The sequence below is a fragment of the Ambystoma mexicanum genome, chromosome 11, assembly GCF_040938575.1.
Source record: "Ambystoma mexicanum isolate Mex_15411 chromosome 11, UKY_AmexF1_1, whole genome shotgun sequence".
Lineage (NCBI taxonomy): Eukaryota > Metazoa > Chordata > Amphibia > Caudata > Ambystomatidae > Ambystoma > Ambystoma mexicanum.
This window is the reverse complement of record NC_090934.1, coordinates 125047091-125623806: the sequence shown is the minus strand read 5'-3', so window position 1 is coordinate 125623806 and position 576716 is coordinate 125047091. Positions and strand designations below refer to the sequence as shown.

At 48.0% G+C, this 576716-nt stretch overlaps 1 protein-coding gene across 1 annotated transcript; it reads right to left on the bottom strand.

The window, feature by feature from the left end:
• Positions 1-217206: 217206 nt before the first annotated feature.
• CDCA8 (cell division cycle associated 8) lies at positions 217207-507102 on the bottom strand. Its single transcript, XM_069622652.1, has 11 exons — positions 506836-507102; positions 480616-480723; positions 479093-479221; positions 471230-471270; positions 422318-422390; positions 396852-396934; positions 396173-396255; positions 340082-340174; positions 323327-323453; positions 256327-256413; positions 217207-217557 (listed from the first exon to the last, which is right to left on the bottom strand). The coding sequence occupies exons 2-11, from the start codon at positions 480710-480712 to the stop codon at positions 217513-217515; spliced, it is 858 nt and encodes a 285-aa protein (XP_069478753.1). The 5' UTR covers positions 480713-480723; positions 506836-507102; the 3' UTR covers positions 217207-217512.
• Positions 507103-576716: the final 69614 nt, after the last annotated feature.

Genomic DNA, 576716 nt, shown 5'->3' with positions numbered 1-576716 from the left:
CCCAAAAAAACGTGACAGAACAATAGAATAGTCAAGAGAAAAGTAACGAAGAAATAAGAAGTTTCGCAGCGTGAAAAGTGAGAAAAGGGCAGACTCTGAGAGTATTGTAGAGATGAATTCGACAGGCGAGATGCAAGGGAGATATGATGGGTAAAGGAAAGATTAGAATAGAAGTAAAGACCAAGATTACGGGCAGTGGGAGAGATAGATAGACTGGAGGGAGGAAAAGAAATGGAAGTGGGAGGAGACTGTGACAAGAGAGTGTTAGCGGGAAAGAATAGGACTTCATTCTTTCCGGCCTTTAAAGTAAGGCAATGGGAGGTCATCCAGGATTTAATGGATGAACTACTCCACCATTCAGAAGGGGATGGGGGCATGTGCATGGCAGTAAACAATTTCAAGCCATGTTTGGGGCAGGTGTTCCGAATTAGCCATATACCCCTGAGTATGTTGACCACAAGACATTGGTGAACATATTGAATACAGGGGGAACCAAATCGTCCACTCCTTGTTAAGTGAGTCTAGCATCCAAATTTCAAGAACTTGCATTTGACATTGAACATGTCCCCGCATGGAACAACAGACAAGCCGACTGCCACTCTAGAACACCAGCAAAACCTATGAAGGATGAAGGGCTCCCAATAAACGCATAGTTGCCACCATAGGAAACATGGCTGAAAACAAAAAATGGACATTAGACGACGCCACATGGATGTTGCATCAAGAGAAAGACCGCAAACAATAAACAGGTATATAACAAGGATGGCCTATGGAGAAATCACTTCAACCATGCCTCCAGCCCCACTGTAAACTCTCAGATCAAAAAACAGACCACAATATTGGCATACACAACAAGGTCACAATACCATCAATCACTGTAAGAAATACTTAGTGGGAAAAGATCACAACCGATACCTAGATTCAATGCTCACAAAGAAAGGATTGAGAGCATGTGATGGGCCATGATGTAGATCACAAAGTACAATATTGCACAACTGGTATGAACTGGGAAGCCTCACTACAAGGACAATAATACCCAGACCGCATTTAGCATAAGCTAAGAATGACTTTCGTTGGTACTCTTGATAACACAGAAGAAGATTATTGCATGGGTAGTATAGCTCAGTGGCAAGATGACGCAGAGCAACACAGGTTTGAATCCTGGTTCCGGTATTAAGTGTGTTATAAATAACCAATGTCCAAATACAGTACCTATCTCCAAGTAGGTAGTACTACACTTTGGGCCTGATTCACAGAGCATTTTCCTATGGGATTGTGTCATTATGAAACGCTTCTTGAATCAGACCCTTAGTCGCTAACATGAACACCTCCACAACAATCAAAAATCATTGTTCCCCTGATCCAGAGCAAGAGGCACCAGTCAGAATGTATAACAGACAATGGCGTCCAACTGACATCCAATGAATTGTCTTTGTGCCTAAGAAGGGAAATCGATAAACCACAAGAGAGCATTATATTACCCGAGGCCAATGGCCAGGTTGAAAGAGACAACAGATTCATAAAAGAGCTTGCAACTAGACTCAGCGGAAAACAAACTGCCCGTAATGCGTTACCAGCTCACAGGATGACACCGAACACATCCACGGGAGTACACATCCACTGGAGCGAGAAAACCAAGATCGGAGCTATGTCCAGCATTGATATCGGACCTACAAGAAAATGCTTCACCTGACGTAGATGATACAAGGCAGTAAATTAAACACAAGGCGGCAATCAGACACAGATTCGATCGTAGACATACAAAATAGATCCTGGAAATCAAGGAGGAGCTAAAAACCTGAATGCCTAATCAAACAAAGATTAATTATCTGAATTCTGCCCTCCATTTCAAGTCTCCTGAACGGGGCAAAACGATGGACTGCTACAAGATGGATGGAAAGAGTTGCCTGTATAAAAAGGTCATCATTTCGGATGAAATCAGGAGCAAATAAGACCCAGTAGAAAGCACGTAACATTTAGGGCCTGATGCACAGAACATTTTCCTATGGGATTGCACCATTATAAACACTTCCGTGAATCAGGCCCAGAGTTCAGGCGACTAGATGACTCCATTCCCGATAACTATGGAGCAGCCACATCACAAGAAGCCCCAACTCAACCTGGAGGCCCCACAAAGAACATCACAGAGACAAGCCATCACCACGAAAAATGAGAGGCCAGAAGAAATAAGAGACTTTCAAGTAAGCCAACAGGGTATGAACCTTCTTAATATGTATTTTTCCAAGACAATTGATGATTCTGTTATCCTCAGTCAAGCTTCTGCCCCAGGCCAGCCCATCAACACCCTCCAGGAGATGGGTGCCTTGCATGTAGCTCAAAAAGGCTGGTCTAAGGGAAAGAAGAAGTGAGTACCCTTGACAGACATGTTCAACAATAAATGTACAATGAACACAATATCGAGCACTGGGCTTCGCTGATGTAACAAGGATACCACAAGCATGAACAGCGACTAGGGTTTCCGCTATAGTAGTACATCAACCCCAGCCCAGTTTTTCGAATGAAGTGGAGAAGGAAGCTTCTGTCACTTCCCACCGCTCTTTCCATTGGAGCTTGCATTAACCAACAGAACTACAGCACCTAGCTCTCATTTCGCACTTCAAAATTGGAGATTTCGCCTTCATATGCGCGCTTTACAACACTGCAACATGCTGCGCTGCCATTTAAAAGCAATGTTAATAAAACAACGCTACAATTAGCGAGCATTAACCAACGCTGTCACCGTAAACAAGAAACGTGATTACCCTTCAGTGACAGTTTCCACCGTTGTGCCTCACAATCAACAATTGACAGACATCAAGTTATGTGGCGTTGGTTAAACAACGCCCTGGTTCACTTGTCTGAGGTCTCAACTCACTCCACCATTACGCCTCATCTTTAGCAGTACACAAGGACCCTCCTGCAAGATACTGGCAGCACCCAGGTGTGTTTCACAGCCATCTTGAAGAAGAGCGCATGGACGAGCCGGTCACGCACCGAGATCGGTGGGTTGTGGTTCAGGCCAGGCGGCTGAGCCCGGGGCAGCGGGAGGTTGATATTGATGTTTCCAGCCCCCCCAACACCCACACTGGCTGCAGGCTCTGTCATCCTGCTGGGAGGATCAATGCAGCCCCGAAAGGCAGTCTCACCCCAGTACCTGTGCTTAAAGGACTTAACCAGGGACTGGACTATTTCGGCCTCTCTCTGGCCAGACCCTTGAATACGTCAGGCCTTCAGCCCAGCCTCATAGGCTCCGTAAGGAGCCTCGGTAGGACTCGGCTCATGATCATTGCTGCCCCATGCCACAGCTCCGTGGTCGACCAGCCTTGACCTCTCACAGCCCATCCAACCCCTTCCTTGCTTCCAATCTCCGCTTCACTCCCTCTACTGCTTCGCCATTTTCCTAGACATACAGAGGAAACAAAATGACCAAAGAAGTCACGCATGTGCCGCTGTGAATACTGAGATGGGTAATCAGCGGGCCAGCCTCCCTGGAGGACTTGACTTGAGACTCAGAATCATCAGAGCACTGAACTGTGAATGCTGTGATAGTGGATGTGAACCCACGCTACCTGGAAACTCACTGTGAGCCACACGGGTCTCATCTGCACGCACACCTACTCATGAGGCTGCCTGCCGCTGCCTTTGTGACAGCCGGAGGTCTACCAAAGGCTCTTTTTATTGAAAAAAGTAAATGAAAGAGAAGAAAACATTACCAAAACGAGAGAGAGTGCACGCACCATATAACGACAAAAATGAACATCCTTACCTATTATGCTGAAAAAAGGGCCTCCCTGGCTAACCACAAACAGACTGGGGAGCCACCCACATCATACTGACATCACTTACTGCACCACCAATCGGGTGCTCCTTACATCAAAAACACTGACCAAGCTCCCAGAAATCACTAGATGAGACATTTTAAACCAAAATGTAACTATTACAGTACCTTGTTTATTTTAAATACAAAATACAGTAAAATGTGTAACATAACTTGAAAGCTGCAGAAAATATATGTTTAAGCATCAATCAAGTCAAATGACTTTTTAATAACATTAAAACATGGCAGCCGCCATTTTGGAGGGTAAAATGGCAGACAATTCACCTCACAGTACAAATTCAGCCAAAGAGTTGAAAAAGGGGTGTGATTGGAGGGAAACCGGGTGGAAATGGGAGGAAAATCCTATAGATTTCACTTAGCAATGGGCATCAAATGGATAAAACACATAGCCAAAATACATAAATCCATCTTCATATGTCTTGTGCATATTGAAAAGCACAAGACAAAACCCCTATTTCAAGCTCTTATGTTAAAGCTCTTATTTTAATGACAATAGTTTCGGCTTTATAGGTAGCGCTTTCAGCACCACCTAATATCCATAACTAAAAGAGCGCAGAAGGAGGAAATAAAAACGAGCTAGAAATTGATCTATGTGATTTGGCCGTGGCAGAATTGTTCGCAGCGGAATTGACTGTAGCCAATTTCGCGACTAATTAAATTTTACTGTGGCCAAACCCCACAAATCCAGGTCCCCTCACCCCCCAATAAATCCCCCCATGCCACCCATTTTACCTTCTGCACAGCCGCTGCCTCTCCTGACTCTGCGGTGTCAGTTTCGTCACTATAACACGGGTCGGATTCAATGCCACAGTGACCCCTTTTCACCTTCTTTGTCTCCCACCTTCAATCTTCAGAAAGCAGCAGACACCCCTGCAACCGCCCAAGGCCCATAAAACCAAACATGGGGAGCATTGGACACCCCCGCAGCCCCCGCTCCCCATGTTCGGTGTATTACCCAATTAGATCAAACTAAATCAATTGAATTGTACTGGCTGAACTCGGTCAGATGTACCATTCGATCAATAACATTTTATCAAATTGGGTAATAAATGTACCTTGGGATCCCATGCTGTGGACATCCTAGAGCATGAGTGAAGCAGGTTCAAGTCAACACTGATCAGCAGCAAAAGGCAAATAGGTTTTAGCGCACACGCGACCAATGGCGAAGGCATGTCTGCGTATGCACTGTGCATGCACAGTGACAGGATATGCATGGCAATGTGTTGATAGCTTGGAAAATCAGTTCCCATTGCATCAGCCAGGTAGCAGTATACCTATTAATCATGAGTGGGACAGAGCCTTTTCAAGTGGGCTCCTGACATTTGGGAATGCAAACTCTAATAGAGGCTGAAGCGTATGGACCTGAACCAGTGCTTTGCTCTGAGGAAAGCCACTGTCCTGTTTGCAATATCTGCTCATAAGAAGATCATTCACTGCCTGGTTTTTGGATGATCCAGCAAATGGATCTCACAACCATTCACTAAGCCACTAACCAGTCAATACACTGACTAGCTCTCCACAGCCCACTGCTCCAGATCACATCACCCTGATAATTCCACACTTGCTCCCAAAGTCTTCCCCATTGTAGCTCCAGTCTCCAAACCTAACAATTTTGACATGTGTAAGTGGAGATCCTTGAAATTTAGCCATCCTCATCATATTGATTTTATTGCGGAATCCAGCCCAAAAAGAGTTCATAACAAGAAAATACACAACATTGCCTCACAATATATCTTACAACATTTAAAAATATAGGTAAGAAGATGTTAAAAACAGTATAAAATACTAAACTAAAACGGTTTAAATACTTATTTGTCTTGATCTCACCCGCCAAGCTTTTGCTAAGAAAAGGACATCATCATGGATAGAGCGTTTGCATATAAAAAAAAGCCTTGTTGAGTGAAATTGCCTGATATTTCTGAATAATAGGAAAGAACCACCTATGCCTCAAGGCAGGGTATTTGGGGCATTCCAGTAGAAAGTGTACAGTTGTATCATCAGTAGTAAAAAGGAGCAATATCTGTCGGCCGCTGGTTGCCACTTATAGTTGGAGTCAGCTGTCGGGAACACATACAATCTGAGTTTGAGATAAAGTACTTGGTTATATATTGGGTATATTTAATTAAGATATTGTATTGTATTTTGTAATTTATATAGCGCTCTTTCTCCATTTATATGCCCTCAATGCGCTTTGTGGTTTGAACGCCCTCGGTGACCGCAGTCCGTGTGTAAGAGTATAATTAAAGAGATGCTTTTGTGCATTTTCACCGGACTAGGACTTAGATGGCTGGCTAGGCTCTACTAAGCCTCCCAAGTCAGGGACGTGGTTGGGTGCTGATGGTAGATTGGGATAGAGAGCTATTTATGAAGAAGAGTCGATGTTCCAAGTTCCTCCAAGTCCAGCTAGACCAAATTTTATTTCGTAGGTTGTCACTGCATGCTAGTGGCAGAGATGTTAAAGTGCGTCAGGTATTTCAGTGCAGACCACTATGTGTGAAGCTAGGTAGAAATGGCCTAGCCATAGTTGTATTCTATGGTGTATGGATGGGTGGCCGTGCCTGTGGCCTCTGTCCACTGAAGTGGTGTGAGGTATACGTACCGTATGCTTGGATGGAATTATTTTTCTTTGTCTGAAGTGGATGGCTGGTCTCGCTATTTTCAATTCCACTTGCTATGATAGTATGAACCGCGATGCTGGCGAGGGTGCTAGAGTTGACGAGGACCCTACAGGAAGAGGGGAGCAACTGGAGGGCGAAAGATTGTTATGGGATGCCTCAATGAAAGCTGCCAGCATCCCTGGGTATTGGTAGGAGCGTTGCTGTCCATGGGCAGGGGGATATTTGTCATGGTTGACCGCTGCAAACGCTGCCGGCATCCATGCAGTGATTGGCAGGTAGGAGTATTGTTGTGTTCAGCGATATATTTTGGAGGTAGGAAGGGTTTTAGGGGGGTGCAGGGAAGAGCCAGGTTTTTATTGCCTTTCTGAATTTCAGGTGGTTTTCAATATTGCGAATGCGTAGGGGTAGGGCGTTCCAGATGAGCGGCATGTGGACAGAGAACGAGGATCCGCCCAGTCTGTAGGATTTGTAGGGTGGGACCAATAGGCAATATGCTGTATGAGATATGAGACTTCTTGAGGGGTGGTAGCGCTGGAATTTCTCTTGGAGGAATTCCGGGCCTGTGTTGTGGATGGCCCGGTGGGTGATGCACATGGCTTTGAAGGCAACGCGTCGGCCAATCAGGAGCCAGTGGAGTATGCTTAGTGTAGGGCTGATGTGTTCTCTTTGGGGCAAACTGATGAGCAGGCATGCTGCAGCATTTTGGATTCTTTGAAGTTTCCTTAGTTGGAACGCCAGAGCGCCTAGGTAGAGGCAGTTTGCGTAGACTAAGCGTGAGAGGATGATGCAGTTGATGGCCAAGAAACGGTGGGGATAGGTGAGGTAAGGGAAGATACGCCTGAGAATCCATGGATGGAAGAAACAGGTTTTAGATACAGAGGTTGTGTGTGTGTGTAGAGGGATAAGCCTGTGTCCATTGTGCATCCCAGGTTTTTCACTGAGTTGCCAGTTACTGCGTGGGTCCTAGGGATTGGGGCCAAGGAATTGGTTGGGGACAGAGCGATAGTTTCCCTCAGACTAGGATTTCAGTTTTCCCTGGGTTCAGGATGAGGTGTTTGGTAGTCATCCAGTGGCCAATATCTGAGAGACACGATGGCAGGTCTGGACTCTTGGGTCCTGGTGATTTAGGGATTTTAAGGATTATCTGGGTATCGTCTGCTTAGTTGTAGCAAGTGAGGTTGTGGGAGTGAATGATTGAGGGCAGACATTTAAAGTAGAACTTGAAGATTAGGGGGAAACGGATGCACCTTGTGGCACACCCATTGTTACTGTTCAAGAGGAGGAACTGAACGGTTGGAGGAGTGTGATTTGGGTGAGATTGGAGACAAAGGAGGAGATCCATGCGAGGGCTGTGTTTTTGATTCCTAGTGTTTGTAGCCTGCTCAGGAGGATAGGGTGATCAATGGTGTTGAATGCTGCTGAAAGGTCAAGGAGGATTAGTGGAGCGCATCTTCCTGCATCCGCTGTTCTTTTTAGGTCTTCCCAGGTTGACACTAGGGTGGATTCTGTTCCTCTGAGCTGCCTGAAGCCTGATTGTGCAGGGTCTAGGAGGTTGTTGGTTTCAGCGAATAAGCTAAGCTGCTTATATGCAGTGCAGTCCATGAGTTTGGCCATGAAGCGTGTGTTAGAGATTGGCCAGTAGTTCTGGGAGAGGAGTAGGTCGAGTGTAGGTTTGATGTATGAGGTTTTTAGGGTTTCCGGGAAATATCCTGACGAGAGTGCGTGGTTGATGATTGAGCGAGTGATGCTGGGTGTGCAGGTTGAGACTAGGATGTTTTTGAGGATGTAGGGTGGGCAGGGATTCTCAGGGGACCCTGATGGGCGGCTTTGTGCTAGGAGTAAGTGGAACTCCTGGTGTGAGATTGGAGAGAAACAGAGGGCCTCATTACGACTGAGGCGGAACGGGTTAACGGGCTCCGAGAAAGGAGGCGGACCCGTTAAACCCGTTCCACCTCATTACAAGCTCCCCTCGTGGGACCAGGTAAGTAACACCTGGTCAAACCAGGCGTCCTCACCGGGTCCCGCAAGGGGAAGAGGGAGCAAATAACGGGCCGCTCGTAATCGGGTCATTGTTTCCACCCTCTCCCATTCCCATTGAGCCCTATGGGGGCTCAAATGGGAATGGGAAAGGTCCGGGCTCGGGTTCCTAGAGGGAGGAATTACCGGGCCCTCCGAACTTGGAATGGCCCGGTAATTCCCCATTCTGGGAACCCGGACCCGATTTCAGCAGCAGCCATGCCGCCAATAGCAGCATGGCTACCGCCGAAGTCGTAATGAGGCCCTGAGGCTAGGAGCCTCATTACGATGGCATGGCTGCCTCAAAACTCGTTCCGACTCCGCCCTGGTGAATGGAGCAATTACCCGTCCGTTCCAAGGTTGGCGGGACCGGTAATTCCCCATTAACCAGGGCCATTCCCCATTCCCATTTGAGCCCCCATAGGGCTCAATGGGAATGGGGAAGGCGCTAATAACGGTACCGCAAAATGCGGTACCGTTATTAGCACTAGAGTCCCTTCGCGGGTCCCGTCCTTAACGCCTGAAAAAAACAGGCGTTAAGGAATGACCCGCAAAGGGAACTCGTAGTAGGGTGGTAAGGGATTACTGGCACCAGTGCCCTTACCGGTGCCGGTAATCCCTTACCGCCCACCTCATAATGATGCCCTAGATAAGTGGGTCATCAGTGTGTGGTGGCATGTGTTTTAATTTAGAGATGATGTCTGAATGTCTGTTAATAGCAACATTGTGGGAGTGTAGTGATAAGGTGTCACATAGTGCTTGGGTGAGCGGTGGGGTGGGGGTGGGGCTGTTGCAGACCGGGGAGTTGAATTCGGAGATGATTCTATGTATTTCCTTACTTGGGTTTCGAGCGTTCAGGATTCTTTTCCCATAGAATTTGTTCTTGCTTTTCCTGATCTCTTATATGTACACTCCGGTTATTCTTGCTAAGGTGGTTTAGTTCTGGGCCGAACTGGAGGTTCTCCTGGTCCGTTCCAGGTGGTGCTTGAGGGTTTCTAGTGCTTTGAGGTTGGGGGTGAACCACCTGTGAGTGGGTCCTTATATCTGAGAGAAAACCGTTTTGTTGGGGTCAGGGGTGTGAGGTAATTTGAAAGCCAGAGGTCAAAGATTTTGATTGGAGGAGGGATTTACATGGAGGGCGAGTGTTGGGAGAGAGTTAGGAGGGAGTTTGCTAGATCTGGGATGATAACGACTTTATTCCATAATGGGATCGGGGGAGTAGGGGTTAGTGGTTTATGTGTGCTGCAATGGCCACTGTTTGCAGTGGTCACTGGTATCGAGGAGAAAATTGCTGAATGATCAGACCATGATAGCGGGCGGGGAGGCAGGGTAGATAGGTTGGTGGTGCTGAAGGTCACATTGATGGTGTGGCCTTCTGTGTGGGTGGGTGCAGAGGTGTAGTGTGTCCGGTTGAGTGTTTCTAGATTGTCTGTGAATGATTGGGTCATGGAGTTTGAGGGTGAGTCAAACCAGATGTTGAAATCTCCTAAAATGGTAAGTGGTGGATGGAGGATGAGGTTGGTGGCCAGTGCTTCGCCTAGTGTGTCTGCAAAGTTTTTGTTGTAGCCTGGGGTCTGTAAATGAGTAGGAAAATGTGCGAGGTGGATGGTGACAGTTGCAGTTTCACCATGAGGGACTCGTAGTCTGAAGTGTTGGATGAGATGTCCCTAGTTATCAGTGGGTATTGGTGTTTTTTCAGTATCACTAGTCTTCCACTTCTTTGCTCTCTGTTTGGAACAGTAACGTTGTAATTAGGGGGAAGGCCTCATGCGCGATGGGTTTATAGTCGTCTACAAACTAGGTCTCAGTGATGAAAAGAATGTTTGGTTTTCCTTCTGTAATGAGGTCAAAGATATGGAATTTATTTTTGGGGCTGGCCTGGCGTTGATGAGTATGCATGTTAGTTGGTGGAGTGCCCTTGTATGTCCTGGGTCAGTGGTTGGAGGTGCTGTGGTGAGTTTAGTGAGGGCGGGCGAAGTGATCGGAAGTTGCGGAAGGCTGCACCTAAGCGGGTAAGGTGGGCAAGAGGAGGTAACTGTGGTGGGTAGGGCCAAAGAGGCTGGTTGTGCAGGGAGGGGGTGGAGGTGCGGTCTGTAGGACCTGGGACATCGGCTATGGGAGATTAATGGAATAGGGATAGGACTGGGTTCAGTGTTGGAGGGGAGGTTTGGGTCTTTTATTGTGGTGGCAGGGTTTGTGAAATGAGCTGGATGGTGGGTGTGGCGGCCAGCGTGGTGTAGTATGTGGGAGTAGGTAGTTGTGGTGGGTGTGGGCAAAAAGGCTGAATGTGCAGGCGGGAATGTGCGGTCTGTGGGACGTGAGACATTGGATGTGGAAGATGGAGGGAATAGGGATAGAACTGGGTTTGGTGTTGATGGGGAGGCTTGGGTCCTATAGTGTGGTGGCAGGGTTTGCGGAATGGGATGGAGGACGGGTGAGTCTGGGAAGTGCTTGTGGTGGCCTTGGTCTGTGCCTTTCTTAGGCTTTTTGGCAGCCCGTGGGTGTGGGTGCTAGTATGAGGGGCTGTGGAGCGTGGCTTATGGCCAAGGCTGCTATTGCTGCTCTGAGTCTGGGGAAATGTGAGTTGCTGGTGCTGAGTTGTTGGGGAGTGGTGCATGCTGTTGGGGAGGTTGAGTGGTTAGTGGCTGGTGTGGGGTGGGAAGGTGAGAATGGCCGCACCTGAATGAGCAGAGCAGGATCTACGAATGGGGCATAGTAGGTCAGGGCAGGGGGGGTTAGGCTTTGTGGAGGGTGGGACGGTGAGAAGTGTAGGATGCTGGGTTGGGACGGAAGGTTGTGTTTTGGTGCTAGACGAGTTTGGGCGTGGGGGTTCTCACCAGACCTAGTGCTGTACAAGCGTGATGCACTGATTTGTCCAGAGTGTGGCATTCTGTCTAATTTGTGTAAAGGGAGTAACCGATTGTGTGTCTGTGGAACAGTGTACCTCCACTTGGATACAACCCTTGATTTGTGCACTTACCTGGCCTAGGGTATCTGGTCAGGGCAAACGTGCTTCGGGATACTTGGATAGAGCAGGATGTGGCGCAGCTAGTTGGGGTACTTAAGGAGAAAGTAGACTTGAGCGCAGTGCTAGAGAGGAAGTAAGGTGTAGTCACCTGGATTTGGATGGTGGGGTTATCTGTGTATCTTTTGATATAATAACCTTGAATTTCGGTCAGCTGTGGGCGGTGTGGGATACAGCCGTGGGGACTATGGAGACTAAGTAGGCAGTTAAGAAATGGCGGAGGGGCACAATTTACCTCAACACAGTCTATCCAAATGCAAGAATTAGCAAACTTCACACAGTCTAGCAAGATGCAAGATATGGTGAAGGGGTACAATTTACCTTAATGCAGTCTATCTAGATGCAAGATGTGGCGAAGGGGTACAGTTTACCGTAACAACATAGATGCATGGATTAACCAACTTCACACAGTCTATCTAGGTGAAAGGAGTGGCAAAGGGTTACAATTTACCTTAACGCAGTCTATCTAGATGCAAGGTGTGGCAGAGGGGTACAGTTTACCATAACACAATCTGTATAGATGCAGGAATTAACCAACTTCACAGTCTATCTAGATGAAAGCAGTGGCAAAGGGTTATAATTTACCTTAACATAGTCTATCTAGATGCAAGATATAGCGAGGGACACACTTTTGCTTAAGTAATGCCGAAGGTGCAGTCTCTAGATGCACAGAGCTACGACAATTTTTGAAGAGTGTAATTTAGATGGTTGGACAGTTCATAGGGGAGCACTAATGGCTGTTCTCCCCTGTCCAGACCGCACCAACCTTGTCAGTCGCTGCTGGTTGACGGCTGCAGGCACCACAGGCTAACACAGGCCAGCACGGTCTGGAGTGGCTTCATCAGGAGCTGCTGTGATTTGCCTGGGGGTCCTTCGCTGCAGGGGCTGCATGGGTAAGGGGCTGCCCTGGATGGTTGTCTTAAATGGATTTTCGTCCACCAATCATGGAGGCAGGGCTCAGAATGCCCTCAGTAGCAGCTAATCACGGGTGGTGAAAGGGGTGGCAGGCGGATAGGGAATTGGGAGAGAATGGAAGCCGGGGACAAGGAGCACAGTAGGCACTGGGTGGGGGATAGAGTTCTTTTTCTTTTCTTTTCTTTTTAAATTAAGCTACAACGGAGTCGGGGGGGCTCACATGGAAGGCAAACAAGCATCTAAGTTAACATTAAAAGTGAGATATCCTGGGAACTGTGATGAATCTGGTTAGTTTGCCCCTTCTGCTCAGAAGGGAGCCAGCCCTGTTGAGGCTAGGGAGGTGAGCCTACTACGCAAGATCTGCACTAGGGACTGGGTAGGCGGGACCTCACTGGGATTGACTCTCCTCTTGGGGTCAAGGACTCTCATTCCAGCATGGAACTCCCTGTCCAAAGCACCCTATCTGTGTATAGGTGTGTCAGCAAAAACAGTTGCATTTCCTGTTACAACTATGAATCACAAATATCCTTCTGTGACCCTATTGGCTTCCTGAAAGAAAGACACAATTGCATTCATTCTAATGACGTGTATAAGACACAAACTTTTTGTGAATGGAGCGGTAACTCCCATGGTGGGATGAGAGCAAGTACTAAACAGAGCCCCTACGTCCTTGAGGGGCGGAGCTACGATGAGCCATGGAGCGAGAAGTGATGAGCAGAACGAGAAACCCGTCAGCTGGAGATTGGACATCGGGTGCCTTAACCAAGCAAGAGGCTCCGTTCAAGGTGAGACAGAGAACGGAAAGACAACCGTCTTTCTGGGTGGCGTGACCACTGAAGAGCAGTGGTGGGCCTGGCATCCAGCAACCAACACCAAGATAGCCGGAAATCTCGAGCTCCCGCTAACGAGCATCTTTCCCTCCTGAAGAGCCACAGAAAGGAAAAGGGATGCTATGTATCTGTGGAGGTGAGAAAGATACATGGATGTGGAAAAGACAAAGCAAATGTAATGGGCACATGGCCCCATTGAGCCAGAGAGCAAACTATATGAAACATTCTACTCAAAGGCTGAGATAGCCGCCAATACTACGAACAATCAAGAGAACATAACTGGCACCCGCCCCTTGTAATCTATAAGGAAAAGGGATACAAACAATATAATACAAGGCCAGAATAGCTGACAAAGTATGCAAAGTGCAGAGAGTGAAATGGGCACAAGGCCCTCACTAAGTAAGCGTGGGAAAAGATACAGAAACCGTACATCAGAGTTGAAGTAACCGTCAAGAGTGTCAAGAAAAAACAGACAGACGTCCCATGTTAAAGGGAGGCAAAAAAACTCCACAACACGTACAGCATAGTGCACGGGGGGCATTGTTATGCTACTGTGCAAGATCCATAAGCTTAAGTGTATACTGAGAAATAAGATTATTTACCATAGAGCAAACAGACGTTTGAGAAGTTCCAATGCTACGAAGGTGGGAAAGAAAGAAGTTTTTTTTCAAATCATCCTGGAGTGATTGAAATATTTTTAAAAAGGAAACAGATTCATTAGTATAGGGTGAGGGAACCCCTGACAGAAGATAGTTGTTCATTTTCAAAAAGGATTTGGTACCAAAATTGTGAAGACAATTTACGACCCTGGCGCTCATGGTTTAACGGCGCCGTAAAGAGCGTTGGCGCCGTTAAACCATTAGCGTCTGATTACAAGGTCCCTTAGCGGGTTGGAGGCTTTAACGCCTGCTTTTTGCAGGTGTTAAAATCCAACCCGCTAAGGGACCTTGGAGCTAATTACGGCAACCGTAATTTACGGTGCCGTAATTAGCGCCTTCCCCATCCCCATTATGCCCTATGGGGCAAAATGGGAATGGGGAAGGGCAAATGGTGAATGGGGAATTACCACCCCCGCCAACCTTGTGATGGGGGCGGTAATTCCGCCATCCACCATGCCGGAGACCGGCATGGACCATGGTGCTAATAGCACCATGGTCCAGCGCCTGGGTCGTAATGAGGCCCAATCTACAAGAACTTTAAAGAACTAGTCAACTCAATTGGGCCATAGAGAGGCCAGCGAACTAAACAAGCCTCTCTTTTCTTTTGAGTTAGGTATTTTTCCAAAGTGGTGGAGCTAGTCGGCCCCTTAGGATTCAGACAGAAGGCTTTTTTATTTGGACTTGACATGCACGCTTTATTTTACTTGTTAGGTAGGGAAATTCTCTCATAGAAATAGGGCAAGTTAGGAGTTTTCTTTCAATTTAAATAAAACTCTTTTTGAACATGTCACAGAGTTGTCTGACTCTTTCTTCTGGTTCACCACAGAACATAGATTGGTGTGTAGCTCCAAACATCTGAGTTTTTAAGTACATGACAGTTAGTTTCGTTTTTATTCAAGGACAATTCTGATGTAATTTTAGCATCACCACATGATAAGCGTGTGAGACCTAAATTGCCCTACAGAGTTTTTATGTGTCTGTTCCACTGGCATGTTTTGGCCCCCCTGGGGAGTCGATAACATTCCAAACCTTGTCATTGTTCTACGACAAGTGGTTGGATTCGTGCAAATGGAGCCAGTACAGGAGGCGTTTGCAGTGGGCTACGAAAGTGATCAACTTTACTCCTGCTTCCATAAATAATGAGACTGTGGGAGTGCTGATCGGTAACCCCAAGCTTTGCTTTAACAAATTTGTTTTCAATTACACTTAAGTTCTTTACAGTTTCCCTGGCCCGGGAGTCTCGGGAGGATATCTCAGGGGCAAAGTGTTTGCCTTGTAAGCAAGACGACGCAGAACACCACAGGTTCGATCCCCGGGTCCGTGCTTAAAACCTCTGGGTATTAGGCGCATTATAAATAACAGATCATATCATAACCCACTTCCATACAAGGCTGCTGACAATGCTTGGGCATTTTAGAACTCTAAAACCACAAGGGGTAGGTGACAACCCTGCTGGTGGTTTAGGGGGACTAGTAGTCATGTGCGTCTTTTTTAAATCATTTCACTTTTTTCGCGCAGAGAATCTCATTTAGCATCCTTATGGAATCTGATTCCAAGGTAATTTAAAGAGTCTACCTCACTAAGCATTTAATTTGATGTTAGCTTTGATCTTGTGAGAATTATGTCATTAGCGATCGATGGTCAACTTTCTATCTCTGCAGAATTGGAGGACTGTCTCTAATTGCTTTGTGCTCCCATTCTGGTCGTTGAGGTCAGCACAGAATCGTTGGCGTATAATAGTATTAGGATTTGTGATCCTGGAAACGTCAGCTTCTGTGGGAGGAATTTGTGTGACGAGTTCATTGATGCATAATAAAAAGAGCAAAGGGGCGAGAACGCATCCCTGGTAAAGGCCACAAGAAACAGGGAATCCTTTGGTTCTAGCACCGTCTTGCCCAAATCTAATGAACTCTGTGTTGCTCTCGTACTTTGTCAATATTGGGTGGAAAATATCAGTGGGAATTGTAAGCGTGTAGAAGGAGGAGACTGACAAGCAGGTGGCATAGTGGTTGCTATAGACTTTTATTCACCAAGCAAAGGGAAAACCTAACTTTCCCTACTTCTATGAGGAATTTCCCTGCCTCATATAAAATGCGAATGAGTCGAAGCGAATGTCCTTGTAAATCAATAGTCCACTGTCCTGTGTCAAAACTCGAAAGTTGCGTCAATGTTCTTTGTCCAGGAGAATGACTCCCTTCTCCTGGACTGGATAGCACAGTTCTAGTTTCAAGTTCTTAACCAGGGGGAATGACTCCCTTCCCCTGGTCCCAATACTACCCAGGCAAAGGATTGTCCATCTTGTAACCCTCTGTGTAGGAAAAGGTTCTCTGTTTCCTCATCCCAGGGCGAATGACTCTCTTCCCCTGATCACAATATTCTGTGGTTTGATCCTTTTTGCAAGTTCAATTACCAGGAGAATGGCTTCCTTCTCCTGGTCTCTGGCTTCACTGGGCCTCATTACGACCCTGGCGGTAAGGGGTTAACGCCAGCGTTAGCTGCGCCAACCCCTTACCGCCAATTACGAGTTCCGTTACCGCCATGGCCGATTTCCGCCTGCTTTTCGCAGGCGGAGGAAACCATGGCGGTAAGGGACCCAACCATGGCGGTAAGGGACCCTCGCGTTAATTACGCCACCGTAATTTACGGTGGCGTAATTAACGCCTTCCCCACTCCCATTATGTCCTATGGGATAGAATGGGAATGGGGAAGGGCAGAATGGGGATTGGCGGATTTACCGCTCCACTCCACTCGGAATGGGGCGGTAAATCCGCCATCCGCCATGGCGTAAAGGGACTTTGCGCCATGGCGGTAAAGTCCGCCACCGGCGGAAAAATTCCGCCAGGGTCGTAATGAGGCCCACTGTCTCTTCAAGGGGAATGACTCCCTTTGCCTGGCCTCTTGGCTAGATTGTCCTTTTTCCTATAGACGTAGCACTACCAGGAGAAGATTCCCTTCACCTTATATCTTGATTTCACAGTCCCTTTTCTATCAGCGATACACAGGGGGAATGACACCCTTCCCCTGATGATTCTTGTTTCACTGTTTTCCTTCTTCCTCACTAGTTCATGTGCATGTACATTTCTTGACCCATATTTCCCCATTATAGCCCACTTGGTCTTCTGGCTTGCCAAGTACAGCCACAAGGGAGAGCCTCCAGCCCAGGGACCATATCTCTCCAGTCCTGAAATCTCTCCACTGGCTGCCGGTGGTTGTGAGGATCAAGTTCAAGACCGTTTGCATTGTCCACAAGGCTTTCTGCGGACGGGGCCTGCACCAAAAATCCAATGGTCTCTTCAAAAATACCTTCCTTCTCAAGCCCTTCGCTCAGTTACCTCTGACTCTCTAAAGGTTAGGCGCTTCTCCAGGCAGAGAGATGGGGGTAGATCTCTCTCCTCTGCAGGGGCCTACCTCTGGAATGGCCTCCCCGACCCTCTCAAACTTGAGCTGGACCCCCTGAAGCTCCATTAGCAGCTCAAAACATTCCTCTTCTCCTCTGCTTCCTCTCTCTCCCTCCCCTGCTGGCCTTCCTGTCTGCTGTAGCGACTGGTTGCTTGGCTACCCTCAGAGTCTCGCTGGGCACCAGGCTCTTTCTTGATCAGTCACCATTGCGCTGCCTCCGGGCCTACCATGCATGTAGGGGCTGTAATTGTAACCCTACAGTCTATTGCTCTGCTTGCACTACCCAGAGCTGCACTGCCATGGCTGCACAGAGCATTACTGCCCTATTTTCCCCTCCCTGCTACCTTGCACTTCTTGTTCTCACATCTGCACAATCTGAATGACACAAGGCCTAGTAAGATTGTTTGTCTAGTCCTCCCTCTGTCTTCCCTCTGTTATCTTGTCGTGCCTAGAAACACTTGTGTACAGGCATGTTATAAATGTCTTATATCATATCACATCAGAGGGTCGCTCTCTCTTGCCTTTTCAGATAGTGGGTCCCAGCGCCAGGTTTCCTTGTTCCTAGACTTGGGCAGACTTGGTTCACTCTCCTGCGAACTACTGGCCCGAGGAAGATGTCTTATGTTTCTCTTCTCTTTTGGGTGTGGGTCCCAGACCAGTATCTCTCTAGTGCTTGGCTGTGGCAAACCTGGTTTACTCTCCTGCCAGGTACTGCAATGAACAAAATGACATAGACTCCATCTCTCTCATGGTTGTGGGTCCCAGACCTGTGTTTCTATTCTGCCTTGGTTTGGCAGACCTGGTTTGCTCTCCTGCCAGAAACTGACACGAAGAAGATGATTTGTACTTCTTCTCTCTCATGGGTGCAGTGCCCAGACATGTCTTTTTCTCTCTTTGGGTTCAACTCTCTCAGTGTTCACTTCTCCTCCAGGGGTGCCCTTGCCCCTGCTCTGTGGGTTCTGCTCTGCTATCTTCTCCTGAGTTTCCCTCGACTCTATTCGGTCCTCAGCAACCATCCCAGCAGCTCAGAAACCGCTTGGGTTCTCACCGGCCGCCTCCTGTCGGACTTAAGCATTATTTTCTTCTGCTTTGCTTTTTCCAGGGCTTCCCTTGCCTTCTGATGAACTGCGGCAGCTCTGCAGTCTCTGATCTCTCACAGACTGCGCATCTGGCTTCAATGGCGCAATACAGCTTCTTCTCTGCTGTGGACCTCTGCTTTGTCAGCTTCCAATTCAGCCCTTCCACTTTGAACCAATTAGCAACAACTCCATGCCATCATCCCAGTCAGCAGCTTCTTCTTTCTTCCATACCGAACCACTTAATCGCTCGCGGCTCCTCAAGGGATAGGTTGACAAACTCCCTAATCCATCTTCTGTTTTTAAGTTGGTGTTGGTAGCAGCCCTTAGTGGAGAACTGGAATGCTCACACCTACATTTGGCATTGATCTTAATATTTCCGCACCTCCTCCTCATCCCAGCCTTTGTGATGTAAGTCATGCTTCGGTAGTCTCTTGGGTAGTCTGGGCTCATGTTCGGCTCAGTGGAATTTATGTCACTGGCCCTACACAGGTACATGGGGTGGTTGGGTATATTACTGGGGTGTACCATAAGCATAGGCTTAGGAGGGTTAATTGGGCGGGGTTTATACCGTGTTTTCCGTAGATGTTCGTCCCTGTCCCCAGAGGAAGAGTCTCTCCCCATGATATCCCCCCCACTGTGTACCACCCCCAGGGAGACTATTGGGGTTTTGGCCTCACCTCACTGGCTTCATGGGAAGGGGCTCCCCGAATTGGGAATAGTCACAACATCTAGGGATTCGTCACAGAATATTGAGGTTAATTAAAAAGTCCTATATATTCTTTCGATCAAATTCAGATTGCAAATCTACAAACACAAGGTATAGTGGCCCTTTCCGTAAAGTCACAAACTTGGTCAGGATGAAGAAGAGGCAGAAGGCCTGATCTACAGTACTTTTCCCTGGCCGGAATCCAGCTTGAAATTCAGAAATGAAGTTAAAACCTGTTACCCATTTTTCAAAGTGGCTAAGAAATATTTTGCGATAGACCTTCGAAAGGCTATCTAAAAAACATGTTGGTCTGAACTTATTGGGTAGTTGCGATCGGCTTTTTTTTTTTTTAAATGGCTGGGTTTTCTCGTTGATTGTCAACTGAAGAGAACGGAATTAGTTAAATACAGGTTGTTAAAAACCAACACGATAGTGCACTCTGAATCTGCAAATCGGTCATGAAAAGGACTATGGCAATGCGGTCAGGGCAAGGAGCCGTTCCTGCTTTCTGGGAAGTTAGTGAATTTTCCACCTCTAGTTCTCTATTCATGCTAGTGCAGGTATTAACTTGGTGTGTTTAGCCGCTGTGAGCGAGTAAACGTTACGAAAGCGTTCAAGCCACGCCTCCTCAGTAATTGCCATTTTACCTTCATGGTTCATAATAGAGTTATCAGAAAACATATCTAGATGACTTGTCAAAACTTGGTTGACCTTTATCCAGTGCGGCTTCCTTTAATATCTCCCATTTTCTGGCTCAGCCTCTTTCTTTTTGGAAACTATTCGCTTTTCGTAAGTCGCCCGAGCCATAGGTATATGGTTTTTGTCATGGAGTGTTTTAATCTCTGACAAAAGAGTAATTTTTGCAGCCCTACATCGGCCATCGAACCAGGAATTTCGAGAAATGTCCTTTCCCTTACTTTGATTGTCACTGGGGGGGAAATTTCATTGGCAAGAGTTTGATACATACTGTCCAAGGTTGCTCGTCAGTATAAAATGTCTAAAAAACTGGGACAATCACAGAAGAAATTAGCAGGGCAGAATTGTAATAATCAAATTCGACCCACCTACTCTGCCTTCTGTCGTTGAGGATACTGACTTCAGAGGCATCAGTGTATTTCTGAGAGATGCATTTATAAATGATTGAGCCGTCAACTCAAGGCGGAGTGGGTCCTCTAGAAAAATGTAGTCAATGCTGCTTGAAAATGAGCAGGACGATCCCCTCACAATTTGCCATTACATCCCTGCAAATCCAGAAAAAAGGCAAATGAGGGCAGGTGGTGGGCAGTCTAGCTTGCGGATTCCCCCAATGATCGTCTTCAGCCGTCATCAAATTATTGACATTTTCAGAGGTTTCAATTTGGGTGTTGAAATCATCTACCCATATCCTAAAAATGCTCACTGAGTCTCGGGTAGGGAAAACAAAATGTTGTGTTAATTCATCCAGTTTACGGAGTGAGTGGGTGTTGGAACCGTGTTTATTAGGTCTAACATAGATATTAGATAACAACAACATCTTGCCGGTGGACAATTCTAGCCTAAGTCACATGAGGTCATTTGATTTTGTGTCAATCATTTTCACATTAATGTTCAACTTTGTATCAATCCATGCGGACAGCCTTCCACTTGGGCGACCTTTTGGGCCCTGCACAGCAGCGATCGTAAAGATAGTATGGCCGGCTTTATGAGGGTTATCGGTCCACCAACTGTCCTGTATACAAATTATGTGGTGCTGTTCCAGGAAAAGATGCCATTCTGTGTCTGCCATCTTATTTGATAGACCGCTATATTCTATGATAACAAGGTCATTTCAAAATGACTTGCTGTGTTGTACAGGGGTTGTGTCTGGAGCAGGGTGTAGTCAGCATGGACTGGGAGATTTAATTCAAGCATGGATTGTGGGTCTGCTAGCTTCACTTTGGATGTGCCCTTCTATGTATCTGGTGTTTTGAGGTGTGATACAGATTTTTTGACTCGGGAATTGTTTGGTTGCTGTGGAGTTGTTGGAGTAGCAAGAGTGCAAAATCTAAGGAAGACCTGGAGGTCTTTTGGTGAAAACATCTTAAGTCAATCACCAATAAAACATCTAGTAATTCTGTGATTTTTAGCAATAGTATCAATTGATGGATTCAGTGGGTCGTGAGAACTGTGAACATCCAATATCTTCTCGAATAATTAACAGACGGCCCCTCTCGTGGCGTAACCAATGAATGACTTTGTTTATTAGTGGTTATTTGCTTTCAAATGCCCCGCTTCCAAGACTAAGGATGTCCATCATAATGAAAATATTAATAGAAACTTAGTTTGACATTGCAGTATGTTCTAGGATTGAATTCATGCTTGCATTACAGCTTCCTTGGGGCAGAAGTCGATCAGGAAAACGCCTAGAACGCATGCCTATATTATGGATCAACATGTGTTCCTATCCGCTGTCTGTTTGCCGTAGCGTGTCTGAAATGTGTTGCCGGTTGTATCATACCTACTGATTACATTAAGCAATGGTGTAAGAGATGATTTGAGGAACCTGCGAGGGCCGGGAATCTTCACACTGACGTTAGGTCCATTCATAGTTATTGGCCCGCGGTCTGTCTGTGGATCTCTACTTACTACCTGGGCCTCTATAAGTGCTCGATTACAGTAGGTATCCTCATGTGAAATTCTCTGAGGAGGAGAGCTGTGCCAATAAGAAACCTTGGGTGCAATTTCATCGACTACCGATCTTAAACTGTCAAATTAGTTACATATATCTGATATGTCAGAGTTTCATTGCATCATTCATCTGGGGTCTATCCCAAACCACATCTGGTGGATGTAATTGGGGTTGCGTGGTCTGCTGCTCGATTTTTTTGGTGTCTAAGACCAGTATAGGTCCGGTTAGAAAGGGTGCGACCTCTGGAGTAGTGCTTTGTGTGATTGATGTTAGAAGTTTAGGGTCTGGTTTAAGATCTGGAACTGGAGGGTGTTCCATTGTGGAATGTGGTGCTGAAGAGTACTCTAATATTGCAAAGCGGTTGGAGGTTGGAATGCCATAGATCACTTTAGTCACAGCTATTTCTTGGGCATATTGGGCTTGAATAATTAGATAAAGTAGGTACATTGGTTTGTATCTATCGAATGATCTGTAGATGCGTGGATTAATGTAGGCACCACAAAACTACAGCCTCCTTCTTGTTCTGCTTTACACATAACCTCATATTGGGTTACATTTTCAGCTTCATCAATTATTGATGATGGTCTGTCACTGTAAGAATCTTTCTATTGCTTATGAAGTTGCTTGGGGGGTAAATTAAAACAGAGCTTTTGCTGTATTAACTTGGCAATATCTTTTCCCTGTCTTGTTTTGGACCCTCACCCAAAACATCACGGCCTGCATCAGAGTCTGTGTTGTGGGGGCTGAAGTCACTCAGCTGAGCCTCAGTGTCAATCAGCAGTTTGTTTGCCTCTTCTATCGATAGTAAGTCTAGGTTTTTTCTCTTTTTCTGTGTCAGTGAGAGAGTCCCTGGGCACGTCTGCCATTTTATCGCCATTTCTATAGGTTATATTAAGCAATAAGAACAAATACGATGACAAGCGGGATGAACAGTTCTGTGGGTAAATAGAGTGAGGAACCCCCCCCCCCCAACAGTTTAGGGGGCTGCCAAAGTCTGTCTCCCCTACTCTTAGCTCTGGTTCCCAATGTTAAAATCCGCGGTTTTACGTAAACTCGCCTTTAAGGTATAGAAAACCAACCCAGGCCCTAGGTAAGTCAGAGGGCCTCATTACGAGGTAGGAGGTAGCCATGGTGCTACTAGCACCATGGCTACCCCCTTACCGCATTCCAGGTCCGGGTTCCCGAAATAGGGACTTATCGGGTCATTCCAACCTTGGAGGACCCGGTAAGTCCCCATTCCGAGAACCATTCCCCATTCCCATTCGAGCCCCCATGGGAATGGGGATGGAGCTAATAACGATACCGCAATTTGCGGTACCGTTATTAGCTCTAAAGTCCCTTAACGGGTCCCTTCCATAACGCCTGGTAAAACCAGGCGTTAAGGAAGGGACCCGCTAAGGGACCTCGGAATAGGGTGGTAAGGGATTACCGGCACCGGTGTCCTTACTGGTGCCGGTAATCCCTTACCACCTACCTCGTAATGAGGCCCAGAGAAAAAGTACCTCATAGTCGTTTCTGGGCATTTCCAGCAGAAAAGATTTAATCAAGCCGGGTCTAGTCTTGCAGCAGTATAAAAAAAAATGTAATTGTTTAAAATTGTAGGCTTGCAAACAATATCTCTAAGAGAAATATTAATTGGGTCAACGCTTCATTACGAGGTTGGAGGCAGCCATGGCGCTATTAGCACCATGTCTGCCTCCAAACTCGTTCCGACTCCGCCCTGGTGAATGGAGCAATTACCGGTCCATTCCAAGGTTGGCAGGACCGGTAATTCCCCAAATTGCAAATTGCGGTACCGTTATTAGCTCTAGAGTCCCTTTGCGGGTCCCGTCCTTAACGCCTGAAAAAAACAGGCGTTAAGGAAGGACCTGCAAAGGGAACTCGTAGTAGGGCGGTAAGGGATTACTGGCACCGGTGCCCTTACCGGTGCCGGTAATCCCTTACCGCCCACCTCATAATTAGGCCTCAACCGCAATTTAGTCACTCTGAAATACTTCATTTGGGCTGTTTTGCCATAAAAGTACAAGAGCAAACCAAAGATCAAATGAATAAATACAACATTATGATATGAAAAAAACAAGCAAAACACAGGAATAAAAGGATACAAATTGCAATAGTATGAGAAAAAATAAAGTAAGGATAAAAATCTCAATTTCGAGTTAATGGGAGAGGATCAAATCTTAAAATGAGACACTTCCGGCATTTTGTTCTCTTAACAAGCGCAGTCCTAGGAAAGTGCATAAGTGAACATTAAAGGGGGCGATTCAAGGAATTTTGCGAAGAAATCGCACAAGGGCAGCGTGCCAAGAAGGACACTGCGGAGGCCTGAGTGCAGAAGAAAAAATTTGAAGAAAAAATACACAACCTGCGTATTCATGGAATTGTTTGCGAATAGTAACCGTATTCGCAAGTCGCAACTGGAAAACCCCTGACACGCCCCTATGCAAAGCACAATACTGCCAGACCAGCTACATTGAGCCCTATGGGGGCTCGAATGGGAATGGGGAATGGTATTTGGCATGGGGACTTACAGGGTCAGCATAGGTTGGAATGTCCCGGTAAGTCCCCATTCCGCCTACCCGGACCTGGACTCGAGTTTGGAGGCTAATAGCACCATGGCTGCCTCCAAACTCGGAATGACCCCCAATCTCTCCCGGTGGTACCTCTTCAATGCCATACTCACTCTTATCCAACATCTTAATATTAGTTCGAGTTGCAGTCTGTGGCAGTCACTCCAAACCTTTGCTCCAGAGACAGGAGTCTCTCTACCGTGTCTACTTGCATTTGTGGGAGGACCCATAAAATCACCATTCAGCCGCGGAGCGGCCGCGGAGTTGGCTGCAGAGTTGCAGTCTGTGGCAGTCACTCCAAACCTTTGCTCCAGAGACAGGAGTCTCTCTACCGTGTCTACTTGCATTTGTGGGAGGACCCATAAAATCACCATTCAGCCGCGGAGCGGCCGCGGAGTTGGCTGCAGAGTTGCAGTCTGTGGCAGTCTGTGCACGGCTGAAACAATGAAAACAGCGGCATCCCCAGTGAACTCTACCTCCATAGTCACAACTACGGACCGAGACCCCAAGGACACACAGGAGGGTCGCCAGCTGCGAAGTGCACACTCCCGCCCCGTTGCAGAAAAAAATCCACAACAACACAGTGTACAATCTTATCCCATGCCGGGACCACCTTACAAACACTCAAAAACTTTAACAGGCGCAACTGTAAATGCCCGTGGGAAACAGGATTCCCTAGAAAAATCCGGGCCCGACACTTCAAAATTAGCATCAACTTACCAAAAGACAGGTCTAGGGGAGACGGAGGACCTGCATCGACGGACCCTGGAGGATGTGCTTCCGGCATCAGTCCCGCTGAGCCTGGACCTCGAGGGCGACTCGTGGGTGCATCGGAGCCCGCGCCGGCGAGCTCCTGCACTGGCCACGGCGGAAAATGGCGGCTGCCAACCGCGGCCTCGCACGCGACTCCCACCCCCACTGCCCCGGGACCCGATGGCCTCCGGAGGGAGGATCGAGGACCGAGAGCGGGGGGAGGGACCCGCATTGGCGGGGAGTGCAGATCGCGTGCCGCGAGGTGTCCGGGAGGACGAGCAAGGCCTGGCTCACTCGACAACGGCCTCCCCGGAAATGGCCCCAAGCGAGGCTGAGCACCCGCGGGTCATTCTGGGGGAGGGGCCGACTTCCAGAGCCAACCCCACGGCAGGATGCGACACACAGTGGGGTGGGCTAGCCGGCCAAGGGGCCACACCCACTGCCGAAGAAGACGTTTATTCATCGGAGCCAACACGAAATGGCAAAACAGACCCCTCAGTAGTGCCCAGAAGCACTGAATATCATGGAAAAACTAAGGAAAATCGAGCCAGCAAGGCACCAACACAACTAAAACCCCAAGTGCCTCCAAGCAAGTCACCGAACACCTTTTCTTGCGACTCAGCAGATGAGCTTAGAGCCCCAGGGATTATAGGAAATGAAGCGCAGGCCCCAGCTCTGGAAGAGCTTTTGCCACCACTGCCCGCGCCCTCGGAGGACGCGAAAAACAACAAAAAACGCACTAGAAAAGAGACGGAGTCCTCTGACACAGGAAACGCAAGATCCAGCAGGAAGAAAGTCCCTTCAAATACTACAAAAAAACCTCAAAAAAATATAACTAAACCATACATGTCAAAAAATCAAAAAAACGACCAAACAATAAAAAACCACCGGGGCCCGAAATCAACAATACCATCGGTTGCCACCCTTGTAACAGATTTCTTCCATGCTTTTGCACCAGAGACGCACTCGAGGAAAGCGGACCTCACTGATGAGGAAATACTGGAGGCAATAAAAACGTGCCAACCACCAGAAAAAGCGAGAAAAATATTCGTTCCGACAAATACCTGTGTCCAACACCAAAACCTCGTAAATGACATCCAACCCGCTTCTCCCTTAAAACAGGTCTCACAGGCGAAATCAGCAAACCAAACAGACCCGACCTCACATCAAACATCGGGTACCCAGGACACACCAAAGAGGAAAGCCACGCCGAAACAACCCATAGATGTTGTTCAAGCTATCGTTCACTCAGAAAAGCTCGTTGACACGACGCAATCAGCCCTACTCAAGGAAAACCTGGCTCCAGCTACTTGCAAAACCCCACAGCCAGCCAGTGAAGAACTCTTACAGTCAAACCAATCAAATTGAACCAGCTCACTCGAAACTCTAGAACAGACAGGGTCCCAGCTTTCGCAAGACCCATCTTCTGAATCACGAAAGAAAATCTTCCCTCAATCTGACTACGAGTCTGAAATGCTCCCAAAGAAAGCTGTAGTGATCAGCCAAACTAAGGAACGGCTGACTCGCACCAGGCAAGACGGATCACTTTCCGTCTTCCCCTCAAAATCACATCTATCGGGGCGACTCAGTGGCGGCCTTCCAGATCTGACCTCTTCGCCCACAGTAAGACGGATCCTAAACGAGTCCAGTACACTTTCGCCTGCTCCAAAACAAGGTCCCTCTCCGCTGGGTCCGCCAACGGAGCCGGCATCGCAGCAAAAGAGAGATCTCCTCCCAATAATGTCAGCTATCACCATTGCAATGAATCCGTTTACCAAATTATACGAGGGCATCAATGAAAATCTGAAAGACAACTGAGCTATCCAAGCCACAATGCTCTCGAAATTAACTTTTCTGGAAGGTTACATCACCGCTTTAGATGATAAATTCAAAACCCTAAAGCAAGCCATAGAAACCGACCATAAAGGTATGGAAAATTTTCCCACTCCATCCGACATGGGGAAAAAATTGGGAGCTCAAAACTCCCCAGCTGGACACTTATTTCCACCCCCCAACACTCTCCCTAATAATCAACAGGCCGCCGGTCTACTAATCCCTGAACAAGAAGAGGTGATTGACATTACAGAAGAAACGGCAAACGTTTTTCGCCCTCCGAACAACCCAGCGAGCGAGTCAGATCAGTCATACCCTCTGTTTACTGGCATGAGACGGGAAATAAAAAAAACCAACCCTCGTGGAGGGAAACCCGAAACTCAGAATCAAACCTCAGCACTGCGATCAAACTCTGGGTCAGCAAAACAGAATGAAAAAACAAGAACCTCGGCCCGGAGTCCGACCACACCTCAACTAATACAAAAAGCTTCTTCTAGATTACAAGAAAACTTCCTAGAAGACGAGGTTCTGATGAATATCTCCCAACATCTTGAAGACATGGAAAATCTATCACCCGAAAAACATGAGAAATCACCCACCTCATCACAACAGCAATCTACTTCATTTAAAGTAGACCAAGTCGCAAAAAAAGAAAATTCTAAAGAATTGTTAGAAGAGGACTCTCCATTTCATTTTTTCACCTTGGAAGAGCGCAGAAAACTACTCCATCGTCGAAAACCTGCCACCTCTTGTAGCCCAACGAGCTCAAGAGTGGTGTCATTTATGGATCCCCCAGTTCGCGAGGGGCAAACTCGTAAAAAGCTAGCCTCTAGCTACCGACTTAGCACACAGGAAGCACGTCAACCTCGGGACCCCCAACAAAAGCTCAAAGAAAATACACACCCAGAACCAAGAAAACCCGACAAGAGGGAGCAATATTCGCGGTCCCACTTTATTTCAAGGACCGAACAACATCGGAAAAGACTTGATTCTACAGGGGTGTCCCCGATCAAGCTTGAACAACATGTCGAAAATGATGACGACATTATACTGAATAGACGAGGGATCCTCACGCTATTTAGCCTGATACCGACCCTCCGGAAGATCAAGTCCTCCGATCTAAAAATTGTTGATCCATACCATTCGAAACGAAAGAGCAAAAGCTTATATTCATCCAATCTCGAAGCATATAAGGTCGAAAATTAAGGATGCAACAAGCGACCTGGCTATGCTAGGCTACACAGTGCCAAGTGAGCCTCAAAAGGGGCCCAACAGGGAAAAAGTGAACCTAGAAAAAAAATCGACCCGAAAGTCTAAAACCTCGGGGCAAGACCAAAAAGTGGAGTCACAAAGTCTCTCAGGGCTAACTCGAACAGTGGCAAATCCACCCTCAAAGCTACCTGAAAGCCATCGAGAACCTAAATCCGTCACCCCTAGACGCGCCGAGATGAACGAGCCTACAGAAGAGACTTCTTTGAAGCGAGATCAACCAAATCGCCTTAACTTGACTAAGACTGTGTCTACGGCGGAAAACAACAAATCAATCTACAGAGCCCAAACAGAAAGCGCCTCTACAGTTCAAAAATCAACCGCAAAACTACAGGAGCTGTGGGCCTGGCTCCCTAAGGCCCTATCACAAGGATCCAAATCCAAATAGCAACTCGCCGGTCACCCAGCAGAGCCCAAGGGAAAACGGAATGTCAACCGGCTCACACCATCACTAAACTTCTGCTCATGGAATACGAGAGGCCACTTACATCTCACCACAACGGGCGATGCAAACTTAGCCTCATTTGACATTATTTGTCTTCAAGAGACCTGGCTTAGACACAACCCAGCCATGGATGGGTATGACATAATTCTGGCCCCAGCCAATAAAGGAGCCTTAGGTCGGCCGACTTCAGGTCTCCTTTTGGCCTGCCGACAGGGAATCGGGTTGACCCTCAAGTCAACCCTTCAAGCAAATCTGTCAATCCTAGCAGTTTTATGTGAATGGTCTGAAAAACCCCTCTCTCTTCCGCAGCAAATAGTGGTGATAAACACTTACTGGAACCCGGCGGCAATAAACCATCAGTCCTACCTCCAAATGATGGAAAACCTGATTGATGAAATCCAAGCAACACGTCAGGTCTCTTCAATCATCATCTGTGGGGATCTGAATGCCAAATGCCCCAGAGAACCACGAACACTAGATGCATCCTCGCAAACTACAACAGCATTGAAAAGAGGCCTCTTGTGGTCTTCCTTGATGTCCTCTAGAAAATTCGAAAATCTGAATTTCGCCTTCCCAAACAATAACCGCCTGCCAACCTGGGAACAAGGTCCATTAAAAGCGACCATAGATTATATCTATGTATCCAGACCTCTTCTGAACAAAGTTCAATCCTTTGAAGTCCGACAGACCACAGCCAGCGACCACAACCAGCTGACAATGTCATTGGCAAATCACCACAGGGTGCTTGAGCCTTATACTATGGAAATAGAATCAAACGCCCGTGGAAACCGGTTAAACTTGACAACCCGAGTGGTAAAAACGCTGCTGGCAAATTACACCGGGGAAGAAAAATCCAAGGTCGCAAAGAATCTTGATTATGTACCTCTGCTGTTAAAACATCGAACGAACGCAAAACAGATAACCCCAGCTCATGCACCTCCAAAGCACGCCTATGATGCCACCTTGGTGGCCAAAAGAAGGGAGCTGCGAAAACTTAAAAGACAACTAGGAAACGACTTGTCAAATAAAGAAAAACTAAAAGCGGCAACCACAACTTACAAATCATGGGTGAAAGAACATCGCTACCGTCTATACCAACAAGACGCCGAAAAAATGCTAAAAGCCATCAATGGCAACAAAGCAAAAGAATTCTGGTCCTTGTTGAAATCCACAGCGCCTTCATTGCACAACTCCACAATCAATGCCATGCCAGAGCACAAATGGATCACGCACTTCTCCTCGGTCTTCCAAGCCACCGCCCAAATCACCTGTCAGGACAGCACAATCCAGAAGTCAGCTTGGATTCAACTGAATGACCGAGAAGAAATTAGCAACCATATAAAAAAACTAAAGATTTCCAGAGCTGCGGGCCCAGACGGGATTTCAAACATCGATCTGAAAAACAACTGCCAGGAATGGGCTACTCTTTTAGCCTCCATCTTTCAGAAATGTTCCGAGCAGCAATCTTTGCCGCCGTCCTGGACAAAAGCTATTATCGTCCCCATCTACAAAAAGGGGGACATCATCGATCCTCGAAACTACCGCCCTATTGCCCTGTTGGATTGCATTGGGAAAGTCTTTGGAAGTTTACTCTTGGACCGCTTTCAATCCTGGGCCGAAAAAGCCCCATGCAACGACAACTACCAATCGGGCTTCAAGAAAAATACGGGAACGATGGCGAACATCTTAGCGATTAGCACCCTAAAAAGTAAAGCCTGGGAAAAAAAATCACGGATTTTCATTGCCTTTATAGATCTAACGCAGGCTTTCGACCTCGTCGACAGACATCGCCTATGGGCCAAACTGGAGAGATGGAATTGTCCTCAAGAAATATTCCAACCAATTAAAGCTCTCCACACGGACACTTCCCTCAGGGTTCGACTCTCCCAAAGAGGCGACCTGTCAGAAGAAATTCAGACCGGGCGAGGGGTAAAACAGGGATGCCCGCTAGCACCTGCCTTGTTCCTTGCATATCTTGGAGATTACGGCGATTCTGTAGACCTGGAGCACACGTTTCCGCCGTCCCTCGCAGCCTCAAAAATAAGCTACCTTTTGTATGCTGACGATCTAATCCTCCTGGATCAAACTCAGATCGGCCTCCAGAGACAATTAACAAACCTCCTGAGATATACAGCCGAAAACAACCTAAAAATAAATCAAGAAAAAACAAAAATAATGACTCTGGAAGGAGGAGGGAAGAAAAACAAATCCTCTGGAAAATTCAAATGGTATTTAGAGGGTAAAGAGATCGAGCTGGTACCCGACTACAAATACCTAGGTGTCCAGATCGACTCTTCAAAAAACGAAATATCTATGCAGATCGCGTTGGAAATAAAGTTGGGGAAACTAGCCTCACAAGCAAAAGCAATCGACACAACATTTGGCAAATTTTCGTGCATTCCGGTAATAGACTTTTATAAGAAAAAAGTCGTTCCGTCAATTACCTATGGAACAGAGGCTATGCCAACAATCCCAGAAAGAACTTGGCAAAAACTGGAGAGCAAGTTCTGGAAATCAGTCCTGAACCTTCCAAAATCTACATCCATTGTTGCAATTCGCCAGGAACTTAGCCTATTGTCACTAACAGCAACAGTAAACCTAAACTCACTTAGGTTATTCAGAAAATGCATCATGGCCGACACTGACCAAATATTTGGTCTATTGAACAAAGAACTACAAAATGGCAAAGTCAAAATGCTACAAACCTGGAAAAACAAAATCACGTCCAGTTTAGAATCAGTGACGTGCACGGAAGCTGACCTCATTACAAACCCGCTGAGAGTTTATAAGAAATTGAAAGAACTAGATTGGATACAGACCCAAGACCTGGCTAACAAAAATAAACTCCTTCTCCACCTTCCCACCATGCTCACCAAATTAAACGAGCCGATGAAATATCTCCGGAAATTTCCTAACAGGAGAGCAAGAAACTACATGTTAAGAATCCGGCTAAACCTACTGGAAACAAATGAGATCCTGAAGATTCGAGGCCTCTCTGACTCCAACACATGCCGTTTGTGCAATGACGAAACCGAATCCATCAGGCACCTATTGATCTCATGCCCAGCAACTTTAGACTTAAGATCAGCCTACATAAAGCACTTTAGCCCAGAGGAACACGGATGGGATGAAGCTACGTGCTGGAACAGACTGATAGGGGGGGACCGAAACTGCTGGTTACTAGCTTCAACCAAAATTCTGCAACTCACCATGCAGAGGATACAGTCCAAACGGCCCCACCCCTCGTGAAACTATCAGACTCTTTCTGGGTTATTTTAGTGAAAGTCATTCTCTCGCCTTTTCTTGATTTTCTTTTGTAAAGTTCTAAACGAACACATACAAATAAAACAAAAAAAACAAAAATTTGTTCTAAAAGCACAGCTATTTAATGAGTCCGGCTCAAGAGGCGTACACTTGCCTTCCAACACTATCAATTCTTTATCCTACATCACTTCCCCTAACCTTCTCTTTGACAAATAAGGTTTTTACAGTGCCAACATGAATACCACCATCTTAAATGTTTCTATTCTTTTGTCTTTCATTCAAGTTACTTAATGTTACAGTATGATTAAATGTCAACCTTAGTGATGCCTACATTTCTGTCAAGTCTGTCTAATTTTTGTATGGTGACTTCTTGGTGGTGGTCAAAAACATGCCAACTCTGCTCAATCCTCTTAGCTTCTAATCCGTAAAACAAAGGGGATCTTGCAGTGGTTGCACTGTGATATTTTTGAACAAATGCAGTATGCAGTCGAGTCACTTTGATTGAGTCGACCAAATATTTATATATTTAGATTTTTAGATTTTATACAATATATGTTTATGCAGGAGTTGGGTTAAGGAGAGTGGGAGCCATGGGGTCGGGCAGGGGGCATGGGGGCTGGCATAACCAAAAAGAAAAGCCCAAAATGTTATGGTTTAACCACGTAGAACCGGTAAAGGACCCTGCCCTCATTAACTCTCCAACCATGGAGGTAAGATCGGTTTCCCACAACATCATTGCAGTGCCATTTGGACATATGTTAGGCATTGTAAAGCCGACAGCAATCAGTGTGGGCACAGGGCCTTGTGTTCAACATAATTAAAAGATGCTTGATGTCATGGGTGCTTGTTTTTGGCTTGGCAATACAATAATGCTAGTAATTTGCATTACTGGCGGCATCCCGGCAATGCTGCTATTGTCTGGAAGAACAGCTGTAATTATTTCTTTAACTACAGTCCCCTGTCGTGTAATGCGTGGGGCAGCCTGTCTTTCTCTGCTGGTGATTTAAACGAATTATAGAATATTGCACAAAGGAACTGCTTAGCCCTGTTCCTGATTTTCCGTAAACGGAGGGAGATGCTGGCGGGAAATGCACCCATCGCATGTACCTGTTTTTCTGTGATAGATGCCAGTTGCTAGCGATTCATTCTTTGTATTTTTTTAATATGTAACTACAGCAGAAAGACAGCCAGATAGCTCACAGGGTTAAGCGCTCACTGCTGTGAACAGTTTAAACCTCTGGGTTGACACCGCTCAACGTTAAAATCCAGGGATGGTCAATTCAGTTGTTTACTCTTCAAGGATCCATAAACTGCGCACCTTTAAATTGGGTAATTATCAAAATACTTACACCATTGATGCGTGTTCGTCCAACCGACTCCTCATTAATGAGATGGATATCCTGTCACAACTGCTCTTCGGAAACCTTTCTGACACCGGGGGTGCAGTGTGCCTCTGCATTGTCTCCGCTCGATGTGTCTACGCACCCACGGCTGACATGATGTCGGGGCCGGTATATATTGAGCAGCTGTGCCCCATGACCTTAGTTCTACCCTTATTCCATAGCACTCTGAGGCTGAGGGACCGCAGAACCTAAAACTGTCCTTTCTATCTGCCCAGTGGGTCAGGATGGGAGGGCGTTATTGAGCATCCATCATAAAGAACATTACCAAGAGGTAAGCAATTTGTTCTTCTAATGGATTCCGTCCTCCCATGGATCCCTCCTCTATGTTGCACTCCCTAAGCAGTATGTATACCTCGAGAAGGGAGGAAAGCAAGGACACCATCTATACCAGAAAGCTCTGGAGAACCGCTCTACAAAAACGAGCATCGTGTCCTGACTGGAGATCCAAGCAGTAATGTTTTGCAAATGTAGCTGCCTGGCAAATGTGCAGAACAGGAAGGTGGCAGTCATTCCCAGAGGCGTCGCTAGGGGGGGGCTAAGGGGGCTAAAGCCCCTGGCCTTTTGGTTATAGCCCCGGATATAATCTCAGGAGCTACAGCCAAAAGGCTAGCTAGCCCCCAGTCCCAACAGTTCCGACATCAGCATAGCCCCGGGTCTTTTCCAGACCTAGCAACACCCCTGGTCATTTCTCTGGCCGAATGAGCTGTGAGACCTTCAGGCACATCCTTTCAAGCCCGATCATAGCATTCCGAGATGCACAGGATAATCCACCTTGACAGGGTCGGCATGGTCACACATCAGGGCCACCAGCATAACCCACAAAAAGCTGGTCATCTTTCCTGACGTCCATTGTCCGAGAGACCTAGTAGATAAGAGCCTCACTGGGTCCAGCTAATAAAATCCCTCCTATGGCTTGGAAGGATGAGGCTTTTTGATGTTCCTGTTTCTTCTAACTTGTTCTATTTTGTTTCTTACTTATTTTGTGTTGCATGGCCTTTTACCTCTTATTATTTGTTTATTGTGTATAAGGTATTGCCTCTATCCTTGCTTGTCATTCTAATATTCTCTAAAATCACCCTATGGGAAGCAGCAATTGGTACCCCATGTGTGGCATGTTTTCCCAATCTACACGTTGTACTCGGGTCAGTAATGGTACAATCTAGGGTGGAGAGCGAGGCTAAGGACAGAGGTGAGAGGTTTGTGAGATGTGGGTTGGTCAGCAAAGAGAGGACATTAAATGGTTGGGATGTCTTTGGGATATCTAAGCCTGAATTTAGACCCTCTGAAGGACAGGAAAAGTGAGGTGTACGATGCCGGCAGGGGGTTCTGGCAATGGTTTGGCATTTCCATTGGCTATAGATGCTTAGTTGGACTTAGCTTGAATATCATATAATATGATAAGTCATTTATAACGCGCCTGTACCCAAGTGGTTACAGCAGGTTTAATTGTGAACTGAATTGGGGTCTTTACGAGTATGGCGGTAGCCATGGAGCAATTAGCTCCCATACCGTGACCGTGTCCGGTGTTGTGCAATGGGGACTTACCGGTCTAGTCCGACCCTGGCGGGACCGGTAAGTCCCCATTGCACAAACCATTCCCCATTCCAATTTGAGCCCCCATAGGGCTCAATGGTAATGGGGAGCGTGCAAATAACGGGTACGCGAATGGCAAACCCATTATTTGCGCCCTGGTCCCTTAGCGGGACCCGAAAGGGACGTGTGGTCCGACCACACGTCCCTTGCGGTTCCTGTTAGGGGACCTCGGAATCGGGCAGTAGGGGATTACTGGAACCAGTCTCCTTACCGGTGCCCGGTATCCCCTACCACCGACTCGTAATGACCCCCAATATATCATTATTATACATCAGATAAACCACGGTAATGGCCAACTTCAAAAAAGGTTGATGTCATCTGAGATCTCAAGGGCAGGATTCTCCTGAAGGTGGTCAGGGCCCTGCAGGAGTGTCCTTCACCACAGTGCCCTTACGGTTAATAAAAAGTACACATTTACTTTCCCCGAATGTTCCTCTGATACTCTCTGGTAAATTAAAACATGTCTTATGGTCTGTGATGAAGAGAATTTTCTCTTCTCGGAAAGAGATTACTTAAGATAACCATTTACTCGTGCACATAATCAAGAGAAGTAATGCCAAGCTTTAAAGAGTTTATCTAGTATAGATGACAGTCATTTGTGAGTCTGCAAGTCTTCAACTAAGGTGCACAAAGTACCTGAGGCAGGAGCCACGCAAATGGCCACTTTGTGGGCCTGGCATGACTTGAGGAATGCTATAGACATGACTTTCCATTACAGATGGAATATGTAGGTGGTATTGCACTGCACCACAATGGCATTGGTAGGCATAAATATGTACATGTATGCACACATACCTCCCCGAACAGCAAGGGGCATTATGGGGTGGATCCTTTGGCCACCTTCTCTAGACCCACATGCCAAGGCATGGGAAAGTCACAGTGTGAAAACAAAATCAAAATATCGAGGCTGAGTACCCCAAAAGGAAATACAACGAACACTGGTTACAAAGGAACATACAAAGTACTTTATACTGAATTCAGTTACAAAGAACAGAACAAAATCAGATAGCTATCGGTCCTCAGTTCAACACAGCGAACTCCAGCGTGGTTCAGTGTGTTCAGTGAGAGACGCTGTACATTAAAATTCATTGCTCTTTTATACTATTTGCGAACACAATGTCCAACCCGACTTCGGGTTAATATTCCTCTAATACATTACTGATCTAGGGTTCATGCCGAGTTCGCATATCCACATGTAACTGGTTTGCTTTTAATACATATATCAACAAGCCTACACGGCAACTGTGTATTCTGGGATTACCCATGCAGGTCTTCTCAAACATTAATACAATGTAGTTAAACAAGTGTTCTACGTTCAGTATTTGAATACATTGTTCTCAACATATGCTCGCGGATTAGTTTCATTGCACGAGTAATCCTTTATACACAGGTCAACGAAGGACAAGGTCTCAGTTCACGACCTCAACAAGTGGCCTGCAGGCAAGTTACATATTAGCTACATGCAAGGTCAAGACGGCCATGTTATATTTCGGAATGACATCGTCCACCATTTAAACTCACAGGGTGGGCCTCATTACGACCCAGGCGGTAAGTTACCGCCTGGGCCGTGACTTTACCGCCCCATTCCGACCTTGGCGGGGCGGTAAATCCCCATGTCCCATTTACCCTTCCCCATTCCCATTTTTGCCGCATAGGGCATAATGGGAGTGGGGAAGGCGTTAATTACGCCACCGTAAATTACGGTGGCGTAATTAACTCCATGGTCCCTTAGCGCCATGGATTTTAACACCTGCTAAAAGCAGGTGTTAAATCCGCCATGGCGCTAAGGGACCTCCTAATCAGGCGGTAAGGGTCGGCGCTGTTTACGGCGCCGTAAACCCCTTACCGCCTGGGTCGTAATGAGGCCCGCTAAAAGCAGGTGTTAAATCCGCCATGGCGCTAAGGGACCTCGTAATTGGCGGAAAGGGGTCGGCGCAGCTAACGCTACCGCAAACCCCTTTCCGCCAGGGTCGTAATGAGGCCCGGTGACTTTACAAAGCAAACCTAAAATGACGGATTGACCTAAAATAGCGGCTTACATTGATTTTAAGGTCAGGACCTTGCAACACAGATTTCTTCGCAAGTGACTTACAAGCACCTTGGTGTAGGCCAATATACATATATTCACTGCAATAGGAGGCACGATATACTTTCTCATTTGACAACAGGAATCCCAATAGATCATATTCACTTTTGGAGGGGCTGCTGCCATATAGGGGTTCTTCTTGGAACATAGGATCATGGAAGTTAGGAGTCCCCTATCTCTACAGGGTACCTGCAACACTTGGTCAGGGGACTTCAAAAGACAGCAGAGACATACACCTGGGAAGCATACGGCATATAGTAGATGATAATCTAGGCTCTCCACAAAGCACAGTATTGTCAATTCTACTGAAAGAGGGGACTCTGTAGCTACTGATGAGACATACGCCAGGGAAGCATACGGCATATAGTAGATGAGAAGCTAGGCTCTCCACAAAGCACAGTATTGTCAATTCTACTGAAAGTGGGGACTCTGTAGCTACTGATGAGACATACGCCAGGGAAGCATACGGCATATAGTAGATGAGAAGCTAGGCTCTCCACAAAGCACAGTATTGTCAATTCTACTGAAAGTGGGGACTCTGTAGCTACTGATGAGATATACACCTGGGAAGCATACGGCATATAGTAGATGATAATCTAGGCTCTCCACAAAGCACAGTATTGTCAATTCTACTGAAAGAGGGGACTCTGTAGCTACTGATGAGACATACACCTGGAAAGCATACGGCATATAGTAGATGAGAAGCTAGGCTCTCCACAAAGCACAGTATTGTCAATTCTACTGAAAGTGGGGACTCTGTAGCTACTGATGAGACATACACCTGGGAAACATACGGCATATAGTAGATGAGAAGCTAGGCTCTCCACAAAGCACGGTATTGTCAATTCTACTGAAAGTAGGGACTCTGTAGCTACTGATCAGACATACACCTGGGAAGCATATGGCATGTAGTAGATGAGAAGCTAAGCTCTCCACAAAGCACAGCATTGTCAATTCTACTGAAAGTGGGGACTCTGAGACATACACCTGGGAAGCATACGGCATGTAGTAGATGAGAAGCTAAGCTCTCCACAAAGCACAGTATTGTCAATTCTACTGAAAGTGGGGACTCTGTAGCTACTGATGAGACATACACCTCAGAAGCATACAGCATGTAGTAGATGAGAATCTTGGCTCTCCACAAAGCACAGTATTGTCAATTCTACTGAAAGTGGGGACTCTATAGCTACTGATGAGACATACACCTGGGAGGCATATACGGCATATAGTAGATGAGAAGCTAGGCTCTCCACAAAGCACAGTATTGTCAATTCTACTGAAAGTGGGGACTCTGTAGCTACTGATGAGACATACACCTGGGAAACATACGGCATATAGTAGATGAGAAGCTAGGCTCTCCACAAAGCACGGTATTGTCAATTCTACTGAAAGTAGGGACTCTGTAGCTACTGATCAGACATACACCTGGGAAGCATATGGCATGTAGTAGATGAGAAGCTAAGCTCTCCACAAAGCACAGCATTGTCAATTCTACTGAAAGTGGGGACTCTGAGACATACACCTGGGAAGCATACGGCATGTAGTAGATGAGAAGCTAAGCTCTCCACAAAGCACAGTATTGTCAATTCTACTGAAAGTGGGGACTCTGTAGCTACTGATGAGACATACACCTCAGAAGCATACAGCATGTAGTAGATGAGAATCTTGGCTCTCCACAAAGCACAGAATTGTCAATTCTACTGAAAGTGGGGACTCTATAGCTACTGATGAGACATACACCTGGGAGGCATATACGGCATATAGTAGATGAGAATCTAGGCTCTCCACAAAGCACAGTATTGTCAATTCTACTGAAAGTGGGGACTCTGTAGCTACTGCTGCTTGTGAGGAACAGCAGTCCCACAGAACCTGCAGCGAATATATGTTGGCTCACCTTGTTCAGGTGTAAGAATCAGTACTAAATCTATACAGGGAAAGAATGGGACCCGAAGAAGGGAGCAAGACTCAACTATCAGCAAGCCATTCAATGCAAAAGACACCCACACTTGCACTGGTAAGACCAGATAGACCAACTGAGTTGAACCTGGTGTCAGGGTTAGGGCATGCAAATGTCTTGGAGCCTCGAATCTCGAACTGACGCAATTAAGTTCCTTCAGCTAAATAGTGGCTTCACATTTCCTAAAGGAAGTTTGATGCTCTAAAAATTGACTTCCCCTTTCCTAGTTTTTGTGGGTTTGTTAGGCTGTGCGAGAGGTGGGACACAGGGCAGTGAGGGTGTTCTGAGCATTTTGACAATGTTTGAGAACTTTGGTGTTTGTTTCACCTCCCTTGTACACAGATCTGTCCCAGTGTGGCTCCAAAGCCCATCCTACTGGTGTCTCCGGTCATCATGATAGGAAGAGTTGGTTTGATTTCCAAGCCAATGTAGATGTTTGCATCCTTCTACACCACTGAAGGTATAGATCTATCTTCTGAACCCTGCGGACTGCAGTCTCTTGGGCCTTGTCATCATGATGGGAAGAGTTGATTGGATTTCAAAGCTCTTGTAGATGTTTGCATCCTTCCACCATCATTGAAGGGGTAGATGTATCTTCTGAACCCTGCAGACCAGAGTCCTTGGGTCTTGTCATTATGCTGGGAAGAGCTGTTTGGACTTCTTTTCTCTTGTTGATGTTTGATCATTCTACCACTATTGAAGGTATGGATCTATCTCATGAGTCCTGCAGACTGTAGTCGTTTAGGTCTTGTAAACATGATGGGAACCATTGGTTGGGTATCCAAGCTCTTATAGATGTTTGCATCCTTCTACCACCAATGACGGGATAGATCTATTTCATGAACCCTTTGTCATATGGTTTCCAGTGATGAAGAAGAAGTCTCACTTAGTCTTTTATTTTTAAACTTTCATTCGCTGCTTGCCAGCATAGATCTGTCTAGGGAGTATACCTCACTTTGGTCCTGCCTTGGCATAGGATTAGACGATGAGGTAGGGCTGACAGATGGCCGGCTTCTAAGCACTTACTACGACTACCGTAGTAGGCCTGATGACATTTCTGGTAGATCCGGAGAAAAACAAAAGGTGAGGGAGAGGGGTGCAGAAAGGGAGGGGTGGAACAAAACAAGCGACTATCATACTAGGCTTGACGACATTTCAGATAGTGCTGGAGGGAGGGGACGACTAAGGGGAGCGGGAGGGACAGACGAGGTTGCCATCATACTAGGTCCAGGGACAATTCTGATAGAGTAAGTGCATAGAAGAAATTGGACGATGGGCACGTGGAAGATGTGTGATGTTTGCACTTTTCTTTTAATGTTACCCATGAAACACTCAACCATGCCATTTCCTCGTGCCCAGAGTTATGATGAAAACCCACTCAGGTTGCAAACTTCTGAAAGTCATGACTCACAAAAGGGGCGCCCGTTGTCTGATTTCACTACCATAGATGTGAAAATCGGACAAGAGCAGGGGTGATGTGAGGCAGCTGTTGATGAGACCCCAGGTCTGGGTATCTTAATACTAACATCTACGAGTCAGATTGAAATGGCCCATAAAATCAACTGCAATCCCCTCCCATAACTAAAACAACTAAAGACATGGTTGTTTGATTTACGGACAGCTTACCCTTTCAAATTTAAATCTACCATAGAACACCAGACTCACGCTGCTTTATGTTCTATGTGCCTGCTCTTGTCCATTGTGAGCGCCTCGAGGCCTATGGGCGTATGGCGCTATACAAAAGAAATATAGATAGAGAGATAGAGAGAGAGAGAGAGGGAGAGAGATAGATAAACGCTGGAGAGATAGATGGATAGATAGATAGATAGATAGATAGATAGATAGATAGATAGATAGATAGATAGATAGATAGATAGATAGATAGATAGATAGATAGATAGATAGATAGACGCTGGTGAGATGGATGGATGGATAGAGAGAGAGAGAGAGAGAGATAGATAGATAGATAGATAGATAGATAGATAGATAGATAGATAGATAGATAGATAGATAGATAGATAGATAGATAGATAGATAGATAGATAGATATCATCTGCTAGAGTGGACATTGGAAATGGTTCTGCATTGATGTGAAGGCTTATAGCGTGACATGCGTGACCATTTTTTAGAATGTTCTCTACCAAATTTTCCATCTGTGGAAACCATATTTTCTGACGTAGTAGTCGCTTGGTAGAAACAATAACTCTCTGACCTTCACGTGCCACCTCCACACTATCCGGTCCTACAGTTTTTGAAGTATATTTGAGTCATGTAGCAATAGTTAGTCTTTCATTCGTGGGACGATTTACAGTTCCCTCACATCTTGTATATTTTCCTCTTTAGCCTTGGACATTGCATGTTTCCCCTTGCCCAAGAGTAGACATTCTCTGATGATTGACATAGTGTCATCTTGCTCAGATTTGACTTTGATCTTAAGTGATATGCACAACGGCTTTGCATGGTGTGTCACTTAATTAATGTAACAATCTGCAATGGACTTGCTAGGATTGCATGTCGACAATGGATGTCTTGATAAGAAGTCTGCTGGAGTATTTTCCTTGGCAGGTTTTTGTATTATTTGGAATTTGTAATCTTGTAACCATAAACCCCACTGGGCAATTCCTAGAGGTAGCCATGCTTTGGGGTTTTCACAAACGGCAAGGAGTACTTGATGGTCCATTATTATTGTGAACTGTCCCAAATAGAAAAAGATGAAAATGTTTGCATGCCATACGACCACCAGACTTTCCTTCTCAGCCTTGCAGCAGGCGAGTTCCATCTCAGTCAAGCTTCCAAGTATATGAGATTATACATTTTGGGTTGTCCGGCTTTGTTGTCTGAATAGGCTAGAACAGACATTAATCCTATGAAGCTGGCACCTACCCTTAGTTCTGTTTCTAAATTTCATTCAAAGTATGATATACGAATTGCCATTGCAAATCTGTGACGGATTGTGCATCTTGACATTGAGACCATGGGAACACATGATCTTGTTTTGTGAGCTGTCGCATTGGGGCCCTGATTGGCGCAAAACCCTGTATGCTGTAACTTGACAGGCCTAAGAATAAACAAAGGGTTGATAGGTTGTGAGGTATGGAGGTTGAAATGAGTGCAGAGTTTTTTTTTCCGGGGGCCAGCTTCGATGCCTTTCTTAGAGAATATATGTCCAAAGAATTTGAGTGTCCTTTTGCTAAATTCGCACATGTCTTTGTTAAGCATTGGATGAGTGCCTTCTAGAACCATGCACACACTTTGTAACACATCATCATGTTGTTCTTGATTGACTCCAAAGTTGAGGATGTTATTGCTGTAGTTTAAGCATTGTGGTACATGCTGTATCACTTTACGTATCTCCCCGAAGAATATTTCTTCCTTGACTGAAAGTCATCAGCTTGTAGCGTTATAGGCCCAAATGTGTTGCAAAAGGCGTGATGTATCTACTGACAGGCGCTAATTCAACTTGGTGGTAACGTTTGTTGAGGTCGCATTTTAAGAGAACAGTTGGCCATTTAAGAGGTCAATCATATCAGAAATGTGTGGAGCCTGATGCATCTCATATCAATGCATATTCGTATTTGTTGGTCCCATCCTTTCTTCGGTACTGGGACTATTGGGAAGACCCAAGGAGTAGGAGTTGAAACTGGTCAATAATGTCCTGGTCAGTTAGGTGCTGCAATTGTTTCTCGACTTGATGTTTTAAATTGAATAGTATGCCTCTAAAATGCTTGAGTGGCTGGTTGTACAGAATTGTCTATGTACAAGTTTTACTTGTCTGTGCTTCAATTTTCCTAAACCTTGAAATGGACTGAGGAATATTTTGCCAATTGTCTCTGGAGTATTTATGATATGATATTTTATTTGTATCGCGCTTATACACAAGTGTTCCTCCCTGCCTGTCCTGAAAGTTAGAGGGTGTTGGCCTGCGTGTTCTGTGCTAATAAAACACCTTTTGTAGGATGGGGCAGTTTTCCTTCCCCTCCCTGTCCTTGTCACACCCTGGGGCTCCTCCGCCCCACCCATTTCATGTCACCTAGAGTCACCCTGTCTGGGTAGTGTTCCCCCATCTGTTACTACCAAAGGAGGAAGCGGGGGCCTCCCGTGACCTGATGAGCGATGCGGCTGCGGCAGCGTCCACCCAGGTGTCCCTTTGCTCGGCGCGTCCTCTGGTTTAGCTGCAACAGCCCACACTAGGCCCCTGTGCCCCATTTTTGCATGCTTGCTTTCAACTCACTCTCGCTTCCTCCCCCGCATTAGTCATGAGCACCATGTCCCCCATGCCAACCCCTTGAAATAACAAGCAGATTCTCGTTGTGGGTGGGTAGGCCGCAGTTGCTTTATTAGGCAGGAGGTAGCTTAAAGGTGTCCGCGTTTGGCATTGCAGCATCAGGGTTCTACTCTGAGCTGAAAGCCCTCACACATTCTAACTTGGGTAGTGGTAACCCATTCTACGGTATCGAAGGTGAACTAGGCCCATGTAAAGCGCTGATTTGAAGATTAGTATACATCCATTTTGGTTCATCGCTTCATTTTTACCTTGTCTCGTGGTGTGAAAAAAATGTCTTTCATAATCCACATTTCTGTGGGGTGCAGAGAATCCATTTTATTTGCATCTGAGGTCTGAACATGTGGAAACTCCTGCCTTAGGTAATTGGTACATTATCGTACTTGTGGGCCGGAAGTGAGTGTCAAAAGACTTCACTGCATTTATCATCATGAGTGTCTATGGCATCTGTATGCACTGTGGAATCCTTCATTCATCACCATCTAGCGCCCAGAGTGCTTAAATCTGATATCAAAAGGAGGAGGGGCTTGAAGCCTCAGGAGCCAATTGGTACGATGATGTCGCTGGAGTGTGCGAATTACCTCTACTTTCCTCGAATACCATTTCACCATACAGACTCTTCTACATTCAACTGCAAATATGTAGATAGGCTGTGGGTGTACGTATTTAGAACGGTGTGGGGTGAAAGGAGGGGGTATGCCCACATTTATTTGCTGTAAAAAAAGAGGATTTGGTGAAATGGAATTTAATGAAGTCCCTGAGAGGAAATGACATAGCTGCGGTCCATCTTTGTCTTGTGGGTGGCGTTCTACGGCTTTGGAGATCAGGCCAGGGAAAAGAGGAGTTTGCGGGGTTAAAGAAAACATGGTCCGCTCCCTACGCTGCAGAAGTATCGAGTCCTGCGCTTCGCGAGACTCGTTCATAGTCGGTGTGTGTGACGCTCATACCTGCTTAAACTCCGGCTTTAGCCCGGAGACTCCGGGTTTTAAGTTTAAGGCGCTTCTCCTGGAAGAGTTTGGCTCTCCGAGTTTCAATTCTTTATCCAGGTCTGTGATAGTACGACCGTCAAGCGGGCTTTCTGAAGTAAAGAAAAGTAAGATGATATCGCCACCTAGTGGCTTTAATAGTAAATCAAATATACAGAAATTTCCAAGAAATAACCTTTCTTCTAACATAGAAGAAACACAAACATTGTATATTTTGGTGTTTTGTATAGTGCACAGGGGCCATTGGTATGACTTAGGCGCATATATAGGATTTTCTTTCCGGTTATGAAGCTCTCTCGCACAATTACTCAAAGCAATGTTTAAGGGTATAAGTCCCTGAAATCAAGTTAAAGAGGCGCGAAGGCCGTCTCCGGATGGAATGTTGTGTGGCACTGTAAAAATGGTTAATGCGTTTTTGAGAGCACAAACAGAGTTTCATTTTGTACAGCTTTGTGCACGTTGTCAATCACACAATCAATATCATTTCGGGAACTGAAGGAATTGATTTACTGCATAAGCAAATAACTTTTTTGGGGAGGCAGCTGTGTGGTGCAAAGATTATAATAGAAATAGTTTTTCAAATAAAAACAACATTTATTGCATTCCACTATTTAGTACAAACTGCAAACGTGTTTCTATTGGTAGCTACAACAGCTGAGATTAGCTATTTGATATGTGTGCGGACCATGTGGGTGGAGCCTTGTGCAATTGGGAGGTGTCTTGTTGACTATGGGTGGGGCCATATATTTTAGAGGTTTTTATTTGCAAATGTAGGCGGTATGGTGCTTCTCCTTGGGGGTGGATGGTGCTACACAATAGTTGCCAACAACATGACCCATTCCAATCTGTAGGTGCTTATCTAGTCCTGTTTTTTTCTTTACATTCTGGGACCTAAAGTCTGAGTTTTATAATGGCAACCGCAGAACTACAAATCCCAGAATGCAAAGAGAAAAACAGGGCTGGATATGCAGCTAGAGATTGGAATGGGTCATGTTGGAAACTATGATGCAGGTAGGATTGTGCACAGGCGCGTGCACACCATATCTTCAGCATGGTTAAAGCTTCAGAGCAGAATGTAACGCCATCAGACAAGGATTGAGAAAGAACTGCCCCACACCATTAGTTAGGTGTATAGCCTTCTACATTGTACAGTGCACTCTTCCCTTTCTATTTATAATTATACTTGGTTATTTATATCGAGCTTAACACCCAGAGGTTTCTAAGCCAGAGCCGGGGATCGAACCTGGATTGCTCTATGTCATTTTGCTTCCAAGAGGAGCACGTTCCCCCTGAGCTATCCTCCTCGAGACTTCCTTGCTCCTCCCTACTCTCCCAACATCCGTCCTTAGTCCTCACTTTGGTCCCACCTCACCTTACCATGAGATTGGGCTGAGTTAGGAAATTGCAGGGGGGTGAGCATTTGCACCCTCACTCATCTGCCAGCGCGGCCTTACCCTCACAGGGAAACTAACAGCAGAGTTTGCCAGAGTCAGGGAGCCCGCGCAGAGGAGGCGAAGCTGGGCCTACTGCGCTGGGGCCGGTGGCACCCAGTTCCCCTCTCTGTGCAGTAATACAGAAATTTTAATTAATCAAAAAATAAGCAGTGATAGTTGTTTCCCTTGCTCTAAGCTTTAAACTACCGTCTACGTCGCCTTTCTTAGTTCTAAATTTACCCCTTTTAAAGCCCACATGAAAGTATAGTTTTCAATGTATCATTTTTGGCCAGTGATGATTAACAATAACACTTTTATTTTCCATTTCCACCACTGAATAAAAGGATAAGCTATTAAGCCCCCACCCCTTGACCTGCTGTTTTTTTTGTTTTTGTTATTTATTTCTTACCATGACCAGGGTACCACTAGATATATATTGAAACTTTGACCACTTGTGGTAGGTTCTGGACATTCGACGCGTCGCAATTTTAACAAAGAGAAGGCGAGCGAATAAGCAGGCCACGCTTTTTCTTCTCTGGTAGACTTAGTGACGCAGTTGAAATATATTTCACTCATTGACAAGTTCACACGGTCGCCTTTGTACAGAAAATAGAAAAAAGTATTTGTGATTTAACAACAAGCGAACAGCGCCACCTACAGGGAGGCCGAGTCATAGGGAAAAACAACAATGGCTGGTTGCTGTATCAGTTATACTCCAGAGAGCATAATTTGTACTCATACGAGTGCGCCGAAATTTCATCCATTTTACTGCCAGACTGATCTGGTACAGCCACTAGGACTGGTGGATTTACCGCCGGATTAGGAGTGGTGGTACGGCAGTGTTAATCCTCACTGTTGGAGTCCGTTGCCAATTTGCAGAATTACCGCAAACGGTAATTCCACTTTAGTAAATCAGCCAATCTTTGGAGGCAAAGGGGAGGATGTACCTTCCACAATGTACAGGGGTACATCGTCCACTTCACCCGCAAAGACAGAAATCAGCAGTGCAGTAAAAAGGGGTAATTCCATTACCACAAAAAAAGGTGACGGCAAGAGAATTGCCCCCAAACGTTCAGCACACTTCTGAACTCGTAATGAGAAGGTATTCGGGCAGTGCATTGCACGGCTTTTTTTATGTACCATTTGCATCTGAATGCATTAACATTTGACGCATAATAGAAACCAGATCAAATATGACACCTACTACGAAAAACAATGGTGTGAAGATATTTAGAAATAACGTGCCAGGCATAGCTTTGCATCACCTGAGTCTAGTGACTGATGCTCCAGGCAGACCACACAGAGAAGACGAATACTGCTGTTGGGTGGAGTCCAACTAAACGGGGATTGGGGGCATTACGCATGCCAAGGATAAAATTTGAAGCGCCCTTGGGCTAGTGGAGGGTGCCACTCTTCTCCTTCTTGGCAGTGGGCCCTGGGAAGCACTGGCTGGCCGTCATAATCCGGTTAGGTGGGAATAGCAGCTACACAATGGCAATAGCCTGGCTACTGAGGTTAGACAATCTAGTCCGAGCCGGTTCGCCTGGCACACACGTGCAGGCAGCCTGCATACGATGAATCTATGGGCTTCCAGCTCATGTGGCTTTTGGATGGTGTAGTGTTTTATTATTTGGACTGGTATGTGCTTGTCAAAGTGTGATACATTTTAATGTTGTATCACGTGGTTTCTTTTATTCCCCGAATTGTTACGCTTTTGTGTTATGGAAGTTTTATTCTGCACCAAATCACCCCCGTAGCGGCCTCGGAGCCCTAGGCTTGTCCGAGTGTTGGGGTGTTATATCCGCTCCAGGGTTTCCAGATTTGAGCTGTGAAAGTAAAAGAGGCCCTCTAGAACGAGAGATGGAAGAATCCAAAATGAACTTGATACTGACCCAGTTATTCAAGTCGCCAGTGTATATAACCCCAAAAATAAATGTTGAACTGAAAAAGGACCCCAAATGTACAACTAGTCTGCATAAGTGCATTAGCCTGGACATTCTATCAGAAAAAGCTGCTGGGGCCATCTCTTCCCATCCGGTCCTGTCAGCTCTACCCTTCCATGGATGTTGGTCTGCTTCACCAGGCGTTCGGGAGCTTCCCTGTAGCAAGCTCCGCCCCTTTGGAATGTCTTTTATAAGGTATTATGTAGATCTGAATTACTCACAACCAATCTGCGCTTTCTTCTTTTGCAATGCCGTCGCAAAACTGCTCCTCCAGCCTAAAGTGTAGAATGGGCATTACCTGCACTTTAAGTGGGCTGGGGCTAGCCGAGGCACAGTCCTGCCAGTCTCCAAAAAGGACTCTCGTGCCAGGGCCCTGCCAGAGCTTCCTCTCCCCACCCCAAATAGCCCCAGCCACACTATCTCCCTCAGGCAACAAGTTTAACCGAGCAGCGCTGTGCACAGTTAAAGGGATGCCTGCAGGTGTCAGCACTTCAGATTAGAAATAAGAAAAGGCATTGCCTCTTCTTGTTTTCTAATCCGAAGTGGTGACACCTGCAGGCAGCCCTTTCACTGTGCAGCGCTTGCTCAGTTAAAGGACTTTCTGTTGCATGTTGGGCCTTTACTCAGAAACAAAAAGAGGGGCAGAGCAGCCAAACCAGCCCCCCCCCCACCTCCTGTTTCAGATTTAACATCCAACAAGCAGAGCCCTCCCTTTCACTCAAGGAGCCGAGTGGTTAGTGTTCCTTGCGTGGCATCAGCGACCCCTGCAGGCATCCCTTTAACCACACAACTCCTTGTATGAAAGGGCTGTCTGCTGGATGGTGTAGGCACAGGAGGAGAGCTGGGGTGCATTGTGTCACACCGTTGTTGCACCCAGCCTCTCATTTTGGTTTTTCATCACAAGCTCTGAGTACGTGATTTGGAAAAAAACAGGAGGAGTCTTGGTGCACTAAAGGTAATACTGCAAGTGTGTCCAGCTCTCCTGCTCTTAACAGCTCCCCTTCCCTGTTAGGGAGAATTCAAATCTCTGTGCTAATGCCCTTCAACCTTAGAGACCCCCAGACATTTTGCTGAACTTTACACATTTTTGATTTTAACCCTGGAGTGAGAGAGACCTTTTTCTCACTCTCTCATGTGTTTTGACCTGATTTGGATTAAGGGTTTCCACTGTTTGTGGAGTCTGACAAACTCCAGAAGCATCTACTTTTTGTAGGGTGACACACAGCACCTTCAGTACAGTGTCACAGAAACATCCTTTTAGAAATCTCATAAGGTTTAAATTCCTTTTCTTGGGTGAGCTACCATTCCCAAGAACAGTAAAATGAAATGTACACTACTTACCTTTTCTCTTGGTAGCTCCAGCACACGCCATCTTGTGTGGAGCGCTGGGGGGTTACCTAGTAGCCCCTTATCCTACATTCTCAGGTAACATTTGTATGTTACCCTCAGTATGTTAAATGGCTGGTGGCAGTGGTTTAATTGTTCCTACCATTGTGCTTTTCTACCGCAGGCTGAACCCTCAGCTGCAGTACAGCACCCATGGGTGACCATGTTGTAAAAATGGCCTCTGACTTATTTTTTCACCATTTCACCATTGGGTTGTGAGGTCTTTCTTGGGTTTTACTCTGAGCGTTGAGCCAGGTTTGAGCCTTTTGTTTGTCTTGCCTTTGGCGGCCTTCAGCCCTGAAGCCCGCCTCTGGCTCCAGTGTGTCTGGAAGGGCAGGATGTGAGGGAGGGTCCTAAAACTCCCCTGTCTTGTGTCTCTAGGAATGCCGGAATGCAACCAGTCCTGATTGTGTGATTGACAGCCTAGACTGTGCATGAATGGGAGAAACCTGCTTAAAAGGCGAGGGTTTGGGGACTAGAGGCAGAGTCAACCACTGGGAGAAACACCCAATCAAGAAACCGTGAATGGAGCTTGCTTCATCCTCCTGGACCTTTGAATTGGTTGGTGAAGCCCTGCTGCTGTGCTGAAACTCCTTATCAATTCGACAGAGAAGTTCGGCAAGGGATGACTTCTCCCCTTGGGTTAGTGGGACCAACTAACCCAAGACGAACTCCACTAGACCATCTTCCCCGCCTGGCTATACTTCTACATTGCAGCAAGAACCGAGTGCCAGGGGTCGAGGAATCCATAGTGGAGTGCATTATCTGAAATCTGGCTAGAAGCTCCAGGAGTCTCCTAAGCACCCCCCAGAAGCAGGACGACTGGAGCTCGAGTCCCCTCACCAGAGTGCAGTACCCAAGGAGTGAAGGAAGCCCAACCGGTATCCGAGATCCGCAACGGTGCTGTTTACTAAGCGACGAATGTGCCGCTGAACCAAAAAGAGCCCGTAGCTGCCGACGACCTCCCTAGTACCTCTGCAGGAGCCCTCCCGCCGTCCTCCCTCTTGTCCCCACAACTGAAGCTCTGGAACACAGGGTCTGCACCACTGTAGCAAGACAGAATCCAGCTGCGTCCTCCCTCTTGTCCCCACAACTGAAGCTCATGAACAAGGGTCTGCGCCGCTGTAGCAAGACAGAATCCAGCTGGGCCACTCTTCTTCAAACTAAAGGTATTGTTTAGACTTGGGGAACCTACCCCATTGTCTTTGGGCTGTGCTTTTCTCGGTTGGGAATAGCAGTGGCTTGCTTTTAGGGTTGATTGAACTCTGTTTCTCACAGGTTTAACAGCTTGTGACCTTACTATTGATTTTCTAACAAACTCTCTGACTGTGCGCAAGACTTTCATTCTAAGAAGTGTCCCAGCTTCATAGACTGTGTTGCAATTGACTTTGGCTGCCCTGGCTCCCTGAACACTCTTCTAGCCCATTGACTTTGATATTGTTTGAACCTCATAGGTGGTAACTCGGTGTAGACTGTTACTGCTGGGAAAGGCCTGTCTAGATTTCATTGACCTCACATTTACTAAGAACCTGTTTAACCTTTTCCTTCCTTAAACCTTTCCTTTCTGCAAGCTCAGAAGCTATAAAGTATAACTAGTGTGATATATAAATGCCATTACTGTGCTTGTGAATGGAGTCACCACAGGGTGTAGGAATTGTGTAAGAAGCATATCCAAAGATTATCCACTAACTTGTTCTGATTCTGAAAAGCAATTTTAAAGTGTATTTACATTGTTACATGAATTGCCTTTTTAAAGGAACGCTTACTTAAAAATTAATGTTAATTAAATAAATAACTATTTATAACGGAACCTTGAGTGTAAGTGTTACTTGGCTAGTTGTATTTATGGATTTCATTTGTACACCTCTACAGCTCACATTTACACATCTTGAGATAGGCCTGGCTGCTCAGTCACACTACCAACTTGTGTAGTACTGACCTATACCAAAAGGTGGGTTCCCTAATACCAAGCAGATAAGTGGTGTGTAGTCTCACACAGTGTGACTGCATCAATTCCTACCTAACACTCCCCTTTAGGCAGGGGGAGGGGCGCTCTCATTAGGAGGCATGGCCTAAGCACAACAATGCTTAGGCCACGCTCCCTAAAAAGACCCCCTCCCTCGATTTAGCATCTCACTTAAGCGCTCGGCCTGGCTTTTGGTTTTGAATATACATTGCCAGAAAATAAATATGAAAAAAAATATATATTTCCTGAAAACTTGAAAACTTGATGTTTTAGAACACAATGCTGTATTAGCACAAACATGTGCAAATCATACCCAATTTGACTAATGTGAAATAACCAAAAGCAGGTCTGAATATCACTTTATAAATACAGCAATGTATGGCAGAGTGCCCCATGTGTGTACGTGCGTGTGTGCTTGTGACAGTGTGCGCATTGTCAATAACATAGCTTTAGCCATTCAAACACAATGCTATAGAATTTCTAAACTACTCCTCCCCTCCCTTTGCTCACCATCTCCACCACCTCAGCCTATATCACCATTATCTTACTATTGACCACCATCTCAGTCTCCACCACCCCAACAATTTTTCGCCCCTGCTGCCACCAAATACCGATTTCCTCCACCAAAACCCTGCTGCTGTGTTGTGTGACCCTCCCAAGGGTGTTGCCCCTTTAAGGGTTTCTGTCCCTCCCATGTGTATTGCCCTTTTAAAGTGGGCCATGACTATGTCATGGCTCAAGCTAATAAAAGGAGCCCCTGCAGACACGTGCATTAGAATGGCTGCAGACTCACAAAGAGGAACGACTGGTCCGTCTCTCATTTAGGGCTGCAGGCCCACACCGTGTGACAATGGCCCCAGCAGGCCAGGCTGCTGTAGGACCCTTGTGCCAGCAAGGTGGCCGAGGTCCTCATGGTCGTGGGTATGGCTTGCCCTACCCCCACTTAAGACCGGGTGTCCCCCGGTCACCCTCTACGGTGCTGATGACCCATAGCACCCTGGAGCCTGCTGGATGCCCATAGCACCCTGAGGCCTGCTGGATGCCCATAGCCGGCCCCCCTATGCATCACCTGCCACTTATTGCAGTACCGGCTAACCACAGGAGACCGCCTAGGCCTAACTCTACCCAGGTGTTCTGTTCGACATTACTTGCAACAGAGTTGGACAAATCTTAACCTACGTCTCTTCTGTGCCGCTCCTAAAGTCCTACCACCTTTCGCTCTCTCTCAGAAATGCAGCTCAAAGCTTTATATAGGGCACTGCCCATGTTGGCAGGCTTTCCTGTGAATGCCAGAACAGACTTGCTCTAACAGAGCTCCACATCTCTCAGCTCCCACCAGAATCACTCAACCGCACATGCATTGCAAAGACTGCAGGATCCTCAGGGTCTGGTGTCTCGCTTAGGTAAGTAGTGGTACTTACCTACTTACTTAGGTAAGCAGTGGTAAACCTTTACATTGCACCAGTCCCCACCATAGTGGTTTTACAGTGCCAGTACCCTCTCTGAGAAAATCACAATGTGCAACTGGACAGTAACCAGACTGAAATCTATGGGAAGTGTCATGATTTCTTGGGCGGTCACTCTCAACTCAGGGAGTCCCCCCCTCCCGCACCCTGTCCCACGCCAGGTGGCGCACAACAAAGAACTTTGCAGATTCAACTTTAGTGAGGCCTCCAACTTATAGAGTCCCATTCAGCAAATACTCGCTTCACCACCAATAAGCTAGGAACCAGATCGGTTATAGTACGACTATATATTTATTTAGGTTTTGAAAAATAATAGAAGAGTCACCAAAACATCAGCCACCAACCCTGTGGCACTCCGCAACATCACAGTTTCAAATTACTTGCACCAATTGACTGACATATTTCTAACAGACTTTCAGATAGTACAACACACAGGTAACGTTTAGAGAGGGGCAGTCATCCCTGTACATCAGATGTCCTGTAATTAAACCCATAGAAACATGTAAGACACACAGTTATTGCTCAGTTGTTACCATGCTCTTTTCTCCCAGCAACCCCCACCTTCCAGGCATCCAGCAGAGATGACCACTTTGGTGTGAAGGCAAGGTACGGGGAGTGAGAGTGCGATAGAAAAATCGTTTTGGCTTTTTATTTGAAAGGAATGGTTTGGGAATGAACTCTCTGGGAAAAATCGTTTTTCACACACAATAAGGTGAAATGCAAGGCTTTGGGGATTCTGGTTCGAGAATAAATGGGAATAAATGGGACATTTCGTTTTGCACCACTCATACAAGGGAAATGGAATGCTTTTGGATTTTTGTTTGAATTAATGGGAAAATTAGTTTTACACACTCTACATTCACTTGACAGGCAGAGTTTTAGGGTTACTTCTTTTGTGGGATTAAGGACACCCCCTTCTGTACAGAAGTCAAGGGTTTCCAAAAAATAGTCACTCAAGGATTGTCTATACCGGCTCTAACACACTGGGCATGAACTTTGTTAGTTTCAAACTCGAACAACACTCATCCTGTGATTTTTCTATATGGGAATTAATCATGTCCTCTCTCTCCTCAGCACCCACTCATTCACCATCCTCTCTTGGGCCCTCCTTGGCTGCCCCAAGCATGCCCCTCTTCTCTCCTCTGTCACACCTGACAAGGTTTCTAGACAAATCCGGTCTATAAAAGCCGCCTACAAACAAATGGGCCCTTGCCACTCGAAAACCATCAAGGACAACATTGGCTCTCTATAGCTCCAGCCTTGGCAGATCTCTGCAAACTCTCCTTCGCCACTGGAGTTTTGCCCACTTCTCTCAAGCACTCCCTTGTGCACCCTCTGCTCAAAAAACCCACTGCCAACACTTTTATCCCGGCAAACTATCGCCTGATCGCCATCACTCCTTTCTTGGGAAAACTCCTTGAGAAGCCGGCTATCTCTCAGCTCACCCTCCACACTGAATCTGTGGGTTGTCTCCATAACCATCAGTCTGGTTTCAGAGCATCCAGAGGCACGGAAACCGCTCTTCTGAACACCCATGAAGACCTGCTCTCAAACCTTGACACTAACTTCCCTCTGTCCTCATTCTCCTTGACCTCTCTTCTGCTTTTGATACAGTAAACCACGACATCCTGATCTCCTGTCTCTGTGATACCCTGGGCATTAGAGATCAGGCACTAGTATGGCTAGCGTCCTTTCTCTCTGACCGTCCTTCCCAGGTGGAACTTGGATCCTTTCTCTCCACTATCACTATCTCTTCTTGTGGTGTCCCCCAAGAATCTAATCTAGCCCCCTGGTTCTTCAATGTCTACATGGTCCCTTTGGCCCACAAGATCTCTGCCTTCACATCCAATTTCGAGTGTTATGCGGAAGACACACAGCTCTCTTTCAGGCTACCCTCGGCCTCTTCCTCCTCTTTGCTCATTCCTGACTGTCTGTCCGCAACTCAGTCCTGGTGTACTGCTAATGATCTCTGCCTTAATGCCAGTAAGACAGAGATCATCCTCAATGGTACTCCTTCTCCCGCTTTCCCACTCTCACTCTGGCCGGCCACCCTTGGCCCTGCGTCTTCTCACCCACCAGTGAGGCAAACAATCTGGAGGTCATCTTCGACTCTACTCTCTCCTCTTCTCACATCTCGGACATGTCCAAAAAGTCGCAATCCCAGCTGCACCTCCTCAGAGGTATTCTACCTTTTTCTCACCTTCCCCCAGAGGCTCTCCCCCGCCAGCGCCCTGGTTCTCTCTAGACTGGACCACTGTAACTGTCTGTTTCTCAATCTACCTACTTCTACTCTCTGACCTCTTCAGCGTATCCTGAACAGAACCGCAAGACTTATCCTTGGCCTCAAGCGGCACTGAAATCACTCCACTGGCCCCCAGTGGCTGCAAGGATCAAGTTCAAGTCCCTCTGCATAGTCCACAAGGCATTCTGGAGTGCGGGCCCTTACTATCTACAATGCTCTCTTCCCAAATACTCTCCTTCCAAAGCCCTCCACTAGGCCTCCTCCAACTCTCTGCGGGTGAGCTGTTTCTCCAAACAGAGATCTGGTGGTATATCCTTATCCTCTGCAGGTGCCTCCCTCTGGAACAGCCTCCCTGCTGCCTCTGTCCATCTCGATACGGACTTCCTTAAGTTCCAGAAACTCCTCAAGACTTTCCTCTTCTCTTCTTCTTTCTCTCTTCCTCTTCCCTGAAAACATCCTTTCTCTTCTCTCCTGCTTTCCCCCTTTCTTTCTCTTCCCCCAACCTGCTCAGTTTGCTGACTGGTCAACTGGTGCACCTCCAGAGCCTCACAGGCCCCCGGCTCCCCCGTCAGTCCTGCACTTGCCTGCGGACCCCTGCGCCCTGCTTGGTACTACTGCATCATGCTCCATGAGAGGGGCAACTACTCTGCACATAACCTAGGCCACTGCTGGAGTGGGCACACTTGACCCCCTCCCCCTCCCTTGCACTTCCTGTTTCTGCGCACTTGCACAACCTTGAATGAACTAGGCCTAGCGAGTTAGTCTGCCCTGTCCTCCCTCTCTCTCCTTCCCTAGCTTTGTTGTTGCCTGAAATACCCAAGTACAGGCGCATTTGATAACCAACTACCAATCAATCTGAAATGTTGCCAGGCCTAGTACTGTAATGTAATGTTCTGTATGTCCTTTTCCCTCTCCCTCCCTTCTGTCTCACTCTTTGTCACGTACCTACACTAATAGTCGTCACCTAACGTTGTTTTCCCTTCAACGTGCATCATGTGGCATATTATCCACTGTATACCAATTGCTTTGTGTCCTGTCACACTGTGTGATCCTTGCTGCATAATTCTGTACATAATGTATGTAATTCTGTATGTTCCTGCTGCATAATTGTGTACATAATGCATGTAATGTAATTTCTGCCGTGTGCAACTGAAAACTTAACTCACTTGTAATGCGCCCAGATACCCCCGGGTTCGGTGCGCTATATAAATCAATAAAAGAAACAAACAACTGACCCGGCTTCCCAGAGGTGGAGGGGAGTACCACCCAAGGCCGGCATAGCCCAGAGAAGTACGGGCCATTCCAAAAGGAGCCAGGCCAGGAGGCGGGAGCCAGTTGGAGAAGACGGCAGCTCTGAAGAGCAAAACCGTTAAGACTCCACGGCCCACCCCCGGTCCAAGTGCCCCCGTCAAAGGCCCCGGGCTACCGACCCCTTCAGGGGCAACAAACCTCTAGGCCCACAAGGAAGGAGAAAAGCAACAATGGAGTGGAGACCCCTACTGAAATTGGGTAGAAAGCTAACCAGGAGGAGTACTAGTAAACCTCCAGCCCGGGGCACAGGAGCTAGCTGAAGTGGAGCAGAGATAAGAAGCCCTCTCTGATGAAAAGAAGAGAATAGACAGAGAAGCTACAACAAAGCTTCAATAGAGGCTGAGGCCAAGCCAATAAAAGTGAGTCCGCGGTTGCAAGGGTGGTATGGGGGCTGGTGAGGGGACCATGATAATTCTCGGCAGGAGCCCTTTGACTCAGGTCTCCAACCACTCCAATGAACCAGGAGAATCAAAACACAAACAATCTTGGCAAGGGACCACTCACCCACCCCTACCCACAACGACAGACCAAGACAAGATGTGAAAAGACAGAGGGAGAGACTGCCAGAACCCACGGGAAGGAATAAAAAGACTCACCAAGGTGCGTTTCAGAAAATGTGGAGGAAGGAGGGGGGGCACAGCCTGATGCTGAACAAGAGACAGACAGGGATGAAGATGAGGCCCCTCAATTGGAGATGCCATTTTAGCGAATGGTCACACAGAAGTTCCACAAACAATGCTTCCAGAACTTTGGAGATAAGATGGCGAACACTAGTCAATCCCAACTGGATAAAATGAGAGAAGACCTGGCGTGGGCACTAAAGGAAGTGAAGGGAGATCTACACATGCTTGAAGCGAGAGGGGACATAAATGAGAAAAGCACTGCAAGAGATGGCCGATGACTCTCACAAAATGGAGTACCTGATGGAACACTTAGCTAGGGCTACCCACAACCTGGAGATCCCAACCGAGGGCCTCGAAACCAGATAGAGGAGGGTGAATATAAGAATTAAAACAATCCCTGAAGTGGTGGGAGACGCGGATCTACCCCAGACAATAAGACAAACCTTTGCAGATCTGGTGGACGCTGCGGACCCGGCTGAAATCATGGTGGACCGGATCCATAGAGTGGGTCCAAAAAGAAATGAACCTTGTGCAAGACCAATAGACGCCCTGGTAGCCATGCATGAATACGCCCAAAAAGAAAAGGTCCTTGCCACCGCTAGACAAACAAATGATCTCAATTTCAACGGCTCCACTACCCAAGACCTCTCCCAGGTCACGCTCACTGAGAGAAGGCTGATGCGACCAATAGTGCAGGAATGAATAAAAGGAGGAATCAAATATAGATGGGCCTTCCCCTTCGGCCTCTTGTTCGAGCTTGAAGGCAGGCCAAGGAGAATCACGTAGACAGAGGAAGGAGCAAACATCCTGGGAATAGAGGTTGACTCAACCAGCAGCAATACCCAGGGCCTAACGATAGACCATCCAAAAAGAAAGGCGTGGGAATGGACCACCCAAGAGTCAAAGAAGAAAGCAAGTAAAAAAAGGAGACTGAGGGGCCCAGGAACTATGCAGAAGGCCCCACAGGAAAACAACTCCACAAACAGGGACTCCTCCACTTAAACGCAAGCCTGTGCGAAAATATATGGAGCAAAATGCACCCGGGTAGGGGGAACACAAAGTAACTGCGGTTGGGGTGGGAAGGGGGAGGAGGGTGACTCTTGGATTCGAGATATGAGTTGGGCGCGACCTGCAGGGGGGAATGCTGAGGGAGGATGGGACCTCAACCCCTGAAGAGGAGAGTCAGGAGAGGCTAGAGGCTGGTTGAGTTACCACAGTGGTGGGGGGCACAGAAGGGATTGAGGGGGGTGGAGGGGTCCAGGCAGGAACAAGAAATCAGCATACAAGTAGAGCCATACTGGGAGAAGGACAGGGAATAGGAGGGGAACCAGGTCCATACCAAATCAAATACACTCACAAGTTAAGCCCCGCAATTAGAAAATCCTTAAACAATGGCTAGGGAGAAAACACTCAGTCATATCACTAAACATTAAAGGCCTAAACTCATCAATAAAAAGGAAAACACTAGAACACTTCCTGTAAAGAGAAAACCCAGACCCGATCACCCTGCAAGAAACCCATGTTCAAGGGAAAGATAAACACAAGATAAGATTGCAAGGCTACAACCAGATCCAACAATCAAATGATTCATTGAAAAAGAGGGGGATCTTAGTAGCAGTGAGACACTACCCAATCCTTAGGACGATAGACGTAAACAGAGACACTAAAGGAGGTATGTCGCCAACTCCTCCAGGGGATGGGGGAGATTATCATGCGGGCGACCATTTACACGCCCAACACAAGACAAGACCTATTTATTCAAACGACACTACAAAAACTGGAGGGATCTACGAAAGAGAAAATAATACTCACAGGCGACTTCAATCTAGCATGGTACCCAGAAAGGGACAGAAGCGCTAGAATCTCTTACTCCCATAGCAAACCCTTGAAGGAATTGTGGGGGAAAATTAACAACCTGTTAGGTAAGAATTGGTGCAGTCACACTGGTTGTGACTACACAAGACTGTTCTGCTTGGCATTAGGTAACCCACTATTCTGGTATAGGTCTGTACTACACAAGTTGGTAGTGTGACTGAGCAGCCAGGCCCATCTCAAGAGGGGTACATGTGAGCTGTAGAGCTGTACAAATCAAATCCGTCAATAAAAGTAACCAAGTAACACTTACACTCAAGGTTTCAGTTATTATTTATTTAATATCAGTTTTAAATAAGCATTCTTTAAAAGGGCAATTCTTTGTAACAGTTCAAGTAAACTTTGGAAATACTTTACAGAATCAATAAAGCTGGTGAATATTCTTTGGATATGCTCAATACACTTCTCCTACACCCTGAAGTGACCGCAGTTACAAGGATAGTATTTGCAGTTATATATCACACCAATATACTTTGTAGACTCTGTCTTGCAGAAAGGAAGGGTTAAGGAAAATAAAAAGGTTAGAACAGTTTCTTAAAAAGGTGAGGACATCTGAATCCTCCCATGAACTCTAGGTAAGCCTTTCCCAGCAATGACAGTGTTCAACAGGCTACAGCCTATGGAGGGACAAGCAATGCCAAAGTCAATGGATTCAGAAGAGTGCCTTTAGGGAGCCAAGGCAGCCAAAGTCAGTTGGACAAAGTCTATAGTTCTGATGCACTTCATGGATAAAAGACTTTCACAAAGTCGGATTGGTCAAAGGGAAATCACTGAGGATACACAAGCAGTTAGGCTTGTGCAAAGGGGAGTTGAAATCAACTCAGAAAGTTAAGCAAGTGCAAGTGAGACAGCACAACTTGTACCCCGAACCCCCAAACAGTAACTCTGGTTAGAAGAAAAGTTGTCCAGCTGGATGCCGTCTTGCTATAGCTATGCAGACCCTGCTTCCTGACCCTCAGTCGTGGGGACAAGAGGGAGGACGTTTGGAGAGCCGTTGAAGCAGTACTTGGGAAGGTCATCGGCAGCTGCCGGCTCTCTATTCGCTTCAGCAGCCCTTTGCGGTTTCAGTGCTTCGCAAACAGCACTGATTTAGAACAAATCTCTGGTTGGGCTTTCCTTGCTCCCTCGGTCCTGGACTCTGGTGAGGGGACTCTGGATCAGGATTTTCTGCTTCTGGAGTGTCTTTAGGAGGCACCTGGACCCTTTGGCTGGATTCGTTCTGCGGTAGACATTGCACTCAGTTATGGACACTCGACCCCTGGCATTGGGCTTCTGCAGCAACGGAGAGGCACAGCAAGTCAGGGAGTGTGTCAAAGTGGAGTTGGTCTCGAGGTTAGTTAGTCCCACTAACACAAGTGAAGAATTCATCCCTTCAGAGCTTCTCTGTCGATTCGAAAAAGGAGGTCAGCACAGCAGCAGGACTTCACCGGTACTTCGAGGTCCAGGAGGTTGCAGCGGGCTTCTCTTCACAGTTTCTTCATTGGATGTTTCTTCCAGTGGTCCACTCTGAATCTAGCCCTAAAACCCTCGCCTTTTAAGCAAGTTTTCCCATTCATGCACAGCCTAGGCTGTCAATCACAAAGCAGGGTGGCTGTTCAGGACAGCCAACCAGCGAATCAGGACTGGTTTCCTTCAGGCACTCCTAGACACAGAGGACAGGGACGTTTTGGGAAACTCCCTCACTTCCTGCCCTTCCAGACACACTGGAGCCAGGGGAAGGCTTCAGGGCTGAAGCCCACGAAAGGCAAAACACACAAAGGGCTCAAATCTGGACCAGCGCACAGAGTAAAAGCCAAGAAAGACCTCACAAACTGAAAATGGTGAAAAAAGAAGACAGGGGCCATTTTGACAAAATCGACACCCATGGTTGCTGTACTGCAGCTGAGGGTTCTGCCTGCGGTAGAAAAGCACAATGGTACCATGGGGCAAAATTGACTTCCTAATCAAATTCCTAGTTAAACCATGTTGTACCCCCAGGGAATGTCTGAAGTTGCTGAGCAAAAGTCTTACCAAGGTTTACGAAGATTTCAGAAATGTGGTTTTGTTATGAAGTGTGCGGCCAGCGAATGACCAGTATGGATCGCTAGGTTTATTTTAGCGTTTGGCATGGGGCGCCCCAGATGGATTGCGCCCATTGTTATTGAAAGTTTATGGTTACTGAACTTACCGATGAGGCTAATGGTAGCCTCGAGAGTTTTGCGCGTTACTAGCTTACAAGCTTTTGCACTCCTTTTTCTGGAAATGTTTATTTGTGTTTCCCTAATGTGGATTGCTTTTCTTATTTTGTCTTGTCTTTTAAACTTGGGTCTGCCTGAACAGAACAAAATAGAGGTTGTCAAAAAGTCTATGCCTGTAACGTCCCTACTGACTTAGAAAGCACTGCGTGTTATGATATATGCGGGGTCTTCCGAAGTGGGTTCTATGCTTTGCTTGAGGCCGGGTACTGTTCTTTATGGCTTGGGCTGTGAGGATGGGGATCCTGGGGGGGAGTAGTGGACCCTATGGGGGCGCCCAATTGGGTGATGATGGTAAGAAAATGGAGCGAATACTGGAATGACTGCCCCGAATGTGATCTGTCTAAGCCTTAATGTCCAGGGTCTCAACTCCCCATTTAAGCGGAAGGCCTTATTCCAGCGTTTAGCGACATATAACCCCACTATTCTATTCTTGCAGGAAACTCATTTAATGGCATCAGATGAATTCCGATTGAACGATAAGCATTACCCAACCAAATTCTGCGCCTCTTTGGGTGTGAAACGTTGTGGGGTGGCCATTCTAATTCAGAGGGGGACACCACTAAAAGTCCATAGGACGTTCCGGGACAGGGAGGGGAGGTATGTTCTGGTAGTGGCTACACTATACGGGAAGAAGGTGTCCCTCTTATCGTTGTATGCACCCAATGTCGGTCAAGACTCATTCTTTGCCTCTGTCTCTAAAATCTTGGGTGAACAGTCTGAGGGAGATCTTATAATTGGGGGAGATTTTAATGCTGTGATTAATCCATTGGAGGATAAATCCCTCCCTCCGACCCCGTCTGATAAAAAACACTTCATGGCACTTACTACTCTCCTCCGAGAGAATTCCTTGATAGAGGCCTGGCAATTTTTCCACCAGGGGGAACAGGAATACACCTTTTATTCCGCTGTGCATAGGGGGTTTTCTAGGCTGGACATGTTCCTCCTCTCAGACACTCTAATCTCCCAGACCATAGAAATTGAGATCCTCCCGAAAGCCTTGTCCGATCACGCCCCGGGGTTGACAGTTGTGTCCCCATTCACTGAATCCCCAGTCTCTCCCCGGCCATGGCGCTTAAATGACTTTATTCTGATGGATCCACAAGCCCGCTCCAGTATCTCAAACTGTATAAATCAATACTTCCTGCTTAATGATACTGGGGACGTGGATTTTGGTGTGGTGTGGGATGCAGCGAAGGCTGTTATTAGGGGTCAAGTCATTGCACAGGCTACGGAACGCAGGAAGGCTCAGAGTCAGGTTCAGGCCCACTTGGAAGCGCAGCTTCGGACTGCGGAAGAGGCGCATAGAAGAAAGGCTTCTAGGAGAGCCCTTAGAGATGTGTGCATTGCGCAAAAAGCACTTGAAGCCCACCACATGGGTCGGGCGGCTTACGGCATTATGCGCGCCAAACAGCATTATTATTCTAAAGGGAATAAAGCAAACCGGCTTCTAGCAGCTAAACTCCAAAAACAGGCTAAACGTAACCATATAGCCTCTTTGCGGGGGGAAGATGGGAGACAGGTTTTTGCTGAATCCGGGCAACTTCAGATCATAGAACGGTTCTTTAAAATCCATGCGGCCTCGCATATGACAGATCCACTGTTGGCGGGAGAGTTTCTTAGAGAGGCGGATCTACCACAGATATCGGTGGGACTCCGTGAGAGTTTAGAGGACCCAATAACTCTGGAGGAAACAGAAGCGGTAGTTCGTTCTCTCCCAGTGGGTAAGTCCCCGGGGCCTGATGGTTTCACTAACAAATTTGATAAAACTTTCAAGGCAGAGCTCTCCCCTCATTTAACAAAGCTTTTCAATACCATGTGGAGAAACGGGGTGGTGACTGGGCCGATGGCAGAGTTGGCAACGACATTGGTCTTGAAGCCTCGGAAAGATCCTAGAGATAGTGCCTCTTATAGGCCGATTGCGCTATTGAATACGGATGCTAAACTACTTGGGAAAATAATTGCAGGTCGCTTGAAGGCAATTCTCCCATCCCTGATAGCCAATGACCAAACAAGGTTTATACATAACTGGTCTACCTATGATAATGTGCGTCGTGCCGTCAACTTGATCGCTCTCGCCCCGAATATCCCAGGGAGACTCTCACTACTGTCCTTGGATGCCCATAGGGCATTTGACAGCATGTCGTGGGGATATTTAGAGTTTGTTCTGAAGGGGTTTGGCTTTGGCTTGGATTTTATCAAATGAATACTCTCTAATTACCAGATACCTTCCACCAAGGTGAAAATGAATAAGGATTGGACCCCATTAATTCAACTAGCCAAGGGCACCAGGCAAGGCTGTCCCCTGTCACCCCTATTTTTTGCCCTTGCAATAGAGCCCTTGACGCAACATGTTAGATTGCACCCTAATATTTTAGGTTTTGACTGGCAGGGTCAGTGCCATAAAATTGCATTGTATGCCGATTACTTGCTTTGCTTTTTGAACGATGCCCAGCATTCGCTCCCTCCCCTTCTAGAGCTCTTGGATAGGTTTGGGTCGATTTCAGGTTTTAAGGTTAATCCGGCCAAATCAAAGGGAATGATACTAACTGAAAGTCCCAAGACACTGGTAGTATTACGGGGGTTGTCACAGATACCCTTGTCGACAACGGGGATTCCTTATTTGGGTATTAAGCTGACTTCTACGTTTGCGGGTCTTTATGGAGCGAACATTCCCCCCTTGTTTAGGGAGGCTGGGGAGTGGTTGCAGCGTTGGGACCCCCAGGAGATCTCCTGGTTGGGCCGTGATACGGCGGTCAAGATGTCGCTGCTCCTGAAACTGCTATATGTATTCCATTCCTTGCCGGTCCTTATTCCAGAGTTTGAACTTCTGAATATTCAAAAAGAGATATACAGATTTATCTGGCAGGGGAAAAGACCCCGGGTTGCTGGGAGGATTTTGACAAGGAGTAGAATGATGGGGGGCCTGGGTCTTCCTTCAATCCCACGTTATTATCGGGCAGCTCAAGTAGCCGTAATGCTCTCCTGGCGGAATTCCCCGGACCCTCCTAGGTGGTTGGGGATTGAACAAGCTGTAGCCCCAGTCCCTCTAGCTCATTATCCATTCTTGGCTAGGGAGGCTCGAAATCATGGAGCGGGACTGTTGTCATCTACTATATGTACCCTTAAATGTTGGGATAAAGCGCGCTCACAGAGAGGGATCCCTTTGGGCCTGGGCCTGCTGTCTCCCGTTACCCTTAACCCAGCCTTCACACGGGGTCTTGCAGCCGCAGCTTATCGTATTTGGTGCCAGGAAGCCCCGTTACGACTGAGAGACCTATATGTTAATCAGGAGCCTCTGACCTTTCAAGAATGTAAGGAGAGGTTTGGTCTCCCGGAGTCTGAACGCTTCCGCTATATACAATTGCGGCATTGGCTCACTAACAAGGGGACCCGACAGGCGAATGGGAGGGCTCCACTGGGCATCGAACTTAGAATACTCGAAGGCCAACAGTCACACAGAATATCCACGTGATATCAGTTACTGGAGAGAGCCTCAACAGATGAGAAACTCCCGTACATGAAGGCTTGGGAGGGGTAGCTGGGGTTTGACATCACAGATGACTCCTGGCAGCGGATTTGGTGCAGAGCCCACGCTAATTCCCGCTGTACGCTTGTAAAAGAAGGCGCTATCAAAATTTGCTTTAGGTGGTACTTGCCTCCAAGTAGACACCACTCAATTAATTTGGAATACCCTGATTCGTGTTGGCATGGTTGTGGGGAGCAGAGTGACTTAGCTCACATGTGGTGGCATTGCCCGGTCATACAAACATTTTGGTTGGAGATTAGATCAAAAATCAAAGACATCACAGGTTCTCTACTTCCTGTGGCCCCAAGAGTGATCTTGTTGGGGGATGTATCAGACGATGGGACCTTTCCTATGTCGGGGCAGAGGGCAACTTTGATCACGCATCTGCTCAATGCGGCCCGCATTACGAGAGCCCGATTCTGGAAATCGATTGAGGGCCCACAGCCTGCCTATTGGTGGATTAAAGTATGGGAACTATTCGGACTTGAAAAACTTACAGCCATCTTGGAGGGTAAGCTCCCGAGATTCCGGAGAACCTGGGACCCTTTCCTAGAATATGTTTATGATAGAGAGCAGATGTTTTTTCAACCGCAGTTACTAAAGCACTTCATGAACCCATAGTATGGCTGCAGATGTTATGTTTACGAACTCTTAGGGTGCAAGGATGACCCAATGAAATTATCATTATGAACTATTGACAGGTGATGTTACTTTAAGGACTTTAGATTTATGCATTTAATATAAATGATGAACCCAATGAATTCAATTTATTTTTCCTTCTCATTCCTTCTTTCTTCTTGTCTTCCTCTTTCCATTAATCTTTCCCCTTACCTCCTTTCATACCATCTTCTTACCTGCTTTACCGCAGCTTTCCCCTACAACCCTCAGATAATTAAGTGAATTGTTTAATGAATTTAGCATGGTTGAGGGTTTGATTTAGTTGCTATCATTGTAAACCAATGAGTCGACATTATTAATGAATTGTTGTGGGAATGTAGGGGGATTTGTATTTTAGAAAGTTCTACTGTTTATGCTCCTGTTAATTTTGTATTCGTCAGTTGAAATCAAATAAAAATATTATTTAAAAAAAGCACAATGGTAGTAAACATTAAACCACTACCACCAATCATTTAAAGTAGTGAGGGTAACAAGAAATGTTACAAGGGAAAGTAGGATAAGGGGCTACTAAGTAACCCCCGGCACTCCACAGAAGATGGTATGTGCTGGACCTACAAAGAGAAAAGGTAAATAAGATTAATTTCATCTTACTATTCTTGGGAACTGTAGTTCACCTAAGAAAAGGTATTTAAACCTCAGTGACACTACACTGAAGGTGCTGTATGTCACCATACAAAAATCAGATGCCTATGGAGTTTGTCAGACTCCAAAAACAGTGAAAACATAAAATGTAAATCAGGGAAAACCAAATGAGAGTGAGAAAAAGGTCCCAGTCACTCAGGAGGTAAAATTAAAAGGTCCTAAGTCCAGCAAAAGAGCTGGGGGTCTCAGGTTGAAGGGAATTAGCACAGAAATAAAAATTCTCCCTAACACTTGCCCCCCCTGACTAAGGAACAGGAGGATTTAATCCACTCCTGGATGAATCTCTTATTCCAGTTGATCATACTTTCTGGAGAGACCATCAGCATTTTTGTGATTACACCCTTACCTATGTTCTATAGTGAAATTAAACCCTTCAAGGCTGATTGACCATCTAACAATTTAGGATTTTCCCCCTTCATCTGCATTAACCATCTCAAGGGTTGGTGGTCAGTCTGAATAATGAAATTAGAACCATACAATTATGGCTTAAACTTCGTCAGAGACCACACAATGGCCCACCTTCTCTCTGGGTCCTTCAGCTTTCTGCTGATGAAGCAGATGGGGTGCTCCCTGTTTTTCACATCCAGTTGGTTGAAAACTGCACCTATCCCTATATTAGAAGCATCTGTCTGTATAATGAAGGATTGGTTATAATTAGGAGCTCTCGAGATTGGTGCTTGCAAAGGGCTTTTTTCAGTCCTTCAAAGGCCTTATTGCACTCCTCATTCGACCTGACCTTCGTGGGGAATTTGGGTGAGGAGATTACATTTAAGGGAGAAGCTATGGCCCCATAGTCTCTATGAAATTCCTGTAGTAGTACCCAGTGAGACCTAGGAAGGCTCTCACGTGTGGTTGAGTAGTAGGGGTGGCCCAGTCTTGTACAGCTTGTACTTTGCTAGGCAATGGCCTTATTTCACCTCAGCCTACCTCATGGCCAAGGGAGACCACTTTACTCTGACCAATTTGATATTTACTAGCCTTTATGGTCAGATGAGCCTGTTCCAGAGCCTGCAAAAGATATCCTAGGTGGTGAAGATGTTCTTCCCAGGTGGGGCTGAACACTACAATGTCATCTAAGTATGCCATGCAGAAGTCATCTAACCCATTCAGAACTTGATTCAACATCCTTTGAAATGTAGCAGGGGTATTCATGGGTCCAAAAGGCATAACCTTAAACTGGTATAAGCCTCCTGGGGTGGCAAATGCAGTTTCCTCCTTGGCATGGTCTGTCAGTGCTATTTGCCAATAGCCTGAGGTCAGGTCAAATGTGCTGAGGAACTTGGCTGAACCAAGTTTGTCCACCAGCTCATCTGTCCTTGGTAAAGGGTGGGCATCAGTCATGATGACTGCATTAGGGCCCTATAGTCCACGCAGATTCTCAACTCTTTGGTTCCTGCCTTTGGCATTAGTACAACTGAACTAGCCCATGGACTGGTAGATGGATCAATAACCCCAAGGTCAAGCATCTTCTTGACCTCCTTTATATGAGATCTGCCATGATCTGACATCCTGTAGCCCCTGCTTTTGACAGGGAGACTGTCACCAGTGAGAATATCATGTTGTCCCCAAGGGGTCAAGCCTGGCATCAGAGAGAAAAAACAGGCAGGCAAACTGATTTAACAGAGCCTTGCACTCCTCCTGTTGCTGCAGAGTCAAATCTAAAGAGAGTTTTACTCCTTCAATTGTCTCATCTGAAGGTTGTCCCCAGAGGAGATCAAGGAGAGGCTTGCTCTCCTCCTCCTCTTGATCAGAGGCTAAGAGCAAAGCTGCTAATTCTGGTCTGGAAACATACGCCTTCAGATGGTTAGTGTGATAGGCCCAGGAGGCCTTCTTGGGGTTGCCCAAGTCCACTAAATAATTGACCTCTCCAAGATGGCCTACAACCTTGAAGAGTCCAATCCACTTGTACTGTAAGGCCATCTGCCTTATAGGAACCATAACCAATACTAACTGGTCTGGAGTAAACTCCACCAGGTTGGCCATTCGGTCGTGCCAATGCTTGACCAGAGCCTGATCAGCTTTCAGGTTTTCGGAAGCACCTCAAGATCTTCCTCTTTGCTTCTGCCTTCTCGCTTCCTCTCCCCTGCTTATTTCCTGTCTGATACTGCACTGGTCAACTGGCTACCCTATGATTCCGGGGCCGGGTCCCTGCCTGCCCAGTGGCGCACCCACACTGCCTACCGGCAACCCTTGCACTTGGGTCTGTATCTGTAACCCTACAGTCCCCGCTACCTGCACTTTTTTGGACACCTGCTTTCTGCACTTAACCTTGCACCTGCCACCTGCTGGCTGCACTTCTTCTTATTGCTTTGATCACATGTACAGCACTGCCCCCCTCCCTTTTTCCCAGGAACTTTTCCCCTCCCACTCCCCTGCACTTGCCCGATCTCAATGTCACTTGGCCTAGTAAGATTGTTGTCTCTGGCCGCCCTCTATTCCCCCTTCCTTGCCTCGTTGCGCATTGAAAAACATGTGTATAGGCGCGTTACAAATGCCATATCATATCATGTCATATCTGAAGCTTCTGTCATCATCAGTGCCATCTTCCTCCTGAGGCCTAGCACATAGTCACTGACTCTCACTGGCTGTAGGGAAGGAGCACTCTCCAACCCTTCCTTAATCAGGGCCAAAGGGCCCCTGACAGGATGACCATAAAGAAGTTCAAAGGGGCTAAAACCCACCCCTGCTTGAGGGACTTCTCTATAAGCAAAGAGAAGGCATGGCAGTAGACGGCCCCACTTTCTTCAAAGGGGTTCCTCTAAAGCACCTATCATGCTCTTCATTGTATGGTTAAACCTCTCCACCAACCCATTGGTTTTGTGATGGTAGGCTGCTGAGAACTTGGAAGCCACTCCACAGTTCTTCCCCACGGTCTGCATGTAGTGGGACATACGGTTTGATCCCCTGTCAGAGATGACTTTTTCTTAGGAAACCCCACCCTGGTAAAAATAGCAAGGAGGGCCTTAGCTACTGCCTGAGCAGTAACAGTTCACATTGGTATTGCCTCAGGGTACCTGGTAACATGGTCTACCACAACCAATATACATCGGTTGCCTGACGAGGTAGGAGGGTATAGGGGACCAACAATGTCAATCCCCACCATCTAAAAAGGCACTCCCACCACAGGGAGGGGCACTACAGGTGCCATATTCTTGGACCCAGTTTTACCAGAAGTATGGCAGCTCATACATAACTTATCTACATCTGCCCCCATCTTGGGGCAGTAGAAGTACAGAGAAAGCCTCTCTTTGGTCCTCTTGAAACTCAAGTGACCAGCCAGAAGGATCTCATATGCCAACTGTAGAAACTTTTGTCTTACCTCCTGGGGCACCATCAGTCTCCTGTAGTCCCCTGCAGTAGACTCAGTAGGTTCACTGTAGAGGAGGCCATCCTTCTAGTAAAGCCTATGCTTGCCTGGCTATTGCTTGCCCTTCCAGCTGGAAAGCTGTCTGCTGATGCAGACCTTCTAGAGAGGGACACTCTCTTTGTCCTATGCTGAAGTCTGTCCTAGACGGTCCACCTTCTGCAAGTAAAGTCTGAAGCTCAGGATGGTCTCTAGGATCCAGATCATCAATGCAGGGAAGGTTTCCTTCTAGCTCTATGTCACCAGTACCTGCTTCCTCTGAAGTCGGTTGGTCCTACTCTAAGAGCCTTCAAGTCATTCCCCAATAGGACTCTCCCTGGCACTTAATTCTGTACACTAACAGGGATCTGTCATGGTCATGAAGTCAGGGGCACAGGCATGCAGGGGTCACATGCACAGGAGACCTGGTTGGACACTGTCCTGGCGCCTTTGGCACCAGGCTCATGAACAAAAGTAAACAAGAACATCCATTTAACACCAAAAAGCTTTTATTATAGGCATAGCACTTCAGATGCATTAACCTTCCATCCAGTAAGCAGCCCCAAGTGTATTCTTGGGTGTGGCGGCTAATGGATTGCCTTTGCACATGCTCACTCTCTAGGAGTGGCAGGGTGTGGCTGGTAAGCCGGCACTAATGGGCGTGCCCACGATCTCAGCTATATAAGACAGACGCTTCACGTTATTCTGCACTTGCAAGCAGCGTAACGCTCACCGTCGCCTGAAGTCAGACTTACCTTTGAAGGTCCTGCTTCCTGGACATCCTGCTTCCTGCCAGCATACTTACCAACTGAGGGAAGCTGTTCTTACCTGTACATCTCTTCGGCGAACCAAGTATTCATCTTTACACTTTCCGGAACGCCTTGTCTTCATATTTGCACCGGAGCATGTCACACTCCATCATCGACAGCATTGCCTGCAAGGAAAAACAGAAGACAAGGTTAGACATCGAAAAAACTGTCCGTTTAAGGTTGCGTGTTTCACCATACTTCACGCTTTCCTTAAACCATCACTTACCTGCTGTCGAACATCGCGGTAGCATCCATCTTCCATCCGGCCGAGTCTCGCGTCTGAGAGCTGCATTGAGGCCACATTTCCATCTAAGGGAAGAAAACAGAAGAGAGACATTATTGCGGGCATAAATAGGAGCAACATATAATATAAAGACATTAAACAGAACGAACAGCATCACAAGAGCTCAAGAAAGACTTACCAATCATAAGGAGAAGCATAGTTGCATCTGGAATGGACTAAGCCTTATCAGGGGTCAGTGAAGGAACTAGATCCCATTTGACATGCCCCTGCCAGAAGTAGCAGGACGGAGAGCTTATCTTCCATAATTCACAGGTGAGCTTTATGGGCTGGCGTATGCTCAAAGAAACTGTACTTTGGGGTGAAGGGTTCGAGAGGTACAACAATCATAGATTGGCACACTCACACACTCTTATCTCCACGCAGGAGCAGTATCACCACGTACCACCGCTCACAGCTTTTCTACTGAGGGAGAGGCCTGAAGGGGGTGATTGAAGTTCAGGGAGGGCTGCAACCGTGCCCCAACCCCTCCGCAGAGACCAGGTGAGCGTAACAGAACGCAAAGCATCTAATACTCTCTGCCTGGGCATTATGGAAACTTCAGAAACAGATCAGTTAACCCTCTTACTAGAGGAATTACAGGCTGAAGTGCATGCTTGAAGATGGGGAACCAATGCATTACGAAGGGATCTTATTGTAACTCGAGAAAGAACTGACGAATTGGCAAGACAAATGCTACAAGCACAAGCAGGACATGTTCCACTGCCTGGAGTGACCCATTCTTCTCATTCTTCCACACCACAACATTCAACACTTGTTCTGGTGGTTCTTCCAGGAGCAGTTCCTCTAGCCCCTCCCGAGCACTTCATCGGTGACCCAAACAAGTTTGCTGTATGTATGAACCAATGTCGCCTTCATTTCTTGTGCAGACTAGGAGCCTTTCCTAATGACCAAGCCAAAGTGGCATTTGTACTCTCGTATTTAGGAGGTAGTGCGGCGGACTGGTCTATACCTTTGGTAAATCAAGATCACCCTTTAGTCCGGAACTTTGGGAATTTCCAACATGAGATGGAGAAATTGTTTGCCCGTCATACTCAAGGACAAGCTCTAGACAAGGGAGTCAAGATCTATTAACCTATATTGCAACCTTCAATCATCTCATAGCCCAGACCAACTGGCCAGAAGAGAAGTGGACTACACTCTTTTACCGAGGGTTAAATGGAGAACTTAAGGGTGTGTTGGCGCAAGTGGTGAATCCCCCTGAGAGGTGTACGGACTACATAGACCTGACGGTGCAACTCGATCATAGGTTGCAGAATCGGAAAATGGATCGAGCTAGATCAGAGGGGCGGTCAGTTTACATACGACCTCGTGAGAATCAGACTAAACCACATGAACAGTCTGAGCCAATGCAAATTGGTGGATTACGAAGTCCCCTTACCAAAGCAGAAAGGGAAAAAAGAAGACAACAACAGCTTTTCTTATATTGTGGACAAGTAGATCACTTCCTCCGTGACTGCCCGTTAAAACCACCCAAGAAAACAGTTGGGCCAACAGAAAAAACTGATGAAGAAGAACAGAACTCGGGAAACGCCAATGCTCGGCAAATGTAGGGGTCCGGTTGTCGAGCATGAAAAAGGAATCCATACAGACCTCACATCCAGTCCTTCCAGTGCTTTTGGTGAATCACAAGCAACCATCAAAAATACATGCCTTGGAGGCATATATTGATTGTGGAGCTGTGGGTAACTACATTGACCAAGATTTGGCTCTCCGCATAGGCCTTCTTCTCCGACAGAAGCAGAAATCGGAAAATGTCACTGCTGTGGATGGTTCTCAGCTATCATCCGGCCCGGTGACACAATACACCGAGAAAGTCAAGCTTCTGTGTCAGGACAGGCATCAAGAGGACATTACTTTCGATCTCATTGGTGCTCCTCAGTTCCAGATGATATTGGGAATGCCCTGACTGGAGACCCACAATCCTAGGACCGACTGGCGGAAACAAGTTCTGACATTTCCTCATGATTATGCCGACACATGTTACAAAAAAGATGACACCAATCTGAAACTGAAGAAAGGAATCGTGTTGGGCCTCATCAGCTTTTTACCGCTTGAAAACCAAGATTACCAGGATGTCTTCAAAAAAGCGCAAGCCAACGTTCTGCCCCCGCACAGACCCTATGATTGTCAAATAGATCTTGTACCCGAACCCATATCCCTTGCAGCCGAATTTACGCTCTGACAGAACAGGAAAATCAGCATCTTACAACTTACCTGGATCAGTACCTGGCGAACGGTTTCATTCGCCCGTCCAAGTCACCTTCCACCTCACCCTTATTCTTCGTGCCTAAAAAGGAGGGGGCCTTAAGAACTTGCATCGACTATAGAGCCATCAATCCGATCACAGTAAAAAATTGATATCCTTCACCACTTATACCAGCGTTCCTGGACGAAGTGAAACATGCTCAAATATACACAAAACTGGATTTAAGAGGAGCATACTATCTTGTAAGAGTAAAAGAGGGAAACCAGTGGAAAACGGCCTTCTGCACGAAGTACGGCCTCTTTGAATACCAGGTCATGCCCTTCGGGCTATGCAATGCCCCCGTGGCGGTCCAATTCTTTATGAATGATGTACTCCGTGAACTACTGGATGTTTGCGCTCTTGCTTACATTGACAACATTCTTATCTTCTCAATGGAAGAACATGTAGGCCATGTCCGGGCAGTCTTAGAGAAGCTTTGACAACACCAATTGTATGCCAAGTTGGACATTTCTTTTTTCCATGTAACCGAGGTCGAGTTTCTCGGTTTCATGCCCACACCACAAGGCGTACATATGGATACACGAAAGGTGGATACAATCGTCCAGTGGCCCTCAATAACATCAACGAAAGGAGTGCAAAGCGTGCTCGGATTCACCAACCTTTACCATCGGTTAAGGGAAGAAAACAGAAGAGAGACATTATTGTGGGCATAAATAGGAGCACCATATAAAGACATTAAACAGAACGAACATTATCACAAGAGCTCAAGAAAGACTTACCAATCATAAGGAGAAGCATAGTCGCAGTTGGACTGGACTAATCCTTATCAGAGATAAGTGAAGGAACTAGATCCCATTCAATGCGCCCCTGCCAGAAGTAGCAGGACGGAGAGCTTATCTTCCATAATTCACAGGTGAGCTTTATGGGCCAGCGTATGCTCACAGAAACCTTACTTTGGAGTGAAGGGTTCGAGAGGTACAACAATCATAGATAGGTGCACTCACACACTCTTATCTCCACGCAGGAGCAGTATCACCACGTACCACTGTTAACAGCTGTTCTACTGAGGGAGAGGCCTGAAGGGGGTGATTCAAGTTCAGGGAGGGCTGCAACCATGCCCCAATGCCTCTGCAGAGACCAGGTGAGCGTAACAGGATCCTAACAGTCATGTTATTGCACTGGATGAGAGCTGGCCGAATAGGAACCATTTGGATAGGGCCTCCAGCAAGTTTGACATTGTGGGACGTTTGACAAGTGGGACATTTGGGTGTGTTAGCTACATCCTCAGGCTTTAAAAAACAACATTTAGCAACCACTGTAATGCTTGCCCCAGTATCTCTTATGGCAGGAGTCTTCCGACCATCTACAGGAACACTGTCCTTATAATACTCTTTGGTGGTATCTGGAATGGTATTCTAAAAATCCACATTCTGTTGTTCCCACAGACCCTGGGACACTAAATAAACACTGGCTTGAACTCCAATCGGGTCTTCAGCCAGTAGGTGAAACTAGCCATTTGTGCTTCTCCCGTAGGGATAACGGCTAAGGAGGCAGTCTGGATCCCTGAAGGTTTACCCTTACATCTGGGATCCCCTTTCACATGGTCTACAGACCCACATACAAAACATTTACTAAATGTTCTTGAGAATGGGTGTTTTCACTGACCTCCCTCTGGTTTGGCACAAGAGGGTTCACTAGACCTACAAGGATTCCCATGGGATTTACCCTTATTTTGTTTGTGGCCCTCTTTTGGGTGGTTGGAATTGTATTTACCCTCTTTCTTGTGCTCCTTCCCCCCTCTTCCTTCTTGTGAGTAGCCCCAGAATGGCCAGAAAGCCCTGTTGGCTGCCCATAAGTCAGCAGCCTGTGCTAGTTTCTTAGGATACATTTCCTTAGAGTCAGCCAAGTGCTGTGTCAGCTCAGGAGAGCAGGCATCAAAAATAATTTCAAGTAAAAAAAGGTTTCTCATTCCTACAAAGGAGTTCACTCTGTAACCCTTAACCCAACCATTTAAGTTCTTCAAACATTCACACACCCAGGTAACCTAAAGGGTGCCACCAGTCTTTTTGAGCGTCCTAAACCTCTTAAGGCACTGGGAAAGAGTCTTCCCAAATCTGACTATTAATGCCAGCTTAACTAACTCAAAGGCATTTGATGTGTAACCACAGCCTTATAGCAACTGATGGCGAGTCCCTAATTTCCTTGAGTTAATTGTAAATGAAAAATGTATTTTTATATGGTTTGATCGGCTGCAAAATAGGGTCCAATTAATATTGAGGCTGTCCAATATACTTGATGCTGACTATGAACAAGAGGAAAGGATCCGATTTGTTGCACCAAGAACAATTGTTTTTAATAATAAAGTTCAAGTAGAAAATTAAATACATCTTGTTAACTGTTGTTGAAATACGTTGTAGTCCCTCAACACATGTTTCTCCACCTTTTTGGGGTGGTTCATTGGAGTGTTCAACAATGAAAATCGATTAGGTAACCTAAAACAAAACAAGACTTCATATCAGTCTTGGCAATACTTTGTATAACATTTTTTGAGACTTAGTCAGTTTCTACTTATGATTGCAGACAAAACAACCTTTAATTGCAAAATAATTATATGCTCACTAATGTATGTGTGTTGTGGCTCAATATTCACTCCATAATGGCCAATTTTTTCAATGGAACACTTCTTAGTTTTACCCGTGTGTTTATCTAATTACATTCCTACACAATATAAAAATGCGTGTTCCATTAAACTTGCTGAACTACTTGCTGCATAGCAGAGTTCAAGTATTCAGAGAGTAAGTATAAATGTTTTAATAGTTTAAATTGGCGTCCCTACCGCTTACCTTTATTATCGGATTGCGTGCCGGTTTTCCATTTAAGAGGTTTTCCTTGCGGCATGATAACCACGGGAAACATGGCCGTTTATTTATAGTAGCATGACGCAGTCATGCTATTGTGGGTGACCACGTAATCATGCATACTTCCTCTTGCTTTGGGCTCATTTTGATTGCTTAACATGATAATGCGCGTTCTTGTTATTGTTATGTGATCACTACTTTTACCCTTCATTTTGAAATAGTTTTATTACAATACCATTTTTATTTTTGACTCAATCTTTACGTTGGATCTGAAATCAAAAGTGTAAGTGGAAAACTTTAAAGAAAATTATATTTTTATGTCCCCCTCTCTCCTGCTGAGCATATAACCCAAAAAATGTACATTTTTCAAAAATACATTTATAAATTAGGACATTGACATGCATTATGAAAAATAAACCCTGCGGCTGAACTTGCTATTAACCATTTAGTAACGTTGCTCGGTGTCACAAGACTGGTTAATGAATAATGAGAGTTTTTAAAATAAATTATTAATCTCTGTATCTGCATTTAAACCTGTAAGGCAAGTGTCCATTAAGCATATCCAAGATGCCTCTTTACATTTACTCCCTGTTTCCTCCTCTGGGAGGCATGCGCACACTCTCAAGTCTAAAATATTTAATATTATCCACAGAGTCTTCATTGTGTTCCTGTTGAAAATGGTAGGCCAAGGGAAATCTTAGGTCCATGTTTTTGATGGATCTCAAATGTTTTGCTATTCTTATCTTGAGAGGCCGAATAGTGCTTCCTATGTACATTTCGTAACAGGTGCATTGGATGCCATACATGACATATTTCGTGTTGCAGTTTATGAACTGAGACATTTTCCGGATTGTTCCTTTTGGCATTTGGATATCTTTCTTGCTATTGGCTGAATAAGGGCATAATTTGCTTTTACCTCACTTGTAATTTTCATGTAGTGCCTTCTGGTTCCACATTTGTGGGAGGCCAATATCTTGATTTTGGGCCAGAAAGTGCAACGGACTTAAGATATTCTTTAGGTTCTTTGCTTCTCGAAATGTTAGTCTCGGTATACTGTCCAGATACGGTGGATAAGTCTTCATCAAGTTGTAAAATTGGCCAATGTTTGAGTAATATTTTTCTAATTTCTTGCATGTCAGAGCTATAGGTAGTTATAAACCGCACCTTATTGGTCTTAACTGAAGGACTTGATTTTGGTTTGATAAGCAAATCTGCTCTTGTGCGTAATTTTGTTTTGTGGTACATTTTCTGGAGATGCTGACGATCAAAGCCCCTCTCTTTACATTTTTTAATTGAATCTCTTGCATGTTTTTCAAATTCTTGATTATCAGTACAATTTCTCTTTATTCTCAACAGTTCTCCATATGGAATCTTTAGGATGACATGATTAGGGTGGTCGCTTTTCACGTGAAGAATGCTATTTCCTGCAGTTGGTTTCACAAAAAGAGTTGTGTGAATAATGTAATTCTCAATGTACAGTTCCAAATCCAGACAAATAACCAAGGTTGTGCTATCTTGTAAAGTAAATTGAAGATTGTAGTCATTGGCATTCAAATAGTGTTGGGTGTCTTGACCCACGTTCAAGTTATTATGCTGCAACATTAGGTGCAGTGGGCTTAGAAAATCCAAGATGGCCGAAAAAGCCCACATTTGCGCCAGAATCCAGGAAAACCGCGCAGTTTTGCGCACACCAAAATGGTCGCCTGACCTGCCACCCACCAGTGCGAGCGTGATGGGCCAGAAGCGCCATGAGTGAAACGTGGTGCCAAAGGAAAAACAGCAGTGCCTGTTAGCTCAAAAAAAAAGCGCTTTGAAATCACCTTTGTTTCTCTGAAATGCAAGCTAAAAATGCCTATTTTAAACATTGCAAGATATTCCAAAATCTCACTGAACACCAGCAGACATTTGGCAGAATGTAGTCTTGTGTGCATACAAAATCTGGAAAGATGAAGAGCCCAAAACAATGTTTATAACAAAACTGGCTGAGCTGTGGATGTCAGCAGCTGCAGTGAAATTGGACTTAAAGCCACTAAATTCGAATGTTTAAAATAAATGAGTGACCTACTTTGAGTGTCACATAGGTTGCAACTGTTTAAATGCCATAGCTTTGAACTTAGAATTAGCGTTCTAGCTGCATGTGTAGAAATTGTAAGTTTGATTTGAATGAAGAAAAACTGGGAACAAAAGTGACATTTGGCTGAAGCCTGGCTTGAAGAGATTGAATTCTGCCCGGCAACTACCCCCGACAGGAGTTGAAACTTGCTCAGCCACTGCATTCGCAGGCCTGGCTGCCTTCTGCTGTACCCACCAAAAGGAGATTACATAAAAATATATAAATAAGGGCTTCCCTTGGGCATCCCAGACGAGGCACTGACTTAGTGGGATTGCTGAATTGAAGTCACTTAACAGATTGGGGGCTCGAGCCGGGGATTCTGGATTAGATCTATCACTTGTGCAGATTAATACAGTGTGCTAACTGACAGGATACAAATCCTGTTGGATCACCACACCGTGTTACACTGTAAAAACACCCCTCAAAGGAACGCTCTAAGGAAACGGTCTGTTTTGCAAAATAAAATACAAACTTCTGTAAGTCAGGAAGGAAATCAAGTTCCAGAATGACGACCTTGGTAGATATCAAAATAGCCAGAGAACACCTCTAACATAAGCTATTTGTGAGAGGTGAGTGGGCTCATCAGGACCAGGCGGTCTGGTTGCAGGCAATCGCACCCCGGATCACTGAAACAGGGTCAGATATATGGAGAGATCAGGGTCCCTTACATGTGGCCCTGATTGAACTATATATGGCCCCTAAGGCCAAGGATGAGCACAACAAGATTGCCAGGGTAGCGGCATATTTATATTTACATATGGGAGCCATACAGGACAAATGTGCTGAAGGCCAAGATCTGGCAAATAGGCAACTGAGGGCATTAGAGAAGGCCCAATCTGACCTGGCTTCTTCTGAGCAGAGGCTGCAGAGGAGCCAGGAGTCAGAAAATGAGCGTAGACAGTACATCATTAAAATAAAGGAGGATATGGATATCCTGCAACAGGAAAAGGCTGACCAGGATACCAGAATTCTGGCCTTGCAGAAGGAGTACCAAGAAGGTTTGGACTCCCTACTGCAAAGCCAGAAAAATCTGGAACAACAACTGGACTTCAACAGAGCATGCACAGAGCAGGTAGCCACCCTGCAAATCTGACTAGACAGAGAGAAAGAGGAAAGCAATACATTGATTTTGAAAGACCTGGATACCCAGGCAGAGTTTGATCAAGAACGCCAGAAAGCTGGGGCCCTTAAAACGCAGAGGGACAACCTGGCGGCACAAATGCAGGCTCTTAGTCAGGAAAGGGACACCTTAGGCCAGGAAGTCTGCCAATTAAAAGAAAAAAATGAAGAAAATCACTTGGCCCTCCAGGGACTGCGTGACCTCCAAAAAGAGCATCAGAACTTGTTAAAGCACACCAGGAGGGTGGAAGATGCTCTGGCAAGAAAGGAACAGGCCAGTAGGGATGGGACTCAGGAGGTAACCCTCCTGCAGCAAAGACTGGCCCAGTACTCCAGGACCAACCAGGAGGCACAGAGAGAAAATGAGGCTCTCTGTCAGCACAATGATAGGCTCCAGAAACAGGTAGCCATGCAGGAGAGACTGATAGAGTCTAGTAAGGCCTTAACTGAGGAACTGAAAGCGCAGGGTCTTGCATTGCAACAGGGAGCAGGGGCTGACAGAGATGAAGTTCGCTGGGAAAGGGAAACACCTGAGCATAACCTCAGGAGCCCTAGACCAGAGGCCTTCATCTCTCCCAGTCCCTGGACTCTGCCACCCCCATGTCCCCTGGCGCACATGAGCACAGGGCCACAGGGATGGCAGATTACTATCCAGCCAAAGGTATGGGGCTCATAGGCCAGTACCACCCAGGAATGGATGGGCAGGCATACGGGTATGGGCACCTAAGTACAGTGCAATTTAGTGGGGAACCCCAGGAGAGTAGGCCCACTAAGGGCATCCTGAAAACCTCTGCCCAGTTAGGTCAGTGGGGGGGGGTACCCATCAAATCTTGGCAGCAAGGAGGAATCTGAAGACTCCTCTGAACATCACAGGACAAAGGAGACCAGGTCCCCACATTCTGCCAGCCATTCCCAGGCTCGCAGAATCCGGGAAAACCTGGAAGATCAGACAGGCACCTCTGGGAGCAGTGCTTCTGAGTCTGAGGATGAATGGACCAGGGTTACCCGAACCAAAAAGGCCAATAAGGCAAAACGGGCCTTGCTTAAGGACCCCTTAAAACAGATTAAGGCAATAAGGAGTGTCATCACCCCTTATCACAAGAACGCCAAGTATTCTGTTTGGGAACACTTGGAGCTTTATGAGCAAATGATGGAGACTTTCCATTTGTAAGACAGCAGTAGCTGCATTCAGTATGTAAAATGGACATTCTCCCCAGAATACTCCAGTTTCTTTGCGGGGCTGGAGGACCTAAATCATTCAAGATGGTCCACCTACAGGGCAGCCATCTTGAAACATTTTTCTGTTCACAGAAATCCCCAAGAGGCTTGCAAGGCAGCCTACAATTTGCAATGTGGGGAGGATCAGGCCCCACAAGAATTTGTGCAGGAGTTAAAGCATGCTTTTGCGCAGACTACAAAAAGGGTACACACGGACAGTAAAGAATTTGCTAATACGTTTTTCGATGCCTTACCCAAATACATAATGACCCAGCTCGTGAGAGACTTTCACGAGAAAAGATCTTTAGACTGGGTCATTGAGCAAGCCACCCGCATCTATGAGGTGCAGAAACCGGTGGAAAATAAGAATCAGCCCAAAAACCCCAAAACCAACAGCACCCCTGCTGCTGCCAAGGTGGCAGAGGTAAAGGTTGCCCCCGTTTTAGATTTGGAGATGGGGGGGCCTAAAAACCTGCCTGCACCGAATAATTCACAGCCCAGAAGGCCCTCGGGCCAGTCACAGACAGGGAGTCAAGGAGGTAGTCCCACAAATGGGGTCCCTCACTCCCCTGATGATGTAAGCCCCGCTACAAGGGAAACCGACCCATTCTGGGTTATGTGTGGACTCACAGGAGGGCAGAAATTCCCCAAATCCTGGGCAGAACTTGTTCCCCAGGTATCCACCCAACTTCCAGCCCCAAAGTCATCCATCCTTCTTTCCCCAATTCCCTGAGCCCAGACAACCTAATCTGGGAGAGGGGAGGCCAAGGGTGGAGGGGTACCCAAATCTTCCCAACGCGGGGTACTACCAGAGAAGGGATAGCTACCCTTCCCGGGATCAGCCCACTGGAGAAAATAGAACCCCGTATCAGCCTGAGCGGGTTTCACAGTTAGAGCGCCAGGTCCAAAATATGGCACGGGGTTTGGGTCACATACTGAGGGCTCAACAGAACCCTCAGATGAGCATGCCACCGCAGAATGCCCCAAACTCTGGGCCTGGTGCTCCAGAACAATGACAGGGGCAGCACCCCGATAACCCACCGGTTCCCAGGGAAGAGACACAAGGGGAGGGGGGTGTAAAGCCTTGGAGGAAGCTTCCTTCCCCACTTGTAAACAGCCCCTGGAAACCCAGGAACCGGAAACAAAATCTCTTACCCCTGAAAGTCTGCCACCCAAGGAGCAGAGAGGAGGTAGGAGAAACAAAGGACCCAAACAGACCCATTTTGTGGAGGAGATGCAGGTCTTCCAATTTGAGGGAGAGGGATCCTCAGAGGATCCTGGGAAAAGGATCTTCTCCTTCAGAAATGTGGGAACTCCTCCCAAGGAAAAATGGGTCCCAAGGGATTCCAACCCAGACCGGGTAGATGTGGGGATTGAGCTGTCTCCGCCCATCATTCTATCCCAGAACCAACAAGACCGAAAACCCCTGGTTCAAACCCATCCTGGTGATTGCCTCCAAAAGGGGGGGGGGCAGCCCAGAATCGGAACCGGGGGAACCCAAAACCTCATCCATAGACTGGGTAGATGTGGGAATTGAGCTGTCGCCGCCCATCATTCTATCCCAGAACCAACAATACCGAAAACCCCTGTGTGATGCTGAAAATGCATCGGAGGGACAGGGCCTCCGTATCCTTGTCCTTTACTGTTTTATATTGTGTGTTCTGTCGTATTTTCCACACAGGAGTTCCTGTGGGACTCCTGGCGGTGCAGCTCTCTCTCTTTTGGTTTGGTGTTCGGACCCGTGGGATACCCTTATGGCACCCATGGGTGGGGGTACAACCCTGTGCCCCTAGTGTATGTTTTTGGGCACCTGTGGGTGGCCCGCAGAGCAGGGTATGGGCTGGTAGCACCTCCATGCTGAAATTTACAGGTGCACGGAGTATCCTCCATTTTGGGATACCCCGACCCTGCCATTGGGATCCGTTGATTCCTGATGGAAAACAAGATGGCCCCTGTGGCCCCTTGCTTTCTATTCCCCATTACCTTGTTTTCCCAAAGTCCTGGGAAGCCCTGACTCTGTCCCTTCCCCCTGAGTGACTGTTGGGTGGAAATGCCATATATGGTGTTGTTGTGAAGGCCCGGCCAGACTAGCTGGAGCCTTCCCGGTGATGTATGTTGTGGGTACCTCCTGTGGGTGGGACCTGGGTGAATAGAGTGTGTGACGAACATGCATTCTGTGTTGTGGGTGTCTAGTATCTGGTGGTTGACACAATGACTGAGACAACCCTGCCCGAAACCGGTATGAATGCAGCTTGGAGTGTTTAATGGCTCGCTACTTGTCCCAATACACATAACTTGTTGTGAGTGTCTAAAGAGAAGGGAATGGCCTGAATACCTCTTGTGCCTGATTGGCTGCCTGCCTGCATGAATGCCCGTAGTTGTGATTGGATGCTTGAGTGCGACCCAGCGGAATGAATGTGAGATCAACAGTATATCTGGGGACCTCTCACTGCTAGGAATCGTGTTCAGAAGCTGAAGTCCACTACGACGAGTAACTGGAATAACCGACGCTTGACCTTGAAACCCTGCTGGACGAGAAGAAGTGCCGTGTCTCTCCTTCACAATCTGAAAGCTGCTGTGTTTTCAAGGACTGACCCAGAGAGGACCTGGTAAGGCACCCTCTTCCCGAGCTACGAGGGACCATCGTGCACAGCTGACCTTTGCCAACGCTCCCTGGTAGACAGACCTTCGACAGGCTGCCGACCCGATATGGGGACTGCTGCGGAACTCCAAGGAGAAGCACTCGGACTGTTGTCCGCCGCTGTCGACGACCGCCGTCGCCGACCGGAGCCACCGTGCTCCCGTTTGCCTAAGAAATTTCATTGATCATCGGACGCTCTCGTCTGCATCGTCACCCGCTTGTCTCCCGCTGGAGAAGGCCCGACCGTCAACACGCCGAGGAGCATCCACCGGTGGGTATCCCGCCACCTAAAGACCACAGAGACGCCGACGACTCAACGCCCTTGCTGGGCCACAGTTCTTCATCATCTCTTTACGGTCCAGAACTATCGTCATCGAGGTGCCCCGCACGCCTCCTCCTTGCAGGACGCCAACGCTCTGTCGTCGACGAGCACCGCTAGGAACGAAGCTGCCACTTCCCTGCCGTAGTTCACCATCGGACGTTCGACGACACGTGACTCCTGCCTTAAAGGGAGGGCACTCAAGAAGGGCCGTCGATTCCCCGACGCTGAACGCCAAGTTCCCCGACACCTTTCGACGATCTGTGGCTCCCGCCTGAAAGGGAGGCACTCAAGAAGGATCGGTCGACGCATCGTCGAAGAACTCTACTCCACCAGGTACATTGGGGGGGGAAAAACCTTAATAGGAAGAAGTGAGACTATTGAACATATGGACTGGGCTTGTGCGATATATCTTATTTTACAGGTTGCCCAGGTGGGGGGATCTCCACACAGAACTGTGCCTAGTGGTATGGGTCAGCATTCTGCCTATTGTTTCAACCATCTTGCGTTCCTTCCTATCTCTATTGCTGGTTTCCTCGTTATTAATCTGTGTGACAGTTTAAGCGTACAGTTGTTGCACTTTAAGGAGATTGGATAACACTAGTGGTACCACTTTAGAATTGTAGATATTTATCATTATTGACCTCCGAGTACAAAGTGCGTTATTGTGATCATGTACATACCTTTGAATATTAATTATATAAAGACTGTGTTTTCAGTAATACAGTGTGTGGACATTGCTTTGTGGGGGTTCGGGGACTACACTGTACTTAAGAACCAGCCTGCATCACCTCCTGAGAAGCTAGGCCTTGATTGCTTGTCCATTGCTACCTTATAGAGAATCTTGGCTGGGGTCCGCCGTGCCTCTCTTCTACCATCTAGAGAGCGGAAGTACAGACCCCCCCTAACAATCTTTACACCCTGGTTCAAACCCATCCTGGTGACTGCCTCCAAAAAGGGGGGGGGGGGGTGGCCCAGAACCGGAACCCGGGGAACCTAAATCCGAATCAATAGACTGGTTAGATGTGGGGATCGAGCTGTCGCCGCCCATGCAGGAAGGGGGGAGAATTACCGTATTCCTCTCACTTCTCTTCCTGGACAACTTCAGAACTTTGACGGGAAGGAAATTCCCATCGAGGGGACAGCAGATTTGGACATCAAAATTGGGCGACACAAGGTGAAACACCCGGTCAGAGTAATGACTCCAGAGGGCACCCCTTGAGAAGGTTGTCACCCCTAATAGATTGCGTAAACAAGATCCTCTGGACCCAGACTAGCCGACCAATAAAATTAAAACAGAGCGTCAACCATGTTAGTTTAAACGGCACCTGCCACATGGTTGAACAAAAATCTGACCAAGTAGAATTTCACTTCCAGAACAACAAAATTCCAGATGTGACAGTAATAGCAGTAGGACAACAGACTGGTGATGGGGGGTCCTCTCTATTTCTGAAAATCAACCTTCCCTCCCGTTAAAGGTGGTATTCCACACTGGAAGGAAATACTCTGAAATTCTTTACTAATCCACAATCAGAAACTCCCACTCCTATAGTCAAGAAAGATGTGAAATCAGCTCAGAGCCTGGCTGATGTTCAGCAAATTGGAGAGCAGTTGTTCATCCCTGTTCAGTTAAATGATGGGAAGGACTCTGTTCTCGCCCGAGTGTGTGTGAACAACGGTAAGGCTTCATCAGCAAAGCCATGTTCCGCCAACTCCCAAAAGATCCAGCCATTCCCACATTCAAACTGATAGACAAATGGGAAATGGATCCGGAAACATCCAATTTGAAACATCTCCTGCCAAGGTGTATGCTCAAAATCTCCACTGGCAACAAGAGCATAGTCCATAATTGTCGGGTCGTGCGAGATATCACTGCCGCCTTTTACTTAGGCAGTGACATTCTCAATCGCTCAATCGCTTTGCCATTAGTTTGGACCTAATAAACTTCAAAGCTTGGTCCTGATTAGCGGATAATCCCATGGGCTTTGATGATCCAGAAAAAGCATTTAGGTCAGCTCAATTGCTACCTTATGCAGTTGAAATCCAAGTTAAAGTGGAAGTCACTATCCCAGAAAGGACCCGACAATTCTCCCTGGAAGTGAAAGTTAAAAGAGGACAAAAATTGAAAAACCCTGATGCTTATATTCTTCTAAATGCTTTTCTCCAACAGCAAGGGTTAGGGGTAAACCTAACACCATTAGTCAACATAGAACATGACACCATTCTAATAGAGGTGGATAACAGCGACTTAAAGAGTATTACTCTAGCCGCAGGCACCATCATTGGAATGGCGGTTGATGACTGACATTTCTCCATTGATTTAGGAAATGAACTGTTAGGACCAATCCCCAAGGACTGTTTTGACAGTGACAGTGATGACAACACAACGCCAGACAGGATCTTTACCCGGCATGGGGGGAACCTCCTGGTGTAAACTTCCGGCCCTTATGGTAAGGAAGATGTGACTTGTGACTTCAGGAGGGATGAGGTGATTTTCCAGGTCCATGAGGGCTGCCTTTCCCACCTGAAGCCTCCAGTCCAAATCAGCACTCTGACCAGGGACTTCTCCACCCAGCTGGTGGAGGCCGCTGAGATAGCAAAACCACCAGAAGTCTTTCCAGGCTTCAGGCAGATGGTGGAAGAGAGAGTCAACCAAGCTGATGCCTGTGTGACTCTGGAACAGAAGCAAAAGTTGAAACAAGTTTTCTTGGATTTCCAAGATCTCTTTGCGGTAGACTCATATGACTGTGGTCGCACCGACATCCACACAACAACAATTCCCATGGACCCTGGCATGACGCCAGTGTTTGTGAAGCAATATCACTTGCCTCTCGCATCCATGGAGTCCCTTAATGAAATAATTAAGAACCTTGAGTCCCGGGGAATAATCCGTCCAGTCCACAGCACCTTCAATAATCCGGTGCTGGGGATATTGAAGCCAATCGGCCAGTGGAGACTCTGCGCCGACCTTAGGGAGCTCAACAAACGGGTCCATACTTCCCGATGGCCTCTGACCTACATTGACCAAGGGCTGGCCCAGATTCAGGGGTCACAGGTATTCACTGCAATAGACCTGACCAATGGATACTGGACTGTACCTGTCAGTAGGGAGGACCAATACAAACTGGCTTTTACCTTTGGGGGCCAGCAGTACACATGGACCCAAACTCCCTTCGGATACCTCAACTTCGGCAATGAGTTCAACATTATCCTACACAAGGCCATGCCCGACCTGGGTGCGAGGGGTAAACTGGCTTATGTAGATGATGTCCTCATCAAAAGTTCATCTGTGGAAACCACATAGTGGAGATCCGTTATGTTCTGACACAGTTGAGGGCCGCCGGAGCAAAACTTTCCTTCCAAAAAGCACAGTGGTGTAGAACCCATGTTAATTTCTTGGGGCATGAGATTACTCCTCAGGGTCTCTGTCCCCAGAAAAACAAAGTGGAAGCCCTCCAAAAATTGAAAGATCCCACAACTCTGCGGGAACTAAGGAGCCTCCTTTGACTGACTAATTACAGCAGAAAGTTCATTGAGAGCTACGCAGAGATCACCAGACCACTGATTCATATCCTGAAGGGGGGGGGGGCGGGTCAAGTGGGAATGGGGTCCAGAACAATCCGAGGCAGTAAGACAGCTCAAAAGAAGCCTCTCACAAGCGCCCTGCCTAGCTTACCCTGTCAGAAACAAGGAGTTTTTCTTGGAGACAGGGTTCTCTAATACATGCTTGACTGCAGTATTATGTCAAAAGCATGACAAGGTCAATAAAGTAATCTCCCATGCGAGCAAAACTTGATCCTCTGTGGAGGAAAAATTCAACGATTGTGAGAAGGCACTCTTGGCAACGGTGTGGGCATTGAAGAATTACCGCCCATTCATCCAGAGGGAACACATCCTAGTGGAGACTCCACACCAGCCTCTGCAATATCTCCAAAGTGACCGAATCCAGGCCGGAAATGTGGGTAATTCCCGAATCACTTCCTGGATCCTGTCAATGCAAGGCTTTCCTGTGGAGGTCAGATATGGCCAAAACAAGAAGAGTCCACTCGCGCAAGGTCTGACTGACTTGCATAATTGTGCCAGAGAAAACTGTCTCGAGGACGAAAGTCTAAAAATCAAGGACAACCTGAAGGCATACCTTAATTCCCCACACAAAGTCTTTGAAGACGACAAGTATGAGGGAATGCCCACTGTCTATGTGGATGGATGCTCTTACCATGTTGACAACAACGGGGAAAAATAACTTGTGGCCGGCGTAGGGAATGCATGGGTGAATGAGTCCCCAGAACCCTCCGCTGGATACAAAATTGGTCCCCGAAGTAGTCAGGTGGCAGAATTGATGGCTGTGTATCAAGCCATCCTCACTGCTGTCCAACATCAACTCCACGAACTGGTCATAATAACAGATTCAGATTATGTACGGAACGGGTTCGTGGAGCACCTGGTTAATTGGAAAAACCAGAGGCCTGTTATGTGCTAATAACAAACCCTTGAAACATGGGAAGTTAATTCAAAATATTGATGATCTGGTTACATCGAATGGGATGACCATCTACTGGAAAAAGATCAAGGGTCATTCCAAAGTAGAGGGACCAGACAAGACTGGAAATGACTTAGCTGATCAGCTGGCCAAAACCGGGGCCATCCAAGGGGATCCAATAGAGATTGAGTCTCTGTTGGGGGAAATCCAGGTCACTGCTATCACTAGGTCCCAGACAAATACTCACAATGATCTTTCAACTGCACAATAGAGTAAGGACACCCCAGATGCTGATTTGATTACGGCCAGAAGGGGGATCCAATAATTGGTAAGTTTACCAACACATTGAGGACCATGAGAACTTTCCCCTGACGGACACCGATTACATTGGGAAAGAGGACCTTAGAGTGTTGATGAAATGTCCAAAAATGTTCCGAATCCAAGACGGTTTGTTGGTATCAAGATCCCAAGCTGGCCATGATCAGTGGGTGGTCCCTACCTCATTCCAAAGCCTGATGTTAAGTCACGCCCATGATGCGGCCACCGCCGGTCATATGGGGTTTCACACAACACTTGAGATCTTAAGAGTGGTTGCATACTGGCCACACATGGGGCAGGCCCTCGACCAATACTTGAAAGGGTGTCTTGTGTGTGCACAATTTCAGCCAACATCCCTCACACACCGTGCGCCTCTCCAAAAGAGGGGGATGACACCGCCATGGTCAGATTTGCAAATCGACTTCATAGGCCCCGTGATTCGCTCCTCTAGGGGAAATAAGTACATGTTGACGGTCACATGCTTATTTACTAAATGGGTCAAATGTCTCCCGGCCCCAAACTGCAAGGCAGAAACAGCAGCTGCCTTGATGATCAACCACATCTTTTCGCGCTTTGGTCTACACCAAAGGATTGAGTCGGACAGAGGTAGCCATTTTACAAGCGAAGCTATGACTAAGATGTGGGAGATACTGGGGGTTAAAAGGAAGCTACATATTGCTTACCGGCCAGCCTCTTCTGGTGCAGTGGAGAGATACAACAGAACCATTGTGAGCATATTAAAAAAATGTGTGGCAGATTCTGGGCCAAGTTGGGATATCTGATTACCTCTGGTCCTAATGGCCATCAGATCTACCCCTTCATCTGCAAATAAAATGTCACCGTTTGAATTGATGACTGGACGCAAGATGGTGCTTCGCCAGCATTTGCTCTACAAGACCCAAGAGTAGACATTAATAAATGCCTCCACAACTCACGAATATGTTGAGAATTTAAGGAAACACCTCCAACATGCTTTTGCCTATGCTCAGCGGAATCTAGAAAGATCAGCTGATAGCATGAAGACCCATTACGATTTGAAAACTACCATGAAAGAATACAATGTGGGAGACCGGGTCTATCTATACAATTTCCTAAGGAACCAGGCCAAACAGCGAAAATTTCTGCCTACATGGAAGGGACCTTTTGAAATCGTAGACAAGATCTCCCCAGTCGCTTACAAGATCCGCATCCCCAAAGGTAGTTTGACAGAAGGGTAAGACAAGTGGGTCCATATAAATCAGTTAAAGTGTTGCCATCCCAGGCACACTCTGCAGCAACTGAAGGAGTCCTCTGCAATACCAGAGGGGGCCGCTCCAGAGTAATTCAGTTCCAACCCTAAAATATCCCACATATAGTCTCTAAAATATGATTCTTGAATGCAAAATGTCTCCTGATTATATCTTGTTTTTTTAAAAATAAGAATGTAAATGTCTATTGATTTATAAAATGTATATGCCGCCCCACTACATCAATAGTGGGGGAGAAATGTCTACGAATAGGTATTGCCGCTTTGCTTTGTCATCCTAGGAGAAAGAAAACATGGAGACTGACCACAGAAGACGACCTGGGGACCGGATGCAAAGATCCGAGGGGCCCGGAGTACCGCCCAATACTCCCATCAGGACCGGCGAGGAGAACCGATCGATCCACCCTGATGGAGGAAAAGAGGCTGAACTTTGTCATCTGCGGAATCGGAAGAAGATGATGCGTACATCCCAGCGCGTGGATCAAAACATCCTTTGCACCCGACTCCCCCCTCGACTCGAAATCAAAGCGCAGTCGGGCGGGGGGGGCTTGTTGGGTGTCTTGACCCACGTTCAAGTTATTATGCTGCAACATTTGGTGCAGTGGGCTTAGAAAATCCAAGATGGCCGAAAAGCCCACATTTGTGCCAGAATCCAGGAAAACCGAGCAGTTTTGTGCACACCAAAATGGTCGCCTGACCTGCCACCCACCAGTGCGAGCGTGATGGGCCAGAAGTGCCATGAGTGAAACGTGGTGCCAAAGGAAAAACAGCAGTGCCTGTTAGCTCAAAAAAAGCGCTTTGAAATCACCTTTGTTTCTCTGAAATGCAAGATAAAAATGCCTATTTTAAACATTTCAAGATATTCAAAAATCTCACTGAACACCAGCAGACATTTGGCAGAATGTAGTCCTGTGTGCATACAAAATCTGGAAAGATGAAGAGCCCAAAACAATGTTTATAACAAAACTGGCTGAGCTGTGGATGTCAGCAGCTGAAGTGAAATTGGACTTAAAGCCACTAAAATCGAAATGTTTAAAATAAATGAGTGACCTACTTTGAGTGTCACATAGGTTGCAACTGTTTAAATGCCATAGTTTTGAATTTAGAATCAGCGTTCTAGCTGCATGTGTAGAATTTGTAAATTTGATTTGACTGAAGAAAAACTGGGAACAAAAGTGACATTTGGCTGAAGCCTGGCTTGAAGAGATTGAATCCTGCCCAGCAACTACCCCCGACAGGAGTTGAAACTTGCTCAGCCACTGCATTCGCAGGCCTGGCAGCCTTCTGCTGTTCCCACCAAAAGGAGATTACACCTCTCTGATTGAATCAGGGGAGGAGTACCTGGGAGCAGGGAAACAGAACAATGAGCCTTCCTTGGCTCAGGCAAATGTTAAATTAGGGGGGGGGGTCGTAAATGGCTTCCTCTTGGGAGAAACTGGGAGGAGCAGTGCCTCTGTGAGCAACTTGAGTTGGAGGAAGTGGACAAACCAGAAATTCCACCATGTGCTTTGGGAAACGACACCCCTCTGGGCCAGAGCATAATTTTAAAAAGATGGATAATTCATAGTACGGACTTGTCAAAATTATATAATTAATATCATTATTCTTGTGATTTTTCTGTGCACATTTTAAGAGGTGTTAGGACTCTGTGGTATGTTCTGGGGGTAGCAGCGGAAAATAAGGTATTACTCCGAATGTCTGTATGTTAAAAATCTGACACTTTATCATCTGATGCCCATATTCCTTGTGCATGTTTGTGTAAATTCTGGAAAAGTTTAGAGGTTGTGTTCTCGATGAAAAGGGCAGGATTCTGTCATAGGTGGACACGACATCTTACAAAGACAGGGATCGGATGGTTTGGTGCTACAGAACATATGTTAACTGGACATATAATATTAGAAAAATGGTACATAGATAAATATGTATTTGGATCAAAAATAGATTTGGGTGCAAATTGACAAGGGGAGTGTTCTTTCTGTATGCCATAAAATTAATGCCTGATGACACTCCATTCCTTCCCCCAATCAAGGGAGAGAGGAGAGCTTGGCCAATGATAAGATGTGAGGGGCAGGCTTAGTTATGCCCACGCACACACCCATTTTCAAAACACATAAAAAGAGACTGCTTTGGACAGGCAAGGCATTCACTTTCCACTTTCTTGCGAAGCATTTTGCCGGACCAGACAATAACCAGAAGGACCATCTCCAGAACTTAGAATCCAGACTTCAGAACTTTTTCAGCAGTGCCAAGAACTTTTGCCAGAACAAGAGACCAGACCGCTGTGAAGTGCAGAGCAGAGCTGACCCAGAGAGCTGTGACTCCAGAACCACCCGTCAGGAGTCCAGTCCAAACCTGATCAGACCTTGACGGCCTATTTTAAATTTATAGTGTGAGTACTCAGCCAGAACTGTGCAAACTAATCTCTTAGTTTAAAATAATCTAATTCAAACCATTTCCACCTATCTAGAACTGCATCATAGAATTGTGTGTCCATCCTGTTGATCCAAAACCTTCCACAGCACATCTGTCATTCTGAAACTTTAATTTCATTTCAGAAAATCTATCTCCACAAAATCGTCCGTATCTTTGGAACCGTGGGCTAGGGACGAGATTTAACTTTCATTTTCATTTGAAAGCTAAGATTCTAAGCTTTCCAACAAGCCTAAAGCCGACTTTCTATTCCTTATAGTTATTTCGTCTCCTGTCAAAATAGCCGCTTTTGCTTGAACTGCTAAAATTCGTTTTCAACCTGCTAATCCCTCATTGAGTATTGCCAGTGTGACTTGAACTAATCTTAAATAGCTATCACCTACCCTGAATCTCCTATCGGGAATTAAAATCATTTTTGCATATTTTTCCATTCTTTGCAAATCACATTTAAAGTATTTTGCCTGTGTTTTAAAATCATCCCTGTGATCTAAGCTCGCTGGGGGGAACTGGAACTTTGTATTGCATTTTGTTTGTATTCCTGAAAATTGTGGCTCTCCTTCCATCTCCTTATATTGCATAGGGGGGAGTGAATTGCCACAAGGGAAAAAGTGACCACAAAAGTGATGGGTGGAAGGTTTTGAATTAATCTAAACCACTGGCAATTGCTCTGGGCAACCTTCCACACCACCGTTTTTTAGCCCGTCTGCGCCATTGCAAAAGGGGACCAGCCATGTGCAAATCAGTCAGCAGCTGCTGCCACATCAGGTAGCAGCCCAGCCCGAACTGCTAGGCCAGGTCCCCTCTGCACAGAAAACCAAGCAACCCCAGACATGTTTCGGCCTTGTTGGACCTCCTCAGTGAGGTGCAGCCTGGTTCCCTGTGGCACAGCAAGCAAGGGACCCACGTCTGGGCATACCCTCTCTCACAAGGAGAAACAAACTGACCACAAAAGTGATGGGTGGAAGGTTTTGAATTAATCTAAACCACTGGCAATTGCTCTGGGCAACCTTCCACACCATATTGTGAAACCCTATCAGTTATTTCTGTACTGCATTCTTTCCATCATTTTTCCTTGAAACCATCAAAGCATTCTCAGTTACCTTTTCCTTCCTATACTAACTCTTAAGTAATTAAATCAGTGTGCTAGTGTAACATCATCCATTGTTGATCACTGTCATATGCCTAAGTGTGCTATCAAATATTAATTTATTCATCAAAGTGTGATATATATATGTATTGTTTAATTTTTCCAATAAATCTTTTAAATTGCAAAACAAACCTACTTCTTGGCTTAGTGAGGTCAGGGGGATTCAAAGAGAGGGGCGTTATATAAGGGTTTATCATCCAGAGTATAACTTGTCATAAAAATATATAAATAAGGGCTTCCCTTGGGCGTCCCAGACGAGGCACTGACTTAGTGGGATTGCTGAATTGAAGTCACTTAACAATAGTTATGAAATTCTTTGAGCTCTTGTTGGCTTACATTCCAGAAGAGAGCCTTTAGGGAGCCAGGACAGCCAAAGTCATGTGGACAAAGTCTATAGTTCTGATGCACTTCTTGGATAAAAATCTTTCAAAAAGTCAGATTGTTCAAAAGGAAATCACTGAGGATACACAAGCTGTTAGGCCTGAGCAAAGGAGAGATGAAATCAACTAAGAAAATGAAGCAAGTGCAAATCTCAAAAAAGCAAGTGCAAATCTCAAGTGAGAAAGCACGACTTGTACCCCCAAGCCCAAACAATACCTCTGGTTAGAAGAAAAGTGGTCCAGCTGGATTCCATATTGCTATAGATTTGCAGAGTCTGGTTCTTGGGCCTCAGCTGTGGGGACAAGGGGGAGGACGTCTGGAGGGCTCCTGTGGCAGTCCTCAGGAAGGTCGTCGGCAGCTGCGGGCTCTCTTCGATTTATCAGCACTTTGCGGTTTCAGCGCTTCACAAAAAGCACTGATGCAAAATAAATCCCTGGTTGGACTTTCCTTTCTCCGTCGGTCCTGGACTCTGGTGAGGGATTTCCTGCTTCTGGAGTGTCCTTAGGAGGCTCCTGGAGCTTTTGGCTGGATTCGTTCCACGGCAGATGTTGCAGTCTGTGCATTGGGCTTCTGCAGCAATCGAGAGGCACAGCAAGTCGGGGATTGCGCCAAAGTGGAGTTCGTCTCGGGTTAGTTAGTCACCACAACAGCAGGGCTTCACCGGTACTTCGAGGTTCAGGAGGTTGCAGCTGGCTTCTCTTCACTGTTTCTTCATCTGATGTTTCTTCCAGTGATGAACTCTGAATATAGTCCCAAAACCTGCTCCTATTACCAAGTTTTCCCATTGATGCACAGCCTAGGTGGTCAATCACACAGCAGTGTGGCTGTCCTTTTAGGACAGCCAGCCAGACAGCCAATCAGAACTGGTTTTGTTCAGGCACTCCTAGAGACAAAGGACAAGGTAGTTTCAGGAACCTCCCTCACTTCCTGCCCTTTCAGATAAACTGGAGCCAGGGGCGGGCTTCAGGGCTGAAGCCCAACAAAGGCAAAACATACAAAGGGCTCAAATCTATCTTAACGCACAGAGTAAAAGCCAGGAAAGACCTCACAAACAGAAAATGGTGAAAAAAGAAGACGGGCCATTTTGACAAAACGGACACCCATAGGTGATGTACTGCAGCTGAGGGCTCAGCCTGCGGTAGAAAAGCACAATTGTAGTACACATTAAACCACTTCCACCAGCCATTTAAAGTAGTGAGGGTAACAAAAAATGTTACATGAAAAAGTAGGATAAGGGGCTACTAAGTAACCCCCCCAGCATTCCACATAAGATGGTGTGTGCTGGACCTACAAAGCGAAAAGGTAAGTACGATTAATTTCATCTTACTATTCTTGGGAGCTGTAGTTCAACCAAGAGAAGGTATTTAAACCTTACAGTGACACTGCACTGAAGGTGCTCTGTGTCACCATACAGAAATCAGATGCCTATGGAGTTTGTCAGACTTCAAAAACAGTAAAAAACTAAAATCCACATCAGGGAAAAACACGAGAGAGTGAGAAAAGGGTCCCACTCACTCAGGAGTTAACATTAAAAAGTCCTAAATCCAGCAAAATAGATGGGGTCTACAAGGTTGAAGGGATTAGCACAGTAATCAAAATTCTCCCTAAAACAACCTATTACTGGTAGACGCCTGGAGGGAACTGAGGGGGGATACTAGGGGCTATAATTTTTATTCTTGTGTACATAGGTCAGCAGCGAGAACAGACTACATTTGGGTCCCAAGATCCCTGCTAGGGTGAGTGGCCATATAGAAGCGGGAGCAATAACTCTATCTGACCATGCCCCTATCACACTGAAAATTAATAGGACACTAAACTCCCCGGGGCCATGGAGATGGAAATATCAAGCACACGTCTTCAAAGATGTGAACCCGAAAGGGGAATTACGGGAGGGGATGGAGAACTTCTTCCAAACCAACGACACAGTCAGGAAGTAAGCCCACTCATGATCTGGGACACATTCAAGGACACCATACGGGGAAAAATAATAATGATAAAGGCCTGAAGGGACAAGGAGCGTAGACTCCTAGAGGAGGACCTAGAAGCCAAACTGAGGGTACTTATGCTCAAGATGACACTGGGGATGACGGGAAATTAGAAGGGAGTATAGGGCAATTAGGGGCCAACTTGAAATCATGCAAACCAGTAGAGGTGAGCGCTCCATAATGCATCTTAGACAGAGATACTACATGAAAGTGAACAAAGCAGACAAGCTCCTAGCAAGGATGCTGAGTAAAGAGGAAAAAGATAGGACCATCCTAAAGATCAGGACACTAAAGGGGGAGTAAGCTCTGAACAAGTGCCCATCAGGAAGGAATTCACGAAATACTTCTCAAACCTATACAAATCAGATGACCCAAAGAGTCAGAACCAGAAAACCTGAAAAACTGTAGCTTACCAAAAATATCAAACCACAAGAGGGCAGACCCATAGAAAGATATCAACATAGAGGAGGTTTGCAGAGCAATCTCGTCACTCCCATCCGATAAAGCGCTGGGCCCAGACGGTTTTATGACTGAACTTTATATACTATTCAGGGAAGTTCTGGCCCCTCGCAAAGCCTCCCTTTTCAACAAGTTTGGGGTACGGGGAGGGATTTCACCCTCAATGGAGGAGGCAAAAGTCGTACTGTTGCCCAAACCAGGAAAGGATCCGACATTATGCGGTTCACACAGGCCGCTCATCAACATGGATGCCAAGGTCTTCACAAAGATCCTAGCAAATCGCCTGGAGAAACTCCTTCCCAAGGTGATAGACTCCGATCAGACAGGCTTCATACGAGGCAGACAGACATACGTTAACACCCGAAGAATCATCCACATCGTCGAAATAAATCAACAAAACACACACAAGACACACACACCGGCCCTAATGGTCGCATTGGATACAGAAAAAGCCTTTGACAGGGTAGAGTGGCAATTCTTATTCCACAGCATGAACAGAATGATATTTGGGGAATCCTTTATGGCCAAAATGGCCACCAACTACTGCAAACCCTCCTTATGCCTGTTAATTAACAGAGACCTGTCAGATCCAGTGGCAGTAACGAGAGGAACAAAACAGGGCTGCCCCCTGTCCCCGCTCTTATGCCCCATTCACCTAGAGCCACTACTGAGCAAGATAAGAGACACAAATTAAATAGAGGGGGTTCCTTTCGAAGGTAGGGAACACAATGTGGTAGCTTTCGCCGACAGCATGTTATTAACGATAACTAACCCGGGGAAATATCCTCCATGCAATAGATAAAGTGCTAGCCCAATTCAGAGAGGTCACAGGCCTAAATATAAACAGAAATAAATCTGCAATACTAAACATGTCTACACTGCCGGAAAGGGAGAGGGAGCTGAAATACAGCTTCCCATACTCATAATATAAAATGATTGTGAATCCAAATCACTAAAACTATAGGCCAGCTATTCATGGCTAACTACTCCCCCTTACTGGCGTCCATCAGGAATTGCATAGCTGGGGCCCTTTAACCATCTCCTGGATGAACAGAATCAATGTTCTGAAAATGGTCCTCTTACCAAAACTGCTATATGTATTTATGGCCCTTCCCATAAGAATCCCCATGTCATACTTCAGGCTATTTGGAAACTCACAAGGGCCTTCATCTTGGACACCAAGAAACCAAGAAACTCAAACAAAATGATGTTGTTACCTAGGAACAAGTGGGGTATGGGGAGGCCATACTTTAAAGCCTACTATTACGCAGCACAGATCAAAGTCATCAAGGACTAGTAAAGGGTCGACCACGAGAAAAAGTGGAGAGAAATGGACAGGGCAGTGGTGGGTGCACACTTCGGTGAGGTCCTATAGCTGCCCAAGGACGACAGACCCCATAACTTGTATTGCAGTGAAATCAAAACCCTGGTGGGAACTCATAGGTCGTGTGGTGGCAAAGCGGTTCAAGTTCACCACATTCCCGTCAACCCTCAGTCCGATATACAGGAACGCACAATTCACGCTAGGTTTGTTCGGAAACGGATTCACAAACAACAGTCTTAACCATTAGACAAATTTCAATAATTATTACAATAGCGCTCACATATTTGGTATCTCAAAAAACTAAAGAAACAACAAAACCGCCGGTAGTCGCCTTAATGGCTACTAGAATTGCAATCCTAAAGAAACAAAAGAAAAATGAAATCTTGCAATTAAATGGAATGAGTCTATCTAACAGTGAATATTATAAACAGAAATGAAAGGTACTTAATAAATATGGCAATCACATAAAAAATTATAGAATCTACCTTCATAACTCAACGAACCAAACAATGATAGCCGCATTGTGCAAAAATGACAGGCGCTCGATCTGGTCACTCCTAAGGGGTAATGACTTCCAACAAACGGTGAATCAAAGCTCCAGTATAAGTGCCGAATTATGGATACAATATTACAAAAAAAAATGTGCTTTACCGGAAAGATTTAAAGCACTTGCTGACAACTTTACCAACAAACCGTTGAAAGAATTTGAGGGTTGGTCACTTGAGGATATCACATGGGCACTTGGAAAGTTGAATAAATCAAGAGCGCCTGGTCCAGATTGTATTCCACCATGTGTTTTGAAAGAAAATGTCCAATTATGGGCTCCGATACTAAAAACTCAATTTGACGAGATTATTCGCTCTTCTACTATTCCTCCATCCTGGCTCCAATCGGTTATAGTTCCAATTCATAAGAAAGGTGACAAAACAAATCCAAGCAATTTTCGCCCGATTGCCTTGATGGATGCAAGTGCCAAGACCTTGGCTATCTTGTTGTTACAACAGCTGAAGGCGATTATTAAACAACGGGACATACTTTCGATATTTCAGATTGGCTTTCGCGCCGGAATGGGAACTGCTTTAATGCGACTGTTTTGGCGCATTTAATTGCACAAACGAATATTCCGAACACAGGTCCATTGTATATGGCATCCGTGGATTTAACAGCAGCTTTCGACTGTGTAATCAGGACTCTTCTCTGGGAAAAGATGGATGAAATGGGGTTTCCGCCTCATTTAATTGCTATGTTGGCCAAATTGCATTATAACACTTCATACTTGGTCCGCATCAACAGTTCTGGTTCAACAACAGTCCCGATTACAACCGAGGTGGGGGTTAAGCAGGGGTGCAATTTGGCAGCTACCCTGTTTAACCTATACATCTCTGACATTGAGACAATATGGAACGCGGAATTATGCTTTCCAGCAAGACTGGCACATTTGCGTATCCAATGGATTGCATTTGCAGACGATGTCCTAATTTTTGATCGAACCCCTTATGGCCTACAAAGAAAATTGGAAATATTTGCGGCGTATCTTTTTAAAAACAACCTAACATGTAACGTCGAGAAGTCAAGTATCTTTATACTAAAAAACATGAAAAAGAAACTTCCCAAAATGCAATGGTCGATAAATACTATCCATATGCCCATTGCATTAAATATGAGATATCTGGGGTATGATGTCATTGACTCACCCTCAAGAAAAACGTGGTTTGCAAACTTAAATGTAAAAAAAAAATGTTTTAACGGCACAAATGCGGATGGTATTTGCGAAGCATTGTAAATTTTCAATGGAACCACTTTTGCAGTTCTATATGCTGAAAGTGGAAGCAATTCTACTTTATGGACTTGATTTATGTCTATGTAACATAGACTCAATATTAGACCAAATTCAAGGGCAATTGTGGAAAGCGACTTTGAGATTACCAAAATCACTCCCAAATTGTATTTTACGACAGGAGTTAGGAATCTCTGCTCTATCAACCAGGTTCCATTGGCGACAGTTAACAAATTATGGAAAGATGATGTTTCCACAGCAACAGTCATTGTATGTGGAATTTCTAATCATGATTGGGAAACGAGTACCTATATCGTTGTTGAAGTTTTCAGAATGTATGATAAAAAAACTGGCCGAATGTGGTTTGAAACCAATAGATCTAGAATTTCGCATGGGACATGTAAAGAAACGCTTATACGAGCAGGATTGGTTAGTAACAATAGAAGATATGCAAGCAAAAAAATTATACTCTGAAGCGGCAAAATTTGCAACAGCGAGACTGCCTCGCAAATCTTATTTGATTAAATTCCCGGCGAACAGAGACACTCCTACCTGAGATTTAAACTTAATCTGTTCCACACTTTTGAGAAAACCATCAAATGGGAAAAAAAACACTAATGGCGGACACAAACCATGGTGTAGATTTTGTGAGGGCAAAATCTGGATAGAAAATCTAAAACACCTTACTGTTTATTGTGAACATTTCGAACCCTTGCGATATACGTTAATCGGTTCACAGGTGCTAGGTATGACACAGGAAGCAAGGGAATGGTGTTGGAAAAAATTCATGTGGGGATATTCAACGAAAGTAATTGTTTTATTATGTGCATTTCTTGAAAAATTGGAATTTGAACTAGATGAGAAAGAAAATATGAAATAACTCTCAAGGTCAAGCTTGTTAGTAATTCAAACGTATGAGAAAAGTATGAATTTGGCCTATTTTTTCGGATATATACCAGAACATGTAATACGATGCGTAATGATGAATTCAAATTAATTTACTATGAATTCAATTTAATTTTCTATGAACTGATTTTAATAATTGAATTTGATGATGTTGTAAATGTTTGTTAATCAAACTTTAAAAACAACTTTTAATTTAAAAAAAAAAAAATGGCAGGATGGGGGGTGCCATAATATACGGGACATGTTCAAGGGAGGCAAGATAAAGCCTTCTCTTCGTGCAAACTGGAGTTTGGAGTGGGAGAAGGGGAAAGATTCCACTATGCCCAATTGAGACACTGGCTTCAGGACCTCAAAGTAGAAGAGGCGTCAACAAGAGACCTGACCACATTCGAAAAAATGTGTCACCACCAACGCAGGAGACAAAGACCTAGTGGGGGCAATATATGGCCTAATTAAAGAAGGGAAAGAAGCAGGGGAAATATGTTTCATGGCCAACTGGTAAAGGGAAGCGGAACAATCAATAGACAACAACCAATGGACAGGATTATGGTCAAACATCCCCAAAGGGGGGCGTGGCTTGATGGCTACATGAGAGGACATTCCTTGGAGGAGCTCCCGATGATCCGATCTTGATCCTGGGAAGAAGCGATGGTTATTGGCGTGCCCACGGTGCATCCAAGGGCGCATGAAAGTGGGGGGCACATGGTGAGTGCCCTCCCCTCTAGCGAGACTGCATATCCACGGAACTAGACTTTGAGGAAGGTGGTGGTCGTGCAATGGAAGGGCAGCACCCAAGATGTCCGCCTGCGGACAAAGGGCCATAAATGGTCTGTGGAGCTGAGGAAGACAAAGTTGGTCGGAACGTGGGCGAGCCCAACCAGATAGACGTGTCGCATGCGCCTCTGGCTGAAGGCAAGAACATAAGGGCGAGCCCCCACTGAGGAGGCCCTGGATCATGGCGGGCTAGCAAAGTGAACCCGGGTTCAGCAGAACCTCGCTGTGAAGGGGCCGGCGAGTGAACCCCGTGAGGTACTCTGCAGCGCCGAAGATACAGCTGGGCGCGCGGGCCCAACCGACGCAGCAGGATGTCCTCCAAGGTGGTGCGACCCCGGATCAAACAGCCCACGATGGAGGCCTATGCTAGGTCACCCTCGGGCGCGGAACGGGGCAAGAGCAAAGACACCCCCGCGGCGGCGATGGACCCACCGGGTACTATCCAGGAGGTGCTGGCAGCAATTGCCGACTTGAAGGTGGCCTGGGAGACGAAGCTGGGCCTGGCCATGAAAGAGCTGCAAGAGGGCCTAAACCTTAAGATCGGAGCGGTCCGAGAAGAGGTGAGCCTGTTGTGCCAGGACATGCGAACGATCGCGGAGCGCACTGGGGAACTAGAGAAGGAGTTGGCCCCGACCACGGAGGCGTGCAATACTCACGCCAAGGAGCTTCATGCCCTCGTGCAACGAGTGGGCAATTTGGAGGACAGAGCAGGCAGAGGGGCGCGCCAGGCGCAACAACATTCGCATAGTGGGGGTTCTGGAGGGAATGGAAGGATCGAACCCCACGGATTTCGTTGAAACTATGCTCTTGCAGGAGATTACAGGCGTGGAGCTGACCCAGGGATTTGCGGTCGAAAGGGCGCATAGGGCCCTGACCAGGAGACCGGCCCCAGGAGCCCCCCCCCCGTGGCCGTTGATCGCGAAGATCCTGAACTATCGTGACCGCGAGAAGATTCTCGAATTTTTCCGGAAAGGAGGCACGATAGAAAGGGGGTCAGCGAATATAACGGCGTATCCAGATTATACGCTGCTCGTACAACGGAGTCGAATGAACTTCGGAACGGTGAAGAGGAGGCTTAGAGAAGCAGGCCACCGCTACATGTTACTCTACCCCGCCAGGTTAAAGGTGTTTCATAAGAACAGATCCCTCTTCTTTGAGACGCCGACTGAAGCGATGGAATGGTTGGATATGCAAGGTCGACCTCAGGAATCGGATGCCCAGACAGAAGCGGCTGGAGATAAGTAGCACGTTGCAGAGGCGCCCGTGAGGCCATAGTTATGACATTGGGACTGGAATATAGTATGATATTGTGCTTGTGGGGGGGAAGTCACGGTATCTGCCGGCGGGTCCCGTTGAATTCACTTCTAAACAGACGACTGGGAGCTCCTGGGGAGCAACCTCTGCACCCAATAGTAGTATATTTAGTTGGTCACTGTTAGAGTGGTGACACCCCGCAGGGTCCTCGTTCTCAGACACGAGACGGGTCCAGACGTGGGTAGGCCTGAGATCCAGGGATGGAGCTGGGCTATTGTTGGGGGTTGGCAGGGAGGGGGGAGAGTTGTGTGCAGTGGTGTGAAGTTGGGGAAGGGGGAGGCGGGCACTGTTCATGAATAGAAGGGAAAGAGCCAGGGAACGACCCTATGTAGTGAAAATTATGGGAAGGGAAGGGATGGGATGGAGATAGACCGACCGGATGGCATCGGGTAATCTCCGAATTGTGACCTGGAATGTACGGGGCCTCAACAGCTACCTTAAACGTAACAAAGTGATGTTGTATTTAAAGAGGATGCGCGTAGACATAGCCCTGCTGCAAGAGACCCACCTCACTAGGGAAAGGCTGGAGGTGGTCAGGAGGAAATGGAAGGGCACTGTTGTGGGGGCGGCGTACTCGGCGTATGCTAGAGGGGTTATTACTTGGGTGGCGCCCCATGTGCCGTTTCAGGTGCTTGATTCTACGGTGGACCCGGAGGGTAGAATGGTGGTGGTAACGGGTCTCTTGGAAAACAGAGAAGTACACATCATAAATGTGTACGCCCCCAATAATGATACAGCGGCTTACTTTAGGACCCTCTACGGTAAACTTGGCTCCCTGGCAGGGAGTATGGTAGTGTGGGGGGGGGACTTTAACTGTACCGTAGATCCCAGAATGGAAAGGTCCAAGGACAGGGCAGGAAAAACGGCACCGGCAGCTAAAGCGCTGAGTACCTTACTGAAAGACCTTGGCCTAGAGGATGCGTGGCGAAGGCTGCATCCCACGGATAGACAGTACTCACACTACACAGCGCCACATGATTTGCACACAAGGTTAGATTACATGTTTGTAACAGCCGAGATGGTGAGAGACATAGAAGGGGTGGAATACAAGGCCCGAGTACTATCTGCAAGCGATATTCAATCAACACTACAGCCAAGTCAATGCCTAGTCTGGGATGCTGAGGAAAACCCTTATTGATGTATTTTTATGTCCAGTTCAGTACTCTGGATGACAACCCTTGTATAACACCCCCCTCTTAGAATCCCCCTGAGCCAAGAAGTAGGTTTGTTTTGCAAATTAAAAGGTTTATTTGAAAATTTAAACAATATATATATATATCACACTTCTATACATACATTGATAATGGATATTACACTTGTGAATATGAGCAGTAATCAGCAAGAGGTAACTTATGAATAGGAACAGAAGAATAAGGTGGGAAAGAATGCTTTATATGGTTCAAGGAAACGCAATGATGAATGAAATGCAGTACAGAAAATAACTTGATATGGCTTCAACAAAAGACAATGTAATCACTTTTCCTTGACAATTCACTCCCCCCCCTATGCAATGTAAGAAATGGAAGGAGAGCACACAGTCTTCAAGAATCCCAACAAAATGCAATACGAAATGCAGTTCCCCCCCAGCAAGCTTAGAGGAAAATAGGTATGAGTTTTAAACACAGGCAAATTACTTTGAAATGTGGTGGCAATGAAGTGAAATTGCTAAAATTGATTTTAATTCCCTGCAGGAGGTTCAGGGTGAGGGAGAGATACTTTTTGGTATTAGTTCAGGCTCACTTTAGCAATGCTCTATGAGTTATTACCAGGTTGCAAACGGATTTTAACGTAGGAAAGAATGGAGCTGCTATTTTGACAAGTGGAGAAATTGAGCCAAATCGCAAATCGCGGTAAATTTCGCGAGTACGTAAATCGCGATTGCGGAAAAAGTATAGGGAGTAGGAAGTCGGTTCTAGGTGTGTTGGAAAGCCTAGATTCTAAGCTCGTTAATTCTCGGTTCCAGAGATACGGACGATTTAATAAAGGTAGATTTTCGGATTTAAAGTAAAACTCAAAATGACAGGTGACAGCTTGCAGCTGCAGAATTGACAGGTGACAGTTGTGCAGCTTTACATATGACAGATGACACGATTTCTAGGAGGCTGTTCTAATTAGGTTAAAATAGTTTGGATTAGATTATTTTAACTAAGAGATTGGGTTCTGCACAGTTCTGGCGGTACTCACAATATATTTTGGGCAGGAATGGGCCTCGCCACGGATCTGGTCAGGTTTTGGACTGGACTCCGTTTCTGGTCTCAGCACTTCACAGGGATCTGGGTCAGCTCTCTGGATACAGCGGCCTGTGGTTCTCTGGATCTCTGGTCTGCTTCAGGTCCGGATCAAGTGGATTCTGGATGTAACACTGCTTTCTGGGTACTGGCAAAAGTTCTTGGCACAGAATTCAGACAGCTCGCCCGGCTGTGGAATAGTTTGCAGATGATTTTAAGGATGCTGAGGCCTGCTGAGAAGAGTTCTCAGTTTGTGGGTTTAGGCCCTTGCTTTAAGTTCTGAAGTAAAGTTCTGGTCTTTAGAGATTGATGGATGTGAAGTCTGGAGTCTCCCGGCAGAGCCTCCCGCAGAAAATGGAATTGAATCCCTCTACCTGTCCCAGCAGTCTCTTTTTATGTGTTTTGAAGTGGGTGTGTGTGTGGCATAACTGAGCCTGCACCTCTCTACTTGTCATTGGCCCAATTCTCCCCTCTCCCATGATTGGGGGAATTGGGTTGTGAGTCAGAGTGATGAGGTCTGTTTATGGGTCAGAGGATCCTCCCCTGGTCAATTTGCCCACAAATCTATATTTGATTCAAATACATATTTCCCAGGTACACAAGTGGTTGACATTACATGTACATATGGCACCTTGCTTAAGGTAGTCTCTGTTCCGCCTCTGGCGTTTCTAGGAGCTTGCATTCAAAAATGGCAACTTATTTTCGATTTTAGTGGGTTTTGCAATATGGGACTTTCATCAAATATTATACAAAGGTACATTTCCCTTCCACATATATCCCAGTAACTTTCCATGTCTCTAGCTTAAACACATTGTCTACAATATTCATAATTAGCGGGGTTTTGCCCCAGAACATGGTACAAATTGGAGTTTGGACTCAAATCGTGAGGGCATTTTTCAAACTAAGACTCCCAAAGTTGTACATTCCTGTCATTTGGTTACAATAAGTTATCACAATTTCTATAAAATATATATTTGTTGCAATTCAACTCCCCAAGTGTTTGGGTCCGCCTCCAGAAGTCTGGGTGGGTCAGTGATCACATGTCTCTCCTTGCTGGCAGAGTGCTGTTGACAGGAAACACTCAAAATTAACATACCCCATTCAACAGAAAGAGCCTTTTGTGTGGGCTCGAGCAAGCTGCCTGGAAGTCTCTCCTCAATCAATCAACAGGGTAATGTGATATCCTGCCTCCTGGTGTGGGAATCTCTGAGGTGTTAAGAGTTCTCAGCCTCTTGGCCTCTGGGAACAGCAAGTGGCTAAGATTTTCAATTAACCAACAAGCTTTGAAGTCCCTGCCCTCTTGCAACTCCTAAATACAGTTTCCCTGTCAGAGTTTAGACCGCTAGCGCCACCTTGGGGAATTTGTCGGTACTGCATCCATTTTTGAGTTGTCTTGAATTACTGCTTTTCAATAGAGTGGTCTTTTGCTTGATAGTATAGGGCCCTTGCTTAACATTGTTTTGATGGCATCCTTACAGTAGAGTGGTGATGTTGAACCCCCAACAAGAATGTTGTATCTTTGGAGTGGTCTCGTGCCAACTGCGCAGTTCTCCTATTCTGGCGTGAATGTGGGCAGTGATAGCTCATCCCCACATCCACCCAGTCTATTGATTTAGTTTGTTCTGGGATAGAATAATGGGCGCCGACAGCTCATCCCCACATCTACCCAGTCTATTGATTCAACATGGGTCAAAACCCTTGACAAAACCCCCCCACCCGACTACGCTTTGATTCAAGTCGAGGGGAAGTCGGGTGCAAAGGAGGTTTTGAGCCCTTGCACTGGTATGTCCCCATTATCTTCTTCCAATTCAGTAGATGGCACAGTTCAGCATCTTTTCCTCCACCCAGTTGGATCGATCGGTTCTCCTCGCCGGTCCTGATGGGAATATTGAGCGGTACCCCAGGCCCCTTGGGTCTCTGCTCCCGGTCTCGAGATCGTCCTCCTTGGCCAGTCTCCAGGTTTTCTTTCTCCTAGGACGACAAAGGAAAGCGGCAATACCTATCCGTAGACATTTCTTCCCCACCATTGATATAGTGGGGTGGCATATACATTTTATAGTCAAAACATTTGCGTTCTTATTTTAACAAAAAACAAGATACAATCATAAGACATTTTTTTTTCCCAAATCATAATATTTTAGAGACTATATGTGGGATATTTTAGGGTTGGAATTGAATTACTCTGGAGCGGTCCCCTCTGGTATTGCAGAGGACTCCTCCAGTTATTGCAGAGTGTGCCTGGGATGGCAACACTTTAGCTGATTTATATGGACCCACTTATCTTCCCCCTCTGCCAAACTGCCTTTGGGGATGCAGATCCTATAGGCAACAGGGGAGATCTTGTCTATAATTTCAAACGGTCCCTTCCATGTAGGCAAGAATTTTCGCTGTTTGGCCTGGTTCCTTTGGAAATTGTATAGATAGACCCGGTCCCCCGCAGTATATTCCTTCCTGGTGGTCTTCAGGTCGTAGTGGGTTTTCATGCTATCAGCTGATCTTTCTAGATTCCGCTGAGCATAGGCAAAAGCATGCTGAAGGTGTTTCCTTACATTCTCCACATACTCATGAGTTGTGGAGGCATTTATCAGTGTCTGCTCTTGGGTCCTGTAGAGCAGATGCTGGGGAAGCACCACCTTGCGTCCGGTCACCAACTCAAATGGTGACATTTTGGTTACAGATGAAGGGGTATATCTGATGGCCATTAGGACCAGAGGTAATCGGATATCCCAACTTGGCCCAGAATCTGCCACAAATGTATTTAATATGCTCACAATGGTTCGGTTGTATCTCTCTACTGCTCCAGAAGAAGCTGGCCTGTAAGCAATATGTATCTTCCCTTTGACCCCCAGTATCTCCCACATCTTCGTCATTACTTCACTGGTGAAGTGGCTACCCCTGTCTGACTCAATCCTTTGAGGTAGACCAAAACGGGAAAAGATGTGGTTAATTATCAGGGCAGCTGCTGTTTCTGCCTTGCAATTTGGGGCTGGGAGACATTCCACCCACTTGGTAAACAAGCATGTAACGGTCAACATGTACTTGTTTCCTCTAGATGAGCGGATTACAGGGCCTACAAAGTCGATTTGCAAATCTGACCATGGCAGTGTCATCCCCCTCTTTTGGAGAGGCGCACGGTGTGTGAGGGATGATGGCTGAAATTGTGCACACACAAGACACCCCTTCAAGTATTGGTCGAGGTCCTGCCCCATGTGTGGCCAGTATGCAACCTCTCTTAAGATTTCCAGTGTTGTGTGAAACCCCCTATGACCGGCGGTGGCCGCATCATGGGCGTGACTTAACATCAGGCTTCAGAATGAGGTAGGGACCACCCACTGATCATGGCCAGCTTGGGATTTCCTTACCAACAAACTGTCTTGGATTCAAAAACTTTTTGGACATTTCATCAACACTCTTAGGTCCTCTTTCCCCAATATAATCGGTATCCGTCAGGGGAAAGTTCTCAGGGTCCTCAATGTGTTGGTAAAACTTACCAGTTATTGGATCCCCCTTCTGAGCTGTAATCAAATCAGCATCAGGGGTCTCCTTACTCCATTGTGCAGTTGAAAGATCATTGTAAGCATTTGTCTGGGACCTAGTGATAGCAGTGACCTGGATTTCCCCCAACAGGGACTCTATTTCTATTAGATCCCCTTGGATGGCCCCGGTTTTGGCCAGCTGATCAGCTAAATCATTTCCAGTTTTGTCTGGTCCCTCTACTTTTGGAATGACCTTTGATCTTTTTCCAGTAGATGGTCATCCCATTCGATGTGACCAGATCATCAATATTTTGGATTAACTTCCCATGTTTCAGGGGTTTGTTATTAGCACATAACATGCCTCTGGATTTCCAGTTAACCAGGTACTCCACGAACCCATTCCGTAAATAATCCGAATCTGTGATTATGACCAGTTCGTGGAGTTGATGTTGGACAGCAGTGAGGATGGCCTGATGCACAGCCATCAATTCTGCCACCTGACTACTTCGGGGACCAATTTTGTACCCAGCGGAGGGTTCAGGAAACTCCTTCACCCATGCATTCCCTACGCCGGCCACCAGTTCTTTCTCCCCGTTGTTGTCAACATGGTAAGAGCATCCATCCACATAGACAGTGGGCATTCCCTCACACTTGTCTTCTTCAAAGACTTTGTGGGGGGAATTAAGGTATGCCTCCATGTTGTCCTTGGTTTTTAGACTTTCGTCCTTGAGACAGTTTTCTCTGGCACAATCATGCAAGTCAGCCAGACCTTGCGCGAGGGGACTCTTCTTGTTTTGGCCATATCTGACCTCCATAGGAAAGCCTTGCATTGACAGAATCCAGGAAGTAATTCGGGATTACTCACATTTCCGTCACTTTGGAGGTATTGCAGAGGCTGGTGTGGAGTCTCCACTATGATGTGTTCCCCCTGGATGAACGGGCGGTAATTCTTCAATACGCACACCGTTGCCAGGAGTGCCTTTTCACAATCGTTGAATTTTTCCTCCACAGAGGATAAAGTTTTGCTCGCATAGGAGATTACTTTATTGACCTTGTCATGCTTTTGGTATAATACTGCCGTCAAGCACGTATTAGAGAACCCTGTCTCCAGGAAGAACTCCTTGTTTCTGACAGGGTAAGCTAGGCAAGGCGCTTGTGAGAGGCTTCTCTTGAGTTGTCTTACTGCCTCGGATTGTTCTGGACCCCATTCCCACTTGACCACCCCCTTCAAGAGATGAATCAGGGGTCTGGTGATCTCTGCGTAGCCCTCAATGAACTTTCTGCTGTAATTAGTCAGTCCAAGGAGGCTCCTTAGTTCCCGCAGAGTTGTGGGATCCTTCAGTTTCTGGAGTGCTTCCACTTTCTTTTCCTGGGGACAGAGACCCTGAGGAGTAATCTCATGCCCCAAGAAATTAACACGGGTTCTACACCACTGTGCTTTCTGAAAGGAAAGTTTTGCTCCGGCGGCCCTCAACTGCATCAGAACATAATGGATCTCCGCTATGTGTTCTTCCACAGATGAACGTTTGATGAGGACATCATCTACATAAGCCAGGTTACCCCTCGCACCCAGGTCGGGCATGGCCTTATGTAGGAAAATGTTGAATTCACTGCCGGAGTTGAGGTATCCGAAGGGAGTCCGGGTCCATGTGTACTGCTGGCCCCCAAAGGTAAAAGCTAGTTTGTATTGGTCCTCCCTACTGACAGGCACGGTCCAGTATCCATTGGTCAGGTCTATTGCAGTGAATACTTGTGACCCCTGAATCTGGGTCAGCCCTTGGTCAATGTAGGGCAGAGGCCATCGGGAAGTATGGACCCATTTGTTGAGCTCCCTAAGGTCGGCGCAGAGTCTCCACTGGCCGTTTGGCTTCAATATTCCCAGCACCGGATTATTGAAAGTGCTGTGGACTGGACGGATTATTCCCCGGGACTCAAGGTTCTTAATTATTTCAGTAAGGGACTCCATGGATGCGAGAGGCAAGCGATATTGCTTCACAAACACTGGAGTCATTCCAGGGTCCGTGGGAATTGTTGTGGTGTGGATGTCGGTGCGACCACAGTCATATGAGTCTACCGCAAATAGATCTTGGAAATCCAAGAAAACTTGTTTCAACTTTTGCTTCTGTTCCAGAGTCACACAGGCATCAGCTAGGTTGACTCTCTCTTCCACCATCTGCCTGAAGCCTGGAAAGACTTCTGGTTTGGCTATCTCAGCGGCCTCCTCCAGCTGGGTGGAGAAGTCCCTGGTCAGAGTGCTGATTTGGACTGGAGGCTTCAGGTGGGAAAGGCAGCCCTCATGGACCTGGAAAATCACCTTATCCCTCCTGAAGTCACAAGTCACATCTTCCTTACCATAAGGGCAAGAAGTGTACACCAGGAAGTTCCCCCCCTGCCGGGTGAAGATCCTGTCTGGTGTTGTATTGTCCTCACTGTCACTGTCAAAACAGACCTTAGGGATCGGTCCTATCAGTTCATTCCCTAGATCAATGGAAAAATGTCGGTCATCAACCGCCATTCCAATAATGGTGCCTGCGACTAGAGTAATACTCTTTAAGTTGCTGTTATCCACATCTATTGGAATGGTGTCATGTTCTATGTTGACTAATGGTGTTGGGTTTACCCCCAACCCTTGCTGTTGGAGAGAAGCATTTAGATGCATATAAGCATCAGGGTTTTTCAATTTATGTCCTCTTTTAACTTTCACTTCCAGGGAGAATTGTCGGGTCCTTTCTGGGATGGTGACTTCCTCTTTAATCTGAATTTCAACTGCATAAGGTAGCGATTGAGCTGACCTAAATGCTTTTTCTGAATCATCAAAGCCCATGGGATTATCCACTAATCGGGACCAAGCTTTGAAGTTTATTAGGTCCAAACTAATGGCGAAGCGATTGAGAATGTCACTGCCTGTTCTTTGTTTACCAAACCAATAAAAAAAAGATTTATTTAAAAAAAAAAGAGAATGTCACTGCCTAAGTAAAAGGCGGCAGTGACATCTTGCACGACCCAACAATTATGGACTATGCTCTTGTTGCCAATGGAGATTTTGAGCATACACCTGCTTGGCAGGAGATGTTTGGAATTAGGTGCTTCCAGGTCCATTTCCCATTTGTCTGTCAGTTTGAATGTGGGAATGGCTGGATCTTTTTGGAGTTGGCGGAACATGGCTTTGCTGATGAAGCTCTTACCGTTGTTCACACACACTCGAGCGAGAACAGAGTCCTTCCCATCATTTAACTGAACAGGGATGAACAACTGCTCTCCAATTTGCTGAATATCAGCCAGGCTCTGAGCTGATTTCACATCTTTCTTGACTATAGGAGTGGGAGTTTCTGATTGTGGATTAGTAAAGAATTTCAGGGTGTTTCCTTCCAGTGTGGAATACCACCTTAAACTGGAAGGAAGGTTGATTCTCGGAAATAGAGAGGACCCCCCATCACCAGTCTGTTGTCCTACTGCTATTACTGTCACGTCTGGAATTTGGTTGTTCTGGAAGTGAAATTCTACTTGGTCAGATTATTGTTCAATCATGTGGCAGGTGCCATTTAAACTAACATGGTTGACACTCTGTTTTAATTTTATTGGTCGGCTAGTCTGGGTCCAGAGGACCTTGTTTACACAATCTATTAGGGGTGACAACCTTCTCAGGAGGTCGTTCCCTAGTAAACAAGGGGTGCCCTCTGGAGTCACTACTATGACCGGGTGTTTCACCTTGTGTCGCCCAATTTTAATGTCCAAGTCTGCAGTCCCTTCGACGGGAATTTCCTTCCCGTCAAAGTTCTGCAGTTGTCCAGGAAGAGAGGAGAGAGGAATACGGTAATTCTCCCCCTTCCTGCATTTAGTTCATCAAACGCCCTTTTGGACAGAAGGGTAGCTTGGGATCCAGTGTCCACCAGTGCCAAAATTGTACCCTGCCCCTGCACTTGTACCGGGGCATAATATCTTCCCTCCTTCTCCTCAAGGGGGCACAGATAATGCACATTCTTGGACAACTGGTGGGCTAACTTTCTGGTTTTGGACATTGCTAGCGAAGAGATTTGGGCAGAATTCTGTGAAGAGCCTGGGGAATCTGAAAGAAAAAGTTGGCAACTGGAGATCAGAGCCATTGTGGGTTCCCCTGGTTCCAGTTCTGGGCCACCCTCCCCCCTTTATGGAGGCAGTCACCAGGATGGGTTTGAACCAGGGGATTTTCTTGCTGTTGGTTCTGGGATGAGATGGTGGCCGGCGGTAGCTCAGTCTCCACATCTCCCCAGTCTGAATTGGCATCACTTGGGACCCATTTTTCCTTGGGAGGAGTTCCCCATCTCTGAAGGAGAAGATCCTTTCCCCAGGATCCTCTTGGGATCCCTCTCCCTCAAATTGGAAGATCTGTACCTCCTCCACAAACTGGGCCTGTTTGGGTCCTTTGTTTCTCCTACCCCCCTCTGCTCCTTGGGAGGCAGGCTTTCAGGGGCAGGAGATTTTGTTTCCGGTTCCTGGTTTTCCAGGGGCTGTTTACAAGTTGGGAAGGAAGCTTCCTCCAAGGCTTTACACCCCCCTTCCCCTTGTGCCTCCTCCCTTGAAACCGGTGGGTTATCGGGGTGCTGCCCCCGTCATTGTTCTGGAGCACCAGGTCCAGAGTTTGGGGCATTCTGCGGTGGCATGCTCATCTGAGGGTTCTGTTGAGCCCTCAGTATGTGACCCAGATCCCGTGCATATTTTGGACTTGGCGCTCAAGTTGTGAAACCCGCTCAGGCTGATACGGGGCTCTATTTTCTCCCCTGGGCTGATCCCGGAAAGGGTAGCTATCCCTTCTCTGGTAATACCCCGGATTGGGAAGATTTGGGTACCCCTCCACCCTTGGCCTCCCCTCTCCCGGATTAGGTTGTCTGGGCTCAGAGAATTGGGGAAAGAAGGATGGATGATTTTGGGGCTGGAAATTGGGCGGATACCTGGGGAAAAAGTTCTGCCCAGGATTTGGAGAATTTCTGCCCTCCTGGGGGAAGTTAGGAGGGAAGTTCCCGGGGTCAGGTGCTTGGCTGGATCCCCCCCCTTGGGCTGGAGGAGTCCACACAACCCAGGATGGGTCGGTTTCCCTTGTAGCGGGGACTTACATAGTCAGGGGAGCAGGGGACCCCATTTGTGGGACTACCTCCTCGACTCCCTGTCTGTGACTGGCCCGAGGGCCTTCTGGGCTGTGAATTATTTGGTGCAGGTAGGTTTTTAGGTCCCCCCATCTCCAAATCCAAAACGAGGGTGACCTTTACCCTCTGCCACCTTGGCAGCAGCAGGGGTGCTGTTGGTTTTGGGGTTTTTCTGCACGTTCTTTTTTATTTTCGATGGGCTTCTGCACCTCATAGATCCGGGTAGCCTGTTCAATGACCCAGTCTAAAGATCTTTTCTCATGAAAATCTCTCACGAGCTGGGTCATTATGTATTTGGGTAAGGCATGGAAAAACGTATTGATAAATTCTCTGCTATCCGTGCGCACCCTTCTGGTGGTCTGCGCAAAAGCACGCTTTAATTCTTGCACAAACTCTTGTGGGGCCTGATCCTCCCCACATTGCAAATTGTAGGCTGCCTTGCGAGCCTCCTGAGGATTTCTTTGCACAGAAAAATGTTTCAAGATGGCCGCCCTGTATGTGGACCACCTTGAATGGTTTTGATCCTCCAGCCCTGCAAAGAAACTGGAGTATTCTGGTGAGAAGGTCCATTTGACGTACTGGATGCAGATACTGCTGTCCTTCAAATGGAAAGTCTCCATCATTTGCTCATAGAGCTCCAAGCGTTCCCAAACAGAATACTTGGCTTGATGACACTCCTTATTGCCTTTATTTGTTTCAATGGGTCCTTAAGCAAGGCCCTTTTTGCCTTATTGGCCTTTTTGGTTCGGGTAACCCTGGTCCATTCATCCTCTGACTCAGAAGCACTGCTCCCAGAGGTGCCCGACTGATCTTCCAGGTTTTCCCGGATTCTGCGAGCCTGGGAAAGGCTGGCAGAATGTGGGGACCTGGTCTCAGAGGAGTCTTCAGATCCCTCCTTGCTGCCAGGATTTGATGGGTACCCCCCCCACTGACCTAACTGGGCAGAGGTTTTCAGGATGCCCTTAATGGGCCTACTCTCCTGGGGTTCCCCACTAAATTGCACTGTGCTTGGGTGCCCATACCCGGATACCCGCTCATCCATTCCTGGGAGGTACTGGCCTATGAGCCCCATACTTCTAGCTGGATAGTAATCTGCCATCCCCGTGGCCCTGGGCTCATGTGCGCGAGGGGACATGGGGGTGGCAGAGTCCAGGGACTGGGAGAGATGAAGGCCTCTGGTACTAGGGTTCCTGAGGTTATGCTCAGGAGTTTCTCTTTCCCAGCGAACCTCATCTCTATCCGCCCCTGCTTCCTGTTGCAAAGCAAGAGCCTGTGCTTTCAGTTCCTCAGTTAAGGCCTTACTAGACTATCAGTCTCTCCTAAATCGCTACCTGTTGCTGGAGCCTATCATTGTGCTGGCAGAGAGCGTCATTCTCTCTCTGTGCCTCCTGATTGGTCCTGGAGTACTGGGCCCGTCTCTGCTGCAGGAGGGTTACCTTTTCAGTCCCATCCCTACTGGCCTGCTCCTTTCTTGCCAGAGCCTCCTCCACCCTCCTGGTGTTATCTAGCAAGCCCTGATGTTCTTTTTTGAGGTCATCCAGCCCCTGGAGGGCCAAGTGATTTTCTTCAATTTTTCTTTTTAAATGGCAGACTTCCTGGCCTAAGGTATCTCTTTCCTGACCAAGAGCCTGCATTTGTGACGCCAGGTCGTCCCTCTGCCTTTGAAAGGCACCAGCTTTCTGGCGTTCTTCATCAAACTCTGCCTGGGTATCCAGGTCTTTCAAAATCAATGTATTGCTTTCCTCTTTCTCTCTGTCTAGTTGGATTTGCATTGTGGCTACCTGCTCTGTGCATGCCCTGTTGAAATTGATCTGTTGCTCCAGCTTTTTCTGGCTCTGCAGTAAGGAGTCCAAACTGTCTTGGTGCTCCTTCTGCAAAGCCAGAATTCTGGTATCCTGGTCTGTCTTTTCCTGTTGCAGTATATCCATGTCCTCTTTTATTTTAATGATATACTGCCTACTATCATTTTCTGACTCAAGGCTCCTCTGCAGCCTCTGCTCAGAAGAGACCAGGTCAGATTGGGCCTTTTCTAACGCCATCTGTTGCCTATTCGCCAGATCTTGGCCTTCAGCAAATTTGTCCTGCATGGCTCCCATATATAGATACAAATATGCCGCTATCCTGGAAATCTTATTGTGTTCATCTTTGGCCTTAGAAGCCATATATAATTCACTCAGGGCCACATGTAATGGACCCTGATCTCTCCATGTATCTGACCCTGTTTCAGTGACCTGTTGCGCGATTGCCTGCAACCAGACCGTTTGGTCCTGATGAGTCCACTCACCTCTCACAAATAGCTTATGTAAGAAGGGCTCTCTGGCTATTTTCATATCTACCAAGGTCGTCATTCTGGAATTTGAGTTCCTTCCTGACTTACAGAAGTTTGTATTTTATTTTGCAAAACAGACCGTTTCCTTAGAGCGTTCCTTTGAGGGATGCTTTCACAGTGTAAAACAGCGTGGTGATCTAACCGGATATGTGTATCGGGTCAGTCGGCACACTGTATTAATCTGCACAAGTGGTAAATCTAACCCAGAATATCCCGGACGAGCCCCCACTAAAGGAAGCGATGTTCAATCAACACTACAGCCAAGTCAATGCCTAGTCTGGGATGCTGAGGAAAACCCTTATTGATGTATTTTTATGTCCAGTTCAGTACTCTGGATGACAACCCTTGTATAACACCCCCCTCTTAGATTCCCCCTGACCCCACTGAGCCAAGAAGTAGGTTTGTTTTGCAAATTAAAAGGTTTATTTGAAAATGTAAACAATATATATATCACACTTATATAAATAAATTGATAATGGATATTACACTTGTGAATATGAGCAGTAATCAGCAAGAGGTAACTTATGAATAGGAACAGAAGAATAAGGTGGGAAATAATGCTTTATATGGTTCAAGGAAACGCAATGATGAATGAAATGCAGTACAGAAAACAACTTGATATGGCTTCAACAAAAGACAATGTAATCACTTTTCCTTGACAATTCACTCCCCCCCCCCCCCTATGCAATGTAAGAAATGGAAGGAGAGCACACATTCTTCAAGAATTCCAACAAAATGCAATATGAAATGCAGTTCCCCCCCCAGCAAGCTTAGAGGAAAATAGGTATGAGTTTTAAACACAGGCGAATTACTTTGAAATGTGGTGGCAATGAAGTGAAATTGCTAAAATTGATTTTAATTCCCTGCAGGAGGTTCAGGGTGAGGGAGAGATACTTCTTGGTATTAGTTCAGGCTCACTTTAGCAATGCTCTATGAGTTATTACCAGGTTGCAAACGGATTTTAACAAAGGAAAGAATGGAACTGCTATTTTGACAAGTGGAGAAATTGAGCCAAATCACAAATCGCGGTAAATTTCGTGAGTGCGTAAATCGCGATTGCGGAAAAAGTATAGGGAGTAGGAAGTCGGTTCTAGGTTCGTTGGAAAGCCTAGATTCTAAATCTCGTTCCTAGCACAAACGATTCCAGAGATACAGACGATTTAATAAAGGTAGATTTTCGGATTTAAAGTAAAATTCAAAATGACAGGTGACAGCTTGCAGCTGCAGAATTGACAGGTGACAGTTGTGCAGCTTTACATATGACAGATGACACGATTTCTAGGAGGCTGTTCTAATTAGGTTAAAATAGTTTGGATTAGATTATTTAAACTAAGAGATTGGGTTCTGCAGTTCTGGCGGTACTCACAATATATTTTGGGCAGGAATGGGCCTCGCCACGGATCTGGTCAGGTTTTGGACTGGACTCCGGTTCTGGTCTCGGCACTTCACAGCGATCTGGGTCAGCTCTCTGGATACAGCGGCCTGTGGTTCTCTGGATCTCTGGTCTGCTTCCGGTCCAGATCAAGTGGATTCTGGATGTAACACTGCTTTCTGGGTACTGGCAAAAGTTCTTGGCACAGAATTCAGACAGCTCGCCCGGCTGTGGGATAGTTTGCAGATGATTTTAAGGATGCTGAGGCCTGCTGAGAAGAGTTCTCATTTTGTGGGTTTAGGCCCTTGCTTTAAGTTCTGAAGTAAAGTTCTGGTCTTTGGAGATTGATGGATGTGAAGTCTGGAGTCTCCTGGCAGAGCGTCCCGCAGAAAATGGAATTGAATCCCTCTACCTGTCCCAGCAGTCTCTTTTTATGTGTTTTGGAAGTGGGTGTGTGCGTGGCATAACTGAGCCTGCACCTCTCTACTTGTCATTGGCCCAATTCTCCCCTCTCCCATGATTGGGGGAATTGGGTTGTGAGTCAGAGTGATGAGGTCTGTTTATGGGTCAGAGGATCGTCCCCTGGTCAATTTGCCCACAAATCTATATTTGATTCAAATACATATTTCCCAGGTACACAAGTGGTTGACATTACATGTACATATGGCACCTTGCTTAAGGTAGTCTCTGTTCCGCGTCTGGCGTTTCTAGGAGCTTGCATTCAAAAATGGCAACTTATTTTCGATTTTAGTGGGTTTTGCAATATGGGACTTTCATCAAATATTATACAAAGGTACATTTCCCTTCCACATATATTCCATGTCTCTAGCTTAAACACATTGTCTACAATATTCATAATTAGCGGGGTTTTGCCCCAGAACATGGTACAAATTGGAGTTTGGACTCAAATCGTGAGGGCATTTTTCAAACTAAGACTCCCAAAGTTGTACATTCCTGTCATTTGGTTACAATAAGTTATCACAATTTCTATAAAATATATATTTGTTGCTTAACATTGTTTTGATGGCATCCTTACAGTAGAGTGGTGATGTGGAACCCCCCACAAGAATGTTGTATCTTTGGAGTGGTCTCGTGCCAACTGCGCAGTTCTCCTATTCTGGCGTGAATGTGGGCGGCGATAGCTTATCCCCACATCCACCCAGTCTATTGATTTAGTTTGTTCTGGGATAGAATAATGGGCGGCAACAGCTCATCCCCACATCTACCCAGTCTATTGATTCAACATGGGTCAAAACCCTTGACATATTGGACCACTCGCCCTTGGTGGTAGACTGGCGACACCAGCCCCCACGACCGCAGATCCCTACATGGAGACTTAGGACCGAAGCTCTGCAGGACGAGGGGTTTCGGGAGGGCCTGAGGGATGCCATCGAAGAGTACTTTGATATAAATACGGGAAGCGTAAGCTCTGTGGGCACACTGTGGGAAGCGTTTAAGGTGGTGGTGCGTGGGGTAGCTATTTCCCAAGCTAAGGGGCTACAGGGGGGGGTCGAAAGGGAACTCCAGGAGGTGGAAAGGGAGCTAGAAGATCTCACGCGTTGCGAGAGCACCGCTCATGGTAATAGAACCAAAGTAGAGGAGCTAAAGTTGTCCTGCAGCGCTCTCTGGGATAGACTGTGCAGGCTCAACTACAGGAAATATACGGAGAGGATACACGCAGGGGGCGACAAGCCAGGCAGACTGCTGGCCTGGCTGTATAAGAGTGAGACCCCCCCCCCCGCTCAGTGATTAGTTAGATTCAGGACGAGAGAGGTAGCATATGCAACACCCAGAAAGAGGTAAATGAGGAATTCCTTAAGTTGTACAGACACTTGTATGAGGACACGGGGAGGATATGTGTCAAGACATACTGGACACATTGGGGGACATTGAGCTGCCCACCTTGGATGATCTAGAACGCACTGAGTTAGACGCACCCATCACCTCGGATGAGCTGGAGGTGGTGATTCGGAACTTGCCCACTTGCAAGGCGCCGGGTTCGGATGGGCTTGCCAGCGAGTTCTACAAAACATACCAGCAAGAGTTGCTTCAGCCACTGCTTGCCACTTTCAACGAGGCCTATGAGCAGGGAGAACTCCCATTGTCCCTCCGTGAGGCTGTAATCATCCCACTCCTGAAACCAGGCAAGCCGGCCGTGGAGTGCGGGTCTTACAGACCGTTGTCCATGCTTAACCAGGACAGCAAAATACTCAGGGCGGTGCTGGCTAATAGACTGAAGAGGGTGATTAAGAAACTGATACACCCAGATCAGACGGGATATGTTCCAGGTAGGAACATCACCGATAACCACAGGAGGCTACACCATGTCATAGACCAAACTGAGGAAGACACGGGCGAGCTGGCTATAGTGTCCTTAGACGCGGTCAAGGCCTTCGACTCGGTACGATGGCCCTGGCTGAAAGTGGTCCTGAAGGGGTACGGAATGGGACTTGGATACCTCAGATGGGTCCAGTTGTTTTATAGCACCCGTAAAGGCGAGGGTCAAGACAGGGTCCACAGTCTCAGATTCTTGGCAACTTTGCAGGGGTACCAGACAAGGATGCCCCTGGTCACCCATGCTATATATACTGGCATTAGAGCCGCTGGCAATATGCCTGCAACAACAATATGGGGAGGTGGGTATAAGCACTGCCAGTGGAGAGCATCTGATATCATTATATGCGGATGATATGCTCCTTTATTTGCGTTACCCAGAGGAAAACCTACAGTACGTGCTAGAGGTAATAGAACGGTACGCTATCCTCTCGGGCATATCGGTGAACCCTGGAAAGTCCAGTCTGTTCCCTTTGGGCAGATATAGGAATGTCCCGGTGCAGAGGCTGCCTGTCCTGCCAATACCATGGCAGCCCGTGACATTTAGGTATTTGGGAATAAACATTTACCACAAGGTCGAGGCAGAACACAAGCACAACACGGAAAAGGCGATAGAGGGGATCAAGAACAGCATGGTATTTTGGTCCAGATTGCCCCTGACCATGATAGGGAGGGCGGCCTTGCTCAAGATGGTGGTCCTGCCTAGACTTTTGCAATTCTTCGTAAACGTCCCGTTTCTGATACCTAGGAGCCTATTCGTGAAACTTCATAGCGTGTGCAGGGGTTTCGTGTGGGGCAGCTCTAGGAATAGGGTTGCACTGTGGAAGCTCCAGAACCCATGTGACAGGGGGGGAATAGGCCTGCCCAATTTTGAACTCTATTACCTGGCGGGGCAGCTGCAGTACGTGGTCAGGTGGCTCTCGGCTGAAGACTCGGCGGAAGCCAGGCTCCTGCGTGGAGATACAGCCCCATACTTTCTGATGGAAGTGGTGTGGTTGTGCAGAGACAAACTGGTGGGCAAGGGGCGGCTACTGAGGCTGGGCTGGGAGAACTGGCACAGGACATGGAAGATTGGGGGGACTCGGAGCTGTACTCCCAGCAGGCCCGTTTGGCGGCGCTGTGCGGGAGTGACTCAACTACTTGAATCGGTCCGCAGATACTGGGAACAGGTAGGCTTAGCCACCCTCGGGGACATATGGCAGGAAGGGGAGGCAGTGGACTTTCAGAGGTTGGAGGAAGAGACGGGAGTACATGGTGGCCAATATATAACCTACACTAGGCTTGTGAAAAAGACTAGAGAAAGATGTCCTGAGACAGTGCTAGCGGAAGACCCAGACGCCTCCCTGGAAACCATGTATGATGTATCAGAGGGCGGGCACAAAATATCGAGGATATATGAGCTCCTCCGAGTAAGGGCAGGGAAGGAGTTGCTCCAATTGAGACAAGATTGGGAGGAGGAGGTGGGAGGACCCATGACCAATGGGCAGTGGGAACGGGCCCAGAGGTACCACAAAAAGGTGTCCCGAAACGCGAGATTCCAACAGCTTCAATTGTACGTTACCCACAGGGCTTATTTAACCCCCTGGAAGATTGCAAAGTTTGGGGGACCAACTACGCAGCAATGCCCCAGGTGTGGGGAGGTGAATGCGGGACTGCTACACATGTTTTGGGCTTGCCCGGAGGTGCATAGATTTTGGGACGAGGTCAAGACAAAACTGGCAGGTGGGGGGGTGTTGCTGGATGTGGAATCGGCCTGGTCATGCATGCTTGGGCTTTTTCCTAGACCCCGGCATTTGAAACACATAAGCAAGATGAAGGACCTGGCTTATGTTTTGGCCAAACGTAGGATTGCCATGGGCTGGAAGGCGGCCCACAGACCTAGGGTGGAGTTATGGTGGACGGACCTCTTGAGGTGGGCGGAAGCTGAATCTGTAGTCTGGTTTGAAGCGGTCACCAGGGGGGGCGAGGAGGAAATAGGGCCCTTGCTGGCCTGGCGGCAACTGGTGGCCTCGTTGGCAAACCCTCACCAGGGTGACAACGAAACAGAGGACCCGGATGATGACTGCCTAAGTATTGTGCTACCCAATGAGGCTCCCGTAAACGACATGTGAGAATCGGCTCTAGTTTAAGAGGGTAGGGGGGAGTTGGGGAGTTTTGAGGAAAATGTGCTGGAATATGATGCTTTCTATATTTTGAAACAGTTGTAGTGTGTTTATTTGATTTTAAAATAAAATAAAAATATTTTTTAAAAAAAACATCCCCAAACTCCCACAGCCATTACAGATGCAGGAAATCTGGATAAAGATGATGTACCAGTGGCACCATGTGATGATCACTATGACAACCATTAGTTTATAATAGCAGAGATGACCTTGCTTCTACTTCAGCATTCATTTCGAGAAGAGCGGCAGCGCTAATACTAGAATACATAGATTTGCTACAACTGACAGCGGTAAGTGAGGCACAGAATATCCCAAATAAAGATGGCATTCTTTTAAGATACAATCACTAATGTGAAACCTCTCTACAGAACTCCGGCAGAACGCCACTTTGCTGGTTCAGAACGAGACAGTTTTGAACATTTTGTATGAATTCCCTTTATGATCAGCATTCAGCATGCATCCCACAATAACGATAGCTGTGGATGAGAATGATGATAACTCCCACGTTCATCTTCTTGGCTAACCACAGATGCTAATTCACACCTAGTTACTTGTATTAGCAAGAAGCACAATGCCGAACAGGAATGATTATCTTCTCTTGGTTACAGTGTTACATGTACACCGATGGGTGTTGTTAATATGGGTAAAGTCAACATATCAACAGGTTGATGCTGTCACAGAATAAGACATGTATGATTAACTGTTACAGAATAGATACTTGTATGACTAAAGGCATAAAGGCATATAATGCTGACATTCTTCTCTATGTGTTCTCTATATGTTCTCTATTTTTTGTTGTACTGTTTATGTTGGTACGTCTTGTGGCCTAATGCATTCAATGAATAATGTTGGACGCAATCATAATGACATGAAACGTACATAATTATTGGATTGTGTGAAACATTGGCATGTGCTTGTGTACTACAAAACATTGTACATTTGATCTTATTATGAAATATAATCATGATGTTATGATAACTGATCAAAATTCCATGTTACGAACATGGAACAAAATGGGGGTCTCCAATGGCCTTAACAATATTTCACCTGGGTGAATGCCCATATGAACATGAGAAATTATGTATTATACTGGGTGTCATATTACTTAATGCTGATGGTAAACTATTACTGACTGTATATAGATCAGATGAGAATTACAGGCCCAGATGAAGGACTATTATTAGTCCAAAATGCATTGGCAGAATCTCCATCTGCACTTAAATTTAACCAATTAAAACCTTATTTAAAAAACAAAAGAAATCAAGAACTATTCTTCATATAAGGAATTACACAGAGAAAGCAAAAGTTAAAGGAATGGTGCGGTCAGAAATATTATTGTCCCTATGGTTCGGCCATGTGTTTTTAACCATGTGTTGATCGATCGTACAAACATTTCCTATGCACCTTACCGTAGTTTTCTTTTGTACACAATCGAAATCAGGCAGCAGGGCGTGGCAATCTTGTGATAATCTTATCAGTTGGCGCATCGGCCAGGATGGACTGCCTTTGCGGCACTAAATCATATACCCCGCCCCTGAGCCTGACATCACCAAACATTGATATTCTCCGCCTTTCTCCCTGGCGTTACTGGGAAGCGTAGCCAAACACACCCAGTCGTCACCTACACGACTTGACGCAGAACCCGGAACACAACCCACATTGTCTCACAACACAGCGTGTCACAATTCGGAATATGAAACTGTACTTTAAAAGGAAACAGCAAGACTGTACAATTGGTAAAGTACAATTTATTTCACATTAAATGCTTCGAGAACATTCGGCGATTGACATATTCAATCAAAATGGAACTTTTTTTTGCTTTTGCTCTCGATCCGCAAATGTTTATCGTGAGTCATGCGTAGTTCCTTTTGGGTACACAGGGTGCTCATTTTGGGTAAAAGAAGCACTTTGGTCAGACGGTGAATTGCAAGGCTTGTGCATCAACTTGGCATTAGACCACCATAAAGGTTGTTATGTTGCTCCTAATTGCTGGTACAGCATAAGGGCATATCGGCCCTTGGCAATCGTCCCAAAATAAGAGTCAAATAAATCCAGTGATTGACATGTAGCTGCAGCTGGTGGTTGAAGAAACCATTGGTTGCGGTCTGGAATAGATGACAATCGCAGAACGGCAGGATGTACCTGTTTGCAAAACATAAAAATAGAAACGGGTCTTAGTAGCCGATCTTTATTACAATTAATCATTTTACTTATTAGCACAGACGTGACACAATGTGAACAGAGAGAACACAACGTGGAAAGTCCTCCACTATTTGCTTCTGAGGATAGTGCAATGGAGTATGTTCAGCTCTAAACGTAATGCGGAAGCTGAGGCAACAATTCGAGGTGGACAATGTAATGATTTATTATCGTTGAACCAGGGTGAAACGAGTGGTATTTGACATGCGTGTTGATGCTGGACTGCCCATGTGCCCGGTAGAAAGACCAGCACACAAAGGTTGTACTTGCGTTTCATTTCAATATGTCACACAGAACGAACGAGTTCAATGTAACCCAGCAATAACGGTCAGCTATTGATGTTTGGACTAGTTCTGGTATAAATCGTCTAAAGTGAAACTTACATTATATTCGGCATTTCCATTCTCTTGGTGTAATGCAGATCGTAACGCAGACTCCGTTCGTGTCAACGATTTTTCATAAACTGAACTTACATGTAACTAAGTCCATTTTTGGAATGGACAACCTTATCATATCTTACGTTATTACACCCCTCCTTCAATTCAATCCCTTTCGAAATGGTCCCTGTCTCTCAAGGTAAAAAACCAATAGAACCTTATACTGTGTGTGCGACGCGTGGGCTTCCTCAGCTCGCAAGCAAAAATTCAAAGCTGGTGACCTTCACTCACAATGAACATACATTCTTAGATTGCAACATCTCATCTCAACGCATCCATGAGAACTGGAATTGTGAAGCACGGGCCATGGAGGAAAAATGTGGGGGCTGTCACTGCTCACTGTTCGTGGCGCTGCTGAGGGGTAGGGGAACTTAGCAATGACAGAATGCGCCCTACTCCAGAATTGTAGTCGAGGAAACACAAAAACAGAGTCAAAGTGTGTCTAGCAATAGCCCCACCTCTGCTTATCTCACGGCCTCCTACCCCATGGCATGTTTTCACAGTCAGTACTTCTTGCGTGCCTAGTATCTTATGTAGCCTAGGTGGGCTTGGGTAACTGTATAGTAAGGCAACTGCCGAAACCCAAAGATTCTTACACACTGTTATCCATCTGGCCCTACCCCGATCAATGAAGGTCCCAGAGTAGCTCGACGAAACTGTGATATGTGAAAGCACAGTGTTACATTGTATGGCAATCGTAAAAATTGCACTAGTTTTTTTTTTTTTAAAAAGGCCAAAGAGGATAGACTTCAAAAGAGAAATTGCATATTTTATTTGAACACTTCATAAAAACATTTTTGGCAAAAATAAAAACAGATGATAATCATTTGTACCGGGATTTGAACCGTTCAATGAGCTCTGCTTTGGGTGGACATGGATGTTGTTTTGTGGCAATGTATGTGTGCTCTGAAGAAAATCGCACGCAATACCATGAGTATGCATCTCTAAGACATTAATAATAGGATATTTAACAAAATCGAATTCCATTTCCTCATATACTAGCTTGACCACCCATTTTTCCTTCTTTTTCGTAAAGGCCATAGTGTAGCGAAGCATCCCTAAATTTCCTGCAGTCCTAGATTGTTCACGGCCTAAATTCTCGTTATGCGCTAATACCGCTTGTAATGTCCTAGATTTCATCCCTCCGATGCCGAAATGCAACTCTTTGGCCTGTACTTTAGGCACATATTATGGAACACCTCCAAATCGCCTGTGTGACAGAATTCTGTGAGTCCCTTCAGATCTCTTGATAGAGTTTTATCAAACACAATCTTCTCAAGGCCTTTGTGTGGAGGTGAAGCTGGAATGAACCACTTCTTCCGTGCCTGTTCCGGGGACACAGGGCCATGTTCACACTGGTGGAAATGTTGGTTTTCTGTCCAGTGGTGAACGGTGGAACAGTGGTGCATTAGTGACTGCCATCTTTCCAGTAGAATTTCCACAGACCCATACATGTTTTGGAGCTCTACCAAAAGATGGTTGCTGAAAGACTGGGACCACTGTGAAATACGTTCCAAACCTTTTTCTTTCCCTGCAGCCGAGATTTTTTTATTGGTTAAGTTGGCAACATGCCATACATCAAATTGATGTTTAATATTTGGAAACTGCTCTCTCATTGTCTTGGCTATTGAAATGTGTCTGTCCGTGGCTAGGAGGTCGATTTGCATTCCCCTTGATAGTAGATCTTCCAGTGATTTTATAAAATCAAGTTTCTCCATGGCCACTGAGGATTTACATTCGAACACCTGCACGACCACCAAAGTCACAATTCGTTTACTTTCCATGTCCTGAAAGTGGTATGTGCAGTACTTAGCCAAAAATCCGGGGCTGTCACACTGTCCATCTCCGGCTAGCCTGAACCATTTGTCGGAGAATGTACTTTGAATAGACAATTGTTCAATTTTCCAAGCTTCACTAATGGCAGGGAATAGATAATCACGTTGATATTTGTAGTACTACGTTTTAGAAATGAAATGGAGTCCCACAAACTGACAGAAACTGGATAACGTCCTGAAACTAGAGCCACTGAAAAGTAAAGCTGCTGCACACAGTAGTTTCCCCAGCATCGGTTGAGCGGACCATGAAAATGTTTTATGTAACATTTCACAGGTGGCATGTATTTTGAGGTTACTGCCTTGTGTTAGACGGGTCACATTCACCAATGGCTTCCCACATACTTGCCCTCTCACTGAATGCACACATTTAATCATCTTTATAATCTCTATCAAGCAGCTGTCGAATACTATGTATTTGGCCTCCTTTATTAAACTGTCATCCTGCATTAACGTTGTTTCGGACTGAACTGTTGTGGACATATCAGCCAAACTGGATATACTATAGTTGAGATCTTTGTCTAGTTCATCGGTCAATTGTATTGATGCCACAGTCTCTGTCTTTTCAACATCTGTTACTTGACCGTGAATAGGAGAAAACATCAATGTCGACTGCTTTTTGGGTGCCACTTTTTTGGCGGGTGTCCATTGTGTCACATGCTCTGCGACTAATTCAAAAGTATCTTCAATACATTCAGTTTCACCTTCATCTGGTGGAGCAGTCGCATTGTAACTATGGTCCAAAAACACTTTGCTGGATTCGCCGGTCACATTAAATTAATTTTCTGGCCATTGGACAAAGGCATCTCGAGTCGGAACATGCTGCACCTCACTTAATATTTCCTCCATGGTGAAAACAGTTTGGCAAGCAGCATCTCTCATTTGTGTCACTGTCTGTGTCTGCATAGTCCGTACACCATCGGGCAACTACAGGACAGATTGGAAAAAGGATGTTCAATGTAAATCCAACATACACTATCGGACAATTTACATTAAAAAAAAAGCATATTATGAAGGCCTCAGCACAAAACAATTGCTAAAAATAGAAACTGTTTACAAATAACCCTATCTTTCTTTCTTTTCGTTGAAACCTTCTTTACTCTAACATCACCAACAGCAAGCTGGTGCACCGAGTCGGATCCACGTGCCTCCCGTTCAATATACAGATCTTGTATACATCCCTAGAAAAGAGTAAGTCATTTGTATTACAAATAAAATTAGACTGACTTTCTTTCATTAGAAGGTACTGTCAGTACGCATACCTCTGGCTCCGGATCGACTACAAGGGATGATGTAATTGTAGAGGACACTCCAGCAACTCCATGTAACACAGTACTTGCATTAGTATGGATGAAAATATTGGAAATTGAACACACACTTTGGGACGACGACAAAGGTACATATCAATAGCAAACCACGAATGAAACATTGTATAAAAGAATTACACGATATGTAATTATGATCACATTATCTCAAATTCCATGCATAAAACAAGTCTGGAACAGAATAGCTAAGTAAGATTACCTGATATGCGCTCGAAGTGGTTGATGACTCCAGGCAAGACATGGATGTTGAATCTTGTTTCTTCATATTCGGTGCATAGTCATGGAGTTGTAAAGGGAAAGTATTATTTGATTTAGAAATGCTAATATTAAAAATTGGCATTTAAGGAGACTGAATACGAGAACATTATGCTTATTTAAATGCATACTATAGCATAGTTATCTGTGCCCATAAATCAATTTTCTATGAGGGTTCTAAAACCAAGGACTGATGTTTAACAAAATGGTCATTATTTAAAAAGCTATACAATCATATAAATATCGAAAGTATTATAAGTGACATTTACACCTAAAATACCAATCAATCCATTTGGTTACCTACCCACTACCGCAAGGCCTAAAGCTAAATCCGGAACCGTGACTCACCTGTGGCAGCATGTGAACGAATAGAGTCAGCATAGCGTTTGGGAGCAATTTTTGAATCGTTCTCAGTTGATTCTTCTTTGTGTACAAGAATGTGTCGTACATATTCGAGGTAAAGTGCCGGCTGCAGATGCGGTATCGATCACCCCTCTTGTCCTCCAAGACTTTTTTGACACTACTTTCAAGCTCTGCCGGTGCATATACGCAATATCTGACCCATTCTCTAATTCGATCTACAGTCTTTGGGAATACATGCATTGTAGTGCCTTCAGATTTGTCATGGGTCTCCGAAGGGCAACTGAAAATCGAACATGCAGGCATTGTTGTAAATTCTGCAAAATAAAAGGTCAACATTATTCGAAATTTACTTTGCATAAAAATGTGAGAAAGAAGGAATTATACCATACATTCTTCCATGCAAGCTTTGTTTTGGTCACCACAGCAAAACCAGTGCAGCGTGGGTAGCTGTATTATAGGACAACTTTCATAAACAATTCATTGATGTGGTGAAAATCAGAACATGTTACTCGTCCCTTGAATGTACTATCGTGCATCAAAAGGAAACATGCTTATATTATAGACAAGGTCCGTGAAGGATGCCAATTGACACCGATGAAAATTCACATATCGATAACATAACAAATGAAATTCAAGTCAATGGCAATGAGACAAATGAACATAGCACTACTGAGTACGTTAGTTCGAAATAGATAAAAATGTACAGATGAAGGAGATATGATTAGGATACATGCCCTTACCTTGACCAACAAACAGTTAGATTCAGCAAGCAGAGTAGTTAGTGGCAGGAGAAAAGGGAGATGTTCACAGGTAGCACAGTGACGAGTTGACTCGCAGCGGTCACAGAAGTTCACATGATAAATATCAAGTGGTTTATAAAGAATTACAAAAAGGGGTGTGTATGTGAATGAATGACGTGTATATGTCGTGATATTATGTGGATTGCAGGGGCGCGGCCTGCTTCAAGGGGAGCCTGCCTGGAGACACAGGGTCTGAGGAGGGCATATGAACAATGACCCCTGCGCGTAAGATACCTTTGAAGTGTACATGGTGTTTGGCACCTTGGCCGTTCGCGCCCCTGACAGCACCCCTTGGCAACGCACATCCACTGGTGCCAACTGCCTTTGATAATGGAGGGGAGATGGATGGGCCTGGGACGTGCAGACAAGGCACTGCTGAATGGAGACACAGTTGATTCACTGAAATAACCATTGACAAAAAATATGTTGTGTTTTGTTTTATTTTGTTTCTTATTTTGATGGCACAAAACTACTACACATTGTAAAGGTCCGGTTGCAGCACAGTGAGGGAAAATCCCCTGTACTGACCGCTGTCATTGGGGAAAGTTTCTCTAATGGCACCAACGACACAGGCGGGTATTACTGATCGAACGCGGTGTCCAAGCCTCCCACGAAGCCACCATGTAAAAGAACGATAGGCCACCAGCCTGTACCACCTGTGAAAGAGAAAGATACAAACTGTTTTTAAATGACCAAGATAAGTGTATTAAACCTTAGTTGTCAATGACAATTCTTGTATCCAATAGCATTTTTGCCAAGGCAAATGCTACCTAGACACTGCATAATATTGAACGAATTTTATATGACTATTACTAGAGAATTGCAAGACTAAATTGGTATGACAATGATATATTGAAGTGACGACAATATAGGAGACAACCATGAAATAGTAGTGGCCTAACTGACATCACAACCAGAGTATACTTACTCGTTACTTGGATTACAAGGGCGAACTGTTGCACGAAGTTCGTGCATAAGCACCATCAAAATCCTCAACACGGACCGTGTGATGTAGGCTGCCCTGAAGTCTGGCTGCTCGGTAACGCATTGCGGCCGTGACTCGCCTTGCGATATGTAGGACAAGCATACAGAGTTTTCTCTGCAGCAGCAGTTCTCCACCTCGGTTGGTATTAGCGCGCACCGATTGCAGGTACACCAGGTGGAGACACTGTCCATGCGACTAGGCTCAGGCTCTTGATCTGTTGAATCGTCCTCCCAACTGTCGTCCGAAGCCCCATCGTTTCTGCATCTTTCTCTTTCCAGTAATTCCACCTCAGAATACTCGTGCTCGTACTGGTAGGGCATTATTGTTGCCATTGTGTGGTATACAAACGAATATAATGTATAGCGATGGTACTTGTAACTGTTTGCACAGGCTACAAGCAACGAAGGTAGCTGACCAGAGCACAGAAACGAGTCACAGAATACTCAAAGAAATACATTGAGAGGAATGGAATAGAAAATCTGATGGTGTGTTGTGAAACAGTCTGTTTATACTTATTGAGGAAAGAGACGTCCTGCCATTACCATGGCGACACATCATTAGCTGAAGCGCAGAGAATGTTGACACGAGACGTGCTTTGGCGTTGTGAAATGGGCGGTACGCGTCTAGTGATGCCAGGCTCAGGGGCAGGGGATATGATTTAGTGCCGCAAAGGCAGTCCACCCTGGGCGGTGTGTCAACTGACAAGATTATCACAAGATGGGCGTGCCCTGCGGCCTGATTTCGCTTGTGTACAAAAGACGAAAACTCTGATAAGGTGCATAGGAAATGTTTGTACAATCGATCAATGTATGGTTAAAAACACATGGCCGAACCGTAGGGACAATAATATTTCTGACCGCACCATTCCTTTAATTTGAAGGTTTTGAACTGTAAACTATAACCACTAAGTGGATATTAAGAAGTGCAACCCACACCGAAGGCTACTAAGCCTAGGTCTCTATATTTCTGGGTCATTCAACACTCCCACTGGCTGAACAGATCAGCTTGTGAAGCAAGGCCATAAGGACAACACTAATGAGCTAGGTTTCTGAGGTAAAAGTCATATACCAATATCGTTGTGAAACTTGCACATGAAAATAACGCCCCTAGTGATTCACAGAAGACATAAGTGATCAAAAATGAGATGATGTGATCATCCCCATTTCCTCTAATCATAAACCTGTTATGCTTTCCTGATCTTCTCATTTTGAAACCCACGCCAATTCTCCTTCATTTTCCTAGTGCTAAATAATTAAAAAGCAATTATTTACAGCAGTTACACTGATGCATTCACGAACGTTCTAACCCAATCACGGTCCTTGGGCACGACTAAATAGTACTCACTCTGAACGCACAGTTCATGAACACATATGAAGTTATTTTCCTCACTCCCTACCTAACTTTAAAGAAGAAGCTGTTACCATGTACAGGTGGTACAACTATTTCTAATTGTGTTCTCCAATTCTTCCACCTTTTCCGGCCTTTATTTCAGCCTCCAGCTCAGCAAAGCGCACACACCGAAGGAACCCACCCATTTATCCAATTAGAGAGAGTTGCTCTATCTGCAAGTTTGTATTCCTGTCTGGGAGCCTTCAACAAAGGATGGCAGCTACGAATACAGCACACCCCTCTATCGCCCACACGACCACCAGATGGAGGACACTGAGCAGTAAAAAGCCAGGGCACAACAGCAAATGATCCAGAGGAGGAGGATGAGATGGAAATGTTCCACCAGCCGTAGGAGTCATGGGTGTGGCAGGTTTTCACCACCATAGGGATCACACCAAAAGCTCAGGCTGTAAAACACAGAACATCTTCTTGAATAATTATTAGTTGGCGATTCTGCTTTCTGTGGGAATTAAAGACAATGTTCTATTGATTTTGTGCAAATTATAACAAATGTTTAATGGATGGATGTTTTCGTATGCTTTTTTTAAACTGTGATTTTGTTTGAGGTGGTAATTCCACACTTTAAAATACAAAAATCCACATATTAAACATATAAATACTTTGCAGTGTACGGAAATGACATACATTTTGTGCTCTTCATGAGAACAGAGGTAGCGGGGTAGTCTAAGCATGACACTTTTTTAAAAAGTAATGTGAATTGGTTAATCCTCTAACCTTACACATAAATACACAACTTTAACCATAGTTCAAAATGCTTATTTAAAATGTATATGACAGTAAAATTCATCCTCAGTCAAAGTTACACCATGTTGGTCTTTTAAGAACAATTAGAATAAAAACGTTTAAAATCCATGTTATCCTTCCAGTACAATGTTCTTAATCTCTGCCATTAGACCCACCCGATAGACTAGGAAATGTTTACTTTCTGTAGGAATCTTGAAACCGCAATTGTTAATTTAGACTTATTTTCCGGAGACAATCTATCCCAGAATTCTTCTGTAGCACTCCAATTTTTTAATGAAACTTATCTACTAAATCTTGCAACTCACAGAGGGCTTCGCATTTAATCAATAAGTGCCTGAACATTTATAAAGTCAGCGCATATCAGGCACTGCCCTGAAACAGATTTCAACCGGTTCCAGTTTTAAAAAAAAAAATGATTTCATTTGTTAAAATTAGGTTAAGCCGAAATCGTAAGAAATAGGTTATAAAAGGTGAAAATCTCTGCATGTATTGACAACGTACAAATACTGTCGGGGTAATTCATGGATTCTTTGCACCCAAAAAAACGGGATTTGTGCACCATTCTGCCCTCAAATCCCTGTTCAACAAATGGGGATTTGCGGGCAGAATGGCGCACAAATCCCGTTTTTTTCGGCGCAAATAATCCATGGATTACCTCCTGTGTCTTTATAATGCTGACTGCACATTTAACTCGCAGTGAGCATTATAAACAAGTTTGACTGCCATTACTGCGACCAAGCAGAGCAGGGGTTGCGTGTCCCCCGTTCCCCTTGGTCATTTTATGGGAGTCAGGGGTTGCGGGCGTGTCCCCCGTTCCCCGTGGTCATTGTTATGGGAGTCAGGGGTTGCGGGCTTGTCCCCCGTGGGCATTGTTATGGGAGTCAGGGGTTGCGGGCGTGTCCCCCGTTCCCCGTGGTCATTGTTATGGGAGTCAGGAGTTGTGGGCGTGTCCCCCGTTCCCCGTGGTCATTGTTATGGGAGTCATGGGTTGCGGGCGTGTCCCCCGTTCCCCGTGATCATTGTTATGGGAGTCAGGAGTTGTGGGCGTGTCCCCCGTGGTCATTGTTATGGGAGTCATGGGTTGCGGGCGTGTCCCCCGTTCCCCGTGGTCATTGTTATGGGAGTCAGGGGTTGCGGGGTGTTCCCTGTATACTTCTTTTGTAAGAGGGGTAAAAGAAAGTAGCATTTTTTTAAAAAAATGATAAAGGTCCCTGTGGCATCAGCTCAGACCCACTTAAGTGGAGGAACTGACCCCGCAGGGAGAGTGGGGTGTCAGCGGAGCCCACAGAAGTGTGCCACCATAAAGGTAAGTGGGGACGGGAGTGTGTAGGACAATGCGGCCGGGGCATGCAGGAAAATGTGATCTATCTGATCACTGCGCCGCACCGTAATTGGAGTTGACATTTGCGTTGGCAGAATAACGGGCGGCGTAGTGATCCCCTAGATCCCATATTTTGTGGCAACACTCCTAGGGGCTTGTCCAGAGATGACAGGCTCCCGTGGATCATCACCTTGCGCATAGACTATGGTCTCAATCCAGTCTATTCAAAGTAATTCAGTTTTAACCTTGCCTAGATGCACCCTTAATACATTCATGTTGCAGTCAGCAGCCATTAAGCATTACTATTTGACTGTACATTTTTGCTTGACTGTATCATTATCTTTTTAAGTGTAGAAGTAGCAAGTTTGAAATGGGATGTGCTTTTTTTGCATGTTCACATTGTTCGGTTTTATCATTTGCAAATATTGAAACTGCTAGTTTACGATTGAAAAAAAAGTAAATATTTGCAAAAGATTTCCAGTTGCATACTTCAGAAATAAAGAACATTTTATTAGAATTTAAAGGGGATAATGTTTTGAAAATGAAAATCCAGCTGACTGTAGTTTCAAGGATCTTCTTGTAGTTATCCAAGAGTGCAGTGTATATCTGTGCAAAAGATGCATTTACTTTTTTTTCCACTGCAAAGTGTTAATTGTACAATCCGCAAATGGTGTTAATAGTGCAACTGTCATATGTAGAACACATTACACCACTTGAACTCACAACTTTGATCTATTAATGAATGCATATTTTGGATAACATACCCACAACCATACATTATAACGCTATTGCAAGTCATTCAGGCGGTTCCGTTACCAAATAGATTGTTTTTATGTATAGTAAAGCATAGTTTATGCCTTAGAAAACATGGATATGTGATCATCTAATTTAATACCTGACCTCTTGCTTAATGTACTGTACGAGATTTTCCATTTCCCTGCACATAATCAATGGAGGATCGGTTTGGAAGCTGCATATTAGCTTTTTTTAAATCCAATATGTTGCAGAAAAGTTGTTTTAGCAGGTTAACAAAAAAAAAGTTTAACATGTTTTTCCAGTTTGTGCTCTAAAATAAGTAATAACATGTCGATTTGCCTTCCGGTGTGTTAAATTCCATGCACAAAAATAAGCATACACCTATGAACAGTTCCTTGTCAAGGAATAGTTGAGAAGTGTCACAAAAAACTATGTTACAAGAAACAAATTAAAAACCTTGTCACCACTTTCCGTGCTGTGGTTGCAGCTGAAATGCTGTTCTGTGCTGTTTCAAGCAGCTGTCAATGATACATAACAACTGAATTATAATAACTGACCACAGAGCAGTAATGATGTAATTTTCATATTATATATCACTAGTAATGTCACAACTAACCTGTAAAAGGACAAACTATTTATGAGGCTTAATTCATTTTGTGAATTGCTAAAAGCATGGACCTGAACAAGAATAAGTGTTGATGATTGGAGATTTGGGGGTTCAATGGTTAGATACATGTGTAAAGATCTTGTTACCCCCACATGACCTTGGGTTTCATATTATGGTGCTTGTGTGATATGTACATTGTGCTATGCAGTGAAATGTTGTCACCAATATTTCAGTGCATGTTAAATTGCAAAGGTCCACAGATGAAGAGCATGCATTGTGAAAGTAATAATTTAGCATACCTTATGGCAATATCTTTGCAATTTGCCATGAAAGATACATTTGCAACTCTAAAGGCTCTTTCAGCAACCTATCTTGATCTTTTCCAGAATTAACCAAAGCAAAGTGTGGAAAAGATTAAAAGAATTTTGAAAACGAAATGAAAAAGGCACATGAAATTAAAATAAAGATATGTGTGTATCTCTTTGTGGCTATATATTAAAAAAAGAAATCCTGGATTCCAGGATTGCAGCCGGCAGAGGAGGACATTTGTAGGTTTCTCTCCCCGCCGGGCAAACGACAATAAGCACAACAAAGAAGTGATTCCGTTGGTGAATCACACCCCCATGGAGCAGTAATTGAAACAAGAGGTGGACGCCTTGGCTCCAGGTGAGAGCTCTCAGAATACACCCTGTGCGGTGAAGACCGGAGTCAGACACAGACCGCAACATGGGTCCAGGGTTACAGAGGCCCCCAAGCAGGCCGTGAGCAGAGACAGTGATGGAAAGAAAGGGCCCTGAAGAAGGGATAGAGGATGCCGGCCTAAGCCCCTCCCCGGGAACGTAAAAGCAAAAGGAGGAAAGTATTCCATCGGGAGTGAGGGATCCAGCCGGGGGTGCGCCATACTCAGCATCAACCAAGTGGATGGGCCTGTAGTTCAAGACAGACCAGCGAGCGGAGAGCCTCGGGAGAGCGGTGCCCCACAGTGCAACCAAGGCAACCTGGGAGCCAAGGACACAGTGGCGAGAAGGCAGAAACGCCCACCGCCACACCAAGCCACGGACACAGTGGTGGGAAGGCGGAAACACCTGCCGCAACAGCAGCGACACGCCAGGGAGGATGTATAACGAGATCCCAACAGACCGGAGTGTGAGGCGCACCCCGTCAAAGTCCGACCCGAGGAAGGAAACATCAGCGACAAGAAGCCCTAGAAAATATCCGGCAAAGGGCACATCATGTGGACATGACTCGGCGGCAACGTGAGTACTGGCAGGGACCCAGCGGGAGGGTCTTGCCCAGAGGTGCAAAGCGGCCCACAAAGAGTGCTCTGATCACACCATTGTGCGCCTGTAAACACATGTAGAAGCTAAGAGGCCAATATATGCAGAGGGGGTAAGGAACAAAGAGGGCCTCCAGCATCAAGCAAAGGGGAGGCTGGCACGTGGAAGAAAGGACATAGCACTGAACCTCATCTGCTTCAGAAACACAGTGGTACCCCCCCAACACAAAGAAACAACTGCCAACCCCCACACGGGGCCCCCCCAAAGCAAAAGGGAATAATAAGGGGCAACATATAATAAACAAGGCAAGAGAAGCAAGATCACGCTTGACCCTCAGTGCAGAGTGCAGTGAAAATAAACATGAGAAAGAACTCCCCCCTCCCCAAGAGTGGGACGGGAGAGGGGAAGGGGAAGAAGCAAGACAACTAACAAACACCAACAAATACATCTGCGACGTACAGAGGGGGGACCTTACTAAAGGTCCAGCCCTAACTAGTCTATACCACAGCTCAAGGCGAGCCACGGGGAGTGATGCAAAAGCAATATAACACCAGCATATATGTCCAAATCCAGACTGAAAACCACGACCGCAGCACATCAGTCCCCACAAGGGAAGCAACCTAAAAACTTAAAGCAGCTGTGGAGCACGGACGACACAACGACAACGAGACTGGGGAGTCCAATCGAGACCCTCCCTCACAGGAGCGGCAAGCAATGGGAGAGAAAACGATGACAAAAGAAGACATGCAAAATTGCTTCAAAGAATTCCAGAGCCAGTTCCTACTCTCCTACCATGAACAATTCCAAACAGTAAAAGACGACATGAAACAATCCCTACAGGAAGTAAAGATAGACATTGCGAAACTGGAGAAAAGAACCAACACATAGGAAAAAGTGGTTCAACACATGGAGGATGACACCCTAAAAACAGACGAGGTGCTAGAACACCTATCTCGCCTATCCAGCAACTTAGAAATCCACTGTGAAAATTTGAAAAACAGATCAAGAAGATCCAATATTAGAATAAAAAACGTACCAGAGTCGGTGGACAACAAAGATCTGGCCAACACGGTCCTCCAATTATTCTTGGAAGTTCTGGCAGGGGAGTCGGAATCTCGAGTCCAGGTCGGCAGACTACACCGAGTAGGCCCAAGGACATCAGTCGAGCCAGGGTCACGACCGAGGGACGCGCTGGCAGAGCTGACGTTGTACGGCCAAAAAGAGAAAATCCTGAAAAAGGCGAGAACAATGAGATCACAGAGTGCTCAGGAAAGAAGTACAACTATATCAGGACCTTGTACATTCCATGCTCCAGAAGCGAAGAAGAATGAGTCCAGTTGTCCAGCACTTAACGGCCAACCAAGTAAGATACAAATGGATGTTCCCATTCGGGCTCCTGTTTACATGGGAGGGGTGGCAAAATAGGATCACGACATGCGAGGAAGGGGAACAAATCCTACACCAAGAAGATGAAGAGGATCAGGAACAGGCACAGAGGCGAACTAAAGGCCCATGAAAACAAACCAGAGGGCTGGAAAACAGTGGTGAAAAGAAGTCGGGGAGGAAGAAAAAAATGAAAGTCACACAAATCCAGAAACTGTACAAGTAAGAAAATGGAGGTAACCACACCCTGCCAAGGGGTGGGATCCACCCAGGATCAGTCATTCCGAGGCCCAGGGGGATTAGGATGGATGGCAACTTTGGAATCCCAAGTGGGGTTTACGATCCCCCAGAAGTTAATTTTGAGGTCGTTTTTAGATTATAGTAAGGGGAGACCTTAATTTAGCGTGGGACCCCAGGCTGGATAGAAGCTCAAAGTCACAACTGGGGAAAAAACGCTCCCTTAAAAGCCCTGAAAAGGACATTTCGAAACACTAGCACTCCAAGACATATGGTGATCCATAAGAGGGAAAACACAGGGCTTCACCCCCTTCTCACATGTCCACAACTCCCAGTCTAGAATAAACTACATCTGGGCATCCACAAGTCTAGAGGGAAAGGTGTACAACACTGAATTAGGACGAATTGTCCTCACAGATCACGCTCCAATTACGGCAACATTTAACATACACATGACACGGGGAGGGATCTGGACATGGAAATTCCCAATAGACATATTACAAGATCAGCTTGTAGTTGAAGCTATAAAAGATATAGATCGAACATTACTTCTCCAATAATGACACAGGTGAAACTCCACAAGACATTGTATGGGAGGCCTTCAAAGCGGTATTGCGGGAAACCTGATAGCTATAAAAGCACAAAGAGACAAACGGCGAAACAGGTGGGAGGAAGAACTAGAGGGAAAACTGAAAGGGCTACAGAATGAGGTAGCAAACAACCCCAGTAGGAAAGTAAATCCAGCCCTGAAGCATGTACAAGACTAACTGGGAATGATACAAAGCAAACAAGCGGAAATAGCGCTCCTGCACCTAAAACACAAATACTATATCAGCGCCAACAAGGCGGATATACTACTGGCAAGACAATTACGGGAAAAGGGCCGGTGGATATCGATAATGGAATTACAAGACAAAAAAGGCCAAATCAGGACATCTAATGAGAATATGGGGGAAATATTGAGGGACTACTACCAGACCCTTTACAAGTCAGATGCACCACTGGAAGACAGACAAAAGGAATACCTAGAGAAACTCAATCTCCCCCTTATCTCAGACTCAGATAAGGCGATACTAGATGGGGACATACAGTTTGAGGAAGTTCTCAGTGCAATAAAACATTTTCCAAGATATAGGGCACCAGGACCCTAGTAGGTACACAGACATGTTTTAGAGGAAATTACAAGATGTACTAGCACCAAAACTAACCAACCTGTTCAACAGCGTCAAGATAAAAGGGAACATAACAGTGCAAGGACCTATCACTCCCGGGGTCATACCGCCCGATAGCCCTAATTAATCTGGACGCAAAATTGTACACAAAAATTCTGGCGGAGGGGATCACTTGACTGCTCCCAACACTCATAGGCCCGGACCAATCAGTATTCATACCTACGAGACAAACTTCAGACAACATTTGCAGGGTGAGTTATTTAACCGAGAAAGCAGAACTGACCCACACCCCAGCTATTCTGGTGTCCCTAGATGCGGAGAAAGATTTTGACAGGGTGGAGTGGACACAACTCTTCCGCACCATGCAATACATGGGATTTGGGGCAGACTGTCTGCAAATGATGAAAGCCAACTACAACTCACCAACGTTGCGGATAGCCCTGAATGGAACCCTGTCAAGGCCAATGTCCTTGAGTAGAGGCACCAAACAGGGATGCCCACTTTCACCTTTACTATACGCCATATTTTTCAAACCACTTCTGATTCAGATTCGGGAAACCCAAAAGGTGAAGGGGATAGTAATTGGGGGACTAGCATAAACCTATGGCCTTCACAGTCAACATGCTAATATGACATGATATGGCATTTATAACACGCCTATACACAAGTGTTTCAAGGCGCGACGAGGCAAGTGAGCAGGAACAGAGGGAAGACAAAAACAACAATCCTACTAGGCCAGGTGACATTGAGATCACGTGAATGCAGGGGAGGGGGAAATAGGAAAGTGCACGGACAAGGGGGAGGGGGCAGTGCAATACATAGGATCAACAGTAAAGAATAAATAAAATAAATAAAAACAATAGGTAAAAATGCGGCCAGCTTGTTGCAAGTGCAGGGGTAAGTGCAGACATCAAGTGTCAGGAGTTGGGGGAACTGTAGGGATACAGAAACAGCCCTCCCAAGTGTAGGGGTTGCCCGGGAGGCAGTGCAGGTGTGCAGTTGGTGGGGGAGAGGACCTGGGTCTGAGATCAGAGGGTAGCCAGGTTACCAGTGCAGTTTCAGTCAGGATTTCAGCAGGGGAGAGGAGGAGAGAAATCAGAAGCAAAGAGGAAGGTCATGAGGTACTTCCAGAACCAGAGATGGTTCTACTCAAGTTTCAGGGAGGGAGGCTGTTCCAGAGGGAGGCCCCAGCCAAAGAAAGATCTACCACCAACTCCTTGTTTGGAGAAGCGACTGACCCTGAGGGAATTGGAGGCGGATGAGTGAAGAGCTCAAGAAGGAAGATATTTAGGAAGCGAGAGTTGGATGTATTGAAGCCCCAAGCTCCAGAAGGCCTTGTGGACAATGCAGAGGGTTTTGAACTCAATCCTCGTAGGAACTGGGAGCCAGTGCAGAGATATCAGTGTTGGAGAGATACAATCCCTAGGCTTGAGTCGAAGGACAAGTCTCGCAGTCCTGTTCTGGATGAGTTGCAGAGGTTGGATAGTAGAAGCAGGCAGATTAGAAAGAGGCTGTTGCAGTAGTCCAGCCTGGAGAGAACCAGAGCTCTGGAGACAGTGAACTTCTGGGGGAAGGAGAGGAAAGGAAGAATACCTCTGAGGAGGTGCCGCTGGTAGGGTGACTTCGTCTCCTCAGGTTGCTACATATTCATGGGGGTTTCCTTTCCAACAAACATTCTGTTTCGTGCTGCTGGAATCATTTTTGCAAAACCTACATATTTGAGTACACACCTTTATGTCTGGGGCTGGACGATTTCTCAACATATTCACCCGCAGTAGTCCCGTTATTCCGGGGTCAAGATTCTTAGTCAGCGAGTACCTATCACATTTACCATAGACTTCTATTGGGGGTCCTTCTGCTCTGCTACATCTTCCTCTGGAGCTTCTCATTCATCCATCAACCTCTGCATCTCTTCTTTGGGATCTCTTCTGGTGTTCCCTGCAGTTGTTTGCTGCAGATCTAGCACCTCTGGGTTAGCACGCACTTACCTACATTCAAGCAGATGGCCCATTGACTCTTCTCCCATGGTTTGTTATGGAAGTTTCAACCTCTCTGGAACTCTCCTAAATGGACTTTGGGGGTACCTACCCATGGACAGTTTTCTTGTACCCACAAGGGGTTCAGTGAGCCATGGACTAAGAATCATAATTGTAGTACTGACCTGTGATTGTTAGTGCATTTTTTAAGTCATGCTCTACATTTCTCATACGGTTCATGCATTTTAACATTATAGCTACTTTTAGTCACAAAATGCATTGCTAAAGTAACTGTTGTAAATTGTATTACAAATTCACAGAAACCTCTGGTATTTGTTTCAAAATGTTGCCTACCCTCTACAGCAGGGAACTTTCAACTTTTGGCTCACCAGATGTTTTGACCTCCAACTCCGACCTGCGCTAGTCAGCATAGTAACTGGTGAGGGATCATGGGAGTTGTAGTCCAGAACATCTGGAGATCCAACGGGTGCAGACCTCCTGCCCTACAGAATGTGTGCATTTGTATTAAGTTTGCTAGTATGCCCTGGGAGGTCCAAATTAAAAGGCATGTTGGTGTCCAATTTAGGGATTTCTAAGAGTATTTTCTTACTGGTTAACATATCTAGTACCCTTTTTTTTTCTTTTTCAAATTCACACTTATATGCATTCAGTCCTAACCACCAGGTCTAGTGCTTCCACATAGACGTGGGGTGGGTTACCCCTTTAGGTTAGTGCAGTAAATTGTGCATGCCCATAGCATTGCTGACCTGCTTGTTTGGTTTTGTCATTCACTTGTTCTCCCATCCCCTGTTAATTAAACCTGGGTGTCTGACTATGGTAGTGGGCACTGTGAGGTACTCATGGTGGCAACAAGTAAGACAGACACAAGTGATCACAGTCCAGGGGGTGTTTATAAAACAATGAATGTTGTATGCAGGTTGGAAAAACGCCTAATCTAAACCTATATCTAAGATGGAAGCAAGAGTCGACCATCAAATGAAAAATAAGGCGGTCCTAATGGCGTTGTGTCAAAATAAAAAGGGCCTATACTAAGAAACATATTGCCAAACATCATAACTAATACAAAAAGGGCTGTGGGATAGTTCAAGAAAAGAAAGAAGTGTTCTCCAATAATATATCAGGATGTAGTAGCCTGGGTCATCCTCCCCACATTTTGGACAGAGGGTAAGATGGGAGCTTGTAGCACAGTACAGTCTTGGGCTTCCCCAGCACAAGATGACAGTTCTAAGAGCAGCTCTCAGGACACACTCCCGAGCTTTCAGCTGCCAGGGCCGCCGATGGCCAAGTCTTGTTTCTCTTGCCTTCGAGGACCTGATGTATTTTGTATTTATATTTGGTTATTTATATAGCGCTCTTTCCCCGCTTGTGTGGCCTCAATGCGCTTTTTCCTCGGTTGAATGCCCTTGGTGACTGTAGTCAATGTGGTTGGAAATTCTAGGGATTTTAGCTTAGGAGATGCATGTGTGCATGTTGCCGTTCTAGGACCTGGGTGGCTGGCAAGGCTCGACTAAGCAGCCAAAGAGTGGTCAGACACATGGGTGGGTGTTTTTGAGGGTTAGAGACAGATTGCTATTGTTGAGAGAGTATGTGAAGTCAGCAATAACCGATTCCTTTCGGACGGAGGTTGCTGTATGGCAGAGGTGTTGAGGTACAGCAGGTGTTTCAGTCTGGATGGCTATGTGTACACTAGACCGGATGTACTTGGCTGTAGCCGTATTCTATTGTGCAAGGATGCTTGGCCATGACTGCGGCCTGTGTCCACACTAGTGGTGTGAAGATATACGCACCATGGGCTCCGAGATTGCTCGGCTCGGGCAATATATGTCCAGGTCTAGAATTGAGAGTCCTATACCAATGGGCCTAGCTTTCATAGTGTAGCAGGTATTTGCATATATTAAACAGAGATGGAAGCTACCCCTAGATTTGAGAATCCTGCATAGTGGGAGAAAGGCCTATGTTTCACAGTGCAGTAGGTTTAGGCATATAGTAGTCAAAGACGGAGGCTACGCCTAGATCTGAAAATCCTGTACAGTGGGAGAGAGGCCTAGGTATAACAGTGCAGTAGGTTTCATCATACAGTAAACAAGGATGGAGGCTACACCTGTATTTAGGAATCCTGTATAGTGTGAAACAAGCTTTGGTCTAAAAATACAGTAGGTCTCATCATATGATCAACAAGGAATGAGGCTACATCTAGTTTTGAGAATCCTGCATGGTGGGCCGGGGCGTCTAGGCTTCATAGTGCCACAGGTTTCAGCCTATTGTACAGTAGGTTTCCGTAGGGCAACAGAAATAGATGGGTAGTTGAACCTAGATTTGGGAATGCCTTAGTAGTGGGAGATTGCTAGTGTTGAGAGCTTCCCTGAGTGAGCGATGCAGATTAAGAGTGACAGGGAGTTACATAGTGATGGGCGTGCGCTACCCTGGGTTACTTTTTTCAATGTTAGTCGTCTCTCATGTGAGCCAGCGGGTTGGGGCATGGTGGGAGTGTAGCGAGTGTTGCCAGTGTGCCACAGCAAAAGCTGCTGGTTTACCTGGATTGCTTGTCTGGTGGGAATGTTGTTGTGGGTGGGTTGATGGAGGGTCAGGGGTGCCACAACGAAAGCTGCTGGCCTACCTGGAGTACCAGTCGGTGGTGTGTCAGGGGAAACCGCTGCGAGAGCTGCCGGCCCCTGAGTTGTGATTGATGCAGGGGCATTTATTAGTGGTGTATTTACGGGGAGCAGTAGATTAGGAGAGTATTGGGAAGAGCCAGGTTTTAAGTGCCTTCCTGAATTTCAGGTGGTTTTCCTTGTTGCGAATGTGTAATGGAAGGGAATTCCAGATGATTGGCGCTTGGACGGAGAGGGATGAAGCTGCAGGGTGGGATCACTAGGCGAAATGAAGTGCGACATCTGAGTCTCTCTCTCTCTGTGAGTGCTCCTTGCTCTGCTCTAGGGATTTAGGCTGGCACCTGCAGGGGTTTCCTCTCCTCCATTGCAGCTGACAGGGTGGCAGGTTGTGGTCCAACCAGCAGTGACCCACAGTGCTCCCTGTGGATGGTTAGTGGACAGAATTCTCCTCTGCCTTGAATGCATCTGTCTTCTCCACTATTGCAGAGGGATTTGAAATGGACTGCACTCAACAAGGTTTAGGGAGTTCCTATTGTTGGTGTCCAGGAAAGAATCAATAAAGGAGCGCGGGCCCCGGCTGGCTCTCGGACTGCAACATCACCGGCCTGGGGGGGTGCTCTGCCCCAGGCCCCACACCCTGGCCCCCGACACAAGGAACCATCAAAATTGCCCTGCTGGGCTGGTGGAGAGATCCCCCTGCGCCTCGCCCCCCCAAGCGTCTGCCTCACCCTGGTACTTAAGGCTTACTCTGCCCTCCTTGTGAAATTGTCCTTGTTCGAGTGACTTGCCTCTTCTACGCTTTGGGGTGGGGCCCTGTGGTCCTCTTCTGATCAGAGGCACCAGGTGCGACTCCCTAACGCTACCCTTGTGGCCCCCGCCTGACATCTGCGAAGGGCTCCAACTGCAGGTGTTCTGACACTCTCACTCACTGACACAGGATCCACCCCCCCACGCCACCTTGCTCAGCTGCCCCCCGGGCCTGCCATTCTTCCCCCGAATTGAGCAAACAGCGGCCTCCCACACCTACAAACAATACCACCTACCATCGTGATGCCCAACAAGTCTCGAGGTGCAACCAAGACGGGGACCATGGATAAGTTCACCACGCCGACACCCAGGGCTGAGCAGGGGGCCACCTCTTCCAATGACACTGACATGGAGGACCCACTGGACCCCCCACGGCCAGACCGGACGGCAATAATGGAGTCCATGGCAAAGAACTTTGCATCGTTCCACGAGAAGTTGGACAATATAAATGCAAATGTAGCCTCACTTAGGTCCAAACTAGACCAACATAGCACCAGGATTACCGAGGCCGAGACCAGACTCGGTGCAAACGCGGACAATGTACTCACCCTACAAAACACTGTGTCACTGTTAGTGCATGACATCAAAAGCGTCAAGGCCAAGTGTGATGATCTAGAATCGAGATCACTCAGAAACATCCGCATCATGGGGGTTCCGGAGACTGCACTCAAGGGCCGCATGGAACTGGCAGTTGAGACACTTCTCAAAGATCTCCTTGGCGACCCTCCACTTTCACCATTCTTCACACTCGAGCGAGCGCATCGCTCACTCGCTCCCTGCCCCAAGCCTGGTGACTTCCCCAGGCCAATAATAGCTAAAGTCCTCAGATACAGAGACAGAGACCATATATTGCACCTCACGCGAGAGAAGGGCGAACTAAGAATGGACTCGCAAATCATTACAATTTTCCCAGACTTCTCCGTGGGGGTTCAGGCGGAGCGCAAACAATTTAATGGGGTGAAGAAAATGCTGCGAGAACGGAAAATTGAATACGCAATTCTATTTCCGGCACGCCTGAAATTCACCTACCATAAAATGCTTTACTTTTTCACGGTCCCGGACGAAGCAGTCAAATTTATTGAATCACAGATCCCACTGGAAGCGCCCATGAATGACCAGATGGAAAATGAATGAGCTCTTCTGCATTCCCTATATACCAATGTAGACCACATCTCTCTTCACCTGCTACCATCCGTCATTCTTACCCCTACGAAACACAGTACACTGTAACCCCAATGCTGCCCTAGAGGCGCCTTTGCACCGCACTACTAGCTCAAGTGGGCACACGGCAATGGCGACCCCCATTGCGATTGCAATACCAGTTTTTGTGCTCGGGTTTCAGGTTTGCCCCTATTGGTCAAAAGTGTGGGAGTGGCCCGGTTGGTTATGGCACTCTGACACTTCTGTTGTGAGTGGTGTATACCGAGCATCGCCAAGTTGGGGATGGCATGCATTTGGTCACTGCATGGGTGGGTGTTATCACACTGCTGGTTCTTACTGTGCGGTGAGGGCAGGGGGTGGTGTAGTTGGGGAATGTTTTACAAAAATTGGCAGGAAGGAGAAGACTGGTTTGAAAGAGGGGCATGTTTATGCCTCCGCAGCACCTATGGTAGTAGTCAGAGATGGATCCTTCTATTGGGATGTTCCATAGATTGCCAGCATGTCTCCACATCACCGCAATATGAATGGATGTAAACAGAGACAATTCCTTTACTTGGGATGTCCCATAAAATGTCAGCATGGCTATTAAAATATTGACATGGAATGTTCGGGGGTTGACAAATTTCACAAAGTCCCGAAGGATCACAGCATATGCACAAAGACATGGGATCAAGGCACTCCTATTGCAGGAGACACACGCTCTGAAACTCCTATCATCTAACCTAGCACAGTCCTGGGGCCCCAATAGATTCTATACCCAATTCTCCACCCAATCTAGAGGAGTCCTAACTCTCATCCACAAATCAGTAAAATTCAAACTCCACACATCCCACATTGACACAGAGGGCAGATACGTGATTCTCCACTGCACCCTGGACAACGACGAATGCCTGCTCGTGAACACATATGGTCCCAACTCTGACTCCCCTGAGTTTATAGACGCCGTAATTGCCATCCTCTCAAGATATGTAGAAATTCCCGTCATATGGGGGGGGAGACATGAATCTGATACTTGATAATATCCTGGATAGAACAACCACCCCCCGCAGGGTCACGACTCGAGCCGCTAGACGACTCCTTACACACATGAATTCCCTCAATTTACACGATGTGTGGAGAACGCTCCAACCACAAGACAGAGATTTCACCTTCTATTCGACAGTACATGATAGCTGTTCAAGAATAGACTTGTTCCTACTGTCGGGGTGCTGGGTGGGCAGGGTGACAGATGTTAAGATCCTCGCACGCATGCTCTCTGACCACTCTCCCGTGCTTCTGCAGATCCAATTGGGTAACACTCTGGCCGCCCGCCCCGCCTGGTGATTTAAATCCGAGGCTTTGTCTGACATTGTCTTTAAAGCTGAGATCCTCTCGGACATAAACACGTTTTTTGCAAGAATAACAACACACAAGACCCACCAGAGGGGACTCGCTGGGAAGCATTTAAAGTATACAAAGGGATGTGCATCTCAAGGGAGGCGGGGGTTCTGAAAGCCATAAGGCGGGCCCTAAATAGCTCCAAAACTAAGCTCAAGACTCTAGAACAAGAATATGCTTCTGCGCCAGCCCCGGTAATTCTATCCAAAATTAGAACAGAACTAGAACTTTTTGAATCATACGCCCTTAGCGAAGTGCAGTACCATGCTCGCCCCGTGGCTGCCCGAAGATATGGTGAGGGCGACAGACCTGGAAGAACTTTAGCCAAATTAGTGCCCGCTGAGGGAGGCAGGCCCCGAATAGATAACATTTTAGATGAACATGGCCTACGACACTGGTCTGACGAAGCCATTATTGACACTTTCACTAGTTTCTTTGCCAATCTATATGGCCCCCAGCCAGAACACACAGCCCAGGACCTGGACGATCTGCTGGAAAGCATCGCTTTGACCCTCATCTCCCAAAGCACCAAGGAATAACTCGATGCCCCGTTCACCTTGGATGAGATAGTCCAGGTAATTTCAGACCTTCCAAAGAACAAGGCCCCGGGTCCCGATGGGCTCACATCAGAGTTCTACCTGGAACATGTTGCATCCTAGCTCCCGTACTGTACGGGGTCTGGACCGAATCACTTCGGTTAACCACCCCCCCCCCCCTGAGGAAAGCCCTAATCACCGCCGTCCCCAAGCCAAGGAAACCCCCATACGAATGTGGCTCCTATAGGACCTTATCCCTTATCAACACGGACATGAAAATCTTTGCCAAAATAATAGCGAATAGATTCCTCCCATTTACGCCTCACCTGGTCCACGCTGACCAAAGTGGATTTGTGCCTGGCCGCTCTACCGCACTCAACATCCGCCGTCTATTCAATGTAATGTCCAGAATCGACCCAAAGGCAGACGCAGTGGCGGTTATGCTGGACGCCCAGAAGGCATTTGACATGGTTTCATGGCAATACCTATGGGCTGTGCTGGGGAAAATGGGGGTGGGACCAGATATGATCTCCTATATAAAACTGCTATATACAGGGCCAATGGCCAGGGTGCTAGTCAACTCCATTGTCTCCTCTCCCTTTGCGCTACACAGGGTTACCCGCCAGGGATGTCCATTCTCCCCCATCCTTTTTGCGCTCGCCATTGAACCTATGGCAGACCACGTCAGGAATCGACACACCCGCAAGGGTATATGCTTACAGGAAACACTGGAAATCATCTCATTATATGCCGATGATGTATTACTATATGTCAGAAACCCCTCAACATACCTAGACCATGTCATCCGCGACATAACAAAAATAGGCACATACTCGGGCTTTACCATCAACTACTCCAAATCTGAAATATTTCCTCTTACAGTGGCAACCCAACAACCGTCATGTGAATTTCCACTACGCTGGTCCCCTGGGGGCATCAGGTACCTCGGGGTGCAGGTATCACTAACCAAAGCCTCCTTACTGACGGATAACTACGAGACAACAGCACAGCTCATTGAATCCAAGATGCTCAAATGGCGCAACCTCCCACTGTCCCTAGCGGGCAGACTGTCCTAGTTAAAATGATCGCGGTCACCAAGCTCCTTTATATCTTCGCCAATGTACCAGTGTGGCCCCGGAAGCAATACTTCAAGAGGCTCCACACGGCGTGAGCCCAATTCCTCTGGCATTCTGCGGCTGTCCGCAAGAAGTGGCAACACATGACCCAACCCTACGCAAAAGGGGGCTTTGCAGCCCCAGATCTGACACTGTACTGGATCGCGGCTCAAGCCCAACACGCTACGCACTGGTACGCACACTCGAACCCCCCCCTCATGTTAAATTAGAGAAACAGGCAGGTGACGGGACCAACTTCATGACCCTCCACTTACACCGCACATTCCAGACAGACGCCCCCTCAGATCCTGTGGCCACCACGATCAGAGCATGGAATAGGATTTTAAATGTGAAACAAGAGCACCGCCCATACTATAAATGGCTCCCCATACGGCAATTTCCAGGACTCTGCCCCACACACGACCAGCATTTCTTGCGACACTGGGAGAAACTGGGCTATCGAGCACTAACTGATCTATACCCCGGCAGTAAATTCATCACCCCTCAAACATGTCGGCCCGAACACTCCAACTCAGCGCTAGAACTATTACAATACTTTAGGCTAAGAGCGGCGGTCCATGCAATGTGGCCCTCCTACCCAGATGAGCCCCCACACTCACCCGAACTTCAATACATAGCTATCTCAACGGGCAGTAGGGGCATAATATCCTCTCTGTATAAAATGCAGCTGGAAGAACTAGAGAATGTATCCCTGAAAACACGTGAAGCTTGGGCTATTGAGCTGGAAATGGAAATCACTGCAGGAATGTGGAGCAAAATGTGTGCACACACGCGCAAAGTCTCCCTTAGCGCTAGATTCCGCTGCATACAATATAAACTCATTTAAAAGGCTTTATTATACACCGCACAGAGTCGCGAAATTTACACATACCCCGTCTCACATATGCCCGAAATGTAAATCTGAAGAGGCAGATCACATACATATGTTTTGGTCCTGCACTGCGCTAGGCAAGTTTTGGGTGGAGGTAACGAAAGCGCTCTCAGAGATAGTTGGGTCCTCAGTGGACCTTGATCCACTGGCCCTTCTGTTCGGGATATGGTCCGGAGAAAATGCTAAAAAAATGTCAAAATTCCTAAATGTAAGTGCTGCTGTCGCTAAAAGATGCATATTACAATGTTGGAAGCGTCGCTCCACCCCACCATTGAGATGTGGTTGAAGGCCCTCACCTGGGTGCAAGTGTGTTGGATCCCTAACCATATCATCCTGCCCCAAAAATGTGTGGACTGAATTCTGCAGCTACCTGAACAATATAGATGAGGTTGAGGGGAGCCCCACCCCCCGCCGGCTCGCCCCCGGCTCACCATAAGTACTGAGCACCTCTCGTTCCCTCGGTCTGTCAAATCTCCCCTCCCCACTCATTGCAGCTGCGAAAAGTGCATGATGTAATGCCTAATTGCGATATTATGTTTTCTGTTTATCTCTGTATAATGTGTGACACACCTGTCTCAACTTTCTGCCAATAAACAAAAGTTTCAAAAAATAAATAAAAAAAGAATTGTGGAAAATGTTTGAGGAAGAAGACGCCCTAATGACAAGGTAGTTAAAAGTAATGAGAAGGGTATGGTGCCTTGCACACCAACCCCCACATGGGTTCTTTCCTCTACAGCCCGCAGCAGCACATACTAATCCCCGTTATACACCTGTAAATTATGATATAGGGCTGACAAAAAGTAACCAGCAGAGGCTATTAGAAAAACATCAGACACAGTTATTAAACGACAAACACCGTTTAGAACCTGGTACTTTCAGAAATAGGGAAAAATACATCATGGCTGGTAGACTATTTATTGAGAGGAGCAGAGGAAGAGCTTGCAGGAGGACGGGCAGTGCACAACGGTCGCAAAAGATAAGTGGACATCAGGGACACCTAGGTTTAAACTTCACAGCAAACCTGTCACAGGCTTCTTTACTGTAGAAGTAGATAGCGAGCGTGGTGAGGCACAGGCAGAAAGCAACGATGGTGGTGGTGAAACAGAAGAAACGATGTCAGAGTCTTTTGGGAGAACAGAAGTAGGATATCATCGACTGGGGAGGACAGAGATTGAACACCATCATGGTCCATGCGGCTTAGGAAAAAGCCCAGCAAAATAGCTGTACTAAGTACTAAGAAGAAAGAGGTGACATAGCAGGCCCAAATGCAGGGGTCACAGTTCCTCCTATTGCAGAAAGGTTGAGAGAGGCCTCAGTGCGTACCTTGGCCAAATATGGAAAAGGAAAATGTAATTAAGAACTTGCCATCCATCACAGCAGGGGCAGGCAAGTGGATGTATGCCCTTGAGAAACAGACAGCAGGGATTATCCTGGCTGGAGGGGATATCAAAAACTTTGTATGTGGCTAGCAGTGCTGTTGATGCGGATCGGATGCTCTAATGGCTTCCAAATTCAAATTCTTTAATGTGATGTAGTATGAAAATAAATTCAAACTTTACACATATATTAATAAACATTCATATAAAATCATACATATAAGATCATAAACATAAAATCATCAATCGTAAATCACTACAACTCACTTCATGGAATTGTTTACAAGTACTTTAACAAGCTTGCAAGAAATTCTAATGAACTACATAAGAGTTAATGATTGATTGGGTGTGCTTAGGTTCCCAATCCAAGTTCTATCTGTTGCCAGACGTTATAAAGTGCTATAAATAGGTGCATATTGGTAGTGTTGGTACAATACTGCCAGAATGGAGATTTAGGTATAGAAAGCGGGTCATGCACAAATTCACCCAGGTAATGGACAATGGTCTTCTTAAGTGCCGTACATTGAGTTAATACATGTCTAGCTGTCTCTTGACACAAGGGAGATTTACACACTCGGCAAGTTCGCTCTGCTGTAGGAATATTTTCCCTTGCTCCTATGATAGATAAGGTAGGTAGTTGTTCTAATCGGAACAGAATAATGAAACGGCGGAGTCTTCTAGTGGGACAGAGGAAAAGGTAGTCCTGCGGTTTCATGAACTTATATACTCTATAGTTCACAAAACGGTATGATTTGAGGGTGTCCAGATGAGCAAAGTTCTCCAGCCAATCCCAAAGGTCCACCTTTTTCCCCAGTGCATTTAACATTTCTTTGGTCACACTTGTCCCTTTATGAGTCCAACCAATTTCATTAAGGAATTTTCCCATATCTTTATATAAAGATGAGGTGGTAAGTTTTTTGCTTAATTCCTGGTGTAAGACTCTTAGCAGGGGATTGGAAGATCCACTTGTCATCTTAAGATAAAACCCAGTTCTTCTGTTTAATACCAAAGCCTTAAGTGAGGGCAGGCCCAGTTCTAATCTTATCAGGGCCATCGGCACCCCCGGGGGAAGCCCCAACATACGTCGCCAGAACTTTCCCTCTAACACTTGGAGCCATGTCAAATTCACCGTCAGCAGCGATTCCAGGCCATAAATGACCATGGGTGCGAAAACTTGCATGTAGAGGTGGCGTGTTCCCCACAAAGTAAAGCCCCCTTGTTTGCTAGTAAAAGATGCAATGAGTGAGATCACTTGAAGGGCCCTGGTAATGCGTTCCTGTTTACATAGAGCATAGTCACCTAGGGGCTCTATTTCCACTCCAAGGTAGCGATAGGACGGGGCGTATAGAATTGTGTGTTTATGTACTGTCAGATTCACACGGGTTACTCTTTTCCTAGTGAATCTCAGGACATTAGTCTTCTCCAGATTGATGGACAGGCCATTGATCTTAGCATATTCCCAAAGAACATGGGCAGAGCGCCTCAGACCACCAATCGTGTTATCGAGGACTACCAAATCATTTGCGTACGCCACACATAACACATCACCTATTTTTGGTGGACAGTTATTGACCTCTGCAAGTGTCGCCGGGATGTCATGTTCATACAGGTTATAAATAAGAGGCGCTGTAACGCAACCCTGCTTAACCCCTCTATTTTGCATCACCTTTTGGGTCGAATAGCCCTCCTGGTTAAGTCGTAGGCGCACCGAGGTATCTTGGTGAAGCAGTCTGAGATAATACAGCAAACCTGGCTAATGGCTTCCACATGAAGCCCCAGGTTTGAGTAATTTTCAGCACTTCCCACTCCTCGTTACAGCCTAAGCCCAGGAGATGAAGGTGCGAGATGTTATGAGGGATGATGAGGACAACCTGTGAAGCAGGACCTCGCCCGGGCTTTGAGCTGTGAGCAGGCTGCCTGGAGGCCCCTACCGCCAGGGTGGGAATGCATCATGGCGTCAACGATAGCCTAGCGGACCTGTCGCACATAATTTTGGTACGGTGCTCTGAGCTCCTGCCTTTTTATTCTTGATTTGTTTTACATTGAAAACATAATTGTCTGTGCCTTTTAGGAAACAGGTCTTCCTGCTCCCTTGCCTTGACGCATGACTGGGTGCTTCTTTACTTGCAGACACTATCATTTTAAAATTGATTTTATTATTTTATTTTAATTCTTTTTAATTTCCTTGTAGCCGGAATGGCTGGCTGAGGGTGCATGGCCACAGGGCACTCCGAGACTCGGCTTGGATGCTGCTGTTGCTTTTTTTCCATGATATGATAGCTTATTTGTAACACACTTAATACTAACAGGTTTCTAAGTGCAAACCCAGGGATCAAACCTGTGTTGCTCCACGTCTTCTTGTTTCCAAGGTGAGCATGTTGCCCCTGAGCTATCCTCATGAGCATTGCACTGACTTCTGAGTCTGCCTTCTACCTCCATCAGGCAAGACAGCGGATTGGCTAAGGTAATACCATGTGCCCCTTAACCGGAAAGGCTCACCTGGCAGCACAGTGGTCAAGCACAGCGGGAGAGGGCCTCATACGCTGAAGTTGCGCTAAAGTCAAGCCTGTCTTTGCTCGTCCGGGCCAAGGACGGCCGGGACCATAGCATTCTCGTAAAACCATTCTGGATCTGGCACCACCTACCACAGTATTTCCAGAGGGATGGATGTGCCACTTATCAGCCCGAAACACGTGGATGTTGACTGTGATATGTGTGCTATGATCCTGAATACAAGCTCTTTGCAGGTGCATGCACTCTCAATTAACACCTTGTTGAGCAATCGCTCACCAGATTTTCTATTTCTAACGGAAACCTGGTTAACAGATTCATCAGCACCCACACTAGAGCAAGCTCTTCGACCTGAGTATACGATACTCCATCTTGACCGTCCCTCCGCGCATCCTGGCAGAGGGGTGGTGATAATCTAAAAGCTAACAATAAGGTGGTACAGATTGTCATAGGCCAACAAGTTCCTATGGAGGCACTGTTGGTATGATTTGCGGCCTCTTGTTCTTGGCATTTTTCTGTCCGTTATAGACCCCATGGGTCACCTACCGGGTTTCTTGACCCATTTGTGAATCTTGTTGCAAAGCTACAGGTGAAATTTACCTGCCTTGTGATTTTAGGTGATCTCAATTTCAAATTTAATTCGCCTCAACCTCCAATTGTTAGCCAGTTTTTTGATGGTATATTAGATATGGGTCTTAATCAAATTGTAGAAGAACCTACTCAGATTTGGCAAGTTATTAGACCTACTGTTCGCATAACTCAACGTTCTGATGATTCTATCCATTGAGCCCGTCCTATGGTCAGATCATTATCTGATCTCTTTTCAGTTTCAACTCCCTAAGCCACCTACTAAGATTCCCTTACCTAAGGCTTTACGACAGAAGTGGTGCAATGTATACCTAGAGACTCTGGTTGGCCTGGTTAATACTAGCTTTAGCTCTACGCCAGTACTCTACTTTTCAGTGCTTACCAGCTGCCTGTAAAGAGCAGCAGATATAGTTGCTCCTTTGAAGAGTGTTCAGACGTGCAAGCGTCTATCAGAACCATGGTTCTCTGCTGAGCTTAAGACTGCTCGGCTTGTCCTGAGGCAAGCAGAGCAAAAATGGCGTGCTGCCTAGGACGAGGCAGTAAAAATAGCCTTTAAACAGCATACTAGGGGACTATCATGCATTAATTAGGAAAACCAGAAAAGCTTTTCTGACTCACAAGATTGATAAGGCACTTAGCCAACCCAGAGAGCTTTTTGTAGTGGTAAAATCACTCTCTTCGGTATAAGACTCGGCCAATCCAGTGATTCCAACTCAGGAATTCTGTGACGTGCTGTCTAATTTCTTTACCATCAAAATTGAAAATATTCGGTACAATATTCAGGCTAATCCTGTAGACCGTGATCTCCTGACCAAACCCTGTGAGGAGAGAAGTCTCAAGCCCCGTTCTACTTGAGCGCATTTTTCCTTTTTCTCTGAAGAGGTTATCAGCAAGGCCATTGAAGTCAGCATCCCCCTTTTAGCCCGTTCCCCTAATGATCCTGCAAGATTTCCTCTGGCATTTTACCTTGGATCTGCAAAGCAGTTAATTTCTCTTGTCAGATGGGCTGTATTCCTGCCGAGCTGAAACAAACAATAGTTATCCCACTGCTTAAAAAGCCAACCCTTGACCCTTCACTTCCCTCTAGCGTCTGGCCTATCTCTCTCCTAGTGTGTCCTGGTCTCAGTGATGGACAACATGACCAGACTGGTTGATAAAGGCGGTGTCAGGGCTCTGCTATTATTAGATCTGTCAGCGGCCTTCGACACCATTGATAATCCTACCATGCAGTCCCAGCTATCTCTTTGCCTCCATTCCCCTCTTCCCCCTTTCCTGTGGTGTACCACAGGATTCCGCCTTGTCCCAATACTTTTTAACATCTATATTCAGCCTCTTCTGGGTCTCATCCGCTCTTACGGCATCAGGTGCGATTCATATGCAGGCATACAGATACTGGTCTTTTTCAATCTTGACCATGCAGAGATGTCGTCGTGCCTATGTCGGTGCTTGGGGAAAGTGGGGGTCTGGATGAACCAGAACTGGCTGAAGCTCAACAGGGACAAGACTGAAGTGTTGGTTGTGGGTGCACTGGTGGGGTTGTCACTCTGGGTGCCTGCTTTCTGGCCATCATCACTGGGCAACCTCCCTACTCCAGCTTCTGTAGTGAAACATCTGGGGTGACTATTTCTGCCACCCTTTCATTACTCAGCAAGTGGCAGCAGTTTGTAAATCGGAGCATTCCCAACTTAGGATTTTGCGTAAGGTACTCCCTTTCATTCCTCCCCATCTTCATCCACAAGTGGTAGCTGCCTTAGTCGAATAGACTATTGTAACTTGCTCCATCGAGCCCAGTCAACAGGCGTGATCTAGCGGCAGCAAAAGCCGGCAGCACAGGTGGCCACTGGCTCCCCGTTTGGGGCCCATATCACCCCCACCCTTCGATGCTTGCATTGGATTCAGTTGTCCAAGCGCATTGACTTCAAATCACTGTGTCTAGTTCACCGGGATCTGCTTGGACTTAGGGCTGGCTGTTTGCAGGAAAAATGTGTTCGCTACCGCCCGATGCACGGTCTGCACTCACGGACAGCTGGCCTTCTGGGGACCCCCGCCTATAGGCGTGCTAGGATGGGAGAGGCAAGCATTCTCAGTGGCAGTGGGTAGATTGTGGAATGCCCTGCCACCTGCATTAAAACAGATCACGAATCATCTGGAATTTAGATGGTCCCTGAAAACTTTTCTATTCTACAGCAGAATGAGGTAGACCGTATTGGGGTTTCCTAGCACCAAGATCCCTCTATATATCCTTATAACATCTACCCAAGACTGAAGAAAGCAGCCGTTTTCAGGTCACGGAGCACTCGCCCCTTCGTTAACAGACTGGCCTCCTGATCCCCCCTACACCCAGGAAACCCTGAGGTGGCTTGGAAAACAAACTCAACCACCTTGTGGTGGGCTCACTCTCTTGGGTCTCCCCACTGGGCCCATCTGAAGCCATTAACGAAACTACCAAGAACAAGCCTCCCCAGGGCCCTCTGACCACTCTGGCTTGCTGGAAATCGGGCTCTCGCTCTTTAACACATATTGCCCGGACGCGGCCCCAACCAGGAGAGGGCCCCGTGTGAAATGGGAAACCATGTCAAAACAGTCCACATCCCAGAAAAACACAGATATATCCGCAATGCTACTTCCTCCAGATAAGAGGAAAAAGGCGGATCTGCCGAAGTCCCCACCTCAGGCCCTAGATCACTCTACCGCTCAGTTGGCCACTAAGGAGGACATCCAATCCTTTATGATGGACATCAAATGTGAGTTTCGGAACTGCATGTGCAAGATCTCCACAAAGTTAGACCACCTGGACCAGAAAGTCGTGGAAGTGGAACAAAGACTGGGGGAAACGGAAGACCATGTTCTGGACCACTCGACCATGCTAGTGGACATACAACAAAAAATTGGAACCCTGGAAAAGAGGCATTAGATTTTGGACAGTAAGCAGGAGGACACAGAGAAGAGGGGCCCAAAGGAATAATCTATGCATTAGAGGCGAGCCCTCATCTGTCTCAGACAAAGCCTTGAAAGAATTTGTAGGAGAATTCATCCAAGCCAAGCACGCTTGCCGCATCTTGATACATCAATGTTCCTACTGGATCGTACCCATAGATTGCAAACTCGCAGGGACCCATCATGAAACTCTCCTCCCGATGCCATGACCTGGATCCATTTCTTTACCACCAAGCAGGAGATTCTAGCAGTGGGCCACACTCGGGATAAATTGACTTTTCAAGGCTCGGCTCTACAGGTTTTTCAAGACTTGGCCACTGTCACAATTCAATTGAGAAACGAAGAGCTCTGCGGCCACTGACCTTATTCTTGCTGCATCAGAATATCAAATACTGCTGGCTATTTCCCTCATCTCTACAATTCACATTCAAGTGGACATCCCGTACCATCAGCAGCTTTGGAAAAGCAGAGGGAATTCTGAGCTCCTCCCCGCAAAACAAAGAGGATGAATCCTTATCTTGCTCCCTCACGGGATGCAGTGTACCACTTGGGCGAGGGTACTCAAAGGTCATAATCCCGGGAAACCCCCACTACATCCAGGAATCAAGGGCAATGCAGCAAATGGAGCTTCCTAGCATATGTAAATTGGTAACAAATACGGAGGGGGGCAGAGTAGTGTTGAGTTAACTACAGACTTCATGTGGCCTATGACCGGCCTCAAGTGAGATGTAACCTGCAGGTCGTTGGGGGCAATCTGCCCTGTATTTTTAAGTGTATCACATACAGCTCCACTTCAGAGAATCTTCCCCGACGTTGTGGGATATTTTTACCCATGCCGATGCGCCCCACTGCACCCCTTTGCCAATGGGTAAAGAAACAGCCAAAAATAGATGCGCTAACCCCGGTGCGTGCAGAAATCTGGAAAATTGCGCATAGTTCATAAATCACAAAAGGCTGCACACCCCTGCCACACACAGTCATGGTTGGTGTAAAAGCAGAACTCACTGCAGGAGAATGCCAGTGGGTGCTGTTACATGTAAGATGAAGCAAGGACACAGAAGTGGGCTAAAAACCAAAAATGTCTTTTAAATTGCAGCTTTCCCAACCAATTGCAACCTTCAAATTGCTGTTTTGGTGCTAAATTCAGTCATTTTCCATGTGAACTATTGAAATTAAAAGTGTGCTGAAACTACAGATCATCCAGTGCAGTCAGAAGAAACCGGGCCTCACTAACTGACAGCAGCTAAGAAATGTATTTCATGCAAAACAAATCTCAGCACTCAAAGACAGAATAATGCTGTGTTAAATGTGTGTATGCTGCAAAGGAAACCTCTGATTTAAAAGGCTCAGTTTAAATGTGTTGTTTCTCTGAAGAAGTGCAAAATTCGCCTGTTTAAAGCATGTTTTTTGTGAAGGGCTTAATTCCTTTAATTGTCAAAATCCAGTATAAACTCTGTTCATTTTATATCTTTTAAATGAAAGCTTGTAGGTGAATCTTAAAGTAACAAAGTTGGAGTTAACTGGGTAATTCTGATTGGACAGTGCCTAGCCTGGAAAAGATGACACTCCATGTTGACACTAAGCTGCTCCCAGGAAGGCTTAATGGGTGCTGGAGGTTCCCGCATATTTAGAACAAAGACCTCATTAGCCATGCGTCTTTGGCTGACCCAAGGACAAATGAAGGCTTGGACACCCATCATCCCAAAGGAGGGGCAGGATGTGGAGGAGGTTTCTCAGTGAACTTCAAAGGACTGGCCATTTGCTCACTTGGGAAGTAAGAAAAAATAAACCTGACATGGATTTTGAATGGAAATTACTTATTTTGCCTCAGAACTTTATGACATTTAACCTGGCAGCCAAAAAAGTAGACAAGTGAAAAATACTTACTTATAAATCTGAACTCATGCTAGACAGTTGAAGATTTGGTAAGAGTTCTTATTACATAAGGAACCAAAGTTACACCAAAACCCCAATTGTGGCAAAACTATGAATGTTGCAAATATGATATTGTATACACATGTTCTAGGGGGTCATCACCAGATATGTATTAAATTAGAAATGGTTAGACCAAACTGTTATGATTAAAATTCATAAAATTCCGCAGAACGACAAAGACAGCTCTCACAGAGATGGGAATTGGACGCCAGGATAACCCATCAAATGTGTAATGCATGTGTCTGATTTTAGTAGAGGGCATAATTATAAAAATGTGTATACTTTATGGGAAAGTTAAATTAGGGTTCAAATCAATGTGGGAGTTCCTAAATTGCATAATAAAATATGACAGCTCTTTCTGACTGACAACCAGAACAAGGCAAGTGCCTTTGACCACTCACAGCTGTGGGGGTGTGGTTTGAAATTCTGCCCTCACCATAAAATGTGTAATGTCACTTGGGAGGATAAATATAGGAACTTCACCACACATAGGGACACACTGCTTCCTGACCACATCCTGATTTCCGCACAGCGTTTTGTTCCTGACTTCATCTTGTTCCTGACTTCTTCATCTTGCAGCTGATTCCAGACTTCTTTGCAAAACCCAGGCCTTAGCATTTGCTGAACCCTTTTTAGCTAGGCCCAAATCCAAACATCCCAAACTTAAGGGAAATTAATTCTGATCCAGCCTGGCTTGCTACCATTAATGCTTGCCTGCTGAAACTCGCATCCTGCTAATCTACCGTGTCCAGTGACCAGAAGGGCCAATCCAACCCAGTCTGAGATGCAGTCCAATTGACCCAAACCGCCCCGCTGATCATCCTGCCAGAAGTGCCCTGCTGCCGGTAGACCTGATCCGATGACCAGAACCCTGACGGTCCATTCTTAATTACAGTGGATAGTAAGAATCAACAGGAATAATAGTAACCCATAGTATATTGCCTTGCCCTATCCCAATCGCAACCCATCCTCTCTTTAACTTAAGAACTTGTAATAGTGTCACACCAGTCTGTAACCTTGCTTTGATTTCTTGTAATAGTAATAATTTCTTGAAAATCCTTTTGTCTTTTGAAAATCCTAAACCCTTAATATTATCCCACGGGTAATCCGACTGAGTCCTCCAAGGCGGACACAGAGGTGCCGGGGTTGGTTTCCGCAGACCAGCCTGAATACCCTAGTTTAGAGCATCATTGTTATTGTATTGTATTTTTTCTAAAATGCCTCTTATTAAAATGTCCATAACTTCTTCAATGTATAGCTAGAGACTTAATTTCAACTCTCAGTTACACCTAAGACCCTTAGCTACATCCACAACTAAGAACCGCATCGACAAGATCAATTTCTCAGATTTAGAAGCCATAGTCAGGTTATCATTGGGGGAGACTTTAACGCATCAGGAACAGTGTATTTGACCCGTTTTGATCAAAAATGGCATAGTGAAATTTTGCCGCAAATGTACAGCTTACAAAGGTTTTACATGTGTCTTTTCCCATCCAAAGTGTTTCTTACCTCCATTCTGATCTAACGTGTGTACTGTTGTTTATCGTGTAGCTCATGTGTTTTAGGACCAGTTTAGTGTTGCTCTCATAGGAATTTTTATCAATTTAAGCATTTTTGCACACTTTTCCTTGTTTCACAAAGCCATTCTCAACTGTCAGTTTAAAAAGTTTCAATTTCCCCAAAACGGTTTTCTCTCTTGTTTGGGGAGGGAAGATTGCATTCAAACTCTAGACACTGTCTTTCATTCCTGAATACCTGCTGCTTACTTACATCTGTAATTGTGCCTCATTTGTGCCTTAAGAACGTTGCAGGGGGAAATATTAACCTAAACGTTATCTTTTCACAACCCAAAACTGTGTATTGTAAGCACTTGGTGATTGCTGCCCCATATATATATATATATAAAGATTTGTGTTTGATTTGAATTTTAAACAAATATTTACTTTTACCAACTAGCCCGATTCCTGGTTGTGTGACCTGGGGGGTATTTTGAGATGGGTGGGATATGAGTGGTATATCATTCAGAATATTGAACCTATAGACATATAAATAAGTATTTAATTTGTGCATTACATGCTAGGCAAGACCCAGGTGTGTGCCTGATTGAAATCCTTAACAACGTCTACTCATCATAGCCCCCCATACATGACAAGCATATGTAGCCATGCTTCCTCTTAACTACCCAGCTATGGGCTACATATTGTGACACCCAGTAGTACCTAGACGCAGTATTCCAGAGGCACTGATTTTTCACCAGAACTGCGCACATAGTTTGTGCTTGTACGAGCCATACCATTGGTCCACAGCAGCATACTCCTAATACTCCATAGACCTTCCAGCCTTATACTAACACAAGAAGGAAACTGGTGGATCTCCAACTTCCAACTTTGCCCTTCTACCACGATTGATGGCATTCAGACCTCGCTCAATTCCGACCAGTTCAACCAGATCGACTATCTTCACTGCTCCAACTACCCTTCCTTTCCTACGCCCATTCCGGACCCAAGCATAAGGAAGACAGGATCCTGAGGCCCAGAAGAAGGCAACGCATCTGGGAGCCGAAACATCCTAGGAGCAGGCTGGTTTTCTGCCCATCCTTTTTTCATTCTTGTGAAGTCTTGTTCCCGACATAGACCGAGGATTGGTCACCAATAGATTACAGCAAAACGCACAGCATATGGGGATGTTTGTATTTTAGAAAGACAGTCGATTTCTTCCACCCATATGTTTTACACTTGTGCAGCATTCATTTTTGCAACAAATACTTGTCTACACTATGTTGTTGCTTGTTTATTTTGTATTTTGTCTGTACTTCTCTGCAATGCAGTTGCTGTTTAACCCACACTGTACTCCTTGACTGTTTCATAGCCAGAAAATTGAGTATCATGAAATAAAACTCATGCATAAAATTCCTGATCAAGTCTATGAAGAAGTGTACTAATGACCAATAAATAGTCGGGTTGTTTAATGGATCCCAATACCAGAGCATAAGGATGGATCACAGGTGACTTAGATAACACCAAAAATGTTCTTGCTCCAAACAAACATACAGAACTGGTAGTATGTTCTAACATTTATCGGCGGCTACTCCCCTTGTGATACATTCTATATTTCAGCCTAAGGTTCCGCCTCTAGTGCTGCCCCTCCAGTTAAAATACTGTATTTTTGAATACCTTTTTGAAGTTTTGTTTCTACGTTTGTTAGTTGTAAAAACCTTGGTTGGCACATGGCTTTGGATGTATACAAACTCATGATGGCAGCTGAAAGTCTATTGGCCCCTTCCCCTCTATGGAAGGCTCTGCCCCTGGAGATATCACATTACCTCATCGGAATTATCATTTTGTGTCACTTAACATCAAAGGACTGAACTTCCCAGCAAAACGAGTTTATTAAGTGACGCCCGACTTAAACTGTTCAGTGATCTTCCTGCATGAGCCCCACCTCCTCCCTTCAGATTTTATTCGCCTACGGAACAGAGACTTCCCTAAACAATTCTTGGCTTCCAACGGTTTAAAAACTGGGGTATCGCCTATCCTATAGGTGAAAGGCATCTTGTTCAAGGAGCTTGACACCATACAAAAATTGGTAGGTCGTTAGTATTGGAGTGAAAGGTATGTTATTCGGGCAGATGTATTCCATAGTCTCGATTTATGCGCCCAATAAAGGGACAAGATCAATTCCTCAGATTTAGGAGCCATAGTCCTTCCCTTCCTGGAGGGTCAGGTTATCATTGGGGGAGACTTTAACGGGGTCTCTGATGCCATGATGGACGAGACACATGACGCCCACCCCTCCAACCCCCGGCCATAGATTTCAAGATTGCCTTAAGTATTCTAGCCAGCCACCTATCCTAAGCCAGCGAAAAGCACACAAGCATCCAAACTCCTAGAATCTCCACCACATTGACCGTTGTCACCAAGGGCGTTCGTATTACAAAGCGTATTGAGGCCATAGAAATGGGGAAAGAGCGCCATATAAATAATCAAATACAATACTGGGGGTGGTGGACTCTTGGAGAGTGTTACACCCAGGGAAACGAGACTTCACCTTTTTCTCTCAAGTCAATCGCTCCTCTTCCCGTATAGACCCAATTCTAGTGTTCCCGCCCCCCCCCCCCAACAACTTATGCCATTTATTGACAGGGTGTCCATTTCCCCTATGGTACTCTCCAATCATTCCGCAGTTCTCTTGTGGGTTAGAAACAGTGAACAACCCCCGCAGGCCACAGTAGCAACTGTATGACCCAATCCTAAATGACATGGCCCATAGGGATGTGCAAGCTAAACCGATAAAGGACTATTTCCGGGAAAACCCCCACCAAACTCACATCATCAGCAGCGACATGGGACGCCATGAAGGCAGTCCTAATAGCCCACACTGCAGCTTACTACAAGTGGAAAAAACAGGTTCAAGCTCAGTGAGAACAGGAAATCCTGGAGATTGATGTGTTCAAGCTTAGTGAGAACAGGAAATCCTGGAGATCGAGGGGAAATAAGATGTTGGTCCCCTAAATTTCACCAAGCCCTTCGAATTACCCGAAACAAGCTAGAGGCACTTTACGCCGAAGCGATAACTCCCTCTCTTTTAATGACGAAACAAGGGTATTATGTCAAAAGCAACAAGGCCAACAAAGTCTTGGCTAGGAAGTTAGCCCAATATAAAAGATGCAATAGTCAAGACCAGCAAGGGGTGCCAATACAGGGTATAGGCTAAACTGCAGTTAGCGAAATCCCACTTGATGGAAACGATGGCAGAAACTCCCTGCTTCACCACACCTCCCTCAGGAGGATAATGAAGCCCTAGAATTCCCAATTCAGCTGGAAGAAGTGGACGCAGTAATTGGAGCCCTGAAAGCTAGAGCCCCGGGCCCTGATGGTTTTTCAACTAAATTTTATAAACTCTTCCAAGCCCAACTAACTCTTTCAGAGAGTCGGGAAATATAACCACCTCTATGCAGACTTCCACCACAATCCTGCTGTTAAAACCCAACAAAGATCCAAAGGACTGTGCCTCCCACAGGCCAATATCTTTTAAACATTGATCCAAATATCTATTCTAAATTATTGGCCAACCGCTTGGCTCCACTTCTCCAAGCACGGATTGATACTGACTAAACCGGTTTCGTTCTGGGGGGAAAAACCGTTGATTAGGCGAGCTCTGAATCTGACAGAAACTGCAGGGCAGAGAAAACTGGCCCTTCAGGCACTAGATGCCACCAAGATAAGGTGGATTGGGCCTTCATGCAATTAACCTTCAAGGCATTTCAATGTGGTCCTTCCTTGCGTCAGTCAGTAGAAGGGTCTCGGCCAATTATATATCATAACACTCTATTCAGGTAAATCGGGAACAAACAACCCGTCCCCCTCACATGTGGGACGCGACAAGGATGCCCTAATTATGGAGTCCCTGTCTCAGCATATACGTAACAATCCGGCAATCAGGGGGGGGGGATCATGACACAGGGTCCCCAACACAAGGTATCCCTTTATGTTGACAACATCCTACTTACATTAACTAACATCCGACCCTCCCTTCAAGCGGCCGTTCAAGAACTAATGTCCTTTGGCCAGGTGGAAGCTTTTGAAATAAATGATAGGAAATCCATGGCTTTGGGGGTGGGATGTCTTTACCGAAAATTATCTCCTTTGAATCCCTCTGTCCAATCCGGTGGGACGCGAAAGCAATTGAATACTTGGGTGTTCGCATCACAGCCTCACCCAAGGACTTATTTGCGGCTAACCCTTTTTAAAACACTAGAGAAATTGGCGACTAAGGAGATCCACAATGGGACGGATTACTGCGGTCAAAAATGTTAAGTTACTCACCGTATTGACTAACGTACTCTTAGTCCCTTTTCCTGCACACTACATGAGCGTCCCTTCAAAGGGACGGGAGACGGAACCTTTCACTAGAAAAAAACATCTTCCCCTTTAAATTTAGAGGCACACTGGGTTGAGATCCTGGGAGCATGCGCAGCCCTGACTGTGGTGCCACACCCCAGTCCCCATAGACACGTTGACAATAGATTAACATTGCCTACGCATATTATCCGCAGACAAATTGAAGCTTTCTAAAGATTTGAACTCAGGCACCAGGCCGCCAAGCTGAATGATTGTGGGGAGGGGTGCCACATCTGCTAATCGCTCTGGTGAAGCAGGTCGGGAATCAGCAGAAGCCTGATCGGTGAGCAGACTGACAGATACTGAAGCTCCACAAACCAGAATCTGGCTGGCCACCACAGGAGAGTGGAATTCGACGTGTTCCTGAGCTTGCATAGCACCCATTGAATCAAAGGAAGAGGCGGGAAGGCGTAGGCCCTCATGTTGTGCTACGGAATCTCGAGAGCTTGCCCCAGGAAAGAAGCTCTGATCCACGTTCCTGGAAGCATAAAGAGGTGGTTTCCTGTTCAATGACGTCGCAAAGAGGTCCACTTCTGGTGTGCCCCAATGGCGAGCAAGGTTGGAGAGGATCTCCGTGTTCAGCCCCCACTCATAGCTGACCACCGCTCACCGGCTGAGAGAAACTGCCGTTACATTCAGCTGGCCCCGAATGCGTACCGCCAACAGCCAAACACTGTGCTGAATGGCCCATTCCCAAATCTGAATGGCTAGATCTACAAAGAGAAGTGACCTGGTACGCCCCCCCCCCTGCTTGTTGATGTAAAACATGGATACTGCATTGTTCGTGCGGATTCAGACCACCTTGTTCACAATTCCTTGCTTGAAAGCTTTGAGTGCCAGGAAAATCAACAGAAGCTCCAGATAATTTATGTGGAATTGTCTGTCCTGCAGCGACCATAGTTCGAAAACCTGAAGATAATCCATCGTCTCGCCCCACCCAATAAGGGAGGAGTCCGTCGTAATGGTCACCTGAGGGGAGGGCTCCTGTAAGGGCACACCCACCGACAGACTGCTGGAAGAAGACCACCATAGGGTATCTGTTATCATGCCGGGTGGAAGCAGAACCATCTTGGTGTCCGGGTCCACTGCCTGAAGCGAGGAGCTCCGAAGAGCCAACTGTGTAAGTCGCATCTTGGAGACGCACGAGGGGAAGAGCAAGCATGCACGAGGCCATGAGGCCCAGAAGCCTCTGGAACCACCATGTGGACATGCTTTCAGACTAAATGAAGACTTGACACATGGTTAACAGATCCGCCATCCTGTCCACCGTTACGTACACCCTACCGTCGTGTTCCAACGTAAACCCAGGAATATCAGGTCCTGAGAGATCGATCGTCATGGAGGATTTCCGCCAGTTCACTGACAGCCCAAGACTGAAGAGTAGCTGAAGGAGAGACTGAAGATTGCTCAAGGCTTTCACCGGACAAGGACTGCGCAGAAGCCAGTCATCCAAATATGGATACACAAATACCCTGCAGCCTTAAAAAGGCTGCGATGAGTGACAACTTCGTGAAGACACGCGGTGCCGAGCTTAGACAAAGGGTAGCACACGAAACTGGTAGTGCTCCTCTCCCAGGTAGAACCGCAAATATTTCCAATGCAGGCTCCAAATCGGGATAAGCATCCTGAAAGTCCACAACGCTGAGCCAGTCGCCCTTCTGAAGAGAATACCTTATTTGGCAGGGCATAATCCTCTTGAATTTCTCTTCGGGGAAGAGAAAGGTTGAACTGGGAAAGGTCTAGAATGGTGCACAGGCCAGCCTGGTTGGGTTTTGGCACTATAAACAGACAAGAGTAGAAGCCCTCCCCTCATTCCACTAGGGCAACGGGTTCTATAGCCCTGAGATCTAGAAGCTTCTGGACCTCGGCTCTGAGAGAGGGCATCCCCAACTGCTGAAAGGGAGGATTGAAGGGTGGGGGAGGGGCAAGCGGAAGCCCGCCCGATGGACAAAACCCACCGGTCGTCGTTGATGGTTTGCCACGCCTCCAGATAAGACGAGATTCGTCCTCTCACCAGAGTCTCTTGCGAGTGCCAAAAAATATAATTTTGCAGACTTTTCAGCAGAGAAACTACCTGTTATGACTCTGACTCCTGCTCCTGCCCCTGGCCTTGGCCATCAGGCAATCTGGACTGCACCAGGAACTTCCATCAGGGCCTCAAGGGCCTTGTCATGTCCCCCCAGACTCTCTTGGAGTCAGTCCTGGCGCCTTTGGAAAGCCAGTGAATTGGGGCCCATAATGGCATTTTTACAACATGGATGCTCCCACAGGGCTCAGTTCCCTAACTGAGCCATGGGGTCTAGCATTTTCGGGGCGGCTAGGCCCAGAGGCACCTGGGATACCTGCAGGCTATATAAACCACACCCAAGTTGCAGAACACACTTCGCATTGCTCAGCTAGTCACAGCGTGACTTTCACCGCGGTTTGCTGGAATCTTCCACCGCATGCCGGACCCGATCACCTGCAAGAACAAGGATAAGACACTGTTAGCATTCGCTTACCTTCTAGCAAGCCCTGCTCTCGTACTCCATCCAGTAACCCGAACATTCTGCATCTTGGCATACCTCGCTCCATCAAGGAAACCGCAAACTGGGGGAAAAAAGAGACAGAGAAGCAGCATTAGTAAGCGTTTATTCTTCACATCTAAAACAGCAAAGGCGCTCGCTTAGCTGCATTGAACTCGTTTTGGGTCCATGACCATTCCAGGCCTTCTACCACCTGCAAGAAGAAAAGAAAGAACCGATTACTACGCAGAGTGCCAGTAGGCGGTTCGCGCAACACTACTCACCGCTCTCCATCTTCTCGGCACGAACAGTCCGGATCAGCATCGCAGCCTGCAAGAAAGACAATAAACAGGTTAGAACAAGAAAGGCACATAGCACGGCGCTCCGCGCTCACTTACCATCTCGTGCACAACTCAGGCAGCACGGCATCACGAGAACTTCGTCCACACCTACAAACAAAGGAAAGACATTGATAGAGACAATTGCAAAATAAAGGACAAACTGTCAAAGCAAGACTTACCCGACAGAGTCGCAGCAGGTCTGGACTCTGAAGGGCCCGCACCAGTGAAGCAACTAGGCAGCAACGTGCCCATCTTCAACGCACCCCTACGCTGAATGGCAGAACGGAGAGCGCACCTTATAAAAAAAGCTAGGTGAGAAGTGCACTAAGGGGTCATTGGGCCCATGAGGGAGGTAGGTTCCGGGTTGGATGAGACAATCAAGCTAAACCTAACTCCTGTGTTTTCAGACCTGGTCTTCAGCCAAACAAGAGTCAAAGAGAAGAGGTCCAAGGGCGGAAGCAGTGCGGACTGGGTGGCGCACCCATGGATACCAGGTGACCGTTACAGAACGCAAAGCCTCACAAAACAATCCACCTCAGAAACCGACCAGTTAGCTCAGCTGTTGGGGCAGTTATGCGCAGAAGTACATTCAGCCAGGCAGGAGACCAATGCATTGTGGAGGGAATTGATAGTGTCAAAGGAACGCACTGACCAGCTAGGTAGACAGCTTCTCCAATCACAGGCCAGACAAGCTCCATTGCCTGGGAACGTTTCATCAATGCCAACACCACTGATCAATCCGGTACAAATCACTCTTTCAGGAGCAGTTCCGTTAGCCCCACCGGAGCGTTTCATGGGGGACCCTAGGAAATATGCCACCTTCATGAACCAGTGTCGTCTCCATTTCCTTTGCAGACCTGGAGCCTTCCCTAACGATCAGTCGCAAGTTGCCTTCGAGTTGTCTTATTTGAGTGGCAGTACTGGAGACTGGTCAGTACCTTTCGTCAGTCAGGATGACCCTCTGTTACGTGATTTTAGGGGTTTCCAGCAAGAGATGGAAAAGCTCTTCACCCGTCGTACTCATGGAAAGGCAGTAGATAACTAACTCTTGTCTCTTTGTCAAGGAAACCAAGACTTATTAACATATATAGCGACCTTTAACAGGCATGTGGTCAAAGCAGGGTGGCCGGAAGAGAAGAGGACCATGCCATTTCATCGGGGCCTATGGGGAGAGCTAAAGGATGTACTTGCCCAAGTGGTGCATCCGCCGAAAGACTGTGGGGGGTTCATCAACCTTGTGGTTCAACTTGATCACAGGTTGCAAGACCAAAGGGCAGATCAGAGAAGGCCAGACATTCGCCCTATGTTCGTGCGGTCCAAAGACCAGGTTCCACGGGTGACAGGCAACTCGGTGGAGTCGATGCAATTGGGATGGGTGAGACCGCCATTAACCAAAGCTAAAAGAGATAAGAGAAGGGAACAGCAGTTATGCCTATACTGCGGAAAAGCAGGTCATTTCCTCAAAGTGTGTCCAGTAAAGCCACCAAGGAGAACCGTGGGAGCCACGGATAAGGAAACCACGAACAAAGTCAGAAAACTACCAAGCCCGGCAAATGTAGGGGTCCATTTGTCGAACGAAGAAAGTGAACTACAGACCTCCCATTTTGCATTGCCCGTGATTCTAATCAACCACCAACAACCGTCTAAGATGCATACTGTAGAAGCATATATCGACAGCGGAGCAGTTGGGAATTATATGGACCAGGATCTTGCAGCAAAGATGGGGCTCTCTCTATGCCCTAAGTCAACCACCGAGACAGTGACCACCGTAGATGGTACAGAAATCGCTTCCGGCCCAGTATCCCAGTGCACAACAGTTCTAACCCTTCTGTGTCAGGATGGCCACCAAAAATCTATTGCTTTCGACCTCATCAAGGCGCCTCAGTTCCAGTTGATCCTTGGGATGCCGTGGCTGGTTGCACACAATCCGCGTATCTATATTGGTGTGCTCGAAAACTGGTCTTTTCCAAAGGCTGTACCCGCAACTGCTATTACAATGGAAGAAAGTCAATAACTGCCAGCCCATCAGTCCGTGGAAACACAGCAATAACCCTGGGTGTGATCGGTACTCTAACAAGTGAATATCAGGACTGTCAGGATGCGTTTCAAAAGGAACAAGCTAACACCTTGCTCCCACACAGGCCCTGTGATTGCCAAATCGATCTGGTACCAGCAGCCCAAATCCCTTGCAGTCGAATTTATGCTCTTACGGAACCAGAGAACCAACATTTGAAAGCCTACCTTGAGCAATACCTGGCTAATGGTTTTATTTGCCCCTCGAAGTCACCAGCAGCATCTCCCCTATTCTTCGTGCCGAAGAAGGAAGGAGATTTGAGGACTTGCATCGACGTTCGTGCACTAAAGCAAATCACTGTTAAAAATCGTTACTCCCTGCCACTTATTCCGGAATTGCTAGACCAAGTCAAAGATGCCCAAATCTATACGAAATTGGACCTTAGAGGAGCATATCATCTCGTCCGAGTAAAAAAATGAGATAATGTAAGACCGCGTTTCGCACCAAATATGGCCCGTACGAATACCAGGTAATGCCATTTGGCCTTTGCAGCACCCCCGCTGCATTCCAGTATTTCATGAACGATGTCCTGAGAGAGCGGATTGATGTCTGTGCTCTGGTCTACATAGACGATATCATGGTATACTCAGCCTAGAAACAAGACCACGTGAAGCATGTTCGTTCCGTCCTTGCGAAACTCCGCCAGCATCATCTCTATGCCAAACTCGAAAAATGTTCATTTCATGTCACCGAGGTGGAGTTCCTCGGCTTCATCCTCACTCCGAAAGGAATACGAATGGATGCACATAAGGTCGATGCCATTCTAAACTGGCCAGCCCCAAATTCATTCAAAGGAATCCACAGCATGTTGGGCTATGCAAATTTTTACCGCCAATTTATTCCAGGATTTTCTCAAATAGTGCATGCAATCACATCGTTATTGAGAAAGTGCAACAAGAAGTTCCAGTGGACGGAAGAGGCAGAAAAGGCCTTCCAAGAACTCAAGGTGAGATTCACTTCCACCCCGATCTTGCGATACCCTCGTCTGGATCGGCCATGTGTGGTGGAAACAGACGCCTCCAGCATGGCAATGTGGCGCAGTTCACTCGCAAAGGGATCCACAAACCGGCCAGCTACACCCTGTAGCCTTCTGGTCCCGTAGGTTTTCGCCACCTGAACTCAATTACGCGATCACAGACAAGGAGCTCCTAGCCATCAAATCAGTCTTCAAGACCTGGCAACACTATCTTCTCGGTGCCAGGCACACTATCACTGTGATAACAGACCACCGAAATCTGCAATACCTAAAAACTGCCAAGGCCCAATCCTCATGACAGTTACGCTGGGCCCTTTTCTTCGCGTAAAAGGATTATGTGATAACTTTTCAACCCAGAGTCAAAAACGGACGAGCCAACGCCCTTTTCCGCATGGGTACGGATGAACTGGTATGCACAACCCCAGATCCCGTGGCTATCATCCCGAGTGACAAGCTCCTGGGCATTACAACCACGATGACTCAGGAAGAATTGCGGCAGGAGATCCGACACGAGATGACTCCCGAGTTGCTACAAGAATGGGATTCACAGGGAGAACCCTATACAATCAAGGACCAACTACTGTACTTCGGAAACAGTTTGTTTTTACCAAAGGAAGAGCTTCAGGTCCAGGTCATCTCAGGGTATCATGACTCCTTAGTCGAGGGCCACCCTGGAATTGCTAAAACTTTAGCCAAGGTAAAGCGAAGTTAATGGTGGCCCACGTGGCATAAGGATGTGATTCAATTCATCATATCTTGCAGTGTAAATGCACAAAATAAATCGTCTAAGCAGAAACCAGCGGGCTCCTCAGACCACTGGAGATTCCGCCAGCACCCTGGCATACTTTATCGCTTGACTTTTTATCACCGGTTTACCATCCAGTCAAGGATACAATACCATTCTAGTGGTTATATACTTCTTTTCAAAAATGGCCCATTTCCTGCCGTTTAAAGGTCTCCCAAATGTGTCCAGCCTGGCAAAGGTATTCCTCGAACACATCATACGCCTTCATGGGTTCCCGTCTGTGCTGATCTCTGATCGAGGTACCCAATTTGTGTCCAACTTCTGGAGAAAATGCTGTTCAATGGCTCAAATTGACATCAGACTATCCACTAGCAACCCCCCCACCCCCAAACGGATGGCCAAACAGAGAGAACGAACCAAATGCTCGAACAGTACCTACGTTGCATGCTACATCAAGTGGAAGGAAATTGGAAGGACTTGCTGTGGGTAGCGGAGTATGCGTATAACAATTCCCTGGACAGCAGTATGGGACAGAGCCCATTTTTAACAATATATGGCAGACATCCTCGCACCTCCAAACTGGATGTTCCAACGACACTGGAAATGCCGGCTATTAAACCCTTGCACACCATCATTTCTCAAGCCTTCACAAGTGCTGTAAAAAACACCTACGTCAAGCCAAGGAGCGCCAAAAGAAATACGCAGATCAACGTCATGAGAGGGCCCCAAACTACCAAGTGGGAGACGAAGTTTGGTTAGCCTCAAAACATGTGCCTATAAAGGTAACCTGGACATTTCCCCCACGATATTTAGGACCTTTTACCATCAAAGCTGTTATAAACCCAGCTGCAGTTAAACTGGCCTTGCTTCCTAACATGCATATTCATCCTGTGTTCCATGTGTCTCTTAAAACCAGTTCAACCAGAAACTCGAGTAACCATTGTGACTATCCCACTAAGACCGGACTAGAGGCGAGAACCAACCGACCCCTGAGAGGGGCCTGGTGGGTTGGGGGGGGTACGGGGTGGTGCTGTCATGACTCCTGTCCCTGCCTTGGACATCAGGCCATCTGGACTGCACCAGGTACCTCCATCAGGGCCTCAAGGGCCTGGTCATGTCCCCCCAGACTCTCTTGGAGTCAGTCCTGGCACCTTTGGCGCAAGGCTCATGTGTAAAGCCAGTGAATTGGGGCCATAATGGCATTTTTACAACATGGATGCTCCCACATGGCTCAGTTCCCTAACTGAGCCATGCAGTCTATAATTGTAGGTGTGGCCAGGCCCAGAGGCACCTGGGATACCTGCAGGCTATATAAGCCACACCCAAGTTGCAGAATACACTTCGCGTTGCTCTGCTAGTCGCAGCATGACGTTCACCACGGTCTGCTGGAATCTTCTTCTGCATGCCGGACCTGATTACCAGCAAGAACAAGGATAAGACACCGTTAGCATTTTCTTACCTTCTAGCGAGCCCTGCTCTCGTACTCCGCTCCAGTAACCCGAACATCCAGCATCTCGGCGTACCTCGCTCCATCAAAGAAGCCGCAACCTGGGGGAAAAAAGAGACAGAGAAGCAGCATTAGTAAGCGTTTATTCTTCACATCTAAAACAGCACAGCAAAGGCGCTCGCTTAGCTGCATTGAACTCGCTTTGGGTCCACCACCTGCAAGAAGAAAATAAAGGACCAATTACTACGCAGAGTGCCAGTAGGCGGTTCACTCAACACTACTCACCGCTCTCCATCTTCTCGGCATGCACAGTCCGGATCAGCATTGCGGCCTGCAAGAAAGACAATAAACAGGTTAGCACAAGAAAGGCACATGGCGCCACGCTCCACGCTCACTTACCATCTCGTGCACAACTCAGGCAGCACGCCATCACGAGAACTTCGTCAGCACCTACAAACAAAAGAAAGACATTGATAGAGACAATTGTAAAATAAAGGACAAACTGTAAAAGCAAGACTTACCTGATGAACAGAGTCGCAGCAGGTCGACTGTGAAGGGCCCGCACCAGTGAAGTATCTAGGCAGCGACGTGCCCATCCCCAAAGCACCCCTGCGCTGAGTGGCAGGACGGAGAGCGCACCATATCAAAAAGCAAGGAGAGGATTGCACTAAGGGGTCATTGGGCCCATGAGGGAGGTGGCTTCTGGGTTGGAGGAGACAGTCAAGCTAAACCTAACTCCTGTGTTTTCAGACCTGCTCTTCAGCCAAACAAGAGTCCAAGAGAAGGGGTGCAAGGGCAGAAGCAGTCCGGACTGGGTGGCGCCCCTGTGGATACCAGGTGAGCGTTACACTACCTGTCCCTGAAGAGGAGGCCGACGACCGAGAGAAAAAAACAGCCACTTTGCTGTCTCCGGCGGGAGTTACCCGGTGGAGGAACAGTCCTGCGCGACCTACGATCTTGGAACCCTCTAAAGCCTGAAGAGGATTGAGATAGGGATTCAGATCTCTGACTGGGGCCTTCACGAGCAGCGACAGAGACTTGGCAGTTTGCATGCTCTTGGTGAGCTTGTCATCCGTTGAAGAATGAAACAACTCTTTGCCATCAAGATGCGTTGCATCTAGATAGGATCGTGAATATCGGCGTGGGCCACACTTAGATAGAAATGTGAATGTTAGCTATGCCAATTAACCAATCCACTAACAATTTCACCCCTCTGCATGCACCTCTCAAACTCTAACCAAACACAACCACAATCCTATAAACACAATTATTCGCATAAACTTCACTACACTGCAACAAGAAAACAAACCACACAGACTCACACAACGACTACCGACTGAAAAACACTCCAAGTCCAGCCAACAGATCTAACCGGGTTGAGACTGCCAACAGCACATCACTGCTCTCTTGCACTCTTCCAGCTCATTCCCACTAACTCACCCCCCCCTCCCTTTTTCAGAGCCGCCAGAGCACCAGGGGACCACTCCAGTGGTGATAGTGTGCGGTACAAATATCCTTTAACATCAAAAGGCAGGTCCAGAACTTTATCTTGGACCTCTTTCGAAAACCTTGTTGCATGAAGCCAAGCCTGACGAGAGGTGTCCACCCCCAGCATGAGGCCACAAGCCGAGGTATCACCATGATACGCAGCAGCCTCCAGCATATCTTGCACCAACACTAGCGTCTGACAAGCCGCCTTTAAAGTCTTCTAACCCTTCGTCAGGAATTAACTCCTGGAAGTCAGCCAAACCTCTCCAGTTTCAAATTCGCCGCTGCCAGGATCAGCTCTGCGTTGGCCGGATGCAATTGCAGTGCCGAATTGGCAAAAATCTTCTTGCCCAAGGAATCGAGCAATTTGTCCTCCTTGAACATAACTTGAGCCGCAGCTGCGGAAGTCACATCCTGGTCATCACTGTCCTCATCTGCCAAAGGGTCGTCTAGAGCATTCGGATCCCCCGACTGCAACGTGACAGGCGTCAGATTGACATCACGCTCTGCTGAAGACTTGGCCACCGGTGACAAGGGAGGCAGAGGCGTAAGAGCGGGAGGAGGGCCGGGAAGCAGAGGAGGAGCTATCGCCGGGGCGACAGGTGCCGTGACAGGAACTTTCGGGGCAGGCAACAGAGTCTGAGGGCAGATTTCCCTAAAGAGGACCTTAAAGCACTCCCTCATGGGATCAGAGGTCATTAGACTATGACATTTCCCAAAAAGTCATTCTTTGCCGAGACCTTAGGCGCCGGAGTGGGCAGAGGCCTCTCATGGAGGAACATGACCCCAGAAACGTAGAGAAGAGGGCCAAGAGGGCCTTCCACCAACCGGGTCTACATAGACCAATGGGGCAGATGTAGGAGGAAGCAAGACCGAATGTGGTAGTGGCACCGAGCACGCCAGTCATAGGAAGCGCGGAAGTGATTCACACTGTCGCTTGGATAAGGTTGTCCACCAAAAAGAAGGTTGCCAGCACCCACCGACAATAGTGTGGGTGTGAGGAAAGAATCCAAAATGGCTGCCATAGACCACACAGGAACGCCAGCCATTTTGTGAACATCTGAGGAGAACTGCATCACATGTGTATATGAGGCGTTGACTCAAAAGATTGTTCAGGGGACTTGACTGAAATTTCAGTCTTTGACACAAGGATCCTTGGCAAAGCCGGTACCATGGGGCCTCAGATGTTTACTGGACATCCTGTCCCTAAAATTAGTCTCCAAAGGAGGAACCTCTGCAATGCTGGTAACAGAGGAGTTATGGTCGATGACCTCTCCCTGTGCCCCCTCAACAGAACCGGTAACACCACGAGCGCGGGAAAGTTGAAGAATCCACCTCACAGACAAAACCTTAACAGGCCTCTCCGTTCTGTTGGTACACAGCTTAGCCTTGTTAAGAGGAACCTCGGAACAGTCTTAACTCCCCCAAGGGGGGGGCCTCGAACCGTGTTTCGGTACAGAAAGCCTCAGAGGCCTCAGGGTGCACCCCGGCGCACTCCGGTACCCAATGCCTCAGCAAGACTATGCTGGCTATTAGCACCTGATCGGTGAACCTCAGATCGTGATCCGGTACAGGCAGGCCCCTCACAGAAACCCTTGGTGAAAACCCCGGTACGCCTATTAGGCCTGCGAGGCACCTCAGGGAATCCCCCGGTAGTAGAGCTTTTTAAGATCCTCCTGGACGTGGAGGACCCCGGGAAGGAGTCCCCCAGCCGGGGTGCACTGAAAAGTAAGGAACTTACCGGTTGTCTCTTCTTTCCGTCAATGAAGTTGGAAATGCAGTGGAGGAACCTTCTGGAAGATCTCCTCCCACCGACGAAGACGACGTTGAAGTGCCCAGACCAAAAAGGAGTTGCAGAAGAAACACAAGTCCCAACGGTGATCCGGTCCCAGATACTCAAGCAGAGCGCATGGGGATCCACCCTAGCGAAGCGACGCTCGCAAGAGGTACAAGTGGCAAGTCCCAGATGCTCCAGCATAGACTGAGGACTACACGACTGCAGAACCGGAGCAGGAGAGAAGGACAACGGGAAGGAAAAAGGTTTTCCGGTGATGCTAGTGCGTCCAGCCCCGACCGCATGGAGAAAAGGGCTGAAGGGCAATGCGCAGGGCAGAGCTAAGGAGGGCTGGGTTACGGCCATGCGCGGTACCCCACATGAAAAGAGAAGGACACATTTTTCAATTTTATGTTTTTTTACAAAAAGTGCTCTGGTCCCGTCCCATAGGACAGAATGTCCCAAAAGTATGGAGGAAAGGGGATGGGACGTAGGAGTATTACTCTTACATCCCGACCCCTTTCCTCCATACTGCATCAGCGATTACAACTGAGTGTACCCCAGGGTGGAGAGGAGACCCTCCTTAAGCAAAGAGGTTTCTAAGTATCACCTGTCCGAAAGCCACGTCTGATCTAGAGCCGGCATCCAAACAGTAGTGCTTGCAGAAATCCAAAGGGGTGGCCCATGTGGCCGCCCTGCTTATGACTTGCTAGGGGATATGATATTTTAATTATATTGCGCTAATACACAAGGGTTTCAGAGCGCGACACAGCAAGGGAGGGGAACATTAGAGAACAAAACAACGATCTTACTAGGCCCAGTGGCATTAAGAAAGTGCAAGCGCTAGGGAAAGGGAAAGGGGAAAAGTGCATGGAAGGGGGAGAGTGGAAAGTGCAGAGCAGAGGATAATCAGGTGAATAATAAATACAAATAAAATAGATAATGGAGCAATAAACAGGGGTAGTGCAGCAAGTGCTGTGTTTACGGCAAAAGAACTGGGTAAGTGCATAAAAAGAAGAAAATGTGGGGGTGGAGGGCTGTATGGGTACAGATGCAGTCCCCAGTGGAAGGGGTGGCCGGGAGGCAGTGCAGAAGGGTGGCAGGGTGAGCAGGTACCTGGGCCAAGGGGACAGAGGGTGGCCAGGTGCACAGTGCCAAGAGAGAGCAGATCAGCGAGGGGAGCAAAGGCAGATGCAAAGAGGAAGGTCTTGAGGTGCTTCCGGAACCAGAGATGGTTCGCCTCAAGTTTTAGAGTGGCAGGGAGGCTGTTCCAGAGGGAGGCTCCAGCCAAAGACAGCGATCTACCCCGGCTCGTTTCTTTGAGAAATGACTGACCCTGAGGGAGTTAGAGGTAGAGGAGCGAAGAGCTCGTGAGGGGAGGTATTCGCGGAGGGATAGCTGAAGGTATTTTGGACCCAGGCCCAAGAAAGCCTTGTGGACAATGCAGAGGGTTTTAAATTTAATCTTTGCATCCACTGGGAGCCATTGGAGAGATTTCAGAGCTGGAGAGATACGATCCCAGGTCTTGAGGCCAAGGTCAAGTCTCTTCACCCTCTGCAACTAATCCAGAACAGGACTCAGAGTAGCGGCAGGTAGATTTAGAAAGAGGCTGATACAATAGTCCAACCTAGAGAGAACCAGAACTTGGGAGACAGCGAGCTTCTGGCAGAAGGAGAGGAAAGGAAGAGTACCTCTGAGGAGGTGCAGTAGGAAGTTTGACTTTTTAGAGACCTCAGAGATGTGTGCGGAGAAGGAAAGTGTGGAGTCAAAGATGACCCGAGGTTCTTAGCCTTGCAGGTGGGGATAGGAGGAGGGCCAAGCGAGGCCGGCCATAAAGAGAGGGGAAAGGATGGAGAAGGGTTGCCGATGAGGAGGATCTCGGTCTTGTTGGCATTCAGACATAGATCATTGGCGGCACACCAATATTAAATGGCAGTTAGGCAATCAGCAATGAGGGAGGGAGAGGAGCTGGCCGAGGGCAGCCTTAAAATGAGTTGAGCGTCATCAGCGTAGCACTGTAAATTTGAGCATAAAATGGCAATGCAGCGGGCGAGAGTTGCCAGGTATTGGTTGAAAAGCCAGGGCGAGAGGTTAGACCCCTGGGGAACACCACAGGTAGAGAGGGAGATAGAGGATAGGAAGGACCCCAGTTGGACCTGGGAGGGACGATCATAGAGGAAAGAGGTCAGCCAGGCCAGAGCCTGATCAGTGTTACCCAGATTCTCACAGAAACGGTTGAGCAGGATGGTATGGTTGACTGTGTTGAAGGCAGAAGAGAGATCGAGTAGGATGAGGACAGAGGGAATGCTAGAGTCAAGGTTGTAAAGCAGACCTTCACAGATGTTCAGGAGAGCAGTTTCCGTGCTTCTAGCTGCTCTGAAACCAGACTGGTGGTCATGGAGACAGCCAACATAATCAGAATGAGGGTTAAGCTGAGATATGGCCAGCTTTTCCAGGAGTTTGCCCAGAAAGTGAGTAATGGAGATTGGGCGATAGTTAGCCAGACAGGAAGGATCATCTGTGGGGTTCTTGAGAAGAGGATGCACAAGGGAGTGTTTCAGAGGGGAGAGGAAGGATGCCGAAGCAAAGGAATGGTTGCAAAAATCGTCAAAGGCCGGAACGAGGGTGTCAATGTGCTCCTTGATGGTTTTAGAGGAACAGGGATGAACCCGTTTTGACGAGGCTTTCATAGATCAGACTTGTCTAGCGACCTCATCAGGGGAGAAGAGAGGAAAGGAAGAGAATGAGGGAGGGGGTGGTTAAAGAGGGGTTAGCAAGCGCACACTGAGGGGGAATAGGAGGGGAGGAGAGGGTGGACAAGATGTCCTGGGTTTTTGAGATAAAGTGAGAGGCAAGGTCATTGCAGAGAGCTTGGGAGGTATGAGGAGGGGTAGAGACTGCAGCAGGGTTGGCAAGCTCCTTGCAGATTTTGAAGAGTTCACCCGAGTTGTTAGATGCCGCAGAGACACTGGCTTGAATGTGGACTCTCTTCTTGGTGCGGACAGAGTTGGTTTTGCCTTTGGAGCAGGCGACAGGCCAGTTTGTCAGAGGGTGAACAAGAAGCCCTCCATTTCCTCTCAGCTGCCCCTACACTTACGTTTAAGTGTAGCTAGGTCGGAGTCATACCAGGAATTACACTTGGCTTTGGACTTCAAGTGGATCCTCATGACAGGGGCAAGAGCATCAAGAGTAGCAGAAATGAAAGAGTAGAGAAGGGACAGGGTTGTGTCCGGGTGTGAGTCAGCCAGTAGGAGGAGAAGGGGGAAGGGGGGGTGGGGGAGAAGGTAGCAGCGAAAGCCTCAACTGACACGCTTTATAAGTCGGATGTCCAAGAAGGTAGGTGGTAGCGTTGGGGTGAGCTTGGCTTGGGGGGGGAAATAGTGAGAGAGGAGAGAAGGCAGTGGTCACTCCAGGAGAGAGTAGTGGTCAGAGGGATAGAGAGGGGGAGGCCAGAGGAGATCAGGACATCAAGTGTGTGTCCTGCAGAGTGCATCAGGCCAGAGGGGAGGTTAAAGAGGGAGAGGGAATCGCAAAGGTTGCGAAAGAGCAGAGATGAGGGACAGGCAGAATCGAGGTGGATGTTGAGGTCACCAAGGAGTCGTCGTCGAGTGGTAGAGGTCAGGAGGGAGGAGGAGAGGTCAGCCCACTCAGAAAGAAAAGAGGTGATTTGCCCAGGGGGCCAGTAGAAAGTAGCAACAGCAAGAGAGTGGCTAGGAGAGATTGAGAGCCTGCAGACAAGGCATCCGAAAGAGGAGTAAATCTGAGTAGGATTGATAGTGGCAGGAATCCACTCGGGAAGGATCAGGGCTACACCCCCTCTGGGCCGGGTGGATCTGGGTGCAGAGAGGATCTTGTAACCATCAGGGAGGAGAGTGTCAAAGCTAATGGCAGAGCTGGCCGTGAACCATGTCTCCATAAGACTGAGGACATCAAGGTCCAATTCTTCAAGGAGGTGGCAGATGTCAGAGGAGTGTTTGACAGTAGAGCGAGAGTGGCAAGATGAAGAAGGTTGCCGGCCTTGAAGACCTGCCGGGGAGGGGTAGAAATCAGAGGTACACCCTGCAGAGTTGTGAAGGTAGCCAGAAGAGGGGCAGAGGAGGAGGGAAGAGTGGTGAAGGTAGCCGAGGAATGAGAGGAGGGGACAGTCGTAGATGAAAGGAAGTTGATGAGGCGAGGGAACCACCTATCGAAGAGGAGTAGATTGGCCTGAGGACCATGACAGTGCTGTGTAGGTAGATATTAAGGATGACTCTGGAGAAGTCAAATGAAGCCATGAGGACTTTCCAGCGAGTGCCACCATTAATGGGAGAGAAGGAGACAGGACAGAGCACAGAGATCATATGGGAAGAGGCGCTGGTATAGGTATCAGCAATAGGGAGACCAGGGTTTGAGGCCAAGATATTCTTTTTAAACTTTATTTCCAGACTTAGTGAGGAGGGAAGGATAGGGGACATGCCGTTGGAATGCGATGGCCGTGGCCTTGGCTCAGACTGTGTGGGCGTGCATGTTGGCCAGCAGTGGCTTATGCGGTCCCTCGTATGCCTCTTTGAGGGGCGAGACCATCCAACAGCTACGGAGGCCTTGGAGGCCCGATACCCGGGTCTTGATTCACCGAAGGGGACAAATGCGTCCGACTTGCGGAAGCCCTTGGTCCTGTCCAAGTAGAATTTCAGGGCACGCCAGACATCTAGGCAGTGCACAACTCTCTGTGCCTCATCCTTGGGATCAACAAAGAATGTAGGCAGTACTATTTGTTCACTCAGATGGAATGCGGAAGGCACCTTAGGTAGGAATGCTGTGTGTGTCCGCAGGACTACTTTGTCCCTGTGAAACGTAGTATAGGGCTCCAAGGCGACCAGTGCCTGTATTTCACTGACTCTGCGACCCGAGGTGAGGCCCACTAGCAAGGCAGTCTTAATGGTGACCAGTCTGATGTCCGCAGACGCATTGGTTCAAATAGTTTGTGCGCCAGGGCACCCAGAACTATGTTGAGGTCCTACACGGGGTGTGGCCTCTTGAGGGGCAGGTAGAGTATAGCGAGTCCCGTCAAATGTTTGACAATCGGGTTGGAAGAGGAAAAGACATCCTCCTCTGAGTTTCTGTAGGCCCCAATGGCTGCCAAGTAAGTGCAGCAAGTGTCCACCTGCACGTCTGAATGGGCGAGGTGCGCCGAGAAGGAGAGCACGTCGTCCAAGGTACATACAAGGGGGTTGATATCCTTAGAGACTGCCCTGTGGAAGTACCTGGTCCTCTTGCTCTTATACTGGGCCCTGGTAGCTTTTCTCCTGGTGCCCTGTATGATCTCTAGATTAGACTGGGAAAGGCTGAGGTGACCCAACGTGATCTGCTCAGGAACCACGCTGTGAGGGCTAGTTTCTGTGGAGCAGGGTGGATGACCCTGCCCCCCCTGCTGCGCCAGAAGATGTGCTGGGCCCAGCAGATGGCGAATGGGTGGTCTCTCCAAGAGCTGGACAGCTCCGAGAACCATGGCCTGGCTGGCCACCATGGGGCTATTAGAATGATGCTGAGGTGGCGAGACTCCTTGATCTTCCATATCACCCTGTGTATCAGCGGTGTGAGTGGGAAGGCGTACGATTACCCCGTCCCACCAAATCTGGAAAGCATTGCCCAGGGAGCCCGGGCCCTGACCCTTCCAGAAGGCGAACAGTTGGCCCTTCCTTTTGTCCTTGGAGGCAAAGAGGTCCAGTTGGGGGGAGTCCCCATTTGCAGACGATCTCCTGCAGTACTAGGTTGTTCAACTGCCACTCTTGGCTGTCCGCTCCCAGTCTGCTGAGCCTGTCTGCCACCAGGTTGGATGCCCCCCAGCAGGTGGACGGCCGTGAAGTAGATATTGTTCTCCAGGGGACCATTCCCACATGCTGACAGCGAGTCTGCACAGTGATGGGGATCTGGTACCTCCCTGCTTGAGTTGTCTGTCTGAATGAGGACAACCTTGCCATCGATAACCAGAAGGAAGCTCGGACAGCCAGCCAGACGGACTTCAGTTCCAGCCAATTGATGTGGTACTCCTACTCAGACCAGGTCCCGGTGCCATGGACAGTGGTTGTCCAGGGTGGGCCCCCCCCCAACCCTCGCGAGAGGAGTCCGTGGTGATGGTGACCTGTGGGGTAGGTTGCCAGAAAGGCTTGCCCATCCGCAGGTTGCAGTCTCTGGACTACCAGGTGAGGTCCGGGTGAAGCGATGGAGGAATGTTGATCATCTCTGATTGGGAACCTTGCTCCTGGTTCCAAGATGCTGCAAAATGCAGCTGCATCCTCTTCTTCCCGAGTCTCGTGTGAGGGATGGTCAAAAGGACTGCTGCCATGAGATCCAGTAGGTGTTGGTACCACCAGGCAGAGGTCACTTCTCTGCGGAGAAAGTGCGCCGAGGCCCTCTTGATGGGTGTGATCTTGTCCTCAGAGGGGAAAGAATTCTGAGGAAGTGTCCCAAATGAGGCCCAAGAAGGTCAGTCTCTGCGTAAACTGCAGCTGCGACTTCTTGAGGTTGAGTGAAAAACCCAGTTCGTGCAGTGTGTTCATAAGAGTGTGGGTAGTGTGGTGCACCGCTTCCGGAGAGGTCGCCCGGACAAGCCAGTCGTCGAGCTACAGGTAGATGTGGTGGCCCCGAGACTTGAGGAGGGCGGCCAAGTGTTCATGAGCCTGGTAAAGACCATGGGGGCTGAATTGAGGCTAAAAGGAAGCACCTTGGTACTGGAAATGGTAGCCCATGATCCTGAATCGTAGAAAAGAATGATCAAGCTGCCAGATCAGGACGTGCAAGTACGCTTCCTTCAGATCCAGGGAGCACATCCAGTCTCCCTTGCACAATATCTCCCCTATCAAAGCTGGTCTAACCATCTTGAATTTTTTGTAAGGAGAGGTTGAGGGTGGAAAGATCCAGCACAACTCTCACCTGGCTCTTTTTCTGAATGGCGAAAATCCTGGAGTAAAAGCCCAAGCGTCGCTGGGACTTCCTCCACTGCCTGTCTCTCGACCAAAAGAGTTGCTGTCCAACCTGTGGGAGCGGAGGGGAAGAGGGAGGAGAGGCTGGGTTAGGGAGGCAGTACCCCATGGATACTACAGAGGATCCAGGGGTAAACAAAATGTTGGCGCCCAAAATGTGCATGCAGAGCAAGCCAGCCCCCCAGTGGAGACACGTGGACCCAAAAGGGGCATGTCATGCCTTCTTTCCCTTTGAGGCTTTTGCGGAGGTGCTGGGACTGAAAAAAGCCCTTACTCAGCCCCCCACACCCTTTTGTTGCTTGCACCGATGTTGGGTCTGCAAACGGACAGGCTGCCTAATCCTCCGCTCTTGGAAGCCGTGGAACGCTCTATATGTACGCCCCTTGTCACAGCGCTGCTGTGACTGGGTGTATGTTTTAAGCATGTTCTTGTAATGATGGATAAAGACTTGCCATTTGTGAGCGGTTTTTCTTTTTGTCCAGCTCCTCATCCGTGATGGAGTGGAAGAGGTCACCCCCTTCTAACACAAGGTCTAAGTTGCATATCTGGACATCCGGGATGAACTTAGTAGCACAGAGCCAACCCGTTCTCTCTGGGGCAATGCAGATGGCCCAGCCAGAGCTGTCAATGTGGGCCACGGTGGACTCCATGATGTCTTGTGCCACGATCTTGGCCTCTGCCAGTCCCGCCCTGCATCATGATTGGCTCTGCGCCAGAAATCACAATTTCCCGCCAAAGCCTCTGGTTAACGGCTGCCAGCATGAGCTGCGGAGGAAGAGACAGAGGATGACTGCGGCTTCGAGTATAGCGATGCTGCCGCGATCACCGAAGAGTGCGGCTGAGGGTGGGCCGATAGCAAGAGTATCCCCCCCTCCATCAGCCTGTACTTGGCGTCAATCGACCGGCTGGACCGAGTGGGGCTTGAGCCAGCCCTTTTTGGCCAAGGCGACCACGTCCTTCTGCATCACGATCCCCATTCTTGCTGTGGGATGCACGAGGACTTCTGCGAGGACCCCCTCTGCTGGTTGCTCAAGCTGAAGCTGCGATGGGGCACCTGCGGCACCGGGCCATTGGCAGTTGCACGTCCCTGATGGCGTCCCAGAGGATAACTCCCCCTCCCCCCACCCATCCGGGAAGATTTCATGAGCCCAAGGAACCTTTCACAAAATCTGTCCTCACAGGCCGGAGTGGTAGGCGATATTGATGGGGTAGCGGGCGGCTGCTGGAGCAGATGCGTGCCCTGCCCATACAGACGCAGTGGGAACCTGCCCTGCGCAAATGAAGGGTATGCTGTAGGCCACATACTTGGTTGATATCTGTCTCACATAGACACATGGTCCTCCACCTGCTCTCTGCCTTTTTGCCCAGAAAAAACAATGTTGCCAGAGAACTGTAGTGTGTCTTTCTGAAGACACCGTTTAAAAAGGAAAAACTAACGAACTGAGGTTGCTCAGTAAATCACTTGAGGAGTTTTAGCAATTTCTTGAGCTCCATTCAGTGTAGAGTATATCGTGGTCCTCCATCTTGATTTATAGGAGGATCAATATGTAGCCTGTCATCAAGTTCCTAGTTTGTCGCTTGTATTGCCAGGGCATAAAAAAAGCATACCTGTTCAGTGGTGAGTTGCAGCCCGCCGCCACATTATCAGGAGGCATTGAAGGATAACGGCAAAATAGTTTTTTCTGGCCAAGAACTACTTTAAACTCTGCTTTCCATAGAAAACAAATACAATTGGAAAATATTTCATTTGGCAAGCAGTCAACACATATGGGAAAAAGGCAAGAGAAACAATCCCAAAAATAAGTTAAAAAGGTAGGTCTTCAGTTTTTTTTTTAAAAACCTCCAGATTCAAGCCCTCTCAACTCTGGAGGAAGAGTCCCGGACTTTAGGCCCAATAGCAAAGAAAGCAGAGTTGGAAACCTTTACAGTTCTGCATTTTAGAACGATTAACAGATGCCGATTATTCGATCAAGTCTCTGCCATTCATTCTTGCAGGAAGTAGATGCTGTAGGTACACAGGCTCAATTCCCCTGTCTGCATTTTTGTACTATGGTCAAGGTTCTGAATAGAATTCTAGAATCCACAGGTAGTCAATGAAGAGAACGTCGGGCTGGCGTGACATGGTCTCTACACTGGAGTCTCATAACAAGTCGCATGGCTCCATTTTGACATACTTGGAGTTTGTTTCGATCAGCTTTGTTCATACCCATTAGCAGGCCAGAACAATAATCAATTTTTGCCCCTATAATTGCTCTGGCAATAGTATCAACATTGTTTTGTGAAATGAGGGCTTAGATGTGCTAATAGTTTTATATAGTAAGCTTAGGATGAGACTAGACTGCTAACATGTTGCTTCATAGAGAGTCGCTCATCAAATGTAACGTCTAGCGTCTTCACTTTTTTCAAGGGAGTAATTATTTCGTCACCTGGGTGAAAACTATCATAAAGTGGGCCAATTTCTTTCAGCATATGAGTTGATCCAACTTAGCTCAGTTTTGGATTTGTTAAGAGCCAATTTATTATGACCCATCCAGGTTTCAATAATGGCAAAAACTTTAATTGAGACTTCTTCCAAGTCATGCGAGCCAGACTTCGCTCCAATGTGTCCCCCCAGCCTCTTCTACTAGGGGCTCCAATTGAAGCGACAGATCCTAAATCTGGGGAACAAGCCAAATCAATTACACAACTGTTGCTGGCTGTACGTATAACGATTGCCCGCTGCTGGAAGTCCCAAGAAGGGCCAGTTCTCTTTGGTGGATTAAAGTATGGGACATTTTGGTGGCTGAAAAAGTTACGGCAGCAAAGAAAGGATAACCAATTTACCAACATGTGGGCTCCCCTTTTTGGACTACGATCAGACTTTCCCAGCCCTAACATTTAAACCCAAGTTGGCAGGACTGTACCTGCAGGCTCCCCGACACCCCATAGCAGCTGGATTACTTGTGAGGGAGATACCCGAAGGAAATGGGGGGGGCGGGGGGGGCAGCTGACCCGCAAGTGCACAAGATGCATTATCTACACTGAACAATTTGTCTGCATCTGCATTACGCAGTGTAATTTTTCCATGAGCCCAACCTACTAATAAAACAGTTACAACAACAACAAAAAAAGCTTGTTTGTCTTGGTACAGAGTGAGCAGGCAGCAGCACTTAGGGGGAAAAAAAAAAATGCAGGATATGTCAGGGTGTCTTTGAACAGTAATGAACATGAAGGCACGCCATTCAGTAACTGCCGAGCACACACATGGAGAGTAGTAAGGGAAATGTACCCAGATACATAAGCCATGCAGTCTATTTTAGTTCGCACTATGGGGTCAGATAAGGACCCTGCACAGTGCATTCAACAGATAATTATTTGGCGGTTTGAGGCGCCATGGAATAAGAACATCCGAGTTTTTTTTATTTTAACGTATATTGGTGAAAGGTCTCCCTGAAACAGTACGGGCAGAATTCAGGGAAAGTGGTAGGAACTGAGACGGAAGGATGGGCAGAAATAAAAGCACACAGTACACTACTACAGAGCAAAACAGGAAAAGGGAAGAAGCATGATTGACTAAGCACAAATACAAAACTGGTACAAAAGAAATTAGCAAAATTTAGCATAGAAGCAGCAATAATTACAAGCACCCCAGAAGCGCACCATGAATACAATCAGATGGGAGGGGGTAGTGGGATGGATTATCCCCACAAGTAGGGTATCCAACACCAGTGGCACAAGTAGGTTATTTTCCACAGGGAGTATATTTACCACAAGCAAGCAGTGGCTTTCACAGAAAGGGGGGGGACTGGATTCAGAGGAGCAAGACCACATTTCGGCAGACCATTCAATATTTGTGAGTGAATGGGACACTACGCACAAGAGTGTAGGAGCAGAAACAAGTACAGTATGGCCTGGTGGTTTTATAATTGTTTATTTGTACAGCGCTTACGCACAAGTGAAGTGCTTCAAGGCATGAAGGGAGCAGGGAAATAAAGTAGTCATTCTTAGGCCTTGAGGTTTCCGATGATCTAACAAAAAGTAACTAGCATACTAGGCCTAACGGCATTTCTCCTAGTGCAAGCGCATGAGGTGTTTCAAGCGTAACTACATTAGGGAGGGGAGACAGAATGGGGGACAAGACTGAACTTACTAGTCCTAGTAAATATAGGTCATGCAAGTGTACAGCCGGAAGTGCAAGGTAAGGAAAGGTGGGGTGAGGGTGGCCAAGTGCGCCCAGTCCAGCAGGGCCATGGGTTTAAATGCAGAATGGTTACCTCTCTCATGAAACGTATGCTGAAAGTGTAGTAGTGCTAAGCATAGTGCAGAGGTAGGCCTGGAGGCAAGTGCAAAGACAGGCAGGGGGGCCTGGGACCTGTGAGACTCAAGGTGAGCCGGGCAACCAGTCAGCAAAATCTGAACAGAGTAAGGGGCGAGACGGAGGAGCGAGGCAGAGAGAAAAAGGAGGAAGGTCTTGAGGAGTTTCTGGTAGAGAAAGGCAGGGAGGCTGCTGCTCCAGAGGGAGGCACCTGCAGAGGATAAAGATCTAGCCCCAAATCCCTATATACACCGGACCATAACGTATCACACACAGCCACAGAGACAACCCAAACAGATGCAATTCATATTTCCCACAAATGTCCAAAACACCCTACAGAAGATGCCCCCAGGTGCCCACACCCCACAGCAGATGTCCCCAGTTACCCAGATGCACAAACTACATGGAGCCACTGCTGCTTTTGGACAGTACTCTAATACCCACCATCAAACACCTCCAGGCACAATCCCCTGCTCAGTAATGGGACAAAAATGTGTTACCGCAGGGCGCAGTACCAAACTACACAGGAACCAGTGTTGGGAGGAAACCCTTACACATTCCCAGGCACAGACATGAATGCACAATAGAATAGCCCACAGGGAGCTCTGACGAACCAAGTCCTTGCAGTAACTGCAGACCCAGAAGAGGAACCCCAGGTTGCAGTGAAGTTGGATGACAAAACATTTCCATTTTTGGTAGACACAGGAGCTACCAAGTCTTGTATTAGGGAAGAGGTATGACAACATAATGGACACGCAGGGATTCTCTGGGGCTGTTGCAATGGTTCCTTTCACTAACAATTTAGCCCTCACCCTTGGCATGTAAGAAGTTGTAACACCTTTGTTGTATTCCAAACAAACACCAATTAACATATTGGGCAGAATGAGTAAACTAAACAAGACAATTTCATTTTCCAAAAAGGGTATAGTGGGTTGCACCCCAGGTGTGTATAACACGCATTGGTGCAATTAAACAAACACTTTGGGCCCACAGTGCTCTGCAAGGTCCACCAATTTACACAGAATTATTCCTTTATGGTGTGTGGAAGTAGGAGACCGGCACACAGGAGGCATTTTTCAGCTATAGGCATTCATTGGTAGTAAAATAAAAGAAAAAACCATGTCTGACCCTAGTTCTAAGAGGGGTTGTCCCTACCTTTAATACTAAGGAGTGTGTCAGGATATCAGTCTAAAGCAGTCTACTGTCCTGTGTCCAAAACCTATTACAGACCCTTACACTATATAGACACAAGAAAAGGATAGGTCTTCTCGATTCAGAAGAATGGTTCCTTTCTTCGGTATGACAGCCGAAAAAGTTCCATTCTGGGTGATTCAAAATGAAAAGTTGGTCTTATGGAATACAAATCAAGTCTCAAAAAAGGATCCTTGAATTGAGGTTCCAATAATGAACATAGAACAGTGTCTTGTCTCTTGACCATGTCAAGAGAAGGACACCCTTCTCTGGCTTCCTTTTACAGTGTCCACAAGCACAAAGGAATTCTCCTGGTCTTTTTCACAATGCTCACAGCCTACCTGATTCACTATCCTGCCAGGCACTGATTATAACACAGATTTTGTGTGTAGTTAGTTATTGGGTGTGGATCCCAATTCCTTCTTGGCTTTTCCCAATTCTTGTACCCAGTTCATTATCCTGCCAGGTATTCATAATTGGGCCCAAAACCCCTTTGATTTCTTGCTCTCGGGTCCGAGACCCCTTTGGTTTCTAGCCCTCTTGAAATTGGCAGCCCTGGTCTTCCACGCTGCCAGAGTCTGCCACGAAGAGGATTCCTCTAGAGGACACTCCTCATTGGATGCAGGGCACCGACCCATGTCCCACTGCAATAAAGTCTCTCCAGTCTCTGGATTCCCTGCAAGCCTCCCAGTTTCCCCAACTCTTCTCTGGTTGCTCACTGGTCAGTCAGCTGCTTCTGGGGCTCTTGCCCCCGTTCAGAGACCTCCCTCCTGCATTAGATATCTGCAGCAGCTCCACAGTTGCTTCCTGCTTTCCAGCAGAACATCCCAGGCCACCACGCTCTTCAGCTCTCTTGATCAGCTGGTGCTTAGTCTGCCTGCTTCCAGATACAGCTGGACCACAGTGGAGCTATCTGGAGCGTGTTTGCTGACAGGAAAGTGTCCCTTCCTTGGTTGCTCCACTCAGCACCCAGACCACTGGCTCCACAGTTCCTCCAGGATCTCTCACTCAGTTTGAACTTCCCTTGTGTCTTGGCCAATAGGAAGTCCACAAAAACTAGACTGCTCAGTATAATTCAAAGAGGTGCTCTCTATCCTTCTGCACCTTCTCCTCATCTCGGTATTGATCTGGAGGACTCATGAGTGTGTGGGACTGGTCCTCGTCTCAGTACTCCCTTGTTTTATGGAAACAGATCGGCACACTTGAGATGGTGTTAGAGAGAAGAACAAGTTACTTCTTACCTGGTAACGTTCTTTCGACAGGATGTTCCTCCGACGTATTCCTTATCTTTGATACTACGTTTCCAGCTTGCTGGCCTCAGAAATGTTTTCTGCAGAGGGCGCTGCGCGTCGACGGCCACCGTATCGGCGCCGACATCACCATGCCCATAAATAGCCACGCGCTGCGTCCGTTGCTCAGTTCCGTTTTGTAGCATAAGAAAAGACATGCCTGAATCGGTTAGTAACCTTGAAGGAGCGAAAGTTGCAACCACAAGGGAAGTTATCACTGCAGGGATGGATGGGAGGGGCGATAAGGAATACGTCGGAGGAACATCCCGTCGAAAGAACGTTACCAGGTAAGAAGTAACTTTTTCTTCGAAGGGATTGTGTCCTCCGACGTATTCCTTATCTTTGATAGACTCCCATAGCAGTGGTATGTAATTGGAGGAGGGAGTGATAGTGTTATGTATCCCTTTAGGGATGGACCGAATGTAATACGGCCTTGCCAAATCTGGTCTCTTGAGCAGTGGAAGAATCCAGATTGTAAAATGTTGTGAATGTATGTGCGGACGACCATGTGGCAGGCACAGATATGTCCCAGACCGGTACCCCTCTCTGGAGAGCCGAAGAGGCTGCGATACCCCTGGTTGAATGAGCCCTGAGATTTTGGGATGGCTCTTTCCCTGCTAGTCTATAACATTTCAGGATGGCCAAAATAATCCACCTGCAGATGGTTTGTTTTGTTATGGGTAGTCCCAACTTGTGACCAGAGTATCCTACAAACAGTTGGTCTGCTTGCCTGATCCTAGCCATTATGCTGATGTAAAATCTGAGAGCTCGCCTAGGGTCCAGCCTGTGTAGCCTTTCCTCCTCTTTCCCCGGATGGGGAGGAGGGTAGAATGAAGGCAAGGTAATTTTCTGAGTAATATGGAATTCAGAAACCACCTTTGGGAGGAAATTAGGCTTCACCTGTAGGACAACCTTGTCCTTATGGAAGATTGTATGTGGGGGTTTACAGGAGAGAGCTTGTAGCTCACTCTCACCTGATTCCCACAGAGGCGCAGATCTTGACTGGGTTGTTACTGTGTCTTCAATTGTAAAGCGCAGGACTCGGCTGGTTCCCTGGGCTGGACCTCTTCTCACGGTATGCCTGACTTGAAGAGTGAGGTGTCTGCAGGCAGAAGAACAAGGGGTTAATGAACGGTGGTTGGACGGACTTCTCTTCCTCACTCTCTTTCCTTGAGGCCCAAAGGATAGGTGTGCTCACCTTAAGTAGGTGAATGCTGGGCTCTCCATCCTGCGACTGGTGCAGGGGCGCGGATACCCGTTACTCCACTGGTGATATTGTAAACCTCTTACTTGCAGAGGACAACTTTGAGCGCGAGGCCGTCGTTAACTGCACAATCGGTTCCTTATATGTATCTGAACACCTTTAATGAAGTCCTTTTCTCTTACAGGCTTTGGATGCGGTAGGCGTTGTTTAATGGACGCCAAAGTACGTGCAAGCGCGTAAGTAGGTGGATGGCGCGCGTGAAGGCACGTAAGTTGAATAGCTGCTGATGGTTTTAAATGCACTCTTTAATGTCTCTTTTTCTCTTGCAGGTTTTGGATGCGGTAGGCATTGGTTCATGGACGCCAAAGTTCGTGCAAGCGCGCGTAGTAGGAAGATGGCACGCATGAAGGCACGTAAGTAGAATGCCGGCTGATGGTTTTAAAAGCGCTCCTTACTGTCTTTCTTTATTTGCAGGTGCGGGAATGCAGCGCTTGTTGGAATCCAGAGCGTGCGTCGCACAGGTAAGCAGATCAAAATATGCAAAATGACTGATCAATGTTCTTTGCCTTTACAGGGATTGATGGACTGCCAAGGAATGCGGCGTGAGGATTGGAAGATGCCGATGGATCGGGTTAGTAAAAATGCTGGCTTTTGGCTTTAAGTTGGCTTTTGCTAACCTGTTTTTTTGTGCTGGCAGGTGCGGCTGAAGACAGGATCCCAGGAAGGTAAGAGTTTGTTCCCACAGGTGCTGGAGCTGGAGTTTTCACTGGAAGACTGGAGCTGACTCGGTGAGCGTCCTGCTGCTGATGCAGAATAACGCGAAGCACGTTGCATCAATCAGGCGTGGTTTAAATAGTGTGCAGGAGTGCTTAGGCGTCTTCTTCCACTGCCTCGCCTAGGTAAGGAAAGGGTTCCAGTTTCCAGAAGAGTCCCAGTGTTCCTGATCCAAGGAGTGGAGCCTGTCCCACCCAGGTAAGAAAGTAGTCCCTGTCAGAAGAGGATGTGGACGTCATCTTGTTGGTGAGTATGCAGCATGGTCTGCTGTAGGTAGGTCCACCCAAGCATTTTTACACATGTTATGAGCCCGACGCTTCCAGTGCCGGGACCGATGAGCTTTATGAGCCTGGCGCCACCGGCGCCAGGACAAGGTCCAAAAGGTCCCAATAGGGGCCGGCTGGTGCCCGGAATGAAGGTTATGAGCCTGCTTCCAAGGATGTTGGGCAGGTCCTGCATTCTTGGAAGTAGTGATCATGACACTCACTCACCTTCCTAGCAGATGTTAGTGCTACCAATAGGACAGTTTTAAGCGTGAGAAATCTCAATGCGCAAGAGTGAAGAGGTTCGAATGGAGTGCCCATTAAGAATTTTAAGACTAAATTTAAGTCCCATAATGGAACCTGGAATGGTTTTGGAGGGTAAACATTAGTTAGACCCTTGAGAAATTGTACCACTAGAGGAATTTTGAAATACGATGGTTCCTCCGCAGTGCGCTTGAAGATAGAAAGCACTGCGAGATAGACTTTTACAGTGCCAACTTGAAGGCCTGAGTTTGCCAAGTAGAATAGAAACGATAACACCGTTGGTGTACCACATGAAAAAGGGTCGATATTCTCTTCCCTACACCAGCTGAAAAACTTGTTCCAACGGCAGCGGTATAAAGACTTTGTTGCTGGTCTTCTGGCCGAAAGCAACACCTCCATGACGTCATCAGGGAGATCCCAATCCTTGTACCTCAACCTTTCAGAAGCCAAGCGTGAAGGTTGAGGCTTCTGGTGTCTGGATGGAGAACCGGACCTCCCTTCTGCGAGAGAAGATTCTCTTTGAGTGGAAGACGGATTGGAGGGCAGATGGACATATCTAGAAGGTCCGGGTACCACGTTCTCCTGGCCCAATCCGGGGCAATTAGGATCATGGTTTTCCGGAATCTTCTCAACCTCCTGATCATTTGAGGAATAACAGGGACTGGTGGGAACGCGTAAAGGAGTGGAAACTCCCAGTCCACTACGAACGCATCTCCTAGAGCTCCTCTCGCGGGAAATTCCCTTGAACAGAACAGATCGCACTTCCTGTTGGTGCTTGTGGCGAATAGATCCACCTGAGGGGTTCCCCAAAGGGCAAAGTTTTCTTGAAGGACTTCCTGAGCTAGCTCCCACTCGTGGGAGACTGTGCTCTTCCTGCTCAGAGCGTCCGCTGTCAAATTCTTCTCTCCGGCTAGGTGGACTGCCGATAGAGAGATTCCTTCCCGAATTGCACAAAACCAGAGCTGCATTGCCTCTCTGCACAATGGCAGTGATCCTACGCCTCCTCTTTTGTTGAGGTAGTGCATGGCCACCGTGTTCTCCGTCATTATCAGGACATTTCTCCCCTGTACTGATGGCAGGAAAGCTTACAGCGCTAGTCTGATCGCTCTCAGCTCTAATAGGTCGATGTGTAGTCTGGACTCCGATGGAGACCAACGACCGCTGATGGTCAAGTCGTTGGCATGGGCTCCCCACCCTGTGAGCGAGGCGTCTGTGACTACTGTTATCTCCGGCCATGGTTGCCAAAACAGCTCTCCTTTCAAGATGTTCTCCGGATAGGCCCACCATTGAAGGTCGTGGGCTACCTTGTCTGGAATCCGGAGGAGATCTGTCATTCTCCCTGAGAGGCGAGCCTCTGGCACAAGGAAGATACAGGATGCCATGAGGCCTAGCAACCTCAAAAAGTCAAAGGCTGGGAGACGTTGGGCATTTTGAAACTTGGTGACCATCTGTAGAATATCTTGAGCCCTCGCCTCTGGTGGCGAGGCTTTTCCCAGGGAAGTGTCCAGGACCGCTCCAATGAACTGGAGTCTCTGTGATGGCATCATCTGCGACTTCTTTAAATTGAGGGAGAAGCCCAGTCTGTGAACGAAGAGGCAGACATAATCTAGCTGGGTCTGGGCCTGTTCCGAAGATATGGCCCTGATCAGCCAATCGTCCAGGTAGGGATAGACGTGGATCCCTTCCCTCCTTAGACTCGCCGCCACTACAGACATCAGCTTGGTGAAGACCCTCGGGACGGAGGTCAGCCCAAATGGCAGAACTCGAAATTGATAATGAGAGTCGCCAATTGCGAACCTCAGGTATTACCTGTGTTTGAGATGGATTGGCACATGGAAATAAGCATCCTGAAGGTCCAGAGATACCAGCCAGTCCTGGAGCTGGAGGGCTTGAAGGATCTGAGAGAGCGTTACCATCTTGAACTTGTCCTTCCTGAGGAACTTGTTCAATTCTCGTAAGTCCAGGATGGGTCTCAGTCCTCCATCCTTCTTTGGTATGAGAAAGTAAGGGGAGTACCAGCCCTTGTTCCTGTCCGCTACAGGTACCGGTTCTATGGCACCGTTCTCTAGCAGGTCCATAATTTCCTGCAAGAGGAGCGGATCTGGAACTTTTAGGGAGCTGTTCCCCGGTGGAGGACTCTGAGGGATGTGTAGAAAGGGTAGGCAGTAACCTTAGGCAACTGTCTCCAATGCCCAAGCATCTGACGTTATAGCCTGCCATTCCGTCAGATGGTGAGTTAACCTGCCCCCTACAGGTGTATTGTGTGGGAAGGCCTCAGAGTGGTTTGGGGGCGGCTGATGCAGATGCCGAGGGTAAAGAGGCACCTGCTGCGGTCTTAGTACTTTTGACCCGTCCACCTCAGGTGGATCTCCTTTGGCCTCTTTGAGCCGGCTGTCCTCTGCCTTTCCCGAATGCGGAATAATAGCGAAAGGACTTTCCGCTCCCAGAGGTTCCTGAGGGGCAAAAAGGAGTTTGGCGGATAGCAGCTCCTAAGGATTTTGCTGCTGCTTTAGAAGTCTGTAACTTTTCCAGACTGTCATCAGCCTTTTTCCCGAATAATGAAGAGCCGTCAAAGGGCATATTCAAAGGTCTGGCCTGTACATCGGGGGCAAAGCCCGACTTTCGCAACCACGCATGCCTGCGGATTGTTGTACTTGCCGCCATGGCCCTGCTGATACTGTCAGCGGTTGGATGCCCATTTGAAGTGATAAGCACATGGCATCCTTGCCATCGTTATTGATGTTAAGGAAGGCTTCCTTTTCCTCTCCTTCGGGTATGCAGTCAGCCGCTGATGAAGCACACTCCCATATTGCGTCACTGAACCTGGCGAGCATACAGGTGGCGTTGATGGACTTCAACGCCATAATACAGGCAGAGAAAACTTTCTTTGCCATAGAGTCGTACCTCTTGTCATCCCTATCCTGTGGGACAGTAGGGTAGGCAGTCCTACTGCTGGATGAAGTTGCCGCTTGAACCACCAGGCGCTCTGGGGTTGGGTGTTTTGACAGGTATTCAGGGTCAGCAGCCGCTACCCTATACTTTGTTGACAATCTTAATGACTGCAGGGACAACTTCGGGAGTTTCCCAATTAGATGCAATTTTTCTTTGTAGGGCTGCATGGAAGGGGACCACCGGGTCCTCCTGTGGGCCTTTGTCCAATATATCCATTAGATCATCCTGTTGGAAAACAGGTGAAGGCGCAGACCAACCCATAAACTCAATTATTCTTGCCATCAGGGTTCTATATGGTGTTTCGGCATGTTCCCCTGGGTCTGGCTTTACAAATTCCACTTCTGGGGAAGTGTCCAGCCCACTTGCCTCATGAAGTGACTCCTGTAGTTCCTTCAGCCTTCTTTCCTCAGAGGTGAAATCCTCTGCAGTAGGCAGCGTGGTTCTCTGTAATCCAAATGTTTCCTGGTCAGAATCTTCCCCTTCTTCATAAATTGAAGAAAGGCCAGGGTATTCTGACCTCTGAAATGGAGTAAAACCCATTTCTAGGGCCGAAGGAGCCAAACTCGTCGTTATTGGATGAGAAAATGTTGATGTCGTCGATGCCGATGCAACAGGCTTCGAAGGCGCCGAAAACGGTGTCGAAAAAACTAGAAGGGGTCTCTAAGAACTCGAGAGGATCGGGATCCTACTCGAGGGCATCGACGATGGTCTTGACGTCATGCCGGAGGCCCTTCAAGTCACCGTTGGCTGTGGAGCCTTGGTCCTCTTTCATCGGCGTCGAGTCGATCGACCGATGCGTCGAGTAACCCTTCGACAACGGCGTCGATGGCGCCGATCCGTGCATCGAAGGAATCTTCGACAACGGCGTCGAAGGAACCCTCGACGACTGCGTCGAAGACGGTGCCTTATTACCCGATGGCTCATGGCGCTCTCAGGTGGAATGTTCGCCGGGTGCTGCGACTCGCGGCGTTTTGATTTTTGGGGTTTTTCCAGCCGGGGTATCACCCTCGGCTGTCTTCGAGGGGGTCGAGGCTGCGTTCTCGAAGACGCTTAACATTTTCTTTCTGAATTCCTCCCACTCAGCTTGAGAACTGTTTGGTGGGACAGGAGACTCTTTCTGGGGACACAGAAGAGGAGGAATGGGACCTTCAACGTCTCTTTTTTGTGTGTCTAGATTTCGACGAATGGTGGGAGCTGCTTCGAGATCTAGAATGGGAATGTTTGACGGCGAGGAGACGAATGCCTCGACTCAGCCGACTAAACCTTCGAGGAGGATTTGGCTGACTTACCTCTCTCGAGCTTCCCCTTTCGCTCCTTCAGGGCTTTCGCCGTCAAGGACATGCAGTCCTCACACTCCGAACAATGGTGCTCGGACCCCAAGCACCATAAACAGACCCTATGTGGATCCGTTATTGACATTTTTTTACTGCAGTCTCGAAATTTCTTGAAGCCGGATCGTGGCGTCATCGGTTCTGATGAAGAAGCCATCGAGAACAATAAGGAATATTCGAATCGAAATAGATAGTAAACCTGACTGAACAACGACGTTCCGAGGCCCCACGAAGCGCAGAAAAACGGAACTAAATAACGGACGCAGCGCATGGCTATTTATGGGCATGGTTATGTCGGCGCCGATACGGTGGCCATCGAGGGACATCGACTCGGCAGACTTCGACGCGCAGCGCCCTCTGCAGAAAAAATTTCCGAGGCCAGCAATCTGGAAACGTATTATCAAAGATAAGCAATACGTCGGAGTACACAATCCCTTCGAAGAGCAAGTTACTTTCTTACCTGGTAACGTTCTTTCAATGGGATGTTCCGATAACGTATTCCACATCTATGACAGGTAATCACCACAGCTGTGCTGGTTTGAAAAATTTTCTGCGTCGATACGCTGTCCTCGAGGGCCTCAGTCGAGCCGACATCACCGGATGTTATAAGTAATACGCACGACGCCTGTAGCCTCAGTTGTTTTTTTCCCCAGAACGTGTGGCACCAATCTTCTGCCAGTATGACTTCAGAAAGCCTCACGGAAACGTAAGCTGCAATCGCATAAGAAATTCTGTAGAGGGCAGGGTGGGAGGGTATAATGTGGAATACGTCGTCAGAACATCCCATCGAAAGACCGTTACCAGGTAAGAAAGTAACTTGTTCTTCGAAGGGATTGGTTCCTCCAACATATTCCACATCTATGACAGACCCCCAAATCAGTAGCAACGTATGGAGGTGGAAAAAGAATTTAGAATGCCCAATTAAATTGCAGAATAGAGGACCGCCTTGCCAAAGGCCAAGTCCTGCCCATGGATAGAATCCAGGGATTAGTGTTTTATGAAAGTATGGACAGAGGCCCATGGGGCTGCTTCACAAATGTTACGAATGGGAACACCCCTCGCAGAGCAGTAGAGGCAGCCACACCTCTAGTAGAATGGGCCCGTAAACCTACCGGAGGGTCCTTACCCACCAAGCGATAACATTCAGAAATTGTCAAGATAATCCATCTAGACAAAGTCTGCTTAGTAAAAGCTTGTCCCAAACACCTTCCAGTGTATCCTACAAAGAGTTGATTGTCCACTCTGACCCAGGACATGAGTGAGATTTAGAAACGTAAAGCTCTCCTCGGATCCAACTTATGGAGCCTCTCCTCTTCCTTACCAAGATGTGGGGGAGGATAGAACGCCGGACAACCCTGTCCTTATGAAACACCGTGAAGGGTGGCTTAGCAGATCGTGCCTGCAACTCACTCACTCTGCGAGCGGAAGTAACCGCAACTAAAAATACAGTTTTAAAGGTCAACAGTCTCAAAGGACAAGAATGTAAAGGCTCAAATGGAGCACCAATTAGGAATTTTAGAACCAGGTTCAAATCCCAACCGGGCACCTGGGGGAACACATTAGTGAGCCCTTTCAGAAACTGAGAAATCAAAGGAATCTTAAAATAAGAACACTCCTCAGACGAGCGCTTAAATACGGACAGCGCCACCAGGTAACCTTTAATGGTACCTACTTGCAGGCCCTTGTGGGCTAACAAAAAAAAAAAAAATTTAAAAAAAAAAAAAAAAAAAAAAAAGAAGGACAGAACCGCAGGAATGGCACATGAAAAAGGATCCACATTCATAACCCTGCATCAGTCGCAGAACTTTCGGCAACGGCACAGGGATTTTGTTGCAGGCCTTCTTGCCGAAAGCAACACCTCCATTACGTCTTCAGGGAGGTCGCAATCATTATACCTCAACCTTTCAGAAGCCAAGCATGAAGGGTGAGGGACCTGACCTCTGGATGGAGAACCTGACCCCCCCCCCCCTCCCGTGAGAGCAGATCGTCTCGGTAGGGAAGATGGCGTGGAGGGCAGATGGACATGTCGAGAAGGTCCGGGTACCACGTTCTCCAGGCCCATGCTGGAGCAATGAGGATCATTCGGTTTCCGAACCTCGGCAGCACTTGCGAAATGACGGGGACTGGAGGAAACGCGTACAGCAGTGGGAAGGACCACTCCACTACGAACGCGTCCCCCAAGGCTCCTCTTGGAGGAAATTCCCACGAGCAGAATCTTTCGCACTTCCGGTTGACACTGGTGGTGAAGAGATCCACTTGAGGGGTCCATCAAAGGGCGAATATCTCCAGGAGAATCTCCTGAGCTAGCTCCCACTCGCGAGAGACCATGCTCTGCCTGCTCAGAGCATCCACCGCCTCGTTTTCATCTCCAGCCAGATGAACTGCCGAGATCGAAAATTTCCTGCTGGATGGCCCAGAACCAGAGCTGCATCGCCTCTCTGTACAGAGGGAGAGACCCTGCCCCCCCCCCCATTTTTGTTGAGGTAGTGCATGGCCACTGTATTGTCCGCCAGAATCAGGACAGTCTTCCCCCGCACAGACAGCAGAAAAGCCTTCAGGGCTAGCCTGATGGCCCTCAGCTCCAACAGATTGATATGAGTCTGGACTCCGATGGAGACCAACAACCACTGTGTCAACTTGTTGGCATGAGCTCCCCATCCTGTGAGGGATGCGTCTGTCACAATAGTCACCTCGGCCAGGGTAGCCAAAATGGAGCCCCCTTCATTAGATTGCCTTCGACGGCCCACCACAGAAGATCCTGGGCGACCAAGGGCGGCACCTGAACGGGATCCGACATCTTGTCGGAGGACTGTGACCACTGCATCTTGAGAGTCCACTGCAGAGATCTCATCCGCAGCCTGGCCTCTGGCACCAGGAGAATGCAGTATGTCTTGAGGCATAGCAACCTCAAGAACTTGAACGCCGGGAGACTGCAGAATGTGATGAGCCCTCACCTGGGGAGGGAAACACTGCCCCGGGGATGTGTCGAGCACTGCTCCGATGTACTGGAGCCGCTGGGTTGGCACCAAGTGGAACTTTTAAGTTGAGGGAGAAGCCCAGTCTGTGAAGGGAGTGGCAGGTGACTGACAGATGATCCAGGACTTGCTCGGGAGAGCGCGCCCTGATCAACCAATCGTCCAGGTAGGGGTAGACGTGAATCCCCCCCCCTTTCCTGAGATACGCTGCCACCACCACCATGAGCTTGGTGAAGACCCTCAGGGCAGAGGTCAATCCGAATGGCAGGACCTGAAACTGAAAGTGCGAGTCGCCAACCGCGAACCTCAGGTACTTCTTGTGCTTGGGATGAATTGGCACATGAAAGTAAGCGTCCTTGAGGTCGAGAGACACCAACCAGTCCTGAAGTTGAAGGGCCTGGAGGACTTGGAGAGTAACCATCTTGAAATGGTCCTTCCTGAGGAGCTTGTTCAAACCACGCAAGTCCATGATGGGTCTCAATCCCCTCCCCCCCGTCTTTTTTCGGGATAAAAGAATATGGGGAATACCATCCCTTGTTCCTCTCCGCTACAGGCACCAGTTCTACGGCGCCTTTCTCCAGCAGGGATTTGATTTCCTGCGCAAGGAGCGGATCCAGACTCTTCAAAGAGAGATTCCCTGGTGGATTGTCATGAGGCCTCTGCCGGAAAGGAAGACAGTAGCCGTGGGCTATGATCTCCAGAACCCACACATCTGAAGGAATGGCACGCCATTCTACAAGATGCTGCGCCAGCCTTCCCCCAACCGGCGAACCATGGGCCATGGCCTTATGACTAAGCTGAAGCGGCTGCAGCAGTGCCTGAGGGGAAAGAGGCAACTGCCCGAGCGGCCTTGGCACCTCGAGTACCTTGTTTTCCACCTCTGGTAATCCTACATTGGCCCCTTTGACTTGCAGCACCCCTCGATCTACCAAAGGTCAAGTAGTATCGAAAGGAACCTCCCCTCCATTGCTGTCCCCTTGGACGAAAAGGCGGAGGTTGGAGAATTGCAGCGCTCAACGACTTCGCTGCAGCTTTGGAGGTTTGCAACTTCTCAAGGCTCTAGTCAGCCTTGCTGCCAAAAAGATGTTCACCATCAAAGGGCATGTTGAGAAGTCGGGCCTGCACATCTCTCGCCTTGAAACACTTGAAACCCTTGTGTATAGGCGCGTTACAAATGCCATATCATAACCCCGACTTCCGCAACCACGCAAATCATGGTGCTCGCCGCCATGGACCTGCTGACGCAATCTGCCACGTCCAGACCCGACTGAACAGATTCACACATGGCATCCTTGCCATCCTGTACCAGGGCAAGAAAGCCATCCCGTTCCTCCCCTTCGGGAATATGTTCAGCCGTCAATGAAACAATTACACAGAGTGTGAGTGAAACGTGCTAAGGCACAGAGTTGGCTGCTTTCAAAGCCATACCCCCTGAAGAAAAGACTTTCTTTGCCCAACCGTCAAAACATTTGTCGTCCCTATCAGGAGGGATGGTAGGATACGATGCCCGATTTGCTGGGGCCTTAGCCGCCTGCACCACCAAACTCTCCGGAGTAGGGTGCATGGACAAGTAGCCGGGGTCGTCAGTGGCTGGGCGGTTCTTTTTATGGCAACGACATACCCACTGCCGGGAGACTCTCCGGAGCAGTCCAAGCCGCCGCCGCCCTTCTTTGCAAGGCCATATGGACCGGGTCAGATGGTGGACCTTGGCCCAAGATATCTGTCGGGTCATCCTGCAGAAAATCCATTAGTGGCGCAGTGGAACCTCATCAGGAACAAAACCTTCCTCAGAAATATAATCAAGAGGCTGGAATAAATCCCTGGATGAGGGCACAGAAAAAGGCACAGCCACATTTTTTGACTTGGCCAGAGCCTTCCTCTGGGTTTCCACCAGTCTTCGGGGCACCTCTGATAAAGCCTCCTCGAAAGGCGTTGAGGGAATCTGCATCGAGCGTGTAGCCGATGGCTTTGACACAGGCCTCGAGGCAGTGCCCAAGCATGTCCTTCGACGGCCTCGGCGCTGATGGCTTCCTCAGTGGAGAAGCCTCGAGAGAGTCCCTCGACGGACATGGCGCCAACATCTTCTTCGAAGACCTCACAGGCTCCGACGGTCTCGAGGGCGTCGAGGACCGGGACTTGGAACGGGCAGGTCTTGCACGATCCACCTTGTCCGATCGGGACCTTGAAGGCTCCCAATGATCGCGCCGACCACCCGAGCCCGAAGGCGTGCGAGCGGTGGCCCTAGCATGTTCCCTGCCGGCTTCTTTCAAAGGCGCGGACAGAACGGAGCCCTGCGATTCAAAAATTACCATCTCGTTACGGAATGTATCCCATTCCACAGGGGAGGAATGCTTGTTGGGACAAGCAACCCGCCGACGGGCGGAGTCCTCGGACTAGGTGAGAGGAATGGCAGGAACCACTCTGGGACAGACACCCCCTAGACTTACACCAAGGACGCAGAGTCGCCTATCGAATCGTCGGTGAAAGGCCAGCGAATTTCGACTTTTGGGGCTTTGAAACCCAACCGACAGAAAGCTTCTTCCGCTCCTGCAAGGCCTTCGATGTTAACGACTGGCAATCGTCATAGTCACCCGGGGTGTGGTCCTCACCGAGGCACCAGAGGCAGGCGTCGTGCAGGTCCATAAGTGACATCTTGGAACCGCAGTCCCGACACTTCATGAATCCTGACCACAGGGTAGAAGAAGACAAAGACATGATCTCTTCACAAACAAACAAGTTCGAAGAACCGACGCGCGCCGAGATCTCCGAAGCGAACACGTTCACGGAAAAAAAACGAACTGAGTCAACGCGGTTGTGTGTCTTATTTATAGCATCCGGTGACGTTGGATCTATTGAGGCCCTCGAGGACCGCATATCGACATCATCGATGCAGGAAATATCCCGAAGCAGCACAGCTGTGGTGATTACCCGTCATAGATGTTGAATATGTCGGAGGAACCAATCCCTTCGAAAGGCTTAGAGTTAAGTGTGCTTATGGCGAAACCAACCATGTTCTCCCTGTATTGTCACTAATTCCATGGGGAACTTCCCTCCCCATGAGATCTACCCACAGGGGGACTATCGGGTAGCAGCCTAACATGCCCGACACCATCCAGGGATTAATCACAGGTGCAAATACTGTTAGGATGGGTGCACAGAATAGAGGACCACACAGATTACCCACAGAATGTTTGTTCGGATTAGCAATTCACAAGGAAGTGGCACCAGGCACCACTATCACAATACACTTTAGAAGCAGCAAAGGGCAAAGTGATTTTGAATGGTGCAGACAATGACATTGAATGGCGTACGGTCTTATGCACCGACCCACCACAGCGCTTGACAGACTTGACTAACAGCCATTCACAGAACAATGACCTAGGGGAGATGGTGTTTCAGATATGCATAACATAACAGATGGTTGTAGAACGAAATGGATCCCCATGAAATACATCATACAAAAAACCTATCAGCACACATCCAAGAGGACTTTAACAGGGTGCCTAAAGAAATATGGGCCAGCAGCCCCACAATGTGAGTCTCTTAAAAGTAAGAGGAATAGCGGGCGTCCGCATCACGCTGAAGTGCAGGGCAATATTTCCCCAGGTCGCACATTACCCCATGTCACAGGAAGCGGATGAGGGAATTTATGACACCATTCCAGTGGCAACAGGGCATCACACAAGCCATCAGAATCCCCATGTGACAAGTGTCATGGCCACAGGCCTCAGAACACAAAAACCACTGCATCTAGTGATGGGGGGCAATGGGTCACTTGACCCACTTATGTCCCTTTGGGACCCATATACACAGGGGCCCTGGCGGGACTCAGTCCTGGTGCCAGGCTCATATAGAGATGTGAGCAGGAACACTATTTCAGTGCAGGAGTGCTTTTACTTTATTTCAGTGCAGGAATGCTTTTATTTTACAAGAACTTTCCAGGAGCTGAAAGCCTTTATTCCAGAGAACATCCTCATGTGCTGACTCATCGAGTGTGGCAGGCAGGCTAACCCTGGTGGGCATGGCTTCAGAAGCTCCATCCTTAAAGCCGGTGCTTCGCATTCCTGTACACTGGCGTGCAACGCGACGCTCAATGCCGCTTGGACCAATTTACTTACCTTTGAAAGCAGGCGTTCTCCTGCATACTCACCTCCAGGTAACCAGTGCTTCATCTGCAGACTCATCTCCCGGCATCCAGTAATCTTGATCCCAACGCCGCAGCACTGCACTCCCCATCCACAAACTCAGACCCTGTGAAGAAGACAGACCAGGGCAGCGCCGCATTTGAACCTAGCGCACCCCTTATAGTTAACTTACCAGCTACTGTACTGCTGCAGCTTTGATCCTCATTCCCACCGGCTGCCGCCACGAGCTCTGCGGCTTCTGCCGGGCCGGCAATATCACCAGCAAAGGAAAGAAAGCAAAAAAGCAAACATCCAAAGTGGAACAGACAGCAAGACAACAAACTTTACAATACAACAAAAACACACGAGAAAAGAAAGGAAAACAGGAACACTTACCTGAAGCATAGTGGCTTAGTCGCAGCAGGACTGGACTACCACGTGCAAGGGACCAGTGAATGAACTCGGTCTAGATCATACAAGCGCCCCTGCCAGAAGCAGCAGGATGGAGTGCTCGCCAAAACTAATCAACAGGTGAGCTTTCCAGGGACAGCGCATCCCACGGGTACCACGGTTTGGGAGGAGGGGTCTGAAGGGGATCATGCGCACAAATTGGCATACTCACACCCCCTATTCTCCACGCAGGAGCAGTCCCGGGCAGCATAACCTATTACCAACAGTCATCACATAAGCACAGAGGGCAAAGTCGGACCCGAGCGACCTCACCCCCGGGAGGTCTGCACCCGTGCCTCAACGCCTCCGCAGAGACCAGGTGAGCATAACAAGGCTATATATACACAGTGAAAAAAGCAAAATGGGAGTCATGATTTGATTTATGGATTTGTTAACACGCATACCCTGTAGGGACCAAGCAGAGACTGCATCTAGGTGCTGATGCAGAAATACCAATTCAAACTGCATAAGGCTATCTCATGGGTTTACAGAGTTATACAAACACTTTAACATGAAGAGATACGTTTCTAACTGCTTCCTATAGATAGTCAATGAATCAATCCGTCAAAGTTCCAGCAGAAGAGAGTTCCGGGACCGAGATCCAAAGGAAGAGAACCGCCCGTCTCAAGTGGATGTTCTCACAAATGGAACTGTTTAAAGGAGCTGGTCCATAGATCAAAGTTGTCGTTGCGGGCAGTAAGCCTGAATTTTTGTGGTAAGGTAAACTGGTGCACAACCATGGATGTACTTAAAGACAAGGCATATTGCACAGAATTCTCTGCTGTACAGACAGCCACTTAAGGCTCTTCAATATGGCGAGAACAGTTGCCTTTCTAGGCAGCATGAAGATCAGCCTAATGGCAGAATTCTGATCAGCATGCAGTCTGTTGATTTGAAATGTTTGGGAACCCATAAGAAGGAGTTGCAGTAGTGTCATTTTGAATTAGTAATTATACCCATTACCATTGCGCAGTCTTTTCAGAGATAAGGGATAAAAAAAGGCTTTATGAGTCAGTTGATAATATACAGATTTAACCGTCTGGCTAACCCAAGGATTGCAATCCATACTCAATAACCAAATAAAACCTAGGTTTTTTAATGCATCCAAAACTCAGTGGGAACACCAAACAGCAAAGGACGCGGAAAGAGAAAGGTAATAAACACTGTCCAATGCATGGTACCACCTATCAGACATCCAGAGAGACAAAGGCAGGAGAAAAAGGGGGGTTGGGGAAGAAACAAGAGAAGTAACTGGCTGCTAAGTGACTATTTGACCTCAATTCACCTCTTTAGGAGACTATACTTATTCAAACTCACAGCAGACAAGAACAAGAGTAATGAAGAACAAGTTACTCTCTTACCTGGTAACGTTCTTTCGATGTGCTGCTCCATAAAATCTTTCGGCGTCTGCGTCGATGAGCTGTCCTCGAGGGCCTCCGTCGAGCCGACGTCACAGGATGTTATAAGTAGCACGCACGACGCGCGTAGCCTCAGTTGTAGTTTTTTCCCCAGACCGTGTGGCACCAATCTTCTGCCATTATGGCCACAGAAAGCCTTGCTGAAACATAAGCTGCAATCGCAAAAGAAATTCTGTAGCGCGGCAGGGAGGGAACGATATGGAATACGTCTTCGGACCATCCCATCGAAAGAACGTTACCAGGTAAGAGAGTAACTTGTTCTTCGAGGGGATTGGGTCCTCCGACGTATTCCATATCTATGACAGACTCCCAAAGCAGTACCAACATATGGAGGAGGGAAAAAGAATTCAGAATATAGAAATTTAGAATGTTCAATAAAATTGCAGAGTAAAGGACCGCCTTGCCAAAGGCCATATCATGCCCATGGATAGAATCTAGGGAGTAGTGTCGTACAAAGTATGGACCGAAGCCCATGTGGCTGCTTCACAGATGTTACGAATAAGAACACCCCTCTGCAGGGCAGTAGAGGCAGCCATAACCCTAGTAGAATGGGCCTGTAGGGCTACCGGAGTTCCTTGCCCGCAAAGCGGTTACATTCAGAAATTGCCAAGATAATCCATCTAGACAAAGTCTGCTTAGTAACAGCTTGTCCCAAACGCCTTCCAGCGTAACCAATAAAGAGCTGATCGTCCACTCTGATCCGGGACATGCAGGAAATGTAGAAGCTTAAAGCTCTCCTATGATCCAACCTATGGAGCCTCTCCTCTTCCTTACCAGGATGTGGAGGAGGATAAAATGCCAGAAGAATAACCTTCTGGCTTAAATGAAATTCCGACATCACCTTCGGAAGAAAGGAAGGACGAACTCTAAGGACAACCCTGTCCTTATGAAACACAGTGAAGGGTGGCTTAACTGAAAGTGCCTGCAACTCACTCACTGTGCAAGCGGAAGTGACCGCAACTAAAAATACAGTTTAAAATACAGTTAAGTGTTAACAGTAGACAAGAATGTAAAGGCTCAAACGGAGCACCCATTAGGAATTTTAGAACAATGTTCAAATCCCAACCAGGCACCTGGAAAGGTGACGGCGGGAACACGTTAGTGAGCCCTTTGAGAAACTGAGAAATTAAAGGAATTTTGAAATAAGAACACTCAGACGAGCGCTTAAAGATGGACAGCGCCGCCAGGTAACCTTTAATGGTACCCACTTGTGGGCTAACGAAAGCAAAAAAAGGGAACCACAGGAATGTCACATGAAAAAGGATTCACATTCATGACCCTGCATCAGTCGCAGAACTTTCTCCAACGGTACAGGGACTTTGTTGCCGGCCGTTTGGCCGAAAGCAACACCTCCATCACATCTTCAGGGAGGTCCCAATCCTTGTACCTCAACCTTTCAGAAGCCAAGCATGAATGTTGAGGGATCTGACCTCTGGATGGTGAACCGGACCGCCCTCCCGTGAGAGCAGATCGTCTCGGTAGGGAAGACGACGTGGAGGGCAGATGGACAAGTCGAGAAGGTCCAGGTACCACGTCCTCCGGGCCCATGCCGGAGCAATGAGGATCATCCGGGAACCGAACCTAGGTAACCTCCGCAGCACTTGCGGGATGACGGGGACTGGAGGAAACGCATACAGCAGTGGGAATGACCACTCCACCACGAACGCGTCTCCTAAGGGTCCTTTTGGAGGAAATTCCCACGAGCAGAACCTTTCGCACTTCGGTTGACACTGGAGGTGAAGAGATTCACTTGAGGGGTCCCCCAAAAGGCGAAGATCTCCCGGAGAATCTCCTGAGCCAACTCCCACTCGTGAGAGATCACACTCTGCCTGCTCAGAGCGTCCGCCGTCTCGTTTTCGTCTCCGGCCAGATAAACTGCCAAGATCGAAGTTTCCTGCTGGATGGCCCAGAACCAGAGCTGCATCACCTCCCTGCACAGGGGAAGTGACCCTGCTCCCCCTTTTTGTTGAGGTAGTGCATGGCCACTGTATTGTCCGTCAGAATCAGGACATTCTTTCCTCGCACAGTCGGGGGAAAAGCCTTCAGGGCAAGCCTGACGGCCCTCAACTCCAACAGATTGATATGGAGTCTGGACTCCGACAGAGACCAACGACCGCCGACTGTCAACTCGTTGGCATGAGCTCCCCATCCTGTGAGGAATGCGTCCGTCACGATAGTCACCTCCGGCCAGGGTAGCCAAAATGGAGCCCCCCTCATCAGATTGCCTTTCGACGGCCCACCACAGAAGGTCCTGGGCGACCGAGGGCGGCCCCTGAACGGGGTCGACATCCTGCCAGAGGACTGACCACTGCATCTTGAGAGCCCATTGCAGAGATCTCATTCGCAAACTGGCCTCTGGCACCAGAAGAATGCAGGATGCCATGAGGCCGAGCAACCTGAAGAACTCGAACGCTGGGAGACTCTGGGCATGTTGAAACTTGTGCACTGTAACGCTCACCTGGTATCCACGGGGACGTCACTCTGCCTGTTCTGACCTCTTACGATCTCGAACCCTTCCCTGGAGTCTACTCGTCTGGAGACTGACCCTTATTTCCTTGGAAAGTGTGCTCTCCGTCCTGCTTTCAGCGCAGGGGCGCGTTGATTGATGCAGGCTCGTTGCTGCCTAGTTACTTCACTGGCAAGAGTCCGACAGGTAAGTATAATGAGTCTTTTGAACAGTTCTCTAACTTTGTTCCTTTCCTTCCTTAGATGATGGCCGGCGTCCGGGGATGGCGACGTGCTGCTGAGATGAGTAGCTCTGATGGTGAGTTGAGAGCGCGATGCGACCCTTTCGTATTTGTATTGAACCGAGTTCTTTTTCTGTGTCTTTTAGGTGCCGCGTCGTTTTCAGTGTGGATGCCGGTCATTAAGAAATGCGGTAAGCGCAGTATGCAGCGCCTCTACATGTTTCCACACTAACCTTGAGTGTCTTTTCCCTCTTGTAGATGGATGAGAAGTTCCGGAGACAGAGTTCCCCCAGAGCGGCTGGGATTCAGGTAAGCGTTTGAAGCTCGTACAGTCTTTAAAAAATAAGCGAAGATTTGCTGAATGCTTACTAATGCCTTTTTTCTGTTCTTTTCCCTTAGGAAGCGGCGTGCCGGGATGGGAAGGACACCACCGAAGATGCCCGCAGAACAGAAGGAGCATGAATGATGCGCAGAAGCGCCGCAATGTAAGGCTGTTCCTAACGGTGTTCTTGCAGGAGCTGAGCGCAGAAGAAAGATGTAGTCCTACTGGAGACCGATCCGAACACGGTGATTGTCACGCTGCAGGTGCAGAAAACACAAAGCATGTTTCTCAGCCTGGGCGTGGCTTAAATAGTCTCTGGGTATCCCAGGTATCTCTGGGCTGAACCACACCCAAAAGACTAGACTGCACATGCAGTTCTGGGAACCGAAATATGTGGGGGCATCCATCTTGTCCCCATCAATGCACTATAAATCCAATCCCCAATGTTATCCTATGAGAGTGAGTGAGTCTGGTGCCACAAGCGCCAAGTCTGACTCCAAGTGGGTCTTTGGAGGGATGGAGAGGCCCTTGAGGGCCATGTAGGTGATCTCGGCCTGGCTCCAGCCTGACATCTTGGAGGGCTGAGGACATGAGGGGCAGGAATCATGACATGCACCATCTGCTGAATGTGATGAGCCCCCATCTGGGGAGGAAAACACTGCCCCAGGGACGTGTCGAGCACTGCTCCGATGTACTGGAGCCGCTGAGTTGGCGTCAAGTGAGACTTTTTAAGTTGAGGGAGAAGCCCAGTTTGTGAAGGGAGTGGCAGGTGACAGACAGATGATCCAGGACTTGCTCGGGAGAGCGCGCCCTGATCAACCAATCGTCCAGGTAGGGGTAGACTTGAATCCCCTTTCCTGAGATACGCTGCCAACACCACCATGAGCTGGGTGAAGACCCTCGTGGCAGAGCTCATTCCGAACGGTAGGACCCAAAACTGAAAGTGTGAGTCGCCTACCGTAAACCTCAGGTACTTCTTGGGATGGATCGGCACATGAAAATAAGCGTCCTTGAGGTCTAGAGACACCAACCAGTCCTGAAGTTGAAGGGCCTGGAGGACTTGAGAAAGAGTAACCATCTTGAACTTGTCCTTCCTGCAGGAGATTGTTCAAACCGCTCAAGTCCATGATGGGTCTCAATCTCCAGTCTCTTCGAAATCAAAAAATAAGGGCAATACCATCCCTTGTTCCTCTCCGCTACAGGCACCAGTTCTATGGCGCCTTTCTCCAGCAGGGATTTGATTTCCTGCGCAAGGAGCAGATCCGGACTCTTCAAAGAGAGATTCCCTGGTGGATTGTCGTGAGGCCTCTGCCGGAAAGGAAGACAGTAGCCGTGGGATATGATCTCCAGAACCCACACATCTGAAGTAATGTCACGCCACTCTACAAGATGCTGCGCCAGCCTTCCCCCAACCGGCGAACCATGGGACATGGCCTCATGACAGAGCTGAAGCGGCTGTGGCAGTGCCCGAGGGCAAAGAGGCAACTGCCCGAGCGGCTTTGGCACCTCAAGTACCCTGTTTTCCACCTCTGGCACTCCTACGGTGGCCCCTTTGACTTGCAGCTACTCTCGATTTACTAAAGGATGAGTAATACCGAAAGGAACCTCCCCATCCATTGCTGTCCCCTAGGACGAAAAGGCAGAGGTTGGCAAACTGCAGCGCCCAACGACTTTGCTGCACCTTTGGATGTCTGCAACCTCTCAAAGCTCTCGTCAGCCTTGCTGCCAAAAAGATGTTCACCATCAAAGGGCATGTTGAGGAGCCGGGCTTGCACATCAGGACCAAACCCCGACTTCCTCAACCACGCAAACCTGCGTATTACGGTGCTCGCCGCCATGGACCAGCTGACGCAATCAACCATGTCCAGACCCGACTGAACAGATTCACACATGGCATCCTTGCCATCCTGCACGATAGCAAGAAAAACTTCCCGCTCCTCCCCTTTGGGAATATGATCAGCCGGGTAAATACAGTTCCACAGAGCGTGCGGGAAACGAGACAAGGCACAAACGGAGTTGGCAGCCTGAAGCGCCATACCCCCAGAAGAAAACACCTTCGCCCAGCCGTCAAAACGTTTGTCGTCCCCATCAGGAGGGATGGTAGGGTACGACGCCTGCTTTGCGGGGGCTGTAGCCGCCTGCACCACTAAACTCTCCGGAGTGGGGTGTGTGGTCAAGTAGCAGGGATCGGCACTAGCTGGGCAATGTTCCTTCGGCAAGGACTTGCTCACTGCCGGAAGACTCTACGGAGAAGTCCAAGCCGCAGCCACCCTTCTCTGCAAGGCCATATGGAATAGCAGCACCGGGTCAGTTGGTGGACCTTGGTCGAGGATATCAGTCAGCTCATCCTGCTGAAAATCCCCAGGGGGGCGACCACCCCAGGTAATCCGTGACCCTCGACATCAGTCGCCGGTATGAGGACGCGGCTTGCGTGCCAGGCTCAGGCCTACCAAACTCCACCTCCGGAGAGGTGTCAAGACCACTGGCATCGTGCAACGACTGACGCAGGTCCTCAAGTTGGCTATGACCAGAAAGGAGGTCATCAGGAACCTCTGCAGGAACCTCACCTTCCTCAGACCCCTCATCCACCTCAGAAATATAATCTAGAGGCTGGAAGGAGGGTACAGAAAAAGGAACAAAGACATGTTAAGCCTTAGCCAGAGCCTTTCTGGGGGTTTCCCTGTGCCACGGGGTACCCCGACAACGCCGCCTCGAAAGGCATCGAGGGCGGCAACGGAATTGGCGTCGAACGTGGCCTCGAGGTCAGAGCCCCGAGTGTGTCGCGACAGCCTGGGCGCCGATAGCCTCAAGAGAGTCCGTCTACGACCTTGGCGCCACAGGCGTCGATGTCTTCTTCGAAGACTTCAGAAGTTCTCGCGGTCTCGAGAGCGTCGAGGACCAGGCATGTCTAGAGCGACCATCCTTGTCTGACCGGGACCTCGAAGGTGCCCGGTGGTCACGACGACCGCTCGAGCCCGAAGGCGTACAAGCAGCGTCTCTAGAACGGTCATGGCTGGCGTCTTTCGACGGCGCGGACGGACCAGAGTCCAGCGATTAGAAAATCGCCAACATCTCCTTTTGGAAGGAATCCCATTCCTCAGGAGTGGAATGCTTGTTGGGACAAGCAACCCGCCGACGGGCGGAGTCCTCGGACGAGGAAGGCGACCTGTGACGGCACTTCCTGGCGTGCCTGGACGAGGCAGAGGAATGGCGGGACCGACTCCCAGACCGAGAACCCCCGTACTCAAGACGACGACGCGGAGAGTCGCCCCTCGAATCATCCGTTGAAAGACCAGTGGAACGCGACTGTCGGGGCTTGGCCACCTTACCAACCGACAGCTTCTTCTTACGCTCCCGCAAGCCCTTCGATGTTAGCGATTGGCAGTTGACAAGTCATCCGTATCGTGGTCCTCCCCGAGGCACCAGAGGGAAGCGTTGTGCGTGTCCGTCAGTGACATCTTGGACCCGCACACTCGACACTTCTTAAAACCGGACCGCGGGGTGGAAGAAGCCGAAGACGACATACAATATCCCAAGGAAGAAACAGGTCTGAAGAACCGAAAGAACAGGGCTCAGTAGAACCGAGGCGCGCCAAGATCTCCGAAGCAAAGACGTTCGCAGAAAAAACAGAACTGAGGCTACAGGCGTCGTGCGTCCTACTTATAACATCCGGTGACGTCGGCCCGACGGAGGCCCTCGAGGACAGCGTATCGACGTCATCAACGCAGAAAGATTTTCTGAAGCAGCACAGCTGTGGTGATTACGGTCATAGATATGGAATACGACCCAATCCCCTCAAAATAAATATTATCTCTTCCTTTGGTTTCACAATGGATGGGGTTTTGTTCATCATATTGTTAATGATATAGATGCATTAGGAAAAATGAATAGGTGTGTGACCAGAAGCAAAAGGGATGCATGGAATTCAGAATTGGTCTTTAGCAGCACTAGGGAGGAGCATAACACAAACAGATAACATGTGGTACAACCACGAGGGCAGTCGGCAGAGATTGCAAATTATACTTCTGTTTGCTCCCCGATTCCACATGCGACAGGCCCACAGAAGCCTTTTATCCCTCAGGAAATACCAGCACAGACAGCACACTGTTTGGTTCACCTGGCTTTATGAAGGGTTAGAGGGTTGTTCCAGTGTGTGGGTACAGTGGGTGGAGGAGAGCAATGTTTATGAAGACAATTACGTCAAGTTAAAGAAAATGGCAGAAACAAAGGATATTGTGTTGCATTATGAAACTGAGGCAGGGGGGCCATCATTTACAACAAGACCACGATTACATATAGAGCATGCAGTTTACTACAAGGATGAGGGGTGGAAGGACTCACTAGGTGTAGGGCAGAAGGATTGGTGGGATATGAACGAGACTGGTTTTAGTATTTGGGAACATAACAGACACTAGCTTGGATAGATGAATACCGGTTCAGATACAGGCACTCACAATAGTCTGTTTCAGATCCAGGGGGTAGCGTTAAATGGGTGAAGAACAATGGAGCGCTTGATCCTGTGGGGAGGTAGTGGCACTGATGGACGCTGGCCCAGCATTTATTCCCTGGTTAGCCTGCACTGACGGTACCGCATTCTCTTATTGCGTAGTTTGTTGAACATCCTAAGATTACATTTTTTTTACCCTAAGTGGTCCCTGAACTTACAGAGAAGCCGTCGCAAAAATTACTTTCCCCAGGAATCCTCCAATAGACCTGCAGACAAACATATTGAATTTCATCTTTTTACTAAAACGTCAACATTTTATACATCACTTGCACCTAGTATCCAGAGAGCAGCCATTGCCAAATGGTTGCCGATCACTCATTGGGAGCTGTCGCAGCTGACAAACGGTACAGAGCAGGATTTAAACACAATTAGGGAAGAAGTCAGGGAAGTACGGTTCACCACCATGCAAAACCGGTATGTCCTCAAGTTCATAACAGCTATAGGAGGAGTGTGTGTGAGATGATAGGAAGCTTCTGCTGCACTTTTGTGCACTCAAATGAGGCAGAGAACGGAAGCTTAACTGAAGCCATCGGTGCCCACCTGAAGCCACTAGTCGGCAAGGACTAGTACAGTAGCATTTTTTCTTGGGTGCCCACCTGGTTAAGTAATATTGTAAAAGTGCTAGTTCTTCTACTGATAGTAGTGCTCGTTTCTTGTGCCATCCAAATTGTTCTAGGTTGCTGCAAAAGGGTAAAGTGATATCCATTATGTCAGTCACACTAAAGAACCCCCTTTACGCTGCCACACCCCTCTCGAGATGCAATGGTGAGATTGAACACCATATGGTTCATATAGGAAACCCAACTGGTGCCCGAGGGACACTAACCCACCTCCAGATCTCAAGCGTTACACTGAACATTGGGTAGATTGTAATGCCAATGGTGATGGTGCTTTTATGACTTGAACACCTGAGGAGTACACTGCACAGGGAGAAGGTGTATGTGGTGTCTAAGATATGGATTACAAAGGATGATTGGGATAGGAAAATTGACTTATTAGTTAATACATTAACTAAAGGGGGGAGGTAAATATGCAAGTTCAACGTCTTATAGATGCACACATGTACAAGATAAGAAAACCTTTAGCAAGGCATCAGATCCCTGGTGGTGACATAAGTATTGCATGCTTTCTGTGGCGATAGGTTGCATTTAGAGTAGATTTAGTTTTGGCACATTTCAGGGAGCTTTTAAGGGCGTGTCCGGCATACATAAATACAGGTGCAGCAAAGTATTTCTTTATATTCTTTTTAATCACATTTATATTATTAGACAATGTCATGTTTTGATTTATTTGGATTGAGAAGGTTCAGCTCTAGTTTGAGCAACATATGTTGATGTATTGAGCAGGAGCAGATTGGCTGTAGATTTTGCAATTCTAGTGTGTTAGGCCACATTTCTAAGCTATGATCATCTAATTGAAGGTTTATTTCTGCTGTTAGACAGTAAGCTCCAAGCAGCCAAGGTCATGATGGCAAGAGATTCAGAACAGCGTTCAGCAATTGTTGCGAGGGAAAAAGTTCTCAGGGGCCTGAAATGACTCGAGACAGCAGGTGCCTTCCCAGGTGATAAACCAATTAATACATAATGGAGGCAAAGACACAAGATACACAAGAAAGCCCACACAGTAGCGTTGCCAAATTGAAGAACTAGGATGTGAGCAGAGCACCCCCACTGAGAGAAGGGCATTTAGTTCGGAGGAAAAAGTCCCTTGGAGAAACGAAAAAAAATAGAAATTAATTTCCAGGAGAAGTGCTGCGCACACGTTTTTTCATACAGCTATTCATTGTGAGAAGATAACTAGGTCAGATCCAGAGGTGGCAACGTGTAACGAGATGGGAGTTGCCAGTGCAAGGGGCTGAGGGCCAATTATGGGGAAGGGATGATGGTGTGCCCATCGGCTGCAACAAAGTTTTTATCTCACCGATTTTCAATCACCTTCAGTGTTCCGTCTCACTGGGATGCTACAGCCAGAGCTGCCTCGGGAGTCAATCTCCAATTAGGATTGAGCTTTTTTTTTTTATCAATTACACAATGAATTGTGCCAACCAATAGCAAAGTGGCAAGACTATGAACTATCATGTTTGAGGCGTGGTATTTGTAATTGTCAATAAAGGAAACTCCCAAGCATAATGTTTAAATGTATAGTGTTCTTTAGTGGCATGAAGACGAGTCAATTAAAATGCTAGCAATAATGTTACATTTAGAGGAAGGTCATTTTGCAGTTTTCCACCTTAAATATTGTTGTCCGGAATGGGCGGCAGAGATGTTTTTCAGTTCAGTTCCACTGAGCTATCTGCTTCTCCTGGCCAGATTTGCAAATAAAAAGATGTTTTTTCTTGCAAGTTGTAGGGGAGGGGAATGGTTGGCGGTACTGCCATGTAGAGGAGGTGCCAAGCTCGATTCACACTTCAACCGCTCATTTTGAAGTACCAGGAACGTTCACACCAAAATATGTGACATATGAACAAAAACCAGCAGAGAGCCACAGGTCGGCACTGCCCATTACCCGTCAGAAGAACCTCACCTATTGAAGTACCGATACCCAAGAAAACCTGGACAGTAAGGTACCCATTGAGAAAACCATATCGACACGAGACAGGATGACGATTGTCAGAATGCAATCCCTGAAGAAGCTAAAAAGATACTAAAAGACAAATGGTAACCTCATAAGAACCCGGATAAAAGATATGACGACCTGTGAATGATGGGAGATGAAACACCATGGACAAGTGACATCCTGAGTCTAAAGTGAAATAATTGATGTCAAGATGTCAGAAATTATGCCATGTGCGGGATGAAGATATTCAGTTAGCTTAAATGTGTACATATGCAAGGAACTGCAAGAAGCAAGGAATCGTGAGGCATGCTTATGCTTAGTAGTAAGATATATTGCGGCAAGCGCCACCTATACATATCTACCTCAAAAGGAGCACTTCATACAAGTATACTTCCACTATACATAAGAGCAGAATCAACCAAAGGTTACTAAAGGTCTCAAGAAAAGAGCTTCACAGCAAATAAATCAAGAATTAAAGACAGAGAAAGCCAGACGAAGATAAATTTTGCCAAGAAACCAAGGTCGTATCATAGTCTGACAGTGGATACAATTAAGCGAAAGAGGAACATAGTATTCTGTGCAGAAAGGTCGAGATAAGCCACAGATGGCGGGCAAAATTAAATCAAATACATGAATTGCATGAAGAATAAGAATTTCAGAGTGTCAAAATCACGTGACCAGACGAGCAAGAAGGGATGAAACTTTCACACCCACGCATGGACGCCTTAACTTTTCCAGACCAAGAAGCTGTCTCGAGGCCAACCAAAAAGAAATAATTGACACATGACCACTGAGGTGATGATTGATTGTAGCAATAACTGGAAGGAAACTGGGGGTGCAGACGAAACTCCCTGCACCTGGCTGGCTGTTCTGCACGCTGCTAAGCAAGTGGAAAAGTATGAGTGGGTTGTTGTCAACCCAATCAGTGGACCAAGTCATCTAGGGTCCTATAGTTAGTAGAACCAATGAGACGTCATTCTTTTAGTGAGGTTTACAGTAGCCATTTCGAAGGAAGGTGTAATGCTCACCTTCTATCCACAGGGACGCCACCCAACTGGTCTGGGATACTTCTGAGACCGCTGCACCTTCCCCGGGGACTCGCGCTACCGAGGGCTCGTTCTGGAAGACAGGAGTTCGGTTTTAGCTACAACATCTTTTCTCGGAGCCCACCTTCCCCGTGCTCCCCTTGCAACCCCCCTTGGAGTCTCTCACCTTTTGTTTCAATAAGGTGCGCTCTCCGTCGTGCCGTGCTGAGCAGGGGCACGTAGCTGGGCACCATTCCGCTGAGTTACTTCACTGGCGTGGCCCGGGAGTCCAGACCAGCTGCGACTCCGCTCTTAAGGTAAGTCTCTAGTCTGGTTAAGAAAGAATGCCCGTAATTGTAGTTGCCCCGGTTGACCTTCACCTTATTTCTTGTTGATGCAGAAGGGGTGATGGAGACGTCGAGCTAATATAGAGGGCTGAGCTCGAGAAGGTAAGAGAAACCGCAGGGGACAGCGCTATGAGCGTCCTTTGAATAAGGCTAACCTGTGCTGTCTTTCCTTGCAGGTCGCCGAAAGATTCCTGGAAGAATGTGGCCAGATGGAAGCAGGGCATCGGATGGAAGAGGCCCGTACGGCAGTAGACTTCCAGGAGAGCTTGGTAAGTAAGCAGAGCCTGGAGGTGATGGAGCAGATGGATGATCGCTTACTAATTGTCCTCTTCTCGTCTCTCCTCTCTAGGATGTTGCAGGAGGAGGAAAACGAATTCAATGGAAGATTCCGGATTGACAGAGGAGCAGGACGCGGAGCAGGTAAGGATGAATAACGTGGTTGTTCTTCGCTCGCCCTTGAAGGCCAAAGATGCTCAGCAGGACCCGGTGAACGTCACGCTGCAAGAGCAGAATAACGCGAAGCGCGTGCCTCAACTCGGGCCTGGATGCTAGACTGCATGTTGCAGTTCCACGTTGATCCTTGTGGGGACAGCCATGTTGGTCCATTGCCCAATGGAAACTTCACGTGCCACATAAACTTGGTGCCAGGACTGGCTCCAGGGTACCCGAGAGGGGCACTACTGGGCCCTTGTAGAAATACTGTGGCGAGGGCCAGAGGCCCAGAGTTCCCTGGCCAGGGTTTAAGGTCGTGACAGAAGGTCTTCAATGCCCCACCTGACAGTGTTTATCCAATCCCCACTCCCCGTTACCATGTACAGATATAGTCCCTATATTAAAGTTACCTTCCTAGAACCAATAGAGTTGCATGCTAAAATTTTAAGAGTTACACGTCAGTGATGACTAGTTTAGTATAAATGTTATGTTTTTTCGGAAATTAATTGGAGTTGAAGCGAGAAGGAAGATCGAACGATTGCGGATATTCATAAACTCCCTGACTCCCAATAATCACAAACTATAGAGTTGTCATTATTGATTTGATGCAAGTGTATTAATCTGCACCCCCATCCATCTCAAGGGTGCAGCTTCTCATCTTAAAGTGCTGTTGGGAAACCTCCAGCTCTATGGGCCAGTTGGGGTCCTACTGCACAGCCGGTTTACACCAGTTTGTTTTATCTCCCATTCATAGGACACAAGTCTGTTTACGGAGTCTGCTTCTTCATTCCCCCTACTTTAGATTATGGGATGCTAGCAGTAAATGGCAAAGATCCCAAATATGACCAGATAGAGAAGAGAAAAGGAATGACTGCCCCATTTGAATAAAACATTGCCACTATATTGTATGCAAAGATTATCTAGGGAGAGGATGAAAGTCATTAAAACCTTTAAAATGTTTCCAGCTCAGGGGTTTAACACCAACTATAGATGTGGAGACATACATTTGTTTTAACAGTAGCCAAGGATGGATTAAGCATTTCTTAACACGGTTCTCCCATGTGTGTGGAAAAACAGGATGTTTAGTGCAGTGGTTTGTGGTCTTAAAGTAGAGTAGGACCAGCACACAGACACGCTTGCATGGGTCAGTTTACCTTGCATGCGGACTGCTTATGTAAAGAGACGAAGTGGAGAGCATGAGTTGAATCTGCTTTGCAAGCCTGCATGTCATTGCAGGCAATCCCATTCAGTTAGGAAAGGGAGGGCCAGGCAACCGAAATAAATATGCACATTATGCTAAAACTGTACGAGGCAATCCCATCAACTAATGCTCCATTTCTGTGCACAGACCCCATCCAGCATAATTGATCGATAGACGGGCTGCCGAATAACAAACAATAGAAATTCAACAAAAATTAATTATGCAAGTCAGGTCACCCAGGTTTTCTCACCACCTATTCCTTCTCACACTGTTCCAAACAGAAAGGCCATATGCGGCCTTATTGACAAAGTGAATGCAGAGTTATTTGTCAAACTCAAAGCCAAGCCATTCAAAAATTTGCTAGAACTTGCTACCATTTCATAGAAATTGAACCAAAGGCATTTTCTGCAAAGAAATCTTCCCATACATACAATTATTCATGTCATAACTACAATTTCAGACAATACATTAGCTTTAATAGTTGTTTTGCCATGACTTGATACTAAATATATATAAATATGAAAAGCTCACAATCACTATTTACAGTTCAAAAATTGAGCAAACAGCCTGTCAGATAGGACTGGAAAATCAGTTGTTGCCATGTCAAGTAGACGACACATGGAAGAACGACACGATGCCTAGTTTATACTGAAACTTGGATATACACCAATAACATTTTAATTAACTAGCATTACAAAAATACAAAATATAAAAGTGTACAATTCAAACAAAAGAAACATTAAAAAGCACATCTGTCTTCATCTCTGATTCTTAATTTTGCCAGCAATTTTAGCGAGTCGACTCTAAAAGAAAAAAAACAGAAAAACAATTATAAGCAGCACAATAAAACATCAAAATTCAAGTGCTTTGCAAAGGAATTATGTACTGGATTGCCATCCACTACACTGTCCACCGCATTATATCATTGCTCTTTCTGCAAAAATTCAAGGGTATGGCATTTGACCGAGTCCAGCTTAAAAGCATTATTGTAGGATACATTTTGAGACATACAAATGGAATAGTTAATACTCTGGAGCAAGAACTAAATCAGGATATAGGATGCAGAGGATACTAGACCCTCAGTTCCACACCCAGATTCTTGCCTGACAAATTTCAAAATTATATTTTTATAAAATCACAAAACAGCCCTATGTATTAACAAATACCTGTACTCAACATTCCTTTTATCCAATCAAGAACTCCCTCCATATACATGCTGCAATTAGCAAAAAGGGACACCATGTATACATTTGACGTACAATCATTTTCATTTCTGTAGTCCCATTTTATTGGTCCCTCTACTCTGAGGACAGGGATGCCGATACACTGTTTTAGTAGCCAAAGGTACATTTTGGGAAGCCACTGGCAAACTAATGTGTTTGAAGTCTTTATCTCTGGTACTTTGTTTCTATGGCTTTTCTTAGATTAGCAAACCATCTAGTACTAAAGTTTGTAGAAATCTTGCAGAAATGCACTAAGGAATACAAATTAGGGGGACACTCCAAATTCCACCACACCAGACGTTACCAGAGGTGGACATGCCGCTGTCTGGTAAACCACCGCACACAGCCAGTTTAGGGTAGTGCTACAGAATGGACTTTGGACCAATGTAATCCCTGTAAACCAGTAAAGGCACTATCCTCTTACTCAAATATTCCTGTTGACCACTCCTAGGGTACCTATAATCACTGGCGAGACTGACAGAAGTTACTGGTTTCATCAATGGGGATGAAGGGGTCCTAGGTTCAGTGGCTGAAGAGGGCTTAGGGGTTGGCACTGGGTACATGATGGTTCAGATCACCTCCTTAAGATAGCTGTGACAGTCATGAAGCTGTACAGGCCAGAATGAACAAGTTACTTACCTGTAACTATTGTTCTCCAGCATGGGTCTGGCATTGATTCACATGCTCATGAATATTCCCTGTCAGGCCAGGAATCCTTGATAAAAGAAAAAACATTTTCACTTTCCAACTGTACTTCTACTCTAAACCAATCACTGGACTCAGTCACAATGCCCCCAGCCAATGACTACCCTCTCCCTAAGCCCCTCCTCTGGCAGCCATCTTCAGATTTGGTAGCACGTAAAGTGGCAGTATGACCAAGAAGGGCAGGAGGGAGGATTCGCATGTGAATCCATGCCAGACCCATGCTGGAGAACAATAGTTACTGGTAAATAAAGTGTTCCTTCTCTAGCATGGGGCATGGCATGGATTCACATGAATAAATACATAGTAGTACGACATTACAACCACAGGAGGTGGAAAGACTCAACAGAAGCAGTTACTCTTACCTTCCGAACAGGCTCACCTTCAAGCGAACAGGTTGCGTAGCACTGCTAGGCTGAGCTTGCACTCCCCTCTGGAATCCTTGTCAACGCAGTAGAATCTTGTCAAGGTGTGTGTGTACCTCCATGTAGCGGCCCTGAAGATGTCCAGCAGGGGCACACCAGACAGGGGCAGTGGTCGGTGTGCCAACCAGTGACAGTGTGCAAAACAGCCAGAGAGCCACCTCGAGATTGAAGCCTTGGACAAGGTCTTACCATGGTTCACAGGATTAAAGTTCACGAAAAAGGTGAGACGTCTTCCAGAAACTCTTCATATGTGCCATAGAATTAAGAGCACAAGCCACATCCAGCGGGTGCAAAGTCCTTTCAGCCAGCGAATGTTTTCTAAAGAATACAGGCAACACCAAAGGCTTGTTGAGGTCGAATTCCAACTGAACCTTTGGCATGAAGGAGGGGTGGGCCGCAGCACCACCTTTGTGTCGTTAAAGTCAGACACGGCTGTTTGCAGGATAACTCCTGGATCTCACCCACCCCAGCGGTGGGAACAATTCAAACAGTCCTTTGAGGAACTTCTTGACGAGGCAGTGGGACCAAAGAGAAGACTGTACCAGAGCCCTTGTGTAGCTAAAGATAGCCGCCAAAGGCACCTTGATGGATGCGTGCACCAGCCCCACCTTGGCCAAGGACAACAAGTGTGGAAGAATCTGCGGGTCCTGTGGCACTTAGAGGCGACGCTCTGTCAAGGACCTCCCTGCAGTCCGCTGGCAGCTCATACCCTCTGAACTCGAAAGCTGCAGGAGCCAAGCCTTCAGGTTCAGCGATCCTGGGTTGTGATGTAGGATTGCACCTTCTCTGGCGGGCAGACCCGCGACCACCGACAGCTTGACCGGGGGCAACGCCGACAGGATAAGATCCAGGTACCAAATCTGCCTCAGCCACGCTGGTGCAACGAGGATCAACCTGCATCGGCACTGAGTTGATTGATGACTCGCAGCAGGAGAGGCAATGTGTACAGGACCAGGCCCTTCCTAGGGAAGGAAAACGCATCCCTCATGGTCCCTGAAAAGTGAAACCTGCTGACGAATCTCTGGCATTTGGAAATTGCCACCACAAGCAGATCGATCCGGGGTCCGCCCCATCTGAGGAAGAGGCTGTCCACTTGATCCTGTCGAAGTTCCCACTCGCGGCAAGAGCGCAGCTCACTGCTGAGGGAGTCGACGATGGCGTTTGTGACTCCCGCCAGGTGAAAAGGAATGAGGAACATCTCTTTGGCAATGGCCTAGGGCCACAAGTCCTGCGCCTGTTTGGAGAGCGCCAGGGATCTGGTACACCCCGCCTCCTGATGAAGAACATTGTGGTGGTATTGTCTGTGAAGACCCCCCACCACCTTGCCCTTGAGGGACGGAAGGAACTACTTGAGGGCCCAGAACACTGCCCGCAGCTCCAGGACATTGATCTGGGGATCCCTCTCCTCTGGTAGCCACAGGCCTCTGGCATGGAGACGTCCGGTGTGGGCTCCACAGCCCGCCAGGGAAGCGTCCATGGAGAGTCTCCTGGTACAGGGGTCTCTGGAAATCCGTGCCCGCGGCAAGCCCCAACACTGCATCGCTCAATCTTGTCTGCAAATCTTCCGGACACCTTAATCCATGACCGTCCAGGAACTCCTGAAGGGGTCGCATCCGCAACCTGCAGAGTCGGATCAGGTAAATGCACGACATGCTGAGCAGCAACTTGGTCCGCACTGTGGCGGTCTTCAGTGCCAACAGCTGTTGCACCTTGCCCAGCATCGCCACGTTCCACTTTAAAGGGGCCACCAGGTAGGAGACCGTGTTGAACCTGGCCCCCAGGAATAGCACGTTCTGCTATCGTATCAAGCAGGATTTTGGATAGTGGACAGAGAACCTGTTACGCTCACCTGGACCCCACAGGGGTGTCGATCGGACCCGGACAGCTGCGGTCTCCGTCAACGTGATGCGTAGTGCAGAGATGACTGTCTGGACTGGCCCGCCTAGTCTTGTCTGCTGAACCCGAAGAAGTATTTTCCTGCAAGTGGAGACAGGGATTAGCCACCTGTGGGTTTTAGTGATGGCCTCCCAACTGTTCTCGCTCTCCCCCACCAATCACCTCCGATATCCCTTTAGTAACCTCACCTTATGTTTGTAAAAGATGAGCTCTCCATCCTGCGTGTCTTGCAGGGGCGCGTAGATACCAGTTACTTCACTGGTTTGAAGGCATTGGGAGAGTTCCGGTAAGCATTGACTCTGAAGTCCCAGGCGGGATTGGTAAGTATCAAGTTCAAAGAGTTCAATGTGCCCGATGTTCACTCTTGTCCCCTTCCTTCCTTAAGTTGCAACTGAGTTCGTGAGAAGGTCTCGTAGCTGCTGCTGGCGTTCAGGTAAGAGTGTGTTACCCAACGCTGTCCGGTAACTATTGCATGCGTTAACGAGTTGTTTTTCTCCCTCTTTACAGATGCGGCATATAAAGATGTGCAGAATAACACCGCCGGTGGTAAATCAGGTAAGTCTATGGTGGTAAGAGGTATTTGTTGATTCCCTTGGCTCACCTTGTTATTCTTGTGTCTCTAGGAGCCGGAGTACGGCGAAGAAATGATGGACAGTGCCAGATCGAAAGATGCTGTGAGAACTGGTGAGTATGGCGCCGTGCTGGAGCTGGCGAAGCGACGCGTGCAGGACTGATGTACTTTCCAGGTCGGGAGATGAAATGGATCCGGAATCAGGTGAGGAATTTGAAGTAAGTTCGTTTTCTAACCTTGTCCTTTTCTTCCCATTTATTCTAGGAGCTCCAGATTCGAGGCGGGCGTGGCAGAAGACTGGATGCTGGCTGCAGGCACGGTGAGAGTCACGCTGCTGGATGCAGAACAACACTAAGCATGTGCTGCTGTTCGGGCATGGTTTAAATAGCCTCCAAAGTAGTCCCAGGAAAGAAGTTCCCCAGGACCACACCAGAGTACAAAATAGTCCCTGTAGTAAAATAGTCCCATCCAGGCCTCACGTTGGCTTGGATTTATTTGCAGCATGGTCTGCATGAGATAAGTAATGTCTATGAGCCTGGTGCCTACGGCGCCAGGACTGAACCCAGCAGCTAGGGCTGGGGCTGCTGGGGTTTTTGTAAACGTCTGGATGCCTGCTCCCGGGGCTGATGGGCTTGATCCGGATGCCCGGGGGTAGGCATCATGACAAACCCCAGATCCATCAGCAGCCAGGCGGTCCTCTCCGTGTGTATGAGGGCTATTTCCCTTGACTTGGCGCAAATGAGCCAGTCATCGAGGTACGAATACACATGTATCCCTTGTAAACTTAGATGGCCTGCCACTGGGGACAGGCACTTCGTGAACACCCTGGATGCTGACTTCAGTCCGAAGGGAAGGGAAGGGCCTTGAACTAGCAGTGTCTTCCACGTACCACGAAGCGCTGTAACTTCCAATGCTTCTTGTGAATGGGGACGTGTAACTATGCACCCTCCAGATCCAGCGATGTCAAGAAGTTTCCTTCCTCCAATTGGCCGAGCATGTGATGCAACGGACCATCCTGAATTATGTTCAGACACTGCATGTCTATAATGGGCCGCCAGCCCCCGGTCTTTACCAAGAAGTAGTTCCATTGTCCCTTTTCTTATCGTGGCCTTTACTTCCTGCAGGAGCTGAGGGAGGTGCCGCTCCTGCCGGGCCACCAGTGGTATCCACAGACACTTTAATTGGAACTGTAGAGTGTGTCCATGGGCGAGAGCGTCCAGCATCAATCGGTCGAGATCTTTTCCCACTCACTGACGATGCCGCCAGCCAGCCTCCCACTGGGGTGCATGGGTGGAGGCTTGACATCCCGGCCGGTTCAATCCTGCTTTGGGGCCTGCGTGCCACCTTGGGAATGACAAAATCAGCAGCCACTGAAAACCTTTGAATGCCTCTGTAGGCCTCCTGGTGTGTGGATGGGGAGGGTTGACGTTTTGAAGAGGACACCCCGCTGAAGCCTTTCGACGATCTGCCCGTTTTTCAGCCGGAGGCACGAAAAGATGGGCGATGCTGCTGTAGAGTGCCCAGGGAATGGGCCGTCTGTCAGTCTTAAAGGCCTGCATGGATTCGTCAATGGCCTTCAAAATAGGTTGTCCCCGAATGGCATGTCCAGCACCCTCGTCTGGACCTCCTGACAGATGTTGGTGGCTTTCAACCAGCCACGATGGATGCAGACACCATTCCCTATCTGTCGGAACCCAGTGTCCAGGGCCACAGTGATGGCATGCTCCGATGCCACCTTGCCCTCCTGGAGGACCTAAAGCGCCTCAACCTGCTTGTGGTCGGGTAGAAACTCCAGCAGCAGGGCCATCTTATAGCACAGCTCCCCGTCATATCTGGCCAGGATTGCAAGCGCGTTAGCTGCCTCGACAGTCATCACCGCCACAGAGTACATCATTTTCCTACGCATTGCATCCAACTTCTTCCCTCTGCTGTCCAGGGGAAACAAAAGCTGAAGATAAAGGGGTTAGATAACTTCTTCCTCGCTGCTGCCGAGACCAGAGTCTGGGGAAGGCTGCGAATGTAGGCACTTGGGTGTGGAGTCCGGCACACAGTACTTTTTCTCCAGCCTATCCCTCTTCGCTGGAGTCGATGCCAAGTTTCTCATCAGCGCCAGGCCTTCGTCCCCAAACGTCATCCAGGAGAGGCACCGCCAGAACGGTCTTCCTTTTGGCTTCCTGCAGCTGATACAGGAAATCTTCCTTCTTGGTCTCTTCTGGCGTCAGATGCTCTGGGACCATGGCATGGAACAACCCCACTTCGTCCCAGTCAGTCGTCACCGTCCCTGTATCCCGGGGGCGGAGGTGTTTTGGGGGAGTGTATGCACAGAGACTGATGTGGCAGCGTAGGGTGCCATTTAGTCTCACGCGACTTTGTCGCTTGGGCTGGAGGAGTAGTCTGCATCCTCTTCTGGATTTCCGACACCATGGTGTGGAGGGTCGAGATTATGTCCAACGATACATCCCTTGGGGAGTGGGTGGGCTTGCTGGGCCCACCGCCCACGTTCATTCCCGCCGTCGTCCGCTTCCGCATTCCCACGCAGTAGTCATTCACCAAGTCCTCCGGGGCAGAACGGATACCAGATCCTCATCATCCGAGGAAGAAATATGTGCCCTCCTCACCCGCCCACCCCCTTTTTTTGCATCATGAGGGCTCAGTCTCAGGCTTAGGAATGGCATCCTCTTTTCCACTGGCCTGGCCAAGGCCTCCCGGCTCGGGGGCAGTAATACCCCTGAGCGCCGCCGGGGCCCCCTGAAATGGATCAGCCCCTTTTGCCTTCCAGAGGGCGGCCGCCACCACCTCAATCGAGAATGACTTCGCCTGGACCACCTGGGCCTTAAGGGGCAGGTTGGACACTTTTCCCTGTGCCTTGGTTTTACACAGCTTCTCCTGCAGCTTCCCAGGGTTAGCCGATTTAATCTTCATGGAGGAGCTGGAGCAATGACTGGAGATGGAAGGAGGCGGCAGGCGGTGAAGAGGAGCGCGCCCTGCCCATCGCGGGACCCACTTGCGCAGCAACCTTGACGGATACAGATTTGCGGTGCTTGGCCTGGTCTTGGGCCCTCACAGATGGGGCGCCCTCAAAGGACTTAGAAGCCTGCTCTTCGGACGGGCCGGTCCTGGGTGAGGCATGCCTCTGCTTGCCGCACAGGGTAGAGGACTTGGCGTTGAGCCACACTGCCAACATACTGAGACTATCCTTGACGGTCCGCTTGGAGAACCCAAGGCAGATTTCAATATCTGCTTCCCTGTGGTCCAGATGGAGACCGAGGCACAGGAGGCGTTTGTCCACTACAAACCCGTTCCTCAATCCGCAGCTAGAGAGGAGCTTGGAGAGGGAGCCTCCCTCCTTCACCGACATGGTCCGGCGTGCGGTATAGGCCCAGTGGCCTTCTGGAATCTTAAATTAAACTTCACTGATTCTTGCCCTTGAGGGGCATTGAAATACACAAACGGATCCCTGCCCTGCTTGCCAGTCAAAGGAGTGAAAGAGCACACAGGCTTTGACAAAAATAGAACTTTTTTAGTGAAAAAAGTGTGAAAACAGAATAGCTCATGGAGCAAAACACGAGGCCTCCCAACACTTGAACGTGCTAGATTACCCTAGTCACTACGGTAACTTATAATTACTCTTACGTCCCATCCCCTTTCCTCCATACTGCACGGGCAATTACAACCGACCGAGTGTAGCCTCAGGGTGGAGAGGCGACCCTCCATAAGCAAACAGGTCTCTAAGAATCGCCTGTCCGAAAGCCGCGTCTGCTCTAGAGCCGGCATCCAAACAGTAGTGCTTGTAGAAAGCCGAAGGTGTGGCCCATGTGGCCGACCTGCTTATGACTTGTCAAGGGACATGCCGCTGGAAAGCGATGGGCGTTGCCTTGGCTCTGACCGATTGGGCGTGCATGTTGGCCGGCAGTGGATTGTGCTGTCCCTTGTAGGCTTCTTTGATGGCCGAAACCATCAAACGGGCTATGGAGGCCTGATACCCTGGTCTTGATCCTCCGAAGGTGATAAAAAGAGCATCCGACTTGCAGACATCTTGGTCCTGTCCAGATAGAATAGTGCAGAACTCTGCCTCGTCTTCGGGCTCAGCAAAAAACATGGGCAATGCAATTTCTTCGCTCAGATGGAATGTGGGCGGCACCTTAGGTAGGAATGCTGGGTGCGTCTGTAGGACTAACTTGTCCTTGTGAAACTTGGTGTATGGCTCCAAGGCGACCAGCGCCTGGATTTCACTGATTCTGTGAGCCGAGGCCGACTAACAAGGCCGTTTTAATGGTGACCAACCTGATGTCCGCGAACACCATTGGTTCGAATGGTTGGTGCGCCAGGGAACCCAAGACTATGTTGAGCCAGGTAGGTGCGGCAAGTGTCCCCCCCCTCTGCACGCCTGGATGGGCAAGATGCGCCAAAAAGGAGAGCATGTCGTCCAGGGAACATTTCAGAGGATCGGAGCCCTTAGAGTCTGCCCAGTGACAGAACCTGGTCCACTTGATTGTTTACTGGGCCCTGGTAGATTTTCTCCTGGTGCCCTGTATGATCTCTAGCTTAGCCTGAGAGAGGCTGAGATGTGCTAGCGTGACATGTTCAAGAACTACGCTATGAGGGCTAATTTCTCTGGTGCGGGGTGGATGACCCCGCCCCCCTGCTGCGCCAGAACATGTGCTGGGCCCGTCGGCAGGCGGATGGGAGGCCTCTCTCGAGAGACTGAGCAGCTCCGAAAACCATGGCCTGGCTGGCCACCATGGAGCTATTAGGATGATGCTGAGGAGGCGAGACTCCTTGATCTTGCATATCACCCTGTGAATCACGGGAGTGGGCGGAAAGGCGTATGCTGTCATTCCGTCCCCTCCGATCTGAAAGGCATCGCCTAGGAAGTCCCGGCTCTGACCCTGCCAGGAGGCAAACAGTTGGCACTTTTGTGCCCTGGGAGGCAAAGAGGTCCACCGGAGGGGGAACCCATTTTCAAAAGACCTCCTGCAGCACCAGGTTGTTCAACTGCCACTCGTAGTTGTCCGCTCCTAGTCTGCTGAGCCTGTCTGCCTCCAGGTTGGATTCCCCGGCAGGTGGACCGCCCTGAGGTAGATGTTCTCCAGGGCCCACTCCCACATGCTGACTGCAAGCCTGCACAGTGGAGGTGGGGAGGTAGGGAGGGGGGGGTGGGGTTATGGGGGGGTCCGAGAACCTCCCTGCTTGTTGACATAGAACATATTAGTCGAGAGTTGTCCATCTGAATGAGGACGACCTTGCCCTCGATGACTGGAAGGAAGGCCCTGAGCGCCAGCCAGATGGACCTCAATTTCAGCCAATTGATGTGGTACTCCTGCTGGGTCCAGGTGTCATGGACGTAGTGGTTGTCCAGGGTGCCCCCCCCCCTCCCAAACCCTCGAGAGAGGAGTCTGTGGTGATGGTGACCTGTGGTGTAGGTTGCCGAAAAGGCTTGCCCGTCTGCAGGTTGCAGTCCCTGGACCACCATCTAAGGTCCGGGTAAAGCGACGGAGGAACGTTGATCTGACTGATGGCCCCTTTCCTGGTTCCAGGATGCTGCAAAGTGCAGCTGTATCCTCCTCATCCTGAGTTGTGTGGGGGACGGCCAAGAGGACTGCTGCCATGATACCCTGTAGGTGTTGTACCATCAAGCCGAGGTCACTTCTCTGCTGAGGAAGTGTGCTGTGGCCCTCTTGATGGCTGTGATCTTGTCGTCTGAGGGAAAAACTCGGAGCACGTGTCCCAAATGAGGCCCAAGAAGGTCAGACTGCGTAGGCTGCAGACGTGTTCATAAGAGCGTGGGAAGTATGGTGTACTGCTTCCGGAGATGTAGCCCCGACGAGCCAGTCGAGGTACGGGTAGATGTGGTGGCTCTGCGACCTGAGGCGGGCCAACACAGAGTTCATCAGCCTGGTAAAGTCACAGGGGGCCGAGTTGAGGCCAAAAGGAAGTACCTTGTATTGGAAATGACAGCCCATGATCCGGAATTGTAGAAAGGAATGATGCGGCTGCCAGATCGTGACGTGTAGGTATGCATCCTTCTGATCCAGGGAGCACATCCTGTCTCCCCCTGCACAATGACTCCGTAATCTAAGCTGGCGTAACCATCTTGACATTTTGTAGAGTTAGGGAGAGGTTGAGGGTGGAAAGGTCCAGCACAACTCTCAGGCCCGCCTGGTTCTTCTGAATGGCGAAAAATCCTGAAGTAAAAGCCCAAGCCTCGCTGGGAGACTGGGACTTTCTCCACTGCCTTGCTCTCGATGAGCAACCAGATCTCTGCCAAAAGGGTTGCTGTCCCAACCTGTGGAGGGGAGGAGAGGCTGGGATAGGGAGGCAGTACCCCCGTGGAGACTACGGAGAGGATCCAGGGGTCCACAAAAATCTGGCACCAGAAATGTGTGTGAAGAGCAAGCCTCCCCCACCCCCCACCCCCCCCCCCCCACCCCCCCCCCCCCCCACTGGAGACACGTGGACCCGAAGGGGTGCGTCATGCCTGCTTTCCCTCTGAGGCTGTTGTGGAGGAGGAGCGGGGGGGTAGGGGTGCAAGAGGGCTGGGAAACTGGAAAAAGCACTTACTCCTCCCTCCACCTTTTTCTGGCTGCCTGGACCTCCGCTCTTGGAAGCCACTGAACCCTCCGTACGTACGCGCCTTCTCAGAGCACTGCTGTGACTGGGTGTACGGTTTGGGCGTGGTCTTTGTAAGGATGGATAAAGACTTGGCCGTTTGAGAGCAGTTTTTCCAGGCAGCCCATTTTGGCCAAGTCAACTGTGTCCTTCTGCATCAGGATCACCGTTCTGGCCACGGGACGTAGTGTGATGACTTCTGAGAGGGCCCTCTGCTGGTTGCTTGACCTCTGGTTGAGGAAGGCCCAAGTACTCTGCCAGCCCTGCCAGACATTCGTAGAAGGCCTTGGCTGAAGATGGCGTATCAGGGTCGTCGTCCTCTGTGTGCACCTGCCGGTCTGGAGGGTCCGGCACCAGAGTGGGTGCTAGGAGCTGCGGGGACCGGAGGCTGCAGGGCTGTTATGGAACCGCCTGCCCAAACGGTTGGGGGGCCGGAGCGGGCTTCTGAGGCTCAACAGGGACCAGAGCGGCCTGTAAGAAGCCTACAGCAGAGCCATTGGAGGGAGCAAGTCCCTGATGGCGTCCCTGAGGATGACCCACCCATCCGAGGAGACTTCATGAGCCCGAGGAACTTTTCAAAGAACCTGTCCCTGCAGGCTGGGTTAGTGGTACTGACAGGGTAGCGGGCGGCTGCTGTTGTCGTGGCGTGCCCTACCCGTATGGATGCAGCAGGAACCTGCCTTGCGCGAAGGAAGTGAACTGGGGACTTCCAACTCTAAGATGAGTAGCAATACCCTGAAGATGGATGGGGATGCAGATTTTAATCAAACAATAATTCAGACGACATGAATAGCTTGGCAAAAAGTTTGTTTTGATGTAAGTAAAACAGGGAGTACAAACAAACCTCAGCAATCGCTCGATACTCAACTCATTTAAAAAAAAAAAAAAAAAAAAAAAAAAAAAAATGTATAGACCATGTGTTTCACTACTAACATGTAGACCTGCGTCATTACCAACGTCATCCTACGTGGCAAACTTCTAAAACCGGGAAGCGGGAATGGCTCCAAGTGAACTACTAAGTATAGGTGTAATATCTGTATGGAGTAACGGAGAGAAATAATTGGATAGTCAACAAGTGGGACAACTAAGCTTTCCCTTCAAAATGGCCACTATGAAGGTCACTAAATGTACAACGTCCCATTGGTTACACAACTATAGGACCCCCAACTACGTGGTCCTCAATAACTTTCCACCTACGTGAGCAGCATGCAGACTGAACAACCAGGTGCGGGTGAGCGTGTCTCGATACCAGCTTCCCACCAATTAAAAAGAACACTCCCTCATCTCAATGTATCAGTGTCAATTAGTGTCTGAAGTTGGCCTCGAGTTTGTACTGTTCTCTGGGATTTTTATTTTTAAGGAGTATGGGTACGGTCTGTCTTCCGTGCTTAGGTGTGATCTCTTGCGTCCAACTTTCTTCCATCACATGACTGGACATCATGAATTGAGCCTCTCATGTATTTAACTGCATTTTCCAATAGTCCTCTGACGTCTTTGTTTATACTTGACCTTCTTGAACAAGAGCTTCTGTTCTTTCACGTTAAATGCATCTAATGTCAGCCAATTTTAGTTCTGATAAGACCTTGATTCTTTGGCTCATCCAACTCCTTAGCTGAAATATATTCTGTTTAATTCAATTGCTTTTGTAACTGCGCCACTGAATTGGAAGCCTTCCTTGTTCAAGACTACAATATGCGTGGTGGAACCTTCATTTTTAATTCAATCCATATGCATCGATGAGGTATATATGTATTGTTGGCGCTTGCCGCTGTCCATTTACTATTAGCAATTGGCTAGCTTCGCGATTGCTTTGCTGCCTGCGTTTAAACTAACTAAATATCTTCCTCACGTTTGTGGCATAAGTTTCTTCATCTTGATCCCAAAATGTCACTTATGTATAATACTTCATTATTCATAAACTGTCTGCCTCTCAGATTATCTTCTATTTATGGAATCTATTCAGTTTCTTATGACGTTACCATTCATCCTGGTCATCGTTTCTTCGTTTCATCAGGAATCGCATTCAAATGACCATCATATTGTCTTGTATGTAGGTATGGTTTCCTTAATGGATACTTTATTTCCCATATTCTCTTAGGTATAGGCATTCTTATGGGTACTGCACAGTCATTGCTCCTCTTCTTGTCTTCTAATTGGTGTAGTATATGTCCTACTTTGGTTCATACTTCTCAGATAATATAGGCGGGGTAGGTGGAGTAGGGGTACTTGGCTCCTCCCCGACAGAAGGATAAACTGTCGCCACATACCTGTTTGACACCAGTCCCACCTCGACACATGGCCCACCACCTGCCTTCCCTGGACAGGCGTCGGCCGGATGCTAACTGGGCCCCGCCCAGGACTCTTGAGTGTGGATCGGGCCTACCCTGATCCTCAGGTGGAGGCCTGCCAGGCTCGCCCTCGGCAGATCTGCGAGTAGACTGCGTAAAGGCACCCCATCGGACAGGATGCTGGTACTAAGGTTTAGCTCCTCAGGAGAAGGCCGGGTAAAAGAAGCTTCTGGATCCTCAGCACTGTCACCGGGAGGATCTACTGACCCCTCGGCATGGCGGCCGGTAGCCGATTCAGCCTCGGTGCTTGTGCTTGTACCAGGACCAAGGCAGTCCCTTCTGTGCGGGCGAGTCCTTGGGAAGAGTCTCCATTGCGGGGTACGCTGGAAAAAGTGGCCCTACCTTGGGCTTTGATCGATGGTACACTAAGTCCTTCAGGTCCTCTGGAGGCGATCTGTGGAAGATCTCTGTGCACCTGGCCAGTCTGTTCTTCAAAGACCTCACGGAAAGCGTGGTACAAGCATGCCAGCCGTGGTCAGGGCCAAGGCACCGTAGGCAGAGGGCGTGGGGATCTTTAGCAGGGAAGAGCCTGTCGTAGGATGGACACCTGCTGAACCCTGTAGTAGTCGACATGCGCCAGGGAGGAGCGTGACGCCTGAGAACTGAGTACCTGAATGATAAAAAGACAAAATAAGCATCCGCGCGTGCAATTACATGGCCGAAGTCAAAACAAGGAGCGCTGGTGAATTCAGCCTGTTTCAGTCGACGCAGAAAAGTGGACTGAGGTGTGGTGCCAGAGGGCAGAGTAAAGGCAATGCATGTTCCCAGGGCCGCACCACCACGCGCCTCTAAATTTAAAGGAGAAGGCAATTTTCTGGTGAAAAAGGTTCCGTCTCCTGTCCATCGCGAGGGATGCCCATGCAGTATGGAGGCAAGGGGATGGGACGTAAGAGTATGAGTGAGTGTCGAAAAAGGTTCCCATTCACTCCAGAGAAACGGACAAAAAATCCCTAAGTCTAGTGCTGGGGGACTCACATGTGGAGGAGATTATGCATAAAAATGCAAATCTAATGTGAATGTTAAAGGATATTACTACCGCGCACTATCACCAGTCTATCACAGTGGTCCCCTGGCAGCTCTGAAAAGGGAAGGGGTGGTGACTTAGTGGTAATAAGCTGGAAAAGTGCAAGAGCGGTGATGTGCTGTTGGCAGCCTCAACCCGGTTAACACCGTTTGCTGGGTTTGTGGTGTTTTCCGGTCGGTAACAGTTGTGTGCTGTTGTGCTGAGTCGTGTGGTTTGTTTTGTTGTTGTATTGTAGTGAAGTTTGTGCGGATTGTTGCGTTATAGGCTTGTGGTTGTGTTTGGTTATGGTTCGAGAGGTGCATGCAGAGGGGTGATATTGTTAGTGGATTGGTTAATTGGCGTTGCTGTCTGGAAGTGAAGCGCTAAACTTCCATGTCTCCAGGTGGGGTGCGCGAGCATCTTTGCACCTCCATCCAGATCTGGGACCAGCCAACACCCGCAGTCTCTTCCACACACGACGCCCACGCAAGTTCATAACCGTGTCCAAGTTCGGCCCCGGTCCCCTCCGTCAAACCGGTCTGCGGGCAAGCAGGCGTTTGTGAATCTGCACAAATCTGGCACAGATAGCATTCCTAATCCAGTCATGGGATCGGTCAACCAACACTACTCCATCCAGATGTGGCAGTGGTTGGCATTCACAACCTTATCCACCTGCTCACGCAGGCAACCGCTCACAGCCCCTTAGAAGCGTGGCACATGCCAAGGTTCGCAAATATGTCTAGGGGCGGCACCTGCTGACATTCACAACTCCACCGGGCCCGGCCCATGCCAATGTCCACAACTTGTTTCAGGTGTGGCAACTGTTAACATTCACGCAACTCTATTCAAATGATACTTGGTGGCGTTTATGGAGTGGGTGAGGTTGTTGGAAGGAGTTGGCCAGGTTTGCTAATTTCTGTCCTCATGGGGTTGCTTGTGTCCTAAATGACCTAGCGTTGTCTCTCTTGTTATAGTAGGAGTTTCCCCTAGTCAGTTCTGGGTGTTAGTGTCATCCTAAATTCTGTCATCCTGTTCTTTGTGTTTCCCGTTTGGTTGATAACATTTTGAATCAGCAGTGTTGAAGAGTCAGGTTTTTTAGTAGTTTTCCGAATTGTAGGTGGTCTTTGGTGTTTCTCATTCCTATCGAGGTGTTCCAACTAGCTGCAAAAACCTGGGAGGAGGAGCGCCCCCTAGTTTTTTTCTGAGGTATGGTTTTTGTTCCAGGAGGATTTTGTTGCTTTATCTAAGGAGTCTTGTTGGCTTGTAGATTGTTATTTTCTTTTGTAGGAATTCAGCTCCCTGTCTTCTGACTGCCCTGTGTGTTATGCACATTGTTTTGAAGGTGATGCGATGTTTGACTGGGTGCCAATGTAGTATTTTTAGTGCTGGAGTGATGTGGTCTCTTCTGGATGGTTTGAGCAGTCCGTCTGCTGCATTCTGAAAGCTTTGTAGTTTCTACAGGAGGTATTCTGGCACCCCGAGACAGAGGCTGTTTGCGTACTCTATTCTAGACAGGAGGGCGACTATTGCGGGTGAAGGAGATGAAAGGTAAGATTCTTCTTGTGTGAAGGAGGAAGAAGCATTTGATTATTCCATTTATTTCTGGTTCTAAGGTTAGGGTGTTCTCCATCAGGACTCCCAGATCTTTACTAACTTCGATGGTGTTAGCGCGGTTCCCATTTCCATCGGCCACGGAATGTAGGTGTTCTCTTGGTTTTTGGATATAATCAGGATTTGTCTTTTCCTGGGTTGATTTTCAAGTTGTTGGCGTTCATCCAGTTAAGAGTTTTTTTAGACACTCATTTAGGGTTGAGTGAACGGCTTAAGATGATTCGAGTGTCGGCTGCGTAGTTGTATCATGTGATTTTGTATTTCTTGAAGATTTGAAGTCTCGTAGATGTTGAAGTATAGTGGTGATAGTGAGGACCATACAGTTTCAGTTCTGTCTGCTAGGAATGATTAAGTCCAGTGTAGTGCCATGTCCGTTATAACCAAGTCTTCCAATCTTTTGGTTAGGGTGTCACGACTAACTGTTGAAGGCTGACGAAAGGTCGAGCAGAATCAGAGCTGAGGTTGTGTTGGAGTCTGCGTTTGTTTTTAGGTGATCCCAGATGGATAGTAGGGCTGATTCTGTTCCTCTAGCGAGTCTGAAACCGACTTGTTCTTTACAAATTGACCCAAGAACATGTAGAAAAACACACCTGCTAAATGAAGCGCAAGTTACTTACCAACTGTAACGTTCTTTTGACTGGATGTTCCTCCCACGTATTCCTCATCTTGTGATAAATCGTTAACTCCAGCTTCGCTGCTTCGAAAAAAAAAAAAAATCCTCGGCAGATGGTGCTGTGCTCGAGGTTGTGGCGTCGATTGTCCCTCGACGTACTCCGTACTCTGTCGATGTCACTGATGGTATAAATAGCTTGAGCCGCCGTTGCTTCAGTTCTGTTTTGTATTTCTGATGCTTGTATCTGCTTAGATTCACATGCTGTGCATAGGCAGACATCTAGTGGAAGCTGCGGAGTATTACAGTTTGTTTTTCGAAACTCGAAAATGGGTGTCGACACAGGGCGTGCCAGTAATACTATCCCTAGTGTGACGTCCACTGTACCCAAGATCCCTCACGCGTCTAGGATCCTCAGATTGTATTTTTTCGGACATGAGGTAGCATGAGGAGTAGCGCGAGTACAGATAATCCAAGCAGATGGACAGAAAGGTAAGACTACAAGCAATCATGCGCCTTCTCTCGGAGGGGAGGAAGGGTGGGTCGCATGTGAATCTAAGCAGATACAAGCATCAGAAATACGATTACGGTGAGTAATGTATCCCTTCTGAGGCTTGTGGAATCTGTTTAGATCACATGCTGTGCATAGATTAGCGAGCAGTACCAGAAGAAGGAGGTGGGATGTGAGAAGGGTCATGAGCAAATAAGTGTCTTAGAACCGCTTGTCCCACTTGTGTATCTGTCTTGGAATGGGTGTCAATGCAGTAATGCTGAGTAAAAGTGTGAATAGAGGTCCAAGTAGCTGCTTTGCAAATGGTGTCAAGGGGAACATTTGCAATGAAAGCCAGAGTGGCCCCAATGCCTCTAGTAGAGTGGGCCCTTGGCGTAAAAGGCAGAGTCTTTTCAGAGAGTGAGTAACACAGCTGGATACAGTTAATAATCCACTTCGAGATGGCACCTTTAGAGACACGATCCCCCTCTCTGCCTGTAGCTACAGAGACAAACAGTTGATCTGTTTTCCTTAGCGGTCTTGTTTTATTTACATAGAGGACTGCCCTACGCACATCTAGGGTATGTAGTTTCACCTCAGCCGAGCTTTGCGGGTTCTGGAAGAAAGCCGGAAGCTCGATGGACTGGTTTACATGGAATTTTGATATAAATTTAGGTGAGAACCTAGGGTGTGTGCGTAAAACCAGTTTGTCTTTATGGATAGTAAAGAAGGGATCCTGCACTGACAGAGCCTGAATTTCACTGACCCTTCTTATAGAAGTAATAGCTACTAAGAAGGCCGTTTTATAAGTCAGGTGTTTGAGACTGCTTTTATGCATGGGTTCGAAAGGGGGGCCCATGAGCTTGGCTAGCACCACATTAAGGTCCCACCCTGGCGGTGGGTTTGAAATAGGAGGGTGAAGTCTCTTTACTCCTTCCATGAAGGCTTTAACTACTGGTACTTTCCACCACGACACCTTGCTATGGGAAGTGGTGTAAGCCGAGAGAGCTGCCAGGTGTACTTTGTGAGTTAAAAACCAATCCTGCATCTAGCAAGTGGAGCATGTATGTAACAATAGTGGAAGGAGTGCAATCAACTGGGTTGATTTGTCTACTCTGGCACCAGATAAGAAACCTCTTCCACTTGTCAAAATAACAGTGCCTTGTGTTTGGCTTCCTGGATTCCTTTGGGATGTCCATACACCTCTGTGGCAAATTGAGGTGTCCAAACTCTATAACCTCAGGAGCCATGCTGCCAGGTTCATTGAGTTGGGTTGCTGGTGCACTGTTTGACTTTGGTGCTGGGACAGTAGGTTGTACCAGGCTGGAAGTTTGATGGGCTTGCACACCGCCATCCTGCGTAGGTGTGGGAACCACGGTTGTCTTGCCCACATGGGAGCAACTAGGACGAGCGTCATCGATTCCCTGTTCATCTTGTTCACCACTTTCCTGATGAGAGGAGTTGGTGGAAAAGCGTACGCAAACATCCCTGACCAGTTCATCCACAGGGCGTTCCCCTGGGAGTCTGGTTGGGGGAACCTGGATTCAAATCCTGAGCATTGTTTGTTTTCGCTTGTGGCGAATAAGTCTATAGTGGGGAAACCCCACTGAGAGAAGAGATCTTCTACGACCTCTCTGTGAAGAACCCATTCGTGTTCCTCTGGGAGGGAGTCTCTGCTCAGAGCATCCGCTAGGGAATTGAGCTCCCCTGGAACATGTTGTGATGACAGGAAGATGTTCCGTCTGAGTGCCCATATCCAGATTTTCTGGGCAAGCTTGGACAGATTTGGCGAGCGAGTCCCTCCTTGCTTGTTCAGGTAGAACATGGCTGTAGTGCTGTCCGTCCGGATTTGCACTGACAGGTTTAGTAGATGGGGCTCGAACGCCTGAAGCGCTCTGAATACTGCCAGAAGCTCTAGCAGGTTGATGTGGTTCTTGGCCACTGAGTGAGACCAGAGACCCTGAGCTGTGTGGTGGAGATGGTGAGCTCCCCACCCCGTCAGACATGCATCTGTAGTGACTACTCCCTGTACTTCGGGATCGTAAAAGGGTTTCCCCTTTGCGAGATTCTCTCTTGTCCACCAGTGAAGGCTTTGTACCAGTGTTGGCGAAACGACCACTAGATCGTCCCACTGACCACTTGCCTGAGACCACTGTTTCGCCAACCATTCCTGCATGGGATGCAGGCGCGCGTGTGGGACCAGGTAAATGCATGACGCCATCATGCCCAGTAAACGCATTGCTTTGCGTACCGTTATTTGTTGACCGGACTGATAATGCGGAATTTGCCGTAGTATATTCCGAATTCTTTCTTCTGAAGGAAAGGTCAACCCCTCCTGGGTATCCAGGATTGCTCCTAGGAATTGTTTTGAGGTGCTTGGCACCAGGCTTGACTTCTTCTCGTTGATTGAGAAGCCTAATTCGTGGAGGAGGTCGATAGTCCTTTGTCCTGCAAATTCCTGGGGTTACCCCCGTTATGAGCCAGTCGTCCAGATAAGGGTACACTGGGATTGCCTCCCTGCGTAGGTGTGCAGCCGCCACCGCCAGTACCTTGGTGAATACCCTTGGTGCTGAAGCTATCCCGAAGGGCAGTACCTTGAATTGGTAGTGGCGACTGTCCACCTTGAAGCGCAAGTACTTTCTGTGCACTGGGAACATGGAAATATGAAAATAAGCATCTTTCATATCCAAGGTTGCCATGTAATCCCCCTTTTTAAGGAGGGGGATTACCTCTTGTAGCGTGGTCATACGAAATTTTTGGGGCTTGACATACTTGTTGGCAGGCCGTAAGTCCAATACTGGGCGCATTGTCAAGTCTTTCTTTGGCACAAGGAAGTAAGTTGAATAAATACCCTTGTTTACCTGGTGTCCCAGGACGAGTTCTATTGCGTCCTTTTGTAGAAGAATGGCGATCTCCTCGAGGAGAATCTTCTGATGTTCTAAGGAGTGTACTCTTTGTCGTGGAGAATGGTTCCGGGGACGGTGCAGTAGCTCTATACAATATCCCGTGGATACTGTTGACAGCACCCATCTGTCTGATGTGATCCCTTCCCAAGCCTGGATGAAGTTTGAAATGCGTCCCCCTACTGGGGTTGCGTGAGAAGGGACCCTGAACTGAGCGTCACTGCTTTGGTGGAGGCGTGCCGCCTTCCCTTGCTGGGGCTGCCTCTGCCTTTACCACAACCTCTCCCATTACCTCTGCCGTAACCCTGGGTAGACTGTTGGTTGTTCCACTGTGTACCCTGCCCCTGGGAATAGTTAGATCCTCTCTGGGAATTTTGGCCGCGTGGGCGACGAAAATTACTATTCCCTCTCTGGTTAGGGGGTTTATTGGTTAACTGGCCAAGGGATTTGAGTGTCTCGTATTCGTCTTTGGCATTTTTCAGTGAGTCTTCGACCGCCTTACCAAACAGATCGGTTTCCACCGGTTTGTCTAAATGATGCCTGAGTTTCTGCCTTAAAAGCAGACTGTCGTAACCACGCATGTCTCTTGATAACAGTACCTTCTGCTATCAATCTGCCTGCGTTATCCGCGGCGTCGAAGGTTGCTTTCAAAATGCAACCAGACACGGCTCTACCCTCTGCGGAAATCCGAGCTAATTGGCCCTTTAACGGTTCAGGAGCAGAGGCTATGAGAGCCGCGACTTCTTCCCACTGATGGCAGTTGTAGCTGGCCAACAGGGTGGTGGAGTTAGCAATCCTTGCTTGATGGGCGGACGTTGAGGCTACCTTCCTGCCGAAACCGTATAGTTTTTTTGCTCTCCTTGTCGGGAGGAGCTTCTGACGAAGACAAGGGTGTTCCAGCCCTCTTACGAGTGTTGGTAACAACTGGGGAGTCTGGCTTCAGATGTCCGCTTATATAGAGAGGGTCAGGCTGAGCTGCCCTGAAAAGTTTTTCAACCCTGGGATTGACTGCTCTGGTGAGGTTTGGGTTCACCAGGGACGGATCTATTCTCCGCTGAATGGATTTAAGGATAGGGATGGTCTGGGCAACCGGCCTCCTTTCTCCCACTAACTCTTCTGCGAAGTCCCTTTCCTCCTGTACACCGTGGGTGTCAATGTGGAAATGTTCTGCTGCGCGAGCGAGAACCTCATTTAGGAGGGGCTGGTTATCGACCGGGGAGTCGGTAACCAGGGCTTCATTCTCTACCGGGGAATCTACTCTGTATGTTTCCGGGTCATCCTCTTCATCTTCCTGTTCCTCATCATCCCCATAGTAGCCCGTCCCGGTTTGCTCTTCTATCATACCAAATTCTTGGTCTCCACAAAAGGAAGCCTCTCCTTGATACCGCGAGTATGGTGTTGCGTAAGGTTGTACCTCGAAGGGTTCAGACCTCATCGGGGATTTAAACCGGGCCTTCTTACTCAGGGAGATAAGATCAGTAGAGCCTGAGGGTGTTGCCCCTTGTGGATCATACGAGAGGAAATGTTCTGGATTTTTATCATAAAAGTCAGCCAAAGAAGACATTCTTGACATGACCCTATCTATGTCTTCACTGGACCATTTTTTGGAACTGGGAATGACTCTCTCAGCAAGTCTATGGGATTTATCTCGAGTAGCTTTGCTGGTTGTGGACCTATCAGCAGACCTGGGCTTGTCTGTCTGTTTAGGGTTGGTGGAGTGTTTCACAGGTGTGGAAGAATGTACAGGTAGTTTCTTCTGCTGTTTTCCCCCCTCCCCGTGCGTAGAAAAATGTTTTCCGTGTCCTTTAGTGGCTCCGGAGTTTTTCGACGCCTGGCGTCGAGGATCGGGATAGGTGTCCCTGTCCTTCGATCGTGGGGCCTCGCTGGCTTCAGTTGCGGGCTCCGCCTCCTGGAGCGCGGCCTGGGGGTGGAAGTCGTCTTCGTCTTCCGACGATTGAACTTCTGTTAGCCTAGGGAGCGAGGCACTCTTGGCAAGAGTGGATGATTGCCTGGAGTCATGCGGCGATCTTGATCGAGAGCGCCCAGAGGACACCGAATCGGACCGCTCTGTCTGTGCCTCTTTCCGAGAACTCGACGTTGTCGAGTCTCGGTTGGACTTAGTGTGTTTAGTGTGTGTAGTATGTGAAGCGCTTGCGTCGCGGGGATCTTCCCCATAGCCGCCCTGCCGGACGACCTTCCGAGGTCGGGGACCTGCGCTCGGCTGTCTTTCGACGCCGTATTGCCCTCGCCGTCCGAAAGTACGGCGTCGCTGCCATCGCTGAAGGCGCCCTCTGCTGCCATGGCCCCCTGCCTGGCGTGGTGGGCCCAACGCTTCGAACGGTCCTTAAGTGTCTTAGGTTTAAACCTACTACACGCTCTGCAGTTCGTTTCGGGGTGGTCCCTCGGCAAGCAGAGATTGCACGTGGCGTGCCTGTCGACCCAAGGGTATTTGCGGTTGCACTTGGGGCAGAATTGAAAAGGGGTACCCTCCATACGCACCTTGAGGCAGCGGGCTGTTAAGTGTAGGAAATGTATAAGGTGTACCTATATACCAAGAGTGTAGAGTATGTACCACCCCCCCACTCTCCCGACTTGCAGGGCCGAGGCCAGCGGCCTACCAGGACCGGGCCGAGGCCAGCGGCCTTCCGAGGCCCAAATCCGCCGTGCAGCAGCCGACGGTCGATTTCTTCTCCAGCCGGCATCGAGTGTCGAAGTTCGACGTTGGGGTGGGGAAGGATGTCAATAGATTAATGATTTAAAATTTTAGCAAAAGTATGGCTAAGGCCAGGGGACTCCGCAAGATGCTTCTGACCAGTATGGCGGAAAAAAACAATCTGAGGATCCTAAACGCGTGAGGGATCTTGGGTACAGTGGACGTCACACTAGGGATAGTATTACTGGCACGCCCTGTGTCGACGCCCATTTTTGAGTTTCGAAAAACAAACATACTCCGTAGCTTCCACTAGATGTCGGCCTATGCACAGCATGTGATCTAAGCAGATTCCACAAGCCTCAGAAATATTATTATATACACACATATATATATACACATACACACACACACACACAGGAGGAACAACCAGGCGTGTCCCATGACCGATGCGTTCTTCGTGCGAGGAAAGCATAAGAAAACGTAAACTGTACTGTGGGGTAGGATGGGAGGGTCGATGAGGAATACGTGGGAGGAACATCCAGTCGAAATAACGTTACAGTTGGTAAGTAACTTGTTCTTCGAATGGATTGTGTCCTCCCACGTATTCCTCATCTTGTGATAGGCTCCCATAGCAGTATCAATTTTAGGAGGTGGGAGTACGAATTTCAGTTTTCGTGGACAGAATGCAGAACTGCCTTGGCAAATAAACCCTCGTTAGAGGAGGCAGTATCCAAACAATGTTCACAAAAGTATGCATTGTTTTCCAGGTTGCAGCTGCACAAATATCTGCTGCTGGGACTCCCCTCTTTAGAGCAGCAGAAGTAGCCATTCCCCTTGTAGAATGGGCACGAAGCTCATCTGGTGGTTCTTTTCCCGCTAATCTGTAGCATTCAACTATGGCTAATATGATCCAGCGGGAAATGGTCTGTTTTGTTACAGATAAGCCTAATTTATGACCAGTATAACCCACAAATAGTTGGCCATCTTGTCTCAATTTAGCCATCCTTGAGATGTAAAAACTAAGAGCCCTCTTGGGATCTAATCTGTGTAATCTCTCCTCTTCTTTGCCCAGATGAGGAGGAGGATAAAAGGTTGGTATTACTATTTTTTGTGACAAATGGAAGTCCGAGACTACTTTTGGCAAGAACGAAGGTTTAACTTTAAGGATTACCTTATCCTTATAAGAAATAGTATATGGTGGTTTGCATGAGAGAGCCTGAAGTTTGCTAACCCTGCGGGCTGATGATAGGGCCACATGGAGGACAGTTTTTAGAGTCAAAAGCCTCATTGGACATGAGTGCAGAGGCTCAAAAGGTATGCAAGTCAAACATTTTAAATTATGTCCCAAGTTGGTACATGAAAAGGTACTGGAGGGTATACATTAGTAAGCCCCTTTAAGAATTGAATAATTAACAGTATTTTGAAATATGAAACCTCTTCCGAGGACCGCTTGAAAATGGACAGCGCAGCAAGGTAACCTTTGATTGTACCTATCTGGAGCCCCAGATTAGCTAGATGTAGTAGTAAAGAGAGCACCATTGGGGTGCCACATTGAAAAGGGTCCACATCCTGGTCTTTGCACCAGTTACTAAACCGGTTCTAGCGACATCGGTACAAAGATTTTGTTGCTGGTCTTCTGGCCGAAAGCAAGATTTCCATTACGTCATCCGGAAGATCCCAATCCTTGTATCTCAACCTCTCAGAAACCATGCGTGAAGGTCGAGTGTCTTGACCTCTGGATGGAGAACCCGACCTTCCTCTTGCGAGAGAAGATCCTCTCTTTGCGGAAGACATATTGGAGGGCAGATGGACATGTCTAGAAGGTCCGGGTACCACGTTCTCCTGGCCCAATCCGGGGCAATTAGGATCATGGTTTTCCTGAACTTTCTCAACCTCCTGTTTACTTGAGGAATCACAGGGACTGGGGGAAACACGTACAGCAGTGGAAACTTCCACTCCACTACGAATGCGTCTCCCACAGCTCCTCTTTGAAGAAATTCTCTTGAGCAGTACTGTTCGCACTTCCGGTTGATCGCGTTGGCAAACAGATCCACTTGAGGGGTTCCCCAAAGGGCGAAGATCTCCAGAAGGACTTCCTGAGCCAGCTCCCACTCGTGAGAGACCGTGCTCTGCCTGCTCTGAGCGTCTGCCGCCGTGTTCTTCTCTCCGGCTAGGTGAATTGCCGACAGAGCGATTCCTTCTCGTATTGCCCAGAACCAGAGCTGCATTGCTTCTCTGCACAGTGGCAGTGACCCTACCCCTCCTCTCTTGTTGAGACTGTATTGTCCGTCATTATCAGGACATTCTTTCCCTGTACAGAGGGCAGAAAGGCCTTCAGAGCTAGTCTGATTGCCCTCAACTCCAATAGGGTGATGTGTAGTTTGGACTCCGAAGGAGACCAACGACCGCTGATTGTCAGATCGTTGGTGTGTGCTCCCCACCCCGTGAGTGAGGCGTCCGTCACTACCGTCATCTCCGGCCATGGTTGCCAAAAAGACTCTCCCTTGAGAATGTTGTTGTTGCAAGCCCACCATAGAAGATCCTGAGCGACTGCGCTCGGGACTTGCAGAAGATCCGACATATGCCTGTGTGCATCTGCCGAATCCAGCTGATGAGCCGGAGCGCCTTCCTCGAGGCCCCGACACTGCAGGAGCAGCGGGTCGCCTCAGGAAAGTATCCACGGTAAGCGCCGCCTTTATTGCGCTACGTCCTGCCTCCTTTGTTCAACTTCGGAAAACTGGTGCGTTTTCACCTAATTGCCCCAGAAGCACACTCCAGGATCCAGAACCCCCTTTTCATCCTACTTGCCCCGCACCTGAAAGAGCACGTACGTGTGCACACATTATCACTGAGCTACTCGACACGAGGCGCCCTTCTAAGATGGCCGCCGTCTTCAGGCCTGTTTCGAGGTGTTTACCACCAGGCTCCCAGTAGTAGCCGTGGCCCTGCCGATTGGCTGCTGCAACTACCACTACAGCCATTGGCAGCCGGCTGGCAAAGCCGGCCCTCTCACACCAAGGCCCTCGGGAACAAGGCTGGAGCCTGTTCTCTGCCTGTTACCTGCCGACTCTGCCGTCTGCCAGGCCCCCTGGACCTCCAACACATGCCAGCATAGGTAACTTGGGTCCCGCAGTCAAATGTGCCGTAGAGACCTCAACCCATCAGCTTCCCACATAAACATACCTGACCTCTGCTGACTCGATCCGCTGCACAGCATTTCCACGTCCTGTTTAAACCTGCTGCCTGCTGCCTGCTACTGCGGCACCTCTCTCTCATAAAAACTATTGTCAATACCTCCCGTGGCCCCGCGGCACGTCAGTCCATTGGAGCTACCCTGACCTGAGTCCTGCCATCCCCAGTCGCTCTTGATAACCTGATTCCAGGCACCGCATAATTGCTTACCAAGAAGATTTAAGCCAAAGATACACCCACACCCTTAGCCTATTGTTGCAACGGTGAGACTGTAAATCCAGGTGCTGCCTACTTTGTGTTTCCAGCCTACTATACGGCAAAATACAGGCGCTGCATTTAGCTTACTGTACTACCAAATCTAGGTGCGGCTCTGCTTTGTGCTTTAGCCCAATGTATTGCTAAACATAGGTGTTGCATGCCAGCCTACTGTGCCGTCTCAAATCTAGGTGCTGTTGGTGTCATGGTGCTAGGCCACTGTTGCTACATGCTGCACATATGTCCTCGATGGCCCGGTGTTGTGCCTTATGGTCACTATAGACCACATTTGATTGACTTGTGCTGTGCCTTATGGTCATTAATAGACCAATACTTGATTGACTCGTGTTGTGCCTTAGGGTCACTAATAGACCACATTTGATTGACGCATGTTGTGCCTTATGGTAGCCTTCAGACCACATTTGATTGCATCATGCCTGATGTTCCACAGACTACACCGGACTGATCTGTGTTGTGCCTTACGGTCGCCTACTGGCCACACCCGATTGTATTACGCCATCTGGTCACCTACAAACCACATTTGTTTGATTTGTGTTGCGCCTGGTCACCTATGGTCGCTATTAGACCACACTTGGAATCTCTGCTTCCTAGCAACACTACCCACATCATGTATTGGTGCCTATCTACTCTTATCCACACCAACTGTACATCTACACCAGACGTTGGACTAGTCAACCTAATCCATATCCTAATCAAGACACTTGCACCTGCACACGCATGATAACCACCACCCTCACTTCGTGGCCTAGCACCATGACACCTGCTAACCCGTATCTGGATGATCCAGCACTCTGGATCCGCCACTTTGCTAACAGACCAACTCCTAACCAACCTTGTACTACTGCTATTAGAAACTCGAGATTGAATTCTAGAACTAGCCTGCCGACCCTCCTATGCTCCCACCACCCTAGCATTTCTATTAGAAACATTAGATTGAACTCTAGAACTAGCCTACCTACCTTTCCACGCTCCTTCCACCCAAGCATCTTAACCAGAAAACTTAAATTAAGAGCCCGCAGCATGAAACATCCGCATACTGACCACAACCGTGCCAATTCAACCACTGACTCAGTCAAGTCAGCCCATACCCATTTGCACGGCCTACCTACACCACCGGAAAAATCCCCTCAAAAAGACAAACTCATTAAAGCAGCCTTGGTGAATGCTAGGTCTCTTCCTGCCCATGCTCTCGACATCGCTGACTTTATATCTCACGAAAAGCTCGATCTCCTTGCAGTCACGGAAACGTGGCTTAATGCTGCCTCCGGTCCATCTCTGGCCCTTGCTATACCTAATGATTATGCTATTAGATGCGACAGAAACACCACTCAAAGGAAGGGAGGTGGACTCTCCATCATATTCAGAAATACTCTGACATCAAAGTCATCCAGGACGCTCAAATCCCCTCTGCTGAATCCTTATCTATTAAGCTACCCCTATCACCTAACCACACAGCTACTATGCACCTTATTTACCGACCACCAGGTCCCATCTCCTCCTTTATAGAGGACATTGCATCACTCATAACCACAGATAACAAACCCAACTCCCAAACTATCTTACTTGGGGACTTTAATCTTGGATTTAACGACCTTAAGAACACTAACGCCCATGACCTAGCCAACACCTTATCGGACTTGGGCCACACGCACATTATTCACGAGCCTACCCATATCAAAGGCAGAACACTGGACTGACTCACTCACCTCAATTGCTCTATTGACCTCCTATCCAATGACCCATGCATTTGGTCGGATCACCACAAAATAACCTTCTCTATCAAAGCCAACACACCCCACCTTGCGCCTATCATCGCCCCAGCCACTAGCACGAGAAATAAGAAAGATATTACACCTGACAAACTCTTACCCATACTACTCCCCATCCTGAACAATATCGACTCAGAGGCTGACCCCACAGTCTTAGTGGATATCTACAACCAGGCTATAGTCAAAGCATTGAACACCATTGCCCCCCTAAAATTGCGGAAACCCAAACCACAGTGTCACCTTAACTCTTGGATTACGCCGCAGTTAAGAGAATTACGCAAAACTAAGAGAACTGCAGAGGCACTTTGGAAAAAAACACCCCACAGCATCCAATAAGACTGAGCTAACCCTAGCCTCCTTTAGATACAAAGAAGCCATCTTTCTTGCTAAAAAAGACACATAACAAAAGGATTACACAAGCGGAATCCAACACAAAGGAACTTTTTAAGATTTTGAAAGAACTAGAATCCCCCACTGTCCCCATAGACAAATGTGTTACAGATGCACTATGGTGTAGCAATATTCAGAAGGCTCTATTAGACAAATTAGCTCGCCTACAATCTAAAAATCTCTACTACTAGCTGACCCGGACTACAAACAATTACCTAACAAATCACCTACTTTTAAGTTAACCTGTAAACCTTTCAGCTTCTCACCCCTACCAATCTGGGAAGTTGAAAACATTATCAGGAAACTTAAACCTTCAAATTGCCAAGGTGATGCCTGCCCTGCCCCGATCGTCAAAGCCGCCGCGCACGATCTGGCACCATTCATAACCAACCTCATCAATGCTTCCTTCAAAACTGGAGTAGTACCTGATCACCTAAAAGACGCGTGGGTCATCCCACTCCTTAAAAAACCTACTCTCGATCCAGTCAACCCATCTAACTATAGACCGATAACTGTACCTTTCTTATTAAAAATACTAGACAGAGCTGCCTATTTACAAATACAGGCCTACTTAGAATCAAACAATCTCCTTGGACTTAGGCAGTCAGGTTTCCGACCAAGACATGGTACGGAAACTGCACTAATAGATCTCACTACCCAGATCCAAATCCTGAAAGACAATGGCAAACTTGCACTCCTCTTATTGCTTGACCTGTCAGCAGGTTTTGACTTGGTCAACCATCAAACACTGTCACCATTTGAAAACCGCAGCACACGTCTCAGACGCTGCCACGCTTGTATCAGCTCCTTGGCGAATAGAACCATGAGGGTCTTCTCTCCCACTGATTCGGCTGAACCCTCACCAGTACCCTGTGGAGTACCGCAAGGCTCTTGCGTGTCCCCGACACTCTATAATGTATTCACAAAGCCCCTCTTTGATATCCTTGACTATCTGGGTGTCACGTATACCAATTACGCGGACGACACCCAGATACTCATTCCTATCTCGGGGTACTATGAAACAGACAGCAAAACCCTGAATGAAATCTACTCAGTAATTCAAGCATGGATGGCACATCATGGACTTTGTCTCAATGACGAAAAAACCGAGTTGATCATCCTTGGCACTCACGCCAAACTCAAAAATCTCAATCCCGCATTTAAATCCTTCACCATAGACAGCAATCTCATCCCCGTGTCAAATAACACCAAAACCCTTGGCGTCTACATCGATGCCACATTATCCCTTTCCAAACAAACGCAGTAGCATCATCAGCCGCTTACACCTGTAAGCTGATCACTGCATGTAGCCCGTTCATCTCCTCACCCAATTGCATTACTCTTGCTAGAGCATTAGTCCTATCCAAGATAGACTATTGTAATGCCCTTTTACTTAGGCACTAGCTATAAAAATATCAATAAACTGCAAGTAATTCAAAATAATGCCATCAGGGCTGCCCTCAACATCCCCAAAAAGATGCACATCTCGGAGACCAGACGCAAACTACGTTGGCTCTCAGTCAAGCACAGAATATCCCTTAAAACTCTGGCTCTTACACATAAAGCCAGGGCCAACCTTGCACCAGCCTACCTCCCCAACCAACTTACACCTCACACTTCAAGACCACTTAGAGCAGCACAAGCTAACACTATGTCCATACCGAGATTTAAACTTCATAACTCGGGTGGTGCTAGCTTCCCGATACAAGCCTCTAAATTATGGAACACAATCCCTGCGCCTTTGCGAGCAGAACCTTCATTTAACCTATTTAAACACAACACGAAGTGTTGGCTTCTCAACATGGACGCTATGACATCCTAACCGCCTGATCCTAGCATGATTGACTGTCACTGGCACATTTTGTAATTAATGTACTTATACGAGACTATGTATATATGCATTTGCTTGACTAAGTTTGTACCCACCTGTTTCTGCAATGTAACGTAACCCATATTTGTACCCACCTGTTTCTGCAATGTAACGTAACCCATATTGACTGCTTTCAATTGTAACCAGATCTAACTTATGCGCCCGTATGCCCCTGGCTGCGCTTTATAAATAAAATAAATACAAATTCCCTGAGAACTGGGACCACTGAGTTCTGAGTGCCCATTGAAGGGATCTCATTCTCAACCTGGCCTCTGGTACTAGGAAAATTGAGGATGCCATGAGGCCGAGCAACCCGAGAAAATCGAAGGCCGGTAGATGTTGGGCATTCTGAAACTTCGTTACCATCTGCTAGATGTGGGGAGCTCTCACTTCGGGAGGCGAGGCTTTTCCCGATGAAGTGTCCAAGACTGCTCCGATAAACTGGAGTTTCTGGGATGGTATCATGTGGGACTTCTTGAAATTGAGGGAGAAGCCCAGTTTGTGGAGGAAGTGGCATGCGATCGAAAGATGTTCCTGAGCTTGTTCTGGAGAACTTGCTCTGATCAACCAGTCTTCCAGGTAGGGATATATGTGAATACCTCCTCTCCTGAGACTTGCTGCCACAACCGCCAACAGTTTGGTGAAAACCCTCGGGTCGGAGGTCAACCCGAATGGCAGAACTCGAAACTGATAATGAGAATTGCCAATCGCGAACCTCCGGTACTCTGTGCTTTGGATGGATTGGCACATGAAAGTAAGCATCCTGAAGGTCCAATGATACCAACCAATCTTGGAGTTGGAGAGCCTGAAGGATCTGAGAAAGAGTCACCATCTTGAACTTGTCCTTCCTGAAGAACTTGTTCAGGTTTCTCAAGTCCAAGATGGGTCTCAGTCCTCCGTCCTTTTTTGGGATGAGAAAATATGGGGAGTGCCAACCCCTGTTCCTCTCCGCTACAGGTACCAGTTCTATGGCACCTTTCTCTAGCAGGGTTAAAATTTCCTGCAACAGGAGCGGATCCGGAATTTTGGCAGAGTGGCTCCCGGTGGATGATTCTGAAAAAGAGTAGTAGTATCGAAAAGAACGACCCCTCCAGGAAGATGAGCCGGAATAGGGTTTTAGAGGCTGGCGCAAAGAGGCGCTAAGTGATTTAGCTGCCGCTTTCGAGGTCTGAAGTTTTTCTAGGCTTTCATCAGCCTTTCTGCCAAAGAGCCTCGAGCCATCAAAGGGCATGTTGAGGAGTCTAAGCTTGCACGTCCGATGCAAATCCCGACTTCAACCACGCAAATCTGCGTAGCACAACGCTTGTAGCCATGGATCTGCTGATGCTATCAGTAGTATCCAGTCCAGACTGGAGACATTCCCCCATAGCCTCCTTCCCGTCTTTGACTATTCAGGAAGCCTTCCGTTTCCTCACCTGATCAGCCGCCGCCGAAATACAGTCCCACAGGGTATGGGTAAACCTGGCTAGGGTACAGGTGACATTTGCCGACTTAAGTGCCATATTGCCCGACGTGAAAACTTTACATGCCCAGGCATCCATTTTTTTATCCTCTCTATCTGGAGGGATAGTTGGATAAGCAGTTTGTTTTGAAGTAGATGCTGCCTGAATGACTAAACTCTCTGGAGTCAGATGTTTATTCAAATATTCAGGATCCGTTCCAGCTGGTCTATATTTTCTTGGAAAAGTGCTATCTGCAGCAGCAATAGTTTCTGGTTTCTCCCAGTTTTTCTCCACAGTCCTTTGAAGGGCCCTGTGAAAAGGGAGAACAGGATCTTTCTGAGGTCCCTTGACGATTATATCCGTCATGTCATCTTGTTCAAAAATGGGTGAAGTATTACCCCAACCCATATATTCAACTACCCTGGTCATAAGACCCCTGTACCCAGCATCTGCATGCTCTGCAGGATCAGGTTTGGCGAACTAATTCTGGGGATGTGTCAACTCCACTGGCAGAATGTAGAGTATCACTCCGGTCTCTCATTCTAGATTCCTGGTCAATAAGTTCCTCAGGAACTTGTCTTGTACCATAAGTAACTCCCAAAGGAGAAACCTCGTCTTCTTCTGAAGCAGACTCTTCATAGATTGCCGACATAGATTTGAAAAAGTCTGACCTGGGCAAAGGAGTGAATCTCCTTTCTTCCTCTTCCATCTACTTCGAAGGAAATGGCAAATCCCTCGAAGTTTGAGGGTGTCTTCGAAGTTTTTGAAGATGACTTCGATAATGGCGTCGATGACGCATTTGGCTTTGGCGTCGAAATTAGCGACGTCGAGGGCGTCGACGAAGTTGTCGAAGTCTTCGACGACTTGTGTTTCTTGCACGGCACGGGAGAGGTTGCTCGACTCTCGAAGAGTCTTCAGCGGTTTTACGTCGACTCGAGGTTTTTTGTATTCCTCGACGCTACTGGTCTTGGCCATGGTAGCCTTGGACTTCCCAATGGAGCAACTTTAGGGGTATGGCTTTTTCGATGGGGTCGGGGCCGCATTCTCAAAAATCTCCATCATCTTTTTGCGGAATTCCTCCCACTTACTGGGAGAATCCGATTAAGTCGGACAACGAATTTCTTTGGTCGACTCTGAAGAAGATGGAGATCTATGTCTCCTTTTTTTTCAATGACGAAGAGTGTCTCGATCTACTCCTAGATCGAGATCTCTCCGAGTGCCTATGGCGATCCGATTCCTTAGAATCAGTCACTTTGTGTCTGTTTGACGAAACCTTTTTTGAGGCCTCCCTCCCCATCGACAGTTTATCTCTCCTCTCACGAAGAGCTTTTTCGGTCATCGATTGGCAGGACCCGAGACACCAAAGACAAATCCGGTGGGGATCGGTGATCGCCATCTTAGATCCACAATCTGCACACTTTTTAAACCCAGTTCTGGGTGTCGAAGGGGTCGAGGATGACGACATTTTCTTCACAGAAAATAGAAGCGCGTCGTTCTCGATAGCGAATCAATCGGAAAAACGGAACTGAAGCAACAGGCGCGGCTCGATATATTTATACCATCGGTGACATCGACAGAGTACGTCGAGGGACAATCCATGCCACAACCTCGAGCACAGCGCTCTCTGCCGAGAATTTTTTTTCAGAAGCAGCGAAGCTGGAGATAACGATTTATCACAAGATGAGGAATACGTGGGAGGACACAATCCATTCGAAAGTATGTTTCTAGGAGTTTTGGCAAGTAGGGAATGTTTGAAATCGGTCTGTAGTTGGAGGACTTGGATGTCACCACTTGCGTTTTTTTTAAAGCGGTTTGACATATGCCGATTTGAAGGATATTCGTACAGTTCCTGTTGCAAGAGAGATTTAGGAGGTCTCTGTACTATTCGGATGGCGTTCCTGGTGCAAGGATTGATTTGTAGATGCCGGCAGGGATCCATGGGTGATCCTGTTGTCTTGCAGCGTTTTGCCAGCTTGACAAATGCCTCACATATTTCAGGAAAGATTAGGAGTCTACTGTGGCTCTTAGGTCCGGTTGGTCGAGTATTATGGTTGGTTTGTCTGTTTTATATAATTTGTCGGATGTCGTTGATTTTGTTCTTGAAATGGTCTGCCAAGTCGTTGCAAAGTTTCTCTGAGGGGGTTAGAGTGTTGTCGCAACCAGGTGGGTTTCTCATTTCTTTAACTATGCTGAACATTTCTATGTGTGTTGGTGGCATTGGTGATTGTCATCATAATGCCTTCTCTTCGCCTTTTGTATTTCCTTCTTGTATGCGTGGATTTGTTTCTGGAACATTATTTTCTTGTCTTGGTTGTATTCCTTCCTCCACTCCAATTTTCTGGTTGTCCTTTTTCACAACTTAGTAGCGGGTGTTAGGGAGAATTCTCAGAAATGTTCTAATTCCTACTTAAGAGACCCCCAGCAACTTTGCTGGATTTTGAGGACTTGATTTTTTGTATTTTTTTTTTTACCTGGAGAGAGATGCCCTTTTTCCCCACTTATGGAATGTGATCTCCGAGCTCTGCGTTTCTTTCGATTATGTAGCCTGATAAACTCCAGAGGCATCTTTTCCATTGTGACACAGCACCTTCAGTGCAGTGGCACAGGGAAGTCTTTCAGAGTTCCCAAAGGTTTAAATAACTTCTCTGGGATAAACTGTTTCCTAGAGCAGTAAAGTGAAATTGACTTTACTTACATTTGTAACTTTATAGACCCAGCACACACCATCTTACAAATAGGGTGCTGGAAGGGTTACCTAGTATCCCTTTTGTCTAGCTGCTCATGTAACATTTTAATGTTACCCTTTTCACTGAATGGCTGGTGGCAGTGGTTTCGTTTTAACTACCTTGGTGTGCATTTACTGCGAGCTGCGTTCGCAGCTGTAGTAAAGCACAAAAGGGTGCCATTTTGTCAAAATGGCCCCAGTCTTTTTTCACCATTTCTTTGTAGAAAGGTCCTTCTTGAGATTTACTCTGCGCCAAACCAGGTTTGGTCCCATTGTTTGCTTTGCCTTTGGCGGAATTCACTGTGAAGCCCGCCTCTGGATCCAGGGTGTCTGGGGTAGGCAGGAAGTGAGGGAGGTGCCCTAAACTCCCTGGATCTAGTCTCCTAGGAGAACCAAATGCACTCTGCGATTGGCCAGCTGACTGTCCGGCAAGGACAGCCACCCTGCTGGGTGGCAGACAGCTAGGCTGGAAATAATGGGAGAGCACTGAATATAAAAAGGCACGGCTTTTGGCTTGGAAGACAGTCGACCACTGGACAAGGGAACCGAAGACCTTTAAGAGGACGCCTGCTGCAACTCCTGGACCGTTGGTTTGCCCAATGAAGCCCTGCTGCTGTGCTGAAAATCCAAATTCGTAACGTTAGAGAAGCCCCTGCAAGGACAACTTCTACCCTTGAGTTGGTGGGCCCAATCAACTCCAAAGTGAGCCACCTGGACATCCTTCTCGGAGCTGGTTGACTTTACAAAGAGTTGCTGCTGGAAACCGTATAGCCAGGGTTTGTGTGCGTTGCTTTTAAGCTGGCCTAGAGCTCCAGGAAGATCTGCCGGACTCCCAGGAAGCAGGACTGACCGAGCCTGAGCCCCAACAGAGTGTGGGACCCGAGAAGCAAGGAAAGCCCATCTCGATAGCCAGGAACTGCGGTGTTGCTATTTGCGGTATACGCGAAGAGCTGAAACACTGAACAGCCACTGATTTGAAAATGTTGCTGTTGAGTTGCTTGCATCTTCTACCACTCACAAGTCTTACGGCTTGTGGCCCTACATTTGAATCTTCTTTTCTTCAAAGACTAAAACATTGCGCAAAGACTTTACTACTTACCTAAAAGAAGTGCTTCATCTTATACAAGACTTGTGCCCATTGACTTTGGCTTCGCCTATTATACTGAAGGACTCTGCTTAGGGGATCCACAAGTATTTGCCTGCTTGAGAATATTAAGGATCTCTTGTTTGTTCAAATAATCTTTTCCCTTTGCCAACTTCTAACAGTATTCTAATGCAAACAGTAAGATATTAATGTCCCCAGCACCCTAGCTATTGAAGTCACCTGAGGGTTTAGGTTGTGTCTGTGGGTCATCCCAAAGGTCTTTACTGATTTAGAAACTAAGAGTGAATAGTGTTGAAGTGTGTGTGTTACTTTTTATATTGCTCCCTTCTGAGGAAGGCTTACTCTAACTGAATTCTAAATTAATAATGTTTTTCTTCAAGAAACCTTATGTGTAAGTTTATTTGAATACTGGTCACTGTGAATCTCTAACTCCCATACAGCTCACATTGACCCCTCTTGAGATAAGCCTGGCTGCTCAACACACTATCAAAACTGTAGTACAAGCTTATACCAAAGTTTGGGTTTCCTATACCTGTAGTCAGAGTTGTTGTAGTGTTCCCAAAGGGTACTGCATACAAACTTTGCCTAACAGCGGGGTGTACCATTTTGCCATTGCCCTTATTTTGAGGGGGTGAATGGTTTTTCTGGGGCGATGTTTCCAATTGTATCAGCAATCCATTTGTGGAGTAGCTCTGCTTTCCAGTCTAGGTCAGCCAGCTCTAGTTCTGTAGTCAAGGGTTTGGTCATCTCCAGTTGTTCCATTAGTTTGCTTGCTTTGACGGTTTTCAAGTTTCTTTTTGTGGCGGTTGTGAGATTGGGTGGCTGGATGCGGACGAGTTGGTAGTGCGCTCACAAATGGGCTGAGATGGTCGCTCCACAGTATTTGTATTGGTGGTGCCGTGGTGATCTGTTTTTTCCAGGCAAAGATTGCGTCGAGGGTGTCCCCTGCCACGTGTGTTGCCCCTTTGACCAACTGTTGTAGTTTCATGGTTGTTGGCTGTCCAATTAGTGAGTTTTGGGAGTTGGCGTGTTTTTCTTCAAACAAGATGTTGAAGTCCCTCAGGATAATTAGGTGTTCGTGCTTGATGGCTATGTTGGTGATGGCTTATATGAATATGTCGACAAAGGTTGCATCGTATGTCGGTGGTCTGTACACCAAAATAAATGTGATGTTAGTTTTTGGATTCGCTGATGGGTGTATGACCATGGTTTCGCAGTTGATGTTGAGCGGTTCATCTGTTTATTTTCAGGTGTCCTTTGAATGCTATTGCGAGGCCTCCTTTATTTTTCCCGTTTACCTGAAGGCATTTGAAGTTGGTAGGAGGCAGCTTTGGAGTGCGATTTTGTAGTTTTCGTCCAGCCATGTTTCTATGATGAATAGGAGGTCAATGCCGTTGTCGCAGAGGTGGTCCAAAATCTCTGTTGAGTGTTTTGACAGGGATCTTGCGTTGAATTAGGTTGCAGTGGAGTTTAAAAGGTGTAGTTTGGTTTGTGCTTTGTCGGCGTGGTCTTCTGATTGGAGTTAAGGTTTCCTTCCAGGTCGATCTCTAGTTGAGGTGTTGGTACAGGTGTTTGCGTCATCGAAAGGTTCTTCTAGGTAGTTTTGGGTTTTTGTTTTCATCAGGTGGTTCCTCATTATTATTATTATTGCTCAATTATGTTCTTGTTATTTCTAGCATTGTCCATTCTTCTGCGTGGTTGTGTTTGGTTGTCTGCTGTTGATTTGTGCGTTGTGTTGGCTCGTTCCGGCGACTGGTTATATGCGAGGTATGGAGGTAGAGGGATTTCTCTCTCAGCATTGGTATGGTTGTCGTTCCTGTCTGTGGGAGTGTGTTCTGCAGTTGTGGGTCTTCCGTGGTGTTCAGTGGTGTGTGTTTTCTCATCGTCTTTCCTTCGGTCCAGGTAGGTTGCGCGGCATTTTGAGCTGGAACATTTTTTGGTCTTTATTTTGTTAGTTGATGCCAAGTTGAGTCTTGCTATGGTCCGGCTGTCTTGTAGTGTAGTACTGGGTGCAGGGAATTGTCTGGTACAAGTTTGGGCTCTGTCTGTTGGTGGTCTTGTCAGCTGATATTTGCTGGCTTGTTCAGTCGCTGTCTCGAGTAAGGTAGGGGAGGTTTGCTAGGGTTATATCGTTGGGGTATTCCAGTGGCTGTCCTTAATGTGGGTCTCCATGGAAGAGGTTTGCGTAGTGAACAACTGTGGCGTTAAGGTTATAGCTAGTAACTACAGAATAGTCCTAATGGTCATAACCGACAATCCCGGTCATCTCATGAGGCGGGAGTCAATCGCAGTATAAATCCACAATAGTCAGCCAATAAACTCTATATCGCTCCACAGTGATGCTCTCTAGATGTGAATTGGTCAGTGGGTGCCAATCTCCAAGGTTAGTGCTCAGTCCAACGATCAATTACAGTATTATCCTGGGGAGAAGGCAACAAACGCAGCACTTACCTGGGGGGAAGGGGATGGGGGGTGTCAGCTAGCAGTCACAGTACCATTCTAGAGTGCACAGACTGGCAAGTACAGTGATGTTCTGTAATGGAAGTTTCTGGATGTGAATTAGGTCAGTGAGTGCTAATCTCTAGGGTAGTTTGACAACGTGGACCTGGCTAGATCTGAGAGTTCTGCAAAGTGGGAGAGGTGCCCCGAGCCAACAATGCAATTTGAAATAAGGTATAGCTAGATTTGAGAGTCCTTTATACGGAATGAGTGGCTCACAGCCAACAATGCAATTTGAATACCAGACAATGCAATTTCAAACCGGGCACAGCTAGATTTGAGAGACCTGTATAGTGGGAGAGCGGCCTACAGCTAACAATGCAATTTGAAATGGGGCACAGCTAGCTTTGAGAGATCTGTGAGGTGGCAGGTGGGAGATGGTGGAATTCATTGCAGTATTATTGTATTGGTGTAGGTAAGTTTCACAGTGGATGGGCTTCTAGGCCACTCCTACCGTATGGTCCTAGTAGATGCTGGTAGACGGCTGGCAACTGGCTTCCCCTGCTGACACCTGCCAACACGATCTGGAGCCGCTCTATGGGAGCCGCCCTTTGCCTTAGGGCCCTTACCCAGAGCGTCTGTCCTGGGAAGGCTGGTAGAAAAACACTTGAGCAGCCAATCGGGTGGTGGTGGGCAGGTCAGGAGGGACACGGGAGGAGAAAAATCAGGATTGCAGGTGGGGCCTGGGAGCGATGACCTGGATGACGCAGGGCCTTGGGCACGTAAAAATTACAAAATGGGCCTCAGGAGGGTATCTGAATTGGGCAACTCGCCTTGCTGTAGCTCAATTTTTGAAAGTATGCTAAAAGGCTTCAGCACACACTAATAAATGGGCATCATATCATGCATGTCTAAAATAAGGTGCAAGGATATTTAAAACAAATGGCTGGGTAATTAGCACATTTGTAACACTTTTCTAAAACCTACTTGAATGTGCATATTTATTAAAGCCTCCACACAAAATTGGAAGCAATAAAGAAGTAGCTACTTTTTTTGGAAGTAAAATTATGGTTTACATTTGCTGCAATTCAGAATTTGTATCTTGTAAATCCTATGCAAGGCCATGCTCATTAGAAAGGTCTTTTATTGGTCACACAATAGTAGAGCTTCTCAGTTGCACACGGCACTGATGTTTCACTCTACTCTTTGTATGCAATATGGGCCTGATTTTAGAAAAGAAAAGGTGTGGGCATGCTGCTGAAAAGGAGAACTGCATCTAACAGATGCAACAGCTTGATACATGTAATTTGTCCAACTTACCGCAAGCAGCTGAATATTGTCACGAGTCTCTTGATCCAGAGCAGAAACATCCATAGTGTCCATGTCATTGGGCAGTAGACGAACAGTCTGTTCAGAAGGGAAAACAATTTGTAGAGTATTTTACAGAACAAGTTAAAGACGAGACAGAGCAAGCTTCCGAATAATTAAACTAGTTACTTCCCCTCAATGTTCTGATTGATTAGTCTTTCCCCACACACCTCATTTTGGATGGATTCCCCAGTATCAGCAGATCGTTAGAAACTCTTCAACCACCTATATGGTTCTGCTCAGCATCATCCACTCCCATGGCTTCGAAGATATGCCATAGATAATCTATACAGAATATAGTGCTGTTTTCTCTTTTGGCACCCTTCCCCTCCATATTCTATGGACACCCAGACCTTTCGCTTTTATTTTCCACCTGGTCCTGACTTCCCAGCGAAGCAAAGCAGTCACTTCCCTGGAATTTTTGATCATTTGTTATGGGGAAGCCAACTAGTGCTTCAGACTGTCAATACTGTGAAACTAGGGTTCCTTTTGTTTTGTACTGGTTACCAGTTTTGGTAACCTTCATATTGCACACAGCATCTTCCAAAGCAGTGAAATGGGGATACTTTTGAATCACCTTAGGCACTTACCCATGGGATTTCGGGTTACTTTTTAATGTGCCTAAAGACAAGTTGTGGCAGAAGATGACATGTGTTACTTACCATAATAGCATTACTGATTTTTTATGCTTAGATTCACATGCTGTGCATATAGTCTGACATGTAGTGGTAATAGCGGAGTATTGCATCTTTCTTACAAAGATCGCAAGGGGACGTCGACATGGGCGTGACTAACACTATCCGCGACGTGTAGTGTACCCAAAATCCCTCACGTGTCGATGTCCCTCCGATTGAGTTTTTTCTGCCGTGAGGGAGCCTTATAACCAGCCTGAGCACAGCGAGAAAAATAATCCACTCCTTCAGGAATTACTGTCCCAATTCAAATCCCAAATAAAACAGCAGATTGGGGGGGGGGGGGGGGGGGGGGGGGGTGGCAGGGCGGAGAAAGAGCGTGAGAAAGAGAAAGGATACACCTCTGTCCGAATTCGGTTCTGTAAAAACTCAAAAGACTGGCAAATGTGGCGGAGGGAACACTAGAGGGTGACCCAGCCCCGCCTCAGCCCCTCCTAGAGGTTCCATTGCAGGAGTCTGTTACAATCCTACAAGACTGGCAAAAAATGGGAAGAACAAGTTACTCTTACCTGGTAACGTTCTTTCGATGGGATGGTCCGATGACGTATTCCATATCTATGACATGTAATCACCACAACTGTGCTGCTTCGGAAAATCTTTGGCGTCTGCGTCCTGCGTCGATACGCCGCCCTCGAGGACCTCCGACGGCCGACGTCACTGAATGTTATAAGTAGGACGCACGACGCCTGTAGCCTCAGTTATAGTTTTTTCCCAGAACGTGTGGCACCAGTCTTCTGCCAGTCTGACACACACAGCCTTGCGGTAACGTAAGCTGCAATCGCATAAGAAATTCTGTAGCGGGGAAGGCAGGGAGGGAGCGATATGGAATACGTCGGACCATCCCATCGAAAGAATGTTACCAGGTAAGAGAGTAATTTGTTCTTCGAGGGGATTGGGTCCTCCGACGTATTCCATATCTATGACAGACTCCCAAAGCAGTACCAATGCAAGGAGGAGGGAAAATAATTAGAAAACAGAAATTTAGAATGCCCAATCAAATTGCGGAGTAAAGGACCGCCTTGCCAAAGGCCAGATCCTGCCCACGGATGGAATCGAGTGAGTAGTGACGTACAAAAGTATGTACCGAAGCCCAGGTGGCTGCATCACAGATGTTACGAATAGGAACACTGCCTCTGTAGGGCAGTAGAGGCAGCCATACCCCTGGAAGAATGGACCCGCAAGCCGACCGGTGGGTCCTTACCCGCCAAGCGGTAACAGATAGCCAAAACAATCCAGCGAGACAAGTCTGTTTCATCACAGCTTGTCCCAAACGCTTTCCAGCGTAACCAATGAAGAGTTGATCGTCCACTCTGACCCGGGACATGCGTGAAATATAAAAGCTTAACCCTCTCCTAGGATCAAGCCTATGGAGCCACTCTTCTTCCTTGCCTGGATGTGGAGGAGGATAAAACGCCAGAAGAACAACCTTCTGGCCTAAATGAAATTCCGATACCACCTTCTGAAAGAGGGGAAGGACAAACTATGGACAACCCTGTCCTTATGAAAGACAATGAAGGGTGTCTTAACTGAAAGTGCCTGCAACTCACTCAGCGAGCGGAAGTGACCGCTACCAAAAATACAGTTTTAAGAGTTAACAGTCTCAAAGGGCATGAATGCAAAGGCTCAAACGGAGCACCCATAAGAAACTTAAGAACAAGGTTCAAATCCAAACCGGGCACCTTGAAAAGTGATGGAGGGAAACACATTAGTGAGCCCTTTCAGAAACTGAGAAATTAAAGGAATTTTAAAATAGTAACATTTCAGACAAGCGCTTAAATATGACAGCGCTGCCAGGTAACCTTCAACGGTACCCACTTGCAAGCCCCTGTGGGCCAAAGAAAGCAAAAAAAAAAAAAAAAAAAACACAGAACCATGGGAATGTCACATGCAAAAGGATCCACATTCCTAACCCTGCACCAGTCACGGAACTTGCAGCAACGTCACAGGGACTTTGTTGCGGGCCGTCTGGCCGAGAGCAACACCTCCATCACGTCTTCAGGGAGGTCCCAATCCTTATATCTCAACCTTTCAGAAACCAAGCGTGAAGGTTGAGGGATCTGACCTCTGGATGGAGAACCTGACCCCCACCCCCTCTGTGAGAGCAGATCGTCTTGGTAGGGAAGACGACATGGAGGGCAGAAGGACAAGTCGAGAAGGTCCGGGACACTGGAGGCGAAGAGATCCACTTGAGGGGTTCCCCAAACGGCGAAGATCTCCAGGAGAATCTCCTGAGCCAACTCCCACTCGTGAGATCGCACTCTGCCTGCTCAGAGCGTCCGCCGTCTCGTTTGTCTCCGGCCAGATGAACTGCCGAGATCGAAACTTCCTGCTGGATTGCCCAGAACCAGAGCTGCATCGCCTCCCTGCACAGAGGAAGTGACCCTGCCCCCATCCCCCCCTTTTTGTTGAGGTAGTGCATGACCACTGTGTTGTCCACCAGGATCAGGACATTCTTCCCTCGCACAGTCGGCAGAAAAGTCTTCAGGGCTAGCCTGACGGCCCTCGGCTCCAACAGATTTATATGGAGTCTAGACTCCGACAGAGACCAACGACCGCTGACTGTCAACTCGTTGGCATGAGCTCCCCATCCCTTGAGGGATGCGTCCATCACGATCGTCACCTCCGGCCAGGGTAGCCAAAATGGAGCCCCCTTCATCAGATTGTCTTCGACGGCCCACCACAGAAGGTCCTGGGCGACCGAGGACGGCACCTGAACAGGGTCCGACAACCTGCCGGAGGACTGAGACCACTGGAGCTTAAGTGCCCATTGCAAAGATCTCATCCGCAACCTGGCCTCTGGCATCAGAAGAATGCAGGATGCCATGAGGCCAAGCAATCTAAAGAACTCGAACGCTGGGAGACTCTGGGCAAGCTGAAACTTGTGCACCATCTGCTGAATGTGATGAGTCCTCACCTGGGGAGGAAAACACTGCCCCAGGGACGTGTCGAGCACAGCTCCGATGTACTGGAGCCTCCGAGTTGGTGTCAAATGGGACTTCTTTAAATTGAGGGAGTAGCCCAGCTTGTGGAGTGAGTGGCAGGTGACTGACCGATTATCCAGGACTTGCTCGGGAGAGCGCGCCCTGATCAACCAATCGTCCAGGTAGAGGTAGACGTGAATCCCCACTTTCCTGAGGTGCGCTGCCACCACTACCATGAACTCGGTGAAGACCCTCGGGGCAGAGGTCAATCCGAACAGTAGGACCCGAAACAAAGTGCGAGTCGCCAACCGCGAACCTCAGGTACTTCATGTGCTTTAGATGTATCGGCACATGAAAATAAGCTTCCTTGAGGTCGAGACACACCAACCAGTCCTGAAGTTGAAGGGCCTGGAGGACTTGAGAGTAACCATCTTGAACTTGTCCTTCCTGAGGAGTTTGTTCAAACCGCGCAAGTCCATGATGGGTCTCAAACCCCCGTCTTTCTTGGAAATCAAAAAATAAGGGGAATACCATCCCTTGTTCCTCTCCGCTACAGGCACCAGTTCTATGGTGCCTTCCTTCAGCAGGGATTGAATTTCCTGCGCAAGGAGCGGAGATTCCCCGGTGGATTGTCTTGAGGCCTCTGCCGGAAAGGAAGACAGTGGCCATGGGTTATGGTCTGCAGAACCCACACACCTGAAGTAATGGGCGCGCCACTCTGCAAGATGCTGCGCCAACCTTCCCCCAACCGGCGAACCATGGGACATGGCCTCATGACTGAGCAGAAGCAGCTTCAGCATTGCCTGAGGGCAAAGGGGCAACAGCCCGAGCGGCTTTGGCACCGCGAGTACCTTGTTTTCCACCTCTGGCACTCCTACGGTGGCCCGTTTGACTGGCAGCTCCTCTCACTTTACCAATGGAAGAGTAATAACGAAAGGAACCTCCCCTCCATTACTGTCCCCTAGGAAGAAAAGGTGGAGGTTGGCGAACTGCAGTGACCAACGACTTCGCTGCAGCTTTGGAGGTCTGCAACCTCTCAAGGCTCTCGTCAGCCTTTCTGCCAAAAAAATGTTCCCCGTCAAAGGGCATGTTGAGGAGCAGGGCCTGCACATCAGGAGCAAACCCTGACTTCCACAACCATGCAAACCTGCGTTTCACGGTGCTTGCCGCCATGGACCGGCTGATGCAATATACCATGTCCAAACCCGACTGAACAGCCTCACACAGCCGCTAAGGAAACAGTTCACAGAATGTGTGTGAAACGTGACAAGGCACATACAGAGTTGGCCGCCTGAAGCGCCATACCCCCTGAAGAAAACACTTTCTTCGCCCAGCCGTCAAAACGCTAGTCGTCCCCATCAGGAGGGATGGTAGGATACGACGCCTGCTTTGCCGGGGCTGTAGCCACCTGCACCACCAAACTCTCCGGAGTGGGGTGCTTGGTCAAGTAGCAGGGGTCGCTACTGGCGGGGCAGTATTTTCGTGGCAAAGACATGCCCACTGCCGGGAGACTCTACGGAGCAGTCCAAGCCACCGCCACCCTCCTCTGTAGAGCCATATGGAACGGGTCAGTTGGTGGACCTTGGTCGAGGATGTCCGTAAGGTCATCCTGAAGAAAATCCCCTGGTGGAGCAGACCATCCCAAGTACGTGGTGACCCTAGACATAAGGCGCCGGTACGAGGAGTCGGCATGAGTGCCAGGCTCAGGCCTACAAAACTCCAGCTCTGGAGAGGTGTCCAGCCCACTGCCATCATGCAGGGACTGCCGCAGGTCCTCAATCTGACTATGGACCGAGAGAATCTCGTCTGGCACCGTATCAGGAACCATGCCATCATCGGAGCCCTCATCCACCTCCGAAATAAACTCAAGATGGCGGTAAGAAGGCACAGAATGTGGAACAAAGCCATGCTTGACCTGTGGAACAAAGCCATGCTTGACCTTGGCCAGAGCCTTTCTAGGGGCATCCACCAAGCCCCAGGGTACCCCCGTCGAAACATACTCGAAGGGCGTATAGTAAATCGGTGTCGACAGCATCAATGGCGTCGACACAGGCCTCGAGGCCAGAGCCCCAAGCGGGTCCCTCGACAGCCTGGGTGCCGATGGCGTTGACGGCTTCTTCAGAGTCGGGGCCTCGAAACAGTCAGTCGACGACCTCGGCGCCACTGGCGTCGAAGTCTTCCTCGAAGACACCACAGGTGCACACGGCCTTGGGCGCGTCGAGGACCGGGACCTGGACCGGGCATGACGAGAACGATTCCCCTTGTCCGAGTGGGACCACTCCCGCGAATCATGCTGACCGCCCAAGCCCGAAGGCGTGCGAGCAGTGTCTCTCGACCGATCACGACCGACCCCACTCAGAGGCGCGGACGGACCAGTGCCCTGCGATTCGAGAATCGCTAACATTTTCTTCCAAAAGGAAGCCCATTCCTCCGGCGCTGCATGCTTGATGGCATAAGCGACGGGCGGAGTCCTCGGATGAGGACGGGGAAGGCAACCGATGACGGCGCTTCCGGGAGTGCCTCGGAAAGGCAGAGGAGTGGCGGGGCCCACCCAGGGACCGAGACCCACTGGACTTCCGAAGACGGTGCGGAGAGTTGCCCCTCGAATCGTCCATCGAAAGCCCAGCAGACCTCGACTTCCGTGGCTTGGACACCTTACCTACCGACAACTTCTTCTTGTGCTCCCTCAAGGTTTTGGACGTGAGCGACTGGCAGTCGACACAGTCATCCGTGTCATGGGCCTCCCCGAGGCACCAGAGGCAGGCGTCGTGCGAGTCCATCACCGACATCTTGGACCCACAGTCCCCGCACTTCTTAAAGCCCGGACACGGGGTGGAAGACGAGGTAGACATCTTCACGAAGAATATACTTCACAATACAAACAGGTTCGAAGAACCGAGAAAGAACAGAAACTCCAAAGAGTCGAGGCGCACCGAGATCTCCGAAGCGAACACGTTCGCGGAAAAAATAGAACAGGCTACGGGCATCGTGCGTCCTACTTATAACATCCAGTGACGTCAGCCGTCGGAGGAGGTCCTCGAGGGCCGGAAATTGACAGGTACTGCAGAACTGCAGGCGCAAGCCGGCTTTAGCACGAACGTGTGCACAAAGGTAATCACCCTGTGGTGATTACATGTCATAGATATGGAATACGTCGGAGGACCCAATCCCCTCGAAAAGAGGTGGAAGGAGGGCAAGGAAGAGAGACACAAGAAGGAGGAGGAATAAAGCTACCTTGCTGCTTAGGAAAAAGTAAAAAAAACAAAAAGAAAAAATATGGAAAGCCTACTTCCTAAGGCCCTCTTAAAACCCCACTTGGAGGACCACCTAGGGGAAAAAAGATAACCCAGATTCAAGTTTCATCGGGTCAAACCCTAGGGAAAACATCTGTAAAGATGGAAGGTCTGAATATGGAAAACAAGTTCAGAAAGTCTGGGTCGGCCCCTTGAAAGGGAAACTCAGGAGGGGATTGAGATCATAAAGGTAAGCGTGGGGCTTCAAAAGGATTGCCAAGATTTTGGTGACAGAAATCAGAATCTGCACTCCGATAAAGCCTCTCTGAAGGGGGCCACTAGGTCTGAGAGTACTTTGCGAGTGTCCCACTTTACAGTATATCACCCAGCCCTGCTAAGTTCCAAAGTACCATTAGCTCTGATCTTCCTGCTGAACATACGTTCATCTCTCGCAAGTCCAGCCAGTTCTACAGGATTACTCGAAGTGCAGGGGCTAAGTGTAAAAATTGCCCCAATCTTTTGGAAACAATTGAATAGGGTGCATGGAACGTCAACCACTGTAGAGGTAGGAGGACGGGGCAAGACAAACAGACTGGAATTGACATGAAATACAATGGAGTGGGCAAGTCGTTGGAGGTTGAGGTGGTACAGAACCAGCACAATACATCATCAAAATTTATTGGTGCAGGTTGATCGAGAGAGGAATAAGGAAGTTAATTCAGCATTTGCAATGCCAGCGGTCTGGCTCACGTCATTAGCAAAAAATAATACCTACAGATCCCTCTGTAGAAGTGTTAGTCTGTCTCATTTTAAAGAAAGGAGTCAAACTTCTAGCTCATGACTTGGAATGTGTGCGTTTCCCTAACATCAATAATCCATATTTTGTAGAAGTTGGTCTCTCATTGCGAAAAGCTCAAGAAGCAATAATGGAGGCCTCAAAAGAGCTGTAAGGTCAGGGCTCATTGGTCTCCAGGGTTGCACCGGCAGAAAACCCCAAGATGAACCATTCAGCCGGACAGTGGTCTACCAGACGCTCTTAAGGGACCGGGGAAAGATTAGAGTACTGAATCATCATCTAGAAGGCAAAAAGGAGAATGGACAGTCCTCAAGAAAATGCGCTTAATCTGTTGCCGGAAATTGACAGGTACTGCAGAACTGCAGGCGCAAGCCGGCTTTAGCACGAACGCGTGCACAAAGGCAGATCCCTGTCCTAGCCGGTCATTGCCTGCTCACTTGCCGAGACCCCTGCCCGTGGCGTGTTCACGAAGGAAGCCCTAAGTTACTGTAAGAGCTCACCCTGGATATACTTTCTCCTGCCCACACGTCTCCTGCCTTGTAATATGGCTACGCCAACTCATCATTAGTCCCACTAATGACATAACAACTAAGACTACTATCATTTAACGTATATATTGCTGCATGCAAGTTTGACCCGTTCTGCCATGTTAATTGTAACGTTGACCAGGATCACAAGTGTACTAACACATCTCGCTCCTCTCACTTTGCGAAGCTCCGTGCCGACTACAATAATGCTGGTTTCATCTTACTCGCACCGAGGCTTGCCTCTAATGCCTGCACGTTTGCTACCAGATTTGTACACAGATGCCGCGCTTACCTTCTAGTTAATAGTGCATATGTGACTCACGTGCCGATAATCCCCCACGGCTAAGGTCACTTAACCCCTCTACTTGCGTGCACAGACCTACCACGCACCTGCTATTATCCTCGTACCTCCGCCTCTTCAGCAAAAGCCTTCTATCACTTTGCACTACATGGTATCAAGTGTCCACGCCTGATGCTTGAAGGTACTGCAAGAAGCTGTTCTATGCCCTAAAAACTGCATGTCTGCTAACATACAACTTACCCTAGCCAAGCACGTAACTTCGCTATGCTTGCTAGATTGTATTACGATTTAATGGCAACTACATTCTTGTGGTTTGCATGATAGTGCTTGCACCCTTGTTACTAAATCTGCATTATGTATCTTGATCCTAGTACTGAGCACGGCCCTAACATAGCACGAATAGCCTTTCAGCTTGCATATTAGGAGGTTATCCTTATGACACTCTAGCCATGTACTTTAGACTACAGCGTCATTCTCAAATTTGCTGAGTCTTTACGGCTTCTTAGAGTGCACATGTACACATTATGCTTGCCGCACCATTAATCATTGGGTTCGCTGTTTCGATTGTTTAGCTTAGCCCTACCTCTAGGCTTCAACCGTTTATATTACCCACTGTGCTGGTGCTTGCTCCGACTACTCTGCATTTGTGTCTTGCCACCACCAATACTTGCTCACACCGACATGATATAATTAACAATATAGCCAACACTATATCCTTGCGTGTTGTGCTGTGCCACGCTGCACCCATTAGTCCTATTTGCTTAGAGCCTAAATCTAACTCATAGCGTCAGTGTGCTCCCGCCATCACTGTTAGGGAGAATTCTCTTATAAGGCTAATTTCCCAAACCTAGTGAGTGCCCCAGCAGCTTTGCTGGATTTTTGTGTTTTTTTTTTTTCTCCAGCTAAGAGTGAGACTCTTTTCCTCCCACTCTTAGGCATGATTTGAGGTAGGTCTCTGACTTTTTGTGTGCTTATGGGCTATGGGGTGTTTTATCCCATAGGGTATCATCTGGTTTTTGTGTATGTTACACAGGACACTCAGTGCATTAACACAGGGGTGTCAAAGTGACCCCCAAACATAGACTCCATACCCTGGGACTTACTACTGTCTCCCAGGACATGTAAAGTCACCATTGACTTTACTAGTCCAAAATTGTGAACAGAACCAGTACAAACCATCATATTGTGAAAGTACTGGAAGGGGTTAATTCGATTGCCCCTGGGTCTGAAGGGGGCACTGTCCAGTACCCCCCCCCCCCTTGTCGCGTTTCTGGCTGGTGGCAGTGGTTACCACGCAAAATATTCCACCGGAATATTTCCTATGGGATTTTCCCATTGATTTTAAACGCGCCACTTTTTGGTGCAATGTTAAAGACACCGCCGGTTTATTTCTTTAATATTAAATCAACGGTTGGGTCTTTTTGCCAGAACCCTTTTCTAAAATGGCGTTCGTGTCCGTCTCAGTAACTAACCAAGGTCGAGTCCTTTGTTCCACTATTTTGGCGGGCTTCTCCACAGAATCCCTCCAACTTGTGCCACTCTGTCAGGGTTCCACAGGATGTGTGGGTGGGGGGAATTGGCACCCTGGACTGCGTTGCCTTAGCAACTCAAGTCGCACTCTGTTCTGACTGGGCCAGTGGTGAGCCGCCCAGCTCACCACTTAGCATGTTTGAGTGACAGCTGGGCTGTTGAATGGGGTTTTTTCTGCATAAAAGCAGGGCCTTTGGGACTGGAACTTCAGAAGTCGCCACAGGACCTAAAAATCCGAAGAGGGAAGCTGAGCCATCTGCAACGACTACACCACCGGTGGCGGCCTGCTGCAACAAACTCACCACTTTCCCCAACGACAAGAGAAGATCTTCTGCTGGACGAGTCTTCTTCCTTTGAGCTGGTGGGATCAAACAGTTCGCCCCTTTCACCTTCCAAAGACGTCTCTTGGTCGAACCGCCCGTGCCAAGCACCCCGGCGGCCGGATAGCCAAGCTTCACCACTTTGACCGCGAATAAAAGAAACGCACCTTTTAACGACGAACTCCGTGGCTGGTTCCATCCCTGTGCAGTCCATCGACTCCAAGATTCCTCCTCGACGAGATCTTCTCTTCCCCTGATCGAAACAACGAACTGCAACCATTGCCAGGAACAACTGCCACCGCTGGAGCTTCCTCTCTCTTTAAGGTACTGTGTTCTGCCTGGCCTCCCTTTCGACGGATTGCTAAAGGTGACCCTTAAATCCTTGGCTTTCCAATTGGGTTGGCCCCAGACCTAACTTTACTTCTTGAATCACCCCAACCTCTTTTGAACATTCTGCAAAGACTTAGTGCATTTTAAACTGTGTGATCTTGGGCACATTTCACTTTGCTCCATTTAAAGTTGGCCTGGCCTATGAACTTTGGCTCTACAGTGTATACTGCCTTTACTCCCTTGCTTTGAACTAAGTGTTGGGAACCGTTTTATTTTTATGCCCTGCCTTTTTCTCTCCCTTTAACTTAGCTATTGGAGTGCCATCTAGGTTACGCGCTTACATCTGTTTTAACAAATAGTGGTGTTTTAACTCTGACTGGTCTAATAGTTATCAAGGGAGGTGTCTATACTTTATCTGACTGTGTTTTAACTTGCTTTTGATTTAGAGTGCTAGTGTATTTCCTAAAGTGTGTTTTAAATAAATTGTATACTTTCGATACAAAGCTCTGGTCAGTGTTTGTTTGCTCTGTGTTTTTAGCCCTATTGTGTATACTGCCCTACTCTTCTTGAGAGAGGTCTGACTGCTCAGCCACATCTACCAGGTAAATCTGGGTGGTGCGGACTGCTACCAATTGGGTTTACTGCTTACTCCTGTAGTCTTAATCTTTTTGCAGTGGTCCCCAAGGGAACTGCACAGGATTCTGCCTAACAATCACCGACCGCACAAAGGCTAGTGCGACCCATCTTGCACCGTTGGTGGCTTACACCACCATCATGCTCCTTAGAGCCTTCCAAATTCTCCATTACATCTTGGCTTTGCAGGCAGCCACTATTGCTCAGATATTGATTAGGACAACACGTTCACTTCCCCTGCGGGCGCAACTCACCCAGCCGCCCGATAGTCTTATCGATTTTAGCCCTCACCACCAAATACTGTCCAGTTTGGTCCCAACAATGGGCCCCATGACTACCACCACTGGTCTACACTACACCAGCAACCTCACCAACCAATACCTTAATAACCTTGCTCTCTGGTTGGAACACTTTGCTAGGAAACCTACCCCAAATCAACTATGCCCCTTAGAAACAAGAGATTAGGCACCAGACTCCGCCTACTACACACGCAGGAATACCACCACCTTGCTCACGCCCTCCTACCATGACTCAAAAATCCACTACTACAGCTGCTAAACCGCCACAGATCAAGGGTGCCCTTATCAATGCCAGATCTCTTCCAGCTCAAACACTAGACATTGCTGACCTCATCATAATCTCAGATCTTGAGTTTATAGCCATATCTGAAACATGGCTGCATGCCGCGTCCGGACCTTCACTGTCCTTGGCCTTACCGCCAGACTACAGCATCACGCGATGCGATTGCATCTCCGCCCAATCCAGAGGCGGTGGAGTGGCCTACATTCATAAAAACTCCCTTGGTCTAAGAGTGTCGACCAACTCCAAACCTGAGTCAGCCGAACTACTCACCGTTAAACTACCACTAAAGCCGCCCAACCAAACGGCCACCCTCCACCTCATCTACAGGCCCCCAGGTCCTGCTCCCTACTTTGTCTGCGAAATTTCCACCCTTCTCAACAAAACTAACACCAATTCGCAAATTATCATTCTAGGCGATCTTAATCTGGGATTTGGCGATTCGAAAGATTCCACTGCATTGGCTCTGTAGAACGCACTGACTGACTTCGGCTTCAACATTCACATTCATGAACCCACTCATACCAAAAGGTAGGACCCTTGACTGGTTAGCCAGCTCCAATTGTAATGTTAATGTACTCTCCAACACCCCTTGCTTATGGTCTGACCACCACATCATCACCTTTAACATTGAAGCAGCCCCACGTGCCCCAACTATGATAGCTCCAGCCCTCCCCACTAGAAACAAAAAGGGACACAATCAAGGATAAACTTCTCCCACTGCTACTCCCATCTCTCAATGCTGCCACACACTCCTGCACGGATCCTACCTCCCTAGCAGACACCTACAACCTTAGTATGCTCACGGCTATAGACTATCACCCCCCCCCCCCCCCATCAAACTTATGAAGTCTAAACCAACCGCACACCTTAACTCGTGGTTTACAATACAGTTTAGTGCTCCGCAAAGCTAAATGTTGTGATTCAAGAAAACGGCTCTGATAGATCTAAAAACTCAAATTGAGGTATTGAAGGACAAGGGCAAACTAGCAATGCTACTTCTCCTTGACCTTTCTGCGGCGTTCGATTTGGTCAACCACCAGATCTAATGCAAGCACCTTCTATCCGCAGCCCATTTCTCGACCTCAGCCATGGCCTGGATTAAATCCTTTGAGTAACAGATCCATGAGGGTCTTCTTCCCGTCCACAGCTGTTGAACCCGCTCCAATTCACTGCAGCATTCCTCAAGGTTCCTGCGTGTCACCTACACTTTATGTCTTCACTAAACCGCTCTTTGATGTACTTGACTATCTGGGTGTCTCCTATACAAACTATGCTGACTACACCCAGATACTCATTCCCATCACTGGAGACTATTTAGTTGACACCAAGGCTCTGAATGATGTCTACCTGGTCATCCAAGCCTGGATGGCCCAACACTAACTGCCTCAATGACGACAAAACGGAGCTCCTCATCTTGGGCTCCTCGAAGCGCCTTAGCAAACTACCAGTCATTTATCATAGATGGTAATACCATCAAAGTCTCCAAAGAGAAAAACTTTAGGCTTCTACCTTGACGCCACTCTATCCTTATCTCGACAAATAAATGCAGTCAGATCAGCATCTGCATACACCTGTAAACTCATTGCAGCCTGCAGACCGATTCCTGACCACCACGAATAGTGTCAAACATGCCAGAACCCTTATGTCTAAAATTGACTATTGCAGTGCCCTTATACTTAGGAACTAGCCAAGGGAACCTGAATAAATTACAAATCACCCAAACCAACACTATTAGAGCAGCCTTAAACATCCCACGTAACCACCACATCTCTGAATCTAGAACTAACCTACATTGGCTACCCATCAAGCACAGAATCTCACTGAAAACACTTGCCCTCAGGCACAAATGCCTGGCTAACAAGGCCCCCCGTTACCTCTACAGTCAGCTTTCCCTCCATTCTTCCACCCAACCTCGAAGAACTGCCAAGACCCATTGTCTAGCGCTCCCCAGGTTCAAACTCCAAAAAGCGGGGGGCACGAGCTTCCCTGTTCTAGCCTCCAAGTTGTGGAATGCCCTCCCGTCACCATCAGATCAGGAGGTGTCGGGTGTGGGGCGGATTTTTTGGCAAAAGTAGACCTCTAGGATTAATGAGAATGACTCGAAGTTGTTGGAGGAGGATTTTTCATTGGACGAAGTTAAAATGGCGATTGGTAAGTTGAATACTGGCAAGGCCCCAGGGCCAGATGGGCTCCCGGCAGAGTTTTATAAGGTGTTGCCGGATTCGGCACTATTGCTGGATATGTATGTAGAGTCATTGAATACCGGACTGCTTCGGTCTTCTTGAAGAGAGGGAGCGCGATACTCTACCTTCGAGTTATAGGCCCATTAGTCTTATCAATGTTGATAAGATTCTGGCGAAAATGTTGGCTTGCAGGTTGGAGCGTCTGCTTCCTTCCTGGGTACATGTGGATCAGTCTGGTTTTGTGAAGGGTAGGAAGACGTCCAGCAACATTAGGAAGATTTTGAATATTATTTCCAAAGCGAGTGGTCAGGAGGGGGATAGTGCTGTTTTATCTTAAGATGCGGAGAAAGCATTTGATAGAGTGAATTGGGACTTCCTCTATTCGGTGTTGACCAAGATGGGTTTTGTTATGAGATTTATTTCCTGGGTCAGGCTGCTGTACAGCGAGCCGATGGCAGAGGTTGCCACCAATGGTTTGAGGTCCGGGAGGATTACAATGGAGAGAGGAACGAGGCAAGGGTGCCCTCTGTCACCTCTTTTGTTTGTGATAGCTTTGGAGCCGTTGGCTGAGTTTATCAGGAAGGCTGATGGTGTGGTGGGTCATTCATGTTGGGGAATAGCGCAGAAGATTTGGCTGTTTGCAGATGACATGCTCTTAGTCCTTGGTGATCTTAAGAAATCTATACCGTCACTGATGGACCTTATGGCAGAGTTCCATCTATGTTCTGGGTACAAGATTAATTGGATGAAATCGGAGCTTATGCCTTTGACACACACTGTTGATAGGAAATTTGTGATGGACCTGGGCTTCAGGTGGTGTCCGGATAAACTGTTGTACTTGGGAGTTTGGCTGACTCCCGAGATTGGTGACTTGTTTAAGGAAAATGTGCGGGACATCTGTAATGGTTTGCAGACGGAACTTGAGAGATGGAGTCTTTTAAATCTTTCTCTGTGGGGAAAGGTAAATGCCTTAAAGATGGTATCTGCCCCAAGGATTAATTATGTTTTAAGTATGGGCCCTTTCATGTTCCCTATGACATTTTGGAAATTTGCAGGAGTTCTTGTGGGATAGGAAGCCCCAGAGGTTGAAAATGTGGAAGTTGCAGCTGCCGGTACATCGGGGTGGTCTTGGAGTGCCGGATTTCAGGGCATATTACCTGGTTTTCTTTTCAGATTTCTTAGTTCCTTTTGTAGAAGAGTCGCAGGATGTTTGGGTGGAGGCAGAGACTAGTTTTAATGGACCGCTTACTTTGCAAGCGGTACTGACTTTGGTCTCGAGACAGTTGTGGAAATGATTTATTGATGGATGGCATGAGGAGCGCCTGGAAGGATTTATGTCAATATTTGGGTATGGATGCTTTCAGGGAGCCTGGTGCTTCGTTGTGGTTGAATCCTGCTATCAAAATTGATGGCAAGGTGATCTTTTGGGCAGATTGGTTTTTGGGCGGGGTGCGGTGGGAGGCTGATCTGTTTGTAAATGGTCACTGGATGACTGCGAGGGAATTGCAGCAACAACATGGCATTGAGAACTATAGAGCATCGGATTTTGTGAAGCTTAAACGTGCAATAGGTCAGGTGGATTTAGAGAAGAAAATTGAATTGGATCAGTTTGCAAGGAATTCAGTTGGGTCAGATGGGGGGCTGGCCAGTCGCCTGTATAAAGTGATTGTGTCTCATTATCAAGGAAATGATTCTTTAAGGGAGGAGTGGAGCAGGAGGATTGGTTTGGATATCATGGAGGATTTGTGGCAACAAATGTGTGTGAATGTGATTTTGTGCTCACTGGGTCTCACTGAGGCCGAGACATAAAAATTCTAAATCGTGTTTATTGGACACCAGAGAGAATGTGTAAAAGAGGGATGTTGGTGTGAGATTGGTACGCTGGAACATCTCCTGTGGGATTGTAGACAGGTGAGACTGTTCTGGGGTGAGATCGGACTGATATGTGGTGAGGTGATTGTTGGTCTGCCTGTCCTGGACTTTAGTGTGGTCATCTTGGGGAGCGATGAGTCTTTGGATGGTCTCAGAGTGAGAAGAAGTGGTTGTTCAGAGGGGCAATGACTGGTAAGAAGGTTATTTTACGGAATTGGAAGACTGTTTTGACATTGAATATTGAAACATGGTTGTCGGAGATGCATGAATTGGCAAAGGTTGAGAGGGTGCTTTATAGGAGACTTGGTAAATTTGGTTTGTTTGAGAGAATACGGGGTAGATTGCTACAGTTTTTTTAACTTGGCGTTGTAATTGTTGGGTGGGAGGGTAACAGATGTTTTTGATTTATTGGGGGATTTGGTGTACTGCGTATCTCGCTCTGTACATCGTTCTGTGTAAACTGCTGTGATTTTCTTTTGTTATTTGCAATGTTTTGACTGTTTGGCGGTGATTGTATTATAATTTATAAAAGATGTTTTGTAAATAAATAATAAAAAAAAAAAATACAAGAATACAAAAGAACGTTTTTTCGATGGGATGGTCCGACGACGTATTCCATATCTATGACAGAAACAGCTGTGCTGCTTCAGAAAATCTTTGGCGTCTGCGTCGATGCGCCGTCCCCGAGGACCTGATAAGTAGGACGCACAACGCCCATAGCCTCAGTTATAGTTTTTTCCCAGAACGTGTGCCACCAGTTTACTGCCAGTCAGACACACAAGGCCTTGCGGAACGCAAGCTGCAATCGCAAAATAAATTCTGCAGCGGGGAAGGCAGGGAGGGAGCGATATGGACTACGTCGTCGGACCATCCCATCGAAAAAACGTTACCAGGTAAGAAAGTAACTTGTTTTTCGAGGGGATTGGGTCCTCCGACGTATTCCCTATCTATGACAGACTCCCAAAGCAGTACCAAGCAAGGAGGTGGGAAAGAATTTAGAACACAAATTTAGCATGTCCAATCAAATTGCGGAATAGAGGACTGCCTTGCCAAAAGCCAGATCCTGCCCTCCTTTGGAATCGAGCGAGTAGTGACGTACAAAAGCATGTACTGAAGCCCAGGTGGCTGCATCACAGACGACGAATAGGAACTCCCCTCTGCATGGCAGTAGACGCAGCCATTCCCCTGGTAGAATGGCCCCGCAAGCCAGCCGGAGGAGCCTTACCCGCCAAGCGGTAACACTCGGAGATAGCTAAAATAATCCAAGACCAGTCTGTTTCATCACAGCTTGTCCCAAACGCTTTCCAGCGTAACCAATGAAAAGTTGATTGTCCACTCTGACCCGGGACATTCGCGAAATATAAAAGCTCAATGCTCTCCTAGGATCAAGCCTATGGAGCCTCTCCTCTTCCTTACCAGGATGTGGAGGAGGATAGAACAACCTTCTGGCTCAAATGAAATTCCGAAACCACCTTCGGAAGAAGGGAAGGACGAACTCTAAGGACAACCCTGTCCTTATGAAACACAGTGAAGGGTGGCTTAACTGAAAGTGCCTGTAACTCACTCTGCGAGCGGAAGTAACCGCAACCAAAAACACAGTTTTCAGAGTTAACAGCCTCAAAGGGCAAGAATGTAAAGGCTCAAACGGAGCACCCATAAGAAACTTAAGAACAAGGTTCAAATCCCAACCGGTCACCAGAAAAGGTGACGGAGGGAACACTGTGAGCCCTTTCAAAAAACTGCAAAATTAAAGGAATTTTAAAAATCGGAAAACTATGCAGACGAGCGCTTAAATATGGACAGCGTCGCCAGGTAACCTTTAATGGTCCCCACTTGCAAGCCCCTGTGGGCCAAAGAAAGCAAAAAAGACAGAACCATGGGAATGTCAATCAAAAGGATCCACATTCTTAACTTTGCACCAGTTGCAGAACTTTCTCCAACGGCACAGAGATTTTGTTGCCGGCCGCCTGGCCGAGAGCAACACCTCCATCACGTCGTCAGGGAGGTCCCAATCCTTATACCTCAACCTTTCAGAAGCCAAGCGTGAAGGTTGAGGGATCTGACCTCTGTATGGAGAACCTGTCCCCCCCCCCCCCCCCCCCTCCCGTGAGAGCAGATCGTCTCGGTAGGGAAGACGACGTGGAGGGCAGATGGACAAGTCGAGAAGGGCCGGGTACCATGTCCTCCGGGCCCACGCCGGAGCAATGAGGATCATCCGGGAACCGAACCTCCGTAACCTCTGCAGTACTTGCGGGATGACGGGGACTGGAGGAAACGCGTACAGCAGTGGGATTGACCACTCCACCACGAACGCGTCTCCTAAGGCTCCTTTTGGAGGAAATTCCCGCGAGCAAAACCTTTCACACTTCCGGTTGACACTGGAGGCGAAGAGATCCACATGAGGGGTCCCCCAAAGGGCGAAGATCTCCAGGAGAATCTCCTGAGCCAGCTCCCACTCGCGAGAGATCGTGCTCTGCCTGCTCAGAGCGTCCGCCGTCTCGTTGTCGTCTCCGGCCAGATGAACTGCCGAGATCGAAACTTCCTGCTGGATGGCCCAGAACTCGAGCTGCATCGCCTCCCTGCACAGCAGAAGTTACCCTGCCACCCCCCCCTTTTTGTTGAGGTAGTGCATAGCCACTGTGTTGTACGTTAGAATCAGGACACTCTTTCCACGCACAGTCGGCAGAAAAGCCTTCAGAGCTAGCCTGACGGCTCTCAGCTCCAACAGATTGATATGGAGTCTGGACTCCGACGGAGACCAACGACCGCTGACTGTCAACTCGTTGGCATGAGCTCCCCAACCCGTGAGGGATGCGTCCGTCACGATCGTCACCTCCGGCCAGGGCAGCCAAAATGGGGCCCCCTTCATCAGATTGCCTTCGACGGCCCACCACAGAAGGTACTGGCCGACCGAGGGCGGCACCTGAACAGGGTCCGACAGCCTGCCGGAGGACTGAGCCCACTGGAGCTTGAGTGCCCACTGCAAAGATCTCATCCGCAGACAAGCCTCTGGCACCAGAAGAATGCAGGATGCCATGAGGCCGAGCAGTCTCTAGAACTCGGACGCTGGGAGATCCTGGGCAAATTGAAACTTGTTCACCATCTGCAGAATGTGAAGAGTCCTCACCTGGGGAGGAAAACACTGCCCCAGGGATGTGTCGAGCACTGCTCCGATGTACTGGAGCTGCTGCGTTGGTGTCAAATGGGACTTCTTTAAATTGAGGGAGAAGCCCAGCCTGTGAAGGGAGTGGCAGGTGACGGACAGATCCAGGACTTGCTCGGGAGAGCTCCCCCTGATCAACCAATCGTCCACATAGGGGTAGACGTGAATCCCCCCCCTTCCTGAGATGCGCTGCCACCACCACCATGAGCTTGGTGAAAACCCTCGGGCGGAGGTCAATCCGAACGGCAGGACCCGAAACAAAGTGCGAGTCACCAACCACGAACCTCAGGTACTTCTTGTGCCTGGGATGAATCGGCACATGGAAGTAAGCATCCTTGAGGTCGAGAGACACCAACCAGTCCTGAAGTTGAAGGGCCTGGAGGACTTGAGAAAGAGTAACCAGCTTGAACTTGTCCTTCCTGAGGAGTTCGTTCAAACCGCGCAAGTCCATGATGGGTCTCAATCCCCCGTCTTTCTTCAAAATAAAAAAATAAGGGGAATACCATCCCTTGTTCCTCTCCGCTACAGGCACCAGTTCTATGGCGCCCTTCTCCAGCAGGGCTTGAATTTCCTGCGCAAGGAGCAGATCCGGACTCTTCAAAGAGAGGTTCCCTGGTGGATTGTCGTGAGGCCTCTGCCGAAAAGGAAGACAGTAGCCGTGGGTTATGATCTCCAGAACCCACACATCCGAAGTAATGGCTTGCCACTCTACAAGATGCTGTGCCAGCCTTCCCCCAACCGGCGAACCATGGGACCTGGCCACATGACAGAGGTAGCGGCTGCGGCGTTGCCGGAGGGCAAAGAGGCAACTGCCCGAGCGGCCTTGGCACCTCGAGTACCTTTGTTTCCACCTCTGGCACTCTTACGATGGCCTCTTTGACTGCTAGCTCCCCTCGCTTTACTGAAGGACGAGTAATAGCGAAAGGAACCTCCCCTCCATTGCTGTCCCCTAGGATGAAAAGGCGGAGGTTGGCGAACTGCAGCGCCCAACGACTTCGCTGCAGCTTTGGAGGTCTGCAACCTCTCAAGGCTCTCGTCAGCTTTGCTGCCAAAAAGGTGTTCACCGTCAAAGGGCATGTTGAGGAGCCGGGACTGCATATCAGGAGCAAACCCAGACTTCCGCAACCACGCAAACCTGCGCATTACGTTGCTCGCCGCCATGGACTGGCTGACACAATCTGCCAAGTCCAAACCCGACTGAACGGCCTCACATGGCATCCTTGCCATCCTGAACCATAGCAAGGAAACCATCCCGTTCGTCCCCTTCGGGAAGATGTTCAGCCGCTAATGCAACACAGTTCCACAGAGTGTGTGTGAAACGAGACAAGGCACATATGGAGTTGGCCGCCTGAAGCGCCATACCCCCTGAAGAAAACATTTTTCGCCCAGCCATCAAAACATTTGTCGTCCCTATCCGGAGGGATGGTAGGATACGACGCCTGCTTTGCCGAGGCCGTAGCCGCCTCCACCACCAAACTCTCCGGAGTGGGGTGCCTGGACAAGTAGCAGGGGTCGCTACTGGCTGGACGGTATTTTCGCCACAAAGACTTGCCCACTGCCGGGAGACTCTCCGGAGCAGTCCAAGCCGCCGCCACCCTTCTCTGCAGAGCCATATGAAAAGGCAAAACCGGGTCATTGGGGGGGACCAAGATCAAGGATGTCCGTGAGATCATCCTGAACGAACTCCCCTGGGGGAGTTGCCCAACCCAAGTACTCGGTGACCCGAGACATAAGGCGCCGATATGAAGAATCTGCATGAGTGCCAGGCTCCGGCCTACAAAACTCCACCTCCGGAGAGGTGTCCAGTCCACTGGCATCATGCAGCGACTGCCTCAGGTCATCAAACTGGCTATGGCCCGAGATAAGCTCAAGCTCATCTGGAACCATAACCGGAACAAGCCGTCATCAGAGCAATCATCACCCTCTGAAATGGTCTCCGGGGGGGGGAGAGAGGAAGACCTCTGGGAACCAAAGCAGTGCCTGACCTTGGCCAGAGCCTTTCTAGGGGCTAACCCCCACAGGGCCCCTCCGACACCACCGCCCGAAAGGCATCGAGGGCACCGAACGAGTCGGCGCCGGCAGAAAAGGCGTTGAGCGAATCGGCGTCGAAACAGGCCTTCGAAGCCGGAGATCCGAGCGTGTCTCTCGACGACCTATGCGCCGACACGGTCAACGACCCCCTCGGAGGCGGAGCCTCGGGAGAAATCGATGACCTCGGCACCACAGGCGTCGACGTCTTCTTCGAAGACGGCACAGGATCATGCGGTCTTGAGCGCGTCGAGGACCTGGAACGGGTATGGCGAGAACGGGGCTACCGTTGTCCGAACGGGACCTCTCCCACGAGCCGTGCCGACCACCCGAGCCCGAAGGCGTACGAGCGGTGTCTCTCGACTGGTGCCGACCGACCCCACTCGGAGGCGCGGACGGACCGGTGCCCTGCGATTCAAGAATCGCTAGCATCTGCTTCACGGAGGAAGCCCATTCCTCCGGTGTCGCTTGCATGGAGGGATAAGCGACCCGCCGACGGGCAGAGTCCTCGGAAGAGGACTGGGAAGGCGACCGATGCCGGGGCTTCCGGGAATGCCTCGAAGAGGCGGAGGAGTGGCGAGACCGACTCCTGAAAGGAGACCCACTGGACTTCCGACGATGACGCGGAGAGTCGCCCCTCGAGTCATCCGTCGAAAGCCCTGCAGACCTCGACTTCCGGGGCTTAGACATCCGGCCTACCACCAGCTTCTACTTGCGTTCCCACAAGGCCTTTGCCGTGAGCGACTGGCAGTCGACAGTCGTCTGTATCGTGGGCCTCCCTAAGGCACCAGAGGCAGGCGTCGTGCGAGTCCGTGACCGACATCTTGGACCCACAGTCCCCGCATTTCTTGAAGCCCGGACGCGGAGTTGAAGATGAAGTAGACATTGCCATGAACAGGTCTTCACAAAAAAACGAACAGGTTCAACGAACCGAGAATTGAAAACAGCAAACTCCAAAGAGTCGAGACGTACCGAGATACACGAAGCGAACACGTTCGCGGAAAAAACGGAACTGAGGCTATGGGCGTCGTGTGTCCTACTTATCACATCAGGTGACGTCGGCTGTCGGAGGTCGTCCTCGGGGACGGCACATCGATGTCATCGACGCAGGACGCAGACGCCAAAGATTTTCCAAAGCAGCACAGCTGTGGACATTATCTGTCATAGATCTGGAATACGTCGGAGGACATAATCCCCTCAAAAAAGACAGTAAGATGTCCATCTTCCTTCTACTCCATGAGGGGAGGAAGGGTGGGCGCATGTGAATCTAAGCAGATACAATCATCAGAACAACAAGTTACTTACCAACTGGTAACGTTCTTTCAATTGGATGTTCCTCCAACGTATTCCTCATCCTAGATGTATTCCATCCCGCTTTAGCTGCTTCGTAACTTTTTTCTCGGCAGAGGACACCGTGAGTCGATGGTCCCTCGAAGGCCTCCGGCGAGGGGGTCGTTATCGGGTGTATAAGTAGAACGCGCGGCTCTGTTACGCTCACCTGGTATCCACAGGGACGCAACCCAGCTGGGTTACTCGCTGGTATGCTTCTCAGCTTTGCCATGATGTGGTCTGCGGGGAAGGTTCTGCCTGAAAATACAGGAGGACTGTGTTCAAGACTGACCGACTGGGGGTAAGTATCCTCCCTCCACCCCTGTATGCTTTCAGTCCCTCTGGCGCCCTCTCCTCACCTTGTGGTAGAATTAGGCGTGCTCTCCGTCCCACCTTCTTTGCAGGGGCGCGTTGTCTTTCATGGGCGAGTGCGGTCCAGTTACTTTACTAACGCCGGCCCGTTTGATATTGTTCAGATAGATCTTATTGCCGTTCTTTAGTTTTGTTGCTATCCTGCACGCCTTTGTTTAAAATGTCTTTTTCTCCCTTAGGTATGCAGAGCTTCAGCGCGGCGAACTTGCTTGGTTGAGCCCCGCTGGTAAATGATGGCGCATTAAGAGCGCTATGCTGCGGTAAGTAAGCGCTATGCGCAGCGCTGCAAAGTCTTGCCTTTGCTAACCTGTGTTTTCCTTCCTTATAGGTCGCAGTGTTCTTCAGCGCGAGTGGAATGACCAGAATGGTGCCAGCCGAGAGGCGACCAGCCAGGTAAGCCTTTTGAGCAGTTCGTAATTTGTAAAAGGTCTCTACAGCTTTCTTTAATGGTGCCTCCATCTTCCTCTTTCAGGTTGTTCTGTCCGGGAGGCGTGCAGTTTCGAGGAAGCTGTTCTCAGAAGCTGCAAGTGTTTAAAGATGAAGACTGCAGGTAAGATGTTGCTGCTAATGATGTTCCTTTTGTCTCCTTGCAGGTTCTGCTTCTCCGAGGTTCGAGGGAATAGCTGGACACGGTGAGCGTCACGTTGCAAGCTGCAAAGTAACACAAAGCATGTTCTGCAGTCAGGGTGTGGTTTATATAGCCCATAGTTCCAGGCCTGCCACACCCAAAACACTAGAACGCATAGCTTGGTTCTTACGAACCAAGCTATGTGGATGCCTCCATGTTGGCTAACAATACAATAAAGTAGTTCCCAAGCACATTGTTGTTCATGGTGTATGAGCCTGGCGCCATAGGCACCAGGACTGGCCCCATGAGGGCTTTTGAAGAGGATGCCAGGCTCTAGAGGCCCGAGTCCTGACTCCACCTGGCCAATGGGTTTGCCAGAGGGGGTTTTGGGTGAGGGTCGTGACAGGCACCCGTTGGCCTGAGTTCTGTTTTTTCCCACCTTCTTTATTGATTTCTCATTGTTGTAGACTGTGCCGGCAGACATGTATTTGCCTTGCGAGAGTTAGAGTGGCAATAAGCAGGAAAAATCTACAGAGGGGTAGGTTGAGAGGGCGATGAGGAATACATTGGAGGAACATGTTCTTCGAGTGGATTGTGTCCTCCAACGTATTCCTCATCTTAGATGGACTCCCAAAGGAGTATGAACAATTTTTCTCTGGAGGGTTAGATTTTTTTGATACCCCTAGATGGCTAAATATAGTACTGCTTTACCAAAATTCAGCTCCTTACACTGGGAAGCATCCATGCTATAGAATTCTGAAAAAGTATGCAGCGAGGACCAAGTTGCTGCTTCACAAATGGAACTTATAGGAACACCTCTTTGTAGGGCCGTCAAAGAGGCGATGCGTCTGGTGGAATGAGCCCTTAAACCTTCTGGTGGGTCTTTTTGCGCTAATTTTTACCATTCTGAAACACAAAGCACAATCCAGCGTGATATTGTTTGTTTTGTCACTGACTGACCCAAACTTTATCCTGTGTAGCCAATAAACAGTTGATTGTCCACTCCAAGCTTAGAAAGGCTAGAAATGTAAAAGCTTTAAGCTCTTTTCGGATCCAACCTGTGTAACCTTTCTTCCTCCTTACTAGGATGAGGTGGAGGATAGAATGCGGGTAAAACAATTATCTGACTTAAATGAAAATCAGATACCACTTTTGGCAAAAATTAGGGTTTAACCTTCAACACAACTCTGTCCTTATGGAAAACAGTATAGGGTGGCCCTAGAAGACAGTGCCTGCAATTCGCTCACTCTTCGTGCACATGTTAAAGCAACTAGGAAAGCAGTTTTCCCATGTCAGTAATCTTAATGGTCAGTGTGCAAAGGCTCAAAGGGAGCACATTAAGAATTTTAGTACCAGATTGAGATCCCAAATTGACACTTAAAATGGATAAGGAGGAAACACATTTGTGAGCCCTAAGAATTGCACAATCAGAGGAATTTTGAAATGGGAGCATTCTTCCGACGAGCGCTTGAAGATGGAAAGCGCTGCAAGATAACCTTTAATGGTTCCACCATTTAGACCTCTATGTGCTGGTGTCAGGTGGAAGGACAGTACTTCCGGAATAGAACATAGAAAAAGGATCGACATTCTTTTCTCTGCACCAGTTGCAAAACCTTTTCCAAAGGCAATGGTATAGAGACTTTGTTGCTGGCCTTCTTGCCGAAAGCAACACCTCCATGACGTCATCTGGAAGGTTCCAATCCTTGTATCTCAGCCTTTCAGATACCAAGCGTGAAGGTTGAGTGTTTTGACACCTGGATGGAGAACCAGACCCTCCATTTGAGAGAAGGTTCCCTCTCTGAGGAAGACGTACTGGAGGACAGATGGACAGGTCTAGAAGGTCCGGGTACCACGTTCTCCTGGCCCAATCCGGGGCAATTAGGATCATGTGGTTTCCGAAGCGTCTCGCTCTCCTGATGACCTGAGGAATGACGGGAATTGGAGGAAACGCATACAATAGCGGAAAATTCCACTCCACCACTGTTAGGCAGAATCCTGTGCAGTTCCCTTGGGGAACACTGCAAAAAGATTAAGACTACAGGAGTAAGCAGTAAACCCAATTGGTAGCAGTCTGCACCACCCAGATTTACCTGGTAGCTGTGGCTGAGCAGTCAGACCTCTCTCAAGAAGAGTAGGGCAGTATATAGAGTATACACAATAGGGCTAAAAACACAGTAGAGCAAACAAACACTGACCAGAGCTTTGTATAAAAAGTATATAATGATTTATTTTAAACACACTTTAGGCAATATACTAGCACTCTAAATCAAAAGCAAGTTAAAACACAGTCAGGTAAAGTATACACATCTCCCTTAATAACTATTAGACAAGTCAGAATAAAAACACCACGATTTGTTAAACAGAGGTGAGCGCATAACCTGATGGCACTCCAATAATTCAGTGAAAGGGAGAGAAAAAGGCAGAGCATAGAAGTAAAACAGGTCCCAACACTTTTAGGAGTTCTCAGCAAGGGAATAAAGGCAGTATAGACTCTAGAGCCAAAGTTCATAGGCCAGGCCCACTTAGAAGGGAGCAACGCGAAATGTGCCCAGGATCACATGGTTTTAAAAATGCACTAAAAGTCTTTGCAGAATGTTCAAAAGAGGTTGGGGCGATTCAAGAAGGTAAAGTTAGGAGGTCTGGGGCAAACCCAGTTGGCAAGCCAAGGATTTAAGGGTCACCTTGGGCAAACCGAAGAAAGGGAGGCCAGGCAGGACCCAGTACCTTAAACAGAGAGGAAGCTCCAGCGGTGGACGTTGTTCCTGGCAGTGGTTGCAGTTCGTTGTTTCGACCAGGGGAAGAGAGGATCTTGTCGAGGAGGAAACGTGGAGTCGTTGCACTACACAGGGATGAAATCAGCCGCGGAGGTCTTCAATAAAAGGAGTGTTCCTTTTATTCGCGGTCAAAGTGGTGAAGCTTGGCTATCCGGCCGCCAGGGTGCTTGGCACGGGCGATTCAACCAAGAAACGTCTTTGGAAGGCGAAAAGCACGAACTGGTTGGTCCCACCAGCTCAGAGGAAGAAGACTCGTCCAGCAGAAGATCTTCTCTTGTCGTCGGGAAAGTGGTGAGGTAGTTGCAGCAGGGCTTCACCTGTGGCATTGTCGTTGCAGATGGCTCAGCTTCTTCCCTCTTCGGATTCTTAGGTCCTGTGGCGACTTCTGAAGTTCCAGTCCCAAAGGCCCTGCTTTTATGCAGAAAAACCCCCATTCATCAGCATAGCTGTCAATCACACATGCCAAGTGGTGAGCCAGGCGGCTCACCACTGAGCCAGAGTAGAGTGCGACTTGGGTTGCCGAGGCAACATAGTCCAGGGTGCCAATTCCCCCCTCCACCCCTCCTGTGGAACCCAGACAGAGTGGCACCATTTGGAGGGCTTCTGTGGAGAAGCCCGCCAAAATAGTGGAACAAAGGACTCGACCTTGGTCAGAGTTACAGAGACGGACACAAACGCCATTTTAGAAAAGAGTTCTGGCAAAAAGACCCAACCAGGGATTTAATATTATATAAATAAACCGGCGGTTTCTTTAACATTGCACCAAAAAGTGGTGCGTTTAAAATCAATGGGAAAATCCCATAGAGAATATTCCGGTGGATTATTTTGCGTGGTAACCACAGCCACCAGCCAGAAACTCGGCAAGGGGGTACTGGACAGTGCCCCCTTGAAAACAGACCCAGGGGCAATATAATTAACCCCTTCCAGTACTTCCACACTATGATGGTTTGTACTGGTTCTGTTCACAATTTAGGACTAGTAAAGTCAATGGTGACTTTACATGCCCTGGGAGACAGTAGTCAGTCCCAGGGTATGGAGTCTATGTTTGGGGGTCACTATGACACCCGTGTGTTACTGCACTGAGGGTGCAGTGTAAGACATAAAAAAACAGATGATACCCTATGGAGTAGAAAGAAAACCCCATAGCCCATAAGCGCACAAAAAGTCAGACATACCTCAAATCATGCCTAAGAGTGGGAGGAAGAGTCTCACTCTTAGCTCGAGAAAAAAACAAACCCCAAAAATCCAGCAAAGCTGCTGGGGGACTCACTAGGTTTGGGAAATTAGCCTTAAGAGAATTCTCCCTAACAGTGATGGCGGGAGCACACTGACGCTACGAGTTAGATTTAGGCTCTAAGAAAATAGGGCTAATGGGTGCAGCGTGGCACAGCACAACACGCAAGGATATAGTGTTAATTATATCTTGTCGGTGTGAGCAAGTATTGGTGGTGGAAAGACACAAATGCAGAGTAGTCAGAGCAAGCACCAGCACAGTGGGCAATATAAACGGTTGAAGCCTAGAAGTAGGGCTAAGCTAAACAATCGAAACAGCGAACCCAATGATTAATGGTGCGGAAAGCATAATGTGTACATGTGCACTCTAAGAAGCCGTAAGGACTCAGCAAATTTGAGAATGCCGCTGTAGTCTAAAGTACATGGCTAGAGTGTGTCATAAGGATAACATCCCAATATGCAAGCTGAAAGGCTATTCGCCTTATAAGAGAATTCTCCCCATCAACCACATACGCGCCCCCCAGTGCTCCTCTCGGGGGAAATTCCCTTGAGCAATACCTTTCGACTTCCGGTTGATTCCAGTCGTAAATAGGTCCACTTGAGGGGTTCCCCAAAGGGCGAAGATCTTTTGAATGACTTCCTGAGCCAGTTCCCATTCGTGGGACACCGTGCTCTGCCTGCTCAGAGCATCTGCCGTCATTCTCTTCCCCGGCTTGGTTGAACTGCTGTTAGAGATTCCTTCTTGGATTGCCCAATACCAGAGCTGCATTGCCTCTCTGCACAGAGGTAGTGACCCTACACCACCTCTTTTGTTTAGATAATCCATGGCCACTGTGTTGTCCGTCATTATCAGGAAATGTTTTCCCCCAATAGATGGCAGGAAAGCTTTCAGCGCTAGTCCGATGGCTCTCAGCTCCAGAAGGTTGATGTGTATTTTGGACTCCGATGGAGACCAACGACCGCTGATAGTCAGATCGTTGGCATGAGCTCCCCACCCCTTGAGTGAGGCGTCTGTCACTACTGTGATCTCCGGCCATGGTTGCCAAAAATGTTCATCAAGGTCACCAGGTTCCTCAACCTCAGACCTTTCCTCTTCAAAAATATCATCCAGAGGGGGTTGAAATCCTGGTCTGGGGACAGAAGAGGGCCTGTAGGCCAAAACCGGCCTCACCAACTTCGATGTAGCCTTTCTTGGAGCATCCACAATGTCTGGGTACTCCAACGGCAAATTCCGATAAATTCCTGAAGGCACAGACCGCGCTGTGGGCTGATCCGACAGCAAGGTGTCGATGTCTGAATCGGACTTACACGGCGCTGAACGAGTCGACACCGGGCCCGAGCCCTCAATAGGTTGCCATGATCTTGCTGGGGACGAGGACCAAGACCTAGAGACACGTCTCTTGCGACCTTTCGAAACCTTGTCCGTACGGGACCTCGACGGCTCCCGATGTGTGTCACGTCGTGAACCCGTGCCCGAAGGCGTGCGAGCCACAGACCGAGACAGGTCGGCTTCATCAGAAGGCGCGACCGGACCAGTGTCTTGCGATTGAAAAATCGCCATCATAGATTTTTTGAACGCTGCCCATGCATCTGAGTCGAGGACTCCGTAGGGCACGTAAGCCTCGAGGCACCATCCTCAGAGGACGAGGAAGGCGACCGGTCATGGCGCTTCCGCTAGTGCCGGGAATCACTCCAGGACTGAGAACCCTGGGATTCCTTCCGATGCGATGAGTCGCCCCTCGAGTCATCAGTGGAAACCCTGTTGGACTTGGAAGTCCGGGACTAACAGGCTTCGAGTCCCTACCCCACCTGGAGCTTCCCCTTCCGCAAGGCCTATGCAGTCAGCGACTGGCATTTCGAGCAGTCGGTGTCGTGCTACATGCCGAGGCACCACAAACAAATGCGGTGGGGGTCGCTGAGCGACATATTGTACTTGCAGTCCCGGCAGGTCTTGAAACCGGACCGCGGAGTCTAAGAGAAAGAAAAACACACGAGGTGCGTCGAGTCTCACGAAGTTAACACGTTCGTGGAAAAAACAGAACTGAGGCTACAGGCGTGTGCGTCCTATTTATAATTTCTTGTGACGTCGTCCTTGACGGAGGCCCTCGTGGGACATCGACCAGACGCCATCGACGCAGGACGCCCTCTGCCGAAAACGTTTCCGAAGTGCACAGCTGTGGACATAAAATGTCAAAGATGCGGAATGCGTTGGAGGACACAATCCAATTGGAAATGGTCTAACTTCACATTAGCGGCACTTCGTGGTTTCAGCTTCTTGCGAATAGCACCACCGTAGTTCTCGGATACTTTATGGACTTTCCTTGCATCTGGGGTCCAGCACTCTGTTGAGGTGGCTCAGGCTTGGTCAGTCCTGCTTCATGGGAGTCTGGAGAATCTTCCTGGAGCTCGGGTCCGACTTAAAAACAAGACACTCAAATCTGGTGTTCTTCTACTTGGCAATCGGTTCCTGCAGCAGCAATGGAAGTACAGCCAGCTCCAAAAGGATGTCCAGATGAGTTCGCTTTAGGGTTGATTGATCCCGCCAACCCAAGGGGAGAAGTCTGGTCGAGGCAAATTCGGAGCTTCAGCACTGCAGCAGGGCTTCACCAGGAAAACCAAGGGTCCAGGAGTTGCAGCAAGCATCTCTTCTAAGTTCTTCGGATTCCTCCGTCCATTGGTCGACTATGCCTTCCAAGAAAAAGACCACGCCTTTTATGCAGTTTTCTCCCATTCATTAGCAGCCTAGCTGTCACTCGCACAGCAGGGTGGCTGTCCTCCAACGACAGCCAGCCTATCACCTTTGAGTGAATTCCTGTCACCTAGGAGATTAAGCACAGGGAGTTTCGGGCACCTCCCTCACTGCCTGTCTTGCCAGACACGCTGACACCAGAGGTGGGCTTCAGCAGTGAATTCCGCCAAAGACCAAACGAACAAAGGGACCAAACCTGTTTTGGTTTGGAGAGTAAATCTCAAAAAAGACCTTTCCAACAAGAAATAGTGAAAAAAGAAGAGCAGGCCCATTTTGACAAAATGGGCACCCAGGAGTCCTTTATTGAAGCTGCTATTGCACCCCGCGGTAGAAACACAATGGTAGGAAAAAGTAAACCACTGCCACCAGCCATTCATTGTAGAAAGGATAACAAAAATGTTACATGAGAAACTAGACAAAGGGGATACTAAGCAACGCCTCCAGCACCCTATTCTAGGATAGTGTGTGCTGGGTCTAGAAAGTTACAATGTAAGTAACGACAATTTCACCCTCTCCACCAGCTGCCACTGAAACGACGTTTGTCTCCCTAAGTGGTTTCGTTCTTTACAGGTAAAACATGACTGCCCTGCGCAAATCTAGTGTGTGTAGGCTTCTTAGGCCATGCTAGTGGGATTCTGGAAGAAAGTGGGTAGTTCGATTGGTTCACGCGGAACTTCGAGATGAATTTAGGCGCAAATCTGGGATGAGTACGAAGAACCACTTTATCCCTGTGGTTTGTAACAAAAGGGTCTAGAACACAGCCTGTAGTTCGCTAACCCTTCCAATAGAAGTGATAGCCACTAGGAAGGCCGTCTTGTAAGTAAGGTCTTTTAGACTTACTTTATGCATTAGCTCAAAGGGAGATCCCATGATTCTGGTTAAAACCACATTTAGATACCATTCGGGAGCTGGATGAGAAATGAGGTGGGGGGGGGGGGGGGGGGTGGATTCTCTTAACCCCTTCCGTAAAAGCCTTAATAACCTGTATTTTCCACCACAACACTTTGTGTTGGGACGTGGTGTAGGCTGAGGGGGCAGCTAGATGAACCTTTAGGGAATTAAAGACCATTCCTGAGTCTAACAAATGGGTTAGGTACAGCACGATGTGCGTGGGTGAGCAATCGATGGGATTGACTCCCTTGGTATTACACCAGGTATTACACCAGGTATTATACTAGAGGAAGCTAGGAAAGCTAACGCTATTGTTATTCTAGTAAATGGGAACGCTTTGTCATCTGGTGTATCCATACATCTCTGAGGAAGCTGAAGGTGTCCAAACTCTGACCTCAGGAGCCAGGCTTCCAAGTTCAGAGTTTGTGGGCACGGGTGTAGGGTCTCCCCCGTCCTGAGACATGTTGTATGGGCAGGGTAGTTCTACTGAGGGGGGAGTGGCGGGACATTACCATTAGATGAGCGAACCAGGGTTGGCGGGCCCACATGGGGGCCACCAGCATCATGGTACCTGGTTCCTGGTGCATCTTGTGCATGATCTTGTTGAGAAGGGGAGACGGGGAAAAGCGTAGACAAATTTCCCGAACCATGCTATCCAGAGTCCGTTCCCCTTGGATCGGTTCTGGGGGTACCTGGAGGCGTAGTCCTGGCATTGGGCGTTCTGAGTAGCGAACCGATCTATCTCTGGGAAGCCCCATTCTGCGAAGACGAGGTCTTCGGGTAGGTGCCATTCGTATTCTAAGGACAGTGGGAAATCTCTGCTGAGCAGGGACAACAGGAAAATCTTCCTGTTGAGAGAAGACATCCAAATGTTCTGGGACAGCTTGAATAGCCCTTGAGAGTGTGTTGCCCCGTTGTTGGTCTGTCAGGACCAAGTGTCTTCCTTTGTAGTCGAGTCTGAAAGGCTTTTAGTGCCTTGAAAACTGCCAATAGCTTTAAAAGATGTATATGGTTGGATGCTACTAGTGAGGACCACACTCCATGCGCTGTCTGCTGAAGTAGGTGAGCCCCTCTCCCCCGTGAGCGATGAGTGGTGAAAGTGACTTCCACCACAGGGATGATGAAGGTCCTCCCCCTTCAAGAGCTTGGCCCCTCCCCCCCGACCACAACTCCAGAGAGAACGAGGGCTGGCGAGACAACTACCAGATCTTCCCATTGTCCGCTGCCCTGACCCCACTGACTGTTGTGCCACTCTTGCATGGGACGCATACGCAGCCGCGTGTCGGTAACTAAATAAAATGCATAACGCCATCATACCAAGCAAGCGCATTGCCTTGCGTACCGTCACTTCCCGACTGGATACATATTGAGGGATTTGAGAAAGCATATTCTGAACCCTCTCGTTGAATGGGAAGACGAGACCCTCTTGTCTGAATCATAGCCTCTAGGAATTGTTTGGCTTGACTGGGGTCTAAGCTGGACTTCTGCTAGTTGATGGAGAATCCTAGACTGAATAGTAGGTCTATTGTCTTCTGTGTATTTTTTTATTTTCTTTTATTTTTTTTAGGCATGACTTGTAAGAGTCCCCTGTTATGAGCCAGTCGGTGAGGTAAGGGTAGACAGGGACAGATAGTCTGCGGAGGCGTGCTGCTGCCACTGCCAGGACATTCGTAAACACTCTTGGCGCCGAGGCAATGCCGAAGGGGAGTACTTTGAACTGATAGTGCTTGTCCTCCATCATGAGTATTTTCTGTGTGCCGGCAACATTGAAATATGAAAGTATGCATCTTTCATGTCCAATGTTGCCATGTAAACCCCCCCGTTTCAACAGTGGAATTATTTCCTGTATACGAAACTTGAAGTTTGACAAATTTGTTCGCTGGATACAAGTCTAATACAGGGCGCATGGTGAGTTTTTTTTTTGGGTACAATGAACTACACTGAATAACTACCTTTATTTACCTGAAGAATAGGGACAGCTTCTATGGCGTCCTTTCAAGAAGTGCTACCACCTCTTGTTTCAGGATTCTCAGATCCGGCGCCAGGCGTCTTGTCTTGGGCGGTCTGAACTGTGGAGGCCAGGCGAATTCCACGCAGCACCCATGTGTGACCGTCTTTAGTAAGTAATCCCCTCCCATGCCGAAAGGAAAGATGTTAAGCGCCTCCTAACCGGGGTGACATGGGAGGGCACCTGGACCCGTAGGTCATTTCTGAACAGAGGCTGCAGTACCCATGGAGTTGGGGCCTCTGCCTTTCCCGCGTCGCTGACCCCTAGGTGGATAGTTGGCAGGGGCGCTGGATGCTTGGTTTGAGTTCCAGTTGTTTCCAGTGTTGTAGATGTTTTGGGCGGAACGGGATTGGCCTCAAAAGGACCGGCAGGATTCACTTCCCCTCTGGGGGGAAGGTGTGTGTGATCTGGTGCAGGGACTTAAGAGTCTCATGCTCTTTCTTGGCAATCTCCAAAGCATCGTCGACTGCTTTACAAAACAGATTCGATTTTTCGATAGGTTTGTTTATAAGAGCAGCTTGCCGTTTCAACAGAGTGCCCTGCGCCATGGATCTTCCTGCCGTTTCCGCAGTATCCAGTGTTCTTTAAAACATTCCGATTGACTTGCCTGCCCTCAGCCACGATGGAGAGTAATTTGGATCTTGCGGGTTCAGGCACCTCCTGAAAAACCTTGTATAAGGTTCCATTGCGCATCAGCTTAACTGGCAAGCAAAGTGGTGATTGCTATGAGAGTTGTAAAGGCAACTGCCGTGGTAACACGTTTACCCAAGGCATATAACCTTTTAGACTCCTTATCGGGAGGTGCTTCTCCCGTAGCAAGTGGTACTCCTGTCCGTTTCCGGAATCGGGGATGGCGTGGTCTTTAATATATTGAGGGTCCGGAGGCGATGGCCGAAATAATTTCTCCACCCTTGGATTGACCGCCCTAGTCTGGGCTGGTGACACCAGAGAAGGAGCCTGTATCCTCTTAATGGAATTAAGGAGAGGGATGGCTTGACTGGAGGGGGTTGGGTTTAAGAATGTCCTCCACGAAATCTTCAGGAATGGCTTCTTGGGTGGTGATCTGAAAGTGATCGGCTGCCTTCCTTAAGATTGCATTAAAGGCCATCTGATTGTCTATTGGTGACGCTTGGTGGGCCGGGCTGGAAGGAGGGGAGTCTACACATAGGACATCTGTGCCCAGATTGTGCGTAGAGAGTGCCCATAGCTCCGTATCAACTTGATGAGTGTCCTCCCAGTTGTCCGTGGCATCCGCCAGGTCATCTGTAGTATAGTCTTGTAGGAACGTATTCTCTTCAATCATCAGATATCTTGGTATGTGTCCATTTGAATGTCGTCCTCAGGGTGGGTAGAAATGAAATGGTCCTGAGAAGATTCTAAATTTCCAGGAAATCTTAAGGTTGACATAGAAAGAGGATCCTCATGAGGTCTCTTGGGTGTAGGATGCTCTGAGAGCGACAATCCTTTCCAGACGGTCCATGCACCCTTCATATTTTTCCCTTGTCCATTTAGATGAACCAGAATGTGTAAAGGTGGAAAATCAATGTATTAGCAATAGAGCTAGATAAAGGCTCCTGACTATGCTCAGTCTTCGCGAGCATCGGGGTGCTGTGGTGCGTCTTCAGACGTGTCCGCGGCACGCTCCTTGTGTTTCGACGATTCCTTACGCATCAACCCCACCGCCGAAGTGATCCTCGCGATACTCGGCGATGTCCGGCAAATCGGGGCGTGCCGTAGGTCTAGCGGTAGTTTTTTCACCTACCGATTGACTAGAAGGCCCAACAGTAGATTTTTCTCCTACCGGGGCCTTGGAGCGTTGGATGAGAGCGCTTCGCAAACCAAATGCGATTTTGATGTAGAGCCCGTGATTTTTGAAAGCCCAGTCGCAATACAGTCCTGCGGATGCGGGGAAGGCTGTTGATCTGCAAGATCAGAGGAACCCGTCGAAGTTTCCGGCGGCCCTGTTGGCGCTTCCACCCGTTTCGACGAACCAGTCAAAATTGGGGGAGGGATTGTGTGTTTAGTGAGGGTTTTATGTACGCCCCTGTCGCGGGAATTGCGTCAGGCCTGGACGGGTCAGGGACGGGCGTGGCGGGTCAATCGTAAGGTCAATGGCATCCAGTACGGATACTTGGTCATCACTGGTGCCCCATCACTTTCGGCGGGTGCAGCGGTGGGGAAGATCCAGCCTGCGACATGCCGTAGGCGGCCCACCACGGCACTCCTTAAGAGTTTTGGGTCAAAGGAGTCTACAAGCCACACACTGCGCTATGTCGTGGTCAAGGGGTAGACAATTATTGCACTTATCGTGCTAGTCATCCCACTGGTATCTGACCCTGCAAGAGGGGCAAAACCTAAATGGTGTCCTTTCCATAGCAAAAGGTAATAAAAATAAAAGGGGACCAGACTGAGAGGTTAAAGAGGGGGAAGAGAAGAGAAATAGCAAAAGATATGACCACCCCGACCCTAGCCTCCCTATTGTGTAGGCCGGCCAGACAGCTCAGCCCGGCCACATGGATGACTGCTGCCGAATCTTAGGCGTCGAGTTCCACCGCCGTCCAAAGTTCCTGCAGTCTTCGTCGTAGTATCTTGAAGCACCGCCAAAGTGACTTTAGGGAAATAAAACAACAAAGTCGGGAAACAAGGATAAACAATGTCTCAATGGAGCGACCAGTTATCTGGGTGGAAAAAAACAAATCTGAGGGACAACGGCGCGTGAGGAATTTTGGGTACACTACACGTCACGATAGGGATAGCGTTACAGACACGCCTATGCCGTCGTCCACTTTCGGTCCCTGAAAGACTAGATGCAATACTCTGCGGTTACCACTGGATGTTGGACCATATGCACAACATGTGAGTCTAAGCAGATTAACAAGCATCAGAAGCACTCCTCCATATGGCGAGGGCAACTGGCCCAATTACGTACAATGGCAATTGCATTGGGTTCTTACCGGACTACACGAGGGAGGTCCAGTCAGTCCTATGACTCAGTAAAGAAGAAGCCCTCAGCCGTGGGCAACAAATCTGCCCTGTTCTTCCCGACTACCCTCAAGCTGTACCACAGCACAGTTCGTGCCCCATAACCAGACTAGGTCTGGGCTGGATGGAAACCGGTTTGCTGTCCCCCGCCCGGAGAGCCTAGGGACTGCATACCTCGGAAACAGTGGCGGAGGCAGTCCGGCTCAAGCAGTGGCCCCGAAACCATGCAAAGAGGGTTTGAATGATATGATGGGTTATTTATAATGCACTTAATACCCAGAGGTTTCCAAGCACGGACCCAGGAATCGAACCTGTGTTGCTCCGTGTCGTCTTGCTTCCAAGGCGAGCACGTTGCCACTGAGCTCTCCTCCCGAGACTTGGGCTCTCCCAAGAACAGCTGAAAACACACGAGGGGTAGGGGGGCAGGGCAAGACCGCCATGGGATCCGGACATCTTCAATGGATGGAGCAACCCTGCCACCTGCACGTAAAGTCTTCAACGGCTCGACGATTGGAAACCAAGTTCAGTGTTCTTTGAGTTTGGCGACAGGTACTTCTAGTGGGGGGAGTAAAGGGATTCCAAGGGGGATGAGGGGGGGGGGCATTTATGGGATGCAGTTGGTGAGACCGGAGGAGCAGGTGCTTGGCCACACGCCACAAAAGACTGTTGAATGCATATACACTACACCCACTCAGCCCGGGCCAAAGGTTAGGGGGAAAACCCAAAACGGGGGGATAGGAACTGTTAATGGGTCAGGGTTCAAGTAGCAAGGTTGGAAAGCAGCAATGTTGATGTTTTATAACCAGGACACAAATGGCAGGAGCATGGGAAGCCAGGGGTTGGTTGCATCACCCATGGAGGTGGGGGAACCTCTGGCCCACAATACTCCCTTCAGGCCCTACAAGTCAAAATCTAAACACATATGGCACGTGATGGGCAGATATCCCTAATAACATGGAATGTTAACGGGTTGGGCTCTAGCATAAAATGAAGGTTGGTGCTCCAATTTCTAAACCGCCACTCTCCTGATATCGCCCTCCTCACGGAGACACACCTAGTCGGCAAAGACTGGTTTCTTTAAAAAGTCCAACTACCAGCAAACATACCATGCATGATTCTCTAGAGGGGCGAGGGGCACAATGGTTCTTATTCACAAGTGAGTTCCATTCCATGTGAGGAAAGGGGGTGCTGACCGAGGCCAATTTGTAGTGGTGATCAGTGACATATGGGGGGAAAGCTGGGGCCTCATTGCAACTTACACTCCCCCTCCACTCACACTGGAGCTCCTAAACGAGCTACAGGCAATATTGCTTACAGAACGGGTGGATTTGTGGGTACTGGGAGTGGACTATAATGAGGTTATGGAGATCAGCTGGGACACGTCAAGTTGCGGCAACTGGAACCTGGATACCCCAACCAAACTACTGTTAGGGAGAATTCTCATAAATGTTCTAATTCCCTCTACCTTAGCTCTTTTGCTGAACTTTGGGACTCTGAATTTTTAATCGCGTTTGTTTTCTGCGTTTATTTCTTTTGGCTTTGGAGTTAGACAACTTTATAGGCATCATTTTTTATGTGTGTCACAAAGCACCCTCAGTGCAGTGACACAGGGATGTCTTTTAGACTTCCAAAAGGTTTAAATACCTTCTCTGGGATGAACTACTGTTTCCCAGAGAGTGTAAAGTTAAATTGGCTTTACTAGTCTTTTTAAATTCCTAGACCCAGCACACACTATCTTACAAAAGAGTGGAGGTGTTACCTAGTATCCCCCGTGTCTAGTAACTCATGTAGCAGTCAAATGCTACCCTTTCCTATCGAAATGGCTGGTGGCAGTGCTTTTACAACGAACTACCATGACTTTTCCCGACCCCGAACACGAGTAGCTTACAATCACTTCAGCCATGTTTTTCAAGATGGCGCCTTAAGCCCCTTTGTTTAAACAGGTCCCGGTCTTTTGTTGCCATTTCTTTTTGGAAAGGTCCTTCTAGAGTTGGGCGCTGCGCCCCAAGCCACGTTTGGTCCCTTTATTTCTATGCCTTTGGCGGGGGCTTCAGGACTGAAGACCGCATCTGGCGTCCGAGTGTCTGGGTGGGCAGGAATTGAGGGAGGTGCCCGAAGCTCCCTGTGCTTAGTCTCCTAGGAGACCCAAATGCACTTTGGCACGATTGGCTGACTATCTGGCCAGGACAGCCATCCTGCTGGGTGAGTGGCAGCTAGGCTGGAATTAAAGGGAGAAAACTATTTAAAAGGCGAGTCTCTTGGACTGGAAATCAGAGTCGACCACTGGAACGAAAGAACCGACAACGAGCTGGAAGGGGACAACTGCTGAAACTCCTGGAAAGTTGATTGGACCTGCAGTAGGGCTTCACCGGGCAAAATTGGCCAGTTCATCTCGACAGAAGCCCCTACAAGGATGACTTCTTCCTTTGAGTTGGTGGTACCAATCAACTCGTAAGCCACCTGGATACCATTCTCTGAGCTGGTTAGGATTAACCAGGGGGGAAGGACACCAGCTTGTGTGCCTAACAGCTACTCGAACCGAAGATCTTCCATTTTGCCAGCTTGTTTGACCAGTCCCAGTGCACGACTCCCGACGTCTTCCCTCTTGTCCCCATGACGGAGGCTCAGGAACAGTGAGATCTGCAGGCACTGCCGGGAACCAACATCTTCAGCTGCATCTTTTTATTAAGGTACTGTGCAAACCCGATTGAGAGAACTTACCTCTCGCGGTTAAAGTTTGTGAAACTTTCCCAACTTGCAGGCCTAATCCACTTGTGACCCAACATATGATTCTTTTTCGTATAAACTACTTCTGAGAACTTTGGCAAAGTCTTTACCGTTTACTACAAGAACTGCTCTTTCCTAGCAAGACATTAGCTCATTGACTTTGGCCTAGGCCTATTGAACTGAATCGAGTCGTCAAGTGAACTGAAACTCTTTGCACTGCCTAAGAAAGTATTTGTGACCTATTCTATTAAACTTGTGCCTTTTTACTCCCATTGAAAGTAACTGAAATGCCATTTTGCTCCTATTTCAGAGGGGCCTAATTTACTCAGAAACGTATTGGTTTGGTATTGAAGTAGATTTGTGTATGATATTAAGTTGCCTCCTTCTCGTGAATGTTTTCTAAATGACTAATAAATTAACAAGTGTTTTACCAGCAGCGGGTGAAGGGACAGCTCCCCCCCTCCCCCCCACGACCAGGGTCCCCCCTGGAGTGATAATCGACCCCTAAAAAGAGCGGGGGAGTCGCGGAGGCACGGGGTGCGGAGCCCGCCCATCCACCACCGGGAGGTAACCGATAGCCGGCCCGCAGGCGGCTCCGATCGCTTCAGGACAGTGCGCCCCAAGGAGCAGAGGTGCAAAGCCCCGGCCAGGGGGCCTCGGGCGGGTTCTTCTCCTCTTCCCCCCGCCCCCTATTGAGGACGATCAACTGCGGACGGGTACCCGGGAGCAGCGGAGACACCTCTCCTCCCCCATCGCGGCAGGCAGCAACACACACCTGAGGGAGCCGCGAAGTAGGGGGAGCAGTGAGGGCAGCCCAGCCCCATTCCGTGGCCGGGAAGGGAGGCGGAATCATCGAGCGGACCTCTCCCCCGAGACGAACAGCAAGAGGGGTGCCGCCGGCAGAAGCGGGGTGGAGCGGCCGGAGTGGGCCCGCCGGCGTCCCGGACCTGCCGCCACGTGAGTGGTAAGAAGAGCAACGGACATCAACCACGCAATACCCGGAGGTGAGCGAGACCGTGGGGGAGAGCCGGGGAAGGGGTTCACCCCCCCACACCCCTCCTGCAGTGGTTGGTGTGCCGAAGTCTGAGGGCCACACGGAGAAGGCGGAGATACCCCCACGACAAGAACCACCCCACGAGGGGTAGCCCACCCCGGGGGGGGGAGGGGGAGGACTGGAGGGGCCTGCCGTGGGTAGCCCAATCAGGGGCATCGGAAGAGGGGATTCCACTACAAAGAGGCCAGGCAAGCGAAAAAGGGGCCAAATAAAAAAGGAGCATTAAACATAAGCATACTATACAAAGCCCCTCCAGGGCAGGTCCCAGCCATAGTGGGAAGAGTACCTGCTGTGGGAGGCGGCAGAGGCACGATTCGCAAATCTGAAAAAGCTTGCAGGATACCTACGATCACTCCAGGTACTCTCCTCGATCATGTCAAGGGAGAAAGGGAAAAGCAACCCCACCCAACAGACCCCACACGCCTCAAAACAGGACGCAAATATCCTTCAGATGTGGTCATCTGACTCCACGCCGCAAGCAAAAGGGAAGTCCCAGGAGGACCTGCAAGGGGAGTGTGTGGCACAGTCGACCCACCAAATGCCACCCTCTAGAGATGACATGCAAGCATGGTTCCAGGAATTACAGGACAAATTCATGTCAACAGTGCAGGAGCAGTTCACGACAATGAAAAATTACTTAAAACAGATAGTGCATGATCTGAAGGTAGATGTGGCCAAAATGGAGGAGAGAACAGACATACTGGAGAGAGCAGTCCAGGGCATTGAAGAAGAATCCCAACAGGTTAGCGAAACACAGGCGCACCTGGTGAGACTCACCCATAACCTGGAAATACAATGCGAAGACCTGGAGAATCGCTCCAGAAGGTCCAATATCCGCATTAAAAACATGGCAGAATCTGTGCAGGACAAAGACCTGATAGCAGTCAAGGAAGTATTCAGGGATATTCTAGAGGCTCCAGAGTCGGACACAGTCGGAGTGGACCGGGTCCATAGGGTAGGACCGAAAAGATCTGGAGCGCCGGGTGAGAGGCCGCGGGATGTCCTGGTCGCTCTCTCCTCATACCCACAGAAAGAGCAGATCCTGAGAAGGGCCAGAGAAATGGAGCACATCAGATGAACGGACAAGAAGACATGCATTACTTTCTGTAAAAGCATTTCTGATGATTGTATCTGCTTAGATTCACATGCTGTGCATATGGTCTGTCATCCAGTGGTAACCACGGAGTATTGCATCTTGTCTTTCGGGGGACCGAAAGGGGACGTCGGCATAGGCGTGTCTGAAACACTATCCCTATTCGTGATGTGTGTAGTACCCAAAATCCCTCACGCGCCGAGGTCCCTCCTATTGTATTTTATCTGCCATGAGGGAGCCCAAGGCTATAGTGAGTGAGTACATGAAGAGAGAAAGTAGTAAGAAGTCTATGTTCCTTCCACCCCGAGCGTTGAGGAAGGGAGGGCGCATGTGAATCTAAGCAGATACAATCATCATAAATGCTTTTACGGTAAATAATGCATGTCTTCTGATGCTTGTTAATCTGCTTAGAATTACATGCTGTGCATAGACTAGCTAGCAGTACCCGGAGTTGGAGGTGCGTTGTGAGAAGGAACAGTAGAAAAAAGATGTCTTAGTACTGCTTGTCCCACCTGAGAAGCAAAGGTAGTTTTAGGCTCTAGGGTTGGAACCTGCCAGTGCTGAGCTCCAGTTATATTGGTCGTGAGCAAGATCACAGGAGTAATTGTAGGGGTTTAGCCCAAGCCCCTGTTTGGTTGAATAGAACAAATGGTGGTCTCCTGGTTATCTCGCTTGGAAGTTAATGAAGTAATTACTGTGACACTTAATTCCATACGAATTGATTCGTTTTTATTTAGTGGTGGTTGTTCTTCCATTGATGTTTTACATACTCATAGTTGTTTTTGGGAAACACTGTTTCAACCTGGATAAGCAAGTTTGGTCAGCCGACACGTGTTTCGACCCGTACGGTCTTTCTCAAGGCAATTGAATTCTGGTGTGTGCCCCCTTGGGGTTCTGTTGTGCTGTGGACTGTCCTTGTGGTAGTCCAGGCTCCTGTTGGGCCCTGATTGCTTCTCTGTAGTCCTCGATGGCGGTGCGCTGCTGCCATCGAGGACTACAGAGAAGCAATCAGGGCCCAACAGGAGCCTGGACTACCACAAGGACAGTCCACAGCACAACAGAACCCCAAGGGGGCACACACCAGAATTCAATTGCCTTGAGAAAGACCGTACGGGTCGAAACACGTGTCGGCTGACCAAACTTGCTTATCCAGGTTGAAACAGTGTTTCCCAAAAACAACTATGAGTATGTAAAACATCAATGGAAGAACAACCACCACTAAATAAAAACGAATCAATTCGTATGGAATTAAGTGTCACAGTAATTACTTCATTAACTTCCAAGCGAGATAACCAGGAGACCACCATTTGTTCTATTCCACCTGAGAAGCAGACCTAGAATGAGTGTCTAGGCAATAGTGTTTTGTAAAGGTGTGTACAGAACTCCAGGTTGCCGCTTTGCAACTGGACTCTAGGGGAACATTTGCAATGAATGCTATGGATGCCCCAGTGCGTCGAGTAGAATGTGCTCTAGGCTTGAAGGGCAGTTCTCTCTTTGCAAGAGTGTAACATAGTTGATGCATTTGACAATCCACCTTGATCTTGCTGATTAAGAGACAGGGTCCCCTTCTCTACCAGCTGCCACTGAAACAAAGAATTGTTTAGTTTTCCTCAGTGGTTTAGTTCTATCCCTGTAGAACATGACTGCCCTGCGCACATCTAGTGTGTGAAGGCTTCTTTCGGCCATGTTAGTAGGTCTCTGGAAGAACGTGGGTAGTTCGATTGACTGGTTCACATGGAACTTTGAAATAAATTTCGGCGCAAATCTGGGAAGATTGCACAGAACTACTTTATCTTTGTGGACTGTAACAAAGGGGTCCAAGACCGAGATGGCCTGTAGTTCGCCAACTCTTCTGATAGAAGTGATAGCTAGTAGAAAGGCTGTCTTGTAAGTCAGGTCTTTCAGACTAGCTTTATGCATAGGCTCAAAAGGGGGTCCCCATGAGCCTAGTTAAAACCACATTTAGATCCCACCCAGGGGCTGGGTGCGTGATGGGGGGATACATTCTTTTAACCCCTTCAATAAAGTCTTTAATCACAGGTATTTTCCACCACGACCCCTTTTGCTGTGACGTGGTGTAGGCCGACAATGCCGCTAGGTACACCTTTAAGGAATTGAAGACTAACCCAGAGTCCAACAGATGGGTTAGATATAACACAATGTGTGAAGGCGATCAATCGGTGGCATTGACGCCTTTGGAACTGCACCAAATGACAAAACGTTTCCATTTGCTGGCATAGCAATAACGCGTGTTAGGCTTTCTTGCCTCCCTCAGTATGTCCATGCATCTTTGAGGGAGTTGCAGATGTCCAAACTCTCGGACTTCAGGAGCCAGGCTGCCAAGTTTAGAGTTTGTGGGCATGGGTGCAGAGTCTCCCCCCTGTCCTGAGACAACATGTTGTACGGGCAGGGCAGCTTGACTGGTGGGGAGAGGGACATTTCCATCAGGTGCGCGAACCAGGGTTGGCGGGCCCACATGGGAGCCACCAGGATCATGGTAACTGGTTCCTGGTGCATCTTGTGCACTATCTTGTTTAGAAGGGGAGTCGGGGGGAAAAGTGTAAACAAATTTCCCCGACCAAGTTATCCAGAGACCGTTCCCCTTGGATCGGTTCTGGGGGTACCTGGAGGCGTAATCTGGGCATTGGGCGTTCTCTGAGTAGCGAACAGGTCGATCTCTGGAAACCCCCATTCTGCGAAGACGTTGATACAATGTATTCGTGCAGACGCCATTCGTATTCTTCTGGCAGAGGAAAATCTCTGCTGAGTACGTCTTGCCGAACCAGTGTGGATGGGGGAGGCAAACGATATCAGAATTGTGATCGTCCTGCTGGGTGTCCTCCCAGTTGTCCGCTGCGCCTTGATCTTCCCCATAATTGTCCAGAAAAGAAGTCCCTTCTTCTGTATGGATGTCTCTATACGTGTCCTTCTGGACATCTTGATAATCAACATAGTGTTGAACATCTAGGTGTTGGGCAACTTGCGTGTGAGGGTTAGGGTCTACCCGAGCTTTTTTCGGCAGAGGTTGATCAGAAGCCCCGAAAACCTGCTCCAGCCGATCCATGTACCCCTCAAATTGCTCTGTGGTCCACTTGGATTACCCAAATGGACCCAGCTGAGCAGGAACCGGGTCCTCCGCCCTAAGGCGTTCAGAGGATCTCCTCAGGGTACTTGAGAGGGGTACCTGGCTCTTCGTAAGAGTCCTCAGGATAGTCTTCCAAAACCGTGGAAAACCTTTCGGCGGATTGGCCCATAACTGTGGCCGAAACCGGTACTAGGCCCACCGCCGTAGCAATCCTATTGATACTCTTACTGATGGTTACTGAATCTTCGGGGGACAAAGCCTCCGATGATGGTTTCTCGTAGTTTTCGGGCCTGTCGTCGAAGTTTCTTGTTCAGAAACTACGGCGTGTGTAGTTTGGGGGAGTAGCGCCTTTGTTATGTTTATTAAGCCCAGTCATGCGCTGATGCGGATGCGGGGAAGGCTTCGGATCAGATCGATCCGATGGCGCCTGCTTCGACGAGGTGTCAAGGAGGGCGCTTGGGTTGTGTGTTTTGTGCAGTGCGATTGTACGCCCCTGTCACCGGGTGTGGTCCCTGTAGCAAGACCGGAGTCGAGCGTGGAAGGGTCGGGGACGGGCGTGGCGGCTCTAGAATCGTCCGCCTCAAGGTCTACAACGTCCGCGTTGGACGTTTGGTCATCCAATGTACCCCCGTCACCCTCGGCTGGTGTTGCCGCAGAGGAGGGAGGCTGCACGCGTGACATACCGTACGCGGCCCACCGCTTCAACCGGCGCTCCTTAAGGGATTAGGTTTAGGAGCAAAGTGCTCTAGGGGGAGACAAGCGTACACTAAGTGTGTTAGTCTTTCCACGCATATCTGACCCTTCACAGAGGGCAGAATCTAAATGGAGTCCTTTCCATAGCAGAAGGGAAGGGTGACCAGACCAAAAAGGAAAGAAGTGGAAAAGAGGAAAGACATAGCAGTATGGCAAACCCCGAGCCCACTCTCCCTACTGTGTTGGCCGGCCAGAAGGCCCGACCACGTGGAGGTCCGAACGCCGGATCTTAGGTGCCGGAATCCACAGCCGTAGACGGTTCCCCCGTAGTCTTCGTCGAAAATGTTCTTGATAGACGAAGTGACTTAACAGGTATTAAACCGACAATTCGGTAAGATAAACAATGTCTCATGAAGAGCTCCGCTATAGGGAGACTAGTTATCTGGGCGGAAAAAAACAATCTGAGGGACTGCGGCACGTGAGGGATTTTGGGTACTACACATGTCACGATAGGGATAGTGTTTCAGACACGCCTATGCCGACGTCCCCTTTCGGTCCCCCGAAAGACAAGATGCAATACTCAGCGGTTACCACTGGATGTCGGACCATATGCACAGCACGTGATTCTAAGCAGATTAACAAGCATCAGAAACACAATTATATCAAGACTAAGTCCTGGTTACACTGCAGAAAAGACGTGCAATGGCCCCACTGGTCAAGGCATTGGCGGCAAAACAAATCAGATACAAATGGACCTTCCCGTTTGGACTGACCTTCACATGGGAGGGGAAACAGAAGAGCGACCACATGGGAAGGTCTTCAAATAATGGGCATACAGGAAGATGAAGAGGAAACTGACCAAGCAAAGCCAAGGGGCGACCAAATGAGAAAACCAAGGGGCTGGGAAACTGTAAAGCAAAAGAGGCCACCCTTGGGAAGGGAAACCCGCAGGAAAATGCCTTGAACAGACGAAGGAAAGTGGAACACCACGGTCATGGCAGATGGCAGCTAAACGAAGCCCAGCGGGGGGAGCGGAGGAGAATGATTTGCTACAAGAATGGGGGCCCAGTCGGGACGCACCGGCTTGGAATCCGGTAAGAACAGACGGCTATGTGGGGGATTTAGGATTCCCTACGGAAAGGTCCCCCGAGCGTACGGAGGGCAGGGAGCTCTGGGCGCAACGCCCTAGCATCAGTAGGAACCCTCGCCCTACTCGGGGACAAGTTGTTTGGTTCATGGTTTGGGGTTGGGGAGGGGGGGTAAGTTCAGGGGAAAGGGAAAAAGGGAAGGGGTCAGGTTTACAAATGTAGCGTCAATGAAAGGGGATGATAAGCTAAGGTGCACATACGCCACATAATGGGGAGAATCTGTATTGTAACATACAACATTCGGGGGCTGATCCACCCCACAAAGAGGGTTAAACTGGAAAACCAACTTAAAAGGGAAAGGGCGGACATACTACTGCTCCAAGAGACTGATATTAGAGCAAAGGACAAACAGAAAATTAGAATTAGAGGGTACAAAATATGGGCCCAGGCAAACTCAACAGAAAAAAGATCGGGGGTTCTTATAGCGATAAGGGAAGATTGGGACCCCAAACTAGAGGAAGCTGCCTCAGATAAAGAAGGAAGGTATGCGTTTGCTAACATAGTTCTAGAACGCCAGTGCATAACTTTGGTGTCAGCTTACGCACCCAATATGGGTCAGAATGGTTTCCTCAGAGATACCCTGGGAAAACTGGAAGCCTTTGCAAAGGGGGGGAGGTGATTCTGGGGGGGCGACCTGAATATAGCATGGGACCCACAAGTGGATAGAAGCTCAGGGAATACACATGGACAAGGGGCCCCCTCAAAGCGACTAAAGCAGAAGATGGACCAGTTAGCCCTAAATGATGTGTGGAGGGAATTGAAGGGGGAACAACATGGGTACACATACATCTCACACATCCATAATACAATGTCAAGAATCGACTATTTCTGGGTATCAGTGGGACTCATGCGCAAGATTCAAGGGGTGGACCTGGGAACAATCGCCCTTTCCGATCATGCATCTCTGTGGCTTGAACTAAACCTCCCGGGGAGATCCAACGGGTTGTGGAGGTGGAGACTGCCAGGGGATATAATCCAGGACCCGATTATTGGGGAAGCGGTAAGGGAAATGATCGAGGAAAACTTTACGCAAAATGACACGGGGGAGGTCTCTATGGCCAGAGCTTGGGAGGCTTTTAAAGCAGTTATCCGCGGGAAGATAATGGCGCTGAAAATCACTAGGGACAAACATAGGTATATGTGGGAAAAGGAACTTGAAAAAGCAATAACAGACCTACAGGAGAAAATAGTGGCACACCCCACCAGATCCCTTAAGAAAACGCTAAAACACACACACACACAGGGCCAGCTAGAGATGCTTCCCACAATGGGAGCAGAAGGAACAAGTTACTTACCTGTAACTGTTGTTCTCCAGCATGGGTCTGGCATGGATTCACATGCTCATGAATATTCCCCGTCGTCAGGCTGGGAATCCTCGGTAAAGAAAAAACCAATATCAGTTTCGTTTCTGATCTGTCTTTCGTAGTAGTAACCAATCACTGATCTCTGCGTCATACTGACCACAGCCAATGACTGCCCTCTACCTAAGCCCCACCTCTGGCAGCCATCTTCAGATTTGGAAGCACGTGAAGTGGCAGTATGACCAAGTGAAGAGCCGCAGAGGGGTAGGTGGGAGGGTTCGCATGTGAATCCATGCCAGACCCATGCTGGAGAACAACAGTTACAGGTAAGTAACTTGTTCCTTCTCCAGCATGGGGTCTGGCATGGATTCACATGCTCATTAATAAAGAATACATAGCAGTACACACATGCACAACCACGGGAGGTGGCAAAGGCTCAACATTAAGCATCTTACCTCCTCACCAGGCTCACCTCAGGCGAACAGGTTGCGCAGCACTGCTTGGCCGACCCTGGACTCCCCTCTGGAATCCAGATCGACGCAGTAAAATTTTGTGAAGGTGTGCGTCGACCTCCACGTAGCAGCCCTGCATATGTCCAGCAGGGGCACACCAGAAAGGAACGCCGTGGTAGCTGCGATCGCTCTAGTGGAATGGGCTCTCGGACGGCCAGGCAGCGGTCGGTTTGCCAACCGATAATAGTACATGATACAGCCGGAGAGCCATCTGGAAATGGAAGCCTTCGAGAGAGCCTTCCCCTGATTGACAGGTCCAAAATTCACAAAGAGTTGTGACGTCTTCCGAAAACATTTTGTGCGGTCCACGTAGAACTTCAGCGCTCTAGCCACATCCAGCGAGTGCAAAGTCCTCTCAGCCGGCGACGGGAAGAACACAGGCAACACCAAGGGTTTGTTGAGGTGGAAGTCCGACGGCACCTTGGGCATGAAGGAGGGGTGCGTCCTGAGCACTACCCTCGTGTCGTGAAAAGTCAAGTACGGGGCCTTGCAGGAAAGGGCCTGGATCTCTCCCACTCGTCGTGCGGAGGTGATGGCCACAAGAAACGCTGTTTTCCACGACAGAAACTTCAACGGGGCCGAGTGCAGAGGCTCGAACGGAGGTCCCATGAGCTTGGTCAGCACCACGTTGAGCTCCCACGCCGGGGCCGCAGCCTTCACCGGCGGGAACGATCTGAACAGTCCCTTCATGAACTCTTTCACCAGACCATGAGACCACAAGGACGTCCGCCCCGTGGTTCTGGTGTATCGGGAGATCGCAGCAAGATGAATCTTGATGGACGCGTGTGCCAGTCCAGCTTTGGCCAGCGTCAGCAGGTACGGCAGTACTTGGGGAGCCGTAATCCGTAGAGGGTTAATCTTCTGTGCGTGGCACCAGACAGAGAACCTCTTCCATTTGTGTCCGTAGCATTTAAGAGTCGAGGACGCCCTGGCCTTTGCAAGAACCTCTCTGCAGTCGGCCGGTATGTCGTATCCTCCAAACTCTAGCGCTGCAGGAGCCAGGCCTGCAAGTTCAGCGACTTCGGGTCGTGGTGGAGGATGGCGCCTCCTTCCCTGGAGAGTAGATCCGCGTCCACCGGCAGCCTGATTGACGGGGACGCTGACAAGTCCAGAAGGTCCGGGAACCATATCTGCCTCGGCCACGCAGGTGCGACGAGAATCATCCTGCACCGTGACCTCTTGAGCTGGTTGACTAGCCGGATTAGCAGTGGCAATGGAGGGAACGCGTAGAGGAACAGGCCCTCCCAGGGGAACGAGAAAGCATCGCCCATGCTCCTCGCCTGGGGAAACCTGCTGGCGAACCTCCGGCACTTGGAGTTCGTCGCCGTCGCGAACAGGTCGATCTGGGGTGTGCCCCCACCGTCGGAAGAGGCGATCCACTAGATCCTGCCGTAGTTCCCACTCGTGGCACGAGCGCAGCTCCCTGCTGAGTGAGTCGGCGATTGTGTTTTTTATCCCTGCCAGATGAAACGGCACCAGAAATATCCTTTGGGAGACGGCCCAATGCCACAGGTCCTGCGCCTCCTTGGACAGTGCTGGGGACCTGGTTCCGCCCGGTTTCCTGATGTAAAACATGGTGGTGGTGTTGTCGGTGAAGATCCTCACCACCTTGCCCTTGAGGGATGGAAGGAAGGACCTGAGGGCCCAAAACACTGCACGGAGCTCCAGGACGTTGATATGTAGGGATTTCTCCGTCGGGAGCCAAAGGCCTCTTGCGTGCAGATTTTCGGTGTGCGCTCCCCACCCTTCCAGGGAGGCATCCGTGGTCACTGTCTCCTGGTGGGCTGGGGTCTGGAAGTCCATGCCCGCCGTCAGATGCGCACAGGTGCCCCACCACCGGATCGCTCGTCGGAAACTCTCGTCGAGTGTGATCCTTTCCTCGAAGCTGCCCGTTGTTTGGATCCAGCGCGCGTCCAGGAACTCCTGCAACGGGCGCATCCGGAGCCTGCACATGGGAATGAGGTAGATGCAGGAAGACATCATTCCGAGGAGGGACTTGATGGACCTCACCTTGGCCGCGTCGGCCACCAACATCCGCTGTACCTTGCCCAGGATGGATCTGGTCCTCTCCTCCGACGAGGAGGCCAGAAGGGACACTGTCGAGCCTCGCACCCAGAAACAGTGCGTCTTGAGCGGGTACCAGGTGGGATTTGGCGTAGTTCACGGAGAATCCCAGGTCCGTGAGAAGTTGGACGGTCCTTGCCGTGTGCTCCACGGCGAGCTCCGTCGTCGTGGCTCGGATGAGCCAGTCGTCCAGGTAGGGGTAGACGTGGACCCCCTCGCGGCGCAGCTGCGCCGCCACCGGTGCAAGGCACTTGGTGAATACCCTGGGTGCCGACCGTAGTCCGAAGGGGAGGGCTTTGAACTGGTAGTGACGCCCTTGCACCACAAACCTGAGGAATTTTCGGTGCCCCTTTAGGATGGGAATATGGAAGTAGGCATCCTCCAAATCCAACGACGACAGGAAGTCTCCTTCCTCCAGCTGACCCAGGACGTGCTGGAGGGTGACCATCCGGAACTTCTGCGCCTTGACGAACTTGTTCAGACGCCGCAGGTCTAGGATGGGGCGCCATCCTCCCGTCGTCTTCTTCACAAGGAAGTATCTCGAGTAAACTCCAGAGCCCCGAAGCCTCTTTGGGACGAGTTCGATGGCGCCTTTCCTGAGCATCGCCTTTACCTCCAGGAGAAGCTGAGGGACGTGAAGCTCTTTCCTGGCCACGGGGGGGGGACGCGCGGCCACCTTCTTTGAAACTCGAGCGCGTGGCCCCGGGCTAAGGCGTCCAGCACCCAACGGTCGGTGGAGATGGACCCCCACACGCCGACGAAGCTCGCCAGCCGGCCTCCCACCGGGGTGCTTCGGTGGGGGCCCGACCCCACGGCCGGTTCAATCCTGTTTCGATGAGGCTTTGCCGCCTTGACCTCCTTGGCGACGACGGCGGGGTCCGCCAGACTTGCCTCGTCCCCTGTAGGCCTCCTGAGACGACGAGCGGGCCGCTTGACGGTAGGTGGAGAAACCGCCGCCGGAACTTTTGGAGGCGCCCTTGCCTCCGCTGCTCCGAAAGGGCGGCCGTCGTCGTTGCAGAACCCCAAGGGCCCGGACCGTCTCCGTGTCCGCTTTAATGGCCTGAAGGGAATCGTCCACTGTTTTCCCAAACAGGTTGTTCCCATCGAACGGCATGTCCAGGACTCTGGTCTGTACGTCTTGACGGAAGTCCGTAGCCTTGAGCCATCCACGCCGCCTAAGGCACACGCCGTTGCCCAGTTGGCGAAATCCTGTGTCGGCGATGTCCGTCGCAATAGTGATGGCGTGGTCCGACGCCACCTCACCTTCCTGTAGGATCTCCAGGGCCTCAGCCCTCTTGTCGTCCGGTAGGAAGTCCAGCAGGGGAGCCAGTTTGAACCATAGCTCCCTGTCATAGCGGGCCACGATAGCCAAGGCGTTGGCCGCCTTAATCGTCGTCGCTGCAGACGAGATGACCCTGCGTCCCATAGTGTCCAATTTCTTTCCCTCGCCGTCCGGCGGGGAAGTCGATGTGGAGGCCGCACCCTCCCCCCCCGCTTTCTTCCTGGCCGCCGCGGAGACGACGGAGTCCGGGGTAGGCTGCGCTCGGAGGCACAGGGGGGCCGCGTCCGGGACCCGGTACTTCTTTTCGTACCGGTCTCTTCTAGCTGGCGTCGTGGAAGGGTTCTTGAGGAGGGCGAGGCCCTCATCCCAAATGTCGTCCAGTAGAGGCACCGCGAGGACAGTCTTCCTCTTGGCCTCGCGCCGTTGATAAAGGAATCCTTCCTTTTTCTTCTCTTCAGGGCAGAGTTGGAAGAGCTCGGACGCCCTGGCGATCATGGAGTGGAACGATCCAATCTCGTCGGGCGGAGAAGCCCTGGTGGGAGGTGACGACGGCAGATCCTCGTCGTAGACCTAGTCGTCCGTACCCGTTGCTGCCGTGTCAGTCCCCGTATCATCCCCTCGGGTGGACGGGGAGGAGGGCTGGACGGGGCGCGACGGCTGAAAAGGAGGTGGAGGATGAATCCTTTTCTTGGGAGGAGGAACGCCAGAAGGTCCCGGTTCTGGGTCCCCCGACGGGAGTGGCTCCTCCGCTGGCAACGGTAGTCTCGTCCTTATCTCCGAGCATAAGGACTGTATAGCCAACAAAATGGCCGCCGAGTTGTCTTGCGGCGCTGGCAGAGGGGAATCCGACGGGCGATCAGGGGCCTCGTCAGCACCCTCGATGTCGTCGTCACCTGCGTCGGGATCCATCCAGGCCGTGGCTTAAGACCTCGATCAGCTCTTCCTCCGAGGCTGAAGCCGAATGCACGACGACACCCTGCCCCCCCTTTTTCTTCTCCGCCGGAGATTTCACGGGGGTCCTATCGATGGGCATAAAAGAGGACTCCCTCCGAGGTGGCAGGGAGACTCTGAGCCCCGAGGTCGCCACCACTGGTGTAGCCTCCACAGGCTGAGCCAGGGCCGCCGCGACAGTCTCGATAGAGGCCTTGGCCGGGTGGATTAAGGCCTTCACCACCTTAGGTGCGCTCACCGCCTTATCCTTGAGGGGGGGGGGGGGGGGGGAGGGGGACACTGCCTCGCTCCCCCTCCGATGGGGCCTTCGAGCTCGACCGGGGCCTCTCCAGGAGCTTTGCCGGGTGCTCGGCCTTCCTCTTACCCGACCCAGAGCGTTGGCTCATGGTGCCGGGGAGGGTGCGCCCTGCCTGGCGCCCGTAGAGCCCGACCGTTCGGCGCTCCCGGTGCCAGCGGACTCGCGGTGCTTGGCCTTGTGTTGGACCCCCGTCGCCGGGGCGTCCTCAAAGGTCTTAGAAGACCGCTCGGATTTCTTCCTCTTCTTCTCGCCGGACGGGCTCTTCCCTTCCAGCCAGTTGGCGAGACGTTGATGGCGGTCCTTCATGGTCCGCTCCGACATGTTGCCGCAAAACGCACAGTCCTTCTCCACGTGCGTCTTGTCCTCATGTAAGCAGTAGAGACAAAAGGAGTGTTCGTCCTCCTTAAAGACGTTCTGCAGCTGGCATCCAGGGCAGACCCTGAACAGCTTTCCGGCCGTCGAGCTTCCCTTCTCCTGGGCCATGTCCGGGCCTGAGAAACTTCTGGAGTCCTCCAAAAGCGTAGCTCGACGAAATCTTCACCCTTGAGGGGCGCAGACGAATCCGACACGGGTCCCTGTTGATCGGATGGAGAGTCGGTGGAGCTTGAGGCTCTTTTGACCGAAAAAAATCGAAGTTTTTGAGAAAAAAACGTGAAAAAATAGCACTAACACTCGAGAGCAATAGCACGAGTATCCCAACACATGAACGTGCGGTAAAAATCTGAAGATGGCTGCCTGAGGCGGGGCTTAGGTAGAGGGCAGTCATTGGCTGTGGTCAGTATGACGCAGAGATCAGTGATTGGTTACTACTACGAAAGACAGATCAGAAACGAAACTGATACTGGTTTTTTCTTTACCGAGGATTCCCAGCCTGACGACGGGGAATATTCATGAGCATGTGAATCCATGCCAGACCCCATGCTGGAGAAAGGAGCCTACTATATCTCAGACAGAGATATTACATAAAGGCAAACAAAGCAGATAGGCTATTAGCAAGACAACTCCACACAAAACAGAAAGAAACAACGATCAAGACTATTAGAGACCCGAATGGGGAACAGCTGACACGCACTCAAGATATAGGGGAGACATTTAGACAATTCTACCAGAAACTTTACACTACAGATCACCCGGATGAAGAGGCACAGGACAAATATCTTGACTCCCTTCATATCCCCGAATATCAGAGGATAGGCAGGCTCTGGAAAATCCGATACAGGAGGAAGAAGTTAAAAAGGCAATAAGGGGCCTCCCGGTAAACAAAGCTCCCGGGCCCGATGGCTTCACAGCTCCATTCTACAAAAAACATATGGATATTTTGACCCCGGCCCTTACCAAGCTACTAAATTCATTCAAAGATAGCGGCAACGTTACCCCCACAATGAATGAAGTGAAGGTCTTAGTTTTCCATAAACCAGGGAAAAACCAGTCATCACCAGCATCATATAGACCAATCTCCCTAATAAATTTAGATGCAAAAATATACACGAAAATACTAGCAGCGAGAATTCCCCCGCTTCTCCCAACCCTGATTAATCTGGACCAATCGGGCTTCATCCCGGGAAGGCAAACCCATGACAACCCGAGAATGCTCATCCACCTTGTGGAGAAAATAGGCATCACACAAACCCCGGCGGTACTCCTCGCAGTAGACGCAGAGAAAGCGTTCAACCGGGTAGAATGGTCAATGCCATTTAAAACTTTGAAGGTTATGGGTTTTGGGGATAATTCATTGCAAGGATAAGAGCGAACTACAACTCCCCAACGAGTAGAGTGGCCATCAATGGGGAGGTAACAGAGAGGGTAATAATAACAGGAGGTACGAAGAAAGGCTGCCCGCTGTCCCCGCTATTATATGTTATCTTTCTAGAACCCCTTCTAACAGAATTAAGGGAGGCAAAGCACGTCAAAGGGATAGACATGGCATGAACACAACACAAAGTGATAGCATACGCAGATGACATGTTAATCGCACTAGAAGACCGGGGCCGAACCTTAGCGGCAGTGATGGGGGTGCTGGAAGACTTCGGGTCAATCTCCGTCCTAAAAATCAACAGGAATAAATCTGAAATACTAATCTTGGCAGGGAACCGGGGGAGAATAGAAAGGGAGGCAAAAGGCTTAGACCTTAAGATAGCAAAGGAAGGTATAAAATATCTGGGCATTACACTAAACCACAAGATAGGACAACTATTTTTTTTTATTTATTTAATTTGCATTTTTAAAGCGCTCACACAGCCCGTGGGCATCGAGGCGCTGTTACAGGAATTGTTCGTTCTTTTATTTTTTTTTTAATCTTAGTTGCTTATTCATAACGTGCTTAAACACCCAGAGGTTTCTAAGCGCGGACCCGGGGATCGAACCTGTGTTCCTTCATGTCGTCTTGCTTCCAAGGCGCGCACGTTGCCGCAAAGCTATCCTCGCGGGACAAACTATATGGGGAAACCTATCCACATCTTATGGGGGGGGGGGTCTACGCAGAGACCTGGAAAGATGGAATCCTCTGATCTCTTGGTGGGGCAGAATTCAAGCGGTCAAGAGGACTATCCTCCCAAAGCTTCTGTACTATTTTCAAGCGCTTCTGGTGGGGATCCCTAGAACGTTCTTTAAAACCTTATCCAAAGTGATCTTGACCTTCGTGTGGAAAGTCAAGACCGAGACTGGCGAGGGCGACCCTGACAGCACCAACCAAGGAGGGGGGACTGGCGCTTCCACACTTTCAAAAGTACTATCAAGCGGCCCAATTAAAGGTACTCAGGGAGTACTTGGGCGAAAACCCGCAACAGATCTGGGCGAAGCAAGACAAGGCAGTAGCGAGGACCCCGCTGGTAGAACTACTCTGGAAACAGAAACAATACAGGCACCCAAACCTGGGGATCAGCGAAATTTTGAAGACAACGATGGGGTCATGGGACACCCAAACACGGAAAGGCATTCTGACCACCACACTGGGCCCTTTCACACCCATCTTGCGGAATCCGCAGTTCCCACCGGGAATGGAGCAGGGGGCATACGAAAGCTGGGAAGAGGCGGGAATAACGAAAATTGGCAAAATGTTCTTGGACGGTGAGGTCAGATCTTACGAATCATGCTTCCCACGCGCATTTATACGTAAACGAGATAAATTTAGATACGAACAACTTAAATACTGGCTAAAAACACCGGAAATTGCTGAGGCCGCAACGAGAACTCTCACTCCCTTTGAGAAATATGTAATTTCCAACACAGGGGGAAAGAAAATGGGTCTCCACTCTGTACTCCTTCATAAACTCCCAGGAGGAAGAGATCAAGTGGTCTTACATGATCAAATGGAGCAGAATACTGGGGGAGGAACCTTCGAAAGAACAATGGGTGGACCTTTGGACACTGATCCCAAAGATGACTAGGTCAGCTCAGGCAAGAGTAATGTGGATCAAAGTTGTAACACAATGGCACTTCACACCTGAAAGACTGCATTCCATGTTCCCCAAGACGACAAACCAATGTTGGAGGGAATGTGGAGAGGTGGGAACGTGGAAACACCTGGTGGGAGTGTAAAGGGATTGCGCCATTCTGGGAAGAGGTGACGGGAGAGATGAGGAAAATGTTTCCAGATGTGGGACAACTGGGGGGAGGGGGTATGGTTGTGCGGAATGAGGAAGGAAATTCAAAAAACCCAATGGAGAGCCTTCATGGGTCTTCTCGTTGCGACCTGGCCAACAATAGCCCAGAGTTGGAAAAAGAAAGACACTCCACTGACTTTCACGTGGCTACAAAAAGTGTGAACGTATATGGCCATGGAGAGAGTCACTCGCACAGCACAAGGAACAAAGGATAGGTTCACAGAGGAATGGGGTGGAGTCCTGGAGTATCTCCAGTCGGATTTTATGAAACAATGGTACCCACACAACATTAAAGTAACGGACGTATTTAGTGCATAATGCTATCCCAGAATGACGGTAACATGTGCCCTGATGGGATGGAGGGGGGAGTTCAGGGGCGTGGGGTTGTGGGGGAGGGGGGAGGGAGGGGGGGGGGCGTTATACTGTTGGTTGATATGAGAAATCCAATAAAAAGATGTTTAAAAAAAATGGTGCCCGGTCTTTTCGCCATGTCTTTGTGGAAAGTTTTTGTCTGCGCGCCAAACCAGGTTTGGTCTCTGTTCATTCGCCTTTGGCAGGCATCCGGAGTGAAACCCGCCTCTGGCTACAGAGTGTCTGGGGTAGGCAGGAAGTTAGCGAGGTGCCCAAAACTCTGTTTAGTCTCGTAGGAGACCCAAATGCACTCTGGTGTGATTTGCTGGCTGGCTGACTGTCCGGCAAGGATAGCCACCCAGATGGGTGAGTGACAGCTACGCTGGAATGAATGGGAGAGAACTGAATAAAAGGCGAGTCTCTTGGCTTGGAAGGCAGAGTCGACCACTGGACGAAGGAACCGAAGAAGAGCTTGAAGAGGACTGCTGAAACTCCTGGACCGTTGGTTTGCCCGGTGAAGCCCTGCTCCAGGTCCAATCACCAAGTTTGCATTGACAGAGAAGCCCCTGCAAGGACTTCTCCCTTTGAGTTGGTGGGACCAATCAACTCCCAATTAAGCCACCTGAACACTCATCTTGGAGCTGGTTGAAATTCCTCAGAGTTTCTGCAAGAAACCGTAGAGCCAGGGAGAGGGACACCAGATTGTGTGCCTTGCTTGTAAGCTGGCCTAAAGCTTTTGGAAGATCCTCCAGACTCAAACAAAGCAGGAGTGACCAAGCCTGACCCTGTGTCGAGTGCGGGACCTCAGATGCGAGCAAAGTCCCCCTTGACAGCCAAGAACAGCGCTTATTGACATTTGCTGTACTGCAAGGAGCTGAAACACGAAACAGCCACTAAAAGTAAAGTTTGCCGGTTGCCCGCTTTGACGGTGCCAGTACAGTGCAGGAGTCCCCATACGCCCTCCCTCTTGTCCCCACACCTGAGCCCCAGGAACAGTGAGCTCTGCAGAGCTGCACAGGAACAGAAGTCATCAGCTTCATCTTTTCTTCTTTACCAAGGTATTGTAAAGCCTCTTACTGTGGAAGTGCTTGTAACGTCTGCAACACAAGTGTAATCAGCTTGTGACCCTACAATTGGTTCTTTTTATCAAAGACTCATAAAAACTTGTGCAAAGACTTTTCCATTTACTTACCTTAAGTGCTGCATCCTATACAAAGGCTTTGGCTTATTGATTTTGGCTTAGTCTATTGAACTGAATTACTCTTCTAGGTGCTATCTGAAAGTATTTGCACGGATTATGAAAAAGTGTAATTTCTTGTGTTCTAATAACCGTTGCCTTTTACTTACTTTTTTAAGAGTATTCTGAATGCCAACAGTAAGGTATTAATGTCCCCAGCACCCTTGTTACTGAAGTCAATTGTGGGTGTAGGTTGTGTCTGTGGGCCATCCCAGAAGGGTCTGGTCTGATTCAGAAACTCAGTGTGCAGTGTTGAAGTATATTTGTGTTTTTGTGTTACTATTCTATTGCTCCCTTCTGAAGACTTTATAACTGTCTGATAAATTATTGTTTATGCAAGAAACCTTGAGTGTAAGAGTTTAACAAAGTTACTCACCGCAGTGACTACCTTACTCCTAGTCCATAGTCCCCTATCCTCCATACTTTTGGGACATTCCGTTCTATGGGACGGGACCGGAGCACTTTTTGTAAAAAAAAGCATAACATTGAAAGTGTGTTTTCTTTATACGCGGGGTACCGCACGCGGCCATAACCCTGCCCTCCTTAGCTCCGCCCCCCTTCAGTCCTTTTCCATCGCCAGGTCTGAGACCATTTAAGCAATAACAGAAGATACTTATTAGAGGGGACAGCGGGCGGGCGTATGGAGGAAAGGGGACTATGGACTAGGAGTAAGGTAGTCACTACGGGGAGTAACTTAGTTCTACTCTTACGTCCCTTCCCCCTTCTTCCATACTTTTGGGAGATTACCAAGCACTCCTCACAGGAAATATGGATAGATGGAACCTCCTTACGGAAAGGTTTTAAGAACAGCCTGGCCGAATTGAGCATCAGCTCTGGAGCCCAGATCTAAGCAGTAATGCTTACCAAAAGCTGGTGGGAAAGCCCACATAGCTGCTTTGGCAACGGTTCGATGTGCTTCGAGAGCAACCAATAGATAGGAGGCAACAAGGGGAAAGCATAAGCTTTCAAATTGACCCACAAGTTGCAAAGAGGACCACTTCTAGCGTGCCCCATTGCTGGAGATGATATTGCGGTTTATCTTACTCTCAACCGATGACGACTGGCAGATAAATGAATCTGCGGTCACATGGAGGTGACCCGGGATGTGTGGAGCCTGGAGCCGAACCGTATAATGGCCCAGCCCAAATTTGTATGACAAAATCCACAAGGAGAGGAGAGGGACGCCCTGCTCGTTGATGTAAAACCTCGCTCTAAGAGCCATTCAAAATGGGCACCATGGACCACGGAGGTTGGGCCGCCATTATCACACACCAGGGGTGAATTTCGTCACAGGAGCAAGTGAAGCAATAATCTCCCCAGGGAAGTCAGGGGCCTTGCATGCAATCCTAGCCTTGAAACAAGGAACCTTGGCAGAGCCGATACTGGCAGATCAAGGGTGTTTACTCGATAAGTCTGGGACTTCCTCAGAATTAACCTCTAGTGGAGGATCCTGGGCAGAGCCGGTATTGGAAGGTCTGTGGTACGTGACCACCTTCTTTCGCCCCCTCAACAGAACTGTTATCACCACAGCTGCACGCGCGGAAAGGCTTAGGGATATACCTTACAGCCAGCACCAGGGAACCTCGGGTTTAACCCTGGTCTTATAGCCATCTCGAGAGGGGCCTTGAGCAAAGACTCAGTACAGCTAGCTCCAGATGGAGAAGCCTCAGGGCGACCTAGGTATCTAAAGCCACAGCAGAACTGGGGTCAGCCTTAGCCTCGAATGAGGAAGCTTGGAAGAAGATCCGGTATTGGGGGACTTCTGCAGGGTCCACCAGAGGAGTTTCCCTGTGCGTCTCGCTGAGCCCAAAAGGAGTACCTGAAACTGAAGTGTTCTGATCCCAGGGAGAACCACAGATATTTTATATACGGGCTTCAGAGAACCGCAGATATTTCATATGCGGGCTCCAGTCAGAATGTCATTTAGGCATCCTGGAATACTACCACACTGAGCCAATCGGCCTTCCGAAGAAAGGACTTTATTTGGCAGGGCGTGATCAACTTGAATTTCTCTCGGAAAGATTGAAGATTGCGCTGGCCAGCCTAGTTGAGCACTGTGAAAGGACAGCAGTACTAGCCCCTCCCTTGCTCCTTGAAGGGAACAGGTTCCCCCGCTCTGAGGTATAGAAGTTTCTGTTCCTCTGCTTTGCGGGAGAGCATCCCGATCTGTCGGAAGAGAGGTTTGGGGTAGGAGGAAAGGGCAAGCGAAAACCTGCCTAAACGATGGACAAAACCCACCAGACTTGGGTGATGGTTTGCCATGCCTCCAGATGACACGAGATTCATCCACCCCACTTAAGTTTAGTGTGACTGACAAAATATCATTTGGCAGGGAGAATACCTGTCCCTGTAGAGGAGGCTGATGGGCAAGAGAAAAACCAACCACCTTGCCGCTGCCACTTAAGGCGGGACTTTCAACAGGAGTTTCAGATCAGCGCAAACGGCAACCCTGAAAACCCCCTGATCCCAGAGAAGGACCGAGTCTGGGACCCTGACCTCTGTGTACAAGAGGCATTAGATGAAGCTGTCGCCAGGACCGACAAACGGGTCTTTGTTGTCCACACAATGTCCGGTACTGGCAGGTCCATCAGAACCCTCAGAGGAATCTCTGGTAAGCCCGTTAGGCCCTTGGGGCACCTCAGGGGAAACCCTGGTGACAGAGCTACAAGAAAGGTCCTTAAAGTACTCCCTTAAGGGGTCAGAGTACCAAAGTCTCTGAAACTTTCCAAAAAAGGCATCCTCTGACAAAAAGGCTGAAAGGAAGCAAGATTGAATGTGGTAGTAGCATCTGAGCACGCCAGTCATAGGAAGGGCGGAACGGATTCACACTGTCACATGGAAAAGGTTGTCCACCGAAAAGAAGATTCCAAGCACCCGCCGTCGATAGCGTGGTTGTGAGGGAAGAATCCAAAATGGCCGCCGTAGACCACGTGGGGAAAGCCCACCATTTTGTGAACATCTGAGGAGAACTGCGTCATGTGTGTAGATGAGGGAGTTGACTCCACAGATTGGTCAGGGGACTTGACTGAAATTTTATCCTTCACACAAGGATCCTCGGCAGAGCCGGTACTATGGGGCCTTGGATGTTTACTGGACATCCTGTCCCGTGAATTAGCCTCCAAAGGAGGAACCTCAGCAATGCCAGTAACAGAGGCGCTACGGTAGACAACCTCTCCATGTGACCCCTCAACAGTACCGGCGCGAGCGTGGGAAAGTGGAGGACTCCACATCACAGACAAGACCTTAACAGGCCTCTCAGTTCTGTTAGTACACACCTTAGCCTCGTTAAGAGGAACCTCGGAACAGAGTCCAATCTTAATAGCTCCCACGAGAGGGGCCTCGAACCGTGGTTCGGTACAGAAAGCCTCAACAGAAGCCTCGGGGCACTCTCCGGTGTCTGTGTGGGAAGCTCCTGACAAGGAGACCTCGGAGCGAACTCTGGTACCCAATGCCTCAGCACGACTATGCTGGCTATTAGTACCGCAAGCCCCCGGCCGGAGTGCCCTGAAAAGTAAGGCACTTACCGGGCGTCTCTTCTGTCAGTCGAAGAGTTTAAAATGCGATGGAGGAACCTTCTGGAAGATCTCCTCCCACCGATTAAGACGGGGTTGAAGTGCCTGGATCAAAAGGGAGCCGACGAAGAAACACGAGTCCCAACAGTGAATCAGTCTCAGACACTCCAAGCAGCGAGAATGGGGTTCCGCCCTAGCGAATAGACGTTCGCAAGAGGAACAAGTGGATAATCCCAAACGATCCGGCATAGACAGAGGACTATGCCACTGCAGAACCGGAGCAGGAGGGAAAGACCACGGGAAGAAAAAGGTCTTCCCAGTGATGCTAGTGCATCCAGCCACGAACGTGCAGAGAAAAGGACTGAAGACCGATGCACGGACAGAGCTAAGGAGGGCGGGGTTATGGCCGGGTGCGGTACCCAGCGTAAAAAAGGACGCATTTTCAATTTGATGCTTTTTTACAATAAGTGGGAATATATTTGAATACCTGTAACTGAATCTTTGTGTACCTCTACTACAGCTCACATTTCCCCTCTTGAGATAAGCCTGGCTGCTCAACACGCTACCAAAACCGTGTAGTACAAGCATACCAATGGTTGGGTTGCATATACCTGTAGTCCTAGTTTGTAGTGTTCCCAGAGGGTACTGCATTCAAACTTTGCCTAACAAGCGGCCATCCAGAACTTTTGGGACTTAATGTATTTGTTTAGACGTAGTTCGAGGATGGGCCTCCATCCTCCAGTCTTTCACGAGGAAGTACCTTGAGTACACTCCAGAGCATCTTCGGGACGATCTCTATTGTGCCTTTTCTTAACATGGTGTTAGGCAGAGTTTGTATGCAGTACCCTTTGGGACCACTACAAGTGTAAGCAAAACCAACCTTTGGTAGAAGTCCGTACTACAGTTTGTTAGCAGAGCTGAGCAGCAAGGCTCACTCAAGAGGGACTGAGCTGTAATAATGTTACACAGAGGTCTACAATCACAGGTGTTCAAATAAGCTTACACTTAAGGTTTCTTGCTTAAACACTTATTAATTTAGTCAACAGTCAGTTATAAACCATTCACTAGAAGGAGGCAGTTGGCATACAGACTACTTTGAAGGAGGAGGAGCAAAAACGAATCGGTTCAAAACATAAGGATTACAATTATTCTTAGACAGTGCAGATATGAGTTCACCAGGAGTCAATTCAATAGGCTAGGCCAAAGTCAATGGGCTAAAGTATTGGATAGGATAAAACGGTTCTGGTAAGTAAACTGTAAAGTTTCTGTAGAAGTTCAGAAGTAGTTTGTAATAAGAGCATATGTTGGGTCACAAGCTGGCCTGCTAGTTACGAAAGTTTCAGGCACTTTCACAGCGAGAGGCAAGTACTCTCAGTCTCGTTTCACAGCACCTTACAAATTAAGAAAAAGATGCAACTGAAGACTTCAGCTCCTGGCAGTTCCTACAGATCTCGCTGTCCCGGAGCCTCAGTCGTGGACACAAGAGGGAGGACGTGGGGGGACTCGTGCACTCCACTGGGACTGGTCAAAAAGCTGGCACTTGGCAAATCTTTAATTCCGTTAGCTGTAGTAAAGCACACAAACTGGTGTCCCTCTCCCAGGTTATTCGGTATCCTGCAGCATTCTGAGGAAAATACAGCCAGCTCCGAGAATAGTATCCAGGTGGCTTAGCGTCGAGGTGATTTGTCCCACCAACTCAAAAGGGATAAGTCGTCCTTGCAGGGCTTCTCTGTCGAGATGAACTTAGCAATGCAGACCTGCAGCAGGGCTTCACTGGGCAAACCAACGGTCAGGAGTTGCAGCAGCCGTCCTCGTCAAGCTAGTCTTCGGTTCTTTCGTTCCAGTGGTCGACTGCCTTCCAAGCCTAGAGGCTCGCCTTTTATTCAGTTCTCTCCCATTCATTCCAGCCTAGCTGTCACTCACCCAGCAGGGTGGCTGTCCTTGCCGGACAGTCAGCCAGCCAATCATACCAGAGTGCATTTGGGTCTCCTAGGTGGAGTTTCAGTCGCCTCCCTCACTTCCTGCTCACCCGAGACACTCAGACGCCAGAGACGGTCTTCAGTCCGGATGCCCGCCAAAGGCAAATGAACAAAGGAACCAAACCTGGTTTGGCGCGCAGAGCAAAACTCTAGAAGGACCTTTCCACAAAGAAATGGTGCAAAAAAGAAGAACGGGACCCATTTAAACAAAGGGGGCTCAGACGCCATCTTGAAAAACCTGGCTCCCGCGATACAATGCTACCGGTGTTCGCGGTCGGGAAAAATCATGGTAGTACGTTGTAAAACCACTGCCACCAGACATTCTGAGAGGAAGGATAGCATTTGACTGCTACATGAGTATCTAGACACAGGGGATACTAAGTAACCCCTCCAGCACTCTATTGCAAAATGGGGTGTGCTGGGTCTAGGAATTTAAGAAGACTAGTAAAGTCAATTTCACTTTACTTACTCTGGGAAACAGTAGTTTGTATCAGAGAAGGTAGTTAAACCTTGGGAAAGCCTGAAAGGCTTCCCTGTGCCACTGAACTGAGGGTGCCATGTGACACATGAAAAGATGATGCCTATGGAGTTGGTCAAACTCCATAATTCAAAAAGAAAAACAGAAATCACATTGAATTGAAAACAAAGTCCCAAAGTTTAGCAGAAGAGCTGGAGGGCGCCAAGGTGGGAGAAATTGGCACATTTTGAGAATTCTCCCTAACACATGGCCCGCACCTCCAGCAGCAGCTGAGGGACGCGATTTTCCTGCCGGGCCACTGGTGGTATTCGGGACACTTCCGTTGAAACTCCAGGGTGTCTGTGGGCAAGAGCGTCCAGCACCCAACGGCCGGTGGATATTTCTCCACACGCTGACGAAGTTCGGCAGCCGGCCTCCCACTGGGGTGCACGGGTGGGGGCCCCAGACGCCACTGTGTTCAATCCTGCTTGGATGTAGATGGGCCGCCTTGGGGACCCTGGCAACGACTAAGTCGCCCTCCGAAGGCCTTGGAGCGGCCCCTGTTCGTTTCCTGGGCCGAAGAGCGGGAGGGTTGGCGGTAAGAAGCAGAGTCCCCGCGAAACCTTTGGATGATCCTTGGGACATGTTGCCTGAGGGCCGAAAGGACAGCCTCTGTTTTTTGCCGACTCCGTCCACAGCCTTCCCGAACAAATTGTTGCCGAAGGGCATGTCCTTCGACTGAACGTCCTGACGAAAGTTGGTGGCCTTGATCAAGCCATGACTATGAAGGCAAACGCTGTTGCCCATTTGGCAGAGCCCCGCGTCGGCAATGTTTGTGGCCACCATGACGGCGTAGTCAGACGCAACTTAGCCTTCCTGCAGAATTTCCTGCGCTTCCGACATCTTGTCATCAGGGAGGAAGTCCAGGATGTGAGCGATCTAGAACCACAGCTCTCGGTCGTAGCATGATACAATGGCGAGGGCGTTGGCTACCTTGATGGTGGTCGCCGCAGAATAGATGACCCGTCGTCCCATGGCATCCAACTTCTAGCCCTCGCTGTCCGGAGGGGCTGAGGCTACTGAGGTAGAAGTGCCAGAGGACTTCTTAGCTGCTGCTGACACAGAGTCCGGAGATGGTTAAGCCTGCAAGCACTTGGGCGCAGAGTCCGGCACCCAAGGCGATCTCTCCCTGTACTTCTCAAGGCGATCCCTCTTCGCCAGGATCGTAGAAGAAGGGTTCTTCATGAGGGACAAGCTTTCGTCCCAAATGTCATCCAAGAGTGGGGCCGAGAGGATGGTCTTTCTCTTCGCCACGCAGCACTGCTACAAGAAGCACTCCTCCTCTGGAGCGAGCTGGAAGAGTTCTGAAGCTCTGGAGATCATCGTGTGGAACGAGCCTATCTCATCCAGCGGGGAATATCTGGAATATCTGGGAGGTGGCGACGGGAGGTCCCCCATCCCCACAGTCATCGTCCGTGCCCGTCGTCGCTGTGTCAGGAGTCAGGATCAGTCTCATCCCTCGAGGCGGGGTGGCGATGGGTGGAGGGTTTACCCTCCTCTTCTTGGCCAGAGGGTTCCCTGTTGACGTGGGGGGTTGTGGGGGGGCGGGGTGGGCCGTGGCTGTTGCCGTGGTGGAGGGAAGGAGGTGCCTGAAACTCCCTGTGCTTAGTCTCCTAGGAGACAGGAATGCACTCTTGGGTGATTGGCCGGCTGGCTGTCCGGCAAGGACAGCCACCCTGCTGGGGGACAGCTAGGCTGGAATGAATGGGAGCAAGCTGTATAAAAGGCAAGGCTTTTTGGCTTGGAAGGCAGAGTCCACCACTGGACGAAGGAATCCGAAGAAGAACTTGAAGACGCCTGCTGCAGCTCCTGGACCGTTGGTTTGCCCGTTGAAGCCATGCTGCTGTGCTGAAACTCCAAATTCAGATCGGCAGAGAAGCTCCTGCAAGGACCACTTCTCTGAGTTGGTGGGACCAATCAACTCCCAAGTAAGCCATCTGGACATCCTCTCAAAGCTGGTCGAGTATCCACTGCAGTCGCTGCTGGGACCGGATAGCCAGGGAGAGGAACACCAGTTAGTGTGCGTTGCTTTTAAGCTGGCCAAGAGCTCCTGTGACTCTCAGGAAGAAGGACTGACCGAGCCAGAGCCCTCTCAAAGTGCGGGACACTAGACGCAAGAACCGCAGTGTTGCTATTTGTGGTAGACGTGAAGAGCTAAAACATTGAACAGCAACTTGTTTGACGTTTGCTGGTTGCGAGCAGTGACCGTCCCATTGCAGTGCATGAGTACCCAGAAGTCCTCCCTCTTTCCCACACGACTGAGGACCAGGAACAGCGAGATCTGCAGAGCTGCACAGGAACATAAGTCATCTGCTGCACTTTTTCTTCAACCTAAAGGTACTGTAAAGTCCAAGAGAACGTCACTCTTGTTGTGTAGCCACTTGTCCTCATTGGCGACTTGCTTGGATGTGTTGCGTTGCTGTCAGCTTCTTTACTTCACAAGCCTAATCAGCTTGTTGCCCTACTTTGATTTTCTTCTATTCTACCAAGACAATTTAAACATTGAAAGACTTTCTACTTGCCTGCAAGAAGTGCTTCAGTTCACCTCGACTTTCCCTAACTTAACATTGGCTGGCCTAGGCTCCCTGAATGACTGCTCTTCTGCTTGTGTGTTATGCCTTCCTTCCAGGAAAGATAACTGACTTTGCATTGGGGGTTGCATTGAAAGTACTTACCTACTTAAGAATAACTATGAATACTTGTTTTATTCTGAACTCTCTTCTTTTCATCACTACTCCCAACAATATTCTAAATGCAACAGTGATATATTGATGTCAACAGCACCCTAGCTATTGAAGTGCCCCCGAGTCATCCCAAATGGTTATTTGCGGATTTAGATAAGTAAGAGTTTGTATTATTTAAGTATCCACCCCTGGGGTGTGGCATTTTATATTGCTCGCTTCTGAAGGCGGCTTATTCTAACCGACTGATAAATTAATAATTGTGTTATCAAGAAACCTTGTGTGTAAGAATTTATTTGAACACTTGTCACTGTGAATCTCTAACTTCCCTACAGCTCACATTGACCCCTCTTGAGATAAGCCTGGCTGCTCAACGCGCTACCCACCGGTGTAGTGCAGACTTAAACCAAAGGTTGGGTTTCAGGAGGTCAGGGTTGTTGTAGTGCACCCAAAGGGTACTGCATAAATCGGGCCTAACACCACCAAATTTGACTTTGCATTTTTATGCTCCTGCTGCCCCGATACAAGGGGCTGTGCAACATGTTAGTGCCACTTAAACAGACTGTCTTTGCAAGCACTTATGTAACTAAGTAAGCCGCCCTGCTACATGGGGCTATGCAACATGTATGTACGTATGTCTTAAGCACTTAAGTAACTAAGTAAGCCTTCTGTAACAGGGTCACGACGCCCAAGGGCTGTTGTGCGCATTATAAATGCAAATTAAAGAAAATTACAAATTATACTGCAGCTTCTACACCAGAGCTGCTCAGCTAACCCAGGATCCACACATGAATGTCCACGCAACAGGCAGAGCACAGAGCAATATTCCAACATGAAGACTGCCTTACCTCGCCGCCTTTAACCGGAACGTTGATATAAAGATTGTTGATATCCGCAAGAGGACTGCCATTTGCTGAAAAGGTGTACACCTGTTCTTTGACACCTGGTGTACGAAGTGCAGGTGTCTGAAAAATCCTGAAAAGTGTGAATTGCAATTAATCTTCATATCTTGTCAACAAATAATCGCAACCATCAGGTTGTTTTGAATCAAGTAAAACCATAGACATTAGTCGATGGTTGAAAGCTAGTTTGCAGAGCTACATTTCTCCTGGCCCCCATTGGCGACGATAGAATCCAGCACATGCCAACTCTCGATGCCTCATCAGTCAGAGGCTCATAAAGCCTAAACCAGAGACCACCACAAGTCAGGTAAGAAATATTTGAAGCAGTTTGACCAAGAACTCTTCTCTTACAGCATTCTCAAATTCTCATTCTGTGTAGCACTACAGTTTGACTCAATACATAGAAGCTAGCAGGGAGAACAACTCAGGGGCAAAGCGTTTGGCTTAGATGCAAGACAACACAGACTCAAGAGTTTGAATGCTTCCCTGTGCTTAGATGCTGGTCTCCGACATGGAGCGCGAAATAAAAGCTCAATTTAAGATGCATATTTAGAGCATGCCAGTTTCACCACAATGTAGAATGAATATAAAAAGAAAATAATTTTGTTACCGTGCTATAGTTAAAAGGAAGTCTGAAATCCATAGGATATTGGAAAAGTGAATTTACTTGACTCACATTATGAATTTGGCTGAACGTTTTCAGACAAAAGTGTACGTGACTTTCACCCACCCTCCCCACCCAAATTGCGAAGTTTTGGAAAGATCTGTTTAAAAATAAAATCCAGTTTAGGCAAGCGCTGTTGGGTAAGAATTGGAGTAGTCACTGTGTGAGACTACACAACACTTATCAGCTTAGTATTAGGTAACCCACCTTTTGGTATAGGTCTGAACTACACAAATCGGTACTGTGAGCAGCCAGGCCCATCTCAAGAGGGGTAAATGTGAGCTGTAGAAATGAAATTCGCATTTACAAGTAACCAAGCTACACTTATACTCAAGGTTCCTGTTATAGTTTAACATCAATTTTTAAATAAGCATTCTTTAAAAAGGGCAATTTATGTAACATATACTTTAAATACTTTTAGTTTAGTGGAAACTCTTTAGATGTTACTTACCCCTGGTAACGTTCCTTTGACTGGATGTTCTTCCCACATATTCCTCATCTTTGATATTAGTTGTCCAGCTTCAGCTGCTTTGGAAGATACATTTTTGGCAAAGGGTGCTGTGCGTCGACTAGATGTCCCGAGGGCCTCCATCTCGAGGATGTCATTGAAGGAGGACGCCGAGTCCGCTCGGGTTCCCGATGACTGGCTAGCTCTGCCCACTGGAGGCGGCTCGGCTGTAGCCAGAGAGCCGGGTATGAGCGCGTAGAGGTACAGTCTGGCAGAAACCTCTATCTGTGAGAAGCAAGTCTTTTTTCCCTGTCACTGGAAGGGAGGCCCGGCCTGCCTAATAACAAAGACATGACCAAATTGGACGGAAAGACCTCTGCCCCGATGAGAGCGAGCTTGAAGCAGAGGATTCCATCAGAAGATTTCCAAGACTTTCAGGTAACCCAGGAAGAAGAGGGGCGTTTAATCCGAAGTGGTCGCTGTACAGTTAAAGACCCACCAGAAAGAGTGGACTGGAAAACAACTCCACAGCACCCAACTTTCAGTCTACCCAGTCTTTCCTTGAATTCCCAGAAAGGTCCAAGCCTAACATACATAGTCCCGGATTCCCCGAAATGCTCTGACAATATCGTAATGCGGCCAGCAGATCTATCTGCACAAGACAGGTCGAACGTTTCACCCCCCCCCCCTCCCCCAATAACCCCCTTGAGATCCCCTCACAAACACAACTTACCCCAGGACGAGGGTCCGGTCTCTGACCGGTGTGGCCCCCTCTGGGGGGGGATGGACTCTGGCTGGCTTTGGTTGCGCTTCGCTCCTGGGGGAGGTCCTCCCTCTCCGGTGCGTTGCAATCACCTGGGGGCTGGGACGGTTGAGGGCTTGATCCGCGACGCACCTGGCCATGCTGGGTGCCGGCTCTCAGCGTGCCCCGGAACCCCAGGGGGAGGGACCCGCGCCTTCACCACGATCCGAGCGCTTGGAGCCTCGGGGGCCCGTGTGGGGGGTGGGGGGGGCGGGGGGCCCTGGGAGGGCCGGGACCCGTGAGCTGGTGCGGCTTGGCGGGACGGCAACAGAGGGATCCGTGGGCGGGAGAACTCTGGAGGACGCCGAGTCCGCTGGGGTTCCCGACGACCAGCTAGCTCCGCCCAGAGGAGGCAGCTCGGCTGTAGCCGGAGAGCCGGGTGTGAGCGCGGAGGAGTCTCTGCAGCCTCTTGCTGAGGAGAGGCTGTGGGTGGGCAAGTGGAAGAGTGCAGCTAAAGTTGGAGGACAACCAGCTCACAGAACACTCTGGCAAGTGTAAATGCCAGTACAGAAAGATTACATACTGACCAATCCAGGATTCCACCTCAAATCAGTATGGTCAAAAAGTCAAAACCACTCCTAAATACTAACAAGGACAAAAAGGAAACTGAAAAGGATTCTGGGTCAAATCGTTTATACACAATCACAGACTCAGATTCACCCATTAACAGCTAAGGGGGGAAATTACCAAGTCCACTTCAAAACGTATCAGATTCAAGATCAAATAACTTCATCAACACAACAATAATCAACTCAGGAGACTCGGAAGACTTGGAAACAGGTGACCTCAACATATTGAGAGAACATAATTGGGCAAAAGATTGGATGGATCCAGCATTGGACAAGCAATTAGAAAAGCCCAATTTAAGTGAGTCGAACGCAACTCATAACCACTTGCCTGTTGGGCGAAATACTGAAAGGAATATCCACGCTCAAAAACTGAACAAACTCTAAACCCAAAGTTCTTCTAACAGACAGATAAAAACCACCTCAATAACTTCATCAACACCAAACTACTGAACGACAATGAAGCCTCAACCCAGAAAACTCGGCTTAAACCAGCCTATTATAAACAACAATAGGCAAGTTCATTAACAAATTGTCGAGAACCCAATCTACAAGCCAATCGAATGATCAGATGCCAAAATATTAGAGGGGATTCCATCATCACCCCGCAAGAAACTCTACAAAAAGTCGGAAACTGAACGACCCCTCTAGACAAGCCACCAGCTCGCCAAGCTCGTTGGCATTACGGCCAACCCAAAATGCTTAGCACCCACAGTGAGAGTCTCCTGCCCAAAGTACAGTCAACCAAACCATGAGGTGCAACCCCCCCACCTGAGGAACAGAAACATGAGGAAAAGGACACAAGAGAAAGAAATCTATTCTGGGGCAGCAGCTCATCCAATCCCCGATACCAAACGGCACAGTAACCAACGTAAAAGACAGCAAAGAGGCTGAACACAAAGGGGTCTCCTCAAACTACAACAACCCAATAGCTCTAAAACAAAGTAGATTTCTAGGCTGAAATTGACACTCCAACATCATAGACACGACACCCCGGTGGACATATCTCGATCATTCCTGTCAACTCCAACCAAAGGAAAGAGCGACAGAGAATCTTCCAAATCCTTAGAAAAAAACTCGCCTGGCACAAAAACTGACATCTTTGCCATAATGTCAGCGCTGACCATAGCCCTGTCGCCTTTCGGAAAGCTTTAGGAATCGCTCAATGAAACTAACATACCACATATCGCTGTTAGCATCTGCAAGTTCAAAACTGATCCACCTAGAAGGCTATATAATGGCTGCAGAAGTCTGGAAGGAGAACACAAGAGATCAAGGAACAATGACCGACAAACAACAAACATCAACTAGTATGCTGGAATACCAAAGACAAGAGGTTTTTCATTTTAAAAAGAACTCCCTTACCATCGGCACCCAAACCTTCCGACAAATCACTTTGGAAACAATCACAGAAAAAGACTTACTAGAGACGCCCCAACAAGTAGCCCACAAAAGAACGTGGCGAATATTCAAGTGAAGGAAATATTACCTGAAGAAGAGTCTATCAAGCCATATCTGAAAAAAAAGAAGCTACACCAAAAGGACATCCTTGACCAGAACAAACAAAATCCTAAGCTGAGCCATGAAGGAAAAACTAAAAACCTTACACTACCATCAGAAGTTGGCACAAATGAAGTTAAGCCTACTGGACAGACGTCTTTTAAAAATAGACGCGAGTTTCAGTAACTAAATTCAAAAACGCAACAAACAATTGCAAACGGAGTCTATTGTAAAGCCAAAAGAAACCATGACAAAATGAATAACAATCCTAGAAAAAAAAAAAGCTCCAACGGAGAAAACAGTGTCAAAGGAGCGAGGAGCTCCATGAAGAACACAAAGACATCTCGATTGACTTACTGGACGTCAGCGTCTATTCTATCGAGAAGTCAGAATCAGAAATTCCACGTCCCAAGCCAAAAAAAGGAAGGTGTCATTTAGGGACAAAGACTCAACAATGGAAACTTCGAGGCAAAACGGTCAGAAACACAATGTAACGCCTCAAAAGAATAATTAAAAAAAACAACGAAAAAATGAAACAGACAGTGGCCTAATCAAGAAAAGAGCCCCTTACACCGGCTTTGCGGTGTAAAACTAAACAAAGGCCACCCTAACAAAGAAATGAACCACAAGGGCCATAGTACATCGAACTCAAGACGAGAGAACTCGTACTTTTCTCGATTCAAGGCTAAACGATAGAACGCCTAACAGCGAACGGAAACAGAGAAAATCATGCTACCGCTAAGGCCTTAAGGCTTAACGAAAGAACGCCCAATAGAAAAAGGAAAAATAGAGAATACCTTGAAAACTCTAAGGAAACCAGAGCAAAACTTTCTTACTCCAACAAATCGAAGACATCGTTCCTCTACCAAAAGTAACAACTCGGAAGCCAACCTCAGACAAAAACAACAAACATCAACAAAGAATTTCCAGCATGGCCTCATCTCCAATCAAACAAGAACATCAGCCCTCTTCACTCACAGAAGTTAATTAACGAGAACATTGAAACTGGAAAAACAGCCTGGCTCAAGAGAAAGAATACTACTAAATAGAAGAGCAACGTTGAGACTGTTCGAAAAAAAACCACTTAAGACCATATTCGAACCACTGACATAAAAGTGGTCGAATTTGCTCACAAACGTCGCACTGATAGCATCTTCTTACACATTATATCTCACTCCGTAAAGAATTTCTTGCCGTCGGTGGCTGGTGACCTCCAGAAGAGAGGATACTTACTTCGGGAAACAACGGCTGAAGAAAGATGTCTTGACTTCCCTAAAACAAAGAACACAGAGAGAGCCCGAAACAACTGGAGTACGGTCCAGCTGGGGAAAGATTCCACAAACACGACATCGATGGAAAGAAACCAGTCCCGAGACAAACTGAAGAGAAATCATACCACGGGAAAAGAAGAGGTGACTAGAGACCCGATGGAAAATAGGTCCAGAAAACCGGCCGGACCGATCTACTTGCAAACTAAGAATGGAAAGACAAAGATATCACAACTCCGACATTGCTAAAGGAAGGACAGCAAAAAGTTAATGAGAAAGAAACAAAAAGATGGGCATGGATATCCACAGCGTTCGCTCGATACTCTAGAAAATAGCAACCAACTAATGTGGCCATGAGCACCAATATAGAGACACCTGTGGAGAAGACGGTGCTTCAAAAACCCACCATCGGTCATGGAATACCCGAGGACATTAACCTCACTCAGGCTGGAGAGATCAATATAGGCCTATTTGATCACCTAAGCCCTCAAAAGACTTCGCTTCAATTACCTCCTAGCATAGACGGCTTCAGATCCATCTTTCACTAGCACATAAAGGACCCAAGGGTCACATGACATCGGGTCTCCTAACAGCAGTCCAGCAGTATCTGCTTTTATACAAGCCATAATCTTAGAATGGGACAAATATTGCAGGCCGTCAGTGAGCAAAACGTGCAATTTCCATCTACTGGAATCCAGCGGCGATCTCCACCAAAGATTTCATAAATATGGTTGAAACAATACTGAGGCAACAACTGAGTTCAGTGTGAATCACACACTGATCTGCGGAGACCTAAACACCAGCTGTCCAGACACAGAAGGTAGACACCATACTCTGCACTCTAATCACAACCTACTAGCGAAGAAAAGAGGCAGTGATTGGTCAGAATTAATGGACTCTGGTGACTTGCACAACCTAAACTCCCTAGAAACAGTTCTCCCGCCCGTGTCGACATGGGAAACATCAGGATACAAAAGCACCATCGATTACATCTTTGCCTCAAAAGGAACTGTACTCCCTAATAGAATCATTTGAAGTATTAAAAACAACCAGAAGTGACCACAATTTACTTACAGCAATGTGGTCCTCATTGAAAGAGACGCCAAAAGAAATGCCATACCAGCTAGAAACAAATGCTCAAGGAAATCGGCTAAAACTGACCAAAAAAGCCATCAGTTCAATCACAATGGATAACCAAAAGAATGAAACCGAGACCGAAAAACAAAGTCAAGCATTCCTGGATTATTCTCCACTCCTAGTTCCCTACCTACAACCTAGGGCGATGAGAAATGGTCTAGATCACCAACATCTCCATAAATTTAATGAGGAATTTAGGACCAGGAAAGCCCTGCAAAGAAAAGCCTCAAGACGTGTACAAAAACACCCATCTAAGGAAAATATAGCCCTTGCATTAGAACAAACAAAAGTCTATAAATCGTGGCTGAAAAATCATCGAAGGATGTTATACCAACATGATGCAGAGACTATGCTAAGAGCAGTCTGCGGAAGATCTTCCAAAGAGTTTTGGTCTCTGGTCAAAAAGTCAACAGCGACAATGGACAGGACTATCTTAAACAGTGTCAGCGAGGAAAAATGGGTGCAACATTTTAACCTATCTGAAATCACTGGAGAAGATGGAGCAACAAAACGCAGAGAGTGACTGGTCAATCACTTACAACAAAGCAATAATTGTGAAAAAGATGAAAAAATTAAACTCAAGAGCTCCAGACACAGATGGAATTTCAAATGCCCAGCTAAAACAGGACCTTGAATCCTGGGCAGTTTTGATTTGGAGATATTCAATCGATGCCTTGAAACAAGATCCATCCCGGAAACCTGGAAAACGGCTAACATCATCCCAATTTTTAAAAAGGGTTTCAAGAGTGAAGCAAAGAATTACAGGCCGATAGCTTCATTGGATGTCATAGGGAAGCTATTTGGATCACTAATTCTGGTTGATCTGCAAGAATGGCAAAAAGAAGCCAAAACAGCACACCCGTTCCAATCTGGATTTGAAAAGAACCTGGGAACATCCATCAATATCATGATGATTAGTATCTTGAAGGCAAGAGCTTGGGAAGGCAAGTTAAAAACATTCATAGCTTCCATAGACTTGGTGCAAGCTTTTGATCGGGTAAATAGAAAAAGACTGTGGAAGAAACTAGAAAGATCAAAATGCCCCCCTTCCATAATAGCACCGATCAGAGCACTACATAGTGAAACTTCGGTGAGAGTGAGGCTAAATGGGGCCGGCCTGCTGTCAAAAGCAATAAAGGCAACAAGAGGGGTCTAGCAGGGCTGCCCTTTGGCCCCAGCATTGTACAAAGCCTATATGTCCGACATTGTGGATTCAGAAAACAACACTCGTTCTTTCCCTCCTACAATAGGTGAATCCAAGGTTACAAGGCTCCTCTAGGCAGACGAAAATCTTGTTGGACCAAACTGCCATCGGTCTACAACGCCAATTAAACAGCCTCTCAGCCTACCTAAAAAAAAAAACGGTTTGGATATCAACACAAACAAAACAAAGATTATGATCATCGAAAAGCCATCATCAACAAAAAAAAATCATTGGTTCGTAAATTCAGAGAAATTGGAAACAGTATAAAGCTTCACATATCTGGGAGTCAAAATCTGCCGCAGCAAAATTGAAATTTCTATGCAGGAACACCTTTTTGCAAGGACAAAAACTCTTGCAGCCCAAGCTCTGACTCTGGACAGAAAATACAGCAAATGTTTCACTTGTTCCGGTGATAAACCTTTTCAAAACAAAAGCCACGCCAGCGATAACACAAGGTGCCAAAGCGATGCCACAACTTCCTGCCACACTGTGGGACAGACTCAAGGGCCTATTTAAGTACTGAAGCTGCCTAAATCGACACCAATAGCAGTAATTAGACGAGAGCCAAGTCTGTCATCAATGAAATATGTGATCGAAAGTAACAGTCTTTTATTCTTGGGAAAAATACTGAGAACTCCTCGTCCGCAAATTTTAGACATCTACAGAGAAATGGTAAGCGAAAAGACCCAGATGTTGACCGCCTGGTACAAAAAACAACTCAACCAGGCAAAAAAAATCAAAAAAAATAAATAAATCGGGTGTTTGTAATAGGACATCGAAATAATCCCTGGAAAAATCAAAGACAGACTGAAAACTCAAGATTGGATCGAAACACTAGATAAAGCAAGTGAATACATATCCTAGTCACATCTGACATTAAAAAAATAGACGAGGTGAGTACTTACTTAAAGAAATCCCTGAATAAAAACTTGCAATCAATCTTTTTAAGAGCATGCCTGAATGTCCTAAAGACGAAGTCTTACATTTCCAAAAAGAAGCCGAAAACATATGTCGTTACTGCTCAGTCATACAAAACACCGAGACAGTGCGACACCTACTTCTTCTCTGTCCAGGAACAGACAAACTAAGAACAATCTACCTTCGACCACAGACTCAAACATCAGACAACAACTGACAAAGTTTGTTGGAACCAGATGATGAGCGGTGATTCTACATCGCTGACACTAGCAACAGCTAAATTCTTGCACGACTTGGACTTGGATGGAAAGGCCAGAGATCAAAACCTGTACGAAGAGGACAGAGCAGCTTGAGGACACTTTTTTTTTAGCAAGGAAAGGAAATGTGACAAAAGAAAACATGCACCAACTTTGTAAAAATTGTTAATCACGATTAAACACAAATAAAAAAATAAAAAAAGAAGGTATATATAGCACATGCAGCGACCGTTGGCTTCAGTTCTGTTTTTTCCCCCGATACAGTAGAAATACCTGCATAACCACAGGAATCGCCGTACTCTGTTTTAAGGAAGTAACCCTGTAATAGCATAGCACATTCTACTGTGGGGTAGATGGGGAGGGCGATGAATACGTGGAACATCCAGTCGAAAGTACTTTACCAGGGGTAAGTAACTTGGTCTTCGAACGGAATGTGTCCTCCCATGTATTCCTCATCTTTGATAGACTCCCAAAGCAGTGTTTGATTTGGTGGAGGGAGTACGACCCCAGTAAGCACGTTGATATGGTGAGGGAGATGAAGTTGGCAGATCACTGGCTATTAAGAGCTAAGAATTAACGGCTCCCCATTGCAGGGATTCAAGATCCGAACTGTTCAATGGTGACCCAAGAAAAAGACAGGACGCATTTAAGCAATTTTATCTCACACTGTACTCCAACCGAGATGAAGTCTTAGCAGACGAACTCCCGGGATACTTAAATAAGCAGAATCTCGCCTGAAGCCAATCCCCACCCTAGAACGTGCCATTCAGTCACTGACATCTGGCAAAGAGCCTGGTTCTGACAGCCTGGGAATAGAGCTATATAAGGAATTCCACCTGGAATTGGCACCTATCCTTTTGTGGGTATGGGAGGAAGCTATGGAGCGAGGCACGCTCCCGGAGTAGATGCGGGAAGCTATTATTACAGCGTTATTAAAATTACATCAACCTCCACAGGATAGGGCCTCTTATAGACCTTTGTCATAAAGTATTCGCCGAGATCCTGGCAACAAAGCTCCTTTCCAGTATGTCCCACTTCGTGCATCCAGATCAATCTGGTTTAATCCCCACGAGATCGGCTCCACTGAACCTCTGACGATTGTATGGGGTGATGGCTCAGGTAAGTCCGGATGTGAGAGGCGGTAGCCGCCCTGGAGGGCGAGAAGGCATTTGACTCCATCTTGGAAATATTTGTTCATGGTGCTGAGCCGTTTTGTTATTGGCCCTTACTTCCTTAGTTGTGTCCGACTCCTATATTTCTAACCCAGGAGCTGGAGTCCTCACGAACCGACCAGTGAGATGTTCCTCCTCGGTAGATGCACCAGGAAGGGTTGCCCCTTTTTTCCCCCCCAATACGTTTCTCCCTCACCATTGAGCCCATGGCTGCCTTTATTAGGCAGGTTCATGGAGACGGTGGATTTGAATTAGCAGGTCTACACAAATAATATCCTTGTACGCCGACGATACCCTCCTATATGTACGAGGCCCAGAACACACTCTTGAAACTATAATGAAGGATATTCATGAATTTACCCGCTACTCTGGTTACAAAATAAATGATTCAAAGTTATTACCTATCACACCAATACCACATCCCCATCCAACATAGTTGGGTTTAAATGGGCATCAACGCGCTTTTGTTATTTAGGTATAACTCATGTGAGCGACAGAACTTTATGCAGACAATTACAAGGCCTACTTGAAACCATCTACGAAGCTGCAGTTTATGCAAGACTCCCAACCTCCGTATATGGGCAATTTTGAAAATGGTGGTCCTCCCAAAACTTCTGTACTTCTTTTGCAGTATCCCCTTGTGGCCAGGAAGAGCCTTCTTCACCAAGCTTAAGTCCTTAGTCACTATATACGTCTGGGGACCTGGGGTGGCAAGGATGATCCGGAATAAATTAGCAGAACCACACACAAGTGGCGGCCTAGCAGCACCCGATTTTGAACCCAATTTTGAACTGTTCTACTTGGCTTCACAAGCCCAATTTGCATGACATTGCTGTAACCCTGAGGATACAGCCACACACATATCGTTACAAAAGTATGCAGCTTCCCCCACTGACTTAAGCGCAGTGATATTTTGTACACATCACAGACTCCTGTTCTTTTGACCCAGTCAGTACCACTGTTGGTGCATGGGTGAAGATCTTTGTTAAAATCAATGTGGAGACGCCCTAGGACAGAGGAGCACCACTATGGTGCTTCCCTGGCGTTGGGGAGAATTCTCAAAAATGTGCCAATTCCCTCCACCTTCGAAACCACCAGCAACTTTACTGGATTTTGAGGACTGGAGAGAGTGAGACCCTTTTTCCCCCCACGCTCATGTATTTTAATGTGATTTTATACACTGTTCTTGTTTTGGTTATAAAGTCTAAAACTCCATAGGTATTCTTTTACAATGCTGTCACACAGCACCTTTAGTGCAGTGGCACAGGGAAGTCTTTTAAATTTCCCAAGGATTAAATACCTTTTCTGGGATAAACTACCGTTTCCTAGAGCAATAAAGTGAAATTGACTTTACTTAGCATTGTACTCGCTAGACCCAGTACACCCCATCCTACAATAGAGTGCTGGAGGGGTTTAGTATCCCGTGTCTAAATGCTCATGTAAAAAATTTGATGGTACCCTTTCCTCAATTGACTGGCTGGTGGCAATGGTTTTTCGTTTTGAACTACCAAGGTTTGCATTTACCGTGACTGTTGGCGGACCCAGTAACGTTAACCGCAGGAGCCCTTTTTTTTTTTCTAAATGGCGTCCAGCCATCCTTGTTAAAATGGTGCCCAGTCTTTTTTCACCATGTCTTTGTGGAAAGGTCCTTCTAGAGTTTCTCTGCATGCCAAACCCGGTTTGGTCTCTTTGTTCATTCGCCTTTGGCGGGCTTCTGGAGTGAAAACCGTCTCTGGCTACAGTGTGTCTGGGGTAGGCAGGAAGTGTGGGAGGTACCCGAAACTCCATGTGCTTAGTCTCCTAGGAGACCCAAATCCACTCTGATTGGCTGGCTGACTATCCGGCAAGGACAACCAACCTGCTGGGTGAGTGGCAGCTGGGCTAGAATGAAAAGGAGAGAACTGAATAAAAGGCATGTCTCTTGGCTTGGAAGGCAGAGTCGACCACTGGTCGAAGGAACCGAAGAAGAGCTTGAAGAGGACAGCGGCTGCAACTCCTGGACCCTTGGTTTGCCCGGTGAAGCCCTGCTGCAGGTCCGAATCATCAAGTTTGCATCGAGAGAAGCCCTGCAAAGGACGACTTCTCCCTTTGAGCTGGTAGGACCAATCGACTCCCAAGTAAGCCACCTGGACACCCTTTTCGGAGGTGGTTGCATTTCCTCAGAGTGCTACAGGAAACCGTAGAGCCAGGGAGAGGGACACCAGATTGTGTGCGTTACTTGTAAACTGACCGAAAGCGTTTGGAACATCCTCCGGACTCCGACACAGGACTGACCAAGCCTGTTCCCCCCCTCCCCCCAACCCCTCAGTTGAGTGTGGGACCTCAGATGTGAGGAAAGTCCACCTTGACAGCCAGGAACTGCGCTTATTGCCATCTGCTGAACCGCAAGGAGCTGAAACGCGAAGCAGCAACTGAAAGTAAAGTTTGCCGGTTGCCAGCTTTAAAAGTGCAGGAGTCCCCCGACGTCCTCCCTCTTGCCCCCACGACTGAGGCCCAAAAACAGTGAGATCTGCAGAGCTGTACAGGAACAGAAGTCATGAGCTGCATCTTTTTCTTCTTTACTAAGGTACTGTAAAACTAGTCTAAGAACTTGCTCTTACTGTGGAAGTGCTTGTAACTTCTGCAACTCAAGTCTAATCAGCTTGTGGCTCTACATTTGATTCTTCATTTATAGCAAAGACGCCCAAGTACTTGTGCAAAGACTTTTCTGTTTACTTACCTGAAGTTCTGCATCCTATACAAAGACTTTGGCCTATTGGCTTAGCCTATTGAATTGAATGACTCTTCTCGGAGCTCATTTGCCCTGCTTATGACCATTTGTATTTCTTGTGTTCTAAAACTTCCTTTTACTTACTTTCTAAAGAGTATTCTGTATGCCAATAGTAAGATATTAATGTCCCCAGCACCATTGTTACTTAAGTCACCTGTGGGTGTAGGTTGTGTCTGTGGGCCATCCCAAAAGGGCCTCGTCAGATCCAGAAACTCAGTACAGTATTTAAGTATATTTGTGTGTTACTCTTCTATTACTCCCTTCTGAAGAAGGCTTTATAGACTTATAAATTAAATTATTAATTGTTTATGCAAGAAACCTTGAGTGTAAGAGTCTATTTGAATACCTGTAACTGAATCTTTTTAACTAGACTACAGCTCACCTTTTCCTTCTTCAGATAACCCTGGCTGCTCAACACGCTACCAAAACTGTGTAGAACAAGCTTATACCAAAGGTTGGGTTGCCTTTACCCAGAGGGTACTGCATTCAAACTTTAACTTTTGTGTTTTTTCAGAAAATAATATGATGTCCAAAGAACTTTTTTTCCTTGTAAGAGATGGGAACAAATGGTTTGCTGTTCTGAATTCACAATTTTTCCAGGCTTTCAAGAAAAAGGTTAAGTGGAAACGACAAAAACAGATTCGGAAACACAGCCAGGCCAGAGCTCGAGGATGGCCAGGGGTGATGTTCTTGGGCGCCTGTTTCATGTGGTTCGACGATCCCCAAGTCCAGCGACAGTCCAAGGGAGCCTTGGCAGGGTCACCATCCCTCCACGAGGGAAAAGCTGCAACGCAGCCCAGCCAAAGCTCTAGGACGGCTGGGAGTAATGTCCCCGGCATTGTGCGCCTGTGTCCTAAGTGGATCGACCTTCCTCAAGCCCAGCAACGGTCCCAGGGAGTCCCGGCACTGTCCCCATCCCTCCCTGGAGGGAAAACTTGTATGATGGCCGTGTTCGGTCCTTCCCTTGGGCACCGGTCTCCCATGTTGGTCGACCATCCCAAAGTCCAGCGGTGGTCCCATGGAACCTCCACAGGGTCCCCATCCCTCTGTGCAGGGAAAAGCTCCAATGTAGTCCAGCCAGAGCCTCGGACAGCCTGGGGTGCTGTCCCCGGCCTTGGGCGTCTGCCTTGCACATGGGTCATTTCTCCCCCACATCCCACCCCCACAGGGTACTCTACCTGTCCCCGGGGGGAAAAGCTCCAACTTGGCCCTGCCAGAGATCCAGGACGGCCGGGTGTAGTGCAATGGGCGAAACCGCCCCACCAACCCCAAAATCTTTTCCCTGGTGGCTTATGTCTCCTTACTGCATCCCAGGGTTGGCAAAATGGAACCAGACCCTCAATGTTGCCCCCTAGGGAAGCAGAAAGGAGCCATCGCTCCAGGGGGGTATTCCTGAGGGGGCTGACCCTACAGGCACAGGGTCAGCCCCCTAGTGTGCCTCTGGCAAAATTGCCCTATGTTTTGCATTCCTTGGGGGTAAACTGGTGCAAAAGTACTAATTTTCCCGCAAAGAAGGCAAAACAATGTTATGTCGTCTTGTTGGCATTTTTGGGGAGTTGGGCGGGGGGAAGGGAGCCCCAAGATCATATCGCTGGTGATATAGTGGTCCTTGCTACTTCGCAGGGGTGGCAAAAATGGGCCCAGAAGCCCAACTATGCCCCTTGCCTCCGCCCCCCTCACCCCCACCCAGGGAGCAGCAAGACCTTGCCCCTGTTAGGGAGAATTCTCATAAATGTGCTAATTCCTGTCTACCTTAGAGACCCCTTTTGCTGGACTTTAGGACTTTTTAATTTCTTACCTGGAGAGAGCAAGACTTTCTTTCTGTGATTTGGACTCTTGTTCCTTTGACTTTGGAGTATGACAAACTCCAAAGGCCTCATCTTTACATTGTGTCACAGCACCTTCAGTGCAGTGGCACAGGGAAGTCTTAGATTTCCCAAAAGTTTAAATACCTTCTCTTGGTGAAACTACGGGCTCCAAGAGAAGTGAAATTGACTTTACTGACATTTTGTAACTTTCTAGACCCAGCACACACCATCTACCAATAGGGTGCTGGAGGGGTTACCTAGTATCCCCTTGGTCTAGTTTCTCATGTAACAGTTTAAGGTTACATTTTCTACAATTCATGGCTGGTGGCAGTGGTTTACTTTTTACTACCATTGTGTGATTTTACCGTGGGCTGCAATTGCAGCTGGAGTAAGACACATGGGTGCCCATTTTGTCAAAATGGCCCTGGTCGTCTTTTTTTCGCCATTTCTTGTTGGAAAGGTCCTCCTTACGATTTACTTTGCGCGCCAAACCAGATTTGGTCCCTTTGTTCGTTTTGTCTTTGGCGGGATTCACGAGTGAAGCCCGCCTCTGGCACCAGTAGGTCTGTCAGGGGCAGGTACTGAGGGAGGTGCCCGAAACTCTCTGTGCTTAATCCCCTTGGTTACAGGAATGCACCCAAAAGGTGATTAACCTTTGCACCAAACTCACTATTGCTTTAAATGTACCAGTGATAAATGAATGTCCAGTCTCCTAGCTATTTAAGTCACCTGAGGGTGTATGAAGTGTTTGTGTGCCATCCCAAATGTGTATCCGATTAGAGAAATGAAGTGCTGCATGAAGTGCCCCCTTTTGAAGAAGGCTCACAAATAAATTAATAATTGTTTAGTCACAATCAAGAAACCTTGAGTGTAAGTTTATTTGAATAATTGTGATCTCTAACCTCACTACTGCTCACATTGACCACTCGTGATAAGCCTGGCTGCTCAGCCACACTACAAACCTGTGTAGTACAGACCTATACCAAAGGTTGGGTTCCTATTGCCAGGAAGTCAAGGTTGCTGTAGTCTTCCAAAGGATACGGCACACAATCTTGCCTAACACCCTCCCGGGGCATTCTTTTGCCTTCATTGGGGGTCAATGGGTGCAAAACAACCCCCATCTGCCACCAAACAAGGCAAAACAGTGGCATTGTTCTATTTTGGTGAGCGGCTATTTGCCCTGGTGGGGAGGGTGGGCACCCAGGTTAGCAAAGGAAGGCTCACAAAGGGCAAGCAATCGTGAGTTTGTGTAGTAAGAAGACTGCCACTTTTTTAGGTCAATGGTGACCCATTTGTACTTTACTGCAGCTGAGATGGCAGCCTGCGTGTAGAAATCACAAGTCGGTAGAAAATATCCACTGCCATCACCCACTCAGACTTTTCACTAACTAAAAGGTTACAGGAGAACAAAAAGGGATACACTGTCCTCAGCACTCCACATAAGGTTGGGTATGCTGATCTCACAAAAGGACAGCGTAGGTCGGATGAAAAATAACCCTTATCCTGGTTATCACAGGAAAATAAAAGACCAAAGAGGAGAGCTCACTGAATTCCCAGCAACACTGTGTTGCAAGAGTAAAATAATGATGCCTCAAAAAGATGGAGGAAAGCAGACTCCATCAAAGATAACCAAAAAGGGTTTCCAGAATCACAGAAAAAGAAAGGAAAAAAAAAGGTTCCCTATCACTCAGGAGTTATATAAAATACGCTGCTCATTGCATCAGCTTTACTCTCCCAAATGACACCAAATGGAAGCCTTCTCCATTCCTAGGTGGTTTCTTTGTCAAGTCCTCACCACAACAAATGGTCTGAATAAAATGCAGTAAAAAGAAATCACTGGCTGGTCAACTTGTGAGATCCAAGTGTAAATGGTTTGTAAAGCTAGTCTCAGCAATTTGATCTGGTTAAGGAGATAGACCTTGATAAAACAATGAGAACGTAATGTGCAAATGGGAATAGCTTACAGTGGTTTGCAAACTAAGGGTATGCAGTATCAAATAATGCAAGAATGGATAATGAGCCACACATACTTCAGGAACAGAACTCCAATACTCAAGCCTCTGTGGACTGGCATAGATCAGGTCATAAGCATTGACTCATGGCTATCAAAGGCTTTGACCAAAAGTCAAAGATAAAGATTAAATTGGAAAATAAAGCAGCTACAGTACCAACTCTAAACAGACTTACCTGGTATCAATTCTGGATGTACTAACTGGTGTGATGCCCCATGTAAAGTCCGACGATTTGTTACCTGGTGTCACAAGGTTTCTTTTACTGGACCTATTGAAAGGAAAACAATTTAATTATTATTCGATTTCATAACACTTGATAATTTTCATAAGGGGTTTACACACCCATAGCACAACATTTGAAGAGGTAGGTGGTGTAATTAGACCACTCTACAAGCATATGGCAGCTTTCCTAAGAGCCCGGACAATTTCAGAAGTAAAAAAATAAAATACATAAATAAATAATACAGCCATCTCCAGTGTTTAGTTTTGCAGATCTATACATCGATTCCCCATGAAGGAGATTAAGCGCAGGTCGTTCACAAAAAGTGGCTGAACACAAATCAAAGCTGAGAAGTGTTAACTTTTCCTAAAATAAGCAAATGTGCAGATCACCAGTACAGACCGGGCTTTTAAAATCGATTCACATACTGTATGGCTATTCCAAATTATCAGGCTGGGAACCTTCTGAACTTTAGACACCAATTCAAATAAAACAATTTTCTTCAAAGGAAGCCTGTACAAATGGGGCATGCCCTTATAATAATTTCCTCCATCCTTGTGGGGCATCCCCAAACATGGGGACAGTACTGAAACCTTTGGCAGCATAAAATTGAACTACCCCTTTAAATTTAGTCCACCGCTCAGGGGGCGCAGACCTGGGCGTGAATCCCCTCAGGAATCGGTTTGCCCGTGGCTGTATACGCCTCCGAAATGGCCTGGACCATGCAATGTGCAAAAGAAGCTTTATAAGCTTGGGTGCCGGGAACGTGCCCAACAAACGTGACAAACCTCAGACTTCCTGAAGGATTTTGTCAGAGTTAGAGCTCGAGGACTCTCTTGAGATCCAAGGATTGTAAGCCCTTTCGGCATATGACAGCGGGTTCGGGAATAACACCAGCAGGCAGATCTCCCGATATAAATGGAATGGAGTGACCACCTTGGGGAGAAAGTTTGGATGAGTGCACAAGATGACTTTGGCGTTCTGTAACGTGGTGAAGGGCTTGCACAATGACAAAACCTGCAGCTCGCCGACCCTGCGCAACGAAGTGAGCACCACCATCAAAACCGTCTCAATACCAGACTAATGTCCGAGGCAATTGGCTCAAAGGGCCTGGGCTGCAAGAACCACATTAAAGGTCCCAAACCAGAAGAGGCCTGACTACCGGAGGAAAGAGCCTGGCAACCCCTTAGGGTGGGGTGGGCCTTAACCACCGGATTGGCCGCTGACAAAATGTGCTCTTGGGAATTCTTGTAGGCCCCAATGTTTGCCATATAGGTGCGGCAGGTATCAACCGGCACTCTGGAACTTGGCAGATGTGTGGAAAAAGCCAGCATGTCGTCCAGAGAGCAGAGAAGGGGTGGGTGGACGCTAGTCTTGTCATGTACCCAGTGGAAAATCTGGTCAACTTACTCTTGCACTGAGTCTGAGTAGACTGCCTCCTGAATGATGTCCCAGTTGTCCTCAGATCTGCGCATGCTGGAGTCTCAGCGGGGCAGGAACCAGGCCGCTAGGGCCAGGCTGGCAGGGTGCGGGTGCTCCACTGTCAGGAAGCCCCTGCTGGGTGTCGGAAGATGGACCGGTCCCAGCAAGCACAACTGCAGCAGATCTAAGAACCACGCCCTCGACGGCCAGTGCGGGGCAATCCGAATGAGACTGCAGCCCACTGACGCCCCGAACTTGCAGAGGGTCAGCTGGAGGAAGAAATGCATAGCACCTGCGACCGTGCCAGCATAGCTGGAATGCGTCACCCAGAGACACCTGGTCAGCCCAATACGCAAACCAGGGGCACTTGTAATTCAGAGAAGATGCAAATAAGTACAGATAGCGAAAACCCTCGCTTGAACAAGGGCAACAAAGAGTTGAAATACAACTTCCACTCAGTGGCTGAGCTGGTCCGCTTTCGCATTGCTGTTCCCTGTGGGATGGACCGGGGAGGTGGGGGTGGATCCCTGTAGAAGAGGACGGCTGCTGCAACTCCTGGACCGTTGGTTTGCCCGGTGAAGCCCTGCTGCAGGTCTGAATCAGCAAGTTCATCTCGACATAAAAGCCCTTCAAGAACGACTTCTATCTTTGAGTTGGTGGGACCAATCAACTCGTAAGACACCTGGATACTATTCTCAGAGCTGGTTGTATTTTCCTCAGCATGCTGCAGGAAACCGAATAGCCAGGGAGGAGGACACCAGTTTGTGTGCTTGACTACAGCTACCGGAATTGAAGATTTGCCTTTGCCAGCTTTTTGACCAGTCCCAGTGCAGGAGTCCTGACACCCTCCCTCTTGTCCCCACGACTGAGGCTCAGTAACATCGAAATCTGCAGGAACTGCCAGGAACAGAATTCTTCAGCTGCATCTTTTTTTTCATTGTAAGGTACTGTGAAAACCTGACCGAGAGAAGTTACCTCTCACTGCGAAAGTGCTTGTAACTTTGGCAACTTGCAGGCCTAGTCAGCTTGTGATCCAACATATGAACCATTCTTTTACAAACTACTTCTAAGAACTTTGGCAAAGACTTTCCCGTTTAACAACCAGAACCGTTTATCCTATACAAGACTAGCCCATTGACTTTGGCCTAATCTATTGCATTGAATCAACTCCTCCAGGGAACTCGAACTATTTGCAATGTTTAAGACTGAATGTAAAATTTGTTTTATTAACTTATGCCTTTTTGCTCCTACTTCAAATGCTCTGAATGCCACTTTGCTCCTCTCCTTCAAAGTAGTTTAAATGCCTCAGAACCTGATATTGTGAAGTACTGAAGTATATTTTTGTGTGATATAGATTGCCTCCCTCTAGTGAATGTTTTCTAACTGACTGAAATAAATTAATAAGTGCTTTTCCATGAAACCTTGAGTAGAAGTCTACTTGAATACTTGTGATTGTAGACCTCTAACATCCTTACAGCTCAAATTCCCTCTTGAGATAAGCCTGGCTGCTCAGCAACTCTACCACAAAACTGTAGTACAAACTGGGTGAGTGACAGCTAGGCTGGAATGAATGGGAGGGAACTGAATAAAAGGCAAGTCTTTTGGCTTGGAAGGCAGAGTCGACCACTGGACAAAGGAACCGAAAAAGAGCTTGAAGAGGACGCCTGCTGCAACTCCTGGACCACAGGTTTGCACGGTGAAGCCCTGCTGCAGTGTCTACTTGCCTTTTTCGCAACGACAGAAGCCCTTGAAAGGACTTCTCCCTTTGAGTTGGTGGGACCAATCAACTCCAAAGTAAGCCACCTAGAAACCCATCTCGGAGCTGGTTGAATTTCCTCAGAGTTGCTGCAGGAAACTGAATAGCCAGGGAGAGGGACACCAGATTGTGTGCGTTACTTTTAAAGCTGGCCTAAAGCTTTTGGAAGATCCTCTGGTCTCCCACAAAGCAGGACTGACCAAGCCTGAGCCCCCCTCAGCAGAGCGTGGGGCACCAGAAGCAAGCACAGTCCCCCTTGACAGCCAGGAACCGCGCTTGTTGCCATGTGCTGTACCGCAAGGAGCAAAACGTGAAACAGCCACTGAAAGTGAAGTTTGCCAGTTGCGGGTTGTGACCGTCCCAGTGCATTGCAGGAGTCAGACGTCCTCCCTCTTGTCCCCATGATTGAAGCCCAGGAACAGGGAGTCATCAGTTGCACCTTTTCTCCTTTACCAAGGTACTATAAAACAAGTCCAAGAAAACTCACCTCTTGCTGTAGAAGTGCTTGTAACTTCCACAACTCAAGTCTAATCGGCTTGTGGCCCTACATTTGATTCTTCTTTTCATCAAAGACTTCTAAGAACTTGTGCAAAGACTTTGCCATTACTTACCAGAAGCGCTTTATCCTATAAAAGACTTTTGGCCATTGACTTTGGCTTAGCCTATTGAATTGAATGACTTCTAGTGAACTCTATAAGTAACTGCACTGCTTAAGAATATTTGTGGTCTCTTGTGCTCTAATAACCTCTGCCTTTCACAAACTTTTAAATAGTATTGTGAATGCCAACAGTAAGGTATTAATGTCCACACTCATTACTGAAGTCACCTGTGGGTGTAGGATGTGTGTGGGCCATCCCAAAAGGGCCTTGTCTGATTCAGAAACTCAGTGTACAAGTATATTTGTATATTACTATTCTATTTCTCCCTGAATAAGGCTTTATAAAGACTGATCAATTATTAATTGTTTTTTTGAATGCCTGTAATTGAATGTTTGTGCAACTCCACTACAGCTCACATTTCCCCTCTCGAGATAAGTCTAGCTACTCAACAAGCTACCAAAACTGTGTAGTGCAAGCCTATATCAAAGGTTGGGTTGCCTATACCTGTAGTTATAGTTGTTTGTAGTGTTCCCAGAGGGTAGTGCATTCAAACTTTGCCTAACACTAGGGATAGCTTGCCAAAGTCTTACTGCCAGTAGGACTTTAGGAGAACTCCCCCAACACAGGCGGTTGGCAAAATGTCAGTCATTAGGGGGGCGTATAGGGCCTGTAGAGGAGTAGGAAAGCCAGGAGAGCGTTTGACTAGTAGGGATTCACAGCTTGCTGTGCAGGGCTGTGTTTCAGTGAAGGTGATGGAAATGTGTGGTATGTGGAGGATGGCTACTCCACCTCCTCTAGAGGTACTGTTGTGGGTGATGAGCGATTAGTCAGATGGAAATGCTTTTTGTGCGACTTCTTTGAAATAGTCAGAGAACCATCACACCGGTCTCTGGTTTCTTGGTTGTGGTGGCAAAGGAAAGGACACTGGATGAGATCTTGCAGCAGTGGACAGAATAGGCTTCCAACAAAAGGATTCTATGTTCCTTCTCGCATCTCTGCGGATTTGGCGCCCTTTTCAAGGTACCAGATGTGGAACGGTCATCGGCTGATCGATTCACCTCGCCATCTCGGTCCAGTACGCTGGTGAGGTGACATCAAGGAGTGAAATCTTGCTTCTTGAGGACCAACAGGAGTTGACCCAATAGTCAGTGAGATTAATTCACAGGAAGATGCCTCAAAGTTATTGGCGGTTTTGCACCCCAGGAAGGTCACACCTCGTCATGTGATGGCTCGAAATGCAGTCATCTTGGGGATTCACAGGTCGCATGGAAGAAGGGGTCAGCACAGGCAGCTGTTACACATCAGGCATCTCCAGTGGCTGTAATCATCTACAGCAGTCTTCTCTTCTTCCTCACTGATTCAGCTCCAGTGGTCAACTTACCTTCCACTTCCAGATCCAGACCATTTATCTAGGAACCCAGCCAATCAACACACATGCTACATTCAAACTTTGGCGGGGTGGATGTCCTCTCAGGACAGCCAACCTGCCAGTTAGGGCTGTTTCCAAGAAGGCATGCCAGAAATTAAACAGCTGCAGAGTTGGACTCCTCCCTCATTTCCTGTCTTCACAGACACTGGAGTCTGAGGACTAACCAAAGGGTTCCAACTGAAGACAAGAATCAAACTAGGACCTCCCCCCTGCCTGGATGGCAGCAGAATGACCAAGAAAGGACAAGTCCACAAAGAAATGGCAAAAAAATAAAATAAAGAAGCGACTGTTAGGCAGAATCCCCTGCATTACCCTTTGGGAACACTACAGATAATTAGGACTACAAGTGTAAGCACAATTTCACCTTTGGTAGAAGCCTGTACTACACAGTAAAGTGGTAGCGATAACTGAGCAGCCAGACTTATCTCAAGAGTTTAAGTGGGCAGTAGAACAAGTAACACAAAGGAGCAACCAATACCGTGATTCAAGTAAACACTTACTCAAGGTTTCTTAGTAAAATATACATTTACTCAGTCAGTTAGAAAACATTACACTAGCATAAGCAGCTCAATATCACACACTAATACACCAGAAAAATCCAACCGGTAAGTAACTGAACAAGTTTAAATCAAAAATGAAGTAGGAGCAAAATGGCACTTCAGATACTTAAAGACAAGGTTATAAGAATAGACAGCCCAAATACATCATAGGCAGGGCAAAGGGTGTCAGTTAAATACAACTAGTAATTCTTCTCAATAGGCCTGGGCCAAAGTCAACGGTTCAGAGTCTTTTGTATAGGATAGCACAATTCTGGTATGTAACAGTTAGGTCTTTGCCACAGATTTGATTTTTAAAGGATTTGGCTAGGCGAAAAGTTTGACGAATGTTAAGGGAAGGACAAGCCTTCGTAGTTGAGGAAAGTTTCACGCACTCTCGATGGCCGTAAATATTTCCGGACCGCGTTTGAACAGTAGCTTTTTTAAATGAAGAAAGCTGTAGCCGAGGAGGCAGTTCCTGGCAGTTCGAGCAGATCTCGCTGTTCCTGAGCTTCAGTTGTGGGGACAAGGACGTCAGGAGGGTCCTGCACTGCCCAGGAAAGAGGCCAAAAGATGTAGCAAGACGTCGGTTTAAGGTGCGAGTGCCTTAAAGTCCCCCTGGTTTCCTTCCCTCTGGCTATCCGGTTTTCAACAGCACTCTGAAGAAAATCGACCAGAATAGGATGGTGTCCAGGTGGCTTGCGAGTTGGTTGTTCCCAGCAAACTCAAGGGAGGAAGTTAACCTTGAAGTGCTTCTCTGTTGGAGTTTCAGGCAATCCGGACCTGCAGCAGGGCCTTCACCGGTCATCCAGGAGTGGCAGCAGTCCTCTTCCTTACTCTCCTCTTCAGTTCTTTCGTTCCAGTGGTTGACTCTGCTTTCCAAGTCCCAGAGACCAGCTTTTAAACAGTTTCTCCCCCCCCCCCCATTCATTCAGCCTGCCTGTCACTCACCCAGCAGGGTGGCTATCCTTTCTGGACAGTCAGCCAGCCAATCACATCAGAGTGCATTCAGGTCACCTAGGAGACTAAGCACAGGGAGTTTTGGGCCCTTCCCTCACATCCTGTCCACCCCAGACACTCTGGCACCAGCGGAGGGCTTCAGCACAGAAGCCTGCCAAAAGGCATGAACAAAGGGACCAAACCTGGTTTGGCGCGCAGAGACAAACACAAGAAGGACTTTTCCTAAAAGAAATGGTGAAAAAAAGATGACCGGAGTCTGTTTTTACAGATAGGTCTGGGGCGCCATATTGAAAAACATGGCTACCCCTGATTTTGAGCTACCGTTAGCGGTCGTGAAAAATCACGGTAGTTGATCTAAACCACTGCCACCAGCCATTTAAAATAGGAAAAGGTAACATTTTACTGTTACATGAGTGTTTTGACTCGGGGGAAGCTGAGCAACCCCTCCAGCACTCTATAGTAAAATAGGGTGTGCTGGGTCAGTCATTTTAAAGAGACTAGTAAAGTCAATTTAACTTTACATGCCCTGCGAGACAGTAGTTAGTCCCAGGAAAGGAATTTAAACCTTGGGGAGTCTGAAAGACAGCCCTGTGCCACTGCACTGAAGGTGCTCTGTGACACAGAAAACGATGCCATGGAGGGGATTTTAAAACACCATAACCAAAGAACACAAAAGTAAAACGCACAAAATACATGGAGTGTGAAAAAAAAAAAAAAAAAAGGCTCACACATCCCACGTAAAAAAATAAAATCCTAGAAATCCAGCAAAGTTCCTGGGGGTCTCAAAAGGTAAGGGAAATTAGCACATTTGGAGAATTCTCCCTAACACTCGCCCCCACCCCTCCAGACTAAGACAGGAGGATGAATCGCCTTACTCCAGTCAGTCAAACATCCTGGAGAGACCATCAGCATTTTGGTGGTGACACCCTGACCTGTGTTCAAAGGTAAAATCAAACCCTTGCAGGCTGATTGACCATCTCAGTTTTGGGTTTTCCCCTTTCATTTGCATCAACCATCTCAAGGGTTGGTGGTCAGTTTGAATCACAAAAGTAGATCCATACAATATGGTCTAAACTTCTTCAATGACCACACAATAGCAAAGCATTCACGCTCAATGGTTGCCCACCTTGTTTCTGGTTCCTTCAGCTTCCTGCTGATGAAGCAAATGGGGTGCTCCCTACCTTTCTCATCCAGTTAACTAAGGACTGCGCCTATACCTGTATTTGAAGCATCTGTCTGCACAATGAAGGTTTGGTTATAGTCAGGAGCTCTTAGGACTGGAGCTTGACAAAGGGCTTTCTTTAGGCATTCAAGGGCTTGAGTGCACTCATCATTCCACCTGACTTTTTATGGTCAGATGGGCCTGCTCAAGAGCCTGCAAAACATATCCTAAGTGGTCAACATGTTCTTTCCAAGTAGGGCTGAACACTGCAATGTCATCCAAGTATGCCATGAAGAAGTCCTCCATCCCATTCAGAACTTGATTAACCATCCTTTGGAATGGTAGCAGGTCTAAAAGGCATTACCTTAAACTGGGAGAGGCCTGCTGTGGTGGAGAATGCAGTTTTCTCCTTGGCATGGTCTGCAGTGTGATTTGCCAATAGCCTGAAGTTAGATCAAATGTGCGGAGGTACTTGGCTGAACCAAGTTTATCCACCAGTTCATATGTCCTTGGTAAAGGGTGGGCATCAGTCTTGGTGACTGCATTAAGAGCTCTATAGTCCACACAGAATCTCATCTCATTGGATCCTGACTTTGGTACTACAACTGGACTAGACCATGGACTGGTAGAGGGCCATTTTACCCCGAAATCAAGCATCTTGTTGACCTCTATGCGGGATCTTACATGATCTGACATCCTGTGACCTCTGATTTTGATAGGTAAACAGTCACTAGTTTGAATATCATGCTGTCCCTGAGGGGTCAAGCCTGGTGATAGTGAAAACAGGGAGGCAAACTGATTTAACAGAAACTTGCACTCCTCCTGTTGTTCCGGTGTCAAGTTAGAAGAGAGATTAACTCCTACTTTCATCTAAAGGCCGGCCTCTGAGTAGGTCAGGTAGAGGCTCACTCTCCTCCTCCTCCTCCTCCTCCTCCTCCTCCTCCTCTTGGGCTGAAGCTAGAAACAAAGCTCCTACTTCTGGTCATAAGCCTTTAAACGGTTGGTGTGAAAGACTCTGGGAGCCTCCTTAAATCCCCCAGATAGTTGACCTCTCCAAGTTTACCCACAACCTTGAAGGGTCCTAGCCATTTGTCCTGTAAGACCCTCTGCCTTGTAGGTACCATAACTAAAGACTTGCTAGTCTTGAGTAAACTCAACATGTTGGGCCTTCTGGTCATGCCAATGCTTCACCAGAAGAGCATGACCTGCTTTCAAGTTACCTGATGCTTCTGCCATCATGAGTGATATTCTCCTCCGGAGACCTATCACATAGTCAGTGACTCTCACTGGCTTTGGGGAAGGAGAACTCTCCAACCCCTCCTTAATTAGGGCCAACGGGCCTCTAACTGGATGGCCATAAAGAAGTTAAAAGGGACTAAATCCTACTCCCTCCTGAGGGACTTCTCTATATGCAAAGAGAAGGCATGGCAGTAGGTGCTCCCACTTTCTTCTAAGGGGTCCCTCTAAAGCACCCATCATGCTCTTCATTGTACAGTTGAACCTCTCTACCAATCTATTTGTCGGAGGATGGTAGGCTGGTGAGAACTCGTAAATTCCTCCACAGTTTTTTCACATGGCCTGCATGTAGTAGGACAAAATTGGACCCCCTGTCGGAGATCACCTTAGGAAAAACCTACTCTGGTAAAAAAATAAAAATACCAAGTAGGGCTTTAGCAACAGCCTGAGTTGTAAAAGTCCTCATAGGTATAGCTTCAGGATACCTAGTAGCATGGTCTACTACAACCAGGATAAACTTGTTACCCGAAGATGTAGGAGGGTCTAAGGGACCAACAATGTCTATTCCTACCCTCACAAAGGAACTCCCACCACTGGGAGAGGCACCAAGGGTGCCACATTCTTGGCTCCACTCTTGCCAGAGGTTTGGCAAGTGTGGCAGCTCCTACAGAACTTATCTAAATCAGACCCCAACTTAGGCTAGTAGAAATATAAAGAGAGCCTTTCCTTGGTCTTCTTAAAACTTAAGTGACCAGCCAAAGGTATCTCAGGGCTAACTTTAGGAACTGGAGTCTGCTTTCAAGAAGCACTACAAGTCTTCTGTAGTCCCCTGGGATAGACTCAGTCGGTTCACTGAAGAGGCCATCTTCCCAGTACAAGCTATGTTTCCCTGGCTATTGCCCATCCAGCTGTGAAGCTGCCTGTAAACTGGCAGATTTTAAATATGCAATTTAAAATTGCATTTGAATAAGTTGAGTTTACTCAGCTGACTTCAAATAAAAAAATAATTAAAAAAAGACTTTCAAGAGTAGGACACACTGACTTCTGCTGAAGTCTGCCCTACAGGGACTACCTTCTGCCAGTAAAGACTGCAGCTCAGGATGGTCTTTAGGATCCAGATTTCCAACAGGGGTAAGGTTTTCTTCCAGCTATGAATCTTCAGCAGCTGGTTGATCCTTTCCTGGTTGTTCCTCACACTCGGCCTCAGCTAGTGGAGCATTCATAGGTGTGACTTTGGACAGTCCTCTCGGGGATGTCCTTGTTGGTAGCACAGAATTGCTTTCTGACTTTCTTTTAGATCTTGGGTTTCCCCTTTGCCTCATTCGTCCTTGAAATAGCAGTTAGTAATTGTGGGCTAGGTGTTCTACATTCCTCTAACATCCTTTGGAGAGACATCTAAGGTACTCTCCCTGGCCCTCCTTGTCTGATCCTATTTCCTTTTGCTGGGAGGCCTGGTGGTGCTTGATACAACTCCAAGAGTTAAGTCATTCCCCAACAGGACTCTCCCAGGCACCTCACTCTGTACACTAACAGGTATCTTGACAGTCATGTTGTTGCACTGGATGAGAGCTGGTAGTCTAGTAAGCATTTGGACAGGGCCTCCAGCAAGCTTAGTGAGACCTTTGGGTGCCTTAGCAACATCCTCAGGTTTGAAAAAAGATTCATCCACTACTGTGATGCTGGCCCCAGTGTCTCTAATGGCAGGGGTTTCCGGACCATTTACAAGTACAGTCCTTGTAATATTCATTGGTGTTGTCTGGAATTGAATTATAGACATCTAAATTCCGCTGTTCCCACAGACCCAGGGACACTAAAGAAACACTGGCAGAGACTCCAATGGGGTTTCAGCAAGTACTTGAACATTTCCACTTGCCATATGTACTTCTTCCTCTTGGGAGAAGGCTAAGGAGAAAGTGTGGACCCCTGAAGGTTTACCCCTGCATCTGGGATCCCTTTTACATGGTCAGTAGACCCACAAGCATAACATTTTCCAAATGTTTTGACAAATTAGGGTTTCTGCTGACCTCCCTCTGGTTTGGCACCAGAGGTTTCACTAGCCTGATTCAGTTTCCTTTGTGGCTTACTCTTCTGATGTTTGGGGCCCTCTTTTGGATTGGAGGTATTAGAATTCTCTTTGCCATCTTTCTTGTGCTGCTTCCCATCATCCTTCTGAGTTGCCCCAGAATCCTTGTGTGTAGCCCTGTTGGCAACCCACAAGTCAGAAGCCTTTGCTAACTTCTTTGGATCAATTTCCTTGGAGTCAGCCAAGTGCTATCTCAGCTCAGGAGAGCAGGCATCAAAAATATATTCTAACAAAAATAGTTTCCCCATTCCTTCAACAGTGTTAACTCTGTACCCCTTTACCCAACCATCCAAGATTGTCAAACATTTACACACGCAGGTTGCCCAAGGGGTACCACCATGCTTTTTGAGGGTCCTAAACATCTTAAAGTACTGGGAAGGAGTTTTCCCCAAATCTAGCAATGAAAGATAGCTTCACATTTTCATTCTCCAATCTTTCAAGTTCCCCCACCTCCATTACAGCATCAGTTGCAACCTGGGGGAGACAAGACAAAAGCCAAGGAATCAGCCGATTCAATGCGAAACCCTGAATCCCATAGTTCTATTCAAAAGCCCCCTTACACCGGAACTCCCTACCTTTTACTATCCGCTCCTCCCTCACCTCTTCCTCCTTCCGCTCCTCTTTGAAATCACTCCTTCATTACCCTCCCCGACATCCTTCCCCCTCTTCCCCTTCTCTTCCTCCCTCCCTGTAGTACCCTTTTTGTTCTCCATCTTTCCCCTTCTCTTCTAAATTCTCCTACTATTCACTTTACTCTCTACTTCTCTCCCTCTCCCCCTCCTTCCACACCCCCTTCCTCTCCTTTCCCCTTTTCTCATGCAAATTGTACTACATGCCGATTTTCTGGTTTGATTAATGTTTCCTGTTATTGTTTCTACTGTTACATGTTTATGTGTTCTTGTTAACTGTAAAGCACCTTGATTAAGGCGCTATATAAAACTATAAATACAAATACAAAAGCAGCCAACCAATCAAAAATATCAAGTTTCACCTCATACATACTCGGCTTCTTTAGGCATGCGAGGCAACTTAGGACTGGAAGACCTAGAAGACTCTGGGAGAGAACCATTTTCAAGAGAATTTCTTCATTTCAAGTACATGATTAATTCCATTTCTCTGAGCCGAAATTCTTGATGTTAGCTTTCTTTTTGCATTTGGAGCCTTTTAAATTCTAACTCAAGTCTCATTTCTTTCAAGAGAGACACATTCTGGACTTAGAACTGGACCTGGTAGGGTCCCCGTGTTTATAGCTTGAGGACCTAACACAAATAGAGGTGCAGTGGGGCTCACATCCTGAGACTCCTCTGACTCTTCCAACTCTTCAACAACCTTAGAGCTAGCCTCTGAATCATTATCCTCATCAACCCGATCCACATTTGCTGGAGGGTTAGGAGTTATAGCTATACCTCCCAGTCTTTGATGATTCAACAACTTTTCAATCAATTTTTCTTGCGTGTAACAGAGAGACCTGAATTTACACATATCTTTCAGTTGATCTACTGTTAGAATGATCAGGTCTTCCTGTTTAAAGTTATCCATATCTGGCATTTTAAAACAATTGCTTTTCTAGTCTTGCTTAGCCTTGTGAAGCTGATTGGAACAAAAGTAAGAGCAACACTCAATGTAACAACTATACTTGATCCTCACCGCATGCCACCAGTGTTGGGCAGAATTGCATGCAGTACCCTCTGGGACACCACATACAATTAGGACTAGAGGTGTAAGCATAAACAAACCTTTGGTATAAGTCTGTACGACAGTTTTGTCGTAGCGAGCTGAGCAGCCAGGCTCATCTCAAGAGGGAATGTGAGCAGTACAAGAAGTTAGAGGTCTTACAATCACAGTGGTTCAAGTAGACACTTATACTCAAGGTTTCGTGGTAAAAACACTTCTACATTTATTACACAATAAATTTAGAAAACATTCACTAGGAGGAGGCAACTTAATATTATACACAAATATACTTCAACATAAAGCCAATACGTTTCTGAACAATTTAAGCTCCCCTGAAATAGGAGCCAGGGCATTTCAGTCACTTTGAATGGGGAGGCAAAGGTACAAGTTAATAGAATAGATTACAAATACTTTCATAGGCAGTGCAAAGGGTTATAGTTCACTAGAGGACTCGATTCAGTTCAATAGGCATAGGCCAAAGTCAATGGACTAAAGTATTGGATAGGAAAGAGCAGTTCTTGAAATAAATGGTAAAGTCTTTGCCAAAGTTCACAGAAGTAGTTTGTACGAAAAAGAATACGTTGGTCACAAGCTGATTAGGCCTGTAAACTGGGAAAGTTCCGCAAACTTTCACCGCAAGTGAAGCGTTCTCTCAATCGGGTTGGCACAGTACCTTAGTAGGAAGCAAAAGATGCAGCTGAAGATGTTGGTTCCAGGCAGTTCCTGCAGATCTCATTGTTCCAGAGCCTCAGTCGTGGGGACAAGAGGGAGGACGTCGGGGTTCTCCTGCACTGCATCGTCGGAAAAAGCTGACAAAACGGAGTCACTTCAGTTCGAGTAGCTGTTCTTCAAGCACACAAGCTGGTGTCCTTCCCCCTGGTTAACCCTAACCAGCTTCGAGAATGGTATCCAGTTGGCTTAGGAGTTGATTGGTCCCACCAACTCAAAGGAAGAAGTCGTTCTTGAAGGGGCTTCTCCATCGAGATAAACTTGGCAATTCGGACCTGCAGCAGGGCTTCACGGGGCAAACCAACGGTCAAGGAGTTGCAGCAGCCGTCCTCTTCCAGCTCGTCTTCGGTTCTTTCGTTCCGGTGGTCGACTGCTTTCCAGTCCAGGAGACTCACCTTTTAAACAGTTTTCTCCCATTCATCCCAGCCCAGCCTAGCTGCCACTCACCCAGCAGAGTGGCTGTCCTTGCCGGACAATTAGCCGGCCAATCACGCCAGATTGCATTTGGGTCTCCTAGGAGACTAAGCGCAGGGACTTTCGGGCACCTCCCTCACTTCCTGCCCACCTCAGACACTCGGCACCAGAAGCTGTCTTCAGTCCTGAAGCCCGCCAAAGGCATGGAAACAAAGGGACCAAACCTGGTTTGGCGCGCAGAGACAAACACTAGAAGGACCTTTCCAAAAGGAAATGGCAAAAAAAGGAAGACCGGGTCCCGTTTAAACAAATGGGCTTAAGGCGCCATCTTGAAAAACATGGCTCCCGCGATTTTTAGCTACCGTGTTCGCGTTCGGGAAAAATCATGGTAGTTTGTTCTAAAACCGCTGCCACCAACTATTGCAACAGAAAAGGGTAGCATTTGACTGCTACATAAGTTTCTAGACACAGGGGATACGAGGTAACCCCTCCAACACTAAAGGAAGATAGTGTGTGCTGGGTCTAGGAATTTAAAGAGACTAGTAAAGTCAATTTAACCTTACATTCTCCGGGACACAGTTTATCCCAGAGATGGTATTGAAACCTTTGGGAAGTCTAAAAAGACATCCCCGTGTCACTGCACTGAGGGTGCTGTGACATACATGAAAAGATGCCTATGGAGTTTCTTAAAACTCCAAAATCAAAGAACACAAGAGTAAAGCACACATCAAATTGTGGGGAAAAAAGGCTCACACTCTTCCTAGGGAAAATAAATCAAGTCCTCAAAATCCAGCAAAGTTGCTGGGGGTCTCTAAGGTGGAGGAAATCAGCACATTTATGAGAATTCTCCCTAACAGTTCGCCGATCAGAGCTAAAGATGGTGTTCTGAGGCAATCTAATAAGTCATCCATAGCTTTGCCCCCCCCAGGCCCAATATTGCACAGGTGAGAAACGTTATTCACCAAGGCAACCATACCGCCCTTCTCCCAGGCAGGTACAGCAGGAGAGTGACTAATGCCGAATATGGCACAAATAAAACAAATGTACATGCACTAGACATTAAGCAAATATGCATTTAACTTTAAGAACGCGAACAAGTGCATTTGTATATGAAAAATATAAACATCCATAAGATAAGAATACCAACATAAGCAATGCATAAACTGAACGCAACTTGGACGTGAGAATATAAACTCCCTTACAGAAATGCAACTGCAATGAGCAGCCATATTTTCAAAAATGGAATGCCGCATTTGAAGTAAACGAATGGCCTCAAGAAAGTAAAATGCTGAACTAACAAAATACAGATCCGTGCAGAGCTCAGACGGGAGCAGACAACCACAGCCAAGATTACTGCGAATTAAGGGAGAGTCAGAACGTTGCCGTAAATGCACGCGATAGCAGTTCCCAGGATGCAAGAAGGAAACTCCCCAGTTATTTAAAGATTTATAAAAGAACAACCAGTCTTGTAAAGCAGGAACAGGATAATTTTAAGCCCAAAGACTATAGGGAATATAACACTTACACCAATATTAGCCAAAATCCCAATAATGCGAGGTGAAATTATTTCATACATGGTCCCATCACACATGACCCATAATTGAAGAACGCTGTATTCCGTAGCAGCGGACACAGGTAAGACGCCCGTCTCAATCGCCCCACATATTCCCAGACACAAGATGCCATGCAGGGCCAAATAAAGGGATCAGCCTGGCTCACGGCCTAGAAATGGGGGATGTTAACTGCTTTATTGAAAGGAAAGCAGTCCGTGGATACCTCTCCCTACTCATGTCTTGTAAGTTGTCCAAGATTTGGTAGTACAAAGCCAACCAAAAGAAAAAAAAAAACAGATGTTAGGCCGCCCACCACGTATTATGTCAACCAATAGCTTATTATAGAGGTGATGCTTTTATAATGTTATCAATGTACTGGTGTCTCAGATGGAGTCATCAGACAAGCCTTACCCAATTACAAATTTAACCCTATACATTATATGTAGTCACCACTATTAACCAATCCCCATATCCCGTAGGTTTTGGTAACCAAGATTACATTATGTAGTCCGTTCTGCCATATATTGGATATAAACCAGTTTGTGATACGCACGCTGAGAGAGCCTACATGCTAATGCTTATATGCTGTCCTTGGTTTATTTTGATAATAACGCTGGGTTTGGCCTTGCACCAGTTTGTTTATTTTACTTATATAGCGCACCTGACCCGGGGGTATCTGGTGCATTTGCAGTTACATGGTTACTTAGGCATTTTTTCACGTTTACAGAGGTTGCATAGACATTTACACAATTTACACAGATATTACATACTATACACATCGAGCAATGATAAGACATGCATTACTTAGCGTAATAGCATTTCTGATTGTATCTGCTTAGATTCACATGCTGTGCATATGGTCCGACATCCAGTGGTAACCGCGGAGTATTGCATCTTGTCTTTCGGGGACCGAAAGGGGACATCGGCATAGGCGTGTCTGTAACACTATCCCCATCGTGACGTATGTAGTACCCAAAACCCTAACGCGCCGAGGTCCCTCCAATTGTATTTTTTCTGCCATGAGGGAGCCCAAGGCTATAGCGAGTGAGTACATAAAGAGAGTAGTAAGACGTCTATGTTTCTTCCACCCCGAGCGGGGAGGCAGGGAGGGCGCATGTGAATCTAAGCAGATACAATCATCAGAAATGCTATTATGGTAAGTAATGCATGTCTTCTGATGCTTGTTAATCTGCTTAGAAACACATGCTGTGCATAGACTAGCGAGCAGTACCCGGAGTTGGTGGTGGGCTGTGAGAATGAACAGTAGAGAAATGATGTCTTAGTACTGCTTGTCCCACCTGAGAATCAGACCTAGAATGAGTGCCTAGGCAATAGTGTTTTGTAAAGGTGTGTACAGAACTCCAGGTTGCCGCTTTGCAAATGGACTCTAGGGGAACATTTGCAATGAATGCTATGGATGACCCAGTGCCTCGAGTAGTGTGCTCTAGGCTTGAAGGGCAGTTCTCTCTTCGCAAGAGTGTAACCTAGTGTGATGCATTTGACAATCCACCTTGAGATTGCCGATTTAGAGACAGGATCCCCTTCTCTACCAGCTGCCACAGAAACAAAGAATTGTTTAGTTTTCCTCAGTGGTTTAGTTCTTGCCATGTAAAGCATGACTGCCCTGCTCACGTCTAGTGTGTGAAGGCTTCTTTCGGCCACGTTAGTAGGTTTCTGGAAGAACGTGGGTAGTTCGATTGACTGGTTCACATGGAACTTTGAAATAAACTTCGGCGCAAACCTGAGATGTGTGCGCAGAACTACCTTATCTTTGTGGACTGTAACAAAGGGGTCTAAAACAGAAAGAGCCTGTAGTTCGCCAACTCTTCTGATAGAAGTGATAGCCACTAGGAAGGCTGTCTTGTAAGTCAGATCTTTCAGACTTGCTTTATGCATAGGCTCAAAGGGAGCTCCCCTGAGCCTGGTCAAAACCACATTCAGATCCCACCCAGGGGCTGGATGAGCGATGGGAGGATAAATCCTCTTAACCCCTTCCATAAAGGCTTTAATTACTGGTATTTTCCACCACAATACTTTTTGCTGTGATGTAGGCTGACGGCACAGCCAGATGAACCTTCAGGGAATTGAAGACTAACCCAGAGTCCAACAGGTGGGTTAGATACAACACAATGTGTGAGGGTGAGGAATCTATGGGATTGACGCACTTGGAATTGCACCAGATGACAAACCGTTTCCATTTGCTGGCATAGCAGTAAGGTGCATTAGGCTTTCTCGCTTCCCAGAGTATGTCCCTGCATCTCTGAGGGAGTTGCAGGTGTCCAAACTCTATGATCTCAGGACAGAACAGGTCGTTTTCTGGGAAACCCCATTCTGCGAAGACGTTGGACACAATGTTTTCGTGCAGCTGCCATTCGTATTTTTCTGACAGAGGAAAATCTCTGCTGAGCACGTCTGCCAGAAGATTGAGTTCCCCTAGAACATGTTGGGACAACAGAAACATCTAGTGTTTGAGAGCCCATATCCAAATGTTCTGGGACAGCTTGGAGAGCCCTGGAGAGAGTGCCCCCCTGTTTGTTCAGGTAATACATTGCTGTAGTGCTTTCCGTTAGGATCAGCACGGTCTTCTCGTGCAGTTGCCCCTGAAAGGCTTTCAATGCTTTGAACACCGCTAGCAGCTCCAGTAAGTTTATATGATTGGACACTACCAGAGGGGACCACACTCCTGTCTGCTGTAGCAGGTCAGAAACCCCCCCAGCCCCGTGAGAGAGGAGTCTGTCGTAAGAGTGACTTCCACTGCAGGGGTCGTGAAGGTCTTCCCCTTCAAGAGGTTTTCTCTTGACCACCACTGCAGAGAGAGAACGAGGGCTGGCGAGACAACTAACAGATCTTCCCATTGTCCGCTGGCCTGACACCACTGGCTGTTGAACAACTCTTGCATGGGACGCATGCGCAGCCGCACGTGGGGAACCAAGTATATGCATGACGCCATCATCCCTAGCAAACGCATGGCTTTGCATACCGTCACCTCCCGACTGGCTACATATTGAGGAACCTGAGAGAGCATGTTCTGAACACTCTCGCTGGAGGGGAAGACAAGGCCGTCTTCCGTCCGAATTAGTGCTCCCAGAAATTGTTTCACTTGGCTGGGGACTAAACTGGATTTCTTTTCGTTGATTGAAAAACCCAGGCTGAAGGAGATCTACTGTTTTTTGGGTGTTCGAAAAAGAAGCGCCGAACGAGTCCCCCGTAATGAGCCAGTCGTAGAGGTAAGGGTAAACTGGGACTGATAGTCTGCACAGGTGTGTTGCTGCCACTGGCAGGACTTTGGTAAACACCCTTTGCGCCAAGGCTATGCCGAAGGGGAGTACTTTGAACTGGTAGTGTTTGTCCTGAATCATGAACCTTAGGTATTTTCTGTGCGCTCGCAACACTAAAATATGAAAGTACGCATCTTTCTTATTCAATGTTGCCATGAAGTCCCCCTGTTTCAGCAATGGGATCACCTCCTGCAGTGTTACCATGCAAAACTTCTGGGGTTTTATAAGCTTGTTTGCTGGGCGCAGATCCAGAACAGAACGCATGGTGAGATCCTTTTTGGGTACAAGGAAGTACACTGAATAAATACCCTAGTTTACCTGAAGAATGGTGACAGCTTCTATGGCTTCCTTTCCCAGCAGTGCTGGTCCGATGAAAGGCGCCGTGAGCGTGGCGGTCTGAACTGTGGAGGTCAGGTGAATTCCACGCAATAACCGTGGGCGACCGTCTTTAAGACCCACTGGTCGGAAGTCATCCCCTCCCATGCCTTAATTGCCCCCCGACCGGTGAGACATGGGAGGGGACCTGGAGGTCATTTCTGACCAGAGGCTGAGGCTCCTCTGGGATTGGGGCCTCTGCCTCTACCTTTGCTGCGTTTCTGACCCCTTTGGGGGGGGGGGGGGGGGGGAGTAGTAGGTAGGGCTTCCGGATGTCCGATTCGTGTTGAAGTTACCCGTGCAGTAGTTGTTCTGACCGGCACGGGCTTGTCCTCGAAAGGACCGGCGAGAATTATTACCCCTCTGGGAGGAGGGTTTGTGTAATCTGGTGCAAAGACCTTATAGTCTCGTGCTCCTTCTTGGCCGTCTCCAACACTTCATCCACTGCTTTCCCGAAGATGTTAGTCTCCTCAATGGGTTTGTTAATGAGAGAAGCCTGGGTCTCAGGTCTGAAGCCCGACGTGCACAGCCATGCGCGTCTTTTTAGAAGAGTACCTTGTGCAAGACACCTGCCTGCTGTTTCTGCAGTGTCCAGGGTGTTCACCACATTGTGATTAACCAGTTTTCCCTCCGAAACAATGGCGAGAAGCTTTGTTCTGGCGGGTTCAGGAACCTCCTGGAGGCCTTCTTGGAGCAAGTTCCATTGGGCATCAGCATACCTTGCTAATAGCGTATCATTAGCAACCCGAATGGTGTATGCAGCTGCTGATGCGACGTTTGCCCAGGGCATACAACCTTTTATACTCCTTTGTCCGGTGGGGATTCTCCGTGGCAAGGGGTACACCTGCCCTCTTTCGAGTGGTACCAGTGAGTCTGGGATGGCGTGCCCATTGATATACAGAGGGTTGGGTAGGGGAAGGCCGAAATAGTTTTTCGACTCGGGTTCACCGCTCCTGTCTGAGCAGGTGTGACCAAAGATGGAGCTACTCGTCTCCAGACAGAGTTAAGGAGGGGGATGGATTGACTCGCTGGAGGTTTTTATCCTCCACGAAATCCTGCTCCGGTACTGCCCCCTGAGTGGCAATTTTGAAGAATTCTGCCGCTTTTTTCAACCTGGAGTTGAAAGCCATTTGGTCATCCATAGGGGAGGCCTGGCGAGTCGGAGTGGACGGAGGAGAATCCAGGACCAAAATATCAGAGTCCTGATCTTGTTGTGTCCAAGGGTTTTCACCTTTCTGCTGGGTCTCTTCCCAGTGGTCTGTCGTGTCCCGTTGATCCTCCTCATAGTTTGAGAAAGGACGTTTCTTCTTCCTCATTATAGGTCTCTCTATAAGTATCCATATGGATCAAGTCTTCTTGTTGGAAAACCTGAGAGTGATCTACTTGAACTTGAGGGTTAGGGTCTACCCGTGCTTTTTTCGGGGGCGGATGGTCTGAAAAGGCGATGATCCGCTCCAGCCGATCCATACAACCTTCGAACTTTTCTGTAGTCTATTTAGAGGACCCGAACAGGCAGGCGCGAGGAGAAGTGACATTCTCCGCACTTTGGCATCAACGTGAACCTTTAAGAGTGTCGGAGAGAGTATCTTGACTATCTACGTAAGTCCCATCGGAATCAGGAACATAATTCGCCAAAAACATTCCCACGGATTGACCCATAATCTTTTGTGGAGCGGGATAAGACCCACCGCCGCTGCGATCCTTCCGATGCTACTTTGGATAGTCACCGAATCGTCGAGACACAAAGGCTGCAATGATTTGTCGGCAGCAGAAAGACCGTCCATGCCACCAGGAGTTTTAGCAGACTTGTTTCGGGTAGAGTCCTAGTCTTTATTTTTTGGGCCTATAGAGGCCGTGGAACTCGAAGCGTCGGGCTCCCGCTTTCGAAGTGTGTAAGATTAGGAGTAGCGCCCTTGATCTTTTTTGTTTGCCCAGACGCCATGCGCTGCTGCGAATGCGGGGAAGGCCGTGGATCAGAGTGAACCTGGGGAACTGGCGAAGATTTCGGCGGTCCCATTGGCGCTTGCGCCTTTTTCAACGCAACTGTCGAAATTGGCGTAGGGGTTGTGTGCTTAGTGTTACGATGCAATTGTACGCCCCTGTCGCCGGGTGTGGTCCCTGTAGGAAGACCAGAGTCGAGCCTGGAAGGGTTGGGGACGGGCGTGGCAGATCTAGAAGTGTCTGCCTCAAGGTCTATAACATACGCGTTGAACGTTTGGTCATCCAAAGTACCCCCGTCACTTTCGGCTGGTGTGGCGGTGGGAGCTCCACGCGTGACATGACGTATGCGGCCCACCACTTTACACGGCGCTCCTTAAGGGTCTTGGGCCGAAGGAGTTTGCGCGCTGCACACCGCTTCTCGTCGTGCTCTAGGGGGAGACAGGCATTACACGTCCTGTGCTCGTCCTTCTAAGGATATCTGACCCAACACTTAGGGCAGAATCTAAAGGGAGTCCTTTCCATAGCAAAAGGGAAGGATGACCAGACCAAAAGGGAAAGGAGGAAAGACCTACTAAAACAATATGGCCACCCCGACCCCACTCTCCCTACTGTATAGGTCGGCCAGAGGGCCCAACCACATGTACAATCCGGCCGCCGGATCTTAGGTGCCGAAATACACAGCCGTAGAAGATTCCCCCATAGTCTTCGTCAAAGTTGTAGTTATTGGCGAAATGACTTAACGGGGAATAAACCGACAATTCGGTAAGATAAACAATGTCTTTAGTAAGAGCTCTGCTATAGGGTGACCAGTTATCTGGGTGGGAAAAAAGACAATCTGAGGGACCACAGCGCCTGAGGGATTTTGGGTACTACACATGTCACGATAGGGAAAGTGTTACAGACACGCCTATGCCGACGTCCCCTTTCGGTCCCCGAAAGACAAGATGCAATACTCTGCGGTAAACACTGGATGTCGGACCATATGCATAGCATGTGATTCTAAGCAGATTCAGAAGTACAGTTACACAGAGCAAAATATGTACAGTCTAGGAAGTTGTGAAGGCTGGATGGAGGGAGCAGTGCAAAGGGCAAGGTAGTGCAGGCAAGCAGGCTACTGTAGGGCTAAAGTGGTTAGCCGCAGTCAACGGTGAAATTAGTATCATGCTAGAATAGACACGTTTCTAGTAGTCTAGAGAGAACAGCAATTTTTTCGTTTGTTTGCTGAAGTGGTAGAGTAAGGGCGCAGATCTTAAGGCAATAGGCAAGGTGTTCCGGAGCTGAGCAGCCAGTAGTGGAAAGCTGCTTCCCCCTGCTTTTAGTTTGAAGGTGGGTACCTTAAGCGAGTTAATGTGGATAGAACGGATGGGCCGTTCTGAAGTATGCATGGCGAGTTTGTCCATCAAGTATTTATGGGCCTGGTTGGAGACACATTGGAATGGTAAGTTGAGGGCTTTGAGACTAATCCTGTCTTTGATAGTCAACCACTTTGTAGAGTGTCTGGCATTTGAGATATGTTGCATTCTAGGGAAGCTAAATGCAGTTCTGAGAGCGTTTTGTAGCATTTGCAGCTTGTTGATGTTCTGTTTGGTCGTCCCCGGTACAGTGCATAACAAAAGTCGAGCTTGGACAGAATAAGCTCTGGCTAGTGTAATACACCTGTCCGTGGAGAGGAATGGCTTGCATGTGTTAATCAATTTGCAAGTGTAACTGGTGGCTGATGCAGCAGCGTTCACTTGTCTTTTTAGGTTCAGTGTCAAGCCTAGGTAAAAGCCTAAGGTTTTTACCTCTTTGGAAACAATGTTTATACCATCAATGTCGAAGGTCGTGAAATGGTTACTCAGTTTGTTGAGTTTGGTGGTTGAGCCAATGAGTAGAAGCTCAGTCTTCTTGTCATTGAGGCATGGCCCGTGAGAAGCCATCCAGGCTTGCATGCCTAGGTACATTTTGTTAATCTTCGCTACATCTGTCATGTAGTCCCCAGTGATTGGAATGAGAATCTGGGTGTCATCCGCATAGGTGTAGGAGACACCAAGATTGTCCATATCATCAAACAAGGGTTTTGTGAAGACGTTATACATGGTGCATGGTGGCAGCGACTGCGGAGTCTGTAGTGGAGAAGACTCATGGATCGGTTGTCTAAGAAAGATTTGATCCAGGCTGTGGCCTCTTTGGAGCGCAGAGGATGATAAATGATTGCAGAGGACCTGGTGGTCCACTAAGTCGAAGGCGGCGGAAAGGTCTAGAAGTAGGAGGATGGCTAGTTTCCTCTTTGCCCTTCAGCGCATCCAATTGGTTCTTTAGATCAATGAGTGCCGTTTCCGTTCTGTGTTTTTGTCTAAATCCTGATTGTCGTAGGCCTAACAAGTTGTTAAGTTCCAGGTAAGACTGGATCTTGAGATATGCAGCCGTATCTAGGATTTTTAGTAAAAAACAGGACTGTTGCGATTGGCCTATAATATGTAGGGATGGAAGGTTCAATTTCTGTTATTGAGTCAGGTTTGATCTGTGTAAATGGGACTTTATAGGCTTAACATTGGTCCACACGCCCCCATGTTGTCAGCAGGCCATTGTGAGTTAATTTAAAGGCTGTTCACTACCAGTTGCATTGTCTACACTTTGCTAGTGTCATGGGCCTTCTGCAGAGGCATTCCTTTGAGGAGCAGGGAATGGAAGGTGCAGGGGCACAATACCCATTTACAAACATTCTCAAGTCCTGAAACGGACCATAATCTCACCTCTACAATCACAACCATATAGCCTTTACTGCATCCAACAGAGTGGGTAGTGTGAGGGGTCAGAAATCATATTCAAGTAAAGACATTTATTAAAACATAAAAAAAGGTTTGGAAACTGCCCAACTGGCCCTATTCCAAGACATTTCCCTACCTAAAAATCTAAACGAAGCAGTCTATGTCAGGAAGTCAGTGACTGAAAAGCAGTCCTTGTGTCCAAAACGTCCTATCCTGACCCCCTCACATTAAACCAATGCAACAAAAGAGGCAGGGAAATGGTTTGCAAAAGTGTTCCAAAACCAAAATGTACTAATGACTCCAACAAAAATGTTCTCCATGGTAGAGACCCTTGGATCCAGAGGGTGGTTCCCCCTCCCCTGGTTTATTTACATAGAATGGCAAAGGTTGCACTTTTATTGAAAGTTTCTTTGATTCTTCACTGGACTCAAGTTCTTGTTTAAATCCCAGATTTGCAACAGTCTTTCGGTAAGACTTCCTTTAACTCTGCAGATTGCCTGGTGTACTCCCGTGCCAGGAATATTCATTCAATCTCATCCACCTGGAATACTCAGTCAGGGTTTCTTTTATAGTTCCTTCAACTAATCTCAACTACCTGGTGTACCTGCCTGCCAGAAATTCTCAATTAAGTCACAGTTCCTTGGTTAAAAATGTGTTCATGTAGCCAAGCAGACTCTTTAAAAAGTAAAAAGGGATTACGATAACTGCTTTTAATAGGAAATGCAGTAGACAATCTAGTTATGTGTTAAAGAGCCTGTTAAGCAACATTGTATGCAGTACCGTTTGGGTGCACTACAACCACCCTGGCCTGGCAATAGGAATCCAACCTTTGGTACAAGTCTGTACTACACAGGTTGGTAGCGTGTGGAGCAGCCAAGTTCATCTCAAGAGGTGTCAATGTGAGCTGAAGGGGAGTTAGAGATTCACAGTGACAAGTATTCAAACAAACTCAAACTCTTGCACACAAGGTTTCTTGATTAAACAATTATTAATTTATTAAACAGTGAGTTGGAGTAAACCTTCAGAAGGGGCAATATAATAGTAACACAAATACACTCCAAAATACTATTCTAAATCAGTAAGACATGATTACTCACCGTAATAGCATTTCAGATGATTGTATCTGCTTAGATTCACATGCCGTGCATATGGTCCGACATCCAGTGGTAACCGCAGAGTTTTGCATCTTGTCTTTCGAGGATCGAAAGGGGACGTCGGCATAGGTGTCTCTGTAACACTATCCCTAACGTGACGCGTAGTGTACCCAAAATCCCTTGTGCGCTGAGGTCCCTCCGATTGTATTTTTTCTGCCATGAGGGAGCCCAAGGACTATCGTGAGGGAGTACATAAAAGAGAAAGTATTAAGACTTATATGTTCCTTCCACCCAAGCGGTGAGGAATAGTGAGTGCATCTGAATCTAGGCAGAGACAATCATCAGAAATGCTATTACGGTGAGTAATGCATGTCTGATGCTTGTTAATCTGTTTAGAATTATGGGTGTACCGAACTTCGGCTTAGAGTACGTATTCGGCCGAATTCCGGCCGAAATCAGCTATTTGGCCGAATACGTACTTTAAACAGCACTTGAAGCCCAAGTTACACACCTAATTTAGTCACGTGTGGCGAGTATATCAAAACGCACCTGGCAGTCACGTGCCTTGGGTTTAAGAGATTTCAGCTCAGGCGCGATTTTGTGAAAACACTCAAGTATTCCCACCCAATTGAAGACAGTGTACAGAGTCACATGCTTACACGCACTTTGTGTTTCTTCTATTAAAATGTTTTCAGAGACGGTTTATAAATATACATTGCAAGTGAAAACATTTCAACCAAAGAGGAAAACGTGAATGTACGACTGCCACGACACATGGAAACTAATCAAGCGTACTGTCATCGGCAATGAGTTTTCGTCGCCATCTAAAAAGGCAAGGATTACCCTGTGCCATTTAGGGTGATCAAATGAATCCAAGAGCCTTGGGAATCAGGGATTAGGCGCCATTAAAATTAAACGAGACTACAAGTCGCAGAATGCATTAGTTTTCATTTGTATGTTTCGTATTAAAGGCGAGGCTGGAAGGTCTGTTGTCCCGAATTGTGAGATATTAAGGAAGGGCAGCTGAGGTGTGGGTGAAAGAGTCCAGACTCTGGATGGGGTGAGGGGCCAGAAAAACAACAGTGAGCCGTGCAGGAAGTCAGCCTGCTGGGGGCTGACCCCAGCACCTGAGTGTAATCCACCGTACTGGAGCGCTGCGCAGGCCCACAAGCTGCCCTGACCCCTGTCCACATAAAAGGCGTGACTTATGAAGTGCAGGCCACGGCAGCGGGGCTTCTGTCTTCTGCGGCAGAAGCAAATTACTGCGCTGGAGATAAACATGCTTTCACCTGGGCACTTTTCCAAACCAAAAGGATACTATTTTTTAAATTACATTTTTTTCTAACTTTATTTTTCCAAAGGAAAGGAGTACAAGTACAAAGGGGAGACGCAAAGTCACAGGAACAGATTGGGCCTTTTCACTCCCGGGTCCTAGCTATTGAAATCGGCTCGCAGCAACTTGAAACGCTCTGAGGGTGGCCTAGGCACTATCCTGCAAGCTGTAAGAAACAGCTCAACAGGGGCCTGGGTAGCAGGAAGGGGTGGGAGTGTTTAACAGTCCGGTTTAAAGATGCACATTAAACAAAGCCTCGCACAGTATCGTCTAATTTCACCCAGTATGCGTGAATGGCAGGTTTCTGTTCATTGTAACATCGCTCCAGTTTTTATTGTGTTCAGCGGCTGTAATCTACATACGAGGACTGCCTGAAAACACCAAAAACTTGATGCTATTTTCAAATAGTGTTTTGGCTCAAGTTTTGAGTGGGTGCCTCTTGGTTTTCAGTTTTCACCTCAGTTTGCTTTCCATTTTTTCGCCGAGACTTGTTCGTCTCAAAGTAAAATACATTTGCACATTTTTTCCCTCTCACCTTGTTGCTAGGAAAATTGGGTAGTGTGTAGCGTCATGCAAAAGTGGATGTTTGAGAAAGCAAAAAGTATTCAGAAAACAATAAAGACACCAAATCCCTCTACAGTACCGAAGGTCAGAGCTGCCTCCCACCTCGATGCACAAGCAGTATGCCCAATACTCTAAACACATTTCAAAATTGCTACAAGCTGCATGTACCCCTCTCCCTCAATTCAATAGAGGAATTGGAGGTCCGAGGGGTGAGGCGTCGCTTAAACCGCACCAAAAACCCTCTTAGCATGACCAACCTGCCACACCCTGTACTGTTTGCCGCCATTCCCACCTGAGAATTAGTGGTGGCTCAAAGCAGAGAGCAGCACTCTCCGCTCATCCTCTAAAGCTTAGTTACAAGCTTTGATCCATTTATAAGCAATATGCATGTCCTTCATCGAAGTTCTGTTAATACCCGCATTGGCAAAGCCAACAGTTTTGGCTTATGCATACACTGACATTTGTAGGAGTAAACCACTATTCGGTTCCAGCTGAATACTTTGGCCTTCTATTCGGTATTCGCCGAATAGTAAATGTACTATTCGGTACACCCCTACTTACCCCTACGTAGAATCACATGCTGTGCATAGACTAGCGAGCAGTACCCAGAGTTGGAGGTGGGTTGTGAGAAGGAACAGTAGTGAAAAGATGTCTTGGTACTACTTGTCCCACCTGAGAATCAGACCTAGAATGAGGGTCTAGGCAATAGTGTTTTGTAAAGGTGTACAGAACTCCAGGTAGCTACTTTGCAAGTGGACTCGAGGGGAACATTTGCAATGAATGCTATGGATGCCCCAGTGCCTCGAGTAGAATGTGCTCTAGGCTTGAAGGGCAGCTCTCTCTTAGCAGGATTGTAGCAGAGTGCGATGCATTTGACAATCCACCTAGAGATAGTGTATTTGGAGACTGCGTCTCCTCTTCCTGCCGCCACTGAAACGAAAAACTGATTCGTTTTTCTTAGTGGTTGAGTTCTTTCCACGTAGAACATGACAGCTCTGCGTACATCCAGTGTGGGCAGGATTTCTTCTCACAGAATTGAAGGATTTTGAAAGAACGTTCGTAGTTCTATTGATTGGTTCACATGGAACTTGGAAATTAATTTGGGCGAAAACCTAGGGTGAGTGCGTAGACCCACCATATCTTTGTGAACTGTTACAAAGGGATATAGGATTGAGAGCGATGTAGTTCACTTACTCTCCTAATGGAGGTAATGGCTATTAAAAAGGCAGTCTTATAGGTGAGATCTTTAATACCTGCTTTGTGCATGGGCACGAAAGGAGCCTAGTCAACACCACGTTTAGGTCTCATCCGGGAGCGGGGTTAGAAATGGGTGGGTGAATTCTTTTCACTCCCTCCATAAAAGCCTTAACTGGTAGCTTCCACCATGACACTTTCTGTTGCGATGTAGTGTAGGCTGAAAGCGCAGCTAAGTGAACCTTTAGCGAGTTAAATACCAGGCATGAGTGAAGTACAAAACAATGTGTGTGGGAGAGCAGTTAATCTGGTTAATGCTCTTTGAGTTGGACCAGATGACAAACCGTTTCCATTTACTGGAATAGCAATATCTAGTGCTCCGTTTTCTTGCCTCCCTGAGAATGTCCATCCATCTGAGGGCATTGCAGGTGTCCAAACTATGACCTCAGGAGCCAGCCCGCCAAGTTCAATGTCTGCGGGCATGGGTGAAGTGGCTCCCCTCTGTCTTTCGACATGTTGTACTGGCAAGGCAGTTTGACTGGAGGATATAGGGACATCTCCATCAGATGAGCGAACAAGGGTTGGCGGGCCCACATGGGGGCCACTGGTATCATTGTGACTGGCTCCTGGTGCATCTTGTACACTATTTTGTTGAGGAGAGTCAGGGGGGGGGGGTTAGGGGGGGAAATAGCGTAGACAAATTTCTCTGACCATGTTATCCAGAGTCCATTCCCCTTGGAGCGGTTCTGGGGGTATCTGGAGGTGTAATCTTGGCATTGATCGTTCTGCAGAGTTGTGAACAAATCGATCTCTGGGAAGCCCCATTCTGCAAAAACTTTGGAGACAATGTCTCGGTGTAGACGCCATACTCCATGGGCAAAGGGAAGTCTCTGCTGAGTACGTCTGCGAGAAGATTGGGTTCCCCTGGAACATGTTATGATAACAGGAACATGTTGCGGTTGAGAGCCCACTTCCAAATGTCCCAGAACATTTGGGACAGCCCTGGATAATGAGTGCCCCCTTATTTGTTCAGAAAGTACATGGCCGTGGTGCTGTCTGAGGAATAGGATCGTCTTCCTCTGCAGTTGTGTTTGGAAAGCTTTTAGTGCTTTGAACACTGCCAATAGTTCAACAGGTTTATGTGGTTAGACGCTATGTCCGACGACCAAACTTTGTGCGCTGTTTGGTGAAGCAGGTGAGCTCCCCACCCTGTGAGAGACGCGTCTCTAGTTAAGAGTGGCCTCCACTGCGGGGGTGGTGAAGGATTTCCCCTTCAAGCGGTTCTCCATCGACCACCACCGCAGCGAGAGAACGAGAGCCGGAGAGACAACCACTAGATTGTCCCACTGTCCGCCGGCCTGACACCATTGGCTGCTGAGCCACACTTGCATTGGGCGCAATCGCGCGTGAGGAACCAAGTAGTTGTTAACAAGTTACTTACCAACTGTTAACGTTCTTTCGATTGGATGTTCCTCCCACCTATCTTGATACATCCTTACCTTCAGCTTTGCTGCTTCGGATATTGTTTCTCTCTCCACCAGAGGGTGCTCCACTCGAGGCTGCAGCGTCGATGTCCCTCAGCGGTATCCGCTGTATGAATACCTCGTTGGCCTCAGTTCTGTTTTTTCGTATATTATAGCCAATGGATTGTAGTTAAAGGCGTGCCTCTTTTGACCCAAGCCTTAAAAGAATTGCGAGTGTTAATCACGTAAACTGTACTGTGGGGTAGGCCAAGAGGGTCGATGAGGAATATGTGGGAGGAACATCCAATCGAAAGAACGTTACAGTTGGTAAGTAACTTGTTCTTCGAATGGATTGTGTCCTCCCACGCATTTCTCATCTTAGACTCCCAAAGCAGTTTTGTATTGGAAGTGGGAGTACAGAAATGTTCTAGTCATGTACAGAATGAAGTACAGATTTAGCGAACAGACCTCCTTGAGAAGTTGTCGAACTGGAGCATAATGTTTCATAAAAGTATGCATGGATGACCATGTGGTTGCTGCGCAAATATCTTGCACAGGGACACCCCTTTGAAGTGCTGTTTAAGTTGCCATGCCCCTGGTTGAATGAGCCCTCAGCCCATCTGGAGGTTCTTTCCCACCCAATCTATATCATTCCGTTATAGCCAAAATTATCAATCTAGATAATGTTTGCTTAGTTACAGCTAGTCCTAATTTGCGGCCAGTGTATCCCCCAAAAAGTTGATCACACTGACGTAGTTTTGGCAATCTTGAAATATAGAAGCTAAGAGCTCTTCTAGGACCTAATCTATGCATCTGTTCCTCTTCCTTACTTGCGTGAGGAGGAGGGTAGAAAGTAGGCAGTGTTATTTTTTGTGACAGGTGAAAATATGAAACAATTTTTGGCAAGAAAGAGGGTTTTACTCTAAGTACCACTTTATCTTTATAAAAGATGGTGTGAGGACGACCGCTAGAAAGCGCCTGCAACTCACCCTGCGGGCTGATGTCATTGCCACAAGAAGAACAAGTTAATTACCAACTGTAACGTTCTTTCGACTGGATGTTCCTACCACGTATTCCTCATCTTGTGATAATTAGTTATCTCCAGCTTCGTAAAAAAGAATTCTCGCCAGAGGGCGCTGTGCTCGAGGTCGTGGCGTCGATTGTCCCTCGACGGACTCTGTATTCTGTCGACGTCAACGATGGTGTAAATAGCTCGAGCCGTGCCCGTTGCTTCAGTTCTGTTTTTTCGATGAAACATATAGGAGGAACACCCAGGCGTGCCCCAGGATCGATATATTCTTTGTGAGAGGAAAGTGTAAGAAAACGTAAAACTGTACTGTGGGGTAGGATGGGAGGGTCGATGAGGAATACGTGGGAGGAACATCCAGTCGGAAGAACGTTACAGTTGGCAAGTAACTTGTTCTTCGAATGGATTGTGTCCTCCCACGTATTCCTCATCTTGTGATAGGCTCCCATAGCAGTAGCAATTTTGGAGGCGGGAGTAGTAATTTCAGTTTTCGTGGACAGAGTGCAGAACTGCCTTGGCAAATAAACCCTTAGAGGAGGCAGTATCCAAACAATAATGTTTAACAAAAGTATGCATTGTTTTCCAGGTTGCAGCTGCACAAATATCTGCTGCCGGGACTCCCCTCTTTAGAGCCACAGAAGTAGCCATTCCCCTTGTAGAATGGGCACGTAGCCCATCTGGTGATTCTTTTCCCGCTAATCTGTAGCAATCAACTATGGCTAATATGATCCAGCGGGAAATGGTCTGTTTTGTTACAGATAAGCCTAATTTATGACCAGTATAACCCACGAGTAGTTGGTCATCTTGTCTCAATTTAGCCGTCCTTGAGATGTAAAAACTAAGAGCCCTCTTGGGATCTAGTCTGTGTAATCTCTCCTCTTCCTTGCCCAGATGAGGAGGAGGATAAAAGGTTGGTAGTACTATTTTTTGTGACAAATGGAAGTCCGAGACTACTTTTGGCAAGAACGAAGGTTTAACTTTAAGGACTACCTTATCCTTATTAAAAAATTGTATATGGTGGTTTGCATGAGAGAGCCTGAAGTTCGCTAACCCTGCGGGCTGATGATAGGGCCACAAGAAGGACAGTTTTTAGAGTTAAAAGCCTCAATGGACATGAATGCAGAGGCTCAAAAGGTATGCAAGTCAAGAATTTTAGTACTAAATTTAAATCCCAAGTTGGTAGATGAAAAGGTACTGGAGGGTATACATTAATTAGCCCTTTTAAGAATTGAATGATTAACAGTATTTTGAAATATGAAACCTCATCCGAGGAGCGCTTGAAAATGGACAGCGCAGCAAGGTATCCTTTGATTGTTCCTATCTGGAGCCCCAGATTAGCTAGATGTAGCAGAAAAGAAAGCACCATTGGGGTGCCACACTGAAAAGGGTCCACATCCTGGTCTTTGCACCAGTTACCAAACCTGTTCCAGCGACATCGGTACAAAGATTTTGTTGCTGGTCTTCTGGCTGAAAGCAAGATTTCCATTACGTCATCCGGAAGATCCCAATACTTGTATCTCAACCTCTCAGAAACCATGCGTGAAGGTTGAGTGTCTTGACCTCTGCATGGAGAACCCGACCTTCCTCAGGCGAGAGAAGATCCTCTCTTTGCAGAAGACTTATTGGAGGGCAGATGGACATGTCCTAAAAAAATCATTTCTGCTTTCTGGGTGAAAAACCTTTTCAGGTGGTATAGGTTTTAATATTGGCATGGGTGTCGACAAAAATGTCGATGGCGTCTATGTTGTAGCTACAACCTTCGATATTGTTGAGGTAGTTTTCGATGCCTTCGAAGGAGTTGTCGGGACCATCGACACAGTCAAAGGAGCCTTCGATACCGTTTATTGTACACTCGACATAACCTTTTTAGGTTGCGTCATCGACACCTTCTGCTCGACCGCCTTCGATAGAGGCTGCAAGGACGTTTTCGATGAGGACTTTGATGATGCACGAGTTTGACCCCATTTTCTTGAATTCTACCTCTGATTTATGCACCGGTAGGCTTTTTCTATGAGGCGTCTGGGAAGAGTCCCTGGACGACACCCGACAATTTTGACGGATTTTCTGGTTTTAGATCTTCCCCTGTCACTTCTTTTGGTAGCAGGGGGCCTGGTCTTCGTCACTATGAGGGAGTCTGGGCCGTGTTCTCAAAAACAAATATTTAACATGGATGCTCTGAAAGCTTCCCTTTTTCTAAGGGAGTCATGTCTCGAGGGACATGTTATGACTTCCTCAGATGACGTTGAGGTAGAGGGAGATCAGTGTCTTTTCTTCGCCTTTTTAGAGGACGAAGAAGAGGACTTCCTGGATCTGCTCCTCGACCTAGATTTTTTGTGACGTTTTACTGAAGACTCAGCCGAGTCTTTTCTCCCCTTCGAAGAAAACTTCGAGGATTCCTCTCCCACTGTTAGGCAGAAACCTGTGCAGTTCCCTTGGGGAACACTGCAAAAGATTTAAGACTACAGGTATAGCAGTAAACCCACTTGGTAGCAGTCTGTACCACCCAGATTTACCTGGTAGCTGTGGCTGAGCAGTCAGACTTCCCTCAAGAAGAGTTAGGCAGTATGTAAAGTATACACAATAGGTACTCCAACACAATAGCACAAGCAAACACTGACCAGAGCTTGGTTTCAAAAGTATATAGTTATTTATTTTAAGAACACATAAGTTGAAAACACACTAGCAATATTTATAGTAAAACTCTTTAAACACAGTTATATGGAAAGCAGTCCCAACCCTTATTCCTATCTAGACAACTCTAGGTTAACACCACATAATTCAAACAGAGGTGAGTGCTTAACTTTAGATGACACACTAGTAGGTTCAAAGAGGGGAAACAGAAATAGGCTAAACACACCACTCTAAGGTCAAGAACACTTTCAATAGGCTCAAAGAAGCACAAAGTCACAGGTGAGCAAAAGTCACTAGGCAGGGCCCACTCTTAGAGCAGACAGAGCGAAAATGTGCCCAAGATCACACCGTTATTAGAGATTCAGAGTCTTGCAAAGAGTTCAGAAAGAGTTTAGAGAGGCTTAGAAAGTTTAGCCAGGGTGTCCCAGGCACTCCCAGGTTCGAAAGCCGGGGGCTAAAACTACCCCGTACAGTCGGTGGCAAGGGAAGCCAGGCGGAACACGGTACCTTAAACGGGAAGGATCCTCCAGCGGTGGCAGTTCCAGGCAGTGGCAGCAAGGCTCGACGTCGGTCAGGGAAGAAGAAGTTCTCACTGAAGAGCAGAAGAATAAGGTCGTTGCACTGCCCGGGAAGAAACCAGCCGCGGAGTCCTCCGGTTAAAGGGTTGTACCGACTTTCGCGGTTGTGGTAAAAGTGTGGTATTCCGGTTGCCGGGGTGCTTGGCACGGGCAAGGCGGCCACGAGATACCTCGAAGAAGCGGAAAGAAGGTGAAAACTGGTTGTCCCCACCAGTCAAGGGAAGGATCCACTCCGTTAAGAGTTCTCCTCGGTCGTCGGGAAAAGTGATGAGCCGGTTCACCAGGGCTCCACCGGGTGGTGTCGTCGTAGCAGGTCGGCTCAGCTCTTCCCTCGTCGGATTCTTGGTCCTGTGGCGACTTCTAAAGTTCCAGTCCCCAAAGCCCTGCTTTTATGCAGCAAACCCCCATTCACCCAGCCTAGCTGCCACTCAAACATGCTAAGTGGTGAGCCGGCCGGCTCACCACTTGGGCCAATCAGGACGGAGTGCGACTTGAGTTACCAAGGTAACTCAGTCCAGGGTGCCTAAATCCCCCTCCACCCCTCCTAAGTACCCCAGACAGAGTGGCACCCCTTTGGAGGGCTTCTGTGGAGAAGCCCGCCAAAAGTGGAACAAAGGGCTCCACTTTGGGTCAGAGTTACAGAGGCGAACGCCAACGCCATTTTAGGATCAAGTTTTGGCAAAAAATCCCAACCGGAGTTATAATAATAAAAATATAAACCGGCGGTATGTTTGAGGCTACCGTAAATAAATAATTAAATGTGTTAGCCTAAAACAATGGGAAATCCCATAGGAAAATATTCGCGGTTGAATATAAAAAGTAGTTTCCACTGCCACCAGCCAAAACTCGATCAGGGGGGACGGAGACGTGCCCCCTCGATTAACAGACCCTGGGGCAATCGAATTGCCCCAGCCAGTACGTCCACAATATGATGGTTTGTACTGGTTCTGTTCAGGATTTAAGACTAGTAAAGTCTTGGGTGACTTTACATGCCCTGGGAGACAGTAGTCAGTCCCAGGGTATGGAGTCTATGTTGGGGAGTCCCTAGGACACCCCTGGGTTACTGCACAGAGGGTGCTGTGTAACCCACATCACAAAAATACATGAGGCCCTATGGAGTAAAAGACCCCATAGCCCATTCAACACAAGGTTTAACCAAGAAAACACATTTCAAACATGCCCAAGAGTGAGGGTAAAAGAGTCTCACTCTTGGCAGGAGAAAAAAAGAAACCCCAGAAATCCAGCAAAGCTGCTGGGGGACTCACTAGGTAGGGAAATTCAGCCTAAACAGAGAATTCTCCCTAACACCCACCACCAGTTTACCTCTTCGTTCTTTTAAGGCCTTATGGTTAATCGACTGGCAAGAACCGCAGTCATCTATAAAGTGGTCGGAACCGAGGCACCAGAGGCAATTCCGATGAAGATCAGTCAGTGACATCTTTCTCCCACATTTCTGGCATTTCTTGAATCCAGTTTTTGGTGTGGAAGGGTTCGATGAAGACATTATCTCACGAACTGAAGCGCTGTTTTATAATGATTTGTAAGCGAAGCCAACAGAAAAACGGAAATGAGGCCAACGGGCACGTTCGAGGTATTTATACAGCGGATTACTTCGTCGATGAGGGGCATCGATGCCGCAGCATGGAGTGGCGCGCCCTCTGATGAAGAGAGAAAACATTTCCGAAGCAGCAAAGCTGAAGGTAAGGATCTATCTAAGTTGAGGAATACTTGGGAGGACAATCCATTCGCAACATGACGCCATCATTCCTAGCAGTCGCATGGCCTTGCGTACTGTCATCTCTCGACTGGCTACATAGAGAGATTTGAAACCGCTTTTTTCCCCACTCTCATGTATTTTGATGTGTGTTTTACTCTCGTGTTCTTTGATTATGGAGTTTTAAGATAACTCCATAGGAATCTTTTCGTATGTGTTACACAGCACCCTCAGTGCAGTGACACAGGGATGTCTTTTAGACTTCCCAAAGGTTTAAATACCATCTCTGGGATAAACTACTGTTTCCCAGGGAATGTAAGGTTAAATTGACTTCACTAGTATTTTTAAATTCCTAGACCCAGCACACACTATCTTCCTATAAAGTGCTGGAGGGGTTACCTTGTATACCATGTGGCTAGAAACTTATGTAGCAGTCAAATGCTACCCTTTTCTATCAAAATGGCTGGTGGCAGTGGTTTTACAACGAACTACCATGAATTTTCCAGACAGCGAACACTGGTAGCGAAAAATCGCGGGAGCCATGTTTTTCAAGATGGTGCCTTAAAGCCCTTTGTTTAAACAGGTCCCAGTCTCTCTTCGCCATTTCTTTTTGGAAAGGTCCTTCTAGCAATTGTCTCCGTGCAAAACTAGGTTTGGTCCCTTGGTTTCCATGCCTTTGGCGCGCTTCAGGACTGAAGACCGCCTCTGGCACCAGAGCATCTGGGGTGGGCAGGAAGTGATGGAGGTGCCCGAAACTCCCTGTGCTTAGTCTCCTAGGAGACCCAATTGTACTCTGGCATGATTGGCTGGCTAATTGTTCGGCAAGGACAGCCAACGTGTTTGGCGAGTAGCAGCTAGGCTGGAATGAAAGGGTGAAAACTGTTAAAAAGGCAAGTCTCTTGGACTGGAAAGCGGAGTCGACCACTGGAACGAAAGAACCGAAGACAAGCTGGAAGAGGACCGCTGATGCAACTCCTGCTGCAGGACCTAATTGCCAAGTTCACCTCGACAGAGAAGCCCCTTCAAGGACTTCTTTTGAGTTGGTGGGACCAATGAACTCGTAAGCAACCTGGATACCATTCTTGAGCAGGTTACGATTAACCAGGGAGGAAGGACACCAGCTTGTGTGCTTGAATTACAGCTACTGGAACTGAAGTGACTCCATTGTGTCTGCGTTTTCGGACGATCCTGTGCAGGAGTCCCGACGTCCTCCCTCTTGTCCCTCCGATTGTATTTTTTCTGCCATGAGGGAGCCCAAGGCTATTGTGAGTAAGATGTCTGTTCCTTGCACACCGAGCGGGGAGGTAGGGAGGGAGCATGTGCACCCAATTAGATACAATCATCAGAAATGCTATTACAGTAAGTAATGCATGTCTTCTGATGCTTGTTAATCTGCTTAGAGTCACATGCTGTGTATAGACTAGCGAGCAGTACCCGGAGTTGGTGGTGGGTTGTGAGAAGGAACAGTAGAGAAAAGATCTCTTAGTACTGCTTTTCCCACCTGAGAATCAGACCTAGAATGAGTGTCTAGGCAATAGTGTTTTGTAAAGGTATGTACAGAACTCCAGGTTGCCTCTTTGCAAATGGACTCTAGGGGCACATTTGCAATGAATGCTATGGACGCCCCAGTGCCCAGAGTAGAATGTGTTCTAGGCTTGAAGGGCAGTTCTCTTAGCAAGCGTAACAGATTTATATGGTTGGACGCTACTTGTGGGGACCACACTCCATGTGTGGTCTGCTGAAGCAGGTGAGGCCACCCCTCCCCCATCCCCCGCCGCTGTCAGAGATGCATCTGTCGTGAGAGTGGCTTCCACTGCAGGGGTGGTGAAGGTTGTCCCCTTCAAAAGGTTTTCCCTGCAGAGAGAACGAGGGCTGGCGAGACAGCTACCAGATCGTCCGTTTGTCGACTGGCCTGACACCACTGGCTGTTGAGCCACTCTTGCATGAGACGCATGCGCAGCCGCGTGTGGGGAACCAAGTATATGCATGACGCCATCATTCCTAGCAAACGCAAGGCTTTGCGCACCGTCACCACCCGACTGGCTACATACGGAGGGATCTGAAAAAGCATGTTCTGAACCCTCTCATTGGAGGGGAAGACGAGGCCGTCTTTCGTCCGGATTAGAGCTCCCAGAAATTGTTTTATTTGACTGGGGACTAGACTGGATTTTTTCTCATTGATCGAGAAACCCAGACTGAACAGAAGGTCTACGGTCTTTTGGGCGTTCAAAAAACATGTCGTACGAGTCCTCTGTTATGAGCCAGTTGTCGAAGTAAGGGTAAACCGGGACGGATAGTCTGCGCAGGTGTGCTGCTGCTACTGCCAGGACCTTTGTAAACACCCTTGGCGCCAAGGCGATGCCGAAGGGGAGCACCTTGAATTGTAATTGCCTGTCCTCCATCATGAACCTTCGACATTTCCTGTGCGCCGGCAACATTGAAATATGAAAGTATGTATCTTTCATGTCCAATGTTGCCATGTAATCCCCCCTGTTTCAACAGCGCGATTACTTCCTGCAAATCGACCATACAAAACATTTGAGGTTTGACAAACTTGCTCGCTGGACGCAAGTCTAGCACAGGGCGCATGGCGAGATTCTTTTTGGGTACAAGGAAGTACAATGAATAAGAACCTTAGTTTACCCGTAGAATAGGGACGACTGGTCTCTACCTCTTGCAGCAGGATCCGTAGGTGGTCCGGAGCCAGGCGTCTTGATCTTGGCTGTCTTAATTGGGGTGGTCGGCAAATTCTATGCAGTACCCATAGGTTACCGTCTTGAGTACCCACTGGACTGTCGTTATCCCCTCCCATTCAGTAAGGAAAGAAGTTATACGCCCCCCGACCGGGGTGGCATTGGAGGGGACCTGGATCCGAAGGTCATTTCTAACCAGAGGCCGGGGCGCCTCTGGGTTTGGAACCTCGTCCTCTACCTTTCCCACGCCGCTGTCCTCTGGGTGGATAAGTGGTGGAGGAATTAGAACCTTGTACCCAAATTCCAGTTTCCTACATTTTTCTGGGGAAAACTAGATTGCCCACGAAAGGACCGGCGGGAGCCGCTTCCTCTCTGAGGAGAGGGTTTCTGGGTAATCTGTTGAAGGGACTGCAGTGTTTCAGGTTCTTTCTTGGCTGTTTCCAGTGCATCGTCCACTGCCTTGCCAAACAGGTTGGTCTCCTCAACGGGTTTGTTTATCGGGGCTGCTTGGGTCTCCGGCTTGAAACAGGAGTTCCTCAGCCATGCATGTCGCTTGGGAAAGGTACCTTGTGCCAAGGTTCTTCCCGCTGTCTCTGCAGCATCCAGAGTGGTCTTGAGCACATTCTGGTTGACTTGCTTGCCTTCCGAAACGATGGCGAGCAACTTGGTCTGTGTAGGTTCTGGCACTTCCTGAATGCATTCTTGCAGAAGGTTCCACTGGACGTCTGCATAGCTGGCCAAGAGCATGATGTTATTAGCTATTCGTGTGGAAAATGCAGCAGCAGTTGTAACCCTCTTTCCCAGTGCATATAGTCTCTTGGCCTCCTTATCGGGTGGTGCCTCTCCTGTAGGCAGAGGAACACCAGCCCGCTTTCTAGTAGTGGTAGCCACTAAAGAATCTGAGTGGCAGGTCCCTGGATGTAGGCATGGTCGGAGAAGGACTGAACGGTCTCGGGGTCCTGGGTGGGAGAAGGGGACGTTCAAGGTTGAGCATCAACCTGACGGCCGTCTTCCCAATGGTCTACAAGATCTGCCTGGTCATCCACATTGTAGTTTTCCAGAAAGAGGTCATCCTCATCCTGATCATAGTTGTCCATAACATCATCTGAGGACACAGGTATACTCCTAATGTGCATCTTCCAAGGTCCTTTGAAACTTGGATACAGGCGTAAAAGTAAGGTCTTCGAGGTCTCTTGGGAGCAAGCTTCTCAGAATAAGACATTTTTCTAACCTGTCCATGCATCCCTCAAATTTCTCCCTGGTCCATGAGGATGCACCAGAGGGGTCCAGGGGAGGAAAGGGTTCATCTTCCCTGTGACATCGAGATTTGTGCCCTAATGTGAGCAATGCCTCAATCTTTTGATCAGATCTGCTCCCTGCTAAGTCTGTACATACCTATCTCTCATCACTGTAATTCTATGTAACATTGTCATTCTATGTAACATTGTAATTCTAACACTGTAAGCTTTGCATACTCTATTCACTGCGCCCGGTTACCCTTGGGTCTGGCGCGCATCACAAACAAACATAATGTACTTGACAAAGGCACATGACACTAAGCGTAGACTTTGCGGGGTTCAGAGCGATGTGGCGCGTCTTTCGGCACTTGTCTAAGCCGTTCCTTGTGCTTCGCCGCCTCCTTCAACCGTTCCTTCAGTCTAACTGCAGAGGCAATCCTTGCGATGCTCTCGCCAATGCTCAGGGAATCTGGTCAATCTACCAGCTGTACCGGAAACTGAGCGGTGGATTTCAGAGCCACCGGGTGAACCGGAGGCTGAGCACTGGATTTCGGTGCCACTGGGGCTTTAAGCAGCATCTGCGCGTCCTCCTGGAGCGCTTCGACAGCTGCGTGTTTAGTGTGAGCAGCCTTTACGTTGGATTGCCCAGTCGCAGGCCGCAGCTGATCATAGAATCCCGTCGAAGTTTGACTGTTCCGTTGGCGCTTTGGTTTGCTTCGACAGTGCCGCCGAAGAAGCCTTTGGGTTGTGCGTTTGGCGTTATGATAGTTTGCGCCCCTGTCGCCGGGTGGTTTCCCCATAGCGTGACTCGCATCAGGCCTGGTGGGGACGGGAGTTGCGGAACGAGAGCAGTCCAACGTTAGGTCAATCGATTCCGACAGAGACATGGTCATCACTAGTCCCCCATCTCAGCGGTTGCGCGGGCCAGGGGGGGGTTAGGTGAGGGGTTGGGGGACATTCGGCCTGCGACATGCCACAGTCCCCCCACCGCTTCAAGCGGCACTCAAGCGTTTTAGGGCGCAGGAGTCTACAAGTCGCACAACACACTTCTTTATGGTCGAGGGGGAAGACAATTGTTGCACCAAGAGTGCCAGTCTTTCCAAGGATATTTGGCCCTACACGAGGGACAAAATCTAATTGGAGTCTTTTCCATAGCGAAAGACAGGTACAGCGATGACAAAACTCCGGGAGAAGAGAGGATGAAAGAGGAAAGGCATACTTGTAAAGAATATGGCCACTCCGATCCCACACTCCGTACTGTATAGGCCGGACAGAAGGCCCAGCCACGTGGACGGCAGCGCCGCTAGTATCAACAGGTGTCGAAAGTCTGCAGCAGTCTTCGGCGTTGTTTCACAGGCTTAAACTGTCGAATCTCTATGCAAGAGCTCCGCATTAGGTCGACCAGTAATCTGGGTGGAAAAAAACAATCTGAAGGACCTCGGCACTTGAGGGATTTTGGGTACACTACACGTAACGTAAGCTATAATGCTACAGACACGCTTATGCTGACGGCCCATTTCAATCCTCAAAAGACAAGATGTAATACTCCACGGTTACCACTGGATGTCGGACCATATGCACAGCATGTGATTCTAACCAGATTAACAAGCATCAGAAGTACCCTTTTGGGATGGCACACAGACACTTTATACAGCCTCAGTAAGTAGGGCATTTATCTACCAATGTTTGCATTTAGAGTCAGACTTAAGAGTTTATCAAAGGAAAAAGGTTATTAACAGAACAAAAGATCACACACATTCTGAAGCAGTTAAGTACTTTTACGAACCCCCAATGCAATGTTAGTTAACCCCTTCCTGGAAGGAAGGCAAAACAATGTCAGAGGGAAGAAGAGTCATTCAGGGAGCCAGGCTAGGCCAAAGTCAATTGGGCAAAAGTCTAGGTGAGCTGAAGCACTTCTTACAGGCGAGTTAAGTCTTGCATAATGTTTTAGAAGTCTTTGTAGAAAAAAAGAATTCAAAGCAGGGCTACAAGCTGTTTAAGCTTGTGAAGTAAAGAAGCCGTCGGCAACTCTACAGAGCAAACACAACAAGTCTCAGCAACAGAGAAAACGTGCAGTTACACGTTCTTAGAATGTACAGTATCTTTAGGTTGAAGAGAAGTGCAGCAGATGTCTGTTCCTGTGCAGCTCTGCAGATCCTGGTGTTCCTGGACCTCAGTCGTGGGGACAAGAGGGAGGGCGTCTGGGGACTTGTTGGGGAGGAGCGAGCGCCTTTGGTTTGCGATTTCCTGCACCCCTCAAGGGCTTAACAATGAGTCAAGACTAAGCACTATAGCACTGGGAAAGCTTTTTTCATACGAAACAATCATGCAGCGGCGTGGCCAGTCACTAAATAAAGATGGTTATTTACATCTTATATTTCAATCCCAACTATTAGCTGATTAATTTGTAAAACTGTTGTACATTGTAAAATAGCTCTGTTTAAAACACATGGTAGAGAGCAGGCTCTCTGCCAAAGAGGAATGTGCTTGTGCTAAGAATAGATCGCAGATCTCGTGTGCGGTGTTGCATCACTAAGTCCAAGGCTTGAACAGAGAAATTGGCTGACCAACTGGTCCTGTCAATCACAGGCCAATGGAGACTAAAAAAAGATTCAAGGCGCGACAGAATACTATGGGAAAACAGGTTTTTTGTAGAAATTGCTGGACCAGATCAAACATAAGTTTATTGAGTTAAGTGCTGAGAGAATGGCGTGAAGATGTGTTTATGTATGAATGTTTATAACATAGTAAATTATGCTAAACAAGAGCGACAAATTATTCCTGCTAATGCAGCATTATGTTCAGTAGGAAACACGGCCATGCAACACTTGAGCCTCTGCAAAATCCCTTGTATGGCAAGAACACGTTTGGAGAAGCTCTGCTGGTATCCAGTGACCAAGTGAAGGGTATTTAAGCCCCAGGCACAGCAAAGTATCCAGAGGACCTTGGAGGGAGCCAGCGATGAAGACAGAATGCTGGCCTCAAATGGCAGAGTCCTCTACCATTTCCCCCATCCTCATGATCTGTAAAGATTAAAGTCTTATCTGCAAGACAGACTCATGGATTTTGATTCCTTAGAGGGGTGCATTTACTCTGGTTTATGGTGATTATGGGTCTCCTGTATTTTAGGAGCACCCTTGTAAAATGGGGTTCACTTTCAGACTTCTGCATTGCAATTGGACGGCCCCCGACCGCAACCGGCAATCTTCAAACAAGTGGCACCTCTGTTTTAGCTCCTTGCGTCTACCACAAATAGCAACAATGTGGTTTGTGGCTTTCGAGATGGGCTTTCCTTGCATCTGGGGTCCAGCACTCTGTTGAGGTGGCGCAGGCTGTGTCAGTCCTGCTTCCTGGTAGTCCAGAGGATAATCATGGAGCTCTTGGCCAGTTTAAAAGCAAACACACACAATCTGGTGTTCCTCTCCCTAGCTATTCGGTTCCAGCAGCAACTGCAGTGGAATTTCAACCAGCTCCGAGAGAATGTCCAGGTCGCTTACTGTGGAGTTGATTGTTCCCACCAACTCAAGGGGAGAAATCGCCCTTGCAGGGCTTCTCTAGTAGAAAGGAAATTGGAGTCAGCACAGCAGCAAGGCTTCACCGGGCAAACCAACGGTCCAGGAGTTGCAGAGGGCGTCCTCCTAAAGGTCTTCTTTGCATTTCTTCGTCCAGTGGTCAACTCTGCCTTCCAAGACAAAAAAGCCTTACCTTTTATGCATGTTTCTCCCATTCATTCCAGCCTAGCTGTCAGTCACCCAGCAGGGTGAATGTCCTTGTCAGACAGCCAACCGGTAAAATCCCCTAACCACAGGGAGTTTCGGGCACCGCCCTCGCTTCCTGCCCCCACCAGACACCCTGGAGCCAGAGGCGGGCTTCACTTGTGAATACCGCCAAAGGCAAAACAAACAACGGGACCAAATCAGGTTTGGCGCGCAGAGTTAAATCATGACTGACCTTTCCGACCATGGTCATTATGACAAAAAAGGCACAATTGCGTGTTTTACTGCAGCTGCGAACGCAGCCCGCAGTAAATGCAAACCACAGCAATTAAAAGTAAACCACGGCCACCAGCCATTCATCAAGAAAAGGGCAACATTAAAAATGTTACATGAAAAGCTAGACAAAGGGGATACTAAGTAACCCCTCCAGCACGTACTTGAATAGTAAGTTTACAAAGCAAGGAAAATCAATTCCACTTTACTGCTCTTGGAAATGGTAGTTTGTCCAAGAGAAGGTAAAAGACTTCCCTGTGTCACTGCACTGAAGGTGCTGTGGGACACAATGTAAAAAAGATGCCGCCAAAGGAGTTTGTCAGACTCGACAACCAAAAGAAACCGTTCAAAAAAATCGCATTAAAATACGAGAGAGTGGGGAAAAAAGGGCCTCACTCTCTCCAGGCAAAATATTCCATCAAAAGCACTGGGGGTCTCCAAGGTAGAGGGGCATTAGCACATTTCTGAGATTTCTCCCCAACAGGAAGAAGCTTGCACCCTCAGTCCTGGACTCTGGATCAAGATTTCCTGCTTCTAAAGGGTCCTCTGGATGCCCACGAAGATTGACAGTCAGACTTCACAAGACGATGCACTCGTCAATGGTCACAGGACCCAGGGCATTGGGCTTCTGCATCTCTGGTGAGTCACAGCAGGTCAAGTGTTGCGCCAAATGGAAGCTTGTCTTGAGGCTAGTTGGTCCCATCAGCCCAAGGAAGGAAGTAGTCTGTACGGGTCTTCCCAGACTGTATGAAAACAGGGTCAGAACAGCTTCACCAGCACGTCGCGGTCCAGGAGTGTGCTGCTGCCGTGTCGTCAAGTATTCTTCAGATGTTCCTATCCAGTGGTCGACTGCCTCTAATCACAAAAACCTTGCTTTTTATGCGATTTCATTCATAGCCTATGCTGTTAATCTCACAGGGTGCTGTCCTTCATGACAGCAGGCCGGCCAATCAGCACTAATTTCACTCAGGCACATCTAGAAACAAAAGACAGGGAAGTTTGGGACCATTTCCTGCCTTTTTAGACACTGGAGACACTTTTTAGTGCACGAGCGCAAGACGCCGATGTCACTCGGCATAAATAACTTGTGCCGCGCCTATTGGCTTCAGGAACTAGATAGGCGTGTTCTAGACGGAAAGCTCTTTGCAAAAACCAAGTGTAAACCCATAAATAGTACTGCGGGGTAGGATGGGTGGGGCGATGAGGAATTCGTGGAAGAACATCCAGTGGAAAGAACGTTACAGTTGATAAGTAACTTGTTCTTTGAAAGGATTGTGTCCTCCCACGTATTCCTCATCTATGACAGACTCCCAAAGCAGTAAGAGAATTGGAGGTGGGAGTACTATTTAACTCCTTTCATGCACAGAATGGAGTACCGCCTTTGTGAATAGACCCTCCTGGGAGGATGAAGAGGCCAAGTTGTAAAGCTCAACAAATGTGGATTGAGGTCCAGGTTGCAGCCGAACAGATGTCGGTCACTGGGACTTCCCCCCCTCCCCCCCCCTCCAAAGAGTCGTGGAAGTAGACATGTCCCTCAAGGAATCAGCTCGGAGCCCTTCGGTGGATCTTTCCCCGGCAACACTCCACAGTGGCTAAAGTAATCCAACGGGATATAGTTTGCTTTGTGACTGCTAATCCCACTTTAGGACCTGTATTACCACAAAAAGCTGGTAATCGTGACGCAATCTTGACATTCGCATTATATAAAAACTCAGAGCCCTTTTTGGATTGAGTCTGTGTAATCTCTCCTCTTCTTTACCCAAATGAGGATGAGGGTAGAAAGTTGGGAATACAATTTTCTGCAACAGGTGAAAGTCAGAAACTACTTTCGGCAAGAAAGATGGTTTAACGAAGTATGACTGTCGTCTTTATGAAAAATAGTATGGGGCGGTTTACATGAGAGCCTGCAACTCGCTTACCCTGCGGGCTGATGTTCTAAATGTTAAGAGCCTTAAAGGACAGGAATGTAAAGGCTCTAAAAAGGTATGCCCGTCAGACTACTTAAAAAAAAAAATTTAAATCCCAAGCCGGGACAGGAAATGGTAGTGGGGGTGCTGGGGGAGATGCACGTTAGTGAGCCCCTTGAGAAACTGGATGACCAATGGCATTTTGAAATATGAAACCTCCTCAGAGGTGCGCTTAAAAATTGAAAGCGCGGCTAAATATCTCTTTATTGTACCAACCTGGAGCCCCAGATTGGCCAGATGTAAAAAGGAAAGAGCAGCACAGGAGTGCCACATTAAAAAGGGTCCAAATTCTTATCCTTGCACCAGTTACTGAACTTGTTCGAACGACACTGGTACAAAGATTTGGTTGCTGGCCTTCTGGCCGTAAGCCAAAATCTCCATCACGTCGTCTGAAAGGTCCAAATCCTTATATCTCAGCCTCTCAGAAACTATGCATAAAGGTTGAGTGTTTTGACCTCTGAATGGTGAACGTGACCTTCCTCTTGAGAGAGAAGATCTTCTATTTGTGATAGTCGTAATGGAGGGCAGATGGACATGTCCAGAAGGTCGGGTACCACGTTCTCCTAGCCGAATCCGGAGCAATTAGGATAACTGATTTCCCAAACTTTCTCAACCTCCCGATTACATGAGGAATAATGGGGACTGTAGGAAAATCCCAGTCCACTACATAACGCGAGAGCTCCTCTCGGGGGAAATTCCCTTGAGCAATACTCTTCGCACTTCAGATTCACCACAGTCGCAAACAGATCCACTTGAGGGGTTCCCCAAAGGGAAAAGATCTCTTAAAGGACTTCCTGAGCTAGCTCCCACTCGTGAGACTGCTCTGCTTGCTCAGAGCGTCCCCCGTTGTGTCCTGCTCTGCGGCTAGGTGAACTGCCGACAGATTCCTTCTGGTTTTGCCCAGAACCAGAGCTGCATTGCATCTCTGCACAGTGCAAGTGACCCTAAGCCTCTTGTTGAGGTAGTACATGGCCACCGTGTTGTCCGTCATTATCAGGACATTCTTGCCCCGTAGAGAGGGCAGGAAGGCCTTCAGCACTAGCCCGATCGCTCCCAGCTCCAAAAGGTTGATGTGTAGTTTGGATTCCAGAGACCAACGTCCACGGATTGTCAGACTGTTGGTGTGGGCTCCCCACCCAGTGAGCGAGGCATCCCTTCACTACTGTTATATCCGGCTATGGTTGCCAAAAAGATTCTGCTCGGAGGATATTGTTGCAAGCCCACCATAGAAGGTCCTGAGCAACTGTGCTTGGAACTTGAAGATTTGACATTCCCCAAGAATTGGGGCCACTGTGTCCTGAGGGCCCATTGAAGGGATCTCATGCTCAGTCGGGCCTCTGGCACCAGAAAAATGCAGGATGTCATGAGACAGACCAACCTCAGAAAATTGTAGGCCGTCAGATGCTGGGCATTTTGGAATTTTGTTACCATCTGCACAATGTGAAGAGCTCTCACCTCGGGAGGCGAGACTTTCCCCTGAGGAAGTATCCAGGACTGCTCCGATAAATTGGAGTCTTTGGGATAGTATCATATGGGACTTCTTGAAATTGAGGGAGAAGCCCAGTCTGTGTAGGGAGTGGCAGGCGATTGTAAGAGGTTCCTGGACTTGCTCGGGGGAACGAGCCCTGATCAACAAATCGTCCAGTCAGGGGTAGACGAGAATCCCCCTCTCCTGAGATTTGCTGCCACCACCAACTTGGTGAAAACCCTCGAGTGGAGGTTAGCCCGAATGGCAGAACTCGATAGTGAGACCCGCCAACCTCGGGTACTTTGTGCTTGAGATGGATTGGCACATAAAGGTAAGCATCCTGAAGGTCCAATGAACCAACCAGTCCGAGTTGGAGATGTCCAAGATGGGTCTCAATCCACCATCCTTCTTTGGAATGAGAAAATAAGGGTAGTGCCAGCTCTTGTTCCTCTCCGCTACAGGTACATGTTCTATTGCACCTCTCTCTAGCAGGGTTAAAATCTCCTGCGCAAGGAGCAGATCTGGAATTTTGACAGAGCTGGCTCCAGGTGGATGATCCAGAGGCCTTTTCAGAAAAGAAAGGCAGTAACCTTGGTCCACTGTTTCCAGTGGCCAAGCATCTGAGGTAATGCCCCGCCATTCCTTCAGATGCTGTGAGATTCTGCCTCCCCGCCAGGGTTTTTGTGGGATGAGGCCTGCGAGCGGTCTAGGAGCAGCTGCAGCAGTGGTTGAGGGCAAAGATGCCATTGCTGTGACTGATTGTGCACCTTTTCCTCGTCCACGTCGAGGAATCTTTCTTTGGCCTTTCTGTGCGGCCCGTCTTCTTCCTCTACCAGATATGGGGTAGTATCGAAAAAAATTAGCTCTCCAGGAAGATGACCCTGAGTAGAAGTGCTGGGGTTGCTGAATGGAGGTGCCAAGAGACTTAGCCGCTGCCCTGGAGGTCTGCAGCTTCTCCAAACTTGCGTCCGCCTTGCTGCCGAACAACCTCGAGCCGTCGAAAGGCATGTTAAGAAGTTTGGCCTGCACATCTAGTGCAAAGCCCGACTTTCTTAGCCACGCAAATCTGCATAGAACTGTGCTCACAGCCATGGATCTGCTGACACCGTCAAATGTATCTAACCCTGACCGGAGGCACTCTCCCATCGCCTCCTTGACGTCCTTCACAAAATTCAGAAAGCCTTCCTTGTCCTTGCCTTCTGGAATATGTTCAGCCGCCCCTTTAACGCAGTCCCACAGGGTATGCGTAAACCTGCCTACGGTACAAGTGATGTTTGTAGACTTTAAGGCCATAGTGCCCGAAGTAAAAGCCTTCCGGGGCCAAGCGTCCACTTTCTTATCTTCCTTCTTCCTATAGAGTGCTGGAGGGGTTACCTAGTATCCCCTGTGTCTGGAAACTCATGTAGCATTCAAATGCTAACGTTGTCTATCAAAATGGTTGGTGGCAGTGGTTTTACAACGAACTAACAAATGTTCCCGACCGTGAACACCAGTAGCTAAAAATTGCAGGAGCCTTGTTTTTCAAGATGGCGCCTTAAGCCCCCTTGTTTAAATGGTGCCCAGTCTTTTTTCGCCATTTCTTTTTGGAACGGTCCTTCTAGTGTTTGTCTCTGCGTGCCAAGCTAGGTTTGGTCCCTTTGTTTCTATGCCTTTGGCGGGCTTCAGGACTGAAGACCGCCTCTGGCGCCCGAGTGTCTGGGGTGGGCAGGATATGAGTGAGGTGCACGAAACTCCCAGTGCTTAGTCTCCTAGGAGACCCAAATGCACTCTGGCTTAATTAGCTGGCTGACTGTCCGGCAAGGACAGCCACCCTGCTGGGCGAGTGGCAGCTAGGCTGGAATGAAAGGGAGAAACTGTTTAAAAAGGCAAGTCTCTTGGACTGGAAAGCAGAGTGGACCACTGGAACGAAAGAACCAAAGACGAGCTGGAGGAAGACAGCTGCTGCAACTCCAGGACCGTTGGTTAACCCAGTGAAACCCTGCTGCAGGTCCGTTTTGCCAAGTTCATCTCAACAGAGAAGCCCCTTCAAGGACGACTTCCATTGAGTTGGTGGGACCAATCAACTCGTAAGCCACCTGGATACCATTCTCAGTGCTGGTTAGGATTAACCAGGGGGAAGGCCACCAGCTTAGGTGCTTGACGACAGCTACTCGAACCGAAGATCTTCCATTTTGCCAGCTTGTTTGACCCCGTGCAGTGCAGGAGTCCACCGACGTCCTCCCTCTTCTCCCCACGACTGAGGCTCGGGAACAGCGAGATCTGCAGGAACCAACGTCTTCAGCTGCATCTTTCTTCATATTAAAGGTACTGTGCCAACCCGATTGAGAGAACTTACCTCTCGCGGTGAAAGTTCGTGAAACCTTCCCAACTTGCAGGCCTAATTAGCTTGTGACCCAACATACGATTCTTTTTCGTACAAACTACTTCTGAGAACTTTGGCACAGACTTTACTGTTTACTACAAGAACTGCTCTTTTCTATCCAAGACACTAGCCCATTGACTTTGGCCTAAGCCTATTGACTGAATCGAGTCCTCTAGTCAACTGAAACTATTTGCACGGCCCATGAAAGGATTTGTGATATATTCTATTAACTTGTGCCTTTGTCCTCCTAATTAAAGTGACTGAAATGCCATTTTGCTCCTATTTCAGGGAAGCCTAATTGACTTATTGGTTTGGTACTGAAGTGTATTTGTGTAGGATATTAAGTTGCCTCCTTCTAGTGAATGTTTTCTAAATGACTAATAGATAAAAAACCTTGAGTGTCTACTTGAACCACTGATTGTAAGACCTCCGTGTAACCTCTTTTACTGCTCACATTCCCTCTTGAGATAAGCCTGGCTGCTCAGCTCGCTACCACAAACTGTAGTACAGACTTCTACCAAAGGTTGGTTTTGCTTACACCTGTAGTCCTTATTGTATGTGGTGGTCCCAGAGGGTACTGCATGCAATTCTGCCCAACAACCCCTAGCAACTTCGCTGGGTTTTGAGGACATGATTTTCTTACAGTGAGAGAGTGTGAGCCTTTCTCACTCATGTATTTTTGTGTGAATTGTCTTTTTGGTTATGGAGCCTAACAAAATCCATAGGCATCTTTTTCAATTGTGTCACACAGAACCTACAGTGCAGTGACACAGGGAAGTCTTTTAGATTTCCCAAGGTTTAAATACCTTCTCTGGGATTAACTACTGTTTCCCAGAGCAGGAAAGTGAAATTGACTACTTTGCATTGTACATGATAGACCCAGCACACCCTATCTTACAATAGAGTGCCGGAGGGGTTACTTAGTATCCCCTGTGTCTAAATGCTCATGTAACATCTTTATCTTACCCTTTCCTCAAATGACTGGCTGGTGGCAGTGGTTTCGTTTTGAACTACCAAGGTTTGCATTTACTCTAACTGCTCGCGGACCCGGTAACGTAAACCGCTGGAGCCATTTTTAAAATGGCATTCAGCCATCCTTGTTAATATGGTGCCCGGTCTTTTTTCGCCAGGTCTTTGTGGAAAGGTGCTTCTAGAGTTTTTCTCTGCACGCCAAAGCAGGTTTGGTCTCTTTGTTAATTCACCTTTGGCGGGTTTAAGGAGTGAAACCAGTCTCTGGCTCCAGAATGTTTGGGGTAGGCAGGAAGTGAGGGAGGTGCCGTAACTCCCTGTGCTTAGTCTCCTAGGAGACCCAAATGCACTTGGTAGTGAATGGCTGGCTGACTGTCCGGCAAGGACTAAGACAGACCGCCCCCCCCCCCCTCACACCTTAGTTGAGTGCGGGACCTCACTTGTGAGTAAAGTCCACATTGACAGCCAGGAACCGTGCTTATTGCTATGTTTTACCGCAAGGAGCTGAAATGCGAAACAGCCACTGAAAGTAAAGTTTGCCGGTTGCAAGCTTTGACTGTCCCAATACAGTCCAGGAGTCCCCCGACGTCCTCCATCTTGCCCCCACGACTGAGGCCCAGGAACAGTGAGATCTGCAGAGCTGTACAAGGACAGTCTTCAGCTGCATCTTTTTATTCTTTACTAAGGTACTATAAAACTAGCCTAAGAGAGCTTTCCTCTTACTGTGGAAGTGCTTGTAACTTCTGCAACAAGTCTAAACAGCTTGTGGCCCTACATTTGAATCTTCTTTTTATCAAATACTCCTAAGAACTTGTGCAAACAGTTTTCCATTTGCTTACCTGAAGTGCTGCATCCTATACAAACACTTTTGCCCATTGACTTTGGCTTAGCCTATTGGATTGAATGACTCTTCTCTTGCTATTTGAAATTATTTGCCCCGCTGAAAAATATTTGTAATTTCCTGTGTTCTAATAACCTTAGCATTTAACTACTCAGAGTATTCTGTATGCCAACAGTAAGGTATTAATGTCCCCAGCACCCTTGTTACTAAAGTCACCTGTGGGTGTAGGTTGTGTCTGTGGGCCATCCCAAAAGGGCCTGGTCTGATCCAGAAACTCAAAGTGTACAGTACTGAAGTATATTTGTGGGTTACTATTCTATTGCTCCCTTCTGAAGAAGGCTGTATAACTGACTGATAAATTACTGTTTATGCATGAAACCTCAAGTGTTAGTTTTTGAATACCTGTAACTGAATCTTTGTGTAACACCACTACAGCTCACATTTCCCCTCTGGAGATAAGCTTGGCTGCTCAACACGCGACCAAAACTTTGTAGTACAAGCTTATACCAAAGGTTGGGTTGCCTATACCTGTAGTCATAGTTGTTTGTAGTGTTCAAGGGTATTGCATACAAACTTTATCTAACAGGGTGTTTCCTGAGGTAGTCAGGCTCTAAAGACGATGGTCTGCATTTTCTAGTAAGATTTCCATCTATGGCAGAACTAGATTTAGGTGTTTCCCAGTTTGCCTCTACCTTTCTCTGCAGAGCCCTATGGAAAGTCAGAGAACTTTCTGCTGTCCCTGATCCACAATATCGGTCATATCTTCTTGTTCAAAAGTAGGTGAAGACCTACTCCACCCCATAAAACTCGTCACTATTCATGAGGTTTCTGTACCCAGAATCGGCGTGATCCGTAGAGTCAGGTTTAGAGAACTCTGGAGATGGTTCAATACCACTGGCAGAGTGGAGGGAGTCGCAGAGATGTCTCAATTTTGATTCTGGATATCAATTCCGCAGTAACATCCCTAGAGCCATACCTGAATCCTAAATGGGAAATATCTTCTTCTGAGGCACTCTCCTTCTCAAACATGGAGGACATGGACTAGAAGTCAGATCTTGGGATAGGTCTATATACACCTTTCCTTTCTCTGGAAAAGTCGAAGAAGTCGATCGAATCATCGAATGTGTCGACGGTTTACCCGATGACGCAGTCATCTTCAATGTCTTCAGCATCGAAGTAATCGCTGAGGCCTTCAAAGGAATTGGAGATGTACTCTATTCCCAGGCCGAAATCCTCGACGCCTTTGTGTTGGGTCGATTTCGAGACTGACTCACCGCTTGCCAAAGTAGTTTTCGACCTGCGTCGACCATTGGAGTGACCAGGGTCTTGCTCTTGCGAGGCTCCTTTGAGGGGGGGAGGAGACATGGGGGAGGGGAGGTTGAGGCCGCATTCTCAAAACGTTGCATATTTGTGATAGAAATTCATCCTATTTTCTGGGAGGCTCCAACTTGGTCAGCCAACGAACCAGCTCCGTGGAGGAGTCTGAAGAAGAAGGAGACCTATGGCGTCTCTTTTTTGATCTCTTAGAGGAATTTGAAGAATGTTCTGAACGACTCCTCGATCTGGACCGTTTTCACCTTCTTCGAAGAGCCCTTCGAAGCATCCCGACCCACTGCAAGCTTACCCTTACGTTCGCGAAGAGCTTTCGCCGTCATTGACTGGCAGGAGCCGAGTCGCTGGTCCAGTGGTCGGGAGCTAGACACCAAAGACAAACTCGGTGGGGATCTGTGATGGACATCTTTGCCACAGTCCTTGCACTTCTTAAATCCCAACATAGGGGTCAAATGAGTGGATGAAGACCTTTTATCATGAAAAGACAAAGCCTGCCGTGTTCTCAAAGCAAAGTTCGGAACAACAACTGAAGCCAACAGGCGCGGCACAAGCTATTTATGCAGAGTGACGCCGACATCCTACGGCGACCTCAGAGGGACAGACGCCTTGACCTCGTGCACAGCGCCCTCTTTTTTCCGAAGCAGCGAAGCTGGCGATACGAATGATCATAGATGAGGAATGCGTGGGAGGACACAATCCATTCGAAATGAAATTCTCCCTAACACTGTATAAAAATAGACAAGCCCACCAGCAAAGAGCTACAGGAGCAGCAGCAGGAAAGCCATTGTAAGCAGCAGGGAACTAATTGTAAACCACGCTGAAAAGCTGAAGTCTGCAGAGAGGCGGTCTATGGAAGCATGGCGTAGGAGCGAGGGCTCTGTGCAACAGATCAAGCATTGTGAAGGGAGTCGTGTGGAGAGGCTGTCCCTTTTCCCTGTGGTGGAGATGCTTATTCCCCTGTGACAGGATGTCGCCACAGGAGTGCCTGAGGGGCAGGAGTTGTACCCCTGATGTGAAGAGCATAACACTGTATAATCCACCCTGCTGGGTGGCCTATGAACGCGACCAGTGAGGTTCTAGCAAAAGAGTAACACGGTGCACAAGCGTTTGCACTGGTCTGTTCGAGGAATACTTTATATTTGAGTGGTTGTGCGTTTGAGGAAACGCGTTCTCGAAAGTCTCCGTATGCTGGACATTTTGTTTGAAGTGAATTAAAGAAATACTACACAGTGGGTTGAATGGAAAGTCTTATGAGCGCAACCCTTGCCTAAAGAATACAGAACCAAGTGAAAACCTTAACAAGTACCACTATCTATTGAATGCAAACTGAGTGAAAACCTTACAAAAGAGCAGAACTGTTACATTTTATGTTCAGAAGTAAAACAGAACATTAAATTCGAGTAAAACCATTAGATGCTGAATTCTTAATGAAATTTTACATCCAAGTGAAACCAGTACATGCTGTATTCTAAAAGGAAGGATGTGAAAACTGCTTATAACAGTAAATTACATTGAAAGCAGAACTAATTAAAAATGTTGAAGTTTATTACAACACAGCTACAATTTGTACATGAAAAACCAACATTAAAAAGAAGGCGCAAGAATGACAAAGAACTTTAAAGAGACAGGATATATTTGTGCTGCTGAAATTAAGTCTTGGGGAAGGGACCCCCAAGACTTGAACCATTCATTGACTTGAGTCTCAAGGTTCTTTAGTGCTTGGAACTGTTACTTAGAAGTTGGGGGAAGGGAACACCAGAGTATTGGTATGATTCTGAACAAGGAAAGACTTTTTGCTGGAACTATTTTATACTTTGGGAAGGGAGCTGGAAGGAAGCTGCGAGCTGGAAGAGGCTCAGAACTTTGTTGGACACTTTTGGTTGCCGACATCCGTACACATTGTATAGATAGTTGTGAGGGCAAGTATAGGTTTTGGACACAGACAGATACTTCAAATTGAACTTTTTGACTCAGTCTTTCCTTAGTTTTATTTAGGTAGGGAACTCCGACCTTAGCATAGGGCAAGTTAGGTCTTTTAACATTCTGATATTTAAGTTAGTAAAAGGTTTTTTATGAAACATTTGTCTTTGTCTTGCTTCACGGTGCCTTCACAGCACCAAACATAAAATAACAGTGGGTGGAAGAACCAGGGATCCATCAAAACTAACAAGCAGGCAAGTCTTCAATGTGGCTCTACCAGACCTCTAAGTTCAAGCCAGGAGAGAACATTTGAGGGAGATTCCAGGGGGAAGAGGAAACCAGAACAAATGGCTCCCAGTAGCATGGTAAACAAAAGGCGGTGGTGGCATCACGGCAGCATACAATCCCTGCAGAGACTATGGCTGGTGGCACCCTCAGATATCCCAAACAGAAGATATGGTGGGTAATTGAGACTTCAACCACCTCCAGGACCTCTGCAGAAACCCACAGCCAATCAGAAGATTCTGGCAGGTGGCAGCAGAGAGACGGCCCAGAAACTAATCTGGCATGAGGGCTCAGCCCAGCAGGTGTGGCACGACTGCATGAGTCATCAGGTGGCCGAATGGACCTCCAGAGACAAAAAAAAAAAAAAAAACACAAAAAACAAAAAAACACTATCTAGCCAGGAAAGAAAAAAATTCTATCTATATACATTTTTTTTTATTTTTTTTTAATGCCAAAAATGGCGGGACGAATGACAAAAATCTCCAGCAGATCTTCACTCTCAGTGCATAACAGGAAGCCAAAAGAACGTGTCAGAGCAGAACAAATACACTTTCACTAATTGGTTGGCACAGACAACCAACCATATGGGTTGGACAGGGACTGCCAACCACACAAGTGGGCGACAGTGCAGGGATCTATAGGGGCTTAAACCAGTTATGTCAAACCCAACAGCCTTTTTGAATCTACCTCGTGGTCACCTAGACCAAGTCAAAATGTAGTCATTGCCGCCCCTCTATGATAACGAACATGGCAAAAATGGCCTGGTCTATGGGATGTTACCCACTCTAGAGTCTGCAGCCACATTTTAGCTCACTGTACCTTTCACAGATGGGAAATATCCATTTGTACATCAGTCTTTGTCCCGCCCACATGGACAGCCCAGCACCGAAATGCTATGGCAATTCCCTTCTGAACAAGAGTACCAACAGCAATCCCATACAAGTGTATCAGCCTTATTGAGCATCATCAGTGAGGTGGAGCTGTGCCTCTCTCTGAGCACAGTTCTCAGAGGGGCACCCATGACAAATTTTTGACTAGACAAAGCAAAGCCTGAAAACAAAAATGGCAGCATGTCAGAGTGCAACACACACAGTCCCTATGGCTGCCAATGTAATAAAATGGTTGTCACCACTGGTGAAGCCAAAATTATAGTATAGCTGCCCTCAGCCTACTCCCTAAAATCAGTGCAGGGTGATAAAATCATCCTAGGGCAAAAACGAAGAACCCGAGAGGCACCCCCCAGAAGGGACCGCCTTAGAGCATCCCAATATTATATGCCATATATTAGGTAAAATGGGACGTAAATACAGGGGGACTGGAGACGTTTCTCTGGTCACCACAAAGATAAATCAAGGAACCAAACAAGACAGTAGGGATGCAAAAGTTGAGGGTCCCCCATAAAACCGCTCTAGAATCCCAAAATAAGGAATCCTGGTTTAACAACCTCAATAAAACAATTGTAAATGTTGTACTAAACAACCTCTTACCTTTTGCTTGTGTTCAAGTTGTTTGAAGAAAGCACACCAAGTTTCTTTGAAGACGTAGGTACTTTCTTTCCTGTTGCTTTGGCCTATTGAAAACAAATGAGTTATTCAATGGGCCATTTCTCATTTGTACACAAGACTTACCCTTACAACAGCACTGCAGTCAAAATACCGATTTTATGCAGTGTCACATTGGTTTGCTGCAGATACTCTGCACCTATCACCTTCTTTCAATTTACGCCAACATGTGTATACCTAATTGTGCCCCACCAATAATAGTCACGGGAATAGTCATACTGATAAAAGTAGTGGCAATACTACAACCAATAGTACGAGCAGTAGCAACACTCCTACAAGTAGCCGTAATGATGCTACTGCTACAAACAGCAGTATTTCTATTAACACTAGGATGACTACTGCCAACAGTATAATAATAGTTTACCAGTTTTACAAGTACTACTACTGATAATAGGTGCAGTAAAAGGTCAGACAGTTGCATGAATGCTGCAAGGACTGGTAATGATTTGAAGTAGCTTTAATACTACCGACTATAGTACTATCAGCAGTACTGGTAGCTAGGCATATTTTATTTTCAGAAAATGTTTACATCCCTTTTAAGCTTCCATTCATGGAAAGTGAAGGACTACAAATTAAAGCTTAGAACATGAAAACCTGAAATTACCTTTGCCTGTGTTTTCAGGGTGCCACTTTCAAATGCATTTTCAATATCCTCGTCAATAGCATCCACTTTTTTCAGCCTTTTCACTACATGGAGATTTGGTGGGTAGAAACAGAAAAATAAGATTATAATCTAGAATGCAAACCTTTGCGGGCTAAATAACTTCCAGGGACAAAAATAATACTTTTATAACAGTTTCTAGATTAGTTATTACTTGGCATGGGAATCACAAAATAATCAGTTCTTTAGCATATCTTAAGTCTTCATCAATTCAAGCTTTGTTCAACATGAGCGGCAGCATTTTGATGAACACATTGGTAATTCTATTCTGTGGAATTTGATGGGGCAGGGCAGTGAGATGGTGTTGAGACGGATACATTTTACAGCCTTCACCTCAGACATCAATAGAGCCCCACATTATGCTTTTTATTAAACCTGCCCTGACTTTTGAATGCAAGTGAAGTCTTGACTTTACTTACTTGGCTAAACTAATCTATTTTGCATGCAATGATCAGACCATAGAGCCATCACGCTGCCAAAGCCACCAGCTACAACTCCATAATCAGCAACGCCAAATGCAACTGCCGGGAAATATTCACAATCCTCCGGGAGCTAGACTCCCACACAAGACCCGACAGTGGACAGCACTTGGTGCAACAAAATCCAAGATGCCCTTCACTGGAAAAGTCAACTCCATCAAAGAAAAAAAATACTCTCCAAACAACTTGCCATGCTAGCCAAAACACCACCACTCACAGCCCCCAGAGCTTTACCGGCCCACCCCTGTGTCCCGTTCAACTTCCACCCCATCAGTCCCGAACGTCACCAAGATCAACAGTCTCAAACCTTGGCGTTGCAAAGCGGACACCTGCCCAGCCCCAATCAAAGACTATGTGCTAAGACACTTACTACCATCATCACCGCCATCAATGGCAACCTCCCAAAAAGAAGCGTGGGTCCTACCGCTGCTCAAGAAACTCCCTCCACACCTACAAGCTATTGCCCCATTAATACGGTTCCTTACTTCCTGAAAATCCTGGATCACGTAGCCTACATCCAGGTTCAATGTTATCTTGGAGGATAATATTGTGGGCGTTCGCCAATCAGGACTCCGCCCCAAGCATGAAACCAAAACTGTCCGAATTCAGCGCAATGCCATCAAGGACACTGGCAATCCTGCCCTTTTGATTATGTTGGACCTCTCCGCAGCATTCAACTTTGTAGACCACCAAACTCTCTGTTCACAACTTACTGCATCAGCCACTAAATGAACTAGGGCATTCCTAGCCGACAGATCTTCATAAGTCTTCATAAATGACTTTTCCGCCGCATCTACGCCCGTCACCTGCAGAGTTCCCCAAGGTTCTTGCCACTCCCCAACTCTACAACAGTTATCCGAAAAACCTCTTCAACCAGCTTGACCTACTTTGAATATCTTACACAAACTACGCGGACCAGACGCAGCTCCTTATCCCCCTTTCCGGCTGTAAAAAAACTCTAGCCAGAGCATCCCAAAAGTGAACATGTACAGAATAGTAGTGTATGTCTGCTGATTTAATTCCATGTGGATTTTAAAATGAGGACTCCAAGGCCTAAATAAATGTAACTATTTTTGGGAAATCCTACCGTGCTAGGGCGATTTATCAGTTTTATGCTTAATCCCCTTAATGGATTAACTAAACTGACTAGTGAGACCCCTCCCCATTCTGAATGAGGCGAGTCTCTTTCCCCTAATTCATTCTTATTTGCTCTTACCATGGGAACTCTATTCGATGTTTTACATTATTTTTATGGAGTCTTGCTTTCCTCCATATCTCGTAAAGGCATCTGTTACACTTTTGCAGCACCCAGCAACCAATGAGCAGTGTTGCTTGGGATGCGTTTGGGCTCTCCTATATTTTGCCATTTTCTCCAAGAACTACTGTTCTTCAGGAACGATTAATACTTTGTATCCTTCCAAAAACTTTAACTTATGTTATGTGTTATGTTATGTTTGTTTATAACGTGCCGATAGTGCGCAGGCATCAGGGCGCGGGAGTGTCCGGGGTAATTCAGTGCGCATAATATTATATGCTGTAGAGGGCAGGCTGCGGAAAGATAATGAGATCATCATTGGAAGAGATAGGTTTTCAACGATTTTCTGAAACTCTGGTAGTTCTCTTCTAGTCGTAGAGTTAGTGGCAATTCGTTCCAGCATTTTGCTGCCTTCACTGGGAGAGATTTCCTCCCGCCCTTGCACACGTTTAGCTCTAGGAATATTCAGATAAGCCTTATCCTCTGATCCAAGGTGTCTTTGAGGCAGGTACAAAGAAAATTGCTTCTTAAAATATCACGGGGCTTCTCCATACAGACATCTGTCAGCTATGGTCATCGCCTTAAAGTGTACTCGTTCTTCCACTCTTAGCCTTTGAAGGGATCTTCTCCCCATAGTCACATGCTCCCTTTTTTTGATTCTCTTGGTAGCTTAATCTGCGTCATTTCCCATGACCTGACACTTTTGTATATCCCTCTTCGTGGCTCCTATCAGTAAGGCGTTACCGTAGTCAAGGCGTGACAGAATGACAGCTCTTGCTATAGTTGCTGCATTCGCTTCATTAATAAGTGGTCTTATGGCTCTCATGAGACGCATGTAGTAGGCATGGTTTTTCTGCATGTAGTTAACCTGAGCCTCAGATTCTACTGATGCTTCCACAACCATCCCTAGGGTTTTATGTCGGGCACCACTGGAATTTTAGCCTGTTTGATAGTAAAGGTCTGGTATTCTGTCCCTAACTTGGATCTGGCCTGTTGCGTCCCAAAAATCATCAGTTCGGTTTTAGCATTATTAAGACACATACAATGACGTTGCATCCAAATGTCAATGCGATAAACCTCTGATATTTTAGCGCTGTCAATATTGTATTCTCCCTTGAGTTCAGAAACGAGCTGCGAGATTAGCACACAACACCTCATGTGGAGTGCTAAGGGGATACCTAGTATCCTCTGCTCCTGTAACCTTTTGGTTACAGTTGCAACCCTATAGTTATGGCTGGTGGCAGTGGACGTGTTATACCAACGTTTATGCAATTTTCCACCACCGGCTGTATCCCAGCCCCGGTTATGCACTAAAGTGTAAACTACGTTCTAACATGGTGGCTCCTCTTATTGCCATTTCTTTTGTGATTCTCCTTAGTTAGCCTCCTTCTACCATTCTGGGAGGGGGAGGGCTGAATGAGAGTTTTGACTTTGGTGGGAAACCTTCACTGTTGGAGCTTGTAAAAAGGTGCCAAAACCACAGACCGACGTGAGATCCAAGAATTCCTTGCAGAGGGTCCTTTCTCGCATCTGCTGCTGAGATATCCCTTCCAGAGTCCATCCTTTTGCACCAGACAAAGAAAACAGGAGACTGGGTCCAATGCTGCTGCACCAGAAAGAATCCAGCTGCATTTTCTTCAATACAGCAAAGGCACTGTGGGCCTCAAGGTAGTACTTACCTCAAGCCGAATAGTCGCTCAAGTGTGACTAGAGTGTGACACCAGGTGTATGGGTGGTCACCCATACCCATTGCCCAGTCTTAACAGCTTGTACTCCTGTAGCAAACCCTTTGCAAGGTCCCTACTAACTTTTGTATTCCACTAAAGCCTTCCATTTAAAGTAACTTTTGCCTTTCCTACCATAAGACTTGTTCCACTCCCTACACTGACTTTAGGATAGTTAGGGATTGATAAAAAGCCTTGAAGTGTTACAATAAAGCAAATTGTCACCACAAAGTGTGAATAAGAAACAAGTTACTTACCTGAAACTTGTTCTCCAGCAAGGGTCTGGCATGGATTCACATGCTCGTGAATATTCCCAGTCAGGCAGAGAATCCTCGGTAAAGGAAAAAAAAGGAGGAAAAAAAAAAACTATTTCTCCCCTAAACCAATCACTGAGCTCTGGGTCATACTGCCCACAGCCAATGACTACCCCCCTCCCTAATCCCCTCCTCTGGCAGCCATCTTCTACCCCCCCTCCCTAATCCCCTCCTCTGGCAGCCATCTTCAGATTTGGAAAGCACGAGTGGCACTATGACCAAGAAGAGCCACAGGGGGACGGCGGGAGGGTTCCTTCTCCAGCATGGGGTCTGGCAGGGAGTCACATGCTCATGAATAATGAATACATAGCAGTACAATATTACACAACCACGGGAGGTGGCAAGGCTCAACAGAAGCAATTACTCTTACCTCTGGAACAAGCTCACCTTGAAGTGAACAGGTTGCGTAGCATGGCTTGGCCGACCCTGGACCCCTCATTGACGCAGTAGAATCTCGTGAAGGTGTGCGTGGACCTCCACATAGCAGCCCTGCAGATGACCAGCAGGGGCACACCAGACAGGAACACCGCCGTCGCAGCTATCGCTCTGGTGGAATGGGTTGTCGGATGGCCAGGCAGCGGTCTTTTTTCCAACAAATGACATTGTGCAATACAGCCGGAGAGCCACCTAGAGATCTAAGCCTTGGACAAGGTCTTCCCATGGTTCACAGGACCAAAGTTCACAAATAGTTGAGACGTCTTCCAGAAACTCTTTTGTGCGTGCCACATAAAACATCAGAGCATGAGCCACATCCAGCAAGTGCAAAGTCCTTTCAGCCGGCGACAAAGGTTTCGGGAAGAACACAGGCAACACCAAAGGCTTGTTAAGGTGAAATTCCGACAACCTTTGGCAGGAAGGAGTGGTGCGTCCACAGCACCACCCTAAAGTCAGATACGGCTGTTTGCAGGATAGGGCCTGGATCTCACCCACCTTCCTGGCAGATGTGATGGCCACGAGGAAAGCAGTTTTCCATGATAGGTGTAAAGCAAGATTGTATGCAGTACCCTTTAAGTGCACTACAACAACCCTGACCTCCTGGCAATAGGAACCCAACCTTTGGAATAAGTCTGTACTACACAGGTTGGTAGCGTGTTGAACAGCCAGGCTTATCTCAAGAGGGGGTCAATGTAAGCTGTAGGGGAGTTAGAGATTCACAGTGACAAGTATTCAAATAAACACTTACACACCAGGTCTCTTGAATAAACAATTACTTAAATAAACAATTACTTATCAGTCAGTTAGAGTAAGCCTTCTTCAGAAGGGCGCAATATAAAAGCAACACACAAATACACACCAAAACTACTCAGTTTCTAAATCAGTAAAGACCCTTTTGGGTTGGCCCACAGTCGCAGCCTAAACCCTCAGGTGACTTCAATAGCTAAAGTGCTGGGGACATTAATATCTTACTCTAGCATTTAGAACATTCTTAGGAATTGGTCAAAGGAAAAGGTTATTAGAACAAACAAGAGATCACAAATATTCTTAAGCAGAGAAATACTTTTGGATTCCCTAAGCAGAGGCATTCAGTGTAATAGGTCAAGCCAAAGTCAATGGGCAAAAGTTTATGAGCTGAAGCACTTCTGGTAGTTAAGTAAGAAAAGGTCTCTGCACAACGTTTGAGAAGTCTTTGAAAAAAGAATCAATGTAGAGCCACAAGCTGTTTAGACTTCAGTAGAAGAGGCAAGCAACTCTACAGAAAGAGGCAAGTTCTCTCAGACTTTACAGTACCTTTTGATTGAAGAAAAAGCGCAGTAGACGGTTTCTGTTCCTGAGCAGCTCTGCAGATCTCACCATTCCTGGGCCGCAGTCGTGGGGACAAGAGGGAGGACTTCTGGGGGCTCCTGCACTGCAATGAGACGTCACCACTCACAACCGGCAATCTTGAAACAAGTGGCACTTGTTTCAGCTCTTGGCAACTACCGCGGTTCCTGGCCGTCAAGATGGACTTTCCTTGCTTCTTGGGTCCCGCGCTCTGTTGAGGGGGCTCAGGCTCGGTCAGTCCTAAGTTCCTGGGATTCCGGAGGATCTTCCTTGAGCTCTTGGCCAGCTTCAAAGCAACGCACACAATCTGGTCTCTCTCTCCCTGGCTATTCGGTTTACAGCAGCAACTCTGGAAATTCAAACAGCTCTGAGAAGGATGTCCAGGTGGCTTAGTCGATTGGTCCTCGCAGGGGCCCCTCTGTCTATACGAATTTGGAGTTTCAGCACAGCAGCAGGGTTTCACCAGGCAAACCAATGGTCCAGGAGATGCAGCAGGCGTCTCTTCAAGCTCTTCTTCTGTTCCTTTGTCCAGTGGTCGACTCTGCCTTCAAAGCCGAAAGCATTGCTTTTTATTCAGTTCTCTCCCATTCATTCCAGCCCAGCTTTCAGTCACCCAGCAGGGTGGCTGTCCTTGCCGCAAAGTATTCTGGTCAATCACTACAAACTTCCTTTGGGTCTCCTAGGAGACTAAGCACAGGGAGTTTCGGGCACCCCCCTCACTTCCTGCCCCCACCAGACACCCTGGAGCCAGAGGCGGGCTTCACTCATGAATCCCGCAAAGGCAAAGCAAAGGGACCAAACCTGGTTTGGCTCAGAGTAAATCAAGGACCTTTCCAAAAAGAAATAGCAAAAAAAGACGACCGGGTCATTTTGACAAGAATGGCACCCTTGGGTGCTTTACTACAGCTACGAACGCAGCCTGCGGTAAACCATGGTAGTTAAAAGTAAACCACTGACAACAGCCATTCAATGAAGAAAGGGTAACAAACATGTTACATGAGCAGCTAGACAAAGGGGATACTAGGTAACCCCCTCCAGCACCCTATTGTAAGGTAGTGTGTGCTGGGTCTAGAAAGTTAAAAATGTGAGTAACGTCAATTTCACTTTACTGCTCTGGGAAACAGTTTATCAGAGGAGGTATTTAAACCTATGGGAAATCGGGAAGACATCCCTGTGCCACTGCACTGAAGGTGCTGTGTGACAATGTAAAAGATGATGCCTATGGAGTTTGTCAGGCTCCATAACCAAAAGAAACACAAAGTTCAGAATTCACATTGAAATGCATGAGAGTGGGAAAAAGGGTCTCACTCTCTCCAGGTTAAAGTCCTCAAAATCCACCAAAGTTGCTGGGGGTCACTAAGGTGGAGGGAATTCGCACATAGCACATTTCTGAGAATTCAGTAGGGTTTTTACACACAGACGTGACAGGTATTCAAGTAACCTATGGCACTCAATGTTTCTTACTTAAACAATAAACAGTCAAGTTATATAAGCCTTCTTCAGAAGGGAGGAAAATCTGTAACACTTAAAAGTACACTTTAAAAAAAACGCACCGTTTCTCTAAATCTGATGATATCCATTCGGGATGGCACACCGACACTTCCTAGACCCTCAGGTGACTTAATTCGCTAGGACACTGACATTGATTTATCACTGTTACATTTAGAGCAATACTGAGTTTGGTGCAAAGGATAGATAGGGGACTAAAATAAAGGTTAACAATTATTTCATAAACAAGTACTCTTTGAAACCTCCAATGCAAAGTAAATTAACCCTTTCCTGGGGGAAAGCTAAAAGCACAATGTCAGAGGTAGAAGAGTCTTTCAGGGAGCCAGGACAGCAAATGTTGGTTGAGCAAAGTCTAGGGGAGCTGAAGATATTCATGCAGGTAAGTAAAAGTATTGCACAATGTTTTTAGAAAAGTCTGTAGAAATTAAAACACTGAAGCGCCACAAGCTGGGAGGTTTGTGAGGGGCGAAGCTGCAAGCAACTCTGCAAGGGCAACTAAGACAAGTCTCAACTGAAGTAAGGCTACACAACAAGAGGTAAGTCCTCAGACTTTACAGTACCTTTGGTTAGAAGAAATGGTTACAGCTGTTTTCTGTTCCTGCGTAGCTCTGCAGCTCCGGTTGTTCCGGGGCCTCAGTCGTGGGGACAAGAGGGAGGACGTCTGGGGACTCCTGCACTACGATTTGAAGGTCAGTGGTAGCAATGGGTAAACTTTAATTCATCTGCACTTCGTGGTTTCAGCTCCTCGCGTCTATAGCAAATGGCACCAATGCGGTCTCTCGGATACCACTCGACCTTTCTTGCATCTGAGGTCCAACACTCTGCTGAGGTGGCTCAGGCTAGGTCTATCCTGCTTCAAGGGAGTCCGGATGATCTTCCTGGAGCTCAGGTCCAACTTAAAAGCGATGCACTCAATCTAGTGTTCCTCTCCCTGGCACTTCAGTTCTAGCAGCAGCAATGGAAGTACAGCCACCGTCGAGGGGATGTCCAAACCAGTTCACTTTGGAGTGGATTGGTCCCACCAACCCAAGGGGAGAAGTCGTCCTAGCAGAGCTTCTCTAGTCTAGGCGAATTCGTAGCTTCAGCACAGCAGCAGGGCATCACCATGCAAATCAATGGTCCAGGTGTCTCAGCAGGCGTCTCTTCCAAATTCTTCTTCGGATTCCTTCGTCCAGTGGTCGCCTGCCTACCAAGCAAAAAGACTCCCAGAAAGCCTAGCTGTCACACAGCAGGGTGGTTGTCCTTCAAGGACAGCCAGCCGGCTAAATCACCTTTGGGTGCATTCCTGTAACCAAGGGGATGAAGCACAGGGAGTTGCGGGCACCTCCCTCACGTCCTGCCCCGGCCAGGCACGCTGGAGCCAGAGGCTGGCTTCACCAGTGAATCCCACACAGACCAACAAAGGGACCAAACCTGGTTTGGCGTGCAGAGTAAATCTCAAGAAGGACCTTTCAACAAGAAATTGCAGCTCGCAGTAAAAACACACAAGGGTAGTAAAATGTAAACCACTGACACCAGCCATTAATTGTAGAAAGTGTGACATAAAAATGTTACATGAGAAACTAGACAAAGGGGATACTAGGTAACCCCTCCAGCATCCTATTGTAAGATGGGATGTGCTGGGTCTCGAAAGTTACAATTGGAAGTCAAGTCAATTTCACTTCACTGCTCTTGGAAACAGTTTCACCAAGAGAAGGTATTTAAACCTTGGGGAAATCTGAGAGACTTTGTGTCACTACACTGAAGGTGCTGTGTGACACTATGCAAAGATGATGCCTATGGAGTTTGTCAGACTCCAAAGTCAAAAGAAACAGTCCAAATCACAGAAAAATATGAGAGGTGGGAAAAAGGTCATTCTCTCCAGGTTAGAAATTAAAAGTCCTCAAGTCCAGCAAAAAGAGCTGGGGTCTCCAAGTTTGAGGGGGAATAGCAAATTTCTGAGAATTCTCCCCAACAATAGGAACGAGAGGGGCCTGATGCATAGGCTCAAAGGGCTTCCCGCCCCACCCATGAGCCTCAGTACCACGTTGAGCTACCACGCCGGGGCTGGCGCCTTCACCAGCAGGAACTATCGAAACAGTCCTTTCAGGAACTCCTTGATGAGACGATGGGACTGTTGGGCAAAATGTTATGTAGTAACCCTGTGGGAGACTACACCAGGTTTGTCCTCTTGGCAATAGATACCCAACTAATGGCATAGGTATGTACTACAGAAGTTGGTAACGTGACTGAGCAGCCAGACTTGGGTAATTGTGAGCTGTTTCACAGTTACTGGTATCCAAATAACACTTATAATCAAGGTTGTCTAGTAAAATAAGGATTTATTGAACAGTCCGTTTTAAAGTAAGCTTTCTTTAGAATGGCCATGATGCAACAATAAAAAAACACTTCAAAAAGCACTTCCTCAGATTTAAGTTAAGTACATACCCTTTTGGGATGGCACAGACACTTCCTACACCCTGAGGTGACTTCAATTGCTAGGACAATGGACATTGAGAGATCACTTTTGGCACTTAAATGCAATACTGAGTTAGGCAAAGGTTAGGGAAGGAAACAAAGGTTAACAAGTTCTATGAACAGGTAAGTATGTTAAAATCCCCCAATGAAAAGTAAATGATAACTTTTTCCTAGCAAAACAAATGCCTTATGTACCACCTATGAGGGACAGTTAAACTAAAAGTGAATGGTTAAGAAGAGTCTGCAGGGAGCCAGGACAGCCAATGTCAATTGAACATAGTCTAGGAAAGTTGAGACACTTCGTGCAGATAGCACAAAAGGATCACTGTTGGGCCACAAGCTGTAAGACTTGTGAAAGCAAAGCTGCAAGCAACTCTGCAGAAAAAGCAGCTACTGTAGGTCTCCAGTGAGACAGACAAGCTACAAACCAAAAAAGTACCCCTTTACAGTACCTTACGTTGGAAGAAGAGATTTCAGCTGGCTTCTGTTCCTGTTGCAGTCCTGCAGATCCTTTGCTCCTGGGCCGCAGTTGTGGGGACAAGAGGGAAGATGTCTGGGGACTCCTGCACTGTGGTTTGAAGGTCGGCGGCAGCAAACGGCGGTGTTCAATTCAGCGTCACTTTGCGGTTTCAGCTACCGGTCAATCACACCATCGGACACTTGATGGGTTCCCTCGCTTCTGGAGTGCAGCACTCTGGTGAGGTGGCTTGGTAGTCCTGCTTCGGGAGGGTCCTTTGGATGTTCCTGGAGCTCTGTTCCATTTAAAGACTATGCACTCGATTCTGGAGTTTGACCCCTGGCACTCTGATCCAGCAGCAGCAAGGTAGTACAGCCAGCAGGGAGAGGGCTTCCAGGGAAGTTCGTCTTAGGGGTCGATTGGTCCCACCAACCCAAGGGAAGAAGTCATCCGTTCCGGGCTTATCTAGTAGAAGCGAAAATTGGAGCTTCAGCACAGCAGCAGGGGTTCACCGGGCAAACCAACAGTCCAGGAGGGTGAAGCAAGCGTCTCCTCCAGTTTCTTCTTCGGATTCTTTGTCCAGTGGTCGATTGCCTTCTGTCCAAAAGACCTCGCCTTTTATGCAGGTTTCTCCCATTCATTCTTAGCCTAGCTGTTACTCACAGCAGGGTGGCTGTCCTGTAAGGACAGACAGCCAGCCAGCCAATCACCTTTGGGTGCATTCCTGTACCCAAGGAGACTAAGCACAGGGAGTTTTGGGACCCTCCCTCGCTTCCTGCCCGACACACTGGAGCCAGAGGCGAGTTTCAGCACTGAAGCCTGCCAAAGGAAAAGCAAACAAAGTGCATGCAGAGTAAAACCCAAGAAAGACCTCAAGAGCAAGAAATGGCGCAAAAAGAAAACCGGGGCCATTTTGTTTTTGCGTATTTTATTTCTATAGCGCTCCGGACCCGGGAGTAAAAGGGCGCTCAGTACAAGTTACAAGGCACAGTACATGGTAATAAGCAGTGATACTAGAACAACTTGAACAACAGTTAAAATCCCAGGAACAACAATTATATACAAGAAATACAGGCAGTGGAGGTGGTAGCAACCAAAATGACAAATGAGGCATGTGCAATAAGTACAGTTTATAGCCGAATCTAACTTCAAGGTTGACTTTTGTCAGAAGCCACCCGATGGCAAGTTTCCTGAACGACTGGAAGGATTTGGATGATTTGATATTCAGTGGCAGTGTGTTCCAGAGTTGGGAGGCGAGGACAGTGAAGCTCGAACCTCCGGCTCTTTTAGAGGTAAATCTAGGTACTGTGAGACATAAGGTATTGGAGGATCTCCTGGTTCTGATGGAGGATTTCATGGAGAATTTGTTAGTCAGGTAGGGGGGAGCTAGAAAGTTGAGAGCTTTGTAAGTGAGGCAGAGTGTTTTTAGATCGATTTTGTGTTGTATGCTGAGCCATTTGCATGTGGTTCTAGTGGCAGAGATGTGCTCACGCCTGGGAATGTTTAGCGCTTCCCGTAACGCATTGTTTTGAAGGACTTGGAGTTTACTAATTATCGCTTGGTTGGCACCTAAGTAGAGGCTATTGCAGTAGTCGAACTTTGATTGTATAAGAGCTCGGGCTAGCGTGAGGCAGCTGTTAGGGGAGAGAAATGGTCTACAGGCTCCGATTAGTTTTCCTGTATAGGCGGTAGCAGAGGCGGTTGAGTTGATTTGCTTAGTGAGGTTAATATTGGCATCAAGATGGAAGCTGAGTTTTTGGCGACTGGGATGGAGTTGCCGTCAATTGTGATGTTGGAGTAGTTGGGACTTCGCTTTTGTAAGTTGTTCGGTGAGCCAACAATGAGCAGTTCAGTCTTCTCGTCGTTCAGGCAGAGGCCATGTGTGGCCATCCATGCCTGAATGACGGAGTAGATTTCATTGATCTTGGCTATATCAGTGTTGTAGTTGCCCGAGATGGTGAGGAGTATCTGGGTGTCATCTGCATAGTTAGCGTAGGTGACACCCAGATGATCCAGTATATCAAACAGGGGCTTTGAAAAGATATTGTATAGGGTAGGTGAAACACATGAGCCTTGTGGGACACCACAAGTGATAGGGATAGCGTCTGCTGCTGCCTCCGGAGAAAAGACCCTCATGGTTCTATTGGCCAGGAAAGACTGTATCCATGTGACAGCAGAGGGGGAAAAGTGGTTGCAGAGTATTTTATGGTCGACCAAGTCAAAGGCTGCTGAGAGATCTAAGAGGAGTAGGATGGCAGCCTTGCCCTTATCTTTGATTTCGTCAATCTGACTTTTAAGATCAACAAGGGCAGTTTTGGTTCCATGTTGAGGCTGGAAGCCAGACTGACGCAATCTGAGTAATTGGTTGGACTCTAGATAGTGCTGAATTAGCAAGTAAGCAACTCTGTCAAGAATTTTTAGCAAGAAGGGAACAGTAGTGATAGGTCTGTAATTTGTGGGGATGGTTGGGTCCAGGGTCTGTTTTTTTAGTAGCGGGAGGACCCAAGACTGTTTCAGATTGTTGGGTACCGAATTAGTGGAGGAGGACACGTTAATGATCTTAGAAATGAAGGGGCGAGGTCTCTTGCTGGGTCTTTTATGATCTGTGCGGGGCAACTGTCCCCTTTGCAGTTTGATGGATTGAGGGAGGTTATCATTTTTTGCACTTCTAGTGCGGTTATTTTTTTGAAGGTGAAGCCCTGGTTAGTATTAGTGGTGGTGTGTGGGCTGGGAATAGGGGGGGATGGGGGAGGGGCTGCTATTGGAAAGTTGTAGTCTTTTGTTTTCGATTTTTGTTTGTAGGCCAGTGATTTTGTTCGCAAGGGCATCTTGGATACTAGTGCACCAGAGTTGGTCCTTCACGGACGTGTCTATGGGTGGATTGGGATTTTCTAGCTCCTTCAGGATAGTGAATAGTTCTTTGGTATTGGAACTAGCATTACTTATTCTGGTGTTGTAGGCTTCCTTTTTAGTGCAAATTATTTCTTTTTTGTAAAGGGAGGATGCATTTATAAGATTGACTGTGTTCCTATGATGCATTTATTTCCCAAAGGGTTTCCATTTTGGACTTTTTTATTTCAATATTTTGAGTTCTGGTGTGTACCAGGAGTTAAGATGTGCTTTGGTTTTGCTTAGTTTTAGAGGGGCAACAAGGTCAATAGATTGCTAATGTTACAGTTGTGGGCAGCGAGCCAGTCTAAGGTTCTGCCTTTCTGATGTGTAGGTAAGGTGTTAAGTTGAGTGTAGTTGTGTTCGCCAAGTGCATTAGCAAGGGAAGATGCTGGAGTGTCGTGGGGATCATTGTAACCCAAGTTAAAGTCACCTAGAATAATATTCTGTGATCGAAGTTTATATTTTTCAGCTATGAGGGAAGTTATATCTTCCTTGAAGGAACCTATGGGACCGGGGGGTCTGTATAATAGTTCCAGGGTGATGGAGTTCTTAGGGGTAGTTTGAATTTTAATGGATAGGTGTTCACAGGAATTTAGAGGAGGGGAGGTCACAGATCTCATGTCAAGCGAGGATTTGAATACAGGTGCTACACCTCCTCCACGGGCATTAGGTCTGTCGGCCCTGAGGATGGAGTAGTTGTCTGGGACTGCGAGGGTTAGAGAGGGACCTGCTGCGGCATGAAGCCAAGTTTCTGTGGTGGCGAGGAAATCCAGCTCTGTTGAGAGGATAATATGCATTTTGACCCATGGGTGCAGCAATACAGCTGAGGATTCAGCCTGCGGTAAAACTGACAATTGTAGGAAAATTAATCCACTGCCACCAGCCATTGATTTTAGTGAGGGCAACATAAAAATGAAACATGAGAAAGTAGACTAAGGGGCTACTAAGTAAACACCCAGCAATCCACATAGTGTGTGTGCTGAGTCTACAGAGAGAAAAAGTTAAGTCAATGTCACTTTACTACTCTTGGAAACAGTAGTTTATCCAAGAGAAGGTATTAATCCTTAATAGAAATCCAAGGGACTTCTTTGACACTGCACTGAGGGCGCTGTGTCTCACAATACAAAAGGGGATGCCTATGGAGTTTGTCAGCCTCCAGAATAATAAAGTTACTCACCGTAGTGACTACCTTACTCCTAGTCCATAGTCCCCTTTCCTCCATACTTTGGGACAGGACCGGTGCACTTTTGTAAAAAAAAGCATTTTGTAAATGTCTCCTTTTTATGCAGGGTTCCGCACGCGGCCGTAACCCTGCCCTCCTTAGCTCGGCCCTGCACATCGCCCTTCAGGCCTTTTCCATCACCAGGTCTTGAGACCACTTAAGCAATAATAGAGGATACTTATTAGAGGGGACAGCGGGCGGGCGTATGGAGGAAAGGGGACTAGGAGTAAGGTAGTTACTACAGTGAGTAACTCATTACTCTCCTATGTCCTGTCCCCTTTCCTCCATACTTGTGGGAGATTACCAAGCACTCCTTACAGAATAACGGGTGGCTGGCACTCCTTTATTGAAAGGAGGTTTTTAAGAACAGCCTGCCCGAACTGAGCAACAGCCCTGGAGCTCAGATCTAAGTAGTAACGTTTAACAAAAGCTGATAGGGAAGCCCATTAAGCTCCTTTGGCCATGGTTTTCCAGGGAACATATTTTTGGAAGGCAATGGCAGCTGCCTTGCCCCGCACAAGATGGCCATGAATTACCTTTGGAGACTGAAGGCCCTGAACGGCCTAAGCTTCAGAGATACAGGAAGCAATCCATTGGGAGATCATTGCTTTCGAGGCCGGCTTTCCTTTCGGGTCTCTGAAGGTCACCAAGATCTCCGAAGATTAGATGTTCTGTCCAAATAAAACAGAAGAGCACGCCTTACATCCAAATTATGTAGAACACTATCGGCATCTGAAGGAAGGAAATCGACTGGTTCAGATAGAAATCGGATACCACCTTTGGAAGGAAAGAAGGATTGGTGCGGAGGACAACCTTATCCTTGTGAAAGGTGAGGAATGGATGCTCTACTGATAAAGCTTGCTTACACGCCTTGCCAAAGTCACCACAATCAGAAAGGCCATTTTCCATGAAATGAATTTCAAGTCTGTCATAAACCTTTCGAGCCCATGGCTATGGCAAAGGACCACATTCAGATCCCACATGGGATGCGGGTTACGCACGGGTGGATATAGATGCAACAGACCTGCAAAAAGCCTTTTAATGACAGGGGATGTCAATGAAAAAGAGCAGGAGTCCGTCGACAGGTAAGCGGCAATAGCCGACAAGTAAGTCCTACAGGACAAGACAAGTATGTATGCCAGAAGCTGCCAGATAAGAAATGAAAGACAGGACCGTATTGATGACAGCTTCTCCGGGGTCCAGCTTTTTGGCTAAACACCAGTAACAAAAACGGAGCCATTTGCTCCTATACTGAGACCTGGTCGAAGGTTTCCTAGCCGCTTGGATAATACGCATGTTATCCGCTTACAAATTGAAGCTTTCTAAAGACTAACTCAGGCACCAAGCTGCCAAGCTGAATGATTTTGGGGAGGGGAGCCACATCTGCTGATCGCTCTGGTGAAGCAGGTCGGGAACCAGCGGAAGCATGATCGGTGAGCAGACTGACACATGCTGAAGCTACGAAAACCAGAATCTGGCTGGCCATCACAGGGCTATGAATTCGACATGTTCCTGAGCTTGCTTAGCGCCCAGTGAATCAGAGGAAGAGGCAGGAAGGCGTAGGCCCTCATCTTGTGCCACGGAATTTCGAGAGCATCTCCAGGGAGGCTCTGAGCCCGTTCCTGGAAGCATAAAGAGGAAGTGCTCCTGAAAGGGCGCACCCACCGACAGATTGCTGGAAGACCACCAAAGCAGATCCGTCATGTAGGGTGGAACCGGGATCATTTTGGTGTCCGGGTCCACCGCCTGGAGCCAGGAGCGCCGATAAGCCAACTGCCTAAGTCGCATCATGAGACGCGCCAGGGGAAGAGCAAGCACGCACGAGGCCATGAGGACCAGAAGCCTCTGGAACCACCAGGTGGACATGCTTTCCGAATGAATGAGGAGTTGACACATGATTAACAGATCCGCCATCCTGTCCACCGTCAAGTACACCCTGCAGTCGATCGTGTTCCAACAAAAACCCAGGAATATCATATCCTGAGAGATCGTCATGGAGGATTTCCGCCACTTCACCGACAGCCCAAGATTGAACAGGAGCTGAAGGAGAGACTGAAGATTGCTCGAGGCATTCACCGGACATGGAATGCGCAGAAGCCAGTTGTCCAAATATGGATACACACGAATACCCTGTAGCCTTAAAAAAGCCGCAATGACTGACAACTTTGTGAAGACACGTGGCGCAGAGCTGAGTCCAAAAGAGAGCACTCGAAACTGATAGTGGTCCTCTCCCAGGGAGAACCGCAGATATTTCCGATGCGGACTCCAGAGCAGGATATGCATATAAGCATCCTGAAGGTCCACAACGCTGAGCCAGTCGCCTGTATGAAGAGTGGACTTTATTTGGCAGGGCGCAATCACCTTTAATTTCTCTTGGGGCAGAGAAGGTTGAACTGGGAAAGGTCTAGAATGGTTGGGTTTTGGCACTGAACAGAGTAGAAGCCCTCCGCTCGTTCCACTAGGGGAACGGGCTCTATATCCCCGAGATCTAGAAGCTTCTGGTCCCCGGCTCTGAGGGAGGGCATCCCCGACTGTTAAAAGGGAGTATTGAAGGGTAGGGTGGGGGAGGAGGAGGGGCAAGCGGAAGCCTGCTTGATGGACAAAACCCACAGGTTCACATTTTGCAGACTTTTCGGCGGAGAGACTACCTGTCCCTGAAGTGGCAGACAAAGGCAGAGGAAAACCGGCCACGTGGCTGCCTCCGGCGGAAGTTACCCGGCGGAGGATCAGCCCTGCTACCTGGTCACCCTCTGAAGCCTGAAGAGGATTGAGATAGGGACCCAGATCTCTGACCTTTCACTAGCAGCGACAGAGACTTGGCAGTTTGCGTGCTCGTCATCCATTGAAGAATGAAAAAACTCTTTGCCATCAAAAGGCAGGTCCAGAACTTTATCTTGGACCTCCTTCGAAAACTGTTGCATGAAGCCAAGCCCGACGAGGTGTCCACCCCCAGCATGAGGCCACGAGCCGAGGTGTCAACATGGTGTGCAGAAGCCTCCTGCATATCCTGCGCCAACATGTCTGACAAGCTGGCTTTAAAGTCAGACAAATCTCTCCACAGTTTCATGTTTGCCGCCGCCAGGATGAGCTACGCGTTGGCCTGATGCAATTGCAGCGCTGAATTGGCAAAAATCTTCTTGCCCAAGGAATCTAGCAATTTGTCATACTTGGACAGAACTTGAGCCGCAGCTGCGGAAGTCACAGAGGCCGGCTTAGTTTGCAGAGTGGCGGCCGCTACCACCGTAGAGGACGGGAGCGGGCATGACGCCAAGGCTACTTCCTCAGAGGTGTGAAGCCTGTAACGGGCGTCAATTCATTTATGTGCAGCCCGGTGTGCGGTTTATCCCAGACCTTGCAGGCCTCTGCCAGAACGTTCCTCTGAAGGAACAGGCCGGTGCGGTCCTGTGGCGACAAGGTCATCACCCCCAAAAGCACCACTTCCTGCAGAGCGGGGGCCTCAGGCACTGGTATGTCAAGGAGTGACATGTCTAGTACCAGGTCGTGAAATGCTCGTACAGAGCGGGGCTGGTCCTCACTGTCCTGATCTGCCAAAGGGTCGTCTAGAGCATCCAGGACCCAGACTGCGACGTGACAGGCGTCAGATTGACATCACGCTCTGCTGAAGACTTGTCCACCGGTGACAATGGAGGCAGAGGCGGAAGAGCCGGGGGAGGGCCAGGAGGTAGAGGAGGTGCTACCGCCAGGGCGACAGGCGCCATGACAGGAACTGTCAAGTCAGGCAACAGAGTGAGGGCATATATACCTAAAAAGGCCCTTAAAGTACTCCCTCATGGGATCAGAGTTCATCCGACTAGGACATTTCCCAAAAAAGGCATCCTCTGCCGAGGCCTTAGGCCCCGGAGTGGGCAGAGGCCTCTCATGAGGAACATACCCCCCAAGAACGTAGAGAGGCGGCCTGCCAAGAGGGCCCACCACCAACCGGGTCGACACAGACCAATGGGGCAGATGTAAGAGGAAGACCGAATGTGGTAGTGCCATCCGAGCACGCCAGTCATAGGAAGGGCGGAACGGATTCACACTGTTGCGTGGAAAAGGTTGTCCATCAAAAAGAAGGTTCCCAGCACCCACCAACGATAGAGTGTGTGTGTGTGTGTGTGAAGGAACAATCCAAAATGGCTGCTGTAGACAACGCAGGACCACCCGCCATTTTGTGAACATCTGAGGAGAACTGTGTTACATGTGTAGATGAGGCAGTTGACTCCACAGATTGGTCAGGGGACTTTACTGAAATGTTAGCCTTGATACAAGGATCCTCTGCAAATCCGGTACTATGGGGCCTTCGATGTTTACTAGACGTCATGTCCCTTGAATTAGCCTCCAAAGGAGGAACCTCAGCAACACCGGAAACGGGAGTTACGGTCGACGACCTCTCCATATGCCCCCTCAACAGAACCGCTAAGTGAGAGGTAAGTACTGTCTTATTTCACAGTACCTTGCAATGAAGAAAAAGATGCAGCTGAGGACTTCTGTTCCTGGCAGTTCCTGCAGATCTCGCTGTTCCTGGGCCTCAGTCGTGGGTACAAAAGGAAGGACGTCAGGTGCCTCCTGCACTGAACTGGGACTGGTCAAAAAGCTTGCAACTGGCAAACTTCAATTCCGGTGGCTGTAACTAACGCACACAAGCTGGTGTCCCTCTCCCTGGTTATACCGTTTCCTGCAGCACTCTGAGGAAAATGCAACCAGCTCTGAGATAGGTGTCCAGGTGGCTTACTGTGGAGTTTATTGGTCCCACCAAATCATAGTCCTTAGTAGGGCTTCTTGGTCGAGGTGAACTTGGCGATTCGGACCTGCAGTAGGGCTTCACCGGGCAAACCAACGGTCCAGGAGTTGAAGCTGCCGTCCTCTTCAAGCTAGTCTTCGGTTCTTTCGTTCCAGTGGTCGACTGCCTTCCAAGCCAAGAAACTTGCCTTTTATTCAGTTCTCTCCCATTCATTCCAGCATAGCTGCCACTCACCCAGCAGGGTGGCTGTCCTTGCCGGACAGTGAGCCAGCCAATCACACCAGAGTGCATTTGGGTCTCCATGGAGACTAAGCACAGGGAGTTTCGGGCACCTAGCTCACTTCCTGCCCACCCCAGAAACTCTGCCACCAGAAGCGGTCCTCACTCTGAAAGCCCGCCATAGGCGAATGAACAAAGGGACCAAACTAGGTTTGGTGCGCAGAGAAACTAACCTTTCCACAAAGAAATGGCGAAAAAAGAAGACCAGGACCTGTTTTTTACAGCGGGGGCTCAGACAGCATCTTGAAAAACATGGCGAATTAACGTTACCAGAGCTACGAATAGTTTGCAGTTGGGAAAAATCATGGTAGTTCGTTGTAAAACCTCTGCCACCAGACATTCTGAGGGGGAGGCTAGCATGTGACCTCTACATGAGTAGACACAGGGGATACTAAGTAACATCTCCAGCACTATTGTAAGATAGGGTGTGCTGGGTCTAGGAATATAAAAAGACTAGTAAAGTCAATTTCACTTTACTTACTCTGGGAAACAGTAGTTTGTCCCAGAGAAGGTAGTTAAAACCTGGGAAAGCCTGAAAGGCTTCCCTGTGTCACTCCACTGAGCGTGCAGTGTGACACAAATGAAAAGATTATGCCTATGGATTTCGTCAGACTCCATAATTCAAAAGGAGACAAACACAGAAAATACATTGAATTCAAAAGCTCAAATTCCCAAAGTTTAGCAAAAGAGCTGGAGGGCTCCAAGGTGGGAGGAATTGGCACATTTTGAGAATTATCCCCAACAAGGGCAACCCCATCTTACCTCTGACCCAAGCTGCTGCTTGTGTCCCCCCTTTATAAGTCAGTCTTTAGGTCTCCTTTGTTAGTTGCCAACTTGCTGCTTCAATAACTTTAGACACTGGAAGAAATCCTCAGGAACTTCAATATTCGCTCGGCCATGACTTCAAGCCCTCTCCGAACTGCCTTTAGCTAGGGTTGCGTTTTTGGATTTAAAATACTTGCCAAGCGAGGAAAATCGTCTCTAGAACTTTGAACTAAGCTCATTTTGCACTAACACCATTTTCCTCTTTAAGTGACTTTTCTATATGTGTTTGCTGAATAAATGCATGACTGTATAACCTGTTGAAAACTGCATGAGTGCATAATTACTGATGATACGATAAGGTCTTTCCCTTTCGAACATTGCTACAAGTGTAACCGTGAAAACACAAAAGTGAAAGTACCCTTTGAAGTGTTCCATCGTTACCATCTGAAGTATTTAAAGTGATTCTACTGTAAATATAATACACATTTATATCTTTTATTTATGTGCAAGTGCTTCTTTGCTGTGCCTGTATAAAATTCTCTGAGTACCTACCTACAACTCATGCCTTCCGCTTAAGGTAAGCCTGACTGCTCTACCACACTACCAAGGTCCTGAGCTAGTACAGACTGAAACTAAGAGTTGGATATCTACAGACCACTGGGATAAAGTCTTAATGTCAGTAGGACTTTAGGAAAATTCGCCCAACAGTCCTTACCTTATATCACTTGTAAAAGGGCCTGGTTGCTCCCCGAAGATAGGTCTGCACTCAATAAATACCATAACAATCACTTACACTATTCATAGTGCAAGAGCAGCGAGGGGACATTAACTTAAAAAGGAATGGAGCCCTCCATTAAGAGCAAAAGACGGGGGGGGGGGGGGGAATACCACTAGCTTCTACGCAGTCCTTGCAGCATAGAAACAAGCATCGGCAACGCTAACAGTTTAGGCTTTTGTGTAGGCATGGGAAAGGCACTTGCCAGGCATTGGTATTAACTTGCCATTGATGGTAGCCGGTGCAAGTACCCGAGGATCCAATAGCAGTACCTGGCAAATGCCCAATATGTATACACAAGCCAAAACTATTGCTTTGCCAATGCTTGTTTAATAGGATTTCAGTGAAGAACACACTTACTGCTTATGTCGAGTGGCTGAAGGCACACCTGGTTAAGACCCATTACACCGGTAGCACATTTACAACTCCAATTAAGACAATTGCTTTGAGAAAACACTGGCAAGCACATTGAGGGCAAAGTTTGATGGTAAGGATTGAGTAAAGCAAGCTCAGTTTCCATGAGGAGCCGTTTTGGGCTGGGTCGCAATGGGGATTAGCATGGCCACAGGCAGTCAATGGGTGGGCAAATAACCAACCATCACCTATAAGAAACAAGTTACAGGTAAGTAACTGTTCTCCAGCATGGATTCACATGCTCATGAATATTCCCCGTCAAGCTGGGAATCCTCGGTTAAGGAAAAGAAAAAAAAAAAAAATAGTTTCACTTCTGAACTGTCTCTCTCATAACAACCAATCACTGGTCTCTGGGTCATACTGCCGCCAATGACTGCCCTCTACCTAAACCCCTCCTCTGACAGCCATATTCAGATTTGGTAGCACGTAAAGTGGCAGTAGGACCAAGAGAAGAGCCGCAGAGGGGATGGGGGGGATGGGGGGAGGGGATTGCAAATGGCATGTGAATCCATGCGAGACCCATGCTGGAGAACAACAGTTACAGGTAAGTAACTTGTTCCTTCTCCAGCATGGGGTCTGGCATGGATTCACATGCTCATGAACAAACAATACATAGCAGTACACACATTCACAACGACAGGAGGTGGCAAGGCCCAAAATTAAGCCTCTCTTACCTCCTGACCTCCTGCCCAGGCTCAAATTCAAGTGAACAGGTTGCGCAGCACTGCTTGGCTGACTCTGGACTCCTCCCTGGAATCCCTATCGACGCAGTAGAACATCGTGAAGGTGTGGGTCGACCTCCACGTAGCAGCCCTGCAGATGTCGAGCATGGACTCACCACACAAGAACGCCATAGTTGTAGCGAACGCTCTGGTCGAATCGGACGGCCAAGCAACGTTCGGTTTGCCAACCGGTGACAATGGGTGATGCAGCCAGAGAGTCACCTGGAAATGGAAACCTTAGTGAGGGCCTTCCCATGGTTCACAGGGCCAAAGTACACAAACAGTTGCAACGTCTTCCGTAAACTCTTCAGGCGGTCCACATAGAACTTCAGCGCTCTAGCCACATCCAGCGAGTGCAAAGTCCTCTCAGCCGGCGACGAAGGCATCGGAAGTATACAGTTAACACCAAGGGCTTGTTTAGATGAAAGTCCGACAGCACCTTGGGCATGAAGGAGGGATGCATCCATAGCACCACCCTCGTCTCGTGGAATGTCAAATAATGTGGTTTACAAGAGGGCATGGATCTCTCCCACTCGTCATGCGACGGTGATGCCCACAAGAAAAGCAGTTTTCCATGACAGATTTCAGTGGTGCTGAATGCATAGGCTAGAACGGAGGTCCCATAAGCCTAGTCAGCCACAATTTGAGCTACCACACCGGGGCCGGAAATTTCACCGGCGGGAACAAGCAAAATAGTCCTTTGACAAACTCCTTGACCAATCGATGCGACCATATGTATGATCGTCCAGGATATATGGTGTAGCGGGAGATAGCCACCAGATGAACTTTGATGGAAGCATGGGCCAGTCCTGCCTTGGCCAACGACAACAAATACAGAAGTACTTGCGGAGCAGTGACCCATAGATGGCCGGTCTTCCAAGTACGGCACCAAATGGCGAACCTCTTCCACTTGTGCCTGTAGCATTTGAAATTAGACGAAGCTCTGGCCTTGGCGAGCACCTCCTTACAATCCAGTGGGAGATCGTAGCCCCCCCAAACTCTAGCGCTACAGGAGCCAGGCCTTCAGGTTCAGCATGGCGCCTCCTTCCATGGCGACAAGATCTGCGACCGCCGGAAGCTTGACTGGAGGGGATGCCGACATGTCCAGAAGGTCCGGGTACCATATCTGTTTTGGCCACACCGGTGCAACGATGATCATCCTGCACCGGTACTGTCTGTTGATTGACTAGTCGAAGAAACAACGGAGGGAACGTGTACAGGAACAGGCCGTCCCAGGGGAAAGTGAACGTGTCCCCCATATTCCCCGGCTGAGGAAACTTGCTGGCGAACATCCGGCACTTGGTGTTCATCGCCGTCGCAAACAGATCAATCTGGGGATTTCCCCCCCCGTCCTCCCATCTGCGGAACAAGTGATCCACTTAGTCCTGCCAAAGGGCCCACTCGTGGTATGAGCGCAACTCCCCGACGAGACAGTCGGCAACTGCGTTCTTCACTCCTGCCAGATGAAACTGGATGTGCCAAAAGGTCCTGCGCCTCTTGGGAGAGCGCCAGGGGATCTGGTTCCCCTGCTTCCGGTTGTAGAACATCATGGTGGTGGTGTCCGTGAAGACCCATACCACCTTGCCCATGAGGGACATGAGTAGCTCCAACATAATGTACAACGTCTTCTCCACCAGTAGTCACAGGCCTCTTGCACCGGGGTGCATGGGTGGGGGCCCGACTCCACGGCCTGTTCAGTCCTGTTTTGACACTGAAGAGGAGCCCGAAGACTTCTTGGCCGCTGCCGAAACAGTCTGGCGACGGCTGGGACTGTAAGCACTTGGGCACAGAGTCCGGCACCCTGTATATGTTCTCATAACGGTCCCTCTTCGCCAGAGCTGATGAAGGGTTCTTCATGAGGGACAACCTTTCATCCCAAATGGTATCGAACAGTGGGATCAACAGCATGATCTTCCTTTTTGCCTCTCGGTGCTGGTATAGGAAACCTTTCTTCTCCTCCGGGACGAGCTGGAAAAGAGGATCGTGAGGTGGTGAGCTCCTCCTCTGAGGAGAGGTTTGTGCCCTGGAGGGCCACCGTGCCCCCCCCCCCCTCTTCTCTGCGAACAAGGGAGACTCTTTCGGGGAAATATAGGCATCACCTTCTCCGGCGTCTTTTCGATGGGCTGGAAAGAGCATTCCGTCCTGGCAGGCAGGCAGGGATACTCTCGCCTTTGGGGCCGTGCCCTGCGGATCCACCACTGCGGCCTTCGTGAGGGACACCATCACTCCTTCGATGGACAGTTGGGCATTCGTCTGATGCCCCTGGGCCTTCACAGTCTCGGCCGAGTCCGCTGCCTTCACCTTAGGGGGAGGGTTACCTCTCCCCCTGCTATCCCTTGGCCTGCTCTGCAGGGCCGGGCCTTCTCCAAGAGCTTGCCCGGATGGTCAAACTTCCTCTTCTTCGAAGATCCGGAGCGTTGGCTTGTGGGTGAAGGCGCCGAGACGCCATACTCTCCCTGACCGCTGAGGCGCACGTCGCTCCCGGCAGTGGACTTGCAGTGCTCAGCCTTAAATTGGGCCCCCGTGGGACAAGACCACTAACCTTTCTTCTGGGCAGGGGAGGCATGCTGCTGGGACTCACCCAGAGCAGGGGCCTTTGCCTGCAGCGTCTCATTGAGGTGCTTGCGCCGATTGGTCTGCGTGTGGGGCACCATCTCCCGACAAGCCGCACAGTCATCCTCCATTGGTGTCGGTTCCGAGTGCAGGCAGTAAAGGCCACCCGAAAAAACATTCCATAGGTTGCAGCTGAGGCAAACCTTGAAGAGAGGCGCCAAGTCCTTCTCATCTGCCATGTCCACGTGGGGTAGGACTGGAATAAGCTTCTGGAATCCCCCTAGAAGAAACGCGACGGGAAACAAAAATCGCCCTTGGAGACGCTGAAGAATCTGAAAACGGGTCCCCGTTAAAGCGGAAGATGGATCGATGGAGATTGAAGCTGGATTGATTGGGGGAAGAAAAAAAAGAATAGGAGCGAGAAACATCTTAAAACGCAGTAAAAGCTTGAGAGCTAAAGCACGAGGACTCCCATCACTGAACGTGCGGTAAAAATCTGAATATGGCTGCCACAGAGGGGCGGCTTAGGTAGAGGGCAGTCATTAGCTGTAGCTGTATGACCCAGAGACAAGTGATTGGTTGTTCGGAGAAAGAGTGCAGAAGTGAAACTAAAACAGATTTTTTCTTCGAGGATTCCCAGTCTGAAGGGGAATATTCATGAGCATGTGAATCCATGCCAGACCTCATGCTGGAGAAGCTTTGTGTCCCTCCTAAGCCATTTTTCCACAATCAGTACTCTAATGCAATAGCTCCGGCTTATAGGTGGCACTAAAGCACCACCTAATAGTTCAAACTAAAAATCAGTACTTAGAAATACAGCAAAATAAAAGGCAAATACAAGTCTAAAATAACAAGCAAAAGCAAAAAATATTGCCAAGGAGAACAGCCTACTTACTGAATGGGAAAGATAATTCAGCCCTTTATTTTCCAAAAATGTGCCTGGCTTATATTTCACTGAAACCCAATCAGTGCTACACAAGTTGCAAAAAGCACACAGCATCAAATCTAGATTCAAATTAAAGCAGTAACAGAGGCAAAATCAGCCCCTATAATTGACCTTTCTATCATATGTCAACGGCAACCAACTGACCTTTTTTGGCGGATTTGAACGGAGTTGTAACTTTAGCTGTCAAAATGTTTATTTCTTCAATGGCGAACTTCGCCTACAAAGAAAAAGAAAGCAATGATTTCAAGAATGCTTACAAGTGTTTTTCAGTTTGTTTTTTATATTGACACAAGATCATGCTGCTGGTGAGGTCATCGTAAACCAAAGATCGTATGTTTGCACTGAATTTGTTCAAAGTGGGTTGACTACAAATGTCAAATTTTCTCTGGATACCTCAAGCCTCCCATGGGGGATACAAGAACCACCCTCCTCCCCCTAACTGTGAACACATTGTGTGTGGATTCTGGAGGCCCAATTTAATAGTGTTAGGCGTTTTACTAAAGTAGTTCAGAAGACCCCCACCACTTGGGACAGATGGCTCCAACACTTAGTATATGCCTAAACCACACAGGTTTTGTTGGTAGCAACGGCTGAGCAGCCAGGCTGATCTTGGCAGGGAAAAATGGCTGTAGGCAGTACAAAGAAAGTATACACATGGGCCCAAAGAAACACTGACACTAAAAGTTATATAAAAGGAATCATGATATGATATATCTCTATAGAGAGATAGAGAGATCTGTAGAGATCGATATCTATATAAATAAATAGTAGCGGCCATGTAGTTATGGTTAAGTTGCTAAACCCATACGAAGAGCGCTTTTTGGGTGGCTTAAAACTTTGCTCCCCATGGACGAATCTTCATCAAACCTTGCAGAAAAAGTATATGGCCCACTCTGAATTGTTTTGCAAACTTTGGTCAAGGGGTTCGGGGTGGTGAGGGGGAGCAAAGTTATAGGGGGGTCCCAACATTTCTTTTTTCCCCCCATATACTGAATGGAGAAAAAAAAAGAAAGAATTAAACAAATTTAAGAAAAAAAATAAATAAATAAAACTTTGCTCACACCTACAGCCCAAACCGCTGAACGGATTTTCACAATTTATTTGCGACAGGAGCAGCGCTTGGTGGAAATCCGTCCAGTAGTTTTTTTTTTTAAACAACCAAAAAATAGGTCTAATAAAATTAGTGATATCCATGTCCGCCCTGTGAACACTTCCCTGTTCGGTCCGTGGACAGGACTCAGATTGGCTTAGAGGGCACCGTGGTGTCCACGGACTTCAGACGCGCCCAGATAGGATAGTGAAAAGCATGAAGTGCGTCAGATTTTTGGAAACGCCCGTCACCTTGGATTCGCAGACAGCGGTTGGTGTCCGCAGACATCGCAATAAAACATTAAAAAACAACATTGAGGATTCCAAGATGGCGGCCGATTTGAGCAGACATGCGTGAGCGGAGCTCAGTCTGCCAGCTCACGGCCGCATTAATCAAGTACAACAATAATGCACCAAAGTGGCCCTACCTGAAAGCCGAACCTGGAGGCCCACAGTGAGAAGAGACACCCAGAAACGCACGACTTATCCGGAGCAGCACCCCCCGCACAACAGCAGCAAAGCGCCCCTCTTTGTGCTGCGCAACACCCAGAGACCTCAGACGGAGGAGTGGGGCAGAGAAGCTGGGTCCCTCCCTAGCGGGACCCAACAGCGAAGAGCCAGACCCCCGGCCAAGGACAAGGAGACGCCCGGACGCCGGAAAGGAGAGGCACACCCCAGAGCCCCAGGCATACGCAGAGACGGCAGCGGAGCAGGCAAGCCCTCGGGGACCCCCGGAGCGAGTCAAGGCAGGGTGGAGGAGCAGAGACGGGACTCACCGACGGAGCAACCCAGAAGCAGTCGAGGCAGAGGTGGGGCACGGCCTGCGGACGGAGGTTGGAGACCGGCCCCTCGCAGTCACGCAGGAAGCCCACCAGACCACCGACTCGACGACCCGCCAAACAAGAAGCAGTCGGAGGAAAGCGAGGTAAGAAGGAGCGGGAGGGGCCTATAAGAAGGGAATGAAATTTGCGGCCTAACGCCCCGGACAAGGCCGGGAAGGCCATGGAAATCCCCAGGGGGAACAGGCCCCCCTGGCGCCACCCATCACCCGCCAAGAACCCATCGACAGGGACCCACGGACAGGGGTTGGGGGGTTAGGGGAGGGGCAGAACAGGGACGGCCAGGCATACAACAAGGGGCAACATACCCCCGGGCACCGACAGGCAAAAACCCGCACTACTACGCCGAAGAGGGCCGCGGGGTCCAAACGCCCCCCCCCCCCGCGCCTCTGTGCATACCAAATTCCGAGCACACGAGAAGCAGGGGCGCAGGAAGGCCCATGCAATCAAAACTCAAGGGGCTCCTCACCCCCGGTCTCTATAAGACTAGAGACCGCAAAATAACACGGAGGACACCCACCCCCCCCCAAAACGCGGACGAGAGGGCTGGAGGAAAAGCGGCAGATCCCCACCATCCCCAGCAACAACTTGCACCACCGACCCGTAACTCCCAACAAGGCGCAACAAACCCACATCCTAGGGGGTATACAAGAAACGTGCAAAACACTCCAACAACCTTCCAGAAAGCGAGGAACAACCCAATCCTCGTTCCAAGCTAGCACAGTGCAAGCACACATGTCCACATCCAGGGACAGAAAAGCCCAAGCTACGGCCACCAAGCAAAAACAACAGCAAAACCTGAAGCGCCTCTGGGGTTCAAACGTGACAAGCGAAGCCAGAAAATAACCACACAACGAGAAAGGCGAAAGAACCCAAGACTAAGAGGACAACATAGACATGACCACGAAAGAAGACATGACAGAATGGTTCAAAGAATTCCAAGACCAATTCATGACCTCCATGCACTCCCAATTTGAAACCATGAAAGGAGAAATGAAACAGGCGGTCCAGGAGCTGAAAATAGAGATAGGGAAAGAACAGACATCTTGGAAAAAACAGTTCCGAATATTGACGAAGAAACACAACAAAATGCGGAAGTGCAAGAGAGATTGGTAAGACTATCACAAGATTTGGAAGCCCAATGCGAGGATTTAGAAAATCGCTCCAGCAGAGCTAACATTGGAATCAAAAACATGGCAGAGACGATCGAAGACAAGGACCTCAGACAAGCAGGCCAACAAGTATTTCGAGACATCCTAGAAGAGGACGATAAAATGACAATCCAGATAGATAGAATACACAGGGTGGGCCCACGCCGCAGCAGAGCCCCTGGAGCACGCCCAAGAGACGTCCTGATCGCAATGTCACTGTATCCTCAAAAAGAGCAGATCCTGCGGAAAGCCTGAACGATGGATCACATCAGGATGAATGGAACAGAAATGCAACTTTATCAAGATTTAGCACAATCAACCCTCCAAAAACGCAGGGAGATGTCACATATAACAAAAGAATTGACGGCAAAACAAATTTGTTATAAATGGACATTCCCGTTCGGTCTTCTATTCACATGGGAAGGGAAGAACAAAGGATCAACACAGTCAAGGAAGGGGAGCGGATTATGAATCTACAAGAGAGAGGATCCACAGGCCACCGATAGTAATCCAATTCAGGGAAGGAGAGCCCCAAGGGGTTCGTCCACGGTAAAGGGAACAAAACACCCCACGGAGCCGCCAGGACATAAATAAAGGTCACATCCACCATTCAGACAAGAACGTTGGCCACCAGAATTCCGACGAAACTAGTTACCAAGAAGCGACCACAGGTACAGCCGCAGCGGCTGCGAGTTGGGATCATACAGGAACTCTAAGACACTTTTAGTGAGGTTTAGGACTCCTCACGACAGTTACTCCTGAGGGTGAGGGGGCATGGCATGGAAGGATATACGCCCAAGCGATCATAGGGCCCAGTGCCTTCCTCAGGAATGTTATAAGGGGAGGAGGAGAGGGGAGTTCAGTTGGGGTATGCAAGGGGGGGGGGGAAGAAAAAGAGGGAAAGTAAGCTGGATCACCAAAATGGGAAGGGAATTCACTGGCACGCAGGAAATATCAACGTTAATCAAACCGAAAGAGAACCTACAAGCACAGAGAATCACACAACAGGATGGGGCTGAAAATACTTAGTCATCAGAGGCCTGAACTCCCCAGTCAAAAGGAAGAGTAGAACAACTACAGCAGGGGAAATTTGACATGCTACAAGAGACACATACAGAAAAAAGGCGAAGGGAAAATCCGTCTGAAAGGATATAACCGGATCATTCACGCAAACGACAGGGAAAAAAAAAACAAAAAGGAAGTGCTGATCGCATTTGCGGACATCCTCAACGTCCAAAACCGAGAAACACTAGAGGATAAAGGGAGATTCCTAGCAACAAAGAATTGAGAACAGACATCCAACACTCGCTACTGTATACGCCCCAAATACGGGCCAAGACCAATTCCTGAAAGACGCCCTGAACAAACTAGAGCACTTCACACAAGAAGAGACGATCCTAGCTGGAGATTTCAACATGGCATTGCCTCCAAATGAAGACAGATCAAACCCAAACTACTCACACTAAGGCACACCGTCACTATCCCTGAAGAATACCATGCACAAGCTAGAACTAGAAGATGTCTGGCGGGAATTCCAAGATGGCCCACGGCACCGAGTAGACGTGCCGACGGCGCTTTCCGGACCCAGTTGCAAAGTGGTGCCCACTGCTCCATCAACAGGTGTCCATAGCAATTAAGAAGGGCCCCCGGCGAGTGAGGTGAGAGCAGAGAGTGAATTGGTACAGGCCGAAAGTCTAAGCAGCACCCCACGGCAGGCGCCGGTCTGCAGGTGGCAGAGGCCGCGGGTGCAGCCGTTGGACGGAGCCTGTGAGGAGGCGGCGCGGGGCGGTACTGTCCGGAGCTGGGAGGCTCTTCGGAGCAAGACCTGCGAGCGGGTTTCACACTGTGTGCCCCACGGAGCTCGGGAGGCGATCTGCGGTGGAGTAATCGCACGCGCGCGCCCCCCCCCTGGAGAGGTAGGAAGAACGTTTGGAGGAGCGGAGGGGGAGCGGCTCTGGGTCAGAACGGGGCACGTGGAAAGGAGCAGGCGCCATGGGGGCGACTGATAGCGGCAAAGCACTGAGGATAAGGAGGCCGCGGTGGAGGTCGGAGGTTTTGTCCCACGTCGCCATATTAAGTGAGTGGACACAGTGTTGGGAGGGCAGGCTGGGAGAAAGTATCTGCCTCCCAGAGACTCCAGGGGACCTGGTTTGCAGAAAGGAGGGGGGGGGGATGAGTTTGAGCCCCCTGGTGGGTCCCCCCCCCCCTGGCACCAGGAGCATCGGGTGGAGGGACTGAAGTCTGCCCGCAGTGATTTCAGATCGCGGTCTGCAGTGCCATGCGGCCCACTTGGTACCTGGGGGACGGGCCCGGGGCGGTGTTCTTGACTCCCCGCTGGAATAGGCGAGCCATCTACAGAGGACGTTCGGGGGAAGCGGTTTCCCCGCAGAGAGCAGAGTGGACCTCCATAAGGCGTCTGGGGAGTGTCATCAAGGGGGAAAGTGAGATCGGTGGTGCTCTGTGTAGTCCTGCACAGTACCGATTGAGGAGGTGAAGGAGGTGGCTCAGCCCAGCATCTTTGGCAGCTTTAAAGATCCGAAGTGTCTCTATTCTTGGATTTTTCACAACATTACCTCCCGGCCTCGGTGTGTGAAGTGGGGGGGGGGGCCTGTGGGCTCTAGCTCATCCACAATCCCTTTTTTGGGACCGGCATTACCGCGAGGACAGCGGGGACCGAAGCAACAGGACTACCAAATCTAAAGGAAAAGAAGGGAAGGGGGCACAAGCCGTAAGTGACGTGGTCTGAACACTACCTGCAATTTGGCCAGTGCATACCTTAAGGGAGGGCCCCGGGAGAAGTCTGGAGAAGATGCGGATCAGGGGATGGGGAGGAGCGATCTGTGATGACTAGACAGGAATTATTGGGGGCGCTCCATGCCTTACAACTGAATTTAGCCAAGACTTTTCAAGATCAATTTCAACTAATGAGAACAGATTTGAACGAGGTCCTAGGAGAGATAAGACAAGAAACCCGCCAATTGGGGGAAAGGACAGATACCCTGGAAAAGGGCCTCCAAGAGGTAGATGAGGAAACCACAGCTAACAGTGAAGCCATAGAGAGGTTAGACGTGGCTACGAGGAATCTTGAGGTCCAACTGGAGGACTTGGAGAACAGATCCCGTAGGGTCAACATTAGAGTGAAATCTTTACCAGAGTCAGTCCCAGATAAGGACCTAAAAGGAGGTTCTCCAAGGCATCTTTGCGGGCATCTTGGGCGAAGGTAACCCCGAGAAGATTGAGTTGGGCCGGGTACATAGAACTGGTCGGTTGGTCAAAAACCAGAGGGCGAGGCCCAGAGAAGTTCTGGCGGCATTTGCTAGATACGCCCAGAAGGAAGCAATCATTTGGGCAGCAAGACTGAGTGAGCCCCTTATGTTTGAAGGTCAGCAGATCGCTTTGTTTTAGGACTTGGCGGCTAGCACTCTCAAAGAGGAGGAAAATGGGCCCGCTGGTAAAAGTACTGAACAAGGACGTACGATATGTCAGGTATCGCTTTTGGACCCAATATTGGGACTCTAAGTGGACTTTACCGTTTGGTCTACTTTTTGAATGGGAGGGAGCCCAGAAACGGGTGACAACCGTACAGGAAGGGGCCGACACACTTCACATTGAACTGGAGGAAACCCTGACGAGCTCGGAGTGAGGGGTGTGGTGGGACGCAACAGGCTGAAACCTTGGAGCTGGTCGACAGTGGGAGAGAAGAGGAAAAGTGACAAAGATGGCATGAGGAAGCAAAAAGGGAACCCTAGTGAAGAGAGGAGTAATTCTCCCAATGGCTCCTAATTTCTGACGCGGCAAAAGGGGTGGTGGGCCTCTAGAAGGAGAAATGAAGACATGGGTCGGAGGAGGAGCAACCATTTTGGGTACGGAAAGGGCTGTGATGCCCGAGTTAGGAGTGGTGAGCAAGCGGGAAGGGGATGATCTTCCAGGGAGGGAAGGGGGGGGGGGGGAGGAGGTGAGGCATTCAAGGAGGAGAAAGGCGAGAAGACAGTTGCTCAAAGAAAGATCTAAGTCTCAAACTTTAACTCCTTAAATTTGGGTAATGCATAATGTGCGAGGGTTGAACTCTCCCTTACGGAGGAAGAAGTTGGAACTTTTCGCGAGAAAGGAGAGACCTGATTTTATGGGACTCCAAGAAAAGCACTTGCTACCCAAAAACCAGGGACGGTTGAAGCTGAGAGGCTTTGATCAGATATTGCATGCTTCAGGACACAGTGAAACGAAGGGGGTAGCACTAGCTATCCGAAGCACGGTTAATTTCAGAGTGGAGGCAGTCACGAGAGATAAAGAGGGGAGATAATTAGTGGTTAGGGGGAAGTGTCAGGATGCCCCTTACACCATAGCAGTGGAATACAGCCCCAACTCTGGTCAGGAACAATTTCTGCTGTCGGTATTGAAAATGTTGGAAGAGCAATCCTGGGGGCAAATTATCTTATTGGGAGGTTTGAATATCGCATGGGATAGGGTACGGGATAGAAGCGGTAAAGGTTTGAGAGGTGGTGGGGCAGTGTTGTTGGCTGAATTGAAGGATAAGATCAGGAACCTGGGGGTTGCGGGATGTGTGGAGGGAGGTAAAGAGAGATGCAGAGGGTTATACCTTCTTATCTGGGGTCCATGGATCTCAATCTAGAATAGATTATATATATGTCTCAGTAGGACTAGTGGGAGGTATCCGGGAGGTGCAGGTGGGACCGATTGGAATAGCCGACCATAAGGTAGTATCAGTGGTTATGGATTTGGGTAGGAGGGAGAGGGGGGTATGGGGCTGGAAGTTCCCAGGTGCGCTCGAGAGACCCAGTAGTTCGGGAAGGAATTGAGGAGAAGATTAAGACCTTCTTTGCTATAAATAGGCTGGAGGATACGGGAGAGGGGATAAGGTGGAACGCCTTTAATACAATCAGAGGGGATCTAATTGCTGCAACCGCTTTTCGAGTGAAGCAGTTAAGGGCTTTGGAGGTACAATTGGAGGCAGAGTTTGAGGCAGCTAGGCAGGCAGCAGGTGCAACCCCATCCCGAATAGCCATGCAGGAATATAGGAAGGCGCTGGGCCAGTTAGAATTACTATGTACCAAGAAGGCGGAAAGGGCACTCCTAGCTGTGTGAAATAAAAGTATTACGCAAAGGCGAATAAAGCGGGTACGCTTTTGGCACGGCTACTTGGGGAACAAGGGCGAAAAATGCCATTACGGTCTTAAAACTGGGCACTGGGGTGAGGGTAACAGAGAGGGAAGAAGGCTATAGCAGGGTTTTAGGACTCCCTTTATGCATCCCAAAACCCCCTTAGTGAGGCGCAATATAGGTTTTTACAATCCGTCCAGCTGCGGGAAATTGATAGGGAGACGAGGGAAGCCTTAAACCGAGAAATCACAGAGGAGGAAGTAAGGGGAGTGGTCAGAGCCCTTCCAGTGAATAAAGCCCCCGGCCCCGACGGTTATACCGCAGCCTTTTATAAAATGTTCATTACACAGTTGGCCCCGCAATTGACCTCCCTATTCAACACATTTCGACAGAGGTAAAATGTCCCCGTCGATTGAGGAAGCAAAGGTGACCCTTGTCCACAAGCCGCATAAGGACCCGGAAGAGAGCAGCTTACCGCCCCATTGCCTTGATCAATATAGATGGCAAGATTTATACTAAAATCTTGGCTAACAGGCTGGACACCATTCTTCCTTCTCTAATACATCCCGACCAAGCAGGCTTTGTCAAGGGCCGGCAGACAGATAACATCAGGCGGGTGGCCTATTTAGTTGAAAGTCCAGAGAACATCCACCCCATCGGTCTTGGTGGCACTCAACGCGGAAAAGGCTTTTGACCATGTGGAGTGGTCTTTTCCGTTTTGCGTAATGGAAAAGATGGGCATGGGGGGCGGGGGGGTGGCATTTCTCACGATGGTCCAGGCTAATTCAAAAGCTCCATCAATTAGAATAATGGTGAATGGGACAGCTACTAGAAGGGTCAATTTACAAAGTGGGACTAAGAAAGGCTGCCCTCTTTCCCCTATTCTTTATGCGCTGTACCTGGAACCCTTAGTGCAAGCGATCAGGGAGAAGCCGGATATACGAGGCATCCCGTTTTGGGGGGGGGGGTGGGGGCAGTTGGCGTTTGGGACAACAGAAGGTCACCGCTTTTGCTGACGACATGTTGCTGATGTTGACGGTGCCCAGAGAGTCGCTTCAGGTTAGCCTTTCCCTGTTGGAACAATTTGGGGAGGCCTCGGGACTTAAGGTTAACAAGTCAGAAATCCTCAATCTAACGCTTAGGGGACTCGAACTTGAGGAGATGAAGGAAGGTACTCACTTGTTGTGGAGTCCGGGCGGGATTAAATACTTGGGGGTAAAGATCACGGCAACAATTTCAGGGTGGTACCAAGCGAATTTTCCCCCGCTCCTTAGAGCAATTCGAAGGGACTATCGTAGATGGCGAGGCCTTAGAGTATCCTGGCTAGGGCAGATCGCAGCGGTGAAGATGGTCACGCTCCCGCGGCTGTTGTACTTATTCCAGGCTATCCCACAGCCTGTTCCATCCAGCTTCTTTAGTGAATTGGGGACTCTGACTAAAGATTTCGTGTGGGAAGGGAAAAGACCAAGAGTGCAGGGTGGTTTGCTAATGGCATCTAGAAAGGAGGGAGGCCTAGCTTTGCCGAATTTTCGGCGGTATTATGAGGCAACTCAGCTACAAATTATGAGGGAATGGTTGAAGGGAGGGTTGAGGGGGGGGGGGGGAGCGTCAGCGAGAGAAACTCTGGGTGAGAATGGACAGAGCGGTGGCCCACCGTAGCCTCTCGGAAGTCCTTTGGCTCCCTAGGGAGCCTAGACCGGGGCACTTCTATGAAAGCACTATAATCAAACAAATGGTGGATATCTGGGATAGCATGGTAAGGGCCAAGGGAATAGCATTCCCGTCTCCATTTACGCCGCTCTTTGGTAATGGCGACTTTTCCCCGGGCCTGGAGAGGGGGACTTTTGAGAGTTGGCAGGAGGGAGGTTGTGGGAAGTTATGTGATATGTTTTGAGAGGGGGAACTGTTGTCGTTTGAGGACTGCAAAAGGGTATTTGCAATACTGGAGAAGGGAAGACTGCGCAACGCTCAAATAAGACATTGGGTACTTCACCCGGGAGTTAGAAAGGCGGCAACTAGGGAGCCGACACAATTTGCGAGATTTCTACTGTCCAACGACAGTACGAAAGGCCTTATCTCCAATATTTATAAGATCCTGAATAGCTCGCAACCTGATCTTCAGTGGCCTTACATGCAGAAATGGGAAAAGGCCCTAGGGAGGGAAATCAGTAGGGAGGAGTGGGAAAGACTGGAAGAAGATACCCAAATTAGCAAGAGCGTCCCAGCTCCAAGAAGCATGGTATAAGCTCCTATTCGGATGGCACTACACCCCGGCCAGGCTTCACAAGATGTTCCCCACGAGACCGGACAGCTGCTGGAGGGGTTGTGGTTTGGTAGGCACTGCAGAACACATTTGGTGGCAATGCCCCAAGATTGCACCATTTGGGTTGAGGTACAAAGGGCGCAGAAAAGGGTTTTTGGCCCGGGAGATACACAGACTCGATGCAGATCATCCTGGGCGTCCGGGCGATTTCTGATGAGGGGAGGATCAGAGGCAGGGAAAAAAAGCAAAAGCAATTTTGACGCTGGCGGCCCTTTTGTTGATAGCCCAAAGATGGAGGAGCCCTGAGATTCCAAGGGAACAGGACTGGCTGCGGAAAGTTTGGGACATAGTGACCTTGGAGTGGGCAACTTATGCCATGGAGAATAAAGTGCAAAGCTTTGCTGCCGACTGGGGAGAGACTGACTTTTCTCAAAGATGACTACAGAGTGATATGGTGTCCGCAGCGTTTGAGACTTGAGCTACAATAGGGTGAGGGAACTGTCTAGGAGAGGGAAGATGGGGGATTTTGAATGCTCGTCCGGGGGGGGAGGGCAATGGGGGGTTTGGGTGAGGTGGAGGGGGATGTTTTCTTTCTTTGTATTGTTGCCTTGTTGTCAAAATCTGAAAAGTTCAATAAAAAGTTTGCCCAAAAAAAAAAAAAAAAAAAAAAAAAAGAAGTCTGGCGGAAAATAAGAGGCCCTACACCGGGATATACATACCACTCTCACGTGCATAGTATGAGCTCCAGAATCGACTATATATGGGCATCGGTGAGCCTTCTAAGGGAAATACAGGAAGTGGAGACGGGCCCCATATCAATCTCGGATCACGCACCAATCTTTATGTCGATCCCAGCCATCCGCAAACAATCCGGACTCTGGAAATGGACCCTGCCGAGAGAAATCATTCAGAACACAGTGATGCAGGAATCCATCAAAGGCCACATTGAAGAATATCTCGCCCAAAACAACTCCCCCGAAACGAAGAAATCCACAATTTGGGAAGCCTTCAAAGCGGTAATGAGGGGCCACCTGATAGCTCTAAAAGCACAAAAGGACAGACAATCCCGCAAATGGGAAGAGGAACTGGAAAAAAACAGTCAAAATAAGGGAGGAAATGACAATCAAGCATACCCAGAAACTAAAAAGAGCCTACAGACACATACACGGCCAACTCAAGGCAATCCGGACCAAAGGGCTGAAAACCACTTACTACACCTAAAACACTGGTACGCCATGAAAGCCAACAAAGCAGATAAACTACTGGCGAGACAATTAAAAGGCAGAATACAAAAACAAACGGTAAAAGCCTTGAAGGATAACGACCAAATAAGCACACAATCAAAAGAAAAATTCTGAGGCTTCTACCAAAAACTATACGCGTCGGACAATCCAACAGCGAAAGATCAGACAAACTACTTAAAAGATATAAATCTCCCGACAATTACACCAGAAGACCAGTCAACGCTAAACGCTCAAATCACGATAGAGGAGGTAACGAAAGCGATCAGCGATCTACCCAAAAACAAGGCCCCGGGACCAGATGGCTTTACAGCAATCTTCTATAAAACTTACGCGGCCTCCATAAGCCCAATCCTCACGGATCTCTTCAACTCATTTAAAGACTCAGCCAACTTCACCAATACAATGAACGAGGCGAAGATTCTGGTATTCCATAAGAAAGTGAGAAATCCGGAAGACCCAGCATCGTACCGCCCCATTGCCCTAATCAACCTTGACGCCAAACTATATACTAAAATACTAGCCAACAGGCTCCTGCCACTGCTTCCCAAACTAATTCACCAGGACCAGTCGGGCTTTGTTCCAAACAGAACTACGCACAACAACATCAGAAGAATTGCCCATCTGATAGAGAAAGTGGGGAAAGTGGGGATCACCAACACCCCGGCAGCCCTCCTGGCAATAGATGCGGAAAAAGCATTTGATCGAGTAGAGTGGCCCATGCTCTTCCAAACTCTGGAAAAATGTGGCCTAGGAGAAACATATCAAGATAAGAGCCAACTATAACTCACCAACAGCCCGAATCGCAGTGAACGGGGAACTCTCAGACACAGACTCGAAAGAGGTACAAAGCAGGGCTGCCTCCTCTCCCCAATATTCTTGGAACCACTGTTGATGAAAATAAGGAACTCCCCTGAAATCAAAAAGGTATCACGATGGGAGGCTCGACCCACAAAATAGCAGCCTATGCAGACGACATTGCTGTTCACCCTTGCAGAGCCAGAAATATCCCTACATCTTCTCATACAAACAATAGAAAACTTTGGCAAAGTCTCGGGCCTAAACATAAATAGACAAAAATCAGAGCTAATGGTCCTGGCGGGCAACAAACAGGAAATACAGAAGCGAGCAGGGGAACTACAACTCAGTTTGGCGGAAGGAGGGATCAGATACCCGGGGGTTACGCTCACCAACACAATACAAGGTCTATACCCAGGAAATTTACCGAATCTGCTAACACAGGTGAGAAAAGACTTGGACAGTTGGAACCCTTTGTCGATCTCTTGGTGGGGTAGAATAACAGTTATAAAAATGACAATACTGCCCAGACTGTTATACTACTTTCAGGCACTCCCCATTAAAATCCCACCCACGTTCTTTAAAACACTAACCAAAATGGTAAACAAATACATCTGGCAGAAAAAAACCCCAAGAATCTCCATCACAGCACTAATAGCCCCAAAACAAGCGGGAGGAATGGCACTCCCACACTTCTGAAAGTATTATGAGGCAGCACAACTGTGGGTCCTGAAGGAATGGATCCCCAACAACTCAGAAGATATGCAAAGCACAAGATAGGGCAGTAGCAGTAGCAAGGAACAACTGCTGTGGACCAGCTCAGAACATAGACACCAAAAACTCAGAATTAGTGAAATCATTCGAGCACCGCTGGAAATTTGGCACAAGGCGACAAAAAAAGAAACTAACAATACTCTGGGCACCTTTCATGCCGCTATTCGAGAACCCGGAATTCAAACTAGGCAGAGAAAAAGAAAAATTCAGAAAATGTATAGAAGCCGAATGCATAAAAGTGGGGGATATGTTTGAAAACCAACATATCAGAACATTTGCGGATTGCAGTAAATTATTAGGCCTAACCGAAAAAGACAGATACAAATACGAACACCTTCACCATTGGCTTTCCACCCAGAAAATCACGCACGCGGCTACAAAAGACCGGACCCCATTCGAGTTATATATCATGTCACATCCAGGAGACAAAAAATTTGTGTCGACAGTGTATAAATTCATAAATACCCGGTCGGAAGAAATTAAATGGCAATATATGAAGAGATGGGAGATCACTATGGGAAAAGAAATCACAATGGAGATATATATATATATATGGCAAATAATCCCAAAATGGACACAAGCGATACAACAGAGAGAAGCATGGACGAAGATAATGATCCAATGGCACTACACACCAGAAAGGCTCCATAGAATGTACAATATGAAACAAAAAAATGCTGGTGGGACTGAGACACGGTGGGCACTTGGAGACATATCGGGTGGGAATGCCCGAAACTGAAAGACTTCTGGACAGAGGTGAAAACCCAAATGCAGGAGATGTTCAAAGGGGCAGAGCTCTTGAAAGAAGAGGTGTGGATGTGGGATCCCAAAGACAGGACATTGACGAAGACACAGAAGAGGAACTTCATGGGTCTCCTCATAGCCGCTTGGGTAACAATAGCCCACAGGTGGAAACAGAAATCTCTGCCAGGTACGCTGGACTGGTTGCAGAGGGTTTGGCAGTTCATACCAATGGACCGGATAAGCATCCAAGGGGTCCGACAAAACTTCCGAACAGACTGGGGGCCGATGCTAGAGCACCTACAAAGTGACTATATGCAACAATGGATACTGGACATGTTCACATGAGAGACAAGGTGAAGGACATTTCAACTCGGTGATAAACATTAAACAACCGGTGAAGGGGAGGAGAGGGGGAAGGGAGAGGGACTTGTTTCAAGTCCCACCGTTTGATGTTTGTATAATTCTTTAAAAATTGCAAGAAAACAAAAAAACACAACATTGCACTTGTCAAATTTATCAAATAATCTCTGGGGAGGTGAGTAGCGACAAGGATGAGATTGGATATGGCTGCAAGGAACAAAAAAAAAAAAGAAAAAAAAAAAAAAGGTGTTTTTCGCCAAAAGTTCACGAACATTTCAGATGTTCGCAACCAGTCCTGAGAAGTTCGGACACCTCAGCATTACATGGTTGGTGAAAAGCAGTTCTTGGATGGCTTATAATTTAGGCGCCACTTAATGAAACTCCATGCAATTATATTTCTGACCCGATTCCGAATGAGTTTGCCAAGTTTGGTGGGATTCTGTCAAGAGGGTGCAAAATTCGAGGGGGGTCCCAAAATAATGTAAAGGCTTATAAATGACGTGCCATTTGACGAATCTACACAAAGGTTTGTAAAAAGATTATAGATCTAGATATAAATGTGTGGGCTAGGTTATATGATGATAGTATGTGGGGCATACATTTGACATTTGAAAAAATAAAACATGGGAGAATTTCCAGCAAACTTGTGTAAGGAGCATTGGCAAAGACCTGAAAGCATGGTTTTGCAAATGTGCCCGCGTTTTATTTTTTGACAAGTGTCATAATGTAGGTACACACGATAGTGATATACCTTTGGTGAATGAGGTGTAGCCTGTGGCCATGAGCAGTGGCCAGATTGTCTGGGTCATGGAATAAGGTTGTGATCGGGACAATGTGGCTACAAGCCATGACCACGAGGGACAAAACATGGGGTTAAAGTGGCCATGTCCACCTGGGACTGGCTTTGTGGTAAAGTTATTCGTAATTGGGATAGGTTTGAAAGGGAGGAAAAATGTGCTTGTGGTAATATGGTCATAGGGTTCTCTTTTCACCTTATGCAGGCTGCCATGGAAAGCGAAGAGGGGCCCTGTATGGAACCCCCGCATTCCCTTTCCATGGTGCCCATCTTGTAAAAGGTTTCATCGCAGGCGTGCTGGTTTAGGAAGAAAAAACATTTTTTTAGCACCGATTTGGGAACCTAGGGTGCCAATGGCTTCATCCCCTATTACAGGGGATGGAATGGGGGGTGGGGGGGGAAATTATGGTCCAGAGACCTCGTTATCCATCATTGCTTCACTTGGGCTGATAACTTGGGCTGCCGGGCCGGTATCCACCGTTCCAGTCCCTGGAATGGAGGATGAACGCCACAATATTTCCATTAGCATAACACAAAATGCAAATGGAAATGTTGGAAAATCTTAGTGAGTATCTACTTTACTGAGAAACAAAGTAGATTGAGTCCATACGTGTTTTTTTTTTAGTTCTATTTTTTAACTGTGAAAGGTGGTTTCTAAAGGAACATTACTTTTGTCATTGGGTGTATTTTTTGTTGTTGCAGGAGAGCTAAGAACGAAAGGTGGGGAGGGAAATGAGGGAAGATGCACCAAACACTAATATGGAGGGGTAGGTGGACAGGGTAAAATGTTGCGTGTGTGTTATTTCAAAATTAGGGGGCAGTGTTTCTCATGCTCCTGGATTACAGCAATGGTGGTGGCTCTTGGGGAGGAGGGTTGCATTAGCTGATGCCATTATAAAATAAATTGCAGTTTTGCTAAAAGTATGTACTGTGTACTAGATTGTTAATGGACAATGAGTAGGAATAGGTGTTGAAGCTGTGCAAGGGAAATTTTGAAGTTGAAAGTTCCTAGATCAGCAGAAAGTGCAGTTCCGAACTGTCCGTGAAGCACAGATCTTATCGTGAAGAGCGGACGGGTTCTCGGACACGTCATCATGCCGCGCACCCCCATATGGTCATTTGGCACTGTCTGGAAGGTCCGCAATGAAGTCAGATGTTCGGAGACGTCTACGGATGCAAAACTAGTTGAAATAGTTGCAAAAACTGTATTGAAGTGTTAAAAATGATTCTAGAAGGTGGGAAAGGACAGTGTTAGGGTGACATTTTGTAAATTGGACACAAATATTGCTATAATGGGTAAGTATATTAGCAGGTTGTAGGAAAATAGCATGCACTGGTAAAAACCCCATGAAATTCGCTGGGAAAAAAAAAAAAAACTGTTAAAAAGGAAGTTATGGTACAAAGTAAAACTGAAAAACCCTAGAAATTCGCCAGTTATGGTAAGCTAAGCAACCATAACTTGTGCCACCACCGTGCACTGCTAAGACTAACACCCAGGACAAAGATGACATCGCAAATGTAATTGATGACATCACATGTGAAATACATTTTGATCGAAGTCCCTACAAGGAGTTGTGTTTCTATTGTTGGTAACAAGATGTCAGGGGTGATCGGGAGACCTATCATAAACTACTTAATCTATTAAAGAATGTACTCAACTAAAATCATTGTATTGGAGTGTTGTTAATACAGAAACCTAATCACGAATAAACATAGGCAATGACTGCTGCATGCACCATAAAAGTAGACTATTTATAATCTTGTAATTTTGGATAATACAGTAATGAATGCTACCTTATCAGAGTTTTGAGTAATGTTAAACATGTAATGACTAGCTAACAATTCAAGATTTACAACACGTGTGCTGGTACAAACAATACGTATGAAGAACCACAATGCATACAAATCAGAGGCACATATAGGGAAACTAAAGGAAAGAAACTGCATCATCAGAAAATGTTAATGACATTAAAGTTTCTCTTCATGTATACAAATGTGTGTTTGAGTGTATGTGCACCATGAGCTGAGACCAAACCCTAAGGAAAGTACTTAAACATATGACAAGGTTAACGTCTCAATATATAGCACCTTTTTCAATTTTAATATTCCGTCAGTGAACAAAACCACCTAGCCTATGTTAGTGAACAAAAACAGGTGGCACAGATATGTGATGTCATCTTTGATGTCCTGGGTGTTAGTCTTAGCAGTGCACAGTGGTGGCGCAAGTTATGGTTGCTTAGCTTACCATAACTGGTGAATTTCTGGGGTTTTAGATCATATATATATATAGATATATATATATATATATATATAGATATATATAGATATAGAGAGAGAGAGAAAACTTTGTTAATAGGACGTTAACAAGTAAAACCAAAAAACCCAGAACTTCGCTATTATATATATATATATATATATATATATATATATATATATATATATATATATACACATACATACATACATACATACATACATACATACATACACACACACACACACACAGAGGTAAAGATATAAACATACATACACATGGAGGTAAAGGTAAAAGGTCTAAAACACACAATAAGTAACTTTAGGAAGACCAATGCATTATTCACAGCAAGTAAATCACTTTGCTTACCTTTTAATTGCAAAAGTATTACCAAACACCAGAATATTCGTTTCAGATCAAAATACATTAAACAAAACCAACAAAAAGTAAATACTTGGGCAATCATTTCACAGGGGACTAACTTTAGGAGTGTCCAAGTCAGTTTGGAGGAAAAAACTGGAAAGGCACAGCTGAAAAGATCAAAGGTTCCATTGGAAGTCTTCTGTAACAAGTAGCAGTCATTGTTGGAAAAAGGGCCAGGGACTCCAGGGAAGTCTCCCTGTAAGGTCACAAGTGTCAGGACTGGGGCAAACTATCAGCATTCCAGCAACACAGGCGCAGCAATTCAGCTCTAGGTAAGATCTCCCAAAGGTCTTACAATGCCTTAGGAGTGCAGTTGGAGCAGAATGCCCCCACATTGCAGAAGAAAAGCCGGTCACCAGAGTCCTGGTCAGGCAGACGAAAAGAGGGTCACTGAATGGATCTCACAGCAGCTGTAGAGTGGAGAGGCCTTCAGCAACGGATTCTTCTCAGTTCTGGGATTCTGCAGACTTTTTGGAAGCAAGAGTGAAGAACGATTACTTCTCAGTCGATTTGTCCGTTTTCTCTGTCTTGATCTCTGGTACAGGGACTCGAGTGGAATCTCGGCTCTAGCAGTCCGGAAGGAGTTCAGCAACGTTTCGGGAGCATGCGATCTTCGCAAGACTATGCGCTGCACAGTGGCCACAGGCCCCAGGATATTGTCGGTTTGCAGCCCATTAAGGTCACAACTTGTGTGATGGCTCAAAATGCAAGTCGTCTCAAGACAGATCGGTCCCCATTAGTTAAGATTTTCAAACGAATTATAACTCTTCCTGACCTGCATCAACCCCAGAATATTTGGCTTTACTGGTAGATTTCCCCCACCCTATACCTCTTTTTATGGGTGTCATTTTTAAGACTCAATAGTACCTTTTTAATGTTATCCTTTGACATGTACGGCCTTTTGGTGCTGGGTTGCCCTTGGGGCTCCCCTTTTAACTTTCTCTGGCTAACCTTGTGAGAACTACAGTTCCCAAGGGTAGAATTATCTTCAAATCCCTTCAACTTATTAAGCGATTCCAGCAATCCCCCCCACCTTATGTTGAGTGCTGGGTGTTAGCAAGAATTGATGTCACAGCGTAAGACTACACAACACTTACCTGCTTGGTATTCGGTAACCCACCTTTTGGTATAGTGTGACTGAGCAGCCAAGCCTATATCAAGTGGGGTAAATGTGAGCTGTACAAATGAAATCCGTAAATACAAGTTGTCAACTAACACTTACATTCAAGGTTTCAGTTATAAACAGCTATTTAACATCACGTTTTAAAGACGCGTTCTTTAAAAAGGCAATTCATGGAACAATGTAAATCTACTTTAACATTACTTTTAAGAATCAGAAAAAAAGTTAGTGGATAACCTTTGGATATGCGTCTTACACAATTCCTACACCCTGAGGTGACTTCAAGGACAGTAATGGCATTTATAGTAGCGAGCTGAGCAGCCAGGCTGATCTCAAGAGGGAATGTGAGCAGTACAAGAGTTACACAGAGGTCTTACAATCACAGTGGTTCAAGTAGACACTTTCAAGGTTTCTTGGTAAAACGCTTATTAATTTATTTATACAGTCATTTAGAAAACATTCACTAGAAGGAGGCAACTTAATATACACAAATGCATTTCACTACCAAACCAATACGTTTCTAAGTAAATTAGGCTCCCCTGAAATAGCAAAACGGCATTTCAGTCACTTTAAATAGGAGGACAAAGGCACAAGTTAATAGAATAGATCACAAATACTTTCTTAGGCAGTGCAAATAGTTTCAGTTCAGTTTCAGGACTCGATGCAGTTCAATAGGCCTAGGCCAAAGTCAATGGGCAAGTGTCTTGGATAGGAAAGAGCAGTTCTTTTAGTACACGGTAATCATATGTTGGTCACAAGCGGATTAGGCCTGCAAGTTGGGAAAGTTCCACGAACTTTCACCGTGAGAGGTAAGTTCTCTCAATCGAGTGTCATGATGCCTACCCCCGGGCATCCGGACCAAGCCGATCAGCCCCGGGAGCAGGCATCCAGATATTTATTAAAACCCCAGCAGCCCCGGCTAGGTGATGTCTGGGTTCAGTCCTGGCGCCTTAGGCACCAGGCTCATAGACATTACTTACCTCATGCAGACGATGCTGCAACTGAATCCAAGCCAACGTGAGGCTTGGATGGGACTATTTTGTACAGGGACTATTTTTTACTCGTGTGTGGTTCTGGGGAACTTCTTACCTGGAACTACTTTGGAGGCTATTTAAACCACGCCCGATCAGCAACACACGCTTCGCGTTATTCTGCATCCAGCAGCGTAACACTCACCGTGCCTGCAGTCAGCATCCAGTCTTCAGCCACGCCCGTCTCGAATCCAGAGCTCCTAGCAAAAGAGGAAAAAAGGAGGAAAGGTTAGAACACCAACCTTATTTCAATCCTTACCCGATTCCGGATCCATCACGTCTTCGAACTTGAAAAGGACATTATTTCAGCACGCGTCGCAACACCAGCTGCAGCGCCACGCCATACTCGCCAGTCCTCACAGCATTTTTCGATCCGGCGCTGCCTCCATAATTTTCTTCGCCGAACTCCAGCACCTGGGGGAAAACAAAAGAAACAACAAGGTGAGCTAAGAGAGCCGACAAATACAATCTCTTACCACCATAGGCTTACCTCATTTACCACCGGAGGCATTACCCTTTAATACGCCTCATCTTCATTTGCCGCACCTAATCAGGGAGAAAACAACAAGTTAAACTCATGCAACTTTTACCGGACTGTGTTGGGTAATACAGACTCTTATCTGAACGCCATCAGCAGCCTCCAGGCAATATTCTTTTGAACCAGTTGCAATTCAACAAGGGAATGGAATAAGAGTGATCATCGGACATATTGAACTCTTTGAACTTTATAAACCCCGGAGTCAATATTCCTCCGGAACTCCTCCAGCACCTTCGAACCAGTGAAGTAACTGGTATCTACGCGCCCCTGCCTGCCATGCAGGATGGAGAGCTCATAATTTAAAAACATAAGGTGAGGTTACTAAAAGGGGATATCTTAGGTGACAAAAGGGGAGAACGAGAACAGTGGGAGGGGGCCATCACTAAAATCCATGGGTGGCTAAATCCCTTTCTCCACCTGCAGGAGAATACTTCTACGGATCAAGCAGATGAGATTAGGCGGGCCAGTCCAGACAGTCATCTCGACACTACGCATCACGTTGGTGGAGACCGCAGCTGTCCGGGTCCGATCGACGCCCCTGTGGGAACCAGGTGAGCGTGACATCGAGTTGGCACAGTACCTTAATACGAACAAAAAATGCTGCTGAAGACGTTGCTTCCTGGCAGATCTCACTGTTCCCGAGCCTCAGTCGTGAGGACAAGAGAGGATTGGGTGGGGTGTAGAGGGGGGGCAGGTGGAGACTCCTGCACTGCACAGGGACAGGTCAGACAAGCTGCCAAAATGGAAGATCTTTGGTTCGAGCAGCTGTAGTCAAGCACACAGCCTGGTGTCCTGCCCCCTGGTTAATGCTAACCTGCTCCGAGAACAGTATCCAGGTGGCTTACGAGTTGATTGATCCCACGGGAGAAGTCGTCCTTGAAGGGCTTTTCTGTCGAGATGAACTAGGCATTTCGGAGCCTGCAGCAGCGCTTCACTGGGCAAACAAACGATCCGGGAATTGCAGCAGCTGTCCTCTTCCAGCTCGTCTTCGGTTCTTTCGTTCCAGTGGTCGACTGCAGAGACTCCCCTTTTAAACAGTTTTCTCCCTTTCATTCCAGCTTAGCTGCCACTTACCCAGCAGGGTGGCTGTCCTTGCCAGACAGTTAGCCAACCAATCACGCCAGCGTGCATTTGGATCGCCAAGGAGACTAAGCACAGGGAGTTTCAGGCACCTCCCTCACTTCCTGCCCACCCCAGACACTCCGGCACCAGAGACGGTCTTCAGTTATGAAGCCCGCCAAAGGCATAGAAACAAAAAGGGACCAAACCTAGTTTGGCGCACAGATATAAACACTAGAAGGGGCTTAAGCGGCCATCTTGAAAAACATGGCTTCTGCGATTTTTAGCTACCGGTGTTCAGTCGGGAAAAATCATGGTAGTTAATTTTTAAAACCACTGCCACCAGCCATTTTGATAGAAAATGGTAGCATTTGACTAGTACATGAGTTTCTAGACAGGGTATAGCACTCTATTGTAAGATAGTATGTGCTGGGTCTAGCAATTTAAAAAGACTAGTAAAGTCAATTTAACTTTACATTCTCTGGGAAACAGAAGTCCATCCCAGAGAAGGTATTTAAACCTTTCAGAAGTATAAAAAGACATCCCTGTGTCACTGCACTGAGGGTGCTGTGTAACGCATATGAAAAGATACCTATGGAGTTTATCTAAAAACCCCATAATCAAAGAACTCAAGAGTAAAACACATACACACATCAAAACACATGAAAGAGCGGGGGAAAAAGGCTCACTCTTTCCAAGTAAAAAAAAATCCTCAAAATCCAGCAAAGTTTCTGGGGTTCTCTAAGGTGAAGGGAATTAGCACATTTATGAGAATTCTCCCTAACAGAGGGACAAACAATATCAAAGTCAATGGACTAGAAGAGTCTTCAGCGAGCCAGGACAGCCACTTGGAACAAAGTCTATGGAGCAGAGGCACTTCTTAGATCAGAAACAGTCTTGCACAAAGTTAGAGTTTACAGAAAATCACTTATAGGGAGTTGGACTCAACTCTAAAAGTAAGACCATGCAATTCCCAACTGAGAAAAGCACAGCTAAAAAGGCAATGAGCTAAGTACCCCAAACCTAAACAGTACATCTGGTTTGAAGAGTGGTCCAGCTGGGTTCTGTCTTGCTGTAGCGGTACAGACCCTTGTTCCTTAGCCTCAGTCGTGGGGACAAGAGGGAGGACGTCTGGAGGGCAGTACTTTAGAGGTCATCGGCAGCTACGGGGTCTTTTCGGTTGATAAACAGAACCGTCGCAGAACTCTTATACTATTGGGCTTCCTTCACTCCTTGGGTCCTGCACTCTGGTCAGGGGACTAGAGCTCTGGTCTTTCTGCTTCTGGAGGGTCCTTAGGAGACTCCTGAAGCTTCTAGCCGGATTACCACATCAGACATTTCACTTGACTACGGATTACTCAACCCCTGGCATTCGGTTCTTACAGCAACAAAGTACAGCCAGTCGGGGAAGGTGGTCCACTGGAGTTTAGTCTCGGGGTTAGTTGGTCCCACTAACGCAAGGAGAGAAGTCGTCACTTCCGGAGCTTCTCTGTTGAAATGAAAAAGGAGTTTCAGCACAGCAGCAGGGCTTCACCGGGCAATTCAAAGGTCCAGGAGGATGCAGCAAGATCCGTTCAAGGTTTGTCGGGTGTTTATCCCAGTGGTCGACTGCCTCTAGTCCCAAAACCCCTGCCTTTTAAGCAGGTTTCTCCCATTCATGCACAGCTGTCAAACACAGCACGGTGGCTGTCCTGAACGGACGGACAGCCTGCCAATCAGGACTGGTTGCATTCAGGCAATCCTTGAGACAAAGGACAGGGGAGTTTTGGGACCCTCTCTCACATCCTGTCCTTCCAGACACACTGGAGCCAGAGGCGGGCTGAAGCCCGCAAAAAGGCAGGACAAACAAAGGGCTCAAATCCGTCACCGCACAGAGTGAAACCCAAGAAAGACCTCAATTTGAAAATGGCGGAAAAAAAGACAGGGGCCATTTTGACAAAATGATCACCCATGGGTGCTGTACTGCAGCTGAGGGTTCAGAGACAAGCTTACCTTTAGTGGCTGTTGGCGAGTCGTTTAATTCAGTGCATCATTACTGCGGGCTATTTCCACAGCCCCAGAAAAGCTACCCATGGGTGCTCATTTGACCAAAATGGCCCCATTTTTTTCTCGCCCTTTGTGTTCCTTGTCCGTTCCTCCCCCCCGCACCACCCACATCCAGGGAGGGAAAGGCCTTTGTGTGATTTCTATCTTCGGCGGTAATCCTGTGGATTCTCTGTCCAGGCACCAAAGTGCCTGTGAAGGCAGGAAGTGAGGGAGGAGTCCAAAACTCTGCAGCCCTTTGTCTTCCAGCCTGACTGCGACAATCCAGTTCAAACTAGGAGGCTGGCTGTCCTGAAAAGGAGCGACTCCCACCCCCAGTTTGAATGTTGCACAGCTGTTTGATTGGCTGCGTTCCTGCATAAGCCTGATCTTGGTAGACCACGGGAACCAGAACCAAAGAGGAAGAAACTAAGGCTGCAGCGATGTCCAGCAACCGGAGAGCCTGCTGTGTAACCAGAGACTGCTGTAACCAATCCTTTCAAAATCGACCTCAGGATTTGAAACAGACGACCGTTAAGAGACAAGACGACCTGAATTGAGCCATCCCACGTTGTGCTGCAACCTTGCAGGGCTGCAATACCCAAATACCCTGGGACCTTCAGCCATTGTGCGTTGTACGGTCTTCCAAATGTGGAATCATGCTGAAACTTTGTGGACATCCTACTGGACCTCCAAAGACGTGAATTGAGTCCCAAAAGTCCTCATAGTTCTGGACCTTGCAAACAAGAATACGATGGTGCTATTCAGTCTTATTCCTGGCTCCTGAAAAGGGCGCCAAATCCACAGAGCCGCATCCAGCCTCAAGGAAACTCTTGCCTGGGGCCCGCTCCTGTGAACCCTGCTGCAAAAGTACTAACAAAGTCTAGTCTTTCGTCTCCTTGAAAAAGGAATCCATCGACTGGGTTTTTGGCTGCAGAGCCTGAAGTCTTCCTGCTGCAACTCCTCTGTGTTGAGGTACTGTGTTGGCTGGAGTATTTTACATACCTTAAGCATTTGTGATTTATGTGTAGCTTTGGGGTGTTTTCTGTGATTGGGAAGCCACTCATCCAGTTCACCCAGGCACACTGCGGAATCCTCCTAGGCCGCCTTCTCTCAAGTCCCTGGAACTTGAACTGACTTAAGTGAACAGTCTTCCTCTGAAGCCAGTGCTGCCTGCAACCGAACCCGCTCACCCTGCCTACAGCTGGCACATAGACCACTAGGGTCCCTCTTCTCCCTCTGATTGAACTCAATAGAATAAGGGAAGGACTAAATAAGAAAAGGGTTTTGACTTGAAAAAGTGTTAAAAAATTACTTGTAAAAGAGGTTGGTTGGTAACCAACTCAGAGTGAATAGTTACAAAAGTTACTTACCTTGAATGTGTGTTGCACCATTCTGAAAAGTATATGTATGGTTATTTTACTTCTTGGAACGGTTCTGCCATTCTGAAAAGTGAGATTTAAGATACTTTGCTGTAACTATTACTGTAACTATTGTTCTCCAGCATGGATTCACATGCTCAGGAAAATTCCCAGTTTGCCAGTGATGCCTCGGTAAAAGAAAATCACTTTAAAACATGATTTCTCCTCCAAACTAATCACTGTCCTCTGGGTCATACTGCCCACATCTGACGAGTCCTCTCCCAAGCTCCACCCCTGTCGGCCATCTTCAAATTTGGTAGACACCAAAGTGGCAGTATGCACCAAGAAGAGCCACAGAGGGGAATGTGCAAGGGTTTACATGTGAATCCATGCTAGACCGATCCATGCTTGAGAACAATAGTTACAGGTAAGTAACAAACCTTCTCCAGCACCAGGTCTGGCATGGATTCACATGCTCATGAATAATTTAAAATTTAAACCAGTGCAATTTCAGCCAGGAGATCAGCAGGGGAGGAGAGAAAGCAGAAGCAAAGAGGAAGGTCTTGAGGTGCTTCAGGAACCGGAGATGGTTCTCAGGTTTCAGAGATGCAGAGAGGCTGTTCCAGAGGGAGGCCCCAGCAGAAGAAATATCCACCAACTCGCTGCTTGGAGAAGCGACTAACCCTGGGGAGTTGGAGGCAGATGAGCAGAGAGCTTAAGAAGGAAGATATTTATGTCGCATAAGGCCTTGTGGCAAATGCAGAGGGTTTTGAACTTACTCCTCACCACCACTGGGAGCCAGTGCAGAGATTTCAGTCCTGAGAGATGCGATACCTGGGCTTGAGGCCAAGGACAAGTTTCACAGTCCTGTTTCGGATGAGTTGCAGAGGGTGGAGAGTAGAGATTTAAAAAGAGGATGTTGCAGTAGTCCAGCCTAGAGAGAACCAGAGCTCGGGAGACAGTGAGCTTCTGGGGGAAGGAGAGGAAAGGAAGAATACCTCTGAGGAGGTGCAGCTGGTAGTGTGACTTCAGAGATGTGAGGAGCGAAGGAAATTGTGGAGTCGAAGATGACCCAGGGGTTTTTAACCGCACAGGTGGGAGCCGGAAGAGGGCCAAGAGGCCCACCAGAGTGACAGGAAAGGAGAGAGCAGGTGTGCTGTTGAGGAGAATCTCGGTATTACTGGCATTAAGGCAGATCATTGGCAGGACACCACTCCTGGATCGCAGACAGATGAGAGAAGAGGTGGCTGAAGGGAGCCTGAAAATGAGCCGACTCATCTGCATAGCACTGAAAGTTGGGGCAGAGAAAGGCTATGCAGTGGGCAAGAAGTGTCAGGTATTGGTTGAACAGCCAGGGAGAAAGGTTACACCCCTGGGGAACACCACAGGAAGAGATAGAGAGGAAGGACCCAAGTTGGACCTGGGAGGGTCGATCAGAGAGGAAGGTCAGTCAGCCCAGGGCCTGATCAGTGATACCCAGGTTATCACGGAGACGGTTGAGGAAGATGGCATGGTTGACTGTGTCAAAGGCAGAAGAGAGGCCAAGTAAGATGAGGACACAGGGATGTTGGAATCGAGGTTAGAGAGCAGGTCTTCACGGATGTTCAGGAGAGCAGTTTCCATGCTTCTGGCAGCTCTGAAGCCAGACTGATGGTCATGAAGACAGCCAACAGATTCAGAGTGAAGATTGAGCTGGGAGATGGCCAGCTTTTCCAGGAGTTTGCCCAGGAAAGGAGTGATGGAGATTGGATGATAGCCAGACAGGTAGGCTCGGCAGAGGGTTTTTTAAGAAGAGGGTGCACAAGGGAGTTCTTCAGCGGGAGGGGAAGACTCCGGTGGTGGAGTGGTTGCAGAAATGAGCCAGAGCAGGAGCCAGGGTATCAATGTGGTCGATGGTTTTGGAGGAACAGGGATGAACCTGTTTTGATGAGACTTTCATAGATCTGACTTGTCTAGAAAAATCATTTGAGGAGAACAGGGGTAAAAGGCAGATAAACAGGGAGGAGAGGTGGCCGAAGAAGGGCCAGAGGAAGAGCAAGGAGTAGACGGAGGAGGAGAGATAGGATAGGATATCCTGGGTTTTTAGAGATGAAATGAGAAGCCAGGGCCTTGCAGTGGGCATGCAAGGGGACAGGAGAGGTATATACTGCAGCAGGATTGGCCAACGCCTTGCAGATTTTAAAGAGTTTGGCTGAGTTGTTAGATGTCGCAGAGACGAGGGCTTGGATGTTGACTCTCTTCTTGGTACGGACAGAGAACTGGTATTGCCTTTGGAGCAGGCGACAGGCCAGTTTGTCAGGGGATGTACCGGAAGCATGCCATTTCCTCTCAGCCACCCTGCACTTGTGTTTAAGGGTGACGAGGTCTGAATCGTATGAAGAGTTGCACTTGCCTTTGGGATTCAAGCAGATCCTCATGACAAGGGAAAGAGCATCAAGAGTATCAGAGTGTAGCATGGAAAGGGCTGTGTCAGGGTGTGAGGCAGACCAGGGGGGAGTCGGGTGAGAAAGTGGCGGCGAAAGTCACAGCTGACACGCTTCATGGGTCCGATAACCAAGAAGGTAGGTGGCAGTGCTGAGTTGGCTTGGCCTGAGGGGTAAAGAGGGTGAGCTGGGGGGAAAGGAGAAAGTGATCACTCCAGGAGGAGTGGTCCGAGGGGAAGAAAGGGTAAGGTCTGAAGAGATCAGAACATCGAGGATGCACTGCAGAATGAGTCGGGCCAGAGAGGAGAATAGAGAGCGAGAGAGTCGCAAAGGTCACGAAAGAATCCAGCGGAGGGACAGGAAGCAGCCAGGTGGATGTTTTATTATTTGTAGCGCGTGCCAGACCCGAAGGTATCGGGGTGCAGAAAAGGAAAGGCAAAGTTGTCAGCAGTGTTGTTCATATATACATTCAGTAGGCAAAGGTTATAGATAAGTACATCATAGAGAGAGGCAGGTAACATACAATGAAAACATACATATAATGACTGATACATGTTAATATATACAACATTAGGAGGGGGGTGAGAGTTCTGGGCATGTGTAACTTGGGCTGCTTTGACAGGGAAGCTTACCCCCTCCCCCCCCCCCGTTGACTAGTTTGAATCTAGGTATTAGCAGGTTAGAGTTGGCTAGTCTGGTCGGGCAGTTAGAGGATTGTCTTGTCATCTTTCAATGAGATAATGCGGGGCAGCGTTATTGAGGCATTTATACGCGAGAGGCTGTTTTTAGTCTGATTTTGTCGTTTGTAGTGAGCAAGTGGTTCAGTCTCCTTGCCTCAGAGATGTGAGCGGTGGTAGAGGCTAGGGAGTTAGCTTGTTTGGAAAGGGAGAGGGTGGCGTCTAGGTAGAAGCTGAGTGTTTTGACTTCTTTGGCAACTTTGATCACGTTACCATCAATGTCAAAACTGGAGTATTTGGGACTAAGTTTATTGATGTTGGAGGCAGTGCCTAGGATGAGTTCCGTTTTGTCATCATTCAGGCATAGACCGTGAGTGGCCATCCATGCCTTGAGGAGGTACACGCCATTAACCAAGGCCAAATCCCTATCATAATCTCCCGCCAACGGTAAGAGGATCTGGGTATCATCTGCATAATTAGTATAGGTGATACCAAGATCGAGATCATCAAAAAGGAGCTTAGCAAACATTTTGTACATCATGGGCAGCACGCAGGACCCTGTGGTAATCCTCAAGTGATTGGGATGGGGGTCAGCGGATGAAGAGAAGACCTGCATGGTCCTGTCCTTCATGAAGGATTGAACCCATCTGATAGCGTCCTGAGAGACGTGTGCGGCCGAATCCAAGTGGTTGCAGAGGACTTTATGGTCAATCGAATGCATACGACAGATCGAGCAGGAGCAGTAGGGCAGTTTGGCCATTGTCTCCAAGGTTATCGATCTTTGCCTTGAGATCGATCAGGACCGTTTCCCCATGTTGTGGCCTGAATCCGGACTGTTAGGCAGAAACCTGTGCAGTTCCCTCTGGGACCACTGCAAAAGATTTAGGACTACAGGTGTTTGGCAGTAAACCCACTTGGTAGCAGTCTGTACCACACAGATCCACTTGGTAGCTGTGGCTGAGCAGTCAGATTTCCCTCAAGAAGAGTTAGGCAGTATACAGAGTATTCACAATAGGTCAGAAGAGCACAGTAGAACAAGTAAACACTGACCAGAGCTTGGTGTAAAAGAGATATCATTATTTATTTAAATCTACATCTAGAAAAAACACACAGGCACTAATAGTAAGCAATTTAAAAACACGGTCACTAAAAGATATACACTCCTTTAGAAGAATTTTAGACAAGTCTTAAGTAAAGCCCCACTTATTTTCAGACACTGGTGAGCGCTTAACGCAGATGGCACTCTAATAATTCGTTTTAAAAGGGAGAGAAAAGCAGAGTATAATATGAAACAGATCCCAACCCTTTTCATAAGAACAAAACAAGAGGGGGAGCCAAATAAAACCGTGAAGTTAGAGTTCAGAAGGCCGGATCCACTTTAAGAGGATCAGAACGAAATGTGTCCAAGGTCACACGGTTGAAGTGCACAAGAGTCTTGCAAAGGTTCAAAAAAAGAGTTGGACCAAAAGAAAGGGACCCGTTAGAAGGTCAAGGCGGCCAACCCAGTCCAGAAGGTTAAGGGATTATTATTACCTTGTAGCAATCTTTAGAAAGAGAGGCCTGGCGGACACGGTACCTTAAGGTGGTGAGAATACTCCAGCGGCGGCAGTTGTTCCTGGCAGCGGATGCAAGTCGGTGCTTCGTCCGGGGGAAGAGAGGATCTCGTCGGGGAGGAAGACAAGAGTCCGTTGCACTGCCAGGGAAGAAACCAGCCGCGGAGTCCTCAGGTAAAAGGAGCGGTCCTTTTATTCGCGGTCCAGTGTTAAGTGGCTATCCGGTTGCCGGGGTGCTTGGCACAGGCAATTCGAACACAAGACGGCCTGGGATGCGAAGAGAAGAAGGTAAACTGGTTGTGCCCACCAGTCAGGGGAAGAAGCCTCTCCAGGCGGGAGATCTTCTCTGTCGTCGGGAAGTGGTGAGTCGGTTCCGCAGGGATCCACCGGTGGTATCGTGGTGGTAGGTCGGCTCAGCTTCTCCCACGTCGGATTCTCAGATCCTGTGGCGACTTCTGAAGTTCCAGTCCCCAAAGCCCTGCTTTTATGCAGCACACCCCCATTCACTCAGCCTAGCTGTCAAACAAACATGCTAAGTGGGGCCAATCACACAAGAGTGCGACTTGAGTTACAAAAGGTAACTCAGTCAAGGGTGCCTAAACCCCCTCCCACACCCCCTGTGGTACCCAGACAGAGTGGCACCACTTTTGGAGGCTTCTGTGGAGAATCCCGCCAAAAAGTGGAACAAAGGGCTCGACTTGGGTTCGAGTCACAGAAGAGACCACAAACGCCATTTTAGAATCGAGTCCTGGCAAAAAATACGAACCGGCGAATTAATATTAATTAAATAAACCGGCGGTATGTTCGAAGCTATGAGAATTAAATAATTAAAGTTGGTAGCCTCGAACAATGGGAAAATCCCATAGGGATATATTCGTGGTCGAATATAAAAAGTAGTATCCACTGCCACCAGCCAAAACTCGATCAAGGGGGACGGAGACGTGCCCCCCTCGACTAACAGACCCCGGGGCAATCGAATTGCTCCGACCAGTACGTCCACAATATGATGGTTTGTACCGGTTTCTGTTAATAATTTGGGACTAGTAAAGCCAATGGTGACTTTACATGCCCTGGGAGACAGTCAGTCCCAGGGTATGGAGTCTATGGTGGGGTGTCACTATGACACCCCTGTGTCACTGCACGCAGTGTGCTGTGTAACACACATAGTAAAAACACATGAGACCCTATGGAGTAAAGGACCCCATAGCCCATAAAACACATTAACAGTCAAAGGAACACCATAAATCATGTCCAAGAGTGGGAGAAAAAGAGTCTCACTCTTGGCAGGAGAAAAAAAAAAAAACTCCAGAAATCCAGCAAAGCTGCTGGGGGATTCACTAGGTTAGGAAATTTAGCCTAAAGAGAGAATTCTCCCCAACACGGACTCCTAGTAGATGGTGGTGTTCGAGGTATTTTTGAAATTGGAGGTATGCTACCCTATCCAATATTTTGAGCAGGAAGGGGACAGTGGTGATGGGCCTGTAATTGGTGGGTATAGAGGGGTCTATTTGTTTGTTTTTTAAGCAATGGGAGAACCCAGGATTATAAGATTGTTAGGGATAGTACCAGTGACAAATGATGCATTGATAAGTTTAGAAATAAAGGGGGATAAATGTCCAGCTGCATCTTTGACGATGTCGGCTGGGCAGGGGTCTCCTTGACAGTTGAGGGTTTGAGCGCGAGGATGATTTTCTCAACCTCCAGGATGGTGACTTTGGTGAATTTGAAGCGCTCAGGTTTTTTTTGGGTCAAATTGGGTTTGTTGTGGTAAGTTCTGGCAGTTGTTTTGTTTTTTGGCGATTTGTCTTGAAGGCTTGTTATTTTATTGGCGAGTGCTTTTTGGATGCTAGTACACCATTTTTTTTCTTTTACGCATGTGTCTGTCGGGGATGGGGGATTCAAGCTCTGAGAATTGTGAATAATTCTTTGATGCTCGAGTTGTCTTTCGAGATTCTGTCGTAGGTATTGTATTTGGCAGTGATGATTTCCTTCTTATATTGGATGGAAATTTTGGATAGATTCGGTTTGTTATAAACTGTGGGGGAGAGGTTCCATATGGCTTCTCTTTTTCTCTTTTCTAGTCTTTGTGATTTGAGGTGAGGGGTGAACCAGGTGTTTTATGGGTTTGCATTTTCTGCTTTTTAGTGGGGCAAGGGTGTCAAGGGCAGTAGTCATTTTGTTGCATTCCTCAACTAAGGTGTAGGGGTCAGCAAAGTCCGGGAGAGAATTGAGGGTTGGTAGTATGATCAGTGTTAATTTATGAGCAGTGATTTTGTTTTTCATTATTATTCCAGTTGGGAATGGAGGGGGCCAATGGGATGTTTTTAGGGAGTGGCGTTGTGGCTTCTAGCGAGAAGGCTATGAGGTGGTCAGTCCAGTATTGTGGATTGGTGGATAAGATGGTGGCTGTACAATTGTGGTCAGCAACCCAGTCAAGGGTTGTTCCTTTGTTGTGAGCGGCGGATGTAATTTTTTGATTAAAGCCTAGTTCTGATAGAGTCAGCGATGAGTTTTGCCAGCTTGTCTTTGGGGTCGTTGAAGCCTAAATTGAAAACACAGAGTAATGGTACTCGAGCGGAGTTCTTTAGGTCGTTCGAAATAATGGTGGCGAGATAATCTTCAAATGAGCCGATCGGACCTGGGGGCCTATATAGTAGATGTATCGCAATGTTAGAGTCAATGATGGGTTTTTTGGCAGTCAGATTCACAAGATCAGGTGCTACTCTTATAGCGAGGCTGGTTTTGGCCATTATGGCTAAGCCACCACCTCTGGCTGTTGTTCCGTCGGCTATGATTATTGTATAGTTCTCAGGGACTGGCAGCATAATGGCTGGGCCGGCTGATGTGTGGAGCCAGGATTCTGTTATGGCGAGGAAGTCAGTTTTCAGCACGTAGAATATCTGCTATTTCTGTGGCATGTGCCACCAGGGAACGGGCATCGATTCATGCACCCTTGAGGTGAGGGGCTGTTTTGATTAATGGTTGTAGAGATGGGTTTCGATTTGTGGTTTTATCAACGGGTACGTTAGGGGGTGAGTTCTGGTCATGGCTATTGAGTGGGTGGTGGTTTCTAGCATTAGGATCGGTTATGGATCTGGCCGGGGGGAGGGGGATTTCCAAATAGTTTGGGTAGTCTAAATCAGAGTCTTAGGTTTCTGGTTGATGTACTGCATGAGGCGTTCATGTAGTTGAACAGTATGGTGGGGATGCGTAGGTGGAAGTGGAGGTAATGGATAACATGTGTAGGATAGTCCTTAGTAGAACTGTGTAGATACCTGGAAAGTACATGTGATTCCGTCGATGGTGGAGCCCCTGAGTGGGGAGCGAGGGCAGGTGAGGTGGTCTGATAGCTGAGGTGCGCTTACAAGGGTGAGAAGCTAGTATGTGGGGTGACTACTAGGCAGTATTTAATTCAACATAGGCTAGATTGCGTGTGCATAGTGGTGCAGAGTTTTTTGCAGGCTAGTCTGAAAGCCGGCAAGAGGGGTGTAAATCAATGCAAATGGTAGGCTAATACAGAATCTGGCAGGAGGGCATAAACCACTGCAAATGATAGGCTAGTTAAGAATCAGGCGTACGAGACGTGAATGCATCAGAGAGACCACAAGTCAATTGCAAGATAATAGGCTAACACATGCGCAAGGAATCGGTTGAGACAGTGATAGATCGTCTTGAGTGGTAGTGGGCGCAGAGTAGCTCGCTCAAAGTGGGTATTTGCCGTTTGAATGTGAGCACTTCAGCGTTCTCAAGTGTGCCTGGGAGCAGTGGAACTTATGGGGGACCGACCGTCTAGGGTCTTACGAGTTACCTTGTAGGGTCGGGACATGTTGCAGCGCTTCCATCCGCGGACAGCCGCAGACCATTCCTGTGCCTTAGTAGACGTGCCTTCGTAGGTTGGGGGCGCCGGCTCTCGCCTTCCGGTGCTTCCAGCAGGGGAATATAGGATCAGCTGGCCAATCCGGACCTATGCAACAGAGGTGTTGCTAGACAGCGGGGACACCACCAGGGGCGGCGGCCATTTTATGGAGGTGTGCGCACCATATGTTGTCGGGCTGGCGAGCAGGTGGGCGTCAATCTTTGTTCGAATATTGGATCTTTGCTGTAATAATGATGCAAAGTCTCCAAGAAGGACGAGTTGAGCGCTGAGACCAGGAGGGAAGAGGAGAGGTCCGCCCACTCAGAGGAAGGCAGAGATCTGACCCGGTGGCCTATAGATGGTAGCCACAGTAAGGAAATGGCTAGGAGAGAGAGAGAGTCTGCAGATGCATGATGCACCCAGAGAGCCACCTGGAGATGGAAGCCTTTGACAAAGCCTTTCCTCGATTTATCGGTAAGTTGACGAACAACTGAGAAGTCTTCAGAAAACCCTTTGTTCTTGCCACCTAGTATTTCAAGGCACGAGCAACGTCCAGCTAATGCAAGACTCTCTCCACTGGCAACGGATTCTGAAAGAATACAGGCAACACCAAGGGTTAATGGATGTGGAACTCCGACTGTACCTTTGGCATAAAGGTGGGGTGCGTATGCAGTACCACCCTTAAAGCATGGAAAGACAAGTAAGGTTGCTTGCAAGACAGGGCTTGAATCTCCGACTCACATGACCGAGGTTGTGTCGACGATGAAAAGGTGTCTACCAGGAGAGAAACTTAAGCAGAACCCGATGCATAGGTTCGAAAGGCGCTCCCATTAGTTAACATTGACCTTCCCAAGCCAGGGGAAGGAGCCTTCAGGACTTTGCCGAAGAGTCCTTTAAGGAACTCCTTGACGAGCCTGTGAAACCACAATGAATGGATATGGTGGCTATGTACCTCAATAGACACGCAAGCCAGTCCCACTTGGCCAAGGGAAGCAAGTATGTCAGAAGTTGCAGAGTTGTGACACGCAGCGGGGTAATCTTTGGAGTCCAGCACCACACGGGAGAAGCTTTTCCATTAATTTCAGTAGCAGTTAAACACTTTGGCCTTGGTCAGTAGGTCCTTACATTCTGCGGGTAAAGCATATCCCCCAAACTCTAGGGCTGCAGGACCATGCCCTCAGGTCCAGAGACTCTGGGTTGTGATGCAGAATACCCCCCGCCCCCAGCCCCACTGTCCGGGGACAGCTGATGCCCGATGGACTGGAACACCGACAGAAGCAGTAAATCTGGATACCAGAACTGCCTCGGCCACGCCGGGTTGAATAGCATCATCCTGCAGTGGCACTGTGTTGATCATATGTAGGAGTGGAAACTGGGGGCAAAGCGTATAGGAAATGTCCCTCCCACGGGAATACGTCACCCAAGCTCCTCAGTTGAGGGAACCTGCTGGCAAACCACTGGCACTTGGTGTTCGCTGCCGTCGCAAAGAGATCGATCAGGGATCGCCCCATTCGTCAAACAGTCGGTCCACCTAGTCCTGGCGAAGCTCCCACTCGTGGCAAGAACGCAGTTCCCAGCAGAGCAGGTCCGCTATGGTGTTCTTTACTCCCACCAGGTGAACCGTAACGAGGAACATGCTTTGACGAATGGCCCATTCTCTGAAATGTGCCAATTCCTCTCCACCTTAGAGAGCCGCAGCTCTTTTTGCGGGACTATCTCTGATGTATTTGTGTGCTTTATACTCAGTTGCTTTTGGTTGTGGAGTTTGAAACTTCATAGCATCATCTTTGCATTGCGACACACAGCACCTTCAGTCTTAGGTTTAAATACCTTCTCTTGGTAAAACTACTGTTTCCAAGAACAGTGACGTGAAATTGACTTTACATTGTGTAACTATCTAGACCCAGCACACACTATTTTACCATAGGGTGCTGGAGGGGTTACTTTGTATACCCTTTGTCTAGTTTCTCATGTAAGAATTTAATGTTACCCTTTCTACAATTAATGGCTGGTGGCAGTGGTTTACTTTACTACAATTGTGCGTTTTTACTCCGGCTGCGTTAAGGCACCCATGGGTGCCCATCTTGTCGAAATGGCCCCATTCTTTTTTCACCATTTCTTGCTGTAATGGTCCCTTCTTCAGATTTACTCTGTGTGCCAAACCAGGTTTGGTCCCTTTGTTAGTTTGGTCTTTGGCGGGATTTACGAGTGAAGTCTGCCTCTGCTCCAGAGTGTCGGACAGGGGCCTGAAGTTGAGGAGGTGCCCGAAACTCCCTGTGCTTAATCCCCTTGTCACACGAATGCACTAAAAAGGTGATTAGCCGGCTGACTGTCCTTTGAGGACAGCCACCCTGCTGTGTGATTGACAGCTAGGCTGGAATGAAGGGGAGAAACCTGCATAAAAGGCAAGGCTTTTTGGCTTGGAAGGCAGAGTCAATCACTGGACGGAGGAATCTGAAGAAGAACTTGAGACACCTGCTGCAACTCCTGGACTATTGGTTTGCCCGGTGAAGCCCTGCTGCTGTGCTGAAGCTCCAAATTAGTTTAGACTAGAAAAGCCCTGCAAGGACAACTTCTCCCCTTGAGTTGGTGGGACCAATCAACTCCAAAGTGAACTCGTTTGGACATCCTCTCGGAGCTGGCTGCACTTCTGCTGGAACCGAAGTGCCAGGGAGAGGAACATAAAATCAAGCCGATTGCTTTTAAGTCAGACCTGAGCACCAGGAAGATCCTCCCAACTTCCTTGAAGCAGGACTGACCACCACCTCAGAGTATTGGAACCTAGATGCGAGGAAAGTCTAGAGGGTATCCGAGAGTCCACGGTGGTGCCATTTGCTGAGATGTGAGGAGCTGAAAACCAAAAGTGCCGCTGAATTGAAGTTTGCCCATTGCTGCTCCCATTGCAGGAGTCCCCAGACGTCTTCCCTCTTGTCCCCATGACTGAGGCACAGGATCAGCAGAGCTGTACCGGAAGAGAAGCCAGTTGGAACCATGTCTTCTAACAGTCTAAGAGAACTTACCTCTTGTGGTGTAGCCTTACTTTTTCTCAGTTGAGACGTGTTATGGTTGCCCTTGCAGAGTTGCCTGCAGCTTTGCCCCTCAAAAGCCTCCCAGCTTGTGGCCCTTCAAGTGATCTTATTACTACAAACTTTTCTAAAAACATTGTGCAGGACTTACCTGAAAAGAAGATACTCAGCTGCCCTAGACTTTGCTCCACTACCATTGGCTGTCCTGGCTCCCTAAGAGTCCCTTCTTACCTCTGACTTTGTCTTTACCTTTCCCCCAGGAAATGGTTAATTTACTTTGCATTGGAGGGTTCAAAAGGTATGTAGCAGTTTTAAGAAGTATTTGTTAACCCGTTTTAGTCCCCCACCCCCCAATCTAACCTTTGCACCAAACTCAGTATTGCTCTAAATGTACCAGTGATACATCAATGCCCACAGTGTCCCAGCTATTGAAGTCATCTGAGGGTGTAGGAAGTGTGTTCTCAACCCCAATGGGCATCATCTGATTAGAGAAACTAAGTATGTTTTGAAGTGTATTTTGAAGGGTTACATGTTTTTCTCCCTTCTGAAGGCGGCTTATACATGTTAAATTAAGAATTGTTTACTCAAGAAACCTTGAGTGTAAGTTTATTTGAATAATTGTCCTTGTGAATCTGTGTAACCTACATACCCGTCACATTGACCCCTCTTGATAGGCCAGGTTGCTCAGCCACACTACCAACCTGTGTAGTACAGACTTATACTAAAGGTTGGGTTCCTATTGCCAGGAGGTCAAGGTTGCTGTAGTCTCCCAAAGGGTACAGCACACAATCTTGCCAAACATTGGACTTCAGAAAAACTGTCCTAACAGGCCCACTAGCCTAAAGAAGTGTCTTGCTCTTTGGAGTTCTCCTGGGGCTTGGAAGAAGAGGGTAAGCAGCAGAGATTGCACAGCAGGAATCTACAGTAATTTGTAAGCAGCTGCGGACAGCTCTCCTCTTCTACCTCGTTGATTCTTCTGCGCCAGGTGTCAGCTGGTCTTTAGCCTCTGCATCCATGCCTTTTATGCAGGAACCTGGCCAATCAACACCCATGCACCATTCAAACTGGGTGGTGGCTGTCCATTCAGGACAGCCAGCCCCCCAGCAGTTAAATTTGGTTCCAGGCAAGCACACCAGAAGACAAAGAACAGCAGAGTTTCGGAGTCCTCCCCAATTTCCTGGCCTTACAGACACTGGAGCCGTGGCAGGCTTTGCAAAGGATTCCCGCTGAAGACAAGTCAAACCAGGTGTTAGGGAGATTATTGTGCTTCATCCCCTCTCCTAGTGAGACCGTCAGAACTTTTTGCTTGACTTCTGGACCTTTTTCTTTTATACCTGAATGAGCAGAGCCTTTTCCACTCATCTATTCTTTGAGAATCTACCTGTACTATGGAGCAGACAGACTCCATAGCCCTTAAAAGGCATCTGGGTTTTTACAACTGCAGCACACAGCTCCTTATGGTCAGTGTTGCTGGGGACTCCTAGGATCCTCCTTTTCAGATCCTATAACCTTAAGTAACTAAAGGTCATAAGGATAGAGATATTCTGTGTCTCTCTCACAAAACTCTATAGTCAGATTAAAACTGAAGGATTCTAACCGGGTGTCACACCGGATCAGGACTCTTGCCCTTAAGCCTAGGATGTAGCGCTCAATTAGAACACTCTTTATTTTCTACGAATTCGAATTGAGAAGATACCCAAACCGTCTCACACCCCCTTTTACAAATACCCCGGGTCACAATGGACCATGAACCAGGCCAGTTGGTGGGAATACAATATTTATTTTAATTTCAAAGGAAATAAAAACATTTTTATGTTGGGGTGATAATTACAATGAAAGCTACTGAAATACACCTAGGTAACCTTCGACAAGAACATATCCAAAGCACTAATGAATAGGAGCACTTTTTCAATTAGGATAGATAGCAGTCGTGTTAAGATTTCCCCCTGCAATGTTCCCTCAAACCCCAATTAATCGAATTCTGAGTGGATAGAAAGAAGCAGTAGGCAATCAGGGATATAAGGCAGCAAACATTAAAACCCTTTTCAATGGCATAAATGACACTCGGATTTTGACAAATAATTATATGTGTTTAAATAATGATGTACATGTTTTATCGCAGTATCAGGGATGTTATATCACTAGCAACTATAAGGTAAGGGATCACAAAAGGAATACATTTTTTTTTAAACTTGAAATGAATGCAGTGCAGCCAAATTCACACGTTGAAAAGTTGCAATTTACACATTAGCAGTTTTAAATGTCAAAACAGTTAATAAAAAAATGAGTGAAATATACAGAATCGGAATGCGGTTTTTAGGCTGGGTGATCTATGCACATCACAGGGACAATATAGAAGTGAAAGTGACTATAGCTGGATAATTGGATGAGATTTTCAAAGTGAAAGGAGGTGCGATTTTGGTAAAATAAAGCAACTAAGGAGAGAAAAATCAGTTTTAAAAGGAAAAGGACAAGTTTTCCTTACACTAGATTTAATGGCTAGAACAGAGGAACACCACCCATGACTATAAAAGTTAAGCTGCAGTTGTAAACATTCACGCAGAGTACCCCTTTTCTTTTAGGGAAAATACATTTTAATCCAAATATTGCTAAGGAGTTACAAGATGGGGTGAATGAATGAACGGCGCTAACACTAGGAAATCAAGGACAGGATGCACAAAGAATTCTAACACTTTTAAACAAGTCACCAGGGTATGACTAGGATTACTTAAAGAGTAGGACAAAGACAAAGGGTCAAGATGGGTTAGGCCATGTGTTGCTATGGGATGGGGAAATAGCCACAATCCGCACTTGCGTTTGGGATCTGCGACAGTCAACCGAATTCTGGACTCGAACTAACGAGAACCTTCCGGGGTGGGAAGAAGGGTGTGTTGGGGAACGGCCAGGGGTTCCCATTGTTGTAACTGAAAATATTAAATAAATCTTTAAAAAAAAAAAACCCTGGTCACAACACAGCGGGCACCCCTCACAACAAACAGCTGGGCAAAGTCTGGTCACTGGATGACAAGGGTCCAGCTGGCATGCAGGTAGTGGACAAAAAGCCGGTCGCGTCACAGGATGCTCCCAAATGGGTACCATAGCTTTCCCCCCCCCCCTTGTTATTGGGATTTTTAGTGGGGTTTCTGGATCAATGGCCTTGCTGGGATAAGGCCCGTTATGCTTTGGCCTGGAAGTAGAGTCTGGAATCTTGCAACGGTGGATCTGGAATGTCTGGATACGCAGACGCTGGAAATTCAGGCGAGTGTGTCTGCCTCTGTCAGCCTCTTATTTATAAGGCATGTGACATAGGATAATACGCTGGGGCAGGTTTAGACTGGGCATGCCTCCAACAACTGGATTGGTCAGGGGCGATTGTTACCGCCTTGCTGTCAGCCGGTTGGGTTTCAGGGGCATGACATCAGATTTATGATGTGGCCTTTACAATGCAGAGGATCATCCCACAGTTACTTTTGCTAAAATCAATCTTAACATAAATCACACATTTATACAGTTGTGGCACTCTAGCAAACTACATAGGCAGATTACATATTTCACACAGAGCATGGCAGTCCAATTCTCACATTTGTAGGACTTTGTTTCGTCCGTCTAATAATTTTTCATCATTTTAGTGAGAACCGCTTCACCCAAAATCCCACAATTTTACATGTGTATGTGCATATTATCATAGGGCATATGTCCACTCATTTTTAACATTCCATCATATGTACTTTCCCCATGATTCACATTCTCCTGGCGTTTGTGTCCCATACATGCTATGGACAGCCACGATATCTTGTTTGAAAGCCACGAAAATCATTTAAACTGCACAACTTTTACATTACTGCGCTGTCCGGTTATAGAATTAGGTCTTAAAAGTGTATTTATTAAATAGTCATTTGAGCCAAATGGGGCTGGCCTTTGTCCTTCAACTGGGAAACATTTTTTTCAGGCTACCAGCAAATGTCAGCTTAGCCCAGGGTTGTCATTTGAGTTTTTCTTTGGAGCTCCTTTGTTTGAGTGGACGATTGTTGTCTCCTCCAGAAGTCACACGTAGGTGTCCCAGAATCTATGGTCTCAAGTGGATCACAGATACAAGTCTGACGAGCGTGTGCCATTTCTTTCTCTTGGACTAATCAGTTTCCAAGGGCACAATTAGCACACAAGTGTCCCAGAATCTATTGTAGCTTCTTTTTGGGGGTGGGGGAGGGGGGCTCTCCTATTGCTAGCAACCCCCTCACCCCACCCTCCCAAGCAGAAAACCTGTATGGCTAGTTCCACAATGCAGCCAATACCTTAGTTATTTTATTTTTCTGCATCAGAATCATGTCTGTTGAAATAAAACATCCCATATATGTTTCCCAGCAAAACCCTCTTTACATTGCTAGGCAGGGACAGGGCCGCCTTCAACATGACACTTTTAAAAACAGGTATTTTCTTGTTTTGCAAAAACACATTTTGACACATGGTGAAGTCTGATGGGCTGACCATTTCAAAAGGTTTTTCTCTTCCATCTGAATTCCCAAAATTGTTTTGCAGCTCTAGTCAGTTTCTCTCACACAGCAGTAGGTTCAAGGCAAAGGTCCCTTGAAATTGACCTATGCGCAGAGTACAGGATTTGTTTTGAAGGGTTTATTTTGACATTTTGTAGCACAAGAATCAAGCATTTTCTCCTGTGTGGCTGAAAGTAAAGCTTTTGATTTCCCATATCTGGTCTGACATAGCCTGTCATTCAGGGATACCGCTCTTCTGCTGGAGCACAGTGCGAGTATTGATGGGCATGGCAGGGTCTCACTGAGAAAAGCAGTGTGCTGTTAAGCAGATTAAGACCACAAGGGCAGCATCCTTTTCAATGTAAAATATTCCCTTTTCAATGGGAATATCTTAGCAAGCAGCAGAGCAGCTTCTTTAGTGCACACAAGAAAACATACTGGCGGCCTTTCTCGGTGTGCTCCGTGTTCCGTGTTCCAACTTGCCCAATAAGTGCTAGGCAAGACAGGGCAGCCATCATTTTGTATCTGTGGGGCGGGCGGGGGATAGGTATAGAAAGAATACAAGGATCCCAAATACAGGGTAAAAGAATGAGTGTGGAAAAAGGTCCCCGCTCACTCAGGAGAAATCCTGCAAAAAGTGCTGGGGACTATCATGTGAAGGGGGATTTCACAAAAAAATGAAAATCTACCCAACAAATGGGACATCAAAACCTTTCGCCTTTTTCATGTTGGTTTACCTGGCTCTTTGGCCTCATTTCCGTGGCAAGAAGGACTACAGTAGAAAGCCCCGTACCCACACTATCAACTAGAATAGGTCGTGTGATATGCCATATGACTTTCAAGTCAGAGTTGCTTTTCAATCACCCTGTTTTGGACACAGGATCTCAAACTTTAGCAGGACCACCCAAGGTTCTGGAAGCAACTCAAGGCCTTCCCCTTAGCTTCCTCCTCTCCCCTGCTGATGCTCCGGTCTGCTGTGCCAACTGGTTACCTGGTCACCCACAGAACCTCACAGGCACCAGGCTCCTGCACAACAAGTAGCCCCTTGCACTGCCTCCGGGCCTCCCACCCACTTGGGGACTATCTGCACCCCTAGCGTCCCCTTCTCCCTGCGCTTACTTGAGCCACCACCCTTCCCTCCCCCCGCACGATATGAACGACAAGGCCTAGTAACATAGTTTGTCCACCCAGTCTACTCTTCGTCTTGTTGCACCTAGAAACACTTGTGTACATAAATGATATATAATCCTTCTACATGTTCTGGATTAGGCTAGCAGCAGCTGTAATTTAGCATTGGTTTCACCAAAAGTGCCACTGTTTTTGCTTGATTAGGCTAATGTACCAGTTTGATAGCCAATGGGGAACCTGCATTTTTTAGCCCCATTTTGTGTTTCTGGCTATACCTTTGGGGACCACGACAGGCCTAAAATAGGTTGTGCAAACATGGTCTCGTTAGACCAGACCGGAAAATTGTTTACAAAGTAATTTTAGGCACTCTACAAAATAAGTGAAAGTTATTTCTATAATCAGGTCATTCTGTGCACATGACCATAGTATGCTTGTGTTAGAGAGGCTTGGTTTTAGCTCTTTCAATCCTAATAATTAACTTGTATATTGTACTCATGTGGAATGTGGAGCCTCAGCTCACGCCGTTCTATGTTCTGCGAGAGTCAGTTGAGATTTATGCCCCTGGCTGTGGGTCGTTACTGGTGAGCTTAAATAAAAAACATTAATTACGCCAACCTGCGTGTGGACATTTATCAACAATTTGGCGACGAGGAGCCTGCAGCGATGTAACTACCCCCAGCAGCCCCCAGTTAGTGATCTGGTTCCAGATGGTGAGAGGACCACGAGGCAGCTAGTCTCCCTTCCTGGGTTGTGGAGGTGGCTCTCTAGTGTCGGCGGACCAGAAGCGCTGAGGCTGTCTGCGTGCGCCTGCAGTGAGATGCTGCGAGGACGCCGGCGTGTGCCTGCAGTGAGCCACGCTTCTACTAAGCTTCCTGGGCACTGTCCATGCGCAAATCTGGACGGAGACCACAGAGGGTAGCGGCCTTCCAAAAGCCAGGGGTTCGTTTTTCTGTGAAGGTAGCCCGTACTGCAGCCTTGACAACTCCCGTCTTGGAAACGCTGTAAGGAATCTGTGGCCTTCTTTGTTGTGCACTAAAGTTGCACTTAGAGGACACAGGAGGGAGAGGCCAGAAGAGGAACAGGACTATGGGCTGGCAAAAGCTGTATACAAGAGAAGGGAGGGGTCCTGCCTGTGAAAATACTGTTCCTATGCAAATTGTTCAAATGCAAATTTACTTACATATACAGCAAACTGGCAGCATATTTACTTTCATGAAATGCACAGCTGTGTAAAAAAAAAAACAAAAAAAAAAAAAATGCAGTTAGGCACTCAATATAGTTTGTGAAAGTCCGTTTTTTTTTTTTACACAGAACAGGCAGAACATTCTGCCTGTGACATGCCATAGACTGCTCACCGCTTCAAGCGGCGCTCCTAAAGCATCTTAGGGCGCAGGAGTCTACAGGCAGCGCAACCCGCTTCTTTGTGGTCGAGGGGAAGACAATTGTTGCACCAAGAGTGCTAGTCTTTCCAAGGATATTTAGCCCGACACGAGGGAAAAAATCCAAATGGCGTCTTTTGCATAGCGAAAGACGGGTACAGCGATGACAAAAACCAGGGAGCAGAGAGGGTGAAAGAGGAAAGGCATACTTGTAAAGAATATGGCCACCCCGACCCGACTCTCCCTACTGTATAGGCCAGCCAGAAAGCCCGGCCACGTGGACAGCAGCGCTGCTAGGATCAACAGGCGTTGAAAGTCTGCAGCAGTCTTCGGCACTTGAATCCTGTGAAACAACGCCGAAGTGACTTAACGGGAATAACTACAAAGAATAGGACAATAACGTAATCTCTATGCTAGAGCTCTGCATTAGGGCGACCAGTAATCTGGATGGAAAAAAAAAAAAAAAATCTGAGGGACCTCGGCGCGTGAGGGATTTTGGGAACACTACACGTCACGTTAGGGATAGTGTTACAGACACGCCTATGCAGACGTCTCCTTTCGATCATCGAAAGACAAGATGCAATGCTCTGCGGTTACCACTGGATGTCGGACCATATGCACAGCATGCGATTCCAAGCAAATTAACAAGCATCAGAAACAGCAGATACCGATTGGGGAAGGCACACAGACTCACCCTCAGGTGACTTTAGGACACTGGACATTGATTTATCATTGGCACATTTAGAGCAATACAGAGTTTGGTGTCAAAGGAAAAGTTTAGAGGGCGAAAACAATGGTTAACATATTCTTAAGCAGATAAGTACTTATGGACCATCCAATAAATTAACCCTTTCCCAACCCAAGTTCTAGAATGTGTGACTTTTGTTGAGGGATAGTTAAAGCACAAAGTCAGAGGTAAGAAGAGTCAGGGAGTCAGGACAGCCAATGCCACTTGAGCAAAGTCTAGAGGAGCTGAAGTAAAAGTCTTACACAATGTTTAACCCTTTAAGTGCCATGGGTATTTCTCCCCAGTGCCAGGGCCTTTTTTGGTGATTTCGGTATGTGGCCATTCAATGGCTTGTAACTTATTTTGCCACACAATGGGCATCGTAAAGGGGAGAATATTCCCATTCCAACGATAACCGCCTCGATCTCCAGCTTGAAATACAGTCGGAGATCGAGGCGGAACAAGGTGGTCTCTTACCTTCTCTCTTCCCCGCAGCAGCCGAAAATGGCTCCTGCGGGGAATTTACTTTCAGTTTCACGCCGACGTGCGTTACGCACGCCGACATGAAACTGAAGATAATCCAGCCCCCTGGCAGTGAGGGGGGACCTCCCCTTCACATAGCCCGGGGGTTGGATTACAGTTTTGAGCTATCCGTGCAAAGCAGGGATCGCTCAAAACAAGGTGCCAAAAAGGACGACCCATCTCGTCTTTGGCACTGCGTGTGCACTGCCAAGGACGAGATACCTCGCCCTTGGCACTTAAAGGGTTAGGAAATGTTTGTAGAAATGAAATCACTGAAGGGTCACAAGCTGGGAGGCTTGTGAGGGTCACAGCTGCAAGCAAATCCTCCAAAGGGCAACCAAGACAAGTCTCAACTAAGAACTAGCAAGGCTACACAATAAGAGGTAAGCAACCCCTTAGTTTTACAGTACCTTGAAGAAATTGGTTCCAGCTGGCTTCTGTTCCAGTTGTAGGTCTGGTGATCCTGGGCCTCAGTCGTGGGTAGGGATGTAACGGTATTAAGGTATACCGTTAAAGATACCGTGAACCACTCAATTAAACAATAATAACCGTCACATTGTTTATACCGGTATACCGTTAAGTGTGCTTTTCAATCCGATTTGGAAAGGATGCAGTAAGCAAGTTCTGCGCAGTCTTGGTCTTGCACTGTTGGATGTGCCATCTGCAAAGTAGTTTCAGTTGGAGCAGTTTTTAATGCCCTTCCATAAACCACAAGTGCCTGACACAAAATCAATATGTTAGCAATAGGAAGAATAAATACAGTGCCAAGAAGGAAAAGGGTTTACTTTGGGTTGGCGGCTTTGGGGTTTATATATTTATAATGGGTAATGTTTGCTAAACATATGACAATGGAGGATTTCCCTGGTTCTATCATTGAATTTACATATAATAAGTCACACTGTGAAATTCACTAATCTCTGTGGGTATTCCCTACTGTCATACCAAAGGGTAACATGTTGGCCCGCAAGTAAACTAAAGGCTGTAACGTAAAGAGAGCGTGTGTGTGTGTGTGTGTGTGTATCATCCTCCATTGATCTGAGGCATGCAGGTTATAAAGATGGCAACATTTTCATCTTCCCCCAGTAGCCAGTGGGGGAGCTAAAAGCCTAAATGAAATGACGCTTAAGAAAAGCTATCAGTTTACTTTCCAAGATGCAGCAGGCCCCCCTCCTCCTCTCCACATGTGTGTTTGTGTTTGGTGGAAGCAAGGGGGTGGCATTTCAGTGGAAAGTATGTTTAAAACCCCAATTCTGGCTCTGTGTGCCTGGTTTTGTTTGTGATGATAAATCTGACAATTTGTGACCTTTTAGAAAATATGTGTTAAGATTAGTTAACTCCGCCTGCTATACCGCGATAACCATGATATACCGTCATTTGGCAAGAAGTTTATCGTACCGTTATAAAATTAATACCGTGACACCCCTAGTCGTGGGGACAAGAGACAGGACGTCTGGGGACTCCTGCACTACGAATTGAAGGTAGCGGCAGCAATGGGCAAAAATCAACTGCACTTCGCGGTTTCAGCTCCACGAGTCTCTCGCAATAGCACCACTGCAGTTCTCGGATACCTTAATGGACAGCACTCTGTTGAGGTGGCTCAAGTTTGGTCAGTCCTGCTGACTGGAAGTTCGGATCTTCCTGGAGCTCGGATCCGACTTAAAAACGATACTCGATCTGGTGTTCCTCTCCCTGGCAATCAGTTCCTGCAGCAGCAATGGAAGTACAGCCAGCTCCGAGAGAATGTCCAGACGAGTTCACTTTGGGGTTCATTGGTCCCACCAAGCCAAGGGGAGAAATCGTCCTTCCAGGGCTTCTCTAGTCAAGGCCAATTCGGAGCTTCAGCAAAGCAGCAGGGCAAACCAACGGTCCAGGAGTTGTAGCAGGCATATCTTCCAAGTTTTCCTTCAGATTCCTTCGTCCAGTGATCGACTCTGCCTTCCAAGCAAAAGGCCTTTTATGGAGATTTCTCCCATTCATTCACAGCCTAGCTGGGTGGCTGTCCTCGAAGGACAGCCAGCCAATCACCTTTGGGTGCATTCCTGTCACCTAGGAGATTAAGCATAGGGAGTTTGGGAACCTCTCTTGCTTCCTGCCCTGCCAGACACGCTGGAACCAGAGACAGGCTACAGCAGTGAAACCCGTCAAAGACAAAACTAATGAAGGGACATTTCCAACAAGAAATGGAGAAAAAAATAAAAAAAATACAAAATGGCTATTGTGACAAAACGGGCACCCACGGGTGCTTTACTGCAGCCTGCGGTAAAAACTCACAATGGTAGTAAAAAAGTAAACCACTGCCACCAGCCATTAATTGTAGAAAGGGTAACATAAAAATGTTACACGAGAAACTAGTAACCCCTCCAGCACCCCATTGTTAGATAGTGTGTGTATGTGCTGGGTCTAGAAAGTTACAAATGTAAGTAAAGTCAATTTCACTTCACTGCTCTTGGAAACACTAGTTAATCCAAGCGACAGTATTTAAACCTTGGTGAAATCTGAAAGACTTCACGATGTCACACAGCACCTTCAGTGCAGGGGTTATGTAAAAAGATGTCTATGTAGTTTTATCAAGACTCCGAAACCAAAAAGAAACAGTTCAGATTAAATAAAAAAACATGGGAGTGTGGCAAAAAGGTCACTATCCATGATACAAATTAAAAAGTCCAGCAAAGTGTTGGGGGGTCACTAAGTTAGAAGGGAATTTACATTTCTGTGAATCCGTAACACTGGTCTAGAATCTCTGGGGAATGGCCGCTTATGGAAAAACTCAGGAAGTACAGAAACTCAAACTCTGCACAACCAATGAAGATCTGCCCCAAACACACATATAAACCCCCAAACCTCCGGCTGTGGTCCAATCTACCCGGCAGTGGGCGAATATGGGACCACAGTTGGTGAAAAGTCAGGCATACACTCGAGACATTCAGAAAGCAGTTTTATTGAAACTGCGAGTCCCAACCAACTTCCTGGCTTGCAACACACATGCCCTGCAATGTCTTTCCCACAGAGCGTAACCAAAAAAGGAATTTCCAGGCAAGGCAGGAAGAAGTCCAAAGAAAATGGCCATAAGAACAAGCGAAATTCTCGTGGCATCGCCATGTTAGGACAGCAGCCACAGTTCGTAGCCAATCGCGGTAAACCTATAAAACAGTTGAAAAAGTAACTGCTGCCACCAGTTGTCTTTAGTCACATTTAAAAGCCACCATAAATTGCTTTGAGTGTAGTCTAGGGTCATACAAAATAAACCCCATTGCACTGTTTTGTAAGATGAATTGTGCAATGATAAAACGATACCCAAAAAAATAGATAACCTGTATAAAGGAAAAGGGAAACCGTTTTCCAGTACTGACAGCCTTAGTTACAAGCCAGTTTCCCCATAACAATGAGCAAAAGTGCAGTGGAGTAAAGACGAGGGCTTCACTTCACTGGCAAAGTCAGGACAGTTCAAAAACAAAATGTTTAGGTGTCTACAGAAACAGAGAAAGGTGTCAAGAGCTTTCCTACCACCATGTAATATGGGACCACCAACAAATGAGGGGTATCCTCTTCCCCAGTGCCACTCTCCTTTGTAGGTTACACTGTATATAACCCCCTACTGACCAAGCAGATGGGGCAACTGAAGAGGCAGGGACTTCACTGCACTGCATTAGAAGATGCAATGTGAAAAAGGTAGCAGAACCTGTCACAAAAAAAACTTAGGGAAACAGTTTGCCAGTACTGACAGCATGAAAGACTAGTCCGTTTCCCCAACAGCATATGAGCAGAAGGCCAGTGAAGTGAAGCTGAGGGGGTTCATTTTACAGCAAAAAGTCAGGACAAAGCGCAAAAACAAACGCAACAAGTCTGGGGGTCCATAGAATATAGAGGAAATGTTGCGCAAAGAGAAACCTTTCCCAACAGAACATTTTAAAAAGATGAAAACATTAAAAATAGAAACTAGTACCCTGCCCGTTTCCTTTTGTTTCTGCACAACCCAGCAGAAGGTGCTTGTGCAGCACAACAGTTATGTTCTAAAATGAAGGTTCATAAGACTTTCAAACAACTAGCAGAACATACGGGAACATTACATACAGAAGGGGCAGATGCCTATAACATGCAACTTTGCTAGAATGCAGTTTTAATTTATGAAATAATGTTAGGCTAGAATGTGCGTGTACTTAATACCAAGGCATGTTGGGTGTGACATGAGTCAATTGTGGAACTACATGGTAAAGGATAGGGTGGGTATTGTCAATGAAAAGCTTTGCAAATAAGCTCATATGAGCCCCCCAGATGCAGTTTATACAAATCTTACCTTGGCTGCTTCTTCCAGGGCTCTCTGTCCTCCGCCTCTATCTATAATTTTAAAAAAAGAACACAAACAAAATAATTACAAACAAAATTAAGAATTTATTTTCGTGGTGTTTGTCTTCAATTACTCGGGACTAACAAATTGTGACAAGCAGTCACACAGCCAAGTGAACTTCGCAGAGGATGTAACTTGGAGAGTCCGTGCAAAGCGTATAGATTGGACCATGTACAACTTTAGGGTGTCAGAACGGCAAGTCATCTTAGTTCAAGGTGGTCATGCGCAGGCCCTCTGGATCTCTCCCAGCATCACTTGCAACCTCAGATGAGTTTTCTAGGAGGGCGAAAAGCCTCTCCCAGTACGCCACTGGGTGTACACTAAGGAAAACGAGCACTACAACCAGAATCTTACAAAGGCGAGTTATGCGAAGGGGGTTTCTGGGTGCCCGATGGGTTTTGGCTCACCTCCCTGTACCTGTGTCCTTCTGACAAATCAACTTCCGGGGCACCAGTGGTACAGGGATGAATATCAGTTTCTAAACCAATCAACCCCACATCTCTAGTACACCAGAAGGGATCCAAACAGATTGAATACAAGTAAATTATAAGACCTCTGTTGTCCAATTTTTAGTAACGTGGACGGAACGGCAGGTTTATCTCCACAAGGTCGTGGATCGTTGGTTAGTTGCAACACAGCGAAAATACAATTACCCAATGATAAAAAGGGACTGGCCAGTCAAGGTTGTATATCTACTTTATTACTACAACAGACCGTTCTAGCAGACTACAATTACAAGCTACACTAAAGGAACACAGAGGACAGACAGTTTCACAAAGGAAAGGGATGCACTCTGGATACTGACAGGAGGGTAGTTGGTATCAGTCTTACTGTTCAAGATTATTTGGTTTCAGCACCAACGGGGCATAATTGTCTCTAGGGGCCTTCGGAGAAGGACCCGGGGAGGGTGGCCAGAACCACAATGTACTATTGTTGAAGACGTTCTTGGTGCTCAACAGCGTCTAGGTGGTTCCAGAGCGCTTCGCAGCTTGTGAGACTGAGTTAGTGGCGGGAGACAGCTGCGTATACCAGGCGGCAGGCAGATTGGCAAGCGAGGCTGGACGGATGTCTGCAGGCTGTCTGGAGTGGTGACTCGGACCCAAGAATCGTAGTCTCTGTGCTGGTTTAGGGGGTGGGGGGCGGGGGGGGGGATCTGGAATGCTGGTCGTGGCGTTCGAACGGCTCTGGTGACTGCCGCGCAACAACAGTCAGCGGTGCAGCCGGATGCAGTTCGAATACTACTCGAAATTGACATTAAAAAGATGAACACTGGATGATGCCGGTGTGGCACTCCTAGCTTCGTCGCAGGCCGCGGGTCTTTTCAAGGCGGACGGCCCAAAGCTCAGGAGGGTGTTAGCAAGCAACAGCTTTGTTTTTTGTCCAGAGACTCTCCAGCGCTTCCGACCTAGGAAGATTGCTGTCAGAACCTAGCAGGGCAAGATGTGTGCTGGCTGGGTACTGGTTCTGCTGGACAGGTCCTCCGAGTCCGGTATCTCCCTCTGTTCCCTGGGAGTGGTTTAGGCGGAGGGATATTGCTTCCCTCTCGGTACTCCTGGCCTTCCTTCACTGGTGGAAGATGCAAGGTAGACTGTACCTTCAGCTCAGATCCAAATCAGTCCTTCTGTTTGCGAAGTCTTCAGATCTGATCAGTGAGGGGCTCAGCCCTCTTAAATGCAAACAGGCTTGGTGTAGGCCAAGCCTAACTTATGTACGCAAATCCTGTGTCTCCAACAACAATCTTCAGTGATGCTTGAAGTCAGAACCAGGGCGCTTGGCAACAGACTGGGGAAGGATGACAACATTTACTTATAAGTCCCACCCATTTTCCTGTCTGCTGTACATTAAAGTGTCTCCCTAATTAACTGAGCCCTATGCAGCGCTTGATCAAATGGGCCTCCTTTGAAGTAGGGGGGTTGCAGGCAGACTTTCGTCTCCTACAATTCACATACTTCCCCCGCTCTGAAAGGAGTGGTTCCAGACGGGACATTCACTGCCCTTGCATACCAAGGAGGGGTGTTAGTACCAAGTTGACACACTGCATTACAAAGAGGTGTTGGCGTCTGGTCTCCATTGTCACTTCCTGCACCCAGGCCTTCCCGGAGGCCTGATAATTAACATTCTTCAGTATTCGCCACCACCAGCAAGGTTTGACAATGGAGATGCAAATCCATGGGGCCTTGAAATTCTAATCAGGCTGCCCACAGCCAAAGGCTTTTGATGTACCCACCGCTGTCAGCTACACATGACAGAGGAGGGAGGCACTGGTAAGTGTGTGCTCCCAGAGTACATTACTATTTTTCTGCTATGCAATGCGCGTGGAAAATATGTGCGGGAATTGCCTCACATATTTTCAGAGGTTCCCCCATCATTCATTCTTTTAAAACAAAAAAAAAGCCCAGGCGAGCGCACTCTTCCCGTGCAGATGGTTGAATCCCTCAAAGTCTTCAACACCCAACATTGTCTTACTTTTCTCCTTGCACACTTCCTAAGCTTCCAACAGACTTCGGACCTCCCCATCTCACTTCCCAATTCCATCAACTACCACTGCCCCCCCCCTACACCCCTTCAACTTTGGCTCTCTCCAAGTGGTTTTCTATTTTCCCCCACTTCACCTCGAACCTCTCCACTGTCGCCTTTACTCTGCCTGGTAGTTCACCTCAAACCTCTGCTGCACCCCCAACTCCTACACTTTCCCCTCCCCATAGCAGTGCTTTCGTTAAAGACTTGCATCACAATACAAGATATTCCATATTCAGGGTTTGGCTGGGCTGCCAAGGATCCACGAACCCAGGTGTTTAGATTTGACCACCCTTTCCCCCAAAAGCAGACAGTCTTCAAAAGATCAGTTTGGATCAACCAGAATGCAACATGTGCACCGGAAGGCATATGAAGAGTCCTGCAAGAGGAGCCAACGGTACCTTGGTGCACCACAGTGTTTCTCCTTCTGCTCATTATGTGAAACTGAGTGTTCTCACAACAGGTCAGACACTGCAGGTTCAGGAGTAAAAGACCCGGTGATTACATATTATGAGCCTCCATTATTAGGGTATTAGCATTACTAAAGTGGCAGATCCCCTTCATCTATACATCCGCTTCTGGTGGAATGGGGTTGATAAACACCACCATCATGCCCACATCATACAGCAGGCTTTAGGTCGCAGCCACTTGAGTTGTCACCAACTGCTGGGTAAGGAGGGACTATACAGTGGGGGGGGGGGGGGGACAAAAAGGAGACTGCTCACATTGAGAGTGGCACTAGGGAATCTGGGGGTAGGGGCCTTCCACTTGGGGTTTTCCCAATTACATGGTGTTACAAAACCCCTTTTAGCAACTTTCCCTCGTTTTCTATGGACAACCCAAACGGTTTGCTTTGGTTTTTGAACTCTGTCATGACTTTCCAGTGAAATGAAGCCTCTGCACTGCACTCGGCTCATTGTTATGGGGAAACTGGTCGTTAAGGCCATCAGTACTGGGAAACCGTTTTCCTTTACACAGGTTATTTTTTGGGTGACTATCATTTTTATCATTGCACAGTGCATCTTACAATGCAGTGAAATAGGGTTTCTTTTATCCGACCCTAGACTACAAGGGATTGGTAGTTTACTTTAGATGTGTCGAAAGACAAGTTGGTGGCAGCAGCAATTACATTTTGGCTATTTTTCTAATACTTCGCTTTAGCCTTATTGTGTTTGGCTACTAACTGTGGCTAGTGTCCAAAAATAGCCGTGCCACAAGGTTTTTGCTTGTTCTTTTGGTGATCCTGTCCTGTGGCCTTCCTCCTGCCTTACCAGGTCAGGAAATTCCTATTCCTGCATTGCCCGGGAAAGCCTTGGCTTTCCTGGGCTAGTACAGGGCCATGCGTGCGTTTTCCCAGGAAGTGGGCAGGGACTGCCTGGTCCCAATCCACAAACTGGTTTCTGTAGGTCTAGGGAGTATGCACGAGTTTCACCATCATTGGTGATGAGTGGACCACTGCTGGGCAAAGGGGGGTGGGGGGGGCGTGCAGGGGGAGGAGTGTTGTAGATCTTCCATTGGGTGAACCGAGTTTGTCTCACCTGAGGAGAATTCGTCCTGCAGCCATGTCTCAGGGATCCTGGAGAAATACTGGAAGGAGCCAAGTATCCTGCCAAACTCTAAAACCATGGGTCCTACGAAGGCCTGGTGAGCAACTTTAGCTGCAGTCCTGTCTGGCTGGTGATCCTCAGAACACCTTTGGTGGTGCTTCGATTGAGTCGTAGGACCAACCATTCCCGACGTTTGCTCATTGCCCAACCATCCTGTGGACTGACCAACAGCAGTAGAGGAGTCATGGTTCTGCGTTTTGGCTCAGTACTTTGGGGACTCTCTGCTGGTTCTGAAAGGGTCTCTCCTGCAAAATTACAGTGTTCCAGCAACGGGACCCAAGATAGGACAACGGACCGTAAACGCTGTGCCCCTTGTGTTGCTGGGCATGGGTGACAATCGCCAAAACCGGCTTTCTCGCGTTTGGCCCACTGCCTAGGAGCATCAGTGGGAGTTGAATTAATCAACCAGAACAAGTTCACCAGCTTCTGTCTCCAACCGCGACATCTCTTGCACCTACGACTCCTGGGTCCCGACAACCGGAACCAAAGGGGGGAAACGGTCCTCTGACAGCCGGCCAAGTCTGAAAAGAAACTTGAGTACCAGGGGGTTTGAGGATCGAATTACAGCTATACTAAGCTGGTTCCCCTGTCTCCACATGAAGTTTTACCTTTGTTTGGCTTTGGCACCACTTGGTGCCGAAAATCCTCTAAAAGCTGGGGACAGTTTTATTCACCAAAAAAGATACGTACCCAATTCTTGGAACTGATTTCCCGATCCACAAACCCCTCCACCTAACTTTTTTCTGCACACACAACTACTGGTAACTTTGAACTTTCAGGGAACAAAGGCCCATTAAATTCAGGATTGGATTTCTAATGTTAGGGTTGTATTATTGTGGACTGCCATTTAACTATTGCCTTTTCTTTCAGTATTGTAGGGTGGGTGTATTGTGGTTGTATTGCACTGGCTACCGGGACTGTGTATATGTATTATATTTGTTCGATTTTTTCTCCATTTTTATATTGTTTGCTTGGCCATAAATACATATTTTTTAAAAAAACTGTTCAAATGTAAACCTTCATTACTCACTTTGAGACCCTTGGCCAACCTCACCCCTTCCTGAGACTTAGCGTTGACCACTCCCCTACATTGCATTACAGTGGTAACTGTTAGGGAGAATGCTCAGAAATGTGTCAATTCCCCTCTACCTTAGAGACCCCCAGCAACTCTGCTGGATCTTGAGGACTTTCATTTTTAACCTGGAGAGACCCATTACACCCCCCCCCACCCACACCCCCCACACATGTATTTTAATGCGATTTTGGACTGCTTCTTTTGGTTGTGGAGTCTGACAAACTCCAAAAGGCATCATTTTACATTGTTGTTACAGAGCACCTTCAGTGCAGTGGCACAAGGAAGTCTTTTAGATTTTCAAAGGTTTCATTACCTTCTCTTGGATAAACTACTGTTTCCAAAAGCAGTGAAGAGAAATTGACTTTACTTACATTTTGGAACTTTCTAGACCCAGCGCACACCATCTTTCAATATGGTGCTGGAGGGGTTACTTAGTATCCCCTTTGTCTAGCTTCTAATGTAACATTTTTTGTGGCTGTGGTTTACTTTTAACTACTGTGGTGTGCCTTTACCACGGGCTGCGTTTGCAGCTGCAGTAAAGCACCCAAGGGTGCGATCAAAATGGCCCCAGAAAGGTCCTTCTTGAGATTTACTCTGCGTGCCAAACCAGGTTTGGTCCCTTGGTTAGTTTTGCCTTTGGCGGGATTCACGAGTGAAGCCCGCCTCTGGCTCCAGGGTGTCTGGCGAGAGCAGGAAGCAAGGGAGATGCCCGAAGCTCTGTAACCAGTCTCCTAGGAGACAGGAATGCACGCTTAATCGATTGGCCAGCTGGCTGTCCGGCAAGGACAGCCACCCTCCTGGATGACTGACAGCTAGGCTGGAATGAATGGGAGAGAACTGCATAAAAAAAGGCAAGGCTTTTTGGCTTGGAAGGCAGAATCGACCACTGGACGATGGAACCGAAGAACTTTAAGAGGACGCCGGCTGCAACCCCTGGACAGTTGGTTTGCCCGGTGAAGCCCTGCCGCTGTGCTGAAACTCCAAATTCGTACTGACAGAAGAACCTGCAAGGACGACTTCTCCCTTTGAGTTGGTGGGACCAATCAACTCCAAAGTAAGCCACCTGGACCTTGCAGAGCTGGTTGAAATTCCACTGCAGTTGCTGCTGGAAGCGAATAGCCAGGGAGAGAAACACCAGCTCATGCGCGTTGCTTTTAAGCTGGCCAAGAGCTCCAGGAAGATCCTCCCGACTCCCAGGAAGCAGGACTGACCTAGGTTGAGGCACAACAGAGTGCTGGACCCCAGATGCAAGGAAAGTCGATCTTGACAGCCAGGAACCGCAGTGTTATTTTTAAAAGTAGCCACATAAGAGCTGCAATGTAGACAGTGGTCACGACCCGTGGGCAATCGAGAAGACAGAACAAAATCCCTTGAAATTCAGTACAAAAAAAAATAAAATAAATAACACTTTACTTAAGGTAGAGTCAGGATGATCCAATTCATCACATCAAAATTGGTGAAATTCAGGGGGGATATGAGCAGTGGCAGCAATCTCCATGTCACACCCCTATTGAATACAAACATGAGTTCACAGCAGAGATCAGAAATTAGATCAAAATGTTGTCATGGTTGACATCAGTAGATGAGACTTGTTGTGTGGGAATAAGTTGGTTCACGTTAAGTTACTCAGGGTTTTTATACATATACACAGGAGTAACATTTTCAAGCTGCTAGCTATAAAAATTCACTCGCCACATTAATTCTACATAGACACAGCACTCCATTTCTGACTCACCAATAATCAATTATCAATAGCCAAGGGCTAGTGAAAAGTGAACATTCAGTCATAAGAAATAACTCACCACCTCAATTGTACACGTATACCTACAGACCTACTTGACAGGGGTCCTTTTTTACTAACCAGTTGCGAGTGCACGTTTTGAGCTATGATTTTTAACACTGCACTTTGAATTATGCAATCTGATAGCCAAATGTGTAACGCTTCCAGAGTCACTACGAAAGACAGACACAAGCCTTAACTTTTGCCGTCTTTATCTGAAAACAATCGTCACTAGTATTGCTATAGTTACCATGTTGTTCACACTACTCCAGATTCTCAGCAAAAGTCGCTATCCTTTCATACTTTAAAACCATGTTTTGACATACTGCAAAAAGCAAAGTCAGTGCTACGTGAAGGCCAACATAAAAAAATAATCTATATGTAAAACAACTGCCAAATGTTTGTGTTGGAGACCCAAGTCCATGTATAGATTTTGCAACTAAATTTTAGTGGTACCATGAATGTAGGTGTACAGGTTGGGAGGAAACTAAATGGTAGGATTATAGATAAACATTCCCTTCTTGGGGTCTGTAATTGCATTTCACAAAATTACCACTACCTATACTCTTGTAGAACCCTCTCTCGCAATCATAATTCCATCACTGACCTTTAAATGGCAATTCAAATGTACACAGAGTAGCGTGACAAATATTTGTTTGCTGATAGACTGTGGAGGCAATACTCTGAAACCTGTGTCATCGATCATGAAACCTGCCTTTTTCCTGCATGACTGGTGGACAATTCATGGAAACACGTGGCTATTCGGCCAATGCTCCAGTAACAGAAACAAAAAGATAAAGTGGGAAGCAGGATCCTACGAGATAGATCGTTACCAAAGCATTCCAACCAGTTCATCTCCCTCATTTTCACCGGCCATTTCAAGACTTCGATGTTATAGAGGCCATCAATTTCTTTTAGCAGTTTCATCTGGTCAGCTTTTATCTGCTCGGTTATTGTTCTTACTGAAAAGAAAAAAAAATCAAAATCATACTAATTTTATTTAAAAAAAACAGGACTTAACAGTATAAACAAATGCGATGGAGAGTGAGGAACATACAGGACATGTTTCAAAAGATAGACACCTGTTTTCCCTCCTTTGCCGCACCCTCACCCCCAAAATCACTTTGCAGACCCTTCAACCCCCATTACATTGAATTGTTGAAAAGGCCAGTGACCCCAGTTCTCCCTCTCTTTTCCAGAGTGGGTAGGGTACCAGCAGTTGCATCTATTTATTAAAAGGTGTCGCATTCAGATACTCTCCTCACTGGCACCTCATGCCTGCACAAGAAGGCACACACCATTGAAAGCTGGCTGCTAAAGTTACCCAACATCCATATCTATACCTTCTACCAAAGAAACTGCTTCACTAAGAAGACATGCAATCCAACACTGGGATTGCGGGGAGGGGGTGACTTTCCACTCAATGCCTTGAAATAAAACACACCATTAAAAAGCTAACCACAAAGATCAGAGAAATTTCCAAGCTTTAATGAGGGGAGTCTATAACTGCAGCCAATGAGCTGAAAATTGCCATTTGGTCATTTTAAATCCTCAATTAATCAGGAGATAAAGTTTATAGCAACACATCGATAGCAAGAAACTATAAAAGGCTTGATATTAAACTACTGCACAAAACGTCAGAGTGTTGATAAAATAACACATTCAGCCTCCCACAACATGGCCTTCATATTAGATGACCACAGCATGCTTTCCAAAAGTACTCAGGAGAACATGTACTGGAACACATACATTCATAGAAAGGCAAAAGAGAGGACCATTGGTTCAAGTTAATTGTGTGCCCATCAAGTGCAATAAGAGCAGTTTGAGAATACTTCCGTAAGGAAATTGCAAGCACATTGCGATTCAAAAAATACCATGTGCCCCAATGCAAATTGCCCACATTGACAAAAACAAACAAATTGCCAAGTAAAAGTGAATATGAACAGCGAAGAGAATAATAATCTAACCTTTTTTCGATAAAAGTAACGTCAACATATATGGGAAGTGCACCACTGACAGAAGTTTTCTGGCTTACGGAGGTTGCAACAGGAGTAAACTGCTTCAGGTGCAATGTGAAGCCCCAATTAAATGGCCCCTGGTTTACAATATCACCCTTCCAGACAATACCATTTTGCATAGGCAAGGTGATTTAACTTCGGTACACCGTCCTCCCTCCATAAAGTCTCAGATGTGTATGAGCAAATTGTGCAGTCATGGCATAACACATGCATATTCACTGTGATAAGTCGAAAATGTTCTCTTCTGTGAAGGCACATTTGGCAAAGCCAAAACAATTGATGGCAAAAAGTATTTACTGGACTAGTGGGTGTGAACTAGAAGAGTAAATTAAGATTACCTTGACTGTCAAAATCCTTTAAGAAAGAAATCAGCTTTTCATTTTTCACAGTGCGATTTTTACGACGATTAGTTGTCCTTTTCCTTGGAGGTGCCATAGTAATTCTATCTATATATGAAAAATAAAGACAATGTATATATGTACCGTTTTGCTTAATGCATATATGTAACGTCAATTGAAGTAGTCAATTAAAAAAAATACATTTAAACAAAAAAATACAAAAATTTAAAAACAAACACACATTCACACCGAAACCTGACCCAACATATGCGCTTGTAGTGTGTAAAGAAGGATTCTCAAGAACAGATGCAGAAAGGTAAACCAGTCAAACAGCCTCCACACAGATGCGGTCGGAGGCAGTAATATTACAGTGAGCAAACAAGCTTGACTAACAACCGAGGTACAAGAAAATACCCCACAATTGTTCAGTACTTGATTTCATAGAAAACAAGCAATAAGCAAAACTGTAACGCAACAGAATACATGTTTAGACAAAAATAGTTTGCGTGGTAGGACACTTAGACATTTTGAAAATTATCTAAAATGGTGCATAAAGAAAGAAAACATGTAGTTCCCAATTGTTCACAATAATCATTTGAAAGATGTGCAAATCTGCTGCCAGATTCTGTCCATCAGGTCAAATAAGGGTTTTAAAATAAGAATGAAAAGGGTGAAGGTGGGCAGCCATTTACCATTTCCTGGTAAAGGAGTAAGAGGTTACCATTAACTATATGTTCATGGTTCGAAATTGAAGGGAGCTATTTAGCCCTGGTTAGCTTGATACCAACAGCTACCAGGAGCTACTTTTGACTCACCCGGCCAACTGATGCTGAACATACACACCCAAGTGAATTTATCTGCATTTGGTAAAATCTATGAATACACTTTAGGACACACCTATACAACATGTAAAGCGTAGGTGGTCAGGGACAAAATTGGAGGTTTCCATCTTATGTGGAAGTTAAATTTGCGAAATGCTATGCACCAACTCCTCATTCACCAGTGGTAGTTCCTGGTCACTGGTTAACGCCAAGTACCCAGGAGCTGCTTTTAGCTCCTGCTTACCCAATTTTCCTTTCGAGCCCAGTCTGCCTAACTAGGAGTGAAAAGGAATTGATAAGGAGTTAAAACCAGCTCCTGTGTATCCAGCATCAACCAGTAAGCAGGAACTCTCTCTGGGAAACAGGAACTAGAAGGACTGCTGCAAATTTGACTCCCACACAACCTTTGGTCAATTATATATAACCCATTATGCTTTAAATATCTTCTGGAGGTATCCTAATGCTCATTCATATAGACTTATACACAGGGTTAATGTCATAGGGTATGGTATAAGACTTCTAATGCGTAATCAAAGGCATCCTGGCGCTGAACAAGCTATGGATAGATGTGTGGCAGCAGTTGGCCTGTTCAGCCGGGTAGCTTCTGGTAGATGTTGGGTCAAGCTAACCAGGCTGCAGGGACTATAACTGGGAGCTAAATCGCTCCCAGCAATTCCAAACCATGCCTTAGGGAGACTACACTGGTAAACTTATTACTTACAGCACTTTTGCTGGACTCTGGACTTTTGACCTCCAGTGTAAGCGGAACTTTTTACCACTCGGTCATTTGTTTCTCCAACTGGTATTTTTATTCTTACTGTTTTATGGAGTTCGCCAACCTCCACATCTGAACACAGGCATCTGCTTTTTACTTCGTGACACAGCACCCTCAATGCAGTGTCACTGAGAAGTCTCTTGGACATAAGGTTTAAATACATTCTCTTGTGTGAACCAGCACACACCACCTTATGTGGGGTGCTGGGGGAGTTGCATTGTAACTTTTCTCCCACTCCGCATGTAACTTTGTTACACTGACTAAACTTAAATGGCTGGTGGCTGTGGTTTCTTTTTACAACCTACCTCAGCTGCAGTACAGCAACCATTTTCTCAAACTGCCCCCCACCCCCTGTCTATTTGCCAGTTCCTTCTGGGCTTTTCTCCTATCGTTTAGAGTAGATTGAGTCCTCACAGTTTTGCCTTTGGCAGGCTTCAGCCCTGAAGCCCACCCAGACGCCAGTGTCTGGGAAGGCAGAAAGTGAGGGAGGAGCCTGAATCTTCGCGGTCCTTTGTAGGAGTGCCAGACTGAAAGCACTTCTAACTGGGCAGCTGGCTGTCTGGAGGACAGCCCACCCCCAGATGACTGACAGCTCCATGGGAGTGAGTGAACGGGTTCCAGGATATAAGGCGAGGATTTTTGGACTACAGAGTCGACCAATGGAACAAGGAATCCAAAGCTAAAGAGCAGACGCAAGCAGCACCTTCCAGGATCGCAGAAGCATCAGTGAAGCCCTGCAACTGTGCTTACCCAGTTTTCAAATCGACTGGGACGATCCGCCAAGGAGACTTCCTCCTTAAGGCTGGTGGGACAAACTAGCCTCAAGACCTTCATTTTGGCCCATCCCCCGACTTTCCTGGGCTGCAGAACACCAATACCCCGGGGTACCTGGACCATTATCAAGTGGATCATCTTTAGAAGATCGAATCCAGCTGAATCTTTGCAGACATCCGTGTGGACCTCAGAGGCAGGATTTCTTAACCGAATGTCCCCCTCACCAGATTTCAGGACCGAGTGTTAGGCAAAGTTTGTATGCCGTACCCTCTGGGAACACTACAAACAACTATGACTCCAAATATAGGCAACCCAACCTTTGGTATAAGCTTGCACTACACAGTTTTGGTAGCGTGTTGAGCAGCCAGGCTCATCTCCAGAGGGGAAACGTGAGCTGTAGTGGAGACACAAAGATTCAGTTACAGGTATTCAAATAAACTCACACTCAAGGTTTCTGGCATAAACAATTATTAATTTATTTGTCAGTCAGTTATAAAGCCTTCTTTAGAAGGGAGCACTATATTAGTAACATACAAATACACTTCCAATTCTGTACACCGAGTTTCTGAATCAGACAAGACCTTTTTGGGATGGCCCACAGACACAACCTACACCCACAGGTGAATTCAGTAACAAAAGGTGCTGGGGACATTAATACCTTACTGTTAGTATTCGGAATACTCTTTTAAAAGTAAGTAAAAGGCAAAGGTTATTAGAACACATGAATTTACAAATATTCATAAGCAGGGAAAATACTTTCAGATAGCCTATTGAATTGAATGACTAAGTGCTAAGCCAAAGTCAATAGGCCAAAGTCTTTGTATAGGATGCAGCACTTCAGGTAAGTAAATGGAAAAGTCTAACAAGCCTTTGATAAAAAGAGGAACAATGTAGGGCCACAAGCCGATTAGACTTGTGAGTTGCAGAAGTTACAAGCACTTCCACAGTAAGAGGTATGTTCTCTTAGGCTAGTTTTACAGTACCTTAAGTAAAGAAAAAGATGCAGCTGAAGACTTCTGTTCCTGTACAGCTCTGTAGATCTCACTGTTCCTGTGCCTCAGTCGTGGGGACAAGAGGCAGGACATCGGGGGACTCCTACACTGTACTGGCACCGTCAAAGCTGGCAACTGGCAAACTTTACTTTCAGTGGACGTTTCAGCTCCTTGCGGTACAGCAAATAGCAAGAAGCGCGGTTCCTGGCTGTCAAGGGGGACTTTCCTCACACCCGAGGTCCCGCACTCAACGGAGGGGGGGGTAAGACTTGGTCAGTTCTGCTTCGTGGGAGTCCAGAGGATCTTCCAAAAGCTTTGGGCCAGCTTACAAGCAGCGCACACAAACTGGTGTCCCTCTCCCTGGCTCTACGGTTTCCTGCAGCAACTCTGAGGAAATTGAACCAGCTCCGAGATGGGTGCCCAGGTAGTTTACTTGACAGTCGATTGGTCCCACCAACTCAAAGGGGAGAAGTCGTCCTTGCAGGGCTTCTCCGTCGATGCGAACTTGGCGATTCAGCCTTGCAGCAGGGCTTCACCGGGCAAACCAACGGTCCAGGAGTTGCAGCAGCCGTCCTCTTCAAGCTCTTCTTCGGGTTCCTTCATCCAATGGTCGACTGCCTTCCAAGCCAAGAGACTCGCCTTTTATTCAGATCCCTCACATTCATTCCAGCCTAGCTGCCACTCACCCAGCAGGGTGGCTGTACTTGCCAGACAGTCAGCCAATCACCAGAGTGCATAACAAATGGTTATTGCATAAGGTATTGAGGACCACATTCAAATCCCATTTTGGATGAAGATTGCGTACAGGTAAAAAAAAGATGCAATAGATCTGCGAAATGCCTTTTAATGACTGTGTTTGTCAAAGAAAAAAAAAAGAACAGTTGTCAGTGGACAGGTAGGCGGCAATAGCCGACAAGTCCGACAAGACATGAATGCTCGAAGCTGCCAGATGAGAGATGAACGAGAGAACAGTGTCAATCTTGGTGTCTGGGGGTCCAGCTGCTTAGCTACACCAGTGGCAAAACCGGAGACACTTGCTCCTATATACTGGGACCTCGAAGAGGGTTTCCTGGCCGCTTGGATAATGCACATATTGTCCCTGGACAAGTTAAACCGTGCTACGGTTTTGAACTCAGGCACTAGGCCGCCAAGCTGAATGATTGTGGGGAGGGGTGCCACTGGTGAAGCAGGTTCGGAATCAACGGCAGTCTGATCGGAAGACAAACAGATGCTGAACTTCCGAGAAACAGAATCTGGCTGTCCACCAAGGAGCTATGAACAGGTGTGCAATTCGATGTAATCCTGAGCTTTCAAAGTGACCGATGAATCAGAGGAAGAGGCGGGAAGGCATAGGCCCTCATGTTGTGCCAAGGTATTTTGAGAGTGTCCCCTAGAGAAGAGGTGTAAAAAAAGGGTTGAGTCCCAATTTTTTGCTAAAGGGGGATTGAGCTGGAATAGGGACTAGATTGTAAAGTGTCAGAAAAACACGCAAAAGAGCTCAATTACCCCACTTTTAGTCCACCTTGCACTTGGGTCAGGGACAAAGGGAGAGAATATCGTGATAGATTATCTATTTCATCTATCTAAGAATCACATAGAACAAACATTAGTTTCCAAAGAGTAGGCAAAGTAAAAACACATTTTTTAATCAAAGAAATTTGGTAACACAAAGAAATATATGTGATGGGTGCTTTCCGCAAGACACCTCTTAAACTTAAAGCAAATTGAAAAACTCAAAAGTTAAAAAGTCCAGCAAAAACACATTTTCTACTAGTGGTGTCTAGAGTTAGTATAGTGACATTTGTAACAGATCACCTTGGCAAAAACAATTTTGGTTATTTTACAATTTTTTGGGGGGAATATACTAAGTGTACAGCATAAGAATTCTGATGCTGCAGAGAAAAGACACATTAGTTGTAGTGTCTGTGGGATGTCTACATATGTTTCGGCACACAGATTACATCAACACCATCCCTGGTGTTCTGCTGTTTTAGTTGTGGCCCTCTTCAGGACGGTATATTGTTTATCCAGTTGACAAAAAGTTCAAAAAACAAATCCCCAGGTGTCACACTTTTTTTCGGTGCTTTATATGCTCTTGTGGTTGGACTAAAGGTTGGTTTCTATAGAGGGGGAAGTGGAAGATCACTTTTTTCATGAATATCGTTATGCAGCAAAATTATTTCTGTTCTGCTTTCGCAGTCAATGCACGATTTTGTCAGCCAGCAGCATATTTTCCTTCATACAAAGATTTCTTCTCCGGACCTTGTGTTTCTTTGGTGATTTATTTTTAACATTGACGCTAGGTACCAGAAGCCTTGATTCGGACACGGTCTTTCAGTTTAATGCCGTTTTGTTTCTGTCTCGCCCACCGGCCTTATAAGTGATTCTGGTAGGTTCAGAGGACAGACAGTGACGTGAAACGCAAACACGGAAGAGAACAACAAGCCTCCCGCGGCACAGCGAAAGACGAATTGGCTTCCGTGCGCAGACTGAAAGGAGCTGTTGCAAACTGAGAGACTTGCATCGGTGATACCTAGCTCATAGCGTATGGCCGCTAATGGAAGTGCATTTGGCACATTTGGTACTAACCTCCAAATCGATAACTTTAGTTTATCCAGGAAGTCCAGCACCTAAGTGCCCCATAGTTCCATTCCATATGCCAATTTTGGAATTACATTCCCTACATAGAAGGCCAGTACAGGCTTTATGAAAAACCTACCATACTTTCTATTACATTTTTTCATTCGATTACCCAGGCATAAGTGCTTTTTGCTTTTACATCGAGTTGATTGCATTTGAACTGGTCCGGTAGGGTATCCCAGTGCAGGGTGGCTGAGAGGAAATAGCATGCTTCATGTGCATCTTCTGACAAACTGGCTGGCGCCTCTCCTAAGGCAATACAGACTCCGTCCTCACCAAGAAAAGAGCTCACATCCAAGCCTGTGTCTCTGAGGCTTCTAACAACTCGGCTGAACTCTTTAAATCTGCAAGGAACTGGCCAATCCAGCCGCAGGCTCTACCTCTCCTGTCCCTTCCCAGGCCCTCTGCACAGCACTGGTCTCTCATTTCATCTCTTAAAACTCAGGACATCCTGTCCTCCCTTTCCTCCTCTCGCCTTGTCAATCCAGAAAAAGTAGACACCCCTCGATCGTAAGGCAATGTACTTTGTTGGCCGAAGACCAACTGCCTCATGTGTTTAGTATTAGGAATATGTAGCCATAAGCTTGACTGAAGTACGCCCATTTTAAGGTGAATGAAATCGCCATTTTGTTTTCTCTAATATTTGCCTTTTGCTTCATGTCAAAACTGCTTTGCTAAAATATTATTCTGCTCCACTGGTGCATAAAGCAAGGCCGCGAGAGACATGTTGAAACATAACGCAGTAACCCAGACAGAAATGCCCGGTCTCCTCCCTCACATATCCTTGGAAATTAAGCAGCAAGGCATTCTAATCAGTACAGCAGGTGCCAGCTAGTCTCGGAAGCACAGTAGAAATGCTAGAAGCGAACATGACTTGAATTATGCTCTTCTTTGCGGCCCCCCCTTTCCTGAGCCCTGTAGAGCTCTGGGGAGCAAGTTGATCGCCAGCACACAAATAGATACCAGGAGACAGCAAGACCTGGAATGTGTCTTTCCCCTACGCACAGCTTGCTTGCAGAAACAGAAGCATTGTGTTCTTTTAAACAAAGACTTATGTCTGTAGGGTCGCGAAATTGCAAACTGTTGCTAAATGATTGCAGGTGTCATACTCGTCACCATTGTCAATCATTGTGCCCAATTCAAAGGAAATGTATTAGGGACGGTATTGGATGTGTCACTACTGATAGTAAGATGTTTGCTTTGTATATATGTAACTGTTGTACGATTCATTCTCTCTTGCGTCCCCCGAGGTTTGGCAACACGTTGCGGGACCCAGTTGGCCAACTGAGACTATTTGCTTTGCAATAAACCCTAGCTTTTGGGAATACAACCTCGTGTCTGGCCTATCAGTTTGTGTGTGGCGATTGTGCCTCGTTTCCACATGTGAGGGTCTCTCAGGGGCCCCTTCAAGATGGCGCCCGAATAGGGACCCTCCCCCACTTGTTCCATCGTATACTTTGTAAGATAAGGAAGGCGGAGAGAACGGCGAGGATGGGACGATCGAGCCGGGATCAAGAGGTGTTCGGGGCGCCCCTGCGAAAGTGACGATAGATTCCTTTGCAGATCTGCACACAACTGATCCCTGATCGACATGCCCGGACAGAGAACAAGGAGGCGAGGGTCCAGAAACGAGGCAGAGTGAGCAGAGATACGCAGACACGTCGTCATTGGTTGCGTCAGTATACGGACGAATTGTGTCTTGAGAAAGACAACTTGATTGATCAGGTGAGTCGTGCCCCAATTCAGAATAATCCGGTTATTGGTTGAGAGTTGATTTTGCAAAATCAAACACCGAGTGTAAGGTTGATTGCCAAGGGTAAGGTTAAAACATGACTGGGGTATTGTCCACCCTAGCAGGATTTTTCCTCTGCGGTAGACAATCTTTGGAAACTGGCCAGGTTGAACCACCCGTGGGAACGCCGACGTATGAGATGTATGTGAAACATGGTGTGGGAGCGATAATGTTTTGTGAGACTTGGCATAGGCAAACCAGAAAACAGGAAGATCTTCAGTGGCCGAATCATGGGAGTTTTGAGATGACGAGAATAGATATTTTGGAGAAGGTGTTGATGAAAAAGAAAACACGCCCTGCAGCATTTGATATCCTTCGGGACTGGAGAAAGGAAGCTATGCTTTGCTGGAGAAGTAGAGAGAAACATGCATGCAGGCATAAGTCGAAAGCAGAGAGTGAAAGAATAGGAGGGGGGAGGAGTGGAATGATTATTTGTGCTTTCTCAAACTGACGCGATAAGTTGAGTATAGAAAAGATATACCCACAACGAGAGTTGCATTCATCAGACAAATTGATAAATAAAATATGGACTGATACAAAGCGAGGCCCAAGGGGAGAGACTAAAAAGACTGCGTCAGTAACTATTGCTCAGCCCCCTCCAGTTGCTCAGCCCCTCCTAGTTGACCAAATACAAGCACAGCCACAGACTTCACAATCAGCGCCTCCCATTAGCCAGTCAGCGCCGCAACAGCCACTTCCCGTTCCCGTTGTCCCATTTGCACCTCCCTTCCTAGAGATCGTTTCTGTCCCATCTGCCACTCCTGTTTCAATAAGTTAAGTTCAATCACAGAAGAAGGGGCTGGACAAAGTGGATGTGCGAGAGTGACCTGTAGTGCGATCAGCAAGGAGAGAAAGCGAGAGTTGCAAGAACAGGCCAAAATGTATATAAACGGGAATGATGCAACGTCAGTGCTAGCTTCGATGTATGACTTCATCAGAAGGAGCAATGAAAGACAGGTAGTGTTAAGGCATGGGGGAATATTTAGTGGCAAGATGGAAACAGTTAATTGGAAAGCTACCGCAGCAGCGATTGTTGGATTTGAATGCATTAGCACGCAGTAGAGGGAGGGAGGGAGGAAGAGATAAGGGAACATGTAGACAGACTTTTTGAACTTAAGAATGAACTTGATGATGAATATACTGAAATGTTTGCCACACCAGGGTATAGGAGTAAAGATATTAGGAGAGATAGGACGGAAGCGGTAGAACCATATATACAGCAGCGATATTTGCCGTCAACAAGACAGACAGGCGATAAACTAAAAGTATGTGTAAGAGGCGTTCAAATGGATTTCAAATCCTAGCATCCCCACAATGGAAATACATGAGATATTTGATGAATACCCCTTGCCCATGAAAAGAAAAGCACTGCAGATAATGGCTGAACATCTGATAGACAAAGATATAAATGAGAAGAAAGCCAGCCCCCCCCCCGAAATAATGGCAGCATATAAGACAGGGGTGCACAACTGATTTTGACAGAGGGCCGAAATTACCTTACATGATGGCTATAGTGGGCCAAAAAGTAAATGTGGGCGGGGCGGTAGGCACGGTGGGGCGTGGTGTGGCAGGAGGCTTTTTCAACCCACAATTTTTATTAAACACTATGCCCCATGACACCCACCCCTCATGCAAACACTATGCCCCAAGACACCCACCCCTCACGCAAACACTATGCCCCAAGACACCCACCCCTCATGCAAACACTATGCCCCAAGACACCCACCCCTCACGCAAACACTATGCCCCAAGACACCCATCTCTCACGCAAACACTATGCCCCATGGCCCCCACCGCTCATGCAAACACTATGCCCCATGGCCCCCACCCCTCATGCAAACACTATGCCCCAAGACACCCACCCCTCATGCAAACACTATGCCCCAAGACACCCACCCCTCATGCAAACACTATGCCCCATGGCCCCCACCCCTCATGCAAACACTATGCCCCAAGACACCCACCCCTCAAGCAAACACTATGCCCCATGGCCCCCACCCCTCATGCAAACACTATGCCCCAAGACACCCATCCCTCATGCAAACACTATGCCCCAAGATACCCATCCCTCATGCAAACACTATGCCCCATGCCACCAAGTATGCACCATGCATACATACTCATACAGACCCCCAACCACCCCCACCCCTGCATACAAACTAACAAGTATACACCATGCACCCATACAGAAACGAACCCCCCCAACTCAGCACACAACACACAAGCATACACCATGCACCCATACAAACCCGAACCCCCCACCCCCAACTCACCAAACAAACTCAAGCATGCACGCATACAGACCCGGACCCCCCACATCTCAACATACAATGAACGTGCACACAACAACAAACATTCAGGCAGACCCGACCCGACCCCCGTCCACCACCTATCCCCACCCTCCCAGCATCTCAACATACACTGCACTTGCACACAAACGCATTCAGGCAGACCCGACACACACCCCACCCCCGCATCTCAACATACACTGCAGACATACAAATACAAACACACCCGACACACCCCCCCCACCTCCGCATCTCAACATACAATGCAGACATACAAATACAAACGCACCCATACACACCCAACACCCAACACCCCCCCCCCCCACCTCCGCATCTCAACATACAGACAAAAACAAAAAACACTGTCAGGATGGAGCCGAGACAGACACACACAAACATATAGCCCCCCCCACCATGTACTTACCCAGACGTGCTGGAACGCTGGCGAGGCTTCCGGCACTGCCCAAATCGTTTTGGGTTGGGTGTACCTCTACATCTGTGCACCCCGTTGCACCGATGTAGAAGTATACCCAACCCAAAACGATTTTTAGAAATGGAGGGACAGATGCAAAACAAGAGCCTCTTGCTTTGCATCCGTCCCTCCATTTTTAAATATCGTTTTTCCCCCGGCTTTTACCCGGGCCGCCAGAGAGAGACAGTATGGATGGAACAAAGGGCCATCCATACTGCCTCTCTTTAGTGCGGCCCGTGGGGGGGGGGGGGGGGGGGGGGGGGGGGGTTTTGGGGGGGGCTCAGCCCCGACTTCATTCTGCCAGGTCTTGGGGGGGGGGGGGGGCGCATTAGGTCACCGAGCCCCCGCTTCCCTCCGCAGCATACATACACACACACACACACACACACACACTACGTGACTCACGGCCCGGCAAGGAAAACAAAGACTTGCTTAATGGAGGGCGACCTTTGCTGCTTGCGGGCCGCCTTCAATTAGGAAAGTCTTCAACCCTGCCGGGCCGCATCCAGCAGCATCACGGGCCGCACTTGGCCCGCGGGCCGTATGTTGTGCACCCAAGAACACTGGAACGTGGAACAGGAGAGACAGCCTATCACTTGACTTGGGAGATTCCTGCAGTAGGCAATCAACCAGCGCGAGTAACGGAAGCACATTATGCAGCCCAATATGTACATGTCCCCTTCTCCAGACAGGAAGTGAATAACATAAAACAGACGATTCCTGATAAGAAAGAATCCCGCAGGATTTTATAAAGAAGTAGAGTCCTGCCTGCAATCATCCGTGCTCATCATGGGTGACATAGATCTAATATTCCCAGTAATCCTACCAGCAGACATATGGAAGTATCAGTTTGTGTGTGGCGATTGTGCCTTGTTTCCACATGCGAGGGTACCTCAGGGGCCCCTTCAGTCTTCAACCCCTGCCCCCCCGACCCCCCGTCTATTCCCTGCTGCTCCTATTTGCCTTTTTCGGCCACCTCTACTCCCGCCTTCTCTGCCTTTCCCCTGTTCTCCCCCCATGAGGTTTCTAGACAAGTCCGATCTATGATAGTCTCGTCAAAACAGGTTCATCCCTGTTCCTCCAAAAACATCAATGACCACACTGACTCCCTGGCTTCTGCCTTGGCCGATTTCTGCAACCACTCCTTCGCCACTGGAGTCTTCCCCTCCCCCTTGAAGCACTCCCTTGTGCACCCTCTTCTTGAGAAACCCTCAGCCAACCCGTCCTGCCTGGCTAACTATCACCCAATTTCCATCACTCTTTCCTTGGCAAACTCTTGGAAAAGCGGGCCATCTCCCAGCTCAATCTTCACTCGGAATCTGTTGGTTGTCTCCATGATCATCAGTCTGGCTTCAGAGCCGCCGGAAGCACAGAAACTGCTCTCCTGAACATCTGTGAAGACCTGCTCTCCAACCTTGATGCCAACACCCCTTGTGTCTTCATCTTACTTGATCTCTCTTCTGCCTTTGACATGGTTAACCATGCCATCCTGCACAACCGTCTCCGTGATAACCTGGGTATCACCAGTCGGGCCCTGGCGTGGCTGACTTCATTCCTCTCTGTTCGTCCCCCCCAGGTTCAACTTGGGTCCTTTCTCACCATCTCTACCTGTGGTGTTCCCCAGGGGTCTAACCGCTCTCCCTGGCTTTTCACCTTATAACTGGCACTTCTTACCCACCGCATTGCCGAGCTCTGCCCCAATTTCCAGTGCTATGCGCATGACACCCAGCTCATTTTCAGGCTACCCTCAGCCACCTCTTCTCCCTCTCACCTCTGTCTGTCCGCCATCCAGAGTGGTGTGCCGCCAAGGATCTCTGCCTCAACGCCAGTAAGACTGAGATTCTCCTAATCGGCTCCCTTGCCCCTCCTCTCGCTGCTCCCACCTGCAATGCCAAAAACCTCGGGGTCATCTTTGACTCACACTCTGACCTTGAAGTCACTACCAGCACCACCTCCTCAGAGGTATTCCTCCCTTCCTCTCCTTCCCCCAGAAGCTCACTGTTACTAGGCTGGACTATTGCAACAGCCTCTTTATAAATCTGCCTGCTTCGACTCTCGGCCCTCTGCAACTTATCCAGAACAGGACTGCGAGACATGGCCTTGGCTTCAAGCCCAGGGATCATCTCTCCAGGACTGAAATCTCCCCATTGGCTCCCAGTGGCTGCGAGGATTAAGTTTAAAACCCTCTGCATTGTCCACAAGGCCTGGGGCCTCATTACCTTCAACTCCCTTCCTAAACACCTGTCACCTCGAGCTCTTCGCTCATCCGCCTCCAACTCCCTCAAGGTCAGTCGCTTCTCCAAGCAACGAGTTGGTGGTAGGTCTCCTTCAGCTGGGGCTCCCTCTGGAACAGCCTCCCTGAAACACGAGGAGAACCAACTGCGGTTCCGGAAACACCTCAAAACCTCTTTGCTTCTGCTTTTTCTCCTCTTCCCTGCTGACTTTCCTGGCCGAAATTGCATTGGTTACCTGCCCACCCTTTGATCTCGGGCCCAGGTCCTCTCCCCCGCCAGTTTGCACACCGGCACTGCCTTCCTGGCAACCCCCGCTCTTGGGGACCGTTTCTGTATCCCTACAGTCCCACCACGCGACACCAGTTTTCTGCACCTAGCCCTGCACTGGCCACCTGCTGGCCGTATTCTATTTATTGCGTATTTATTCCAATATCCCATGCACTGCACTGTCCCCTACCCCCCGCACTTTCCCATTTTCCCCCTTCCCATACACTTGCGCAAACTGAAAGACACCTGGCCTAGTAGGATCGTGGTCTGTCTTCCCTCTGTTCCCCCTCCCTTGCCTTGTTGCGCGGTGAACAACTTGTGTATGGGCGCACTCTAAATGCCTTATATCATATTTAATCCTCATGGTGGCACGAACAAGTGTTTTCCCTTAATACAACAAACACTTTTCTCTCCCCACTCCCAGACCTCCCCCCCCACCCACCCGCCAATTAGAAAATTCCTGAATTTTTGCTTTGGTTGGAATAACAATATATTCACACTTGAAAAACAAAGTGTGGATAAAAGATGTTTAAGTCCTATCAAAAAACACAAAATCATCCCCATATTTGAGCCATGGGGGGGGGGGGTCAGACGCACTTGGGATTTTTTCTTTGTGTTCCCTTGTCCTTCATATTCCTGCTCAGAGTTTCTGGGATTCGTGTCATGTTCTTCGTGCAAAGGTAGTTTCATGAGGGCAGATCCCCATTCTCTTTGTCTGGAGTGCTTGGGCCCGGAAAACCAAATCTGGAACCAAGTGTACAGAGGCCATTCGAGGTTTCCAAAGCGACTAAGACCACATGGGCAACCCCCGCTCCTCCCCCCACCCCGCCAAAGGATCCCCGACTAGGGGCTATCATTAGGACTGGCATGATAAGGGGGGGGGGCGCTGCAAGGGGTCTGGCTAGAGGGGGAAAGACCCTAAGCCTTCCCACACATTCCTTTGGTCGAACCGATCATGATGAGGGGGCAAAGAAGAAAGGAAAATGCCTTAACCCTTCAAGTACCAGCTCAGCTGAGGTTCCCTCACTGGGGGCGTATTCTACAGTTGGCTGTAAGGGGGGTTTGGGAGGTCCGGGTCGCAAGAGCACCCTAGCCCTGCAAACACCAGCTCTGCCGTGGTTCCCCGTCACAAGGCTTAAAGGTCCCCTGATAGCCCATGTGGAGATGATTCCCTCACCTGTGACGCAGTTCACCTCAGGCAGTAACAAAATGGCAGCCCAACCCCTGCGGTCTGAGTCGGCCATTTTGACTACCTCTTTCACACGAACGTTCAACGGTTGGTACCAAGGGGGCCCGTTTTTAGGGCCGAGCAGCCTTTTCCACATAATGTGGAAAATAGAAACACGTTACACCCTCCAATGGCTTGGCGTGCCGATTTTCCGCTACCACACTCGCTTCCCTGAAATCCACACCCTTGGTTTGTGTGGATCCAGCTGGTGAAGGGCCATCCTGCCAACACCCCTGTTGCAATCCTTGGGGTAAGCCCCTTCTGAGCGTCCTCTACCAACTCCTGTGCCTAGACCTTCCTCAGAGGATGTGTTTTTTGGTAAGTGTCAGGCCCTTATGCAATCTGATCCGATGAAGGCATACTTAAGGATTTATTCAAGAAAATGTATCCCAAGCCTCTTGAACCACAGCTGGCCCCGGCTACTGCTCAGTAGGTTCCGGTGGAGCCGCCACCACCACCACCTCCTCCTCCTGTGGGCCCCATCCTCCACTACCACCGATGCCTCCACTTAAGACTGTTGCGCAGGCAGGTCTGCCCAGGAGCCATGTGCTGTGGATAAGGATTCTGTTCCCGCCGCATTGGATGAAGATCAAACAGATCAGGTAAGCCACGACCCAACCCGCTCCGTCAGGGCCCTTCATGACCGGGTCGTGGATATCTCAAATGTCACTTAAATTCAGTGATATTTAAGATCCAATTATTTGTCAAATATTATCCTTTGTGATTCCATTAAAGTAGTTCTCAAATGAGGTTGTTTCTCTATTGTTCTCAAACCTCTACATGTGTCCCCCCCCTGTCTACAGTGGATCATCAGGGGAATGTGCTGTAATGGTGCTAGATTAGCTTAATGGGGATTCCCATTTCTAAGTTTATCGGGATAGCAGTACATTTCATTGTGATACGGCTTTTGTGCACATTTCTTGCGTTAGAAAATGGTTCCTCAAATGGAGCTTGTTCTCAACAGAATTGGACAATTGAATCCAAATGCAAGCAGCTGCTCAAGACCCGATTTTTCTAGATTTCCGTTGGGAGACTGTCAGTACCACAGTGTTCCTGACGGAGGACAGAATTGCGGGCCCGTCAACCACATGCCAGCTATTCCTACAGCCCTCCCATGTCAGCTTGGAGGTTCCAGAGACTCCTGGGCCTTATGCGTGCTAGCTCTACCTCTTGCAGGACTGAAAATGAGGCGCACTCTGCTTGCTATTCGGAGGTGCTGGTCTCAGGCTACGGACCCAGACTCCAAGATAATTCCAGATCCAGCCTCCATGACGGCGGTTCTTCAATGGTGGTCTTCCACCAGGAACCTCCTTCCAGGATACATGCCCACAAATCAGTTACCACAGACTTCTCCCTCCTAGGGTGGTATGGGGGTGGCGAGGGGGTGCAACGCTACCTCAGCTCAAGGTGTGCGATTTGTGGACGCACCAGGACAGGCGGTCCTATATCAATTAAATAGAGCTCCTGGAAGTTTTTTTAGCACTCAAAGCTTTTCAGCCCTCTATCAACAACAGTGTGGTTCACGTTCGCACTGACAATTCTGTAGCGATGTTCTACATCAACAAACAGGGGGGCACAAGGTCTCCTCCTCTGGTGGATCTAGCTATCAAAATTTGCAATTGGGCGATCCAGCACAATGTCTGGCTTCAGGCAGTGCACATTCCAGGTCACATCAATGTGGCAGCATATCACCTCAGCCACAGATCTGATGAGAGTTATGAGTGGGAGATAAACATAGAGGTTCTCACAAAGATCTTCCAGCAATGAGGTACTCCAGCGGCGGATCTCTTTGCAACCTCAATAGGAAACGTCCTCTTTATACTTCAATGGACGGCCTGCCTTGGAGTGTCTTCCTTTGATCCATTGCGACAACATGAAAGCTTATGCCTGCCCTCCTTTGCCGTTGATTCAGTCGTTCTGGAAACTCAGGAGCGCTTACAACTGCACTCTCCTCTTCATAGCTGCTTGGTGGCCAGACAGGTTGTGGTTTTCGGAACTGCAGCACATGTTCGTGAGCAACCCAATAAGATTGCTGCAGATTCCTGACCTTCACCAGAGCCATCGCCAGTTGTGGCACCCCTGCCCACAATCCTTCTGCTTGGCTGCCTGGTAACTGAGATCCGGTCTTTAGCACAGTTCAACCTTACCGTGCATAACGTGTGCATAATACAGGCGGCATGTAAGCCTTCTACGAGGGCTCAGTACAAGAGCAAACGGCTTCGTTTTTTTAAGTGATATTGACTACTTACCATTGTAACTTGCGAGACCCAGCACACACCATCTTACAATAGAGTGCTGCAGGGGTTACCTAGTATCTCCTTGGTCTAGTTTCTCATGTAACATTTTATATGTTACCCTATCCTCACTGAATGGTTGGTGGCAGTGGTTTCATTTGAACTATCATGTTTTGCATTTACCACAGGCTGCGTTCGCAGTTCCGGTAAAGCAACCGCAGGAGCCATCTTTGACAAAATCACCCAGTCTTCTTTCTTCGCCATTTCTTTGTTGAAAGGTCCTTCTAGAGATTTTCTCTGCACGCCAAACCAGGTTTTGTCTCTTTGTTCATTTCGCCTTTGGTGGGATTCAGGAGTAAAGCCCGCCTCTGGCTCCAGAGTGTCTGGGGTAGGCAGGAAATGAGGGAGGTGCCCAAAACTCTGATTAGTCTCCTAGGAGACTAGCCAATGCACCCTGGGGTGATTGGCTAGCTGACTGTCCAGCAAGGACAGCCACCGTGCTGGGTGAGTGGCAGCTAGGCTGGAATGAAAGGGAGAGAACTGAATAAAAAACGAGTCTCTTGGCTTGGAAGGCAGAGTCGACCACTGGACGAAGGAACCGAAGAGGAACTTGAAGAGGACGCCTGCTGCAACTCCTGGACCGTTGGTTTGCACGTTGAAGCCCTGGTGCAGTGCCGAAACGCAGAGTTTGCATCAACAGAAGCCCCTGCAAGGACGACTTCTCCATTTTGAGTTGGTGGGACCAATCAACTCCGAAGTAAGCCACCTGGACACCCATCTCGGAGCAGGTTGAATTTCCACAGAGTTGCTGCTGAAAACCGTATAGCCAGGGAGAGGAACACCAGATTGTGTGCGTTGCTTTTAAGCTGTCCTAGGGCTTTTGCGAAGTCCTCTGGACTCCCAGGAAGCAGGACTGACCAGGCCTGAGCCCCCTCAGAGTGCAGGATCCCAGAAGCAATGAAAGTCCATCGACATCCAGGAACCGCAGTGTTGCTATTTGCGGTAGACGCGAGGAGCTGAAACACGAAACAGCCAATGAAAGTGAAGTTTGCCGGTTGCTAGTTTTGACCGCCCCCGTGCATTGCAGGAGTCCCCCAACATCCTCCCTCTTGTCCCCATGACTGAGGCCCCGGAACAGTGAGATCTGCAGAGCTGCACAGGAACAGAAGTCATCAGCTCCATCTTTTCTTCATTTCTAAGGTACTGTAAAACAGGTTTAAGAGAATTTACCTCTTGCTGTAGAAGTGCTTGAAACTTCCACAACTCAGAAGTCTAATCAGCTTGTGGCCCAACATTTGATTCTTCTTTTTATAAAAGACTCCTAAGAACTAGTGCAAAGACTTTTCCATTTGCTTACCTGAAGTGCTTCATCCTATACAAGACTCTTGCCTATTGACTTTGGCTTAGCCTATTGAATTGTAGGCCTCTTCTTGGAGGATCTAAAAGTATTTGCCTGCTTAAGAATATTTGTGGTCTCTGTGTTCTAATAACCTTTGCCTTTTACAAACTTTTAAGACTGTTCCGAATGCCGACAGTAAGATATTATTGTCCCCAGCACCCCAGTTATTGAAGTCACCTGTGTGTGTAGGTTGCGTCTGTGGGCTATCCCAAAAGGGTCTTTACCGATTCAGAAACGTAGTGTACAGTATTGAAGTGTATTTTGTGTCTTACTAGTATATTGCTCCTTTCTGAAGGCGGCTTTATAACTAATAAAAATTGTTTATGCAAGAAACCTTGAGTGCAAGAGCTTATTTGAATACATGTAACTGAATGTTTGTTAACTCCACTACAGCTCACATATCCACTCTTGAGACCAGCCTTGCTGCAAAATACACTAACAAAACTGTAGTACAAGCTTACACCAAAGGCTGGCATGCCTATACCTGTCGTCAGAGTTGTTTGTAGTGTTCCCAGAGGGTACTGCATTCAAACTTTGCCTGACAGGCCACTACCAAGCTCAAATACCTTTCTTGGAAAGTGGCCTTCTTGATTGTAGTAACATCTGCGAGAAGTAAGCTTCAAGCTCTCTCTGTCGAACATACGTTCCTAACTTAAGGTTCTGCTTCGCACTCATCCTTCTTTCCTTCCCAAAATTGTCTCCGAGTTCCACTTAAAATCAGTCAATATCCTTACCGGTTTTCTTTCCGAACCCGGTCTCCGATGCAGAAGGTTTTACACAACCTAGACATCAGACAAGCTCTGAAGTTTTACCTCAACAGACCAAGCGAACTTAGAAGCTCTTCACAACTCTATTACGTTTGGTGACCCAACAGGGAAACATGCCACGAAAGCGTCCATCTCTCGTTGGTTAGCTTTATGCATCTCCGAGGCCTACAAAATTCATGCAGATTTGGTCCGTGGCAAGGCGGCTGCTGTTGCCATCAAGAAATATGTCCCTTGGGAGTCCATAGCCAAGGCTGCTACAAGGGCTTCTCCTTCGGCTTTTTACAGACATTGTCTTGACATGTATGGAGGAAAGGGGACTATGGACTACGAGTAAGGTAGTCACTACAGTGAGTAACTGTCAATCATGCACATCAGAAACGTAGAGGTTAAAAAAAGGCAGGGAGCCAAAACGCATCCTTGCCCTAGACACGATTTTTCTCTGTGATGGCTCTACCTCCTTATTCAGGCGAACCCATATCCCTGATGGCTCCTGTCAGCCAACCAGCAGTTTTAGAATGATTATAGCAAACTTCCACCTTTCAACCACAGCAGATTCCTATCCACTGTTTCAAGCACTGTGGTAAGATTTATAGTTGCAGCGTACATTTTAGTGTTACCCTTCAGCCATGTTTACTCTCGGATTGCCCTTAGAATATAGCCATTAACGTTAGTACCATGGCCTTTACGGAAGCCCGTTTCCTGATTCGCCCTAAACTATGGGCCGATTCTTCCAAGTGCAGTAATAGGAAGGACGCAAAGTCTTTACTGTCTGCCTCCATTAGAGTTATTGGTCGGTAGCACTTTTGAGTCAGTCTTCGCACACCTCTTAAAATGGGAACCACATATTAAGTTCCCCAGGATTCAGGAAATTGTTCCGTTAAGATATTTTGAAACAGTATGGTCAGAAGATTTGCTGATACCATAGGGTCTTCCTTCAGTATTTTATTGGTTACATTATTGGGGTCAGGGGCTCGGGAGTTACTGCTTCTTTTAAATCAAACCCATGTTTGTTTCCTGTTCTACGTTACTCTTCCAGCCATCTCCCTTACCCCAATAATACTCCTTTACACATGCAACCTTTGGCCATTTCAAAGTACATATGATTTCAAAATGAGATACCCATTACTCTTGCGATACTGAGTTTACACGCTTAGTGGTTGGATCGGTTTCTTGAATGTTTATCACTTCCCAAAAAGTGGTTGGCCCTATATGCCTTTATGTTTTTATATTGCCGTTTTATTTCTCCTCATAGGATAAAGGAAACTAGTTTTATTTTAAAAAATGTTTATCTTTGAGTACCCAACGATTTCCAATTGCATCAAAGATTTGTCAAAAATATGTGGGGGGGGGGGGGGGGGGGGTGGCGCTAGAGAGCCAGACCAAGATAACAGACTCTCGTTGAGCTGTGGGAGAGCTCAGATTAATCCTGCATTATAGCGGCGTCAAGGCAGCCAGGCTCATTCAATTGGCAGTGGTGGAGAGTGCTGTGTGCGCCACTCCGGAGGACACCGGCTCAGTCGGCCTGGCAGCATTCCTGCAGCTTGGCCCGGCAGCAGAGTCTGGCGAACCGCTGCTGGATCAGACCCCGTGACTGACCCCCACTGTGGGAGGACGACTGTGTGGGGAGCCGGCACCCCACTGCGCTGAGACACAGGGTCGCCCTCAGAGGGAGTGCAGGTGGTCCCTGCCAGTGTAGTGAATCTGGGGAGCCTCTCAGGCGGTGAGCAGCAGCCGGAAGATGCAGGAGAGTGGTGCCATGGAGCCCCCCCTGGATTGAGGACTCCAGGAGTGTAAGGAAGCCCGGATGGGCATGGGGGACTGTGTGGCCGCTGTCCATGGTTTGGGGGGGGGGGGGGGGGGTCTCCCACATCAGCAGACTGAGCAACTTGGAGCTGTGTGGGACACAGTAAGGCACTGCAGAAAGTAGCTGGGGCCGTGGTGGAGCCGAGACCTAAGACGACAAGCGATCCGGACAGTGTGGGTGATGGGGCTGACTGACCACTATCCTTCGACAGTGGGCTCTTGCCCTGGCTCATTTGCATACATAGCGGCCCCAGGTGGCGCCTCGGGCAGTGGGCTCTCGCCCAGATTGACTGATACTAAGTCCCAGTGGGCCTGACCAACGTGGTGCACTACAAGGCCCTGTAGGGGACCGCCGACACCCGGAGCCGGTTTTTTGGCAGGGTAAGCCTCACCAGTTGTCGGAGAACCATGGTTTCCCCCAGCTTGGGGAAATCTGACAAAACACAGCAAAAGCTTAGTTTTGGGGGGGTGGGAGGGCTCCTCCAGGACACCCAAGCCACAACACCAGGCGGAGATGTCCGAGCCGATGGAAGCAATGGCGAGCAGAGTCACCCCGGTGCCGAAATTGGACATAAGACAAATACTGTTAGATCTTAAGGCAGGCATTGGAGGGCTGGATGTTGGACTCACTTTCTTCCAAGGTCAATCTGTTACAGCACCAGCTGGACCAGCATGGCGACCGCCTGGACGAGGTGAAAGTGTCCGGGATGGAGGATGGATCTGCATCACTCTTGACTTGGGTGTTGGCTCTTGAGGTACATAGTGACTGCCAACAAGGAAGACCTGGAGGGAAAAGCCTGCAGGAACAATATCCCTCTAGTGGGCATCGGGGGCAGTTCAAGATGGAGGAATTTGTTGAAACTAAAAGAAATCTTTGGAGGGTCCGAGCCTTCACCCTTTTTGTGGTTGAGAGGGACGACTGCATACCAGCCACACAACCGATAGCTGGCCAGGCTCCCCACCCCATCATTGCTCGCCTGCTGAACTAGTGTGAACGTTACACGATCCACCGCCTGTTGTGTCATTCTAGCTATCTTGAGCCGTTTGCACAAAAAAAACGATATTCCACCTAGTTTGCCCAGTTCCTTGCCTGCTACACCACTCACTCTGCTTAATCTCTTACTTTCTTTGCGCTTATAAATTTAATACACAAAGCTAACTAGAGGTTTACACAAAGTAGCAAACAGTTCCATCCAGTCTCTGCATCTACAGACCAACTGCAATACTATACCTTGAAGTTAATCTCCAGAGCTCGCTTTGCTTTATGATTACATTATATATTAGCACCACGAGGCTGGTAACGCAAGCAGAATCCTCAAGTAGCCGTCTGCTGTCATGCGGGCCCGCTGTATCTCTGCCCTGCACCTCCAGCTCTACACCACCATAGTCCCGTAGCCAGCCCCCTGCTCACTCACCCGAGCACATCCAAGTCCTGTAACTAGTTATTTGCCATCAAGGACATGTGTAATAACTTTTTACGGTAAGCATGAGTTGCAAAGCCTGGTTCCCAAAAGCAAACAAAAAGCAAGAACCCAGATTTGGGGCTCAGACTTCTAAAAGCCATATATATCACTTTCATGAGCGCATAGGGCAGGAATGCTGTGCTTAAGCCGACTTCGCTCTGGCTTGAGGGCAGTTACTGGAACTATCCCCTTTCCCTTAAGTGGCGTTTAACATAACGAAAACAATTGGTATCCATGACCGCAAGGACCATCTTGTTCGCCTGAAGTTGACAATTAACCTGCCTTCCGCAACACCATAATACGTTCTTAGTCTCCAGCCAAGACTTTTCTTTTGACATTCACTTTTTAATGAAACCTTTTATGAAACTTCTCCATACACAGCAAATAATGTGGCAAGCATACAGGAGACTGTCCTGTGCAAAACTGACTACACCCAGCTGCAAAGACCCTTTTCATCATATCCATGAAGCTAAACTTTATATTTTACACACACTCCTATTTACAGACACTCATTTCAGTAATACCTCAATGCAGAGCTGCACAAACATGCTGTATTGTCGCTCATTTTATGTCTTGGGTAAACAAATAACTTCTGGTCACATTACAAAATATTAGTACATTGCTAATCGAATACATTTGTATGCTAATCAAGAAAATTTCAATTAGCAAACATTGCTAATCAATTTTTGCAAACTAATTTATACAAGATTCCTTTCTCGTGCCAGAAATCACACATGTACTGCCACAGCAAATCTAGCAGTATCAAAAACCAAGCAGTGACCCGCACAAATAACACGACTACTAAATATGTTACAGTTCAACGCATCTGTCAGGAATTGTCATTTCATGTATTGTATCGAGTAGTACCATAACTTCCTTCTCCAGCAATTCAAAATGCTATTGCCTATGTATTTTAAGACTGAACTACCATCCACTGAGATCATCACAATCCCCCTCCCGATTAGTGCTTTACAGGGGGCAGAGGCTTGGTAGTGCAAGTACGGTCTGAAATAAGCTTCCTGTGCACACATGGGGTTCAATCCCACATCACCAATTTAAAGAAAAATATATTTAACTCAAATGTTTTCCAGCAATACTTAGACATCTAATCTCCTGGAGGGCCTGTAACCCAGCAATAAAAAGTACTGGTGTGCTCATCAGCATTAAAATCTTTGGGTTGGCTGAGTTGTATAAGAATTGTTAAGATACCTTGACTTAAGGAACAGAAGACTGTTAATGTGGGCAAATACACAATCCCTTTAATGAGAACCCTTTCACTAACATAGCATAATTTAGACACATACAAACAGGATATTTTCAAGCTCAGGAGTAATGGAAGTCTGGGTTATGAGGTAGTAATGTAAGCTCATACTGACACCATCACATTTCTAACGGGATCCATGTTTTACGACAGTTTGAAGTTTATCATTACTTAGCACTGCATATTTGTTATGGAAGTGGTAAAAGGGCCTCTACAGATAAATAAGCGAGTGGTGGCCCAAGGAGTAATTGGAGACAGATCTGGGTGCCTCAGGTGGCGCAGCAAGTGTCGGGTAACAACTGGATGTGTACGGTAGAGAAAGAAGGGACTGGCTACGCAACTGGGGGCTCAGTAAAAGTCCACTGACGCAAGTGCCTGAGTGAAGGTTGTATGCAGGCGTTGTGCATGCATGTTCTGCACATCTTGCACACTCCGTTGGGAAATGGTTCACACAGCTTGAATGTGTCATCAGTTGTTCGGTAGCTTTACGTCTTCCTGGTGTGTGGTTGATCCTCGGTAGTGGTGGTTGCATTGGCTTGGTTCTCTAGCAGGACGTGGAAGGCTGTCCATGATCACATGCCTTATGTTGTACTGAGACTGGTAGTTTTGTGTGGGTGAAGGGCTGTCTTGGTTGCCAGGCTCAGCAGCTTATGGACAGCTGTATCGTAGACCCAGTGATTGAAGTAGAAAAAACTAGTGGTACTCTGGCTGCATCCAAAATGGAGAGAGTGGGATGGTCACAGAGACTGCCCAGGACCACATTGTTGGATTCCAAGGTCTACAGTAATAATTTCTAGTTTACTTAGAAAAAAGCACAAATTGCATAATCGAGCCAAATGACAACCTGTAAATCCTGATAGCAACATTGTTAAGCGAAAAGAATATCATTATGGGTTTAATTTTCACATACCGAATGCTAACGTCCCAGAATGCAAGATCATGCCAACCTGACCAATCTAGTTAACCCCACTGCAATTTCAGTGATTTAAGACATGTAACAAAAGAAAATGTGTAATAAAGATAGACAAGTAGATTCTTTGTCTGAAACGTCCAGCTCATTGTTATTCATGATGTTGAATACAATTAGCGACTTAGAGCAACTTTTTTTTTTTTTTGCATATCAAGATGGTAGGCATCATGGATATAAACAAATCTTTAAACAGGCGCTTTGTGTTGCGCACTTCAACTCACAAATTTGCAAGGTAACTGAGGCTTTGCGAGCTCTTGGAGTTGGAAATGTTCAATCATGCACATGAAAGGCTCTGCCACTGATAGAATAAATGCGTTTGCTACATGAGCACCTACACGACCTGCAGATCCATGGACACTGTGTGTGTCTGCCTAACTGTGACTAGGGACATTGGAAGAGCATGAATGTCGAGACCGAGCTGATTCTAGATTTGGCTCAGGAGAAAGAATTAGAGTCCAGGGTCTTGACACAAAAAAAAAAACTAACAAGTGCCATGGCGTACCAAAGATTTATATTACACTTCCATCTCTGCATAGACCGTTGGTTCGCTGCTGGTTGTGACAATTGAGCGTTGGAACATTCTTCAGCAGTGCCTATTCAGGTTCCATCCATCTGCTAGTGTATGTGCTGGCGCACAGAGCCTGTGTGTCCGAGTTCAGTGTGTTAAGACGTGGCATATTCACCATTTGAACGTAGTGATCCTGCGGTTGTTGTGGTCTGTAAGGAAGGGCGATGTAGTGGCTGGCACAATATCGCCTTGGCTATCCCAGTGCCAATATCATACTTGCCAATCCTACAGATTTAGGCAGTGGGCTACTGCTTTTGAAGCAGCCCTACCACCTACAGATTTCAGTGACAGATCCTACTGCTTTTTACAGTGGCAAGTCATTTATGTGATTCTAAGGCAGGCTGCAGGACAGAGCATGCAACACATTAGACTGTCAATACAGTGGACTGGTAGGTGATTACTTTGATTGCACTTAGACCAATCCACTGACCTGACAGCTGCGTGACACTGTCCTGCCCTCTTGCAGGTACAAACCTTAGGTGAAACAGCAGAGAAAGCAAGTGGCAGAGCGTAACACCATCACACAGCATCTGGCGACAATCTGGTGTTAGCATTCAGAATTATACATTTTTAACATTTCAACATCTTTCCATGTTGTGCTGTTTGTATGTTCCTGTGATGTCATTTGTTATGGGAATAATTTTTCAAACTTGAAAAATCCGACATCAATTTGGTCACAGATTGTTGGCAAGTATGCGATGTGTTGATGTGAGAGTATGACTGACAGCTCAGGGGAACGTGCAGGGCATCTGTGTTAGGAATGGGTCTGTTGCTGGCCTCAGCTGGAATGGACGAGGATGGCCGATTGCAAGAGTAACTGGAACCTGTCAAATTAACCTGCACTTTCTTAAGTTGGTCCGCATTGCCATGCCTCTGAAATCCACATCAACCAAACGTCTGTCACCTGAAAAGTGTCAGCAGCCTCAAGGGCACAACCCTTAAAAAAAAAAAAAAAAAAAAAGCTAATTTCCATTGACTTCGGGATAGGAACAGGATATCTCCGCCAGTTAAAAACACCACGATCCATAAAAGGGTACGAGTCCATTGACTTCAACGGGTTTACAACTTTACACAGTCATAGCTCTCAACTCACCCGCTTTTGGCGGGTGTCACCCGCCCTGCAAAGGGCTGACTCACCCGCCAAGCCCCCTGCACGCCCATTCATTCTAATGGGCGTCTCACCCGCCAAAAACAAAATCGGGTGATTTCACCCGCCTTTGCAACACAAATGGTTGAGAGCTATGCACAGTCGTATACCTTATACTGACTTCAATTGGATGAGACAACATAAACAGTCCACGAAACACTCGTGAAGAGAGGTCTGATCATATGCGCCCCAGGGTATCCTGCACTCTTGCACGCACTCCCGTTTCCAATTCCTACGTTATTACTCCCACACGCGCACGCAGAGCTACAGTTCGCTTCATTTATAACAGGCGACCGTCCAGTGCTACCGGCATTTTGCTACTCACCCAAGCAATAGCAGCGCCAACTTTACCCCCGAATTCAAACTCAAACCGCCACCACAGCTAGCACAGCTGCAGTCGGACTGTATATCACGTGTGCAGCTCCCGCCAATAGACGTTCTGGACGGAAATCACAAGCAGCCAATACAAAGAGAGAACTGAGCTATCCGAAGAGAGAGAAAACACGGCCCTAACACGAGACCTGTCGGCTTAGCTGTGTTCGTGCGACGGCCATGTTAGGTGAACAATCCCCGCAGGGACTCACAAAGAGTTCTACTAACATGGCCGCGCCCCCGCCGCACGAAGTTCTGTGGTCGGCCTTTACATGCGCGGTCTAGCTGTTATGTCTAAAGGACGCAGAAATCTTAACAGCTGTCACAGCAAAAAAAGTCCCCCAAGGAAACGGAGACGCGGCAAACAAAAAAAAGTCAATTTGTATTGTGCCTATTTACACCGTAAATGTTTAGAAATGCTTTATTATAACAAATCTTTCTGGCAATGCCACGATTACCGGTAATCTTAATTACTCCTAGTCATTGTTGCGAGTGGCCAGCCACAGTCATACTATTCCAAGTAACAGTATTTATCTTTGAAGCCCCACCACCCTCAGAATTTTTTTTTTCTTTTAGAGGTATATAACCTCCCACTTACCCACAACCCCAGTGTAGGAAATGGCAAATCGGCCTGAACACTGTTGTGTGTGATGCATACATGCCAACATTCTGTGACCAAAAATCTGTAGGAATCTTAAAGTTTCAAAAATAGTCAGGCGAGGAGGTAATGAAAGGAATAGGGCGCATCAGTGCATTCAATGACAATGAGGCGCCTGCCATGCCTTCTGCCACCACGCCAGCTCGGGGGAGCCCTTGAAAGACTCCCCCGAGCTGGCATGGTGGGGGGCTAATGTCACCTTTTGTCAAAGGCACCCGTGGCGGAGGGGCGCATTTAGCCCACTGCTGTGGGCGGCTTTTACATCAAAAGCCTGCATGCCGCGCCTTCTCCCACTATGCCAGCTCAGGGGAGCCTTTGAAAGACTCCGCCGAGCTGGCGTAGTGGGGGGCTAATGGCTCCTTTTGAGAAAGGCACCCAGTGCGGAGGGGCGCATTTAGCCCACTGCCGTGGGCGCCTTTTACATCAAAAGCCTGCATGCTGCCCCTTCTCCTGCTATGCCAGCTCGGGGAAGCCCTTGAAAGACGCCCCCTGAGCTGGCGTGGTGGGGGGCTAATGGCGTCTTTTGTCAAGGCACCCGCGGCGGAGGGGCGCATTTAGCCCACCGCCGTGGGCGCCTTTTACATCAAAAGCCTGCATGCCACGCCTTCTCCCGCTACGGCAGCTTGGGGGAGCCCTTGAAAGACTCCCCCCGAGCTGGCGTGGGCAAAAAAAAGAAATCCGTAGGGTTGGCAAGTATGTAACTATCTACTTTAAGGTGTTGACATTTATTTGTTGCAAATCGTGATGTCCTGAAAGCCTTATGGTTAAAGATTGAATATGAGGACAATATCAAAAAATCTCCTACATAGCTAGTGAAGTCAGAAACCATTGCTGCGGCCAACACGTAAAAACCACTTCATCTTAAAAAATCACCTTACCGTGGAATAAGTACAACATGCAACCGTAAATAACCCCCCATGCCTCCACACCCACCGTTACATGCTACCATGGAATGTGCTATGTTAAGAAAATTCGACAAAATCAGCATTTATTCAACCAACTATTAAACCAAGTAAATTCTAGCGACACATTCTTTCCCCACAACAGATCCCATAGTGTTCGTTTATACATATTATGGAAAGCATTGCCACCGAATTATGTGTGAGTCACACGGTGTTGCTAGGTCTGGAAAAGATCCGGGACTACGCTAATGTCGGGACTGGCGGGATTCGGGGCTCGCTGTAGCCCTTTGGTTGTAGTCCCTGAACTTCTATCCGGGGCTACAACCAAAAGACCAGGCGCTATAGCCCCCTTACGCCTCTCCCAGCAACGTCACCAAAACAGAATTTTGAAAGGCATGGAGCATTTCAGTATGCATATCCGTTAATGCAAACTGTGTTTCAGGCACACACACACTTTATTTTAAAAGTCAGAAACCCAGTTTTAAATTTCCTGTGTTTAACATTGTTTTTAAAGTAGATTTTGCAAGTGCATTTCTACTTCCTGATGTAATGATGGATCATACTTTAAAGGCCCTCCTCATGCTAGCGGGATTATTTGCAGATCACTGGTCTGTAGAAAAGTTCAGTTGTTTTTGCACTAAGGCCCATTATGCTTTCCTTCCCATAAAAAGTGCCTTGAAAAACTGCCACAGTTCTTTGACAGTGACATTTTTTGTGATCATAAAGCGGATTTCATTTCACATTTTCTGCATAAATAACCCAAGAATCCTGTTAAACAGGCCAACAATTTTCTTTATGAATCAGGTCCTGTGTTTGTAACAAATTGTTGCAGCAACTGTGAATGACAGTGTGACAGGCCCGGTAGGTTATTAATGCGAATGACAGACTGCAAATCAGAAATCATCGCGCTGCCTCTGTATGAGCAGCAACTTGTGCCGAGTCGAATCACCGGGAAAGCTAAAGATATCCTGGGAAAAGGAACCATCGAACGGGCACAAAGATGTATCCCAAGGTATCTGGAAGTAATTGAGAAACAGCGCAATGCGTGAAAACTGTCTCACAGTATTGCTTGCACGCCCCCACCAGAACCTCCCACCGCCATGGCAAGAGCTCCACACCACCCTAGTTCACAATGTTATATTTTACTATGTTAACAGGGTGTGCTACGCCTATATTATGTGGGATGAGAATAGCGTCATACTTGCCAACCCTACCCATTTAGGCGGTAGGATACCGCTTTTTAAGCAGTCCTACCGCCTACCGACTTTCGTGGCTGCACTAGGGATTTTCAGGCCTGTGCCTGAGGCCCCAGAGCACTGGGGGCGTGACTGACCATCTCAGATTTTGATTGATGACAGAGGCGTGCGCTTGGCCAGGCGCACGCCTCTGTCATCAATCAAAATCTGAGATGGGCAGTCACGTGGTCCCGGCGCACCAAGGCTTGGTAGTGTTTGCCTGCAGCGTCAAGTGCCGTGATCCTTCGGGCAGTGCCAGTGCCTCAGCTAAGTTGAGTCACTAGTGTCAGTCTGGACGACCGGACTCACTCTCAGTCAGGTAAGAAATATTCTGTTTACGCTACATACATGCCAACATTCTGTGACCAAAAATCTGTAGGAATCTTAAAGTTTCACAAATATTGAAAAAAATCAGTATTTGTTGACACTAAATCGGCAGGCAGTAGGACTACTTAAAAAGCGGTATCCTATCGCCTAAATCGGTAGGGTTGGCAAGTATGTAGCAGGTGCTGTAGAGAGGGGCGCTGCGTTGTGCAGCTATGCTGAAGAAATAGCATATTGCACTTGCAGGCGGGTGGAAGTGGCGAGACTTGCATAGGGCAGGGCTGAAACGTGCAGTTTCCCCCCGGCTCCTTGCGCAAGGTCACACCTGCCAGAACTCATTCGAAGGAGTGGCTCGCCATTGCTTCAGCGGCTTGCCCCAGCATGTAGATGACTGGCACCGGGGAGCTGAGGTACGGTGAACCATGTGGCTGTTGATATCCAGAAGTGCTGGAGCGGATCTCACGGGCGCCTCTGACAGTCTGGGGAGGTTGCACTGGAGCACTGGTCTGATAACTGCTGCCAGTAAGAGCACACCATTATAAAAGCAGCAGCTTGGGCACATCCCCACTGAAGAACGTTCCTCGGATTCTGTGTACTTGCGCACCCTGCAACCATGGCTGAACAGGCTGCTAAATCCAGGCCAACTAAAAAATAAGAAAAGACATTTTTTTGCCACTAAATCGGTAGGCGGTAGGACTGCTTACAAAGCGGTCCTACCGCCTAAATCGCTAGGGTTGGCACGCATGGTGGTGGTGTGACAATGGCCTCTTTAAACCACAAATTTGTATTAAACACATAGAAAAAGAATACGTTTTTGAGGTGTACCGGTCTTTATTTGTATTTCAAACTTAAACTTTGTACATATTAGCAGAAGGTCACTATATATGACTACTTACTTTACTTTAGGGGAGAAGTTGCGGAATTGTCTGTGGACCCTGCTATCTCTGATCAGGCCTCCCGCCGACCCCAAGTGCTACAAACGGAGGCGGAGGCACGAGAGAAGGTTAAACACGTTTTTATTCCAAAACACATAAATCAGAACTGACTCCCCGTCCCGTGTCCCTTCCCATGTGACATGAGAGTAGTGACGACACCACTGCCCCCGATACTAAACAAGAAGTCCCACTTTAGTTCATTTCCTCAATGAGTCTGTGGGGTTTCTTTCATGCTCTTTGCGGTCGCTGGTCTCTTTGTTCTTCATACCCCGGGTGGGGCCAGGGTGTTGTTTCGCTGCTAGAGTCTTCTCCGTCACCTTCATAAGGTGAGTCCTACTCGGCAGAAGGAGTTGGTGAGGTGTGGTTGGTAACAGGCACGACCCCAGGCACCCGTCTAAAGTGTGAAGAGTTTTTCGTTGTTGTTTTCCTGTCACCTTCGGCTGTGATAAAGGATCCCTTCACTTGAACGACAGTCAGCGGCTCTTCTCCAGAAGCAGCCATGTTTTTGTGACTTTGCATTTGTTTGGCTATGACAACGTCTCCGGACTCGAGGTCATTTTCCTTTGCTCTCCTCCTTTCATCAGCTCCTCTTTTCATCTCTGCCTTCCATCTGGAATCTTGTTCTCGCAATTCCCGATCTCCACTGTACCTTTCGTCTTCCTGTGTTAGATGTGGAATCCGGGTCCTTATGTTTCTCCCAAACATCACTTCAGCGGGTGTCTTCCCGGTGGTGCTATGTGGAGTGTTTCCGTAGTCTCGCATTAACTGACCTAGGATCTTTTCTATGGGCTCGCCAGTTAGTCGCGCAATTAGTCACGCAATTTGTGTTGTCCGCTTGATGTTGCTCATGAAACGCTCTACTGTGCCATTTGCCTGGGGCCACAGGGGCGTTATTTTCCGATGATGGAACCCCATGTACTCTGAAAAGTCTTGCCCTGTGAACGGGGGCCCATTGACCGACTTTACTACTTTTGGAATGTCGTAGGTGGCGAACATTCTTCCAAGAGCGGGGATGGTGTGGGTAGCTTGTAATCGAGGTCCGAGTGACCTCTGACGGACCCATGGGATCAGAGCTCACCCTCGAGTCCCTTAAGACGAGATAGCTGCACCTTGAGGTGCATGGGGTGTGGGATTCTCTTACTCCAACACCAATCAATAAGGACAACTCAATGGTTCGGCAAGGAGCCAGTCAAGTTCATCATTCTTTATTTTATGCCAAGCTGATCACAGAGCACAAACAGCATTGTTGTCAGGTACACAAACTGGCCCCCCATGCTCAAAATGGGGCTCCCTCTTATAGCTAGTCAGAGGGAGCATCCAGCCCCCACTCTCTCTACACATGTCTAGGCAAACTCCTCATTAGCATTCGCTCACCAGGCAATTATTTTTAAATTTATCTAAACCTTCAAAAATGAAATACATTTTGGCACACATTCTAGCTTTTTCCCCGGTGCTCTGCCCAAATATGGTTGATGCAGCTGGACCCCTTAGATAAGTTTCCAGACACGGCCCAATTAATTGTCTGGTTTCAGCACATTTGTCTAATTTCTGGCAGCATGGTAGCCTTGAATGTTTCAACTTCAGAATTACCTCATAATACACGCTCTGAACCATTACTTCATTTCACTCATTTTAGCAACATTGTCAGTTACATGCATTTCCAGTAAAAGGCACTTGTCAGAGCTCTTTTCTGTCTGTGTATAGGAAAACCTTACTATGCGTTCTGTACTTTGCCTACTTATTAAACCATGATAAATACACTTCCGACTTTATAAACTTGACATTTGTTAGAATACTAATATCCATTACCATTATGAACTGTTTTCACATAATTTACAATACTAAATCAGTCTATACAGATTTTCTGCTCAGCTTTAAGTGGGGGGGCTGCCCCCACTGTATTCAGTTGTTGGTACCCTATCTTCATTTCAGCTCCCCCATTACATTTCCCCATCTTTAAAGTTCTTTGTTTGTAAAAACAATAACATTTAAACACATCCATGTCTTCTCTCCTTAATATTTATCTAAAACATCCTATCACAATCTTACAATTTGTCCCATAATACCGTATTGTTATTTTTCAAACAAAACATGTGTGCGTCATCTTCTTCCATTTAAGCCCCGCTTCCTGAAATCATTTGTTTTAAACTAACTGTATGCCTTAGATAATTTCAGAGCCATTGTGAGACTCGAGAGGTTTGTCAAGCTTTGAGTTAACCCATTAGCCCATTGTCTCTTCGTATGCCATACCTTGTCTGAAACTCCCACTCCAACAAACTACAATCTCTCCTTGATCATCGTCTCCTGCCCATGCATATGAATATATCGTTTTCAGTGTGTCCTTCCCTCTTTTCCACACTCTTTCTTCTTCCGTATCTTCCACTTTATTTGTTTTTTAGTTTGGCATTGGTGGACCGTCTGTGTCCTGTCTCCTGTTGTCCTTTTTTTTTTTAGCTTAGTCAGTCTCCCAGGTTCCTTTGATGATTAACCCAGGAGTCAATTTTCTCCTTTTTCATTTTCACAAGACATTCACTTTTACTAGAGTGTCTCTCTTTCAACAAGTTCATTGTTCAATGAGTCCAAAAGAGGGGACGTTTCAGCATGGGGACGCAGGGTTGGCGGAGTCTTTTGCAGACATAATTCAGCGTCGGGCTTTCACTGGGATTTTCTCTGACCTCCCTCTTTCCTCACGAGGTTCAACATTAATTTCCCAAGGCATACAGGTCCCTCGACGTATACATGTAATATAAAACGGAATGAGTTTCTTTTGTAAAATAAACATGTCTCTACTATTTAACACATTTCCTACCAACCCATTTCCTTAACCTCTCTTCTTCCCATTGGCTCTTATACGCTATTCCCTAAAAATCTCGAGAAATTCCCGCTTATTTGACACCTCTGCCTCCTATACAAAGCTACAAAACATTTTCGCTTAACCATTTCCTTTTATAGGTCATTCTCACATTACACAAAATACCCCCCATCCCTAGCTTTGTTTCAGCTGGATAGAACATGATTTTTGTTTTCAATAGCATAAAATACACCTCGTCCTTCATGGGAAACATTTTTCCCCCTACGGGTGCCACATGCAACCCTAAGGAGACAACAAAACCAATTAAGGAAAGACGTCTTCTTCTTTTCCGGTCTTCTAAGCATGTCCGTAGCAGATGATGGAAACGTCCTTGGGGATCCCTGTTGTCTGTAGAAAGTCAAAATAGGGACAAAAGTAATTTGGGCACTGGCAAGGGGTCAGGTTTCCTTCCCAGCTTCAACTCTTTCCCCCTTTTCTGCTATCAAAAAATTCTTTCTTGATCATTCTCCCCTATTCGTTGGTGCACAAAAACAACTATTTTCCAATCACCCTGCAAAATACTTAGTTTAGGCTTGGTTCTTTGCTCAGTTTAGCAGCAAATTCTTCCTGGTTAGCAGTAAATGCTTGCTGGTTAGTTGCACATGCTTCCTCAGCTCAGCAGCCATTCTTCCTTTTCTCTTCTTGTCATTGGTTGGACCATGGTCTTTGCTTGTGCTTTGTGTTCATCCTATGGAGATAAAACAGAGGCGTTTCGCTGCACACAGTCCCTGCCTAACTTAATCTAGCCTACCCCTGTTTTCCAAGACTATGGCACCAGTTCCTACTGCGTGCCTCCATTATTTATTGTACCCACCAATGTTTGCCTCTTCTAATGATTACATACCCCTATCACAAAAAATCTTTTTTGCCATTATGACCACGAAAATAATTACTCACCTTCAATTTTACTTCTGTTGTCTGCGGTTGTCTGAAATGGACATGTTGTCATCTATTTTCTACTCTTTCCACACCTGATTATACCTATCTTGGGAAAAAGAACTAACACTTGAAGACATTGGGCCTCATTACGACCCTGGCGGAAATGGAAAAACGATGGCGGAAATGCAATACCGCCATCGAATACCGCTCGTTGCGATTATGACCCGTCACCGTAAAGTACGATGCCATTTGCGACACCGCTGTGAACGGCAACGCTAACTGCACCAAGTACGCGCACGCGCGCCCTGCAAAACCGGAATTACCGCCATGGCGCAACGGTACGCGAATTCTGACCCTAGCGGACATGTACCGAACGCCATCAAGCACGGCGGAAAGTACCATTCCGCCATGGCGAGAAATACGGCATCGCGAACCAACCGTAAATGGCCCACTGAGTGCCTGTACTCCACTCCCTGGCCACATTGCACAACTCCTGGCAGGCGCAATGTACACACCACATGCAACCAGTGAAATCTACAATCCACCCATGCATGGCAACGTAGAAATGCACGCAGGGGCTCAAAGCGCCCCGTGAGTGGGCATCCATGTACGGGCTGACACCATAGGCGTACTGATGCAGCACAGGCATGTGAAGGTACAAGACATCAAAATGAAAACCAAGAACACATGACACAAAACAACAGTAGTCCCCCATCGCTTGCCACCAGCGCAAGGCAACATCCAAAGCAGCATCCTGAGGGGGATGGCACCAGCCCTGTACTCCTGCCAGTAAACAAACCAACCATCAGCAGAAGCATGTACCACACAAGTTGGCAGAGTGACTGAGCAGCCAGGCCATCTCAAGAGGGGCCGATGGGAGCAGCAGGGCACAGATGGCACGAATACAGAAGCTATCCTAATGGACATGACCCCAGTCCCCCTCCAACAAACGCACGCAAACACAGGCACCTGTGACCAGCCACATTCGGAACATCCCATCATTCCACCAATCGACCTGGCTGACAGGCACCAGTTGGCCAAAAGCCAATCCCCCGCCCCTGAACAGCACATCATGTAAACAGTCACAATGGCAGCCCCTATCCGTGACCATACTGTGCTACGTAGGCAAACGCGGCCAGCACAGTACCACACCACTCAACTCAGAAGGCGGAACACAACGCAGATCACCTCGCAATACATACCGCCACAAAATCGAAAATCGCTACATCACCTGCAAAGAATAACGCTAAACGGCACATATCGGAATACAATTTTAATGCACATCAAAATGACAAAGGCCTCACTGCAATTTGCACAATAACACCAAAACATCCATCATCACCGAGGGCTGCATCTGCAATAATTGACCATCTTCCACTTGTGTGACGCCCTGTACCATCATGGCACACAGGGCCTACATCAACGTCCCAAAAGGCAACATGGAAGTGGCAAGAACCGCAGGTCCGTCCCATGAGGCAGGCACTAGTCCAGTTGAAAGGCCGAAATGTTACACCTAGCCACCAGTACTGCGTAAGGGCATGTGGCCCATTGGCGATCGTCCCATAAGATCGTAATGGTGCTCCACTGATTCACCCGAAGCTGCAGGTGTCGAGAGTAAAACCCATCTGGAGGAGTGGCGTACAGATGGCACCTGCAAAAGGGCACCAGATACCTGACACCCAAATGAAAGACAAATGAACCGAATGCATTACGGGACTCCTGATGCATTACACACCTCATCACACACACAAAATACACACCCATATGCATGCAAGTCCACTCCAAAGGGACATATACCCCCCTAAAGCAGCAGCGAATCATAACGAAAACAACCGAGTTAAATACACCATTGCCAACGTCTGTTACTGTCCATGCATCCATTCAACATCCCCTCATCCCGCCATGCAAGCGCATGAAGATTCACTCACATAATATTCAAAACCTCCATTGCGTCTGTGCGTAATGCAGTCTGCAAAACCCACTGTGCTCCAGGCCGGATCTTTAGTGTTGTGTGGCAACATGGATCATCAAACGTCCTGCCTTATCGGCCACTACGCTATTGCGCATGCCATTCAATAAATATCATTCTTTGCTTGCTCGTTATGGGCCCTGTCCCAAGGACATACTACAATAGAACGTTACATTTCCAGCAAGACCCGTGGGCGTATCCCCGCCGCTACTTCAAGACCACGAACGCTGTCCTTCGAATTCCTTATTTGCAACATTACGTCCTAAACGCGTCTGTGAACGCCTGCATTCACTCACATATCAATGTAGTGCGGCTGTGTGTGATAATGCTAACTGGCTACTATCACGATTGGGAGGGCACGCCCGTCGGTGAAGTTCGTAGTTGTGCTGCATGAGGGTCCTCCGTCATCGAGCCCTACATACCACTGAGTCCTCACAGGTATGTAAGCGATAGCAAAAACAGCATGTGTAACAATGGGAGCATAGCATAACAATCTGTCAAAGTACATCACACTGCCATCGGGATTTGATACATGATTGCAATCCCAAGATGCCATGCGGCCATATGCATCCTTACGGGCGGGACGTGCTCGGCCAGAGTGGATTGCATCTGCCACAGATTCATTCAATCAGCACAGGTGGAAGCCATACAGGCCGACAGCACATATATAGCAGACCCAAGCCCCTCCCACGACCACTAGCACTCCAAAATGCGACCGGCAGCACTAGCGATGTTGGCCCTGGGGGAGCAGATAGCACTGCAAGTAGTACAACTCGAAGAAGACGACGAACAACAACAGCTACAACAACCGCCCGCACAGAGGAGACGCAGGAGGAGAAGGAGGAGAAGGAGGGCAAGGCAGGGTCAGCAAGGGCCACATGCACTGCCACTACCACCACGCAGGCGGGCCGCAATCCCACGCCTCCGAGCCGATCCGTTCAACCTCAGTGCTGAGCAGATCCACACCCTCTACCGTTTGGACCGGGACACCATAATCGCCATTGTGGACATGACACAGGCAGACCTCGTGAGCATGATAGATAGCCCAACCGCCATCCCACCCCTACTGAAGGTGGTGTCTGTACTACACTTCCTGGCCACAGGCACATACCAGCACACAGTCGGACAGTGGCATGGCATTTCACAGCCACTGTTCTCACGGACACTCTTCCAAGTGCACGATGCCCTCCTGAAGCACGCCGACGACCACATCACACTACCACGCACGGCCCAGGAGATTACCAACGCGAAAGTTGGATTCCATGCACTTGCCGGCATCCCGGGTTGCATTGGTGCCATCGATTGCACCCATGTCGAATTGGTTGTCCCACTTGCCATGGAGGTCCAGTACCGCAACCGGAAACAGTACCATTCCATAAATGTGCAAATGGTGTGTGACTCGAACAAGATCTTCACGCATTGTTGTGCCAGATTCCCAGGATCCACCCATGATACTATGTTCCTAAGGAACTCAAGGATACCCCGCTACATGGAGCGACACGTTGGGCACAGATCCTGGCTACTCGGTGAGTCTCATTCCATGCATGACATCGTGGGCCATTTGATGCGTCATTTATCTTGCAGGAAGGGGGGGGGGGCACTTAGCACTATCATTCCACTGACACCCTTTATTTGTCTCATATAGGTGATGGCGGGTATCCACTGAAGAGATGGCTCCTCACACCAATACGGAACACACAGAACCAGCATGAGGAGTACAACCATGCCCACTCACGTACCCGTATAGTAATTGAGCAGGCATTCGGCCTACTGAAGGCTCGTTTCCGCTGCCTCAGCAGGTCTGGCGGGGCACTCATGTACAGCCATGAGAAGGTCTCTAAGATGGTAATGGTATGTGTCATGCTGCACAACATGTGCGTTCGTAGGAATGTGGCCATGCCCCCTGACGCTGGAATGCATGCACCTGATGATGGACATGATGATGGTGGGGAAGTGGCGGCACCTGAGGGAGTCCATGAGGCACAGGATGTACGTGAAACCAGACAGAGCATCATAGATGCATGCTTCTAGCAACCACGCATGGTGCCTATTACATGGAAAGGGGACCTGTTGCACAGGCACTTTTTAGACTATACGCCTAAGAAGGAATAGTACGCAAATTAATGACCACGCATCTCATTGAATGTTAATGATGTACTGTATTGCTCATGTGGAATGATCAAGTGACCCTATGTTCCCGCAACCCTGTGATGCCCACCTCACCCCCTCCACCCTCCTAACCTTCCCCCCACCAACACCAGTGTCCAAATATGCATACTGTCCATGGGTAGACTCTATTGCAAGCCCCCTCTACGGGTATCAGAGGCACCCCTGCCCGTGGAGCGCAGGTTCCTGGCAGATCTGCGTTGGGGGATTCCCTGTACCTAACTTGCCACGGATGATGTCTCTGCCTGCTCGCGTCCATGCATGTCTCTGAGTGTTTGTGAGAGCCCTGTGAGCACACGGCGCACAGCGGCAAGTTCAGCACATACGTCTTTGGACGTCGCATGCAGTTCCCCCCTCAGGCTCTCGGTGCTTCTCTCCATTTGTGCTCTCAGGCTCTCGGTGCTTCTCTCCATTTCTCCCCTCAGGCTCTCTCTACGTTGCTGTATTTGTGCCCTGAGTGTCTCAGTGCATGTTTCCATGGCTGCCCTGGAACCCCCGCATTCATTTGCATGGTCCTTGAGTAGCGTGGCCACTTCCTGCTGTTGCTCGATCAGCTTGTTGAGGGATAGTTGCCTCTGCTGGGCCATGGACATTTGCGGTGGTGTGACAGGGGGGCTGCTCGACACATGTTGCCTTGGCACAGGACTTGAGGGGCTTGGCCAGTCGTCGTCTTCAGGGTGCCCCTGCGTGGTTTCGTCATGGTGTAGGGAATGGAACTTGCAGGGGGATTGGGAGAGGTCATGGATGGTACCTACGTCGCCAGCACTGATTTCCGTGTCGGAGCATGCTGGCATGAACGCTGTGTCACCTATGGTGCTGCTACCACCAGAAGCAGTGCCATCAGATACATCCTTTGGGGGGACCTGTGGTGCTGGTGTTGTGGACATGCTGGCTGCTGGGGTGCCTGTTGCAGTCCCCTCCAGTGTGCTGCCACTTGATTCATGCTGCTGCCGTGTCTTGATCCTTGCACCTGAGGTGGAGGCTCTTGGGTCGTTGGTCCTGGCCCTCTTTGCAGGCGTGCTGGTAGGGGTGTCGTGCAGCTCGTCGTTGGTATGGGACCCTGTGGTGGAGTGAAGAGGGGCGAGCGTTAGTCATGGGTCTGTGGGATTTGGAATGGCAACGTATCACATGCATTGGGGTGGTACATGAGGGTGATTTGGGACTGGGCCTTGGAGGTGGTCTCATTTTCGTGTGGATTGAGGATGCATTCATTTGCCTGGCTGCAGTTAGGGGGTGCATGCTGCACATGTAGGGGTTGAGTATGGCATCTTGATTGATTTGTTTATTCATTCTGACTTTTAGAGGGCGCTGTCAGGGCAATGTATTGCACTATGGGCACACATGGTACTGCACATGTTCGTGCTTTGTGGATTTCGCATTGTTTCTCTTGGCCAACCTACCTGATTCTCCGGATGTCGGCACTCCTTTCTCCATCCCTCCGACTCCCTCTATGCTCCCTCTATGCTCTCCATTCCTATGGTGGAGGCGCAGATATCCTCCCAGGGGGTCAACTTGATGGGCGACTCTGATCCCCCCCCGGTAGCTGTGGCGATGTTCCTGTTCGCAGAAAGTATGCTGCGTACGCGTATCCGAAGGTCGTCCCACCGCTTGCCACATTGCTGTGGCGTGCGGGGTGTTGTCCCCGCCGCACTTGCGCGCTGTGCCACCAGGGCCCATATGGCCTTCTTGTTGGCAAAGGCCGTCCTGGTCATTTGACTGGAGAAGACGACGGCGGCATTCTCCTGGAGGGTCTCGGTGGGCACGGTCAGTTCCTCTCGGGAGAAGTGGACCTGCCGCTTGCGATCACACGCTTTCTTGGCTGGCTTTCCCATATTTATTTTTTTAATTGGGGTTGCAAACGGGTTGGGATGTGTGTCAGGGTCGGATTTTTAATGGTTGTGTTGGGATTCGGATTTTATAGTTGTGCGGCGTGCTGTTTCCCGTTCCGGCCACATGCTTTTACTTCCGTTTCCGTATATTTACGGTGGCCGTAATTTGCGGTGGCCGCTCATTACGGTGACCGCTCATTACGGTGACCGCTAAGATGGGTGGCGGTATTGCACCTGGTGCAGCGTACGGCGGCGGTAAGGGGCGTTTTGGGGTCATTTCCGCCATCGCAGCCTTTCCGATTCCGCCATGGCGTAATGCTCGTGCCCGATGGGTCGTAATTGGCCGCACTTTGCTCCCTCGTGCAATGGCGGAAACGCTATGTACGCTATGGCGGTCCGGTCTGTGGATTTCCGCCAGGGTCGTAATGAGGCCCATTGTGTTTCTTACTACCTTTTTCCTGTTACTCACCAGGAACCTCTTAACTTTAGGGCTGATCAATTGTGAGTCCACACCCTTTTAGCGTGAACTAGTGCTTACCTTTTTCTTTTTCTCCCTAATTGTGAGGCCATGCAGACATTTCTCGTGCTTCCACGCAAAAGGTCCATAGCTTTTATCTGTAAAATAAATCAAAATCATTACAGGCACTCAAAAAGTTGTTTTTTACGTACCTCACTATATTTTCTTAAAATGGCTTGTGTGATTTTCCTTTGTTTAACTGGCCCAACTATTGTCAGCCATACTCCTTTTCTTGGTCTTCATGGTCACTGATGCCTTTTATTGCCCAATGCTCCTTTTTGCTGTTGGCCAGGAAACCTCATAAGTGCTATTTGTTTTCCAAATTTTGATTTCTTTGTCCGTTTTATGCTTTTGAGTTTATCCCCTATCCTTTTATTCATTTGCCCAATTGTTCCCTTTCCCAATTTTTCTTGTATTCATTGTTTATTCAAGATAACCAATCATTTTCATCTTTTACTGATTTATTTATTTATTTATTTTTCCTGATCCTATGTAACAGAGGCCCGAATTCTCCCTAATGCGTTTTGATCCTTTATTCTAATGATCTCTTATTTACTACTTGCGTCTCCATTGTTCCTATTGATTTCTAATTTGTCCAGGGATAGTTCCTTATTCCCACTACTTCGGGTGATATCCTCAGTGTCGTAGCGCTGGGTGCTCTCTGGGCGCTCATCTTCCCTCTTTGGGGTATTTGTTCCAGCCCCATTTCTTCATGTATTCTATCAATCGTTTCCCTGATGCTTCTGGTGTCGAAGTCATCATCAATATTTTCCCTAAATGTGCCTGGAACTGAATCATACAACGGGAAGAATTCTTCAATGTCTTCTCAGTCTGCCACTGGAGCAGGTTTTTAACCTCTCTCTCCAATTATTCAAGATCGCGTGCCCACTGTCATCAAATCCTTTGCGCTTCCTCGCCTCTTCTCTGATCGTATCTTCTTCCCTTCTCCTATCATTTCTACGTTCATCTGCCCTTCGAAGTTCCTCATCCCTTCATCTCCTTATCCTTTTTTCACGTACCCTTTGCTTTTCTTCTAACCTTTGCTGTTTCTGTCTGTCTTGTTCACAGGCTGCTCTCTGCTTGCGACTGAGCTGCTTTTATTGCTCTTCGCGATATAGCTGCTCTCGCCTCAGCCTATCTTTCCTTCTTATCCCTGTGTCCCTTAACTCCTTCTCTTTCTCCTTTCTCTGTGCCTCATCTAACCTCTCTTTAGGTCTCACTTCATCAACTTCCTTTTCCATCGAGTTTCAATAATATTTGTCCTCCCATCTATTCGTCTTTTGCGAATGCTATCTCATCAGTTCTGTCTTCACTTCCTTTCCATTTCTTTCCCTCTCTCTCCTTATCGAGAGATGCACTAATCTGTGCCTGATCCTTCCTCTCATCATCGCGTCTCTCCTTGTCCCTTGGGTCTGCGGTGGCAAGATTCGTATCCTGATCCTTCCCTTTATTTTCGTCATTACTGCACGTAGGTGACTCATATGTGGGGTTGCTGGTCCCTGTAGCTGCTTTAAACTCCCTTAATGGGTAGAATCCCTCAGGCTTACTCTCTTCGGTTTCAGTTTCAGACGGGGCAGTTGGCGCGGCAGGTGGCTCACCCCCCCACAGTGCATACATTTAGTATCCAGTCTGCAGGTGGCTCTTCCTCCTTTCCTTGTTCATATATTTTTTCACAATTTTGAGAACAGCAAGGCGTTTTTCTAGCTTCTTGCTTGTATATGTGGCATGCAAGTATGTCGTCATATGCTGTAAAACGGCTTTAGATAAGGACCCATTTTGTGGCCACGGCATAAACATCTTGTGGGCGGTACCCTTAACCCACTCAGTACTGTATTTCTTAAGCTTGGGTGCATGTTTCGGTAGTTGTTTACATAAGTGAGCTAATGGAGTAATTTCTTCCATGCTTAAATCTGTTTCTAACAATACTTTCATGCAACTTCAAAGCTCCCAAAAATATGAGAAAGCACCAAATACTGCAAGCTCCAATCCAATCTTTTCCCGCCAAAACCTTTGTTTCACCAATTTACTCAAGAACATCAATTTGTGTGCGATTCTCTCTAAACTATATAATCGCGTAAAACCCCTAATCAATTTCAAACAACACGGAGACAAAATTCCTTTCATGTGACATATCAACAGAACATGTACGACAAACATTAAACAGACTAGACAGACACCAGCTGGACACCGATATCTCTGCCTTCTAATCAATATCCCGACATGGAGTCTAAACAAACTCCTTTTACAACGTCTTTAAACGTCATAGTAGCCTTGTCGTTCCCTATTATGTGGGACTATGAGTTCACGTTTCTTCTGACCGCTATATTAAAGTGCAGGAACAAGACAAATCCTCTCAATTTATCTCAGGTGTCCGCCCTGGTATCCGCTCTCTTCTCAGGTGTCTGCCCTGGTATCCTCTGTTTTCTCTCGGGTGTCTATCCCGGTAACCTCTGTTAACTCTCGGGTGTCTATCCTGGTAACCTCTCACTTCTCGGGTGTCTGACCCGGTACCCCTTCACTTCTCGGGTGTCTGACCCAGTATCCTTTCACTTCTTGGATGTCTGACCCGGTATCCTTTCACTTCTCAGGTGTCCGCCCTGGTATCCTCTCGGGTGTCTGACCCGGTAACGTCTCACTTCTTTTATCATTTTTGAGTCACTATCCCCTTATGTATTCTATGATGTTGTTTAACCTACATCTTTTTATCTGAACCATTGCTGTCCTTCATGATTCTTATTTCATTCTGCTTGTTTCTTAATCATTTGCCATATTTCCCTACGTTATGGCTGCCTCTAATTTCCTGGAGGTCATCTGTCTCTACCTCTTGTTCGCAAATGTTCATAAATGTTTGTGGTCTGTGCCTGAATTTCTAAAATACTTTCATCATTTCTCCACCAGGTCATACATCTGGCTATATTTTACTATGCTGCCACTTTCATGCCTTCAAAATTGTGCTTGTGTCTAAATGGGGCATGTCCTAAATAAAACATGCTTTCCTTGGTAACCTAAACACTATCATCATGCTTTCATGCCTTGTCATTCAAACCTTTCTTCATCCATCTAAATCCTATAATACCAGAATCTCAACTGATCGTTTCAAATCACTAATGGCTTTTCCCTATAAAAAAATGTTCCCCACTCTGGCCGTCGAGGCCTCAAAATTGTAAAATACCACCTCTGGTATAACACCATCCAAACTGTCCTATCACTCACGGTGGAGCTCCTGCCTGCAAAAAGGCCTTTAGGAGCACCCTAAAACCCCCTTCAATACATTTGTGCTATCCTCGAAATTCCCCAAAAGCAGGTCACAGAGGACCCAGTAACCCCCTTCAACTTCGAAGGGCATTCTAAGTAAAAAATAAAAGAAAACATGAATGGCATTGGACCATTCAGCTACGAGGCGATGCCTGCTCCTGCCGGCACGTTAATTTAAAAACCCCTTATAAAATGACTTGCTTCTCATCTCATGACACCCGTCAATACCTCCTTTAATTCCAACACTATTTCTGTAGCTGTAAAACAACCCTGGAGCGTTCCTCCACTCACCCTTGTTCATGTCATGCCAGATTACATGCTACAGTTTGGTTTGTTGCACTTATCATTTGAGTGCCAGTGCTTCCTCTTCACTACCATATTTACTAATGCCACCGGCCCTTTCCTCTCCCCGCAGTACTCACAAACCCTGCTCATTCATTTCCCGTGTCATTGTCAGTGTTAAATTGGATTACTACACTGCCATCCTTGCAGGCATCTTACAAAAATCTTCACAGGCTCTAAAAGTGCGGAGTAATGCTGTGTGCAACTCTCAGTATTCTTCATAAGAATATACATTACTCATGCCATGCAAGCTGCTCACTGGCTACCCGTGAAGGAATGGTTAATTTAAAATCACACATGTCTGTCTCACACAGCACCAGTACATCTGACTGATGCTGTTACTAGAGTCAGTTCATCCTGACCCAAAGGAAGCCACCATATCACTCAACTACAAGTCCCATTAACCAAAAAAGCAAATGCCAGAGAGCTAAGCTTCCCCGTCTTGTCCCCACACCATGGAATGCTTTCTTTAGCGAACTTAGAACAGAACCATCCCTCTTCATTTTTCGCAAAAACCCTCAAACCTACTTTGGTTACTTACCCCTATCAGTTCCCCCAGCAGTGTCTATACTCACCCCCCTGTTGCTAAATTAACCTCTATGCTGTGTTTTACTCAATATCTACTCCATCCAGTGTGAGCTAAACATGCAGCTCATTCATTGTAATTACAATATATATTTATCTGTCCTATAACATCAGGTGAAACCTTGGCATGCAACCACTTGTGTATGCAATTTTTATTGTAATCTGCAAGTCCCTTCTTTGTAATAGCACCACAATGTCTAAGGGATTCTGTGTGCTCCATGAATTCTAATACATAAATAATTAAAGGGTTTTTTCACACATTCAACCCTTTCCTTTCTACTAGGAATCGCTCATTCCTTGCCAAACTACAGTAGGCACCAGAGACATTTTTATGGGAGGGCATAACGGGGCACTTGCCCAGGGCCCCCACAAAGCTGCCTGATCTAAAGTAAGATTCCATTGTTCACCAGACTTAAATAGCACACACCAGGAGATTTTATTGCATGCTGCTGAGGCTCTAAACCTATTGCCTGTCTGTTTTGGCAAGTACATTCTACCTTGATCAGTTAATCATGTAATGATTTCTGTTTTCACTTTGGAATACATAGTTTGGGTAGCACAATTTCTGTAGCATTATTTCCTTCCTGTGGGAATATTGCTGATCACGTGTAATAGCCAAAGTTGAAATTCATATTCATAATTGAGTGCCACGATGGTTCAGAAGTTAGCCTAGTGTGTTAAGCACTCATTGCAGAGATATGTGTTCATATGAAAGATTAGAAGGGCACATTACAGCAAGGCTGGCTGAACCGTTCCTATGTCTGAAGTTTATAAACATACCTGCATATTTACTTGGTTTTGCAGCACAAGAGGTGCTATTAACAGCACTGTTCCTGCACCAGATAGGGGTTGCTATAAAACTAAAATGTCATTCGTATGGTGAAGGTCTAGGAATTAGTTTGTTCAGATGGGGCATTCTTAAAACCTAAGCAATCCCCTCCAAAGATGTGCATAAACTATTAGTCCAAGAGGTAAATAAGTATGCAAATTCACGACTGTGCAGCCAAAGTGTTCATGCTTGTATCCTGGCTTTGCCAGCAGACGATACAGTGATCCTGGTAAAATCATATAGGATCCCTTGCATTGCTGTGCTGTCTTGTGTGAGGTTTGCCTACTTGCATGTTGGTGGCATCGTTTAGTTCATTACTTGGTATTTCTTCTTATGTAGGCCATTTGAGTGGCAAAAGCCATTGTTTTGGAACTATTTAAAGCTTAAAAGAACAAAAGACGTACATAGATTAATCTGTTAATTCACATCGAATGGTATGCTGGTACTTCCCTTGATGAGGGAGCGAATGAAGCTAGAATCATTCCCACATTGTGTAACACCCTTCTGTAATATTTTGGTTTTGAAAATTGTCAGGTTTGGAAATGTGATTTGCGTACTTTGCAAGTTAGTTTTATAAAATTAGATTGTTTTAGTACATGTTAAGAGCTGGAAAAGAAAGTGTTCAAATGCAGGAATTGCATAGTTGACCCAAATCCCAGCTTCACCCCTTAAGCACTATGTGATCCTGGGCATCTCATTTAATCTTTTATTGCCTAACATCTCAGAATTGCCAGTCCCCAAACCTTTCAAAAACTCCACAACTGGGGACCCAGCTTTAGTCATCCGGCTCCTAAAACGTATATGCCCGCCCACCGGCACTAAAAAATGAAAGAATCATGCATTGCTTTCCTCAACAGGCTGGACGCATTCATATGCAATCAAGCCCCTTCCTAATTTCCTCATGATAAATATCTAGGCTGGCACTAGAAATGCCATCCATGTGCTAATTCTTCTCTTGTTCAATGTATTCCTGCATTAGCACCATTGCATCCTCTGCGCTCGCGCCAAAAAATGCCACTGGGCTAATGTGCGCCTACACATAGTGAGGCCGATTCATGGAATAATTAGCGCAGCGCAAGTGGCCAAAAACGTGCGATTCGCAGTGGAATAGCGAAAATCGCAGTGCAAGTGCGAAAATCGCACGAAAAGCAGCGCACATCGATTCATGGAAGGCCGTGCGCGAGAAAACCATCGGATGTGCGATAAAAAAGTGCGCGGCGCACGTTGGCGCACAGGCCATCTAACGGTGTGCGCCAGATTACAGCGAAAATCGCACAGGCCACAGCGAAAATCGCACATAGCGCGGCGCACGCAACAAAAGTAGGCGGAACACGGGGCGTAACACTCGGAATGGGGAACAACTTGCCAAAATGTGGGCGTCACGGGGGAAGCACAGGGTACAAGTGCGCGGAACGCCCACACGCTCGCCTACAACACGTATTCATGGAATAGAATAGGGCAAAAGAGCGCACGCTCAAACCAGCGCACAGGCACAAACACGACCGCCACAAGAAAGCAGGCGGTAGCGTCTCTGCGCCTGTAAGAAATGTGCGCCAAAAGGTGCGCCAACAAATAGCACCTATATACAGCCATGATGAATGCCCAATACTGTGGCCCTCCAGGACAAATGGCGTGCAAAGGGGTACCCACAAACACAGACACGCGCTGACAGAAAAAAAACGTGTGCGTGTATACCGGGGTGCGGGAAGTCTCACACGCGAATTGGCCGGGTACGTGGATTACAGGGGTGCGCGGGAAGTACCACACGCGATTTGTCAGGGTACGTGGATTTCAGGGGTGCGCGGGAAGTTCCACACGCGATATGGCCGGGTACGTGGATTTCAGGGGTGCGCGGGAAGTTCCACACGCGATTAGGCAGGGTACGTGGATTGCAGGGGTGCGCGGGAAGTTCCACACGCGATTTTGCCGGGTACGTGGATTTCAGGTGTGCGCGGGAAGTACCACACGCGATTTGTCAGGGTACGTGGATTTCAGGGGTGCGCGGGAAGTTCCACACACGATATGGCCGGGTACGTGGATTTCAGGGGTGCACGGGAAGTTCCACACGTGATACGTGGATTTCAGGGGTGCGCGGGAAGTTCCACACGCGATTTTGCCGGGTACGTGGTTTGCAGGGGTGCGCGGGAAGTACCACACGCGATTTGTCAGGGTACGTGGATTTCAGGGGTGCGCGGGAAGTTCCACACGCGATATGGCCGGGTACGTGGATTTCAGGGGTGCGCGGGAAGTTCCACACGCGATTTTGCCGGGTACGTGGATTGCAGGGGTGCGCGGGAAGTACCACACGCGATTTGTCAGGGTACGTGGATTTCAGGGGTGCGCGGGAAGTTCCACACGCGATATGGCCGGGTACGTGGATTTCAGGGGTGCGCGGGAAGTTCCACACGTGATATGGCCGGGTACGTGGATTTCAGGGGTGCGCGGGAAGTTCCACACGCGATTTTGCCGGGTACGTGGATTGCAGGGGTGCGTGGGAAGTACCACACGCGATTTGTCAGGGTACGTGGATTTCAGGGGTGCGCGGGAAGTTCCACACGCGAATTGGCCGGGTACGTGGATTTCAGGGGTGCGCGGGAAGTTCCACACGCGATTTGTCAGGGTACGTGGATTTCAGGGGTGCGGGAAGTTCCACACGCGATTTGTCAGGGTACGTGGATTTCAGGGGTGCGCGGGAAGTTCCACACGCGATATGGCCGGGTACGTGGATTTCAGGGGTGCGCGGGAAGTTCCACACGCGATTTTGCCGGGTACGTGGATTGCAGGGGTGCGCGGGAAGTACCACACGCGATTTGTCAGGGTACGTGGATTTCAGGGGTGCGCGGGAAGTTCCACACGCGATATGGCCAGGTACGTGGATTTCAGGGGTGCGCGGGAAGTTCCACACGCGATTTTGCCGGGTACGTGGATTGCAGGGGTGCGCGGGAAGTACCACACGCGATTTGTCAGGGTACGTGGATTTCAGGGGTGCGCGGGAAGTTCCACACGCGATATGGCCGGGTACGTGGATTTCAGGGGTGCGCGGGAAGTTCCACACGCGATTTTGCCGGGTACGTGGATTTCAGGGGTGCGCGGGAAGTTCCACACGCCATTTTGCCGGGTACGTGGATTTCAGGTGTGCGCGGGAAGTACCACACGCGATTTGTCAGGGTACGTGGATTTCAGGGGTGCGCGGGAAGTTCCACACGCGATTTGCCCGGGTACGTGGATTTCAGGGGTGCGCAGGAAGTTCCACACGTGATTTGGCTGTGTGCTCCCCGGTATTACCTGTACACCCTCCACGGCCCCTGCAGGCAGCACACACCACAGGGGACTACCCTGCACACCTGCTCATGTCACCCACCACCCCAACCCCCCAGCCACCAGGGACACCCTCCACCAGGCCCCCACCCATGTCCAACCCATGTCTCCCACCACCCCCACCCCCCAGCCACCAGGGGCACCCTCCACCAGGCCCCCACCCATGTCACCCACCACCCCCACCCCACAGCAGTGCAGGGGCACCCTCCACCAGGCCCCCACCCATGTCTCCCACCACCCCCACCCCCCAGCAGTGCAGGGGCAGCCTCCACCAGGCCCCCACCCATGTCTCCCACCCCCCCATCCCCCAGCAGTGCAGGGGCCGCCTCCACCAGGCCCCCACCCATGTCACCCACCACCCCCACCCCCCAGCAGTGCAGGGGCAGTCTCCACCAGGCCCCCACCCATGTCTCCCACCACCCCCACCCCCCAGCCACCAGGGGCACCCTCCACCAGGCCCCCACCCATGTCTCCCAGCACCCCACCCCCCAGCAGTGCAGGGGCAGCCTCCACCAGGCCCCCACCCATGTCACCCACCACCCCCACCCCCCAGCACTGTGGGGCACCTGCCAGCAGGCCTCCACCCATGTCCAACCCATGTCTCCCACCACCCCCACCCCCCAGCAGTGCAGGGGCAGCCTCCACCAGGCCCCCACCCATGTCACCCACCACCCCCACCCCCCAGCACTGTGGGGCACCTGCCAGCAGGCCCCCACCCATGTCCAACCCATGTCTCCCACCACCCCCACCCCCCAGCAGTGCAGGGGCAGCCTCCACCAGGCCCCCACCCATGTCACCCACCACCCCCACCCCCCAGCACTGTGGGGCACCTGCCAGCAGGCCCCCACCCATGTCCAACCCATGTCTCCCACCACCCCCACCCCCCAGCAGTGCAGGGGCAGCCTCTACCAGGCCCCCACCGATGTCACCCACCACCCCACCCCCCAGCACTGTGGGGCACCTGCCAACAGGCCCCCACCCATGTCCAACCCATGTCTCCCACCACCCCCACCCCCCAGCAGTGCAGGGGCAGCCTCCACCAGGCCCCCACCCATGTCACCCACCACCCCACCCCCAGCAGTGCAGGGGCAGTCTCCACCAGGCCCCCACCCATGTCACCCACCACCCCCACCCCCCAGCAGTGCAGGGGCAGCCTCCACCAGGCCCCCACCCATGTCACCCACCACCCCCACCCCCCAGCAGTGCAGGGGCAGTCTCCACCAGGCCCCCACCCATGTCTCCCACCACCCCCACCCCCCAGCAGTGCAGGGGCAGCCTCCACCAGGCCCCCACCCATGTCACCCACCACCCCCACCCCCCAGCAGTGCAGGGGCTGACTCCACCAGGCCCCCACCCATGTCTCCCACCACCCCCACCCCCCAGCAGTGCAGGGGCAGCCTCCACCAGGCCCCCACCCATGTCACCCACCATCCCCACCCCCCAGCAGTGCAGGGGCAGTCTCCACCAGGCCCCCACCCATGTCTCCCACCACCCCCACCCCCCAGCACTGTGGGGCACCTGCCAGCAGGCCCCCACCCATGTCCAACCCATGTCTCCCACCACCCCCACCCCCCAGCAGTGCAGGGGCAGCCTCCACCAGGCCCCCACCCATGTCACCCACCACCCCCACCCACCAGCACTGTGGGTCACCTGCCAGCAGGCCCCCACCCATGTCCAACCCATGTCTCCCACCACCCCCACCCCCCAGCAGTGCAGGGGCAGCCTCCACCAGGCCCCCACCCATGTACCCACCACCCCCACCCCCCAGCACTGTGGGGCACCTGCCAGCAGGCCCCCACCCATGTCCAACCCATGTCTCCCACCACCCCCACCCCCCAGCAGTGCAGGGGCAGCCGCCACCAGGCCCCCACCCATGTCACCCACCACCCCCACCCCCCAGCACTGTGGGGCACCTGCCAGCAGGCCCCCACCCATGTCCAACCCATGTCTCCCACCACCCCCACCCCCCAGCAGTGCAGGGGCAGCCTCCACCAGGCCCCCACCCATGTCACCCACCACCCCCACCCCCCAGCACTGTGGGGCACCTGCCAGCAGGCCCCCACCCATGTCCAACCCATGTCTCCCACCACCCCCACCCCCCAACAGTGGAGGGGCAGCCTCCACCAGGCCCCCACCCATGTCACCCACCACCCCCACCCCACAGCAGTGCAGGGGCAGCCTCCACCAGGCACCCACACATGTCCCCCTGCCCCCAGGTCCTGACGATAGTCAATCATGGCAGTAATGGCCAGCATACCCAGCACAAACACCCAGGCAAGGATTGCATCCACCCACATAGTAAATGCAATTACATGATACAACCCCAATGGCAAGTATGTAAATGAACACATGTCCGTCACACACACATACACAATGGGTGCAAGTGAATGTCAAAACCCATATCATGACATGTATGAAACCAATGAGAAAATACCACAAGTGAAATTAAAAAAAACATGTATTAAAGATGAAAAATAAGTAAACAAATCAAACATACAACAATGGGGATAACAAAATAAATGGTCCATGTCCGAGAACAAATGTAAAAATCAAAAAAACAAAGGAATCCAATAACAAATGTTGTCCAAAGCAATATCATGTTGAAGGAAAATAATGAAAAACCATTGCCTCATGGTGAACACAAGAATGAATAAAAAAATGTTTCTTCAAAAAGCCAACTATATACACGAATATTCCAGGGTCCATGAGCCCAACACCATAAATGAAACCTACTACAACCTAAAGAAAAAAATATATACAAAAAAGTGGCCATTGTCCGAGCGGTCCAAAAAAATAAAAATGAATAAAGGAAACCTAACACTAACTAACTAAATAACTATATACAAAGGCAGCGGGCAAGTCCTGCGGCTCACTCGGTGATGTTGCTGGCCAGGGCATCATCGAACTCCATGTCGATGTCCTGGAGGCGGGACTCTGTCCTGGCCCCGAGGTCTCGGAGGGATAACCCCATGTTCAGCTCAAACTCCCTGCGAGCTTCCTCGAGGCACTCAGCCCGCCTCAACGCCCGACGCATGGAGAACTCCGCCCTGACCATGGCGAGCCGCTCCTCTTCCGCCCGCTGCCGCTCCGCACCTATCCGCTGGACCAACTGCTCCCACACGGAAGACACCACCATCCCAGGGTTGCCCTGCCCTCCGGCCGATGCCTGCCCCTCTGATCTTGATGGCCCCGAGCCATGATGCCTCCCACGTCGAGCCCGCTGCTGCCTCCGACGCCACTGCCTCTGCCAGCACGACGGCATCCAGGCTGATGGAAACCACCGACGCCGTCGTGCACGTGCCCTGCCCGATGATGCTGTCACATCTTCCATCTGCTGGGGTCCACTTGCTGTGTTGTCCACCCCTGCTGGACCTCCGACTCCCAACTGTGGCAGGGATGGGATCCCCACCGAGCTGGCTGCATTGGTCGGGGCAGGTCCACAGGGGGCCCTGGTGGCATCCGGGCCGGAAGACGGCAAGGAGAACGACTGGTGGATAGCCTGCACAGAGGAGAGGGCCGCCAGATTGGCCAACACATGCAGGAAACCCCCGAACATGGCCGATCCCAATTGGGCCACGTCGGCACGGTGCACTTCGTGATGACGTGCGTGCTCCTCCCGGGAAGCACACACGGCATCACGAATCACAGCCGTGCGCATCGCGACCCCAATCAGGACCTTCTCCACACGGCCAGGGGTTCCCACGTCCGCAGGTGGAGGGGAGTCAGGTGACATGGACATCCCCTCTACCTGCGGACGGGCCTGGGACGGGGCATCCCTGCTGGTGCATGGTGGTGCACTCACAGGGTCAGGGACAGCGACATGCACAGGCCCCTCCACGGTGACCTGTGCTGCCTCCTGCCCCTGGCCCTGGACTGCACCACTTGCACCAGCAGGGATGCCCCCACCAGGCCCCATGTGTGCCCCAGTGGCGGCCTCCTCCTCCTCTGTGCAAACCACCAACCTGGATGGCTCCTCACCGTCTCCCACCGTAGCAGGCCCCTGTGGGGGCTCACCCACCCCTTCCGCTGCAGCCGTGGGGGCATCCCCGCCGCCTTGCTCCACAGCGCCGTCTCCGCCCTCTTCTTCACTAGCCGCTGCGTAGAGGGAGACAAAGAACACAAGCATCAGGGTACTGTACAATGGTCCCCTAGACAGGAAGCAATAGCAGATGAGCACCACTGTCAAAGTACACTTCCATCATGTCCCTCCACAACACATGGGTCAGTCCAGGCAAAACACACACAGTAACAGGCATGGTGCATGCCATGGACATTTCCATGCATGTCCAATGGACTCTTGAAACATTCAATGATATGTAACTCACATGCATCATGGCTCATGCATATCACATGCACACACTTCACCTCAGTCACATCCATCTGGCCCCAAACACACCAAACACAGCGGAAACAAGGGTAATTTGGCTGCTTCACTGAATCTGTGCATTGTCACACACATGTGTCATGCATCCATGGCATGCACAAGTCACAGACACGCAGGTCAGGCACACAGACATGGCTACCATATATGTACCTGGCATCAGCACCCATCCCTCACCCCCACCCATGTCCAGGTACAGAGACTGGCATGCTCTCATGTTCAAAATCTGCATAGGGCTCCCCATGCCGCATTTGAACACTTGCAACAACCATGTGGGTCACACATCACTGGTCGCACATGCATTACCATGATGTCCCTGCACACATACATGCATACATGGCCTATGGCACACATACAGGCAAGTATCATAGAACCAGCACACCGCAACATGCCCTGTCTCACACAGTAATACTTGGACACTTACCGCCCAACTCCAGACGGGCCTCCCTCTCAAGGATCTGGGCGTGGAGCGCTGGGCGTACGCGTTCCAGGACCCTCTTCTGGATGGAACTCATGCGGCCCCGGCCCCCCTCTACGAGGCGCCGGGCCTTCACAAGGGTCCTGGACCTCAAGTCCTCCCAGCGCTTCTTGATCTTCTGGACGTTGCGGGTTGCCACCCCCTCCGCGTTGATGGCAACCACACAGTCGGCCCAGATCCTCTCCCGTCCTTCCTTGCTGGCGCGGGACGATCCAAAGAGGGCATCATACTGCCCCAGGACATGCTCCACCAGGACACCAACTTCGGTGGCAGTGAAGCTGGTGCCCCTCTGCCCCTCTGGCCTGGGGTTGCCACTGGTGCCAGATGTGGAAGTGCCCGACATGGCAACCCCAGAGACAGGTTTGGGTGGGCAACTGGGTCCTGGGGCTGGGCTGTGGAGCGATGTAATCCCAGTCGGGAGTCTTCAGTTCCAGCAGGGGTGGACACAGCAACTGGACCCCTGCAGATGGCTGATGTGCAGGCACCAAATGGCAGGGCACGGTGGCAGCAGGCAGGCAGGCAGGCAGGCAGCAGCAGATGGCACGTGGGAGGCTGCTCGGGGCACTGGGGGGCAGTAACTCGGCCTTCTGGGCAGGAGCGTGGTCTTCCGTGTGTTTTCGCGTGGCCAGCTTGATACGGAGTGATTTGGCACGTGAAAATCCTGCACGTCAGCATGAAATCCGAGGAAAGGCCCTTAGCGCGTAAGCGCGTCAGCACGCATACGCGATTCTATTGGACCAGAGTCCCTCAGCGCGTAAGCGCGTCTGTAACGTGACCCGCACGGGTGTTCCCCACTCAGCACGTGATGACGGAGCACACGTGGAAATACTGCATGTCAGAGTGTCATCGCGTGTAATTGGACAAAAGTGCGCGTACACGCGATTGGCCTATGTACGTGTATTTCTGGGGTGCGTCATCGCGTGTAATTGGACAAAAGTGCGCATACACGCGATTGGCCTATGTACGTGTATTTCTGGGGTGCGTCATCGCGTGTAATTGGACAAAAGTGCGCGTACACGCGATTGGCCTATGTACGTGTATTTCTGGGGTGCGTCATCGCGTGTAATTGGACAAAAGTGCGCGTACACACGATTGGCCTATGTACGTGTATTTCTGGGGTGCGTCATCGCGTGTAATTGGACAAAAGTGCGCGTACACGCGATTGGCCTATGTACGTGTATTTCAGGGGTGCGTCATCGCGTGTAATTGGACAAAAGTGCGCGTACACACGATTGGCCTATGTACGTGTATTTCTGGGGTGCGTCATCGCGTGTAATTGGACAAAAGTGCGCGTACACGCGATTGGCCTATGTACGTGTATTTCAGGGGTGCGTCATCGCGTGTAATTGGACAAAAGTGCGCGTACACGCGATTGGCCTATGTACGTGTATTTCTGGGGTGCGTCATCGCGTGTAATTGGACAAAAGTGCGCGTACACGCGATTGGCCTATGTACGTGTATTTCAGGGGTGCGTAATCGCGTGTAATTGGACAAAGGTGCGCGTACACGCGATTGGCCTATGTACGTGTATTTCAGGGGTGCGTCATCGCGTGTAATTGGACAAAAGTGCGCGTACACGCGATTGGCCTATGTACGTGTATTTCTGGGGTGCGTCATCGCGTGTAATTGGACAAAAGTGCGCGTACACGCGATTGGCCTATGTACGTGTATTTCAGGGGTGCGCGGGCACTTACACACGCAAGTACGTCAGCGCACCTGTATCCCGTGGTACGTGGGAATTTCCACACGCTATTGGACTGGGAACTGGATTCCAGGGGTGCGCGGGTCACACGCTCGCCTAGAACACGCGCAAAGCATAAATTTGCGCACTTTAACAATAACAACCTCAGACGCCAGGATGAACATACCGTTCCTAGCAGCAGTGGCAGTGGGCTACCAAAGGAGGAGGAGGAGGATAGTCAGGGCCAGAATATTCACACCCAGAACCAGCCTTTTCGGGATGCCTGATGACCAGGTGTATGGGAGGTACAGGTTTCCACCACACATAATACTGGACCTGGTGAGTGAGTGGGAGGATGACCTCACATCACCCACCCTGTGCTCCCAAGCACTCAGCCCCCTGGAGAAGGTCCTCAATGTACTGCACTTCTTAGCCACTGGATCATTTCAGCGGACAAGTGCCATAGTGGGTGGGGTGTCACAGGCCACCCAGTCACGCTGCCTACACCAGGTCATGAACATCATCACAGCACGCCCATCAGTCCGCAGGCACATATACCTGCCCAGAACACCTGCAGAAAGGCATGCTGCCGCCCTGGATTTTTACGGTGTGGCACGATTCCCCAAAGTGCTAGGTGCCGTCGACTGCACCCATGTGGCTCTACGTCCCCCCAGGGCATCAGAGCACATCTATAGGAACCGCAAGCACTGGCATTCCATCAACGTGCAGGTAGTATGTAATGCCAAGGGAATCATCACCTCAGTATATGCCAACTATCCCGGGTCCACCCACGACAGCTTCATTTACCGAATGTCCACCCTAAGCCGGGACCTAGAAGCTGGGCGGCATGGCGATACATGGCTGCTTGGTGAGTATGTATGCCACTGCACATGCATGCATGTTGGATACTGAGCAAGGTCACAACCCCACCAATGATACCAATCACCACCTCCACAGGGGACAGTGCCTACCCTCTCAGCCCCCACATGATGACGCCAATTTGGAACCCCACCACGCCACCCGAGGTAAGATATAACACAGCCCACATTACAACCCGGGGCATAGTGGAGCGCACATTCGGAGTGCTAAAGTCACGCTTTCGCTCCCTTGACCGTTCTGGCGGGCAGCTGTTATACGCTCCCCCAGTAGTGTGCAGGATCATAGTGGCAGCATGTGTCCTGCACAACGTTGCAACACGCCGGGGTCTAACCGTGGACATGGTGGTGGCCCCACATCCCCAACCACATGCACAGCCGCTGCGCATGGGAGGGGAAAGGGCACGGGGGGAGGCAGCCCGTACACAGCTAGTGGCTAATTACTTCACATAGTAATCACACCCCTGTGGAGTGCACACTGGCCTGGCACATTCCATCTGACAATCAATGATGACTCAACCTGACACTGATCCTGAATGTCTGGAGATTCAACCGTGTAAAGCATATCAGCCTGAGATTGTTCACCTGGAAGTGTTACAATGTGTGCATCCCTACCCACACACACCACCAATGCAGTTTTGTGAAGAAACACATTCAAGCAGCTAAAATGAATACCCACTTGCTAAATGCAACAAGAGGACAGTGCCATGTCACCCAACCCATCCCCAGCACCGCCACACAACACACCGTGCCATGTCATGCTATGTGCAGGTAAACAAAGTAATCCCCACAACATGACAAGTGTCACGATGTACAGTGTCCCCAATTGAAACTTGATACACCTGAAATGCTCACTGTAATGCAGGACCAACAACAAACTTGAGCAGGTACTACCATTAACATGACTTCACTAATGTAATAAATCAGTAGTCTCACCACCTGGAAATGCCTGCACTCCCACCACTTCCAACTGTACAGTGTTGGCGCCATGTAGAGTTGTAGGTGCACTGCTGCCAACAAGGACCCCATCTCCAGACTAGAGGGCCTTGTGTAGACATGAGGAAGGGACCTGCAAATTGGGAGGCAGACAGAGATGATGAGTTACACATCAATGCAACATGCAGTGTACAACACAACAGCAATATGCACTAGGAATGTATACACAGTATTGACTAGACTACCCACACATGTAGTGGGAGTCCAATGTCACCATGTACTTCAATGTCACTTGGGCACACCCTTTGCAAGCCCATGGAAACGGGAAGCAGGAGGGGTGTGTGTGACTCAAACCCAGGCATCTGAACCAAATACATGACAAGCCTGCATGTGCCCAGCCACATTGCAGCGTATGCCCACAGGAACCACGGAAGCCAACAAATTGTCCCAAAAAAATTGGGAAAAATATAAAAATAAAAATAAAAATAAAAAGAAATACAAAATGGCCATTAAAGGGCCCGGGGGGGTTGGGGAGGCCACCCAGGAGGTCCGAGGACAGGGTGCACACCAAAACCCACCTGTGTGGATCCTGGGAAAAAAAAACACCTCCATGGGCTCATGGCCCACACGGCTACCCTATTGTGGGAGTATCACTGCTGTCGCTATTATCACCCTGTGCAACTGCATCCGGAGGTGGTTGCACTATGGGAGGCAGCCCACGCAAGGCCCTACTCTGTTCCTCCATGGCTGCAAGCATGCGGGTGTGGTAGGTCTCGTTCTGGAGGATGAGGGTGCGGAGGTCCCCATGCAACAACTCACGGGATGCCCGGACCTCCGCCCTCGTTGCTTGCATCTCAGCTGAGAGCGTACGGGTGAGACGCTCCAGCTGCTGTTCTGTCCTTTGGTGTGTTGAAGCCTCAAGCTCAACAAGAGTCGTCCTGAGTTGATGGAGCTCCTGCCTCAGGGCTTCCCTGTGGCCCTGGGACTCTATGGAGATGGCCTCCTGCAGAGTCGCCAGTGCCGCCCGCCTGTCCCTGTTGGACGCCAACATGTCCTCCCTGTGTGACTGGCAGATGGAGTCGGTTGCCTGCTCTAGTCGCTCCATCAGCCTTTCAGGGGGGACAATGGAAGTGGCCACCCTATCCATGGCCTGAGCCATCATCTCGGATGATGCTGCCTGTTGGGTAGCCATACCGTAAATGGATTGCTCCCATGCGGTATTGCCAGGTGGCGTACGGCCACCACGTCGGCGGGCACCACACCTGTCTGGGGCAAGGCGGACTGCGGCTTGCTGTGCCGGCACTGCCTGAGGCTGCAGGACTGCATTCCCCCTCTGATCTGCTGGCCCAGGAACAGGATCAGATGTCACGGAGTGTGACCCTGCATCCGTAACCACCAAAGGCCTAGCTGCCAACACTGACATCCCCATTGAGGGTTCTGACCGTGGTGCAGGTGGGTGGGACAGAACAGACTCCCTCCCTGGAACACTCACCTGCGACGGCACGTAGGTCTCATCATCCAAATCAACAGCTGAGTACAGCTCGGGGGAGGTGCAGCCATAGACACCCCTTGAGAGCACGACCTGCAGCACTTGTGGGTTTTCACCCACCAGCACACCACGTCCCTCACTGGTGGTTGGTCGGCCCTCGGACCCCTCCTGGCTCTGCACCATCTCCCCAACCCCAGCAGTATCAGGTGCGTCTTCCCCTGCAAAGACATAATAACAAAGAAATGGAAACACGCATTAGCACCATGGCACACAATGAGGGCTGAGAAGCAAGAGAACCAGTACTTGATTGACACATGTCCCACATGACTAAAACCCTCCCATGCATGCACCCTCACTGCGTATGAAGGGCAGGCAAATGGCACACACTGATGACACAAAGATGGAAGAAGAACTCATTTTCTGCATGCTGCCTGGCAGTGGCATCACACATTGGCCTGTGATTGCCAGGTGAAACACACATGCCATCACACAGATGGCATGTACCATTGCTATTGAGGCAAGATGGAGAGGAGGGCAGCACTTATTCATTCAGTCCAGTTCCCGCATGTAATTGCTCTTCTATATCAAACAGGTCTGAATTTTCACCTGGAGCTGCCAGTCCAAAAAGGTCCAATTGCACAGGGACATGTGTGAACAAATGATATCCAGGTAACAAAGTCACTCCAATTTACCATAGCCATGCCAGACATGTGACTAGAGGACTGAGAAATGCCTAGTAAAAGTGGTGGGATGCAAACAATCTGCCTGAATGAACAGAGAAAAGTGAGCAACTATGTTGTGGCAAGGTGACACTTCAAGGGCAACTGGCGTGCTGTTGGGCTAGATGTCTACTGTTGGCAGAAGGGATACTGCTATGGCCAAATGCAGCTGCGCAGGATGTATTGCATGAAGCACATGGCTGACCCATACGACTCAGGCGCACACACTCTCACCTGGCACACAAACCGAAGCCCCCACACACACACCATGCACATGGATGACACACACATGCATGTGCACTCACCGGACAATGCCTCGTAATCAGGCAGATCTCCCACGCCTTGGATCTGTTCCTCCGTGACGTAGGTCCCAGCGACTGACTCATGTGGAGTGAGTTCCATGTCTACTACTGGAGACCCACCTCCAGTCACTAGAGTTGCGGCATGACTTGAGGCCAGCTTCTTCTTTGCCCTGCGCTTTAGGTCATTCCAGCGCTTATAGCAATCATTGGCTGTGCGCCTCACGATTCCAAGGGCACTTACGAGGACCGCAACGGTCTGCCAGTGTGCCTGGCGTTGTGCAGGTGTGGTCTTGGATCCTGCAACAATGACCATCTCGTTATCATGTCCGGACACATACTCGACAAGTGCATTCAGTTCGTCCTCCGTGAAGCTGGGCTTCCTCGACGGGCCGAACTGTGTATCCGTGTCTGGGGCATCAGCCTGTGCCGGACGAGCACTCTTCCTCTTCCGCTTGGAAGGTGGTGGTGATCCTGAGTGTCCTGCGCCGCTCTGGACACTAGGGGCAGGAGCCCTGGTGGGCTCTGTATCAGGAGTGTGGGATTGCACACTCAGCATGGGAGTTGGTGCAGGCATTGGCTCAAGTGTAATGGTGTCAGGGGGAATGGCAGCAGGATGGACTAGGACCGACACTGTCCTGGCTGGGTGTGTGAGAGCTGGGGTGGATGGAGCCGCAGCTGCCCCTGCAGCCTCTCCGCCCTGCCTACTTGGGGCAGCAGATGACCTTGCTGCCCCAGATCCACGTGGCATGATGACATCAACGTGCACCAGCGCACGTGTCGTAGCCCTGCTGACCTGGAAGTCAGCCATGGAGTCAGCCAGGTCTGGTGCCACAATGGGCTGGTCCAACAAGGGCTGAGCATGGATGGTGTCAGCCACATCAGCCTCAACGGGAGGGGGGGGGGGATTATGGGTGCCCTTGACTGGTCCTCCACACATGGGGGGACAGGCTCACCCTGCAAGTTACGACAACGTCCCCTACCGGATCCACCACGGCCACCACTTGTGGCTCTTCCACCTTTGCCACCCTTACGGAATCCTCGCCTCCCAGCCATGGCACTGATATTAATGTGCGTATGGGAGTGGCTGTAGAATATTGTCCTGGGCAATTGGGGGTCAAAGGGGTTGGGTACCAGATGGTAATTGTACCCTAGTGCTCTAGCAAGGCTGAATGTAACCCCTGGGGAAAGATGACGGGTCACGCAACGCACAGGAGGCCCAAAAAAGGGAGATGACGTGCACGTAACCCCTCCTAGACCACGTGTGCAGAAAGAAAAACCTGCACTACGCGGTGGCACCCAGTAACACAAGAATGAACGTATGCGTGTCACACGCAGCCTAGAGTGACCTCTGAAGGGGTAGGCTACACACTGGGCAAGCACAGATGTTAGATACGTGCGTGACTCACCGTCTGCCAGGTAAAAGAGCGTGAAAAATGAGCGCGTTTGTTTGGCAACACCCCCGCCAAAAGAAGATATGTATGCTGTCTTAGGAGACAGGACAACAGTAGAAGGGAACACTGTTTGAGGGAACAGTCCCAGGTAAACCAGTACAAGAGAAAAAAGAGAAAAAGCTGTCAGAGGTAACAGGGAGTACGAACTTGAAACGCCGTGAAGTAAATCGCGTGTGAAACGACAAGAAGTACAGAATTCACCCACTCGCTCTCCACGAAAAGCACGTACAAGGAAATGGTGTACTACACGTACCTTATATGCAGGCCCACACGTACAGCGTCACTTATGCGGCGTGTACGTGCTAGGCCCATTGCCACCAATCACACGCTTTGTCACTTCTGCGTGTAGGTCCATTTTCACCAATCACACGCTTTGTCACTTCTGCGTGTAGGTCCATTTTCACCAATCACACGCTTTGTCACTTCTGCGTGTAGGTCCATTTTCGCCAATCACACGCTTTGTCACTTCTGCGTGTAGGTCCATTTTCACCAATCACACGCTTTGTCACTTCTGCGTGTAGGTCCATTTTCGCCAATCACACGCTTTGTCACTTCTGCGTGTAGGTCCATTTTCACCAATCACACGCTTTGTCACTTCTGCGTGTAGGTCCATTTTCGCCAATCACACGCTTTGTCACTTCTGCGTGTAGGTCCATTTTCACCATTCACACGCTTTGTCACTTCTGCGTGTAGGTCCATTTTCACCAATCACACGCTTTGTCACTTCTGCGTGTAGGTCCATTTTCACCAATCACACGCTTTGTCACTTCTGCGTGTAGGTCCATTTTCACCAATCACACACTTTGTCACTTCTGCGTGTAGGTCCATTTTCACCATTCACACGCTTTGACACTCGGACGTGTCACGCAACATTTTCCTACGCGTGCACGTGACTTCATAGACGCGCATACGCTGGTGCGTTTACGCGCAAAGGGCCTTTCCTCGATTCACACGCAGTGTTGGATTTTCACGTGCCAATTCACTCTGTATCAAGCTGGCCACGCGTTCACACACGGAAGACCACGCTCCTGCCCAGGAGGCCAAATTACTGCCCCCCCAGAGCCCTGAGCACGCTCCCACCTGCCATCTGCTGCTGCCTGACTGCCTGCTGCCCACGTGCCCTGCCATTTGCTGCCTGCACATCAGCCAGGGGTGCTGTTGCTGTGACCACCCCTGCTGCAACCAAAGGCTCCCGACTGCTTTTCCGTCGCCCCACAGCCCAGCCCCAGGACCCAGTTGCCCACCCACTCCTGCCTCGGGGGTTGCCATGTCGGGCACTACAACATCTGGCACCAGTGGGAACCCCCGGCCAAGGAGGCAGAGGGGCACCAGCTTCAGTGCCAGGGAAGTTGGTGTCCTGGTGGACCATGTCAGTATGATGCCCTCTTCGGAAGGTTGCGCGCTGACAAGGTGGCAGTCCGCGACTACGAACGTGTCAGGAAGCGCTGGGAGGACTTGAGGTCCAGGACCCTCAACAAGGCCCGGCACCTCATGATGGCAGCGGATGCAAAGGGGCGGCGGGGCCACTTGTCAGAAGATCAGATGAGGGTCCTGGAACGCATATCCCCAGCGCTCCACATCCAGGTCCTTGAGAAGCAGACCCGTCTGGAGTCGAGCGGTAAGTGTACATGCATACTGATTGTACGCTGTGCGTGTGGTGGTGTGCCAGGAGTGTGCAGGTTGAACATGTATTTTTATGTGGCCAAGTAGGGGGGGTGTACAGGGCTGTGAGGGTGAGACATGCGAGGGGTCTCCTGTGTGACACATGGATGGTGCTTGTGTGTGTGGGCTTGCATGGCACAGGATGTGGAGGAATGATTGTCAGGTGTGACATGGATGTCGATCGGGACACTGCGACAGTTGGCGGAGGTGTACACATGCATGCAGGTTTGGTGTTGTGTGTGCATGTGTAGTGTACTCCCTATGTTGCATGTGATGTGTGGATGACCTTTGGCTGCTCATGCTGTTGTATGTGAATGGATGGTGCTGGCTGTTGCATTATGGCTGTGGTATGGCTCATGTGTGCAAGTTGAAATGACATGTGTGTTGGGGATTGTGATGCCATGTGTGAGGTTTACCAATGCCACTCATGTATGACTGTCATGTGTGTATTAGTCCATTTTACAGTGCCCTGATGCCTGTGTTTTCTTTCTCCCTGTCTGCAGCGTCAACTGATGAAGAGGGCGGAGGAGGTGCTGTGGAACACAGCGGCAGGGGTCACACCACCAGCCAGAGACGCAAGGCCCGGATCCCCTCCCAAGTAGTGATCGCGTTGGGGAGTGAGGAGTCTGGTGCCGCGTCCCAGGCCGCAGCTGCCGAGGGGAGGTCCAAGAGGCGGAGGTCGGAGTTGGACTCCTCGGCAGCAGAAGGGGCAGCTGGGACCCCACAGGGCCCAACGGGGGAAGATGGCACAGAGTTATCCAGGTTGGTGGGGGGTTTGGTGGAGGGTGCCCCTGCACTGCTGGGGGGTGGGGGTGCAGGGGGACATGAGTTGGGCATGAGTTGGGGCCTGGTGGAGGGTGCCCCACAGTGCTGGGGGGTGGGGGTGGTGGGAGACATGGGTGGGGGCCTGGTGGAGGATGCCCCTGCACTGCTGGGGGGTCGGGGTGGTGGGAGACATGGGTGGGGGCCTGGTGGAGGATGCCCCTGCACTGCTGGGGGGTGGGGGTGTTGGGAGACATGGGTGGGGGCCTGGTGGAGGCTGCCCCTGCACTGCTGGGGGGTGGGGGTGGTGGGTGACATGGGTGGGTGCCTGGTGGAGGGTGCCCCTGGTGGCTGGGGGGTGGGGGTGGTGGGAGACATGGGTGGGGGCCTGGTGGAGGGTGCCCCTGGTGGCTGGGAGGTGGGGGTGGTGGGAGACATGGGTGGGGGCCTGGTGGTGGGTGCCCCTGGTGGCTGGGGGGTGGGGGTGGTGGGAGACATGGGTGGGGGCCTGGTGGAGGGTGCCCCTGGTGGCTGGGGGGTGGGGGTGGTGGGAGACATGGGTGGGGGCCTGGTGGAGGGTGCCCCTGGTGGCTGGGGGGTGGGGGTGGTGGGTGACATGGGTGGGGGCCTGGTGGAGGCTGCCCCTGCACTGCTGGGGGTGGGGGTGCAGGGGGACATGAGTTGGGCATGAGTGGGGGCCTGGTGGAGGGTGCCCCTGGTGGCTGGGGGGTGGGGGTGGTGGGAGACATGGGTGGGGGCCTGGTGGAGGCAGCCCCTGCACTGCTGGGGGGTGGGGGTGGTGGGAGACATGGATGGGGGCCTGGTGGAGGGTGCCCCTGGTGGCTGGGGGGTGGGGGTGGTGGGTGACATGGGTGGGGGCCTGGTGGAGGCTGCCCCTGCACTGCTGGGGGATGTGGGTGGTGGGAGACATGGATGGGGGCCTGGTGGAGGGTGCCCCTGGTGGCTGGGGGGTGGTGGTGGTGGGAGACATGGGTGGGGGCCTGGTGGAGGGTGCCCCTGGTGGCTGGGGGGTGGGGGTGGTGGGAGACATGGGTGGGGGCCTGGTGGAGGGTGCCCCTGGTGGCTGGGGGGTGGGGGTGGTGGGAGACATGGGTGGGGGCCTGGTGGAGGCTGCCCCTGCACTGCTGGGGGGTGGGGGTGGTGGGAGACATGGGTGGGGGCCTGGTGGAGGCTGCCCCTGCACTGCTGGGGGGTGGGGGTGGTGGGAGACATGGGTGGGGGCCTGGTGGAGGCTGCCCCTGCACTGCTGGGGGGTGGGGGTGGTGGTAGACATGGGTGGGGGCCTGGTGGAGGCTGCCCCTGGTGGCTGGTGGGGGTGCAGGGGGACATGAGCAGGTGTGCAGGGTAGTCCCCTGTTTTGTGGGCTGCCTGCAGGGGCCGTGGAGGGTGTACAGGGAACACCTGTGAGGACCCACCCAGCCTAATCGCGTGTGATAATTCCCACGCACCCCTATTATACACGTACCCAGCCAAATCGCGTGTGATAATTCACACGCACCCCTGTAATACACGTACCCTGCCAAATCGCGTGTGATAATTCCCGCGTACCCCTGTAATACACGTGCCCTGGCTAATCGCATGTAAGACTTCACGCGTACCCCTGTAATACACGTACCCTGGCCAATCGCGTGTTGAACTTCCCGCGTACCCCTGTAATACACGTGCCCTGGCTAATCGCATGTAAGACTTCACGCGTACCCCTGTAATACACGTACCCTGGCCAATCGCGTGTTGTACTTCCCGCGTACCCCTGTAATACACATGCCCTGGCTAATCGCATGTAAGACTTCACGCGTACCCCTGTAATACACGTACCCTGGCCAATCGCGTGTTGAACTTCCCGCGTACCCCTGTAATACACATGCCCTGGCTAATCGCATGTAAGACTTCACGCGTACCCTTGTAATACACGTACCCTGGCCAATCGCGTGTAAAACTGCCCGCGTACTCCTGATATGAAGGTTGCCCGCTTTGCGTTCCTTGTTTGGCAGCCCTGTAAAGTGGTCCAGGGTTAGCGCAGCCCTTTGCGATGATTTAGCGATTTTGATGGCTTTTCCTTGCGCGAGGGCGTTCTTGGGGGCGTTACTGGCGCTGCGGCAGGCTCGCTGCGATACTCTGCACCACGGCTGGTTTGGGAGCATGAAATCCATGAATACGCTGTGCGCGGAAATCGGTTTTATCGCACGTGCCTGGCGCAGACAATCGCACGCGGACACTCTGCGCCAGCCGCTTGCGACACTTTTCTGCGAAATTCTATGAATTACCCTGTAAATGACTACCACTGAAAAGGTGCCTATTAAAATCACACCACAGCTGACATATTTTCCTCAAGAGACTGCTAAACCAATGCCACATCTATAGTCCAAAAGCCGCCTTTGCTACATGGACATACAGTCTCACTGTCTTCTCATCAGACCAAAAATCGTTTTTATTGTCATTTTTCTCCTTGCATTCCAAAACCCTAGTGTCAGTAACTTTTTAGGCACATCCAGACAACCTCTGGGGCTGTCCTACTGTGAAAACACATTCATTTTCCTGTTTGCAAAATAGTCCTCATTTCTGGGTTGACGCTTTTTATTCCCAGGTATCTCTGTGTATTCTGTGTTTGCATATTGCTGAGCCTATATGTACCCCCACTTAATTGCCCGCTGTTCAACAAATTCATTTGCATGTAACGCGCTTTACTGCAACATATAACCCACACTCACTTGAGCATTTTCCTGATCACTGAAATAGCCTAACAATTACATCGGCTGTTAGCGTGTCTTCTTACCACATAGAAATACTGTATGTATTGTTACCGCCCTGCCACACCATGACCACCACGAGTCATAAAAAAATGTAATGACCCAACCAGATCTGAGCCCTGCGTTTACCAGCCTTCCCACTGAAATATTTAGCTGCTATCCTCATTAATAAATATCCCCTTGACGCTGGGTTATTACATGGGTAAGCTGCAACTACACTTGTGAAATTTTCCAATTTTCAAGTGTGGGCATCTTATTCCATAATTTGCAACAATGCTCAGAATTATTCTTTGCATTCTGCGATCTGCATTTCAGACCTTGTTTCCTAATGAAATAAAGCCTGTCTTTTACAATACTCGTTTGGGTGCAATAAATACAGCCTTGCAAGACATGATCTCGTTGTGCTTGGCAATGCTTATCTCCAAAGACTGCCATTGCACATTCCTTTCTTGATGAATCACTGCATTCACTCTCGTGGGCTCTAATGGAAGCATGTTTCATTCCTCTTGTCATCCCGCTTAATCATCAGTTTTCAATTGCGTGTTTTTTTCAAACAGCTGCTCTGATGTTAAAATATAAAAACCCACTACCTTTTAAACCACGACATGCAACCCCACACAACCATTCTAACAAAACCAGCTATTTATATTTCAGCACAACATACTTATCAACATCTTTTTGAATTTAGGCGCACATACGCCCTCGATTACATTTCACTAGGCTCTGTTTTTGCTTTAAAAATCATTCAATCATTCTTTGCCTAAAAAACCCATTATTTTACACACTTCACAGGCTCACAGTTCCTAGTTCTAGCTAGACCTCCTACCCTTCACAGTTAAAAGCATTTCTATGCAGTGCATTCCTTTCGCTCAGCGCACTTAACGCACTTAACGCACGAGAATAGTACTTCTATAAATCACTATAACTCAGCCATTTTAATGTGGAAATCTATCGTTCTTAGATGATTCATCAGTTATCTTGTCTAATACGAGGAAATCACAAATTTAACTCCATAGTTGCTGGTTTGAATTTTTTGTGATGGCTTACAAGTGCAACAGCTTTTTACACTCATCTCAGAGCTGTTTGATTCTTTTGAGATAAAATCACAACGAATTTGTGTGCCTTAAATCATTGCATCTGATCATCTATTTTATTGTCATTTTTTGGCATTTTCAAAACCCTGGCTGGATGCCAATTTTTTTAAATATCAATTTTATATTAGTTCCAATGTATTTACAGTGCACACTTATAGTTTTTCCATAAAACGAAACAAATGAACAGCCATAACATATAACAATTAAACGCACAACATAACATGACATGTGACGAAATCAGACAAAACTCTGGCCGGCTGCATGCATGTCTGCCCCTCATAAATGTTTTACTCTTGTGAATCATTTTGTAAATGCTGTTAATGTTTTGGTTTGTTCCCAAATCTGGACTGCCATTGTTCTTGTTCCCTGAAAAATTACCACATATATATATATGTTCCCCTTTCTGCCATACTGTTCTTCCTCCCCGTGTCCCTGTCTCTATCGGCTAGGGCAGCTGCAGTCTGCCCCATCCCTATCTTATTTTCTATCCCCTTATATATATATACAGTCTTCTCTATTTCTGACTATTTTGTTTTTTCTTTTCCCACCTCCCTCGGTTACCTTTTTCCTTACTTGTTCTAATGCCTATGACATTGGCCAAAGCATTAACTTTTTTGTTTCACTCACCGCTCGCATCGTTCCTCTCTGGATCCTTGGAATCACTGCCTCCGTTACCGCCTCTTTCAGTCTTTCGCCTGATTCACTGCCCGTAGGAATGGAAGGGTTTATGTTTATAAAACGGGTCCCTTCAAACCCACTGCAGTTTTTTGGACAGATTTAACCATCATTGTCCACAGGAAGCTTCACAGTCTACTCGGCCAAATGGCGGAGGACTCGTCATATTGCCGAAGACCTAGAGTTACTTCATGTCGACGATCAATAGGTGTCTTATCAATAATCGATGGTCAAAACAATCCTCTGCTACCAAGTGTAATCGAGGTCCGAATGACCTCTGACAGGCCCATGAGATCAGAGCTCGCCCTCGAGTACCTTAAGACGAGATAGCTGCACCGTGAGGTGCATGGGGTGCAGGATTCTCTTACTCCAACATCAATCAATAAGGACAACTCAATGGTTTGGCAATGAGCCAGTCAAGTTCATCATTGTTTATTTTATGCCAGGCTGATCACAGAGCACAAACAGCATCATTGTCAGGTACACGAAATGGCCCCCCATGCTCAAAATGGGGCTCTCTCTTATAGCTAGTCAGAGGGAGCATCCAGCCCCCACTCTCTCTACACACGTCTAGGCAAACTCCTCGTTAGCATTCGCTCACCGGGCAATCATTTGTAAATGTATCTAAACCTTCAAAAATGAAATACATTCTGGCACACATTCTAGCTTTTTCCCCGGTGCTCTGCGCAAATATGGTTGATGCAGCTGGACCCCCTTAGATAAGTTTCCAGACACGGCCCAATTAATTATCTGGTTTCAGCACATTTATCTAATTTCTGACAGTATGTTAGCCTTGAATGTTTCAACTTCAGAATTACCACATAATACACACTCTGAACCATTACTTCATTTCACTCATTTCAGCAACATTGTCAGTTACATGCATTTCCAGTAAAAGGCATTTGTCAGAGTTCTTTTCTGTCTGTGTATAGGAAAACCTTAATATGCATTCTGTACTTTGCCTACTTACTAAACCACTTTAGTAAGTAGGCAAAGTAAGCAAAGTAATACACTTTCGACTTTATAAATATGAAATTTGTTAGAATACTAATATCCCATACCATTATGAACTGTTTTCACACAATTTACAATACTAAATCAGTCTATACGGATTTTTCTGCTCAGCTTTAAGTGTGGGTGGGGGGTGCTACCCCCACTGCATTCACTTGTTGGTACCCTATCTTTATTTCAGCTCCCCCATTACAAGCTGATGTGGATGGCACGATCTGGATGTCTGGTAATCGAGAGTATTCATCGACCACTACGAATATGTGCTCACCCCCTCTTTGTTGCACTTATCTTTTGCGTGCCAATGCATCCTCTTCACTACCATATTTACTAATGCCACCAGCCCCTCTAGTGGTCCGAAAAAGTCCACAGCGATTTCTTCCCAGGCTCCCTCAGGTAGTGCTGTCATGCACAGCGGTTCTGGTCTGGTGTGTGGGTTAATGACAGCGCATGTGGGGCTGTTCTTTAGTAGCTCCTCTACTTGAGCGTCAAGATGGGGAAACCATCTTTTTTGTCTGAGCATCCTTTTTGTGGACACTATGCCTCGATGGCCCTCATGTGCCAATTCTAAAACCTTATGTCTTAGGATGCGTGGGATCACTAGTTTGCTGCCTTTTAGTAGCAGACCTTCTTAGGAATTTGCGAGTTCATCCTTGAAAGCCAGAAGACAGGTAATGTCTTGCTTGGTGTCCTCCCCTGTGTCTTCCTTCAGCTGCTGTGCTTGTTTCCAGTTCCCAGTCTCCAGACATCTCAAGATCATCTGTAGTCCTTGATCAGTGTTCGTTTCTTGAGCTATCTGGTGAGAGTCAAGTTTCCTTGTATCACGTATCTGATGTATTGGTCCGCTATGGATGGATTTGATGAATATTCCTTGCAGGGATGACGTGAGAGGAAGTCTGCTGGGTTGTGGTCTTTCCCAGGTCTGTGAATTATGTTGAAATGATAGTCTTGCAGCCTCAAAGCCCATCTTGCAATTCGTGGTGGCATTTTGGCTTGGGGGTTGCCGTAGATGAACAATAACACCTGGTATCTGTGACAATTGGAAAAGGCTTCCCGTACAAGAATAAGTTAAATTTTCACAGGCCCATACTACGGCTAGCCCTTCCTTCTCGGCCTGGGAATATGCTTGTTTGGTCTTGGATAGACACATGCTAGCATAGGACATGATCTGCTTGTATTGGTTGTCTCTCTCGTCGAGTAGGGCCAAGATGGCTCTAAGTCCCACTGGCTTGCGTCCACTATTAGTTCAGTGGTCTTTCTCAGGTCAAAGTAGCCACGTTTTTGGTGTCAGATATGCAGTGTTTTATTAGTTGAAATGCCTGCTGGCACTTCTCAGACCATTTGAACTCTGCGTTGTGTTTTGTGAGTGCCCTGAGGGGTTCACTGACAGATGCAAAGTCTCTTATGTATCGGGTACAATAGCTGGCTAGTCCCAGGAATGATCTTAGGTCTGTTATGGAGCTTGGCGGTTCCGCGTCTGTGAGGGCGCTGACCTTTTCTGGATCAGGCGTCATTCACTTGGCAGAGAATATGTGGCCAAAGAAACGAATTGTCTGTTTCCTAAATTCACACTTTTCCTTGTTAAGGGTGAGTTGGGCCTCTTCAAGGGCCATGCACACTCTCATGAGTGTGTTGTCATGCTGCTCTTGAGTTTGTCCGCACACCAGGTTGTCATCGCTGTAGTTCAGACAGCTGGGTATATGTTTGATAACATTATTAATCTCCGACTGAAATAATTCTGCCGCCCATGACACCCCGAAGCTGAGGTGCTTATATCTGTATAAACCCAGATGAGTGGTGATTGCGGTGATTTACCAGGACACCTTGTTGAGTTCCAATTGATGGTACACTTTGTTGAGGTCCAACTTGGAGAGGATTGTGGCTCCATTGAGGAGGTGCACCATGTCAGTGATGCGCAGAGCCTGGTGGCATTCTCTCAAGATGGCCTTGTTGGGCCGCCGCATGTCCACGCGTATGCGGATGTCCTTCGAGTCTCTCTTGGGTACAGACACTATGGGGGACACCCACGGTGTGGGGCCTTCCGCTGGTTCAATGATGTCAGCTTCCAGCAGCTTTGTCAACTCTTCCTCCACTTGCCTTTGAATGTTTATGGGGATTCCCTAATAGTGTTGCGTCACTGGGGTGATTTTGATGTCGATGTGCAGTTCTATTTGGCGGCCTTTCAATTTTCCCAGGCCCTTGAAGAGTGCTGGGAATAATTGTTCGATGTTTCCAGTGGGTTCTAGGTATTTGTGCACCATGAGTCTATAGAGAACGTGGATGAGACCCATTTCAATTGCGGCCTTGTAGCTTAAAATACATCTGCTTTCCATGGTGGCTTCCAGGACGTGCATGGGGATATCATTGGCTTGTCCTTTGTAACTGCACAATGCTATGAAGAATTCTTTGCAGGTGTCTTCGAGCCGTAGGGGAAAATCAGTGCTTTTGTGGGTCGTAGACGTGGCGCGTGTGGTATGTTGTTATATACCTCTTCACTTCTCACGTTTACGGTGGCTCCGGTGTCCACTAGGAATTCTGCCGCCATCCTATTGATTTGGAGTCAGATTCCCTAGAGCGTACAGGTATCCTTTCCTTCGTGATTCTTCCCTTGGTTTTTCACTTCTATGGGCGTTGTCCTCTGAGAACGCGCTGGAGGTGCTGTCTGACTGTAAGTGTTCAACTAGGTACCTGACGTATCTTCTGGGTCTTCTTCTATGCCTTGATGTGGGAGGTTTACTGTCTCTCCAGTCCCCCGAGGATCATTCCCTTCTTTTGTCTGGCTTCTCTTCCTTGTGCCTGCGATGAGTGGCTTCGTATGTCTGGTTGGTCACTCGGGGTGGACTCTGTGGTCTTTGGATCCTGTCTTGTGTTGGTCTTCCGCTTCTTCCTTCGCCCCGTACCTTGCTGCGGTAAATGAGGCATACTGCTCTGTAATGGTTCTCCCCACCACAGGCTGAACATTGTTGACCCATGGCTTGGCATTGTCCCTCATGCGGGTATTCGTAGCTGCACCTATAGCACCTATAGCAGAATGGGTCAGCATTTCCTTTTGATGACCCTTCCAGCTTGTTGACACACTCATGCTTGCCATGAGTGATTTTTATGTCACCCAGTCCCTACACCTGTGACGCCAGCGCAGTGCCCGACCGCGCCAGCCGTAGGATTTCTTCCAAATTTTGTGATTTCTGTACCAGCAGCTTTCTAAAGTCTGCACTCTCACACTCCACTATGATTTGCGAACGTAATGCCTCTTTGTTGGAGTAATTGCTGAAGTCGCAATGCTTCAATTTGAGTCTCAAATGCATCACGAATGCGTTCATGGTCTCGCCTTTGGTTTGTTTTGTGGTATGTAAGATGTGTCTTTCATAATCTATGTTTGTGTGCGACGTGGCGTAGTCTGTGAGCATTGCTTTCAAGTTCGCGTAGGTGTCAGTGACGCTTGGTATGACATGACATGATAGGTTATTTATAACGCGCTTAATACTCAGAGGTTTCTAAGCGCAGACCCGAGAATCAAACCTGTGTTGCTTCCTGTCGTCTTGCATCCAAGGCAAGCACGTTGCCGTTGAGCTATCCTACCGCTTGCAGGGAGTTCATCTACATGTCTCTGACGTTTGATCCTATTGAAAAAGTTAGCAGACTGTGCTTTTTGTCTTCATCAACTGGGCCAATGGCTTTGAGGCATACTTCAAAATCTCTCACCCACCTCTTCTAGCGTCGGCCGAAGGTGCTGGTGTCACTGAGGTAAAAATGTGTGGGCAGATGGGTTATGAGGCTGTCATGCATCCTGGTGGGAAGTGTTCGGGCCGGTGTTACTGGCACGGTTAATGAATAATTTTCTGACATTTGGCTGCTTGTGCATTTGTTGGGCAGTTAAATGTTTTTTTATCAGTCTCCTTACCCCACCGACTAACCTTGGTTGCAATGGGATGTCCGGTGTTTCAAGGTCTATCCTGTGGGGCCTGGTGCGCACGTGGTTTCCTGGTCGCGTGCAGGCTGGGCTGCTCCTTGGTCCTCTTGCTCCACCTTAGGTAGGAGGTGTGTCAGGCAGTTGGCGTCAGTCAGCGGATGGCGGGAAAACGTTCCGCATTGGTTCTCCATCATCTGGAGCCTTGCTCGACCGCCCGGAGTGTCAGGAGCCGTGGGGAGCTCTTGCGCTCTGACCCACTCCTAGATTTCGTTGCCTTTGGCTGGGGATCTTCCTCTGACTGCCCGGATGCCTGTATGCAGCGGGGAGCCTTCGCGCTCCGACCTGCTCTGAGATCATGTTGCCATTGGCAGGGGATGTTCCTCCGACCGCCCGAATGCTTGGATGAAGCGGGGAGCCCTCATGCTCCGACCCGATGCTGGTTAGCACGTTGCCGTTGGCAGGAGCTGACGCTCCGACTGCCTGGGTGCTCTGGGTGATGGAATGCAGTGTGCAGTCCACTGGCAGGGAGCTTGCAATCTCCTACCCGCCCTGCCACTCAGCGGTACAGAGGGAGTCCTTCCCGCCAGACCTTCAGGAAAGCACAGCCTGATCTTGGATCTGAAAGCCAAGTACATATTTGCAAAAGGGGAACATTTCAAAATGGAGACCCTACAGAAAATAATCCCTCTCATTATAAAGTGTGAATGGTTGGTGTCCTTGGATCTCCATGAAGCCTATTGCCATGTGGCCAAACACCTCTCTCAAATGTTTCAGATTTGCTCTGGGAGGGAGTTATTTCCAATTCCTGTTTTTAAAAAAAAAACATTTTTATTAATTTTTCAACAACCAAATAACATACAGACTTTGTAAATCTCTTCCGATAATACCACATGCTGTTCATCTGTTCAAAACTCCCACCTCCCCAGCCTATTCCACTTCCTATGTCTACTTTTAGTGTATTAATATGCCTGAACTTCTCAGTGTATCACTATCCCTCATATTGTGATGATGCATGTGTCTGAGTTTGAGTGTCTTTGCGTGTAGGTGGAGTCATTTCTTGTATCAAGTGTTTCCAGGCCACTAAATCCATGTTTTGCTCCTCTTGGCCTCGACAGGATGCTTCTTGCCACACCGCAGTCTCTGCCAGTGCCCATTTCTGGAGGTCCCTCAACCGCACGCCTATCGCTGGGCCATGACGTGCTTTCCATCCCATTGCTATCCTGCGCTTCGCCAAGATGTATGCCAGTACTCTCAGTTTACTAGCATGTCTGACCTGCTTCAGTCTCGGAAAAATTCAGAACAAACACGCTTTGGGGGAAACTGTGGCCGATGACAAGCCAATCTTAGTTAGGGTCCGGGCCACTTCTTCCCAATATTGCCGTATTTCCACGCAGGCCCAGAACATATGTATCAGGTCTGCATTGACCAGGCCACATTTCGGACAAGATTGTTCCGCTGCGTTACCGAATTTTGCAATTTTCTTCGGAGTTAGATATGCCCTATGAGTGACATATAATTGGATCAACTGCAGTTTTGCATTTCTAGACACTTTCTTGTGCTACTCCATAGTCCTACTCCAAGCTGCGTCTGATAGCTGCTCTTGCAAAACTACTTCCCAACGTTGCCGAGTCTGTTTTAGATTGCTATCCGGTCTCACCGTTCGTAGCTCAGATAGTCTTGATACTGTGTGTCCACCCTCAGAGATATCATTGAGTGTTTCGATCTTTTCCTCTTCCACCAAAACTCCGTCCAATCCTGGCCATTTCAGTTTTATTCTATGGAGAAGTGAGGCATAGGTTATTTGCTGCCCTTCCCATATTCCCAATTCCGAAACGACTTTGTCAAAGGACATCAGGCGTCCCTCTTTCAGTATATCTCCCAATGTCGCTACTCCACTGGTCTCCCAGTATTTTCTAACATTTAGCCTAAGTTGCGCATCTTCCCTTTTTAACATCAACAATGCAATCTGGGGTGAGTAGGGTGTATCCTTGCCCAGAAAGCGGCACGCTCTTTGCCACATGCCTAGCTTTAGCAACAAAGGGGGCTTGGCATCACGTGGTACTGTGGTCCACACCATCTCTTTAAAAAATAATGGGGTGCATGCTGGTTGTAATAAGATTGTGTCCTGGGTCTGTTCTTCTGACAGCCAGTATGTGGCAAACTGTAATTGGCACGCCACAAAGTACCCCTCAAAATCTGGCACGTTTATCCCTCGCTGTTCATATGGTCTCTGTAATTTCTCCAACGACATACTACACCTCGAGCTGTGCCACAGGAAGCTTTGGCAAATAGTGTTCAGTGTCTAAAAGAAGGCTTTGGGAATATTAATTCAACTTCGGAAGCACTAACATCTTCGATAACGCACCCCTCCCCATTAATGAAAGCAGCAGCCTGGCCCACAATTTCATGGAGTTCTCGATTTTATTAAGTTCTGCTTTAGGGTAGTGGAAGTGGAACAAACTTGAGTTCTGTGCATTTATTGTAAACCCGAAAGGTCTGAATAGCGCTCAAACAAATCTAATGTGTATTGTAAATTGGTCTCAGGTTGTTGTATATAAAGAAGCATGTCATCCTCATACAGAGAGATCAGGAGTGTGCTGCCCAAGTATTTTTTCAATGCCGGCCTCATGGTATTCTTTCCATAGATACTCAAAGGCCAATATAAATAACATGGGGGGCCAGGGGTAGCCCTGTTTCGTGCCGTTGCTCAACCTCCATTGCTCTGATATAGTGAAGCCTGTTTTGACTCTCGCCCCTGGGTTATTGTATAGTAACTTTACCTATTTGATATATGCTGGGCCTATACCAAAACCTTTCAACACTGCTAGTAGCCAAGGCCACCTGACCGAGTCAAATGCCTTGACTGCGTCTAGCGAGGTTACTGCCAGAAGTTGGTTGCTGTCTTGGGTTTGGTCGATAATATGGTGCAAACATCTTAAATTGCATGTGATATTCCTGTTAGGGACATAACCTGATTGATCTGGATGTATGAGTCTGTGAATATCTGGTTTCAGCCTCTTAGCCATCAGAGTCGTCAGTATCTTCCCGTCTTGGTTGAGCAGTGAGAGGGGTCTGTAAGAGCCGCAATCGGTATGTTTGTTAGGCTTCAGTAGTGGGACTATAACTGACTCTCTTAATGACAACAGCAAAATACCTTTATCTAGTGCTTCATTCGGCATTGCCAACAATGAGGGCGTAATCTCTGCCATGAATTCTTTGTAGAACTCACTTGGTTGAGCATCTGCCCCAGGGCATTTGCCTGACAGCAATCCTCTTATGGTGTGTTCTAACTCCTCTTTGGTTATGGGGACTCCAAGCTTGTCTGCCTCCTCTGCATCTAGCTTTGTAAGATCTACCAACGCTAAGGCTTCTTCTATCTCTGACTCTAGGGTCTCTGTTATCTCCCCATATAGTGTCTTATAAAAATCATAAAAACATTTGTTAATGTCCTCTTGTGTCTCACAGATCTCTCCATTCTCAGCTTTGACTAAACTAATCACGCTTTGCTCCGTTTCGCTTTTGTACAACCAGGCTAACAAACATCCCAGTCTGTCCCCTTCGGCGTGTTGCCTTTCCATGTATTTTCTATAACTCAGCTTACCCAATCTGTCCCAATGTGTTAAGCACTCTTGCTGGAGAGCAATCGCCTCTTGGGCACTCCCACTGGGTACATCTCTCTGACAGTTTATGGCTTACAATTTTGCTTTTGCCTTATGTAGGTCATTCTCTATTGCGGCTTGAACCCTGTTCGCATTAGCAATCGCAGTACCCCTGATCACCACTTTGAAAGCCTCCCATAACATTCCCCCTGACTCTACACTTCCGATGTTATACGTGAAATAATCATGCACCCCTTCCCTTAAGTGTTCACGGAATGCCTCATCCCTCAGAGATTTGTTCCTAAGTCTCCATGTTGGGATACATGCTCTCAGTGGGGAAACTTGCCATGTAACCATCAGCGGGGCGTGATCTGACAGGACTCGTGCTTTATATTCTGCATCTAAAAATTCACCCAGAGTGTCCTCTCCTGCAAAAATATAATCCATCCTAGTGTACAAGTCTTGGGGCGCAGTGTAATGTGAGTATCCACGGGCTTGCGGGTGGAGAGAGCGCCATATGTCTATGAGTTTAAATGCTTGCAACAATGTGGTCAGGGTTTTGGCAAAGGGGGCAGGGTGTGTAAACTTGTCATCTGATCCGTCCCATATAGGGTTAAGCGTATAGTTAAAGTCTCCGTCCATTATCAATGTACCATCTATATGTGGGCTTATTAGTGGGTACAACGTGTGGAAGTAAGCCGCTGAATCTTGATTTGGTGTATACATATTGATAATACAAAATGATCTGTGCTCAACCCGACCTCGCAACACAAACATCCTGCCCTCTTTGTCTTGGGAAGTCTCAAGCACGTTCAAAGGTACTGACGGCGCCACCCATATAATTACGCCCCTAGCATAAGCAGAGTATGATGAGACCAGCGTCGTACCTCGCCACTTTTTAGCAAGTGCACTCTGGTTCTCATTAGTCAGGTGCATTTCTTGCAGAAGCGCAATGTCAATTTTCTGACGCCTTAAGTAAGTCATAACTCTATTACGTTTAATATAACTATTGAGGCCCCTGACATTCCAGGATACTATTCTAAGTTCCCCCATCACAATTAAAAAGTCTAACATGAATCAGTGGTTCAATGTTCAAATATAGCATATACTGTGTGGACTCATAGGCTAACTCCCCATTAACTACCCCAACTCCCCAGCCGTCCTCCCTCCCAACAATTGCCCAGCTCAATTCCTTGTGCTCAGGCATCCCCACTTCTTGCCTCAACTCCAGGATCCTGTGATGGTACGTGAGCGCAGTGGTCGGATACGTAGCTGTTAGTATCCAAAGAAACAAATCCAATCTTAGGTGTAGGATGCTCCTGTGTAGTGCGATCTTAAATAGGCACCACGTTGCTGGCTCCTGCATGTTGGCCACTCTCATTTTCCTGAGGCTTCCATCTGGTGGGTCTCCCTGTCGATGCATCATGTATTTATAGTCCTCTACTGCCTTGTAGTGGTAATGGTCTCCTAAGTGCATCTACTTAGCACTACTCAGACCAGCCTCTGCTTTGGCTGACAAATTTTGCGTGTCCATTCATTTGCACGCATCCTCTGGGTTGTCAAAGAAAATTGCACGACCTTTGTGAATCACTTTCAATCTAGCCAGATATAGCAACATGTACTTCAGATTGGCCGCTCGTAGTTATTTTTTCACCGATATGTAGTTCATTCGCTGTTTCTGCACCTGTACGGTGTAATCAGGGAATGCAGTTATTGTGGTAGACGCACGTTGGATCGTCGCTCCTTTGCGCAAGTATTCAAGGATCTTCTCCCTATCTCGGTAATTCAATATCCGGGCTATTATTGGACTCGGCGGGGCTTCTGGCGGTAGTTTCCTCATCAACGACCTATGTGCCCTTTCGACCGTGAAGCCTTGAGTGAAGGAACCTGGACCGATTTCTTGCTGCAGCAGAGTCTCTGTAGTTTGTCGGCTTCGCTCCTTCCTCCCCTGCTGGGCGTCCAATAATTCTTACATTATTGCGTCCAACCCTTCCTTCCGCATCTTCAGCTCTGTCTTCCCGGTTACACACCTGTTGTTGCAGTACCCTGATTTCTTCAGAGGTGTCTTTTAGGCCACTTGTATTCTCTGTCACCGTCTTTTCAAGTGTTCCGGTGCGTTCTGCCAGTGCCCTCACATCTTGTCGTAACAAGTTCACATCTATGCTGATGGCGTCAATTTTGGCCTTGAGTGACTCTTTCAAAGATGCCATGACTTCCAGGATCAGTTGATCTCCTTTCTCATGCATCTGTCCTCTATGAGGTGGTGAAGTTGCCGGAGCGGGGATATCCGCGGTGAGTGCAGTTTTTGTGCACGCCTCTGAAGTTAGCTGCTTCCCTTTGCTTCTTTGAATTTTAGACACCATGGTTCATTGCCATCTCGTCCCACAGCCCCCTGCTTGTGGATGCATCTCCGGGGCGTGTCGATTCCCCCGCTTCACAGGCAGCTCTTACAGGCGGCTGTTGCCACTATCCCTTTTATTGTGTACTAGTATCTACTGGCGTATTTGATGAGTATGGTTACCCCTTTCTGTGCTGGTGTACATTTCCCAGTCAGCCCGTATTTGCACTGTGTCTTCGCTGTAGGGATTTGGATCTTGCTGGGCAGGTCGGCGCTGTATTGCTCCGTCACACTTTAGCTTAGCCAGCCACCAACGGGGGATATTGCCTGTTGCCTGAGTTGAATAAATTTTTAATGCTGATTAAATATGAAGGACCGAGAAAGGACAGCAAAAATGAATTCCTTCTACTGAGGCTGCCCAATAGGGAAAGGCAAGAGCATTAAAAAATGAAATCCATAATTTACGCCAATAGTCAAAATCTTTTAATTTTTAAGTTCAAGCAGTATTTTGTTGTCCTCTGATGACAATTATTGCTTTGACATTTTCATTTTGTTATTCACATTAATTTCTCAATGTTTCCATTTTTGCATTAGTTCAATCATTACTTTGACATCCTCAAATATTTAATATCTTTAATATCTTCAATTATTCATTAGTTCAAGCATTTACTTTGACATCCTGAAATATTCATGAGTTCAAACATTATTTTGACATCCTCATTGATGTGTATTGTAATCTGATATCGTTGCTCTTGCATTCAGCCTCGGTTGGGTAACAATCAAAATGGGATAGAGGTGAGCAGCCTTGTAGCAACCGTTGGCGAGTTGGAAACATTGAGGAATTCATGTGAATTACAAAGTGAAAATATCAAAGCAATAATTGTCATCAAAGGACAACAAAATACTGCTTGAACTTAAAAATCAAAAGATTTTGACTATTGTCGCAAATTATGGATTTCATTTTTTACTACTCTTGCCTTTCCCTATTGGGCAGCTTCAGTAGAAGAAATTCATTTTTTCTGTCCTTTCTCGGTCCTTCATATTTAATCAGCATTAACAATGTATCTACAATAAGGACTCGCCAACGGTTAGAAATGGGCGTTAGAACACACCATAAAGACCATCCTTACTACAGATGCCTGCGGTCTTGGATGGGGGGCTACTATGGTGTCCTTGACAGTACAGGAGAAATGACACCAAGAGGATCTTCTCAGATCTTCACATTGGAGGGAGCTGTCTGCTATTTACAAGGCTCTGATGAACATTTTTGGGTTGATCAAAGGCAACACCAGTGCCTTGGCCTATATGAACTGTCAAAGGGTTTGGGGGTCGAAGTCTCTGAATGCCTTAGCCTGAAAGATAGGAATTTGGCCAGAGAATCGTCTGCTCTCTCTGAAAGCAGTCCATATCATGGGGGTGGATAACATCGAGGCGGGTCTCCTCAGCAGAAACCCTTCCTCACAGGAGTTGGTTGTATCGGACAGGATTTTCTCGGTTATCTGTCATACCCCGGGCCTGTCACCACTGTGGCCCGTGGCCTCCTACTTGGAAGCTCTATCCTTGCTGGCAGTTTTGGCGTGGAGGGGCCGGCGGGCAGGCTGTGCAGGCTGTTAGCATCAAGCCGCGATCCCAGGGTAAGCTCCTTCCCGGTGCATCCGTGATGGGCCCCACCATAGGTTCTTTTTGTGCGCATGTGAGAACCCCGATCTGGGTTACCATTGTCAGCTTTCCACACTCTGCGTCCCTCATTACTATGGGGATAACGTCCGCTGTGATGAACGCAATGCGAGAGTAGCAGGCTATTTAAAGCCTGCCTGAACACCAAACGGAAGCTTCTCAAGGTGCTCAGTGTGCTTTTGTGCTCTGATACCTGTTTCCTGTGTTCTATTCCCTTGGAAGCCCATACCTTTTACCTGTTCTGTGCTTTCTCTGCTCAGCTCATCCCTATCCTGTTTCAGGGCCAGTCTTGTCTCCTTTGCTTCTGGTGTTCTCCTTTTCTTGCTGGTTATCTGGCTACTGCTTGCCTAGTCCTCCTTCCGGCTTGCCGCTGCTCCAATCTCCCTGCCTCTTGCATCTTTGTACGGGAGTGGATATTGCCATCTTCGAGATTTGTTGTGCCAGTACCCGCAGTACTACTCATCTACCAGCTTTCCTGGCCCATGCTTGCGTTGTCTCCAAGTCACGTTAGGAAAACCAGCCTTCAGGTTCTGTCCCTATTTATCTACACTGAGGTAGGGCGCTGGGGTTGGTCCCTGTGCCCTACTATCAGCCCCATGAAGTCTGGATCATTGTGGAAGTTTGGAGAGCAGAGCATAACGACCGTGAATTCAGCAGGAACGTGCCAGGTACGTGACACAATCTCACACAGATTTGGGTCCCTAATGCTGGATCTCTTTGCCTCCCCCATTCATAGCAAGGGTCTGAGATTTTTCTCCAGGGACCAGGCAGTGGGTGCCTGGGGCGTAGATGCCCTGAATCGAGAATGGCCACAGGCTCTACTGTATGCCTTCCCTCTCACTCCCTCATCCCCAGGGGAATACAGAAGATCAGGCTTGAGCAGGGTGACTTTCCTCTTGAATGCCCATGGTTTGCCGTCAAAGTTTCCTTCTCTCCTGGGTGGACTTGCCCTCTATAAGTGGATCAGGGGTGGGGAGCCCACAAGATACAATGAGCAGTTTAGAAACTGAAAGATGTAGGTTTAGGGATCTTCTGATCAAGTGGTTGACACTATCCTCCATGCCAGACGCCCATCCACTTTGAAAGCTTATGAGAGGCACTTGGGGAACTTTGTCATTTGGTATGAAGGATCAAATACATCTTCTCTTCATTGTGGTCTCCCTTCTGAACTCCAATTCCACTAGGAATATTTTGACAAAGGGCTTGCAGTGTCCACTCTATGCTCCCAGTGGGCTTTGTGAGAAACCTGAAGGTGTCTCGTCCTCTAGTCCCCGGAGATCTGTCATGCAGGTAGCCAGGACACGGTCATCGCTGGATCCAGTTCCTGGGGGTGGATAGCGGGGGAGGATCACTTGGATGAGGAGTCTTAGGGGAGTGGAAGTGGGACACTGACGGGTGAGACATGGTACCCCATTCCTTATAAGACCTTTTCCCCATCCTACCCCAAAGCTCTACTCCCCCCCCCTCTTCCAGCACAAACACTTTCTTACACCGTGAAAGACAACGGACTAACACCAGAGCCGTTTACCTGACGTGTCCCAACACAAGGGTCAGGCAGACTCAGGCAATTGACAATAACTACACACACTTGACGCACCTTTCCCTTCCCCACACGGATAAAAGGCGGGGCACGCGAGCACACTTTGAGCAAGGACAAACGCACAAGGAAGCAGCTATTCCAAGACGGCAGTTCAAAAAGAGAAGAAAGGTGGTGAGACCAGAAAAGATAACAAGGAAGGACGTGCTGTTGCCCTTTTCGACCCAAGCCTGCAAAGCCTCCGTGAAAGGAATCATAAGACCGGGAACTACAGCTGACGTGTGGTGTAACAGATGTCAACGGTGCACAGGATGCTCCCGCACTGATAACCGAGGCTGGGCAGCACGCTGCTACCATGGTACCGTCCCTGACTACAGAGACAAGAAACGAAAAGGAGTTTAGCACAGCCGGTGAGTCGGAGGGAGAACCGATAGCAAACCAGACGGTGTGGGGCGAAGGTTGCAAACGGCAACTTGTTATGAACAAAGAACTTTGTGATAGTCAACTTTTAATGCCCAGGGAAAGACCAGCTGCAGAGTGGTCCGGCGCCACATGGGTGTCCCTTCGAAAAGACTGTGGCTGGTCCTCTATTATTGTGAGCATTATTGTAACAAGAGGCCGTAGGAAAGGCCAGCACAAAGAGATAAGGTGGTCATACAAGGGTTGAGCCAAAATCGCTTGTACAATTTAAAGTCCTTAACCAATTACCAAAGTTTTGAGATTGTGAAACAGGCATGTGGGCCCGGCTAAGGGAAGGTGATGTTATACTGGGGGCTAAGAGAAAGCCTGACTGGGGTCTTAAGAGAAAGCCTGACTGTGGGCTGGAAAAAGCTAAGGGAAGTGAATCCGCAAGGTATTACAACTAAGTGAACTGTGTTAAACTGGCAAATGTGAACCCGGCTGAGGGATGCCAGCGAATGAGAGCAAATCATAAGACCCCGTAAACATTGTGTCGACAAGTATGAACCCGGCTGAGGGATGTCCACTGTGAACGGTTGTTTAAAAAGACATTGAGATTCTTGAATGTTACAAGTTGCTGATATTTTGAATGAAAGGCTGTAGTGAACCTGGCTGAGGGTGGCCAGCATTGCAAAAAGGATCAGAGCCCGGTTGAGGGGGATCCACGGGTGAAGGGAAATCACCCGACAGGAAGTTTACTTAAAGGAACTTTGGTTTTGTTGTTTGTAGCACATCAGGCCCTCTGAGGCAAGAGACTTTGTGTAAAAGAGTCTTGGCCACAGATGGCCCTGATATTTTGGAAACAAACTGTTAGCGCGTGCTGGAGAAGCTCAGGAGTGTGCTGTACTCCAGAGTCCTGCCTTTTCCCGTGCTAGAAACGTGGGGAAGAGAGACCCCAGTTATACCAGCTTGACTGGTGAACATTATCCCACACTATTTTGTAATTTAGCGGTAAGGATTGGCAACTGTTTTTTTTAGCATAGGCCCTTTTTATTTGACAAGACGCCACTAGGACTGCCTTATTATTATTTGATGGTTGTAGCTTGCTCCCATCTTACATTTAGGTTTAGATCAGGCCTTTTTCCCATCCATTTATACAGTTTAATAAACACCCTTGAACTGTGATCACTTGTGTCTGTCTCTACTGTAGCCACCATGAGTTCCTTACAACTTCCACTAAGGCTCTCGAAGGGAACCAGGAGGGTAAAATGGAAGGTGAATCTCTTCTTGGGAAATGCCTAAAAAGTCATACTATCAGGAATTGGCCTTACCTTGGGTCTTTGAATCAGGTGAGATGTGAAGAGGTAAGGCTGACCCCAGTCAGCAGCCACCTTGCCCTCTAGTAGGTTCAACAACTAGTGTACATGGTGCCCACTGTGGGATTCATCCCAATTTCAGGGAAAACCCCATTAAGAGGAATACCCCTCCTGAGGGATGACTGGTTTTGGTAGTCCTATCCAGGGGAGATGACATGGCTGAATATCCTTCAGTGCAGTAAAAACAGGAAGATCCAAAGTGCCTTGTAGACAGAGATACACTGGCAAGGAAAGGAGAACTGCAGGTTCTTTGTCACAGGATTGATGACCCTCCTCTCCCTTTCTGGGCGAGGAAGGTCCCATGATCCAGCTTGGGAAATTGGTACCTACTGGTTTATGGGTAAGTGGGAGGTATTATATCTCTACGAAGAAAAATAAAGATGTTCTGGGAATGGAGGCGGGGCTTCAGAGGTAAGTACTGTGCATACCTGCCTACATTTGCTAAAGAAAAACCCAGAGGATGATGTCATCAGATGCCCTCCCCTGGTGCACCACCCTCTGGGGAACTATTGTACTTTTCCCCAAGACTCCGACCACCCGTATCTCCCACATAATTTTTTTAAAGCAAAATGCACGTCAAATTACACCAATCTGAGCGACATTTACACTCATCGGCCCATACTTGGATGTGATTGGCTGCTATTGGTTTGTTTGCAGCCAATCACATGGACATGTGGGCAGAGTTGTTATCCGTATAAAATGGTGAAAATAAAAAAACAAATGGTAGATATGTTCGAAATTCGGCTGTACAAAAATTACGTACAGACGAACATTTTGAAAAAACATCTACCATTCGGTTTAATTACAGTGAACTAGGGGAGCGGGGCATGCAGGGGTGTCCCCCGCACCCTTGCTCACTGTAATCGTATCAGAGGTTGCAGGGGTGTCTCCCGCGATCCACATAAAGTTTTCTTTTTAAAGGACCCTGTGGCGCTGGGGGATAGCAGAGCCGGTGGCACACAGGGACAGGCTCGGACTGGCCTATAGGGCAATAGGCCCATGACCGAATCAAAAACACAAAATGCTGGTGTGAGCTACGTTTTTGGCCAGTTTGGGCCAGTTTGAGTTAATTCTCTCTGTGGCTAGTAGTTATGGCCAGGGTTGCTGAATAAATATTCTTTAAAATGCACAATTTGCATCCCACTATATCAAAAAACTACCCCTTGGTTACTATTCAAACAGTGTCACAAAAGGAATGAATAGCCATTTGCAGCTGTGGGCCACTTTTTCATTGGTGCCCGAGACAATTTTATGGCCCATTCCCACAGGGACGTGTGCCACCGAAGGTAAGTAGGGGGTTAGGTTAGTCTGAAATGTCAGCGGGAGAGAAAACCGAAAGTTATTTTCATTTTGGCTTCGATCAAGGGCCGGAAATCCCAGAGGCTCCACACTCTTCCTCTGAGATCTGGAGAAGAGCGTTAAAACAAGTCTCTAAGATAAACCAGGAGACGTGGCAGGCAGTGGTGTCGCTAGGGGGTAGGGGTGTGTGCCCGGACACTTCCTCTGAAATCCTGGCATCGCCATTGTGCCCCCCTTACCTCAGCTGGGCTACTTTCTCTGAAGTGTCTGCAGCACTGTTTGCCCACCCAACACACACTGGGCTGCAATCAATGCTGCCACACAACAACGAGGAGCTGCTAAGTTCCTCCTGCAGCCAAGGGCAGCCCCTCCAATCTGAATGTAGCGCACAAAACCACTAATATTAGGGCATTAGTAGGGCATACATGCCAACATTGCGACACACCTGGGAGGGAGATTTCCACAGGGAAATCGGGAGACATGCATTTTCCCATAGGAATGCATTGGGACTACGGTTATTTTGGGCCTAAATCGGGAGGGCTGGCATGTATGGTAGGATGAGTCCCAGGAAATCGCCCCCCGTCCTGGGATTTTTATAATTTTATAAACCTCGTCCCGGGATTGGATGGGTGGGTGCCAATGCGAGGAGAGCGCCTGCGATCACCCCACCCCTCCCCCGCGCCATCCCTCGGCAACAGGCCAGCGACATAGAAGTAGGATTGCAGTTTTATCTGAGTCCTATTTGTGTTTAGTGTAGTCCTACTTCTATGTCTATGGCCTGTCCCGTTTTCTTTTTAATCTTGTGACCCTAGTCATTAGTGACTTAATGATTTCATGCCTACAGTCTGATGGGAGGGGAAGCGTGTGCAGCGGGGTGTGGTAGTTGGTGTGCACACACGATTCTCTGCAGGAGTGCTTCGGACTACACACACCCTTTTATAGGCGGCCTCCCAACTTTTGTCTGTGGCCCCTCTGTGCCCCTCCCTTAAATTTCATTCCTGGCGATGCCACTGTCTCGGGAGTGTTGGGGGTCGCCTGCCATGGACATCCGGCAGGCGCCCCTGGGTGCTGCTTCCGTGGGCACACCACAGGCCCAGTGCACTATGGGACATCAGCGCCATCGGGGTGGGGCCACAGCCTGCCAGGCGCCTGACCATGCGGACCCCTGCCACCGTCCTGGCACGAGGGTCCCATGACAACAGGGCCTGCAGGCCTGGGCGGCCACATGTAGGCCTGCGGCCTACATCATTAATGAGACACGGTCTCAGACCAAACTCTTATGGAGTCTGCAGCCGTTCTGTTTCACGTGCCTGCAGGGGCTCCCTTTATTACCTTGGGCCATGACACAGTCATGGCCCATCTTAAAGGGGTAATACACATGGGAGGGTCACACCTAACACTCCTCCTTTTTCCTAACGAACAAAACAAACGTTGCTAAAACATACATGCATCCCGCCCTGTTCAGAACAACAACATACTTATCACTTAGAGTTTGCAGGGGAGAACAATAATAGGATATGCCACTGACACATACATGGCTAACTCCAAAAGTTACAGACATAACATATACTAACCCATTTCTAAACACACTCAATAGGTGACAGTCGTGGCCGGTGAGCTGCCGGAGGAATGCAGGCAGTTCTACCACAGTTTGCAAAACCCTTTATCAACCTGGGGTTCGGAACGGCAACTACACAAACAGCGCCATGGTTGGCGGCTGGCACTACATGCCCACCTCGCGACTGCGGGATCACAGTCTCACCTTATAATTCTTTACTGAGACCACTTAAAGCATGTAGTTACTATGCAGGTTCACAGCATCAAAACACACAGGATTACTGAGCCCTCTTTAAGCAATTGCAGGACCGTAGGATACCAGTTCATCTTCCATCAGCGTCCGTTCAGGAGTCACTTCCCGAGTCCAGGTCCATTGATGGCACAGTTCACGGCCGGCAAAGCCGCACCTGGCGGATTCCAGGGGGCCACATCGGCATAGTCCCTTGATGTTCAGAGCTGAGCAGCGAGACGCCGGTCGGAGGGCATCCAGGCTGCTCCATGTGCTGTTAATGGGGCACTGTGTTTTTTATTTTTTTTATTTTTTATTGAGTTTTACAAACAAACAAACAATAACCAAACAAACAGTGCATGTTCCAACAGTTTCAATACACTTTTATAACTTCCTAACCACTACTCCCACTACCCCACCCCCCTTGCGAGTCTATTGCATTGAACCTTCAATTTCCACACCCTGTGGTTCGGTCACCTCCTCCACAGGCTCAGTCCGTCGTTTAATGGCCGAAACAGTCCGACTATCAGTGATTTCCAGGCCATCAGGGACTCATTCTCCTCCCCCCCCCCCATTGCTACACGCTTCTTGCCGTGCCATGGCTTCGGCTTCTGCCCATTTTTGCAAGTCTTTCCACCACACCTCTATCCTCGGCATATGGCACGACTTCCATCCCATGGCAATCCTCCTTTTTGCTAGCACGTAAGCCAGGTCCCTTAGTTTGCTTACGTGCCTGAGTTTCTGTGGTCTGGGGAACCCCCCCCAGCAGACATGCCCACACCGTATCCACTACTATCTTGACCCCTCTTTCTTCTAGTTTCTCTTTTACACCCCTCCAGAACCTCTCTATGATCGGGCATGACCAGAACATCTGTACCATGGCCGCGTTCTCTTCATCACACTTGGGGCATGCTTGCCGAACTGCATTTCCGAACCTCAATATCCTCCAAGGCGTCATGTAAGCCCTGTGTGTTATGTACAGCTGTATCTGTTTCAGCCTTGCATTTCTAGACACCTTCCTATGATACCCTTGCACCCATTCCCACATCCCATCTCCCATTTGGGTCCCCACCTCCGTTTCCCAGTCCATTCTCAACTGCGTGACCTCCTTCCCCACTTTAGACATCAACATCTCATACAGTCTGGAAGTCTCATGACCCCCCTCAGGCCTTGTTCTGTCGAGAGAGGGGTGCCCGCTACCTTTGCAAACTATATCATATATCACGTCTCTGGTGGCGTCCAATTCTCCCTCCAGCACAGTTTCAGGCCATGTTCTCTTAATCCTCTGTACCATTCTGTGATACGTAATGTACTGGCCTTCGTGCAACCCAGCTACTTCCCGCAGCTCCTCAAAAGTAACACTAGAGCCCTCCTGCCAAATATCCCCCATCGCTGCCACCCCAGCCGGTTCCCAGTGGGTCCGGAGTATCAGTCGCAGCTGAGCGTCCGCCCCTGTCAATACAACCAATGGCATCTGCGGTGAGCATGGGGACGGGTCCCCCATCATTTGGCATGCCCTGCGCCACACCTTCCACCCTAGTAGCATCATTTTAGGGCGCCCCACCATTTCCGCTCTGGGTGCCCACATAATTTCTTTCAGATAAAAAGGTGCACAATCACGCCCAAACAACCTATGTTCCGAGGTCTCTTCATCAGATAGCCATTTGGCAACATACTGCAACTGGCTCGCCACATAGTACGCCTCGTAGTTGGGCAGCTTTATTCCCCCTTTGTCATGGAAGTTCTGAAGCTTCCATAACGCCACTCTATTTCGCGTGCCATGCCACAGAAAGTCCCTACACATGCTATTCAGTTTGGTAAAAAAAAAAATAGGAATCAGGTACGGTATATTCCCGAAGTAATGTAGGAGCCTCGGCAGGACCACCATCTTTAGCATCGCTCCCCGTCCCATCATCGCCAGAGGCAGCTTCGCCCCAAAACCGCATGCATTTCTCAATTTTTTGGATTGCCCCCTCTGTATTACACCTATGTTCCTCCCCAACGGTGTGATATATGTCTATCCCAAGGTACCGAAAAGTACTAACCGCCCACGGTACCGGTAAAACCGGTAACCTCTCCGCTGGAACCCCTATATACCCCCCCAACGGGAACAGGCAAGACTTCTGGGGGTTCACCGCTATGCCGGATAGCACAGCGTATCTCCCAAGCACTTCCAAGATGTACTGGAGGTTCTCCTCTGGAAACCGCACATACAGCAGCATGTCGTCCGCATATAGGGAGATCAAATGCCACTCCCCGTTCACATCGATGCCTATGGTGTCATATTGTTGCCTCAGATAGATCGCACGAGGTTCCAGGGCCAGTATGTAGAGCATAGGAGACCACAGGCATCCTTGTCTAGTGCCCCTGCTAAACTGCCACCTCTCTGATATCACAGATCCTGTATTAACTCTAGCCAGCGGTTCACTATACAAAATCTTCGGCCACCTCACATAGCCAGGCCCTAACCCATAGTGTTTCAGGGCCGCCAGCAGCCACGGCCACTTGACGGGGTCAAAGGCCTTGATCGCATCCAAGGACACGATTGCCATTTCCTCATCACTTCCACTGCCAAACTCAATGATCCTCTGGAGTAGCCTATGATTATTGGTGATGTTTCTTTGGGGGACATAGCCCGTTTGATCCGGATGTATTAACTTGCTAATGACCCTCTTGAGTCTATTCGCCAAGACTGCAGTTAATATCTTGCCGTCTTGGTTCAGCATTGACACAGGTCTAAAGGAACCACAGCTACGCCCAGGTTTATTTGGTTTAGGGAGAGGTACTATGACAGCCTCTCTCAGTGACTCCGGTAAGCGGCCCATCTCGAATGCTTCATTTATCATTTCTAGCAGCGGGGGGAGGACCTCTTCTATATATACCTTATAAAATTTGCTGGGGAGCCCATCTGTCCCCAGGGTCTTACTAGTAGGCAACTGCCTCACCACCTCCCCCAGTTCTTCCAGGGTAATCAGGGAGTCCAATTCCTCTCTTTCCTCCTCGCTTATCTTAGGCAGCCCCATATCTTCCAGCGTTTCCTCTATCATTACATGGCTACTTTCCCCATCTTCTCCGTATAACACTTTATAATAATCCACAAACGCTTGATTAACTCCCTCCTGGGTGTCCTCTACGCTACCATCTTCCCTCTCTATAGTTCTAATTGTGGCTCTGGGGGTCTCGCTCTTATATAACCACACCAAAAGTCTCCCCGGTTTATCACCTCCCGCATGCTGTCTCTCTATGTACTTTTTATAATTAAGGTTACACAACCTCTCCCAGTATTCCGCACATTTTTGCTGTAGCTTAAGTATCAAATCTAGTTTCTCCACTGTATCGTCACCGGCTTTTAAGGCCTCTTCCAATTTTGCTTCTGTCTCCCTCAGTGCAGCCGAAACCCCACCCTGTAGGCCCTTGGATTTCGCCATAGCCGCCCCCCTCATGACAACTTTAAAAGCCTCCCATAATGTCCCCGCCGAGTCCACACTCCCAGTGTTGGTTTCAAAATAGTTTACTATCTCCTCCTGCAAATCCTCTCTTAAGAAGGGGTCTCTCAATGCCTCCGCTCGTAGGCGCCATGTCGGGATCCTCGGCCTCGGGGGGCAGTATTGCCACCCAAGAATCAGGGGCGAGTGGTCCGAGAGGACCCTGGCCCTGTACTCTATGTGTGCCATCTCTGCTATCATTTCAGGTGATGCGAAGACATAGTCCAGCCTCGTTGATAACTGCTGTGGGGCCGAGTAATGCGAATATTGCCTTTCCCCAGGGTGCCACACTCTCCATGCATCTTCCAACCCATAGTCATCAAGCAGTGTCTGTAGCGCCCTGGCTGCAGGGGCCGGTCTATCCAATTTCCCGTCCGATCTATCCACCCTCGGGTTCAGTACCCAGTTGAAGTCCCCTCCTCAGATCACCGCGCTTCCCACACACACGCTCAGGTTCGCACTCAGTGTCCTAATGTACGCCGTTGTGTTCTGGTTCGGGGCGTACGTGTTAACAATATTTATCTCCCTGTTCTCTACCAATCCCCTCAGCATAACCATCCTCCCGTCTGTCTCCGCCACCACTTGCAACCGCTGAAACGGGACATGTGGCGCCACCCATATAAGTACTCCTCTTGCGTAGGCCGAGTGCGATGAACCCACCAACACCCCCTTCCACTTTCCCGCAATCATGTCCATCCTCTCACGTGTGAGGTGGGTTTCCTGCAGCAATGCAATATCTATTTTCTGCCTGCGCAGATACAGCATAACCTTGTTCCTTTTTAAATAGCTATTAAGCCCCCGCACCTTCCATGTGAGTATTTTAAGGTCCCCCATGGCCTGGTATGATCCCATTCCCTCCCCCCAGGTGTCGTTTAGCTTTGAGTTCCAATCCAATCCATATAGGCTTGCATCCCATTCTAAACCCCTTTAACCAAAAACACACCAAACTTCCCGCTCCCTCTCCCCCCGCCTCCCATCCCTTCCCCAACACTCTCCCCCCAACTGTTGCCCAGCTCCATCCCTGGATCTCAGGCTCCCCCGCATCTAGCTCTTTCCGACTTTCACCTGTACTCGAAGCTCCACAGGGTGAGGCTGCCCTAGTGGCCAACCTACTACAACTACAACTATAATTCGGGGGGTAGGGTACTTCCGCCCTGCCGCTCCAATAGCACATCGAATAACTACACATTGCCATTCAATTTAAATATATGTAACCGCCACTATATTCCAGACCATCAAGTCTCTCATAATCAGCAATATGTAATCGAATATCAGCCTCCTACAGCCAGGCCCATCGTTCTCAGCCTTCGCCTAGGCGCCCTGGGGATAATCGCTCGCCGCCATAGCAGTATGCATACCGTATCTGATTCACTTTTCACGTCCATTTTGTGTGTCCTCCGTGTCTTGATCCGGGCAGCCCTGCAGGTCCAGCCATGTTGTTGCTTCTTCCGGAGTGTTGAAAAAATGCAATTTGCTCTTATGCACGACCTTCAATTTCTCAGGGTACAGCAGAATATATTTTATCCCAGCCGCCCGCAGCCTCCTTTTGATGGTTACATAGCTGTACCGCTGCCTTTGGACCAGCATAGTATAATCCGGGTATGCCGTGATAGTGCTCGAGGCCCTCTCAATTGTTCCGCCTTTCCGAAAATACTCCAATATTTTCTCGCGGTCTTTGTAGTTCAGTATTTTAGCAATTATCACTCGTGGAGGGGCCCCTGGTCTCGGCTTCCTCATATGGGCCCTATGTGCGTGCTCCACAGCAAAACCCTGCGAGAGTGTACCGGCCCCGATTGCTTGTAGGAGTAAGTTCTCAATGTAATCAGTCGGGTCCTGGCCTTCCTCACCTTCCGGCAAGCCCACCACACGAATGTTGTTTCTCCTCGCTCTCCCTTCTGCTTCTTCTGCTCGGGACTCCAAGTTGGCCACCTGTTGCTTGAGGACATGGCTCTCCTTTGCATTGCTGGTGTCTGTGCTAGATTTCACCGCACCCTCCAGGCAGCTTGTGCATTCCGCCAGTCCCCTGACATCTTGTCTCAGCAGGGAGACTTCGATGCCCAATGCTTCAATTTTAGCTTCCAGGAAAGTGCATAGGTCAAACATCGCAACCCCCCAAGACTCCTTCAGCTCCGTAATGGCTTCCAAAATCTGATGATTATCAGCCGCTGTGTCGCCCTCAGCCTGTGCCATCGGGCCTTTGGTTGCGATGGCCGCAGGAGACTGCTGTGTTTTCGCAAAGATATCCATCGTGGGTTGTTTGTTCTTATTCTTACCCACGGCCCCTTGCGCCGCCATATTCCAGTCTCCGTTGGGTCTCCCTAGCGTCCAAGTGTCTCCCCAACCATAATTTCCGCTCTTTACCGACTGTCGTGGTGATCTCCAGGCAGTCGCGACATCCTCTCACCGCTGCTAGTTGCTGATCAATGCCGAGCGAGCGCTACTCATGCTTGTCGTGGTGCGGCCTGCATTTTCACACCTCTGTTGCCCTTGGGCCCCTGCCGTCCGGGCCAGCACCCAAGCCTCCACGTCCCAAGGCCCACAGCCCCCAGGGGTTTTGTTCCGTCTTCACCTCGCCATTGCCGTTCTTCCCCCGTGGCCGCCGCCTCTATTTGTCCTCTTCGGGTACCCTGGTTTCGTTTCCTTTGTTGTCGGCCATCTTGTGTGACAATGGACCGAACTGCTGCCGTCATTCTTCGAGCAATTTCACCAGACTCCTGCTTACGATTCTCTCGATCTTTATACAATGCGCAGAGCATACATTCCCGTGCGTGTGTGATCAATTCTGGAACCAATGCCGCACTTTCAAAGATAGTTTTTACGGATCATCTGTCGGATCCTCCGGGGCTGCATGGAAAGCACGTCCTACTCCATGGCTGCTCAAGCCACGCCCCCTTGGGGCACTGTGTTGTTGATAGGATACGGATGACAGGACATCACTCGCCCCCTTCGTCGGCGATGTTCTCCCGATCTGGCACATCTCTTTCCTCCAGGAGCACAGAAGGGCGCACAAGCACTCAGGATAAGCTGCAGCCCATTTCTCGACTGATGCACTGATTCTTGGTGTTGGGACCCACGGCTGCCTGGTTAATTGGTCAGACACAAGTTGTCGACTGAACTCAGGGGGGTCTGGCAGGTATCTCCCCCAACCCTGTTAAGCCTGGTCCTTTGATGGCATAACAAACAGAGTGTCATTAGTGACAGGCAGCCAGGGTGTCCTCAGTGGCAGGCAGTCAGGGCCACTAATATGGTAGGCAGGGTGGCTTGTGTTCCGACGGGGCTGTAATGGGGTACTGGGTCTTGTCCGGCTGCCAACGCTGGGCTGGATTGGCGTCACCGGTGCGTGGTGGGAGCAAACCCCTCGAATCACCTAATGGTGCATCGCGCCTCTTCCCCGGTGCTGAAGGGCCGTTACCTCGTCCTGCCTTGCCAATGCTACATCCCTTGCTGGACAGTACCGGCATAGCAGGTGCGCAATGATACCCGGTCTCTCGGAGTGCTAAGCAGTGCGGAATGTCCCCTATCCCATGCAGCACCTCATGGATGGCGCTGTTAGTGCGGTGTACAGTGTGCAGATCGTTCCAACGTCCTGGCTTGGAGCCTTGATAAACATGAGGGTGGAAGCCCTACTGTCGAGGTGTTGTGGACCCTGTGGGTGCTGGTGCCGTCGCTCTGCTTTGTGTCTTGTGCACTCACCACGGGTTGCGCCTTGGGATCGGCTGCTGGGGCGCCTCTGGCCGGCAGTTGCTATCTCCATTACCACTGGGCATCCCGGAAACTCGCTGGGACTCTTTGATTCTTGCTGCCGCCACGAGGCCTGGGATCTTTCAATGGGGCCCCTTTTCGATGCCAGGAGCTCCGACGGGGAGCATGCACAGTGCTCCCCATCGCTTCTCCCCAGCAGCAGCCAGGGATCTTCTTTGAGGTGCGTTGGGCAATGTGGCCCTCTCCGGGTGCTGCCTCTCGTGTGGGTCTGGCAGTAGACACAGGCACAGATGCCGCTGTCGCCTATCTTTGTTTGTGTGCTCTGACCATAGGGGAAACGCATTCCACTGCCTTAGCAGCCCGGGAACACTGCAGAAGTGCAGACAGCAGCGCAACCTCCTTCCCGTATTACAAATGGCTATTGTGCAGTCTCGGGTGCTATTATTGCTGTGCAGGGAGGGACTCCAGCTCATGAGGCCCACCGCATACAGCATCCCAGGCCCTGATGACACCAATGCCAACGTGCATTGCACTTCAAATTTTGGATTGGAAAACTCTGGGCTCGTAGCTTTACATTGTTTCACTGCCTCCTGGCCCGGGATCTTACTGGGCCTGTATCATCACAGCTCCAACACAGGATTGCTTGATTGTTCTACTCACCAATCACTGCAGGGGCCATGTTTACACTTCCGCTTCTCCGACCCTGTGGAGCTGCTGGAATTTGCATCTATCTGCGGCCCAGGATCTCGAAGGGCAGCGGGTTCTTTCTTCTGCCGCTCAGACACAGAGCTTTTCTGCTTTCTCACCTCCAGCCTGGCCCGGGCTGACATGGAGCATCAGGCACCTTTCGAGCACTGACATAGAGCGCCTTCCATTTACCCCCATGCGGCCCGAGATCACTGTGGGGGACACCAGCACATCGAAACTGCATGGGTGTGCCGCACCGGCATGAGGTGCTTCCCATTTACACTGCCTTGCCGGCCCAAGTAAGCTTGTTGGATGATGGGTCGGGGATCTTTGTACGGCCATATGTTCTTGCTTCTACATTGCTGCCCCGAAGCCATTTGCTGTTTTCGCCACCTGAGCACAGAGTGCACAGTGGGCCATCGCCATCACCTCCTGCTCCGACATGGAGCGCATCAAAATGTGCTTCTGTGCGGCCTGGAATCGCACTGCCAACGGCCTGGAAACTTCTAGCGAACAGCGGGTGTTTTCTTCTCTTTGCGTCTCACCCCTCAGCAGCCCAGGTATGCCATTGGGGCTGCCGGCCCAGCGAGACTACCATCATAAGCTGCAGTGGGCAACACATTCTCTTTTCCTTCTGCCGAACGCACAGCGCTTCCTTACTGTAACCGCCGGCGAGCCCAGGTTGGCTTGTTGGGTGCAGCGGACAGCTACTTCCCGATGACAGGGGCGAGGGCCGGGTTGGACTCTCGCCTCCCTCTTCCTTTGGGGCAGGGAAACACTGCTCTCCCCGCAGCGGGAGACCATCATCCATCGCGTCATTGGCCGCTCGACTTCTTTTCTTTTCTCGGCGACGGTGTCGCAGGGGTTGGGCTGACTCCCTCCCCCTCAGCACGACAGATGCCACCGGGGACAGGATGGCTCCCTCTCTTCCCACGGCGGATGCATCACAAAGGCTCTCTTCTCTGCCAGCGACATCGGCCGCCCGATATCTTCTTGGGGCATGGCCTGCCTCATCGCGGCACATGCCGCTCAGTAGGCATCCACTGGGGGTGGGGGCCACCAGTTCTTTACTTTATTGCCTTTTCCTGTTTGAGGGTGCAGGCATGCTCCGCCTCCAGCCGCACGAGCACCCTCCTCAGAGGGCCGCGGTCAGGGCGGAGGCTT

Bases quoted from the DNA above. Each gene is read 5' to 3' on its own strand.
- CDCA8 (XM_069622652.1), bottom strand. From the start codon at position 480,712: ATGGCACCTCCAAGGAAAAGGACAACTAATCGTCGTAAAAATCGCACT. The intron at 422,391-471,229 runs GTAAGATTTGTA...TTTTCTTTGTAG, and splicing joins CCCTGGAAGAAGCAGCCAAG to GCGAAGTTCGCCATTGAAGA. The intron at 256,414-323,326 runs GTAAGGCAGTCT...CCTTCTGAACAG, and splicing joins TTCCGGTTAAAGGCGGCGAG to ACTGTTCGTCTACTGCCCAA.